The 576,716-nt window shown below is 37.8% G+C and overlaps 2 long non-coding RNA genes and 1 other non-coding gene across 6 annotated transcripts; 2 read left to right on the top strand and 1 right to left on the bottom strand.

Moving 5' to 3' along the window:
* Positions 1-116,020: 116,020 nt before the first annotated feature.
* On the bottom strand, positions 116,021-576,160 carry LOC104006192 (uncharacterized). 4 transcript variants are annotated; one of them, XR_010156687.1, is made up of 11 exons: positions 575,870-576,160; positions 569,441-569,644; positions 503,063-503,146; positions 413,421-413,536; positions 404,500-404,580; positions 357,683-357,786; positions 330,674-330,717; positions 231,012-231,104; positions 136,056-136,159; positions 134,923-135,076; positions 116,021-117,120 (listed from the first exon to the last, which is right to left on the bottom strand). It is a non-coding gene; the product is annotated as an uncharacterized LOC104006192 (long non-coding RNA). The 4 variants fall into 4 exon arrangements; XR_010156688.1 differs by lacking the exons at positions 116,021-117,120; positions 503,063-503,146; positions 569,441-569,644; positions 575,870-576,160 and adding an exon at positions 415,994-416,443 and having other exon boundaries at positions 132,423-135,076; XR_010156690.1 differs by lacking the exons at positions 116,021-117,120; positions 503,063-503,146; positions 569,441-569,644; positions 575,870-576,160 and adding an exon at positions 415,994-416,443 and having other exon boundaries at positions 132,423-135,076; positions 413,421-413,532.
* LOC134809914 (uncharacterized) lies at positions 520,153-527,821 on the top strand. The gene is made up of 3 exons (XR_010156691.1): positions 520,153-520,253; positions 524,694-526,019; positions 526,964-527,821. It is a non-coding gene; the product is annotated as an uncharacterized LOC134809914 (long non-coding RNA).
* TRNAC-GCA (transfer RNA cysteine (anticodon GCA)) lies at positions 557,274-557,345 on the top strand. The gene has a single exon. It is a non-coding gene; the product is annotated as a tRNA-Cys (tRNA).
* Positions 576,161-576,716: the final 556 nt, after the last annotated feature.

Here is a 576,716-nt window from a genome sequence, read left to right as displayed (position 1 = left end):
TGTAAGAGAATAAGTTTATGATGGTTTAAGCTGTACAATTTGTGGTAATTTATTACAGCAATCACCAGAAACCAGTATACTCTTTATGACAGTGATCTCTAAGTACAGTAGAATAAATATGTTGACAGCTCCATAAATCACTTAACCCAAGTTTGAATATTATCACTGTATTCCATAAAACGATGTCCCTGCTTATGCCATAGGATGCTTCAGAATAGAGAAGAAAATTTATATGACAGTGTTATTTAATATGAAGTATTATTACCTTCAGAATAGCTTAATCTGAATTTTAAACAAAAACATCCCTGATTGAAATTGCCTTTCAGGAAATTGAGAAGAAAAATCCTCAAGATGGTAAAAACAAAGTCAAAACAAATGAATTTTAAAATCCTGTGTATTCCAAACTAATGTTATGGAAACTTCTCTTTCACCTGCCTTGACTTCTCTCTCTGCTCCCCACCCTCCTCTTCCCCCTCTTCCCCTCCCCTCAAGGTGCCCCACATCTTCCCCTTAGCCAATTCATTGCCAGTTCCACCTCCTTTCCTCTGCCTTTCTTCCCCCTCAGCCCCTTGATCAGCCTTCCTCCTTTGGCTCACCCATCTGTTGCCTTCTTTGTGCTTCTCTCCCTTTCTCCTCCTCCTTTCTTCACCCTCTTTTCTTCTACAGCATTCTGTAATCCTCTGCCACCCTCCTCCTTTCCCAGCCTTTCCCCAAACGCTTCCACTTAAACATCTACTCTCTTTTTATTTAGCAAATTCCCCTAGGTTATTAATTCTCTAAACATTCTGAGTACTTGGCTTCCTATCTGACTAAAGCCTGTGACTTCTTTGGGGTTACCTTACCTTCTCTCTAGTTCTCTCATGTGGACACTAATGGTCATCTATGTGCCGATTATTCCAATCTCTATGCCCAGCTCAGTTCAGTACTTCAAACCTCCAGACTTGTATATCCAACTACCTATGCAGCATCTCTATTTGGATGATTAACAGATATCTTAAAATTACCATGCCTCAAACTTACCATGTTAAAGACATAAGTTTTGATCCTCCCTACCCCCTTGTCCCCCTCTTAAACATAACCTCTATCTTCCTTGTGTCAGTAAGTGATACTAGTATTTATCCATTTGCTCATGGTGGATCACTGAATCCCCTCTTTCCGTCATCTCCGACCCAATTTACTTGCCAGCCTGTGAGACTAACTCCAAAATATATCCTAAACCCTTCAAGCTCTTACTTTCTTTCCTCTACAATCCTGATCCAAACCACTGTTATGTCTCACTAGACTTCTGCACAAGCCTTCTAATTCATTTCATTCTCACCAACCGACCACCATGACCTACATCCTTTTCAAACCATTTTCTAGACAGGAGCCAGAAAGGTCACTTAAAACTATAAATTTTATCATATTACTCCACTCCATATAACCCTCCAAACATTTCACATTTAGAATGAATCTAAGTTCTATATGTTGCATAAAAAGTCCTATGTGAACTGAGCCTGGCTTTCCACCTTTCACTCTGATATCCATACCACTCACTTTCTTACTCATAATTCTCAACCACCTTGACCTTCTTTCATGTACCTACATATCTAATTATTTCAAGCAATTACAATTTTATTTTCTTTAAGACACATAACATTTTCTGAAATCATCTTATTTATATAATTATTTAGTTTATGTTCTCACTTTTTTACTGAGAGCAGGGACTTTTCCCATACCTACTATAGCCACAGCAACTATGGGGGTGTTGACAAGGAGTAGACACTCAGCAAAATATTTAAGGAATAAATAATCATTATTTCTTTACTTTGATTTATGTTGCAACATAGACTCATGTGCTAGGTCAGGAAAAATAGCATTTTAATTTTTTTGTTACAATTTTCTAAACTCAACAGAAATAGCATTAATATCTTTGGTAGCCAAAGAAAATATGGTAACATTGAAAATCTTAAATATAAGTCAAAACATAAATATTTCGCTCAATCATAGGCAGATCATATTCTAAATGCTATCTACCTGATGCCAACATATTTGATGGGCAGTAAAAATAGCCATAACTTATTCTTTTCCTCAGTGATATCAAATAATGATCAAATTGATATTTTTATTCATATAGGTTTGGTCTAACAGATGTGAACATAAACATAGTGACATTTAATCAACTTCAATTGATTTAGTCAGTAGAAAACAATCTAACTTGCTTTAGTTTTTCTCTTTATCAATGCACAAATATATAATCCATGTTTTCGTTATTGTTCTTACTCTTTATATTTTACTTGCTTGTTTGCTTTTTAAGTTTTATTGATCACTCAATTGTATTGGATCAAGTAAAACTTCCAAAATTCATCAGTTTGACATATTTTATTGTATATTTTTCAAATATGTACATACACTTAATATATTTCTCTGATCATATTCCCAAATATGATTTTCAGGAACTCTACTAAATTTATTTCAATGTGAAAGAAGTTCACTTCACATCAACTGAATCACTATACTAACTGCATAAAACATTCTTTAATACATTTATTTAATGAACATTTCTCTCTATTTGAGACTTCTTTTTTCTCTCTAATTATTTTATTTCAGACTTCCACAAACTCTTACTTAGGTTAAAAAAATTCCCAACTGGTCATTCTCCACTGCCTTTTCTTCAATCAATTTCTATCCCACTTTCAGAGTAATCTCTCTAATCACATTTCTATGATTGGTAACCTTCAATCACTCTGTGTTGTACTTCAGATTAAATCACGTCTTTTAATACGTCTTATAAGGACCTCCACGAATAATATCTGTCCTGTCTCTCAAAATTTATGTTTTTGCCTTTCTTCAGTTTAACTCAAAATGAAACAGTCTTATGTCCTCCAAATTCACAGTTGCCTATGGTCTCTGCACAGTTTTTCTGCCTGGAAATACTTCTTTAAAATAAAATATCTAGTTGTGGTTGGATATAGACATCTCCAAAGTCTCCAGGAGATGAACCTGAGCTGGAGTCTTCTGGGTAAGTGGACAGATGACACTGCAATGTAATGGATACAGATGACATTAGTCATACAAAGTATTTAAAGTAAGAAGAGGTTGAGGATAAAAATCTAAGAAACACTGTTGCCAGTGGCTGTAAGAAGAGAAGAATGAGGAATTTTCCTTCAATGGGTATAAAGTTTTTGCCATACAAGACGAATAAGTTCTACAGATCCATTGTACAACATAGTATCTATAGTTAATAATACAATATTGTGCACTTTAAACATTTTTAAGAGGATAGAATTCATGTTAAATGTTCTTACCAAAACAAACAAAACTACATGCAAAATGACACAAGAAAATTTATTTTTGAAGGTGATGGGTATGTTTAGTACCTTGGCTGTGGTGATGGCATCATAGGTGTATGCATATGTTCAAACTGATTAAAATATCTACTTTAATGTTTGCAATTTTTATCTATCAATTATGCCCCAATAAATCTTTTTAAAAAAGAATAGTGGGGAACATATGCTCATGAAGGGAATGAAACAATGAGCTATCAGAAAGGTGAAAGAAAAAAAAATCCACAATAGTATGGTGTCATAGAAGCTGATGGAAAAGAATGTTCCAAAGATGAAGAAGTTATCAAACCAATTAAGAAGAACCTAATAATTTCAACTGGTTTAATGATAAAGGTATTGTTACACTTACAAAGGAATAATAAAGTTGGAAAGTTGGAGTATGAGGCTGGGAATTCGGAGCTGTGATTCCAGATTACAAGATTGGAATGCAAGAGATAAAGACAATGAAAAGTTAAAATATAAGTTTATACCATAAATTTTGAAGCCATCTTGACAAGTCAAATTTGGGATGAAGAGGAAAGCCATGCTAAACCTTTCACTTAACGGGAAAGACTGACAGGGAGTCAGTAAATTATAGATCTAAGAAGAATGAGAGAGTAATGTAGCTGATATGTGAGCCTACACAGAACAGAGGGATTTACATATTCATAAAAGCCAATAACTTGACCTTGTAAGTCATGAAGAAGGAGGATATCAATCCTGTTTTCTGACCTAGGGAAGAGGGACCAATAAACATTCATGAGCTCATCTCTACTGTCTTAGTCCATTTTTGGTTGCTATAAAAATACCTGAGACTGGGTCATTTATTTAAAAAGGAAAATAAAAGTTTTATGTTAGGTCATGGTTTTGCAGGCTGAGAAGTTCAAGGGCATGCCCCTTGCTTCCAGCGAGGGCCTTTGTACCACATCACAACATGGCAGAGAAGGTCAAAAGGGAAGCAGATATGTGTGAAGAGGGGAAAACCTGAGAGGTGTTCTGGCTTTATAACAACTCACTCTCATGAGAACTAGTCCATTCCTATGACAAATAATCCAGTCTCACTACAACAAGAACTCAACTCATTATCATGTAAACAGCACCAAGTTATTCATAGCAGATTTGATCCATAAGCAAAATACCTCCCAGGAGACCCCACCTCCCAACACCACCACATCGGGAACAAAATTTCAACCTGAGTTTTGACAGGGACAAGCAGATCATATCCAAATTATAACACCTCTCCTTGAATTTTATTTAAGAATTTCCTTCTGGAATGTAAATTGATATAGCCATTATGGAAAACAGTATGGTGATTCCTCAAAAACTTAAAAATAGAACTACTATATAATCCAGTAATCTCATTTCTGGGTATATACCAAAGGAAATAAAATCACCACCTAACAAAGATATCTGAATTTCCATGTTCATTGTGGCATTATTCTCAAAACCAACATATGGAAACAAACTAAGTGTTATTGACAGATGAATGGATAAAGAAAATGTGATCTATATATACAATGAAATATTACTCAACCTTAACAAAGAAAGAAATATTGCAGTTTGTGACAACATAGGTGAACCTGGAGGACATTATGCTAAGTAAAATAAACCAGAGACAGAAATGAAAATACTGCATTATTTCACAAATATGGGGAATTTTTTTTAAAGTCAATTACATAAAAACAGAGAGTAGGACAGTAGTTATCAGGGGCAGAAAGAGAATGAAAATGGGGAGAAGTGGTCAAAGGGTACAAACCTGCAATTACGTAGGATGAATAAGTCTAGAGAATGAATATACAATATGAGGACTATAGTTAATAATATCATATTGTATACTGAAAATTTGCTGAGAGTAGATTTTAAGTTCTCATACTGAACAAACACACTAAAAGTAAATACAGGAAGTGATGGATAGGTTAATTTGCTTTATTGTACTATTAATTTTACTATATATATGCATATCCAAACATCATATTGTATACCTTGCATACATACAATAATTTTTTTAAAAAGAATTTCCCACTTTGGGAGGCTAAGGCGGGCAGATTACGAGGTCAGGAGACCAAGACCGTCCTGGCCAATATGGCGAAACCCTGTGTCTACTAAAATACAAAAAATATTAGCTGGGCATGGTGGTAGGCACCTGTAATCCCAGCTACTTGGGAGGCTGAGGCAGGAGAGTCACTTAGACCCAGGAGGTGGAGATTGCAGTGAGCTGAGATCATGCCACTGCACTCCAGCCTGGTGACAGGGCGAGACTCCATCTCAAGAAAAAAAAAAAAAAAGTATTTCCTTCTGGCACAGAGTATGTTTCATTTTAGAGTTCAATTTGAAACAAAATGCACTCAAATTTTGACTAATATATTCATGGCAGTTATCAATTATCTTTCATATTCTCAAGGAGACACTTGAAAGTAATGCTTGCCTGCAGGTGAAGAGTTTACTGCTTGACAGTTTTTCTTCTGTCATGTATACAGAGCAAAAGTACAGAGACGGTGCTTTGTTCTGTGGCATTCAGAAGTGTTTTCCACCATACTCCTCCTTATAGGCTAAGTATTTCTGAAAAAAAGGTGTTTCCAAATCGTACAAGAAGACTGTATAGCAGGTCCATTGGAAGCCAGACTTAGAAGTTGGTCTGGATTTGAAGGTACAAAGTATATTAGATAAGCCGTTCAACTTTTCAGAATCTTAGCTTTTCTCAATAAAATGAAGCTAATAATTTTATAGTTGTAAAAATTTGCAATGTTTTTAAATGAAGCAGTGTTTTTAAAATGCTTAGCACAATGTGTGACATGTAAATATAACTTTTGTCTTATAAACTTAATCCTACCTACTTTTAATTTTTAATTATTCAAAACTAAGAAAATACTAATCAAGAAATGTCAGGGAGTTTCACCTATGACATGTGTTCATGAGGATATTGCCTAGAGAACAAACATGTTAAAACAAATTTTTTCAGTGGGTGAAAACTGCTCCCATGCTATTATTCCTGCACACTACCATATGCACTGCTTCTTTCTTTGCCAGAAAATAAAAGTTGCTCTTACATAGACACAGTCATTTACTTTTATTCAAATTTCTGTTGACATGTTCACTTTTAAGGACACTTTATTTTGTGATTGGTCAACACAGATCTGTTTTTTTATGTTGTTGGTGTTTGCTTGTTTTTGCCATGGGTTTCCAGAAGTCATTGTCATGCCACGCTGCACTTAAACATTAACAGTCTTTCTTTTGTTTATATGTGCCTATCTGCCTTTTCATCTATGTTTCTTGGACTCTAATGTTCCTTCAGTTTTCTCAATCTAGTGAATTCCTACATTATTCTCAAGACTCAGAATAAAAGATGTCCCAGAACAAATGTTGTCTCCCAGCTTGAGTTAAAATTTCCATCCTTTTAATGCCAGAATCATTTTTATATGACTAGGAGATGTGTGTGTCAGACTCAAAGTAAAATCTTTTAAAACTCATATCCATGAGAGTCATGCAGTCAATCATGTATGTTTTAAGAAACATTGATGAAATAAACTTTCATATATTTCTGTTGCACAGCCCTGGGTAGGAATCACTCCTCTAATATAATATCTGTAAATATAAACTGTTTATTAAGTCTTTCTTTTCCACCATACAGTTAGGTCACAGAAGTGAAAGACCTGCGTCTGCTTTTATTTATTCCTCAAACCCAGCACAATGATCTATTTTATTTAGTAAATGAATAAATAGAAGCTAATTTCAACTCAATAAAGCAATCGTTTGGATATAAAGTTATCATTACATAATTAAGAAGAAAATCAGCAAGGCCAAGATAACTGACTAGAAACAGCAGTGGTTGGAGAGTCTCACCGAGAATGAAAATGGCAAGTAAATCCTGCACTGGCAACTGAAGTATCCAATTTCTCTCAATAGGATTGACTAGGCGGTTGGCGCAACCCACAGAGAATGAGGAAAAGCAGGGTGGAGCAATGGCTTACTTGGGAGCCACATGGGGGAGAGGGGAGCTACTACCCCCAGCCAAGGGAGGCAGTGAGTGATTGTGCTACCCTGCCGGGGAAACCATGCTTTTTCCATGGATCTGTGCAACCCACAGATCAGGAGATCCCCCTCATGAGGTCATGCCACCAAGGCCTTGGGCCCCAAGCACAGAGCTGTGCAGATTCTCAGTGGCCGCTCAGCTGGAGTCTGCCTAAGATAACCAAGTTCCCAGAGGGAAAGGTGGCCATCATCATTGTGGCTTCCTGCTGCCTAAGACAACTGAGCTTCCTAGGGAAGTGGCAGCTGCCATCACTGTGACTGCCTACTGCCTAAGACTACTGAGCTCCTGAAGGGAGGGGTGGCAGCCATCACTGCAGCTCCAATCTGCTGTTTTTCCCTTGCCAGTGCTGAAGAGACTCGACAGTTTGGACACAGGAGGAATTTCCCACTGTGCAGCACAGTGGCTGTGGCAGATCATGGCCAGACCGCCTCTTTAGGCTGGACCCCAACCCATCTCTCCTCACTGGCTGGGGTCTCCCTGCCTGAATTTCAGAAACTCCAGCCAAGCATTTAGGGATACAACTCTGATCTCCCCGGGACTGAGCCCCTGGGGGAAAGGGTGGCCACAGTCTCCATGAATCAGCAGACTTAGTCTTTCTCCGGGCTGGCTCTGAGGAATCTGAGCAGTCCAGAAGAGTGAGATTCCTGCTAACACAACACACCCCCTCTGCCAAGGGGCAGCTAGAGTGCTTCATTACACAGGTCTGGGATCCCGTGCCTCCTGCCTGGGTGAGAGCCCCCCAGCAGGGGTCACCAGACACTTTATACAGGAATGTTCCCACGGGCATCAGGTCAGTGCCCCTATGAAACAGAGATCACAGAGGAAGGAGTAGGCAGCCATCTTTGCTATTCTGTAGCCTCCACTGGTGACACCTCCAGGTGCAGGAGGGACCCAGGCAAGTAGGGTCTGGAGTGGACACACAGTAAATCACAGTAGCCCTGTGGAAGAGGCCCTGACTATTAAAAAGAAAAACAAAGAAACAGAAAGCAACAACAACACCAGCATTAACAAACAAGACCCCACAAAAACCCCATCCAAAGATCAGCAGCCTCAAAGATCAGAGCTAGATAAACTCACAAAGATGAGAAAGAATCAATGAAAAAACCCTGAAAACTCAAAAAGCCAGGGTGCCTCTTTTCCACTAAATGATTGCAAAACCTTTCCAGCAAGGGCACAGAACTGGGTGGAGGCTAAGATGGATGAAGTGACAGAAGTAGGCTTCAGAAGGAGCTGTTAACCAGAATAACCAGCTTAGAGAGGAATATAAATGACCGATGGAGCTGAAAAACACAACAGGAGAACTTCACAATGCAACCAAAAGTATCAATAACCAAATAGACCAAGCAGAGGAAAGAATTTCAGAGCCTGAAGACTATCTTGCTGAAATAAAACAGGCAGACAAGATTAGAGGAAAAAAAGAATGAAAAGGAATGAACAAAACCTCCAAGAACTATGTGATTATGTAAAAAGACAAAACCTGTGACTGATTGGGGTACCTGAAAAAAACAGGGAGAAAGGAACCAAGTTGGAAAACATACTTCAGGATATCATCCAAGAGAACTTCCCCAACCTAACAAGACGGCCAACATTCAAATTCAGGAAATCAGAAAACCCCAGTAAGATACTTCTTGAGAAGATCAGCCTCAAGACAAATAATCATCAGATTCCCCAAGGTCAAAATGAATGAAAAAAAAAAAAGTTAACAGCAACCAGAGAGAAAGGCCAGGTCACCTACAAAGGAAAGCCTATCAGACTAACAGTGACCTTCTCAACAGAAACCCTACAAGCCAGAAGAGACTGGGGGACAATAGTCAACATTCTTGAAGAAAAGAATTTCCAACCCAGAAATTCATATCTGGCCAAACTAATAAATGAAAAGGAATGAAGGATAAATAAAATCCTTTTCAGACAAGCAAATGCTGAGGCACCAGGCCTGCCTTGCAAGAGCTCCTGAAGGAAAAACTAAATATGGAAAGGAAAAACCATTAGCAACCACTGCAAAAACACACTGAAGTACAAAAACCAATGATGCTATAAACATCAATAAGTTTGCAAAATAACCAGCTAGCATTATCATGACAGGATCAAATTCACACATAACAATACTAACCTTAAATGCAAATGGACTAAATGACCTAATTAAAAAATACAGAATGGCAAGCCAGATAAAGAGTCAAGATGAATCATTGTGCTGTATTCAAGAGATGCATCTCACATGCAAAGACACACATAAGCTCAAAATAAAGGGATGGAGGAAAATCTACCAAGCAAATGGAAAGCAGAAAAAAAGCAGGGGTGACAAACCCAGTCTCTGACAAAACAGAGTTTAAACAAAGATCAAAAAGACAAAAAAAAATGCATTCCATAATAGTACAGGGATCAATTCAACAAGAAGAGCTAAATATCCTAAATAGATATGCACCCAATAAAGGAGCACCCAAGTACATACAAGTTCTCAGAGACCTACAAAGAGAATTAGATTCCCACACAATAATAGTGGGAGACTTTAACACCCCATCGTCAATATTAGGTCATCAAGACAGAAGATTAACAAGGATATTCAGGACTTGAACTCAGCTCTGGATCAAGTGGATCTGATAAATATTTACAGAACTCTTCACGCAAAAACAACAGAATATACATTCTTCTCAGTGCCACATGGCACTTACTCTAAAATAAATCACACAACTGGAAGTAAAAAACTCCTCAGCAAATGCAAAATAACCGAAATCATAACAAACAATTTCTCAGACCACAGAATAACCAAATTAGAACCCAAGATTAAGAAACTCACTCAAAAACTTCACAACTTCATGGAAATTGAACAACCTGCTCCTGAATGACTCTTGGGTAAATAAACAAATTAAGGTAGAAATCAAGAAGTTCTTTGAAACCAATGAGAACAAAGAGACAACAGACCAGAATCTCTGGGACACAGCTAAGGCAGTGTTAAGAGGAAAATTTATGGCAACAAATGCCCACATCAAAAAGGTAGAAAGATCTTAAATTGATACCCTAACATCACAAATACAAGAACTAGAGAACTAAGAGCAAAACAACCACAAAACTAACAGAAGACAAGAAATAACCAAGATAAGAGCAGAACTGAAAGAGATAGAGACATGAAAAACCCTTCAAGAATCAATGAATTCAGGAGCTGGTTTTTGAAAATATTAATAAAATAGATAGAACACTAGCTAGACTAATAAAGGAGAAAAGAGAGAAGAATCAAATAGACACAATACAAAATGATAAAGGGTATATCACCACTGACCCCACAGAAACACAAATAACAATCAGAGAATACTATAAAAAATCTATGCAAATAAACTAGAAAATCTAGAAGAAATGGATAAATTCCTGGACATATACACCCTCCCAAGACTGAACCAGAAAGAAGTTGAATCCCTGAATAGATCAACAACAAGTTCTGAAATTGAGGCAGTAATAAATAGCCTACCAACCAAAAAAGCCCAGGACCAGATGGATATACAGCTGAATTCTACCAGAGGTACAAAGAGGAGTTGGTATCATTTCTTCTGCAACTATTCTGAACTATTGAAATGGAAGGACTTTTCCCTAACTCATTTTATGAGGCCAGCATAATCCTGATACCAAAACCTGGCAGGATTTGTATCCTGGCAGGATACCAAAAAAAAGAAAACTTCAGATCAATATTCCTGATGAAAATCAATGCCAAAATCTTCAATAAGTTGCTGGCAAACCAAATCCAGCAGCACATCAAAAAGCTTATCTACCATGATCAAGTTGGCTTCATACCCAGGATGCAATGCTGGTTCAACATACACAAATCAATAAACGTAATTCATCACATAAACAGAACTAAAGACAAAAACCACATGATTACCTCAATAGACACAGAAAAGGCCTTCGATAAAGTTCAACATCATTTCATGTTAAAAAACTCTCAATAAACTAGGTATTGAAGGAACATGCCTAAAAATCATAAGAACCATTTATGAAAAACCCACAGCCAATAGCATACTGAATGGGCAAAAGCTCAAAGCATTCCCCTTGAAAACCAGCACAAGGCAATGATGCACTCTGTCACCATTCCTACCCAACACGGTATTGGAAGTTCTGGCCAGGGCAATCAGGCAAGAGAAAGAAAGAAAGTGTATCCGGATAGGAAGAGAGAAAGTCAAACTGTGTCTGTTGGCAGATGACATAATCCTATATCTAGAAAACTCCATCGTCTCAGCCCAAAAGCTTCTAATGCTGATAAGCAACTTCAGCAGTCTCTGGATACAAAATCTATGTGCAAAAGTCACAAGCATTCCTATACACCAATAATAGGCAAGCAGAGAGCCAAATCATGAACTCCCATTCACAATTGCTATAAAGAGAATAAAATGCCTAGGAATACAGGTAACAAGGGAAGTGAAGGACCTCTTCAAGGAGAAATACTGCTGAAGGAAATTATAGAGGACACAAACAAATGGAAACACATTCCACGCTCATGGATAGGAAGATTCAATATCGCGAAAATGGCCATACTGCCCAAAGTAAATTATAAATTTATAAATGCAATGCTATTCCCATTAAACTACCATGGACACGCTTCAAAAGTTAGAAAAAAATACTTTAAAATTCATATGGAACCATAAAACAGCCCATATAGCCAAGGCAATCCTAAACAAAAAGAAGGGGGCATCACACTACCTGACTTCAAGGCTCCAGTAACGAAAACAGCGTGGTACTGCTACAAAAACGGACACAGAGACCTATGGCACAGAATAGAGATCTCAGAAATGAGGCTGTGCATCTACAACCATCTGATCTTTGATAAACCTGACAAAAACAAACAGTTGGGAAAGGATTACCTATTTAATAACTGGCACTGGGAAAGCTGGCTAGCCATATGCAGACATTTGAAACTGGAGCTCTTCTGTAGTACAAAAATTAACTCAAGATGGATCAAAGACTTAAATGTAATATCCAAAACTATAAAAACCCTAGAAGAAAATCTAGGCAATACCATTCAGGACATAGGCACGGGAAAAGATTTCATGATGAAAATGTCAAAAGCAAATGCAACAAAAGCAAAAATTGACAGATGGGATCTGATTAAACTGAAGAGCTTCTGCACAGCAAAAGAAACTATCATCAGAGTGAACAGACAACCTAAGAATGGGAGAATACTTTTGCAATCTATCCCATCTGACAAAGATCTAATATCCAGAATCTACAAGGAACTTAAACAAATTTTCAAGAAAAAAACTAACAACCCCATTAAAAAGTGGGCAAAGGACACGAACAGACTCTTCTTAAAAGAGACATTTATGTGGCCAGCAAACATAAGAAAAAATGCTTAACATTACTGATCATTAGAGAAATGCAAATGAAAAGCACAATGAGATACTATATCATGCCAGTCAGAATGGCAATTATTAAAAAGTCAGGAAACAACAGATGCTGGCAAGGCTCTGAAGAAATAGGAACCCTTTACGCTGTTGGTGGGAATGTAAATTAGTTCAACCATTGTGGAAGACAGTGTGGCAATTTCTCAAAGACCTAGAACCAGATGTGCTATTTGACCCAGCAATCTCATTACTGAATGTATACACAAAGGAATATAAATCATTCTTTTATAAAGATACATGCACATGTATGGTCATTGCAGCACTATTCACAATAGCCAAGACATGGAATCAATCCAAATGCCCACTAATGATAGACTGCATAAAGAAAATGTGGTACATACACACCATGGAATACTATGCAGCCATAAAAAGGAATGATATCATGTCCTTTGCAGGGACAAGGATGGAGCTGGAAGCCATTATCCTCAGCAAACTAACACAGGAACAGAAAACGAAACACCACATCTTCTCACTTTTAAGTAGGAACTAAAAAATAAGAACACGTGGACACATGGAGGGGAACAACACACACTGGGGCCTGTCTGGGGTCAGGCGGAGGGAGAGCATCAGGATAAACAGCTGAGGGATGCATGTGGGGCTTAATACCTAGGTGATGGTTTGACAGGTGCAGCAAACCACCATGGCGCATGTCTACCTGTGTAACAAGCCTGCATGTCCTGCACATGTATCCTGGAACTTAAAATAAAATTAAATAAAATTTAAAAAAAGAAGAAGAAAATCTGTAGTCTTTCCAATATTACATACTCAGTTCAAAATACATAAATGGAGACTTTTATCCCAATATGACAAATAAAATTTGAAATTTGCAAATTACTTTGCAAAAGTTAATTTGGCTTTAATTAACATAAAAGATCATTAACTGCCAAGTCCTGTATTCAAGGCTACTATTGACAGATACTATTGTTGGCCCTGTCTAATGACTATAGCATGGCAGAGAGTAAGACCACACAGGCTGACAATAAAAATAGATGTCATTGTCCAAGAAGTCATCACAAAATGAGGTCCTCTGAATAGATTTTTACTTTCTGAAACTTTTTAAATATCACAAGCCAATGAATTTGATGGCTTTCCCTTTTTCTCTTCTTTTTCTTGACTCCTGAGAGTTGTATCAGCTCTTCTGTAGTATTGGCTGTATTCAGTGTGTAAAGAAGAAATAGCAACATAAATGAGTATATTTTATGTTATCTCTTTATCTTAAAGACTGAAATTTGAGCAACTGGTAAGTTTCTTATTTATCAATTGGTATTCATTTATGAAAGTAACCAGCTCCGCATGGATCAGCATGGAATTCTAGAAACCAAAGGAGAATCAGAGATATCAAAGAATAAGGAGAAAAGAGAATCAAATTACCTAGGCAAAACCAACGTAAAATCAGTTCTGCTAAAGAGATCTGATAAAAGATTTTAGCAATACTCTAGTAATAGAATAATTGATAATAAATGCCTGTACTATTTTGTAGCTTTATCGAGTATGTATAAGAAGCATATTATGAAAAGTAGACTTGTGACAGGACTTTGATTTTTTTTAAGAACCAAGAAAAATATTACATTTCTTCTTTTAAAAATAAAGACATAAATTTCCTTTTAGGACATTGTTTGTTTGTCTGTTTGTTTTGCTTGAGGAATTAAATGACTTATCTATATTCAGGCTTGTGGTAGAATGATATGGGAATATCAAAGCTTCCTGGAGAAGTTATTCCATGGCCAGAAGAAAGGTCTCTGGTAGAGACGTTACTTGGATTCACAAAACATGTAACCCTTCCAGAAAATAATCTGAACACATACACACACACACACACACACACACACACACACCCCAAATGACTTCCCAATATCTATAGAATGGTGCCTCAAAACACAATTTGAAAAACTATGAAGCAGCGGCCCATACAAGCTGCACAAATCTGGGTTAAATATTATTTATGCTTATTAATTATGTGGTAAGCCACAAACATTTTATTCCACAAGGTACATACACACATGGTCAACTAAGACTTTGGTTGTTTTTATAAAGTCTTGATTTAATAGTTCTTCTTTCATAAGATTAAGTGAACTGAACTGAAATTGCTATCATTTTTTCCTAGTGACTAGAGTAGGTAGTCCAGTTAGGCAGAAACACCGAATAAAATCTAAAAATGCTCGTGGCAACTAAGGTGTGACACATGGAGGGCTATTATTCGAGGTTAATATGAACAACCTCAGGAGATGGAAAAAGTGTAAGGCATTTTCTAATCACATAACACGACAGAACCACATCACCCAGAGATGGCATATTCCAGCTAATCCACAACATCCTTGGATGTATCACTGAAGAAAATGAAGCAAAATGAGGAGTTGAATAACCAACGAGTAAAGTCTTAATTTTAGGTAACTTTTTTTAACCCAATGATGAGAATGAAACAAACAATATCAAAATAATTTCCTTTGCTTTGTTTTCCTACTGTTTGATTATACACACTTGTAACAAATTCTTCCTATATTAAGTTTTATCATCATAACAAATTATGAGTTCTTCAGAGTCAACAATTGTGTATTTTACTTCTCATGCATCACAGCAACACCATTCCTCTATCAGTCACAGTTTAATTATTTGGCAATAATTTCTGATTTTTAGAAGTATATGTATTTTTGTAAGTCACAAAAATCAACACAAAGAGAAATAAATCAAGAAGGCCACTTTCTGTTTCTGCTGGAAAGAAATAAATTGCCTTGTGAATTGGGTCTCAAAATAAATGTGCTTTTAAAGTAACTTGTATCCTTTCCTAAAGGCATAAATTTGTTTGGATGTACTAAAAAGTTTTAAGAATGATTTGTTCTCTTATTCCAATTATGTTGATATGTACAGTGAAAGCTCAAGTCATGTGGCATAACTGAGCTTAGACATGCAAGGGATGGCCTCAAGCCTTCCCACTTGCCAAATTGCATTTCACTCTAAGATGTTGCTTAATATTTCAAGGTAATCGGCTTCATTTTATTTTTGTTTGATTTGAAAAGCTAAACACTGGTTATTAACAATTTAGTAACTTATTTGTCCAAAGTTTTTAAAGCAAATAAATGAATACATAAACACACATATGCAATGCTAAAACTCACTTAAGAAATTTTCTCTGGTGATAACATAGTAAACAGAAAATCAGTAGGCATGCATTGCAGATGGTAAGGTAAAGGTAGATGGGCTTCTAGAGGATACGGGACATGACATTGAATGGCAGTTCAGTATGGAAAGGAGACATCATAGAAAAAGAGAGAAGGAAAATGGTAACCAGAAAGGGAAAACCTCTTTACCCTGTGATGAGATTGGCAAGGTTTTGGCAAGGCTTTCAGAGTTGCCAATAAAAATGAAGTATTTGACCCCATGGGAAAACAATAAGTCATTCAGGGAGAGATATGTTACAAAAGCCCAAAGAGAACTACTTCCTTCTACAAGCTGCAACAGAACTATCAACCAACCCTTCCAGCCATCATAAAGGTAAAAGAACATGATGGTTAATTTTATATGTCAGCTTGATTGGGGTAAGGGAGGACCAGATAAATGGTGAAACATTATTTCTAAGTGTTTCTGTAACAATATTTCCAGAAGAGACAACATTAGGATCAGTAGACTGAGTAAAGACCTACCCTCACCCTTGTGGGTGAGCACTATTCAATCCATGGAGGGGCCAAATAGAACAAAAAGACAGAGGAAGGGTAAATTTCCTCTTTCTCTTCTTTAGCTGAGACATTAATCTTTTCATACCCCCCAGCATTGGATCTCTGATATAGGAACCCCTCAAAGCAAAGAAGGGGCAAATGTGACAATTCCTTAAAATGAACAGCTTGAGGAAATTCAGGCTATTATATATTTTCATGGTTGTAAAATAGTGCAGCCACTATGGAATACAGTATGGGGGTTCCTCAAAAAATTAAAAATAGAGCTACCATATTATCCGGCAATCTCACTTCTGTGTGTATATTCAAAGGATAGAAATCAAGATCTGTAAGAGTTACCCATATTTCCATGGTCATTCTTTTAGAAATTGCATTGTTGTAATTTGCTGTACAAGTTAGCCAATTCAGAAATAATGTCAAACAAAAAGAATCCTATAGACTACACATATTTCAAAGAGAGATTTAATAGACATGACAAAGATTGGCTTTTAGTCTGACTCATAAAAGAATTTATTAGAAGTTATCCTTTCCAAGGTTATTCTGAAAGTGACATTTTAAAATTATTAAATCGAATAATTTAATACAAACTCAAAATTTTAAGTTCAATAAGCTGCTAACCAGCCCTTCGTCTCAAACATAGTGTTGTAGCAGTATTTTATCTCTATATTTTATTGAGAAAACAATAAATATTAAGATAGTATTCTGTATATACACAAACAATTATTATTGTTCCTTCTTACTTGAAGTCTAGAAAATAATACATCTGTTTAACATCATGGCTCATCTGGAATTCTCATTGAAAATTTATTTAACAGAGTATTCCAAGAACATCTTTTGTGTCCGCTTACTGTGTAATTTTAAATCCACTGTAAACAATGGAAGGTTAGTGTTTTCCTCCCCTAGTTGTTATTCTTTCTAATAAATCAAGAAGCAGAAACATCTTAAATGATATGTTTGTATATCAGACATTTAGTTTATCAATTATGTCTTCCCGTAGTCATTTCCAGAAATAAACTGGATATTGACACAGACATGATACATTTTTTGTCAGCAATTTTACTGTTAATTTGCACATGTGCTTAATTGTACAGGATGTACTGAGTGTTGCTGCTATTTTTGTCATGGTTTCTTTGTTGAAAATAGGATCTGTTTTTTGTGAGGTCTAACTATTCATACCAATTAAGTAAAGAAACTTGTTTCTTGAATTTTGCCTAATATTTCAGTACTTTTACATTGCCTTAATTATTCACAGTTTTTCTCAATTGTCCTACCAGCTGGTTGCTCCTTTTAAAAGATTAGATCAGGCCAGGTGCTGTGGCTCATGCCTGCAATCCCAGCACTTTGGGAGGCTGAAGAGGGTGGATCACAAGGTCAGGAGTTTGAGACCAGCCTGGCCAATATGGAGAAACCCTGTCTCTACTAAAAATACAAAAATTAGCCAGGCATGGTGGTGAGCGCCTGTACTCCCAGCTACTCGGGAGGCTGAGGCAGGGGAGTCACTTGAACCTGGGAGGTGGAGGTTGCAGTGAGCCAAGATCGTGCCTCTGCACTCCAGCCTGGGTGACAGAGTGCGACTCTGTCTCAAAAAAAAAAAAACAAAAAAAATTACATCAAAATATAGTAGACAACCTTTTAGCATGGTCTTACCAGAATCAAGATGGTCTACAAACTAATATTCACTCATATAATTTATATAGCATCCAAAGTGAGAGAAATAAAATATGATTTTCTTCTAACCTTTCTTGTAAGATTTCACAGTTGTTCACAGCTTTCTTTCCCTGAAGGTTTAGTGTATCCTTTTTTATTCTCTAAGAAAATTCTATGTGTTTTGACTATTATATGACTTGTATATATTCATATGTAATCACTCTTTAGATTTTAGCACTACCTAATTTAATATAACACAATTCTGTTAAAAGTCCTCTTCAAAATTATTAAACTGTTAGATGATGTATAAAGCTACATTTATAAACTCATGCAAATTGTTAACAGTGTAGCTTTATGCCAGTGACATTCATATTGTATTTTATGCACAACCTTCCCAGTAATGATGGATATACAATTAATTGAACATATTTTGAATAAATTGTTGTATACCAAAAGTAAGGGTACTGATGTATAAGCTTGGTGATTAACCATGGGATGACTGAAAGCCTGTGCGCTTCATTGTACCTCCTGCTTTCCGGGTTGTTTTATGAGAAGCTACCTGGACACCACACAACATTTACTTGAAAAGCCATTTCCAGTACAGTGACATTAGAGGTGGCCTATACACTAAAAGATAGAACAGCAATGCAGTGAGTGTCTTGTTGAGTTGTAGGATACACTTTCTCCAATTGCAAATCAGATTCTGGCACCAGTGGTTTCTCTCAATGCCTACAAGAGAGGCAATTATATTCTTCTTTGAAAAATAAAATTTTATCTTTCCACTTTAAAAAAATCGCATCATAGAAATTTAAAATGTCTACAAGTAAATGCTACCCTGAAGGAATGAGAAGATTAAAACCAAAATACCAAATATGAGTGTATGTGGAAGGGAAAACTCATAAATGCTTCAGAGCAAACCACCATTTAAGGAGACACCGAGAGTGTTAATTCCTCTTCAAAGGGAAGAAATTTCCAAACAGTTAGAATCATGGAAATAAAGGCTAACCCTAAATATCTCTTCATTTCACTCATTGTGAAAATAAAATTAGGATGTTTAATTTAGCTATTAACCAAAGAAATCTGATTTGAAAATCAGACTTAGAACCAAAGTATCTGTCTTCTAAACAGCAACAACAAAGAGACATAAAATAACTACAACTTTAAATATTTTGAATGTGTTTTTTCCAAATGTTTTATGGACTATCACCAGGTTTTTGTTGCATTGAAGCAAACAAAATTTACTTATTGTTAACATAAAAACGTGCCTGTGTTGGAAATTTAAATATGCATTATACATTATTTGTATTACAACCTTATTGACAGGTATATCTTTCAATTTAATTATTGTTGCATTAAGATCATAATATAACATTTTAGTTAATTTCTTGTACGATTTTAAATACATAATTTTTAAAAAAACACTTTTATCTTTTTTATTCAGTGATAATGAAAATATAGCATATAACAACCAAAAAGAAGAAGAATAACATGCAGAATGCACACAGTGTGAACATTGTAAGCAAACTTTGGCTTATTTGAAGTACAATTTTATTGTACAAACACAAAACAATAAAGACAATTGATTTTATAAGATATTTTAAACAAGCATTTTGAGTTCTTTACTATACATAGTGGTTATTGCAAAGCAATTCACAGAATTGACTTTTTTCCTTTAAATAACCTCACAATTAGGTACGACTGCCACCCTGTTTTGTTTAAAGTCCTATGAGGACAACCAGACTCAGTCTGCATGGAGCTAGATATATAATGTTATTTGTTAAATCAATGCTACGAGTGTAAAATTTGCTTGGCTAATATGATGGTTAACAATTATTAGATAGAAGTGGTGTAATTTAAAGGCTTTCCAGTGAGCAAAACAGTATTTATTATTCACCATAATGTGTTCTGTTTTCTCTTCTAGCTTCTTTGTTCTGATTTTTTATGCTTTCTCCTTTAGACCTTATAATAAATATATTCTGAGATCACAGATAATTATTTAATTGAACATTTCTGCTCTGACTCATACTCTACCAAGAGTGGAAGCAAAGGATGAAGATAGGGTTGACTGACTTTCCTCCAAAAAGAAAAAAGAAGGGAAATGAAATATAAACATAGCCATTCAAAACATTGTGGATTTATGTACTTTTGAAATCCAGGGAAGAGATGAATTCCATACAGCATCCCTGGACAGTGTTTGCCAGTGATTTGTACAAGGCTCATATATGAAATACTTCTCTTTAGGTGGCAGGACTTGACTAGAAACATTATATCTGCCAACTCTCAATTATCCATAGACTATTATTAAATTTGAAAATTAAACAGGCCTGTATCTTTCCCTTCTTTTTGCTTCCTTTTGTTTTTCTTAATGCTTTGGCAATTTCACTGCCCCAAGTTTTCCACTAAAAGATCTACCTGGAAAAGTACAAAGAAAAAATTAATCACTTCGAATCCTGTTAATGGACCATGTAAAAATATTTCATTAGAGAAAAAAATTAACTCATATAACACCCACAGATTTCCTAGGAAAATCTTGTCATATTCTGAGGAGCACAGTTTATTTAAAAAATCTTCCGTTTAGGAGCCCTGAAATTTTTTTTAAACTCAAAATGCCAGCCAATATTAAGTAAGTGAGAGTGCATAATATTTACTGCCTGGTGGAAGTTAAATGCAGTCTTGCAAGTGTAGACCATATATGTTATAATCTAGCAGACATTTTACTTGCAATATTTTATTTTTTCCCAGTTCAACAGGAGAATTTGGCAGCAATAAAGAGTTTTATGTGTATGTTACTTTCCAGAAGTTTGGCAAAGGTACTATCACAATGAAATTTCCATTGCATAGAAACTTTACAGCATGTTTTCCAAAAGAACACGATGTTTAGAAACAAAATATATAGTTCAGTATTTTATTAAAGTGACTCAAGTGAAACTGTTTTCTTCTATTGCCTGAAGGGCTGTATATGAAGAAACTAGATTATAACTTCATGCTTTATTTTTCTAACTAAAAAAATACTCTTCTTTCCTCTTCTCACAAAGGTTCAAGAGGGCCCACTCTAATAGTGTGTTTTCATAAGAAGCCCCTCCAATTCCTACCATTCCCATGGTATTTTTAGGTTAGCTGTAACCTGAGGCCTGTCATATAAAGAGGGAAAAAAGTCTAGTCCATGATAGTTTACCCAAATGAACAATCAAGAGACCTGTGCCATTTCTCATTTCAATCCAAATGTTTGGCACCATAAAAACACAGACATAATCTTAGAATAGGTGACATAACTATCCCCCAAAAAACCCTTTTCAATCTCTGTTAATGAAGAGTAAATGAAAAACGATGCTTGGGAAATTTTTACTGTTTCTCTATGTCTGATTTTCTCTGACAAATATTTATAATGTGCTCAGTTTTAAGACAATAACCAAAATACTGCTAATTTTGACTCAACACTATAGATATGTTTCTATGATGTAGAAATTGTTTCATTTCCTTCTTGTTTAAACTTTTTATATAACCCTATTTTTAACGAATTTTTCTCTAGTTGATACTGTTTTTTTAAAAAAAATCTCCTATGTGCCTCAAAATATGTTAAGCATTGTGATGACATTAAAATCTAGTTGTGGGTCAAATAAGCTACATCCTAAATAAAAATCACCTGAAAATAATATAAAATACACATAATCTAGTCAGAATACACAGGAACTTGAAAAGGGAAAGATCTTGCTAGAAGTTAAAAAGAACACTTTTTATTGAATAATCCTAATAAGTCTCATTATTATGTCCCCACACAGCACGTGACACTTGGTAAGTATTCAAAAAATATTTATTGAATGAGTAAAGCAGTTTGGGGATGGGATAATATGATCTGCATAATGTATCATATATACTGGAACTTGAATATAAGTATTATATGATAAGGCATTTTATCACCCACAGCTATATGGGGATTGCTTTCTGCTGATAAAGACAATAGATTCCAGACCAATATCAGAGACATCTTCTAGGACCATTCTGATGACAAATCCTGGCCAATCAGAAGGACTAATGAGCATGAGCACAGGATTTCAGAAGTTCAAACAATGTCTCAGATTAATGTCCTGTCTTAGGATCCCTGAAGAATTTTCAGGGTGACACAGATGGACTGATTCAAGAGCAGAAAAAAAGCAGCATGTCTGTCATTCAGTATATAAAGTTCCATGACATTACAACAATATATATTTCTCAACTTTTTTTTTCTTTTTAACACATTCTTTTCTCTTTTTCTTTCCTATCCTGTTGTCATATTTTTCCCCACCACCCCCCATTTCACTTACACAGGTAAAACCAGTATTCAAAATTCTAGAATTTGAAAACAACTTCTCTGACAGTAAAGTGAATGCTACTTAGAAAAGTATAATCAAGGCTTTTTTGTTCTGGCCTAACTGAAGATAAGAAAACCATTCCATGCAGTAAAAGTAGTTTTGTCGGCTCAAAGTTTGGGGAATGACATTTATCCAAAGGCCAAATGTCCCATCTTCAGAGCAGAGGCATCATACAGCTATGGCCTCATCACAGAACGCAGACCATCTGGAAAAGTGGCCACTCACCACACCCTTTAGGCCTTCCCTGACAGAGAGAGAGCACGTGTAATGCTGGATTGCTGTTTCACAGCTGCTGGCTCCAGATATTCCCCAATGGAATTCTTTAATTAGTTGGCTCTCTCTAGCCTATTCCCCATGGAGGATGAAACAAACAAACAAAAAAGATGCAAAAGGCTAGCACCTGCAGCCTCCCTGTGCTAAGACTGAATAGAACATAGGCACTGAGAGAGACCTCAAAGCAAATGAGGGTGAAATAATGCAGCCAGGAAGCTTAACAGAGTCTGCCAATAGGAAGAGTTTCCAGTGGCTTAAGTGTTTGGACAGTTAAATTATGACTGAGGAAATATTAGAATAAAATGTGTATTTAACTCCCACTGCAGGGTTGACCTGACACACCAAAAACTGTCTTGTGTTGAGGAGAGCAGAGTAGAAGTAATTCTATCAGGTCAGTTTGGGTAATTTTCATTTTCTCTTTGAACAATTATCTTCAGAGAAGTGACTTGCTCTACCATAATTAAACTGAACTTAAATTCCCTGTAATCCCAGCACTTTGAGAGGCCAAGGTAAGCAGATCACCTGAGGTCAGGAGTTCAAGACCAGCCTGGGCAACATGGCAAAACCCCGTCTCTACTAAATACACAAAATCAGCCAGGTGTGGTGGCACACACCTGTAATCCCAGCTACTCGGGAGGCTGAGGCAGGAGAATCGCTTGAACTAGGGAGGCAGAGGTTGCGGTGAGCCGAGATCACACCACTGCACTCTGCCCTGGGTGACAGAGGGAGACTCCGTCTCAAAAACAAACAAAAAAAATTGTGATTGAACATTAGATTTATCTTTATTTTCAACAAATTATCCACTTGAGGCCAGGAGTTTGAGACCAGCCTGGGCAACATAGCGAGACCCATCCTTGCAAAAAATTTAAAAATTATCCAAACATCCTGATGTTCCCTGTGGTCCCAGCTACTCAGGAGGCTGAGGTGGGAGGATCACTTGAGCCTGAGAGGTTGGGGCTGCAGTGAGCTGAGGTCATGCTACTGCACTCCAGCCTGGGTGACACAGTGAGACCCTGTTTAAAAAAATACACACACACACACAAACACATATACATATATATACCTAATCTCCATTAGTAGTAGTAGTAGTAGTAATAGTAGTAGTAGTAGTAGTAGTAGAAAATTTTTAAAATTTCTGTTATAGGATGTCAGAAAATATTCATTATGACATTAATTTCATTATTTAACAATATAGGTTTATAGCCAACTACGTTTAATAAATAGCACAATTTTTTAAATGAGAAATATTTAAAGAGTATAAAAATAATTTCATGGAATATTAAAATATACATATACACAAAGATTCTAAGATTGTAATTTTTGAGAAGCCCCCAAATGTTTGGAGCCTTTTAAATTTTTATAGTATGTTCTATTTTTGTCTCACATGTACTTCTTGTTCAAATTATACAAAAATTTGTTCTTTGTTTTTACAAATACTGGCTGGTGAATCATATGGTGATATACTGGGATTTGAATATTACCTGATTTTTTTCTGTTCTTCTGATAAGTACTCTAACAAGGAGCAAAGTGATCAAATGTAAAACACTTAGACAAAGAAGAAACTTCTGGAAAAGGAACACCCTGGGTCATTTATTTCTGAATAACTGAGGGTTGGTGCATGTTCATTACATTTTCTGAATGGTCTACAGGGACTCTTTTGTCTTTGGGTACACTAAGCCCACTGTTTGAAATGCTCTCTAGTTTTAGGGAAACTCTGCTGGTTAAATAAAAATACAAGCTGATTTCTCAGTTCATATAACAAAAATAATGTGTGCTGTCCCAGGTTCAGGTGTTCTGGCTTTTTAAAAAATATGCAGTAAATTTGATAATTAACTTTTGGATTAAGAAAGCATGCAGGATATAGGACACACTTCAGGAAGAAAAAAAGGACGTGTGGTGTTAGCTGAATGGGAAGGCTGCCCAGAACATGTCCCCTGCTATAAGATTAGTTTGGGAATTAGGGATTTACAGTGCTTACCCCCATCTAGAGGAGACTTGGCAATATTCCCTAGGACTGCAAAGATAAATTGGAGGGAGTGAAAGAAATAAGTAAAGGCCAGGAGCTGCTGGAAAGCAAGCTTTCCTGTCACTAAGCCGTGATGTTGTAAAGAGTTCTGAAGTCAACTTTGAGATCCTAGCCTGGGGCAGAGAAAGACAGTTTCTACATGGTAAGAGCAACAACAACTGGCCAGTTCTGTCTCTCCATGGTCAGCCTGAGAAACATACTATAAAGCTCCACTACCGAAGAGGAAGTGGATCGTACCTAAGTGATGGTGGGGTCATCCACTCAGCTTCTTGCCCAAGATCTCCATGGCGTATCGTCTCACATAGTGTCCTGCATCTGGCGGAGTCTTGAGAATAAGGCTGGATGATGGTGATGACGAGAATGAATGAAGATGGTGAAATCTGGAATGGTCTAGTTGCCAATATTTTAATGTAGCCAACATAGGTAATTTATTGTTGCTCACCTTTCTTTCTTCCTTCTTCCACTATTTTCAGTTCTCTCCATTCATGCCTTCTTTCTTTTCCTCCTCTTCTCTTTTTCCTTCCTGCCCTCCCTAATCTATCTTCTTTCCCTCTCCCACTTCCTATAGCCTAGAAAAGGTCCAGCCAGGCAAAACAGCCTGGATTTCCTCAAGCCAAAGACATTCTTTTTGTAGTGCTTCTCTTGGAAATACAAGAAAAGGAAAAGAAAACAAAAATACAGACTCAAACTCCCATAGTTGCCAGTTTGATCCCGGCTCTCCTGACTGCCAGCCTTCTCAGTTTGCTGTTTCTCACCACTCAGAAACATAGATTTCAGGCTTCTGGGATTTTTCTTCTTCTTCTTCATTCTTTTCTAATATCATAGCTGAAGTGTAAAGGAAATTTGTGTATTGTCAAGCAATAAATGCAGGAATCATATCTGCTTATACTGAAAAGTACACCATGCTACTGAAGGAAAAATCTATTAAATGCTTTTTAAATGTTCAGTGCAAAGATTTCTATGATTTTTTTTAATTTTCCAAGCAACATCATTTGTATGGAAGTAGCTTATATTGAAGTCATTGTTGATCACAATAGGCTTTTTTAAATCACAATAGATTTTTAAAAGTATTATCTTTGGTATATTTAAGTCAGGTGTTTCTCTGGCTCAAGAATTAAACTGCCTTGTAACAAAATGTATATAATGTCAGCCTGGGATTGAGTCCTGGACTCTGGTCATCTTCCTTCAATCAACTCAGTATGTAATTTCAGTGAGTTTTGAACCCCATAACCTCTCAGTACTAAATGTCAGAGAAGGCACAGACGGGCCTCATACACTGACACCTGGAATAGACCCAATGGCCCAATGACAAATAGGACTGGATTTGTGTGACTATGGCACAGCATGAATTTCCTTAGGTGCAAGCAAGAGGAAATTATGAGAGCTAATGTGCACTCCCCCAACTCCTACCACTAAAAACAGGTTAAAAGGCAGATCTGTGTTAAAATATCTCATCTTCAGCTCTTCACCCCATGTAGGGTTGCCAGATAAAATATGGGCTCTCCAGATATATTTGAATTTTATATAAACAATTATGGATTTTTAGTATACTTTGTCCCATGCAATATTTGGGCCATACTTATGCTAAAAAATGTATTTATTGGAAAATCAAATCTAACTTTACATCTTGAATTTTTTTCTTTACTAAATCTGGCTATCTTACAACTCTCTCAATTATTCCCTTATCCTCTTTGCCTTCTTTGCACTTATCATACTGTCTGGTAATACTGTTTATTCAGTTTTTACTAGGTTATTGTCTGTGTTCCAGCACTGAAATATTAGCTCTGTGGAAGTGAAAATGTTTCCATTTTATCTCTTGCTGGAACTCTAGCACCTAGAACAATGCTCAGCACATAGTAGCTGCTCAATAAATGTTGAATGAATTTATTGAATGAGTGAATGAATGAAACATCTATATCAAAACCATGTTGCTTGTCCATTAATTCTGCAAAAAGTTCATATGGATAATTAAATCTACAATATTTACTGTTTATCTTAACCTTTTATTTCTTTTTTCTAATCAGATTGCAACATTTTCAAAGATATGAATGATGCTAATATTTACATATTGTGTACTTACTATGTGCCACCATTCTGAGTCATGCACACTTAATACTCACAAAAACCTTATGAAATAAGTACAATTTTTACTCCCACTTTGGCAATTAGAAAAATGAAGCTGAGCATATAATTGTGTTAAAAATAAGCCTATTATGAAGCAAGTCTTGAGACCTCATTTAAAACTGTTTATGTGTTAAAATATTTTCTGAATGTGTATTTTATGTTGTTATATCTTATAGTAATGGTAACTTAGCAAACACATAAACAATATTCTTGTTTTTTATGAGAATATGTTTTTTACAAATCCTGGCAAAAAATAAGAAAGGAAAATTACCAGCAAGCAACTAACTTAAATTAATCTTTGCTAAAATATTAGAAGCAATTTATTATTACATTTTTCGGAGATGAAATTGTATGGACTTTTAAATTAATTTTTATGCACAGATTTTAAATAATTAACATAGTATTAAAGAATACGCTTTCCCGAGAGTTTTCATTCTTGGTTTCACTAGTGCAATTCTACATACATTCAGAGAGAATGAGAAGAGAGGGCGGCAGTATGTTTTCTTATGTTATTCAATCTCTTATAGGCTTCCGTCCAAACGAAGCAACTAAAATGAAACACAGCTTCCCTTCCCAAGAGGGTTTCACTTGTTCCTTTTCTTGCCTCGTTCCCTCTACCTCTCGCCTTTCCTCATGTGCTTTTTTGACTTTCCTCCTCTTTCCTTCCACCCACAGGCACTTTTGAAATGGCCTCCGATGGGAAGGTGAGATCAGAAATATGCCTGTGGAACCCTCTACATGCGGATCTGGCAAGCATTCAACACAAACGCAATTAGAGGGCTTACCCTTGCATGAAATATTTGCTTTCCTGATAGTCACCAACTTTAAACTTTAGGAATGCCAGGGCATAGTGTTTCTGTATCAGAACTAGAATCCTCTACTTCACTTTCTTCAGCTATTATTTTTGAAGTTTGCATATCGTATTAAAGTCCCACCAAACAATAAATAGGAAAGCATGATTTTATTAAAATCCTCCTGAGACAACCGCATCTGCCCTGGCTATTCTTTGACCAGGGTCTGAGAGGTTGCAGCATGCACACTCACCCAGAGGTACTTGAGAGCATTGTTCACGTATTCAATGAATATTGAATGCTAGAGTGAATCTACACTGGGCTTAGATCAGCATAAATCTCCACAACTCACCTTCAATGGTGGACACAGGCAACTAACCAGGAAATTACAAAATCATTCATAAAAGAACCTGATCTTCCATATCCCTCCCTCTTGCAAAATTGCCACAAATAAAGGAAGGCTAAATAGGAATATTTGTTTTACTTTGAGCAAGATGAAAATATTTCAAAGGCACGCATTTGCTCAACTCATTGATTCTTACAAAGAAATATCTATATATACCACATATTATATAGTTAAGTATTCAAGTTCTGAAACCTGAAAAAAAAGTAACTGTTTTTTTTTTCTTTCACCCTGAATAAGTTAAAAATGACTGTAGTGTTATATAGTCATTGAGGTCAGTCAACATTTTCTATTCTGTTTGGAACCTAATTGTTTTAGTCTATTCCTGCTGCTATAACAAAATACCACAGACCGGGTACTTTCTAAACAGTAGAAATGTATTTCTCACAGTTAAGAAGGCTGAGAAGTCCAAGATCAAGGTGCCAACAGATTTGGTATCTGGTGAGGGCTGCTATCTCTGTTTCAAGGTGGTGCTTTGTTGCTGTGTCCACACATGGTGGAAGAACAAAAGTGAATGCACCCATTTTCTGATGACCTTTAATGAAGACCCTAATCCCATCTCAGGATCTGCTCTCATGACTTTATCACTTCCTACAGGCTCTACCTCTTAACACTATTACATTAGCAATTAAATTTTAACACATAAATGCTGGAGAATACATTAAGATTATAGCGCTAGTCTGTAAGTAGATAAGTAGATGGTGCACAATAAATAATAATTTTTTTTCAAGATGGAATCTCTCTGTCTCCCAGGTTGGAATGCAGTGGCATGATACTGTAACATCCGCCTCCCAGGTTCAAGCAGTTCTCCTGCCTCAGCCTCCTGAGTAGCTGAAATTACAGGCACCTGCCACCATGCCCAGCTAACTTTTTTGTATTTTTAGTAGAGATGGGGTTTCACATGTTGGCCAGGCTGGTCTTGAACCCCCAACCTTCAGTGATCTGCCCATCTCGGCCTCCTAAAATGTTGGGATTACAGACATGAACCACTGCACCTGGCCCACAATAAATAATTGTTAAATTGAAATTCTAATCATAAAGTATGTAATGCAAAGATATCTTATGCAGTATTAAAGTATATGCAGAAGTCATTGATCTTCTTCAAAATAAAGAAACTTTTATTGAATGTTCAGGATGTGCCAAACATATTCTAAGGATTCTGCAAACATTAAGTCATCTAGTCTTTAGATAATGCTGTGAGATAAGGAAACACTTTACGGATGAAAAAACTGAGGCTTGGAGAGATTAATATAATTGCCCCAAATTACACCTAGTAAGGAGTCTGTATTAATTACTTGTAGCTGCTGTAATAAAGTAACACAAACTTGGTGGATTACAAAAACAGAAATTTATTTTCTTTAACTATTGGAGGCCCAGAGTCTGAAAACACTATCGCTGTGACAAAATCAAGGGGTGACAGGGCCGCCCTATCTCCAGAGGCTCTAGGAGAGATTCCGATGCCTGCCTCTTCCAGTTTTGGATGGTTGCTAGTATTTTTTGGTTTGTGGACACATTACTGTCATCTTCAAGGCCAGCATCTTCAAATTTCTCATTACTTAATTGAAAGGGTTTGGCTGTGTCCCCAACCAAATCTCATTTTGAACTGTAGTTCCCATAATCCCCAGATGTCATGGGAGGGACCTGGTGGGAGGTAATTAGATCATGGAGGCAGTTTCCACATGCTGTTATCAAGATAGTGAGTGAGTTCTCAGAAGACCTGATGGTTTTATAAGGGGCTTCCCCCTTGGCTTGGCACTCATTATTATTCTCCTTTCTGCCACCATGTGAAGAAGGACATATTTGCTTTCCTTTCCACCATGATTGAAAGTTTTCTGAGGCCTCCTCAGCCATGCTGAACTGTGAGTCAATTAAACCTCTTTCCTTTATAAATTGCCCAGTCTCCAGTATCTCTTCATTAGCAGCACGAGAACAGACTAATACATTTATCTTCATAGCACCTTCTCTGCGATGTGTGTGTCTAATCTCTCTGTGTCTGTCTTATAAAGACACTCTTGATGGCCTACGTTAGTTTGTTAAGGTAGCCATAACAAAATACCAAACTTGGTAGTTTAGACAACTGATATTTATTTTCTCAGTTCTGGAGGCTGGAAGTCCAAGCTCAAGATGGGGAAAGGTTTGGTTTCTTCTGAGGCCTCTTTTCTTGGCTTGCAGTAGGCTGTCTTCTTGCTGTATCCTCACAAGATCTTTCCTCTGCCTAAACCCATCCCTGGTGTCTCTTTATGTGTGCTAATCTTCTCTTCTTATGAGGACACTAGTTATATTAGGTTAGGTGTCAACCCAACAGCCTCATTTAAACTTAGTTATCTTCCTAAAGGCCTTCTGTCCAAATACAGTCATAATCTGAAGGACGAAGATTAGGATTTTACCATATGAATCTGGGGGAATGCAATTCAGCCTATAAAAGCACCTGATAGGATAATCCAGAATAATCCCCTCATCTCAACAGCCTTAATTTAATCACCTCTGTGAAAACTTTATAAGGTAACTCACTGGTTTCCAGAGATTACGACCTTCTGTCTTTTGAGGGCCATCACTCAACTCAACACAGGGTAAACCTAGGATTAAACAGGCAGTCTGTGTCTCAGGCCTCTGACATTTACCGCAATAATATACCTCATCTGCAATATGTAACTTTTGTCTAGCTACAAAGAAAACACTATGGATAAAAATGTTAACAAAATGCTAGACTATGATAAAACGCAGGTTAGACTAAAATAAAAATACATATATATGTATATGTATACATTTAGATTTTGTGTGTGTGTGTGTGTATGCTGGACATTTTAAGGAAGGGAGAGAGAAAATGAAACTGGTATTTTTGGAGGGTTAGTTGTCCTGTGGTTTGGAGTCTGGTGTAAATAGACACCTGAGATTGGAGTCTAGGACAGCGAGTAGGAAACTGTTACAGTAGTTTATTCACAAAATGGTAAGGGCCTGAGCCAGGGTAATGGTGAGAGGAGAGGAAAGCTTGGGCAGGAGAAATGAAAGAAATGCCAAAACCTGTGACTGAGTGGGTCAGAAGGACAACAGAGACAGAAAAATGTTCACCCCTTCAACAACATTTATAAGCACCATCTGGATGCCATCCATTGTTTGGATCCAAATATGGAGAGTTAAATCACATTTCTTAACTTCAAAAAGTACATAGTGTAATGAAAAATGAGAGCAAATAAACAAATGCTTAAAATAGGGTGTGATGAGAACTCCATGCAGGAGCACAGTATAAAAGCACTGCATGGAATGGGTGTGTACATCAGGAAAGGGGTTTTATGTTAGGTTCTTCCAGAAGCCAACTCAAAGATTTCATTTCAAGCAAAAGGTGAGATGAATAAATACAACTAGAGTAATAGGGAATTGAGTAGGAGGAGAGAGGGAAGCCAATGAAGGATTAATTTTCAAGCAAGTTATCAGTGTGGGTAACTGGAGCTCAGTCAGTCCTGCCGGGGAGCTCTGCGGGGAGCCAGTGCAGAACATATTCAGAATTATCTCACCCAGGGGTGAGGGAGCTAGGAGATTTCTATATGAGAGTCACAATGAAAAACTAGAAAACGTAGTGGTAATTGTCATAGAGATGCCATAGGATCTGGCTAAAGAACAAAACTCATCTTTCACATTTAAGTCTTAATTTAGTAGCCCTAATTAAGATTTCAGTCATGGGGAAATGTTTCTGTTTAATATCACCAGAGAAGAAAAAGATTTGGTTAATAGTTAGAATGCATCAGAAACATTCAACCGAATAATTACATATTGATGTAATAACAGAGTATCCACCTCTCAGCATGAAGCGTGTATGTGTTTTTTTCTGGTTCCTTAAGATGCTCAATACACAGGATCTGCATTTGCCACCTTCTATAGTTCAGGATTCTAATTCTTACAAATGAGTTGACTGTGCAAATAAGGCAGCATATCTCTGTGTTAACATTCATTTCTCTTTTACTTCATTTCTTTAAAGGTTTCATAGAAATCTTTTTTTTTAACAAAGGACTATTCCACAATATGACAACTACAGATTTAAACTGGATTTCTATAGTCACAGGAATAAAAGAAAATCCACTGAGCTTATAGAGACAGCTCTTGATTTCCACCTGAGCTTGTTTTCCTTGCAGCAGCCTAAATTATAAATCACTCAGAACTTCCCTGCATAGGCGCCTCCCTTCACCGTGACTTCCCGAAACTCCCTTACACTGCGTGCACTCAGTGCCTTCTCAAACTCTTAGAGTGCTAACCCATCAGGGATCTTATCACCTGCAGTTTTTATGGACTGTTCAATAATGAAAATAGAGAGGAGTTTGAACTCCTTGACATGGAAACCTCCAAGAAGCTATGGAATGTGGTCACTGGTATTTCTGGTATCTTTTAAATGTCAAGAGAGCAGAATTTCTCTTGTCAGTTGTCACAGCAAGGCTAACAATTAAAGCCATCTGCTCTTCATTTCACTCCCCAAGGGCTTCTTTCATTTTTCATCAACTTCCTGTTGTTGACAGCACAGTTCCTCCCAGTTTCTCTCTGAAACTGTGAGGTCACCACCAGGCTCAGGCCATTCCGTGAACTGCTGATTTGGTTCCAAACTCCAGAATGCCCTTTGGCCCAGGAGCTCCAGCCTCCAGTAACTGGAACCCCAGGCATATCCAGATCTGGAAGAATGTCAGCCTTTCCCTAAGCAATACAATGAGGGCAGTGGGGATGCCCATGCCAGAACCTGCATCATGGCAGATCCGGCTTGGCTTGGGACCTTTTTCTTTAAGAAAAAAACAGAAAGAAAGGAAAAGAAGAAATAGGGAAAGAATAAAGGAAGAAAGGGAAAGAGGAAGGGAGGGAGGAAGAAAGGAAAGGAGGGAGGGAGGAAGAAGGAAAAAATGCACAGGAAGAAAACAGAAAAAAAAGGAAGAAAACAGGGAAGGAAATGGAAAGGGAAGGAAAGAGGGAAGGGAAAAAAAGGAAAGGGAAGGGAAGAGGTAAGAAATGAAAGAGGGAAGGAAAGACGTAAGGGAAGTAAAGAAGGAAGAGAAGGGAAGGAAAGGGGAGGGGAAGAGAGGAGAGGGGAGGGGAGTGTAGGGGAGGGGAGGGGAAGGGAGGGAAGGGAAGGGTAGGGAAGGGAAGGGAAAGGAAGGGAAGGGAACTAAGAAATCTCAAAGGTGAACTAACTATAATGATTCAGACCAATGATTTTGCTTATTAATGTACTCAAATGAGATCTTTGTTGTTACTGTGTTGTTACTTTGTTGTTACTGTGAAAGTGCCACAAAATGATAAGAAAACTAATCCCATTACTGAGAAGGAAAGCGTGTTACAGTTCTGGGGATAGAGTTGTTTTTCTGCCTGATATCTAAGGTCATTATATATGATTGATATGCTTATAAAACTAGTGAATTCATAATATAACATTTAAATAAACTCATTTTTCAACCCAATCCAAAAAAAAAACCACAAAGTTTCTAGAAATTCTATTGGAATAAAGATCATGTATAGCTAGGGAAATAGTCTTTATTTCAAACAGAAATTCTAAAATACCTTATCACAGTTGTTAATAAAATTTTCAGTTTTATTTTTAAATTTCTAACCAAAGCTAACAAATACATATTAATGAATAATTCTCTAGCTCTGTAGATAGCAGAATCAAACAAGTCATTTCAGGGCCCCACACATGTAGTATTTGCCTGGTAAGGGTGGAGTTTCATTTATTTTGGAGTAGCAAATTAGTCACTAGAGAGATGCACGAACTTAGGTCTCTAATGTACTGTTTAGTAAATTGCTGCTATAGTCTTTCATAATGTAATGCCTCATGTGAAGCACTGAGTAGTTAGCCTGCTTGGCTCATTAAGAATAGAGTTATAGTAAACATCCTTCATGTAATTGTCCCTGGATACCCGTGAGCTTATAAAGCCACAGTGCCAACACCATGTGTGAGTTTTAAGTTCATGTCAAATCGTGTCTGCTCTATACATTTTTTTGGAAAGCACAGAGTGTCTAAAATCACAAACGTCAATGAGGCTTCCAAACAGCTTCTGTCCTATGGGGACATTCAGAATGGTGAGAGGCTTGGACAATGTTGTTTCCTAAGAATCATCACGCTGTAATTCCTTTGAATGTTCTCTTTCAGAAGCTAGATCAAAGTTATTAAAATTTGTTTTCTAGATCCTTCTTCAGCACATATCAAATAAATATCAGTCTAATAAGGAATAAAATTTTCTTCAGCATGTCTGGAGACACACTTTTGAGTAAACTACCTCACTGGGGACACAGCACTATAGCAACCTTGGGCTCAAACTTAAGCTACGTAGCTATTTATGTTGATACATCTGTTTTTCTCACCTTCTGTTTCTGAAAAATGACAAAATAGTTTGGCCTCTTCCCTAAGATCTAACCTTAGGAAAGTGAGAAATGCAAGCCAGAGGTTAATGAATTATGATAATAAATGAAAAAAGAAAAGAAAAAAAACAACTCTGGTGGGTGCCAGCAGTGTGGCATAAAATGGGAGCAGGCATTTGCATAAAGGAGAAAACAACACTCACATATCAATAATACCAAAAAATAAAATCTAAAAGGCCTTGCATAGAAAATGATGATAGCTGGCCTTGAAATGATGAGTGTGATTAACTTACCTCTCTGCACTTAAGGGCCAAAGAAAGTAAAAATAAAAATAAGAAAGAGTCCAAGTTGAACGATGGAGCCCATGTTTACCTAAGTTTACTCCTAGTATCAAGTGAAAATAGAAAAATAAGAGTAAAATAATATTAGTGTTAGAAAACAGGAAGGGATTTTTAGTGAAATTTATGGAAGTTATGAATCAAATGGAATCAAATTAATAATTTAAAAAAACACCTGGAATAAAGATCTTCTGATCAACAGAACCTTCAAGAGAGAGAGAGCATCATAATTTTTTCTATTTCAGTCCTGTAAGGAAAATCCAAATGCAAACAAGCAGAGGCTGGAAATGGGTGAAGGCCATGGGGCTGTTGGTTCCATAATATAATGATTTCTCTACCAACATTAACAAATGTGAAACATCCAGCCACAGTGTCAACTTCAAGAAAAGAAAGATTTCAAAGTAGAGTGGGAGAACCACCATGAAGATTTTCAGTATAAGGCCAGAGAGAAAAGTAGCAATATTATCTAGCCTACTGTTATGGATTAAGTGTTTTTTTAAAAAAATAAAAACAGAAAAATGCTCTGCAGAGCAGTAAAATTCTCTGAACCTGTTTTATCTCCAGGATAAACCTTTTTCTATTTCTCAATTGAAAGGGTCATCGCACAGTCATCTTGTTTCCTGCTTGTGCAATGCAAACTCAGGTTCACCTGTCCATACATCCTTACCTCCACTCAATAGCTGGGGGAAATCCACATGGGGATTCATGTACCTAGAGCAAGAGGGCTGCCACCACACCCTGATATGGTCAAAGTCAAGGCATCAATCAATCTATCAATCTATGTCTTTAGAATGTCACAAGACACAATCTATCTGGCAGGAGAACATTAATGAGTTTTAACACACTAAGCAACAACTGATAATAATATGTAAGAATGGTAAGATTCATGGAAAACAAAACTTATCAATGGATGCTGAAATGACAGTAAAATGTAGTATTTATTCCTCATCACAGACCCATAGTAAGCTAGCATGAAAAAGACTTTTAGCAGGTCAATTTTCTGGGTTTTTTTCAAAGTATTGCTATGTTTATTATGGTATAGAGTAGTATTTTACATATTAGTTCATTTTATAGTGAAACATTTATGTACAACTCTAGAGAAACCACTGCACAGATAGCTCCAAAATAAATTAGAAAATATTTTCTCTGTAGAAAATAATAAAAATTATAACATTTACCAAGCTAGCCCAACAAGTTCATTTAACTTTCAATGAGTAGTTATCAAAAACTGGCATAAAATATTATACTTAAGAGTGAAATGGTAAGGACACTTATTTTACTGTGTTAGTCTGGTTTTACTGACTAAATGAAGGCACATATTATGTCTTCTTGTTAATTAATCATTGTATTTCTTCTGTATTCCCACTAGCAGTACATCTCTAATACACAGTAGGTGTGTTAAATGTATTTGTTAAATGAATGAGAAAATAGAAAAATTTGTGAATGAATAAATTTGCTACTTATTGTTGCTTCCAGAAGGAAATTTAAATATCACATGAATGCTGATCTAAGCTAGTTAATGTAAAAACCGAGCAAAAACTGCTGGATATGCATAGCTTTCTTTTTGTATACTTTTTTCTACTTATGGCCAGAGAGGTGAGTTCACCATATTGCCAAAATCATTTTTCCTTTATGCTCAAATTAGTTTGCTGATTAAGAATGAAGAAAACAAAGAGGAGCTGGAAGAAGCTTAATCCTCTCAACTCTCCCACTGCCTCCAGATGCCTGATGGGCCTGATCCTAGATCCTCAGACTAATTATGATAATCATTGCACCACAGTAAAACTCCTAAATTTCCATATTCCCAAGAGTTGCTAGGGCTGCAAACAATGGAGCCTCTATAAGACTGTGCTTTCCGGGGCCAATCTGGGGACTCAAAACACTTCCTCGAGAATCAAGATGGGCTGCAGCATTTAGTAAATTATTATTATCCTTTCTCACTGTCTACATTTGAAATACCTACTTCTCCCTGCCTTCATTGCAAACATTTTTTCTTCTCATGTAATATTTTTCACTCAGCAAAATTTTCTCTAGCTGGTTTTTCTGTGGCAGAGGCTCATCACCAAGACAGATTTTAGAAAGAGGAGGAGACCGCACCAAGGTGGCCAAATAGGAACAGCTCTGGTCTGCAGCTCCCAGTCTGATCGACTCAGAAAATTGGTGATTTCTGCATTTCCAACTGAGGTACTGGTACATCTCATTGAGACTGGTTAGACAGTGGGTGCAGCCCACGGAGGGTGAGCCAAAGCAGGGTGGGGTGTCAAATCACCAGGGAAGCGCAAGGGGACAGGGGATTTCCCTTTCCTAGCAAAGGGAAGCTGTGACTGACTGTACCTGGAAAAACAGGACACTCCTGCCCAAATACTGCTCTTTTCCGAAGGTCTTAGCAACTGGCAGACAAGGAGATTCTCTCCCATGCCTGGCTCAGTGGGTCACAGGCCCACAGAGCCTTGCTCACTGCCAGCACAGCAGTCTGAGATCAAACTGAGAAGTGGCAGCCTGGCTAGGGGAGGGGTGTCCACCATTGATGAGGCTTGAGTAGGTAAACAAAGTGGCTGGGAAGCTTGAACTGGGCAGAGCCCACCACAGCTCAGCAAGGCCTATTGCCTCTATAGACTCCACCTCTGTGGGCAGGGCATAGCTGAACAACAGGCAGCAAACAACTTCTGCAGACTTAAACGTCCCTGTCTGACAGCTCTGAAGAGAGCAGTGGTTCTCCCAGCACGGCATTTGAGCTCTGAGAACGGACAGACTGCCTCCTCAAGTGGGTCCCTGACCCCCATGTAGCCTAACTGGGAGACACCTCCCAGTAAGAACTGACAGATACCTCATATAGGCAGGTGCCTCTCTGGGAAGAAGCTTCCAGAGGAAGGATCAGGCAGCAATATTTGCTGTTCTGCAATATTTGCTGTTCTGCAGCCTCTGCTGGTGATACCCAAGCAAACAGGGTCTGGAGTGGACCTCCAGCAAACTCCAACAGACCTGCAGCTGAGGGACCTGACTGTTAGGAGGAAAACTAACAAACAGAAAGGAATAGCATCAACATCAACAAAAAGGACATCTACACCAAAACACCATCTGTAGGTCACCAACATCAAAGACCAAAGGTAGATAAAACCACAAAGATGGGGAGAAACCAGGGCAGAAAAGCTGAAAATTCTAAAAACCAGAGTGCCTCTTCTCCTCCAAAGGATCACAGCTCCTCGCCAGCAATGGATCAAAGCTGGATGGAGAAGGGCTTTCACGAGTTGATAGAAGTAGTCTTCAGAAGGTCTGTAACAAACTTCTCAGAGCTAAAGGAGCATGTTCTAACCCATTGCAAGGAAGCTAAAAGCCTTGAAAAAAGGTTAGATAATGGCTAACTAGAATAAACAGTGTAGAGAAAACCTTAAATGACCTGATAGAGCAGAAAACCATGGCACAAGAACTTCGTGACACATGCACAAGATTCAGTAGCCAATTTGATCAAGTGGAAGAGAGGATATCAGTGATTGAAGATCAAATTAATGAAATAAAGTGAGAAGACAAAGTTAGAGAAAAAAGAGTAAAAAGAAAAGAAAAAAGCCTCCAAGAAATATAGGACTATGTCAAAAGATTAAATCTATTTTTGATTGGTGTACCCGAAAGTGATGGGGAGAATGGAACCAAGTTGGAAAACACTCTTCAGGATATTATCCAGGAGGACTTCCCCAACCTAGCAAAGCAGGCTAACATTCAAATTCAGGAAACACAGAGAACACCACAAAGATACTCCTCTTAGAAGAGCAACCCCAAGATACATAGTTGTCAGATTCACCAAGGTTGAAATGAAGGAAAAAATGTTAAGGGCAGCCAGAGAGAAAGGTCAGGTTACCCACAAAGGGAAGCCTATCAGACTAACAGCAGATCTCTTGGCAGAAACCCTACAAGCCAGAAGAGAGTGGGGGCCAATATTCAACATTCTTAAAGAAAAGAATTTTCAAATGATAATTTCATATCCAGCCAAACTAAGCTTCATAAGTGAAGGAAAAATAAAATCCTCTACAGACAAGCAAATGCTAAGAGATTCTGTCACCACCAGGCCTGCCCTAAAAGAGCTCCTGAAGGAAGCACTAAACATGGAAAGGAACAACTGGTACCAGCCACTGCAAAAACATGCCAAATTGTAAAGACCATCGATGCTAGGAAGAAACTGCTCAACTAATGGGCAAAATAACCAGCTAACATCATAATGACAGGATCAAATTCTAACATAACAATATTAGCCTTAACTATAAATGGGCTAAATGCCCCAATTAAAAGACACAGACTGGCAAATTGGATAGAGTCAAGACCCATCAGTGTGCTGTATTCAGGAGACCAATCTCATGGCAGAGACACACATAGGCTCAAAATAAAGGATGGAGTAAGATCTACCAAGCAAATGGAAAGGAAAAAAAAGCAGGGGTGGCAATCCTAGTCTCTGATAAAACAGACTTTAAACCAACAAAGGTCAAAAGAGACAAAGAACGCCATGACATAATGGTAAAGGGATCAATTCAACAAGAAGAGTTAACTATCCTAAATATATATGCACCCAATACAGGAGCACCCAGATTCATAAAGCAAGTCCTAAGAGACCTCCAAAGAGACTTAGACTCCCACACAATAATAGTGGGAGACATTAACACCCCACTGTCAATATTAGACAGATCAAGGAGACAGAAAGTTAACAAGGATATCCAGTACTTGAACTCAGCTCTGCACCACACAGACCTAATAGACATCTACAGAACTCTCCACCCACCACAAATCAACAGAATATACACTCTTCCCAGCACCACATCACACTTATTCTAAAATTGACCACATAGTTGGAAGTAAAGCACTCCTCAGCAAATGTAAAAGAACAGAAAATCAAAACAAACTGTCTCTCAGACCACAGTGCAATCAAATTAGAACCCAGGATTAAGAAACTCATTCAAAACTGCACAACTACATGGAAACTGAACAACCTGCTCCTGAATGACTACTGGGTAAATAACAAAATGAAGGCAGAAATAAAGATGTTCTTTGAAACCAACGAGAACAAAGACACAACATACCAGAATCTCTGGGACACATTTAAAGCAGTGTGTAGAGGAAATTTTATAGCACTAAATGCCCACAAGAGAAAGCAGGAAAGATCTAAAATTGACACTCTAGCATCGCAATTAAAAGAACTAGAGAAGCAATAGCAAACACATTCAAAAGCTAGCAGAAGGCAAGAAATAACTAAGATCAGAGCAGAACTGAAGGAGATGGAGACACCAAAAAAACCCTTCAAAAAATCAATGAATCCAGGAGCTGGTTTTTTGAAAAGATCAACAAAATGGATAGACTGCTAGCAAGACTAATAAAGAAGAAAAGAGAGAAGAATGAAATAGACGCAATAAAAAATGATAAAGGGGATAACACCACCAATCTCACAGAAATACAAACTACCATCAGAGAATACTATAATCACTTCTATGCAAATAAACTAGAAAATCTAGAGGAAATAAATAAATTCCTGCACACATACACCCTCCCAAGACTAAACCAGGAAGAAGTTGAATCTCCGAAGAGACCAATAACAGACTCTGAAATTGAGGCAATAATTAATAGCCTACCAACCAAAAAAAGTCCAGGACCAGACGGATTCACAGCCCAATTGTACCAGAGGTACAAAGAGGAGCTGATACCATTTCTTCTGAAACTATTCCAATCAATAGAAATAGAGTGAATCCTGCCTAACTCATTTTATGAGGCCAGCATCATCCTGATACCAAAGCCTGGCAGAGACACAACAAAAAAGAGAATTTTAGACCAATATCCCTGATGAACATTGATGTGAAAATCCTCAATAAAATACTGGCAAACCAAATCCAGTAGCACATCAAAAAGCTTATCCACCATAATCAAGTGGGCTTCATCCCTGGGATGCAAGGCTGGTTCAACATACCCAAATCAATAAACATAAATCATCACATAAACCGAACCAACAACAAAAAACACATGATTATCTCAATAGATGCATAAAAGGCCTTTGACAAAATTCAACAGCCCTTCATGCTAAAAACTCTCAATAAAATAGATATTGATGGAACGTATCTCAAAATAATAAGAGCTATTTATGACAAACCCACAGCCAATATCATACTGAATGGGCAATACCTGGAATCATTCCCTTTGAAAACTAGCACAAGGCAGGGATGCCCTCTCTCACCACTCTTATTCAACATAGTATTGGAAGTTCTGGCCAGGGCAATCAGGCAAGAGAAAAAAATAAAGGTACTCAATTAGGAGAAGAGGAAGTCAAATTGTCTCTGTTTGCAAATGACATGATTGTATATTTAGAAAACCCCATCATCTCAGCCCAAAATCGCCTTAAGCTGATAAGCAACTTCAGCAAAGTCTCAGGATACAAAATCAATGTGCAAAAATCACAAGCATTCCTATACACCAATAACAGACAGACAGAGAGCCAAATCATGAGGGAACTCACAATCACAATTGCTACAAAGAGAAGAAAATACTTAGGAATCCAACTGACAAGGGATGTGAAGGACCTCTTCAAGGAGAACTACAAACCACTGCTCAATGAAATAAAAGAGGATACAAATGGGAGAACATTCCATGCTCATGGACAGGAAGAATCAATATTGTGAAAATGGCCATACTGCCCAAGGTAATTTATAGATTCAATGCCATCCCCATCAAGCTACTGATGACTTTCTTCACAGAATTGGAAAAAACTACTTTAAAGTTCATATGGAACCAAAAAAAAATTGCATTGCCAAGACAATCCTAAGCAAAAAAAAAAAAACAAAGCTGGGTGCATCACGCTACCTGTCTTCAAACTACAGTACAAGGCTACACTAACCAAAACAGCATGGTACTAGTACCAAAACAGAGATATAGACCAATGGAACAGAACAGAGCCCTCAGAAATAACACCACACATCTACAACCACCTGATCTTTGACAAACCTCAGAAAAACAAGAAATGGGGAAAGGATTCCCTATTTAATAGGTGATGCTGGGAAAACTGGCTAGCCATATGTAGAAAGCTGAAACTGGATCCCTTCCTTACATCTTATACAAAAATTAATTCACGATGGATTAAAGACTTAAATTTTAGACCTAAAACCATAAAAACTCTAGAAGAAAACCTAGGTAATACCATTCAGGACATAGGCATGGGCAAGGACTTCATGACTAAAACACCAAAAACAATGGAAACAAAAGCCAAAATAGACAAATGGGATCTAATTAAACTAAAGAGCTTCTGCACAGCAAAAGAAACTACCATCAGAGTGAACAGGCAACCTACAGAATGGGAGAAAATTTTTGCAATCTACCCATCTGACAAAGGGCTAATATCCAGAATCTACAAAGAACTTAAACAAATTTACAAGAAAAAAACAAACAACCCCATCAAAAAGTGGGCAAAGGATATGAACAGACACTTCTCAAAAGAAGACATTTATGCAGCCAACAGACACATGAGAAAAATGCTCATCATCACTGGCCATCAGAGAAATGCAAATCAAAACCACAATGAGATACCATCTCACACCAGTTAGAATGGCAATCATTAAAAAGTCAGGAAACAACAGATACTGGAGAGGATGTGGAGAAATAGGAACGCTTTTACACTGTTGGTGGGAGTGTAAATTAGTTCAACCATTGTGGAATGCAGTGTGGCGATTCCTCCAGGATCTAAAACTAGAAATACCATTTGACCCAGCCATCCCATTACTGGGTATATACCCAAAGGATTATAAATCATGCTACTATAAAGACACATGCACACCTATATTTATTGCGGCACTATTCATAATAGCAAAGACTTGGAACCAGCCCAAATGTCCATCAATGATAGACTGGATTAAGAAAATATGGCACATATACACCATGGAATACTATGCAGCCATAAAAAAGGATGACTTCATGTCCTTTGCAGGGACATGGATGAAGCTGGAAACTATCATTCTCAGCAAACTATCACAAGGACAGAAAACCAAACACCACATATTCTTACTCATAGGTGGGAATCGAACAATGAGAACACTTGGACACAGGGCATGGAACATCACACATCAGGGCATGTCTGGGGGTGGGGATCTGGGGGAGGGATAGCATTAGGAGAAATACCTAATGTAAATGACGAGTTGATGGGTTCAGCAAACCAACATGGCACATGTATACATATGTAACAAACCTGCACGTTGTTCACATGTACCCGAGAACTTAAAATATAATAACAAAAAAAAAGAAAAGAAAAAAAAAGAAAGAGGAGGGGCCCAAGAGTGAAAAAGAAAAATGGAAAGAAAATAAATGGTCTTCCCTTTAATATTAAGCTCTAACTCTCATTAGAGTCATCTTTTAAAATTTATTTTAGTCCCTGGAAACATAGATCAGCAGTTATTTTAATAGATTATCTAAATCATACCACTGCCTCCAAGAAGAATAAAATCTAAATCACACAGATTTAGATTTATTTACAATAAAATCTAAATCTAATAGCTCAGCCTATTCTTAAAATTGTCCAAAGAAAGATATTCCACAATTTTCTTCTCCAAATTCATATAGATTTTTTGCTATTATGTTACATTCTATTCTTTCTTTATTTCTTTTTTCTTTATTTCTTTCTTTTTTTGCTATTTTTTTTCTTTTTCTCCACTTGTGCTAGTCTGCTCAGGCTGTCATAACAAAATCCCACAGACGAAGTGGCTTAAAGAACAGAAATTGATCTTCCTATTGGATTAGGGCTACACCCTTAATTACCTCTTCAGTCTGTCCATCTCCAAATATAGTCTTATTGTGGGGCAGGAATTCAACTCAGGAATTTTGGGGAGCACAATTTAGTTCTTAACACCTCTGTAGTCAGACAAATCTGGATTCAAATTCCTACTAGGTAAGTGACTTCAGGCAAGTTATTAAATTCCATCAGTTGTAGTTTTCTAATCTACAAAATAGAAACAACTAAACTGAACTTTTAGAGGTCCTACAATTAACAATTAAATAAGATAAATTATAGCACCCCAAAATTTAGCTAGAAACATATTGAATATCTCAAAATTATAATGACTTCCTTCAGTCTTTTTCAGTCAATATAACAAAAATTCCTTTCCCATTTCTTGAAAAAGATGCTTGTCTAATAGGTTCATGTTTTCTTTCATTGATTAAACAGTTGTTAGTTGCTTCCTTACTATATGCCAGGCACTACGCTAGGTACATTCTATACAGTGCTACGTGAAAAATTTCTGCGCTCATGCAGCTTACAGATTAAATGGGGGAATTGACATGCAACTAATGAACAAGCCGATCACATGCAATTTGTTGCCGGATAGGAGCAATTTTAGAAAAGGTTGGTTTATTATGTCTGAAAAGACATGAATATATGAGGAATGGAGGAGAGGGAAAGCCTCATTTTTAATTGCCCTTATTTTTCCTCCCTAGACTTTCTTAGATTCTTTGTAATTCATCCAGGTTTTAGAAAATAAAACCCATACCAAAGGTTAAAATACTTCAGGTATCAGTTAAAATAAGTAAAATGAAAAATTCTAAAGTCCCAGGATTTTTATAACTCATACATCTGAACTAAAGAAGGAGAGCTCTTGTTGCCCACTGAGTAATCGACTCACAGACAGACCAGATTTTCAAACAGATTATTATTCAATGGTTTAAATCAAAGAACACCAAGCCTAAAATAGGTACTTACTTGAAGAATCTTCTCATGTCAAAGAAAAGACGACAATGGCCTAAGAATACAAATAATATGATAGCCAAGAGTACAAATATTTAAACCATAATACGTAATTTTAATTTCAAAAATTCTGTGTGCATTGCAGAAGTATCCATCTCTAAATAAGTGATACATAAAACATTTATTTAAGAATATCTTTTAAAGTCCATACAAACACAAGAATTCCTTATTTTATTGTGCTTTGATTTATGAAGTTTTAGATATGTTTTTTACAAAGGTTTGTGACAACCCTGGATCAAGCAAGTCTGTTGGCACCATTGTCCAACAGCATGTGCTCACTTTCTGTCTCTGTCGCATTTTGATAAGTCTTGCAATATTTTAAATCTTTTCATTATTATTATAACTTTTATGGTAATCTGTGATCAGTAATCTTTGATGTTACTATTGTAATTGTATTGGGGTACCACAAACAATCATACATATAAGATGGCAAACTTGATTGATCAATGTTATGGGTGCCCTGACTGCTCCTTTAACCAGCCATTACCCCATCTCTCTCCCTCTCTTTGGGCCTCCCTATTCCCTGAGACATAACATTATTGAAATTAGGCCAGGGAATGTGCCTACAAAGGCCTCTAAGTATTCAAGTGAAAAGAAGAGCTGCTCATCTCCCACTTTAGACTGAAAGCTAGAAATGGTTAAGCTTGGTGAGGAAGGCATGTTGAAAGGTGAGATGGGGTAAAAGCTAGGCCTCTTGCACCAAACAGTTAGCCAAGTTATGAATGCGAAGGGAAAGATCTTGAAGGAAATTAAAATTTCTATTGCCATGAGCATACAAATAATAAGAAAGCAAAACAGGCTTATTGCTGACACAAAGTATAAGCAGCCTGGATAGAAGATCAAACCAGCCACAACTTTCCCTTAAACCAAGACCTAATCCAGAGCAAGGCCATAACTCTCTTCAGTTCTATGAAGGCAGAGAGAGATGAAAAATCTGCAGAAGAAAAGTTGAAAGGTAGCAGAGTTTGGTTCATGAGGTTTAATGAAAGAAGCCATCTCCATAACATAAAGATGCAAGGTGAAGCAAGTGCTGATGTAGAAACTGCAGCAAGTTATCCAGAAGATGTAGGCTGATCTCACTGGTGAAGGTGGCTACAGTAAACAACAGATTTTCAGTGTAGACAAAACAGCATTCTATTGGAAGAAGATGCCATCTAGGACTTTCATAGCTAGAGAGGAGAAGTCAGTGACGGGCTTCAAAGCTTCTAATGACAGACTGACTCTCTTCTTAGGGGTTAATGCAACTGGCCACTTTATGTTGAAACTAATGCTCATTTACCATTTGGAAAATCCTAGGGCCCTTAAGAATTATACTTAATCTACTCTGCCTGTGCTCTCTATATAGAATAACAAAGCCTGGCTGACAGCACATCTGTTTACAGTGTAGTTAGCTGAATATTTTAAGCCCGCTATTGAAAACCACTGTTCAGAAATATTCCTTTTAAAATATCACTGCTCATTGATCATGTACCTGGCCACCCAAGATCTCCAATGGAAATGTTCAAGGAGAATTAATGTTGTTTTTATGCTTACTAATAACATTTATTTTGCAGCCTATAAATCAAGGAACGATTTCAACTTTCAAGTTTGGTGATTGAAGAAATATATTTTGTAAGGCTATAGCTGCCATAGATAGGTATTCCTCTGATGTATTTGGGCAATGTAAATAGAAAACCTTGTGGAAAAGATTCACAATTCTAGATTCCAATTAAGTACACTCATGATTTATGGGAGGAGGTCAAAATATACACATTCACAGGAGCTTAGAAGAAGTTTTTCCAACCCTCATGCGTGACTTTGAGGGATTCAAGACTTCAGTGGAGGAAGTAACTGAAGAAGAGATGGAAATAGAAAGAGAACTAGAATTAGAAGTGGAGCCTGAAGATATAACTGAATTGCCATAATGTAATAAACTTGAACAGATGAAGGGTTGCTTCTTATGGATGAGGAAATAACATAGTTTCTTGAGATGGAATCCACTACTGGTGAAGATGCAGTGAACTTTGTTGAAATGACAACAAAGGATTTAGACTATTACATCAACTTAATTGATAAAGCAGTGGTGGGGTTTGAGAGGATTGACTCCAATTTTGAAAGAACTTTTACTGTGGGTAAAATGCTATCAAACAGTGTCACATGATGCAGAGAAATGTTTCATGAAAGGAAGAGTCAATCAATGCAGCAAACTTCATTGTTGTCTTATTTTAAGAAATGGCCACAGCCACCCAAACTTCAGCAACCACCACCTTACCTTAATCAGTCAGCAGCCATCAACATGGAGGCAAAACCTTCCACCAGCAAAAATCTTGCTGAAGGCTAAGATTACTGTTAGCATTTTTTAGTAATAAAGTATCTTTAAATTAAGTCATGTACATTATTTTTTAGACATAATGCTATTACACACTTAAGAGACTACAGTGTAGTGTAAACATAACTTTTATATGTCCTGTGAAACCAAAAAGTTCATGTGATTGTTTTATTGTGATATTTGCTTTTGTGCAATGGTCTGGAGCCATATCCACATTATGCCTGTATTCTTAGCACAGAACACTTGCTATCTTCTGGATGACCTAACTTAAAAGTAGTCCAAAGTCAAGATAGGATGTTTCAAAAAAAAGAAGGAAAAGAGAAAAATCATATTAAAAGATGTAATTGCAACGGCACATTCAATATAATAAGGCTATTTTCAACTGCCTTGTAATATCCATAGTAACCATGCATATTGATGAAGAGTAAGCTAACATAATTGTCGTGAAGATGATATGTTACTGTTTTTATCCCTTCAATTTTCAATCTATATAGGAAAGTGTTGGAGAGTTTGAGGAGATACGGATGTTACAGATTATTTAATATGGCTCCTCTCGATTTAGAGTTAAGAATGTTGAGTCCTAGAAATGTAAGGGACCCCCATGCCTTGGAACTTAGACCTTCACATGCCAGAAAAAGTTCCTTCCTCCCTCTGTTCAAAAGTCCTCTCATTTTCCACCCAAGGATTAGATGTGTGCTGTGATAATTCCCACTGAAATATTTATCATTTTCCCCAGCGGTTCCTACTGAAATTCAAATAATGTATCATTGAATTTTAATAAGTACAATTTTCCGAGGTCTAGGCATGTATTATCCTTATGTTTATTGTATAGCAATATAGATGAACATGATTTATGCTAATAAAATCTTACACGTGTGATAATACAAGTACATTTTGACCAGTTGCTGGAGAGTTTGAAGTAAGCAGAAAGATAACGCTTTCAGAGAAAAACAAGAAAAATATTTGAGGTTAATACAAAGTTATATTGTGAAAATCTTAAAAATCACTGAAAGTAAAATATTCATACATCTTCTGGATAATGCATGCAATTTAAGATAATAACACAGATTACTTGAAAATAAAATTAAAATTATGAAATATTTATAATGATGTATTCATCATTTTTCACTCAAGAGTATTATCACTTAGCTATTAACATTTTAATGATTGAACAGGTTTAATAAAATTATATCAAAATGTATTAAGTCATTTCTCTATTACTGGACTTTAAGATTTTTTCCAATGTTTTTCTACACTTAGACAAATTTCCATACTTAAGTAAAATCGCAAAAATATTATTGCTTTTTTGGTATTTTTTTAAATTATAGAAGAAAAATTTCAACTGAAGGAAAAACTTAAGACATTAATGAAAATATTGAAATTGTATATATCCCCAGAATCCAAAGTAATTACTATTACTATCTTGGCATATGACCTTCAAATATTGTATGCATGCACATATGCATATACATATAGTGTACATGTATACATATATGTCTATGCACACACATATAACATATGATTATAAGAATTTTTTAGATTTTTTGATGGTTTGTACCATAAAACAATGTCTCTAAGTTAAACGGAATTCTAAGAAATAAATTTTGCACTTCTTAATCATTTCCAGTGCAACACTTCTGTCACAAACACAGGATTTTTAAAATTACAAATTAAAATATTTGTATTATTAGATCACTGTAGCCTATTCTACAATCTTTGAAAAGACTCTTACAAAAGATACATATTTAGCTGATAGACTTTTTAAATTTAAACTGACAAACAAAAATGCATTCAAACATCTGTATATAATAATGTTTTTAATACTATATTATACACACTGTTTTGTCCTATGCTCTTCTTACTTAGTTCTTTATGCTCTGTATTTTGCATATAATTTCTACAAATTATATTACTAGAATTCAATGGCCATGTGATAATCTGTTCAACCAGAATCCTAAATTAGATCTCCAAGCATTATTTACTATTATGAATACTTCTGGATGAGTGTCCTTCAATTTAAATATTGTCCATATTCTTGATGGAATTATCAATATCTGATTAAGATTTTTGCATGTACATGAATATTCTTGACTACCTTCCTTATTTAATACATTTATCTTGTTAATGAAACATTAACATTTGTTTATCATTAAACAAGTAGCAGTCCTCTAAATAGCCACAATACTTATGCAATTATCAAATAAAAAATTATGGATATAACAAGTTAGATATTCCTATTGTTTGCAAAACTACTTAATCAAATTCTTGAAAAGTGTAATGGCAGGATCTCAACTCACTGCAACCTCCACCTCCTGGATTCAAGCAGTTCTCCTGCCTCAGCCTCCAAAGTAGCTGGTATTACAGGTGTGTGCCACCACGCTCAGCTAATTTTGTATTTTTTTTTTAGTAGAGATGGGGTTTCTCCATGTTCATGAGGCTGGTCTCAAACTCTTGACCTCAAGTGATCCATCCGCTTCCCAGTGTGCTAGGATTACAGGTGTGAGCCACTGCTCCCAGCCAGCATCTTGTTTTATATGTAAGTCTCCAGTGCTACCTCATGGAATTTCTAAGTCCATGTCTTTCAAATAAATTCTAATTTTATGAAGCTTGAGATTCCCACAGTGTTGCTAGAACTTCTAATTTTTGTATGCCTGGCATCAACTAACTCATCATCGTTCTGCCCTTATACTATTTTGGCCTGATCTGTTAACATTATTGCAAACTTATTCATGCCCTAACAGTATCTCATCATCATTTTCCACAATTAACTGTGATACTAGCTATAGGATTTTTATAGACACTCTTTGTCAAATTGAGAAGGCTGCCTTTTAATGTTGGATTTCTGAGAGTTTCTATTATAAATGAATAATGAGTTGTATCAGATTATTTAGTCGTTTAATAAGATTGCTATGCAGTTTTTCTTTTTAATTCTGTTAATATATTATATTGTTCAATTTTCAATGTTATATAAATCTTTTATTCATAAGATAAAACCAATGTCATGCTGGAGTCACCTTGTACCAATTCATGAAAGCTGATTATTAAATTTCCCAGAATTCTGCTAGCCAGTTTTTAAATACAGACATTATTAAATTTTAAATTATATAAACTTATAATTAAAGAGATCATACTAAAAATGAAATAATTAAATATTAAATATTCAAAACCCATCATTTCCTAAATATCTTATTACATTTTACTATTACCTCTGCTCTTGAGCATATCACCTGTGCTCTACCTCTATTTTATCTGTCTTATGGAAATACTGTGCAATAGCATACTGTCCATTTCTTCCCTATTCTAGCTTAATGATGTAACATTGATAGCTTAAACTCTTATGCTGGAAGTATTTGCACCATGAAAATAAGCAAATGCTACAAATCAAGGCCAGATTTATTGTTTTGTTTATTGTCTATACTTAAGAAAGTGAGGAAGAAAAAGCTGATAATGTAGTGTAAACATAAATGTGTTTTTCCCATTGTCATTACATTGTGAATACTACAAAAATTGGTTAAATAATCTTAAAGTTATATATTAAATTATAGTTACATTATTAAATTATAAATTATATAAATTTATAATTAAAGATATTGAAAACGAACTAAATCTTCAAAATTCACTTTCTAATTATCAGCAAAGTATTACTACACTATACTAACTTCAAAATTGTGTTTTATTTAATAATTACATCAATCCTCTGAATTACATTTATTGTTTTCCTCCATTTTATTGATTAATAAGAAAATTGAGGATTAGAAAACAAGATAATTGATTTGCCCAAGCAGTACTAGCTACTAATCAAATGACCTAGTAAGTGATAGAAGTCCTTACAGCATAATTTGATTAATAGTCCACTGCTATAAACCTACTAACAACATTGGGATAAGGATTACTTAAGATGCGGTGTGTAAAGCAGAGTGTCTGATACAAAGCTTGCACCAAAATACATGGCTGCTTTTGTTTGGTTGATAGTAACTCTGCTTTTAGCATTTATAAAACATAATTTTTTCTCAGAAAATTATGGAGATAAAGACTTCCCTTAATTTATCACACAATTATGAACAGAATTTTTATCTACAGGAATGTAAGAAGATACATTTTGAGGTGGTGCAGGATATGAAACAATTTTTTGTTTTGTATGACTAATATATTCATTTTAAGAAAGCGTCCCTAATCTCTACCCACGAAATGCCACAAACATTTAGTTAGGCTTTTACTTAAATCAGTATGTTTCAACCCTGTCATGCCCAATGATTCTACTTTTTATAAAAAATACTTTATAATACTTTTTTATCCTGAGATTAACTTTCTAGATAACATAATCTATCTTCACAAATACATTTCAATGTAATCTATAATGTAAAGATGAAAGTCTGTATTATGGATTTCCATATGATCATGACTACACTGTAAGACATAATGAAACAGTCAAATACTTATTTCTATGCTTAGAATATCATGAAAGTGACAGAAGTACAGACTAAAGAAGTACCAGCAAGTTAAATATACAAGGATCATTAATATCAGTGATGTGATTTTCTGACATGATAACCTACTCTTGGTAAAGACCCAAACCCAATCATCTCTTAATGTACATGGTAGTTGCACTTTTGGATAACACAATGCATATTAAAACCACGCAAAAATATTTGAAATTATTTTTAACCCAGGGTTAGATATTAGGCTCAGATAATTTTAAACAGGTTTTTCATACACATGAATATAGGAGGAAACATTTCAAAAGTCATGAGGAATATGGGACAATCTTTTGTTGTGCAGAATGGCCCTGTGCATTACAGGACATCTAGCAATCCTGATTAACAACTTGTAATGGCTATTCATTGACTTCATGATAAATTCTGTGGGCCAAGCTAAAACTCAGAGGAGAGGATGATGAGAATGGATCTGGTGGCATAAAACTAATATTCTTTGACATAGTTGCCTCTTTGGTTACCCAGACAGACATTCATATTTTACCCATTCATGGAACATATCCACTCCATGCCCAAGATGCAACCCTGAAGTCTATCCAATACTGTGTCCAGCTCCAATTCTAGGATCTCTGGAGCTGCTTCTAATGGTTTGATGATTTATAAACTAAAATGCCAGGTATTTTCCTTCAATGTACCCAATACAAAAGAGTAGAGAAAAAACAAAATGATGTTAATAAAGCTACTTCCTCAATTCAATAAAGAAATAAATATCAGTTTGGTGCAAGCAGTTTTGCCTAATAGAAAGCATACAATAGTCTCTGATCCATAGCAACTATCAAATTTTGCTAAGCAGGAAAAGCAAAGACTGCACACCCTAATGGTGAAGGAAACATCTTAGACCATCTGAAAGCCCTGTTACTTTTTGTGGAAAGGCTGTCTATGGCAGATAGGGTGTAAAGCTGTCCCAATGATCCCTGCCTCTTAGTGGTCACACCAATTTATGATCCTCTTCCTTTGAATGTGGGAAGGATCTGCAACTTGCTTCTAGCCAAAAGGATAGGTATAGCAAATGTGATGGAATAATGTCACTTCTGTAATTACACTACATTTTATAAGCTCCACTTTTGTTAGCAAGGGTGTCCTCTCTGTCTGTTGCAAGCTGTCATGAAATGGCCACGTTGAAGAAACCCATATGTCAAGGAATTGTAAGCAGCCTCTAGGAGATGAAGGCAGACCCTAGCAATAACTAAAACTGTCAGTCCTGCAGCCATAGAGAAATAAATTCTGCCAACAACCTGAGGGAGATCAGAAACAGATTCATTCCAAGTCAAATCTATAGATGAGAATAGAGCCCAGCCTACACCTTGATTGTGGCCCAGTTAAGCCATCCATGGTCTCCTCACCCAAAGAAAATGTGTGCTAATGAATGTTTGTGGCTTAAGCCATTAAGTTTTCAGTATTTTGTTAAACAGCACTGAAAACTAATATACTCTCCTTTTCGATTGTCCCTGAGACCGAGCCTCCTGGCTCTGCCCTAAGGAAGATTCTTGCTTGTCCACATCTGAGGCATGCATTAAGTAACCTGGGCATATGACTGCTGCTCATTTCTTGAAGCCTAACTGCTGCAGCTGTAAATTAAAGCCCAGCTACTCCTCATCAGGCTCCAGGCTTGTTTTTATTTTTTTATTATTATTATATTTTTTCTGAATGATTTGTTTGGGGGGTTGTTTTTGAGAGGGGCACTAAAATTGTCTCCAAAATGCAGTACATTTCTTGTTCAATTGCTTCAAGTCAGTTTCATGTTTAAATACTCACAGCCAAGGATCTTTCTAGAAATAGATTTAAACCATGAAGACACTTGTCTTTTACTTAATGGACTCTGTTCTCTCATTCTGCCAGCTGCTCAGTGTACTGACTGCTGACTTAAGACTTCCTGAAACAATGGTTTTGAGTGGGGAGGCAACACAGTTAATTTCATCTCTCCCCATAAATTGCTTACTGCCTACTTTTATTTCTTCAGTTTTATAGTCATCCTTTGTAATTGCTTCAGCTTAGGGTGCAAAAACAGCTGGATTTTTCAATCTCATAAGAATTCAAATTATAGGACACTTGGGCAATTTAGATATCAGGCCAGAGTCAGATAGTGCCCCAGCAAAATCACATTTCCTGCTACTTAAGAGTCAATTAAAAGTTAAATGAGGTCATAAGGGTGGTGTCTTCATCCTGTGACTGTTGTTCTTATAAAAAGAGGAAGAGACACAAGGGATGTACATGCATAGAGGAAAGGCCATGTGAGGACACAGTGAGATGGTGGCCACTTGCAAGTCAAGGAGCAAGACCTCAAAAGAAACCAAACCTGCCGACCCCTTGATCTTGGACTTCCACCCTCTAAAACTGTGAAAAAATATATTTCCATTGTCTAAGCCACCCAGTCTGTGGTATTTTGTTGTGGCAACCTCAGCAATCTAAGACTTCCACCAAAATAAAAAATAAATTTGGATTTAGTAAGAAAAAATTGGTTGGTAGGGTAAACTTCTTGAAAAATGGGCTCCCAGTTTTAGGGTTTAGATTCTCTGTCTTGTCATCACTCTTTACTTTGGATAAAAGTTTTGACACTTATCATTACACAGATGACCTATGGCATAAAAATGTGGTTGCCAGGAAATTATTTGTGTCTAATTAAAATAATTAACTTAGATTAAACTAGCCTTCATCACAATTTCTCGTAATTTTTAAAGCCTTGGCCATTATTGAAAGCAAGGCTGTGCCACCATTTAAACTGCTGTAACAAAGGGAGAGCAGTTGGGTAGAAAATGTTTTTTCTGGTTGCCAGTGGCAATGGGAAACTGTCCGGCTGTGCTCTGTGTGTCCTGCCCAGCAGGTGGCCCGCCTAAGGCCTCTTGTCTTCCAGACATTCTGTTTTCAAAGAGAGCAATCCTGTTTTGCAAAAGGCCCCAAACTAGCAGAATTAGTCTCCTTTGATGCACCTATTTCCTCTGGGTTATATTTACCTAAGAAATTTTATGCACAGAAAGAAAAGAATGAAAAGGATATTCAGCTAGAGAAGGGAATGAGATTTGTGTTGTCACTTCCTTTTAAGTACCTTGAAAACAAGGCTGAATGAAGAAGGATTATAGGGCAGTGAAATACTGTTTAAAATATTCCATGTCTGAATAGCATGAGACATTTATCTTGAAAGTAACAGTGAGCCAAAGAAACACTCCTTCACTGAATGCAGCTTTACCCACCCTTAATTCCTCATCAGATATATTGCTGTGAACAGTCTTCTAATAAATGATGTTGTCATGGTCATAAACCTTTTTACCATTGCTGACTTGGACGTTCTGTGCATTAGTGTAAAAATTATTTGTCACTAGAATTTTATTGTTAACATTTTTAGTAATTTTTTAGAAATAAGTCATTGTAGTTTAGTCATCTATTTTGAATTTCTATTATGGTCAATTTAGTTTTTACAGTCTAAACTCTGAACATGTTGATTTTATTCATTAGGTCCAGAAAAAAATACTATTTTTGTTATAATATTCTAACTTGTAGAGTCATGTCTGTAAGTTGGGATAAGGTATGGGTATTATTTGGATTAATTAGATTATTAGTCAACAGAAAAAAAGAGGAAAGAAGCAGTGTGGTTTGTAATTCTTCTTTTTTTGTTTAAGTGAGATCTAGAGTTAAAAAAATTAAATTCTAGTCCCAATACAATTAGTACCAATTATATGAAATTAGAGACATCACTTTACCTCTTTGAATGTTCTTCACTGTCCATTGACAGTGAAGCTGTCACTGTCCATTGACAGCTTCTAAGATTGTAGTGTGAATCTGTAAAAACTTATTTTTAGTGTTTTCCACATAGGAGAAAGACCCAATAAAATGCTTGTTGGTGGAATGAGGTCTATGCTGTCAAGGAGCAGGTGGGAGAGGCCTCCACCTTGGTTCAAGAAGATGAGCCTGCCTGAGAATTTGGTGAGGCAAAGCCACTAAAATGCTTCTGCATGCACAACCAAGGAATCTTTCCAGAAAGAATTCCTCCTACGAGAGGGGAGAATGAGGCATCTGACCCAGGGTGAATCATCTCTCATTTGTCAGAGGAGGCAGGTTCTAAGTATATCCTGACTCTCCCATGACCTTACATCTAAATCCTAACAAAACAATGGGCTACGTGTGAAAAACTGATCAAAAAACAAACAAACAGAAAAAAACATAAGAAATTCTTGTAAAATGTTTGGAGATTAAATGGTGGTTTCAGTGAAATAGGTACAACATATTTTCAATTATGGAGAAGGAGGCATTTTCCCCAACTCTGCATAGAAAGTATCACAGTGTCAATGCATGGAAGGCTCTGGCAATAAGTGGGGGCTTAGTGCACCCAAGGTTCTTCTTCCCCAATAGCAGCAATGGAGGTGAGCCTCAGCCCCATGAGAACACAGTTCCCTCAGCACAGACATCAAGTTCTCATGGTGGACCCTGACAGCATTGACACCCTCAGACCAGTTTAGACTCACAAACAAAACACTTCAGGCAAGTGGACGTAGAAATAGCATTGGTAATAGAATATGCTATATAATGTAGTTTCTCAAGTGTTTATTAATTCAGAGTATCAGAGAATCAGGCCAGGCAGGGGGTTTGGTGAGGCGTATTCTACCTCAATAGAGCAAGCATGTTTGATATTTCTGTTTCTCAACTTTATTCTATGGAGCATTAATTTCCCACAAGATATTATTAGGTGCTCTATAAAGAAAATAAAAGTTCTGAATTCACAATACACATTAGCATATGTCAACTCTAAGATGTTTGAGGTAAAGAAACTTGTTCAAGTCAGTTTGCCATAGTGATTACTAAAATTACTTCTCAATGGACTGCTCCCTTCCCCGCCTTTTAAAACCTGTTTTATTATCATCTTACAGAAGAAGAATGTTTTGGGGGAAAACAAAGCTTGGGAACCATTCCTCAGGAATAATTCCTTCTGGAGGGAGGGCTGAGCTAGCACTGCATCTCTGAAGAAAATAGAACAATTTCCCAAATTGACAGAGAGAAATGGGTGCAATTCATTCATTGCCCACTAGCAAGCATCAAGTATGGCTTATCTGGCAGGTATGGATTTTGCCATGTTTGAAGTGAGTAAGGAAGAAAGTACTCATCAAGAACTTACAAATAAAACTGAAAGAAAGGAAAAGGAAATCATCTTGAGATAAGTAAGAAGCATAAATAATTATTTACTTCGGGATAAGGAAAGTATCCTAAGAAAATGGCATTTGAGCCAGCAACCTCTGTAAAATAAGAATACTAACCTTTAGAGAATACTAACAGGGTGGGTTTAACAGGAGTATACATTAAATAAGAAAGGACTTAAGAAAATAAAAATAAAATAGGAGAATTACAATAAACAGTGAAGGTAGTGAAGAGCAAAATGAATACAACTGAAAATAAAATCACTGAATTTGAAGGCAAGTTTGAGAAACTTCCCCAGCATGTTAGGAAAGATGAGGTGGAAAAGGTTGAAATAGATGATAAACCTAAATGGCAAAAGAATGGAGAGAAAACTGAGAATTATAGCTATTCCTGAGTGGAGAAATGAGAATAATTTGAACAGAAGAAATAAAAAATAATGAAGGAAAGCTTATCTGAATGAAAAAACATAGCCTTTTAATATGTGCTCTTACCAGGCATCCTGAATTATCTCATTTAATTTCTTAAATAATCCTCTGAGCTAGTATGTATTAGTCTCATTTAGAGAGGAGAAAACTGAGCCTTAGAATGGTTAAGTACTTGTTAAACTGTTCCTAGGATTGTATGACAGAAAACAATATGTCCTTAATGACTATATACTATTTTATGCATGTATATTGAAAGAGCTTTCCATGGACTCTAGAAATCAATATTTACACCTAGAAATAGGCCAAATTTTTGTATTATTACACATAAAAGTATTAAAAGCATCCAGCAGACCTAGTTAATTGATTATAAAGTAAAAATATCAAGCTGTTTAAGACATCTTCTATAAAACACAAAATACTGACCAGGCACAGTGGCTCACACCTGTAATCCCAGCATTTTGGGAGGCCAAGGCAGGCAGATCACCTGAGGTCGGGAGTTCAAGACCAGCCTGACCAACATGGAGAAACCCAGTCTCTACTAAAAATACAAAATTTGCCGGGCATGGTGGCACATGCCTGTAATACCAGCTATTCGGGAGGCTGAGGCGGGAGAATCGCTTCGACCCAGTAGGCAGAGGTGGCGGTGAGCCAAGATCATGCCATTGCACTCCAGCCTGGGCAATAAGAGTGAAACTCCGTCCCCCGCTCCCCCAAAAAAACCACACACACAATACTGAAAAACAAATGGATGGAGCAATGACTGCCTAGTCATAAAACATATGGCACAGGTGGTCTTTCAAAATATGAGGACCTAGAGATGAATAAAAATTAAGAACTGAAGGATGTGGATGACATAATTTAATTGAAAACAGTTAACCATACTGTTAAAACTAAACAACTGTAAATCTAGCTACAAAACTAAAGGCAAAGTTTTTTAAAAGTTGAAGAAAATACATAATTCCAAATTTAATAGTTTAGTGTATTCATCTGAATTTAAAATAGTAATATTTTTCATGTTACATGAAAGAAAGTCTAACATTAATTTTTTACAACACAGATTCCTCAAAGGTTATAGAGCGTGGTTAAAAATGCAAGCTAGAGAGAGATTTATTAAGCAAAGGCAAAGGTTATAATAGCAATTCAGACAAAAGTGATTTCAAGGTAAAAAAACTCATTAAAAAGAAAAAAAGAGTTATCTAATATTGATAAAAAATAACAGCTATGAAACTTTATTAGCAGGATAATATTTTATAGAGACATACAAAGTCAAAACTGTTAAAACATGAATATATCTACTAATATTGTGATGGGAACTTTGACATATATTTAAATACTCTTATGACCTACATAGGCCCAAAATAAATGAAAATATAGATCTCTTTATAATCTAATTAAGATAGCTTAATAACACATATGCATAGGATTTAGTACATTCCAAATTGAGTAAACTATTTACTGAGGTCCTATGGTATATTTACAAATGTTATTTTGTCATAAAAGATCTCAATTAATGCTTAAATGTTGAAAATATATATACTACATTTTCAAGTAATACTGAAAAAAATCAAAAAGTTAAACATAAAATATCCACAACAACAACATAAGAGCCAACATACATAGACTGGAAAATAGTCCCTAACTTACTTTTGTGCCAGTGAGGTACATAAAATTGCAGCTAAAGAACATTTACACACTCAGGTTAGAGTGCTACATATCAAACCTATGGGTTGCCCTGAAGCCATGGGCAGAGAAGAAATCATAACTGTAAATGTGTTGGCCATTAAAGAAGCCTTTGAGCAGGCCACTATAATCCTATTTTTGAACTGCTCTTACTCCCTCCTACTCCTTGACTAGGTCATTTTTCATCATTATAACTAATTCCTTAGCATTGGTTAGATTTCTGCTCAAATGTCATTTTCACAAGGAAGCCTGTCCTACTGAAATGTGATAGTTCCCTTGACCCCTGCAAAGGAGTTGGCTCATGTACTCAGCTCAAAGCTCTCAACCCCTTGTAGGAGAGGGAGCATGCAGGTGAGCAGGTGCAGAGGCCAGGACGAGCACTTCTGGCAGAATAACTCTGTGCAGGCCCATGGCAGCATCTTGGGGTTGTCAGGGACCCCTGGAACCCCAGAGGGTATGTGTTAAAGTGTGTTCTTTTAGTTTTGCCATCCATAGATGGCTTAAGTATTAACTCAGTGGAGGGTCACTGTGACAACCCCTTGAACCCACACTCAGGTCCTCATCTGGCATCCAGGATGAATCAGGTCATGCAAAGAAGTTGAAGGGTGGTAAATGTGGAAGATTTTATTGAGTGGTGGAAGTGGCTCTCAGTGGGATGGGGAGCTGGAAAGGGGATGGAGTGAGAAGGTGGTCTTCCATGGATTTTGGCCATCCCTGGCCAAACTCTTCTCCAAGGTCCCACCATCAAGCCATCCCTCTGAATTCAACCTGCTTCTCTCCAATATCCAGCTGCTGCTTCTCTCCTTCTTGACCGTTCTGCCACTCTGCTGGTGGGGACTGGGGATTTTATGGGTACAGGATCGGGGGTGAGGCGGGCCAGGGGTGGTTTTGGAAAAGGCAACTTTTGAGCAGGACAAAAAGAATGTACGTTCTCACTTTGGGCCATGAGTCCAGGCTTGACCGTGTGGCCCTCGCCAGGGACCTCCCTCTTCTACTCAGTATTTCCCTGCCTCCTGTCCATATCATTACCTCCCAAACCATATCAATTCCTAATTTTATATATTTTCATACTATTATTTGTAATATATTTTATTTATTTTGATTCCTGATATATTAAGTAAAAGTAGGTTGCTATTTAAAAAGGAGCAGGGAAAAAGGAATTGATGGAAATTAAAACTACACTTGCCAAGCCTTAAAAGTAAAAACAAGAGCTAGAAGATATCATTTGAGAAACTCCCTTCCAACAAAGACAAAAGGACAAGACAGAAACACAAACATAAGACAATTCAACTCAGAAGACCCAAAACCTAACAATTAAGTCTTCCTGAAAGAGGGAAAAGAAAAAAATTAGGAAGAAGTGGCTTGACAGAAGAAAAAATATAATGAAATTTTCCAAAACTGAAGAGGATAACCAGTCTTACACTAAAACTTTTAGATGTTAACCTCTGAGGAAGGAAGCTTGAGTGAGGGGAAAATATTAGTTTTTACTTGTATCCTTTTATACAGTTTGATATTTTTAGTCCACAAACAGGATTAAATTTTAAAGTTGATTTTATATAAATTTGAAAACAATATGAATGGGAACATTAAAGATGAGATGAAGAATTATGTACACATGTTTTCTTTTCTTTTTTCTTTTTACTTTTTATCTTTCCAAAGATAGTGCTTGGAAACGTCTGCCCTGTTCTCCTGCCTCCAATCCAAACCCTAGTTATTCCCCTGAGTTAGAAGAGTCCCCAGAGCGGCCACAGCAGGAAGGATCTGGAGGAAAGGGCTGGGACAAGGATGAGGCAAGTGGGGAACTCCCCTTGGATACAAAAGTTAAGTGGTGCCACAAATCTCAGTAAGTAGGATAAACAATATTTTAATGCAATATTTTAAAAAATCAAAATTAATGAAAAATCCATGATGAACAAAATAATAAAATTTTGAAATGAAGGAATGATCACCATTATTGAATATTATTGCCTCAGTTTCCAGGATGGTTCAGTACACTCCAGCTAATGCACATGAGCAAATTTCAGAATCCATTGTATTGTTTCCCCTTCTTGGGAGCAACCAAAGCAGACTTGAGGTGAGGATCAGAACAGAGTGTATCCTGCAAAAAGATGCTCTGAGGGGAACTATGTTCCTATGAAAAGAAGAGGGCATGCTGTTTCTCATGAGAGTTTTTTTTTTTTTTTAAAGAATCGGCCCTTATCTCTGCCTCCACAGATTCTTTCACTAGGGGTCTGGGTAGGTTGATTGAGGCCAGGAGAGTGCTAGCACTTGAAGTTGTGGTGAACAAAGAACACACAGACATCCTCAAGGGACCTCAACAGGATACTGACTACTTCTTGACCAATACATCACCTTCCCCAATAGAAAAGACTGACACCTTTACCACTATCCACAAGGTGGCTGCCTCTTCTGCTTCCAGGACTAAGCCCAATGAATAGGTACAGAATAACTGTAATGACCCTAAAGGGACAAAGTACTTAGCAAAAGGAAGAACAAGCACCAGACCCAGAATAGGCGTCTCACAGTGAAACAGCACTGTTAGAGGAAAGAGAAGACAAGGGGCCCATGAAATAATAACAAAAATACAGAAGTTCATGATAGTGCATGCATACACACACACATACACGTTACAACTTTTCTAAACTTAAAAAAATAAGATTCTTTTTAAATTAAAAAGAAATCATGGTGTATCGAAGAGGAAGGAATTACAATGAAACTGAATGATCAGGTAGTTCAAAGATCTGGTAATATAGAATAAGAAATACAAATAAATGGCAAACATACCAAAAACATATTAGAATTGTAGGACAGATTCAGGAGGGCATGGAGACTATTGATAAATACTCACAACTGGTACAATTGACAGAAAGATAAGGCACAGAAGCCAAAACTGCTTGGGTAAATCAAACAAGTTGTTTCCATCTAAAGTGTTCAGAAAAAAGGCAGAAGAATTCAAATACGCAACAGCAAGATCAATTACACTCCAAGGGACGTGCAAACATTCTGGCCTCTAAGGTCTACAGAGTTGCAGTTAATAGCCTCCAAGTAAATCACATTCATTGTCCAAGATCATACCTGTCCCCTTTTAAGTCGGCCTTATGTGTACATAAGCCTAGAACATTCCAGGATGGTATCTTGTCTGGAAAACTGCTGGGGAACTCTCACCTAGGCCAAGTGTATGTCATCAGTGCTGAGGTATGCAATGCACAGTATGATTGCTAGGGCACAATAAAGAGCTTGTCACGCATCAGGTGCAAGCTCCACAGCCTAACACAGCTTAATTCAATTACCTTCTTGCTATAGGGCCTATCTTGCAAGGAAAACTAAAATAGGAATATAGGCGTTCCAGAAGAAGGAAAAATGACAGATGTTGGAGAGGAAATCATTGAAAATATAACGTTTTAAAATTCCTTTGAGTAGCCTCTTAAAATAAAAACTTTAGACAAATTAAATTTAAGAATTTACTTGAGCAAAGAACAATTCATGATTCAAGCACTGCTTAGAACCAAGAGAGCTTCAGAGAGCTCCACCAAAGAACATGGGCAGGCAGTATTTATAGACAGACAAAGGAAGTGACGCAAAGAAACAGACTGATTGGTTATAGCTCCGTGTTTGTCTTATTTGGGCATGGTGTGATGAGGCATTTGTCTGATATGGACATGATCTAACCAGCTGGTAGCCTATGATTGGCTGAAGCTCAGCTCCTGTGATTGGCTGGGACTAAACTATTTGTTATAAGAATATATTCAAGTTAGGTTGCAGTTTGTTTGCATACTAGGTTAGGTTGCAAGTCACATTACAAAAGCAGCTTTAGGCCAAATTTAGTTATTTAACAAGAGGGATGCCTTGAATTTTCAAATTAGAAAGGCTCACTGAGTTCCAGGAAGGTCTCTGAAAAAAAGACACATGTTAATATTGCATATATCCTGATAAAACCCTGAATTCCAAGGAAACATCGTAATACGCCTCCAAACATAAAAAAGTGGTTATTTACAAAGGAATACAGAAAATAACATTTCACATTGACCTTATCTGCAATACAGGAAATGAGAAGAGAATTGAACATTTGGCAGCATGAAAAAAAAAAAAAGATATGTATCGATATCCAAGGATTCAAAAATGTTTTTAAAACAGTATACTCCATTGGAGATAATTGCTAGATAAAGGATTCTAATCAAACAAAAATAATAATAAGTAGAACAGAAACCTCAATAAAGGAGAAAATAAGATGAGAAATTATTGAGAGCACAGATTTTGAAATTAGGGACAACCCCATTTAACTAATTTGGGGCCACTGGGATATAAACAAATGAAATGTGTTCAACTTTTCTCTTAACTCTTTTTAGAGAAATGTGTTTGCTCTGGGCTTCATCTTTCACTCTGCTAGATGGCTATAAAATGGGAAAAATTAGAGAAACTTTGAAAGTCTTATGTTGAGGATAAGAGAGTTGCTTCATAAGCCATGAGCTAATCATATCTGGACTACTACTTGAAAGATAACTAAACTATACTGTTTGATTATCTGTATTTAATGTCTCCTTGAAACAGCAGCTTAGCTCAACTAATATACTATGTTGAAGCATATAAAATTGCTGATGTTCAATGTGTTAACCTTGGCAAAATGGCAATTTAAATTTCTGTATGTTAAACTTGAAAAGCTCCTGTATCTGTTCTGGTCTCACTATTTTCTTCAAAGAGACTTTGAATGAGGCCCTACAGCATGAGGCCCTACATTATTCTTTCAATACAGGAGGATTTCTTTGTAAACAAGAAGTGAGTAAACAAAAATCATGGTGGAAAGGAGAAACAACACAGTCGATTACATTCCGTCAGATGGTATAAGGAGGGTGGGGCTTTGAATATTCAGAGGACTTTGTTTTCTCCTATTTGCTTCAAAAATAGGAGAAATTTTTTGCAGGTATCTTTGTGTTTTCTGTTCTTTCTTCTTGTTCTGCTCTTGTGTTTTTTTTTCCCCTTTGTATGCTTTGATTATTTTTTCAAGGTGTTGGGGGTTACTTATTTGTAACAAATTTTGAAGCCTAAGGTTAAAGCAGATTCCTCCAAAAAACATTCACGTTTGTTTCTGCCAGGTACCTGGAAACACTACCAATCATTTAAATAATTAAAGAATTGCTTAAAACTAAATCACAGTTTACACTGCATGATTAATACAGATAGTGTTAATTGTTGTTATAAATCCATGAGACAGCTGGCAGTCATTACAACATCTCAGGAAGTTGTTTTCTCCTCTAGCTTGGCTCAGGATTGAGGCCAATTTCTTTGCACTCTTCTGGGGTGAGACGGATGGGGATAGTTTAATTCCTGTTCACCTTTATCCTGAGGATATAGCTTTTTGCTACTTCAGCTTTCAGGGAAGAGCTGCTACTTGACTCCTCGCCCTGGGCAGACCCTGAGCCTTGACTTCAGAACTTTATGTTCTGGTGGAGACCTCAAAACTGAAGGTCAAGTTTACCGAGTTCAACAAAGGCTTTCAGGATAAAAGTGGCTTCAGTAATTGCCTTACTGCTCCAGGTTCCCGCTTTTTGTTGGAAGTTGTCCTGTGAAGCCTTTTAATGTTCCCAGTTATTTGGTGCTTTCAATAATTTTTTGAAAACTTTTACCCAGTATTTCTTATTTGTTTCCAATGGGAATGTTGATTCAGATCACCTAATCAGCTATATTACCAGAAATAAAAGTCATCAGTAAATGTAAAATAATTATTTTCAACTATTACATTTGCAAAAGTATTGTGGAAGTTAGGGATGGATGTCTCTGGCACATTGATGTTTACACCACTTCACCTGACCATGCCCCTCATTATTTTATTTATATCATCTGATTCACATGGAGACTCATGAGCCAACTTGAACATGTCCACAAGGTTCAAATAGTATTTTTGAAATTAAAATTCCTGGGTAAGCACTCAATGGCTCTTGATTTCCAGACATTTTATTAGATACTTGAACACCTCTACTCTACATGAAGACATTTCTTTATTTCATATTAAACCAAACCTCCAAAATTTGTCTCAAACACGTTTTGATTGATGACTGAAATCTTTCAAAGACAGGAATTTGAAAAAAACGCACAAAGTAATTATAACAGGAAGAACAATAAAATGAGTACACATCTCAAACTATAAGTACAAAGGAATGTGGATCCTGGTCTCAAAAATATGTAGTACAAAGTTAAAATATTAGTCAAAGATTAGGAATGCAAAACAGTCTTGTTGTTTCTGTGAGTACAATGTGAAAGTTATAGTCTTTGCATAGCCTTTTTCTTTCCTTTTTCATTAGTTCTTACTTTGAGAGAATGTACAAAAGAAATTCTTTGTTCATGATGTCTACTTCATGGACTGTTAAGAGCATTGGCATCACAGAGGCAAAATGTACTATAAAACATTCCTTTGTATTTTACATAGTTCCATGGGAAGGAACTTATGCAAATTATAGTCACAGACAAAACATATCCTGGTGACATCATGATTTCACTGAAAACTTTCCAACACTAAAAAAAAAACATTGTTTTTTTTCCATCATTACCATCCCCACCAGTGGCAACAGACACATCCAGCTGTTGTTTGTACAGAGAGAAGGCTGTTGAAGCCCCGCCCTATTTTTGCTGGTCTCATCCTTCAGCATATTTTCAGAATGCTAAAATTATTTCCTCATGTTATGACCAAGGCTGGAGTTCTTTGTTCTATAACTTCTTTCTGATTAAGATTTTTCAAGAAGTTATTAAGAATAATAAACAAATAATTCAGAGCAAATATTAAGGAATACACATATCCTTGCTTGCCATCCTGACAAAATACTAATCAGCTGCAAGCTGTTATAAAAATGAATACATAATTAAAATCATAAGCCAAATAAATTAAAGCCAATAAGAATTTCATCATAATAACCTATATCAAAATCAAAACAAGATTTTTAACTGATTTTGGTAGGAAAACCAAAAATGTCACACTTCCTAGCTTCATCATTGTGGTTTTAAGCAGAAATTATTTTGGCCAGGCAGGTTAAATATAGTGAATGCAATTATTATTTTCTTCTTAGAGGAAAATATTGGCACCAGTGCCATCATTATTATAGTGCCTAGTAACAAAATCTTCACCACTTCTGCCAAAAACACTGAAGAAAGGTAATGGAAATGCAGAAAAGTGTTTTCTGAATATATATAGGGCTGGTATTTGGCACTATACCCTCCAGGCACAGAAAGTTTCTGAGATCCCTAAAGCAGGAGACACAAGTGCCTAATATAGTGTTGGGTAATATTGTTTTACAATATATCTTGTCACATGGATAAATCATTCACCCTTAATTTGAATATGTAGGATTATTGGAGAAAAAGATTGCTATGTTATCTCATAGTCATCTTTTTGCATAGTCAAAATCTCTATCTGAAAATAACCATGAGTCTGATGCCAAAATATATTTTTCACTAGACATGTATTATATAGCAATTAATTGGGCTAAAATTCAGAAGGTGAATTTCTATTCCAAGCCTCTTAATTTGCTAATTTCTTTAAATAACCATCACAGTGATAACTTAGTAACAATGTGTTGAAGCTGAGTTAGAAGATGACTGGCGGAAATACTAAAATATAAAATAAATAAAAGCAGGGCTTAATCCCTGGTGTTCCTTTGGGCCTTGGGTCAATTTTCTTAACTTCTATTTGGCTTCTTTTTCTGTAAAATTAGAGAATTAGACTTAATATGGTGGCTTTCCAATTCTTTTGGAGCAACCACCCTTCGAAGTGCCCTGACAGAAATGCTCCAACAGCAGAGCTGCTGTGTTTGAAGGGGAGTTGCTATCAAAGCCCCGCTGTGGGCCCTGCTTCCCTGCAGCAGCTGCTGATGATGCTCCTGAGCACAGTTTGATAAACAATGTGCTAGGCAACGAAAAGACTCTGGATCCATTTATAATTTTACAAGCAGAAAAGAAGTAAGGAAGGGAGGGGGGAGGTAGAGAAATAAAAAAAAATAAAGATGTCAAATTTGTGCTTATCTCAAAGTTTAAAATACTTTCTTAAATTTACTCATTCCAATATTTTGAAACAATGGTTGAAATTTTTTCACTGCCATTTTTTCCAAGTTATTTTCTCATAAAATAGAGCTGGAAAGCTTTTATTTTCTCTGTGCTGTAAGTATTTTCATTATATCTATCCCAGGGAGGCAGTTGTGGTAACACTACTTGGTGCAAGCCAACATCTTTTTCTCCCTCTTTCTTTCTAGCAAAGCTGATTTTTTTCAACATGGTTATGTGCCCAGTTCAAACTAATCACTTCCCCAGGTACTTCAGCACATTGAGATAGTCTCGAGGCAGATTTCTGACCAATCAGATGAAAGCAGAAGACTACTAGATGAAGTCTCTGGAAAGCTATTGTTTGCTTAATTTTTGAAAAGATTCATTTTTGTTGTTGTTGTTAATTTGTTGAGTGAATTGTTGGCATAAATCCTTTGCCCTTCATCCTTCCTACTTATTTCTGGATGGACTATGGGCATGATTCCAGAAGCAGAAGAAAATATTTATTTGCATATACAACATACATACATAGGGGTGCTCAATGATGAGTAACTTAGAAGGATGGTTAGAATTAGGGGTTTATGTACCTAACCTAGTAGGAAAAAGGAGGAGGGAAAGGCTTCTATGGTTTCTTTAGTTAAGACAAATGGGTTTTTTATATTTTACTGATTTAGATTTGCTTCCTGGCATCACTATTCTTTTTATATACACCATCATTATAACACATACAATATTGCTTTTGAGCCAAAAAAAAAAGTTGGAATTTATCTCTAGCAGCTTTGAAAAACTGGGTAAGAAAATGGAAGAGTTAGGGAAAGAGACAGGGTGTTCTCTCTCTCTTATCCACTTGACATTGGCTTCCTTGCAAAGAAAGTAAAGATATAGAAGGTCAATAACTGACTCTGTAAAGCAACCATTGGATTTGTGGACAATGCTTTTACAAACTTGGGCAGTGAGTTCCTAGCTAGGAATCATAATCATCTCATAAGACCTATGAAGATCATGTTGGACTGAGGAAACTTCAACCTACCTGAACTCAAAGCTTTAAATTAAATTTAAAAAGAAAGAAGTTAACTTATAGGTGTGAAATAAAGTGAATAAAGTGAAGGACATATAATAATTCTCAAAAGAAAATAATATGAAATAATACAAAATAACTATATGTGTTTTTTGTTGATATACCAATGTAAAGTGTATTGATAAGAAGAAAAAAAACCTTGATATTTTAATGTAAAGTATTAAATACAATGAATTTGGTGATAACAATCAGATCATATTTCTCTAAAATATTTAGAGACTAGAATATTTTTCTGAAAGACTATACTTTTTTTAAATAAACAAATTGGATTGAAAGAGTAGGAAGAAGTACTCTATGTCTAGAAAACATACAATTGAGTGGATATCCACACCATAGAAAACATTTGGGTGATAATTTTTAAAAGTGAAATTTTTATTAGCATATATCCTGTCCAATCAGATTGACAACTATGGATAATGGAGAATTTTCACAGAGACAAGATAATTTAGGAACTTAAATACTGAAACCTCTGCCAAAAGTCTCATTCTGCTCTCAGGAAAGCATGAGATATACTTAATGTTGTTGATGTTTTCAGTATAAAGATACTCAGAAACTCATCTGATACCAAGTCAACCATAAGAAAATCTGGTGAGTTATTTCCAGTTTTTTAATATTACTGATACAGACAGGAGGCAAGGAAACACTAGGTAGAGAGGGCGGTTCCCCAGCAAAGCCCCCACCCTCAAGCCTGGAAACTGTGGCCCTAAATGAGAACAGTTATTCCTGTTTTCGTGCCCAAATGTTGCTTTTTTCATAATCACCCTGGCCCATCACGCCCCTGCATCCTGTACCCTCAGAAACCCCAAAGTCCACTGGCAGAGGAGCAGAGTTGTGCAGTAGAGGAGAGAAGGGAAGAAACATCTGAATGTTGAAGAGGCAGCTGGACTGCTGGAGAGGAGTTTGACTGGGGACAGCTGAACTACAGGGGAGGATAATCTTCCCGCTCCATCCCTTTTCCAGCTCCCCATCCTGCTGAGAGCCACCTCCACACTCAATAAAACGTCCACATTCACCATCCTTCAAGTCCATGTCACCTGATTCTTCCTGGATGCCAGACAGGGACCCCAGTACCAAGAGGGATGAGTGTGAAAGACTGTCACCCTGACTCTCCGCTGAGCTGGTTAACACTTAGCCATCTGCAGATGGCAACTGCTAAAAGAGCATTAATTGTAACTCATGTCCTCTGCTGTAATCATGGAATATATATATATTGTAATACATATTCTATATATATACTATATATCACAATATATATTCATACTCTGCTCTTTCATGTAATTTGCTACATGTTTTACCTAGTAAATAGAAACAGTGAATAGATGTGTACATAGTAATATGGGTAAATATTTAAACAATGTGTAATGAAAAAGAAACAGGTATTTAACATGCTATTTATAAAATGTAGATAAAATATAACAACCCATTTACATAAATTAAAAATACTCGGAAAGGAGCACACATTTTATAAAAATACATAGAATCAAAAATGTACATTACATAAAATTGAATGTTAAGAAAAATGGTTTTTATATTTGTAGTGCATGTAGTGGGGATACTATGAAAATGGGAGTAGAATATAGGAATAAAAAGGAATAAACTTTCAGTAAAGGGAGAAAATCAATGATAGTATGGAATAAACAGGGTGATTAACTTAACACTTTGTGTCTAAGATCCAAGAACACTCTGTTAATGATTTTTAATAAATATAGTTTAACAAATCATGATTTTAATAATCATGATTTTTATAATACTGTTTTTAAGGTGGTATAATATTAAACTAAATGGATGTGACATAAATTCTTTAACCTTTTTCTACTGCTGAATATATATACTTGCTTTACTGTTTTTATCTATATAAGTTGCACTACTCTGAACACTTTTTTATGAACATATATTTTTCCCATATTTTGGATGGTTACTTTTTGATATATTATCCACAATAAAACTAACTTGTTGAAAGCATATGATATCATTACCACTCTTTGTATAAATTCGGAAAGATTGCTTGAATTTACAATGCCAAAAGCAACCAACAGAAATGCCAATTTCTACATACCCTAAGGAGCAGTAGGTTATGTTGCCTCTATCTGTCTGGCTATCTTTATATACTTTATCTATCCATATTTCTGCCCATTTGAAAGGCAAAAAATGTTGTCTCATTGTTGTTCTGCTTCTTTGTTAATCTAATAAATGTCTGTGGACTATCTACTAGTTTCCAAAATTATTCTTAGTATTAAGCTGCATTTATTTGAGTATAAGATTATACATGGTCTGCGTTTTTTTTTCACTAACTTCATTTCCTCCTTTGAATCAAACAACGCTTTTACTTTTTTTATTGACAGTTACTATGAATGTGGGTTTATTCTGACTAATGAAATAAAGTCATGGTCATCTTGAAGGAAAACTCATTATGTGATCTTATGTGATCTTAGCATCAATAAGTAAGAAAGGAAATGGAAATTCAGCATGGTTCCATGCATCTTATTGCTACCTGTACCCACAAGGATTACAGCAGTTCTGAATATAAAATACATCCTCAACATACATGTCATTTGCTTTAGTTGTAACCCTCTTTGATCCACTTTTTCCTTGTTCCGAGCCTCATTTTCTTATTCATATAATGTGGATAAAAATAATGCCTGTCTCAAAAGGAAGCGTCAAGGACAAAACGGGAATGTTCATTTTATCACCTAAACTGCATTTCAGGAATGTGAGGGATGAATAGCAGGAAGTTGTGTTCATATTTTTATTCTCAATGCCTGAATACATGATGGTATCTGAAAGCCTTGCCAGTTTTCTCGCTGGATTTTTTTATTGAATAAAATAGTCTACATGGTGGAGGAGTAGGCATTTCCTGGACTGAATTTAAAAAAATGAATTTGGTAAACATTTTTATTTTCCCAGAATTTGGTCTCATACAAAAAACAGATGTCCTACATTGGATCAAAAGGGATAAAAAGAACAACAGGTAACACCATGAATTACTGGAAATGACAGATAAGTCTGTAGCAGGCACCTGACAATGGTAATTTGAAACAGTAAAAGACTAAGCATTAATTTAAACTGTTTCCATGAAGTAAGTCTTCCATACGCCTACATAATTCATATTGATCCTGCTTGATCATTTTGTATTATGCTTTTATGGTGGGATTTGACACGCTACTATTTTGTTAGGAATTTTATGAAATAAATCAGTCTACAATTTTCCTTTCTTGTAATGTTTTTGTCAAGTATCACAGTTACACTGCCTTCACAAGATGAGTTGGAAAGTGTGATTCCTTTTTCCATTTTTTGGAAAAAAAATTGTATGATTCGTATAATATCTTCTTAGACTTGAGGTAATTTACTATGAAACTGATGTAGGCCTAGAATTTTCTTGGTGTTAAGGTTTCTGAAAGAAATTCAACATTTCTTTTTTCTTTTCTTTTTTTGAGACAAAGTTTCGCTCTTGTCGCCCAAGCTGGAGTGCAATGGCATGATCTCAGCTCACTGCAACCTCCACCTCCTGGGTTCGGGCAATACTCCTGCCTCACCCTCCTGAGTAGTTGGGATTACAGGCGTGCACCACCACGCCGAGCTAATTTTTTGTATTTTTAGTAGAGATGGGGTTTCGCCAGTTTGGCCAGGATGGTCTCAAACTCCTGACCTCAGGTGACCTGTCCACCTCAGCCTCCCAAAGTGCTGGGATTACAGGCGTGAGCCACCACGCCTGGCTGAAATTCAACATTTCTGATACATAAGGCATTTGAATTTTGTGTTTCACCAGGTATCAGATTTGGTAAGTTGTGTGTTTCAAGGAATTTGATCATTTCATCTATGTTGGCAGAGTCATACACATAAAACTGTTCAAAATATCTCTTCAAAATCCTTTTGATTTTTCTAAGATCTAGAGTAATATCCCATCTTTCAACCCTGATATTAGATTTTTGTGATTTCTTTCTTATCTTCATCTGTCTTGCTAGAGTTTATAAATTTTATTAACCTTTTCAAAAGTCACCTCTTGGTTTTGCAAACATTTTCAATCATGTCTGTTTTCTACTTCTTTTATTTCTGCTGTTATCATTATTACTTCTATCTATTAGGTTTAACTTTCTCACCTTTTGCTAATTTCTTAAAAACTTCTTATGATCATCTTAGTGTAATTACAATGGCTTACTACAGTAGAAAATTAGATCATTAATCTTAAGACTTCCTTTGCTTCTGATAAAATCATTTAAAGCTATAAATGTCATTCTAGGTACCATATTAGCTGCATACCACAAATTTTGATATGCTGTTTTTTTATCAGCCTTCAGTTCAAAATTCTTTCTAATTTCTTAGTGATTTCTTCATTTATTCATTGGTTATTCAGAAGCTGATTTGTTAATTTTCAAATGTTAGAACTTTTCTACATATCTTATTGATGTAAAACTTAATTTTTTATGGTCACAGAGGGTAATTACTAGTACTATCTAGTCCTTTGAAATTCACTGAGACTTGTTTTATGGTCCAGCATAATCTATCCTGGTTCATAGTTCATGTGCACTTCAAAACAATGCATAGTCTGCACTTGTATGGGGGGCTCAATAAGTGTCTGTGAGATAAAAAATGGTTGACAGTATTATTTATATTTTCACTTCTCTTGCTTGATTCTTAATTTTACTACCCATTACTTGGAGATGTGTGTTAATATCTCAAAATATGATTATGGATTTTTCTATGTCTTCTTTTTTAATCTATCAGTTGTTGTTTTATCTATCAGTTGTTTCATGTATCTTAAAACTGTTTTAGGCACATTCACATTTAAATGAAGTCTTTTTAACACAGTCACTATTGTTACTTATAGCATATAGCTATTTAGTTTTATTATAAATAGTATTTGCAAAGTATAGCATTTTTTATCGTTTTTACTTTCAAGCTGTTTGTGCCTTTTTAGTTAAAATGTATCCTTTGGAGACAGCATATTTACCTTGCTCTTACTGTTTTATACAGATTAACACTGTTTGCCTTTTTATTGAAAAATGTTGTCTATTTACATTTAATGAACTGATTGCTGTGGTTGAATTTAGGCCTGCCATTTTTTCTTTATTTTTTTCTTAAATCTGTTATTGTTGTTGCTTATTCATTTCTCCTTTCCTGACTTCTTTTGGGTTAATCAATTACTTTTTGAGTTCTATTTTGATTTCTTTGTTGACTTTTCAATATATCTCTGCATTTTTGGCAAATGCTCTAAAAATTACAATACCTATTTTTAAGTACTAACAATATATGTAGAGTACTACTTTATATAAAATATATAGGAATCTTTAACAATGTAATTCAGTTTACTACCCCATATTCTCTATGCTTTCTTGATATATACATGCATATGTAGATAATATATTATATATGTGTGTGCATGTGTGTGTGTGTGTGCATGTGTATGTGTATAAGACCCAGCCTACTGGGTTTTAATTTTTTTTTAATATGATCACACTTTTTATTAAAAGTTGTTCCCTAGCATAAATAGTATATATTTTAATGTTTCCATGTATTTATTGTTTACTTGATGTGCAGTGGATAACATCCATTATCAATAGCTTTATTTGGGGTTACAATTATGTAAGAAATTGTCACTTTTTACTTTATATGCTTATATTGTTTGAATATTTAATAAAAATCATCACAGGTCCTTAAAAAGTACATAAATAAATAAACAGTTGTTCTCAACCAGGGCCAATTTTGCCCTCTGGGAGAAATTTGGCATTATTTAGAGACATTTTTGATTGGAGGGGGTGGGGTGCTGCTGACAACTAATGGGTAGAGGCCAAGAGTGCTGCCAAAAATCTTATGATGTATAGGACAGTCCCCCAAACAAAGAAATATCTTCTGCAAAATGTCTGTATTGACAAAACAATGAAATTTAAACATAGAGGTCTAAGTCCAGTTTACTTACTTACAGCTAATTAAGGACATTTGTTAAACATGTTCAAAGTTCCAAAGTCCCTCCAGATACAACATTTGTATTCAAACCTAAAGAGCTAAACTCTCTAAGCTCATTTGAAGTACTTATTAGCTGATGATGAGTCATTGAGTTTGTTAAGTGAATTAATCATGTTGTGTGATTCCACGTGAGCGATTTAAAGGCCACTGGAAAAAAAGTCAGAGCTTCAAACAAGGGAGTCTCCACTACCAGCTGTTTTCTTTTCCCTTTGTTTCTCCTGGCATGCAAATACCATCAAAGTAATCATTGCTGGGTTATCTTTGTTTAGAAGTATGAGAGAAAGAGGTTAAAAAATAATTCAAGTACAATTATATTTGCCTATTAAATAAATCCTAATAATTCAAATCCCTTCAGATAAAATTACCACACATTTCTTAAAGTACAATGTCTGGTTTCCATTTTCAAAGGATCTTTTCAAGCTTTATAAAACACACTGTTAAAATGATAATAAAGCCAACTTTGGCAAAGAACACAGGATTTCAAGCTACACTTGGGTGTGAATCTCAGTATTCACCACTTCCTAAATTTGTGATTACTGTCCTCCCAGACCTCCTTCAAGTCTTATTACTATAGTTTTTTAATCCATAAAATATAGGTAATACTGATCTCAGGTGGTTGAGAAACACTTTGCACGAAATCAAACACAAATAAGGTGTTTAGCTAATCCAAAGCTTTATTCTATCTTGAGAAACTGATGTGTCAACTCTGTGACGGCCTCTGTGGATGAGGGATATATCCCCAGTAAATTGGCATCTGTGCTGAGCTATCTACTACAGGTGACAACATTTGTGCCCCTGGAGACACAGATGCAGTTTGTCACAGATCACTCATTTTAATTATGCCTACAGTGAGTAAGGGAAATAAACGGTGGCTGCAACACTCTTATTATCTTCCCAAGGAAATGCAGTGAATTCATCTTGGAAAAGACTGGTTTAGTAACCTTCAGTGAGTGAACTCTTTATCCAGAAGTCTTTGAGGCCTGCAGCTCACAGACCTGATTTGCTCAAGAAAGTCCTGGCTTACTGGGTATTCTGAAACCCATGAAAAAAGAAGGGTCCAGACAATAAACCCACTATTTTACAGGACAGCCTCAAAATTGCCAGCAATACTAAAGTCACTTTCATACCACCCTCAAAGATTTACTAGAGAGGCCTCCTCCAGTCCTCCAAGAACAATCAAATCAAAACACACTCACGCATGCGCACACACGCAGACACACACACACACACACACACACACACACACAGAGATACTCTAACAAATGGCATATCTTCCACCTTATGCATTGACTGCCACAGCTGCTCTCCCGACAGGGTATTCAATCATGCAAATGTCTTGTGTTTGAAGGCTGTTTCCACTTCCAGTCAGGCACGTTGTTTTCAGCACATCTGACAAAATAGGCCAGATCTGCACAGCAACTTTTGAGAGGAAGTGCAACAAAAGACATCCAGCTGTGCTGAATTAAAAGGTCGTCATTCATCACCTTCCATCAGTCAAAAAGCAAAAGGAGGCTGACGTTATTTGTAAGAAATTTAAGGGTGTTATTATTCACCTGTAATTAAAAAGAATGGTTTGATTTGGCTTGTAGCCTAGAGAAGTATGAATGCTTTTATTTTGCCAGGTTATGAATTTTTCCAAGTACTGAATAGGTCTGAGAATGAGGCAATAAGATGGAGGGACTTTGTAAAGTAGAATTTTCCTCAACCTGTATTCACTTGCATTTTGTTTGTTTTTTAATTGACTGTTTCTTTATCTTTGCTTTTCTGCTTTAGAGAAGTACTCCCAGAAAATAAAAATCAAATGGAATTTTGAGTCTATCAACATGAAAAAGTCCATGCTAAAGGTTTTAGATTTCCCCAAAAGAGAAAATCTGAGAAAATGTATTACAGATGAAGTTGCTTTTTCCGGATATGCTACATATTCAGAAACAGTAGAGAGATCATGGTTTTTGTGGTATAAAGTAAAAAAATATATATGCATGGCAGGCATAGTAGAGATAGATAATTTTTAAATATTTTTATGTATCTGAAGTTCTGGAAGATGAATATAAGAATTTGTCAAGAGATTTTTAAAATGAATTCTCTTTCAGCCCTTCTTTTTATTCCAGGAAGAGTTTAGGGCAACTTGAAGACACATTAAAACACAATGTTAATATTAATTGGATGAGAAAAACAGAACAAAAGGAAAAGCAAAGAAGAAAACATAAGATGAAGCTAAGATTGAGGCATACAAACCAAACATATATCAATGTATTTACTAGAGCTAAGCTACACATGTGGCCCTGAGTTTTCTAGCAGCCAATTCAAAGAGGGAGCTGAGATTAGTTATGTGATGTGTAATGCCCACAAAGTTAAAACAGAAGAGGCATATGTATTATTTGGGTATGTAAATGAGCATGGTGTCATAGGTCTGGAATTTGTTAGTAAACATGTTTTCTAAAAATATGTCCTGGGAAAGTTATCAATTTTCTGTAACAATTATAAGCATTTATGTGTTTTTCTGACACCAATAAGAATAAAAACAAAAAAATTCCTTCAGCATTGCCTAAATTGTTATTGCAGGCTAATAGAGAGTATGTGCACTCCATGCAGGTCTTGGTCAATGTCTTCATCTGTTTGGGCTGCTATGCTAATACCATGGACTAAGTGGCTCATAAACAACAAAAAATTTATTTTTCACAGTTTTGGAGGCTGCCAAGTCCAAGATCAAACCACCAGCAGTTTCAGTGTCTGGTGAGAGATCACTCCTGGTTCATAGATGGATGGCCATCTTTTCACTGTGTCCTCACGTGGTGGAAGGAGCCAGGGAGCTGTCTTCACTAATTTCATATAAAGGCACTAGCTCTATTCATAGAGGCTTTGCCCTCATGACCTAAGCACATCCAAAGACCTCATTTCCTCATACCATCACATTGCGAGTTAAGATTTAACATATGAATTGGGGTAGGGGGCAGGGACACAAACATTCAGTCGATAGCAGCCAGTAGGAGCAGCACAAAAGAGCAGTTTCAGGTAAAGGGCTAGGAGCCCTGAGATCTTGGTTTTATGATATCTCATTGCATTCAGTAGTAGACTGAAGTACAGGAAGGGAAGGAATGGAGGGCACTGAAATTTAAGCTGCTTGGATGCCCTATATAATATTTGGTATTCTGAAAACACTTTACACTTGCCAGTAAGTGAATCCAGATGGTATTCAAATAAGTTTAGCCAACATAATTATCTTGACTTGCTGATGTGGAAAGCCAGGACCTGATTGATTTGCCCAAGGCCTTTCAATTCCTAAGGAGCCACCATACAGCTTTTACCACTTCCTGTACATCCAGTAGGCCAAAGAGAGTCGAGTCCTGGAAGAAAACACAGACTTTCATATTTCTTGTTCTTGGCTTGGCTCAGCAGATCACAGACACTTCTAAACAAAGGGGAAAATGTCTATCATCATAACTTGGCTGGTCCCTTTTTCAATGATTTCCTACAAAGCAACCCATAGCCAATTTTTCAGATCTACTGCTTAATTCGTTTAGGTCCATTTTTGTTAGTACTCAAGTTATTTTCCTGAATAATTACAAAGAAAACCTTTTTCCCCTTACTCATCAGAAATAGAGCTATATAAGAATAGCTGGAACCCAGAAAAGAAAATATACAATTTCAAGTTTGCATGGATGTATTCTCATTTCTAAACAATATAAAAAAAATTGTTAAATTTTGCTATTTTCAGGATGGACATTGTACATTTATTCTCTGGGGCAATTTTTCCAAACTTTCCTGCTGAAGAAAATTACCTCATCTTCCCTATTTGTTTCAAAAAGTAGATTCCCCAGCCCCACTCAGACTTGCTGAATCAGAATCTTTCAAGAAGGTAAAGGTCTGTTCAGGGAAATTATGTCAACAAAGACTCTGGACCCTGGTCAAGATTCAATTCAAATCTCACTTCTGCCACCTATGAGCTGTGTGAATTTGGCCAAGTGGCTTACCCTCCCTGTATCTCTATTTCTTCATATGTGAAATGAAAATCTAGCCCCTTGAGGAGCCCAAATTTAAAGACAGATTAGTAAATGAAAGTTCAGCAAAGGAAATCAAAGAGGAGTCAAATATAATCTTTGAATCAGTCTATTTCTTCTTTATATATAAATACTTTAAGTTATAGGGTACATGTGCACAACCTGCAGGTTTGTTACATATGTATACATGTGCCATGTTGGTGTGCTGCACCCATTAACTCTTCATTTACATTAGGTATATCTCCTAATGCTATCCCTCCCTCTCCCCCCACCCCACAACAGGCCCTGGTGTGTGATGTTCCCCTTCCTGTGTCCAAGTGTGGAAAGACTGCCTCTTCAAGTGGGTCCCTGACCCCTGAGTAGCATAACTGGGAGGCACCCCCCAGTAGGGACAGACTGACAGCCCACACGGCTGGGTACCCCTCTGAGACGAAGCTTCCAGAGGAACGATCAGGCAGCAACATTTGCTGTTCAGCAATATTTGCTGCTCTGCAGCCTCCGCTGCTGATACCCAGGCAAACAGGGTCTGGAGTGGACCTCCAGCAAACTCCAACAGACCTGCAGCTAAGGGTCCTAACTGTTAGAAGGAAAACTAACAAACAGAAAGGACATCCACACCAAAACCCCATCTGTACTTAACCATCACCAAAGACCAAAGGCAGATAAAACCACAAAGATGGGGAAAAAACAGAGCAGAAAAGCTGAAAATTCTAAAAATCAGAGTGCCTCTTTCCCCTCCAAAGGAACGCAGCTCCTCGCCAACAACGGAACAAACCTGGATGGAGAATGACTTTGATGAGTTGACAGAAGAAGGCCTCAGATGATCAAACTTCTCCAAGCTAAAGGAGGAAGTTCAAACCCATTGCAAAGAAACTAAAAACCTTGAAAAAAGATTAGACGAATGGCTAACTAGAATAATCAGTGTAGAGAAGTCCTTAAATGACCTGATGGAGCTGAAAACCATGGCACGAGAATCAGTCTATTTCTTAAGAACTGAATGATGTTGAGATAAGTCACCTGACTTCCCAAGGTACTATTTTCTGTTAGATTCATTCAAGCTCTACAATTGGTGAGAATGAGAATAATTTTCAGAACAAGGATGCATTCTCATGCTTTTAGATATTAGATGAAAGTGAACATTAATCCAAATCACCTTAAAATTTGAGTACAATTTAGAAAGAATAAATTACAAATATGTCATTTTATTATTATACACTATTCATGCTTCCAAGTATTTCTGATTTAAAATCCAAACATATACCTAACAATGAGACTTTATAAAATGTTTTAAGTAATGCATCTTTAAATAGCTTACCAAATTGCAGAAAAGGCATCCATTCATTTCTTATGAAAAGAATTTTCTACTCAAATTAACTGCAAAATTATCTTAAGAAAAACCTTCTCAGAAATGACGTGCTCAAGAAGACACAGGCAGGATCTTGATCTTGACTAATCAGTGGAAACATTGGGAAATATATATTAGAATGAATAACAGATTCTAACAGATAGTCAAAATGCATAAATAATGACTACATTTCTTAATTACTCCACTGAAACTGGTTGCTGACAAGCCAGATGGCACAGGTCATTAGTGCCTTTTGGCTCTGGCATCCCCGCCAAAGAAACCCAGGACTGGAATACCACCGCTATTGTTAGAGCCCCTCAAAGCACAATACACTAAAAAGCCCTCCTCATTGCTGGGGAACAATGCCTTAAAATTCTTTTGTTATTCTGCAATGCTTCAAAATTTGTTAAGTCTTGTCCTCTTTTTCCCTAAGGGACTTTGGAGACTTAATTAAGTTATTGTTTGCAGACATGGGATAAATTCAGTCACATCACAAAAGAAACAACACAGTTCCAAATGTTAATACACACTTCCCTCTAAACTGTAAATCAAGACTCAAGCCATAACTGGAAAGAGCAACGTAACTGTGGGTCTCTTTCTAAATAAAGGGGACACAGTAATAATATTAAAAGAACAAGGACAGGAAGAATCAATATTGTGAAAATGGCCATACTGCCCAAGGTAATTTATAGATTCAATGCCATCCCCATCAAGCTACCAATGACTTTCTTCACAGAGTTGGAAAAAACTACTTTAAAGTTCATATGGAACCAGAAAAGAGCCCACATTGCCAAGTCAATCCTAAGCCAAAGGAACAAAGCTGGAGGCATCACGCTACCTGACTTCAAACTATACTACAAGGCTACAGTAACCAAAATAGCATGGTACTGGTATGAAAACAGACACTTGGGCCAATGGAACAGAATAGAGCCCTCAGAAATAATGCCACACATCTACAACTATCTGACCTTTGGCAAACCTGACAAAAACAAGAAATGGGGAAAGGATTTCCCATTTAATAAACGGTGCTGGGAAAACTGGCTAGCCATATGTAGAAAGCTGAAACTGGATCCCTTCCTTACACCTTATACAAAAATTAATTCAAGATGGATTAAAGATTTAAATGTTAGACCTAAAACCATAAAAACTCTAGAAGAAAACCTAGGCAATGCCATTCAGGACATAGGCATGGGCAAGGACTTCATGACTAAAACACCAAAAGCAATGGCAACAAAAGCCAAAATTGACAAATGGGATCTAATTAAACTAAAGAGCTTCTGCACAGCAAAAGAAACTACCATCAGAGTGAACAGGCAACCTAGAGAATGGCCGCTTTGCAATCTACTCATCTGACAAAGGGTTAATATCCAGAATCTACAAAGAACTCAAACAAATTTACAAGAAAAAAACAAACAACCCCATCAAAAAGTAGGTGAAGGCTATGATCAGACACTTCTCAAAATAAAACATTTATGCAGCCAACAGACACATGAAAAAATGCTCATCATCACTGGCCATCAGAGAAATGCAAATCAAAACCACAATGAGATACCATCTCACACCAGTTAGAATGGCGATCATTAAAGTCAGGAAACAACAGGTGCTGGAGAGAATGTGGAGAAATAGGAACCTTTTTACACTGTTGGTGGGAGAGTAAACTAGTTCAACCATTGTGGAAGATGGTGTGGTGATTCCTCAGGGATCTAGAACTAGAAATACCATTTGATCCAGTGATCCCATTGCTGGGTATATGCCCAAAGGATTATAAATCATGCTATTATAAAGACACATGCACGCATATGTTTATTGTGGCACTATTCACGATAGCAAAGACTTGGAACCGACCCAAATGTCCAACAATGATAGATTGGATTAAGAAAATGTGGCACATATACACCATGGAATACTATGCAGCCATAAAAAATGATGGGTTCATGTCCTTTGTAGGGACATGGATGAAGCTGGAAACCATCATTCTCAGCAAACTATCACAAGGACAAAAAACCAAACACCGCATGTTCTCACTCATAGGTGGGAATTGAACAATGAGAACACTTGGACACAGGAAGGGGAACATCACACCCTGGGGCCTGTTGTGGGGTGGGGGGAGAGGGAGGGATAGCATTAGGAGATATACCTAATGTAAATGACGAGTTAATGGGTGCAGCACACCAACATGGCACATGTATACATATGTAACTAACCTGCATATTGTGCACATGTACCCTAGAACTTAAAGTATAACAAAAAAAAAAAAGAAAAAAATTACAATAAAAAAGATGTAGGCCGGGCGCGGTGGCTCACGCCTGTAATCCCAGCACTTTGGGAGGCCGAGGCGGGCGGATCACGAGGTCAGGAGATCGAGACCATCCTGGCTAACACAGTGAAACCCCGTCTCTACTAAAAATACAAAAAAATTAGCCGGGCGTGGTAGCGGGCGCCTGTAGTCCCAGCTACTCGGGAGGCTGAGGCAGGAGAATGGCGTGAACCCGGGAGGCGGAGCTTGCAGTGAGCCGAGATCGCGCCACTGCACTCCAGCCTGGGCGACAGAGCGAGACTCCGACTCAAAAAAAAAAAAAAAAAAAAAAAAAAAAGATGTAAATGAAAAAAAGAACAAGGATTTATAAGCTGTTAATTGTATTATGCAGTGTGTTCACCAAACTCTGATGCTTTTGTTTAAAGTAAAAAAACAGCCGATGCTTTTACATAATTATTAATAAACTATAAGAAAGTTAAAGACTAAGGGTAAATCTTGAGAGTAGGGCATTCCATCTTTCTGAAGCCTCTCCCTAATGTCCAGCCCTATTCCTTCGGATGTCCTCCAGAACCTCTGGTGGCTGGTAAAGATGTTGCTGCTAAGAAGCTCTAAAATTGATCAAATCACTTCAGTAACGAAATCATAGTCAAGATTTTATTAACAATCAATGAAAGAAACAGGAGCCTTGACTGTATTAGTCAAAAAAGATATTAATAAAGTTTTAATAACTTATTAATCAAGTTTACCAGTTTTATTTGAAAGAAGTCATAATTTGTGTCATGAAATATCTCATGTCATGGTTAAAGTTTATGTCATGAACCAATCTGGGGCAACGTGGAACCTTACAGTAGGAAGTGATACATGGATCAGCAAAGGCCTCATAAATTCCGGGGTATGCTTTTCCCATTTTCTTTCTTGGCTCCAAAGAACAGAGAAGGCAATGCTAAACAGTGTTTCCTTCCTGGAGTTGACACTAAGAGTGTCCTGAAGATGTGCCCAAAAACATGGCAAACACAGCCAATGGTGGCTCTGTCCCCTAATGTCTGTGCATAACAATTCTCTTTATGAAGCCCATGACCGCTCATGGACAGCCACACAGGTAGCATTTGAAAGCAAGCTTACATCTTGGCTAAGGTCTATTAGCTCTTTGCCCACTTCCTAAGGCTCTCCTAGCCCTCTCAGTTTTAGCTGCTGAAGCTTTTAAGACCCACCTTTAATAAGGCTTGCTTCTTTGCTTAAGACTCACTGCCTCTACAGAAATTGATACTTGCCTGTAATCATTACCATAAACTGCAATGATCTGTCTAGGTGAAAATCCCACAAGGCTTATGCCTAAATCCTAAAGCCACATGCAAACCCAGCCACATTCCACCACATAGGTCATAACACACTGTCCAAGTTAAAGGTACGAATCCACCTACTAAAATCCATGGTTGAAAGCCCTGACCCCACCCCCAAGTTTCTTCATGCATATTTTTCTCTAAAATTATATGCTGTGTCTTCTAATTAACAAGGTTCTCAATAAATGAACCAAATATCTCAAGATGAGCATGAAGGGACCTAATAAACATTACCCTTCTCAACGACATAGGTTCTGTACCAATTGGAAAATAAGACAAGAATCAGCAAATGGAGACTCAAACTAATATTTTATAAATGTTAAGTTGGAAAAGATGGGGTTTTGAGGTAGAACTAGCTCCCAACTTTTTGCTTTGGTCTTGAAAAAGTTACCCAAATAAGATTTTGAATTTGCAAACACTTACCCAGGTCATTGACTCTCTCTGGACCTGGTGGAGAGAAGAGAAACAAGAGACCCAATCCCCATTCATGAGAATCTGATAGATTAGTCCAATCCAACTGAGAAGCAATATTACAATGTCAGATGCACCTAATGGCAGATTACTAAAGACAGGCAATTCCTTTTACCTCCCTTGCAGTAAGGGATTGAGTGCGCTTCACCAATGTGTGTCCCTCCAAACAGATAGAAACATTAGGCATCAGAGTTAAGCATTTCGATCCAAACACTTAAGACCTATAAAAAAGTATTTCTTTGCTTCTTATAAAGAATTAGTCATGTAAATATTATACTTTTGTTCCTTCCAGAACTTTGGAAAAGCTTGAAGCTAAGTATATTTATTCAACTATAATAGTTTTCTCTGCTATAGCTATTTGCACTTAAATACAAAGAACGTATCAAATAAAATAGCAATTCCTTTGTTTTATAAAATTTAAGCTTTCCACATTTCAATGAATTCTAAGACTTGCTTTACTCTAAGTCATCAATTTAATGTGATTTACCATGATGACACATTTCAGAACAACACTTTAGTGGCATAGGTATCCCAGCAATACAAAAACAGCCCACTGATTTTACAAAACTACTGTTGTCAAATCCTAAAAATAGATAGATGCATATGTTTTTTAAAGTTTAGTCTTCGTATTGTCGTAAATCAGGGCTATAAGTAAAGGGAAAGTTGGAAGAAATGATCAATAGTTTTGAGTTAAAAGCTAAATCAGTTTCACAAGTGTTTTTCTCAGTAAAGTTTCTTTGGAGATTATAAGAAAATCACAGGTGAATTAAAGATATAAAACTCCTTCCTCTTTCATTGCAGGACTAGGTGTTTTTTTTTCACATCATTAAGTTCATTCCTTTCCGAAAATGGCTCAAAATTATTTTTTTAAAATCAGTGATTTTTCCAAACAGAGGGGATGGACAGGAAATTATCTTTAAATAAGTATACTCTATTTAGTGCTCTGTGTTGGTTAAATGTCAGTGCGGGGAACAATATTTAGTCTTTCCAAAATTCTTCACAGTTTGATCCACTGACACGATAGTTTTCTTAATTTCCTGACCAACGGCATTGTATGCAATTTTTGTACATGGCCAACAGCTGGTGCCTTTAACCCAGCAGATGTTTTTGTGTCTGAATTGTAATCACTGTACAGGCAGAGTCCAGAATTTTGTTTTCTTTCACACTCTTCTCCCATATGCAGAAACTTCATTTAGAAGACAAAAGGAATGTGCATAAAAACACACCACAGGGTGTGGATGGGTTTAATAGATGCAGTCCCCAGCGTATAAAGAGCCTAAATCTTTCCCAGTACAGTGGGATTACACAACATCCACTGAGGTCATTTAAAATGGTTCCTAAAAGACCAAAGCCCACAGCCAATGGAATCACAAAATCATAGAACACCGAACTTAGATGGGAACAGTACAGTGTGTATCAAAGCTGAGTAATGGGTGTTTTTAAAGGAAAAAAATGACTTAAGCTTAGCCTCCCTCCATGTTGATTTAAACTGCTTTTGTCATAGTGTTACTTAAATATGTACAACCGTAAAACAAGATGCAAGCTTCTCATGCCTCTAGTTCTCATCTTCCTGGTGATGGCAGAGACTCTGGTGTCATGATACCTTGGTGTGGTCCCACCTCCACTGCTCACTAGCCATGTCAAGTCAGATAGGTTACTAAGTTTTCAAATGCTTCATTGATAATAGCAGAACCCCACCTTACACACCGTGCAAGTATATGAAATATATATATAATAATACATATCACATAACACTGAGTAAATGATAGCTATTGTTCTCCTTATTATTTGTTTTCAAAACCAAATAACCACCAAAATTCAAAGCTTACTTTAATGTGATGCATGTGATTTAAATGAAACTATAGGTATGGAGCATTTTTGAATGGAATAACCAGCCCTCATATGTAATTGAAACTCCTCCTGTTAGCAGTTTTAAAACCAATTTTAATAAAAGTGTGTGTGTTTTTTTTTTTTTAGACGAAGTCTCACTCTTGTACCCCAGGCTGGAGTGCAATGGCACAATCTCGGTTCACTGCAACCTCCGCCTCCCAGGTTCAAGCTATTCTCCTACCTCAGCCTCCTGAGTAGCTGGGATTACAGGTGCCCACCACCACGCCCAGCTACCTTTTGTATTTTTAGTAGAGACAGGGTTTCACCATGTTGGCCAGGCTGGTCTTGAACTCCAGACCTCAGGTGATCTGCCCGCCTCGGCCTCCCAAAGTGCTGGGATTACAGGCGTGAGCCACCACACCTGGCCAAAAGTGACATTCTTAAGTTGTCTTAATCACTTCAAGATAAGGTAAATATTGTAACATTATTGAAATCCGTAAGTGCATAGCTAGCTTAACCACTTCTGCATTGATGAGGAAAATTATACTCTGCCTATTTAGTGTTACTATCACAACCAAAGAAAATTGAAGTTGGTATCAACAACAAAAAGGAATCCACTCAAGATTCACCCATGCTAATAGCACAACTGCTATGAAACAGGCGTTTCTGAGACAGTGGGCCTGAATTACCTGCTATAGACTTAAGTTTTCCACCTTTTTACTCTATTTGAACTACTTTAAAATTTTAATTTCCAATGAAGAATATGTCTTTCCACCTTTACTTGGAAGCTAAAATTTTTTTTAGTATTTGAATGAACAAGAATACATTTGTATTGATTTTTAAGTGAATGCTCTTAAATGAAAAAGCAAACTGTAGAAATTCCTAGAGAAAGTCTTCAGACTCCTGATAACATATCCATAAACCAGTCTGAAAATCTCTATACACTTACCGTTATATATCCATATAGATATAGTTTCTGCCTTATTTATACATATTATGCTCAGTATTTATTTTCATTTACAGCCTAAAGAAAATTTCAGCACAGTAAACTTTAATTTTGCATGCAGTATTTTTTAAATATTGTATATTTCATCACACAATGTATTTTTATGATCTGCACTTATGTGTTCTCTGCCAGTTTAGTTGGTTGATGGTGACAATGGTTACTGTTTTCTAATTTCCTGCTCCATAAATTTTACCCAAAATTGGGCATCTCAGTTTTAATGGTGGTAGCTGGAGAAAAGGTGTTGGTGAAAGGTGATGCACAAAAAACAAACAAAGAGAGAAGTGAACAATGGAAAGGGATGGGAGAAATTATTAGTGAGCCATCATTCCCAGAGGTTAGAACTTCTAGTTAGAACAAATCATTTTTGTGAATGGAACATTCACTTCATTTTGTATGAAAAAGCCCTGAAAAGAAAGTTTAATAAAATATTTTTAAAAGGAACACGATGCAACAATATTTTCCCTAAAAAAGTCATCAAATATTCTGAGGTTTTTGAAAGAGTAGTCTAAAGAAAGAAAACTATTTTACAAAGAGAACTCACAGAGAATAGAAATGTTAAAGCTCATCTCCCTTTTCCATTCAAAAGGAAAACTCAGTGCTCTGAAGTTGGGAAGGTTCAACCTGATGACACAACTTTCCTCTCTCAATAATACTGATATTAAGAGCTAACTAAATTTTTAAAATATATCTTTTTTTCATTTTGAACAATTTACAGCAATCATAACTCAATCATAATTGTGCAATTATGGATATTACTCTCCATAATTCTTATTGATATTTTGTTTAAAAGACTGCCTTTAATAGATTTGTCAATAAGATTTTAATAGTATGAGACTATCTATCAATGAGTTCAATATCTGTGACCTTAAAAAATCACAAAGAAGTTTCAGAGCATCTGATACTCAGTTCCCTTTCTAAATGTAAAGTGCTTGTATTGTGTGAAAGGCTGAAAAATCTGCACATCACAAAAAGAAATAGCAGTTTGATAACTCTGTGATGTGTCCTAAAATAACCAGGTTGGCTTTCTATGGATGATAAAGAAAATGTTTCTACCTACCACAAAAGTGATAACTATATATTTTTAAATAAATACCCATATCTATGTCTAATATTTCTTCGGCTAAATTTTATTGGATAGTAAACTATTCACTTATCCTAATCACAGCAACTGACTGATATGATCCTAGATCTACAAGAAATAGATTTCAGAAGACCAAATTTTCTCTTTTATTTCTATGTGATCTAAAATTAACTTAATATAAACACAAAGCCTTTTCTTGAATTCAGATAAATAAAGCATCCCTTACATTTTCAGAAGTTTCCATCATGTGAAGTAGTTGTATTACAATGTTCACATTTACAAGTGAATGTTTTTAATAACAACAGTGGATCATTTGCATCAAGGATCCTCACATCAAATCTTTTCCACAATGAAATCTTTCCCTAGCTACTTAAACACATTTCAAATGCATTTTCCAAATTCCCAATCACTAATATTTACATCGTTTATTTAATGCTCTCTAAGAATACAAAAAAACCCTGTATTTATGACAATAAATTGCAACACGTAAAAGGTGAATTTGAAAATAAACCTTTGAAAGAAAAGCTTCTTAGGCTAAAGGAATTGATGTTTATAAAATGGACTGTTAACTAGATAGAGTTAAATGTGAATTATTTAAACAGCAATGAGAGGAGACAGAGCTTATACTTTGAGGCTCTTCATGTAATGTGAGCGTATATATGTGTGTGTGTGTGTGTGTGTGTATCAATTTAAGTATCAATCATATTTATTTCATAGACTTCTCTCTCTTTCACTCATGGTATCAGTTAGCATTTGCTGAGTAACAAACCACTCCACAATATAATGTAGTTAGGCGACAACCATTTATTTAGCTCAAAATGCAGGAGGTCAACAGTTTGGGCTGTTTTCAGCCTGGCAGGCCTACTGATATGGTCTGTGATGGCTGTTCTCAGCAAAGCTCTTTCAGGGGTCTTGACTAGCATAGCTGTACCAGTGAAAGCTTTTCTCCACATGGTTTCTCATTCTCCAGCAGGCCAGCCTGGTTGTTCACAGAGTGCTGTTTTAAGCTCAGTGAGAGAGATCCCCAGTGTGCAAATGCTTTTCAGGCCTCAATCTTCTGCTGTCCCGTTGACCAAAGCTGGTCACAAGGCCAGCCCCCAATCAATAGGGCAATGAAAGGCTTCACCTCTAACTCAGAGGACCTGCAAATATTGTCACCATTTTGACATCCACCACATCCACAGTATTTTCCCCTCTATGTTCTTACCATTTTCTGCCTAAACGTCTATCAGATTCATCCACTTCTCCCTCCAGGGTGACTTCCTAGAAGAAGCTTTCATGGTCTCCCATTGTGCTACTGCAACAGTCTTCTAACAGGATTTCCCCCAACCATGCTTACTGCCTTACAAGAAGGCACCCAGGCAATTTTTTAAAAACATAGATAGTATTAAAACCTTTCCATTGGCTTTCGGTTATTTAAAGATAAAAACCCAAGTCCTCACTATGACCTATAAGGCTCTCCATGATCTAGAGTATACACTTCAAACATAGCTTGTGGCATCCCATAATGATGAGTGAGAACATGTACAATAACACAAGGGAGCATGGCCAGAGACCTGGCCTAGTCTGAAGGTATTCTAAGAAAGGAGATTTGGTCTGAGGTTTAAAAGATCTGTAAGAGGTACCTGCAATGAGTTGGAGAAAGGGAATGAGTATTTACAAATCAACATTTGTAATTTCATAATTATTTTTATGATTATATCAGTTTTCCTCACCACAAAATCCTTTGTGCCTATCAAAGTGACTGAAAAGTGGCTTCCTCCAATAAGAAATTTTAAGACAACAAGAAACTTGGATACTTAAGCAGACTAAAATTTTAGACTTATATGAACCCTCCCACATTTCAGACTCAAACTTCATTAATGTTTGAAACCATTATATTTAATACATATGGTATGTTTCTGGACTTCATGTAAATAATAAGGAAATCTGGATTCTAGGACTAATTCAGGCATTACCTGTCTGTTAAACATTCTTGGTCTCAGTTTTCTCATTGGAAAAGTGAGAAAGTCTGTGGACATGGTATTTAAAGTTCTTTCTAATTTTTTTAAATATTATGTGATTCCACAATTCCAAGACTCAAAAGCAGCAGGAAGTTTTAGCACAGCGATAGCCTCCTGTTGTAAGTGAACACACTCTCCATTTATTTTTCTTAATTTGATTTACATATACAATGTGTCTTCAGTTTAAATAGCCAAAGGATATAATTATATATAAAAATTAAATTGCTCAAAATGTTAAAATGTAGTGACTTTTAATAATTCAGACAAATGAAAAAACAAAGCATAGAATAGGAAATAGATTAAACAAGTAATATGTAAACAATGGAATATAATAGAATTAATCGTCTTATCCCAGTAATAGACTAATTGCCTTAAATTTGTGAACTACTTAGATGCCTCACATTGAGAAACATGCTGAATTTCCACAAGTTTTAACACATGGGACCTACTTAGCAAGCATCTGGAAAATCCCAAAATCAAAACATGCATTTCAACAGGACAATTTCAAAAGAGTATAACCTAGAGGCTATGTCCTCCAAGCTGAGTATAGCAGGAAACAGTTGGGCCCCCACATGTCAGGACAAAATTTTTGCAGCATTTCTCAAAAGGGCATTTAAAAAGAGAAAAGCAAATAGACAACACAGCAGTAGGTATGTTTTAATATGAGACAGGTTTTGCTTAAACAAAAACAACATAAGAGATTCTGAAGTAATTCTATAGTGAATCAAATATGGGATTTTGAGCTTCTTAATATACAAAGTAATGCATTTTATTTTCCTAATTTTCTGAGGCTTCTAAGGTAAGTTCCAGTTTATTTAGGAACGTACCTGACGTAGGGTATTAGAAACGTAGTGTTCAACTTCACTTATATGATGCGACCTTAATTTCTCAATCTGCAATGAAAATGGAAACAGGTGTTAAAAGAATAAACTCTGGAGGTTTACCATCTAGGCTTTAATTCTAAATCCCCTTCATAAAAATGTCTTAAATAACTTTGGGTTTGATAAATTAAGTGTCATGTATTTCATAGCATACCTACTAAAGAATAAAAAGTTATGAATTTCAACTAGAGGATAGAAGAATACGCAATGACAAGAATTAACACAAACACAAAAAAAGGGCAGACAAAAACAAGAAAAAAGCAATACAGAACAGGTCATACAAATAGGGCAAAAATGTTAGTAGAATTTAAGCCAAAATATATCAAAATTTACATTAAACATAAATGGGAGATATGTTGTAATTAAAAGGCACAGGTAGATGAAAATGCAAACACCCAACAAACACTTTTTATTAATAATGCTTATAAAAATAAGAATACAGAGATTATAAATTTTAAAATTGGAAATAGATTTACCTCATAAATATTAACACTTTCTCCTTAAAAATAGAGTTTTAGTTATAGCAATATCAAAGAAAGAGAGATGTTACAGCAGAAAGTATTATTGTATTTCAACAGGGTCATTTCATAATGAATAAAGATGAAATAGACAACTGATCACCAATTACTTTTATTTTTTCATTTTTAATGTATTTAGTAAAATAGCAAACATTGATAAAACCAGAAGGATAAAAATATACATAAAACATCAGAGTCAGAGATTTTTCTCTATAAGGATATAATGGAAGAAAAAACAATAAAGATGTAAAAAACTTGAATAGCACAATTTAAAAATTGACCTAGCAGACTTCTATAAACTATTCCATTCAACAACTACAGAATTCATGTTCTTTTACAATGTGCATATTTATAAAAACTCACTATATCCTGGGCTAAAAAGTAAATTTAACAATTTTTAAAGAAGTTAAATCACATAGACCATTTTCTATGACTAGAAATTAGAAATCAATTTAAGAAACTGGAAATATTCTGTAAGTTTGAAAATTAAGAAATGTCTCTAATGATTAGTAAGATTAAGCATTTTTTCATATGTTTGTTGGCCACATAAATTTCTTATTTAAAGAAATGTCTGTTCATGTCCTTTGCCTACTTTTTAATGGAGTTGTTTGTTTTTTCTTGAAAATTTGTTTAAGTTTCTTGTAGATCCCAGATATTAGATCTTTGTCAGATGAATAGATTGCAAAAATCTTCTCCTTTTCTTAGGTTGTCTCTTCACTCTGATGATAGTTTTCTTTTGCTGTGCAGAAACTCTTCAGTTTAATTAGATCCCATTTGTCAATTTTTGCTTTTGTCGCATTTGCTTTTGACGTTTTCATCATGAAATCCATTCCCGTGCCTAGGTCCTGAATGGTATTGCCTAGATTTTCTTCTGGGGTTTTTATAGTTTTGGGTTTTACATTTAAGTTTTTAATCCATCTTGAGTTAATTTTTGTGTAAGGTTTAAGGGAGGGACCCAGTTTCAATTTTCTGCATATGGCTAGCCAGTTTTCCCAGCACCATTTATTAAATAGGGAATCCTTTCCCCATTGCTTGTTTTTGTCAGGTTTGTCAAAGATCAGATGGTTGTAGATATGTAGCCTTATTTCTGAGATCTCTGTTCTGTTCCATTGGCCCATGTGTCTGTTTTTGTACCAGTACCATGGTGTTTTGGTTACTGAAGACTTGTAGTACAGTTTGAAGTCAGGCAACGTGATGCCTTCAGCTTTGTTCTTTTTGTTTAGGATTGCCTTGGCTATATGACCTCTATTTTGGTTCCATATGAATTTTTTTTTTTTTTTTTTTGAGACAAAGTCTCACTCTGTCACCCAGGATGGAGTGCAATGGTGCAATCTCGGCTCACTGCAAACTCCACCTCCCAGGTTCAAGCTATTCTCCTGCGTCAGCACCCTGAGTAGCTGGGATTACAGGTGCCCACCACCACGCCCAGCTAATTTTTGTATTTTTAGTAGAGGCAGGGTTTCACCATGTTGGCCAGGCTGGTCTCAAACTCCTGACCTCAGGTGATCCTCCCGCCTTGGCCTCCCAAAGTGCTGGGATTACAGGTGTGAGCCACCGTGCCTGGCCCCATATTAATTTTAAAGTAATTTTTTTCTAATTTGTGAAGAATGTCAATGGTAGTTTAATGGGAATAGCACTGAATCTATAAAGTACTTTGGGCAGTATGGCCATTATCACGATATTGATTCTTCCTATCCATGGTCATGGAATGTGTTTCCATTTGTTTGTGTTCTCCCTGATTTCCTTCAGCAGTGGTTTGTAGTTCTCCGCAAAGAGGTCCTTCATTTCCCTTGTTAGGTGTAGTTATTTTATTCTCTTTGTAGCAATTGTGAATAGAAGTTGATTCATGATTTCACTCTCTGCTTGTCTATTGTTGGTGTATATGAATGGTTGTGATTTTTGCACACTGATTTTATATCCTGAGACTTTGCTGCAGATGCTTATCAGCTTAAGAAGCTTTCGGCTGAGACAATGGGGTTTTCTAGGTATAGGGTCATGTCACCTACAAACAGAAACAGTTTGACTTTCTTTCTTCCTATTTGAGTACGATTTCTTTCTTTCTCTTGACTGATTGCCCTGGCCAGAACTTCCAATACTATGTTGAACAGGAGTGGTGCTAGATTTCAAGAGGAATGCTTCCAGCTTTTGTTCATTTAGCATGATATTGGCTGTGGGTTTGTCATAAATGGCTCTTACTGTTTTGAGGTATGTTCCATCAATACCGAGTTTATTGAGAGTTTTTAACATGAAGGGATGTTGAATTTTATTGAAGGCCTTTTCTCCACCTATTGAGATAATCATGTAGTTTTTGTCTTTAGTTCTGTTTATGTAATGAATTATTTTCATTGATTTGCGTATGTTGAACCAGCCTTGCATCCCAGGATTGAAGCCAACTTGATCATGGTGGATAAGCTTTTTGAGGTGCTGCTGGATTTGGTTTCCCAGTTTTTTATTGAGGATTTTTGCATCAATGTTCATCAGGGATATTGGTCTGAAGTTTTCTTTTTTTGATGTATCTCTGCCAGGTTTTGGTATCAGATGATGCTAGCTTCATAAAATGAGCTAGGGAGAAGTCCCTTCTTTTCAATTGTTTGGAATAGTCGCAGAAGAAATGGTACCAACTCCTCTTTGTACCTTTGATAGAATTCAGCTGTAAATCCATCTGGTCCTGGGCTTTTTTTGGTTGGTAGGCTATTTATTACTGCCTCAATTTCAGAACTTGTTATTGATCTATTCAGGGATTCAACTTCTTTCTGTTTCAGTCTTGGGAGGGTGTATATGTCCAGGAATTTATCCATTTCTTGTAGATTTTCTAGTTCATTTGCATAGAGTTTTTTATAGCAGTCTCTGATGGTTGTTTGTATTTCTGTGGGGTCAGTGGTGATATTTCCTTTAACATGCTGTATTGTGTCTATTTGATTCTTCTCTCTTTTCTTCTTTATTAGTCTAGCTAACGGTCATTTTATTTTATTTTATTTTTTTTTTTTAAAAAGCCCGGATTCATTGATTTTTTTTGAAAGGGGTTTTTGTGTCTCTATCTCCTTCAATTTCATTCTGATCTTTGTTATTTCTTGTCTTCTACTAGCTTTATTGTTTGCTTGCTTTTGGTTCTCTAGTTCTTTTAGTTGTGATGTTAGGGTGCTGATTTGAGATATTTCTAGCTTTTCGATGTAGGCATTTAGTACTCTTAATTTCCCTCTTAACACTGCTTTAGCTGTGTCTCAGAGATTCTGGTACTTTGTCTCTTTGTTCTCATTGGTTTCCAAGAACTTCTTGATTTCAATTAGTGAAATTCACTATATTAATATATTTAAGAGAAAATATTATACTATCATCTCATGAATGCAGAAAATATATTTGATAATATTTAACATTCACTTTTAGAAATTTAACATAATACATAGTATTTGTGAGAAACATACAGATAATTTACTTTAATGAGGAAAAATTGAAGTGTTGCTTTTGTGATCAGAAAGATGACTGAAACAAAAATGTATGTTTTATCCAAGATTTTACATGTGCATTACATAATAAATGATGAAAAAATATACCAGCCATAGACTAGATGAAAGTATTTGTGGCCAGTGCAGTGACTCACGCCTGTAATCCCAGCACTTAGGGAGGCTGGGGCAGGCGGCTTACGAGGTCAGGAGATCAAGACCATCCTGGATAATATGGTGAAATCCCGTCTCTACTAAAAATACAAAAAAAATTAGCCGAACATGGTGGCACTCCCCTGTAGTCCCAGCTACTCGGGAGTCTGAGGCAGGAGAATCGCTTGAACCTGGGAGGTGGAGGTTGCAGTGAGCCAAGATTGTGCCACTGCACTCCAGACTGGGCGACAGACAGAGTGAGACGCCATCTAAAAAAAAAAAAAAAAAAAAAGTATTTGCAACGACTATAACAAACAAATGAATATTAACTAGAATATAGAGAGCTCTTGTGCATGAGTAAGGAAATGACAATCAATAGAAAAATAGGCTGAGAACATAAACAGACAAGTCACAAAATAGGTAAAATAAATGGTTAAAAACATGTAAAGATTTTCAACCTCAGCAATAATCTAAGAAATTCCAAGTAAACATAATGACAGCATAGTATTCCCATTTCCATCAAATGAGAAAAAATGTATCTTATTTTCTAAAGGCAAAAAAAAAAAAAAAAAACCAGTGACCTATAGCAAACATGGTAAAAAGTTAATACCTTTTAAACTTGGAGGTCTATGTTGAATGCTTACGTATTTCGAGGTATATATGTTGGATCTTTTATATTTTGTCTTATTTCCTGGGTTTGAAATGATTCCTAGTCTGAAATTTAAAACTATTTCAATATAACCTTACAAAATGTTTTGTTATTTGAGGTGAGAGAGACTTAATTGTGACTCTATATTCACTATATGTGTAAACTTTTACAAATTTTATAACTTCTCTAAACCTTCATGTTCTCATTTATTGAACTGGATACATATCTGTCTTATATGATTATTTGTAAGCATTAAAAAGAAATTAAAATGCTAACAGTGGCAGGCCCCAAGAGGAATAGCTGTCAAAAAGTGACATTCTACAAATATTTTCCTTTATTTTTCATAAGAAATTATTGAAAGCGGATTATTTTGCAGCCCCCTCAATTTTCAGCATCTCTTCATTTCTTCATCCACAAAATGGAGTGATAATATTCTATTCACCTACACTAGGTAGCTGTGTGAACCTGCTATGAGAACTGCCTTTGGCTGCTCATTTCATTCAGAGTAGAAGTGATACAGGATTTTTCTCAGCCCCTTTTCTGGACTCCCAGCAAGGGTGTGCTGCCTACTTAGCCCATCATACTCAGCCTCTTCAAGAGGAAGCACATGAGTGAGTGAGTGTGGGATTCGGCCGGCCACTCAGCTGACACAGGAGCAAACTCCAAGCAGGGCCTATAGCCAGACCAGGCATTTCGTCTTGAGGGGAACACAGTGGCACTCAGGCAAGGGTGCCCGTGACCCCAAAGCCCCAGAGGGGGTGTTAGTCTGCTGATTAGCTCTTTTAGTTCCACTGTCCACAGCCCAATGAACAGCGGCATGTTAGCAGCTCAGTCAGCCCCGACCCTGTTGCGTGAGGTGGCTGCTCTCCACCAGCAAAGGCAAAGGGCCAGTGTGACAGCCTTTCTGAGTACTCATACTTGGTGGGTCCCAAGCTCTTGTCCAGCATCCAAGAAGAATGAGGTCACACTTGATTCTGAAGAATGGTGAGGGCAGATAATTTTGTTGAGCAATGAAAACAGCTCTCAGCAGAGAGGGGAGCTGTAGAGGGGATGGGAAAGTCAGGTCATCTTCCCCTGAAGTCAGGAGGTCTCTTCCCTGACGTCAGGCCATCTCCTTCCCATGAGACCATCACCACTCTACCAACGGAGTCTGGGTCTTTACAGGCACAGGGTGGGGGCAGCGTGGGCCATAGGTAGTATTGGAAAAGGCAACATTCAACTGCTTAAAAGGTGTTATTCAGAAAGAACCAATCGGGAGAGAGCGAGTAAACAGGAATAGAAGTTCTCACTCTGGTCTGCAGGTTTCAGGATGTTTTGGGCTTGAAAGTGGGGTTTCACCAGGGACCTGCCCCTGTTTGCCTAGGTTTTCTCTGCCTTCTGCCTCTATTAGAAGTGGGTCCTCAGAATGGCTGACAAGTCCCTCCCTCTCCCTGAGCTGCCCTCTCCTCCACACTGTTAATCTGTCAACCTCTTCTCCTCCTCCTCCTCTCTGCCCTTGGACCCAGCCACACTGGCCTTCTTGCTGCCCTTTGTACATTTCAGGCAAGTTGTTACTTAAAACTATTTCACTGCTGTTATCTCTGCCTACAACACTTCTCAAACTATCCACATAGCCAACCCTCTCACCTCTTTCAAGTCTTTGCTGAAATGCCAACTTTTCAAGTACACTTATCCAAATCAGCCTATTCAAATTACAACACTGCCCACCCAGCTATTCACTGTTTTGATTCCGCTTATATGCTCCGCTTAATGTTTTTTCCACAGCACCTATCACCCTCTAACAGACTGTATGACTTGCTTATTTATTACGTTTATTGTATATAGTCATCCTTTCCATGCTACTACATAACCTCAATAAAAGCTGAGGCTTTTGTTTTCCCAATAATGTACTTCATGTAACCTGAATACTTCCCGACACATAAGAGGCACTTGATAAATATTTGTTGAATGAATAAATATATGTGAAAAGCATATTCCTTGGGGGAAAAAAAAACATGACCTCAGAGCTTTAAGCAATTTGAACTTTTATTGGACAAATAAATATCTCTTGTCTGTCTTTATGATTTATGGAATTGCAGATAATTTTGTAAATAGAAATACAAAAAAAATTCACAGAAAGTTCCTACAAATGCACACCATCAACATATACAATTCTTTAATTTGAATCTAACTACAAAAATACCACTTGTGGAAGAAGATGAAGTATTCTTAAGGAATTGTGATATTTGCCAGTAAGTAGTCTTGTCAGAATCTTATGCTATCAAGAACAGAGAAAGGTGGTTTGGGTGTGTATAAGAAAAGATGTAAATAACATGTCAAGTGACAAATCCTCAAAATACTGTCCCAAGTTTCCAAAAATAATTGTTACCTGATAAGTCATAGATTTGTAGTTGATGAGTAATTGACTCCATCTGTCGGAGGCATTTGAACCAGAGCAACTCCATCTTGAATAGGTGCTGAGTAAAATAAGACTGAGACTTACTGGACTGCATTTCCAGGAGGTTAGACATTCTAAGTCACAGGATGAGATTGGAAGTCAACACAAAATACAGATTGTAAAAACCTTGCTGATAAGACAGATTGCAGTAAAGAAGCCGGCCAAAACCCACCAAAACCAAGATGGCGGCAAAAGTGACCTCTGGTCGTTCTCACTGTTCATTATGTGCTAATTACAAAGCATTAGCATGCTAAAAGACACTCCCAGCAGTGTCATGACAGTTTACAAATGCCATGGCAATGTCAGGAAGTTACCCTGTGTGGTCTAAAAAGGGGAGAAACCCTCAGTTCTGGGAATTGCCCACCCCTTTCCCAGAACACCCATGAATAATCCACCCTTTGTTTAGCATGTAATCAAGAAATAACTATAAGTATCCTTTGTCCAGGAGCCCAAGCCGCTGCTCTGCCTATGGAGTAGCCATTCTTTTATACCTTCACTTTCTTAATAAACTTACTTTCACTTTACTCTATGGACTCTCTTTGATTCTTTATTGCAGGAGATTCAAGAACCCTCTCTTGTGGTCTGAAATGGGACCCCTTTCTGGTAACATCTTAAAATTATATTTCCAAAAGATTTTCTGGATAGTTGCTGCAACAAGTAATTGGAATTGTGTTCTATAACCATCCAGTGGGAAAAATGCACTCACAGATGTTTATTTGTTTGCCAGAGTGTTGTACCCTTTTTGGTTTGTTCAATTGACTTAAAATATATATAGCTACTTTGCATGTCAAATTACATTATAAAATGTCAGTATAAAAATAAATTTAAATAGGACAGTCTACTATAATTTTAAACAAGTGTTTGAATCCCATGCCAAGTTTGAAGTGAGGACAAAGCTGTAAACGATTACTTGGTGACATCACTTGCAGTGTGGCAGGGAGTGCCCAAGCCATCCCCAGCACACATGTGGTCACTCAGGCACCACTCTGCTGTGTCCTCATTTTTCTGTGATCCAGCAAAAAATCCAAGCATCTTGATCTTATTCATTTATTCTGCTTCTACCCGCTGTGACAATTAGAGATGCCCTCGTGGTTGAATCAGAAGATTTTCCAGCCAACAAAGTACACATCATTGCTGCAATTTGTCCAGAAAACTTTTTTGTCTGAGGTATGTGTTTTCTAGGTTCAGGCATCTGAGAAGGACACTGATAATGTGGAATCAAAGCAAACTATAACACAGTGGGCATGAATTTAGGAAGAATTGACTGACTATAAGGCTCTAATTTGTCTATGGCTTTCCATTCCACATGGTTCTCTGTAAATAGACTTAACGAAAATTAAGTATCCCACTAACTGATATAGAGAGATAATAAGGAAGCAAAAGATGTTTCTTTCTACCTTCAGTGCATTTACAATCTTGTTTGAGAGAAATTACATGAGCACTTATATTTTTAAGAAGACAACATCTGATTAATAATTTCTAAGTAAATCACAGAGGTAGTCCACAGAAAGATACACCAAAATGGACGAGCATGCTTTGTGAAGGAGCTAGATTGGAAAGGAGGTAGCAGAAAACAAGCTATTCCACTGCCGGTGTTGGAGGGAAGACACGCATGCATTTTTAGCCATACCTCAACATAAAGGAATGTAGCATCCTGCCAGCAGTTCTTTGTTTTATATTGTGTATGCACATATATGCAAATTTCAGGTGGCTCTTCTCCATAGTAAAGTGACCTCATCTTGCCTATCTCTCATCAAATGTCTTTAATGTCTGCTACTCAACTATCTCATGATTAGCACCTCCCAGTCCTGCATCCTCACCACACATTTTAAGCCCTATCTAGGCTCCACAATTAGAAATATTAGTGCACTTTACTACTCATGAGAACCAGTTTAGCATACTGGTTTTTCTCATAAAATAGAAAACATAAAGTCACTATAACAATGGGTTTCATCTTACCAGCTTATCAAGGAGCCAAGGAAGAGACAGCCGGTGTGGTGGTGAACTCCCTGGTTGCTTAACCCAGTAAGTCATACTCCCTGGGTTCAGAATGCTGGGTGTACCCTTTCCTGGAGCTCTGACACTGAGCAAATTTCCAAAGCTCAATGTGCTCATTTATAAAATGGAGGTAATAATGGTACCTCACAAGGTAATTGTGAAGATTTAATTGGTTAATACCTCTAAAATGCTTTGAGCAGGGCCCTATCTAAGCAGTTGCACTATTTCTATTAATAATTTTATTACGGAGTGAACTGAGAAAAGAGTCATATGGCTTACTTAAAACATCAACCTCCTTCCATAGAAACATTTTCAGTTTTTAAAATTTATAATGTCAGTTTAATTTGTCAAAACTAAGTACTTTAACATAAATCTTCAGCCCATGCCAGCCAAGGGCGAATTCGGGGATACCTTAAGGCCACTGAAAAACCAGACAGCACCCTCAAACTATAGGTCTGCCATACTGCCATACTTGAAGGCCGGAACTCTGGTCACTGCCTCCAGGTCTGGCCAATGCTGAAGGCAGAATGTGCTCAGAGGTTATAGGGATCTCCAAAGCCATTAGACTGTTGGGAATTTGAAGATTTTCTTTTCACTGTCCCTAAAACACTGGGAGTTAACAAAATGTTTTTGGACCTCTCCTTGCTGCCTGAAATGGAAAGCCCACTGAAGATTGGAGACTTATTTCCATGGCAGTTTATCATTCAGACACACATGTCATAAGCAACTGTAGCTCCAGCAAAGTGCTATGCAGAGGCTGCAACAGAAACTGCTAGCTGGCCACCAAATTTCTCTACTTTTCTTTCCCAGCGTGCATTAGTTGCTGAGAAGCAGCCTCTTCCCCTCCCCCAGGAAGGAACATTTTCCAAGACCACTTACATCTGGGTAGAGACATGAGGCTAAATCCTGGAAAATGGAAAGTGGGCAGAAGTGATATTTTGAAAATATTTTCCCGTGAGATTTCCACTCTTTCTCTATTCCCATCGGCAGGCTGGATTTTGAGGCTGAGTGATTTTGGACACTGAGTGTTTCATAAAACTGGGTCCCTATGAGCTGCAGAGAGTAGAGCCCCAGCTGCCACTTCAGCTTGATATGAGTGAGAAATAAATTTACATTATGTTAAGCCACAAGGAATTTGGGGTTTATTTGTTTCAGCATCTAGCATTACATTGTTGTTAATGAAGGGGTATAACTTAGAGAACAGACTTTGCCCAGTAGCAATGATGGCCAAAGCACAGGCATAACTCGACATTCACCACAGCCTTAAAAAACAATAGACATGTAGATATCTCATTAGACAGTACAATGAGAAAATCTCAGACTACTATAAAATGTTACCAAGAAGTCTGGTTTCATTGTCTTCTGAAGCTACAAATTTTGCAACTGTTCATGAATTTAAGCATTTTCCAGACCATTGAGGTTCAGATATGTTTTGAATAAACATTCAATTGCCTGGGTGCTTATTTAAAAACAAAATAAATCTCCATCCTTTTAAAGGCCTTTATATGACGAATAACTATTATCATAGTGGTTATTGGATGAAATAATCTATAACTAGAGGAGTATGAAGCAGTAGCTATACAATTTCTTAGCAGAGGGTGAAGTTTTTGGGGTCTTCCCTAGGCCAGTTTCTCATTGTAATTATTTCTAAATCATTACCTTATGGCAGCTTTCACCACAATAGAAACCCAATTCTGTATGACGTTTAAAAGAGATATAGAAGAGTACCTGTCAAAAATAATTATTATGGCCAAGAAAGAGTGAATGTCTGACGTTAGTCAAAGAAAATGTTTATGTAAACAAAAAATGTCTGTAAGAACTTAATAGATTTAGTGCCATTATAAAGAATTATTATACAAGATTGATGTCTGTAAATTCTAGTAAAAACTATGCAGTCCACCTTCCTTAGTAGATCCTGTCTCCAAATAAATGCTTAGTAAAAAGGCAAATCCCTTGAAAGGAAGGATTTTACTGTCCTCCTGCTAAATCAGTTTTATGAGCCATTTGCTTAACTTGTCCTGTGTCTTGTCAGGTGTGTCTTATGTTTACCATACTTGTCAACATTTGTTCTCACCTTTCACTCAGTTGTACCTTTTAATGCATTGACAGATTCCTTCATCAAATTTAATGGGCTCTTTCAGACAAAGGAATAATTAACTAATCAGATCTTATTTGCAATAATCCTAAGAAACCAATTTCCCTGGGGGTTCTCCAGACTGTTAAAAGCGTGCTCCAGGCCTATAAATGAGGGTGGTGCCTACATCGAGGGGTATTTGTCATGCCCATGAAGTGGAGGCTTTCACACAGGGGTGAACTTTCATTGAAAATTTTCACTTCAAGTTCTTCCTCTCCTTGTCTTTTCCTTGTTGTTTTTAACTAATACAAATTGCTTGGTGTAAATACTCAAAAATTTAATTTTAATGTAAAGTTAGGAAAAAGGTAGCATTCTTACAATTATTTTGTCAATGTATGCATTGAGAAACATTTCAAACATAAAGCTCTGTGATATTTTATTTCTAGGGCATGAGAAGAGCTCCAGTTTTCTGACTATAAAATACAGAATCAGACCTTCACCACTGTGTTGAGTGACCATTGTTTTAAACTCCTTCACTCTGCTAACAACCTACCAAATGCATTTTAGAGCAATTACACCCTTTCACTGACTCTCCATTCGTAGAATTCACATATAATTGATATCAGCCAATTTCAAGGATGACCAATCAAAGTACTGTATCTCTCTAGTGATAAAAATTGGTTAAGACAGTATTTCCCAATCTTATCCTTAGCATGGTCCACATAAAAATTGATATTAATTAGAATGTCACATGAAGCTGCTGATGGCCAGAGGTGGCTAGTCAGGGGACTCTGGCTACCTCAGGCTCTGCTTGCCCACTAGGAAGGCTGAAGATATTCTATACTCAGCACAGATACAACTCATTTAAGCCACTTCAGTATTACTGCAATACTCCAGTGTGCTTGGTCACAGCAATAAAAGTAGTAGGTTAAGGCAGATGTTAACAAGACAAATAAGACTGATTCAAGATGATCAGATTCAATTCCAGTTTGGATTAGAGAGAAAGCTAGAATCCATTTTCTTTAACATTTGCTGGGATAACAATGTGAGCCTGGCAAAGCCAGGGCTCCTCTGTGGGGCCTGAAGATAGTGACTTTATGTGAATGCATTAGTGCCTCACAGAAAAAGAGGCATACCCCTGAATGTTTCATTTATATGAGCCAATAAATGCCATTTTGTACTTAAGCCACTTTCTGTGATACACAATTGTAGTTGTAACTGATAAATGTCTACATGGATCACATTATTCTGAAATATCTGTTCAGCTGTTTTCTCCCCACCTGCACTATAAATTTACTAAGGATAGGAGCTACATAATTAGCCAAATTTATATGCCCAGCAAAGTACATAGGCCATATGATGAGGTGGTACTCCATGAAGATATACGATTGTAAAACTGAATTTACAAATGTGTATTTTAATTAAGAACTATGAATGTAATAGAATCAAATTTTGGCCTGTTTATCCCATAGATTTCTGAGCAACTTTACGAACAAAGCCTTAAGTATTTGGACATCTTAGAATATAGCACATGAGAGGAAAAGATAAAGAGTTAAATGACTTCACTTAAAAATTATATTACTGAATTTATTATTTGGTCATTCAAAGCTGCAAACTTCCTCACCCAAATCAAATGGCCTTAAGGTTAAAGTAAACAAACAATATCAACAAAAATGCTAAAACTCCTGCTTTTCAATTCTATTCTCTGGTATTTTTTTATTCTATCCTCTCTCCATAAATCACGCAATCTAATTGCTCTTCCTCTTCTTTTTTCTTCCCTCTCCCATAAGAGAAGTCAATTATTAATTCTAAAACTTGAAAATGGTGGGCATATGGTCTGATGACCAAAACCAACCAACACACAAACAAGCTGGGTGTATTGATTTTCAGATCTTCCTTTTAGCTAATTTCTATTATTGATTAACAGTAAAATTATAGTTAAGTTTGCTCTGGCTACTTTAAAGTTTATTCAAAGGGAAATTTGGATAAATTAGTGTTGACTTTCTTCCACAAATGATATATTAAAGCTCAAGTAAGAATGTGGGAACTGGAGTTACACTGGAAGGAAGATTCACAGTGTTTTGAGCAAAACGGGATTTTACTTAAAGTGATTTCACTATACTGGTTGAACAGCAGACTAAAGGTGAAAAGGAGAAAGAGAAATGATAATTTTTTAACACTTCTCTCTACATGGCCCATAAACCAAGCCCCATGACTTTCCCCTTAGAACTATATGAGACATTCCCTGAATTATCTTGGGGTGGTATCCACTGGAAAACTGTTTAAAACCCTTAGGCTTCAGCTCTTTAGTAAAGGGATCTAAGATTGTAGTGGGCACAGAGGGGAGGCAACCCAGTTTAAACAGGACAATCTTTAAAATGCTCAGGATGCAGTTGCACTGGGAAATTTAGAATTGGAGTGAAGGATGTCATGCTACAGTAAAGTGAAAGATGAAGAGAAGATGTTTAAGGAATCATTAGATCCTTAAGGCCCTAGATGCCTTCTCCTGCTTCAAGACTTTAGGTGGCTACTTTTTTCTGCATCCTTGAAGAAATCCTAATGTCTGAAGAAGGTAAAAGGGATATTGTCTGGACAAAAGGATTCCAGGCACAGTTAAACAACTGAGTACCTAATGAAAATAGGAAATTACGTGACATGTATGCCATCATTAGCCCTTCCTGATCACCCTGAAATGAAGTCAAGGTCGTCAATCTCATCCACATGTCAATGCTTGCAATCACTTGTTACTCCCCCATCCTTAATCATTAGCAGAGATCCCAGAATTGTCATCTGAGAAAAGCTTCTTCCATATAAGATAGAGACTAAACAAACCAAAAAGAATAAAAGAAATTTGGAAGAAATAGAAACTATGCAGAGACATTTTTTAAAGGTAGTTATTAAAAAAAAGATATCAACAGAAGATAAGAAAACAAACTGCAGCCCTGAAGCCAGATGGGCATCCTCCAAGAAAAGAAATATGTCGAGAACAAAAAGTAGCTCTTAAAATGTAAAAAAAAAAGAAAGAAAAAAATTAAATATTTAAAAATAAGATATTTAAAGGAAACAAAATAAATACAATAAAATAAAACATGTTTTAAAATGTAAAAGTAAATTTAAAAGCATATAAAACATAAAGTTATGGAAATTATCCTAGAATATAGAACAAAAGAACACATAGATTAAGAGAGAAAGGTAAGAAACTTGGAAGTCCATTCTAGGAGGTTCACCATCAGAATAATAGGAATTTCAAAGAGGAAAAAGAAATATAGAAAATGAGGTGATAGGAGGGAGAAAATTATTAATAAAATAATTCAAGATAGTATCACAAGATTGAAGGACATGAGTTTCTAAAACGGAAGGGTATACTTAGTTCCCAACACAATGTCAAGAGTAGATCCACAGCAAAGCACATTAATGTAAAATTTCATAAACATGCAAAGAGGGGATTTTAATAGCTTCTAGAGAAAAATGAAAAAACAAACCAACAAAGAGAAAAGTTGGTTACATGCAAATTGCTGGGAATCAGAATTGCTTTCATTCACTAACATCACCACAAGAAATTAACAAAATGATATAAAAATGCCTTCAAAACACAGAAGGAAACTTATTTCCAACCTAGATTCCTATACTCACACAAAATGCCAGTCAAATAGAAGATTAGAATAAACACATTTTAGATATAAATTATCTTTGAAAAGTTAATCTCTCACCTCTCTCTCTCCAGAAGCACCTGTGGGGTGCTCTAACAAAACAAGGAGCTTGACCACAAAATAGAATAGAGCAGAGATAGAAAATATGGGTCTAACACAAGAAGAGAGAGAAAGGAAGGGAATTCCCTTGACTGTGAAGGGAGCAATAAGTCTGGATTGCACAGCAAGGCCTCTTTCCTTTTCATACGTGCCAACATTCAGGAATAGTGAGAGTAGATGGAGACCTCATTGTTATTGATGCAATTAACATTGGTGATAGCTTATGACTGAGACTACAAAGTAGAATGTAGTCTACTTTCTACTACATTCTAGAATGTTCCTAACATGAATGATTGCAGCGATGTTTGATATCTTTCTGACAACTTGACAAAACACTTTGATCTCCATAGACTGCAACAGAGAATACACAAATCTTCCCATTGAAAGAAATTCCCTTATATAGCATATGTCATCAAAGGTAAGAGCTTTTCATTTTTATTTGCAATTTATATTTGCAATTTATTCCAAGGATAAACTTGGGAATCTAATTAATTGCCCATACATACAGCTGAGTCACCAAATGGCTACGTTCTCAAAAAAGGGCAAATGAAAACCAAACCCATCATGCAGAGAGATAGCAGGAAAACTGGCTGGTCTCAAACTTGACATTGACACTACTTGGAGAGAAAAAGAATCTCCCTCAAGAATTTGAAGCACAAACCATTACTCACATGGGTTTGTGGCATGAATTTACCTTATCAATGAGGCTCAAAAAACAACAGATTTTTAACCTAGATAATTTAATTTAGAGAGTGCTCAAGCAGATAATTTAATTAAGAATAATCTCAGGTTGGTAGTATTTCTAGTGACTGACAAAAGCAAATGCAAATCCCCTCAAGGAGAAATCAAGTCTAAGAACTCTTGATTGTAAGGTGCATCCAAATTTCACAGCTGTTGAAAAAGGAAAAAATAAGCTCTTAGAATCCATGATACATGATATGTAAGTCTTTGTAAAGGCATAGAATATATCTGAAAGCAGGCATAGAAAACTGGTGAACGGCTACATCTGGTGACAGACATCAGTTTACTTTGGCAAGGGGTATATGCAGATCTGCTCTTCCCTATTCCCCCCTTTATTCATTGTGTAAGCTGCTGTAACAAATTACCACAAACTTTGGGGCTCAAAGCAACACAGGCTTATTACCTTAAATTTCTGGAGGTCAGAAGTCTGACAAGGGTCTCCCTGAGCTAGATCAAGGTGTCAGGAGGGCTGCATATCTTCCTGAAGGCTTTAAGGGAAAATCTGTCTCCTTGCCTTTTGCAGCTTCTAAAGACCACCCATATACCTCGGCTTGTGGCCCCTTTCCTTCATCTTTAAAACCAGAAGATCACATCTCTCTGACTTTGCATCTATTCTCACATCTCTCTGTAACTGCAGCCAGGAAGTGTTCTCCAATTTAAGGATTCGTGTGATTAGATCAGTCCACCAAATAATCCGGGATAATCTCTCCATTCCAGGGATCTTAACCTTAATAAGCATCTGCCAAATACGTGCAAGGTCTTTTTTCCATGTAATGTGACATACTCACAAGTTCTAGGAATTAGAATATTGACAGCTTTGGTTGAGATGGGGGAAAGGGGCATTAGTCTGCCCCTACTCTATTGTCTTCTTTGATTTTATAATATGCGGTGCGTTATCTTTTCAAGAACTGAAAAAATTAAAACACATTCTCTAAAAAGGAAATTACAAATGCCCCTGATCTTGCATCTCCAGTTCTAAGATTTTATAGATATATTAAAAATGTGAAAAATGAATGGGGTATGCATAAGATTATTCACTGAAAAATTTTAATATCAGAAGATTGAAAATATCCTAACCATACATCAAGATAATAATGAAATAAACTGAGTCCACATACAAAATGGAATCCTATGCAGCCATTTAAAAAGAAGAAACACATTATGTGCTCATATGGAACAATCTTTATGGTTAATTGTTAAGAAAAAAAGGCAAGATGCAGGAACTCTTCGGGTGTGTGTGTGTGCAAGCACGAACACGTGCACACACATAAAATGTGTGTATTTATTCACTCAATTATATAGCCATAAATTACTGCTGAAAGGATACACAGGAAATTGATAATAGTAGTTTCTTCTGGAAGGGAAAAAACGGATCCAGGAGAAAGTTATATGAAAAAGGTTCTTTACTATATGCCATTTTGTATCTTTCAGATTTTAAGCCATTTATTCAAATTTCTTATTTAAAATATTAAGTCAAAATTTTTAAAAACACATAACACTCAGGGTAGTGTTTAAAACAAAATCCAACTATTAATTACTTAAAATACTCAGACTTTAAAAATATACACAAATAGTTACAAATAAAAGTATAGTATTGTATTTATGAGGTAAAAAGTAAGGAAATCAAGGAGTAGTAAATTAAGGTAAAAATTCAAGGCCAAGTTTAATAATCAAGAATAAAAGACAGTTATTTCACATTGTTAAATTGTATAATCCTCAAGGAAACTGTGAATGGAGAAACAATGTATTGAGTAACAAAACATTATATGTGTGAACTTTTGGATTGTATAGGTCTTTATCCATGAAACAAAAAGGGTTTGAAAATAAGAAAAAATTGACATTAAGACCATGGTTGATACAGGTTTAAAGACTTCAAGCACTGTGTAGCAAGTAAATAAGTTGAATATGAACTTGTTTTTGTAATAAATTGATTAGATTTGTTACACATACAAACACAATTCCAAGAATATTTTCATTCTTTAAACTTGGAAAAAACCTGTCTAATATAATTTACTTGACCAACTATAATATTGCATAACTGAGAATATTTTGTAACTCTTAACAATTATGGAGAATTGTGGTGGACCTGACATCCCTGAGATAGCCACCAACTATATTGAAGTAGGAATATTCAATGGACAACTAGATCTATTGACTTGCTAATTATCCCTTTCTTATTCTCTAGTTTTATAACACATTAACTTCCAGTTTGGACCTCAGAAAAATGGAAAAATATTATATGTAGGTAACTTCAGGGTAACTCATAAATGTTAATACCATAAATATTAAATATGAGTATGCCAAGAATCTGATGAATAATAAAAATGTTATGCAATAGAGAGCAAATAAATGTATAGGACAAAAAAGAACACTCAAATAAATGACCTAAAATGAAATATGTCCAGGCTTCCTCCTCTTGACACAATGGCTTAAAAGATAAAACCAAACTAAAACATAAGGAAAGTAAAAACACTTGTATAAAATTTAAGTGGGCAGGGCTTAGCTAATCTTAGATACAAAGTCACAGTTTTAAAATGTTTCATGATTAAATGAGAAAGAATGGCCGTAAGTAAATTAGCATTAACTTTAGAATTTTTTTTTTTTTTTTTTTTTTTTGAGTTGGAGTCTTCGCTCTGTGGCCCAGGCAGGAGTGCAGTGGTGCGATCTCGGCTCACTGCAACCTGCACCTCCCGGGTTCACACCATTCTCCTGCCTCAGCCTCCCAAGTAGCTGGGACTACAGGCGCCTGCCACCACACCTGGCTAATTTTTTGTATTTTTAGTAGAGACAGGGTTTCACTGTGTTAGCCAGGATGGTCTCGATCTCCTGACTTTGTGATCCGCCCGCTTTGGCCTCCCAAAGGGCTGGGATTACAGGCATGAACCACCGCGCCTGGCCCAATTTTAGGAATTTTATAAGCAACAATGAGCAATCTTCAGAGAAGAACAGAAATAATAAAATTAAAGGAAATACTGACAAATTAGAAAGCAGAAATACATAAAAATCCAAAATGTTAATTCTTAAAACTAAGCTAATAAAATGCATATGCTGACAAATCGAGTGAAAAAAGGAAAAACCAAATAAATCTGAAAATACGAAATATGTACATATATTTATATTATCAAGTTAGAATGAATAGACTATGCATATAATATTTATATTTTCACAGTATAATATACAGAATACTAACACAGGATTCTTTCCATGCCGCTTCACCAGCCAGAAATCTCCACAGCCAGCAGTGCCCTTGCCTGAGCCTCGCTGGGCTCCAGGCTCACCACAGGGCTCACTCTACCCACTCGGGCCAGTAGGCTGCACTCCACTGGCACTACCACCTTGGATTCCACACCTGCCATGGCTCTGTGCTGATCTGGGCATGCTGGAACTGTCCTCTGCCTTGGGCACCAGCATCTGGACAAGGTGAATGTGGTGGCATCCAACCCAGAGATGCCAGCAACCATGAAGCCCCAAGGGGTGTTACGGCTTCTGCCCAGGGAGTCCCGAGACCTGAGCCCCCAAGGACTGTTATAGCTCTCTCCCCTTCGTGCCGCCTTCATTGCAGGAAAAAGGGCAGGGACAGCGTGTTACAGCTCATTTGTGTTACATCTTACATTTGCTTCCACCACCTACAGAGCAGCAAATGGAGGTGGGGGCAGGGGCATGTTGAAGCTTCTTCATTCCTGCAGGCTTTGGCAAATGGGGGACGTGTCACAGCTTATTTGTTCCTGCCACCCTCTCTGGCCAGCAGCTCCTGGACAGACCTGGGTCTGGCCTCCGCTGCTTCCCATCATGTGAGAGGGCAGCCCAGTGCTGGCAGAGGGTGGGAGGGCTACAGTGTTACAGCTCCTTTCACACCTGCCATTTGGCAGGTCCCGGGTTCTTGTCCCGTGTCAAAGAAGAACGAGGTTATGCGGACACCAGAGAGTGAGCAAGGCGAAGAACGGCTTTATTGAGCAATAGAGCAACTCTCAACATGAGACGAGACCCAAAGTGGGCAGTCCTCTATGTGAGAGGGGGCCCAAAGGCAGGTAGTCTCCACGTGTGTCTGAGTCCAGCGTTTTTATGGGTTTAGAATGGGGGAGTGCATGCTGATTGGTCCATGGGTGGACCTGGAAAAAGCACCATTCAATTGGCTAACCAGCATTGAGTAAGTCCTCACTGTGGTCATGAACTCTACCTGGAACTGGCAGCCCGGTTTTCAGGCCTCAGGTTGTCTTTGGCTTGAAGGTGGGGTTTCACTAAGGACTCGCCCTTGTCTGCCTAGGAATTTGTCTGTCTCCTGCCACTATCAATACTGTGATAGTCACCATGTAGATACAGTCTGGGAAGATATCTTTCTGCTCATTTAGGAAAATAATTTGCATACATATGAAACATAATACTTCAAGTTATTATTAAAGCAATCTGTATGTATTGCAGTAGTCAATAGTATCTAAGTTAGGAAAAGACAGAGAAATGTCCCTTGGTGTGATCAGGGAAAGTATCACAGTTTACAGCCAGAAATGAACTGGAACTTGAAGTAAAGGGAAAGTGAGGAGGTACCAAAATACAAAGGATTCTAAACCTTTTATTCTTCCCCCTCTGACTCGGCTCAAGGGCCAAGAGTTAAAGGAAAGACATAAAAGTTTCACCCCTTCCTTAGCCAGCCTCTGTTTGAGGTTTCAGACAAGGATTCTTTTGAATTTCTCCTCCTGCCTCTCTTTTGCACTCTGAATCATGCGTGGAATACAGATCATTGTCAAGAAGAGAAAATAGCTGGTATTCCCACCCACTCCCTCATGTCACATGACATAAACATTCAAACACTGGATTAGAAAAACTGATTGGGGAAAGAAGTTGAGAAAGAAAGTTATTGGTGTATCTGAATTTAGAAGTATGAACTTAATCCAAACCTAATAATTCAGGAATTCTATTAAGTGTTCTTAAAAGTCTATTGTGTGTCCAATCATGTGGACAAAAGCTTACTAGAAGTCCTGAGATTCATGCCAAAAGTAATGCAGGCAAGACATCTATCAAATATTGAGTACCTCTTATAGTGCAGACAAAATCCTAATAGCTTTTCATATATTATCTCATTTAATTTTCAAGAAAATGTTTGAGTTCATTTGATAATTGAGAAAATGTATATTGGGATACATTGAAACAATTTACCTGAATTTACAAAAGAAAACAGAGCTAGAGATTTTAACCCAGTTCTGTTTAAGTCCAAATACCACATTTTTCCTTCTTGAATCAATCTCATATTTATTGTCATTTTTAATGTGTGTTGTTTTTCCATCTGTCTTCTCTTTCTCCTTTTTTATCTAGAGGAGCTTCTAATTTTATTTATTTTTTTAATTCTATAGACCTTAATTTGGGTGCCTGGTCTCAAGATCACGATTTTATCTCTCAGCTGTCACCAAGGTTTATCTCCAATCAGAAAAGCAGAGACAGATGTTGGAAGGTTTCTGTGCATTGCATACCAGCTATTTTCTCAGGGAAATAATTATTGACTACCTTTGTAATGCATTTCACATCTGTTTATAAAGGTAAAATTGCAATTATTTTTGTTTTTAAATGACTTTCTTCCAACAAAGGATGTGTTTTATTCTGTTTTTCCTTTCCTGAGTTTGAATGACCACATCCTTCAAGAAACCAATGTAGAATTATGCCTCAACCTTCATTTCCAAGTTTAAGACCAACCTCTATGCCTTTTATTCAACCCTACAGAAAAGGTATTGTGTTCTCCACAAATCCTCAAACCACCTCTACATAGAGAGTATCCAGAATACAGGACAGATGGATGGATGGATGGATGGATGGATCGATGGATGGATGGATAGACTGAAAAACGGATGGATGGATTCAGTATGCATTCACAAACTAATTTTGACTATTATCAAAAATGAGTTATTCATAATAATTTGGCAACTTCACATATTGAGTTTCAATACAGAAAATATTATAAATTTTCTTCTCATTTAAGTCTGGAAAATATATGGACTTATTAATATAGTGTAATAAATAACACAGAAACAAGATATATGATATATTGAACCATAGGTTCAATTTTCAGTGTGGCATGCCCATGAAAAATTTTTACTATAGTAAGTAACCTTATAACAAAGTAAAATTAAATATTTAGATGTGACTACAAGTAATTTTGGCTTTACAACAATCTCTCTCCTATTTGGAAGAAATGTTTCCTCCTTTAAGCTAGAGACAAGAATCTCATTTTCAAGGATTGCTTTGAAACAATTTCCTCAACAGCTTGGTACAGGTGTTAACAGGAAAAAAGAACACTGGCAGGAGCAATTCTCTGCTGAACAAGGGAGGATGTAACAGGACTCCTGGTAAAATATGGTCTTGATCCAGAGGCAGGAAAGGACAGATGAATCATCAAAACCATGGGAGAGAAAACTCATTAAGTTGCTGAAAGTGACATCATCATATAGCCCAGTCTGTAATGCTAAAGTATTCACAGCTATCTCATTGTAAAATATTTAGTTTTTTAAAGAGTATTATTGGTAGTTTAATTCCAGCTAAAGTCAGCAAGTGATGTTATGCATTTCCATTCATTTGGGGCAACAACTGAAAGTAATTGAAGTTTTAGAAAAAACATATGCAATTGTGAAATGGTACATCAGGGAATTAGACATCTAAAACAATGTTAATTATATTTAGGGTGGTGTTCTCAGGAAGCTGGGATGAGGAAGATTCTATTTGTTTCAAAATAGATGTTTACATTTTTGTAGTGTATTGAAGTAAAAACAATGGAAATCAATATAACATGTCTAACAAATGCAGGAGTGACATTATAATTAGTGAACCTCCTGAAACTGGCAGTATTTGACTATTTTTACCTACAAAAATGACAATTTCGATAGTATCCTAATATATCCTGCAGTAGATTTTACAAATTTAGAAAATGACATGCATACCCACTTCCAAAATTATACATCTTGTTATTTCAATTTTTGGTGGAAATTGTGTATCATCACTCCCGTACCCAGCAACCAGGGAGGCACTAGATAGGGATAAATCTGTCATTCTAAGATAAGATATGATAAAAGTTACAGTCATTTTACTAACTTAGAAATAAAAAAGTTTTAAAGGGGAGAAGGAAGCAAGAAAATCAGAGGAAATAATGCTCTGAAAAATAACTGCATCTTAAATATATACATATTTTTATAAATATAGGCAAGGAAGCACTCATGAGTGATACCGATTTTAAAGGAAACCCAAAAGGAAGCCAAAAACTTTGAAACAGTTGAGGACACAGGATGAAACCTAAATGTTGTGTGCAGTGATTCCTTTCAAACTGTTCTCTGCCTGTTCTTAGGGGAGATTGGGGCTTGTTATTTAAGGCTATTATTTTTTGTATAAGCCCCATGAAGTTCAAATAAAGTAGAGTTCAAGAAATAGCCTGAAAGACAGACATAGGTACTTATTTCCCAGTTTTGTTCAGGTAGAAGAGCACCTGGATGCTGTGAGCCATTTTATAGAGCACCATGAAATGTGGAATTATTAAACCAAATAATTATTAAACTCAAATAAACTAAATGTATGTCTGTGCCAAATCAAATACTGCATTATATTTGCGCGTAGAAAAATGTTTTTAAGTTATTTAAAAAAAGAAAAATTGAAAAAAAAAGGTCCATTTTATATATTTTCTCTTCAAAAATTGCCATCATTTGACTTTCATGGTAAAATAACTTGACCTGGTTTATGAAACACTTGAGTTTTATGGCAACTGAATTTCAAAATAACTATTCCAAACTATTCCACCTCTTTCAAAGGATTGTATGAAAATATAAAATAATAATTTGCTTAAAGAAAACAAAAAAATTGATGTCCTATCTTTAATTTCCTGTCAAAATTTTATTTAGGGTTTTGCAAATTTTGTTTTAATTGGAAAGAAAGAGCCCTATCCAAAAATATTCCCCTTTCAACAAGAATTGAGTTCTAAACAAATATTAGTCATCGTAGAGGTAGTTTGATAGCTAACTCTAAGACATAAAAAAAGGGGTCCTTCGGATGTATCTCTCCCCTTTATAAACTTTAAATTGGATAGGAAGGTTTATTTTAACTTAGAAGTTCCATATCATTTTCTCCTTTCTTCTTTTCCTAATTTATAACCCTACTCTGTAAAGCTGGCTGCTCAACTGGCTATTTTTAATTTGAAAGAAACTAAACAAAAGCCCTTACAGTGCTGCTCAAATATCTAATATATTAAACAAAAGTCTACTGACACAGAAAAATAACCAAACAGCTACTAATGATTTTCCTATAATTTCCGTATTTTTATCCAATTTTCCTAAAGTCTCGCCAAATTCCAGGGGATGTTTTGGTTTTCTCACTCTGGACATTAGAGCCGCTCCTAGCGTGCAGCTGCAGCTCATTTGCAGCAGGGGTGTCCGTAAAGCCTAGCAGACCCTGCGCATGGGCACTCCTCCTCTCTGAATTTTCTTGAACTGGTTTAATCTGTATATGAAAAAGAAGCCCTCCTAAGGTGGTTTTGATTGAACAGAATGGTTGCAGCTTAAAATGGAAATGAAATAGTGTTCAAGTGGGAAATTATATGAGACATGTATAGATAACACTTAATGAAAATTCTCTCCTTACTTCTGTCCAACAGAGGCTTGCTATTAGCTGACAAAGAGAACAGCCTGCCCCACGAGTCTAATCTAATATATAGCAAATGAAAATACTATTCTCGTATTTAAGGTCAGAAAACAATCATACTGCAAAGGTCAGAAAACAATCATACTGCAAAGTCTTGAAATGAACACCAAGGTATCTTGATTTGGAAGATATAAATATCACTCATCTTTCTAATTAAGAAATTTCAGGATTATCAAGGCTCTTGCCTTGAAGCTAACCCTGATTTTTCCTTACTTCAAATCTCTTACGTGCCATGCCTACATGTTTGCTATTCTGCTATTCTAATTTAGAACATTAAATGCTTCTCTGTATAGATAAGGGTCTGGATTTAAATGTGCCATACAGAAAAAACAATCCTCTTATTGTTACCTGAGTATGGACTGACACTCTCTGTACATTGTTTTGACTATATTGCTGTTAGGCTAAATCACTATTTTCAATACATTGGACTATAATGGAGAAGAGATAGTGCAGACAAATCAAGACTGTAGGCATAATACTGCTTCCTAGCTGAGTCTGCCCTCCCTCCAGCCCCCAGCCTCTGCCCCAGCCCTTGTAATTCAGCAGTTAACACAGAATCACATTAATAGTGTCTTGGGCTATGGCAGCTAAGGCTTTTATGACCTATGTTTGCAAGTCTGTGGATTGTAGTCATGTTAATGGTAAACACTTGGTGCCCTCAGAGAAATTTCTCATTAATAAAACCTACAAAGCACAGTACTGTTTCTTTGAAGTTGCTGCTAAACATGTAATATTAGCTTGTGAAGCATTAGATGAGGAAATGAGCTTGATAAGGGCTCCTGCAGTAATAGCTCTAAATTGATTATTTCCTTCCCAAAATAAACTTGCCAGGCAGCCCTGTGGGCTTACTTCCGAAGACTTGCTCTGCCCAGGAATTTTATCACAAGGAAATGAATAGCAAAAACCCAGACAAATATGATAAGGCACATTCACAAGATATTAATACAGTTATGAGATTCAACCTTTTCTTAATGAAACTAAGATCTCTTGAGAATGGTCATGAGTTAGATATTCATTAATTGCATCCCAAACATGAGGGAAGAAAGAACAGTGTCTTTTAATGTTATTATATTACATAGTCAAGCACAGAAAATTCCAAGTTAAGTAGAAAAGAAAGCAAATGCAAACCTGTGTGCATTGTGATGTGAACATGTTCACATTTATAAGTCCTATATAAAAACTTATGTAAAGAACAATTTTTCAAAAGATGTCCAAGAACGCACCCTTGAATTTAATAATACTTCATTTGTGTGTCATTCATCTGCATCTTCTGTTTGAAACTAGAGGCAAAAAATTGCATTTTCTGTGGATAATCAGTTTTTAAAACTCTTTATTAAGATCTTTTGGCAATGTGACTACATCAAAAAATATTTCTTTAAAATAAAAAAGAAGCTGATTCAGGAAAAGCATTTTCAGCATTCCTTGGACTTCTTCAATCGGTATTAGCCACACACAAAAAAGAAAGAATTTGGAACTGGGAATTCTTGTGGTTTGGATTTCAATGAAGAAGAGACCCCTTTTTACCTAGAATGACTATGTGACAAGGATAGCCCTGTTTAAACACATTGTTGCTGCAATTGTTTTCAGATTGATTTATAAATATTGACTTTTATAATTTGGAATGGTCAATTTTGCACCTAAATTTGTAGTTCTTCCCACATTCATTCTGGTCCAAAATTGAATCCAATTTTTTCTTAGGACATTTAAAGAAAATTTTTAATCTAATGAAAGAACAGAGTTAAGACCACAGGAATTATTATCACTCTCTTTTCTTTTCAGAAAATACAATTATAAGAGTCTGGAAACATAATTTTTATTGTAGAAAGCATGTTTAAATAAGTAAACCTTGATCTCAAATGCCACAATTCCCATTTACAAGACTAACAATTGCCATGGCTTTCCCCTCACATACTTCATACCATGAAGAAGAAATAAGAAGTCAAAGCCATGGTTTTGTTGCACTGTATATTTTTTTAATTCCTTCTGTAGACCTTAAAACATATAGGTGGCCAAGGTGGTAGATATAAAATACTTTTATTCAATTAGTATGTACGTCAATAAATGTATATGCAAAGAATCTTTTTGCCTTCTTACTTTCTAGTGCCATGGTTATACATAAACGAACAACTAAAAAGAAAAAAACACTGCTCTTCAAAGAGTTTCCTGTTTCTGAAGCAAGTTAGATAAACTAGACAGGTAGATACATACATACCTACATACATACACACACATTCATAGTACATACATACATACATAGGTGATAAATAGAGAGATACATAGATGAGTTACATTGGCAATAGATAAAGGACAATACTAAGGAGATAAATTTAAGCACAGAAGAGATTAAGTAGAAAATTTAAACAAATCACTTGGGAATGCTATGGACTAAATTTTTTGTTTCCCACCCCCAAAATCAAATGTTGAAGCCAAATCCCCAATGTGATGATATTTGGAGGCAAGGCCTTTGGTCATGAGGATGGAGCCATCATGAATGGGATTAGTGTCCTTGTAAGAAGAGACGTGAGAGAGCTTGCTTCCTCCCTCTCTGCTCTCCACCAGGTGAGATACAATGAGAAGATAGCTGTCTCTAAACTGAGAATCCAACCAGGCTGGTACCCTGATCTCAGACTTCTCAGCCTCTAGAACTGTGGGAAATAAATTTCTGCTGTTTAAGCCACTCAGTCTATAGTATTTTTATTAGAGAAGCCCAAACTGAATAAGACAAGGAAGGTCTCACTGAGAAAATGACATTTTTTAAACAAGATGAAAGAGTTGAGGGAGGTAGGATGAAGACACCCAGGGGAAGAGCATTTCAGGAGGGAAAGGAGAAGTGCAAAGACTCCACAGAGAGCACGTGCCTGTATGTGTCAGGAGTGAGGAGGCTGGAAATGCTGGAGCAGCCCATGGGTGAAATGAGGCACCTGATCCCTTAAGAGCTTCTTCTCTGGCTGAGGTGTAATGCCATTGGATGCCTTTGAATAAAGAAGTGACATGGTCAGAATTGTACTGTTAGAGGCCATCCCTAATGGTACTTGGTACCACATGCAGACAATCATAAACAAGGCCAAAAATCACCATTAGCATTGTTTCAAGACAGAAAGAAAAATCGTCATTATCATATGTTGCTCCTGCAACATATGTGTCTCTTCTTTACCTTCCAAGTTATCCTCAGTAGGAAGATAAGGGGCAGAGAAAAAGAAAAACACCCAGTGGCTGTTAGAAAAAGTTGGGGGTTAGAATGACATTCATGCACAGCTGCAATGCATTTTTCAAGTGTGAAAATTGCATAGAAGCAAAAATGACTATGTCAAATGTAATTGCTTTGCATTCTCTTTCCTAGGTTTAAAGAATCTATAAATTCGTATTCAGAACTTAAGCCTACATTTGGAAAGTGACTAGAATGTTTGGCTTTACAGAAATTTGGTAGCCTTTTAAACTGATACAGAATGTGATTAACAAGGCTATTTCAGATCAAAATCCTTTACCCAATAGGCCATGTGTCATGGCCATATTCAGCTATTCTGTTCACTACAATATTAACTATTAAGTGATGAGCTACCCAAATCTCAAGAAATGATATTTGAATGTCTATTATTAAAGCTTACAATGATCTTATCACCCTTGCTGAGGTTTATTCAAGTTAAATATGAGAATTTGTGACTGAAAATTCCACAGTACTTTCTCTTATTGTGAAGCCTTTCCCAACCATTGCCTTGGTCCTGCAGTGCATGAAATTATTTCTTCGAGTACTGAAGCCCGTTCTCCACATACGAATTCCCAATGTTTGGTCCTACAAATATCCAGCATCTTCAAAGAATAAGGTAGACAATACCACTGTGTAGGAACAGGGATCTCTCAAGGGGGTGAAAACGGGCCACTTGCGCAGGTGCCCTGGAACTTTGGGCAGATGGCAATGGGCACTAAAACATTGCATTAATGAGCAATTGCTTCTTTCAGAAAGACATCCCTAGTTACTCTGTCTGCCCAATGTGCAAACCTTTGACAGCCTTGTTATGCAATCAGTGTATTGTACCTAATGTGGCCTGAGTGTTAACTTGTTAGCAATATTCTGTTGACCCTTCCAAAGATAGAAGAGGGGATAGAAAGGGAGAAAGAAAGAGAAAGAGAGAAAAACAGAGAGGGAATGAAAGAGGGAGAGGGACATACTAAAAGTGTTTTTTTTTAATTTGGGGAAAAATAGCCTTTTAATAATCCCAGTCAATTAGCACTGGTATACAAATTATTGGTTTAGTTTCAGAATAAATTGGTTATCTTAAGAAAGTCAATAAATAAAACATTTCATGCTGCAGAATTAGTCTTTCTATAATTAGGGTCACCCTAAGCCAAGAGTGAAGTCCATGACTGTGTCTTTTACAAGTCCTCCATATCTGCTGGCAACTCCCACATTGGGTATCCACTTTCCAGGTTCCTTGATCTTGTTTGAGTGAGAAGCCCATAGCTGACAGATAACTCATAAGTTCTCTTTCTTTGCTAACCTAGTTGTGTATAGTTTCTTCTCTAGCCTGTTTTACAATTTAGCTATTTTATTTAATTCATTCAAGTTCAGGCCTCCCATGCTTTCAAATTAATCTGATAAATTAGTCTGTGCTAATGGGTTGGGATTATGGCTAAAAGATTCTCAGTTTCTTTATGTAAAAAAGAAAGGCAGAATTTTTGAATTTTTATTTTTATTTTTCCGTAAGTTATTGGGGTACAGGTGGTATTTGTAAGTTCTTTAGTGGTGATTTGTGAGATTTTGATGCACCCATCACCTGAGCAGTATAGACTGCACCATATTTGTAGTCTTTTATCCCTCGCCCCCCTCCCCCCAACCTTCCCCCAGAGTCTCCCAAGTCCATTGTATCATTCTTATGCCTTTGTGTCCTCATAGCTTAGCTCCCACTTATGGGTGAGAACATAAACAATGTTTGGTTTTCCATTCCTGAGTTACTTCACTTAGAATAATAATTTCCAATCTCATTTAAGTCACTGCTAATGCTGTTAATTCATTCCTTCTTATGGCTGAGTAGTAGTCCATCGTATATATATACCAGTTTCTTATCCACTCATTGATTGATGGGCATTTGGGTTAGTTCCATGATTTTGCAATTGTGAATTGTGCTTCTGTAAACATGCGTGTGCAAGTATCTTTTTTGTATAATGACTTCTTTTCCTCTGGGTAGATACCCCGTAGTAGGATTGCTGGATCGAGTGGTAGTTCTACTTTAAGTTCTTTAAAGAATCTCCACACTGTTTTCTATAGTGGCTGTACTAGTTTACATTCCTAACAGCAGTGTAGAGGTGTTCCCTGATCACCGCATCCACACCATCATCTACTGTTTTTTGATTTTTCGATTATGGCCATTCTTACAGTAGTAAGATGGTATCACATTGTGGTTTTGATTTGCATTTCCCTGATCATTAACGATGTTGAGCATTTTTTCATATGTTGGTTGGCCACTTGCATATTTTATTTTGAGAATTGTCTATTCATTTCCTTAGCCCACTCTATCTACCTATCACAATGGTTTCAACCCAACTAGACCAACAGATATTTTATAATTCTGCATTTATTGTTTGGAAATTAAATCCATAGGTAACATAAACTACCTATGCATGTGATTTCAAGTGCAATGTATTAACTATAATATAAAGAAAATAAGAAGAGTCATTTATATAAAACTAAACTTTTCTCTATGTAAAGCTCTGTACTCTAGAAGACATAGTGAAGTAGTCAGATGTTTGCACTTCTATGTGGAATCATGGTGACTAGAATATCTGTAAGTGTAGACTATTATGAGAAGTGCTGCTGGTAAACTCATTCTTCAAAATGGTGAACAACCTAAGTAGAGTTCATACAAAGCAGAATTCAATGTTTCCTTGATTTATGCAATGGTTGTTACTGTAGGCACACTCAAGTGTGACTCCCAATTAGTTATAGCTCTTTACAATCCCCTCCCCTTGCGTGTAGATGAAGCCTGTGGCTTGCTTCTAACCAATAGACTATGACAAACTTGATGAGATATCAATCCAGTGATTATTGTACACCAGGTGGCAAAAATGAAGGGATTTAATACATGTCATTAGGGTTTCTCAAAGTTGATTTTGAGTTCATTAAGAAAGATGCGATCTTGACTTGACCTGGCCTCATCAGGCCAGCCCTTTAAATGAGAGTCTAGAGATCAGAGAGACTGGAAGCAGCAGAGTTATCTCTATTGCTGGCCTTGAAGAAGCAAGTTGCTATGAGTTCTACAGCTGCAAGGATATGAATTCCACCACCAACCACGTGAACTCAGAAGAGAACCTAACCTTTAGATGAGGCCATATCTCTGGTCAATATCTTAACAGCAGCTATGTGAGACCTTGAGCAGAGGACTCAGTGAAGTGTGTCCAAACTAGTGGCCTATGACCCATAAACTGTGAGATAATAAATAATATTTTTTAAGCTGCTAAGTGCATAGTGATTTGTTACACAACAATAGAAAATAAGCAGTTACATTTTTCAAATAGTGAAAAAATAAAGCATACAAAACTCACTTCATGTATACATATGTAAAACACAGGTTGAGGTTCACAAGATTCCAATGTTTTCACCTGTAATAATATCCAGTGTTAGTCAGAACATGTGAGAATTCTTCCTTGTACAGACTATCCCTCTCACTGCAAGATGTCTGGCATTTCTGGACCCTAACCACTAACTGCCTGTAGCATCCCACCAATCACTATGTCAAAAGGAAAAAAAAGATTCTAAAACATTTCAAATTCCCACTTTGGAGGCTTTATTTCGTTAGGTAAGACTCAATCGCAGATAAAGATATTGAAAAGTCTTTATTACTGGAGCCAAAGTTCTGATTCTAAGATTTAAGCAAAGTTCTTCAATTTTGGGATGAGGGGAGATTAATAACAACTTTCAGAAACTGATAAACAGCATGAGATCCATTTCCCTAGAAGGTAAAATGCTCAGAAAAAACATCAAAGTTTTAGGTAAAATTGTAGGGTGTACTGGATTTCCTGAAGGACGTTATGGTTCCTTATGAATGCATACTTCTTACTCTGAGGATGACAACGTCAGAGAAGACTGAAGAAGGTAAGGCAATTTTTCCAAATGGTAAGCAATTTGGGAAAGTTTTTTTTTTTTTTTTTAAGTGAGGGACTTTAGAGTTTGTATTCTTCAAACACTGTCTTCTAGGTTATTAAATCAGCTAGCCAGACACCAGATAATAAGACGTCCTCTTTCTTGTTCGTTTGTTGCCCAAGAATGATTTGAGAAACTGAGGAAGCTTGAGTAGATTCTTGAAGATAACAAAAGAGTAATTACAATCATTTCAGTTTTACCAAACATTTAATTAAAAACAGTTATAGAAAAACGTGTTTCTTATCCTTCAGTTGTTTTATAATCAGCAAGGAAAATGAGAAAGTAGCAACTCAGAAAATTAAGAGAGCAAGGACATTTTAAAGAAAGCATTCTAAGGTGCAAAGGAAAATCTTGGGTGCATAAAATGGAAAACAAAGGGTAAAACAATAAAAATCAACATTATTAACATTTTTAGGGACTTTCTGTTTCCATGGTCTATGACTGTTTTGTTGAATGTATATCCCTAATTTTTTCCTCATTTAAATGATCTGATTTTGACTGCCATGATATTGTTTGACCTTTTTATGAATCAGGACGTTTTCTGCCAGAAGTATTGCAATTTTTCCCAAAAAAAATATCAGTTGTGTTTACTTGGTTGATGATTCTTTTCACCAGACAGAAGTTTATTTTGTTTGGATGGATGGTTTGCTTTGGTTCTCATAGACACTTTCTCAATTCTGAGTTTAGGTCACTTAAGAAGTCCTCTCTTGGTCTAAAATAATAAATAAAGTTATTATTATTTTTTCCTAGAATTTATGTGGGGTTTTTTTAATGTTTAAATATTTGGTGTAAGGAGCGAGATAAAGACCCAAGTTTACTTAATTTTGTTCTAAATATTTAGTCACTCTGTTATAAATTAAATTTTCCTGTGTTTGGGACTGTTCCTAGATTGTGTTCTGTTGCTGTCTATTTATTCATAAGGACTAAAGAATTTTAATTTTTGTTGCTTTATTACATATATTTTCAGAAACACTAAGGCTAGTTCCCCATTATTAATTTTCTTTTTCAGGATTCCTCAGAAGATTATTTTATGTTAATTCCTCCAGATGAGTTTTATATTATATTGTTAGTAGAAATAAGTTAATATCAAATTAATAATTGATATCATATTGGATTTCCAGATCAATTTAGGTACGTTGATATCTTTACAATACTGATTCTTCTTTTCCAAGAATGTAGAGTATCTTTGTATTTTCTTCAGTCATCCTTTATGTGCCTCAGAAATGTTTTTATTCTTTCTTTATGTAGGTATTACACACCTTTTATGAAGTATATTTCTAGATATTTTGTGTTTGGAATTGGAATTGTAAAGAAAAAATTCTTTTCATTTATGTTTTCTAATAAGCTATTGTTTATATATGGAAAAAAAATTTCCTTATTAAAATTTTTAAAAAGAGCTGTGACTCTGAATTTTCCCAGCATCTAATTTTTTCTAACATTTTTTTTTTTAAGTTTCAGGAGTACATATGCAGGTTGGCTCTATAGATAAATTGCATGTTGTACAGGTTTGGTGTACATATTATTTTGTAAACCAGGTGATACTGATAGAATCCAACAGGTAGTGTTTTGATCCTCAGCCTCCTCTCACCCTCCACACTCAAGTCTCTTTGTAGTCTCTAAGAACTTGTTTTATAAATCCAGGTGCTCGTGTATTGGATGCATATATATTTAGGATAGTTAAATCTTGTTGAATTGAAACATTTACCATCATGTAATGCCCTTCTTTGTCTTATTTTATTGTTGTTGGTTTAAAGTCTGTTTTGTCTAAAATTAAAATAGCAACTCCTGCTTTTTGTTTTGTTTTGTTTTCTGTTTGCTTGTTAGATTTTTCTACATTTCTTTACTTTGAACCTATGGGTGTCACTGCATGTGAGATGGGTGTCTTGAAGACTGCATAGCATTGGGTCATGTTTCTTTACCCAACTTGCTACTCTGTGCCATTTATTTGCAGCATTTAGCCCATTTACCTTCAAGGTTAATATTGATAGTGCAGATTTGATTCTGTCATCATCATGTTACCTGGTTATTATGCAGACTTGATTGTGCAGTTGCTTTATAATGTCAACGGTATAGGTACCTAACTGTGTTTTTGTGGAGGCCAATAATGGTCTTTCATTTCCATGTTTAGCACTCCATTAAGGATCTCTTGTAAAATAGGTCTGGTGGTAATGAATTCCTTAGCATTTGCTTGTCTGAAAATAATTTTACTTCTCTTTCTCTTATAAAGCTTAGTTTGGCTGGATATGAATTATTAGTTGGAGTTTCTTTTGTTTAAGCATGCTAAATATAGGCTGTAATCTCTTTTGACTTGTATGGTTTATGTTAAAAGGTCCATTGTTAGTCCGATGGGCTTCCCTTTGTAGGTGACCTGCCCCTTCTCTCTAGCTGCCTTTAACATTTCTTCTTTCATTTTGACCTTGGAGAATCTGATGACTGTGTGTCTTGGGGTTGGTCATCTTGTATAGTATCTCACAGGGGTTCTCTGCACTTCCTGTATTTGAATGTTGGCCCCTCTAGTGAGGTTGGGGAAATTTTCATTGATATCCTCAAATATGTTTTTCAAGTTGCTTGCTTTCTCTCCATCTTTCAGGGATACCAGTGAGTCTTAGATTTGCTTTTCTACATAGTCTCATATTTCTCAGAGATGTTGTTCATTCTTTTTTATTTTTTCTTAATTTTTTTCTGACTGATTTAGTTCAGAGAAGCAGGCTTTGAGCTCTGAGAATCATTCCTGAGCTTGGTGTGTTCTGCTGTTAATATTTGCAAATTGTATTAGAAATTCTTGTAGTGTGTTTCCAGCTCTATTACATCAGTTTGATTCTTTCTTAAAATGGCTATTTTGTCTTTCAGCTCCTATATCATTTTATTGTAGTCCTTAGATTCTTTGGATTGGGTTTCAACTTTCTCCTAAGTCTTAATGATCTCCATTCCTATCCATATTCTGAATTCTGTCATTCCAGCAATTTTAGCTGGGTTAAGAACCACTGCTAGGAAACTAGTGTGGTAATTTTCAGGAAAGAAGACACTCTAGCTTTTGAGTTTCCAGGGTTCTTGCACTCATTCATTCTCATCTGTGTAGGCTAATGTTCCTTCAACTGTGGAGTAATTTTAGTATGGTCTTTGTTGACTTTGCTTCTGGATGTTTTTAGAAGGACAAGGTTTTGTGCTGGAACTTTATTTGCAGGTGAATTCTTGTTCTTGGCTTCCTGGTATGAGGGAATAATATGAGCAAAGTAATTTGGAGGCTGATTTTTTGGCTGTGATCCAGTAAATGGTGCTTAGGTGCACCAGCCAATAGGTAAGCTGCTGCTCAGCCACTTGGCTCCTCTGTATTTCCTCATGTTTGTAGCCATGCTCCCTCTCAGTGCTCTGAGAGTGTGGCCTCCTCTCCCACTCGAGTGCTGGCTGCAGATTTTGGCTTGGCATTCCTGGGCTACACACCACAGTCCTAAGGTAAGCTCAGGTTTTATGTTCCCTTCCTAGCTTGCAGGCAGAGGAGAGGGAAACTTGGCAGTGTCAATGGCAGAGGGCCTTTCACTTATCTCCTGGTGTTCCACCCCAGAGAAATGCAGAGCCACTACCAATCAGATCAATCAGCCTTGGGTGGAGTGACTACACTGTGGCCCAAGCTATAGGACCCTGCCTGGTGACAAGCAGGGGAGGTGGGGGCTCACAGGGAAGACAGATTGATCTCTTCTCCTTAGGATGGCTGTGGTGGGATGGAGGTGTTAGTAAAGCTATCAGAGTCTTTGCTCCTTCCCCAGCCCAAGGGCAGCAAGGGCAGTACCAGCACAGTGGCAGTGGCAGTGGCAGAGAGGCCTTCACTTGCCTCCGTGAGATTCACCCAAGAAACACAGAGCTGCTATCAATGGGAATGTCCATCTAGGGGCTGTGGAGTGGCTGCACTCCTGACCCAAGCTGCGGGCCCTGCCTGATGAAGAGTAGGGAGTCAGAGACTCACAGGGAAGAGAGACTGAACGCCTCTGTGTATGGCAGCTGTGGCATGCTGGAGGCGTAAGTAAAGATCTCAGGCTCTTTCTTTCCCCAGTTTAGGTCAGCAAGTGTAGAACTGCTGCAGTGGTAGTGGCAGAGGGGCTGTCTGTTGTCTCTGGAAGCTCTACTCCAGGGAAATACAGAGCCACTACCAGTGGGAATGCTCAGTCGTGGGTGAAGTGGCTGCTCTGCAGTTCTGATCTGGGGGCCCTATCTGGTGAAGAGTAGTGGGTGGGGGTTCACAGAGAAGAGGGCCTGGGCTTCTCTCTGTATGGTGGCTGTGGTGTGCTGGAGGTAGCAGTGACAGGACCAGGCCCTTTGTTCTTTCCCCAGCCCGTGAGTGGTAATGGTGGTACCACTGCAGCTGCAATGGCCGAGGGGCTGTGGTTTCTCTCTGGGATTTCCTCCCCAAAGAAACACAGAGCTGCCACCAACTCAAGTGTTCAGGATGGGATAGGGTGGTTGTGCTGGGGGCCTGCTCACTGAGGGGCAGGGACCCATGTGGAAAAGTTTGGCCACTTCTCTGTAAGGCAACTGCTCTGTGCTGGGGGCTTGAATTAGTCCTTAATCGCTTCAGTCCCTCCGGAGCCTGAGGGCAGTAGGGGCAGGAGCTGCAGAGCAGCATAACTGACAGGTCTGCCCGCTCCCTCTGGGAGCTTCACCCCGGGGAAGTGCCAGGCTGCTACCAGCCAGTGAGCTCAGGCAGGGCTGACCTGGCCATGCTAGAGTCCTGGGCCCTTGTCCAGTGAGGTGCAGTGGAGGTGAGGCCTGTAGTCAATTCACTCCTCAGTCTTGTGGATTCAGCCCCTATCCTGGACATATGCAAGGGACTTTGGCCTCCCCCATTGCCAAAGCTGCAGGTGCTGGTGCCGGGTACCTAGGGATCCAAGGCCCCTGAGATTCCACATGTGCCTGAGCAGCAGCTCTGCCCAGACTCTAAGTAGCTCTCTGTCAGTGTGGAGGCCCCAGTGGGTGACATCATGGGGGAATCTCCTGAGACTATGGTTACAAAGGTCTGTGGCGGAAGTTGTGTCCGGGGCAGGGAGAGGGGGTCTCACTCACTCAGAGTTTCCCCACAGTGGGGAGTCTTCCCCTGATGCCATGCCAGTCCCAGTTGGGCGGCTGTCCTGACTCACTCTTCTTTGTTCTCCGTGGATTGCCTTACTTCCTTTAAGAATCCCAGTGTGTCCATGCGGACCATCCAGTTGAGGAGCTAGTGTTTATGCACTACTCTCTCCTCTCCATGAGAGCAGTGCACACTAGCCACTTCTAGTCAGCTGCCTTGGCCCCCCTCCCCTAATTTTTTAAATTCATTCTTTTAGATTTTCTGGGTTAACAATCTAATCTTAGAATCTGGACTTCATGCATATATATCTTACATCTTATACTCTTTTTTTCTTCTGCTTTTTTCTAATTGTATTGCCAAGTATCATCGCACAAGTTAAAATATGCTCTTTAGTGAATGAACACTAAGCAAAATGTTAGCTTTCCTTTGAGGCAAAACTGTTTTTAGTATGTTAAAACCATGTCCATCCACTCTTATTATATTACATTTAAATCGGGTTGTCAATAAGCTAATATTTACTAATAAATATTAATAAAAATGATACTTTTTACATCTACTGAAATGTTTTCTTTCGCTTCTGTTCTATTGATATGATGTACTATAAGTTGTAAACACTTGCTGTGGAAACAGTTGTGTTTTAATAATATACATGTGAAGTTTAAATGAGAATATTTTAATTACTTGTCATTTAATAATTATTATGTTCTACCATAAAGCTAATTCATGAAAATGTCAGTTATAAAGTCTGCCAACACAGGCAGCTTCAGCATTGTGTACTCATCTGACTGTAAGTTCAAACAGCCCAGAACCTTCCATGTCACTTTCAGCTACCTGTTTGTGTCTCCAATCCCTTGGCTGCATATTTCCTTGTCTCAATAGCAGATTCAAAATAAATAATAATTAGTGAAGTGAAAATGAAAAAAAACTTTGAATTACTTCAATTATGTCATTCTATGTGAACACTTAGTATTTTTGTGTTTAAAAATTAAAACACCATTTGGGGTGGAGAGTTCTGTAGATGTCTATTAGGTCTGCTTGGTGCAGAGCTGAGTTCAATTCCTGGGTATCCTTGTTGACTTTCTGTCTCATTGATCTGTCTAATGTTGATAGTGGGGTGTTAAAGTCTCCCATTATTAATGTGTGGGAGTCTAAGTCTCTTTGTAGGTCACTCAGGACTTGCTTTATGAATCTGGGTGCTCCTGTACTGGGTGCATATATATTTAGGATAGTTAGCTCCTCTTGTTGAATTGATCCCTTTACCATTATGTAATGGCCTTCTTTGTCTCTTTTGATCTTTGTTGGTTTAAAGTCTGTTTTATCAGAGACTAGGATTGCAACCCCTGCCTTTTTTTGTTTTCCATTTGCTTGGTAGATCTTCCTCCATCCTTTTATTTTGAGCCTATGTGTGTCTCTGCACGTGAGATGGGTTTCCTGAATACAGCAAACTGATGGGTCTTGACTCTTTATCCAACTTGCCAGTCTGTGTCTTTTAATTGGAGAATTTAGTCCATTTACATTTAAAGTTAATATTGTTATGTGCGAATTTGATCCTGTCATTATGATGTTAGCTGGTGATTTTGCTCGTTAGTTGATGCAGTTTCTTCCTAGTCTCGATGGTCTTTACATTTTGGCATGATTTTGCAGCGGCTGGTACCGGTTGTTCCTTTCCATGTTTAGCGCTTCCTTCAGGAGCTCTTTTAGGGCAGGCCTGGTGGTGACAAAATCTCTCAGCATTTGCTTGTCTAAAAGGATTTTATTTCTCCTTCACTTATGAAGCTTAGTTTGGCTGGATATGAAATTCTGGGTTGAAAATTCTTTTCTTTAAGAATGTTGAATATTGGCCCCCACTCTCTTCTGGCTTGTAGGGTTTCTGCCGAGAGATCCGCTGTTAGTCTGATGGGCTTCCCTTTGAGGGTAACCTGACCTTTCTCTCTGGCTGCCCTTAACATTTTTTCCTTCATTTCAACTTTGGTGAATCTGACAATTATGTGTCTTGGAGTTGCTCTTCTCGAGGAGTATCTTTGTGGCGTTCTCTGTATTTCCTGAATCTGAACGTTGGCCTGCCTTGCTACATTGGGGAAGTTCTCCTGGATAATATCCTGCAGAGTGTTTTCCAACTTGGTTCCATTCTCCGCATCACTTTCAGGTACGCCAATCAGACGTAGATTTGGTCTTTTCACATAGTCCCATATTTCTTGGAGGCTTTGCTCATTTCTTTTTATTCTTTTTTCTCTAAACTTCCCTTCTCGCTTCATTTCATTCATTTCATCTTCCATTGCTGATACCCTTTCTTCCAGTTGATTGCATTGGCTCCTGAGGCTTCTGCATTCTTCACGTAGTTCTCGAGCCTTGGTTTTCAGCTCCATCAGCTCCTTTAAGCACTTCTCTGTATTGGTTATTCTAGTTATACATTCTTCTAAATTTTTTTCAAAGTTTTCAAATTCTTTGCCTTTGGTTTGAATGTCCTCCCATAGCTCAGAGTAATTTGATCGTCTGAAGCCTTCTTCTCTCAGCTCGTCAAAATTATTCTCCATCCAGCTTTGTTCCATTGCTGGTGAGGAACTATGTTTTTCAGCACCACACCACACCTATTCCAAAATTGACCACATAGTTGGAAGTAAAGCTCTCCTCAGCAAATGTAAAAGAACAGAAATTATAACAAACTATCTCTCAGACCACAGTGCAATCAAACTAGAACTCAGGATTAAGAATCTCACTCAAAGCTGCTCAACTACATGGAAACTGAACAACCTGCTCCTGAATGACTACTGGGTACATAACGAAATGAAGGCAGAAATAAAGATGTTCTTTGAAACCAACGAGAACAAAGACACAACATACCAGAATCTCTGGGATGCATTCAAAGCAGTGTGTAGAGGGAAATTTATAGCACTAAATGCCCACAAGAGAAAGCAGGAAAGATCCAAAATTGATACCCTAACATCACAATTAAATGAACTAGAAAAGCAAGAGCAAACACATTCAAAAGCTAGCAGAAGGCAAGAAATAACTAAAATCAGAGCAGAACTGAAGGAAATAGAGACACAAAAAACCCTTCAAAAAATCAATGAATCCAGGAGCTGGTTTTTTGAAAGGATCAACAAAATTGATAGACCGCTAGCAAGACTAATAAAGAAAAAAAGAGAGAAGAATCAAATAGACACAATAAAAAATGATAAAGGGGACATCACCACCGATCCCACAGAAATACGAACTGCCATCAGAGAATACTACAAACACCTCTATGCAAATAAACTAGAAAATCTAGAAGAAATGGATACATTCCTTGACACATACACTCTCCCAAGACTAAACCAGGAAGAAGTTGAATCTCTGAATAGACCAATAACAGGCTCTGAAGTTGTGGCAATAATCAATAGTTTACCAACCAAAAAGAGTCCAGGACCAGATGGATTCACAGCCGAATTCTACCAGAGGTACAAGGAGGAACTGGTACCATTCCTTCTGAAACTATTCCAATCAATAGAAAAAGAGGGAATCCTCCCTAACTCATTTTATGAGGCCAGCATCATTCTGATACCAAAGCCGGGCAGAGACACAACCAAAAAAGAGAATTTTAGACCAATATCCTTGATGAACATTGATGCAAAAATCCTCAATAAAATACTGGCAAACCGAATCCAGCAGCACATCAAAAAGCCTATCCACCATGATCAAGTGGGCTTCATCCCTGGGATGCAAGGCTGGTTCAATATACACAAATCAATAAATGTAATCCAGCATATAAACAGAACCAAAGACAAAAACCACATGATTATCTCAATAGATGCAGAAAAAGCCTTTGACAAAATTCAACAACCCTTCATGCTAAAAACTCTCAATAAATTAGGTATTGATGGGACATATTTCAAAATAATAAGAGCTATCTATGACAAACCCACAGCCAATATCATACTGAATGGGCAAAAACTGGAAGCATTCCCTTTGAAAACTGGCACAAGACAGGAATGCCCTCTCTCACCACTCCTATTCAACATAGTGTTGGAAGTTCTGGCCAGGGCAATCAGGCAGGAGAAAGAAATAAAGGGTATTCAATTAGGAAAAGAGGAAGTCAAATTGTCCCTGTTTGCAGACGACATAATTGTTTATCTAGAAAACCCCATTGTCTCAGCCCAAAATCTCCTTAAGCTGATAAGCAACTTCAGCAAAGTCTCAGGATACAAAATCAATGTACAAAAATCACAAGCATTCTTATACACCAACAACAGACAAACAGAGAGCCAAATCATGAGTGAACTCCCATTCACAATTGCTTCAAAGAGAATAAAATACCTAGGAATCCAACTTACAAGGGATGTGAAGGACCTCTTCAAGGAGAACTACAAACCACTGCTCAATGAAATAAATGAGGATACAAACAAATGGAAGAACATTCCATGCTCATGGGTAGGAAGAATCAATACCGTGAAAATGGCCATACTGCCCAAGGTAATTTACAGATTCAATGCCATCCCCATCAAGCTACCAATGACTTTCTTCACAGAATTGGAAAAAACTACTTTAAAGTTCATATGGAACCAAAAAACAGCCCGCATCACCAAGTCAATCCTAAGCCAAAAGAACAAAGCTGGAGGCATCACACTACCTGACTTCAAACTATACTACAAGGCTACAGTAACCAAAACAGCATGGTACTGGTACCAAAACAGAGATATAGATCAATGGAACAGAACAGAGCCCTCAGAAATAATGTCGCATACCTACAACTATCTGATCTTTGACAAACCTGAGAAAAACAAGCAATGGGGAAAGGATTCCCTATTTAATAAATGGTGCTGGGAAAACTGGCTAGCCATATGTAGAAAGCTGAAACTGGATCCCTTCCTTACACCTTATACAAAAATCAATTCAAGATGGATTAAAGATTTAAACATTAGACCTAAAACCATAAAAACCCTAGAAGAAAACCTAGGCATTACCATTCAGGACATAGGCGTGGGCAAGGACTTCACGTCCAAAACACCAAAAGCAATGGCAACAAAAGCCAAAATTGACAAATGGGATCTAATTAAACTAAAGAGCTTCTGCACAGCAAAAGAAACTACCATCAGAGTGAACAGGCAACCTACAACATGGGAGAAAATTTTCGCAACCTACTCATCTGACAAAGGGCTAATATCCAGAATCTACAATGAACTCAAACAAATTTACAAGAAAAAAACAAACAACCCCATCAAAAAGTGGGCGAAGGACATGAACAGACACTTCTCAAAAGAAGACATTTATGCAGCCAAAAAACACATGAAAAAATGCTCATCATCACTGGCCATCAGAGAAATGCAAATCAAAACCACTATGAGATATCATCTCACACCAGTTAGAATGGCAATCATTCAAAAGTCAGGAAACAACAGGTGCTGGAGAGGATGTGGAGAAATAGGAACACTTTTACACTGTTGGTGGGACTGTAAACTAGTTCAACCATTGTGGAAGTCAGTGTGGCGATTCCTCAGGGATCTAGAACTAGAAATACCATTTGACCCAGCCATCCCATTACTGGGTATATACCCAAATGACTATAAATCATGCTGCTATAAAGACACATGCACACGTATGTTTATTGCGGCATTATTCACAATAGCAAAGACTTGGAACCAACCCAAATGTCCAACAATGATAGACTGGATTAAGAAAATGTGGCACATATACACCATGGAATACTATGCAGCCATAAAAAATGATGAGTTCATGTCCTTTGTAGGGACATGGATGAAATTGGAAACCATCATTCTCAGTAAACTATCGCAAGAACAAAAAACCAAACACCGCATATTCTCACTCATAGGTGGGAATTGAACAATGAAATCACATGGACACAAGAAGGGGAATATCACACTCTGGGGACTGTGGTGGGGTGGGGGGAGGGGGGAGGGATAGCATTGGGAGATATACCTAATGCTAGATGACGAGTTAGTGGGTGCAGCGCACCAGCATGGCACATGTATACATATGTAACTAACCTGCACAATGTGCACATGTACCCTAAAACTTAAAGTATAATAAAAAAAAAGAAAAAGAAAAAAAAAATTAAAACACCAAAACTAGTATTTGTTTGTTAGTACAAATGAATAAAATTTTTACTGAGTTTTAATGTCTTTCCACTTTATTCATTTTAATTGCTATGTGTTTGCTTTTTAAACAACTTTATTGAGGTACAATTTGCACAGCAAGAGAATCATCCATTTTAAGAATACAATGATTTTTCACAAATTTAGAGTTGTGAAACCATCACCACAACCTAGTTTTAGAGCATTTCCACCAGCCCTAAAAGATCTCTTGTGCCCTTCTTCAATCAATCTTCATTCCTACCCTCAACCAGGGGCAATCATTGATCTGCATTCCAACTCTACAGATTTGCCTTTTTTGGGCTTTTCAAATAAGGGGAATTATACACTATGTAATATTTTGCATCTGACTTCTTTCACTTAGCATGATGTTTTTGAGGTTTGTCTATGATATGGATAAACCATGTCTTATTGCCAAATAATATTCCACATATAGATATACCACATTTGTTAATTCCTTTACCAATTGATGGGCATTAAACTGTTTTCACTTTTTGGCTATTAGTAAAAAGGCTGCTATGAAGATTGGTGCACAGGTCTTTGAATGGACATATGTTTTCATTTATTCTTGCATAAATACCTCGTAGTGAAATTGCTGTGTCAGATGGTAAATTCATGGTTAACTTTTTAATAAACTGTCTTGTTTTTAAAATAATAAACAAATCATAATAATAAAATGTTACATCAGGGCTATGACCCAGTTGCCTAAATTTTAGCCTTTATAGACATTTTGCTTCGCTTATAATTCATTTATTAATTACCAATTATATAGATGACTTATTATATCAGACTGTAACCAAAAGTTCAAAGTTTCAATTGCTATGTCGCTATCAAAATTATTGAATTAATTGTACTTTGTTCTCTTTATAGCATTCTAATTACTTAATTTATTTTTCCTTCTATTTTTTCTTTTTTCATTCTTGTTTTATTTATTTTTGTTTTAATTGGTTTGTTTTAAATTTGTTTTATATTTCTAAGCTATATGATTATATGTATAAAGCATAATTTAAAAATCTACCCATTACTATTATTTATTTCATTTTATGAAATTTACTAAAATAATTTTCTAGAATAAAGGGAAGATATTTAAAAATGATTTACTTCAGGTGTCAAATGCATTAGGTATACCAATAAAATTTGATAACTATAAGAAACCAACAGCCCTTTAAGTAACTATTTGGTGATCAAAAGTAATTTGTCTCATGGTGCCTCTTCTACTCTGCACAGACAATGAGCACTGCCAATTTCTTTTAATAAAAGAAAAAAAAAATAGAGAACTGTTAGGAGTCATACCAAACATTTTCATGGAGGAAAAAACAGCATATTATTAAAAAATGGGAGAAAAAAACTAGTGTGTGAGAGGAAATGTAAGATTACCTAGAATTTGGTAGAAGTCACTGCCCAGTCACTAGGAGTATGGTCAGTCAGCATATAGCTTCCCAAGTTGGTCCCAAATGGCCATCTTCAACTGTAGAGATCTAGTTAAGATCACATCCATGTAGGAGTGGCCACTGTGGTGACTGAGCAAGGCGGGAATATCAAGAACTGATTTTCAGCCCTGCAGAGGACAAAAACTCAGCCATTTGGGCCCAAAATGGTACCCTGGCTCTGTATGTCAGTACTCACTCCAGAGCACCCTGCCATTTTGGTGCATCACAGTTGTACTTCCTTTGCCCCATCCTACTTCTGCCACCTTCCTTTCACAGTAATTGATCCAGAGACACCGGAATCTGAACTAAACAGGGTGTGTAAGTGGGAGGAGCATTACATAAAAATGACTGGACACTGCCTTGCTGTAGCAGTTAGCAGAAAATGTAGGTATTTAGGTTAAATTCAAAGATGGTCAAGTTGAAAGACCTAACATACAATCTGATTTAATAGTAAAGGTGAGTGATACTTTTTGCCATAGTCTAGATCTCTCTGAATTTGATCTTTACAACAAGTATAGTTACTTTGTTTAACTGAAGAATCTTACAAAATATCTGCTTTTTCAATAATTGTTAAAGTTGATTGCGTACTGCAGTGGGTCAGATGCAATCCTTGGTTATTGGACTTTCTCCATTTTCTTTAGCCTCTGTTGGAAAGTTGGTAATTGTTCATAGAAAGTTTTTATGAGCCAGACCTGGAAATAACAATATCACTTCTATTCACATTATATTCCTAAGAAATCAATCACATGGCCACAGGCAGAGGAAACAAAAATATAGGTTAGCTGAATATCTAAGAGGGAGATGAAGTGAGATTTGCGAGCAGCTGGCTAGTCTCTTTCAAGGATATCAAGCAAATAAAATGCCTTGAACCATGCTGACAATTTTCCCCCAAAGCAGCAGATATCTTCTTTAGAAGAGCAGGAAGCAGGACAAGTAGTAAGCCAGTCAGAATTGGGACATTTGCTTTTGAAGGGTTCAAGGCGCAAAACAAAAACCAAAGGATCTCTTCTTTGAAAACATGAACAGCTGGCACAGGAAGATATTGTCACACTGGATCTGCTTACCTGCAGGGCAAGTTTGCCAAATAAGCAAAATAAACCATGCAGGGATGAAGCTCCGATTTGGGTCTTGCTCACTCCACACTCCCATCAGGTTGCTGGGCTTCTGAGAAAGCACCTAATCTTCTCACTTGTGATCTTCAAAGAGGAAGCCTCATCGCTATTTCGACAGATGAATTAGAAAAAAAAAAATCTATGAATCTTTTTTCAATGAGGAATTCAAGGCAAAAAAGAATAAAGTTTTAAAAGTAAGATTTACAAAAAAAATTTATTAAGCAAGAAGCATAGAAAGAATTACTTTTGAAAATGACTTACCAGAGAAAATATTTTAAAACGTATTGTATTGGTTACTTATTGTTACATAACAAATCACTCCAATAAGTGTAAACTTTTCTTACTGCTCATGCATCTGTGAATCTACTAGAATCTGATTGACACAGGCTTGGCTCAACTGGGAAGCTCTTTTTGTCACTGCATGTCTATTAATTACCTAGGGTGGTTCTGCTGACCAGCAGGCTACCCACAGTTACATTATTTCCATGATCGGCCAGAAAGAAAAGAAAACAAGCAAGAACATGTGAGGTCTTCCAGGCTTGCACTTAGAATACAAACTGTGACTTTTGCTCATGTGTCATCAGCCAAAGCAAGTCATATAGCCAAGCCCAGAGACAAGACGAAATGAGTACATGCCATCTGTGATGACGAGGCCATAGCAAGGGAACAGACGCAAGAAGAGGTGAAGAAATGAGGAAAATAATGTAATAAACCACAATTTATTTTAACAAAATTTAAGTAACAACTTCAAAACAAAAGACAGACATGATAAAGAGATTGTCTTCTTTCTTTTTTCATCAGGGTACAACCAGATGTAGGTGTTTTACAATTTATATATAACCTCTTTAAATCTTTGGACTCAGTTCAAAAATTCGTTTCTATCAATGCGTCTTTTCTGTGTGAGATCAGTATGTTCAAAGTGATAAGAAAAAAGAAGAATGGGCAAACAGGAAAAAATTTAAATGGAGCTGAACATGAAAAAATCCTATAATTATAAATTTCACAAAATCAATTTAAAATTAATTTTAACAATACAGAGAAAACCTATTAATATAGAAGATTGAGTCAGACATCTGGTGACCCACCTTGATGCACTTTGCCAGGTTCCAGAAGAAAGAAAATAAAACAGCAACACAGAAAGTATTAAATTGGAGGACAGCACACAGAGATCCAAATTTGATCAATAATTCTGAAAAATAGAACAGAAAATATACTGAAAAAAAGTATTAATAGAAAAAAATTTGAATTGAATCTAAAGATTTAAAGAGGTTACATCTGAAGAGTAAAAATCAACCCAGATATACCCTGTTGAGAAGTGAAAGACAACCAGCCTAAAGGTGGGAAAAAAATGTAACCTAGCACGGCAGAACAATTACACTGAGGCAGGACCTCTTCTGCACCACACCAAATGCCAGAACATGGGAAAAACAGCTACAAATGCATCAGGGGAACAAATTTTAAGCCAGATGCTCTATGTTCACTGAAGTTTTGTTTCATGTGTAACAGTAACTGAAAGAATATTATCTATTTATTTGTCCTGAAAAAAAAATCAAGAAAGTATTCTATTAAGGTTTATCTGTACATATAAAAGGGGAAATTACAGCATAAGAACAGTAGAAGTGAGTCTCAGAAAATATGTAAATATAGCATTGAGTATAAGGAAATTGTTTAACAATATTGTATCAGAAAGTACATTTTAACACTATTTGAAAGAAAAGTAAATTAATCCTCACATAGTAATAAACTAATACTTTAAGAAGCTGGGTAAGAAATTATAGATTGATTGTATATTTTTAAAATAATATGATGGGAAAGAACAAAATAAGTTTGTGACACAAAATTGTAACTTATGAATCTTCAAGCTGAATAATAATAAAATACAGGATCATGTAATCAAAAACTAGTTTTTTCAAAAAAAAGAAAACAACAGTAGGAGGATACTTTCATAGCTCTCTGTCCCTGTTATATCAAGCAAAACAAAAATGAAGAAAGATATGGGTAGTGAATCAGTTAGAATGCCTTGGCCAATAATAGAAAACAGAATTCAGAAGTTTAAAAATTGGGAAAAATATTTATTTCCTTTTTCCTTTTTTTATTTTTAATGTTTTTGGTCTTTAATAAGAGGAAGTTGGATGAAAGGCTGTGCCTTTGTGATACCAGAAAAGACCTACATATCTTTAATCATCTGCTCTGTAATTTTCCCTATGACTAACTCCCTTCCTGGTTATAAGATTAAAATCACACTCTTCATCCACACATGTAGACATGGCAAAGTCCTGGGGAAGGAAGTGGATAATTAACTCCTTATTTCTCTCCCTGTGTGTCTCTGTCTCTCTCTCTCTGAATGAAAAAATATTTTATACTCAATATCTCTCCAGCAGATTTCCCCTGGATTTATGTTGGTCACTCCATCAGCAGAAACAATTTACTATTAAACAATAATCAATTAGGTAAGCATTCTGCTAATGAAGATTGAAAAATAAGCTTAAGGAAAGCTAAAAACGAATAAGTATGAAATAAGAAAATATTAATTTTTGAAACAATAGAATTAATAAATAATTTTCATAGATATTTTGCTAGAAATTAAACCAATAACAGACAAACTTTTATCATAATAAATAATGTATAAATATACAAAATTAGAAATAAAGGTGGAGATATTACCACTGTTTTAGATCATTTTTTAAAAAAATAAGATACTTAGCAAAATACATAAAATGAACATACAGGAAAAAAAATACAGCTTTCTATTTTATTAACAATTGCCAGTTAAAAAGCACAAGGGCAAATGTTCCAGAGCAACGAGAACTCTCAGAAACTGCGGTGAAAAGTGGAAAAGGATGCAGTCACTTTGGAAATCTGGGAATCTATACTGAAACTAAGCATATACGTCCCCAGCAATTCCACTCCTATATATAGGTTTTCTATATATAAGAAAACCCTAAAGACTCCACCAAAAAACTGCTAGAATTAAAAAATGAATTCAGTAAATCTTTACTACTTATCAGAGAAATACAAATTAAAACCATAATGAGATATTACCTTACACTTGTTAGAATGGCTATTACCAAAAAGAGGAAAGATAACAAGAGTTGGTGAGGATGTGGGGAAAAGGAAACACTTTCACACTGTTGATAGGAATATGAATTAAGATAGGCATTACATAAAACAGTATGGAGATTCCTCAAAAAATTACTTGATCCAGCAATTTTATATATATACATATGTATGTGTGTGTATGTATATGTGTATATATATACACACATATATATACACATATATACACATATATACACACATATATACACATATATACACACATATATACACATATATATACACATATATATACACATATATATATACACACATATATATATATCTCCAAAGGAAATGAAATTAGTATTTCAAAGACATATCTACACTCCCATATTCACTGCAGCATTATCACAATAGCCAAGACATGGAATCAACCGAAGTGTCCATCAACAGATAATTAGGTAAGGGAAATATAGTATATATACACAGTGGAATACCATTTAGTCTAAAAAAAAAAAGACGAAGAAGAAGAAAGTCCTGTCATTTCAACAACGTGGGTGAACCTGGAAGACATTATGCCAAGTGAAATAAGCCAGGCACAGAAAGACAAATACACATGATCTCACTTATCTGTATGCTACGGTTTGAATATGTCCTCCAAAAAACATGTGCTGGAAGCTTAATCCCCCAGTGCAACAACGTTTGGCAGTGGGGCCTAATAAGAAGTGTTTAGATAATGAAGGCTACATTCTCATGAATTGATTAAAACCAATTATAAAAGGGCTTGGGGCTGTAAATTTAATCTCTGGCTGTCTCTCTCTCACTCTCTTTGTCTTTCTGCCATGGATGATGCAGCAAGAAGTCCTTCACCAGATTCAGCCCCTCGATCCTGAACTTTCCAGCCTGCAGAATCATGAGCCAAATAAACTTCTATTGTTTATAAATTTCCCAGTGTGCAGTATTCTATCATAGTAAGAAAATGTGGAATCAAACCAGGCCAAGTGCAGTGGCTCACACCTGTAATCTCAGCACTTTGGGAGGCCAAGAGAGGAGGATGACTTGAGCCTAGGAGATTGAGACCAGTCTGGGCAACATGGCAAAACCCCATCTGTAAAAAAACCCCATGGAAAAAAAAAATTTTCAAGCCAAATGTAGTGGCATGCACCTGTAATCTCAGCTACACGGAGGCTGAAGGGGAAGGATCACCTGAGCACAGGAGGTCAAGGCTGCAGTGAGCTTAGATCGCACCACTTGCTTCAGTCTCAGTGACAGAGTGAGACCCTGTCTCAAAATAGAATAAAATTAAATTAAAATTAAAAAGTGTATTTTGTAGGAAGAGAGTAGAATGGCAGTTACCAGAGGTTGGGGGAGGGGGGAGATGGGCAGATGTTAGTCAAAGAATACAAAGTTTGTTAGATAGGAGGAATAAGTTTAAGAGATACATCATACAACATGATGACTGTAGTTAGTAACAATGTATTATATTCTGAAGAATTCCTGAAAGATTTGATTTTGTGTTATCACAAAAAACGACAATTATGTGAGGTAATGCATATGTTAATTAGCTCTAGCAATCATTTCACAATGCATACATATTTCAACACATGTTGTACACAATAAATATATACAATCTTTACTTTTCAATTGAAACTAGATTAATTAATTATTTAAAATATACAAATATAGGCCTGGTACGGTGGCTCATGCTCATAATCCCAGCACTTTGGGAGGCTGAGGCAGGCAGATCTCAGGAGTTTGAGACCAGCCTGGGCAACACGATAAAACCCTGTTTCTATTAAAAATAATAATAATAAAATAAATATAAAAAATAAAATATATGAATATATGTATCAAGTAACCTGAGTCTAGACACCAAGATTGTTTTAATCTTTGGAAAGGGCTGATGGAAGAGAGACTGGACTCAGCTTAGTGTGGGCTAAACTGAACACAATTATTTGCCACCTGTGGTTTTTATTAGACCAGCTAACTCAAAAACATCGTAGTCTTGGACTACTGCAAGGTTGTCTTATAAGAAGCAGAAAGGCAGAGCATGTTTCCTTGAGTGGGATGAGGTTCCTACAGCTATCCCAGATACATACCCTCACCCCAAAGGAAGACCTATCAATATAAGAGAATGAAATTCCTGTTGTCAAAAATCCTGGGAAGATATCAATCTTATGACAGAAAATGAAGATCTAAGCAGCAAATCTTAAACTGAAAAAGAACTTAAACTAGTTTGGCCTATAGACAGTCGAAATAGTCTCAGATATGGGAGGTGAGCAGCGCTTCTCACCTACCATACAGGAGACAGTGTGGTAGCACTCCTGTATGGGAGACAGTGTTACAGGGAGACAGTGTGGTTAGCAAGACACGGATCTGAGCCTGGCCAAGAGCTGTGAGTAATGCTCTTGATGTAGCTTCTGTCCATTATTCCTTAACCTTCCATAAACCCTGTTAAAAATTACAGCTGGTCTCATTGTGTGGGAAATTACAGAAAACGGGACTATCCCAATGGATAGCAATGTTTCTTTCTCCAAGATCAAGGTGGTGATCACTCTGGTGACTAATGATGGAAGACAGCTTTCCAAGAAAAATGCCAGATTCACAAGTGGGAATAGTCTTCTCCCTAAAAAACAGCAAGGCAAGACGCAGAAGCAGAGCAGGCTGGGAGTTTGTTTTTGAGCACAGATTAAGGCACAACCTGAGGAATTCTCATATCTACCTAGGGAATGTTTTGTGGGCATTAACATCTGACAATAAAGCTGGTATGTGTGTAAGTAATACTAACTCATATTAGACACAAAGAAGAAAGATAAGAGGGAAGGAGAGGAGGTGGCGAGGAGGAAGAAGAGGAGGGGAGAGAGAAAGAAAGGTGTCTATCTATCTTTACCAACCTACTCCACCCTTTGTAATCTTTCTTCTCATTTGTGAATGTTTCTCTGTGTTTTCTTTCCTGTCCTCAAATGAATGCCAGCCTGGATATTTCCGAATGAAATATGACTTATTCTGCAGTCAGGTTTACCACCCTGCTCTTTCAATTTATAAGTGAGAAACACAGATCTATTTAGAATGGGATGACATGATCAGTACACCCTAAGGTCATTATCCTTTTTTGAAGAGGCAGTTTTTGATATGAACAAGTTTGTAAAGCAAAACACAGATACTTTCATCTGCCAGATCCAATGTAGTAATTTAATAGCCATGAGATTATTTAAATAAGTGAAGTCTGTAGAAATATCATTATAAAGCCACTAGTTTCAGCATTTACTTAGAAAGTAACATTGACTTTGACAGAAACAATGATCTGGGATTTGTTTGAAAATTATTTTGTTCTCATTCCTGGGAAAAAGTTTTGCTCAGTCCCTATGGTAAGCGATAAGAAAGGCATACAGAGCAATGATAATTTACTAGTTATTCCACAAGTATACCGTGCTTATTTCTGCGTAGAGATGTATGCTTATATTTTTCCTTCTCTACTAGACAGACCCTTTTCTTTAAAGGAAATCTCATGTCCCAGCACTTCCATGACTAGATTCTTTCTGAATACTTCAACCTTAGCTGAGCTTTTTCTGTTCTGAACACCACACAATACTTAGATCATCCCATAGAGAATTTAATTATATACGCTTTCATGCTGTGTTTATTGTTCATACGAGTTTGTTATCACTTCTCTCACTGTTATTAAATGGCCTGTAATGGCAATGCTCAGTTCTTAACAAGTCTTCTTTAACCTATGTGGAGCATAAGCTTATATGCTATTATGAAAATTAAGTGCTATTTTTAAATATACATATATGTATGTATGTATATTTAATCCAGAATTCCAAGGTATCTATTTCATTGTTAAAATTTTTGAAAAGCTGTCATAGGCGACGACATAATCGGTCACTGGATCAGCACCACTTCCCAAAACAACAGTAGTGATAATAACGACAGCCACCATTTATTGAGAGCTCACTATGTTGCATACTGCTCTAGTGCTTCATACAGATTAGCTCATTCTGTTCTCACAACAACCCATGAGTTGGTTACTATTATTATTTTTGTTATTAGTCACATCTACTTGGAAATTCATATCATAACCAGGTAGGTTTTTAATTAATTTATAATGATAAGTAACTGCAACATGAACTGGAATACCTCAATGTCTATACAGCATCCTCTTTCTCTAGGCAGAGAGCAACATAACCTGACCTGACCTTCTTAAATGGAAAGCCAGAAAATGACGAGTGACTATCATCAAATCAAAACAAAGACAGTTCTAAAATCTAACACTAAATAACAACAGGAGAAGATGCTCTGAGATATCTAACTCACAGTAGAGAAAGTTTTGCCAATGAGAGTAGAATATTCAAAGTCCTTTTCTGTATTCCCCTGTTTTATCTCCATATTAGGGGTGACTTTCCCATTCAATATTTATTATCAATCAATAATTTATGAGGAGTGGGTAATGAATAGAAAAAGAAGGATAAATGGCCCTATGTAATATTTAAAATAAAAAGTAACACAAAGCAACATTTTAAAAATTGAAATAGCATTATAGAAAAAGATAGTATCAAGACGCTGATGCTAAACAGAATACGTTCAGAAAAAAAGTATAAAGAAGTATTACTAACCCTTTCTCACATGGCAGAGCATAGCATAGCATAGAGAAAAGCAAGCAAACAAGCACACAAAACACAAGGTGTGGCATGTTAATTAAAAGCATGGAGTCTTAAAGCTAGGCTGCTTAGATTCAAACTGCAGCTCCGTCACTGGCTAGCTACAAGACCTGGAATAAGTTACTTAACTTCTCTGGGCCTCTGTTTCCTCATTTATAAAATGGGAATCATTATAGTGCCTCCTTTTAGCATTGCTACGGGAATTCAATGTATATGTTTTTAGAATAATACCTGGAACTGAGTAAGCTACCTATTGTTTAAATTCTCACCTTTTTAAAATTTAGCCAGATTTTTATTTTTTAAAAATTTTTGTCATACTTATCAACCTCCTATTATGAAAATCACAAGGATTCTAGGCTTTTTATTTAAGAAATACACATTATTTAAGAATAATGTGTATTATGAGTTAGAGCCAAATTATTTCCCACAGAAGTACATTTCTCAACTTATGATAGAAACAAATGAGAGAGTGTAGTCTAACATAGGCATAGTCAGTTTACACATATCTTTTTTTCAGTAACTCCTCTAATAAAAAACAAGGATTTAACCTAGAGCAAGAAGCAAGTAAGTCACTGGGGTGTCATGTGATGGTTCCCAAATGTGAAATCGTTAGGCTGATGCCAATCCAGAAGTTTTCCCCTGTGCATATACAAATAAGAATTGTTTCTTATTTGGAATCTTAAGGACAATGTAATGAGTTTTCATAAGGCTAAACACATTCAATTATATTAGTATATAAACAAATTTAAAAATAAGTATATTCAGGGCCAGGCACAGTGGCTCCCGCCTGTAATCCCAGCACTTTGGAAGGCCGAGGCGGGTGGATCACCTGAGGTCAGAAGTTCAAGACCAGCCTAGCCAACTTGGTGAAACCCAGTCTCTACTAAAAATACAAAAATCAGCCCTGTGTGGTGGCAGACACCTGTAGTCCCAGCTACTCAGGAGGCTGAGGCACAAGAATCACTTGAATCTGGGAGGTGGAGGTTGCAGTGAGCTGAGATCACACCACCGCACTCCAGCCTGGGCAACAAAGTGAGACTCAGTCTCAAAACAAACAAACAAACAAACAAACAAACAAAACTAATTATATTCATTTTATTCTGAGGTTATATGTGTTGCTTTTTAGAAATATCCTGACTCAGGCCTATAAATGATTCCAACATTGGAAATTATAAAGACCTTTGGAATAGAAAATTATGGGAACAAAACAAGGGGCAAGTACAACAGAAACGGCATATGGTTTGGTCATCATACAAGGCTGGGTTCAAATCCCAACTCTATTTCTTACTTTTGGGATAATCTTGGATTAATAATTTAATAGCTTGGATCGTTAATTTTATAAATCTAGCTTGTTAGTGACTACCTCAGAGTTTTTGTGAGGATTATGTGAAATTGTATTTTAAATGCACTTAACATAAGTCTGTCATAGTATCCACTTAACCAACCAAGGCTATTATGTTCTAGTCTTGGTTGGGTGAAAGCAGGAGTAGCAAAGACAGTAGTGTAAACAGTCATGCTGTTTTTACTATTGTTGTGGGAAAAAGGCAAAACCTTTTTATTGCCAGTCACATGTAGAATTCCAGAAACAAAAACTGCATATAGCAAACTTTCTCAGTAATGTGCTTCTCTTTGTCTGTTGGTGCTATGGCCAATCACTGCTGCACACAAGAATGCATCGTGACTTCTGATTAACTCTTCCAAATCAATTGAACTCCTATCAGGAGATTAAGCTAACTCATATGTGATTAAGCTAAAACATATGTGAGGTTGGTTTCTGCTCTCAGCGCAGTTTTAAACTGTTAAACCCATACCAGCTGTTTCTATAAACCAGCAATTCTAATCATCCAGTATCACTCCTCAAGGAACGTTAGATTATAGAAGAAATGTGATCAACCAACACAAATTTTACATTTTCAGCAGATTTATTTCAATTTCTAATCAAACTCAATCCCAGCTTCTTCCCTGACAAGGAAGGGAAGGAGATTTAAAGTAAAGAAAATTGAGCTCGGAGAGTTTAACAGATGAAGATTGTATGCTGACAACCCCAAACCATCTCCTTTGTTCTAGTTATATCCAATAAAACTCAAAATGATTGCCCCATCATCTCTATCGTTTCCACAATTTTTGAAACCATCCGCCCCTCAGTTCAAAACATAACCATGATGGAAAATCAAGAAAATACAACTTATAAATTCCTTGAGATGTCTTACAAAGAAAAAATTATTTATTCGATTCTAGAGAAGAAAATGATAATGTATACTGTATTGTAAGACTTCCTCCAAACATAATAATCCTAAGACTTAGATAACACTTATTATATCAGAGCACTCGTTATCAAGACCTTCACATGTGTTAATGTATTTAAAGTACATGATAGAGGCCAGGTGCGGTGGCTTACACCTGTAATCCCAGCACTTTGGGAGGCTGAGGCAGGTGGATCACCTGAGAACAAGTGTTCGAGACCAGCCTGGCCAACATGGTGAAACCCCATCTCTACTAAAAATACAAAAAAAATTAGCCAGGCGTGGTGGCAGGCACCTGTAATCCCAGCTACTGGGGAGGCTGAGGCAGGAGAATCACTTGAACCCAGGAGGCAAAGGTTGCAGTGAGCCGAGATCTTGGCATTGTACTCCAGCCTGGGTGATAAGAGTGAAACTCTGTCTCAAAAAAAATTAAAAATAAAGTACACAATAAATCTAAGAGACAGGTGATATTACTATACACACTTTTCAGGTGAGAAAACTGACTCACAGGAAGATAAGTATCTTGAGATGCTAAGTGTCAAAGCCAAGATTTAAATCCCAGTTTGTCTCCTTGACTGCTCACTGTTTACTTTATAATGATTTGAAAATAATAAAATCAGGAATGCCATTCAGAGATGATCTTAATATAAAAGATACCCAAGTGTTGATAAATCTGATTTTTTTTATATCAACAAGGTGGCTAAGAGTATCACAGGATGATCGTCACACCAACACATGTTGCAAATAAAACCACTCTTTAATAAAGTAATTTGAACCCATCTTCTTAAAATTTCAACTTTTTGTCTCATTCTTTCTTTTCCTTTCACTCTATTCTTTCCAGACTTTTACAAGGGGGTCTTCAAGTGTCTGTTTCAAATCTCTTCTATGTTCCTACTCTTAATTATCTTCTTGGATTTGGTGATTTTCAATTTCTGTTGATGTAATTGTTGTGTTCTTTTCTTCTGAATATTTTATTAGTTGACTCATTTCAGTTTATTTCTTAGTCTTTTCTATGTTTTTTTAAATTTTCTCCCTCTCACAAACTGCTTAGTTAACTCCCTTTTACTGATGAATATTAGAATATTTAAATTAATAATCTGGGTCATCATTCCTGAAAATGTAGACATTAAAAGAAGAAAAGATACTCTATTTGCCACTTTCCTTCTTCACTCCAACCCCAGTTGCAGCCCTCACCCCAATTAAGAAATGCTTGGATTAGAGATTCATCTAGCTTTTGAAGTGCAAATAATGGAAAAAAGAAATATTTTCTGTATTGCATCGTTAACTACTATGTTAGCCTGAATATTTGATGATATCTGGCTAATACATGCACTTGACTCAGTTTTAAAATACCCATGTGAAATATATGCAATATTCAAGGAAAAATTAATCAAGAGAACTTTTCAATTCCAAAGTAGGGGCCACATCTCTAATATGTAGATCACATGAAGATGGACATGCCTCAGTGAGGAAATGCCAGATCTTTCCTTATAATATAAAGTGACATTGTGCAAATGCATTCACTGATTTTCATCTGTTGAATTCATTATCTTACATAATGGCCTTCCCAGGTAAATCAGCAGAGGGACCTAAAATTGCATAAATTTGCTTACCAAGTTGTAAATGTGCCAGAATAGCTGTTTTTTAGGTATCTGAGTGGACCCAAAAGCTGAATGCTCACTTTTGTTAGTAAGTAATAAAATATTCATGGCTGGACCTCATTCTGGTAAGGTGCCAAACTAATTATCTATCACCTGATATCATCCAGGAGTTCTCTTTACGTACTTCCAATGCAAGCAGGTAAAATATTTAATCCTTTCTCCAAATATGCTAATCTGCAATCAGCCTAGATAAAAATAAAGCTTAGTGATAACCATATTTTAAAGCAAAAATAAGTTCACTGACATGTTTCAAGCCATTGTTAGCTACCAAGTGGAATGCTGATTCTGTGATTTTTTTTTTTTTAATACTTAGAAGCAATCTGGGGAAAGGGAGGACAAAACAAAACAATATGGTTAATTGATCCATCAGTATGATTACTGGCAAAAGAAGAAAACAAGTCTTCCTAAGTCATGTTATTAGGGGAAAAAATGGTTCACAATTACATAACTGCGAGTGAGGGAACCAAGAAGAGATTTGAATCTTGTGACTTAGTACATTGCTTTTTTCAACCCTCATTCCACTGAATAACTGGTTCTTTTTATACCTTACTGAGTACTGCTATGTTTTAGGCATTATAAAATCACAAAGTTGAATGGTAAAAACTGTTATAACTAGAAATTATGAAATGGACAACTATTTGTTACAAATACTACTTACGCAAAAGAAATTCTAAAGAGATCTAATTTAGCCTGTTATTTGTTTGCTTACTTATCACTGAATAAATAAGAGCCCTATCTCTTTCCTTAAGCTTAACAAATTTTAAGGAAAATGTGAGAACTGGAAATATACTGTAAGTTTCATTGATAATCTTATCAAAGTGTACTTCAGGGCAGTTTTTTTGTGGGAAGTTTTGTGGTGCTTAGATTAGACTGAACAAACCATCAAAAAGGTTTTTCTATTGATGTGTCAATTAGCTGTAGCTCCTTATGAACTAATATGAAACACTTGTACCAAGTATTTGATCACAACTTCCTGAATTAAAAAAATTATTTTACTTTAAATACAACATATTTTATATTGTTTCTGTTGTAGAATTGATTGTTCATTCTTTTTTAATTTCTTAAACATGTATTGATTTCATCCTAAACTTCAAGTAACATTACACAACACTACATAACTACATTTGCATGTAATCCCTCCTAATGACTCGGTTGAACTGCTTACTTTAATAAAAACAGGTTTAAAGGCATTAAGAGTGATAAAATGATAAATTCACAATAGGGCACCAATTTAACTGATACTTAACTAGATTATATCTAAGGATGGAAAATAATATTTAAATACTTTTGTTTCATGGGTTTGTGCTATTTTTAACATAGTTTTATCTATGCAAATTTTCTTTCAGAATGGCAGTAAGAGTGCATATTATCCAAGTAAATGAGTAAATCCTAGTTAACCACCTTCAAAATAAATTTAAAATATCATTTAAATTGAAAGTCAAATGTAACTTAATAAATACTTATCAAGACACCATTGAAGATACACACTGGGGAGTTGATTATAGAAGAATGACTTATGAAAAAAAGGAGTTATAATAAGCCACCCATGTACTTTGATGATTATGTTTCAGGACTGGAATTGCAGTTGGAAATTAATTCATTTCACCAATGTTTGTTGTGCACCACCTCTCCTTCAGACACTGCCAGGCCCTGGGTCTACAATGGTGAATGGAATCTGGAATGGTGCATTACACAGGTAAATTCAGGCCTGCACTCAATAGAAAAATGGCATAAGAAACATTTAAAATTAAGTGCAGTAGAGCTAAAGTCAAGAAAGAGAAAATATTTGGTTAGCAAGAATCAACCTTTTGTGGAGGAGGGATCACTAAAATTGGGATTTGAAAGATGGTTACGATTTCAACAGACGATTAAAGAGAGGAGGGCTTTCTCCAGAAAAAGTTACCTGCAGAGGCAAAAGGGAAGAACTCAAGAGGCATGCAAGACGTTGCATGGGAAAGTTTCTAGTTGTGATATTGTATGAGTATAGACCCTTACTATCCTTTGTACCCCTCAGGTGAGATTATGGGTTGAGCATACTAATTATGGGTTGAGTGTAGTAATGAGTAGTACTACATTACAAATTCTATGTAGTAATTATGAAATTTTGGAAGGTCTTTTATTTCTTCTTCTTAGAAAATTATTTCCCTAGTTATTTTCCATCTCCACAAACATTAGCAAGAACCAGCTCCATTCTTACCCTGCTCCAATTCATTTTCCATACAGCAACAGCAAATGATCTTTTTTAAATGCAAAGATGACCATCTCACTCTTCTACTTAATATTCATCAATCTTTTCTCATTTTATAGTTCCTGAAATAAAATAAAATAATACAAAGTTTTACCTGACTTTGGGCCTCTGAGAAAGTTCTTCCCTCTACCTAAATAAATTTTCACAATAAATTCATCTAACTTGTTATGATTTATCACCATCAAGTATCAGCTAAGTATCAGTTTCTCAAATATTTTTTCCCTGACTCACTTAATCCAAATGAGCTTTTCTTTTCTTTTTTTTTTTTTTTTTGTGGGATGGAGTCTCGCTCTGTCCTCCAGGCTGGAGCGCAGTGGCGCGATCTCGGCTCACTGCAAGCTCCGCCTCCCGGGTTCTCGCCATTCTCCTGCCTCAGCCTCCTGAGTAGCTGGGACTACAGGCGCCCGCCACCATTCCCGGCTAATTTTTTTTGTATTTTTAGTACAGACGGGGTTTCACCGTGTTAGCCAGGATGGTCTCGATCTCCTGACCTCATGATCCACCAGCCTCGGCCTCCCAAAGTGCTGGGACAAATGAGCTTTTCTTTTTCTTCTCTCTGGTTGGACTCTATCCTTTCTTTTCACTTTACTGACCACAATTTGGAACAGTATATTAACTTACATGTTTACTCATGTAATGATTCTCATTACCCATCCCCACCCCTCCTGTCAGCTAGACTAGAAGCTCCGTTAGAGAATGCTGGGTTCCATTCACCATTGCAGACCCCTATCTAGCATAGTGTCTGAAGGGAAAGTGGTACACAACCAACATTAGCAGAATGAATTAATTTACAACTGAAATTCACATCCTGAAATAAAATCATAACAATACATGATTTATTTTTAAAGAGTGGCTTACTATGGCTCCTGTTTTCATTGAAATCTAATTCAGGATTATAAATTTACAATAAAAGGGAGAAAATATTTCTTGAGCATCAAATTCCTCATCAAAGTAAATCTTACTTGTAGATTTGATTACTGATGCTTTTTCTATATTGAGTTTTACTTTCCCAAGCATCAGGACATTCAGCAGGACGTCTTTATAGTCATAACAGTACATTTCCTTCTTCAGACCTGGAAAGTCATAAAAAATAAACACATCCACAAAAAACAAAATGCTATACCATTATAAACGTTGACCTTTTGCTTAGTGCTTAGCCTTACAACCACAGAATACTAAAGCAATAGAGGCCAGGGTGAAATGAAGATGAAAGTAGAAGGAGAAGGTTGAATGCTCAAATTCTATTTCAAGTAGTTTTTAGTCATACTGAATTATGGAAACTGAATAACTGAACAGGAAGATAGCTAGAAATCATATAGTATGGCAGACTAAATTTTCCAAAATGGCAGCAAAAATATGTCCTATCTCACATTCTCATTTATGACATGCTCTCTACCCTTATCAAAAAGTGTTGTTCTATGAATCCCCTCCTTGAATATGGGTGGGCTTATGACTCATTTGCAACCAACAGAAGCTGCATGACTTCCAAGGCTAGGTCAGAAATAGCAGTGAAGTTTCTAACTTGTCAGTTGGAGCACTTGCACTAGGAGTGCTGAGCTACCATGTACTCTGAGGCTGCCACACTATCAGTAGGCCAAGCCACATGGCAAAACCAAATGTAGGCACTGCTTTTGACAATCTTGGTTTTTGAGTTCTCCTTGCCCAGGAACCAGATATTTGAATGAATGAGCCTTCAGATGATTCTAGCCTCTAGTCCTCAAGGTAGCACTACCCTTTGAATCTTCCTGGCTAAGAACTCAGACATTATAGAGGAAAGGCAAGCCTTCAATGCTGTCCCCTTCCAAATTCCTGAGCCACAGAATCCATAAGAATGACAAAATGGTTGTTTTCTTACATTGCTAAATTAAAGGTGTTTGTCAGACAGAAAAAGTAACCATAACATGTGATTATGATGTCAGCTTTCAGGGCCAGATATTTGTCATTTTGATGGTTTCCTAGGAGGGCCACTGGTGTGAGAGAATTCCCTTCCTAGCTCCTTCTAAATGCCTACCTCTTTTAATCACAGATAAAGAAATGGATTTAGTGACCTCAATTGATTCCACTGGTAGTAAAGGAATATAAGAACATTTTCTTCATATTCATAGGTGGATGGGTAAATATATCAAACAATCAAAATGTGCAAAACTGCAGACTCTAAGCCTGAAGAGAAGAAGACATGAATCAGTAATTCATTTCATAATAGGTACCTGCTTAACAAGTCAACTTGGGGCAGTTCTGAACAGAGCCAGACCACTGGGGAAGGAGTCTGACAAAGAAAAGGAGATGTAGCATTTATACGTTTTCTTCTATTCTTTAACACTCATATGATGAGTGTCTCCATGGAACGCTATGATGCTACACTAGCACTGAAAAAGGAACACAAAAATTACTTGCCAAATGGAAATGCAATAACAAGATCTAATTATTATTTTTCATTTAGAATTTTATTACATTCAGAAATCCAAGCTATGGCTCTAATGCCCATTATGTAAACTTAACTAAAAGTAATTCAATTATATTTTCTTCTTTTTAAAAAACCTTTTTATTGTGGTAAAATATATATAACATAAAATTTACTTTTTAATCATTTTATGTATACAATTCAGTGGCATTAACTACATTTGCAATGTTGTACAACATCACCAACACCTATTTCTAAAGTGTTTTCATCACCCCAAACAGAAATTTTCTCCTTTAATATGTTCAAATTATTGCAAATTATGTTCTCTTTTTTTTTCAACAGTCTAGCTAGGTTTTTATAAATTTTCAAGAACAAACTTTTAGTTTCTTTGATTTCTCTAATTTTTGTTCTTTATTCCTGTTTAATTGATTTCTGCCTTCATATTTATTTCCTCTCTTCTACTTACTCCCTGTATTGAATTTGCTCTTTTTCTTCCAGATTCTTTTTTTTTTTTTGGAAGTTTACGTCACTGAATAGAAAAAAAAGTGCTTCTACTTTTATTAGAAGTGCTGGAATTACTCTTTATCCTTGATATTTTTTAAATGTTTTTGAAAAAGAAGAAAAAAATACTTAAATACAATAATAAAGAAAAACCAAATTCAATAGCCTTATATTATGAGCTCACTGATATCCTATTCAAGTAGAGTCTTGGTTCATCACTTGGGCTTTAAATGCATGATTCTATGTCCAAGTGAGATAAACATGTTTTCAAAGGTCTCACTTGGACATAGGATGGTTATTCCAAATCTTCATGATTTTCACTGTACTCTTACACATAGCCACCGCCCAATCCTTATTTTAAAATACAGCCATGCATACATACACCCACACTCATTTACTGTTTATCATATGGTTCTTACCTCAGTTAATGGCACCAACTTCCACTCTGTCATCAGACTCATCTTGGTTTTCTCCTTGCCTTCATGATCTATCCAGTCAGTCACCAAATTCTGTACCATCTGATTGCTCTCTATTCCTGTTGCTACTTCCTTAGCTCAATTTATAATTTGTCTTACCATAGCAATAACTTTTTTATTCATTTTCATTGTATTTTATTTTCAAATATTTTCACCTTCATTTCAGTCTATCTTCTAGAGTAGGAGTCAGCAAACTTTTTTCATAAAGGTCTAGAGAGTATTTTAAGCTTTGCAGGCCAGCGGTCTCTATTTCAACTACTCAATTCTACTGATGTAGTATAAAAACTGAGATATACAATACATAAATTAAATTGGCATGGTTGTATTCCAATAAAACTTTATCTACAAAAACAGATGTCATGCCAGATAGGCCCATTAAGTCTACTTTTCAGACTTCTGCTGTAGGATTGTAGTTCTAGAAAGTGAATCTGATCATAACCTTTAATATCTTCTGTTGTATTACCAAATTTATGGTAATATTTCTCAATGATCAGTTTCCTAGAGGTAGATAGAATTATAAGCATGCCAAAGACAAAATTATCTGTACCATATTAAACTTGCATTTAGTATGATAGTTAATATGCTGGTGAATTATTTGCATGGATTCAATCTTCATGCATATTAACTTGCACTTCAGTAGCAAAAAATAAAGGCATAAACATGCAATGAGTAATCTGTCATTAGCTGTTACTTTAATCAATGGCTTAAAACTACTTTATTATGGAATAGTATTTTGAAAAATTATCCATTGTATTTGTCATTCACAATCATTCTCACAGCTCTCCCCTGACTGAGGTGGAGGCATGCTTCATGGGGAGGGCCAGACTCATCCAAGAAAAGATCAATTGTTTGTTTGGTTTCAAACTTTCAAGATCATCTGTTGATGCCCACTTTAGGTACAACAATTATGCAACATATGGTTTTAATCTAACAGTCAGGTTCTGTCGAGAGAAAAAAATGATATACTGATTTGTATTATAGTGGTTTCGTTTTTTTAATTGTCTATAATTTATAATGCTCTGAAATTTGGATCTTACTGATCCTGGAGAGACTTCCCTTTCCAGGGCTAGCTACTTCCTAAACAGAGCTAATTACTGTCCTGAGGCCATGCCTTTCATATTTGAACCAACCAACCCACAGTCCATATACCCTACTACCTCCTCTGACAAGCTCTCTATCTCTCTGCCCTAATATCCCCTCAGGGCCAGTTTCCAGGAAAGTAGGGGCAGTCCTTATACCCTGAAGTTTGCTGATATTATTCAAACCAGCCAGTCCCAAAGCTACTCAGCTGCTCTCCTACCCTGCCCAATCCTTTCGAAGAAAGCCACAATAAAGGCTCTTCCCATGCTTTCCCCTCACTCTCTTTGCTGCTTAAATGACCCTGGGGTTTCCCCACATGGACCTGTGTGGCATGCCCTGCCTCCTGTTTCTAGCAAACTGGGAATATAAACTTCTTCATTTTCATGTCTGTGTGTCTTACCATACCTGATTATAAAAAGTGGTGGATACATTTTAGAACAAAATTCTAGAGGTCAAATCTTAGAGAAATGATCAGAGTCTTTTACTCTGTCTCACAAGGTGAACAGATTTCTTTCTGAAGTCTAACTTGAATCTTTACAGGCAGTTCTAATGCCTCCCAAAACTACTTCCCAAGCAAATGGGAAGGAACAAGTACAGCTAGTTGGGGCACCCAGTCTTCTTGGACACTATTTTGACTCATTTAGAGCACACAACTTTAAATACAAAGTAAAACTTCATTGTGGGTTTTAGGACTGTATTAGTCTCACACTGCTATAAGGAACTATCTGAGAATAATAGTTTATGAAGAAAAGAGGTTTAATTGACTTAAGTTCCTCATGACTGGAGAGGCCTCAGAAAACTGACAATCATAGCAAAATGCAGAGGAGAAGCAAAGCACATCTTTCCATGGTGGAGCAGAACAGAGAGAGAGGGTGAGAGAGTAAAAGCGGAAGTGCCACACACTTTTAAACCATCAGATCTCATGAGAACTCACTCACTATTAAGAGAACAGTGTGGAGGAAATCTGCCCCCATAATCCAATCACCTCCCACCAGGCTCCACCAATTCGACATGAGATTTGGGTGGAGACATAAATCCAAACCATATTATTCCATCCCTGGCCCCTCCCAAATCTCAGGTCCTTCACACATTGCAAAATACAATTATCCCTTCTTAACAGTCACCTAGTCTTAACTCATTTCAGCATTAACTCAAAAGTCCACAGTCCAAAGTCTCATCTAAGACAAAGTAAGTCCCTTCTGCTTATGAGCCTATAAAATCAAAAACAAGTTAGTTACTTCCAACATACAATGGGGGTACAGGCATTGGGAAAATGCTGTCATTCCAAAAGGGAGAAATTGGCCAAAATAAAGGGCCAAAGGCCCCATGCAAGTCTGAAATCCAGCAGTACAGTCATTAAATCTTAAAGCTCCAAAATAATCTCCTTTGACTTCATGTCTCACATCCAGGGCATGCTGATGCAAGAAGAGAGCTCCCAAGGCCTTGGGCAGCTCCACCCCTTTGGCTGTGTATGGTAGAGCCCCCCCAGCTGCTTTCACAGGTTGGCATTGAGTGTCTGCAGCTTTTCCAGGCACACAGTGCAAGCTGTCAGTGGATCTACCATTCTGGGATCTGGAGGTTGGTGGCCCTCTTCTTATAGCTCTACTAGGCAGTGCCCCAGTGGGGATTCTGTGTGGGGACTCCAACCCCACATTTCCACTCTGCACTGCCCTAGCAGAAGTTCTCCGTGAGGTCTGCACCCCGGCAGCAGACATCTGCCTGAACATCCAGGCATTTCCATAGATCCTCTGGAATCTAGGTGGAGGTTCCCAAATCTCAACTCTTGCCTTCTGCATATCTACAACCCCAACACCAAATGAAAGCCACCAATGCTTGGGACTTCCACACTCTGAAGCCATGGCCAGAGCTGTACCTTGGCCCCTTTTAGCTATGGCTGGAGCTGGAGCAGCTGGAATGCATAGCATCATGTTCCAAGGCTGACAGAGCAGCTGGGCCCTGGGCCTGGTCCAGGAAACCATTGTTTCTTCCTGGGCATCCAGGCCTGTGATGGGAGGGGCTTCCATGAAGGTCTCTGAAATGCCCAGGAGACATTTTCCCCATTGCCTTGGCTATTAACATTCAGCTCTTTTTTACTTATGCAAATTTCTGCAGCCAACTTGAATTTCTCACCAGAAAATGGGTTCTTCTTTTCTACCACATAGCCAGGCAACAAATTTTCCAAACTTTTATACTGTGCTTTTCTTTTAAATATAAATTCCAATTTTAGACCATTTCTTTGCTTACACATACAAGCATACACTTTTAAAAACAGCTAGGTCACATCTTGCATGCTTTGGGGCTTAGAAATTTCTTCTGCCAGATACCCTAGGTCATCTCTTTCAAGTTCAAAGTTTCACAGAAGTCTATGGCAGGGGCAAAATGTCACCAGTCTCTTTGCTAAAGCATAGCAAGAGTGACCTTTACTCCAGTTCCCAATAACTTCCTCATCTCCATCTGAGACCACCTCAGCTGGGACTTCATTGTCCTTATCACTATCAGCATTTTGGTCAAAACCATTCAACAAGTCTCTAGGAAGTTCCAAACTTTCCCACATCTTCCTCTCTTCTTCTGAGCTCTCCAAACTGTTCCAACCTCTACCCGTTACCCAGTTTCAAAATCACTTCCACATTTTCAGGTATCTTTATAGCAGTGCCCCACTTCCAGTACCAATTTTCAGTATTAGTCTTTTCTCACACTGCTATAAAGAACTAAGACTGGGTAATTTATGAAGAAAAGAGATTTAGTTGACTCACAGTTCCATAGTTTTAACAGGATGCATGACTGAGAGGCCTCAGGAAACTTACAATCATGATGGAAGGTGAAGGGGAAGCAAGCATGTCTTACCATGGCAGAGCAGGAAAGAGAGAGAACAAAGAGGGAAGTGTCACACACTTTCAAACAACTAGATCTCATAAGAACTCACTCACTATCATGAGAACCACAATGGAGAAGTCCACTCCCACAATCCAATCACCTCCCACCAAGGCCCTCCTCCAATTCAACATGAGATTTTGGCAGGGACACAAATCCAAACTATATCAAGGACAAAACTGATTTTTCTCCTTTCCTCATATACGTATGTGGCTTTCAGCCCCTTTATCCTCTAGCCTTAGGGGCTTTAGCTGTCATGAATCCCTCTCATAATTCTCTTTTGCTCAACTGATTGCTAAAAAAAAAAAATTATGAACACCAAGATGCGAACAAATCCAAACAAAATACTTCTGTGAGTCAGCTAAAGCACAGACTAAAGTAAGGACTCCTCTTGTCCAGAACCCAGTGAGCTACTGGCCTTACCAGAAATTGAGTCTTATTATAAACCTTATGATAAACAGCATTTAAGTCAATATGGTATTGCTGAAATGATGGAACTAAACCCACAACCCAGATCCAGATATTTATAAAACTTTATATTTGACAGAGAACTCATTAAAAATCGTCCTGGGATAATAGTCTATTCCCACAGGAGGAAAAAAAATGATACTGCATCTCTTCTTTGCATCATAAAAAGTAAAAATTCAGGTGAGCTAAAGATAAATGTGAAAGAAAAATTCCGTCTTTTTCTTATCATTCATTGATTTATTTTTGGAACTTAAAAACCTCTCATAAAAGTATACTGCACTACCCTGTTGATTTTATTACTTTCCTCTTACTTCTTTCTAGGTTCTACATTTTTGTCTATTGTCATCTTGTTCATAAATTCTCTGCCTCATAAGAGAAAGGACTACATCTATTTAATTCACCTCTGTGTATTCACTACATAATATACTGCTTAATAAACTATATATTTGTTGAATGCTTGAATTGCAAGGAACCCTCCTTATAGGAGAACATGTTTTAAGGACCACTAGTGTTAACTATTTAATGGTAATACTTAAATATAGAAAAAAACTAAATCAGAGAATACAGCTTGTAAAACTATATAATCATAGCATACGTATGAATTAAATTCAAAAATTGCAAAAATAATACAATTGAAACTAATAGAATGAATTACATGTGATGGATGATGTTATCTTGAAATTAAACCATCAATGTTGGATTTAATAGTAGAAATATTGGTTATTTTGATTTCGAGCATAAGGTATCATTTCTGAGTCATTATTGTTATATATCTTTTTCACAACTGAAGTGAGTTTACTTTATACAATATGACTGAAATAGACCTAAATGGCAATCTTTCATTTCATAAATTGAACTCAGTTTTTTTTAGAGTCCAGATTTGCACCAATGGCAATAGTAATATCTCTGAGTATTTAGTACGGATAAGGCACTATGGTAATTCCTTACATTGATTCATTTAGCTCACTATATTAGCTGATTTAACTTTTTTTTTTTTTTTTGAGACGGAATCTCGCTCTGTCACCCTCGCTCTGTCACCAGGCTGGAGTGCAGTGGCATGATCTCAGCTCACTGCAATCTTCGTGTCCCTGGTTTAAGCGATTCTCCTGCCTCAGCCTCCCGAGGAGCTGGGACTACAGGCGCGTGCCACCATACCCAGCAAATTTTTGTATTTTTTAGTAGAGACAGGGTTTCACCATGTTGGCCAGGATGGTCTCAATCTGTTGACCTCGTGATCTGCCCACCTCAGCCTCCAAAGTGCTGGGATTACAGGTGTGAGCCACCGTGCCCGGCCTTAACTTGTTTTATTAACACCATAAAGCAGAAAATAATTACTCTTGTCCCCTCAAAGCAACTCAGTCACTTCCAGTTTGACACCAGATATATGTTGAGTCTGTGCTCAGTTAATTTAGGATTAATATTCAGTCAGTTCAATGATCCATACTCAAATCCATTGCTGCTAAGATTGCCTGTCCCTCCCTCCTCATCCTCAGGATGATGTTTGGATTCATGGGGCATTTATATAACAGCCTGGGGAGGATGAAGCTGGGAGCTTGTCCTACTCAGTTTCCAGCCTGGTTTTGACCTGGTCCATTCACTGCCAGGATTCCTGGGCTGGTCTCAGCTTCTGCCCTGCCTGACCCCAGAAGATCAACCTGATAGATCAGATTGAAGGGTTGGCTTGGGCAAGGATTCGGTCCTTTAGCCTCTGAGTTTCTAAGGCCATCCCTGGAGAATGGGCTGTGGGATCCTTGGTGGGATTCATGACCAGGCTGTGGGCTTGTTTCAGGTATTATTTTTAAGTATTTAGATACATGGTAAGTGAGTTTTCACTTGTACTTCATAAATGGTGAGAGCAGGCATGAGAAGAAAAAAATAAAATGTGTTCTTTTTTATCAGTATCTTGGCTATTTTCAGCCCTTGCTCTCATCTCATCTGTTCTAGCCTCAGTGCTCTACTGCCTCCTGGTTGTTTTTTGTTTTTTCACTTTATTATTGCTTTCTTGATATTTTTCTTTTTGTGCCAATACAGACATGTTTCTTTTATAAAATGGTATTTTAAAATATTTTATCTAGGCTTATTTATACATTATGCATTGGAAGAGTCATTCAGTATCTAGCCATCACGCCAGAAACAGTAGGTCACTGTCCTAAGTATTATAATAAACATTATAATAACTTCATCATTTCAAAGGAGCTCAAAAATACTCATTCTAATCAGAATTATATCAGATATCTATTGCTGCCTAGCAAGCTACACCAAAATACAGTGGGTTAAAACTAAAGCTATGCACTCTTTCACAGGATTCTGTGGTTTGGCTGAGTGGCCCATCTGCAGGCTCATCCAGGCTCACCTGAGAAACTTCATTCATTTGGGGGGTCTACTAGTGCAACCTAACCCTGGGTACCCCAATTTGCAGTGTTTCTTGGGCCACATATTATTGGCCAAAGAAAGTCTAAGGCCAGCCCCTATTCAGCAGAGTAGAGAAATACTCTCTACCTTTTGAGAGAAGAGCCTTACAAAGTGCCATGGACAGAGTAAAACATAAATCACATTTAGCAAATAAAAATACAGGAAACATGGTTACATCTGAATTTTAGAAAAATAGAAACTTTTTGAGTGTAAATATATCCCAAATATTGCATAGGGCATATATATAATTTTTAAAAATTCACTCTTTATCTAACTCCAAATTTAACTGGCTGTCCTGTATTTTATCTTGAATATCTAGTGGCTTGTTTATTATTATTATCAAGCTGGTTTACCACACATTGGCTTTTAACCTGTCCATAAAACAGTCATAGCTTGATTTAGGAAACCTCAATCAATAAGTATGCAACAATTCATTTATATTTATTCTCATTCTCACATCTCTTCCTAGTACTTTGAGAGAATAAAGAACTATTCAATCACAGAGTGTTGGTTTCATTGTTGCTGTGGAAAATGGATATTTTCAGGGATTCTTCTGGTTTATATCTGAGGACATTGTCTCTTGGATCTCACCTTCCAGGCTACAGGACACAACTGTTCAGACGTCACTCATGAATGGAAAACCATAGTGCCACTGACAGACAGCAGAGCTCAGAAGTCCATCAAACAAAAAAACTTAAAATAGAGCAGAGCAGCCTGCTAGGAACACATAATAGATTTTATGATATTTCTTTTCCTTTTTTTTTTTTTTTTAGATGTAGTCTCACTCTGTCACACAGGCTGGAGAGCAGTGGCATGATCTCGGCTCACTGCAATCTCCACCTCCCGGGTTAAAGCAATCCTCCTGCCTCAGCCTCCCAAGTAGCTGGGATTACAGGTGCCCACCATTATGCCTGGCTAATTTTTTGTATTTTTAGTAGAGACGGGGCTTCACCATATTCGTCAAGCTGGTCTTGAACTCCTCACCTCAGGTGATCCACCTGCCTCGGCCTCCCAAAGTGCTGGGATTACAGGCGTGAGCCACCACACCCAGACCAATTTTATGATATTTCTAAAGAAACCTTGTTCTGGCAAGAAGAGTACTAATATTTATTTGTATGTCTAATTTATGTACCTGTGACTTTTAGTCATGGTATTACTGAATTTCCTTCGGGTGCATATCCGCAACTAGGCTTGGAATACATAAGACTTTTTTCCTTAAGGAATACTATTTAATAGATGAGAAAAACATGATGAACACAAATACAAATATAGTATATAAAGACAAGAGCAGATAAATCATTTTTCCAAAAGCTGAAGAAAAAGAGTGGCTAATATCCAAAAAAGCTTTAGTTGAGTAGGAAGACCAGAAACTGAGATTTAATGGCAGGGATGATGTGACAGGCTGAGCAGGGAGAAGAAAACTGTGGCAGAGATAACTGTTTTTTCTTCAGGATCCAGTCTCCCCTCTTCCCTTTGTTATAAAACTCCCAGGCTTAGCTGGGTATGTGGCCACCTGGAGTCAAGACTACACTTCCCGGACTCCATTTCTTCCAGGTATGGGCCTGTGCTTAAGTTTTAGCTGATAGAATGTAAATGAAAACATTGTGTGCCATTTTCTAGAAATGTCCTTAGTGAGAGAGGCCTGCCTTTTCTCTACCCTTCCTGCCCCTTGCTGGCTGGAATGCTGACAAAGGGGCAACAGCAAGAAGAGTTTTCTTGAAATTTGGGATAGAAATTATGTGCTGAGGGTGGTGGAGCAGCCAGACCAAAGGAGCCTTAGTCTCTGACACCATGCAGTGGCATCTGCACCTGAAATAAGTACCCTCAGATTTCATTTCCATAACAGAGAAATGAATGCCTATCCTGTTGAAGCCCTGCTTTGGGGATTTTCTACCAAGTGAAATAGCATCTACTCATAATAGACACGTAACTTAATGGCAAAATCAACTGCTTAATAGAAAATCAAAACTATGGATACCAAAATATATTTCCAAAGAAGTGATCATATAATGCTTGTTATTCCCTAGGGCCATGCAGGCAGGTTTCCAATTGAAGACCTGAGAGATGGGGAAAATATTTGAGACCAACTCTGAATGAGCCTGTCAATGAAGAGATTTATTTTCAAGGAAGAGGTCATAGGGTTACAAAAGAAAAATAAGGATCATTTCCATGAAACAGCTCCAGCCAACTCCTACCAAATCAGACTGAAAATAACTACAAGTCAAAGTTGCAATGAAATTAATGTAACTTCTAGCCATTTTCTCTTTGCCCTTAAATACTGCTGTAATTGAGTTGTAGAGTAAGTCAGCAAAACATCTACCATGGCACATCATTTTCTTGAATATCAGTCTGCACAATGATAAGATAATTAAATTACTGTGTTATCAAACATAATTTCCAGGAAATTTAACTTCTTTCTTTTCCAACTGACAAAGCCCAAAATAAAAAATTGAGCATTAAATTGAGCATTACTTAGTAATTTGAAAAAAAATCCATTTTCTCCAAACACAATTAATTTTCAGAAATTTCTATTACCATTATTAAGCCATTAATAGGCACTTCCTAATAATTTGATAAATACAGAATAGATATTTCTCACTTAATCTTTTTATTCTTTTCATTAATTGCTTTTAAAGTTGCATCAATCTATTAGACTGGTATTTTAAACTTTTTAGATAGTGTCTTTTTTTTCTTCTTCTTTAAATTTTACCTATACCTTTCCACAAGACATTTGGGAACTTTCAGTTCAATAACACACTTTATGTTATGGATTTTATATTCAAGAAAGGTATATAAATATGTAGCAAATATGGAAAACTACATATATAAATATGTAGCAAATCTTGGAAACCTTTTAGGTGTGATGGCTGCTCAGGCAAACCATGGGGCAAGATTGGAAATAATAATGGTCTTCATACATCCTCCCATAGGCAGTGAACAAGGTTGGCCACATTGACTCTATTATGACTGAGACAGTGGCAAATTTTACTTGGTTCCCCAGAATCAGTGAAAAGAGATTTTTAAAACATATCCATAAAAGAAATATACTGTGGGTATTTGATTCAAATATTCCTATCTTAATATGCAGTATGGTATTAAAATCTGTTTGGTGTAATTTTTTTCAAAAGAAGAAAAGGCAAAATATTAAATAAAATAGACAAATAAAGGACCTTAAGAAGCTCAATTCTTTTTACAGTCTTTATATATTCATTGATGTAATATCTTCTAGCTCAGCCACTATCTGTAATACAGCATCTCTGCTCTTTATTTGACCATTTCAACTCACTCAAATCACTCTTGTGTAAGAGTGTCGATGACTTCATCAAGAAATCCACCAGAAATGTATCAGTCCTTGTTTAACATGACCTTTTTATCTTTTTATTCTTTTCATTAATTGCTTTTAAAGTTGTATCAATCTATTAGACTGGTATTTTAAACTTTTTAGATGGTGTCTCTTTTTTTCTTTAAATTTTACCTGTATCTTTCCACAAGGAATTTCACAGGCATGAAATGATGTCCTCTGACAATGATGACTTCTCCCTACTTCCAGAAAAATCTCTTCATTCTTGGCCTCCATAGCCCTAATTTCTCTTGGTTTTCCTCTTACCTCTCTGAGCAATTCTTCTAAGTCTGCTTTGCTGACCTTCTCTTGTAATAGGCTCTGAAGTGCCAATGTTCCCCAGCATCTTAATCATGGCATATTCTTGCATTGCACACTTCTATGGTTCAAGTACTACTCATATATTAGAGGTTCCCAATTCTATAATATTATCAGTCTCGGAACTCTCTTCCAAGATTCATGCCTTAGTGCTCGTATTATTCTGAACTTTTTTTCACCTGAACACCCCCGAAGAAACAAACCTGTACAAACTTCTTTTATTTCCTAAATCTCTTTTGTCCCTCATCCCACCTTTATCCAACCACAAATTCTATATACTCTACATGCTAAATATCCTTCGTGTCCATCTTTTATTTGTAATCTCCATTCCCACTGTACCTTATTCAGCAGTCATCTGTATGATTGCAAAAATCCAAAGAGAAACAAACAAGCAAACAAGAACTTTCTAAATGATCTTCCTGCTTTTAATTTCATCACATTTCCATTGTACTACTGCTTATGTGATTTTTCTAATATATGTAACATAGCCACTTTCCTATTCTACATCTTAAAGTGGCTTTTCTTTCCTTAAGTCAATACCCACATCCTTAGCAGGTTATAGGAAGCCATTCATGTTCTAAGCACCTTCATTTGTGGGCTCTTCTGCCACCCTCCACACACTCACTCACTTCAGCAACCTTGAACACTGATGTTTACTATGTGTGCTGCAAACTTTCTTTCCTCTGTGCCTTTGGACATGCTGATCTCACTGACTCCAAAATTCTTCCCCTCTTTTTCTGCCAGGAAAATTTCTCTTTTAAGACTCACCCAAAAAATTTCTCCATAGCTAGGTCAGCCTCTTTTCCTAAGCCATATTAGATGCTCTCTTTCTCAGCTTCCTTTAGCATTTTGTACATGCTTCCATTACAGCAATTTATACCACAGCTTGTATGCATTTCTTTGTATATACTTTGTATAGCCTTTTTTTGTATATCCTTCCTGAGGAAAGGAATCATATCTTATTCATTTTTATGACAAACACCAGGCACAGTGCCTAGTGCTCAAAAGATGTTTTTTATGTTAATATTAAGCAGAGAAAGGATATGCATATGAAAGATATATGGTCCCTGATTTCAAAGAAATAACATTACAATCTAAAGATTTATAGTGGAAAAAATATAAAATAGATTTGCTTATATTCCACCAGAGAGTACAATTAGAAAAATTTACAAAGAAAAAAATTACTCAATAAAATAATGTACTCTCTAATCTTTGGAGTTATCTAACTAGCAAGCAGGAGGCATCAAGAGTTAGTGAGCTTCTGATGACTAGATTCAGGCTGAAATAAGATGGCTTAATGTCTTCAACCAGAATGTGATCTCTATTCAACACTTGTACTGATGAGGGTTTAGATCTCTACAAGTCCTACGTGCCTGACGTCATTCTCTGAAAAGGCTGACGATTAAGTGATTCTCAAATAATTTTTTTAGTAAATAAGATTGTTTGGTATCTCTGCCTCAACTGTGTAATTTAAAATATTAAATTTGAATTAATTACAGTGTATTCATAGTAAGAGTTCACTAAAATTTTATAATTCCACAATATTCTGGGAATGTACAACTAGAGACATTATTTTGGATTTATTTGGTAGTAGTAGGGAACAATAATTAATGCCTCCTTTCCCCTACCTGAGATTGGATGCTTAGTAAAGATGAACATAGGAGTCAGATAAATTAAGGTCAAGTATTACCTTTGTTATCAATAAAAATGAACAGCTTTAGGTTACTGATTAAGCCATATTCTTCTGCAGGCCTAATAATATACCCTACATTGAAAATACCGATTGCCTTAGTTGTTTTTGTGCTGCTAGAGCAGAATACCATGCACTGGGTAATTTATAAAGAACAGAACTGTATTTTCTTTTCTTTTCTTTCTTTTTTTTTTTTTTTTTTTTTTGAGACAGGGTCTTGCTCTGTCACCCAGGCTGGAGTGCAATGGCCTCTTCTTGGCTCACTGCAACCTCTGCTTCTTGGGTTCAAGCAATTCTCCTGTTTTAGCCTCCCAAGTAGCTGGGATACAGGCACCCGCCACCACACCCGGCTAATCTTTTGTATTTTTAGTAGAGACAGGGTTTCACCATGTTGGCCAGGATGGTCTTGAACTCCTGACTCCTGACCTCATGATCTGCCCACCTCGGCCTCCCATAGTGCTGGTATTACAGGTGTCAGCCACCACACCAGGCCACTAAAACTGTATTTTCACAGTTCTAGGGGCTGCAAAGTCCAAGATCTAGATGTCAGTATCTGATTAGGGTTTCCTTGCTGCATCCTAACACAGCAGAAGAAGGAAGAGCAAGAGAGAGACAAACTCTATGTCTTCACATGGCAGAAAAGCTGAAGAGATATAACTCAGTCCCTCAAGACCTTTCTATAGCAGCATTAGTCCCTTCCACCTATAAACCTCCCATCAGACCCTACCCTATTGCATTGGCAATTAAGTTTCCAACACAATAATTTGAGAGGACACATTCAATCCATAGCACTCACTCATCTAAAGATGCTGGTTTCCTCTGTTGCGACTGCCAGAAGGTAAACAGCAGAGCCAAAGAAACTTGGGGAGGATCCAGAAAACCTTGAGCCAACCGTACCTTTTTTCTTCCCCCATTTTCAATGGTCAGTGGAAGGAGAGTGAGTGAGTGGGTGGAAGGAAGTTAGAAATGCTCCTCTGATTAATTCTTCCGGAGAGTTAAGAAGACTTTTCCTTTTCTCTATGGATGCATGAAGAATAAGGAAGTGTTCTAACATACTTTTAAGAGCAATGTCAAATTAGCCGGGCGCAGTGGCAGGCGCCTGTAGTCCCAGCTACTCCGGAGGCTGAGGCAGGAGAATGGCGTGCACCCAGGAGGCAGAGCTTGCAGTAAGCCAAGATTGCGCCACTGCACTCCAGCCTGGGCGACAGAGCAAGGCTCCGTCTCAAAAAAAAAAAAGAGCAATATCATCTTTCAGTAGCTTCCAAGTCTACAATTGGCCTTACATATTAAAAACACAATCTTCTTTGATATTTTGAAAGACCAAAATTTAGCAGCTATTCTAAAAACTAACCTGTTTCTTTAGAATAACCTGTTTCACTATTTACTTATGCACTCATGCATTCAAAAAAACATTTATTAAATGCCTATCATGTTCCTGGTTCTCTTATGCTAGTGATCAAAGGAAAAATAAGCCACCATCAATGTCCTTAAAGAGCTCTAGCTGGAGAAATGGCCAATTAACTAATAAAAATAATAATAGTAATAAAACGTGATACACAGTATAATGGAGGAAGGAATATTATACCATGAACCCAAAGGGGAAGGAGCAATTAATTACTAGAAGAAAGAAAAACAAACATTGTAATAAAAATAACAAAAACATATTGTCCTGATGTAGGCTTTGAAAAATGAATAGGAGTTCACTAGGAGAAAATGAGTAGGAACGAAGCTATCCCTTAAAAAAAAGGACCATGGGCAAAGGCACAAAGGTCTGAATATGCAGCATTTCAGAAATCATTAAACTAAAAGGAAAGCACATTTGATATGTGTAAAATATTTTCACATTTAACTTAAAGTTTATTAAAGCAGGGAAACTTTTGCGTAGTTTAATAAAATTACAAAGATCTAGAGGTGAGGCATTTTGAACTAGTTAATAACCAAATGATTTAGGGAATTATTCATTAACCATTAACAAATACCTCCTGCATCCCTCATCTTTGGTTGAGTTCCAACAGTAATATCTCAGAGGTCTTGGCACTTGAAATCTGAACTTAAGCATTTATGTCTACAATATAAGGACCAAAAATATTTTGCTTCTGGGTCATTAAAATTTTTAGAATAATAAGCCCTTCCTTAGCAGCCTTTCTATTTGGTAGAACGCCATGCAGCAATGTGTTCCGTATCTGAATTCATAGGGGAAATAAAGTGGTGCTCTTGTTAAGGAAATCCATTTCCTCCAAAAGGACAAGGTATGACAGAGACTGTTTTTCCAACTTAATGTAAATTTCGTAACATCAGCAGCGTGCCGTGCAAACTGCCAAATGGAAAGGCTCCCACACGCCCCATCCACATAATACATGGACTCAGGAGGGGCAGAAATTACATTTACTTAAGGAACGATACATCCTCCACACAGCCTCTAAAATCTGCCCTGGTGAACCCACTCCTATCTGTTGAAGTCTTTGTCTTTATTAAATGCTTTCTTTCAGGATGGCTAAAATGATGCGAGGTTTTTTGCTTGCTTTTCTTCCTCTTTTGCTGTCTCTTTCCCTTTACAGATACAGCCCCAGTGATTGAAAAACCCGACCTGCAAATCTGACCGTTCAACTTATCTAGGACAATCTCTAAGTACAAGGTCGACATTATCTCAGCCTGCATCCTGTGTAATTATAGTATTTGGCTGGCATTGCTGAATAGGGGCTGAAATCCATCAGGTTTTAGTTAATCTTCCTTGAGTAATCACAGCTGGTTGGCCGGAAGAAAATGATTATGAAATAAAGTTGTTGTGTCTCAATAATAAAGATTACTGATATGCAGGGCAAGCTCTATCTAAGGTTAACCTTTCTCTACATATGAAGGCTCCATATAACTGAGGAACAAGAAATTGTTTCTGAAAAGTCTGCTTTGCTTCAGATTTTAACTTCTCTTTTCTTTTCACTTTTACTAAATCCCCCACCAGTCCTGAATTTTCGTTACACTGCACTGAAACACATATACTAACCCTTTGGAAGTTTTTCAAACAGATCCAACTAGCAGTTTAATGGACATGAGATCAGCTTCCTTCAAGTCTTTGAGTAGAATCTCACGTTGTTTTATTAAGAATCTTTTTATTGTGCTAATCTTGAGGCTATGAGTTATTCACATGACAGACAGGATGATGATGAATCTGCATGGTGATATTAGAGAGTATGTCAAGTGATATTGTAGTGGTGCAAGCTGTATATTCAGAACATAAAACAGACTTACACGGTTGGAGAAAACTCTCCATCACTGTCTATGCAATATGAACAATCCAGCATACATCCAATCCAATAATTTTTACCCCTTCTTATGATAAGAGATGATCACAAAAGATTTATCTAGCAACTGTAAAAAGGCACAGATGGTGGTATGGTGGTTAATAGCACAGATTCTGCAGTCATAGCTAGCTTTGCCTCTCACCAGCTATGTGACTTTGGGTGAATTACTTAACCTCTCTATTGACTTAGTTTCCTCAACCTTAAAATAGAAATTATAATAATAGTAGCTGTCTCATATGCACATCATGAAGATTAAATGAGTTAACATATCCAGGATGCTCAGAACAGTTATTGGCATTTAAAAAGCATAGTAAGTGTTCACTCTTGATAACATTAAAACATATAAAGAAACAGGATTGGCTGGATCCTAACGTTGTTGGATAGGCAGTAAGTACAACTTGCAAGATCTTTAGCTCTAAATTCTTGTTTGATACTTGACTTCTGGCTATTAACATTTAACCAGAGACTCATAAATAAAATGACCTATGGTTAAACTCATCACGTTAATGTGTCTACTCATGAGAAAATAAGAACGCACATAAAAATAGTACACCATAGATTTTGTCTGGAAGGGTAAGATGAGAGCAAGAGGACAAGGGAAGATGATTTGCTTGAGGCTGATGGTTCTGGGCACAGTGGCTCCCAGACTCCTCCTTATTCCACTGCTTTCATTGCCCTTACAGCACACGACTGGTATGACCAAGGAAGTTCCTCCTACAAAGAAATACATTTCAGTGTCTGAGTTTCCAAGCACATATTGGCATCCATTCCTTGGCTATTGCACTGACTCTTCCTTCTTCCTAATTACATCCCTAATGTAAATACATCCAGCAATAATCCTTAATTACATCCTCTTAATTACACACCGACTGCAAATGCATGCCAACTCTCCTTTGTCATCATTTAAGTCAATTGGTTAATACTAAACCAAACAAATACATAGACACACAAGAAAGCCATAAGTGGGAGGTTTTGAATAGAAAGATAAGCTGAGAAATATGTATTTTTCATTTTTATTTTTTAAAGCTGAAGCAAGTTTATTAGGAAAGTAAAGGAATAAAAAAATGGCTACTCCATAGGCAGAGCAGCCCCAAGGGCTGCTGGTTGCCCATTTTTATGGTTATTTCTTGATTATATGCTAAATGGGTGGATTATTTGTGCCTCCCATTTTTGAACCATATAGGTAACTTCCTGACATTGCCATGGCATTTGCAAATTGTCATGGTACTGGTGGGAGTGTAGTAGTAAGGGCAACCAGAGGACACTCTCATTGCCATCTTGGTTTGGGTAGGTTTTAGCTGGCCTCTTTACTGCAACTTGTTTTATCAGCAAGGTCTTTATGACCTGTATCTTGTGCTGACCTCCTATTTCATCCTGTGACTTAGGATGCCTTAGGCTCCTGGAAATGAAGCCCAGCAGGTCTCAGCCTTATTTTCCTCAGCCCCTATTCAAAATGGAGCTGCTCTGGTTCTAATGCCTCTGACATTTCCCCCCTCCCTTTTATAAGAGAACCCTTAATCCTAGGGGTTGCAGAGGGACGACGATCAGTCTTCTGTAACTTCTTCAGGCTGAATAGGGGTGAAGTTATACCTGCCTAACTATTGGGTCTCTTGCATTTAGCATAGAGAGGAGTTCAGTCAGAAAGTATTGGTATGGTGAGGGCCATTCATAACTCTTGAATTCCAACAAATGGTGATATCTGGAAGATTAATAACTATTTAATTTAAGAAGACATTGAGTAAGCTTATTCTGCATTCCTACACAAAGATTACAACAGCAATAGGAATATGTATTTTTAATAATTCCTCTTAATTTTGGTTTTATTAAAATTTTAGAAACTGCTTCTTAATCATATTACATTTCTTTCATTTTTATGAATCTTATCTGGATTTTTAAAACACAACACAGAGAAAAGTTTCAAGATAGAGTCTAGAGGTCCACTGTGTGTTTGTTTATAAAGTTTCAGATCATCATCCATACATTTCATTGATCTTGCAGTATCTTCTTTTATTTGGCTGAAGATCATATATAAAAAGTCAAAGCATGTCAAATACATAGATCTTCTTTAAGCACAAAAGAATTGACAATCCATTTGAGAGTCATTAGGGTGTATTTTATAATCTAACATGAAATTATACCTATCTATTTTCACCACAATAAATCGGCATGGCTCTTACTAATGTCAAGGAAATGTATTAATGTGTCTTAATGGAATGAAAATTTAAGAATAATAAGCATTTTGAAAAGTAACACCACTGTCAATTGAAAGACAAACATTTTTTAAGTTAAAGTTTGATTATTTGAGGGATAAAGTGACTGTATTTTGGTTCTTGAGAAGAGGCTATTCTCCAGGCATCATCTTTTTAGGAATTTATAATGGGAAGATTCTAAAATCTTGTTTTGCTCCCAAATTCTGTCTCTAGATGTAAGGAAGAGATTATATAAAATTAAACTTTTATATATATAAAGATTATATAAAATTAAACTTCAGAAAAATAGTAAAAAGTCAAACTATGTTAAACAAATCATTATGAAAATAGAACCTTCATAAGATAATCACTTTCTAGATTTTTTTTTAAGCAAAGGTTTGTTTTGCTTTGCTTTTAAATAATTTTCAGTGCTGCTTGTGTTTCCATTCCTATAGTGAGCTTCCTAACATCTGTTTTCCATTTTTTTTTAATTTCCACACATGACCTTTGGCCTATTCTCTGTGTTTGGGAAAAAACAGGAATTAAAGTTGACATTATCTCTATGCCTTCTCCAAACTGCATAAATTCACATTTGTAGCCTGTCTTGTATCTAAGCACAGGCTTTCTGACCACAAAATCAATGTATCTATTGTTTAGGAGGAAGTTTCATAATGTTCAGAATAAAGACCTGTAACCCCACAGTCTGGGGTTCTGGGGTGCTGCCAGGGCTTCAGGGCATGAGAATATTTCTTCTAGATCTGTGGCCACTGTGGAAAATGTATCTGGCCTAACCCAGTGTTCTAGAAAATCCCCGAATCATGACACAACATGAAGTTCTTTTCATAATTATAGTATTTAGTCTCTCACATGAGACTGAATGAAGAATGTGATACTAATATAGTATGAAAATTCTATTGTATGCATATTATAAGCATTAGAAAAATAAGCAGGTACTTAAAAATCCTGTTTAAGAAGTAAAATTATTCACCAAAAGTAATGATGAGATAAAGAATTTAATATTATACTAATGCACACTACACATTAGAACACAAAAATCCTGAGCTGTACAGAACAAATATTCCAAATAAGTGAGTGAAATAGGTAAAAGACTGGCCAAAGGAGCCTCTCTTTTTTTAGTGATGCTGGATATAATCTATACTTTCATATGTTCTTTCTTTTAATTATTATAATTTACATACCAAAAGTACACAGATCTTACATATATAGCTTGATGAATGTTTCCATAGGTATATACCTGTGTTCCATGCCTTCTTAAACAGAATGTGCATTTAAACATTATAGTTTTCCTGATAGCCTCAGAAACTATTATGTTAAAAATATAATATTGACTTCAAGGTCTAATGATATGACTGGAACCCCTTACCCCTATATTTAAAGTCAATTGGGCTTTATTTTACTTTGGTTATTTTGTTTTCCTATAGATGTCTGCCTTCTTTATTGTTTTAGTTTTCTTTACATCCCTGGGCTTAACATGGGGTCAAATAAAATGTTCGACAAATGTTTACAGTAACAAATTGGATATCAGATGTCCATCCTTGTGGATATGGTCTGTAGAGTGAGAGTGAGTAATATGGAGTATTTTGTTATAAATAGATAAGTATTAGTAATGTTAATGAGCTTTATAATGTAAAATATCTTGTAAACCTAAACTGAGGTAACGCTTGGTACATTAATGTTTTCTAAGGCCTGCTAATTTAGAAATTACTTACACTACTGATTAAGACTTTGGATACACAACAGTGCCTAGAAGGGTCCGGTCATTCAGAACCTAATGGAGACATCAAGATGATTGGTCAAGAATGACTAATGTCACATTACAAAATAAGACAAGTCTCATAAAAGACTGTTCAACAAACAGCCTGTTTCCACAGTGTGAAGGACACATATGAGCTCTGTTTTCTCTATTTGAAAGCTTCGGAGACATTAAGATTTCCTAAAGCTTCTCCACTATGTTCAGAAATGGCAAAGAATTATATTGCAAAACTGAAGAGTTTCTTTGATTTTTACAACAAATATGCTCAACTGAGATGGGTCGGAAGGAAGACACCCTAAGGATCCCCCTATTTCACCCCCACCTTCACCCCAGTATGTACTGGCTGCTCACGTGAATGTGATGGAGGCAGTCACTAAGGAAAGAGAATTATCCTGTTACCTAAGACAGGCAATTGCAGTTGAAGAACATGCTCCACGCTCACTCCAGCCCTGTCTCAACCTGCAAACAGAGTTAACACAAATCACAGCTTTTCTACTCCTTTTGGCATTAGCAAATCATTTTACAAGTTTTCTTTAAAGAGTGAATTGCTTCCTATTTATCTATATAAAATGCTTTTATATATATTTTACTACATTTTTTAACCGCAATGTATTACCCTGGAAAGAACACTACCTGATAGGACAGAATACAAAATGTTCTGGGAAGACAAAGGTGGGACAAAAACAAAAGGATGGATCTTATAGTTTCTTTTATTTCCATGATTCTAGGATAATTGTTATTAGTTATCTATTTGTAAAGTTGCCTGGGTTTCTAAACCTTTTTCCCAAATGTTCTTATACAGTTCTTTAAAGTACCAACTTTTTAGACATCTATTAACGCTTTTTTAATTCCGTAAAGAACAATGATAACCAAAATATTTTCTATGATATATGGAAGTATATAATTAAATCAGAAACCTTATCAAAGGCTGGCTATTTCTGTTCACCATCAGACTTGAAAACTAGGGATTTATTTTTGGTTGACTTTGTATTTTTTTTCTTATGTGTCATAAGTGTGATTATCAAGGTAGTAAAAGAACATCTTTTCATCACACCAGAACTGTAAAATATGAGACGTATTTATCTGGCTAGCCATTTGGACAATTCTTTATATACATGTGATTAAATCCACTTTCATATTCTATACATATGACCCTTCCCTCTTCCTTTCTGAGTTTGTTTCTTTTTGAACATGGTTTATCCTCCACTGCAAAGTTTATGTATCTGGTGTTTCTTAAAAAAAAATAGTCCTGTCATAGTGCAGGCATACATAGTGCAGGCATATTTGTTTTCTCCTCTTTCTGAAAATAGAAATTCAAAGACAATTTCAAGAAAGCAGGTAAGCTGTCAATTCTCTGAATAGCTAAGGCACTATTCTTAATGACTTCCCAATAGTAAGCACTACTAACTATTGCTAAGCCCAGTTTACGCTCCTCCCAAATCTTCCCATTCTCATACACAAGATGATTTGAGGTGCTATTGAATCAGTCCATACAACTTGGACGAGAAGCATAGGACAAGTGCAAGAGACAGCAGGGTTTAGAAGTTCTATGACTTGATTTGTCTGTCTTTCCACTCTCCAGCTAAGACTCCAGAGCCTCCCGTGATTCCTACCTCCCCCAGTCCTCTCAAAGTAAAGTGAGAGGAAAAAGCCATGGGGACTGCTGGCAGTCATCCTCACTATTCCCAAGGTAAGAGCCATATTTGCAGCCCCTTATTTTGAATTCTACGGAAATCAGCTTGACCTACAGTGACCCTAAATAAAGTTAAGCTTTCTGACTATTTTTCAAATGAAAGAGCTAGCTGTAAATTCTAGATTTTAGAATTATAAATGTGAGGCCTATTATTAAGGTACTCATACTCCAAAAAAAAAAAAGCTGTATCTAATCTCTAACTTAATAATGATGTCTCTACATATGTGCACTGTATTTGGTGATGAGTGTCATTTATCAGAAGTGGGGATGTGTCTGTGTGCATGCTGCATCATTAATTTTCCATGGGTCAATGTATTCCTTCCTATTTCCCATATCATCTCTTAATGAAAAGTGCTTAAATGACATTTGAATATCAGACTTTATGTTATTACCATTATTAAATAAGCTTAAACTTTTCTTCATCTTTTGTAATTACCAGTTGCAATAAATTCTCCATTAAAACATTCTTCCTTCCCTACTGCCTAAACCTTGATTTATTTAGTAGAAGCTGGCAACATCAAAGTGTAACTAATGAACTATAAGACAATTTTAACACCTTCATGGACTAATTGCTAAATGGCTTTTATTTAATTCTTCAAGGACTGATCTCTGAGGAAATTACAACCTGGTGACAACATGAACAGAAAATTTAATGTTAAGCCTTTATTGTAACAGACTAGCAAATACTGGTTGCTTGGCTGATCCTAGCAAGTCTGAATCAAATTAATAGTTATCCAGTTCAATTATAACATTTGTCTAAAAACTGCTTTATTGGTATGAAATTGAATGGTTTAACAGTATTTTTCCAGCCAAAAGAAAAATGGTTTATTATATCAGCCATTAATCAATTCTTTAAGAAAACTACTAAGTGGAGATTGACTTTCAGAAAATTTTGGCTTATTTAATAGTTCTTTTGTAATTGAAGAGAGGCTAACATAATATTGACTTCTGCATTAGGATAGAAAACCTTGCTAAGATAAGTAAATATTAATAATGTTTTCACATTCCTTTTTTTAAAGGCAAGGTCTTACTCTGTTGCCCAGGCTTAAATGCAGTGGTGAGATCATGGTTTACTGCAGCCTTGAATTCCTGGGCTTAAGCAATCCTCCCTCCTCAGCCTCCAGAGTAGCTGAGACTGCAGGCATGCACCACCATGCCTGGCTAATACTTTTTTTGTTTGTTTTTGGTAGATACAGGGTCTCTCTATGTTATCCAGGATGGTCTTCTCATTCCTAAAATACAAATTGAGAAGAAAAGGAACTTCTAAATGAAAGTATGGAATCAATGAACTAAGCTCAGCTAATAAAAGCTGACTCCTAACCTTTCAGAAATGGGCTGCACCTCACACTAACCAAAGATTATTTAAACGAGAAATCTGGCTTCACCTACATAGGTATGATTCAAGAGAATATTAGCTGATTTTCTATGTCAGGAAAAATCCATCTCTCAGACCATCTCCAACCACCCAATCATGTATTAGTGGTGTTTTTGAAAAATAATTGAAGTAGCCCAATCTCCAATTTTTAGTTCAAAATTTTATCAAAAGCTGCATTTTTCTGAACAAGTTAAGTAGACAACAGCCTCTGTATTAGTCCATTTTTACAGTGCTGATAAAGACATCTACGAGACTTGAAGAAAATTAGGTTTAATGGACATACAGTTTCACATGGCTGGGGAGGCCTCACAATCATGGTGGAAGGCAAGGAGGAGCAAGTCACATCTTACATGGATGGCAGCTGGCAAAGTGAGAGCTTGTGCAGGGAAACTCTCATTTTTTAAAACCATCTGATCTCGTGAGATTCATTCACTATCACGAGAACAGTGCAGGAAAGACCTGCCCCCATAATTCATCACTTCCCACTGGGTTTCTCCCATGACAGGTGGGAACTGTGGAAATTACAATTCGACATGAAATTTGGGTGGGGACACAGCCACGCCATTATCAGCCTCCTTGATCTGATATTACACTGAAAATATAATGGTCTAGTGGTTGGTTTTTTAATATTTAAAACTTGAACAAAAGCCAAATATAGTTTTTAAATTACCTTTACTTCTCTTACAATTATCATAATATGTGATTATTCAAGTGTGCAAGTTGATTTCACCTCTCTGTATGTTACATGTGTAACAAATGTTTACAGTTATAATTTGTCCTTGTGCATAGATTATTGTGTTCACCAAGGCATTGATATAACCAAATAATGTACTTCAATTTCAGACTATAAACAGAATGTACAGTTCACAGCACCTGGAAAAGTTTGCACATCTACTGAGAGTCTGTCAGACAGCCTGAAGTACTGGAAAATTCTCAAAATATCCTCCTCAGTTCCATGGGAGGTGTATGGCAAAAGTGAGGTTCATCAAGGAAGCAAGAATCCCTAAACATACTCAACAGAAGGGGCACACTGAACACACTCAACTTATTTACACCCGTGGAGGATTGCCTTTTGTGGGATTCTTTATTCTAACCACTTTATTGAGGTATTATTACCATACACAAAGCTGTACATATTTAATGTACACAATGAGTTTGGAGATAAGTATAGACCCATGAAACCATTACCACAATCTGGCATAAACCTATCCATCACCTCCAAAAATTTATTCTTGCCTTTGTATTTATTATAATTTTGTGTGTATATGATAAGAATGCTTAATATAGGATCTATCCTCTTAGCATATTTTCAAGTATACAATACATTATTGTTACAGTAGATCTCTAGTATCTTGTATAACTAAAACTTTGTACCTCCTGTTTCTGCCTCATCCCAGCCCCTGGAAACCATTATTCCACTCTCTGCTTCTTTTAGTTTGACTCTTTTAGACTCATCACATAAGTAGTTTAGTATTTGTTTTTCTGTGCGTGGCCTCCCTCACTTAGTATAATGTCCTCCAGGTTCATCCACGTTGTCATAAATGGCAGGATTTTCTTCTTTTTTAAGGTTGAATTAATATTCCTGTGTGTGTTTGTATGACCTTTTCTGTATCCATTCATCTCTGGATGGACATTTAATTGCATCTATATCTTGGCTATTGTGAATAATGCTGCCATGAATATGCGGGTGTAGATATCTTTTTGACATATTGATTTTATTTCCTTTGAATATAGACTCAGAAGTGGGATTGCCAGATCATATGATAGTTTTGTTTTTAATGTTAAGGCACCTTCATACTGTTTTCTATAGTGGCTACACCAATCTATATTCCCACTAACAGTGTGCAAGGGGGGAAAAAGAAATGTACAAATATCATAAATGTCTTAACCCATTTGGGGTGCTATAACAAAATACCATAAACTGAGTGGCTTATAAACAGTAGAAAATATTAGGTCTCACAGATCTTGGAGCTAGGGAGTCCAAGATCAAGGTGTTGGTGGATTCAGTCTGGCAAGGGCCCACTTTCTGGTTCATAAAGGGTGCCTTCTTGCTGGGTTCTTACATGGTGGAAGGGGCAAAGGGTCTCTCTTGGGCCTCTTATACAAAAGCACTAATTCCATTCATAAGGATTCTTCCCCTATGATCTAATCACCTCCCAAAGGCCCTACCTCATAACACCATCACCTTGGGGATCAAGATTTCAACATATGAATTTTGGGGATAGGGGAACATAAAACATTAAGACCCTAACAATAATGTCAAAGAGTAAGTCAGTAAAGCATGTTAAAAACAGGTTGAGGCCGGGCACAGTGGCTCATGCCTGTAATCCCAGCACTTTGGGAGGCCAAGGTGGGAAGATAACCTGAGGTCAGGAGTTTGAGACCAGCCTGGCCAAAATGGTGAAACCCCATCTCTACTAAAAATACAAAAATTAGTCAGGCGTGGTGGTGGGCGCCTGTAGTCCCAGCTACTCGGGAGGCTGAAGCAGAAGTGCTTGAACCCGGGGGACGCAGAGGTTGCAGTGAGCTGAGATCATGCCACTGCACTCCAACCTGGGTGACAGAGTAAGAAAAAACAAAAAAACAAAAAAACAGGTTGAATAGATGGAATTTATGGTATTTTAATATAGTTTTTTTTTTAATGAAACAAATGGGAGTTTTAATTTAGGTAGAAAATGATGGAAAGACCAAACAAATGTTAAATATTTATAAGACACAGCTTATGCCACCTCAAATTGACAGCTAAGGTGTCTTGGATGCTGCCACCAACTCATTCCCCAGATGTGCTCTGTTTGCAAAATTCAGGCAAAGGCTATAGCTGCAGAGAGAACTACAACTGTGGCCAGGCCATGGCCGGCATCTTGCCCTTGCATCTCTCACAGAGCAAGTGTTGGCTTAAGGCCCCTCTCACCTGCCCAGCCCTGCTGCTTCACTTTCTGAATTACTTTCCTATTGCTGCCATAACAAATTGCCACAAACATAGTGGCTTAAAACACAGACTTATGTTCTATAGGTTAGAAGTCTGGCATAAATTTCACTGGACAAAGATCAAGATGTCAGCTGAGCTGCATTTTTTTCTGGAGGCTTGATGGGGACAATCCACTTCCTTGCTTTTTCCAGCCTCTAGAGGCCACCCACATTCCTTAGCTGGTGGACATCTTCCTTCATCTTCAACGGCAGCAGCATCACATTCTTTTGACTCTCCATCCATCCTCACATTTCTCTCTGACTGCTGCCCAGGAAATATTGTCCAATTTTTAAGAACTTGTGTGATCAGATTAGGTCCATCTGGATAATCTAGGAAAACCCCCCTCCTAAGGTCCTTAACATAATCACATCTGCAAAATCCCTTTAGCCATGTAAGATAGCTGGCATAGGGTGGCCAGAGAAGATCTCTTTAAAGTGACATTTGCATAGACACTGACTCAGGGAATCACCAATATTCTCAGATTCTGAGGATTAAAGTGTGAGCCATTTCAAGGACCATTATTCTGGCTACCACACCTGCACTCTGACTCTTGTAGCCACATTGTCAGCAGGAAAATCCTGAGCATGTACAAATGGCATAATTTAGGACTTGCCTTCCGTGCCACTTGCTCCATCTTCCAAGTATGTCAGTCTACTCAGTCTCTTTACCCTTGCTATTGCTGTATGTTTATGATTTATTTAACAAATTCACTATCCAAGCATCTTTATTTGGTCTGACAGTCTTTCTGTTTCATGAGCTCTGGATTACCTGCCTGGTAGCACACCTGGAAGCTACCATTGAATTAAGGTAATTCCCCAAAGATTTCAGTCTTGGTTGGTCCCTATACAGAACCTCTGTATTAGTCAGGGTTCACTAGAAGGACAGAGCTAATAGGATAGATATATATATAAAGGGGGGTTTACGAAGGAGTATTGATTCACACAATCACAAGGTGAAGTCCCACAATAGGCGATTTGCAAGCTGAGGAGCAAGGAAGCCAGTCTGAGTCCCAAACCTCAAAAGGGAAGCCAACAGTGCCGCCTTCATTCTTGGTCAAAGGTCCAAGAGTCCAAAAGTTGAAGAACTTGGAGTGTGATGTTTGAGGGCCAGAAGCATCCAGCATGGGAGAAAGATGTAGGCTGGAAGACTAAGCCAATCTAGTCCTTCCACGTTCCTCTGCTTGCTTTCATCCTAGCCACGCTGGCAGCTGATTAGATGGTGCCCATACAGATTGAGGGTGGGTCTCCCTCTTGCAGCCCACTGACTCAAATGTTAATCTCCTTTGGCAACAGGCTCACAGACACACCCAAGAACAATACTTTGCATCCCTCAATCCAATCAAGTTGACATTCAATATTAACCACCACAGCTTCCTACTCCTGACAAACTCATAAATAAAAAACGTGGTTAATTGCAAATGAAGACATTAATAATTAGTCATTTATTTTTCCTGCAATAAAACAAGTCTATTTCTGAAAGAATAAAAGATTAAATTGATCAGAAAAAAAAACTTAAGACTTATTTTTAAAAGCTGGATCCTGTATTCATTTTAGGCACCCATTATTTAGGCACTACATTAATTAAACAAACATTTACTTGGTGCCTGTTATAGGAAAAGCATTGCACTAGGTAGCTTAAGCCTTGCTTTTGGAAAATAAAAACTGAAACTGCTGATTGTAGCATACAGTGTCTTACACGGAGGCTCCTGCCAAGCTCTACAGCTTGTCACATCAGGCTTCCCCTTCCTCAACTACAGAAGTCTTCTTTCTGTTGTGCAAATACCCCAAGTTATTTCCATTCTTAAGGTCTTTGCTGTTGCTAATCTTTCAGAATGCTCTTTTCAGATGCTTTTCCAGGTTGACTATTCCCTTTGTTGGTGTTCATTCAAACGTCATTTCAGAGGACTTCTCTGGCCCCCCCATCCAAGGGGACACCCCACCCCACCCCTGCAGTGCTCCATGGCATCTCTCTTCCATAGCACCTATCATGACTTGCAATTACCTTGTTTTCCTGTTCACTTCAGGTTTCTCTCTCTCTTTTTTTGTTTCCATATACTAGAATGCAAACTCCACAAGATAGGGATTTTTGTCAGCATTTCTCACCACTGTATCACCAGCACACAGCACTCATGTTTTGCACATTTTAGAACTAAATATGAATAGCTAAATGAATGACTGAACAGATGAATGAGTATAAAAGTGAATGAGATATGTATTCTGATAACATCATAGAATTCATCATTCCACTGAGAGACGGCATATGTAACAAAACTAAAAATTGTTGAGTTTTTAATAGTATATATCTGTGGTTCCCAAACTGTGTTCCAAGTTATGCTACATTTTTTATGATGCCACACCTTTGTGGAGCTGGATTTTCTATGGTTGCTGCAATAAAAGCAAGTAAAATGCAATAATAAGTGTGGAACAGGAAATTAAGCTGTCAGTGTCCAATCTGGTTCCAAGGTTTGAGAAATTGCTGCTCAACAAATAATTCTAGTTATGAAAATTTAAACTTTTGAGTAGTCACATTTTAAAAAGTAAAAAGAAGCAGGTAAAAAAATGAACAATTTCAACTTTTTAGATTCAGAGGATAAATATGCAGGTTTGTTACCCAGGTAAATTTCATGATGTGAGGTTTGGATACAATTGATCCCATCAGCCAAGTACTGATCACAGTACCCTACAGCTTTCCAACCCTTGTCCCTCTCCCTCCCTACCCCTTCCAGTAGTCCCCAGTGTCTACTATTGCCATTTTTATGTCCATGAGTATCCATTATTTAAGTTCCACTTATAAGTGAGAATATGCAGTGTTTGGTTTTCTGTTTCTGCATTAATTCACTTAGAATAAGGCTTCCAACTGCATTCATGTTGCTTCAAAGGACATGATTTCATTCTTTTTTATGGTTGTGTAGTATTCCATAGCATACACGTATATATATATGTGTGTATATATATATACACACACACACACGTGTGTGTCACATTTCTTTTGTTTATCCAATATATATATCCATATATATATATATATGGATATATTCCTTTTCTTTATCCAATATATATATCCATATATATGTGTGTGTATATATATATATACACACGTGTGTGTGTGTGTCTCTGTGTCACATTTCTTTTCTTTATCCAATCCACCATTGATAGGCATTATTATTACTCAAATTAGTTTCCTGGAGAATTTGGGGTTAGGAGTTTTTAAGGATAATTTGATGGGTAGGGGGCTCGTGAGTCAGGAATGCTGATGGTTGGGTCGGAAATGAAATCATAGGGCATCGAAGCTGTCCTGTGCTGAGTCAGTTCCTGGGCGAAGGCCACAAGATCAGATGAGCCAGTTTATTCATCTGCGTGGTGCCAGCTGATCCATCCAGTGCAGGGTCTGCAAACTATCTTAAGCAGGGATCTTAGGTTTTACCATAGTGATGTTATCCCCGGGAGCAATCTGAGGTTTAGAATTTTGCAGCCTCCAGCTGCATGACGCCTAAACCATAATTTCTAATCTTGTGGCTAATTTTTTAGTCCTGCAAAGGCAGGCTAGTCCCCAGGCAGAAAAGGGGTTTGTTTTGGGAAAGGGCTGTTTTCATCTTTGTTTCAAAGCTAAACTATAAACTAACTTCCTCCCAAAGTTAGTTTGGCCTACGCCAAGGACAGCTTGGAGCTTAGAAGCAAGATGGGGTTGGTTAGGTAAGATCTCTTTCATTGTAATAATTTTTTGTTATGATTTTTGCAAAGGTGGTTTCAATCCCATGTCCTTGCTTTTGATAATAGGGCTGCAATGAACATTCGAGTGCATGTGCCCTTTTCGTAGAATGATGTATTTTCTTTTGCATATAAACTCCATAATGGGATTGCTGGGTTGAATGATCATTCTGGTTTATGTTCTTTCAGAAATCTACAAACTGCTTTCCACAGTGGCTGAACTAATTTACATTCCCATCAACAGTGTGTAAGCATTCCCCTTCTCTGCAGGCTCACAAGCATCTGTTGCTTTTTGACTTTTTAATAATCACCATTTTGACTGGTGTGACATGGTATCTCATTGTGGTTTTCATTAGTATTTCTCTGATGATTAGTGAGATTGAGCAATTTTTTAATATTCTTCTTTAGAGAAGTGTCTGTTCATGTCTTTTGCTCATTTTTCAATGGAGTTATTTGTTTTTTGCTTGTTCAATTGTAAAAATTCCTTATAGGGACCTTTGTCAGATGCATAATTTGCAAATATTTTCTCCCATTCTGTAGGTTGTCCGTTTACTCTGTTGATCATTTCTTTTGCTGAGCAGAAGTTCTTTAGTTTAATTAGGTCCCACTTGTCAATTTTTTTGTTGTTGTTGCAATTGTTTTTGAGGACTTACTCATAAATTCTTTCTTAAGGCCAATGTGCAGAATGGTATTTTCTAGGTTTTCTTCTAGGATTCTTATAGTTTGAGGTCTTACATCTAAATCTTTAATCCATCTTCAGTTAACTTTTGCATATGGTGAAATGTAGGGGTCCAGTTTCATTCTTCTACATATGGCTAGCCAGCTGTCCCTGTACCACGCATTGAATAGGGGCTACTTTCCCCCAATAAAAGCAGGTAAAATTAATATTGATAATCTATTTAATTGAATCCAGTATATCCAAATATTACCACTTCCACATCTAATCAATACAAAAATATTAAATGCTATTTTAAACATTGTCTAAGTGAAAATATTTAAATCTTTAATTCAGACCAACTATGCTTCAGGCATTCAACGGCTGTACCTAGCCAGCAGCTACTGTATTCGACAGTGCTGGCCTAGAGCCATAAAATACACAAGCAGGAGGCCTGGCCAAACACAAAATTCTTATCTACTATTTATTTTTAATCTTAAGAAGAAAAAAGTTAGCCAAATCTTATTGCAAATAACCAATAATCGAGCACAATTTGAAAGAGTAGCTAAGATAAAATACTGTCTATGTTTATTACAAAATAGTCTGTAAATGATTTCATACCTGTTTTTCTTACATAATGATATTATTTTATTAAGATGATTTGTTTAAAGCACTTACACAGTACCTGGTATGAAGTACATTTTGGATAAGGATTATCATTATTAATACCAATGAGAACACATCAGTTTATCAATATCCATGAGTGTGACTAAGAAGAAAAAAGCATAAGAGTACTAAGTACCCATCCATTACTTTTTAGGTGCTTTCTGGGAAAAAAAAAAAAAAGCCAAATAATTACAAGAGAATGAACTTGGAAAACCAATACAGAATGTGAGTGATAAATTAAGCATTTCTTAAGCATTTAAAAAACTTCCAAGTTTCCAAGCATTATTATTTTTATTTGGTTCTGAGTATTTCAAATATGAGCCAAAAAATATCTTTACTGTTTGGATCAAGACTACTCAGTGTTTCAACCAGGAATGTTTAGGAGTTTGCTGTTATTTATACCTCCCTCATTTTTTGTTCAGCTCAAGGCAAAAAAAAGAAAAGAAAAGAAAAGAAAATTCTGTGCCAATGTTTTATTTCTACAATTTCTATTAGAAAGTCCCTTCCATTACCCCATCCATCTTCTCTCCCACTTAGGCAAGAATGTGGCAAATGTGGCCATAGCTACCCTGGTTAAAGTTGAGTAAGCATTCCCTTCAAGCGTGAATAATGCTAACCTTTGTAAGGATGTATTTAACCTCTTAAAAATCCTGCGAGTCTCTGAAATATTCATTGTACTGAAATCAATAAATCACTGAAATCCCCACTGGGAGAGAAACTTCCTGAGGTCTCAAAGGCCAAGCCAGAGTGGAACTAGTAAACATCAGTTTCTCACAGACATGCAATTAGAACATCTGTTTGTGTCTTCTATGCCTATTAAGATGTTTACTCTGTTAATTGTAGGCATAACATGGGTATCCATCAGTATTTTTGTTTTCACTCCCACCATAGGAATTCAATAACAGAGTTCTAACCCTGGGCAGCTACCTTGCTGGTCAATTTGCCACTTGTCTATTTAAAGAGAAAATAAGAAATGGCACTTTGTCAGGAGCAAATGATGGGTGGTGAAAGACAATCGTGAGAAAAATTGTGAAGGTCGTGGTACAAACAAATCTATTTCACCACTGTGATATTTAAATGGTTCTGAAGTTTCATGATTGGGTTGATTATGTCAAAAACAGCTACCTCTGGGATTGAGGGGTAGATCTGGCGGCTCTACAAGCATTTTTAAATGCTAAGTTCATTAGCCTTTCCAGCTGTGCTGTTAATTTTCCAGCTTGAGTTTTTCTACTTGAACGGGTAGCAATCTTCTGCAGTTTTCTTCTGTCTTAGACTGTTGAGAGGAACAGAAAGTAGAGACCAAATTGCTTGAAATAGAGTTTACTTTACATTATCAAATATGTTTTAGTAAATTATCTATATTTTAAAATCATACTAGATAAATATAACAACCACGAATCCATAAATTAAACTGCCTAAAAATTTTGAAGTATTGTCAAAGTTTAGCTATATTGTTTAGGTCGAAGATTGTATTCTAATGGTATCGTGACCCTTAAAGACTATCTAAGCACACGATATTCGGATTTCAGCTATCAGTTTATAATATTGTTAAATGCATAAAAAATAAGTATTTAATATAATCATTACTTGGTATTTATACAACAACCTTACCTTGTTCCTATTCACAAAATTGATTATGTAATAGTAAGCATGTACATAAAATCATAAAAAGAATACTTGACATTTAAGTTATATAAATTTATCTCCATCAAATAATCATTTAAACATTTTAATAAAGAATAAAAATATAGTATTAATTTCATCTTCATCTCTATTTAATATTTTTGACAATTAGGAATAATGACAATGGCCATGAAAATCACACTCAAGTGGAAGTAAAATGTTGGGAAAATTTTTTTTTTGAGACAAGGTCTTGCTCTGTCACCCAGGCTGGAGTGCAGTGGCATGATCTCAGCTCACTGCAACCTGCAAATCCCAGGTTCAAGGGATTCTTATACCTCAGCCTCTGGAGTAGCTGGGATTACAGGTGCACGCCACCATGCCTGGCTAATTTTTTTGTATTTTTAGTAGAGACGTGGTTTTACCATGCTGGCCAGGCTGGTCACAAACTCCTCTCAAGTGATCCACTCGCCTTGGCCTCCCAAAGTGCTGGGATTACAGGCATATCAACTAGCTTTCCCACTGTGTTCAACACAGTCTTTTAAATGAACATCTGGTTAAGAAGGGTATGTCTATGCCACCAATCCTTTAAAAGAAGAAGTTTAAAAAAATGCTTACTTGAAATTGAATTTCTTCCACTGCTTAGGTCTTTTAAAAGAAGAAATTAAAAAAAAAAAAAAAAAAAAAAAAAAGGCTCACCTGAAATTGAATTTCTTCCACTGCTTAAGTTGAAATTTCTGAACTTCCTCAAAGGTAAGGACAACCAAAGTAAAAATTCATTTCCTAAACATTCTGCCTAAAACGATTATTTTTCAAACATTCAGAAAAACTCTCTTGCCTCCCTCCTAAAACCTTCAAAACTACACATTGCTAAAGTTTGATGGAGATATTTTATGTCAATGACTGTAATGAGATATTCTCTACATTGAGACGATATCACTGCAGGACTTCAACAGTTTATACAATGCCTGGAGCTGTTCACGGCTAAGAGGTGTCATTTTAATAAGGTCCATGGAATCCTACTTTTTCTAAGTGTAACCAGGACTATAACTTCATTGGGGATTGAATCCATGCTAGGCGGATTTCTACATTTCCCAGTTGTCCTTATCTCAATCACAGACGGGGATGAAAGAAAGCATACATTCGCATATATCGGTTAACGGCAATATAATTGTTAATGGCATTCAACAATTTTGAAAACAGAAAAAGAATACTTCCAGTCTATGATTTCAATACTCATACTGTTAGCCACTATGCCCAATAGCCTCTTCATAATAAAATATTCAACACCTATTTTAAATTACTACCAAAAAACATTTTTATTGGAACTACAACCAGAAAAAAACAAGATTTTTATAAATGAGGGACCCATTACTAGAATGAAGTGAAAAAACTTTCACAAAATTTTCTGCCTTTCTTTAAAACTTGGCATGTGAGTTTTAAGAAAAAATATATTCAGTGTTTATTAAAAAGTATATAATTTGGATTTATGTTAAATCAGTATGCACATTTTTATATGTTTCTGGGGTATAAATCAAACTTCTTGGAGTAGATTTTCTTGATGTAAACCTACAAGTAAAACTACATCCCTCAGAGAACACACCAGACTACACAGCTGTGCGACTGAATTATGCATTACAAGGCTGAGTCAATTTATCATGAAAACTGGCCAGATTTCCTGAGGGCTTATCCAGTATGGTTTTGATAACTAAAATATAAGATAAAACATGTCATAATTCAAGCTGTTATAATCTAGACTTAACCAAAACTCAGCAGTTTTGAAAGCATTAATTAATATAATGATCACTAAATCAAAGTTGAGCACCAAGGTAATAATTTATTAAAAGGTTCACAAAATTTCTGAAACTGTCTTTAACATATATGGGGCTAAGTTCTATGAAATTCACCAGTCATCAAAAAATAGAATAGGAACAGGAGTAAGGAGAGTGTTACTTATTCTTTAGGCATTGTGTTCCTTACACAGCAAGCAGCTAGATCCAGTGTCTTTAATCACAAAATAATAAAATATCAGAATTGGGAGAGAGAAACGAAGTCTAGTCACAGACATAATTAAGAAAAACCATGTAGTATTTTAAATTTCTTGGGTAAATTCGATGATCACCCACAAGGAGAAGTTCAAATCAAAAGGCAAATTTCTAGGTGAAATTTTCTCTGTATTTTTAAATGTCCTAGAACAGTACGTACACCTGTAGTGCAAGGCAACTTGGACACATGATTGTCATAGCACTTCTGCTGTTTCCCTTTTGTCGAACAACAAAATGCTCTGTTTACTTTCCAGGCTCCTGAATTTTACCAAAGTACCCTAAGAATAAATACCTATGAAGTCTGCGCAAAAGTAATTGTGGCTTTTGCCATTAATGGGAGTAGAAAGGCAGGTACGCTCTGATTAAAAATAATAATGGATGTGGAATAAAATTATCTATAGTTTGAATAAAATGATGAGATGAAATGATGGTGGCCAGCTCTAGTATTTGTCCAACCCCTGTGTTGAAGTATGTGGAGTAGAACGATTTAAGATTACAAACCAGCTAAAAGAAATCACTGCTACTTATTCTAACTGGATTGTATTTTCTAGAATTCGGGAAAGTAACCTGTATTCTTCCAGTGTGTTGATGCTACGTCAGACACTGTTTGGCAAAACTGGTAATGGGTGTCTGTACTGAGTCTTCCAAACTCACTTGCCTCCTCTTGTAGTCTAAACATAACTCAATCACAAGTATTTAACTAAAAAGAATTAAGTATCCAGGTGATTGTGTGTCCTTTCTCTGTGGCTTCTTTATCCTGATCCCCGTTCTTTTGTTTATATGCTGTAATGCCGTATTACCACGATTAAGTATACTGCTGTACAACTAAAAGGGTTTCACCCTTAGGGGGTCAAAGTACACACCCTGACCTTACAATTAGCTCCCTGAATTCACTGAATCTAAAGGACGACAAGGGCCATTTTCCTTCGGTCAAAAGTAGTAGTTTTATATATATTTAAAATATCTAACATATTATATCTAATAGTGTCCTGCAGAATTACAGAAAAGGAGAAAAGGCAAAAGACTGGCCCTTTCCATGAATATGATATGGCAGAAAGAATATAAGAAAAGCTTTATTTACTATGACAATTTACACTTTGGAATAAGATTTAGTCTGCCTCTTTTATTACTTTTCATCTTCCCTGTGAAGCATAAATCCTTATTTAGTATAAACTATGGTCAGTTATTACCATCTCATATTTTTTATGGATTCAGGTCTTTTTAAGGAATACTTCATAACAAGGCCATAGCTGGAAAACAACAGTCACTATTTATTGTACACCAAAACTTGCATGTTTAAAAACAGTTATCAAATACTGAATTTTATTCAGATAAAAACTGTCACTGAGAGGTTTCGTTTACAGTTGAAGAGGTATGCTTATTTAAAAGATAAAGACAATACAGAAAATTTCTAAGTCTTCAATTACAGGTTGTTCATACCTTGCTAATCATTCTCAAGCTTCGTTTCTGCACCAGAAAGCCATACTGGGTTACTAACTTTCTGCCAGCATGAAGAAAGTGGCAGGTTAAGGCAACCAATTTTATCACAAGTGCTGTCTCTATCTAGATTCCTCTCTGACTCTTGAGAGAATTCCTTAGATAATTCAAATAGAAAAGCTTTTACTGGTTAATTTTTATCATACTTTGTTAGGGAAAAGTTTTATAAAGGTAAAATATGACTGAAGGATGCCAAAATATTAATTATTTAAGCTATTACTGTGGCAATCGTTAGTTCCAATTTTCTGAAAAATTCTCAATTTTAAACAGACTGTTCTGTGGTTCCCATAAAGATGGTCATAATGTTTTACAACATATATCCCAGTTTTGGATTCAGAACAAACAGTCAGACAATCTCCCACTTGCCAATAGTGTCGAAAGCTTCTGTATTACAGTGCCAGAAACAAAGGTAACTTTCTAAACGACTAAGTACTTTATGGACACATGCTCCCATGCCCTTTAAAGAGATATTTTAAGTAACTGTTAAAGTTCATTGTAAGAGGAAAAGATTCCCTATAGTAGTTTTACAATCCATCAGCTCTTCAAACTGAACGAGGTTTGTGCTGTCAAATGGTGTTTTCATGGAATCCCATCAAAGAAAATTCAGTTGTTGCAGAAAGCAATACGGGTAATTCATTTGGCCACCCTCGACCTTGCAAGGCAGTCTGCATCAAAGCTCCCAGCACCAAACCAACAACAGTGCTTGAGCACAAGGGTGAAGAAAAGCCTGTGAATGTCTGTGAGGCTTTCTCAGTCATTCCACAGTCATCAAACGGAGACTGAATGGCTGAAGGAGCCACATGCTTCATTTCCCTAGGGGCATACGGGTGCCCTGCTTCAGAGGAACTCAGTGCATCGCTGAGGTGACCTCTGATTAGGGACAGTCAACCATGCAAACCCTGAGAACTGCAGGGAAAACAAGGACTGTCATCTAAATGATGATGATGTAAAGATCACCACAAACACCCTCTCAACACCCACTCAAGGACTCCTCCCAGAAACCTCCAGCAGCCCAAAGTGACTACAACCCTGAACCATAAGTTTAATTTATGCTAGAGTAATAAAGGTTTTTCCTTAAAGAAATTACATGTATAGGTTTATGTGTGTGTATATCCATATAAGCATGTCTGTCTCAATGTTCCTCAGATTCTATTTCATTATAAAATAATTTGCTCTCAAGGTACTATTTTAAAACCTTTTTCTATTACTAGGTAATCATCATGACTACTCAACAGAATCAGATCCTATGCATAACTGAGACCTGATCCACAGGAAATATCAGAAAATTCTCATATCTGGTTACACACTTCAAATTGCCTTATTTTGTTTTATGTGTTTTATTTTTATTTGTGTAGCATAAATCAATAGAATTTTCATTTTCTACTTGTCCACACAAAAGCAGGAAAAGTAAAAGGAGAGTCTCTCTGTTTGCCTTTGCATAGATTCGTACATGAAAACCAGATAGAATAAAACAAGGGTATGGTAGTCAGTGAGTTCAGAGGTTCATATCTGATCAAACCTTTCACCTCACTGTTTCCTTTCCATCTCTGAGTATTTATTTTAACTCAGAGTTTTAGTCTTTGGCCTTCAGTGCCAGAAATATTCTTACATGTTCAGATAAGGCACTTTCATCCAGTTCCAAAAATGTGGAGGGTGGGGTTCAGATTTGAATCCCCACTTACCCTGAGGTAAATATCTCTCATTGGACAAATACTTGGAATGTCTTGACTGACGTCCCTGCAGCTGACAAGAGGCTATTTGGGGTCTTGCTTTTACCTCCACCATTTCCCTTTTCTGAATTTACATAACAGCAAAGACAATAAATTGTGTCTAGGTTCTTCCCATTCCCTCCAAAGCCAGGCTGAGGACAGGAGGACTTGCCCATGTTTTCAGCTTGACTCTACCTGTGTTAGGCTCTGGCTGCCCGACCATGTCAGCATTCCAGGACCATGAGAGAAGGCCATGTTTGCAACCCAACAGGAAGAGGAGTAAGCCAGGCGTTGACATCACCTGACAGATGCGTTTCTCAAGTGGGAAATGTTATTCAAGGTTTTTTCATGGAAATCATTGACAGAGAAAATGAATAAAGAAAAAAATGAGAGGGAGAGAGAAAGTCAGTGCCAAGATGGGCATGTTTTGCACCCTATAAAAAAGGAATTAAAATGACTCAACCTCACCTCCCTTTCTCTACACTCCCCCCCTCCTCATTCATCCTTTATGTCTGGAAGTAAATGTTTCTGAAATACTATAGCTACCGGCAGAGCAGCAACACATAATAACATGGTAGCAACACATAAAACTGTCAGTCTTCAAGGAAAATAGATGGTTAGGTTGAGGGGGTAAATGGACTAAATCAATTTGAACATGCATGTTAAGGACTGTGAAAGGGCAGAGTTTAGAGCTGCTAGGCTGGAAAACATTTGTCTCTGTCTTCTTGTATTTCCACAGCACTGGGCAGAATCCACCCACAGGCTTCTCCCTTGGCTCCAGTCTGACTCTGTGGCTGATTAATGGCAGCTGGAGGTGTCCAGTAATTTCCTCACCTAATAATAAACTACAACCCAAAATGGAGGTTCCCCTCAGGCCCACATTTAACATACCTATACTTACAAGCAGGAGGTAGCCAATTACACTGTCTCTGTGCCCACTGCTTAGAAAGTACATGCTCCAGCAAGGCTGAGGCAATTTTGTTTACCATGGGGATCCAATTCCTGTCTATACCAGACAGATTGCTTCTTTTACACAATGAACACACATTAAGTAAGCTCATTTCAGAGACCAAAAACACTTAGAAAAAATTTCTAGCAGTTCCACAAGATCCATTTCTAAGCAATTCATTCTTTTCCCAAAAATGTGGAGGGAAAAAAGTGTCAAATGACAGACTTGGTCTTAAGCCTTTTTGGAACTTAAATTTTAAATTGCTGTTACCAAAATGTCAGGTTGTAATTGCAAAGCCTGAAGCCTAAGCAATCACTCTAATTCCCTGCTTCCTGAGGCATCCAATAAAGCTGTTTGTATATGGGCAGTTCTTCCTCACAGATTCGTTTGGCAATGAGAATTGGTACATGCCACATACTATAAGGCGATTATGTGGATTAACTTTGTGATATTAATTAAGTGGTTATCCTCAACATTCATATTTATAGTAACTAACAAAATTCATTATAAGCTAGGGAATAAAACATATAGAGAAAAATACAGAAACGTATGTGCATGCCTGCACACATACGTGAGTTCCCCATGAGTAGTAGCAGAGCAGAGATGTGGGTTAATGGAGAGACTACACAGACCTGAATTCAGATCACATTTCTGCTGATGAATTGCTTAACTTCATGAAAGCATCTTAGCCTCTACTTGTTTCTTTTTTTTTTTTTTTTTGAGATGGAGTCTTGCTCTGTCACCCAGGCTGGAGTGCAGTGGCATGATCTCGGCTCACTGCAACCTCCGCCTCCCAGGTTCAAGTGATTCTCCTGTCTCAGCCTCCCAAGTAGCTGGGATTACAGGCATGCGGCACCACATCCAGCTAATTTTTGTATTTTTAGTAGAGATGGGGTTTCATCATGTTGGCCAGGCTGGTCTCAAGCTCCTAACCTCATGTGATGCACCCACCTCGACCTCCCAAAGTGCTGGGATTAGACATGAGCCACCGTGCCTGACTGCCTCTATGTACTTCTGTTTCCTCACTTATAAAATGAGAATCATATTTATCAGGAATAATGTATGTAAAGTACCCAGTGCACCACCTGGCACAAAGTAGGCAACTTACAATTAGTTTCACACGTTAGAGGTAAAATCCAAAATTATTATTGTTTTAATCGTGATAAAATATGCATAACATAACATTTACTTTTTGAACCATTTTTAAGTGTACCATTCAGTGGCATTAAGTACGTTCACATTGTTGTGCAATCATCACCACCACTGAACTATTTTCAGCTTGCACAACAGAAACTCTGTACCCACTAAACAGTAATTTCCTATTCACCCCTTCCTCCAGGCCTTGGCAACCACCATCTACTTTCTGTTGCTATGAATCTGATTTCTAGGTACCTCATATAAGTGGAATTACAGAGTATTTTTCTCCTTTCATGATGGGCTTATTTCACTTTGCATAATGTCAAGTTTCATACATGTTGTGGCATGTGTCAGAATTTTCTTCCTTTTCAAGGCTGGGTAATATTCCATTGTGTGTACAAACCACATTTGGTATATCCATTCAACCTTCAATGGACACTTGGGTTGCTTCCACCTTTTTGCTGTTGTGAAAAATGCTGTTATGAATATTGATGTAGAGTATCTCTTTAAATTCCTGCTTTTATTTCATTTAGGTATATGCCCAGAAATGAAATTGCTGGATCATATAAAATCACTTTATTTGGTTATATAATTCCATATTATAATGAATGAAGTAATCATCCCATTCCTTTGGTATCAAAGAGAAAAGGGGACAGTAGGAAATATTCCTAAAGAATCTTTCTTCTTCTTCATTGCCAGAAACAGAGAAAAATTGTTTTTTCTGATTTTTCAGAGGACATCAGAATAATTCAATGGAAGCTACATAGAAAAATAGAGAAATGAAACCATTTGGCACTGGCATTGCAGATAAACCCAGAACCTACAATGATGAAAATCCTATTTAAATTATCATTTTCCTATATTTATAAGAAAATTATATAAGGATTCCAGCCTAAGATATCTTTGGTCCCTATTCAGAAACGAAGCTGTTACACAGAAGGTGTTTCTTATTATTCCCACATGTAAAGGCCTAGATTCTGTGGTCTTTAGGCATAGGAAAAATCTCTATGATAAACTCCTAAGCAAGTTGAGAAGACATCACAGAGGACAGACCTACCCATATAAAAAAGTAAGTGAAATGTCATAAGTATTTTTAAGTAAAGAAAAATATATGAATTTTGTTGAATTGCTGTACCATTTTACGTTACAATGAAGAACATGTTGTAAGGAGGTACCCTCACATCCTGGCTGAGGATGACCAGAAAACTGATGGCAAAGATGGGTAAATTATACGAAGAATGGTAGAGAAAAGGAGAACAGAATAAAGGGATAAAGGAACAGTGAAAAGATCAAAGAGGAAAAGTGATAGAGCAAATTGAAGATAGAAGATAAAAAATTAAAAGTGTTGGAATATACGTATTAGACTTCTGCCAGAAGATCCGAAAATAGGCATGGCCAAGCAAAGGGAAGACAGATCAGGGACATTGCCACTTGGTGACAGAATGAGTCATGGAATCAACTTTTGTCACTGTGTTGATTCAGAGACCAAACAGAAGAACTTACTTGAACTAATGGCAACTGATTGACAGCAAACGTTAGCAAATCTTATTATTTTACATTACTAAGCCTGTGCCATCACCTATTTTGGCAGCTGTAGGATTGTTTCTAGACTATATTCAGCTAACTAGATGTAACCTTTTGTAGATATCATGGAAGCAAAGAAGGTATGCGTATTAGGTCATTTTTGCATTGCTATAAAGAAATGCCTGTGGCTGGGTAATTTATAAAGAAAGAGATTTAACTGGCTCATGGTTCTGCAGGCTTTACAGGAAGTATGGTGCTGGCATCGGCTTGGCTTCTAGCAAGGTCTAAGGTAGCTTACAGTCATGGCAGAAGGCACAGCAGGGGGCCGGCACATCACATGGCAAAAGCAGGAACAAGTGAGAGAAAGAGTGAAGGGGGAGGTGCCACACACTTCTAACAACTAGATCTCCCGAGAACTCACACACTATCACGAAAATAGGACCAAGCCATGAGGGATTCTCTCCCATGACCCAAACACCTCCCACCCGGCCCCACTTTCAGCACTGGGGATTACAATTCAACATGGGATTTGGGAGGGACAGATATCCAAACTATATCAGTTTGTGTGTCATTTTTAATAGAAAAAGTTTAAGTTTTCTTAACCAGACCATAAACTCCCCAAAGACTGGGAACCGTTAGACAATTAAAGAAATTTTGGGGCTCTGGGCCATACAGCAGGACCTACATCAGAGATGACTTGAGTGTACTCTAGACCAAAATGGAGGATCCAGGTTGGGAAATTTATGTGTATATTGGGATTTGAGCACATCCTGATGCAGTCACCCCAGCATTGCGATGAGGTCTTATCTTTCCCTGTAACTCACATTGAGATATTTTCCAGGCTAGCCCATTGCTTGGGTGTTCCTGTTCATGGTCTGTGGCTCCCTGACCACATCATTACTGTCATGTGTTGCTTAGCCACAGGAATATATTCTAAGAAATATGTCATTCAGTGATTTTGTTCTTGTGTGAACATCGTAGAGTGTACTTACAAAAATCTGATGGTACAGCCTACTACCCACCTAGGCTATATGGTATAGCCTATTGCTCCTAGGCTACAAACCTGTATGGCATGTTGCCATACTGAACACTGTAGGCAATTGTAACATAATGGTAAGCATTTGTGTGTCTAAATATATCTAAGCATAGAAAAGGTTATGTGCAATGCTATGATGTTATGATGCCTACACCATCAATAAGTGATAGGAATTTTTCAGCTCCATTATAATCTTAAGAAACCATCGTCATATATGTGGTCCATCATTAACTTAAACACTGGATTGCAGCACATACTATATTCATGCCACTCTCATCTTATCAAATTGGATCCTAGAAGGCAAACAATTGCTACTTTTTTCTATTCCCGTACCACTTCTCTCTTTTTGTCATCATAAACTAACCTACTATTCTTAAAAGCCTAAGTCCAATACACCACACATGCCTAAATTTGTCAGAAAACTTGCAAACAGTTTTTAGTTCATTTTAATTTTTTTAGTAGAAATATAATATTGCTATCTGTGAAATAAGATTGAAAAGCAGCCCACTGAAAGAGAGTGAAAATCCTTAACAGATCTCTACTAAAAATAAAAGGATAGAAAATGAAAAGACATTTGAAAATATAGACATGAACAACCTAGGTTGCCCTCATAACTAAACAATAATACCAGAAAGCAGTTAGTGCTCCAGAACAGTGGTTGCCATTGTGCCATCCTTAGACTTACAGGATATACTTCATCCTCTTTTCTACTTGGCCTGAAAGATGCTATTTATTAAAACAAATGGGGAAAAAGGAATAAAATCTGCAGAGAAAAATAATCTTCCAGAAATCAAGGCCTACTAAAATGATAGGGCTGGCAAAACACATGCAAACGTCTTAGCTTTACTGCTGGTCAAGTCTGTAAACAAAACTTTTATGAAAACTGGAAAGAAAGTTCAAAAACTTAAGCCACTAATGGGATGTGAGTTCTTGGCATGTGCTTCTTCAAAGTGGTGAGTCTTGTGTAGACACAGCCACTGAGGGATGCTCTCTATTGCCTCTCTGATCATTACCTGGTGATGTTACAATGACCACAAATGACCTCTTGGCTTCTTCACACCAAATTTCCATCTCATCACTATTTCCAGTTCATGTAACAAGCAGATCCCTCTCCTTATCAAAACTCAAAACACTTCTACCCCATTTCTGACAGCTCAGCTACAGCACTGCAGCTGAATATTTAGCGTTCAGCATTATATCTGAGTATTCAGAGATTTAAGAAATGTTTGCGGAATACTTCCTATGTAGCAGGCAGTGTGCTAGGTACCAGGGTGAGCAAAATGAATAAACAAGCAATTATAAATAGAATAATAAAGGAAAAAGAGACATTACACAAAGTGAACCACATCAACCACCACTGAGGCAGAGGTAAATGCCCTTTAAGTATGGGGACTGACTTGATCAGAAAGTCCGGGGAGGTCTCCCGGCCATTGACTATTGAGTAGAGATCCAGAATAGATGGTGAGGAGAACAAGGATGGTACATGGTAAGAATTTAGGGTACAGAGGTGACATTTTGGCAGAAAAAAATTATTATACGCACAAAGTCCTGTGGCTGAAAAAGGCATGACTTCCCCATGGGCTTCCAAAAAACGTTAGTATAGCTGGAGGCCAGAGAGCAATCCAGGAGGCAACTAAGGAGGAATTTGAGGCTTGGGAGATGTGCAGAACTTAGACAAGTCAGAATTGTGTCAAACATGTTAAGGATTTTCATCTGTCCCTTGAGCCTACTAGAAGGCCTTGGAAATGCCAGTGAGGGAATTGTATAATGAAGTACCTATAAAGACAGGGTCTTTATAGGTGAAGTGCTGGACAATTGAGATAGCATGCTACACTTAAGATGCCTTGAGAAATCTGTAAAGTGTATTGGAGACTAGTAAACTAAGGTCCAGAAAAACGACAACTTGAAATAAGAAAATCTGAGTTCAAATCCTCTCCTTCTAGTTTCTAGCACTTTGACCTTGGGATAATTCATTAACTTCTCTTACTCATTACTTCAGCTTCCTCACCTGCCCTTGTAGCTGTGAGTTTCCAACAAGATCATCTATTTGATAGCCCCTTGCAAGCAATAATACTGTTGGAATGTAAAGTAGCAATGATTGCTGTAAACATTATAGCCATAGTTGTTGTAGTAGCAGTCATATTAAAAACTTCTATGAGACAGTATCTTCTGTGATAACAAACAACCCCCAAATCTCAGAGCTAAGGATGACGAGCAGTTTTTTCCCCTCCTGTTGAATGAGGACTACTGCTGGCTGTGGCTCTGCTGTAGACTGTGGGTTGGCAGAGCCTGCTCCCTGAGTCTTCTCATCCCAGGATCCACGCTAAAGGAGCAGCATCCACCTTGTACACGCTGCTCTTATGGCAGGGGCCACAAGGAAAAGAACTGCTCAGATGTGGCATATCTCTTGGTTTAAGCAGGTCCCAAGGCCAAGCCTGAAATCAACAGCATAAGAATGCATTGTCTTCTCAGGGGTAAGAAGTGAGCAAATAATTTAGAACAATAATACAATCTACCATAAATATTTGTGTGTGAGTATGTCTGAAACTTCCTTAAACTAAGAAAAAAAGAGTAGACATTCCATATTGTAATCATTCTGATTAGGGGAGATAATTATGTGGCAAAGACTCGCCATCTGTATAATTTTTGCTTGACTTACAACAAAAAATTTTAAGAGTGAAATTTATTTTAACTATTAGATGCATTCTTAATCTTTCATAAATTAAATCATAGAAGAAATGATTTTTTAAATAAATCATCCTATACTCTTTTGTAAAGCAAATAAACTTCCAAAGTGAAAATAATCACCCCAATCTATCACTTTAGTATATTGCATATGAATCCAAAAGATACATGCAGTAGGCTTTCAAAAAATACTAACAAAGCCAGGTAGAATGTCATCAGGCCTGCTAACTGCCAGGAAACTCAGTACAATGAGGGCGACTGATAGGATTGCACTAGCAATTCACTGAACAAGGGGAAAGTATGAGGTGATCCTTTGCTCACCAAGCCGGAAGCCCTGGTGCAAGGCTATGTCTGCTCAGAGGAAGGGGCAACATGCTCCAACGTGCACAAATGTGTCTTTTAGTCCTAGATGAAGTTTCATCACATTTATAAGGTTTCTCTCCTATATGAACTCTCCAATATCTGTGAATGCCTAATGTTTAGGAATTTTGTACATTGAATATTTGTAGCAGTTTTCCTCATGAGCTATCTCTGACTGTTATCTTATGATTTTTAATTGTAAAGTCTCCTAAATTTGCAAAGACCAAAATATTTCTCTTTCTCAGTACCTGTCACATATGGATTTCAAAAACAAAAATAAAAACTGCTCTGGACTCAAAAGCTTCTATGTACTGTTTCTCCCCACACGGGGAAAATCTGCCTACACAATCCTCTTCCCTTAAGACTGAGATTCATTTGAGATTTTGGGGGTTTGATATGTTTCTATTTTTAGTGGGATCTGACTCCTTGAGAATGAATGCCACGGTGGACTTTTCCCTCAGAGAACTATCTTGAGTACCTACAATTCCCAGGGCCTGTGTACTCATAAAATCTTGGTATTTTAAATTCTGGGCCTCCTCCTCATACAAAGTTTCACATCTAGAAGTCTGTGTGAAGTGTTCCTATCCTCAATAGTGTGACTACCCCGATGGTCTAGGTCTCAGGAACATCATAAATATTTCATGTAGCTCTCTATCAAATATCTGAAAGGCCAATCCTTTCCAGTATGAAAGTTCTTCTCCTAAATGGGAGATCACCTTCCAATGGTGATCCAATGGTCTCTCCCCAAACTACTGTGTAACGCTTCTTATTAGAAGTATTTGAGCAGTTCAGGGCTTCCAGGGAGGTGAACAAGAACACATCCACATACTGGGAGAGTGGCGCACTCCAACTCCACAGGGACAGACGCCCCCATGCTCAGGACTTTTCCACACCTCACCCTATGTATCACTTTATCTGGCTGTTCATCCTTTACAATAAATTGTTTAATGCAAAAGTCAACAACTCTATATTGACTGGAGCAGGCTACTCTCAGATTCTGAGGCCTGGTATAAAGCTTACATTGTCTGCTCTGGTAGACAGGAAGAGCACTGATACTGGAGGCCACAAATTGGTGCTTGCCCTAGAGGCAGAGACTTAATCCAGCTGAAAGTAGCCTCTGAGAATGGATATTAGAAGATTTAGCCTTAATATATTTCCACTGTGACCAGCAGGCTTTTGTCCCCCTAAGAAGGTGTTCAAAACGAAAGATGACCCAAACAAGAGCTGTTTTTTAAATATTTAGACAGTTACTCATTAGCTGGTTTTTAGTGGAATTGGTTATCTATCTAGTTACCAGTGCTGCAATTGTGTAGTCACCTATACATTATTTAAACGTATTTAACTGTTAAATGTGCTATCCACCAGTTATAAAATAAACCCTTATGAAAACTGCACAATTGTGTACGTGTTTGTTGTTATGTTCCTTTAAGCATTGAATATTGCCATTGAATGAAATTAATCAGTCCATGTTTTAAGTTGAAGTTAAAAATTTTTTGTTAAATTCAGCCATCATTACAATTACCTTTTGTATTCCAGAACATGACAAATTATGAATAAAACAAATATACATCTTGTAAAAAGAAGTATTTGAGTTTCTCTAGAGCTCTCCACTCCCCCAGAAGTACAATATGCTAAACTCTGAGAATTCAACTACCATTAAGAAAGGGAGCACCCAAAAAGAAGAGAAAACCGAAGACATATAGTGATTAAAGCAAAAGAAATTGTGGCAGATTAATCTTCTGGTACTGTGGAATTGAATATCGTAGCCACTTTTAGAATCCTTTTATATCTTTTCTTCTGCCAAAGATATGATCCCTTAAGAGAACATGCTTTAACGTATAGATATGCTGCAATAATAAGAAATATCTTTATGTCTCTTCCTTGTGAAGATGCCACCTAAGATACCAATAATTCCTGATATATCTGTATAATGGTCCTCTTTGAAATAAATTTTTCATGATCGATAAGCCATTAGAGAAGATAATATGCTACTCCATTAAGTAAAATTATATATGATGTTTGTTGAGTTTTAAAATAAATATTAAATATATTTACTTTTGGATGAGATATTACATATTAACTACACTATAACAAATACAGAGTTGATAGTTCTAGTGTATTTAGATGAGATAGTCTATAAAATTAGTCAAGGTAAATACATTAAAGATACATGAAGCATTTTTTTTAACTTTAAGTTCTGGGGTACATGTGCTGAACGTGCAGGTTTGTTACATAGGTATACATGTGCCATGGTTGTTTGCTGCACCTATCAACCTGTCATCTAGGTAGGCTCACCATCCTTTCTTCTTTTTTTTTTTTTCGTTTTGAGACGAAGTTTTGCTTTTGTTGCCCAGGCTGGAGTGCAATGGCACACTCTCGACTGACTGCAACCTCTGCCTCCTGGGTTCAAGCGATTCTCCTGCCTCAGCCTCCCAAGTAGCTGGGATTATATGCATGTGCCATCATGCCTGGCTAATTTTGTGTTTTTAGTAGAGACGGGGTTTCTCCATGTTGGTCAGGCTGGTCTTGAACTCCCAACCACAGGTGATCCGCCTGCCTTGGCCTCCCAAAGTGCTGGGATTATAGGTGTCACCCACCACATCCGACCCCTGCCCTTTCTTTTAAGAGCACAGGCAGGTCCCTCACTCTAGTGCAGGGAACTTAATGAGAGCCTAGAGTGAATGAAACGGTAATGCCCCTCTTGATGTGGAGTTACATGGTAGATATCATGCAGCCAGTTTTCTCACTCATGGATGAATTTTCATGGCATTCTCTATTGAGTTGTATGGATCTAATAGAAACATCTATGGGTCTTAAGGCTAAATATTTTTTCATTGCCCCTCTCATGTTTTCTGCTAGTTTTACAAAAATACCCTGTCAATTTTCAGATAAAAGCTTTTTAACAAATTCAAAATGTCATTATCTCTGCTACTTGTACAATCAACTTAAACCCAGAATAGAGCCTGCAACTTACCATCTCAGCAAAAGAGAACAGGTGAAAAAAGAAAGCAAAACTGTAGAACAAAAAGATGTAAAAAAAAAAAAAAAAAAAAAAAAAGGAAGACAGACAAATAAGGCACAGAACTGTATTAGAAAAACACTTTCTACTTTAATCACACAACTGTGTCCAGCCTCGCCTTCTCGACCCCCTGCTTTTCCTATTTCTTCCTTGTTAGTACGAGTCACTCCATTGACCAACAAAATTACCACACAGTGACCACCTCTGGTGCATGTTGAATACTTGATTTAGGGCTATTACGCTTGTCCCAAAGAGCTCAAAGCAGATTTAAATTTCCACAAATCTATTTGCTAGACATGTAGGTAAAAAACTTATTTGAGCAACACAGGTAGTTTTTATTTAAGTTGGCCTTTAGTGTTCTTTTTTAATAATTTTCATTACAAGAGCCATAAAACCAGCAAATTTAGAACAATCCCACTCAGTAAAAAGAAAGTCAAATTTGATATTCCAATGTTAATGCCTAAATAACAACAATTTTAAAATTTCCCAAATCATGAGTGATTGGGTGCATTCACTTATGAGATCCAATTAACCTTCTGAGGCTTAGGGGCAAATGACCTTGCTAGAATATATCAGGAAAGGGAATTGCAAAAACTGCACTGCTTGCACCTGTGGTCCTTTAATAACTTATGAGCAAGTTGATTTTTCAGACATTAGTGCAAAATGTATATTCCATCTTTTCAATGAAATCCTGATCTTTTCCCTGATATACATTTCAACTCCATTATCACCTTGAGACAGAGATACAAGATGCCCATTTTATGATATTGTAGTGTGGCAAGGGTAACTATACTGCAGGTTAAGATACTCAAAGAAGTGACAAACAGGACACAAAGCTCAAAAAACCCTCTGAGCTAGCTTTCAGGATGAAGGAGCCCCTTTTAGAGAGGACTGTCTTCATTCTGGAGATATAGATTGGAACATTCATTTTACGTAAAACTATTTGTAATATAAAACATGGTCTGACTAAGCCACAGTATTGTGTCTGCTGGAATGTGAGCTATTATATACTTGGTAATATTTAAACACAAACACAAGAATAGCTTTCCAAGTTTCCTGTTCTATATGCTTAATAAGCTTTAGATGCTTTATTTTGAAAGTTAGGCAAATTAGAGTTTTTAAAAATATGAATTCAGTAAACTCAGCAGCACAAGTTAGTACACTATTGATTAAAAATATATATATAACAATTAATACAACTCAGTGTACACAGCACATGTTCTTCCATAATCTGACCCTGCCTCGCACTGTAAACTTCATCCCAGACTTCACTTCCAGCCAGCTTAGTTCAGTCCACTCTGCCTCCCCACCACACTTCCTATCCCAAGTTGTTCCAGCCCAGCATAACTGCATCAATTGCGGCTTCAGGAACTCTCTTTCTAAACTCTCTTTCATGCTGAAATCCATATAAACAGATTCCTTCATCTCTAATCCCTCACCTACCCTCCATTCTACAAATTTATTCCCACAATCTTTCCTTTGACTAATTCTTCTATACCCCTCCAAAATATACACAGGACCCCAAACTGCCAAGAATGCATGTGGCAATACAGTAAACATGTTTTTAGCCTCGGATGGCACTCTTTTATTCTGCTTTACTTCATAGGTTTTGGCTTTGCGCAGATCTTTATTTGAGTAAATTAACAAATAAATGATCTTGCCCACCGGTAGAAAAATTCATTAAACTCCCAAGATCCCTTCTAGTACATTTTATTTCACAGTAAATATTCTACGTTGAGTATCATGTTGATATTCTAGCATCCAATTTTACCATCTAGGTTATGTTTCATTTCCAATTAATTCTCTAATTTCCTGGCTTGTGGTATATTTGACTTGTTGCTTAAGCAAACAATAATGAAAGTCACCATCCTCCTATATCATAAGATTGATACAATCATGTTAATCAAAATTCTGAGAGAAACTATAATTTAAAAATCATGTATATCTTCATGCTTTTGTTTTCAATAAGTTGACAAATTTAAGAAAGCACTAGAAAATGATAAGCAATAAAAATTATAAAAAATATGAGTCTTTTATTCTGACTTTATCCTTACAATGCTTGTTATCTAATAGCAATATTAAATATATTATTGTTCTTTTATATTAGGTTTGCTAACAACAATAATATATTTTTCCTCACTAAAAAAAAAATATATATATGCTTCTGGTTTAAATGCCATCCTTAGGAGTACAAGCTTGAAAGCTGTGCTACCAGTAGTGTATTTTAAATGTAAGGGAGCAAATATTGTTTCTGTCAACCTCAAAGAAAAGAATGTACTCATTATGTTCAAAACTTTAACTTACTACAATAATGACACTGGTTTCAAAAAACTGAACTTTTTAATAACCAATAACCTTTTTTCACACAAACTTTTTACACCTCTAAGCATGCTATAATTTCTAAGCACTATTCCTCTTTGCTTCAATTATGTGTTCCCATGCTAAAAAGCAAAATAACAAAGTTTAAAAAAAAGAAAAAAAAAAAAAGGAAAGGGCCTTTTCCTCACTGCCAGGACCCAAGCTTATCTCAGCAGCCTCCTATTTTTAACCAGATTGCAAATGGTATCCGTGATCAAAGGCCCGGAGCCCTGGAGGAACTTAGGCAAACAGCACGCAGCAGAATGCTTCCTGATGATCTGTAAGCAGGAAAGGACTTTTGACATGAAAGACAGCTTAAACAGCACAAGAATAGCAATAAACCAGCTGTAAAATGGTTGCCCTTGAACGAAAGCAAATTGTTCCAAATAATTTTTCCCTTTTTTGCAGCCTCTGGATGTCCCGCTGGGGCATTTAAACAGCCACATGCTCAGTGTACAAAAGCTTCTCTAAGTGGGAAAATACAGTGTACTAATGTGTTTAGAATAAGGAACCGAACACATCCAAAGTTCAGATTTGATGCTTCCTTTTCCTTTTGTTGGAGAATGAGTTCATTAATGCCAGGCTTGTTTTGGATACTAACTAAGCTTCCAGTCAGTAATGCTGAAGGGTAATTTATTGGCTTAGAAATACTCAATTAACCATTGAAGTGGTTGTTAATTTAAAAAGTAAACGGATTGTTGAGCCTTTACATAGGACTGTTCATGCAACTGGAATGTATATTTACCTAAAGATTAAGAAGTACAATGCCTACTTTTCTTTGTTATTTTCTATTAAACAACTTATACTATAGGAATGCCATGAATACTGTGAAGTTTATATACATCTTCCCCACTATAAGTCATGAGAATAATATAATACTTAATGTTAACATAATTACAAGACACTTCTGTATGTGCAGTTTTATTTAATTCACACAAAAGCTCTTAAATCTAGTGTTACCCAACACCATCCTTTGAATAAATATGTAAGATACAATGTTCTCTCTCATTGATATTTATTCTAATCAATTATATTAATTCTATATTTAAAATAACAGATTAAAAGGAAATCTTTTACTACTTCATTATTTATAAAATCATGGTAAATATATTGAGTAATTTAGAAACCAATATGCTTATATTAAGAGGTACATTTTATTCCACAAAAGAAAAATACCTTTAAATAATTTGGCAATTCACTAATAAATGTTAGGCAGAGAGATTTATTTAAAAATCAGACAACTGAAAAACCTTTAGAGTTACTTAGATACACATATGCATTGCTTAATAGAAATATGTTGCTTTAATATTAAATTTAAATACAATATTTATTAATCAAAGCATACAAAATACATTTAGGGTTATTTAAACTACATAATCAATAGACTATGATACCAAGATCTTATTTTCCTACAATAAATTATCATTCTAATTGTATTGACTAAGTCTATATTTCCTAATTTGCCTAAAATGTATAAATTCACTCACAACTTTGTGGTCTCAATTAGAATAAACATCCCAACAAAACCATGTGTAACCATTGTATGACCAGGGAAGCAAACTCTGCCTAAATCCCAAAAATCACTTTGAAAAATTATTGTTTTAAATGCAAACAAGAATAGAAAAGGGAAATTTTCTAAAGTAATCCTCAGCTTAACAACAGTTGTGTTTGGAAGCACCTAACTAGTGACTTCTGATGAGGTCAATGATTATATATTAAATTTCTAAGTGCTTTTCTGTGAAAGTAATCAAGTTATCAAAACGAATTCCTCTTTCAATCATAGAAAAGTGGTACTCTCCTGATCAATATTTATTTATATAATGTCATGCAAACTATAACATTTACTAGTAAGAATACAGTACATATTAAAATCAAATCCCTTTTTCCCCCAGAGATTTATTTCGTGTTATACTTTGTTTTACTTTTATCATAATGAATATGGGCACAATGAGTATACAAAGCCTTTCTGTGCTTGGTCAGGGAACCAGCTAAAGTACTGGCTCAATGGCTCTGATTTTAAACCATGTTTTACTTAAGACTAATTTTTCATCAGTGTTAGAGGTTAATAACACTGTTATTTCCTCTATTACCTGGATTTAATAAAAGCAGTGGGGCATAACATTCTGTAAAGCCAGGCAATAAGAGGAAATAACACAAATGTTAACCTCTAACATAAATGTAATGGTAATTGCTCCAGTCTAGTTTTAAAATTGATGCCTTTGGTAGTCTCCCACATGGCCAAAAAAAAGCTCTCTCCTCAGTGCCCCAGCAACTACCAAGATCCAAGGTCAAGGGCAAATTATGCCATCAATTTGTATGCTTAACAACATTTGTGCACCATATCATCCTTAAATATAGAAACACATTGTTTTAGGAATAAAACACGACAATAAAGCAGTGAAGCTGCAATTATAAATCAGCTAAAGTGAAAGTACATGTTGAAAATGTTAACGAAGATTGTTGCAATACAGAAAAGTTGATTCACCTTCTTACACGTAAAATATAAAATCAAGTTACACAATAAGGTAGATAAATCTCCTAATTAAATACTGAAGAAAGAGAAGCATGCAAAACAGCTTCATCTATATCTAAGCAGGACGTATGAAATTTTCACTTTTTCATTTATATCCAATACTTGTAAAAATTCATTGTGGTTATTTTATATACATATGTAGCGATTATTTATTTCTATTTAATAAGCATATTTTTAATGTTTTGGCAGATAGAATTAATGTCTCTTGCATTACATGTCAACTTTGTCTTGCATAGCACCAAGTCATGTCAGCAGCCTCTTTAGAAACTAAAGCCAGCAAGTTAAGATTAATTTCTGCTAATTATCTCAGACCCTCAGACCATACTGTTCACACACTGGGAACCAAATTTCCAGACTCAATTTTTGCAAATCTGCTAGGCCCCTCAACATTTGTTGGTATACCAAACCAAAAATGTTCCAAGCTTTCCTCTTTTCAAATACCACCACTCTTATTACACATTTCAACCATTTATTTCCTGTCATCTTTTCATATTCAGTTTACAAAAGCAAAACCATGCCTTCAAACTGTTAATGGTCCAGAGTTCGTTAGAATCTTTTCTTAATAATTAAGTTCCTCATGTGCATGGATCTTGTCACTCATTTCTTATATTCTTTAAAGGTCTTCTAAAATGGGTACTTGGTGGGCACCCAAAACATATTAACTTATTAGTATTCATGCCGCAGTAGAAACAGGAAGGAAAGATCTTTGTTCAATCTGATTTAGCCCAGCCCTACCATATGGCTTTCATTGGGTATCAGAAATCCAACTTTTGATCAGCCTCCTGTCACATAGATTGTGAATGTCAAAACCTAAGCACTTATCTTGTCTTCTGACAACTATCAAGTAGAAGAGGAACTTCAGTGGTAACTTACTCTTTAAAAAAATAAAAATTAATTTACACAGCAAATGTAATCATGATGACAATGTCATCTAAAAAATACATACCAGCTTTGTCTTTGAAAAGCTCAAAATCTTTATCACTTCATAAAACATGGGGACCAAAAATCTTCAGACAGGCCTAAGGGAAGTTTCGGAAAGAGAAGTTTAATATTTGACTGATGAGAAGGATCGCCAGTGGCCCACAGCCATGAACAAGGTCACTAAAATAGACAGAAAAACCTCCTCAGGTGTGGTCTCTTTGTTGTGTATTTACACTGGCTCCTGTGTTGAAATGAGGCCTCTATGGTCCTGAAAACTGCCAAAAAACCCTGGCTGAGTGAAGCTATAAACACAGTGTGCGATGATAACCTCTGCTGCACTCCATGTGTCCCAAAATCTGCTAAGACCTTCACTTCAGTCTGCAACAAGGTAGAAAAGTATTTGAGGTCAATAAATTGGGGACAGGGTGCAGGGAGTGATGAGAGAAGCTCAGGGGTAGAAAAGGAGGCAAGGGAGCACAGTTCCTTGTTTAAGGAAAGTGGTAGGACCACTTACCACCTATATTATCTAAAGCTCATTACATAATCCCTCAAAGCTACCTCACTCATAGAACTAATAGTAAAACTATCTAATGCACAAAGTACATAAAATAATCTAAGCAAAGAAGTGATTGGTACCCAGTAATTATTCTCACGCATTAAATGCATTCTAAAAGCCAAGATTATGAGGCAAAATGTAAATCTGAGGTGGACTTCAGTTCCAGAGACTCAAGCTCTTCTGAATCTTTCTAAATCAAGTAATTTATTCTTGAACTCTTCATTTGGACAATTATGGATTCATGTGCTCACATTATAAGATATTAATATTATAGACAGCCTCAAAAGACAAAAGTCATACCTGTCACTGCTAAGAAAATGCTACTTTACTTAATAAGCTGTCAATAATTACATCTGGAGAAGGAATTAAAAATGACAGCTTCCTCTTAGAAATTATTACGAGAGAGAAATTCAAACTTTTTTGTTACAAATATTCAATTCTGTGTTTGTATTTGACAACAAAATAAAACTAGTTCAAAATTTTAAAAGACAAATAATAGATAGTCTCTATCCCTGAGGAGTTCAGAGTCTAATGGAAAAAATGTATGCATAAATCATAACCGATGAGTGCTATAACAAAGGTGTTTGAAAGCTTCTCAAGTACAGAAGCTGAGGGATGAGGAGGAATTCATAGTAAAAGTGAAGTATACCCTGGGCCTAGAAGAATGACTTGGGCCAGAGTTTAAAAATATTTGTCTTCGTTACTTGAATGGACATCTTTTTTGCATGCAGATTCTAAGAATATAACCATATATATAGCTGACTGCCCCCCAAAAACAAGCATCACTTGAATGATAGAGGAAAATTTCCCCATACATTACACCATTGTCATGGCTATCTGGGTATCCAAAAGAAATTTCCAAGGGTAAGATTAGTGCCTTGCAGCCTCCACAAAATTTAAAAACTATTGAGAGCAAGAATCATTTCTTATTCAGCTTTCTATTCTTTAGCACATAAAACAAAAATTGTTGTAAACCACATGAAGAATTGGTCTCTTGGTCAGAGACTAGAATTCCCTTAGTTCTGTGGCATGTCCTCTGGGGCCAGAAGTGAATCCTCTCCAATCAGAACTATGTCTGGCTTTTGGAGAACCAATTCTCATTTTAGGAAGACTTCTCCTATGGGATCAAGGTATCCCACCAACAAATTAGGAGCTTTTTAGAGTAGTCCTCACCCTTTGCTGGTCCTTCATTTCCGTAAAGTTTATTAATTTTAAGAAACTCAGGAACTTCCCCAAAATTAACATTCATTTTACTAATGCCCTAAGAAGAGAAGTTGATGGCTGATGTCATTATATTATTTAAATTCGGTTAAGTGCTAAATCCAATGTTACATGAACACATTAATCTTTACTACTCAAGCTATAGAAATCAAGAAGCATTGATATATCTCAAGGTGTTATTGAGAAGATCACAGCCAAGAGACAATACCACCTTAGGTGGTCCATAATCAGGGTGTAATTGGGAAATTATCTAACTAAAACAGCATAGGAGGTAATCTTAGAGAAAGTACTTGTATTAGTCCATTCTCGCACTGCTATAAAGAAATACCTGAGACTGAGTAATTTATAAAGAATAAAGGTTTAATTGACTCATGGTTCCATAGGCTGTACAGGAAGCATGGCTGGAAAGGCCTCAGGAAACTTACAATCATGGCGGAAGGCAAAGAGGAAGCCAACACGTCTCACATGGCGGCAGCAGGAGGAGAAGGGATGAAGGGGAAAGAGCTACACACTTTTAAGCAACCAGATTTCATGATAACTCACTCACTATCATGAGAATAGCACCAAAGGGGAAATCCACCCCCATGATCCAATCACCTCCCACCAGGCCCCAAGTCCAACACTGGAATTACAGTTTGACATGAGATTTGGGTGGGGACACAGACTCAAACCATATCAGTAGTCATCAATGGACTTCGTGCTATGTTTTCAGCATAAGAGCTTGTCTAACCCTGGGAAACTTCCAGTTCAGAAAGATTAAAATCATTCCATGACTCACTCAGTTTTTTAAGCATTTGGCTACAGGCTTAGAAATCTGCTCGAGGACCTCAAGCCTAAAGCAGTTCATATCTTTAAACAAAGTGAGCAGGATTTTTGCAGCCTGGGACAGTCTGCATCAGAGCCCAGTCTTTCTAAACCTCTGTCTTCCAGGCTGGTTGGCAATCAACTAGAACTCAAAGGAAATAGAATAAAGGTACTTAGGGCTCCCTAATTAAGGCTCCTAATAACAGAAATAATTTATAATCATTGTTTTAAAAAGAAAGGGGCAATGGGAGACTAAAGATAAAGCAGGACATTTCCACAAGTCTTCCATAACCAAAACTTGGATCAGCTCTAGACAGAAGCCTTGGCATATACTAATATTCTGATTTACAAATAGAATTTTACTACAAGGGCCTAAGATCAATTACTTTTACTGTAATGCATGAAAATATTCATATATAAATATTACAAGCAACATTTGGGAATCAATGATTTACTAGGACAAATTAGAAAGGATATTTTCCAATGAATTTAGAACTTAAAAGTAAAATTAAGGCCTGACATGGTGGCTCATGCCTGTAATCCCAGCACTCTGGGAGGCTAAGGCAGTCGATCACGAGGTCGAGAGTTCGAGACCAACCTGATCAACATGGGGAAACCCCGTCTCTACTAAAAATACAAAAATTAGCTGGGTGTGGTGGTGCACACCTGTAATCTCAGCTACTCGGGAGGCTGAGGCAGGAGAATCACTTGAACCCAGGAGGCAGAAGTTGCAGTGAGCTGAGATCACACCACCGCACCCAGCCCACATGACAGAGAGACTCCATCTCAAAAAATTTTTTTAAAAGCAAAATTAATTTTTCTAAGTCCAGGGAGGTTAAACTCTTTATATTTATTACGGGTAGGGAACAGAGATGGTCTTTTATTTTCTACGTTTGATTCATTTGAAAAGCTAAAAGTTTAGCAGTAGTTCAGCTGTCATTATAAATACATCTACCCAATAAGACCACGGAAAATTGCAGCTGCTACTGGGTAGGGTCTTCTAAAATGAAATGTAAAGAAAATGGAAATTTAATTCTGATAAATATTGCTAATAAAACAATAATAGCTCATCTTGATGCCACTGTGCTTGGATTTCATTGCTCCCCAGCCAAAGCAGGTATGTGATCCCAGAGCAAGGACCTCTGTGAGTCAATTCTAGGAACAGAAGAATGCATAGCCACAAAATATTATTGTGATATCTTAAATTTGTATGATTCTTTAAGAAACAAAAATAACCAAAATAAAAAACTTTTCTTATCAATGATTTCTCATAATCCTCTCAATAACACCATGTAGCAGAGAGATCAATTATTTTACGGATAAGAAATAAAAAGCAGACTTGAATAACTTGTCCAAAGTTCCAAGACCTAATAAATAAAAGTTTTAGAACTAAAACTCAATGCCTTCCAACATGAGGATGAAGAAATCTTTCTGTTACAGCAAACTGCATTCATTTTGTCCATATTCTTAACTCCATTAGCAAGTGAACTGTTTTGTCTTCTCCTTGCAATGTTTCATGGAATTCCCCTATTGTTCAAAACAAATGTATTAAAAAGTTGGTTAAAACAAAATAGAAAAAACCTGAAAGATTCTTCACCTGCCTTTTTTACATGTGGAAACCAAGGAGACAAAAACAGCCACAGGCCTTATTTCTGCTACCAGTAGTTGATTATTGGTGTTTTACATCCTTGATGGCCATATTTGATTTTTTTTAAGAGACAGAAAATAAACAAAAACTCTATGTGCTGTTTCCTCTGTTTGCAAGGACTGTGACTTTTGACTCTTATAAATCTACTCAGAGCTGAAGTCTGCAGATTGGGTGTTTCAGGAATGTTCAAAATATAGCTTGAGATTTATAGAGCTGCAAACTTTTCTTGGCTTTTCTTGGTCCATCTTATTTGATAAAACTTAACTAGTAAACAAAGTGGCTGCACATCCTCTACAAAACATCCATTAGGTTATCTTGCTTTATACCAAACTAGAGTTTGTTTGCACAAAGAATTAATGAGAGGGGTTACTGAAGGATTTCAGTCTCTTCTTTCATTCCACTCAGACAAATTGTTTGCAATACCAGTTCCGATGAATGCAAATAAAAGTAATTGATATTCTAACGTATAACATGCTCTTAGAGAGTCTAGCTCCACTGTTAGAAAGGATATTTCTTTCAAAAAGTCTTTTAAGGGCTTGATGTTATAGCTGCTGAAATTTCTATTAGTGTTTATTGAAATTATGGTGCTTCAACTAGAACTGAGCTAGAACTAGAAATTTAAAAACGTAATCTCCTTAAGTAGTATTTCAGCCTTGCTATTTAAAATGTAACCCTACGATAACAGTATATCTTTCATCATGAATGCCGTCATTGAAATTCAAATTGGTTAGAATTAATATAATACATTTCTGTGTCTAGAAACATTTCAAGTTAAAGAAAAGCCTCTGTAAATCTAACACTTCAGTATATATTTTAAGAATTATCCTTGGACCAGAATATTGACTGGTATTGTATTAAAATGGGGAATTGACATGAAAATCCTATGTCATAAAACGATTTGCTGGTTGTCTCATGGTAAAGTCCTTAAAAGAGTTGGGGAATTTGAAGAAGAGTTACATGTTTTTCTTCCACACACACACAAAAAAACAGCTGTTCCAAATTTCTGACCTTTTCTGTAATGAAAAATGCCTGCTTAGCAGTATTTAAACACACACCCATCCTTAATATGTCCCAACGTAAAAGAGGCATTTTTAATAAGAAGGGAGAAAATGATTGTTTTGGAAAATAATTCCTGCTATCAAGACAGGATTTTGAAAACAGATGTTTGGCAATGTTTTCATCATTATGCAACTTTGTTACTGAAAACAATTTTGCTATGTCAATTATAAAACACTCATCTACATACTTTGAAAATTAAATGTTATATATCTCATAGAAACATATAATATGTTGAATTTGTTAATATCTTAGAAGTTTTGCATCTGTGCTTATAATGAAATTGGCCCATAATTTTTTTTCTTGTACTCTCTCTCTGATTTTGGTGAGTTAGCAATCTTCTCTATTCCTCAATTTTTGAAAGAGTACCCAAAATAGATGTTATCTACTTTTTGAGGGTTCGGTAAAAGTGGTAAACAAACATATCTCATTTTGTGTCCATTTTGTGGGTAGCCTGTAGCCTACCAAGTAAGTGATTATGATGGTTTTAGATTAATTCATGGTTTGTTTTTAATTTCTTCTTCTATCAATTTTGGTAGTGTACACTTTTTTAGAAAGTTGGTCAGTTCACCCTCGTATTTGTATAAAGGTCCCTTATGGAACTTGACACTGAGTTTTAATATCTCTGTTCTACATACAGTCACGTTGGGGTTTTAAAATTTTATATTTTTTATTGCCTTCTTTTTTCCTGACCAGTTTTGTCAGATAAATGTCTTTATTAAAACAAAAATAGGTTTTAACTGGGCACAGTGGCTCATGCCTGTAATTCCAACACTTTGGGAGGCCAGGGTGGGAAGATTACTAGAGACTAGGAGTTGGAGACCAGCCTGGGCAACATAGCAAGACCCTGTCTCTACAAAAAAAAAAAAAATTAGCCAGGCATGTGGGGATGCCTGTAGTCCCAGCTCCTCAGAAGGTTGAGGCAGGAGGATTGCTTGAGCCCCAGAGTTCGAGGCTGTAGTGAGCTATGATGGTGCCCCTGCACTCCAGCCTGGGTGACAGAGGAAGGTCCTGTCTAAAAAAGAAAAACAAAGAAAGAAATAATGAAATTGAAATAAAATAAAATAAAATGAAATAAATGAAGTGAAATGAAAAAGAGATATTACATCTACAAGATTTATGTTTCCTTGTTTTAGACTTAATTAATTTTTGTTCCATCTTTACGATTTTCCTCTGCCTACTATCTTGGAGTTTACTTTGCTTTTCTCCTTTTAAGTTTTGGTGTTGACCTTTAGAACATTAATTTTAGTGTATCTTCTACACTATTATAATGAACTTAAGATAAAACTCATGTTTTAAAACTATTTTAATTGCCTTGCACAAGTTTTGATATGTAGTATTTCATTGCTGTTTCATTCTTTCATTTTTGGTTTCATCACAATGTAGTGATTTAAAGCACAGTATCTGGAATCAAATTATCTGGACTGTGAATCTTAGCTCCATCATTCATTAGATCTGTGATTTAGTTTCCTCATCAGCAAAATAATAACAATAGAAGTAGAACTTACCCCTAGGGTTTTATGAGGTATATGTAATGCACATATCACAGTACATGACCCATAGTAAGCAACTATTGAAATTGGCTGCCATTATCCTCAATGCCATTCTTATAAACATCATCATTATTAAATCCATGGAATATTTTGGAGAGTGTTGCTTTAAAATTCAAAACATATGAGTTTGGTGGTCTATTTAAAAATATTGTTGTGTTATCTTATTTCCTGTGATCAGACAACATCATATGGCTTCATTGATATTTGTTAAGATGTGTTTTGTGACTTGGTATGTGGTCAAATTTTCGAAAAGTTTCAAGAGTGTGTGAAAAACAATCTCTAACTTGTCTAATTGTTGGATAAAGTATTATATATATGTGTATATATATATATATATATACATTAGACCAGTATTAATTGTGTTATTCCATTTGTCTGTACATGAAACAAAAGTTGAATGCTTGATCTACCAATACATCACAGAGTTGTGTTGCAATCTTCTATGTAGATTTGTTTATTTTTTGTTGAACTTATTTCAATTTTGACTCATGTGTTTGAGGATATGCTTTTAGTTACATACAGATTCAAGACTGCTACATCTTCTTGGAAAATAGATTTATCATCATAAAATAACTTCAGTAAAATTTTTTGGTTTCAAATCAATTTGGCTTATATTAACATAGTATTTTTCTGATACATTTTCCATTTACTTACTTTTAACCTTTCTATGTCATTGTTTTGCTCTGTTTCCTACAAAAAGTACATACATTTTTTAAAAACAATAAAAATCTCTGTATTTTGATCTGTGTTTAATCAGTTTGCATTTATTGAGATAGTTTTATATATTTGTATTCCTCTCTTTCATTTTGTGTTGCATTGTGCTTTTTATTTTCTTATTTCCTAGCTTCTCATGAATTAATTGAATTATCTTTATTCTGTCTTTTCAATAATGAATGTTCTTTTAGTGAAGATCCTTATTTTTGTGTGTGTTTTTTTTTAATTTTGGACATATGTATTTAATTATCTACTAAATCATCCAAATGGAAATCTGTTGTAAATGAATGGAAACAAGGGTCATAAATTTAGGAGAGAGGCAAGTTTTTTAGGCCAGCATTTTTTGTTTAAACCAGTTTAACTTTAGACATTTACCAAATTGGACCATTTATTATAATATTCAAAATATAACTTTTTGCCAAAATAAACAAAACAATTTATCAAAATTGGTTTCCAGAAATTTTCCAAATAATTTTTTAACCTGGTTAAAATTTTCTTACATTTTTTAAAATTTCAAAGTATTTTGGCAAACTTAGTCAAAATACTACATCTTTGTTTTAGAGATAATAGTTTATAAAAATTCATGGACCAGAGTAACCTAAATTGATGTTCATAAGAATTCCTTGCTCTCAGCCCTAATGATTTACACCTTCCCTTTAAAGTGCATAAGTATAAAATTAAGTTGTGATTATCAGATATTTTGTATAAAAATTTATGAATTAAACATGTGTGACTTTTTCCCCTTTGTTCTCTCTCATTTTTGCAGCACCTAGATGCAGAATTCATGAAGCCCTAGGGATGGTGAGGCCATGAGATAGAAAGACCTTGGTCCCTGACACTTGGTCCCTGACATATTAAAGATATCTGATCATCTTTAATATGAGCAAGAAATAAACTTGTATTGTGTTAAGCTATTGAAATTGTGAAGACTAGTTGTTACAGTAGCTAGCATTAACTTAATACAACTCTGTATTTACTTTTAATTCACTCTGATGATCTGTTCCTTTAATTAATCTATATAAACCACATAGTGACTAATGATATAGTTGAATTAATATCTACCATGTTTTAATTATTCTAATTATTGCATTTGTTCTTTGTTTCTTTTTATTCTCCTCCTTTTCTGCCTTCTCTGGTTCAGTTGACTATATTACATGGTTCTATTTATCTTTCTCTCTTAGCTTATCAATTATATTTCTTTAAAAATATTTCCAGTAGTTGGCTTAGATTTTCAAGTACACATTTTAAATTAATCTAATTTCACCTTCAAATAACTCTATACTGCTTCATGGGTAATACAAGTACCTTATAATAGACTATTCCCTATTCCCATCCCATATGCATTGCTGTTATTCACTTCACTTACCTATATACTATAACTCCATACTTTGTTACAATTATTGCTCTCAAGAGTTATCTTTTAATGCAATTGAAAATGAGAAAAGTAAAAGATTTAATTTTACTTTGATCCATTACTTCTTCAACACACTTCTTTTCTTCATGTAAACCCTAGTGATACAGACAAGAGGCAGGGAAATACTGGGTAGAAGAGAGTGGTCCCCGGTGAGGGCAACACCCTCAAGCCTCGACCTGCAGCTTAAAGTGAGAGCATGCATTCTTGTTTTCCAATCTAAAGGTTGCCTTTTCCAAATCCACCCTGGCCTGCTCCAGCCCCCATCCTGTACCCATAAAAACCCCAGGCCCTACCAGCAGAGCGGCGTGGCAGAGAAGGAGAGAAGAGAACCAGCAGCTGGACATCAGAGAGAAGCAGCTTGGCTTCAAAGGGACAGCTTGATGGCATGACACCCAAATTCCAGGGGAGGACCGCCTTCCCACTCCATCCCCTTTCCAGTCCCCCTTCCCACTGAGAGCCACTTTCATTGGCAATAAAATCCTCCGCATTCACTACCCTCCAATTTGTTCGTGTGACTTGTGACCTCATTCCTCCTGGATGCCAGACAGGACCTGGGTACAGTGCAAGAGGCTGTCACATTTACCCTCCACTGAGCTGTTTAACACTTAAGCATCCACGGTTGGCAAAGCAAAAAGAGCACACTGTAATACACACCCTGTGGGGATCTGGGAATCACAGGCAACCCCTAGACGCCGCTGTGGGCCACATGGAGTTCTGCTCCTGCCAGTTCCCCACAAGTGCTCATCCTGGCCACTGCACCCACTCACCTGCATGTTCCCCCTCCCATGAGGGGTTGAGAGCTACGAGCTGAGTAAATGAGCCACCCCCTTCACAAGTCCCGCGAAGGGGTCAAGGGAACAATCTCATTTCACTAGTTTCTGAACTGTATCATTTTTCTTCTTCCTAAAGAACTTCTTTTACCATTTATTTCAGGGCAGATTCGTTGGTGATCGGGTCCCTCAGTTTTTGTCTGGGAAAGTCTTTATTTCTCTTTTACTTCTGAAGAATAATTTCTCTGGATATAGAATTCTAGATGGGGGTTGTTTTTCTTCCAAACCTTAAATAGTTTCCTCCACTCTCTTCTTATGTGGTTTCTGATGAGAAAACCACTATAATTCTTATCCCTTCTTTATCTACAAATAAGATGTATTATTTTTCCTCTAGCTTCTTTCAAGATTTCTTTGTCTTTGCTTTTCTGTTGCTTGAATATAATATGCTTAGGTATACTTTCATGGTGTTTTTTGTTGTTGTTTTGTTCATTTGTTTGTTGTTTGTTTTTTCTCTTTCTTTGTGTTTTCTGGGCTTTCTGGAACTGTGCTGCACGTCTGTGATTAATTTTGGAAAGTTCTCAGCCATTATTATGTCAAATATTTATTTTGCTGTGTTCCCTTTTCTCCTTCTGGTATTCCAATTATGCATAATTTATACTTATTACAGTTGCCCCACAGTCCTTGGGTATTCTGATTTTTTCTCCTCCTTCCTCCCTCCCTCCTTTCTTTCTTTCTTTCTTTTTCTTCTTTCTTTCTTTCTTTTCTTTCCCTTTCAGTTTGGAAAGTTCTTGTTGGCCTATTTTCAATCTCACTAGTTTTTTCCTCTGGCATGCCTGCTCTACTGATAAATAGAGTCTTCATTTCTGTCTTTGATTTCTAGCACTTCTTTTATTTTTTTTCATTTTTTATTTTTGTTGTTTTTATCTCTCAGATTACATTACCCATCTGTTTTTGTATGTTGCCTATTCTTTCCATTAGGACCTTTAACATGTTAATCATAGTCATCTTAAGTTTCCTGTCTGATAATTCCAACATCTGTGTTATATCAAGGTCTGAGTCTGATTCTTACTTTCTCCCTTCAAATTGTGTTTTTCTTGACTTCTGGCATGCTTTATAATTTTTTAAAACCCAGACATGTTGTATTAATGTTTGCTGTAACTGTAGGTGCCACAGGACTCAAGTTTCTCTATTGTCCTTGTTTTTATCTTCATTGTTGACTTTGGGCTTCCTTAAGACTCTTCTTCAGAGGCTCTGCATTTTACAGTTCTTTCCATTGTAATACACTGTTGTTATACTGAACCCCTGTTGGTGTGATGCTAAGATATGGAGAAAGTCAGGCATTCTATAATTTTACACATAACCCTGTGTGCTTAGTGGTCCTGTGCCTCTGGGCTGTGACCTTCACAAGTGCTTCTTCAGTAGTATAATATTTCCCCCTTGGGTGAGACCTGAAGGCTAGAGGTAACTGGATTGAGAATGCCCTTCCCCCAGCTCGGATATACTCTAGTCAACTTTTTTCTCCTCCAGCATAGGTCTTTGTTATGGAGAACTGTCTTGGAGTATCTAGCAAGAATGACTCTTTTGCCCCCACGACAGAGCCACAAGAGAATCTTGGATCTTCACTATGAGAATCCAGTGAAGTTCCTGGAGTAAAAGCTCATAAAAGCAAGAGGGCCCCATAAAATTGCAACCCCCACAAGTTTTTCACTCTCCTCTAGTTCACACTTAGCCTCCAGCATTTCTTCAAAATTACCATTTAGGTGCTCTTACTGGATTATAATGCCAGCAGCTTCTGCTCCAGGTAAGCAAACCTCAGCTATGACTCTGGATTCACCTGTCTTTCTGAAATTTAGGGTGAAAATTTGCCTTGCAATGTCTATTCTCTGATGGATTCAAGAAAAATCATTGGTTCACAATTTGATTAGCTTTTTCTTGTGAAGACAGACATAACAACTTCCAAGCTCTTTAGACGCTAAAGCTAAAACTGGAAGTCCTATTTTTAGTTTTTTATTCAATTGATAATTCTTCCTATGGCAAGGACTAACTCCTCTTATTCATTACCTATGTGTCGGTCTCACATGTTTTTAATATGTCATGAAATAAGAATATATACGAGTCCTTCTCTCTTGATGTGGGATAAACTTGCCTACAGAAGTTAAACATTTGAGGATTTTCTTAAAAACAAAAAAATCTGGCACAGTGGCTCATACCTATAATCTGAGCACTTTGGGAGGCCAAGGCAGGGAGATCACTTGAGGATAGGAGTTCAAGACCAGCCTGGGCAACATGGCAAAACCTTGTTTCTAGAAAAAAATGGAAAAAAAAAAAAACCCAAAAAACAAAAAAAAACAATTAGCTGGGAATGGTGGCACGTGCCTATAATCCCAGCTACTCAGAAGGCTAACGTGGGAGGATCACTGAGATCACATCACTGCACTCCAGCCTGGGCAACAGAGCAAGACACTCCCTGTTTCAAATCTAAAACAATAACAAAGGCTGTATCTAGAAAGTAAGAGTGACCAGAAACAAAGCACTTGGCCCTGCAAGCCACAAAAGAGGAACATTGTCCTTTTTAAAAATTATTTCTAAGCTTAAGATATTAACAAGTTGATTTATGAGAGCGCAAGTGGAAGCAAGGATGGGGATTGGGTTTCTTCAAGCATATTCCTTGTGCCCTTATATGCTCCCCGTGCTGCATTGCCTGAGAGCTAAGAGTGTGTCTTCCAAATGTTTACGGCATGTCTCTGTAATATTTCATTATGTGCCAAGGCAGCCATCCTCTCCTGCAAAGTAGCAGTGTCTGGGAGCAAGTAATCATTTTGAAATAATAAAGCCTATTTATTTTATTGACATTTAAAGTGCATGAGAACATTTATTACCAAACTCATATATAATTATAACCAACAGTATGTGGCATTAATTATCAATACTGCTCCAGGGAAGGATATGTTTATAACATCATAAAGCAGATCTTTCTTTTAAGCCAAAGATATTCATATTTGGAGGGGAATTATTGTGTCATTTAATTTGATCTGCTTTCTGGGGACATCTTTCTGCAATTATCAATTTCTTTCTCTACAGTTTGCATTTTATTAATATTTTATTAATAAAATTATATTCTATACTATGCTGGTAGAAAGTTGTGTTTAACACTGTAAAGTATTACAATTTAGGCATTACTTGACAAGAATTGGCAGTCTGAATTACATTTCATTTGAAAACAAATATGACATAGTAACCAAAAAAGAATATAACTTAGAATAGTCACTATTCCCTCAAGTAAGATATGATGACCAAGTAACTAACTATGTGAGCTGGCATGCCTACAAAACCAGTATAATACTACACTAATAATTATAATAAAATGATATTTTCAGCCCTACGCTGCAATGAAAAATCATTGTCTTCTTATTTTCACAACAGGTTTTAATTGGATATTTTTGTTAAGAACCAGAGAATCTCTATAATGGTTGTACAGAATGAAGTGATCCCTAGAGTCTTTTCCAGATTAAAAATTCAATTGTCCTATATTTATAGATAAGGTGAGTAAGGAATCTACTGTGGAATGATCCACCCTAGAATTCTCAGTCCATAAAGTAGAATCAATTACTGAACTATAAACCTTAAGCACCAAAGCTTTGCAAGTTTAAAATGTAAAAAGGGGTTTTAAAGCATTACTTCACTTCATTAAGATAAGCCCAGTAGAAAATGAATAGGAAGATGTTAGAATTGGCAAAGAGAAGGAGTTTTTCCTGTCACATATTTTTTGAGTTCTTGTCCCAATGCTTCCATTTACTAATGATGTTTCCTAGACCAAGTCTCTGAACTTCCTAAAACTTAGAAAAAAACCTCCCCATTTCCTCATCTGTAAGTGGATTTAACAGTATCTCCATGTGAGCAGTGGCAAGGATTATGTGAGGTAACATGTCACAAAGTTTCAGTACACTGTACAGCATGAAGCAAACCTTTGATAAATATTTCAGTGCTCAGACCCATCTCTTTTTCTTCCTCTCCTTTTAATCCGATGAATAAACATATTTTCCACATAATGTTTAAGAAATTGGTATAAAATTCCCCTTAGAGACTGCATGTATTTAGAAATGCTCAGATTTATAACTATTTTGTTTATTGTTCCAGGGAACACAGTCAAGATTAGCCATGATCCCAGATTCATGATTATAGTTTAATAAGGGAAGCAACGCAGACACACATCCCATTTACAAAAATGAGAGCTATAATGATTACAAAAGTGAGGAGTAAATGAAAGGATCCAGAATTATTAATATGTCGATGGTTTGGAGGTCATTGGATGTTAATTAGAGAAACTGTCCTGAAAGAAGTGGGCCTTATACTATAATATGAGAAGAAAAGGGATCTGATGAAACAGAGGGAAGCTGTTCTCTAGAGCAAACATTTGGGTTGACAGGGAGTTATCAAGGGCAAGTGGAACACAACTCTTAACTTGGGCATACCCCACCCAGACAGGTGGCTAAGACCCTCATACTACCTAGTGATCACCCAGAATAGTCACATAGTTACTGCCTGAGTCTTCCCTAAGCCAGAAGTTATCCATGCTATGTGGGCTTTTTTATTTTCCTCACATCTCTCCATTCCATGCAAATGTACCTTTCCTGTATTTAAGTACAGCAATATACTCTTCTTCATTTTTGAAGTAGACTAGGCTCATCTAAAATGATAATATTTACTAACATGAATGTCTTTACCAAGTACAAATCTACATTATCCAAAAACGAGCTGTAATAAAAATTTTAATAAGCTTTCCTGGAGCTATCCTAGAATCCAATAATCAGAAAAAAATCAATTTGTAAACAAAAATGAAAATTTAAAATTGACAGTTTTCCTTTATAAATATGAACTAGCTTATACTTGAGAGATAAAATAAAGATGGTAAAATAATTGCATATATATTTATTTTAAATATTAATTTAATCTGAAATTCTATTAGCATTTACTTAGATAATGAAATACTTAACTGGAAAAAAATCTTACCTTTAGAGATAGCATTTAATAATTTACTACATGAAAAATTCAAATCACAGATGGTATAAAACAATCAAATGCAAAACAATTTTCCTTGAATTTCCAGACTGCTTCAGAAACACAAATAGAGGTTAATTTCTGTGCTCAAACATCATGCTTGAAACTGTCTACAAGTATTATCATGAAGGAGCATAATCTCAAAGCATTACCTAAAAACAATATGCTTGAAAAACCATCTACAGCTATTTCTTATCTGAGAAAAACAAAGAGCACGTACTACATAAGGCAGCAAAATGCCAGAGGTTAAAATTGAACAAAGAGTACATGTGCACTTTTCTCTTTGACATTTTTTTAAATATTAGAATGTTTATTCTTACTTTTAAAAGATAGATGCAAACCTCACTGAATTTAGTATTTTCATTACAAACATCTAGCAGCTTTCAGTAAACAATTAAATTATAACTCTTATTTACTCTTATATTGATAAGCAATCACACACAGCAAGCAAACTCAAACAAGAGGTAGGAGACACAATGACCCCTAGCTAGTAAATATATTTGCTCTCTAATTAACATCTGAAGACTTCTAAGTTGTTATAAATTCATATATGCATTTTACATTCCAGCTTTAGCAAATGTGAGTCAGAGATGTATGAGGATGTGACAAAAGCCACCTCCTGAGGCCACTGCTAAATCTAAGATCATCATCCTCTTGCCTTTGAAGGCTGGAAATGGGGAGACTCCATCACAAACACTTTTCTTCTGTGAGCTTAATCGATGCCACCTGTCCATCTAATACATTTCAGGAAATGACAGCCCTGCTGGGTGGATACTAAGCCATTGTGACTTCATATTTCTGGCTGGAGAAGTTTTGTTTGGATTTTTTTATAGACCTGTTAACCCTTGACAGATTTTACAGTCCTGCAGCACTGAATATAAACTATGGATTTTTAAATTGGGAGTGGAAAGTGTTGTTGGTGGGCCCACTGTGGATCAAAAGTCTTGCATGTATGTGTTTCCTTTGACCCAGAAACTCTAGGTCTGGAAATATAAAGGAAAGAACGGAGAATAAATATATAATTATGTGGATCTTCATTGCAGAATGATTTACAAAGGGAAATATTGACCTCAAATAACATGTTTAAAAGTTACATCAAAGTAAAATGTTGTAAAATACAAGATGAATAGACTATTTTGCAGTCCCAATAAAAGTAATATTCTTAACATATTCATTCACATTGAAAATATTCATGCAATAGTTAGATGAAAAAGTGAGGTACAAAATGGTAGGTTAAATGTTATCTCATTTTTATTGCAAAGAATATGTGTGTGTGTGTATATATATACATGTATATGTACAATGCCAATCTCCAGAGAGAACTACTGTTTTATATATACATATACATATACATACATACACTAAACTAATAAAAGTAAAATTAAATTACATTTGACCCATTTAAATTAATATAAATATATATGTCATATCATGAAAAAAACATCAGATTTAGAGGAAAGAAAAATATGTTCATATATGACTTTCTTGCTAAATTTCTGGGTGATCTTTGACAAGTAACAATTATAGTTACCATATTCATAAAATAAAATTAGAGGAGTAGACGATATCTGAAAGACCTTTCAGTTCTAATATTCTATCAGCAATCAAAAAATCCTTAATTTGGATTAGAGCTTTGACTTCCTTCAACCATGGAAGACCCCACACCAGTTTCAGCAATGGTGTACCAGTTCCCCTGGACAGGGACTATGTCTTGCAAAAATATTTACTCTTTAAATAAGTCTTCATCACATAATAGCAGCTCAATAAATAATTGGAAAGAAATCATTCTCCTAGCTATAGTCATATTTTCCTGAGCTTAGAAAAACTGTCCCAAGGTATTTTTTAAGTTTTATTGACTCATTACAAATAGTAATGACTAATCCAGTGTAAGATCTAGTGCTAATGTAAAAGCAAACTATAGCAAGACAGTAAGCCATTCCATGTTCTCTCCACATGAAAGAATGTGGCCTCCAAAAGCCACTGAACACCATAGTTCTTATGTTCTGTTAAAGTTGTACATCTTCCATATTGGCTCTATTTGATTCATGTTTTTGGTTTTGCCCTTTCTTTGTTCTTCAGAGGAACACAGAATTGTTTTGGTAGCTTAATCAGCAGAGGAACATAGAATTGTTTTGGTAGCTTAATCAGCTTCAGAAGAAGCCACAGTAACTGTACTGGTTAAAATGTTCAGTCAGCACATCTGTCAGCATGTTTCAAGTGAAACACGAAAGACTACATGGCTGCAGTCATAGCTTTAGGAGCGAGCAAGCCAAATGGGTAGCTACAGCACCCCAAGGTAGAAAAGCAACAGGCAAACAGGAAACCCCACAGCAGATAACTTCCCAGCTGACCAGGAACAGGGCAAAGTCGAAATGGTAAGGGAAGATTAGAAAATGAAAAGCCATCCCGGCACTAAACTGATGTAAATCACATTCTTTATAATTCCTCTATGATTGTTTTTATTTAATTTGGGGTTGCTGAATGTAAAATATGGCTTACATTAATCAAATTAATAAAAACTTTCAATTTTCTAGTTACCATGTAGTGCTTAATACATTGAAAATGTGAAGCAAAACTTAAAATGTTTATTTAACTAACATTGTATTTACTTTTGAAAATAATTTCCAGGAAAGAGATCAACTACTAAAATAAATGCAGCTATTTTAAGTAGAAAGATACATCCATAAGGAGAAAAAAAGTGTGTGAAGGCATTGTAAACATTGTAAAAGTTTTCCAAGACTTTTAGTATAAGAATATGAGTTCAGCTCATGGATGCCTTTGATACATCACACTATTATCATAATGGACTGTAGTTTGAAAACCTTTTGTGGCTTAAGCATAAACAGTTATGTAAGTCAAATCAGAAATGTCCAAAAATAATCTTAGCTATGTGTAGAGCCTCCAAATATTGTATGTGTGTAAGTACCAGATACAATTTCTTTTTCTTTTGGTACGCTATTATTTATAAACTCATGTAAATATTTATAATTGTGGCTATGCAAAAAATACATAGTAATGTCTCTAATAAATGCCTCCTTGTGAGAAATAAGCTACGGCGCTTACATCACATTATATACATTTGAGTCTGTTATATGGCATACAGAAGAATATAAAATGTCAGGAAGTAAACGAACTTCCTAAGAAATCACCTTTAAAATATATTTGATCTAAGCTGCATGCAATTTGAAGAATACTGCTGATCCATCATTCTAGTTATAATGCTGCCTCTTCCATGAACATCTCAATTCACCATCTGGAAGTAATCTCATCCTCCTCCAAGCTGCCTCAAAATTTTATTTTCATTTCCTCTCTCCATGTTCTCACTATCATGTTATGTACCGCTAAGATTAATTTGGAAAAATCTATTTTTTGCTAGACTATAAACTCCTTGAGGGAAAATGATGCAACTTGAAAATATTTGTAAATTCCATCCACACACATCCATTTCTTACCATCTCTTAGTAAGTGTTGATTGAATGAATTCATACATTTTTCTTCCTAGACAGCTCTAAGCCAGAGGAGTAATACACTTTATAGCTTTTATTTGTTTTGATTTTCTCTCAGGATGAAATGCTTTGGAGATCCCAAATCCAGTAAAAGACTCCAAATAGAGCTGACAAAAGGTATCCAATTTTCACTGAGTTATCTGCAGAGGGGCATCTCTACCTGGCCCCAAGCAGTGTCTTGCAGTTCTCAGCCATTTCCATGTATGACTTGTCACGAGTGCACATTTTATCATCAAAAAGAAATTCCATTCCTGTGAAAAACCTGGAAGATACAGCCATGACTAGTCAACAAAAGGGGACAAGAAGTTTGGAGTAAAATGCAGTGATAAAGTAGGGCCATGGTTTCATTGAGGCCTGGTCTGCTGAAGAGTGGACAGCCATATTGGTATCCAAGTTAGATGTCAGTAGAGCACAGCAGAAAGAGCGCTTACTGGACTGGGGTTGGAGCCTGGATCCCAGCTCTTACTTGCCACTTGGTAATTTTTTTATTTTTATTTATTTTTTGTGTGTGTGACAGAGTGTCGCTCTTTTGCCCAGGCCAGGGTGCAGTAGCGCTCTCGGCTCACTGCAAGCTCTGCCTCCCGGGTTCACGCCATTCTCCTGCCTCAGCCTCCCGAGTAGCTGGGACTACAGGCGCCCACCACCGCTCCTGGCTAATTTTTTGTATTTTTAGTAGAGACGGGGTTTCACCGTGATAGCCAGGATGGTCTCGTTAGCCAGGATGGTCTCGATCTCCTGACCTTGTAATCCACCCGCCTCGGCCTCCCAAAGTACTGGGATTACAGGCGTGAGCCACCGCCCCTGCCGCCACTTGGTAATTCTTGACTAAAGTAAGACCAATTAATATCACTTGGCCTTGGAGTATTCTAAGTCTTTTATTTTATAAATTGAAGAGGTTAAACTCAATGTGCTCTGATGTTCCTATAAACTTCTATGATCAGAAATCAAATATTTCATAAGCCTCTTGGTAACTATTCAAATCTAAACAGTATTTTTAGGATTTTCTTAAGCATGGTATCTGAGTCTGAAACACATGGTAATAAGAGCCATAGTAATAGTGATAATAATGATGATAATAAAATAGCTGTCATTTATTTATCTGCAAATATTCATAAGGGCCTAGCTTGTGTCAGATGCTGTTCTAGGCAATGAGGGCACGGGAGAGAAGGACACATACCTGAGTTCGGGGAGTTTATATTCTAGTTTATGGAGACGACATTTAACAAGTGTAATACAGCATGTCTAATTGTGATAAGGACTCAAAGAGAAACAGTACAAGGATTGGCGATGAAGAGTGCTGAAAGGCATTTCAGAGCATTCTTTAAAATACTTATTAGGAGCCATGAATTTTACAGGGATTCTCTCATTTCATCCTAACAATAATCTTATAAAAATTATTATCTTATACCTACTGTACAGATGAAAGAAGTGGGCTCAGAGACATCAATGAAATGGCTCAGGGTCACACAGATCGTTAAGTAGTGAAACTCCAGAGCCCAAGTCCTAACCATTATGTGGTACTGCTTTCTACCAGATGATACAATACAAGTCTCTAACGATCTCATAAACCAATATAAACACACAGATTCTGTACACTCAGAGCTCCTTTTCTTTCCTGCCGTGTTTATCACATAAAACCTATTGAAAGTGTCAATATTATTAGGAGGTAGCATCCTGGCACATATGATTTTTTCCTAAATCAGTGCATCTTGGGCAATGTTTGAAAAGCAGCACATAATAACCACAATTAAAAGACCAAAACTTAACAACAGAGAAAAATCATTACAAAGACTTCATGGCATGTTCCTCAACTGTACTAGGTTGGTGAAATATTCTATACAGATGGACCCTAGGATACCAAAATTATATTTGTGCATTAGTCCTGTTCAAGGAAATACAAATCACATTTCAATGCAATAAAATAATTAACACCAGAGACTGTAATAGAATCAAATTTCACATAGAGCAGGGACACACAAGGGTAACATAGTGAAATGGTTAAATGCATGGATTCAGTACTCAAATACATGTTCCAGCTTGCTCTGTCACTAACTCTACCTTCTTAAAAGCCTACTATCTTCTCTGAATGCTGGTTTTCTTATCATTATGATAGTAATAATAATAGTATCAATCTTATATGTTTTGTGAGAATTAAAAGAGTTAATGCATGTTAAAGGCTTAGCTCAGTACCATCAAACAGGAAATGTACAATAAATCTTATTTATTACTGTTATTATCATGAATGGATGTGCCACCTTGAGCAAAGGGGATTTGAATACTCAGAGAAGTAAAAGGTCTGACACTTAACAGGACACCTGATGTTATTTTTCCAAGAACCTATCTACACATGAGTGTTGAAGGAACCACTACTCCCCCTTCCCAAATTGCTGCCTCGGGAATATATTTAGAAACTAATTGTTAACAGTAGCAGCATATCCAAACAAAAAGGGCAATGACATAACTTTGACTCATTTCTGTACATTTATATAAATAATTCAACTAATGAGTGTCTTACAAGAAGAAAGAATGAAGATGACGCCACTGGTATGTAAAAATATTCATATCAACTCAGCCCCTTTTGTTAACTCACAATAGCTACTGATTATCTGATTATTCCTTCTCATCTGTGTTTGGATGACTTCAAGGCACTTCCCAGCAAGTAAACTCATAATATTAAAGCAATGTTCTTTCCCAATTTACACCAGATTTCATCCCATCATATCAACAGCCCATATAGCCAAAGAAAGGGTTTTCTTACACATGGTTTCCATGGTGTTTATGCCTTTCTATCCTAAACAGACAGATGCATTAAGCAATGCATGTCAATCCCATTATGAGGCTGTGAAATGGGCAGAAGTTTTGTTACACACTCATGCAATCACACACATTGTGAACATCCTGTTTATTTGGCTCATCCTCTGATGATTGGCTGTGGTATATCAGCACATTACTGACAGCTGGGAATTTCTCCAGTGGAACATGCCTTTCCTATGACAAACATCCAACGAGCAATGGGAACATGTGTCTGCCCACTGTGCCCATACAAAGCAGCCCAGTTTCTCCAAATGCAGAGCATATTGGGTGCTTGGATTTTCTCAGAATGCCATCGACAGGCCCCTGGTGACCTTTAGGGGCCATATGAGATAATACATTCTTAGACCCCTATTTCCGAACTGCTTTGGGCAAGGTCAGGATGGCAAATGTCCCACTTCCACAATATCAGATGTTACGGTAATTCCTTTTAGCTAATGTGTAAGAGCAAAGGAATGCCTTCAAACCTCATCTAGGCCCTGTGGAATCTGTTGAAAATGCATGACAGCTGTGGGCTTTGGCGAGGTTGTCTGTGAATGTATGAGATTTGGAAACCATTCAAAGCTAGAAATAACTGTACAACTCATAACCCTTCACCACTGCTCACTCTCCCCCCCCCACCCCCATCATTCTCTCTTCCCATCACTCATTTCTCATGCACTGTATCTGGGTCACAATCTCATCCTCCTGACTCAAATGCATCATCACTGCTGGGAACTGTGGATAACATCCTCCACACAAAAAGATGGGAAAAGAAGAAAGAGGCAGGGGTGGCGGTGGGGGCAACAGAAGGATTTTAATAACGCACAAGAACAGGAAATTGAGAAAAATCTTTTTTTTCAGTATCCAACTGGGAGTTGAGAAGCAGCAGCAAACTCACACTTATTTAAAGGCCCATCTGCAGGTAGAATCATCCTCGGGTGCTCGAATGATGTGTAAAGGCACTTGTTTTCCTAAACCTGAATAATACTTTGAAAGGCTATGGCTATTTATACTTCACTTTTGAAACTTTTATGTGTATTTTATGCACCTCACCATTAACTCTCACAGCAAAAGAGTTTGTGAGTGACATTTTTGAGAAAAGTAGGATAATTAGGAAAAGGAACTGAGAGAAAAGGGGTCAAGCTCAAAGCCGGCTTTTTATTCAAATGACTAATACCCAACTACACTATTGATTCTGACCTCAGAATTCCTACTCTTGAAATTTTGACTTAAATTATCATCTCCAGATTCAAAGACTCAGCAACCTGGTTCATAAACAATGTGACACCCTGGTAATCACTGGCTTTTTTCCTGTAACTTCTGCTACTTCTACATAGATTTAACATACTACCTCTTGGCACAATCAGGTTGTTCCAGCAGTTTTTACTTTCTGGTTAAACCCAGGTTTTTCACATGGTGGCTGTGGGTCAGTCATTGACCATAATGACTTTTCAGCAGTCTAAACTAAGAGGCACATTATCCACAGTTTAGCCAAGATAACTCCCCAGGATGGAGCTTTACAACTAATGAATTATTTTGGCAGTTAATATTATCCCACTGATACCCTAAAATGAAACAAAAACACATAGATAACATTAAAACAACTAATTTAGAACATGGGAAACTATGTAAAGAAGGAAAAAAAAACCTTCCTATACAGAATTTTGCTGCATGCTCTCATGAATTTCATTAGCTACACGGATCTAATTGAGTGTTGAGAAGCAAAGGAAAAACAGGTCTGCCATCCATACACTAACGCTTACAGCATCTAACGCAAAGGAGAGATCCCCATAGAAACTCACAGAGAAGGCCACAGATGCTCCCTCAGGGGCATTCACTCTTACATTTAGATCATTTCTAATTAGCTATGTTATCTGGATTCCCAGGCCACGATGAATTAAAAACTGCACTAGAGGAAGACAGGGATCTAGGAGAGGGGAGCGTGCTGGCAATAGGCAGGGGCACAGCTGGTCAGCTCACAGCAAGAGAAAAGAGCAGCACGATTGTCAGGGTATTTAGGAAAGAGGCCCCAGAACATTCTAATATCACACAGAACAATAATGGATGTGTATAATGTTGACCCTGGGTCAGCAGGGAGAAGATGCATTCTGTATAAGAATCCAGAGAACTATACAATATGTTTTAGGTATATTTATATCAAAACAATTTAAGTTATAAATTTTGGTACTTCAAAGGAGTTGATTTCCTTTATGTCTAAAATGAAAATACATGAAATACTTCTCTGTCTCCAAATAACAGATTTTATTAAATCACTGTATTTAAATACAGAAGACTTATACATAAAATTTAATATCAGTGTCTCTTTTTTTTTTTTTGCTCAGACTCCACAAGATACACATTGCATGCCATTGTCTTTAATTAAACACGTCCTAAATAACTTCAAGAGTATCCTACCACAGCCAGGCATGGTGGCTCACATCTGTAATCCTAGCACTTTGGGAAGCCGAGGTGGGCAGATCACTTGAGGTCAGGAGTTCGAGACCAGCCTGTCCATCATGGCGAAAACCCGTCTCTACTAAAAATACAAAAAATCAGCTGGGTGTGGTGGCGTGCGCCTGTAATCCCAGCTACTCAGAAGGCTGAGGCAGGAGAATTGTTTGAACCTGGGAGGTGGAGGTTGCAGTGAGCTGAGATCACGCCATTGCACTCCAGCCTGGGTGACAGAGCTAGACCCTGTCTCAAAAAAAAAAAAAAAAAAAAAAAGAATATCCTATCACAAAAAGAAATCGAAAAAATTGTGAAAGTATCACTCTATACACATACACACACACACGTACACCACACCAACGACATGAACACTGAAGGAGTGTACCTTCAATGTCAGTTTCACAAAGGGAAGGGCAATGAATTAGTCAAGCAGAGTGAGGTGACGAGCATTTCACATGAAGGACATTCACAGGCAGATTCAGGAAGGAGGTAGAAATGCTTAGGAATTAGTTTGTCTAGATGAAAGGCTAGGTGCTTGTCCTCCTGTCTCATCATGACTTCCCTCTTTTCTCACCTTCTCAGTGCTCACTCTTCCTGGTGCTGACATTCTCATGCCTTGTCATAACATCAAGGCAATATACCAACCTGGCTCTCATTCTGTAGCTATGACTCCACCTACTGCTAAGCTCCTTTTATAAATTCTACAGTGGACACCTTTGGGATTGTCTACCAGCACCACATCCCCTTATTCTGATAACTGCCCTTCACCCTATTGCTTTAGTTTCCTAAGGTTGCCACAGTAAATGACCACAAACTGGGTGATTTATTACAGCAGAAATTAATTCTCTCTCAGTTCTAGAGGCTGGAAGCCAGAAATCAAGGTGTCAGCAGGGCCATGCATCCTCTGAACCTATAGAGGAAAATCCTTCCCTGCTTCTTTCAGCTTCTGATGTCCCCCCAGCATTCCTTGGCTCCTGTCAGCATAACCCCAAGCTCTGCCTCCATCTTTGAATGGCCTTCTCTTCTGTGTGTGTGTGTGTGTCCTCTCTTCTTATAAGGATGCCAGCCATTGGATTTAGCACCCACCGAAAGCCCAGTATGACTCATCTCAAAATTCTTAACTAATTGCATCAGCAAGACTCTATTTCCAATTAAAGTCACATTCTGAGATCCCAGGTAGACATAAATTTGCAGGGGACACTTCAACCTACCACACCTATCCACATAGTTACCACCAAATCAACCACATTTTACAGCACAATTCTATACCTCAGCTATGCATAAATATTTCAACCATAGACTTCAGTGGAAACAAATTGATCTGCACTCAACAGCCATTCTTCTCTTCTTCCCTAGTCTGGTAGATATCTACCTCCAAATTTAGCTGGTAAAAGATCCAGATACTTGCTTTTCCAAGCTCCTTGCAGTCAGAAGTGATCTGGCTTCATGGGACTCAGTCCAACCACTGAAACAAAAGAGAAAATTCAACAGAAACTTGATTTACCAGGAAGTTTAGAGGCCAACATTCGTAATGACTCCAGTCAAAGCCCTGTGCCCCATTTTTAATTTTAATATTTTTCTGGTTTTCTTAAAGAAGATCCCAAAATTGTATTAGGTTCAGATCCCATTAACCCTGAAATGCAGTTATTTCTCTCCAAATAAAAAGAGAATGTCACACAAGGAGCGTTATTTTTCCTGCCTCTTTTCTGCTTCATATGCTACCATAAGGATATGGTTATGACAACAACGGCATTAATGCTTCTACCCACACAGAATGCTAAAAGAATCCTAGATAATCTGCCCCTTGACATTTAGCCCTGACCAACTCTAGAACCCCTCCCTCTAAACTTCTTGTTATGTAAGAAAAATATACAATAAGAGGTTATTCATGTTTTTTGTTGTGCAGCAAAAAGCATCCTAATACTATTGGTATGTCTTGACCTAGGCAGGGACAATTAGTACCTCGTCCTGATTTTTGGACTCAAGAACCAAAGAGTCATGCCAATGTGACTCTGTTGACTGAAATCGTAAGCTATAAAATTTTGGAAATTTTGGTTACCTGAGTTCTTGCCACATGGAAAAAACTCTTTAGAAAGAGATAAGAATGAGCTTGACATATGGAGAAAAGAAGCATGGCTAAGAGACAGGGAAACAAGCTTGATGCTGGAGTTTGGTTCTCGATACTATAAAAGATATTGACCTTTCTCCAATCATGGTTGTCCCATTCTTTCATAGCTTAGCCTTCCATTAAAATCCCCTCTTTTACTTAAATCAATTCAAGTGGGATTTTGTTCACTCATAAGTTAGCCAAATTAATAAAGCTTCTTTTTCTTCTCCCAGATGTTACCATTCTCTAACTGTCCTTTTCTTCTTTTATTTTTCTTTGCCTTATTCCAAGGAGCCTGAATCCTATCCAATGACTTCAAATATCCTTGTGATTAAAAGGAAGCTTTGCAGTCAGATACACCTGGGTTCACTTCCTGGCTCTGTTAGCAAGTAACCATCTCAAAGCCTTATTTATATGATCTCAAAGAGAAGGATTGTGGTAACAGCAACCTCATGTGGTTCTAAGGACTAAATGAGCTGGTACATGTAAAATATTCAATAGAATCATTGACACATAGGAAACACTTATGAAATGTATTGATTACCACCACAGAGGCAAATATCATTATTATAATTTCTGAACCACAATGCAGAAATCATTCACTAACCCTAATCTCTGCCTTGACCTCTAATCCTGTAACTCTTATTTCCTTCTGAACTTTCCCATTAGTATTTCCTAATTTCCTCTTAAACTAAACTGATTCTTACTCTTCTTCCTTCCCTCACTCCTCTCCCGCCCACACTGCAATTCACATTTGCCATTTGGTGGTGGTTGTTAATTACCCTGTCACAGAGATGTATAAAACTTATTCTTAAGTTTAAGAAAACAAGGATTATGAATTACAGTTATTTGCATTTTCGTACTTAGTTTAGCTGTTCAATTTTTTTTTAAACAATACTCTATAATCTTGAATCTATTGTGCACAGATGGTGGTTGAAAAAACAAATAAATTACTTTCATACTCATAAAATACTTTTTTTCTATGAGGAGATATAACATATGGGCAAAGTATTATAGTATTTCTCACATTTTTCCAGACGTTACAAAAAAAATGCAGTGTTTAGAGATTTCAGAATTATAGATCACTCCTAGTCCAAGTAAAGTTTCCTTCAGAAAGTATTACCTTCAGGCCTGTGTAAGAATATCCTCCTTTGGGCCTCACACTTTAGAGAGTGCCACACATTATGAACATACAAACCCAAATTTATAACAGAATACGTGGATATATCATCACCTGGGGTCCAGCAAGCAGAGCCCAATCTGTGGTTTTAAATGCAGGTTCTCATGTCAAACCTCCTTCAAGTCCCAAATAATCAACTCTTCAAACCTCTTGTCATTTGTCCCCAGAACAAAAGATGACTGCATGAAAATGGTATGAAATGGCATGAGGCCAGCTGCTGCTGACTTCAGAGATGATACTACTTTGTTATATGGGAAAGATGTGAGCAGCAGAAGAGTTAGGTAAGAGAAAACACAAATTAATTAACTTGTACAGTTCTTCTTTTCAGTATGGGTGCAAAGGATTCTTCATAATGAAGCATCTTTCCCAGCTGTTGCTGGGCTATTCTTCTCCACAGGTTCCAGGTGTGGCATGTGGACACGTTCATACTTTAGTAAATTAGTATGTTTGCAATAGGAGCACATAGAAGCTGAGCAACAGTCTGCAATATTAAACATTTAAAATTTTTAAGAGCTAAACAACACAGAATAGCCAAATATGCCCAAAAATACATGTAGTAATCTTGGATACTTTGCCAACTTTTAGAAAAATAAACACCATAGCCTTACACATTTTTAAAATTTTGAAATTGTATAGCTATCAGAGTTTTCAGCTAAACTTGTATCTTTTAAATATTTATACAAATAGTATGTAGATTTCATTCATACTTCAATCCTAGGCCTCGCAACCTTGCAAGTGTTAAGAGTAAGTCTATTAACTTACTCTTAATAAGGCACTTTGTGGATTCAAGACAACTTTGAAACATAGGGAACAGTTGAAAGTTAGGACTGGCAATACTTAAGGAGGGACCACTAAAGAAGAGAAAGACACAAAGCTGGAATGCCCAGGCTATACTAGAATGTGGGGTCCATGAGACCATGAAATGTGTCTGGTTTTTGTTTTGCTTGTTTTAATGGATCTTTGGAGGCCAGAATAGTGTCTGGCACATAGCAGACACTCAAAAACACTCACTGATTGAAGGAATTAATGAATGATAGCAAGAGTCAAATTTTTGACTAGAGCATACACTATATAGAAGAACAATGGGAAATAAGGCGTACAGGAGCAGATGATGGGCTTCAGAAGAGAGTACAGATGACTTTTTATTAATTCATCAGTAAGTTGAGCAACATTTTGTGATAGATGTTGACAGGCATTATCTCCCCTCTATCCTGTCTTCAAGATGAGGTCAACTTTGTTCTGAGGCATGGAAATCTTCATGGAAAGGAGTAAAGAGGTTACTGGGAAAAAAAGAAAGGAGAGAAAAGTTGTTTGAAGGATCTTCAGGAGACTTTTCAGACAAGTTTAGGTGTGCCTCTTGAAGTTTTACTTGCATAAGGGCTCAACACACTCCTGGTGAGAACAGCTAGAAACTCTTTAGAAATAATTGTGAGCTCCAGGACTGAGATGTTTAGACAAAGGGGAGGGATAGAAGTCACCTCTTCACCTCTTGGGGAGTGTTTCCACAAAACAGAAGAAACTCATCTTGAGTCATGGTATGTTACAGAGCTGTGTCCTTGTCCAGAGAAAGTGGTCAACACAAGGATCACAAGGGAGCATAACATGGAGTGCAATATTGCCTGGATTAATTCACTGTTCCCTCTGATTCAGTCCTTGAGGGAAATTTGCTAAGTTCCTCATAATAGAAAAGCATTAAAAAGAAATAAAAGAGTAATTCAAATTGAAGAGTCAAAACATTAAAGGCAAAGGGAAAAAATAAGAGAAGTTTCTCTACAGAACCTATCAAAAGATTGTAATGCAGCATAGAAGCCTGTTAGCGCAAAACTCTTTAAAATTATGAGAACAGAAAAAGAGAGCAAATTACATGAAAGATCCACTTCTCCCAAATAGTCTAAGTTAATTGTTCCAGTTTTAAAGTTTTCTCCTCAGCCAAGTTTCTGTAGAATTTCCACTTTTAGTTCATATATATTTTTCTTGCTAAAATTGAGGCTTCAGTATATGCCTCTTGACCTGGGTTCACATTTTATAGCCGAAAAAATATATGAAACCTCTAAGGAAATCATAGCCAAATTGTTGAATTTTAGTTGGTTTAGGTCAGAGGGCAAGAATCCATAGAGCTTTATGTACTTTCTACCTGAAATAAAGAAAGACCCAAGTTTGCCTAAAACTTGGCCAAAATCCACCAATTTATCTGGGGCCAAAGTTTGCAGTTAATCTGGCACAAATATGGAGTTTTTAATGATACCTGACACCAGATGAATTTTTTAAAATGATTTTAAGACTAACATTCATAAGGCTATAGAAAACAAAAATTTTCCATTGCCCAAATATTCATTTAATAGTTAAGAACAGAAAATAAAGTTTCTTAGAGTAAGCTATCACACAATACAATTCTTTTATAATTTAAACTGGTGGTTTTCCCAAAGTAGGCAGATAATAATTTCATGCTTTCATGTGGCTGAAGTCTCAGTTAAGACTTTGTCTGAAACATAAAATCAAAGTTCAAATATTCCTCTCCTAGTTAGTGATTCTTTCCACCCAAATTGCATAAGCCAAGGTCAACAAGAATAAAATGTATGAGTGAATGGAGATTTTGAAACAACAAATTATTTGTACTGTGGTTATGATTAAGATATAAAATAGGGAAGGAAAATTAAATTCTACAAACTTGCTTTATGAAAGCTGACAGTTTGTTAAAATCCAGAAACTAGAAATTCCAATTGGAACAAAACTTTTCCTAGTTCTAAAGCATTAGTAAACTGTTAAGAAGTCTGACTTTCTCTAATGGGGAGAAAAGTAAAAGATAAATTTAAGCCAGGTTATCTTCCTCCCAAGGTATACTTTTGATATTTCCATTGGGGATTAAGTAAACAAATCTAGCGAGCTATTTCTATGTTCCCAATACATCTACCAGAGAAGACATGAATTTTATCCTCTAAAGTTAATAACTTAGGTGAACCAACCAAGCATAAGAAAGATAACTGAGGAATACCAGAACACAAAATAAATTATATTTCACATGCTAGATTTGTTTAAACGTAAAGAAAGTTGTGGGCTAAATTTTAAGAATAAGTAGGTTTTAAGTTAGAGACCGATCTAATAACCCTTAGTAAATGCCTGTTATTGACAGACACTGAGTGAGGTTGTGCATAGTTTGTGCTCTTTAAGAAAAAGATTGATGGAGGATACAGATATATACAGAAGGGGACAGCCAGTGAAATTCAGGAAGCAACAGAATAAGAGTATGTTCACTGTACAGTGAGAGCAGCCAAGAAAGCACCAGACTCAGCCTGGAATTGGGGAAACTGGGGCTGGGGGCAGGGGAAGCCTGCTTGAAGGAAGATTGGACACTAGATACATAAAAGGAGGGGGAAGCTGTACTAGACAGAGAAACTATACGGTCAACAAAAGCAACAAGCTGTAAAGAGTAAAGTCTGTGGGTTAGGGATAGGAGAGGGATCAAGAAATAAACAGAAATACTTATCAAGAAACACTGGGAGGTAAGCATAGAGAGCTGAACTGGGGCTGGATATGGCAGTATAGTGGGTTGAATGGTAGTCCCCCAAAAGATATGAATATATCCTAATTCCCAGAACTTCTGAATATTAGCTATTTGGGGAAAGAATCTTTGCAGATGTAACTAAGTTAAAGATCTTGAGATTTAAAGATCATCCTTGATTGTCTGGGTGGACCTACATGCCATGACAGATGTCGTAAGAGTAAGGCAGGAGGATATTTGACAGACAGGGAGGAGAAAACACAGAAGAGGAGGAGACACTGTGCAGATGGATGCAGAAACTGGAATTTTGCCTCCACAAGTTTAGTAATACTAATAGCTCTCGGAAGCTGAAAAAGGCAAAAAAAAAAAAAAAATTCTTCCTTAGAGCCCACAGAGGGAGTATGGTATTACCAAGAACTTGATTTCTTGATTTTGGACTTCTGTCCTCCAGAACTGTGAAAGAATAAGTTTCCATTTTTCCATTGTATTAAGAAACCAAGTTTGTGACAGTTTGTTATGGCAGTCCTGAAAATCTAGCACAGAGTGTCTGGAGTTTCACACTGAATCCTGGATTGCCCTGGTGGGCAATGGTTTTATTTTGTTTCGGAGCTGGGTTAAAAGTGAAATATAAGGCCAGGCACAGTGGCTCATGCCTGTAATCCCAGCACTTTGGAAGGCCAAGGTGGGCAGATCACCAGAGGTCAGGAGTTCGAGACCAGCCTGGCCAACATGATGAAACCTATTCTCTACTAAAAACACAAAAATTAGCTGGGTGTGGTGGCAGGTGCCTGTAATCCCAGCTACTCAGGAGGCTGAGGCAGGAGAATCACTTGAGCCTGGGAGGCGGAGGTTGCAGTGAGCAGAGATCGTGCCACTGTACTCCATCAAGCCTGGGCGACAGAGTGAGACTCCATCCCCAAAAAAAAAAAATGTGAAATACAAGATTGATAGCAAGTTGGGTCAGAGATTATAGGAGAGTTAACCTGTTAACACATGCTGTGATCTGAACATTTGTCTCCTCAAAATTTATTTATTGAAATCCTAACCCCAAAGGCAGTGGAATTAGGATGTGGGACCTTTTGGTAGGTGATAAAGTCACAAGAGTGGAGCTCTCATGATTGGATTAGTGCTCTTATAAAAGAGACCTCCAAAAGCTATCTAGCCCCGTCCACCATGTGAGGGCACAGCTAGGCACTGTCTATGAGGAATGGGTTTTTACCAGACACTAATCTGCCAGCACCTGGGTCTTGGACTTCCCAGCCTCCAGAACTGTAAAAATGAACGTTTGTTGTTTACAAGCCACCTAGTTTACTAGTATTTGTTAAAGCAGCCTAAATGGATTAATGCAGTAAGAATTCAAGAAAGTGGTCATTTGTTGTCACACATAATTTTCAAAATCTTAAGACAACATAATTCTCATGTAGATGCATTGTCAAAATTTTATTAAATTTGTTAAGGGAATCAGCAAGATGTAAAGGGCATTATTTTGCTGGTCATTATACTAAAACATACTGACACATGTTTATAGAGTCACTGAAAGAAAAGAAGAAATCTGGAATGGGATTGCTAAATTAGAATAACAACAATAAAAAAACAGAGTATTGTCTGACAGGGCCAGAGACATGAACTTTGAGGTGATCTTTTTTACTGGGCTGAAACCATTTGCATTACTACCAGAAAAATAAACACATGCACCCTCTTGGCTTTCTGCAAGTTAAGATCTGTGCTAACAAAGCTATAAAATGTTGCCATGGATACCAGTAAATAGCAAGTCAAGGAAAGTTACATTCTTAAGACAGAAGACCTTTAGGTGAGCTTGTTAGACAATGCCATCACTTAACAATGTAAGTCACACAGTTATCTTTTCCCATACTTCCAAGTTTTGGATAATAACATTTTCTTATTATTTGGCACTAAAGTTGAGTCAAAAGTAGAGGAAAAAGCATATATTTTAGAGATCCTGCTAAGAAAGCATTTATAAGACTAATATCTATCTCATTGTTAAGAAAATTAAATAAGTTATTACATGCAAAGCCCTTGGAAGAGCACCTTCTCCAATATTCCCTGTCATTCTCTTACATTATCCTGACATAATTTGTTTGGAAAGTCTTCTAGGAGAACATATTTTTAGCAAAGTACATTCATATTCCTATATTCAATAATATCTGAGTAACTACTATGTCTATAATGTTACATGATAATTTTCTTCAAGGATTTTTATCTTATTTCTAAGACTTGAAACTGTTAAAGGTTTAACACATGAAATAATAAAAGAATACAATATTGTATAATCAATGTTAACCACATTTAGTTAAAGATCAAAATATATGATTCTCTTCTTATATAGCTCTGAAATGTACAGTTTCTCAGAGTATTTTGCACGTACTTGGGGAAGTTAATGAAACATGATTACGAAGCTAACAAGATACTAGATTCCATAGATAACCAGAAAGGAGAATTGTGATTTTTCTCCTCTTGAGAATATAGTAACGACAAAATTAGCCCTCAAAACAGACTTAGTAAGAAGATGAAATTCCGTGGAAATATGATACAAACAGAAGACTTTGTTGGCAGTTGATGAAAAAGTATGTTCATTGATTTTTTTGTTAAATAAAACAGTTTGGTGCTTTTAAAAGGAGCTATTAAATATAATAGCAACTTCTATTTTAGTGGCTACACAGATGAAAACTTTATGCCAACTTACCTAATTAAACTTTAATTTTAACATTGGAATTTATCCAGTACTATACATACAATGTGACAGACATAAGAAACTTGTTTCCAGGATGATACTTCTTACCCACAAATTCAATGAAAGTACTTACATTTAGTTCCCCCAGTACCTGGTTCATGACTAGTATAGCATTTATGGTATTGTATTACAATTTTTCTCACTGCCTCCTGCAATAGAATGGTAGCTCTTCAAATACAGAAACTATGTCGTTCTCATCACAAAATTTAAAACATAGTGCCTGACCCACCCTAGATTCTCAATTAATACATTTTAAATTGTAAAGGAATTAAATAATTTCAATTAATAAATAAATGAAAGATTTGGAGGCATCTTCCCACAAAATGAGGTTAAGGTAGGTGTGCTAATACTGTATATATAATGATACCTCTAATGGTGACTTACTTTGTCCCATGGCTGTATATAAGATCCTTCAAAAGAAAATATCATTCGGAGTTTATAATCAAAGCAACTGATCATTTTCACAGATATCTCTATCTCATATCATACATATTTATTTACTATAAATAGAATATGTTATAATATGTTTAGGTATATAATACATATTAATATATTATAAAAGTATGTTAGTTAAAAGAGCGACAGATTTTCTTAACTTAATTAACTACTGTGTAAGAATGAATTCTGGCCTTTGCCCTGGCTTTCAGGAGGTGATCTCTACACGCTTGGAACTTCTGCGCGGTAAGAGTGTATTTGTTATTCATAACAAACCCTCAAGCACACCTCAACAGTTCATGCTAATGAGGTGATTTATGGTGAACCCCTTGGTGTCAACCCAACCTCCGGGGAGGGAGGAGAGCTAGAAACATGGCAATGATTCAATCAATTATTCCCACATAAGGAAGCTCCCATGAAAACTTCAGATACTGAAGATCAAGTGAGGCTCCTCCTGGGCAGTATTCATTGAGTATTGTCTCACATAGTAGCCTGGAGGAGGTAATGCCATCCAGGATTCCACCTGGAGATGACCAGAAACTTTGCCTCCCAGAATTTGCTGAGTGTGTCTCTTTCTTTGGCCAGTTCTAATTTGCCTCCTTTCAATAGAAAACTAATCGCAAATATAGCACTTTCCTGAGTTCTGTGAGTCATAATAGCAGGTTATCAAAACTGAGTGTGGTTTTGGGAAGTCTCTGAACTTGCAATTGCTGTCCAAAGGTGAGGGCAGTCTTGTGGGGACTGTTCCCTCTGATGTTACAATTTGGCAAACTCCTTACAACTACTTAGAGGAGATAGTATTTATGTTTCATTTCTCTTTTGTAGAGAAGAAAACTATCATAATGGGAGATCTAATGAAGCTCAAAAGCAAATAAGAGAAACAGGTGGATGAAGAAGGGGAGCCCAGAAGATAACAGACCATCAAGAAGTTTTAGAGTTAATAAAAAGAAAAAGTGATGCTCAATCTTTGCCATATTGTTTGAATATTTGTCAAGTTGTATGAGTAATAGAATATGGAGAGAAATGAGTCATGTCCATAACTTGGTAAGCCTGAGATCAGGAGGGCAAAGAGATGGATATTAGAGAATTAGGAGTTATCTAGATCTAGTTAGTATCCTCATATCATCTAGGAGTCCACAGAACTCAATGTGGAAGAATGAATGTGCCCACTTGAAATGAATAAAATATTATTTTCACAACAAAATGAATGATTTTGGATAAGCCATTCTTCCTGCCTCACAAAAGGAAGTGATGAACATCCTTAATAATCAAAGGTATTGCCACTGAAAATGGAAATCCTTTTACTATAAGTCCTTCTTTTGAAAGGAAGGACCATATTCTTTTTTTTTTTTTTTTTTTTTGAGACAGAGTCTTGCTCTGTTGCCAGGGCTGGAGTGCAGTGGCGCGATCTCAGCTCACTGCAACCTCCGCCTCCCGGGTTCAAGTAATTCTCCTGCCTCAGCCCCCTGAGTAGCTGGAACTACAGGTGCGCCACCACACCCACCTAATTTTTATAGTTTTAGTAGAGATGGGGTTTCACCATGTTGGCCAGGATAGTCTCGATCTTTTGACCTCGTGGTCCGCCCTCCTCAGCCTCCCAAAGTGCTGGGATTACAGGTGTGAGCCACCACGCCCAGCCAAGAAGGACCATATTCTAAACATTGTTTTATATCATATTGTCTATCTTGTTTGAGTTTCCTGCATTTTTTATATGAATGATTTAAAAGACACCAATCAAACCCACAGTTCTAGGGCACATGAGAATGTAACGTTCAATATGTGCTTGAAGAACAACCATGCAGGGACTGTCAATCAGGGCTCCAAACTAAGATATTTAAAGAGTAGCCAACAGTCAGGACGGGTAAGTCAAATTTGAGGGACTACAGAATTCAAGGAAAAGTCAGGAATGTGGGGAATCTTAACTAATCAAGAATTTAGGGAGGGACTTAGGGAGTCAATTAATCAGACAGCTCAAAGCAGAACTATACAGCTACTGGGATATGTAGGGGGGTCATATATGCTTATCGCCATTTTATAAGGAGGCTGTCCTATTCAATGAAATTGTCTTAGAATTTGGGAAAATTTAGCACCTATTCTCCAAAAGCAGAAAAAAGGACAGAGTGCCTCTGTAACAATGTATGTCTACACAGACATGACTACAGGGATTTATGGAGGGTTCAGTAAGTGTTACACTAAACAAAGTCTAGGATGAAAAGTGAAAGCCATTAGCCGTTTTTTATTCAGAGTGGAGCCCTAAGGAATGGTATAGCACAATACAAAATTTTGTTATTTAATCAGGAAAAATTCAAATCCCTTAACACAGGATCAGCATACAATAGAAACTCAAATGAGGGACTCCTTATGACAAAATGAAGGGAAAACAGGTAATTCAAACTAAAATAATTAAAGGAGACAATACAAATTTAAAGAAATTTAAGTCTGCTAACTATATAAAAATACATAATACTTTTTGAATATGCTGTTCCCTCTACAAATAATGCAGTTCTCCAACACATTTGCCTCTTCGTCCAATTAACTCCCACCAAATGTCAGCTCCAGTGCCTTTGTTTTCCCAAGAGAAGCCTTAACTTGTCCCCAGTGAGTTTCCTTTATTTTATATTCTCATACAACTTTACTCTTTCTTTTATCTCTTATATTTCAATTTTCAACTACATAAGCATTTGTATAATACCTTTCTCCACCACAAGACTGTAGGTACTATATCTATCTTTATTCACTATTTTAACCCTATCACCTAGAATATAGCTTTTCTCTCGCTAGCAGTTCAAACATATGGCTTGAGTGCATAAATGGAATAAATGAATGTCATCACCAACAGAAGCCATTAGTATACTTTTAATTCCAATTAAAATAAGCAGAATACAATGTGTTTGTCCATAAAGATCAGATTAACACGTAGAAAAAAATCTGAGGGAAATGAAGGACAAATACAGACTACTACTGAAATTTCCCCTTTCAGAAATTAAAAAAATAATAATAATTGAAACTGGTGACTTCCCTTTCTTTGGGCAATGTCTCCTCTAAACCCAGTTACTGAAATCAGATGACATAATGAAGTAAAACTGTACAGTAATTTATCTGTGCCAATGGAGGATGCTTTTGAAAACAGTCTTAGTCATGTTCCTATTACATTCAGCAGCGTTATTTGCTTCTGAAGCTCCCAGTTGTAATTGTGATGAGGAGAGTTGGAGAAGAACTTGGTGAAAATGATTATAAAGCAGAGAAACAGATACCATGATGAAAGCTGAAAGGAATCAGGATTATTTCATTCCCAGAAAAAAGCCGGCAGATTAAATAATGGAATCATATGGGTGGTAAGCAGCTGTTCTACATTCCCAACAAACATAGGTAAGGGAAGAAGGACTCAAGCTCAGCATCAAGAAATCCTCCTCCGGGCCAACATACCCTCCATCGTACCGACACGTGTAGCAGTTAACCTCCCACTTTCAATGCTCAGCCTCTTCTCTCTTTCCTCATGGCTCTCCTTACAAGTTCTTCTTGTAAAAAAAATCTCTATGACTACAAAAGTTTGTGAAAACTCTCCCAAGCCACCACTCATCCTCTACAGCAATTATTTTAATCCAGTGTCTCTGAAATATTTTTAAAGCATTTGATTAAGAAGCCTCAAAAGGGTGTCAGATTTCCTTAATGTCTTAAGTCAAAAACAAAAACATATCAGTGTGGATGAAACACATATATAATTTTCCATAATATTGGGATACACACTCAGGAAGACAAGATTTTTAAGGGAACACATGCCTGGTTGTGTTGTTGTGTATTGGCTCAAATCTAAATTCCTCTTCCTGCCTTTTTAAGCTCGTCGTCAGTAGCAGTCCTGATTGGAAGCAGGTGAGTGAAGACGGTAAGGATTAGGTTGCAACATTCCTTTCAGATTTAGAATAACATGTCCTTGAAATAACACTGGGTCATCAGTTTTTATTGAGCTGCATAAGCTCACCAACTTATTGCATAAACTTTATTCCCAGCCCTGGGCTTCTTTTCCCTTTGCTGATACTGGCAAGTATCAATATGAGTACAGAAAAGTTGAAAGTGAAGGGGGATAGATGGTATTCAGATCATCCTATCTGACTTCAGTATTTGTAGCCACTGATAATCCCAATTAGGAAGCAAACTAAATGATTGTTTTCCTTTACTGACTCACCACCCCAAACTGCCCCTAAAGACTAGTGATTTTGGGCCTTATTCACAAAAGAGTGCTTAATATGTTGTGTTCAATTTGAGGTCCTGGGATCCATCGTAAGTTTTTCCTCTACATCTTTGTCAAGTGGTATAGACAGTGATAACACATCTTGATATCACTGCCCACTTCGAGCATAACAAATGGTGATGTCTTTTCCCAGGAAAGCATACCCATTTACTCAACAAATCCAGTGATACAATGATGAACAAGACCAAAGTTCAAGAAATTTTTTACAGGTTCCTGTTTTTTATTCTCACTGGCTCAATGAAAACAGTAACAAATATTATAAAAAGTCACATATATTTTCAACAAAATAACTGAAAAGATTCCCAGTTCTAACTTTAGTTACAAATTCTATTTAGGTACCCTGACCATTTCTTCCCCCCATGTTACCTGACCAAATTAAGGTAGGAAACAAATCTAGCAGAAATGTGTCTGGTGGAAGCCAATTACTAAAAAGTGTTCCCTAAATGAAAAAAAAAAAAAGTCATTAACAAGTTTCTTGTATAGAAAGAGAAAAGACTAATAAAAAGATGCTATTTTGCTAGTGAGGATCAATTATAACTACTACCACTAAATGCAGATTATCAAGAGCTCTCTGGCTCTTATAATTTACTTACACCTACATGAGTTATTTTCTTATTAAATATTACTAATCTGATACTCAATCAGAAATAGAATTACTGTTAATTTAAAACTCATTATAAATCTTAAAGCCTAGTATAACAATTTATACAAAGTCCAATAGCTTATATTACAGTAACTCAGTAAATTTATTTTCACATCAATAAATAAACAACAAATAAAACAATAAAGCTAGCAGATGGTCAAAACCTTAACTACTTTTATCTAGAAAATTTAGAAATGAAACTTTTTTAGCAGGCTCACAATTCTTCATTAGGACAACTAGCTAGAGGCATGCTCTCAAAAGCCTAAGAATGATTTATGCTTTGAATTGCAGTTGTGTATGTGCTTGTGTTTGATATGCGTGTGTGTTTTCTATGAAGAGCATAGGTTTTATTCATTTCCACATGAGTACAATTAATTTTTGGAAATGTATAATAATATCTATCTTGGCACTGAAAAGTTAGAATCCAAAGGCAAAAATATGAAAAAACAATTAAGAAGGGATTATAATAAGACCTGATTTACAATCTTAAGTTCACTATTCAAATATTCTAATAAGCCACATACTTCCTTTGTGTGATTTCATTCTCATCATGTAGAACTGAAGAAAAGTTATGAATAACAAAAGCACCTACCATCACTCACATGAAAATAGACAATGGAAAAAAATAATCTAAGCGAATTTGGGGCTCAGTACTAACAAAAAATGTTATTTCGTGTGACCACTTTTTCTTTTTAGCATTTTCCTCTAGAATCAATGAATGTCAGGCTACCATGGTGTTTCATCTTTGGGGCTGCATTTTTAGGCCAGATTTGGGGCGAAGGGGGAAATGACTAGGTCAGAGTCCAATTAGAAAGAATTTGTGCTATGCTTCCAAGTTTCTAATTGTATGAATATTCATGTTTCCAAACTGGATGTAATAATTGAAGTAGTGTGTTCTACTTCAAGAAAACCCATATTTCATATTGGACATTACCCATGGTAATACGGAATAGAAGTACATTTCTGTGCTTTGCTACACATGCTCTTCATTTAGTGTCTAAAAATGATAGCCAAGTGATAGGCAACCAACAAAAGAAAGTTGGTAGGAAAAGACCTTGGAAGTCTAATATCATTTTTAATAAGTAATTTTACCAAAATAGATTAAACTTAAACAGGTCAGGGAATCTCTCCTCAAAGCCACATAGAAAGTTTCACTTGAGCTTGTGATCATCAGCGTGACCCCTTATCCATGAACTAGGGTATTAAATGTAGAAAAATGCAACTGCCTCTTGGGCTAAATTAAATCCACTTTCCTATTGTGATGGGTCTAAAAGGAATCCTACAAATAAATGGCTATGATTCCATAATATCTCGTTGGTTCTCTATATTTCTCCTCATTCTTATTATTGTCTACCCAGTCTGTCCCCTCTACATCCACGGTAAAATTATACAAGTGGGAGACATCATGCCACCTCATACTTCTGAATAAAATAAAGCTAAAATTGCAGAATTAGGGAGCTGAAACGGAAGAAATGGGACTTTTTTCCAAGTAAGATAGCTTTCTCTTATTCTATTTTAATCTATCAAATGCCCAAAACAGGTGCTGGACATGTCCTACATTGTCACTAATCCTCCTTGTCACTAATAAGCTTGTGATATAAATAGCAGAGACAGCATCAAAAACCAGGTCTCTCAGACTTCAAAGCCCATGTTTTTTCCACCAGATTAAATTTCCCTTCTTCAGGGCCCATATTGGAACTCCAAAAGGGTACAGGGTTGCAATGTTCAGCTAAACTGAGTAAGCAAAACAGCTTTGCACAGTCCACAGAGCCAAAAGCGGAAGACAATTTCTTGCATATTTGAAGCATATATCTCTTAAAGTTCTGTTGTCCTCAACACAAATACAATTCAATGATTTTATGGAATAGGATTGTCCCTCCACACAGACAATAGAAGATAATTGGCTTTAAAGGTCATATTGAAAGATTGCCTGTGGTTGCAGTTATGTACATAAAAGAAAAGCAGAAATTTTAATGTGGAGAGGACAGAGCAGGTACACAAGCAGCCCCAGGTGAGGCCTTTGCTGCAGGCATCCATCTCAAATGGCAACCTAAGACTGAAGAAGGATACAGTGTCACCTTTACCCATGCAAGGACCTAAAGAATGTCAGCTGAAAGTGAAAAATGCCAGTTTTATGCTACCCTATCTCAAAATCAGGTGTGTCCATGAGGTCAGATCCACCTTTATTTTAATATGAACCATAGGTAGCTCTGTTTATGTTTCTGTCCCCCCAGAGCACAAAGATCTCTCCCTGTGCTTGAGGTGGGCCACTTAACACTCAATTTACCTACCTTAATAGATCAAATGAATGATTCTTGCATTTTAACTAGTCCTCTTAATAGACAAAGAGTTTTTATATCTCTTATTGAGCAGAACTCAGTTACTATTATTTCCTTAACACAAGAACATTATTGCAATTTTTGCTAAAACAATTATTTGCAAAAGAAATTAATACTAAAGGCAACCCTTCAGTTTGGTTTATGGCAATCTAGGAAAATGAGTATATTTTAATACCACTCTAATAAAGTGGACTTGTAAATACAGCAAATTAGCCTGATGTGATTATTGAAACTTATTAATGAAATTCTCCAGGAACTAGGCCTTGATGATAATAATATACAAAATAATCCAAAAAATGAAGTCATTCTTGGGTTATTTTATAGTGCCTTTACAAATTAGACACAGTCTTCAATAACAACATTAATATGTTCTGAGGATTTGCCACACAAATACAGACATTATTATCAGATAAACACATAATGAGAGATATTTGGAGCTGTAGTACTCTCAACTGGACAAGAATCTGTTGTCAATGTTTTATAGCTGACAATACAGACCAGTAAAGGTTTGGCCATGAATTTGTTCCAGCTACTCACAGTATTGGCCTCATAGATAGAAAATATCCCTACGAGAATAAGCCAAACACCAAAAGATGGCATATATTTAAAACTCCATAATATAGTATGGCTTTGGGAATATTTTTGTTGGACATTATGACATAAATATTTTCAATATTTATGAATTCAAATTTCTCTCAAGAAATTTTTTTAAACATTAAAAAGTTCTCAAATGACTATGAAAACTAACATAATTTCTGCTCCTTCCAATTTCAACAGCCAGGTTCACAAACTTCATCTGATTTTCAACCACTCATTTCCTAGGTTTAAAGAAAAAGTCCTTATAATAGCTAAGGTTTCCAATAAAGCCACTCTTTAGAGGACTGGTTAGATAATTACTCCAAGCTCCATTAAGAAATGTCCCATTCCCAACACATATCTAGCAGCACACCTGTGTTGTCTGCACAGCCTGGCCTCCTGTCATCTCCATGTGAGTGTTTCCAAACCCATGTGTCTTTTGGGTCTCCTCCATTCATAGAGGGGCATAAGTGGAAACGTTTTGATGTATGTTAATTGATGTTTGTCCAAACATTATGAAGTAATAATCCACAAAAGCCACAGAAGCTTTTACAAAGCAAAGTGAAGGGAACAATCAAAGTTTTGGGTGGATTACAAGTCCACACCCGGGCAAAGCAGACTTATAGCATTTCATCCTTCCACAATGATACTATAAATGAAGCAAAGAAATGTTTGTTCTCTTATAATCCCCTCTATTATGTGGTCTTGTATGTCGTCTCACGCAATTGGTGCTGTTTTACACTGCAAGCTTGCCATGGGGCAGGGCATGGTACAGGGCTGTCGGCTAGATCCACACCATAAACCGAGGGGACTTGAGGGTCTGGCACGTCCCTGTTAAGTGAATCTCTGAAGTAGAACGAAAAGACTCATAAATCAAAAGGAACAAAAAGGTTTAAAAAGCTGAAGTGAAAGTGAGCCAAATGCGTTCTCAAGCAAAACCAGGAACAACTCTAAGTTGTTGCTCAGTGGAACACTCTAACGTTTGCTTCTGTTTGGCAAAAATAAAAATAAAGAGCCCACATATATATAAAATGGTATCCTAAACCTCTCCTTCAAACTATACAAAGAATAAGTTTTAGCTGTCTATAAATGAGAAATCAGCAGACTATAATCATGAGCAAAATTGGTAAAATTTGCTGTGTAATCATTTCAGCTGCAGTTTATTTGAACACTAAGAAAGGACATAAATTGACTCACTCCTATTGTGGTTCCTTGTTTACATAAAACAAGACCTTAAAGCATTAGCAACTTTCTATGTTCACTTAATTTCTTGGAATTATGTAAATATAAAAAAACCAGAGTGTCGTGTGTGTGTGTGTGTGTGTGTGTGTGTGTGTGTGTGTGTGTGTGTTGCATAGACCCCTTTTGCCTGGCAGAAAGCCAACTTTACCATTCATTGTCATTATACAAAGCTAACAGTCATGTCTGATTTGAGACAGACAATAGGGAGTCAACATATTAATAACATGGTAAATATCATTGATATAGGAAGTATTTAATCTGCCCTTTTGCTACAACATTGAAAAAAATGTGTAGAGACATTTTTCAAAGGTTGTTTAGAAATCACCTATGCTACGTTACAGAGGATTAGGGTTTATGACAATAAATTGAGCACTATGTACACTGAAAACAGAAAACAACTATCTGTTAAATTATTGAATAGACATCAGGAAGACATAATAGTGTGGGGGGGCGGTGTGGGGGGGGTGTTCTCTATTCAGTTAAGTCCAAAATAGCTAAAGTGGAGGAAATTTTAGGAAAACTTTTCCAGTGTAAGAATGAATGAGAAGCATCAACATGTATGTTATCTACACTCTTTATCTCTGTTGATTTAAAAAAAAATCTCAAAAAGGAGATTTTAATTTGTCACTGATTGGCAAAGGGAGTAGCTGTTCTTGGGTCCAGTGCTCATCCAATGACTGGGGAAGAAGTCATGGGATCTTGTTGCTTTGCCAGAGACTATGGTGTGATAATTTTTCCTTTAAAAGGATGTGAGTAGGGCAGGTAATGAAATGAATCTATAAAGACATTATCAAGAACAAGTTTGAAGAAAAAATGACAGAAATGTTTACTCATAAATTTGGGGCTGAAATGACCAACTTTCCAGGAAATGCACACTGTTTCTGGGAAGGGGCAGTTTTCTACCCAGATAGACACTTGATAATTTGGAGGAGGAGAAGGATGGTCCCAACAATTGAAACACACATGAAGTGAACTGCAATCAAATATCACCTAGAAAGACTCTCACATATAAAAGGGCAGTAGTCAATAAGCCCTCCTCTTCACCAAACCAACAGTCTATGTGTGGCAGGCAGCCTGATCCCGAAAGCCATGCAGTATAATTGATAGGGAAACTGGCTCAGCCTGGCAAATGTTACCATAACCACTACTGGTTTGTTTGGTAAAGGCTGAGCATTTTTTATAATATTTGTTTGAAGTCAGAAACTTCCTTGGCTGTGGAGCCTACCCAGCTTTACCATCAATTTTATACCTGAACAAGAGTTAAGGGAGGACATAGGGGAGATTAAAGCATTATTACAAAGGAAAAGGGAGTTCTCATTGCCTTAAGCTCAAATTCTAGCATAGCATATAAAGCTAGTCTATCATCACTTCTCTCCATTCTTGTACATGCATTCTGTGCTTTACACACATCAGAAGTCAATTTATTCCTCCAGTGTACCATGTGCATTCCATAAGTCCATGCATTTGCACATACGGTTCACTCTGCCTCATTTGCCCTTTGCTCCCTTTCCAGCTAGTGAATTCCTGTTCATCTCTCAAAGCACCAAACCAAATATTATTTCCTTTATCTATTGTTTCACCATTTTCCAGGTACTTTTTTTTTTTTCTTGTAAGATGCAGTCTTGCTCTTGTTGCCCAGGCTGGAGTGCAATGGTGCAATCTCAGCTCACTGCAATCTGTGTCTCCAGGGTTCAAGCAATTCTCCTACCTCAGCCTCCCAAGTAGATGGAACTACAGGCACGTGCCAGCATGCCGGGCTAATTTTTGCATTTTTAGTAGAGATGGGGTTTCACCATGTTGGCCAGACTGGTCTGGAACGCCTGACCTCAGGTGATCCGCTCCCTTGGCCTCCCAAAGTGCTGGGATTACAGGTGTGAGCCACCACGCCCTGTCTCCAGGTACTTTTAACATTCTTTTAGCATTGCACTTTTTACCTTACACCACACAGTTATTTATTTGGGTACATTCATCTCTGAGACACAGAGCACCTGAAGACCAGGACTTTTTCTTATTTACCTTTATGTTGCTAGCATAGTGCCTAGCATATAACAAGAGATCAGTAAGTGTTGGTTTTATAAGAGAAAAAGAAGGTACAATTTAGAGAGTTCAGAAAAATATTTATAATAAAAATTATTAATAGAGAAAGGATTTCATACAAACTTGAACATCTACCAAATACTCCTATCTCTTAATAGAACATGTCTAAGTTTCTCAACAGAAGGAAGGAGAATATTTGTTTTAAAAAGTTGCAATGGCAAAGGCACAGTTTTTAAAAAGAGACAGACAGAAAAAAGGCAAGAGCATCAACACTATACAGGAGGATACTCCTTCATTCACGTAAGATTGTTGACCAAAGGATCACTAAGGACAGACTTTGTCATCAAAAGAAGGACATAAAGGTTAAATGTGAGAGGAAAAAGTGGGGAAGTCTCATGATGAGGTTGGGAGTGACTGCAGAAACAGCCCCATAAGACTTCTAAGAGAAAACAGCAGGTGCATCAACAGAAAAGGGCAAGGATGAGACTGAATCAAAACAAATACCTGTATCGTAGCATGATTTTCACAGCCACAATACAGAGTAGGAATTAACAATATTGAGACTGAAGTCTGACCCCCTAGGTTTAAGAAGGTCACCTCCCTCATTCAGTGACTATGTGAACTTAGGAAAATTACTTATCCTCTATATTACTTACATTTAAAAACTGGGGACAATTATAGCATTTACCTCATTGATTGCTAAGAGGATAACGAGGAAGAGTTTGTAAGGATTTAGAAAACTGCCTGTCAAAAGGCATCTTGAGAATCTTCCTCCTGGTGGACTTGTCCTGGCAAAGTGTATGCTGTGCATGTTACAACATCATAGTCAGGAGCTCGAGACAAAGATTCACAGCTACAGAGTAGCCCCTCCTTTAAACAAACCAACCAGGATGTGATACCCAGTGAATCCATCTGAATGTATACTGATTTTCTTTTGCGTGGAAAACTTAGAAAAAGTAAGTGAAACCAAAGGGACAGTTTGATTCCCTCACTATGGAACAAAGGAAATCAAACTCTTCAGTAGACCTGAAGTGGGAATATCACAGGTGATGGCACTCCCATGGCTCTACCATTCTTAAATTGATACCACAAAATCAGCAGTCAAGTATACAGGACAGACGTAGGCTTTGAAACAAAATAGACCTTGATTTAAATCCAGCATCTAACAGTTACTATAAGAATGAATCTCAGATAGGCCTGAGCCTTGTAAGAGGTACCATTCGTAGGAAACTGACCTTTGATTCACCCAGTCCCACAACAAGCACTCAAAAATATGCTGAGGTTATTTTGTACCAGTGACTTGCAGATGGTCACACAGATTAAAAAAAAAAAAAAAAAGAGCTTATCTGGCAGAATCAGAATCATCACACTGTGTAGCATGCATTGAGTGCACCTGTACCTCCATCTGGGAGTCAGCTACACTGCCTCCTACTTTGTGTAATTGGTACCATACGCTTCCACATCCTTTGTGATTAAAGAAACTTCACATCCTTTCACTTATGTCTTTGGTGCCTCTCCATCAATCATTTCACTATTCTGTGATTGCACTATTGTGACAAGCCCACATTATCTATATGACCTAGACAAATTACTTAAACTTCTGAGTCCCAGTCCCTCATCTGCAGTATCTGATATGTAATAGCAGTTTAACAAATGATAGCAATGGTTAAAACATGATTTTTCAATAATCTCTCAACTGCAACATCTTTTATCTTTCTTTATACTCTTTCTTACTTCATATGCTTAATCATTCACCAAATCACATCAATTCAATATATTTATTCTATGAGCCTTCTTCTTCATTTCCATAAGTTTAGAAAACTCTGTATACTATACCCCTCACCTTCTTGGAAATTTACAAAACATGTTGCTATTTAAAGACTAATAATTCCTAAAGAAAATAAACGTGACTTTATTTAACTCAATGTTAAATGATTGCCTCTAGAGCTGTTTTTTGGCTCCCTCATAGTACATGTCTTCATACCTTTCAAAATTGATGTTCCATGGGACACAATTTGAAAAAACCGGGCGCACATACTGAAGCCAAAACTGCCTAGTCTGAAACACAATAGTCTTTGCCTCAACCCTCTAATCTGAGCAAAACCTCCATTATTGCATCATCTTATCTATTTTCCTTCATAAAATCTCTGCCAAGCTTATTTATTAATTGTTTTCCGAATAGATTCTGTAATTCCTACATTCAGCTTTTCCTACCCAGCCCCTCACCCTTTGCCCGCCCCCCCATGGCCAATCTGGAATGCTAATACCCCTCTTCTCACCCACTCAAATCCTATCTGTCCCCTGAGACTCAGCTAAACCTAACCTCCCTTAATCATTGCAGTCTGAAGGGCCTTCTTTAACTGTACCTGTAGAACAATTAATTTGACTTTTAAATATTTCTTTTGTTATTTAAAACATGAGCATTTTGATACATTTTGTCTCTTTAACTAGATTAACTCCTCGGTCACATCTCCATATCTTCATTTACCTTATAGCATCTGACATAGTACCAAACACATAACATTAACTCAAAAACTATCTGTGGATTTGCTTTAAGGAAATTGTCTTCTCTCTAATAATGTAAATAGGTATGAAGGAGCTTTTGCTACTGCATGGAACCACATACTTTTAGCATCTGTGGTGGCTGCAGTAAGTTAGACAACACAAATATTCAAAAGCTGGATTGAAAAGCTTTGAAAAGAAATTAAGTTATTCTGAAACTTTAAGTTCTTCCATTACAAACTAAGAGCAAAACATAAGCCATGAAAAATTTGACCTAAGAAAAGATTCAGGATAATTAAGGCAGTTTTTAACTTAGCTCTACAATAATAAATAATGAACCCAAATATTGACGTTTAGTGAGGACAGTAACAATATATTTCTAAATAATTTTATTTATTTAAATTTGATTCATTTTTATCTTGATTTAGGTATAAAACAAAGTAGTCCAAATTTACAGTCTTTATATTTGTACTGTAACTGTCATTTTAAAACTCTGCCTATATATTTTTTACAAAAGAAATCTGCAGTATTTCTTTCCCATAAGAAATACTGCTTACTACCAGTGTCACTCTTGTTTTTCTCACCAAACATGGCAAAATTCTAGGATTTTAGATCTATGTAGGAATTCTAACCAATGATCTTAGCCCAAGCTATTTAGTCACCCAGATGAAAACAATTCTGTGGTTCTGTGTCTGTTTTCTCACTCCACTGCATGTGGGAAATTCATACAAACCTAGGGCAAGCCCAGTTAGCATACTGTTTTTATGTTGTTGTGTGTTTATAAAGGAGTAATTCTAAAAGTAGATATTACATGTGTGGGAAAGTATGATGAGCTCACAATGAAAATGAAATTTATTACTATTCAGAGATTTGGGAGAAAAGTCAAAGATAAAAGAGACAGGATAAAGTGGCAAGTCACTGGAGATTAAAGGTAAGCATTCTTATAGAAAACATTAAACAGTGCAGTTTTGTATGAAATTAAGAGGGTTCTGTTCTGATTTTGATTAATTTTAGCTTAGAAATAGGAAGTTTCTGCTGTTATTTTAGCTAAATTTTTTCAAATGTGTTGCCTCATCATGTAACTATTTAAAATGTTTCACTGAAAATTAATACAATAAAAGAAAGTAAAATTCATTCAGAACTTCATTAACAAAGAAAGCTTGTAAATGGTCTTTCTTCCAGAAGAAAAAAGGTTGACACTGTCCCTAACGGAATAAAATATTGTACAGAAATCTACAAGTGGTGCTTGCATATAATGTACATGACATATTATACAAAATGATTTTCATATCATACATTTGGGATGATTCGTTCATAGAATAAACTTGTATTGGATATATTCTTTATGAAATACACTGTTTGTAGAACACATGATCTTAAACATGGTAGAGGACCCTTGGTTTAACAGCAGTTGTGGCCAACAGAGAAAGCAGGGAATTCTACAAAATAATGCAGACATACATTAAATATTTTGTTCTAACTCAAAACATATAAATGTACACTCAGTTGCATATCTTTTAATGTTGGGCCAAAGTATTTTTTTAGTTTAAAATAAGATAAAGGAATCCATCCTTTATCTTTCTAGCATGAACCATACTCAAAATGCAATGTTTAAGATTTCCATTTGCACTGTTTAAAGACAAGACTTAAATATGTTTGAGAAGCAATCCAAGTATATACCTTTCTTAGAAGCTTATAATTTCTTAAACTATTTTACAGTTTGTCTTGGTCTCAACTAATTCAGCAGCAATTTTGTTAGTGTCTGTCTTTAGTGAGTCTTCAAAGCAACACTTTTTTTGTTTGTTTTGTACTTATATCCCATTAATTTCTCTAATTAGATTATATAATTTCCAAAGAAAATACATCTGGACTAGGTCTTTCTCTAAAGATACTGTCAAAATTGACCTTAGTCTTACAGAATGGCATTATCAGGCAAAAATAAGATTTTTTTCCATGTCTACCCAGCCTTCATATAGATAGAAAATCTCTCTCACATCTCACATTTCTTCCTTCTATAACTATAAAATTTCTGGGACACTGGTGAATGTTTAGTAAATAGATGTTGACTGAAGGAGGGAATATAAGTGATTATCTAATCATTACTATACATGCATGAAACTGTGTATTGCTAATCCTTTTAGTAGGCAGCATGGTATAATAAAAAGATCATGGATATTGTGGTCAAACAGACCATAGTGAAGATGCCAGTGTTTGTGACTTCTGGCAAATTACGTAACCTGTCAAAGTCTTGATCTTTCACCTATATAATGGAATGGAGCCAATAATATCAATCTCAAGGAGTTACTATGAAGATTAAATAACATAATATATTGAAATAGTGCCCCAGATGGGTTCTCTAGGAAGCAAACTCTGAAATGGAGTTAGAATGCGGAGTGTTTATTAGAGAGTGCTCTTAGGATCAGCACCAGTGAAAGGTTAAGGAAGGAAACAGGATTAGTCAGAGGGAAAATTGAGCTTTGATGCAAACCTGATGACAGCCATAACTGACCCCACAGGGAGCTTCAGAACTAAAATGGGCCATCAGAATTTTCTCCTTAGGCCAAAATAGCTAACCTTTCATATTTACTCCTTGATCAGTCACTGGATCTGGGCCACACTCCAAAGCGTTTGACCTTCAGGCAAGGTGGCTCATGTAGCTGAGAAAATTCCTATGAACAGCTCTTCCAGTGGCTGGGCAACAAACCTTAGTTGATGGGGGTCTGGGCATCCAATCTCCATATGCATCACACAGGGTGTGGCAAATGATATCAGAAAAGCAAAGTTCCCTTACCTCTTGCCTTCCCAGCATCAATCCCCTCTCACACTAGCCAGAGTACCCACTTGTTTTGGGTCTTTTCCCAAGACACTAACTATGTCCCCATACCCTCCTTTTCTGGGAGAAGTTTCTACCTCTTGGCCTTTTAGCATTGGAAGCACCACACCCAGGCAATTTACTATTTTCCCTATCTCAGCTAAACATGGACTTTCTCCCTTTGCATTCACCAGTTATTGAAAGCACTTATAACTTTTCTTGGATGCAAGGTTAGTTACTTTACAAGTGTATTTCTTTTACATATTTGTTCATCCAAGTGATCTTAATTTCTCTATTTGCATACTTTCAAGGGTCTTGGAGAGCAGTACTACATCTAACACTTCATAGCATTTTAAAATTTTGATATATGCACCAAGAGGCAGGCACCATCACTTCAGCCCTCATCAAACATCCAATACATATTTTTTGGAGACCTAGGAAACTTCTACAACTCCTATAGCAGCAGCTTCTAACCAGAGTTCATATTGCAGCAGTTCAGAAGACTGGAGAATAACTTGAGCCCTTCTGAACTAAAAATTTTTCTGATAAGTAAATTGTGGAGTTCTGTGAGCTCAGAATATATCAGTGATTTTAAAAGCCAAGCAGAGATTCTGGCTAAGGGTGCCTAGGGCCTGTTGCCACCTCAGATATGTGTCAGCTGGTCACCTCATAAATGAAACCCCTTGCCCTGGACCTCCTCCCCTTCTATGCATGGTACTTTCTCTAATGTCCTCACCCTAACCTGTAATCACCTTTATTGACTTAATTTTGGAGGTTCCGAGGGGTACTTGTTTTGTAATCAAAAATTAACTAAAAGAATGAAATGTGGATCATGAAACCCTTCAGAATAATCAGAGGATAGAAATATTTCTAAAAATTTGCCTTATTCTCCTAAAATTTAGATTATGCTATCCTTAGCTTTGTGGCAAAATAAAAATAAAAATCCGATCAAAGTAATCAACGACTATGCTATTTCTGAAAACAGTCCAGCATGCAGCCATACAAGGGATAGTTTGAGTCTTTCCACTGATAGTAATAACATGACATCATCCTCCTGTAGAATGGCCACTTTGGTGGGGGAAGGAGAGCTCTGTTTTGTGTTACTTACAGCCAGTGTGCTGTTAGGACCAAGTTAGGTGTTTTCAACAATGTAATTAAGCACTGAATTTAATCCTAGTTGTCACTGTGTGTGTGTGCATTTCCCACAGTAGCTGCTGTTAAAACATCTGAAAATCCCTGGAGGAGAAATGGGAGAAAAAAAAAGAGGAAGAGGGAAAGGAAGGTGTTGGGAAGAGAAAGGGAAAGGGGGAAGAAGAGGAAGGAAGACGGAGGAGAGAAGAATGGTGTGGAGAGGGGAGGAAGAGAAGGAAAACAGTCTCAGAGAAAACCAGAAATGGAATGGAAACTCTAAAGGTGGCCAAACCCTGGAGAAGTTGTCTGCACGTGCACATACCTGTTCGTGTGTGCATGCTGCTGTTCATGTTCCTCAGCTGTACCATAGAGAGCAAGGAGAAGTATGTAGGGAGAATGAACATGTAATGAATTCTCATGGGTTCTCTTTGTGTGCCATGCATTTTATGTACCACGAGCTCTTGGCGCTTACCCTCTGCACACACAACAACCCAGTGAAATAAACATTATTGTTATCTCCAATTTACAAGTGAGGAAACTGGGACTCAGATGGGTAAGTAACTCGCCCAAGGTCATAGAAACAGCAGATGGTGAGTTAGGATACAAATCCAGTTCTTTTTGGCTCAAAAATCTTTGCTCCCAATAGAAGAATGTTTAATTTTCATTACAGATTTCATAATCTGTCTTGTCAGTAATTGTGTTTTATAATCTTGGCCATGAAATGGAATATGTGGCAGCAAAAGTTAGTCATGTGGAGCTGTTATTGGATTAAGTTCTTGACACAATGACAGCTGCACCCAGGACAGTACTGTTGTAGAATACTGTTCCTCCTCTTAGATATTGAATGTGTTGTGGTTGGTTATGTAGGAGGATGTTAGGAGTGTAATAGAAAGGGACAATCAAGCCTCTCATTAAAAAAAAATATTAAGAGCTCTTAACATGAGATCTATGCTCATAACAGAATTTTTTTTTTTTTTGAGATGGAGTCTTGCTCTGTCACCTGGGTTGGAGTGCAGTGGCACAATCTTGGCTCACTGCAAACTCCGCCTCCTGGGTTCAAGCAATTCTCCTGCCTCAGTCTCCCAAGTAGCTAGGATTACAGGCGCCTGCCACCACAACCAGCTAATTTTTGTATTTTTAGTAGAGACGGGGTTTCTCCATGTTGTCAGGCTAGTCTCGAACTCCTGATCTGAAATAATCCACCCGCCTCGGCCTCCCAAAGTGTTGGGATTACAGGAGTAAGCCACCATGCCCAGCCCATAACAGAAGTTTAAGTATACAAAATTTTATCTATAGGCACAATGTTGTAAAGTAGATTGCTAGAACTTATTCATCTTGCATAAGTGAAATTGCATACCAACTGATTAGTATCACCCCATTTTTCCCTCCCCCCCATTCTCTGGCAACCATGATTCTATTATTTGCTTCTATGAGTATGACTGTTTTAAATACCCCATGTACATTGAATCATGCAATATTTGTCCTTCTGTGACTGGTTTATTTCACTGAAAATAATTTCCTCAAGTTTCATCTATGTTGTTGCATAGTGAAGGATTTCTTTCTTTTTAAGGCTGAATAATATTCCTTTGTATGTGTATACTACAACTTTTTAATTCATTTATCTGTTCATGGAACTTCAGATTGTTTCTACATCTTGACTATTGCAAAAAGTACTGCAATTAACATGAAAGTACTGATGTTTCTTCAAGATCCTGAATTCAATTCCTTTGGATAAATACCCAGAAGTGAGATGGTTGGATCACAGGGTCGTTCTATTAATAATTTTTAAGGAACCCCCATATTGTTTTCCACAGGGGCCCTACCATTTTGTATTGCCACTAATAATGTGCGGTTTCTCCAAATTATAACCATTTGTTGTCTTTTGGGTTTTTTTCAATAAACAAACAAGAGAACCTAACAAATATAAGGTGATATCACACTGTGGTTTTGATTTGAATTTTCCTGTACATGAAACATTCTCCAGGATAGATCACATGTTAGCTTATAAAATAAGTCTTAACAAATTTAAGAAGACTGAAATCATACTGATTATCTTCTCTGACTACAATAGAACAAAACTAGAAATCAAGAAAAGAATGAAAACTAAAAAATTAAAAAATATGTGGAAATTAAACACACACCTCTGAGCAACCAATGGTTAAAAGAAATGAAGAGAGAAATTAGAAAACATCTAGAGACAAAAAAAAAACACAACATACCAAACTTACGGGATTCAGCAAAAGCAATACTAAGAGGAAAGCGTATAGCAATAAACACCTACATTAAAAAATAAGATCTCAAATAAAGAACCTAACATTATACCTCCAGGAACTAGGAAAAGAAGGTCAAACTCAATCCAAAGTTAGAAGAAGGAAGAAAAGAAAGATAATTGTAGCAAAAAATCTTTAAAATAGAGAATAAATAAACAAGTTTTAAAATCAACAAAAGTTGACTTGTTTGAGAAAAAAATGAAAAACCTTTAGCTTATAAAATAAGTCTTAACAAATTTAAGAAGACTCAAATCATACTGATTATCTTCTCTAACATAAACCTTTATATTAGACTTATAAAATTAATATTAGAAATAAAAACAGAATCATTGCAACTGATTTCATAGAAATAAGATTATAAAGGAGTACTGTGAACAATTATATGCCAACAAACTGGTAACAAGAAATGGGTAAATTCCTAGAAACATACAACTTACCAAGACTAAATCATGCAGAAATAGAAAATCTGAAAAGATCTGTGACTAGTAAGCAGATTGAATTAGTCATTAAAATCCTCCCATCAAAAAAAAAAAAAAAAGCCCAAGACCAGATGACATTCTTGGTAAATTCTATCAAATACATAAAGAATTAATTACAATCCTTAAAACTCTTCCAAAAAAATTAAAGAGGAAGGAATACCTCCAAATTCATTTTACAAGGCCAGCATTACCTTGATACTAAAGCCAGAGAAAGACACCACAAAAAAAGAATATAGGCCAATCTCTCTAATGAAAATAGATGAAAAAAATCTTCAATAAAACACTAGCAAACCAAATTCAATGGCACATTAAAAGGATTGTGCACTCTAACCCATGAGAATTGCTCCTGAGATGCAAGGATTGTTTCATATGTGAACACCAATTAATATTATATACCACATTAAGAAAATGAAGGATAAAATCCACATTATCATCTCAATAAATGCAGAAGAAACATTAGATAAAATTGCACACCTTTTTGTTATAAAAACCTTCAACTGGGTAGGAATAAAGGGAAATTAATTCAACATAATAAAGACCACATACAAAAAAGCCACAGCTAATATTATACTCAATGGTAAAAACTGAAAGCATTTCCTCTAAGATTAGGAACAAGGCAAGGATACCCACTGTTGCCACTTCTCTTCAACATAGTACTAGAACTCCTAGCCAGAGCAATTATACAAGAGACTTAAATAGACATTTCTCCAAAGAAGAAACACAAATAGACAACAGATATATGAAAAAATGTTCGACATCACTAGTCATCAGAGAAATGTAAACCTAAACCACGCTGACATATTGCCTTCCATTTTATAATTACATGATAATCAAAGGGCCCCACAATGTGAACCAAAGGCAGTATCAAGGGTAAGTCAACGACCAGAAGACCTAAGCCAACACAACTTCAGCAAATTTTGTTAAAAAACAAAATTAAGAAAGGAAAGTACAATATTGAGAGGGAAAAGCTTATGCCTGCAGGAAAAATAGAAACAGGAAATATGCAAAAGAAAACTGTTGACAAAAAGAATAAAATACCTAAAAATACAGCTAACTAGGGAGGTGACAATCTCTACTCCTTGTAGAGATCTTCAGACCACTACAAACCACTGCTTAAATAAATCAGAGATAACAAGAACAAATGGAAAAACATTCCATGCTTTTTAAAAGGAAGAATCAATATCATTAAAATGGCCATACTGCCCAAAGCAATGTATAGATTCAATGCTATCCCCCATTAAACTACCATGGACATTTTTCTAAGAACTAGAGAAAACTATTTAAAATTCATATGGAACCAAAAAGGAGCCTGAATAGCCAAGGCATTCCTAAGCAAAAAGAACAAAGCTGGAGGCATCATGCTACCTGACTTCAAACCATACTGCAGAATTATAGTAATCAAAACAGCAAGGTACTGGTACAAAAATAGAAACATAGACCAATGGAACAGAATAGAGAACCCAAAAATAAGACTGCACACCTACAATTATCTGATCTTCGAAAAACCTGACAAAAACAAGCAATGGGGAAAGGATTACATATTCAATAAATGGTGTTGTGATAACTGGCTAGCTGTATCCAGAAGACCGAAACTGGACCCTTTCCTTACACCATATGTAAAAATTCACTCAAGATGTATTAAAGACTTAAATGTAAAAACAAAAACTATAAAAACCCTGGAAGACAACCTAGGCAATACCACTCAGGACATAGGCACAGGCAAAAATTTCATGACGAAGACATCAAAAGCAATTGCAACAAAAGCAAAAATGGACAAGTTGGATCTAATTAAACTAAAGGGCTTCTGCACAGCAAAAGAAACTATCAACAGGGTAAACAGACAACCTACAAAATGGGAGAAAAATTTTGCAAGCTATGCATCCAACAAAGATCTAATATCTAGCATCTATAAAGAACTTAAACAAATTTACAAGAAAAAACATGAAACCCATAAAAAAGTCAGCAAAGGACACAAACATATACTTTTCAAAAGAAGGCATACATGTGGCCAACAAATTATATGAAAAAATGCTCAATATCACTGATCATTAGAGAAATGCAAATCAAAATCACAATGAGATACCATCACAACCAGTTATAATGATTATCATTAAAAAGGCAAAAAATAACAGATACTGGCAAGGTTGTGGAGAAAAAGGAACACTTATACACTGTTGGTGTATTAGTTCAACCATTGGGGAAGACAGTGTGATGATTCCTTAAAGACCTAAAGACAGAAATATCATTCGACCCAGCAATCCCATTACTGGGGTCCACAGCTGGGAGACCTGAAGACAGACCACATCAGAGGACTCTTTGTAGACATTCTCCAGCACTGGCCCAGAACCAGGTAGCCCCACTGGGTGGCTAGACCCAAAAGATTAATAATAATCACTGCAGTCTGGCTTGCAGGAAGCTGCATCCCTAGGGGAAGGGGAAGTGCACCATATCAAGAGATCACCCCATGAGATAAAAAAATCTGAAAAGCAGCCCTTGAGTTCCAGACTTTTCCACTGAAATAGTCTACCCAAATGAGAAGGAATTAAAAAGTAATTCTGGTAATATGACAAAACAAGGTTCTATAACAACCCCAAAAGACCACACTAGCTTCCCAAAAGTGGCCTCAAAACAAGAAGAAATCTCTGAATTGCCAGATAAGGAATTCAGAGGTTGATTATTAAGTTACTCAAGGAGATGCCAGAGAAAGGTGAAAAACAACTTAAAGAAATTTAAAAAATAATATACTACATGGATGAAAAATGCTCCAGAGGAACAGATATCATAAAGAGAAAACAATCACAACCTCTGGAAATGAAAAACACACCAAGAGAAATACAAAATGCACTGCAAAGTTCCAACAATAGAATCAAACAAAGGAAGAAAGAACTTCAGAGCTCAAAGATAAGGCTTTCAAATTAACCTAATCAGACAAAGACCAAGAAAGAAAAATTTAAAAAATGAACAAAGCCTCCAAGAAATGTGGGATTGTGTTAATCCTCCAAACATAAGAATAACTGTGTTCCTGAGCAAGAAGAGATATCTAAAAGTTTGGAAGACATATTTGAGGGAATACTTGAGGAAAACTTCCCTGGCCTCACTAGAAATCTAGACATCCAAATACAAGAAGCTCAAAGAACACCTGGGAAATTTACCATAAAAAGATCATCACCCAGGCACATAGTCATCAGGTTATCTAAAGTCAAGACAAAGGAAAGGCTCTTAAGAGCTGTGAGGCAAAAGCATCAGGTAACCTCTAAAGGAAAACCTATCACATTAACATCAGATTTCTCAGCAGAAACCCTAAAATCCAGAAGGGATTAGGGTCCTATCTTCAGCCTTCTCAAGTGAAATAATTGCCAGCCAAGAATTGTGCCTCCAGCAAAACTAAACTTCACAAATGAAGGAGAGATAAAGTCTATTTCAGACAAACAGATGCTGAGAGAATTCACCACTACCAAGCCAGCACTACAAGAAATGCTAAAAGGAGTTCTAAATCTTGAAACAAAACCTAAAACACACCAAAATAGAACCTTCTTAAAGCATAAATCTCACAGGGCCTATAAAACAATAACAGAATTAAAAAAAAGGTATTCCATTCAGGCAATGACTAGCACAATGAATAAAACAGTACCTCACATCTGAATACTAACATTGAATGTAAATGGCCTAAATACTCCACTTAAAAGATACAGAATGGCAGAATAAATAACAATCCACCAACCAAGTATCTGCTGTCTTCAAGAGACTCACCTAATGCATAAGGACTCACATAAACTTAAGGTAAAGGGGTAGAAAAAGATATTCCATGCAATGGAAATCAAAAGCAAGTAGGAGTAGCTATTCTTATATCAGGCAAAACAGACTTTAAAGCAACAACAGTTTAAAAAAACAAAGAGGGATATTGTATAATGATAAAAGGATCAGCCCAGCAGGAAAATATCACAATCTTAAATATATATGCACCTAACACAAGAGCTCCAAAATTTATAAAACAATAATTACAAGACCTAAGAAATGAGATAGACAGCAACACAATAATAGTGGAGGACTTCAGTACTCCACTGACAGCACTAGACAGGTCATCAAGAGAGAAAGTCAACAAAGAAACTGTGGACTTAAACTATACCCTAGAACAAATGGACTTAACAGATATTTGGAGAACATTCTACCCAATAACTGCAGAATATACATTCTTTTCATCAGCACATGGAATATTCTCTAAGATATATGATAGGCCACAAAATAAGTTTCAATAAATTTAAGAAAACTGAAATTATATCAAGTACCCTCTTAGACCACAGTGGAATAAAATTGGAAATTAACTCCAGAAGGAACCCTCAGAACTATTCAAGTAGATGGAAATTAAATAATATGCTCCTGAACGATCTTTGGGTCAACCGTGAAATCAAGATGGAAATTAAATAATTCATTGAGTTTAACGATAATAGTGACATGACTTATCAAAACCTCTGTGACACAGCAAAAGTGTTACTAAGAGGAAAGTTCATAGCATTAAATGCCTACATCAAAAAGTCTGAAAGAGTGCAAATAGACAATCTAAGGTCACACCTCAAGGAACTAGAGAAAGAAGAACAAACCAAAACTAAAATCAGCAGAAAAAAAGAAATAAAGATCAGAGCAGAATTAAATAAAATTTAAAAAATATATAAAATATAAATAAAACAAAAGACTCGTTTTTTGAAAAGATAAATAAAATTGATAGTACACTGGCAAGATTAACCAAGAAAAGAAAAGATACAAATAAGCTGAATTAGAACTGGAACAGGAGATACTATAATTGATACCACAGAAATATAAAAGATCATTCAAGCCTACTATGAACACCTTTACACACACAAACTAGAAAATTTACAGGGGATGGATACAATCCTGGAAATATACACCCTTTTAGATTAAATCAGGAAGAAACAGAAACTCTGATAGACCAATAACAAGTAGTGACATTGAAACAGAAATTTTTAAAATGCCAACAAAAAAAAGTCCAGGACCAGATGGATTCACAGCTGAATTCTATCAGGCATTCAGAGAATAATTGGTACCAATCTAACTGAAACCATCCCAAAAGATAGGGAAAGAAAGAATCCTCCCTATATCATTATACGAAGCCAGTATCATCATAATACCAAAAGCAGGAAAGAACATCACCAAAAACGAAAACTACAGACCAATATCTCTGATGAATATAGATGCAAACACTCTCAACAAAATACTAGCTAACCAAATCCAACAGCATATCAAAAAGATATGCTGATCAAGTGGGCTTCATGCCAGGGATGCAGAGATGGTTTAACAAACACAAGCCAATAAATGTAATACATCACAAAAACAAAATTAAAAACAAAAATCATATGATCATCTCAATAGATGCAGAAAAAGCATTTGACAAAATCCAACACCCCTTTATGATTAAAACCCTCAGAAGAATTGGCATAGAAGGGACACACCTCAATGTACTAAAAACCATCTGGCTGGGCGTGGTGGCTCATGACTGTAATCCCTGCACTTTGGGAGGCCAAGGCAGGTGAATCACGAGGTCAGGAGATCAAGACCATCCTGGCTAACACGGTGAAACCCCATCTCTACTAAAAATATAAAAACAAAATTAGCCAGGCGTGGCGGTGGGCGCCTGTAGTCCCAGCTACTCGGGAGACTGAGGCGGAAGAATGGCATGAATCCAGGAGGCAGAGCTTGCAGTGAGCCGAGATCGTGCCGCTGCACTCCAGCCTGGGCGACAGAGCAAGACTCCATCTCAAAAAAACAAACAAACAAAAAAAATCTATGACAAACACATAGCCAACATAATACTGAACTGGGAAAAGTTGAAAGCACTCCCCCTGAGAACTGGAACAAGACAAGGATGCCCGCTTTTGCCTCCTCTATTCAACATAGCACTGGAAGGTCTAGCCAGAGCAATCAGACAGAAAAGAACTAAAGAGCATCCAAATCAATAAAGAGGAAGTTAAACTGTCACTGTTTGCCGATGATATGATTGTATACCTAGAAAACCCTAAAGACTCATCCAAAAAGCTCCTCGGTGTGAGAAATGCATTCAGTAAAGTTTCAGGATACAAAATCAATATACACAAATCAGTAGTACTGCTCTACACCAAAAACGACCAAGGGCTGAGAAGCAAATAAAGAACTCAAAACCTTTTACAACAACTGCAAAAATAAAATAAAACACTTAGAAATATACCTAACCAAGAAGGTGAAAGATCTCTACAAGGAAGACTAAAAAACACTGCTGAAAGAAATCATAGATGACACAAACAAAGGGAAACACATCCCATGCTCATGGGTGGGTAGAATCAATATTGTCATAAATGTCATTAAAAATGACCATACTGCCAAAAGCAAGCTACAAATTCAATACAATTCCCAACAAAATACCACCATCATTCTTCACAGAACTAGAAAAAGTTATCCTAAAATTCATATGGAACCAAAAAAAGAGCCTGCATAGCCAAAGCAAGACTAAGCAAAAAGAACAAATCTGGAGGCATCACAGTATCCAACATCAAACTATACTACAAGGCTATAGTTACCAAAACAGCATGATACTGGTATAAAAATAGGCATGTAGACCAATGGAACAGAATAGAGAACCCAGAAATAATGCCAAATACTTACAGCCAACTGATCTTTGACAAAGCAAACAAAAACATAAAGCGGAGAAAGGACGCCCTGTTCAACAAATAGTGCTGAGATAATTGGCAAGCCACATGGAGAGGAATGAAGCTGGATCTTCATCTCTTAGCTTATGTAAAAATCAGCTCAAGATGGATCAAAACCTTAAATAAAAGACCTGAAATTACAAAAATTCTAGAAGATAACATCAGAAAAACTCTCCTACACATTGCCTTAGGCAGAGTTCATGACAAAGAACCCGAAAGCAATTGTAACAAAAACAAAGATAAATAGATGGGACCTAATTAAATGAAAAAGCTTCTGCACAGCAAAAGAAATAATCAGCAGAGTAAAGAGACAAGCCATAGAGTGGTAGAAAATGTTTGTGAACTATGCATCTAAGTACTAATATCCAGAATCTACAAGGAATTCAAACAGATCAGCAAGAAAAAAATAATAATAATCCTATCAAAAGTGGGCAACGGATATTAACAGACAATTCTTAAAAGAAGATATCCCAACAGCCAACAAACATATGAAAAAATGCTCATTATCACTAATTATCAGGGAAATGCAAATCAAAAACACAATGAGACACCACCTTACTCCTGCAAGAATGACCATAAGTTAAAAATAAAAAAATAACAGATGTTGGTGTGAATGTGGTGAAAAGGGGACACTTTTACACTGGTGGTGGGAATGTAAACTAGTATAGCCATTATGGAAAACAGTGTGGAGATTCCTTAAACAAGTAAAAGTGGAATTACTATTTGATCCACAAATCCCATTACTGGGTATCTGCCCAGAGGAAAAGAAGTCATTATATGAAAAAGCCAATTGCATACGTATGTTTATAGCAGCACAATTCGCAATTGCAAAAATATGGAACCATCCTAAATGCCCATCAACCAACCAGTGGATAAAGAAAATGTGGTATATACATACCATGTAATACTACTCAGCCATAAAAAGGAATGAAATAATGGCATTTGCAGCAACCTGGATGTAGACCATTATTCTAAGTGAAGCAACTCGGGAATGGAAAACCAAACATCGTATGTTCTCAATTATAAGCAGGAGCTAAGCTATGAGAATGTAAAGACATAAGAATGATAGAGTGGACTTTGGGAACTCAGGGGGAAGGGTGTAAGGGGGGTGAGAGATAAAAGACTATACATTGGGTACAGTGGGCACTGCTCAGGTGATGGGTGCACCAAAATCTCAGAAATCACCACTAAAGAACTTTTCCATGCATCCAAAAACCACCTGTTCCCCCAAAACCATTGAAATAAAAATAAAATTTTTAAAAATTCATTCTAGGGTTATGTAATTATAGATTTATAAAGAAGGCTAGACATTTAATGAACTTAAAATAATTAGGAAATAAAAATAGTTTTTTTAAAATCTATTTGAAGTGGAAAACAATGATTTATAATAATTCCATGCCCATTAACTGCACCAGATCTACTAAGGTCAAGAATTCCAGGTACACAATGGTCAAAATATTTTTTTAATGTTTTTTGTCTTCCAAAAGTTTCTAGGAACAATATTACTTTTCAATTATTCAAGTCACCCTGGTGCCATTGAAATCAAACCAGTGTAAACACATAAATTTGAAAATTAATCCCTCTGCCTTTTCAAAATAGGGTACTGCACTGGTCTAGAAAGTAAGAGATTTCTGGAATTCCCAACTTGCAAGCAGGTATAAACCCTGAGAAATATTTTCTTCCTTGCTAAACCAGAAGAGATCCACCTGAAAAGAAATAATGTTTCGTTAGTTTTTTGTTTGTTTGTTTTGTTTTGTTTTGTTTAATTATGCTGTTGCAGTTGGGTCACCACCAATGGAATGTGCATTCTGAGCTGGTCATCAGTGATATTATTCATCTGTACCAGGACTAACTACTCCAACCTGGCTGCCTATATACCCTAATCCCCACTGGGCCAGCCAAACCTCACTCTCATTCTCCACTGAATTGTCCTTTGTCCCTTGCAAGTTGTTTATTCTCTGAAATGTCATATACTCCAAAATACCTTTCCTCATTTTCTCCAGTTCTTAAACTCTTAGTCTCATCCCATGCTTCTCTCAACCCCTCTCTCCTATCAGCAATTTCCTGTTTTGAACAAACCAACTAACTAAACTAATTTAATCTAAGAGCTAACATTTTTAATTGACTATTAATACAAATGACTTCATGAACTGATACAGCTTAAGGAATTATGGGAGTATAGGGGCTATCCCAATACCATTTTACATACCCTGTAGACCAAGTCCAGTCATTCTCCTATCACCACCAAGTCCTCCCCCTGGCCAACAGCAAATATTTAGGAGGTTAACTAAGACACAGAATGTAGTCAACTCTATGGGTCAGAGATAAATTGTTGGTATTGTTATTAGACCTGGCATCAGGGTCACTTCAGTATTATGCTTCAGTTCCTTGCTACACAAGTTTGGTGCACAGACCAGCAGCATCGGCATCTCCTGGGAGCTTGTTAGATGTGCAGAATATCTGGGTGCCACCTCAGATCCATTAAATCTCCACGGATTTGCAGATGCAGTAAAGTTTGAGAAGCTGCTGTAATTTACAAAGCTAAACATCCCTAGCAAGTTTTTAACACATACTATGTGGTTGCAATAAATGTGTAAGTTGATATCCTGCTCTTTTTATTAGTAGGAAACATGGGGATATCTTCAGAGCACCTTCGGTCCTATCTGGTCTATATGAAGTAATGGAAGAAGAATGTTCTGGCAGCAGAAACCATGGAGGCTGGAGGCAAGCTTTGCTCTGTTACCCTCATCTGTTGGCAGCTGCTTTCAGACTGCAAAAGTGAACTTTCTGGTTTCAACCTTCACATCATGTTACAGTCATTAACAGCAGAACGATATCTGGACTCCACATAGGCACAGTATCAACACTTGGCTATGCATTATGATATAAACACAAAATCAAACCTAAGGGATGTTCCATATAATTGCTCCAAATGAAAAAAATGCCCAGGCACAATTCTTTACTGGGCATTTCTATTACAAAGATATATAGAAAGATCTTTTTCTCCATAGCAACAGTCCAATAATTTTTTCATGTTTATTTTATACTTTGGGATGTAAAAAAGAGGATAAAGGTGTAGAATGAATGTACTGGTGATACCTATAAGCCAGCCATATCACCTAGAATGAAAGAATTGTGACAATTGATAAGTAATCAAATTAAGTATCCTGTTTGGTTCGTGTCCACAGGAATGCAATTCATTAAATACTAGTGGGTATGTAGCCCCATGAAAGCTGGTGCCATGCCATCAGCCAGGGTTCTAGCCTTCTGGCTCATATTTGGTAACAAAGAAAGAGAATTTCTGTAATTCCAACAGCAAAACCTAGTGGAAAAATTGCAAGTTTTCTGCCTAAAACTCTCCCAGCCAACCTAAATACAGAATAGCATGCAGTATGTATTTCTGCATAATTTTTAAAGACCATAAAAGGTGTCATAATGGAGTTATAAGGGAGATCAAGAGAGATTTAAAATTATAACAAAACTCAACCATTGTGGAAGAGAATGTGGCAATTCCTCAAGGATCTAGAACCAGAAATACTATTTGACCCAGCAATCCCATTACTGGGTATATATCCAAAGGGTTATAAATCATTCTACTATAAAGACACATGTACACATGTATTTACTGCAGCACTATTTACAATAGCAAAGACTTGGAACCAACCCAAATGCCCATCAATAATTGACTGGATAAAGAAAATGTGGCACATCTACACCATGGAATACTATGCAGCCATAAAAAAGAATGAGTTCATGTCCTTTGCAGGGATATGGATGAAGCTGGAAGCCATCATTCTCAGCAAACTAACACAGGAACAGAAAACCAAACATCGCATGTTCTCGCTCATAAGTAGGAGTTGAACCGTGAGAATACATGGACACAGGGAGGGGAACATCACACACCGGGGCTTGTCAGTGGGTGGGGGGCAAGGGGAGGGGGAGCATTAGGACGAATATCTAATGCATGCAGGGCTTAAAACCTACACGGCGGGTTGATAGGTGCAGCAAACCACCATGGCACACGTATACCTATGTAACAAACCTGCATGTTCGGCACATGCATCCCAGAACTTAAAGTAAAATAAAATAAAATAAAATGAAAAATTATAACAAAACACATTCTAGTCCAGCAAAAATAGTAGCCTTGTCAAGGCCACGTCATAATAAAATATTTTTCCATCATCCCCCATGTATTGAGCACCTTTTTTTCCTCTGGGTTTTCTCATTCAAAATGTGAATACTATATGTGGGATTTTTTTCAAAAATTTCCACATTGGCTTTTCCCCACTGGTTTTGGTGGCCTCATTAAATTAAGAGAAAACAATTGTGGGAAACAAATAAGAATGTGTATCAACTTTCAACCTGTATATGTATTTATCAACCCATGCCTAAGTATCTACAGCTAACAATATCAAGAAAGGTGCACAGAAAAAAATCAGACACCAGAGCCCATGAAAACTTGGTATATATAATGTTTGGTTTTCATAAAAAATTTGTCTTTCTAATTCCCCTAACTCTAGCCCATAGTTACTTTTTCTATAGCTCTTATACTGGAATACATACCTTAGGTTACTATATGTGTTAAGACATTCACTGGGCAAGAATTATGTCTTTTAAATTTTTCCTACTGCATAAGTTAAGAGTTTGGTAAAGTGTACACAAAAGCAGTCAATGAGCACTCATTTTTGAAAGATGCATGAAACTCTTATAATTTTTTGAGGCATGAATTTAAAAGGAAATTCTTTATATGAAGACAGAGGGTTAAGTGTGTGTAAAGGAGTAGAACTGCTATTGCTCAATGAACAGTATGACCAGCCCATCTAATTTAACTGTATTTATTTGTATAAAGGATACTGAAAGCAAATTCTTGGCCTGAGTTGCTTGAAGTCCTGGACCTTCAGGGCACCCATCAAGAGGGAAGAACTTGTCCTGCCCCTTATCCTTGTTGGCTTTGATCTAATCAGGGAAGGTGCTGACCCTCTCACTGGGCTTGCAGGCAAATTTCCACCTGTACTCATCATACACACTTGTCCACTACTCTGAAAATATGGAGAGAGATAGAGACAGAGAGAAAAAGAGAGCAGTAGATAGAGGGAATAGCCACTACCTCCCACACTACTTAGCAGTATAGTTTAAGAGACTTAGCTCAAGCTGTACTACCTTTGTTAATGCCATCAAGAAATTTCTATCTCAAGCTGCCTTTATCTTCATAGCTTTTTCCTTAACTACAATATCAATTTTTTGTTTTATTACGCATGCCAGTTGGGCTTGGTTTATTTAGCCTTCTCAGGAAAATGTACACTACAATACCACAGAAGACACTGAACTTCCTAGTAAGTACTGTTCAATTCTGATGCTTCATTTTTCCTAATACGCTGTCTTATTCAGTTGCAAGAAAAGCAGTGGGTAGGGTAAACAATCTTTAACCACTTCTCTGAATTTTGAAAATGATTTTAAATTATTCCCTGCTAATTTGGGGGGAAATTTTTAAGTAAAGTACTAAAGAACTTCTAAAACTCACCCAGCAGTGAATTTTCAAAATAAGAGAATCACAGAGCCACTACCAACTTCACAGTAGATGTGTATAAGTTCTTCCCAGAAGGTTGACTACCTCTGGCATTGCTAAATCAGGAGGGGACAGCCCACAATTCTCCCTTTGGCAGCAAGCACCTACACACAGTCATCAGTACAAAAAAGGAAAAAATGAAAACATCCTCTGTTTTGCCAAAAGATTGTCTCAGTGTCTCCTCCATCCAGGGACCCCTACATCTTCTTGAGTCCAGGCCCCGCCTGTTTAATTCCTTAGTACTGGAGAATTCTTGCTAGTGTATAGCTTTTTCTAGGGACTTGACCTTTTCCTTTCTAACTAATGACACCCAACACCACCTTACTCTATGAATTCAGTGTCCTTCCTTTAGTCTGTCTAAAGCCAAACATACCCTCCAAGCCCTTTCTGCCAATTCATCCTCTGTGTTCTTTTTGTCTTAATCATTCCTGCTCTCCTGCTGCCCCAGAGCATCCGCATGCCATGAATTTGCACTCTATAAGAACTAGCTCTTCCCACACAAAAGACATTGCATGCTTTTCAGAATCAATCAGACACAAATTATTTAGAGTCCATGTAAATACACACTCCAATATTAATGGAAAAGTGGTGTCACTGCTAAGACTTCTCCAAAGACAAATTTGTAGTGAAAAGCTTTAAAAGGCGAGAATGAATGAAAAAGTTTTTACTATATTAGGCTCATCTGGCCACAGAGAGGTTGAAACTCAGCTGTGAAACAGGCCATGGGGTAGTGAACACTCCACTTTCTTTTCAAGTCCACTTCTGTGGCCGCCAATGACCACATAATGCCTACAGAAGGTTAACCCACGTCACTGACTGAGATTGGCACCGAGCCCATTGTCTGCTCCACTTGCAAATACCTTCTTAAACCACCTTATATGAGCAGTTCTGTTCTCAGGCTACTCTAGCACAGCTGTGGCCAGCTGCACTCAGCCTTCAGCCCAGCCATGGATTATATACCAGATGATTCCTGTTCATTGAAAATACTGGAAACAACAAGGAATACATCACACTGCCGAGAAATTGGATCCACCCAGAGAGACCAAAGGAAAGCTATGACATTTGAGGAACAGGCAAACATTTCTCCTGCAAGCATTTACTGAAGCAGGTATATTAGGAGGAAACTAATCCGTCAGATTCCCAGACACACATTTATTTTCTGGTTCCTTTGTTTTTAATTTTGTTTCTTTCTGGTTGAGTTCGGGAGGTGGGGGGAGTTTAGCAGAAGTAAAAACTCCTCATACTTTATCCAGTATGTTTTCTTTTCTTCTCTGTCGAAGACTATAAAAACAAGTTTGGATACTCCACTGGAATGCTGTCACAGTTCTGAATTTGGAAACTGATATTACCATGTCCGTAAAGGACAAAGAATGGAGGCTCCAAATGGTGTAATGAGTAACGCTTTTTAAAACTCAGAAAACTGACCAACATCTGAGAACTAACTTGATCCAGCCAAATATTTCTGGGTATAAGAAGAGGCAATGATAATTAGAATTGCTGCTTGTAGATAGGTAGTTTAAACTACACACAGTAGCTGGATGTCTTCAAGGTAAAAGCCACTGAAGAGCATTAGTGTTCAAGTATCATTAACCTCTCCAAAACGTTTCTTGGCAAACGGTTCTGAAGGCCTTCACTGAGTTTCTGTCATTCTTCCCCTCCTTCTGTTCTATGTCTTCCCACACTCAGTGAGTGGAACATTTGGATCATTTTTAAATTGTGTGAGGGAAGAGACCAAGAAAAAAAAATAATTGAAGAACAGGGCAACTCTCTAGTAGTAATAAATATTTAACTTGAAAAATGCCTAAGAATAAATATCATCTATATAGGCACATACAAGACTGTGGCACTCCTCTTTTGTTCACATGTAGGATCTTAGAAAAAATAACCCCAATATTTTACTATGAAAGATTATAGGTACCTCTGTTTTGATTCACTTTTTTCCAACGTACCTGACTTTAAAGTTTTCCTTTTCAAAGAGCCAAGTGAACTCCTGCATCTTGTCTCCCTTCTTGCTAATTATTTAAAGAGATGATTCCAACGCCATGTTTGAAAATGTAAGAACCTTTTATTACTAAGGGTCAATATTCAGAGCATGGCAACACAGTTTATTTCATGATACTTCTTAAAATTCTTTTCCCACTGACAAATTTGGCCCTTTCACAGAGGCAGGATCAGTGAGTTTCTGGAAGGAAAACGCCTTGGGTTTGCCAAGAGTTTCCCCTACTGGGCTGATGACACCTCCTAAAACTACGGAGAGGAAAATGCTCTGCAGGTCAGGCAGCAGGAGTTGAGGTCCCAACCGTGTCTCAATTTGAAAGACTGAGTCAGGCACGCAGCTGCCAGGTGCCTGAGGAATCTGAATTGTTTTGCAACATTAAAGTCATTGTGAATGAGGGGAACTGGTCATGCTGAAATGATGCTACTGTTTCTGTGGAATTTTAGTGATGCCCAGAGCAAGTTGAAAATCCATTTGCCGTTCCTTTTTTTCCTAATTCCATTCTTCACCTGCAATGTGTCTCAGGGCATTAGAAAGTGTTTTTGCTACTCAGAAACAAATTGGAAAGAATAGGTTTCATTGAAAACATGCTCAGACTGGATTTAAAATTATAGACTTGTAAGACTTGGGACAGAGAGAAAAGTGAAAGTTATCTGTGGCAGAAACTGTAATAGTTGTCACTAATTATTTTTTCATTTTCTATAGTAATAGAATCCCTGAACTTTAGTTGGGTATTTGAAATACTCTTATTTCCTAGCCATTTTGCACCTAGTTGTGACTATTTGTCTAAATTCTGGATGCAAATTGAAGTAATACATGCAACCTATGCCAAATAACCTTAAAGGGAGAGAGTAGGCTCATCATCTTTCTTCTTCCTGCCACCTGGAAAGTGATGTGAGGGCTAGAGCTGAAGCAGCCTTCTTGGACCTTGACATTATCTTAAAAATAGAGGCCTTATGTAGTAAAACTCCAAGCAAGGAGGCACCTAGATCCTTGAGGCTTTGCTCCACAAAGCCTTGATCACTTACATTGTATTTCTTTCCTCCAGGCATAAAATAAGAGAGAAATAAGTGATCTCATTTTAAATTTTAGTGTTACTTGCAACCAGCTCTTCTCCTAATATATCATCCAACACATTTTTTTACATTGCCTTTGCTTGAAATCTTTCCAGATGTGGTTTGTTTTTGTTTTCGTTTTTCCAACTATCTCCAAAACTTTTAACTTAAAAAAAATCTACAGCTGCTACTGATATTAAAGCTTCCTGCATGTTTATTTCCAGGCAGAAGAAAACTAGGAAGTTTTTTCCTCTCCCTTGTTTTGCCATTTACTCTCCTACCACATCCTATTTCACTTCTCTCACCCAGTGCATAGCCCCCTGGAGGTTTCAGCCACCTACAGAATGAATTTTTCAGCAAACAGTTACAACATGTACAAAAATGAAGTGTTTATAAAGCTTGAGAGATCTTCGGAAACACCTTTTTAAGAACGGTCATTTTAGTATAGCAAAGCCTCTGATCAATTAAGAGACAGGCACTAATAATACCTTCTATAATCAAACTCCCAGCCTCCAAACTTACTAGGAACTTTGTAAGGAAAAAAAAATCAACCTAAATGCCTGTACCAAAACTACCCCAAAAATGTTCACTAGTGTGAGAAGATATTACTGTGAAAAGTTATTGATGATCAAATAGTTTGTTATTTATGTGCATCACACACACATACACATACACACACACACACACACACACACACACAAGAACGCAAGTTTTAAAAGATCAGGAATAGTGTCTGGCACATGTATTTATTTAACAACTATTTGTAGAATGAATCAATGCAAAGCTTCCTGGGCTGCTATTTTTATTCATCTGCTTATGTTTTTTATCCTCCTTTTAAATCAGGATTAAGACAAGGGAGGAGAATGAGAAAGACTCAGAGGACAGGCATCAGGATAATTAAAGTAGAGAGGGCCACCTAATAAAGTACAGGATCTTCCATATTCTCCATTCAAAGGAACTCTATCAGACATGAAAATAGGCTGTCTCCCTCAGAATCACACACCCAGTTAGCAGCATTTGATTATTCTAAAAGAACTCTGCTTTGGTATTGTCATGCACTTGCTCTAAACCCTCCATACTTGGCAATAAGCCCACCACAGTACCATTATTTAATGGCAGAATAGTTGAAAAGAGTTTGGGTTTTGAAGTCAGGAAAAACTGGGTTCAAAGTTCCTTTAAGACTAGTTGAATAAGTGACTTTACCCCTCTTTTTTTTTCCTGTTAAACAGGGATGTTAACGTTAAGCACCTCACTGAATTATTGAAGGAATTAAATAAAACATTAGTATACTGTCTGGCTAGTATGCAAGTGTACAAATGGTGATGGTTATGGTAATGGTTACAAGTTCTCATGGTAGGTGGTCACAGGGCCCATCTGGGACCTCATTGGCTGAGGTCCTTGCATAGATAAATAAGCATGCATCAGGCCAACTCTCCAGGCCTGTGTTTCTCATCTGACAGCTAAGAGCTTAGACCAGGTCATTTCCAGGAACTTTCTGTTCATCTTTAAAGTTCGACTGGTGTGTTATGGATTCTTAAAATAATTGAGAAAAAAAACATTAAACACACATTTTTTTTTATTAATCAGAATTTAGGTGAAATAACATATTTGTGTTGGGTATTTCTCACTTGTGACTCACTTGTTGGATAGCTTTTTCCAGTCTAAGTATGTTAAACTTCATACTCACATTTATCAAATCATTGGGAATCCTGTGATTCATATAACTAACAGGAGGATTGAGAAAATCATTAAACAAATGCCAAAAGAATTTACACAAAAGAATTGAGTTTGTTGTCTCACTTTTATGATTCCATGATTCTTGGAAATAGTTTTATAAATTTAACATATAATGCAATTCTCTTTTGTGAAAATCATTTTTACCTAAAATTTCTCACTATCTTTGTCAAACATATGAATCTATGAGCTGCATTAAATAAGTATATTCACTGAGATGTTAAATACATTTTTCTTTTAGGCAAAGTATAGGATATGCTAAAGACTTGTACATTAAGTTGTGATATTAATGGAAGGACAGACAGTGAACTGGATACATTTTGATTAAACTATGGCATATAGGAGTCTAAGTGACTTTTCTATCATCTATGCCAGGAAACATATCTACTAGGTTATTTTATTTTCTCCTTTGAAATATTCAGCATCCAACTTGCCCCCCAATTAAAAATGACTGAAATAGCATGGCCCACTTCTTGAAGAAGTCATGAATAAAACCCAAATCTCTGGAGTCTGTTGTCCTTGAAATACATAAAGGCTGAATGCTCAGAAGAAGTAGAAAAAAAAATAGTTCTGAAACTCTTGGACAAATAAGAAGAGCCACTCTAAGCAGGGACTAAATTGGATTGGAACGTATGTTTGGATTATTCAGCCAAAGTAGATAATCAAGTATAACAAAACAAAATCTTGATACCAAACTTGCGGGGAAATTTGTTCTGTCATCCTGAAACCTTCTCCGCTTTAAGCAAATCTTCCCCACCCAAAAGCAAATATCTTATCATACACCATGTTATTGGTCTTGGTCCACTGCACTAACCATAAAGGTAAGGAATCAGCCCACTATTTAGAGAAAATCCTGATTACATAAATTTAGTTTTCCAGTGGAGAAATTAGTCAATTTAAATGTATTTTACCTAAGTACATATCTACTAAATACTATATAATGTACTTGTCAAATTATTAGAAATCAGTAAGTCATGTTTCTATATGTTCAACACTGAGCCAGACACATTGAAAGACATAAAAGACAGCTCCCGTCATCATGATTACTGCCCAATTAATTAAGCAGTTGCTAATATTTGGAAACCTCAAGTCAAAAAGCTTAATAAAAATGCAATGATTTAATATGTCTACCAATTCCAATTCTCAAGTTCAATTGATTCAAATAATATAATTCTGAAACTAATTCATGTTTGGAAGGACTCCAAGCCTTATTGTCACCACTCAAAATTTCTACCCTCATATAAAACAAGTTTTTCTTTCCTAGAATCACTTCTTCCTGGAAGTAGTTTCCACTTCCAAGTTAAAACTGGATCTTTATCTTCACCCCTACTTTTCAAATCCCCCTCTTGATCTAGCTCTTGCCTCTCCCAACCTTCTGGTACATTCCTTAAGTCCTTCCTCCTCCTAAAGATCAGACTCTAGTGTCAAGGCAAAATTCTAACATCTTTAATAGTACAGGCCAACATTACAAAGTACATTGGCAAATGTAATTTATAACTTAGAATTTCATACACATTTCTTTTACATACACATGCATAAGCCTGCTTTCAAAATGCCAGACTTCAACATAGTATTGGGAGTTCTGGCCAGGGCAATCAGGCAAGAGAAAGAAATAAAGGGTATTCAAATAGGAAGAGAGGAAGTCAAATTGTCTCTGTTTGCAGACGACATGATTGTATATTTAGAAAACCCCATTGTCTCAGCCCAAAATCTTCTTAAGCTGATAAGCAACTTCAGCAAAGTCTCAGGATACAAAATCAATGTGCGAAAATCATAAGCACTCCTATACATCAGTAATAGACAAACAGAGAGCCAAATCATAAGTGAACTCCCATTCACAATTGCTACAAAGAGAATAAAATGCGTAGGAATACAACTTACAAGGGAAGTGAAGGACCTCTTCAAGGAGAACTACAAACCACTGCTCAAGGAAATAAAAGAGGACACAAACAAATGGAAAACATTCCATGCTCATGGATAGGAAGACTCAATATTGTAAAAATGCCCATACTGCCCAAAGTAATTGATAGATTCAATGCTATTCCCATCAAGCTACTATTGACTTTCTTCACAGAACTAGAAAAAACTACTTTAAATTTCATATGGAGGCAAAAACAGCCCATATAGCCAAGACAATCCTAAGCAAAAAGAAAAAAGCTGGAGGCATCACACTACCTGACTTCAAACTATACAAGGCTATAGTCTCTCAGAAGAGAGTGACTATAATATGCTTGATCTCCCCAAAGGAGACAACATGGAAAAGGACTTCAGTTGTACTAGGAGGAATTTAATTTAGAAAGCAAGATTTCCTGATATTGTGATTGAAGGTTCAAACAGGTTACAAAAATTGTTATGAAATCTCTTCTTAGAGGTCTCAAAAATATAACATCAACAGTTTTGAAATAAGACCTTGAATAGCAAATGCTGATTATTTTGATTAGTCCTTTTTGAGAGAATAGTTGATCAATGGCTCTGGTAGCTAAGGGACTGGCAATGCAAAAACCAAAACAGCATGATACTGGTACCAAAACAGATATATAGACCAATGGAACAGAACCGAGGCCTCAGAAATAATACCACACGTATACAACCATCTTATCTTTGACAAACCTGACAAAAACAAGCAATGGGGAAAGGATTCCCTATTTAATAAATGGTGCTGGGAAAACTTGCTAGCCATATGCAGAAAACTGAAACCGGGCCCCTTTTTTATACCTTATACAAAAATTAACTCAAGGTGAATTAAATACTTAAGTGTAAAACCTAAAACCATAAAAACCCTAAAAGAAAACCTAGGCAATACCATTCAGGACACAAGCATGGGCAAAGACTTCAAGACTAAAAAACCAAAAGCAATTGCAACAAAAGCCAAAATTAACAAATGAGATCTAATTAAACTAAAGAGCTTCTGCACAGCAAATAAAACTATCATCAGAGTGAACAGGCAACCTACAGAATGGGAGAAAATTTTTGCAATCTACTCATCTGACAAAGGGCTAATATCCAGAATCTACAAGGAACTCAAACAAATTTACAAGAAAAAAACAAATAAGCCCATCAAAAAGTGAGTGAAGGATATGAACAGACACTTCTCAAAAGAAGACATTTATGTGGCCAACAACATATGAGAAAAAGCTCATCATCACTGGTCATTAGGGAAATGCAAATCAAAACCAAATTGGGATACCATCTCACACCAGTTAGAATGGCGATCATTAAAAAGTCAGGAAACAACAGATGCTGGTGATGCTGTGAAGAAATAGGAACGCTTTTACACTGTTGGTGGGAGTGTAAATTAGTTCAACCATTGTGGAAGACAGTGTGGCAATTCCTCAAGGATCTAGAACCAGATATACCATTTGACCCAGCAATCCCATTATTGGGTATATACCCAAAGGATTATATACCATTTTACTATAAAGACACATGCACACGTATGTTTACTGCAGCACTATTCACAATAGCAAAGACTTGGAAGCAACCCAAATGCACATCAATAATAGACTGGATAAAGATAATGTGGCATATATACACCACGAAATACTATGCAGCCATAAAAAAGAATGAGTTCATGTCCTTTCCAAGGACATGGATGAAGCTGGAAACCATCATTCTCAGCAAACTGACACAGGAACAGAAAACCAAACACCACATGTTCTCACTCGTAAGTGGGAGTTGAACAACGAGAACACATGGGCACAGGGAGGGGAACATCACACATCGGGGCCTGTCGCGGGGTGGGGGGCAAGAAGAGGGAGAGCATTAGGACAAATACCTACTGTATGCAGGGTTTAAAACCTAGATGACGGATTGATGGGTGCAGCAAACCACCACAGCACATGTATACCTATGCAACAAACCTTCACCTGTATCCTAGCCCTTAAAGAATAATTTTAAAGAAAAGAATTTTTTAAACCAAAGCTTCCAACATGAGTTGGTTCCTCTCCCTTGCGGAAAGCATAGGCTTGGTAGTCAATGCTTTGCAGTAGTGAGTTCACCACCAAAGACAATAAATCCTATCTGTAGTGAGGGACAAAAAAAGGTCTCATTCTCGGAGAAATACAGAGGTAAAAGAAAGAAAGTTAGGCCTAAGGGAAATTACTGTTGCTGGGTGTCCATAAAGCTTGGCTGCATCCCTCTCTTTTAATGCTTGCTTTGTTCAGAACTTCACTGGATTCTATGAGCCAATAAATTCCCTATTTTTCTTAAACTAGTTGAAGTTGGGTCTCAGTCACATGCAATTCAAGGAGTTCTAACTCATATAATTGCCCTCATTTTTTTCATACACCTATTCCCCTTTCACCAATTGCAAGCTTCTGGGATGCAGGTATATTAGGCTGTTCTTGCATTGCTACAAAAAATTCCTGAGACTGAGTAATTTATAAAGAAAAGAGGTTTAGTTGGCTCACGGTTCTGCAGGCTTTAGAGGAAGCATGGTGCTAGCACCTGCTCAGCTTCTAGGGAGGTCGCAGGAAGCTTACAATTATGGCGGAAGACAAAGGGGAAGCAGGCACATAGCGAGAACAGGAACAAGCAAGAGAGAGATTGGGGTGGGGGTGCCACACACTTTTAAATGAGCAGATCTTACAAGAACTCACTATTCCAAAGACAGCAGCAAGCCATGAGGGATCTGCCCCCATGATCCAAACACCTCCCACCAGGCCCCAACTCCAGCATTGGGGATTACAATTCAACATGAGATTTGGGTGGGGGCAAATATCCAAACTATATCAACAGGGGACATTTTTTACTTATCCACAGTCCTTAACATGATTTGTGGCACAGAGTGGCCATGTAAATAAATAAGTGATAGAATGAATGAGTTGAGTGAATATGCCATGAATTAATGAATCTAGAATAATAACTCATTATTAAATTCAGCAGCAACCAATATCTCTACCCTATGACTGGTGTATTGTCACTAACAAGTCCTAAGGTAACGAATTTAAACACGTAGTCAATCTAAAATGGGAGATGTAATAGAAAACATATACAAAGATAAACATATAAACAAAATTAGCCATGGAAATAGCTACTTATCCTGTTTATTACTGATTAAATAACAGTTTATATTAGGTAAAGGAAAAATCAACACCCTTCTAAACTTGCCACAATTTTAAACTTAGGGACCATCATGAAACCAAAGCTTATATTAACTAAAATTCCCTCTCTCTGTTTCTGTTTTTACAGGTATTTAAGTTTAATAATATCTACATTTTCACCCAGATCTTTATAGATGCAAGAATTATAATACCAATGAAAGCTTTAAATATGATACAAATGACCTTGTAAAGACATTTCATAAACTCGTTCATTTAAAAAAGTAACAAAATGTTTCTAACACAAGGATACATTTTTAAGAGAATAAATGGGTGTTTGAATGAAAATAGCATGGTTGATTTATATTCTTTTTCCACCAAAAAAATACAATTGGAGGTAAGAGTAAGCAGAGGTTCTCAATGCTGCAAGATGGCTAACAGTATATAAACCATCCACACTGAGCTATTCATCCCTTCAGTTCAATTTAAGAGAAAAATAAATAGGATTTTAGGCCTCCAACCTTTACAAGGACATACAGTGCTCTGAGAGTTCCACTTGGCTTCTGTCTTTGTCCAAATGATCTTACATTCCAGAATTCTAGAATCAGCCCACACCAGATGGATTTTTCAAGTTTATTTAGGTCTAAACTTGAAGCCCACAGGAAGTATTTTGAGCAGCTCCAGGGTTTGAGATGTGGAAAGGCTCTCTAGGGCTTACAAACAACCACTTTGTGTCAAATTAGCTCAATGTAGTTGGCAAGAGACTGACTGTGCAGCTGTACGGAGTTGCATTGCCAGTCCCTTAGCTACCAGAGCCATTGACCAACTATTCTGTCTCAAAAAGGATTAATCGAAATCATCAACATTTGTTCTTCAAGGTCTTATTTCAAAACTGTTAATGTTATATTTTTGAGACCTCTGAGATTTCATAACAATTTTTGTAACCTGTTTAAACATTCAATCACAATGTCAGGAAATCCTGCTTTCTAAATTAAATTCCTCCTGGTACAACTGAGGTCCTTTTCCATGTTGTCCCCTTTGGGGAGATCAAGCATATTATAGTCACTGTCTTCTGAGAAGCTGTATCCCTCATAGCTGAAGGTAGTCATCCTACTTAATATCTCCAAGGTCTTATTTTATGATCATATCACCATCTGTGTGATTCTCCTCAGAATCATTCCCAAACTCTTCTTTGTAAACCACGAAGTCTTACACTGGAAGTAGTACTCAACATCACTTCATAATCTCCCTTTAGCAGGGGTAGTTGATGCATAATTTAGCTGTAAAATCTTCAACAAGTACTCTGCCTTCAACATATATATCCTCATAGTACCACATTCACAGTCCCTGTAATTTCACAGAGGAGTGTCCAGAAAAATGCCATCTACACTCACCATTTCCTCTCCCTACCTTTCTCCTCAACTCAGGAAAATCTGGCTTTTGCTCAAATAATTAAAATTGGTTTTGCCAAGATGTGAGTTGACAAATCTAATGAACACTTTTTGTTCACATCTCAATAGACTTTTTGGCAGTTTTTGACTCCCTTGCTGTCTTCTGTCTTGGTAGTATCACTTTTCCTCTACCTCTCAGGAAGCACCTTCAAAGTTTTCTTCAAGGCTCCTCTTTGTCTGTCTTTTAAATGTTGATTATCCCCAAGGTTCCTGTCCAGGCTCTCTCTCTCTCTCTCTCTCTCTCTCTCTCTCTCATCACATCTGCTGTTCCTTACTCTCAAAGCTTTAGCTACACCTACATACCAGTATGTGTTAGAGCAATGTCTTCAGTTTAGATCTTTCTCATAAGTTTCAGCTCCCTTTGTGCAGTGCCTGCAAGAAATTGCACCCGCATAAGCACACTCTCTTCAAACTTAAGATATTCAAATCTCCATCCCTCATAAGGCTACAATCATCCTATATTTTCTGTGTAGTGAATGGCACAGCATTTACCAGAGTCTCCAGCTAGAAACCTAACAGTCATTCTTGCTTATTCATTCATTCATTCATTTACTAAACAGCTCTATCTTTGCATCTCCCCAATCCCTGCACCGTACAATGTACTTGGGATAGAATAGCAAGGAAAGCAACAAAGTCCCTACCCTTACAGAGTTTACAGATTAGTGACAGAACAGAGATTAAATAAACTACAAGCTCACACTCACCAGCCCCCTTCTAAAGTAGGCCACAACTCAGTTCCCTGGGATTCCCAACCAATGTACCCAAGGCTTGGCCCTCCTGAGAAATAGTCAAGAAGGATATATTTGCAGAGTGAGAATGGAGTTTGAAGCACAGGTTAGTAAGTTCACCAACATGGTGTGATGCCTATCATGGTGTGGAACAGAGTTGGGATTGGAAGAGAAGAAGGAGAACAAGAATAGGCTATGGGCCAGGGGCCAGATGTCCCTGTGCTTCCACTTTCCTGAATGGAACTTCAAGGATTCCAAGGATTTAAAATTCAAATATGCTTTTCCAGTCATTATAAAGGTGTATTTGTCAAAGTAGACGGAAACAATAGATTTTACTTAAGCTTTTATGAGTTTGGCTTATAATTTTTAAGTATTTAGAAATAATACACTACATGAACTTCCATTCATACTTTTGCCCCACAAATATTAGGGGCATCCCTGAAATGTATTTGGTCATACTGAAAAAGATAAAAGAGAGATAAAGAGAGAGGACCACAAATATACAACATTAAGCATGAGAAGTGGATGACATTACTACATATACAATAGAAATTAAAGAGGGAATACCAAGAAAAGCCTATCATTTGGAAAAAATGGACAATTTTATTTTAAAAAACTATACAAAAATTGCCTTATGTAAAAAGAAAATTTAAATAGTTCTATAACATTAAAGAAATTGAGCAAAACAATAAGTAAAAAATTATGAGGGAAAAATAACATCACTGAGATCAGATAATTTTACAGGTAAATTCTACCAAAACATTCAAGAAACAGATTATTCAAATTTTATACACACTCTTTGAGAAAATATAAAAGGACAAAAATTTTCATCTCATTTTGATACCAAAATTAAAGGACAGTGTAAGTAAGGAACATTGAAAGCTAATCTCAGACATGAACACTGATGCAAAATGCTGAGTCAAATATTAAACAAGCTAAATCCAGAAATTAATAAAAATAATATGCCATACCAAGTCTTGTGTACCCCAGAACTGCTAGAATGATTTTCACTAGAAATTCTATCAATAAAATGAATTACTTTAACAAATTTAAGGAGGAAAAAGAAGTGACCATCTCAATAGAAAGAGGAAAAGCATCAATAAATTTCAAATCTGATTCATAATAAAAACTAATAAAGGAAAGATATTTCCTTAAAGAGATGATGAGTACCTAAAAAAAAAGAAGAAGAAAAGGAAACTTCAACAAAAGTTATTTAAGGGTGAAACATAAAAGTATTCCGTTAAAATCAGGAACAAGTAAAGGAAGACATAAAAGGTTAATTTCTGGAAGTGGAATAACTGAGATACAGGAAATTAGTATTTTAATTTTAATAGATAATACAAAAGCACTCTTCCAAAAGGTGTTGATTTTACAATTCTAGTGCCCATTTCCCCATACCTTTACTGGCATTGAATGTTATTCATCTTTTTAATCACTGCCCATCTGTTAAGAAAACAAATTTTATTTTTGCTTTGTGAAGATTCTCTTTATGTCATTTGTAGAGTCTTACTTAATATTTTAGGTTGTTGTAGCTTACCATTGTTACTGAATATTGAGGGAGAGGAGGATGAGAAAGGTTGCCAATAGTCTTAACTGAGCTTAATGGCATCGGTAAAAAATGAAAATGATCTCTATGAAAACTTAGCCAAAAGGGCATTATAAATATGTGTAGTATAACAATGTTATCTGCACCAGAAGTTGAGTCAGGAAATCTGTATCTGTGCCTCATGCCTTACTTCAGCCACCATATCCTTCCAGAGGCTTCATGGCAGGCAAGCAACACAATGAGAGAATTCTGGTGTTCTCAACCATGGCAACTCTCACAGCCATGGGTGAAGGCCTCTCCCCTAAGATCTCAGACCTGGAGATGCCTCTGTCAAGCAATGGCTCTTGGGTGAACATGTATGATACAACTTCTATTATCGCAAGTCTGGAACTGTATTCACCAACATATGCACATCCAATGCTACCAGAATCTATGAAAACTCAGTGATAAAAAAATCAGAGAGTCAAATTCCCCCAGGTTTTTGTTTTAACTGCTTTCTTGCAGGAAAAAACTTCTTTTCTGGATGAATGCTGTTTCACAGAAACCCATTTCTCAGTCTACAAACATAGTTTCTGGATAATAATTTGCAATAAACCTTTTGCTCAAATCACCAAGAACAGGAGGTCTGAAATATACTTCAGAGTTGTGTGACTTTTGAAACCCACCTCAGCAGCCCTGAAGCTGTTATTTGTTGCTCTTTTTCAGATATAACCTCAGTCCTTCCTCACTGAGAATATTAGGGTTAAGATTTAAGAATACAGATGGTCTTTGAATTCAGATAGCTCTGGATTAAACACCAGTTCCTCCACTTAAAGGCTGTGTGACCTTGGGTGAGTTCCTCTAAGCCTCCATTTCCTCCTCAGTTTTTTGTTTTTGTTTAGTTGTTGTTGTTTTGAGGAGTCGTCTCACTCTATCACCCAGGCTGGAGTGCAGTGGTGCGATCTCGGCTCACTGCAACCTCCACCTCCCGGGTTCAAGCAATTGTCCTGCATCAGCCTCCCAAACAGCTGAGACTATAGGCGGCTGCCACCACACCCGGCTAATTTTTATTGTATTTTTAGTAAAGACTGTTGGCCAGGCTGGTCTTGAACTCCTGACCTCATGATCCGCCCCCTTCGGCCTCCCAAAGTGCTGGGATTACAGGTGTGAGCCATCGCGCCAGGCGTTCTCCTCTGTTTTATGAAGACAGTATAGCCCTGCACTGAATAATTGTGAAGATCAAATGAGACAATGTATTTAAATCATACCTTTAATAAGTGCTCAATAAATGGTAGCTATCATCACTATTATTTCTCTCAAAGAATGCTCCTTTCTAGATTCCCCAGTCCCTCTTGCTTTTCTTCAGTTCCCTCACCTCCTCAAAGAGCTATCGAGCCCAGCCTTGGATTGGCTAAGTCACTCACAAGTCCAGAGCGCAATTCACAGCTATGTCCATACTGCGCCCTCTAGTGTCACTTTAGGGACTATGTGACTCTGGAAGCGCCGTTACCTCCAGGATTACGCCAAGGGTGTAAATTTCTCTATGTCAGGTGCATGCCCTCCACTGCCAACGTCACTCCACAGCTTGATAATGGTGGTGCTCACAGAGCACTGACATTCATTTAGGTCTGGGTAAGGCTCACATTCCATAAGGTGGGATGGAAAGAATCATCAGTCCCTTCTAACAGGGAGCTTTCAAGCTCCAGAAACCAGGAGACTCATTCAACACATTCATCTCCATATGTCCTCCTGGGACCATTAGGCACATAGATGTAAATTTTATCTGGAAATAGCCCTGAGTGCCCCCCATGCATGTGTACAGCCAGGGAAACACACCTACTGGGAGGTCATACTCACCACCCCACTTCTAAACCAGGCCACAGTTTAGAACCCCTTGGTTATATAATATGGATAACGGATGTCTAATAAATGCTTTTAATGGCTTGAGATTATATCTGCTCTTGAGCCTGTGTGTTCAAAGGTAGTAAAACCAAAACACTGGTGAAATGGTAGAAGAAGAATAATAAATTTGTTGACACAAAATTCCAGCACAGATTTTCAATTGCTCATCTCTGTTCAATATGACGAGAAATGAGAGCTAACACCTATTCAGCACTTGCTGTATGTTAGGTACTGTTCTAAAAGTTTTACCTGTATTAGCTCATTTAATACTCAGAACAACATTACAAGGCATTTATTTTTCCCATGTTTTAGATGACAAAACTGAGGCACAAAATGGTTAGTAAGTGGCCCAATATTGAACGTTTACCAAATGGCAGATCTGGGTGAGTAACAAATGGCGTTAAGAAAAACCACAAAATTACAACTTTAGAAAGTTTATCAGAGGGAAAGAAGGAAGGAACAAAGGAATGAAGAAAGGAATGAAGGAAGAAAAGAAGGAAGGAAAGAAGGAAGGAAGAAGAAAGAAAGAAATTAAGAAAAACTACATGTGATATATTTTAACACAAAGCAGACTCCCATCAATGTAACCAGATGATGTCAGCAGGATGGTGAAAGGACTCAACATAAAGAAAGGACTGTTGAAGCTGTTGAAACAATCCAATCAGCTACTTCTTGACATTCAGACAGTGGTCCAATCTGAGTGGAAGAACCACTATGAACTCTTGCTTTGGGTCACACTTGCTAAGACCAAGCCATACCTCCTGACATAAGACTCTAAACCATACTTTCTACTAGAAAATATAAGAAACATAGTAGCTCTCCCTAAGGGGCTATTTCACCATTCATAAAGATGATAACTTGGATAGATATCTATGTTAATCATGCTTTCAGAAGTCAATAAGATGTTACATTTGCTGAAAAGTAATTTAAACAGACTAAGACACCAACCTGAAATGTGCTCAAAAAGGTGATCATGTGCCCTTAAACAGACCTTCATCTACACTATAAGCCATGTAGGTATCCATTTTATGTGTCTCCTAATCTTCCATTATCAAATTATTTATTCTCAGCATATTATAAGCAATAGTAGCAGAGGATCATTGGCTTGGTACTAACTGTGATTTTCAACTCCTGTCCTGAACTGAATCTGCAGCAGCAGAATTTTCCTTGGCCCTTACAGGTTATAGGAAATGGTACATTCCTGGTCCTCTTTGAAGTATAGTTCCTACTAATCCTCTTCTCAGATGCAGAGATCCCCAAACAACCTCAAAACCTCCTCTAATAGGGCCCTGTGTAATCCAAGGCCACTAGCATTTGCCAGCCCACTCACACCACCTCACCATCTCTTCCCAGCAGGAGGTTTCATAGCACAGATAACCCTGACCTACTTAAAGAACTCTAAGCTCCTTATAGCACAAATACATGCATAAATATATACCAGATGCACAGATCAAATTTAAGAAGAATAGATTATGGACATGGAACTGTCAACATGACCTTCACAATCACATTTTTTCATCCTTTTATGTGGTGTCCACCTGTGGTGCATTGTCAGTGGGTTTGGTTGAAGCTCAGTAGGTTCTCGCTTTCAAAGTTGGCTTTGTGCCTATGGGATTTTTTTTTTTAGCTTTGTTTTCAGTGATGCGGGTGCCCATAGAACTAAAAATTATCCAAGATATATGGTTCACCTTTAAAATTTGTCTGTGGCTGGGCACGGTGGCTCACGCCTGTAATCCTAGCACTTTGGGAGGCCGAGGCGGGCGGATCACGAGGTCAGGAGATCGAGACCATCCTGGCTAACATGGTGAAACCCCCGTTTCTACTAAAAATACAAAAAATTAGCCGGGCACGTTGGCGGGGGCTTGTAGTCCCAGCTACTCGGGAGGCTGAGGCGGGAGAACGGCGTGAACCCGGGAGGCGGAGCTTGCAGTGAGCCGAGATCGCACCACTGCACTCCAGTCTGGGCAACAGAGGGAGACTCCGTCTCAAAAAAAAAAAATTGTCTGTAAAGGAAAACTGTTTTAATATCATCATTAGAAAGACTTCAGTTGTCCTTGTTCTTTTACCATTAACAACGTAATAAAAATTACATCAGGAAACTACAGAAGCCTGGTATTTTATTCTTAAAACTACTCTTCCAAATGAAAATGATTCCTATAAAACATGCAGTAAACTTTTCTAAATAAAGACTCAAAAATTTAAAAGCATATAGATAGAACAAAGAAGTAGAGATATTAAACTAAGCAATAAGAACCTCAGTCAAGGCTGGGCACAGTGGCTCACGCCTGTAATCCCAACAATTTGAGAGGCTGAGGCGGACAGATCACCTGAGGTCAGGAGTTCGAGAACAGCCTGGCCAACATGGTGAAACACTGTCTCTACTTAAAAATACGAAAATTAGCCAGGTGTGGTGGTGCACCCCTATAATCCCAGCTACTCGGGTGGCTGAGGCAGGAGAATTGAACCCAGTAGGCAGAGGTTGCAGTGAGCCGAGATCGCATCACTGCACTCCAGCCTGGGTGACAGAGCAAGATTCTGTCTTAAAAAAAAACAAAAAAACAAAACAAAAAAAAAAAACAAAAAAAAAACCTGAGTCAATACCCAAGTTCATCTTGGAAAAAAAAATTAATTACCCTGGTAGCGATCAATCATCCTGTGTCTTTACTTACAAGTTCGGGAAGCAATTCTAAGAACCTACATACATGAAGAAGATTCCAAATAGCTTTGTAGGTTTGGTGTCTCTCAAAGACAAATTCTTAGCTTGCATTTACTCATTAAAAAAAAACTTCAGGCCAGGTGCGGTGGCTCACGCCTGTAATCCCAGCACTTTGGGAGGCCGAGGTGGGCAGATCACTTGAGCCCAATGCTGGGATGGGCAGCAGGTGCTTGGAGCCAGAAAGCAAGTAATAAAACACATCCAAGTGGGAAAAAAGTGTTCAGTATCACTCAGTGATGCCCAAAAGCACTTCAAAGCAAAGCATCTATGAAGTGATTATGAGTGTCTATGCATGGAACCAAGAAGAAAAATGAAATGAGGTTAATGTTAGAAAGCAAAATGACAGTAAATCTGAGAGAGAGAGTGGAGTTTTGCCCGCCCATGGCCATGCTGTTTCCTTTTTCTAAAATGCTCTCCTTTCTCTTTCTCATCTCTCACCTGTTTAACATGAAGACTCATCCTGTATGTCAATACTTCTGAGAAATTTCCCAAACTCTCTTGGCTGAGTTGAATATGCACTGCCTTAATATTCTGTTTATTTTAATACCCATTTATGTGCTGTTGTAATTGTCAATATGACTTCTCTAAGTACCTGTAGAAAGCAGGATATCCCTAGTGCATGACACAGTACCTGGCATAAAAACAATGCCTGATGATGGCTGTGGAATGTGCACCAAGTGTGACATTATCAAGAGGAAATCTGGATACAAGTCAAAAGACCTGGCTTTTCATCTATGATCTGCCATTATATGACTTTGGGCAAGTCATTTCTTTTCTCTGTGCCTGAGTTTTCTCATCTTTAGAATGAGGAATTAATTTTTTTTTTTTTGAGACACAGTCTGTCTCTGTCACCCAGGCTGGAGTGGAGTGGCATGATCTCGGCACACTGCAACCTCCGCCTCAGGGTTCAAGTGATTCTCCTGCCTCAGCCTCCCTAGTAGCTGGGATTATAGGCACCTGCCACCACGCCTGGCTAACTTTTGTATTTTTAGTAGAGACAGGGTTTCACCATGTTGGCCAGGCTGGTCTCAAACTCCTGACCTCAAGAGATCTGCCTGCCTCAGCCTCCCAAAGTGCTGGGATTACAGGTGTGAGCCACCTCACCCTGCCAAGATTATCTTTAAAGTTATTTAAAACTGTAACATTCTATGATTCTATAGTGAAGTTTCCTTCTCTACTTTTCATCTTGAATTCAAAACATGCTTTACTCTTAGTATTTCTTATCCCGAGTTGATCCATTGTAACACCCTTTCTTAACATCCATTACACCCGGATTCATGACCGGTAAAGGAGCCAATGTTTGCTGTTCTATTTTTAGAGACTTTTTGTCATAACTATACAAAACTGTGAAGGTAGTATTAATTGCATGATCTCCACAGACACCTGTAAGCAAGAAAATATAGGTGATTTTCACATTCTCATTTACCATTCTTGGTTAAAAAAAATTATGTCATATCACAAACTTCTCATATGCAAATATGCAAGCACAAAGAGACCATTGTCACTGCATTCAGAAGAAATCTACCATGGAGTTTAGTTATGAAAACCCACATGCTTAAAACAATTCTTATCTCTAGTGAGCAATGCTTTGCAATCCTCATTCTAACTCTTTTTCTTTTTCTTTGTCTTTCCTCTGGCCATCTTCCAAGACCCTCAGTGCAGAAGTACCCTTTCTTCAACTCACTGCTGATATGTCCTTTCCAAAATACAGATAGAAACACAAATATCGTATTCAAATACTTTTCCCTTTATAGCTTTCAAATTTATAACCTTAGAGCAAGAAAGGACATTACAGTTTATGAAGTCAGAATTGTTCTGGTGAGTCAGTGAAGTCACCATCACTTTTCAGTTGCATACATTTAAAAAAATATATGGCTAAGTAATTGTTTACATTTTTCTGTAACCCCTAAACCATGTAATCCTGAGCAAGTAACTTCACCTCCCTGAGTCAAATGTGAAACTGGAGAATTTGAATCAATAATACTTGAGGAATCTTCCCTTTTTAAAAATTCTATACTTTTTTTTAACTTTTATTTTAGCTTCAGGGCTACATGTGCAGGTTTGTTATATAGGTAAATTGTGCCTCATGGGGGTTTGGTGTACAGATTATTTCATCACCCAGGTAATAAGCGCAGTACCCAATAGGTCGTTTTCCAGTCCTCACCCTCCTCACACCCTCTACCCTCAAGTAGGCCCAGGTGTCTGTTGTTCCCTTCTTTATGTCCATGTGTACTCAATGTTTAGCTTCCACTTAAAAGTGAGAACATGTGGTGACTGGTTTTCTGTTCCTGTGTTAGTTCATTTAGGATGATGACTTCCAGTTCCATCCATGTTGCTGCAAAGGATATGTCTTTTTATGGCTGTGTAGTATTCCATGATGTATATGTACCACATAAAAGTCTATAAATATATTACCATCTCTTTGCATGCAAAGAGATAATTTGAAAAAAAACTGATAATAAAAATGATCGTTATAAAATTAGGACTGCTTGCCATAAAAAGGAACAAGATCATGTCCTTTGCAGGAAAATGGATGGAGCTGGAAGCCATTATCCTCAGCAAACTAAAACAGGAACAGAAAACCAAACACCGCATGTTCTCACTTATAAGTGGGAGCTGAACAATGAGAACATATGGACACACGGAGGGGAAAAACACACACTGGGGCCTGTCAGGTGGCAGGGGAGAGAGAGTGTCAGGATAAATAGCTAATATATGTGGGGCTTAATACCTAGGTGATGGGGTTGACAGGTGAGCAGACCACCATGGCACACATTTACCTGTGTAACAAACCAGCACCTCCTGCACATGTGTCCCAGAACTTAAAGTAAAACAAAATTAATTTTAAAAAATAAAAATAAAATAAAATAAAATTAGGACTGTTCAAGTCAATCCATTCATGTAATATTTATCATGACAATCATGTCTGTTCTCCACATAAGGCCACATGAACACAGACCTTTAGAAAGATTCTCAGAGTATCCCAAAGTTTATAGAGAATAAGACACCATTATTTTCTTTAGAAGGTTTAAGTCCTGAAGTTACCAAGACAGTCTGTCAAATCAGTCTTTTTCCTGACAAATATAAAAATCTCACCTGGGCTAATTACTCAAATTCCTCCTTAAATAAAAGTAAAGAATCACTTATTATTATCCCAGTTTACAACCTTTTAAAATTAATCCCATGATTTCATAAAAGTCTTGGTTTTATTTTATTCTCATCATCACATTGTACTTTTGAAATAAGTAGTGCTTTGGCACTGATTTTTGAGATGAGACTGTAACAGCTGAAAAAAATTTAGAATTTGTGAAAAATGATCCAGCAATATAGAGGCAGACCCAGACTACCCTAGAAAGTTAGTAAAGCGGGGAGGAGCCAAGATGGCCGAATAGGAACAGCTCCGGTCTACAGCTCCCAGCGTGAGCGACGCAGAAGACGGGTGATTTCTGCATTTCCATCTGAGGTACCGGGTTCATCTCACTAGGGAGTGCCAGACAGTGGGCGCAGGCCAGTGGGTGCACGCACCGTGCGCGAGCCGAAGCAGGGCGAGGCATTGCCTCACCTGGGAAGCGCAAGGGGTCAGGAAGTTCCCTTTCTGAGTCAAAGAAAGGGGTGATGGACGCACCTGGAAAACTCGGGTCACTCCCACCCGAATATTGCGCGTTTCAGACCGGCTTAAAAAACGGCGCACCACGAGACTATATCCCACACCTGGCTCGGAGGGTCCTATGCCCTTGGAATCTCGCTGATTGCTAGCACAGCAGTCTGAGATCAAACTGCAAGGCGGCAGCGAGGCTGGGGGAGGGGCGCCCGCCATTGCCCAGGCTTGCTTAGGTAAACAAAGCAGCCAGGAAGCTCGAACTGGGTGGAGCCCACCACAGCTCAAGGAGGCCTGCCTGCCTCTGTAGGCTCCACCTCTGGGGGCAGGGCACAGACAAACAAAAAGACAGCAGTAACCTCTGCAGACTTAAATGTCCCTGTCTGACAGCTTTGAAGAGAGCAGTGGTTCTCCCAGCACGCAGCTGGAGATCTGAGAACCGGCAGACTGCCTCCTCAACTGGGTCCCTAACCCCTGACCCCCGAGCAGCCTAACTGGGAGGCACCCCCCAGCAGGGGCACACTGACACCTCACACGGCAGGGTATTCCAACAGACCTGCAGCTGAGGGTCCTGTCTGTTAGAAGGAAAACTAACAAACAGAAAGGACATCCACACCGAAAACCCATCTGTACATCACCATCATCAAAGACCAAAAGTAGATAAAACCACAAAGATGGGGAGAAAACAGAACAGAAAAACAGGAAACTCTAAAATGCAGAGCGCCTCTCCTCCTCCAAAGGAACACAGTTCCTCACCAGCAACGGAACAAAGCTGGATGGAGAATGATTTTGACGAGCTGAGAGAAGAAGGCTTCAGACGATCAAATTACTCTGAGCTACGGGAGGACATTCAAACCAAAGGCAAAGAAGTTGAAAACTTTGAAAAAAATTTAGAAGAATGTATAACTAGAATAACCAATACAGAGAAGTGCTTAAAGGAGCTGATGGAGCTGAAAACCAAGGCTCGAGAACTACATGAAGAATGCAGAAGCCTCAGGAGCCAATGCGATCAACTGGAAGAAAGGGTATCAGCAATGGAAGATGAAATGAATGAAACGAAGCGAGAAGGGAAGTCTAGAGAAAAAAGAATAAAAAGAAATGAGCAAAGCCTCCAAGAAATATGGGACTATGTGAAAAGACCAAATCTACGTCTGATTGGTGTACCTGAAAGTGATGCGGAGAATGAAACCAAGTTGGAAAACACTCTGCAGGATATTATCCAGGAGAACTTCCCCAATCTAGCAAGGCAGGCCAATGTTCAGATTCAGGAAATACAGAGAACGCCACAAAGATACTCCTCAAGAAGAGCAACTCCAAGACACATAATTGTCAGATTCACCAAAGTTGAAATGAAGGAAAAAATGTTAAGGGCAGCCAGAGAGAAAGGTCGGGTTACCCTCAAAGGGAAGCCCATCAGACTAACAGCGGATCTCTCGGGAGAAACCCTACAAGCCAGAAGAGAGTGGGGGCCAATATTCAACATTCTTAAAGAAAAGAATTTTCAACCCAGAATTTCATATCCAGCCAAACTAAGCTTCATAAGTGAAGGAGAAATAAAATACTTTACAGACAAGCAAATGCTGACTGATTTTGTCACCACCAGGCCTGCCCTAAAAGAGCTCCTGAAGGAAGCGCTAAATATGGAAAGGAACAACCGGTACCAGCCGCTGCAAAATCATGCCAAAATGTAAAGACCATCAAGACTAGGAAGAAACTGCATCAACTAACGAGCAAAATCACCAGCTAACATCATAATGACAGGATCAAATTCACACATAACAATATTAACTTTAAATGTAAATGGACTAAATTCTCCCATTAAAAGACACAGACTGGCAAGTTGGATAAAGAGTCAAGACCCATCAGTGTGCTGTATTCAGGAAACCCATCTCACGTGCAGAGACACACATAGCCTCAAAATAAAAGGATGGAGGAAGATCTACCAAGCAAATGGAAAACAAAAAAAGGCAGGGGTTGCAATCCTAGTCTCTGATGAAACAGACTTTAAACCAACAAAGATCAAAAGAGACAAAGAAGGCCATTACATAATGGTAAAGGGATCAATTCAACAAGAGGAGCTAACTATCCTAAATATTTATGCACCCAATACAGGAGCACCCAGATTCATAAAGCAAGTCCTGAGTGACCTACAAAGAGACTTAGACTCCCACACATTAATAATGGGAGACTTTAACACCCCACTGTCAACATTAGACAGATCAACGAGACAGAAAGTCAACAAGGATACCCAGGAATTGAACTCAGCTCTGCACCAAGCGGACCTAATAGACATCTACAGAACACTCCACCCCAAATCAACAGAATATACATTTTTTTCAGCACCACACCACACCTATTCCAAAATTGACCACATACTTGGAAGTAAAGCTCTCCTCAGCAAATGTAAAAGAACAGAAATTATAACAAACTATCTCTCAGACCACAGTGCAATCAAACTAGAACTCAGGATTAAGAATCTCACTCAAAGCCGCTCAACTACATGGAAACTGAACAACCTGCTCCTGAATGACTGCTGGGTACATAACGAAATGAAGGCAGAAATAAAGATGTTCTTTGAAACCAACGAGAACAAAGACACAACATACCAGAATCTCTGGGACGCATTCAAAGTAGTGTGCAGAGGGAAATTTATAGCACTAAATGCCCACAAGAGAAAGCAGGAAAGATCTAAAATTGACACCCTAACACCACAATTAAAAGAACTAGAAAAGCAAGAGCAAACACATTCAAAAGTTAGCAGAAGGCAAGAAATAACTAAAATCAGAGCAGAACTGAAGGAAATAGAGACACAAAAAACCCTTCAAAAAATTAATGAATCCAGGAGCTGGTTTTTTGAAAGGATCAACAAAATTGATAGACCGCTAGCAAGACTAATAAAGAAAAAAAGAGAGAATAATCAAATAGACGCAATAAAAAATGATAAAGGGGATATCACCACCGATCCCACAGAAATACAAACTACCATCAGAGAATACTACAAACACCTCTACGCAAATAAACTAGAAAATCTAGAAGAAATGGATACATTCCTCGACACCTACACTCTCCCAAGACTAAACCAGGAAGAAGTTGAATCTCTGAATAGACCAATAACAGGAGCTGAAATTGTGGCAATAATCAATAGTTTACCAACAAAAAAGAGTCCAGGACCAGATGGATTCACAGCCGAATTCTACCAGAGGTACAAGGAGGAACTGGTACCATTCCTTCTGAAACTATTCCAATCAATAGAAAAAGAGGGAATCCTCCCTAACTCATTTTATGAGGCCAGCATCATTCTGATACCAAAGCCAGGCAGAGACACAACCAAAAAAGAGAATTTTAGACCAATATCCTTGATGAACATTGATGCAAAAATCCTCAATAAAATACTGGCAAACCGAATCCAGCAGCACATCAAAAAGCTTATCCACCATGATCAAGTGGGCTTCATCCCTGGGATGCAAGGCTGGTTCAACATACGCAAATCAATAAATGTAATCCAGCATATAAACAGAATCAAAGACAAAAACCACATGATTATCTCAATAGATGCAGAAAAAGCCTTTGACAAAATTCAACAACCCTTCATGCTAAAAACTCTCAATAAATTAGGTATTGATGGGACGTATCTCAAAATAATAAGAGCTATCTATGACAAACCCTCAGCCGATATCATACTGAATGGGCAAAAACTGGAAGCATTCCCTTTGAAAACTGGCACAAGACAGGGATGCCCTCTCTCACCGCTCCTATTCAACATAGTGTTGGAAGTTCTGGCCAGGGCAATTAGGCAGGAGAAGGAAATAAAGGGTATTCAATTAGGAAAAGAGGAAGTCAAATTGTCCCTGTTTGCAGACGACATGATTGTTTATCTAGAAAACCCCATCGTCTCAGTCCAAAATCTCCTTAAGCTGATAAGCAACTTCAGCAAAGTCTCAGGATACAAAATCAATGTACAAAAATCACAAGCATTCTTATACACCAACAACAGACAAACAGAGAGCCAAATCATGAGTGAACTCCCATTCACAATTGCTTCAAAGAGAATAAAATACCTAGGAATCCAACTTACAAGGGATGTGAAGCACCTCTTCAAGGAGAACTACAAACCACTGCTCAAGGAAATAAAAGAGGATACAAACAAATGGAAGAACATTCCTTGCTCATGGGTAGGAAGAATCAATATCATGAAAATGGCCATACTGCCCAAGGTAATTTACAGATTCAATGCCATCCCCATCAAGCTTCCAATGACTTTCTTCACAGAATTGGAAAAAACTACTTTAAAGTTCATATGGAACCAAAAGAGAGCCCGCATCGCCAAGTCAATCCTAAGCCAAAAGAACAAAGCTGGAGGCATCACACTACCTGACTTCAAACTATACTACAAGGCTACAGTAACCAAAACAGCATGGTACTGGTACCAAAACAGAAATATAGATCAATGGAACAGAACAGAGCCCTCAGAAATAACGCCGCTTACCTACAACTATCTGATCTTTGACAAACCTGAGAAAAACAAGCAATGGGGAAAGGATTCCCTATTTAATAAATGGTGCTGGGAAAACTGGCTAGCCATATGTAGAAAGCTGAAACTGAATCCCTTCCTTACACCTTATACAAAAATCAATTCAAGATGGATTAAAGATTTAAACGTTAGACCTAAAACCATAAAAACCCTAGAAGAAAACCTAGGCATTACCATTCAGGACATAGGCGTGGGCAAGGACTTCATGTCCAAAACACCAAAAGCAATGGCAGCAAAAGCCAAAATTGACAAATGGGATCTAATTAAACTAAAGAGCTTCTGCACAGCAAAAGAAACTACCATCAGAGTGAATAGGCAACCTACAACATGGGAGAAAATTTTTGCAACCTACTCATCTGACAAAGGGCTAATATCCAGAATCTACAGTGAACTCAAACAAATTTACAAGAAAAAAACAAACAACCCAATCAAAAAGTGGGCGAAGGACATGAACAGGCACTTCTCAAAAGAAGACATTTATGCAGCCAAAAAACACATGAAAAAATGCTCATCATCACTGGCCATCAGAGAAATGCAAATCAAAACCACTATGAGATATCATCTCACACCAGTTAGAATGGCAATCATTAAAAAGTCAGGAAACAACAGGTGCTGGAGAGGATGTGGAGAAATAGGAACACTTTGACACTGTTGGTGGGACTGTAAACTAGTTCAACCATTGTGGAAGTCAGTGTGGCGATTCCTCAGGGATCTAGAACTAGAAATACCATTTGACCCAGCCATCCCATTACTGGCTATATACCCCAATGACTATAAATCATGCTGCTATAAAGACACATGCACACGTATGTTTATTGCGGCATTATTCACAATAGCAAAGACTTGGAACCAACCCAAATGTCCAACAATGATAGAGTGGATTAAGAAAATGTGGCACATATACACCATGGAATACTATGCAGCCATAAAAAATGATGAGTTCATATCCTTTGTAGGGACATGGATGAAATTGGAAACCATCATTCTCAGTAAACTATCGCAAGAACAAAAAACCAAACACCGCATATTCTCACTCATAGGTGGGAATTGAACAATGAGATCACATGGACACAGGAAGGGGAATATCATACTCTGGGGACTGTGGTGGGGAGGGGGGAGGGGGGAGGGATAGCATTGGGAGATATACCTAATGCTAGATGACGAGTTAGTGGGTGCAGCGCACCAGCATGGCACATGTATACATATGTAACTAACCTGCACAATGTGCACATGTACCCTAAAACTTAAAGTATAATTAAAAAAAAAAAAAAAGAAAGTTAGTAAAGCAAAAGGAGAAAAGGTTTTTTTTTTATCTCAATACCAGTTAGAAAAAAAAATCCTTCTTATAATTGAATTTGATTGCTTTTATTCTTGCCTTCTCCTAAACGTTACATCCCACATCTTTTTTACACTAAACTTGGACTCTACTCAATGAACTAGCATTCTACAATTAGCCTGGGAACCTGAGATGTTTATGATTAAAACTCTCAGCAAAATCAGCATACAAGGGACATATCTCAATGTAATAAAAGCCATCTATGACAAACCCACAGCCAACATAATACTGAATGGAGAAAAGTTGAAAGCATTCCCTCTGAGAACTGGAACAAGACAAGGATGCCCTCTCTCACCACTCTTCTTCAACATAGTACTGGAAGTCCTGCCAGAGCAATCAGACAAGAGAAAGAAATAAAGGGCATCCAAATTGATAAAGAGGAAGTAAAACTGTCGCTGTTTGCTGATGGTATGATTCTTTACCTAGAAAACCCTAAAGACTCTTCCAGAGAGCTCATAAAACTGATAAAAGAATTCAGCAAAGTTTCCAGACACAAAATCAATGTACACAAAATGGTAGCTCTTCTATACACCAACAGCAACTAAGCTGAGAATAAAATCAAGAACTCAACCCCTTTTACAATAGTTGCAAAAAAAAAATACTTAGGAATATACCTAACCAAGGAGGTGAAAGACCTCTACAAGGAAAACTACAAGACACTGCTGAAAGAAATCATAGACCACACAAAAGATGGAAACACATCCCATGCTCATGGATGGGTAGAATCATTATTGTGAAAATGACCATACTGAGAAAAGCAATCTACAAATCTACAAATTAAATGCAATTCCCATCAAAATACCACCATCATTCTTCAAAGAACTAAAAAAAAAAATTCTAAAATTAATATGGAACCAAAAAAGAGCCCACATAGCCAAAGCAAGACCAAGCAAAAACAATAAATCTGGAGGCGTAACATTACCTGATTTCAAACTACAGTATAAGGCCATAGTCACCAAAACAGCATGGTACTGGTATAAAAATAGGCATATAGACCAATGGAACAGAATAGAGAACACAGAAATAAAGCCAAATACTTAGAGCCAACTGATCTTTGACAAAGCAAACAAAAACATAAGGTGGGGAAAACACACCCTTTTCAACAAATGGTGCTGGGATAATTGGCTAGCCACAGTAGGAGGATGAAATTGGATCCTCATCTCTCACCTTATACAAAAATCAACTCAAGATGGATTAAGGACTTAAATCTAAGATCTGAAAGTATAAAAATTCTAGAAGATAACATTGGAAAAACTCTTCAAGACATTGGCTTAGGCAAGGATTTTATGACCAAGAACCCAAAAGCAAATGCAATAAAAACAAAGATAAATAGCTGGAACTTAATTAAACTAAAGAATTTTTGCATGGCAAAAGGAACTATCAGCAGAGTAAACAGACAATCCACAGAGCAGGAGAAAATCTTCACAATCTGTACATCTGACAAAGAACAAATATCCAGAATCTATAAGTAACTCAAACAAATCAGCAAGAAAAAAACAAAACAAAACAAAAGAACAACAATCCCATAAAAAAAAAAAGGTGTAAAAAACAAACACACAAACAAACAAAAAAAACTTAGGAATACACCTAACCAAGGAGGTGAAAGACCTCTACAAGGAAAACTACAAAACACTGTTGAAAGAAATCATAGACATGAACAGACAATTCTCAAAAGAAGATATACAAATGGCCAACAAGCATATGAAAAAATGTTCAACATCAGTAGTAATCAGGGAAATGCAAACCAAAACCACAATGTGATACCACCTTGCTCCTGCAAGAATGGCCAAAATCAATAAATAGTAGATGTTGGCATTGATGCAGTGACCAGGAAACACTTCTACACTGCTGGTGGGAATGTAAACTAGTATAACCATTATGGAAAACAGTGTGGCAATTCCTTAAAAAACTAAAAGTAGAACTACCATTTGATCCAGCAATCCCACTACTGGGTATCTATCCAGAAGAAAAGAAGTCATTATACAAAAACAAAACAAAACAAAACAAAAAAAACTTTCACATGCATATTTACAGCAGCACAATTCACAATTGCAAAAACATGGAACCAACCCAAATGCCTATCAATCAATGAGTGGATAAAGAAACTGTAGTGTGTGTGTGTGTGTGTATATATATATATACACACACAATGGAATACTACTCAGCCATAAAAAGGAATGAATTAATGGCACTTGCAGCAACCTGGATGAGACTGAACACTATTATTCTAAGTGAAGTAACTCAGGAATAGAAAAACAAACATTGTCTGTTCTCACTCATAAGTGGAAGCTAAGCTATGAAGATGCAAAGACATAAGAATAACGTGGTGGACTTTGGGGACTCAGGAGGAAAGGGTGGGAAGGGGGTGAGGGATAAAAGACTACAGATAGAGTGCAGTGTATACCATTCGGGTGATGGGTGCACCAAAAATCTCACAAATCACCACTAAGGAACTTACTCATGTAACCAAACACCACCTGTTCACCAATAACCTGTGGAAATTAAAAAAAAAAAAATGTTTTAAAGCATACTTTCTCAGTTTGACAGTGTGGCATAAAGATAAAATGTTCATTTAGGACTTGATGTATTTTTGACTAAAGGTAATAACATAAGTTAAATTTTTAAAGAAAACATTTTTTAAGTGCTCAATTTTTCCCATTTTTTTAAAATTGAGATAAAATTTACATACAGTGAAATGCACATATCTTGAATATGCAATTCAATGAGTCTAGAGAAATATATATACCCAAACAAGACCACCCAAATCAGGATATTAATTATTCCCCTCTTTCCCAAAAGTGTTCTTGTGCCCCCATCCAGTCAATCTGTATCCCACATAGGTAAAATCTGTTCTGATTCTGATCACCATAGAATAGATTTACCAGGCTGGGCTGGGAATTCCATATAAATGGAATCTAAATATATACATAAATCTATGATGTTGTATGCACTAGTAGTTTTTTATATTGCTGAGTAACATACTATTGTATGACTATGCCATAACTTGTATATTATGAATAAAGCTGCTATAGCATCTTTATTGACAAATTTTGGGGACAAATATTCATTTCTCTTGCACAAATATTTATTAGTGGAATTGCTGTGTCTTAGGCAGATACATGTTTACCTTCACAAGAAGTTGCCAAATAATTGTACAAAGTGATTTTACCCTCTTATATATCCTCCAGGGTTAGAGTTCCAGTTACTCCACATCCTCGCAAACATTTGGTGTTGTTTTAAATTGTGTCTATTCTACAGGAAATAAAATGTCATATCATTTTGATATCTCACTGTGGTTTTATTTACATTTTCCTGTTGACTTGATCTTGAGCAATATTTGAACATTCATACATCTGTTAAAAAGTTACTGTTCAAGTCTTTTGGACATTTTTAATTGAATTTTCTCTTTATTATTATTTTATAAATACCAATTCCAAGTCCATTGTAAAATATATTTATTGACAGTCAGTCTGTCACTTGACCTCATTTTCTTATGATGTTTTTTGATGAACAGAAATTTTTAATGTTGTTATACTTATTATATTTTCTTTTTTGGTTACTGCTTTGTAGAACTCTAAAAATCTTGTGTGGGTACTAATACTGAAGATATTCTCCAGTGTGTTTTTCTATAAAGTTTATAATTTTAACTTTTATATTTCAGTCCATGATCCATATTGAATAAATGCTTATGCCTGATATAAGGTAAAGTTCTGTTTTATTTTTCCCCGTATGTTTTTAGCGCTACTTTAATTTTTAAAAACATATTCTCTAATTGTTTACAACTATAAACAATTGTTGTTGATATTTTTAATATCTGCCAATCCCGATAAGTTTACTTTTCAGTTCTAGTAGTGATTTTGTAGGTGTCTTAGAATTTCTGTGTAAAAACTTGCTGCCTGTAAGCAGACAGTTTTATTTCTTCCTTTCTTATTTGTTTGTCATCTTCTTGCATTTTTGCAAGCTAGGACTTCTAAAACAATGTTAAATAGAAGTGCCCACAGCAAACTTCTTAGTCTTTTCTAAATCTTTGGGGAGAAGCTTTCAAAATGTAAGTATGATGTTAAGTAAGACATTTCCTAAAGGCTTGTCACAAATTGAGCAAGTTCGCTCCTATTCTAAGTTCGTGAGAAATTTTATCATAATAGGGTGTTGAATTTCAATTTTTTCAATATCTCAATTCCTAAAATAGGTATAGGGCTACTTAGCTTTTCTATTTCTCTTTCTCAACTTAGTTTGGTACTTACTATTTTTCAAGGAATTTGTCCATTTCACCTTAGTTCTTGAATTGACAAGCATAAATTATTTCAAATATCCTTTTACTCTTCTTTCACTATCTACAAAATCTGCATTTATATACTCTTTTAATTCTGATACTGGTAATTTATGTATTTGTTCTTTCTTAATCAGTCTTGCTGGGGGGTTGTATTAGTTTCTCACTGCTATTATAACCAAATGCCACAATCATAGTGTTTAAAACAACAGAAATTTATTCTCTAAGTTCTAAGAAGCCATAAGTCCAAAAAGAGTCTTACAGGTCTAAAATCCAAAGTCAGTATGGCTGGCTTCTGGTGGCTTCAAGGAAGAATCCATTCCTTGCCTCTTCCAATTTCTGGTGGGTGCCGACATTCCTTGCTTCTGGCCACATATAGCAATCTCTGCTTCCCTTATCACACACCCTTCTCCTCTTCTGTCATCAAATATCCCTCCACCTCTCACTTTTAAGAACAACTGTGGTTACATTTGAGACCCACTCAGATTATCTAGGATAATCTCCGTATTGCAAGACCCTTAATTTAATCACACCTGTCAAGTCCCTTTTGCTATTCTGTTATATATACATATACATTTTTTTTTTCTTTTTTGAGATGGAGTCTCGCTCTGTCACCCAGGCTGGAGTGCAGTGGTGCGATCTTAGCTCACTGCAAGCTCTGCCTCCCAGGTTCATGCCATTCTCCTGCCTCAGCCTCCCAAGTAGCTGGGACTACAGGCGCCCACCACCATGCCCAGCTAATTTTTTGTATGTTTAGTAGAGACAGGGTTTCACCGTGTTAGCCAGGATGGTCTCGATCTCCTGACCTCGTGATCCACCCACCTTGGCCTCCCAAAGTGCTGGGATTACAGGCGTGAGCCACCGCACCCAGCCTCTGTTCTATATTTTATTGATTGCTAATGTTATCTTTTTATTTCTTTCCTTTTAATTACTTTGGCTTTGATTTGCTCTTCTTTTAGCTTAAAGTAAAACAGGGCTCATTGATTGTAAACATTTTTCTTTGCTAATATTAAAGCTATCAATTTGCCTCCATACAATATTTATCTCTATCCCCAAACATTTTGATGTGCATTCATTAGTTAACCACATTCTCTAATTTAGCTTGTGACTTCTTCAACACATGAGTTATATAGAAGTGGTTTTTTTTAATTTTCATCTATTCATGGATTTTTCTGATTATATTGTTGTTATTGATTCCAGTTTAACTCCATTGTGATCAAAGAACTATCAGAGATTGAGAGGGGCTTGAGAATTTACTTCACTTGCAAGCTAATAAGTTAACCTGACACAAATTTACTGATGCTGGCAGAAGACACAAGACTCCTAGATCAGAAATGAAGGACAATTACTCACAACAATAATAGTAGCAAAAGTATTAGCATTTGTACTTGTTCCCTAAAACCTAATTCCCCAATAGTGATGTAAAGAAGACCAGGTGATATGCTTTCACATGCAGTCAGTTGTGATACAGAAGAAAAACTTCAAATTTAGGGATTTTGAATCTTACATAATCAACTGGAAGTCCATCTGGCCTTTGCACCATAAGTCACTAGGACTCCATTCCCTTATTTTTCAGTAATTTTTCCCTGTGTTCTTCAAAATGGATAAGTTCTATTAACCTGTATGCAAGTTCAGTGACTCTTTCTTCTGCTGTCTTCAATCTACTGTTAAGCCTAGCCATTGAATATTTCTTTTCAGTTATTGCATTTCTCTATTTTAGAATTTATATTTGCTTCTTTTTTGTAGGTTTCATTCCTCTCCTGAGAATCCCCATTTGTTTTCTCATTATGAACATCCTTTTCTTTAAGTCTTTGAACATATAAAGCTATTTTAAAGTCCTCGTCTTCTTATTTCAACATTTAAGTCAAGTCCATCTATTTCTGTAATCTGCCTTTTCCCATGACTACAGGTAGTATATTCCTGTTTGTTCACATGTATAAACATTTTTATTGCATATGATAGTGAGAATAATACATTTAAGAGACACTTGATTCTGTTATATACTCTGAAGAGTGTGGATTTTTGTTCTAGCATGCAGTTTAATTACTGATCAACTTGATTTTGAAGAGGCTTTTTAAAATAGAACTTCCATAGATGTGGGGAGTTTGTTAGTGCATGTCTTTTTAGATTTTGAAGAGGCTTTTTAAAATAGAACTTCCATAGATGTGGGGAGTTTGTTAGTGCATGTCTTTTTAAATTTAGCCTTCTTACTAAGGAAAATTCTCTAGTCTTAGAACTTTGTCTTTACTTCTAAAGTGTGGCCCTCTTGGGGTTTCAGTAGAAAGCCCAAGGCACCAAGGCACATATCAAGCCCTTCCAAATAAGCAGGACTCTAAACTACCTCCTCTTTGGTGGGAGTCTGTTCAAATGTCTCTTCAGCTCCTTTAGCCTTTCCACTGTTGCTTTCTACTGGAATCCTTGAAGCCTCCTCTGTGCATATGAAGATCAAGTATCAGCCAAAGATTTGAGAGACTTTATTCATAGAATTTAGTGCTCCCTCCTTCATAAGATTTCCCCTCTAAATTTCTAATCACTCTTGTAGTCCCAAACTCTATACCCTTATACATCAAGTCAATAAGATGGCAGCTTTCTCCTTGAGTACTAGTTGTCCCAGACAATACTCCATAGATTGGGTTATCCACTTAGGAACAAAAAACATTATAAAAATGTAAATCTCACCCAGCAAACTGCCTGTCTTTCAAGGGATAAATTCCTTTCAGTTTCTGCTTGCTTTGGGTAACTCTCCAGTGTCTTCAAATAATAATGGTTTCTTTCCTTGCATATATTTTGCAGAATCTATGATTGTTATCTCTAGAAGAGTTAGTCTCACATGAACTACTCTGCCATCGCAGGGACAGGAACTTAACTCCACTGTTACTTAAAACACCAAAAAAGTAATTATAAATGAATTTGCATTATAAAAAGTGAAAACAAAGGATGATCCAAGGAAAAGGAAATTTCCTATCTGCCATCTACCAAATGGGTGAAACAACCCAATATAACCTACTTTGCAGGAGACAGGATTAACAGTCTAACTAAAACTATATTATTTATTTCATTATAAATAAATGTGGAAACAAAAACAGTGGCAAGGTAAAATTGTTAACACTGGGACTAGCTAAATCTCACTTGGAATTCTGCATCCTTATTTAAGTCAGGTTTTCTACCTTGACTCTGTGAATCTTTCCTTAATAGTTATAAAGAAAACTGGAATTATACTGTGTGTGTGCACGCGCACGCGTGTGTGTGTGTGTGTGTGTGTGTATTCTCATGCAAAATTGTGAAAAGAACACAGCATCCTCTTTGCGGTGGAAGGGAATCTAACCACCTTCATTTTAGCTTACAATTACATGTAAAAATAAGCATGATTTTTAAGATATTTCCAAACATGTGGGGGCAGAAAACTAAAATATATTTTGAGAAATAACAATGCAACTATTGAAGCTAATAGTACAGTCAGAAAAAAAAATACCTTAGGTAAATTGAGACATTTCCAAAGCTAAGAGTACTTAATGTTGAAAAGGAGCCTACAATCTAAAGTTTTTGTTTCCATGAAGAACATACCTGAGCCTGTAGTAAAATGTGCAAATATTCTAAACCCTTTGGAACCTGCCCTCATGACAATGACTACCTCCCAAAAAAACCCGTGATGCTCCAATACCCAACACCTGAGGCAGCAATCTCTGTCACAGTGACAATTCCCTAGAGGAATGCTTTTCAAAATATAACATGTATAAGAATCATTACCAAAAGATCTTCTTAAAATGCAGTTTTATTTGTGAATGAGGCTATAGATTTTGTATTTCTAACAAGCTCCCAGGTAGTACTGCTGATCCACACTCCACACTTAGAGGAGCAAAAGTGTAGAATTCAGATGGATAATTACTTATGATAAGTTCAAACTAACATCATGCCTTATTTTCCAGGAATGTCACCTCTCTGAATAGAGTAGATATTGGCTAGGACTAGGTTGAGGAAAGTCAGATAACTTGTAAGCAAAATTTGAGGAGACACGCACTCTGAGGTATTGACCCTGCACTTGTGCGACCCTGGGAGTGAGTGCTTCCTTATATTTTGCACCCTGGGCACCTCTCTGGCCTGACCTTCATCTTGACCCTGGTGACAGTTAAGACAAGAATAATAATGAATCTGGGAATTAATACTTCAAGAATAAAGAAACACACGGAATAGGAGAAAGAAATGTGACATAACTTTCATCCACTCTAAATTATATTGGTTATAACTCTTCCTTGACCCCTGCAGTGCCTGAGACCATGTGAAAGGAAGGAGTCAACCTACTCACCCAGAATGATAAGAAGAACATCACAGTAGTGGAATATTGCAGAAGATACCCAAAATTTCTCATTTTTATTAGTGGCACAGAATTTACACTTTAGCCATTAAATATTTCATACAAATTGAAGGAATTTTTCACTGTGCTTTTGAATGACAATATGCTAGTTTTATAAGTGACTAAAATCAAACAAATTCAAGAAAGAGCAATAATTAAGAACCTTGTTTAATTTACTTGAGGGTTATGAATTTTGCTATTTAAAAAATGTATCTATAAGAGTATAATAATATGGAAAAGGGACATAATGCAAAATTAAGTTTTAAAATGTATGATGTAGGCTGTGGCTCACTCCTATAATCCCAGTATTTTGGGAGGCCAAGATGGTGGATCACTTCAGGTTAGGAGTTCAAGACAAGCCTAGCCAACATGGTGAAATTCCAGCTCCACTAAAAAAAAGTACACAAAATTAGCCAGGTGTGGTGGAGGATGCTTGTAATCCCAGCCACTCGGGAGAATCACTTGAACCCAAGAGGCGAAGGTTGCAGTGAGCCAAGATCGTGCCACTCCACTCCAGCTTGAGTGACAGAATGAGACTCCATCCCAGAAAAAATAAATAAATAATAAAATGAAATATTTTGAAATATTACAACTATTTGAAATATTACAACTACTTTTTGAAAAATTATACATAGAAAAAAATCTCCAAAATAACAATTAAATTTTGGCCAATGGTTTCCTTTAGGTTAAAAAAAAAATTATGGTTGACTCTTTTTTTCCCCTCCATCCCCTTTTCTAATAAGCATGTGTGATTTTTTTTAGCTGAAATATTTATGTGTTATCAAGATGAATCACATCCAAGTTTTATTCATAAAGAAACTTAATCAGTAGAGAGTTTAACAATGCACTTGTCAATTATGATAAATTTTTTGAAAGCCAGTTCTTATGTTAAATTTATAGAGTTGAGCGTCAACTAAAACAATCATTACCCTTGACAAAATTCTAATCAATGATGAAAACTGTTATGCAAAGTTAAAGAGAAACCTTGTCACTTTTAGTGTTCATAAAATCCAGGGAAAGAAACATAAGGCATATTCAGGTTACTGTTCTAGACTTCAAAAAAGTGGATATTTTAATGTTTTTTTTTTTAATTTTAAAACATACATGATTCTACAACCTGGTACCCTGAGAAACAAAGGTGGGTCAAGAGGGTTAGGAGTGGTCAAAATGGCCCTGGTGCCTGAAGGCAGTAAGTTCAAGCTATAATGGGGCTGAACAGTCTGTGGGAAACAAGACCTAACTCAATCTTAGAGGATGACAAAGTAAAATTTTCAAAAAGCTAAACCAGGATTCTCATATAATCATGTGAATTGGTGTCAAAGTCTTATTTAGCTCATTAATGAGGGAACCAGTAAGAGATAAAGCTGGTTCAAAGGTCATTTGAAGAATTGGGAATTCATGGACATCTCTAAAAGATGAATTCAGAATAGGATTGTTAGTTAGATACAAAACTGATTAATGTCCCAGAAAGCAATAAAATTATAATCTTTGGGTTATCATTTATACTACACAGTTACCATGTAACTTCATGATGTCTAAACTTTAATCAACTAGTAAATAACAAAATTAACACAAGTGCGATCTTCTAAAGAAGTAAATAATCCATGAATGATACAGACAAATAATGCCATTGATATCACCTCTGTTTTGCCTTATTTCTATGTGTTGAAAAGTTTTTCTTAGAAGGGGTAAGAAAGGTTTTCCAAAGAAGATGATGTTTAAGCTAAGATTAGAAGACAAGCAAGCAGTCTAAAAGGGCAGGCAAGAGCATTCCTGGGTGAGGGATGTGCATGTTCACCAAAGGAAAGGAAATGGATTTATAACTAGGAGCAATTATAAGGACCCAGAAACTTGTAAAATAGCATTAAGGGCCAGATGCAGTGGCTCACACCTGTAATCCCAACACTGTGGGAAGCCAAGGTGGGAGAATCACTTGAAGCCGGAGTTTGAGACCAGCCTGGGCAACAAAGTGATATCCCATCTCTATTTTAACAACAACAAAAAAAATTTTAACTAGCCAAGCACCATGCTGGGTGCCTGCAGTCCCAGCTACTACAGAGGCTGAGCTGAGAGGGTCCTTGGAGCCCAAGAGTTCGAGAGTGCAGTGAGCTAGGATTGCACCACTACACTCCAGCCTGGGTGGCAGAGCAAGCCCCTGACTGTTAAAAAAAAAAAAAAAGGTGTAAAGAAGGCTAATTAAAGTCTGATTTTCTTTCCAGCAGTCTTGTTCCTTCCAGTTCATTCTTCAGACTCCAGCCAGTGTGATCTTTCTAAAGAGCTCATTGAAAATCTGATCCTTTCAGCCATCAGCCTACAATACTCCACTGTCTCCCCTTTGCCTACTGAAGAGCCATACTCCTTAGATTGGCTCTCCATTCAGACCCTTCCTAACCTGCCTTGCTAACTTCCTCTGATGCAGCCTTGCTAAGTCATTTACAGTTTCCTGCCACTGTCCTGCACTCCTTTCTACTCCTTGACTGACTTTCTCACTGTCTGCCTAAATCAGTAATTCGCAGCCCTGGTTGCACATCAAAATGACTTGAAAACTATGAAAAATTACGGCTGCCCAGCTCCCAGCTGCAGATCAATTAAATCAGAATTTCTGAATGAAGATGGATGTCTAGCTTCAATGTATTAAAGCTGCACAGGTTATTTTAATGTGCAGCCAAAGTTAAAACGTAATGATATCAAAGGACAAAGTAGAAAAGGCACTGGCTTATTCCAATTCCTTCTCAAAGCTCTCCTTAAACATCATACTCTCCATGAAGCTCTCCCTGAATTCCTACTCCCACTTCCGCACATTAGCCATTTCATTCTCGGTCCTCCTGAAGCACTTGGGACATATCCCCGCTGTATTACATCAGATTTTCACCGTGAGACTAATAGTTTAATGATAAGTGATAAAATTCCTCAAACACAATCCTTAAACAAACAGCTTAATCAAATGACTACATCAGAATTCTGAAACCAAAACAGAGCACTTTAAAACCACCAATACTGTCTTTTTAGCTTTTTGACAAAAAAAAAAACATTGAAAGAAAAGTTTCTATATCATATGTGTACAGCTTGCTGAATTTTTCGAAACTAAACACAACCTGTAAAGTAGCCCTCAAACCTCACCAGTATCACAAAAATCTCTACCACTCCTGCCCTCTCTTCCCCATGACTGTTCATCCTAAGGTACTATGAGCCTGACTTCTAACACGGTAGATTGATTTTACCTTTTTCCTACTTTACAAAAGGAACTATCCAGTATGTAGTCTTCTGTAGGTTTCTTCATTCAGCATTATGAGACTCACTTACATTGCTGCATGTATTGTAGACCATTCACTGTTATTGTTATATACTAACCCATTTTTTGAAGATGGTACAATTTACTTATCCATTCTACTGTTGATGAATACTGCTTATTTTCCAATTTTTTGGTTATTATCAGTGGACTGCAGTGATATCCTAGCACATATCTTTTGCTCATATGAATGAATTTTTGCTGGGTATATACCTAAGAGGAGAATTACCTAGTTATAGGATATGCATATGCTCCCCTTTAGTAGATACCAGTTTGTAACAAATTTTCCCTTTGATCTGTCCTGTATAAGAGGGCCAGTTCCCTCACCAATACTTGATAGTTTCCATCATTTTTATATAGCCATGTTGGTGGTATCCCACTGTGGTTTTAGTTTACAGAATTGTTTAAGTTTAATACAATTGAGCGCCTTTTCATATGTTTATTATACACTTGATTGTCTCTTTTGTGAAGTTTTTGCCCACTCTCCTATTGGGCTGTTGTTGATTTTTCTTAATAATTGTGAAATTTGCTAACATATTATGGAGATAAGTCCTTTGTTAGATATGTGTACTGCAAGTACTTTTTCCACTCTATAATTCAGTCTTTTGAGAAACAGAAGGTCCTGCTTTTATTTACTCTATTGTATCACTATTTTCTTGCATGTGAGGGTATTTGATTCCTATTTTAATAAGTTTGCCTACTCCGAAGTCAGAAAGATGTTCATCTATGTTTATTCTAAATGTTTTATAATTTTGTCTTTCACATTTAGATCTACAGTCCATCTGGAATTGACTTTTGTGTACATGATATGTTTTTTGCCATGTGGCTATCTGATAAATGCAGCACTATTTACTAAACAGATAATCCTTTCCCCTCTATACTTCTATCATAAGCCATTTGACCATATATGTGTAGGTCTGTCTCTGGACTTCCTATCTTGTTCCAATGGTCAGTTTGTCCACTCTTATGCCAATGTCATATTCTCTCAATTACTTACTATATCTTTAAAATAAATCTTGACATTAGGTAGCTTTATTCTGCTTCAAGTTTGTCCTGGTTATTCTTAGCCCTTTGTCTTTTCACGTAAATTTTAGAATCAGCTTATCAAATTTAACTTCCTTTAAAAATCTGCTGGAATTATTATTTTTATTACATTGACTTTATCAATTAATTTAGAAAGAACTGAAATATTAGCAGTATTGAATCTTCCAATCCATGAACACAGTATTTACTTAGGTCTTCTTTAATTGTTCTCAATGATATTTTAAAGTTTTAGATGTAATGATATTGTATATCTTTTATCATACTTGTTTCCAGTTTTTTATGTTTCTTACTATCACAGTAAATGATATTTCTATCTAAGGTCCCCAAGAGCATCTTTAGGTTTGATGATTTGCTAGGTGGACCCAAAGGACCCAGCATATGGTTATATTCATGAATATGATTTAGAGCTACAAACAGATGCAAAGCAATATCAACAAAAGGAAAGGGAGCATTGGGTGAAGTCTAGATTACACCAAGTACACGCTTCAAAAAGTTCTCTCCTAGGAGAATCTCACAGGATAAGCTTAATTCCCCCAGCAATAATAAGTTGTGAGGTACAGAATGTTGTCTACCAGGAAAACTCACTGGAGATTCTGTGCCCACCATACCAAAATTCCAGACTCCCAGAAGGAAACAGATGTTCAAAATATACCACATTGTTTGCACACAGTATAGATACAGTGAAAAACTCTTATCAGCTGGGGTCATGAGAATCCTGTAGAAATTCAAGTTCCCATATGCTAGCTAAGGGCCAACCTTGCAAGTAGGCCATTTTAGAGATAAGCATTCACAGGTGCTCTATATTAACTATATTCTGAACAGTATATTTTACAATTTTTATTAACTATTCATTTTTTACTGGCATATATTAATGCAATGGATTTTTATACATTGATACTATATCCAGTGAACTTGTTAAATTCACTTATAATGGTGTACATGCAGATTCTTTTAGATTTTCTAAGTATACATCATGTAGCCATTGACTTTCTTTCAATATAAATTTGTGAACTCTTTCCCCATATTGAAACAGAAGAATGTAATGATTTCATTAAGCTACAATTTTCTATCCATTATCAAGTAAACATGGTGTGAAATATAGTTTTAAAAAAAGAGTTGAATATTTCCTTCCTCTTCCAAACTTACAAAACCAAAAAGATAGAGAGCTTCAGACATTCACAAATTTTAAAAAAGCAAAAAGGTCTACTTATAGTCTTTGGAATACACACCATTTAGCCTTATGAATCAGAGACATTATGGAGAACAATTCTTTAGGTATCAATATATGGTATTTTTAATTTGGTTTGCAATTGGAGATAAAGTTATCTTCTCCTAACACAGGTTATGGAGCTCTGCTCTAGGCAAGTATGGAATGGTAAGCCATTATTTTCCTATATCCTTTTATTAACCTTTACAATCATTTTATTCTTTCTTTGTAACTTTTTCTTTACAAGAAGGGTAGGCTTTATTAACATTTACTAATTCAGACTATCTTATGCAAGTGACATAAACCTCCATAGTTTCAGCAAAAAGAAGATTTTATCATAAAAAAATGTTTTGTAGAACCTATGAATAAAATGGAGTCTGTGGCTTAAGAACAACCAAAACCCTCGTAACTCTCTAGCCAACCCCATTGCCTATGTATATAATTTTGCTTTCTTCTCTCTCACACTCTGCAAAGTGCTTTCTCTAGCTCTCTGGTCATATCACTAAAAATCTGACCTCAAAAAACTGTTGAGCTCTAGTATTTTAGAGCATCAGACATTATAAGGATACTCATTTCCTTGGTCTCCCAAATCAGAAAAGATTACAAACAGTATATACCATGTCTAACGGAGTTTATCCTTTGATAGGTAGCTATAATGATGATGATGATGGTGATGACGATGATGATGACAGTGGTTAGACTGGAAACTTGCAGCTTTATGTAATAATTTACAAATCCCAAGGGCCAAATTTAATTGCCGGCACTCTGATCACAAGTACCAGAACCAGGTCCCATCTCCTCACTACTCTAAGCACTGATGGGAGAAGACAGTCCTTTACATGATCAGACTGGACCCCACTGGTTTAAGAACCAAGCATGGCCAATCCTAGATGTGATAGACATCAGGATCCACACCTTGCTGGGCATGGACAAAGACCAAAAAAACTTCCTTGCAATTCTGTCTCAGCAGAACCTTCACTGTCTAACCTTTTTCTGACGTCTAGTCATTGCCATTTCCTAGCCTACATCTGTTGATTTCGTTAGTGATGCTATAAGAGGACCTTTCTATGATTTTTCCTACTTCAGCTAAGCCCACTTCAGGAGCCCACAGACATAGGAGCCACACTGAGAAACCTATTCTCTTTTTACATACTTTGTGGTAGTCATCAGCAGATTACTTTTTCTCCCAAGTCCTCCCATTTCTGATATTAAATTTCTGAGGCCTGTACCCTTTCTCCAGTTACTTTTTTTTTTTTTTTTTTTTTTTGAGGCAGAGTCTCACTCTGTCACCAGGCTGGAGTGTAGTGGCAGAATCTCAGCTCACTGCAACCTCCACCTCTCGGGTTGAAGCGATTCTCCTGCCTCAGCTTCCCAAATATTTGGGACTACAGGCATGCACCACCACACCCAGCTAATTTTTGTATTTTTAGTAGAGACGGGGTTTCACCATGTTGGCCAGCATGGTCTCGATCTCTTGACCTCGTGATCACCCCACTTCAGCCTCCCAAAGTGCTGAGATTACAGGTGTGAGCCATCATGCCCGGCCTCAAATTACCTAAGTCTCAAGCCTGCAGCCATCTATCCACGTCTGCTGGACTACAGGCTGCTGCCTACATAAGGCCAACCCAGTCTCTACAGTGCTTTTTACAATAACCCACCATGAATTGCAGATGGAGCCCAGCTCCTTCCATTGAGAGCAATGAGATGAGGAGAGGAAGAGGGCAATCTCTCAACAAGTCAAACATTACAGAGCTTTGAGAACGTTAAGAAGTCCAGCCTGCACTAGCACATTGTAATTTATTTTTTGCCTCATTCTGCCTACCTCAGACCTTCAACTCCTCACTTTTCACATATCTGGAGGCTAATCCCATGTGAGAAACACTTAGGAAAACAAGTGTGACAACTCTGCCTGAGTCCCAGAAAGAAAGCTCTCTCTGAAGGGGCCCTTCGGTTGTTTTCCCAGGTGAGATGTTTAAGACTTGATCCCTGTTGTCTGAATTCCTTTCTCACCACACCCAAGGTCATTTTAATGAAAATTCCAAAGTCCAAGCCAAGAGGATAGAGTTGCTCTTAATCCTTCAGCAGTGCTGTCATTTGATCCCTAGACCCGCTGGGGTGATTATTGTGTGTCTGCAGAGCAGGGCTAAGCAGGCAGGAGGAGGAAGTGGCTGCCCCTGCAGGAGGCCTGTTTCTGGCCCTTGTTTCTGTGCTGGTGCTGCTGCTACCTGCCAATCCCTCCCACCACCCTTTCTCCCTAACATCTCAAGATAATGCTGATGCTCATGGCTGTTCTTCACCTTTTGCGGAAGTTCACTAATTCATTAACATTTTGTTAATATGATTCATTGTATTGACAAAGTTGAATCAGCAAGTTATTTAATTCCTGGTTTTTTTGCATGCTCAGAGGAGCTAAGGTTGTGTGTGGAACGTGCAATTATACTTCTTGACACCTTTACATCTGTGACTTAGCATTTCATCACAGGTTTAAAAATTGTGTTGTAAAAGGAAATGGAAAATGTTAAGAAAAACTTGAGTGCTTTAAAAAAAAATTCTTTAATTTGTTTTTATTTTCTCTCTAACTTCCTGAGTGATGAGAGAATGAAAGCGCTGACGACCAAATGTCTGGGATGTTTTGGGACCACTCTGTCCCCTGGGCCAGATATGGGAACATTCTCCAGTGCTGCAAGGACTAATCATCAGGCTCTCTTGCTCCTCACTAATGACCAGGCAGAGCAGCAACCCCTGCTTCCTGTCACGCTGAACTCTGGAGGCCACTGATTGCGGCCCGGCCAACCTGCCGCCAGCCTTCAGCAAACCTGCCAAAGTCATCTGTTTCGATATTTTCTTGCCTCTTGAGATTAAAGGGGTACATCCTTCCCCACACTGTCTGAAGAGAACAGAGGGGTACACTCTGCTTCAGGGTGTAAAATGGTCTCCTTTCTTTTCAGACCCTGGAGGCAAACATGTCTAGGGAATAGCACTCTGACAGGAGAGACTTTACTTCTATTAAAATACTCAGGCTTAAAAAGACTGAAAGCTTTAAGAGAGTTTTGGAAACGGAAACTGTAAGTAAAGACAAGATTTGAGGCATGACCATCATAAATAATGTCTCTAGCATGCTCTTTTTTTCACCAAATATAAGCGTGCTTAGGAAATATAAAAATGAATCTGATTATTTTTTTCATAGGAATGATACCACATCAACTTTTAGTCCCTACACCTATACCTCTTTCTCCTCCCCTTAACATCCGGAATTTTCTCTCACAGGCTCTGTTCAGCTCTACCGGGGAGACAGGAAGAGATTAGGTAATGATCTGCTGCTGAAACAGCTCCCATAGCCTGGTGGCATGTAGTTCCCCTTCTGTTCTTCAAGACTGGCTGTAGGGAGCATCCCTGGATTTTGACTCTCAAAAGGCATGGTTAAACAGAATAGGAGTCTACTTCAAGCTGCTATGGATGATGTGTTTGAACTTCTTGATTTATTAAGATGTATTCCTAACTTCCTTAAGAAACAAGTGAGAAATTTTAGCTATTATTCTAATTCCTGTGAAAAGAAAAGAAAGAAGAAAAACAATGTATTATTTAGAAGGCCTACCAAGAGCCCAAAAGCTCGTTATCCCAAAAGACAATCTATAAACTTCACTGCCTATCCCTGGCCTGGATCTGCACATGTGCACACATAGACATGCAAAACAGTGAAGTCACTTCAACTATAGCACTGCTGCTATTTCAGGAAAGCCAAAATAATCCTCTTCATATAATTGTTGGCACCCAAATAACCTCATAAATAATAACAATAAAATGTTTTAACATTCCTACAGTTTTCAAATCCCACATTAACTCATAGGGTCCTCCAAAAACCCTGTGAGATGTGATTTTACTTTCCTCTTTTTACAGAGAGGGACCTGAGGTTCAAGAAGGTACAGAAAATAAGAAAATGCAACAGGGAGCAGAACCCAGGGCTTCTGACTCTGAATCCACAGTCAGATTCTAGTCTTGCATCTGTGATTACTCAACGGCCTGGTATACATTGGATATTGAATCTAAGTCTTTGATTCCTTTATTGCAAAAAGGATGAGAAGGAGAAGGAAGTAGACAAAGGTTGGACCAGTTGATATTTAAAGACTGTTAGTTTCCACAGTTCCATAAATCCAAAAGCCTTTTTAGGATACTTGAGTGGCCATGGCCTCTTCTGCGATTTCTTGAGAGTAATCAATAACGGCTTTTAGCCTCTTCTTTGTGTAAGGGAGAAGTCAACTGAAGTTACAGTGACCTTGAGATTTCCATCAAATCGCAAATGCACATCTAATAAGAAGGCTGTTGCTCTTCTCAAAATCTCGGCAGATCTGTGTGGTATATGCCCTACAGTCTACATCAAGTTTTCTGTACCCACTGAAATCTAGACTTTAGCCTCAAGCAGCTGCTATTTTCACTCTTCCAATGAGGACTCTGATGTACCTGTGTCCCCTCTTTCTTCTACCCTACAAAGAACACTCAAGGAAGGCATTGGAGTATCTATTTAGCAGATTATACTGAAGTTTTTTCAACAAGGGAGGTGGCATCAGAGCCCTTTACATTAATATTCATTTTGACACTTCTTAAAAGTACTCTACCACCCCAGCCCACATGGCTTTCTCATTGGCTGGCACGTCTCTAGAAACCCTTTGCCTGCTGTCCTGCTGCTCAGACCTTCCAGCACCACCATATGCAGGGGAGGAGGGAATGGAAGCCTAACCTTTTTTATTCAAAGGCAATAACAAGGAAACTTTCTAAATAAAAAGCCACCATCTCCAGCCATAGGAGCTTTCCTCCTCTAGGGGCAGAAATAGCTGTAATCAGTTGTGTTTTTAAATAGATTCTTTTTGTTTCTTATAGCGACACTGATGTCAGCTAATGTGATAGAGCAGAAAGAGCACTGAGTCTGTAGCCCAGGCCTCCTTCTGCGTCTAGATCTCAGTTTCTTTAACTGAAGTAGAAGGGTCTTGGAAAAGAAATGGATTTCTAACTTTTTTATGGAGGGGAGCTTCTTATTAATTCCTACTAAACGTGGGACTGTTCGAGAGGGAAGAAAAGAATGCACTGCTGCTCCTAGCTGCCGATGAGAGCACAGCGATTGAGCGCAAGGAAAGGAGGAAGCAGAGGAGCCCCACCAGCTCAGCCGAAAGAAGCCTGGCAGTCTGATGTGCTGATGAAAGTCTGAGAGCCTAGTCCTAATCCTAGCTCTAGGTTACACATACCAGTACTGATTGTAATCAGATCGCCTAACCTATTGTGTAAAAATATGTAATTTCTGCCCCATCTGTCTCACAGGGTTTATATGTGACTAAAAAGGAGTAATGTATATAAAACCATATAAAATGTTACTTAAAAATATATAACATTTAAGGCTGGGCATGGTAGCCCACACCTGTAATCCCAGCACTTTGGGAGGCCAAGGCAGGCGGATTGCTTAAGCTCGGGAGTTCAAAACCAGCCTGGGCAACATAGTGAGACCCTGTCTCTATTATTAAAAAAAGAAGAAGAAATATATATATGTATAATATTTACTCTTAGCTGGCAATCTCTCCCACTTAAACGGTCAGCAACATCAAGAAGCCATCCAGTGTAAACCATTCCTCCACTGTAGATTTCTATTAAATGGATCACCAATCCTACTTACCAGGATTGTCTTATGTAAGTTTTGTGTCAATTTTCTAAAACACAGTTATCTTAGGAAATGCAGGTAATCCTATGTAATGCCTGTGGGGGATATCTGATTGCAACTGTCATTTTGTATTGACATATTGGCACAGATTGGCTGTGTCTGGATCACATTTGAGATATGTGTTTTTATGAAAATTATATAAGGGGGAAGAGGAGGAAACATATACTTCCTCCCCTATATTTTCTTTTCAAAAAACACAAAATGTGGAGTACTTTCATATTATTGTTACTATTTTTATTATTATGTTTATCATTATTATTGTGATGTACAGATTATTTTCCACTCTGGCCATTTGCCTAGATATTATAAAGCCTCATCCTTTAAAATCAAGAGACAGTCTTCCTTTAGCTAGAACTGCCATCTTCCAGTGATCCATCAAAATGGGAAACACAAAGGGGAAGAGGGGAGGCACCCCATATACATTCTTTTGACCTTTTAGGAAACATGGAGTTGTTCCTTTGGCCACATGCATGTGAAACAGTTAAAAAAAAAAAAAAAAAAAAAAGGTGATACTGTTGACATCCAGGGAATGGGTACTGTTCGAAAAGGAATGCCCCACAAATGTTGCCATAGCAAAACTGGAAGAGTCTAGAATGTTACCCAGAATGCTGTTGGCATTGTTGTGAACAAACAATGAAGGGCAAGATTCTTGCCAAGAGAATTAAGGTGCGTACTGAGCACATTAAGCACTCTAGGAGCCAAGATAATTTCCTGAAACACATGAAGGAAAATGATCAGAAAGAGAAGGAAGCCAAAGAGAAAACTACCTGGGTTCAACTGAAGCGCCAGTGTGCTCCACCCAGAGAAGCACACCGCATGAGAACCAATGGGAAGGACCCTGGGGTGCTGGAACCTCTTCCTTATGTCATAATAGGTATTAAAAAAAAAAAAGACCTCTGGACTGAAAAAAATCAAGAGAAGATTTACAATGCATGGAAATAACTGTAATTTATCATATTAATTTGGGCTACCAGTAGCATCGTTTAGAGATTGTGCAAATTGAGTTCACAAATATCACAGCTTTGGAAGATCAAGAAGTGGTTTTGAACATAGAGATTCCAGGGAAAAAAAGTAATAATAAGATTAAGGTTCAAATCTGCAGTTAAATTAGGAAAATAAATAATTTTTACACAATAATTTATTTTGTCCAAGTTCAAGGAAAGATATTTTTAATTACATACACTACATTGCATTTTAGCACTATTTGTTTCTCTTTTTAAACATAGATTCTGTGGGCTTTTTGCCAGAATTACAACATTTCTACAAAGGATAAAAGAATAAAGTCACCCAGCAAGAGGTAACCACTGCGTGACTGCATAAACTGAAAGAAGGGCGCTTGAACCCATAGGGCTTATGTTACCGCAAACAACTTTTGATGGTTTCACCTGGTATCACCTTTTTCTTGTTCCTTTTCAGGAACCCTGGTTTCTAGAGCTTGCCTTATGGAGTGGGGGGTTAGAATCAGGAACTGCGCTGACCACAGAGGATCAGGCAACATCGACTGTGTGCTGTTTGCTAACTAAAAGTTCAGAGGGAGACAGTTTGGCCCCTCCTTGGACCTCTGGCTGAGAGAAGGGATGTACACGGAGTGGCACCAACACACCCAGGCAGACGCTCACATTATGAAACATAAATGCAGAGTGAACAAAGAGTGTTGCAAATCACTCAGCTTGGCTAGCTGCTGCCAAAGCAATTCAGTACTCCTCATGAAGCCTGCTCTGCATTCCAGAAAACAAAAAAAATTAGAGGCCTGATAAGATAACCAGGTAATTAATGAAGCAATTTCCCCTTCCTGCTCACATGCCTGTATTTATTTTTTAATATAAATTATCATCATCTTAAGCAATAAGTACACTATCTTCCTGTAACCTTTAAGAACTTAGCCAAATGGAGCAGAACAAACAGTTCACGTCTTGGTGTCTATTTTGTTTCAGTTTTTAAGCTTACACCCACACACACAAAATCTTGTAAATATATTCAGCTTTTTTGGTTTTTTCAGTTGGTCTTTATTTTGCTTTGGCTTTTTTTTACTTTATTTTTACAGGACTTGTTTTGTTCTTTTAGTTTTATAGTCTGCTTTTTCCTAGGTTATATAAAATGGACAATTTTCAATGGTAGCAAATATTCATTTCCTCCAGTGAATTTTTAAATAATTTCAGCAGCAAGATTACTTTTTCAACAACATTGTATGTGGATTCTAGTATATACAAATTAGACCTGTGCAGGCCCATCTCTTCCCTTGATACATAAACTTCTGAGGGAAGACAGCAGAACACAGGTCAAAAAATACTTCCCCTGCATCATTTCTCATGAACACATGGTATTACAGGTTCCCTGCTGTTCAATTAAAGATATTCTTGTACATTTTTTTAACCTTGCTAGGTAAATTATTCAAACAGCCAGAAGGGAAATAGTCTTAGAATTCTGTATTGGGCAAAATCGTTAATGACTAGCTGGTAAGGGTCATGAATGATGCAAAAACACTTGCTCTGCCAATCTGTTTCATTCTGGACTCTGTGTTAAACTAATTTTTACAATTTGAGATTCTGGACTTTGTCAGAGAACTCACATATGCCAAATTGTTATGTAATCATTGAAATTACAAGGCTTTTGAAGCACTAAAGAGATAAATAGAACAGTTTGAGGGGTTTTTGGCCTGATCAAGGCAATCCATCTTTTGAATTACTTCTACAGCCATGCAAAGCATGATTTCCCAATGAAACTGTTACTCAGAATATTATCTCCAATGGCAGCCTGGCCTTCATCCTGACCATGGTTTCATTTGAAAATAATGTGCATTATAAAGGACAGTGGGCAGTGGGTCCCCTACAGAGCATTTTAGTTTAAGGGTCTAACTGATTATGACCAAGTTCCACTGGCACTCCAAATCATAAAGATAGTGCCATGTTCTATAGAGTTTCTTGATAGAATTTGTGTATATCTCAATAGGCTAAAGCTTCAGAAGATTTCTGCCACACTAGATTGACAGAAGCTGATGGACAGGAACATGGAATACTTGTGTTCTAATAGACAGTTAACTTTGGTAGGTAGAATTTGCTGGACAGCTTTAAAATATGAACACACATGCTGCCCATCCTTTATGGGCAGAAACTCTACCATTTGTTCTCCAGAAAAAACAGGTGTGTGTGTGTGTGTGTGTGTGTGTGTGTGTGTGTGTGTGTGCAGACAAATGCTTTTAGCAATAAATGTCTTATTCCTTCATAGCCTCTTTGCCCCTTTTATGAAGAAGAATTATGTTAGGCTTTAGTGATATTTACTTCCATTTCTAATCAAAGTACATGTATTCAGCATATTCATATCTACATTAGACTGTAAAAGTAAAAAAAAAAGCAATCATCCATGTATATAGTTTTGAATACAACAGCAACGGAAGTATTCAGTGAACCATCAGTCAAACAAGAAAATTTTGACAGACCAGCAACATATTATGAGAAAGTATGAGAAGGGTTAAGAAATCAAGGGAGAAAATTAGATGATGGAGATGAGAAAAGGAAAAAGGAAATAAAAGCAGGTGAAAATGTGAAAAGCAAGGAAGAAATAAAAATGTTCTTTAGAAGCAAAGCCTTGAGCAGAAGTTTAAAACATGGACACTAGTGTCAATTATTTAAAAATTGTTTCACCTTTGTCCCAATTTCTTCTTCTAGAAAATGCATCCCACCTATATCATAAGGCTATTCCCAGGAGTACATGAGGAAATGCCAGTACAGCATTTAGCTCAGTAGTCAATGTGAAGTATATGCTTAGTATATGTTAGCTATATATATTAACATATATAAAATTGAGTGTAATTAACATTAAGGTTACATTAATTACCTCTGTGCAAACATGGTTTAGATGTCCCAGCATTGTAGGGAAAGCACCTAAGTCTTTTTCCAAAGTTTTCACTCTTCCCTGATTCCTTTGCCTCTCTTTCCTACTGTTTAATATCTAAAAAGTCATTCACAAAACAAAACATCTCACTTTGCACAAGCACTCATGTTAGGGAAACAATCTAGTCCTTCCTTAAAAGTGGTTGCCATCTTTAAATTGAAATTTTTCTCTGTATTTCAATCTCATTTTTTTTTTTTTAGTAAGACTTCTGAGGACAAAAGCCATATTTTCTTCTTTTCTAATCCATCACAGTAACCAATTCAAAACTGTTCATAAAGCAGATAATCAATACATTTGATTTAATGAATAATGTGTCTACTAAAGATAGAACAAGAAGCAGAGGTTAATTTTAAAAGTCTATCAAATTTCAGACTCCTAATGAGAATTCCTTGAGTCTTCTGGGTTTCACCTTTTTCACTATAATTGAAATGCCAAGCACAAACTGAGCAGTCTGCTAACAATCTGAAAAGAAAATATATTACAATGATTGTACAGGGAAACTTGGAAGCGATTTTCTCCTGGGTTGGGGGTTTAAACAAACAGGAAGCCCTGTTTAGGATTTGTCTTCATCATCTTTCATCACAAGTCAGCCTGACTTCCTGATGAAGAAATGTGGAACTGCTTTCAGATTCTCAACCAGATTGGACAGAAATGCCAACTTTAAATGCAACTTTAAATTCAGAAGCTACTTCTGAATACCCACATTTCCATCAGACCACAGCTCTCTAAGTAAAATTTTGTCTCTTGATTTCTATAAGCAGTGGGCAGAAAATGGGCCTTTGTTCTAACCCCATAGTTAAAGGATCACATTTTTTTCTATGACTGAGCATCCAGAGGGTATGAGGAGCAAACCATATAATCAAGAAGAATAAATTAATAATCATGGACTCCTTAAAGTGTTTTCTTCTCAGCATTAGCAGATAGTTTCTGTAGATACTTGAAAAAAATATTACTTATGAAATGAAACTTTGAACACTCTCTATTAAAATCTTATAGTGATTTCAGATTAGAAAGTACAAAATACCTCACAATTTGTCTCTAGTCCATATATCTAAAATATACTTTTCAAAATTAGCAATTTCTTGTTAAACTTCAAATTTCATAAAGCTGTTTTGTTTAAACTACCATTACTAAAAGAACAAATATAGCAATTTTCAGGTTTAAGTAAAACTTGAGGATTTTTTTAATTCAAATAGATAATTTTCTACAAAAAGCTCTAGATAAATTGATGATGATTCTACATACCTAAAGAAGATGATGCCAAAATTTGAAGATATAAATTGAAATGACTAGTATTTTATCTAATATTAAGTAGAAATACGCAAAATCAGGACTCTTCCTACTCTCGAAATTATGTTGAACTATACAATATTTTTAACAATATATGCCACACTGTGCAATAGAACTAAATACATATATATATACACACACACACACACACACACATATATATATTCCTCATGCCTCAGTGAGATTTTTAACCCTTTGGTCATCATCTTCCCATCCTCTGTAATGTCACTTTGTACCCCATAAATTTATACAATTATAAATTGACAATTTATAATGAAAAATAAAAAAATAAAAATTATATTGACTTATCAATTCTCACCATAGACATTTATCTACTGGGGCTAGATATATGTTTCACCTTTTGAATTTTCAAAACCTTTTCTCACTGGTGTTTCCCAATATGATTTATTTCAAGTCTCCATTCTTATAATATTCTTGAAAATGTTGGATTAACATAAGAAAGGAAGAGCTTTTATAATACAGAGAAGGAAATTAAGAGCAGATTCATCAAATATGATTTTTATCAGACTAACAACAATACACGTCTGCAATTTAAATATGTCTTGACTCAGTTAAATTCTAGAAGGCATTGTTTAATGTCAAAGCCCAGAGGAAGACACTCTAGGCAACTACCACATCACAAATATTCCAGATGTTTCTTGAACACACAGTTCCCTCCCCACTATCAGCCTGTGACAACCACCATTCAGCCTTTTGCACTATTATTCTAAATTGCATGTTGAATGTTTATGTTAAAAAAACAAAACAAAAGAAAGAGGAAAATAAACTTGAACGAAAACATACTTTGTTTTCTGTCCAAGAAAATAAAATGTGCATTTATTGACAAACATATGAATGAATTTCCTTAGAATGATGTAACCCCTCCAAAAAAAAATCACAGAAGTCATCACCATGGGTGGTAGGATGCTGAGTTTCCCACAGGAAGCAGCACAGGTAATTGCTTGTTTGTTTTTGTACTGAGAGCATTCTATTATGTGCCTACGGGTTTCTTCTATGAGAAAATCTGCTGATGGGCCATTTTGTTTCAGGCATTTTGTAGGTATTTGTCTCATGTGTTTAGAAAGAATATGTGTTCTGTAGAAGAAATGAGTAAATGGGAAATACATGTGGTTGGCAAACAAGCTATACTATGACATAAGAAAAAAATCTACAAATAATGTAAACATATGAATTCCACCTTTTAAAATATAGTCCCTTCTGGAATAAGACTGCAAATTGGAGAAGAGCTAAATTATCTGTCCAGTTAAGTTGCCTGAAAGAAATTTAAAGTCAGGCCACTATCAGGCAAGCCCCATGAAAGGAAGTAAGAATTCCTTCGTCAGTCACTGCCTTCATCCCCACGGATCCCAGTGAGGTCAATTTAAGAGTTCTACAAATAACCGTGGTTGGTGTATACTGAACCACATAGCATGCTAGATGGTGGGGATACAGAAATGAATAATATGTGGTCCCTGCTGTCACAGAATTTATTCCATCAGAAAAACACAGACCCATAAACAGGCCATTCCAAAGTAACACGGTCTATAATGACAGAGCTATTCCCAGCGAGCAGTTGAATCCAAAGGAAAGGAGGGTACTTGGCTCAGTAGGAAGAAGGCAAAAGCCTCATGGAAGGCTTCCCAGAGGAGACAAGCTCTGCGCTGAGCTTGGAAGAATGGATTGGAGACTTGGAGTGGGCAAGGTAAAGATGGGCAGACAAACATTACACAAGAAGCACCAACACATAAATTCAAAGCAGGATGTGATGTGCCGGGCACTGAAAGACAGTATCACCAGGGTACAAATTTTAAAGTGGGAAGACAAGGCTGCAAGAGCGCAGACCTTAGGGAATATGTGTACCACGTTCAGGAGCGTGGATGTTATCCAGTGGGTATTGGGAAGCACCTGAAAAACAGAACTCCTCCAATTCCTTCATGTCTCTCCCTTGTCACCAGCACATAGGACAACAGGGAAGTTACCCCCATTGGAAACAGGGGAGTGGAGGAGCAGGACCAGCCTGTTCTTTCTCCCCACCCCGCTGCCATCCTGAATTACTGTGAATTCTCCCTGTGCGGCCCCACTGGATTGAACATAGAGTATCTGGGACACAGAATAGAAGGGTAATAAGCTTCACAAAGAAGCGATATTAGAAAAAGATGTTAATTCTAATGCATGGCAAGGGAAAAAAAAACATCAATAGCTAGAAATCAGAGAAGGAAGGTGAAGCATGAGCAAAGGAGATGGCACATGTAGAGGTGTGGGAAAATACATCCAAGGATGAGAGCCGAATATCCAGGAACACACCAGAAAGCATGTAAACCATTGCAAGAGAGTAGGCCTAGGTTTGTTTCACATGTGAAACAGTGTTTTGATGCTCAAATAAGTTATTCCTATACATATTGTAGTAGGTATATGATGGTATCTATTCTAAAATCTTCACATGGAAATCGGTCCCTACTTTATGGCATGGTCTATATTCACATAACAAATGAAATTAACCAGAAAAAAATATATATTGGAAATATTGAGTGAGAGAGTTGATCTGAGCGAGGGAAAAAAAACATAGGAAGAAGGAAGGCTGGACAAAGAAGAAGAGACATAAACAACTACAGCGATAACAGTAAGTATAGAATGCTTATGATGTGCTACTATGGGCAGTTAAGGGCCTTCAGTGCATCTCATTTAATTCTCAACAGACTATTATTTTCCCCATGTTACAAGTGAGGAAACTGAAACTTAGAGGGTTTGAGCAGTAGAGATGCTAAACTGAGGCCATGCAGGTAGTAAATGGCAGGACTGGAACTGGAATCCAGGCAGTCAGAATCCAAACCCCCTAAGTGGGAAGAGATTGCCCTAGTAAAGAGAATAACTCTAGGTTTTAACAATGCATTTAGTGAGGCAATACAAGCAAAAAACAAACAAAACCCTAACAACAACAAAAACAGACTTCCTTGTGCAGAAATGTCATGAAAAAAGAAGAAACTAGGCTAGGGGTGGTGGCTCACGCCTGTAATCCCAGCACTTTGGGAGGCCGAGGCAGCTGGATCACTTGAGGTCAGGAGTTCAAGACCAGCCTGGCCAACATGGTGAAACCCCATCTCTACTAAAAATACAAAAAGTAGCTGGGCATGGTGGCGGGCGCCTGTAATCCCAGCTACTCGGGATGCTGAGGCAGGAGAATTGCTTGAACCTGGGAGGCGGAGGTTGCTGTGAGCTGAGATTGCACCACTGCACTCCAGCCTGGGTGACAGAACGAGACTCTGTCTCAAAACAAACGAACAAACAAACAAAACTAGTTTAATTGTCTCCAGAATGTCTGTGATAAAAAATTAACATCTGTACTCTTTTTCCAGCATGCTCCAAGTATAGACCATTATGAGGCACAGTAATTTGTTACTACTAACGAAGAATCTTAGATTATAAATGAAAATTCTGTAGGGAAAAAACAATGTCACACATCTAGAAAGAAACTATGAACAATATGCCTTACTTGATATGCGTACACATATTCTCCTAAAGGGAAAAAAAAAATTGCCATGCGTGTAAGTCCTGGCTACAAAAGAAAGGGATTTGCCTAAAGTTCTGACAGTGGAAGTGAAAAAAATCACTTTAGAAAAGGTCTCTTGTCAGCAAAATAAATTTCTAATTAGCCGTATCTTTCAATTAGCTAAATAAAGAGAGCAACTAATTACTCTGACCAGGAGTTTCTTTATTCAATATTTTTTAGTCACCACTAATAACCTTGAGAGCTTCATGATTCTGAATATTTCTTCATATTCAGGCAGAGTTAATCTGACTGTTGGGTCTGATTGCTCTGTAAAAGGACACTGCCCTGAAAATTGTTATATTCCATAAACTACAGGTTAGTTCAAACATGTAACAATGCCAGCTTCAAGAAGACAGTCCATAAAGTCATCATTTTATACCTCTAATTTCTATATTAATCTTTTTTAAAATAGTGCCTTTATCATCATTATTAATACTTACTGGTGGCTGATGACATCTTTAAATGATCAATGTAGACTTACATTCCAAACATCCTAAAATTCATTGATTCAGCAAATTTGTATCAAATGTCTAACAGGTCAATGAACTATAGAGGATGTTTTAGTGATAAGTAAGACAGGGAGTTGGAAACCAAGGGCCTTACAATTTAGTCAGCATCTCTTTTTATCAAATAACTCCCATAATCAAAGCATAAATACTTAAATAAACTCACAGGCTAATCTTCCCCAGTACCTCTAAGCAAAGTTTATCTCCTAAGGGGCGATCTTTGTTCTATTTTCTGCATAACTTAACCATATTGAGAAACCCAGCCCATTTAGTAAGACTTCTATTTCTATGTCAATGGTGAATATGATGCCTGAAATTTTTACTTTTTCTTTCCAAATGCAGCTAAGTTCTAAATGTTCTTGTGGAGGAAGAAAACCAACTACAGAAATTATTTACTTTTTTAAAATTTTAAATGTGACATCTTCAAGTCATACTTTCCACGATAAAACATTTCCACTTGCTGACGTGCTCCCCTCTAGCTGAAATGACACAATCATTTCAACCCACTGAATTTAAAATTGAAATACCTCTTTCTTCTTTCAGAAAGAAAGAGCCACCCTATGATTAAAACTTCCCACAGTTGCTTTTAAAGTGCTTAACATTAAAAAAAAAAAAAAAGTTTTTCTCTATTTTTATCGGAAATTACCCTCCCTACACAAACACTGTGGCTGGCTCTATGAGTGGCTTTGCAATAGTAGCCTTGCCCTCCCTCCATTCTCTGACTCTTTCTAGGAGTGCAAATGGACAGCTAGCTGCCTTTGAGGATTTTCTATCTTGTTCCACAGCCTCCCTCCAAACACTGGTTCCTTTCCCCTTTCCAGCGGCAGCTTCCCTCACATTGCTGAACAGCACAAAATGTCCTCTCAATCTGGTACTAGTTGCTATAGGAAATTGAGTTTTCAGATGATACAACGTTTAAACCAAATAACCTACTTAAACCTTTTCAAGCAAGAATATCTCTGAATTACTCCTGAGGTCATTATGTTTCCCTCTGCACTGCCTTTATTGTGCCATCGTCATTATTAAGTTATTTATTCACCCAACACTTTCTAAACATCTCTATTATGCAAATCACTTCACTAGGCCCTGCAGGAGAGAACTTTATGAAATTGGCACCTGCCTGCCCTCTGTTAACTCAGTCTAGAGGAGGCCCATGCCAGCCTACATAGCTCTATTACAGGGAAACGCTACTGAAGTGCTAGAATAGAGGAGGGGAAAGGCAGAGGGAATGGGAATGTCAGGAAAAGAGTAGGGCTCGCAAGATTCTTGGGGGAGTTGTTGACCTTGGCAAGAAAAGATTTTATTGATGTTTTGAGATTCAGCTAAATGAAAGCATAAAAAAGCACAAAAATTACTGAAATAAAGTAAAGAGGGACCACAATTCCAAACCATTAAAACACAAATTGGTATTCTTTTTTGGAATAAGGACCTGCCTAACAAAATCTCAATGTTTGTAGCTTGGGGGAAATCCCTGAGAAATAAAATAAAGATTCATAAGACTCAAGTTTTAAACCTTACTAATCTTAAGGCATCAACTATGTGTCTCCAGAGACCTGGGTGAGACTGGAACTCCTCTTTAGCTTATTTCCATTCCATTCTCAAGAATCTCCACTAATCCTTGCCACTCTCCCCAGATAAAATTCCTTTGGTCTGCATGGTTCAGGTTTAATGGAGCCACAATGATGCCTTCGCCACATTAGTATATGGCTTTTCCACATTCAATGTTCATTCAACAAACATTTGCTGAGCACCTATTACCTGCAAGACTCTTAGCTAAGGGAAGCAAAGATGAAGAAAACACAGTTCTTACCTTTAAGGTGCTCACAGCAGGAGATCATGCATATAAACAGCTACCTGAAACAAAATATGAGAAACCCTGAAAGATTTGTAAGTAAGGAGCTGGGGACAAACAAGAGAGGGGCAAGTAAATTGACAAAGAGAAGGAAAGGAACCTTCGAAGACTTCACAGCAAGGAGACCTTGAGGAGCATGCAAAAGTATGCTCACTCTTTGCCTACAGGATGGTAACCAAATTTCTGGGAATGAAAGCAAGAGTCAGAGTTTAAAGGAGAAGATTTAAAAAGGGTGAAGTATGCTCTGTTAAGGGGTCTGCACCCATCCTCTAGGCATTAGGAAGAACTTTAAGCTACTTAGAACTTTTTTTTAATCCATCACCTCAAGCATTTATTTTTTCTTTTTGTTACAAACAATCCAATTATACTCTTTTAGTTACTTTTAATGTATAATAAATTACGTTGACAGTAGTCACCCAGTTGTGTTATCAAATACTAGATCTTACTCATTCTAACTATATTTTTGTATGCATTAACCATCACCACTTCCCCCTTATCCATGACCCATCCCACCTACTGATAACTATCATTCTACTCTCTATCTCCATGAATTCAATTGTTTTATGTTTTATCTCCCACAGATAAATGAAAACATGTGAAGTTTGTCTTTCTGTGTCTAGTGTATTTCACATGCCATAATGACCTCTAGTTCCATCCATGTTACTGCACGTGACAGGATCTCATTCTTTTTTATGGCTGAATAGTACTCCATTGTGTACATATACCACATTTTCTTTATCTATTCATCTGTTGATAGACAATGATGTTGCATCCAAATCTTGCTTATTGTGAATAGTGCTGCAATAAACATGGGAATGCAAATATCTTTTTGATATACTGATTTCCTTTCTTTGGGGTATATACCTAGCAGTGGGATTCCTGGATCATACAGTAGTTCTATTTTTAGTTTTTCGAGGAAACTCCAAACTGTTCTCCATAGTGGTTGTACTAATTTACATTTCCATCAAGAGAGAAAGAGGGTTCTCTTTTCTCCACATCCTTGCCAACATTTGTGTTTGTCTGTCTTTTGCATTACTAAAGACTGTTAAACAGAACGAATATATATATGTTATGTTTGATATATACAATATATATGTTATATATATGTTATATATGTAAAGAGCTACTGTTATACTAATGTTAAAATTATTATTATGATAATATAATCAACATTATATTATGGGCCAAGCATGGTGGCTCATGCCTGTAATCCCAGTACTTTAGGAGGTCAAGGCAGGTAGATCGCTTGAGGCCAGGAGTTCAAGACCAACCTGGGCAACATGGCAAAACACCATCTCTACAAAAATACAAAAAAAAATTAGCCAGGTGTGGTGGCATGCACCTGTAGTACCAGCTACTTGGGAGGCTGAGGTGGGAGGATCACCTGAGCCCAGGAGAAGGAGGCTACAGTGAACCATGATCATACCATTGTACTCCAGCCTGGGTGACAGAACTAGACCCTGTCTCAATAAATTAAATAAATAAATAAATACATATGTACGTAATGAGAGAAATAAAGCTAAAAGCAGTAAAATGAACTAAGAGACTACTCTAATAGTTAAGGTGAGAGATGAAGAAGATTTGAAGTTAGTGAAAATTGGGATTAAGAGAAAGACACAGAGAACTACTTCAAATGTATAATTGATAAGTTTTTGTTTTTGGTTTTGGTTTGGGTCAGGGTCTTGCTCTATTACTCAGGCTGGAGTTCAGTGGCACAATCATGGCTCACTGCAACCTCAACCTCCTGGACTCAAGGGGTCCTGCCACCTCAGCCTCCTAAGTATCTGGGACAACAGACACATGCTACCACACCCAACTAATTTTTAAAATTTTTTTAGTAGAGACAGGATCTCATATGTTGCCCAGGCTGGCCTTGAACACCTGGCTTCAAGCAATCCTCCTGACTCGGCCCCCCAAAGCTGGGATTACAGGCTTGAGCCAAATGCCCAGCCTTAATTGATAAGTTTGGTTACCAGTTGCATAAGTGCAGCTCAGGCACTGAGAAAAATTTAGGAGGGCCTCTAGGTTTCTGACTTGGAGAAGGGGCTGCAGAATTTCCATTAAGGTATACTGAGACTTGATTTATGTCCAAGCACGTCATTAATCTTAGAGAAGGTTCTGCATGCAGATGAGAAGAATGCATATTCTGTGGTTGTTGGTTGGAGTACTCTGTAGATGACTATTTGGCCCAATCAGCAAAGTATCAAATTTAAGTTCATAATTTCTTCATTGGTTTTCTGCCTTGATAATCTGTCTAATGCTGTCAGTAGGGTGTTGACATCTCCTCCATTATTCTGTGGATGTCAAAGTCTTTTCTTAGGTCTAGGAGTAATTGCTTTACCAATTTACTTCTGCTAGGTAAAACATTAGGTTGTTTTATTCTTCTTTATAAAGGCATTTAGCAGTATAAACTTTCCTCTTAATGCTACTTTTGCTGCATCCCAGAGGTTTTGGTATATTGTGTATCTATTTTCATTTGTTTCAATAATTGTTCTGCACACAGAACCTCCTCTAAGATTAACCACATGCCTGGACATAAATCAAATCTCAATATAGCTTAATAACAATTCTGCACCTCCTTCAACAATAATTTGCTTTACCAATTGCTTTACCAATATTGGACGTGTATATATTTAGAATAGTTAACTCTTCTCGTTTAATTGAACCCCTTATCATTATGTAATGCCCTTCTATGTCCTTTTTTTACTGTTGTACATTTAAAAAGTCATTTTAAAGTTTACCATTTGCATAACAGATCTTTCTCCATCCCTTTATTTTGAGCCTTTGGTCATCATTAAATGTAAGATGAATCTCTTGAGGACAATAGAAGGATGGGTCTTTTTTTGTTGCTCAATTTACCACTCTATGTCTTTTAAGTGGAGCATTTACACTGCTTAATAAATTCAAAAATATCAAATTTATACCAAGTAGCTTCTCAGACCACAGTGGAATAAAAATAGAAATCAATACTAAGAGGAACTCTCAAAATCACATAAATACATGGAAATTAAACAACTTGCCCCTAAATGACTTTTGGGTAAAAAACAAAATTAAGGCAGAAATCAAAAAACTTTTTGAAACAAATGAAAATAGACACAGCACACCAAAACATCTGGGATGTGGGAAAAGCAGTATTAAGAGGAAAGTTTATACTGCTAAATGCCTTCATAAAGAAGACATAAAACAACCTAATCTTGCACCTAACAGAAGTAGAACAAGAACAAACTAAACCTAAAGCTAGAAGAAGAAAAATATATAAAATCACAGCAGAATTAAAAGAAATTGAGATCCCCAAAAAACATACAAAGGATCAATGAAAAATTGGTTCTTTGAAAGGATTATCAAGGTTGATAGACTGATAGCTAGAATAACCAAGAAAAAAAGAGAGATCCAAATAACACAATCAGAAATAACAAGGGTGACGTTAGAACTGATCCCACAGAAATACAAAAGATCCTTATAAACTACTATGAACACCTCTATGCACACAAACTAGAAAATCTAGAGGAAATGGATAAATTCTTGGAAACACACAACCTCTCAAGATTGAACCAGGATGAAACAGAAATATTGAACACACCAATAGCAAGTAATGAAAATGAATCAATAATAAAAAGAGAAAAAAAAAACCACAAAAAAGCTCTGGACCAGATAGATTCACAGCCAAATTCTCCCAGATGTACAAAGAGCTGGTACCGATCCTACTGAAACTATTCCAAAAAATTGAGGAGAAAGGACCCTTCCCTAACTCATTCTACAAATCAGTGTCATCCTGATACCAAAATCTGGCAAGGGCATACAACAAAAAAAGAAAACTACAGGCCAATATCCCTGATGAACATAGATGCGAAAATGCTCAACAAAATACTAGCAAACTGAATCCAGCAGCGCATTAAAAAGTTAGTTCACCATGATCAAGTGGGCTTTATTCCTGGGATGCAAGGATGGTTTAACAGACACAGATTAAGAAATGTGATTCATCACACAAACAGAATTAAAAACAAAAACCAAATGATCATCTCAATAGATGAAGAAAAAGCTTTGCATAAAATCCAACAACATTCATGATAAAAACCCTAAACAAACTAGGGATTGATAAGAGCCATCTATGACAAATTCACAACTAACATCACAATGAATAGGTAAATGCTGGAAGCATTCCCCTTGAGAAGTGAAACAAGACAAGGATGTCCACTGTCACCACTGCTATTCAATATAGTACTAGAAGTCCTAGCCAGAGCAATCAGATGACAGAAAGAAATAAAAGGCAGCCAAATAAGAAAAGAGGAAGTCATCTGTAATCACTGACAACATGATTCTAGACCTAGAAAACCCTAAAGATTCTGCCAAAAGACTTGTAGACCTGATAAACAACTTCAACAAAGTTTCAGGATACAAAATCAACATACAAAAATCAGCAGCATTTCTTTTTTTTTTTTTTTTTCAGATGGAGTCTTGTTCTGTCTCCAAGGTTGGAGTGCAGTGGTGCAATCTCGGCTTACTGCAGCCTCCTCCTCCCAAGCTCAAGCAATTCTCCTGTCTCAGCCACCCAAGTAGCTGGGACTATAGGCACACGCCACCATGCCCGGCTAATTTTTGTATTTTTAGTAGAGACGGGCTTTCACCATGTTGGCCAGGATGGTCTTGATCTCCTGACCTCGTGATCCTCCTGCCTTGGCCGCCCAAAGTGCTGGAATTTCAGGCATGAGCCACTGCACCTGGCCAATCACCAGCATTTCTATACACCAAACCTGAGAACCAAATCAAGAATACAGTTTCATTTACAATAGCCACAAAAAATAAAATACTTAAAAAAAATAAGATATGTAGATGACACAAACAAATGGAAAACTATTCTATGCTCATGGGTTGGAAGAATCAATACCATTAAAACGTCCATACTGCCCAAACCAATCTACAGATTAAATACTATTCCTATCAAATTACCAGTGTCACTTTTCACAGATTTAGAAAAAACTATTCTAAAATTCATATGTAACCAAAAAAGAGCTCAAATAGCCAAGGCAATCCTAAGTAAAAACAAAAAAGCCAGTAGCATCACATTACCCAATTTCAAACTGTACTATAAGGCTACAGTAAACAAAAGAGCATGGTAATGGTACAAAAATAGACAGACCAATAAAACAGAATGCAGAACCCAAAAATAGAGCCACACACCTACAATCCACTCCTCTTTAGCAAAGTCAACAAAAATAACAATGGGGAAAGGATATTCTATTCAATAAATTGTGCTGTAAAAACTGGCTAACCATATGCAGAAGAATGAAACTGGACTCTGATCTCTTACCATATACAAAAATTAAGACAAGATGGATTAAAGACTTAAATCAAAGACCTCAAACTATAATAATCCTAGAAAAAAAGCTAGGAAATACTCTTAGACATTGTCCTAGGCAAAGAATTTATGATGAAGACTCCAAAACAAATGCAACAAAAGAAAAAAATACACAAAAGAGCTTCTGCACAGCAAAAGAAACCATCAACAGAGTAAAGAGACAACCTACAGAATGGGAGAAAATATTTGTGAATTATGCATCTGACAAAGGTTTAATATCCAGAATCTATAAGAAACTTAAATCAACGTGAAAAAACAAGTAACACCATTAAAAAGTAGACATTTCTCAAAAGAAGACATACAAGAGGCTAACAAATATTTGAAAAAATGCTCATCATGATTAATCACCAGATAAATAAATGCAAATCAAAACCACCATGAACACCATCTCGCACCAGTCAGAAAGGCTATTATAAAAAGTCAAAAAATAACAGATGTTGGTGAAAGGGAATGCAGAGAGGGAATGCTTATACACTGTTGGTGGGAATGCAAATTAGTTCAGTCCTGGTGGCAAGCAGTTTGGAGTTTTCTCAAAGAACTATAAATAGAATTACCATTTGACCCAGCAATCCCATTTCTGGGTATATATTCAAAGATAAATAAATTGTTCTATCAAAAAGACACATGCACTTGTATGTTCCCTACAGGACTATTCAAAATAGCAAAGACAAGGAATCAACCTAGGTTCCCACCAATAGTGAATTGGATAAAGAAAACACGGTACCCACACACCATGGAATATTACACAACCATAAAGAACAGAATCATGTTTTTTGCAGGAACTTGGATGCAGCTGGAGGCCATTATCATAAATGAATTAATGCAGAAACAGAAAATGAAATACCCCATGTTCTCACTTATAAGTGGGAGCTAAACTTTGGGTACATCCAGACACAAAGATGGGAAAAATAGACGCTGAGGACTCCATAATGGAAAAGTGGGGGATACAAGGTTTGAAAAACTACCTATCAGGTATTATGTTCACTATTTGGGTGACAGGATCATTAGAAGCCCAAACCTAAGCTTCACGCAAAATACCCATGTAATAAATCTGCACATGTACCCCCTGAACCTAAAATAAAAAAATAAAATATTTTAAAAAGGAAATCTCCCTCTTTAAAAAACAGTTATGCTGAGCACAATAAAGGTAGAGCTGTTTAAGGCAGAAGAAAATAAGGTGATTGAAGCTTATTAACTATGAGTTACACATTAGCAATTCAAATTGATTCATCCAGAAGTTAGCTGAGAAAATTTATGACAACATCCTGCTCCCCACACAAAGATATATGGGAAAAGTAGAGAAAAGAATTCAGGTTGATTGTATCTTAGACTAAAATAAACATTCAACAGAAAGATAGCTGGAAAATCTCAAAATACTTGGAGATTAAACAACACATTTCTAAATAACACACAGAGCAAAAAGAAATCTCAGGAAAATTTTTAAAATATTTTGAACTCAATAAAGATGAAAACACAACAAAATTTGTGGGATACAGTAAAAACAGTGCTTAGAGAAAATTTATAGCTCTAAATGCATGTATTAGAAAAAAGAAAGATCTAAAATTGATCGTCTAAACTTCTACCTTAGGAAACAGGGGGGTTGGGAGCAGGGAAGAGCATATTAAATCACAAGTAAGCACAAAAAAAATGAAACAAAAAAATTAAAGCAGAAATCAATGAAACTTACAAAAGGAAATACAGAAATAAATGAAACCAAAAGCTAGATATTTGAAAAGAGCAATGAATTAATGACCTCTAGACAGGCTAAGAAAAACAGAGAGAAGACACATATTACTAACATGAGAAATAAGAGGGGACATCGCTACAGATGGCGTGAACATTAAAAAGAAAATAAAAGAACATTTTAAACAACTCTTTGCTCACAAATTTGGTAACCTAGATGAAATGAACCAATTCCTTAAAAAACACAATCTACCACAGGTCACACAAGAAGAGATACATAATTTGAACAGCACTATATTAAAGAAATTGAATCAGTAATTAATAGCCTTCAAAACAGAAATCACTAGGGCCAGATAGATTTAACTGGTGAATTCTACCAAACATTTAAGGAAGAAATTAAACCAACTTTCTACAATCTCTTTCAGAAAATAGAAGCCGAGCAAGTACTTCCTAATTCATTCTATGGAGACACAATTACCCTAATACAATAATGTGTACAGTGTGTCAATGTAAATTCATTAATTAACAAATGTACCACTCTGGTGCAGGATTTTGATAGTGGGGAAGGCTGTATGAATGTGAGAGGAGGGAGATATGGGAAATCTCCACACCTCTGTCCAATTTTGCTGTGAATCTAAAACTGCTCTAAAAAATGAAGTCTATTTTTAAAAACAAGATACATAAAAAGTAAACATTGAAGCATTACCTTTTTAAATGTAATTTATTTCTTTTATTTTTCCATAAGTTATTGGGGTACAGGTGATATTTGGTTACATGAGTAAGTTCTTTAGTAGAGATTTGTGAGATTTTGGTGCACCCATCACCCGAGCTGTATACACTGCACCATATTTGTAGTCTTTTATCCCTCGTCCCCATCCTACTCTTCCACTCAAGTACCCTAAGTCCATTGGATCATTTTTTTTTTATTATTATACCTTAAGTTTTAGGATACATGTGCACAATGTGCAGGTTAGTTACATATGTATACATGTGCCATGGTGGTGTGCTGCACCCATTAACTCATCATTTAGCATTAGGTGTATCTCCGAATGCTATCCCTCCCCCCTCCCCCAACCCCACAACAGTCCCCAGAGTGTGATGTTCCCCTTCCTCTGTCCATGTGTTCTCATTGTTCAATTCCCACCTATGAGTGAGAACATGTGGTCTTTGGTTTTTTGTCCTTGCGATACTTTACTGAGAATGATGATTTCCAATTTCATCCATGTCCCTACAAAGAACATGAACTCATCCTTTTTTATGGCTGCATAGTATTCCATGGTGTATACGTGCCACATTTTCTTAATCCAGTCTATCATTGTTGGACATTTGGGTTGGTTCCAAGTCTTTGCTATTGTGAATAGTGCTGCAATAAACATATGTGTGCATGTGTCTTTATAGCAGCATGATTTATAGTCCTTTGGGTATATACCCAGAAATGGGATGGCTGGGTCAAATGGTATTTCTAGTTCTAGATCCCTGAGGAATCGCCACACTGACTTCCACAATGGTTGAACTAGTTTACAGTCCCACCAACAGTGTAAAAGTGTTCCTATTTCTCCACATCCTCTCCAGCACCTGTTGTTTCCTGACTTTTTAATGATTGCCATTCTACCTGGTGTGAGATGGTATCTCACTGTGGTTTTGATTTGCATTTCTCTGATGGCCAGTGATGATGACCATTTTTTCATGTGTCTTTTGGCTGCATAAATGTCTTCTTTTCAGAAGTGTCTGTTCATATCCTTTGCCCACTTTTTGATGGGGTTGTTTGTTTTTTCTTGTAAATTTGTTTGAGTTCATTGTAGATTCTGGATATTAGCCCTTTGTCAGATGAGTAGGTTGCGAAAATTTTCTCCCATTTTGTAGGTTGCCTGTTCACTCTGATGGTAGTTTCTTTTGCTGTGCAGAAGCTCTTTAGTTTAATTAGATCCCATTTGTCAATTTTGGCTTTTGTTGCCATTGCTTTTGGTGTTTTAGACATGAAGTCCTTGCCCATGCCTATGTCCTGAATGGTAATGCCTAGGTTTTCTTCTAGGGTTTTTATGGTTTTAGGTCTAATGTTTAAGTCCTTAATCTATCTTGAATTAATTTTTGTATAAGGTGTAAGGAAGGGATCCAGTTTCAGCTTTCTACATATGGCTAGCCAGTTTTCCCAGCACCATTTATTAAATAGGGAATCCTTTCCCCATTGCTTGTTTTTCTCAGGTTTGTCAAAGATCAGATAGTTGTAGATATGTGGCGTTATTTCTGAGGGCTCTGTTCTGTTCCATTGATCTATATCTCTGTTTTGGTACCAGTACCATGCTGTTTTGGTTACTGTAGCCTTGTAGTATAGTTTGAAGTCAGGTAGCATGATGCCTCCGGCTTTGTTCTTTTGGCTTAGGATTGACTTGGCGATGTGGGCTGTTTTTTGGTTCCATATGAACTTTAAAGTAGTATTTTCCCAATTCTGTGAAGAAAGTCATTGGTAGCTTGATGGGGATGGCATTGAATCTATAAATTACCTTGGGCATTATGGCCATTTACACGATATTGATTCTTCCTACCCATGAGCATGGAATGTTCTTCCATTTGTTTGTATCCTCTTTTATTTCCTTGAGCAGTGGTTTGTAGTTCTCCTTGAAGAGGTCCTTCACATCCTTTGTAAGTTGGATTCCTAAGTATTTTATTCTCTTTGAAGCAATTGTGAATGGGAGTTCACTCATGATTTGGCTCTCTGTTTGTCTTATTGGTGTATAAGAATGTTTGTGATTTTTGTACACTGATTTTGTATCCTGAGACTTTGCTGAAGTTGCTTATCAGCTTAAGGAGATTTTGGGCTGAGACAATGGCATTCTCTAGATATACAATCATGTCATCTGCAAACAGGGACAATTTGACTTTCTCTTTTCCTAATTGAATACCCTTTATTTCCTTCTCTTGCCTAATTGCCCTGGCCAGAACTTCCAACACTATGTTGAATAGGAGTGGTGAGAGAGGGCATACATGTCTTGTGCCAGTTTTCAAAGGGAATGCTTCCAGCTTTTGCCCATTCAGTATGATATCGGCTGAGGGTTTGTCATAGATAGCTCTTATTATTTTGAGATACGTCCCATCAATACCTAATTTATTGAGAGTTTTTAGCATGAAGGGCTGTTGAATTTTGTCAAAGGCCTTTTCTGCATCTATTGAGATAATCATGTGGTTTTTGTCTTTGATTCTGTTTATATGCTGGATTACATTTATTGATTTGTGTATATTGAACCAGCCTTACATCCCAGGGATGAAGCCCACTTGATCATGGTGGATAAGCTTTTTGACGTGCTGCTGGATTCGGTTTGCCAGTATTTTATTGAGGATTTTTGCATCAATGTTCATCAAGGATATTGGTCTAAAATTCTCTTTTTTGGTTGTGTCTCTGCCCAGCTTTGGTATCAGGATGATGCTGGCCTCATAAAATGAGTTAGGGAGGATTCCCTCTTTTTCTATTCATTGGAATAGTTTCAGAAGGAATGGTACCAGTTCCTCCTTGTACCTCTGGTAGAATTCGGCTGTGAATCCATCTGGTCCTGGACTCTTTTTGGTTGGTAAGCTATTGATTATTGCCACAATTTCAGATCCTGTTATTAGTCTATTCAGAGATTCAACTTCTTCCTGGTTTAGTCTTGGGAGAGTGTATGTGTCAAGGAATTTATCCATTTCTTCTAGATATTCTAGTTTATTTGCGTAGAGGTGTTTGTAGTATTCTCTGATGGTAGTTTGTATTTCTGTGGGATCGGTGGTGATATCCCCTTTATCATTTTTTATTGCATCTATTTGATTCTTCTCTCTTTTTTCTTTATTAGTCTTGCTAGCGGTCCACCAATTTTGTTGATCCTTTCAAAAAACCAGCTCCTGGATTCATTAATTTTTGAAGGGTTTTTTTTTTTTTTTGGTCTCTATTTCCTTCAGTTCTGCTCTGATTTTAGTTATTTCTTCCCTTCTGCTAGCTTTTGAATGTGTTTGCTCTTGCTTTTCTAGTTCTTTTAATTGTGATGTTAGGGTGTCAATTTTGGATCTTTCCTGCTTTCTCTTGTGGGCATTTAGTGCTATCAATTTCCCTCTACACGCTGCCATAAATATGTCCCAAAGATTCTGGTATGTTGTGTCTTTGTTCTCATTGGTTTCAAAGAACATCTTTATTTCTGCCTTCATTTCATTATGTACCCAGTAGTCATTCAGGAGCAGGTTATTCAGTTTCCATGTAGTTGAGCGGTTTTGAGTGAGTTTCTTAATCCTGAGTTCTAGTTGATTGCACTGTGGTCTGAGAGACAGTTTGTTATAATTTCTGTTCTTTTACATTTGCTGAGGAGAGCTTTACTTCCCAGTATGTGGTCAATTTTGGAATAGGTGTGGTGTGGTGCTGAAAAAAATGTATATTCTGTTGATTTGGGGTGGAGAGTTCTGTAGATGCCTATTAGGTCTGCTTGGTGCACAGCTGAGTTCAATTCCTGGGTATCCTTGTTGACTTTCTGTCTCGTTGATCTGTCCAATGTTGACAGTGGGGTGTGAAAGTCTCCTGCTATTATTGTGTGGGAGTCTAAGTCTCTTTGTAGGTCACTCAGGACTTGCTTTATGAATCTGGGTGCTCCTGTATTGGGTGCATATATATTTAGGATAGTTAGCTCTTCTTGCTGATTTGATCCCTTTACCATTATGTAATGGCCTTCTTTGTCTCTTTTGATCTTTGTTGGTTTAAAGTCTGTTTATGAGAGACTAGGATTGCAACCCCTGCCTTTTTTTGTTTTCCATTTGCTTGGTAGATCTTCCTCCATCCTTTTATTTTGAGCCTATGTGTGTCTCTGCACGTGGGATGGGTTTCCTGAATACAGCACACTGATGGGTCTTGACTCTTTATCCAATTTGCCAGTCTGTGTCTTTTAATTGGAGCATTTAGTCCATTTACATTTAAAGTGAATATCGTTATGTGTGAATTTGATCCTGTCATTATGATGTTAGCTGGTTATTTTGCTCGTTAGTTGATGCAGTTTCTTCCTAGTCTCGATGGTCTTTACATTTTGGCATGATTTTGCAGCGGCTGGTACTGGTTGTGGCTTTCCATGTTTAGTGCTTCCTTCAGGAGCTCTTTTAGGGCAGGCCTGGTGGTGACAAAATCGGTCAGCATTTGCTTGTCTGTAAAGTATTTTATTTCTCCTTCACTTGTGAAGCTTAGTTTGGCTGGATATGAAATTCTGGGTTGAAAATTCTTTTCTTTAAGAATGTTGAATATTGGCCCCCACTCTCTTCTGGCTTGTAGAGTTTCTACCGAGAGATCCACTGTTAGTCTGATGGGCTTCCCTTTGTGGGTAACCCAACCTTTCTCTCTGGCTGCCCTTAACATTTTTTCCTTCATTTCAACTTTGGTGAATCTGACAATTATGTGTCTTGGAGTTGCTCTTCTCGAGGAGTATCTTTGTGGCATTCTCTGTATTTCCTGAATCTGAATGTTGGCCTGCCTTGCTAGATTGGGGAAGTTCTCCTGGATAATATCCTGCAGAGTGTTTTCCAACTTGGTTCCATTCTCCCCGTCACTTTCAGGTACACCAATCAGACACAGATTTGGTCTTTTCACATAGTCCCATATTTCTTGGAGGCTTTGTTCATTTCTTTTTATTCTTTTTTCTCTAAACTTCCCTTCTCGCTTCATTTCATTCATTTCATCTTCCATCACTGATACCCTTTCTTCCAGTTGATCGCATCGGCTCCTGAGGCTTCTGCATTCTTCATGTAGTTCTCGAGCCTTGGCTTTCAGCTCCATCAGCTCCTTTAATCACTTCTTTGTATTGGTTATTCTAGTTATACATTCGTCTATATTTTTTTCAAAGTTTTCAACTTCTTCGCCTTTGGTTTGAATTTCCTCCTGTAGCTCAGAGTAGTTTGATCGTCTGAAGCCTTCTTCTCTCAACTCGTCAAAGTCATTCTCCATCCAGCTTTGTTCCGTTGCTGGTGAGGAGCTGCGTTCCTTTGGAGGAGGAGAGGCACTCTGCTTTTTAGAGTTTCCAGTTTTTCTGCTCTGTTTTTTCCCCATCTTTGTGGTTTTATCTACTTTTGGTCTTTGATGATGGTGATGTACAGATGGGTTTTTGGTATGGATGGCCTTTCTGTTTGTTAGTTTTCCTTCTAACAGACAGGACCCTCAGCTGCAGGTCTGTTGGAGTTTGCTAGAGGTCCACTCCAGACCCTCTTTGCCTGGGTATCAGCAGCGGTGTCTGCAGAACCACGGATTTTCATGATCTGCGAATGCTGCTGTCTGATTGTTCCTCTGGAATTTTTGTCTCAGAGGAGTACCCGGCCATGTGAGGTGTCAGTCTGCCCCTACTGGGGGGTGCCTCCCAGTTAGGCTGCTCGGGGGTCAGGGGTCAGGGACCCACTTGAGGAGGCAGTCTGCCTGTTCTCAGATCTCCAGCTGCGTGCTGGGAGAACCACTGCTCTTCTCAAAGCTGTCAAACAGGGACATTTAAGTCTGCAGAGGTTACTGCTGTCTTTTTGTTTGTCTGTGCCCTGCCCCCAGAGGTGGAGCCTACAGAGGCAGGCAGGCCTCCTTGAGCTGTGGTGGGCTTCACCCAGTTCAAGCTTCCTGGCTGCTTTGTTTACCTAAGCGAGCCTGGGCAATGGCGGGCACCCCTCCCCCAGCCTCACTGCCACCTTGCAGTTTGATCTCAGACTGCTGTGCTAGCAATCAGCGAGACTCCGTGGGCATAGGACCCTCCGAGCCAGTTGCGGGATATAATCTCCTGGTGCACCGTTTCCTAAGCCCATCGGAAAAGCACAGTATTCGCGTGGGAGTGGCCCGATTTTCCAGGTGCCGTCTGTCACCCCTTTCCTTGACCAGGAAAGGGAACTCCCTGATCCCTTGCACTTTCTGAGTGAGGCAATGCCTCGCCCTGCTTTGGCTGGCGCACAGTGCACTGCACCCACTGTCCTGTGCCCACTGTCTGGCACTCCCTAGTGAGATGAACCCAGTACCTCAGTTGGAAATGCAGAAATCACCCATCTTCTGCATCACTCACGCTGGGAGCTGTAGACCAGAGCTGTTCCTATTCGGCCATCTTGGCTCCTCACCCTGGATCATTCTTATGCTTTACATTCTTATAACTTAGCTCTCACATGTCAGTGAGAACATACGATGTTTGGTTTTCCATTCCTGAGTTACTTCACTTAGAATGATAGTGTCCAATCTCATCCAGGTCATGGCAAATGCTGTTAATTCATTCCTTTTTATGGCTGAGTAGTATTCCATCGTATATATATACCACAGTTTCTTTATCCACTCATTGATTGATGGGCGTTCAGGTTGGTTCCACGTTTTTGCAATTGTGAATTGTGCTGCTCTAAACATGCATGTGCAAGTATCTTTTTCAAATAATGACTTCTTTTCTTCTGGGTAGATATCCAGTAGTGGGATTGCTGGATCAAATGCTGATTTAATGCAACTATCAAATGGTAGTCCTACTTTTAGTTCTTTAAGGAATCTGCACACTCGTTTCCATGGTGGCTGTACTAGTGTACAGTACACTGCTGGCTGTACCAGCAATGTAGAAGTGTTCCCTGATTACCACATCCACGCCAACATCTACCGTTTTTTGATTTTTTGATAATAGCCATTCTTGCAGGAGTAACATGGTATCTCATTGTGGTTTTCATTTGCATTTCCCTGACCATTAGTGATGTTGAGTATTTTTTCATATGTTTGTTGCCCATTTGTATATCTTCTTTTGAGAACTGTCTATTTATGTCCTTAGTCCACTTTTTGATGAGGTTGTTTTTTCTTACTGATTTGTTTCAGTTCTTTGTAGATTCCGAATATATTCCCTTGTCAGATGTATAGATTGTGAAGATTTTCTCCCACTCTGCGGGTGGTCTGTTTACTCTGCTGACTGTTCCTTCAGCCACGCAAAAGCTCTTTAGTTTAACTAGGACCCAGCTATTTATCTTTGTTTTTATTGCATTTGCTTTTGGGTTCCTGGTCATGAAATCCTTGTCTAAGCCAATGTCTAGGAGGGTTTTTCCAATGTTATTTTCTAGAAGTTTTATAGTTTCAGGTCTTAGGTTTAAGTCTTTAATCCATCTTGAGTTGATTTTCGTATAAGGTAAGAGATGAAGATCCAGTTTCATTCTCCTACATGTGGTTTGCCAATTATCCCAGCATCATTTGTTGAAAAGGTTGTCATTTCCCCACTTTATGTTTTTGTTTGCTTTGTCGAAAATCAGTTGGCTGCAGGTATTTAGGATTATTTCTGGGTTCTCTGTTCTGTTCCATTGGTCTATGTGCTATTTTTATACCAGTACCATACGGTTTGGTGACTACGGCCTTATAGTACAGTTTGAAATGAGGTAGTGTGATACCGCCAGGTTTGTTCTTTTTGCTTAGTCTTGCTTTGGCTATGCGGGCTCTTTTTTGGTTCCATATGGATTTCAGAATTGTTTTTTCTAATTTTGTGAAGAATGATGGTGGTATTTTGATGGAGATTGCATTGAATTTGTAGATTGTTTTTGTCAGTATGGTCATTTTCACAATATTGATTCTACCCATTCTTGAGCATGGAATGTGTTTCCATTTGTTTGTGTCACCTTTCTTTCAGCAGTGTTTTGTAGTTTTCCTTGTAGAAGTCTTTTGATTCCTTGGTTATGTATATTCCTAAGTTTTTTTGTTTGTTTGTTTGTTTTGGTTTGGTGGTTTTTTTTTTCAGCTATTGTAAAAGGGGTTGAGTTCTTGATTTCATTCTCAGCTTGGTTGCTGTTGGTGCATAGAAGACCTACTGATTTGCGTACATTAATCTTGTATCAGAAAACATTGCCGAATTCTTTCATCAGTTCTAGGAACTTTCTGGAGGAGTCTTTAAGGTTTTCAAGATAAACAATCATATCATCAGCAGTGAGAGTTTGACTTCCTCTTTACTAATTTGTATGCCTTTTATTTCTTTCTCTTGTCTGATAGTTCTGGCTAGGACTTCCAGTGCTACGCTGAAGAGGAGTAGTAAGAGTGGGCATCTTTGTCTTGCTTCAGTTCTCAGAGGGAATGCTTTCAATTTTTCCGCGTTCCATATTATGTTGGCTGTGAGTTTATCATAGATGGCTTTTATTACATGAAGGAATGTCACCTGTATGCCAATTTTGCTGAGAGTTTTAATCATAAAGGGAAGCTGAATTTTGTCTAATGCTTTTTCTATTGAGATGATCATGTGATTTTTGTTGTTCTTATCTTTTTGTTTTGTTTTGTTTTGTTTCCTTTAGTTTGATTGTTTTTAATTATACTTTAAGTTCTGAGATACATGTGCTGAACATGCAGGTTTGTTACATAGGTATACATGTGCCATGGTTGTTTGCTGCACCCATCAACCCATCATCTACATTAGCTATTTCTCCTAATGCTATCCCTTCCCTTGCCCCCAACCCCCAATAGGCCCTGGTGTGTGATGTTCCCCTCCCTGTGTCCATGTGTACTCATTATTCAACTCCCACTTATGAGTGAGAACATGCAGTGTTTGGTTTTCTGTTCCTGTGTTAGTTTGCTGAGAATGATGACTTCCAGCTTCATCAATGTCCCTGCAAAGGACATGAACTCATCCATTTTTATGGCTGCATAGTATTCCACAGTGTATATGTGCCACATTTTCTTTATCCAGTCTAACATCGATGGGCTTTTGGGTTGGTTCCAAGTCTTGCTATTGTGAATAATGCTGCAATAAACACACGTGTGCATGTGTCTTTATAGTAAAATTATTTATAATCCTTTGGGTATATACCCAGTAATGGGATTGCTGGGTCAAATGGTATTTCTGGTTCTAGATCCTTGAGGAATTGCCACACTGCCTTCCACAATTGCTGAACTAATTTATACTCCCACCAACAGTGTAAAAGTGTTCCTATTTCTGCACATCATCTCCAGCATCTGTTGTTTCCTGACTTTTTAATGATTGCCATTCTAACTGGTGTGAGATGGTATCTCATTGTGGTTTTGATTTGCATTTCTCTAATGACCAGTGATCATGAGCTTCTTTTTCATGTTTGTTGGCTGCATAAATGTCTTCTTTTGAAAAGTGTCTGTTCATAGCCTTCACCCACTTTTTGATTGAGTTGTTTGTTTTTTCCTGTAAATTTGTTTTAAGTTCCTTGCAGATTCTGGATATTAGCCATTTGTCAGATGGATAGATTGCAAAAATTTTCTCTCATTCTGTATGTTGCCTGTTCACTCTGATGATAGTTTCTTTTGCTGTGCAGAAGCTCTTTAGTTTAATTAGAGCCCATTTGTCCATTTTGGATCTTGCTGTAATTGCTTTTGGTGTTTTAGTCATTAAGTCTTTTCTCATGCCTATGTCCTGAATGGTATTGCCTAGGTTTTCTGCTAGGGTGTTTATGGTTTTGGGTCTTAGGTTTAAGTCTTTAATCCATCTTGTGTTAACTTTTATATAAGGTGTAAGGAAGGTGTGTGGTTTCAGTTTTCTGCATGTGGCTAGCCAGTTTTCCCAACACCGTTTATCAAATAGGGAATCCTTCCCCATGGCTTGTTTTCGTCAGGCTTGTTCAAAGATCAGATGATTGTAGATGTGTGGTGTTATTTCTGAGGCCTCTGCTCTGCTCCATTGGTCTATACATCTGTTTTGGTACCAGTACCATGCTGTTTTGGGTACTGCAGTCTGGTAGTACAGTTTGAAGTCAGGTAGTGTGATGCCTCCAGCTTTGTTCTTTTTGCTTAGGATTGTCTTGGCTATATGGGCTCTTTTTTGGTTCCATATGAAATTTAAAGCAGTTTTTTCTAATTCTGTGAAGAAAGTCAGTGGTAACTTGATGGGAATAGCATTGAATCTCTAAATAACTTTGGGCAGTATGGCCATTTTCATGATATTGATTCTCCTATCCATGAGCATGGAATGTTTTTACATTTGTTTGTGTCCTCTTTGATTTCCTTGAGCAGTGTTTTGTAGTTCTCTTTGAAGACGTCCTTCACATCTCTTGTAAGTTGTATTCCTAGGTATTTTCTTCTCTTTGTAGCAATTGTGAATGGGAGTTCACTCATGATTTGGTTTTCCATTTGTCTATTATTGGTGTATAGGAATGCTTGTGATTTTTACACATTGATTTTGTATCCTGAAATTTGCTGAAGTTGCTTATCAGCTCAAGGAGTTTTTGGGCTGAGATGATGGGGTTTTCTAAATAAACAATCATATCTGCAAACAGAGATAATTTGACTTTCTCTCTTCCTACTCAAATACCCTTTATTTCTTTCACTTGCTTGATTGCCCTGGCCAGAATTTCCAATACTATGTTGAATCAGAGTGGTGATAGAGAGCATCTTTTTCTTGTGCTGGTTTTCAAAGGGAATGCTTCCAGATTTTGCTCATTCAGTAGGATATTGCCTGAGGGTTTGCCATAAATAGCTCTTATTATTTTGAGATATGTTCCATCAGCACCTAGTTTCTTGAGTGTTTTTGGCGTTAAGGGGTGTTGAATTTTATCAAAGGACTTTTCTGCATCTATTGAGATACTCCTGTGGCTTTTGTCATTGGTTCTGTTTACGTGATGGATTACACTTATTGATTTGTGCATGTGGTACCAGGCTTACATCCAGGGATGAAGCTGACTTGATTGCGGTGGATAAGCTTTTTGATGTGCTGCTGGATTCAGTTTGCCAGTATTTTATTAAGGATTTTCGCATTGATGTTCATCAGGGATATTGGTCTGAAATTTTCTTTTTTTGTTGTTGTGTCTCTGACAGGTCTTAGTATCAGGATGATGCTGGCCTCATAAAAGGAGTTAGGGAGGAGTCCCTCTTTTTCTATTGTTTGGAATAGTTTCAGAAGGAATGGTACCAGCTCCTCTTTGTACTTCTGGTAGAATTAGCCTGTGAATACTTCTGGTCTTGGGCTTTTTTTGGTTGGTAGGCTATTAATTACTGCCTCAATTTCAGAACCTGTTATTGGTCTATTCAGAGATTCAACTTCGTCCTGGTTTAGTCTTGGGAGGGTGTATGTGTCCAGGAATTTATCCATTTCTTCTAAATTGTCTAGTTTATTTGCATAGAGGTGTTTATAGTATTCTCTGATGGTAGTTTGTATTTCTATGGCATTAGCGGTGATCTCCCCTTTGCCATTTTTTATTGTGTCTATTTGATTCTTCTCTCTTTTCTTTTTTATTAGTCTGGCTAGCGGTCTATCTATTTTGTTAATCTTTTCAAAAAACGATCTCCTGGATTCATTGATTTTTTTGAAGGGTTTTTCATGTCTCTATCTCCTTCAGTTCTGCTCTGATCTTAGTTATTTCTTGTCTTCTGCTAGCTTTTGAACTTGTTTGCTCTTGCTTCTCTAGTTCTTTTAATTTTGTTGTTAGGGTGTCAATTTTAGATCTTTCCTGCTTTCTCATGTGGGCACGTAGTGCTATAAATGTACCTCCAAACACTGCTTTAGCTATGTACCAGAGATTCTGAGATGTTATGTCTTTGTTCTTGTTCTCATTGGTTTCAAGGAACTTATTTATTTCTGCCTTAATTTCATTATTTACCCAGTAGTCATTCAGGAGCAGGTTGTTCAGTTTCCATGTAGTTGTGCAGTTTTGAGTGAGTTTCTTAATCCTGAGTGCTAATTGATTGCACTGTGGTCTGAGAGAGTGTTTATCATGATTTCCATTCTTTTGCCTTTGCTGAGGGTGTTTTACTTCCAATTATGTGATGAATTTTAGAATAACTGCTATGTGATGCTGGGAAGAATGTATTTTCTGTTGATTTGTGGTGGAGAGTTCTGTAGATGTCTATTAGGTGTGTTTGGTCCAGAGCTGAATTCAAGTCCTAAATAACCTTGTTAATTTTCTGTCTCATTGATCTGTCTAACACTGACAGTGGAGTGTCAAAGTCTCCTGCTATTATTGTGTGGGAGTCTAAGTCTCTTTATAGGTCTCCAAGAACTTGCTTTATGAATCTGGATGCTCCTCTATTGAGTGCATATATATTTAGGATAGTTAGCTCTTCTTGTTGCATTGATCCCTTTACCATTACATAATACCCTTCTTTATCTTTTTTGATCTTTGTTGGTTTAAAGTCTGTTTTATCAGAGTCTAGGATTGTAACACCTGCTTTTTTTATTCTTTTTTTGCTATCCATTTGCTTAGTAAATATTCCTCCATCCCTTTATTTTGAGCCTACGTGTGTCTTTGCATGTGAGATGGGTCTCCTGAATACAGCACACTGATGGGTTTTGACTCTTCATCCAATTTGCCAGTCTGTGTCTTTTAATTGGGTCATTTAGCCCCTTTACATTTAAGGTTAATATTGTTATGTGTGAATTTGATCCTGTCATTATGATGCTAGCTGGTTATTTTGCCTGTTAGTTGATGTAGTTTCTTCAAAGTGTCGATGGTCTTTAGATTTTGGTATGTTTTTGCAGTGGCTGGTACCAGTTTTCCCTTCCATATCCAGTGCTTCCTTCAGTAGCTCTTATAAGGCAGGCCTGGTGGTGACAGAATCTCTCAGCATTTGCTTATCTGTAAAGGGTTTTATTTCTCCTTCACTTATGAAGCTTATTTAGGCTAGATATGAAATTCTGGGTTGAAAATTCTTTTCTTTAAGAATGTTGAATATTGGCCCCAACTCTCTTCTAGCTTGTAGGGTGTCTGCAGAGAGATCCGCTGTTAGTCTGATGGGCTTCCCTTTGTGGGTAACCCAACCTTTCTTTCTGGCTGCCCTTAATATTTTTTCCTTCATTTCAACCTTGGTGAATCTGACAATTCTGTGTCTTGTTGTTGCTCTTCTTGTGGAATATCTTAGTGGTGTTCTCTGTATTTCTTGAATTCGAATATTGGCCTGTCTTGCTAGGTTGGGGAAGTTCTCCTGGATAATATCCTGCAGAGTGTTTTCCAACTTGGTTCCATTCTCCCCATCACTTTCAGGTACACCTCAAATGTATGTTTGGTCTTTTCACATAGCATATTTCTTGGAGGCTTTGTTTGTTCCTTTTCATTTTTTTTTTTCTCTCATCTAGTCTTCACACTTTATTTCATTAAGTTCATCTTCAATCTCTCATATCCCTTCTTCTGCTTGGTCGATTTGGCTACTGATACTTGTGTATGCTTCAAGAAGTTCTCCTGCTGTGTTTTTCAGCTCCATGATGTCATTTATGTTCTTCTCTAAACTGGTTATTCTAGTTAGCAGTTCATGTAATCTTTTATCAAGGTTCTTAGCTTCCTTGCACTGGGTTAGAACATGCTCCTCTAGCTCAAAGGAGTTTGTTATTACCCACCTTCTGAAGTCTACTTCTGTCAATTCATCAAACTCATTCTCCATCCAGTTTTGTTCCCTTGCTGGTGAGGAGTGTGATCCTTTGGAGGAGAAGAGGCATTCTGGTTTGGGGAATTTTCAGCCTTTTTGCACTGGGTTTTCCTCATCTTCATGGATTTATGTACCTTTATGATGCCTGCCCAGAGAGGACGAATCTAGAAAGGCAGACTGGCTACAGTGGCTTTGCCGCACCACAGTGGGTTCTGCCCAGTTCGAACTTCCCACATGGCTTTCTTTACATTGTGAGGGGAAAACGCCTACTCAAGCCTCAGTAATGGCAAATGCCCCTCCCCCCACCAAGCTGGAGCATCCCAGGTTGACTTCAGACTGCTGTGCTGGCAGCAAGAATTTCAACCCAGTGGATCTTAGCTTGCTGGGCTCCATGGAAGTGGGATCCACTGAGTTAGACCACTTAGATCCCTGGCTTCAGCCCCCTTTCCAGGGGAGTGAGCGGTTTTGTCTTGCTGTGGTTCCAGGTGCCACTGAGGTAAGAAAAATAACTCCTGCAGCTACCTCAGTGTCTGCCCAAATGGCCGCCCAGTTTTGTGCTTGAAATCCAGGGCCCTCATGGTGTAAGCACCCAAGGGAATCTTCTGGTCTGTGGGTTGTGAAAACTGTAGGAAAAGCATAGTATCTGGGCCAAATAACACAGTCCCTCACAGCACAGTCCCTCACGGCTTCCCTTGACTAGGGGAGGGAGTTCCCCACCCCCTTGTACTTCCTGGGTGAGGCAACGCCCTACCCTGCTTCTACTTGCTCTCCATAGGCTGCACCCACTGTCTAACCAGTCTCAGTGTGATGAGCCAGGTACCTCAGCTGGAAATGCAGAAATCATCCACCTTCTGCATTGGTCTCGCTGGGAGCTGCAGACCGGAGCCGTTCCTATTCAGCCATCTTGCCAACACTCCAATCATGTGACTTTTGTTTTTAATTCTGTTTATGTGCTGTATCACATTTATTGACTTGCATATTTTAAACCATCCCTGCATCCCTGGTATGAAACCCACTTGATCATGGTGGATTATCTTTTTGATATGTTGTTGGATTTGGTCAGCTAGTATTTTGTTAAGGATTTTAGCATCTATGTTTATCAAGTATATTGATCTGTAGTTTTCTTTTTTGGTTTTGTCCTTTCCTGGTTTAGGTATTAAGGTGATACTGGCTTCATAGAATTAATTAGGGAGGATTCCTTCTTTCTCTATCTTGTGGAATAGTGTTAAAAGTTTTGGTACCAATTCTTTGGATATTTGGTAGAATTCTGCTGTGAATCCATCTGATCCTGGACTTTTTTTGTTGGAAATTTTTTAATTACCATTTCAATCTCACTGCTTGTTACTGGTCTGTTCAGGATATCTAATTATTCCTAATTTAAGCTAGGAGGGTTGTATTTTTCCAGGAATTTATCCATCTCTTCTAGGTTTTCTAGTTTATGTGTGTAAAGGTATTCATAGTAGCCTGGAATCATCTTTTGTATTTCTGTGGTGTCAGTTGCAATATTTCCTGTTTTGTTTCTTACTGAGGTTATTTGGATTTTCTCTCTTCTTTCTTTGGTTAACCTTGCTAATGGTCTATTGATTTTATTTATCTTTTCAAAGAACCAGGCTTTTGTTTCATTTATCATTTTTATTGTTTTTTATGTTTCAATTTCATTTAGTTGTGCTCTGATCTTGGTTATTTCCTTTCTTCTGATGGGTTTGAGTTTGATTTGTTCTTCTTTCTCTAGTTCCTTGAGGTGTGTCCTTAGAAGGTCAGTTTGTGCTCTTTCAGTCCTTTTGATGTGGGCATTTAGGGGTATGGACTTTCCCCTTAGCATTGCCTTTGCTGTATCCCAGAGGTTTTGGTAGTTTGTGTCATTATTGTCATTCAGTTGAAAAATGTTTTAATTTCCAACTTGATTTTGTTTTTGACCCAATGCTCATTCAAGAGCAGGTTATTTAGTTTCCATGTATTTGCATGGTTTTGAAGGTTCCTTTCGGGGCTGATTTCCAGTTTTATTCTACTGTGGTCTGAGAGAGTGCTTGATATAATTTAAATTTTCTTAAATATATTAAGGCTTGTTTTATGGCCTATCATATGGTCTATCTTAAAGAAAGTTCCATGCATTTTTGTATAGAATGTATATTCTGTGGTTGTTGGATAAAATGTTCTGTATACGGCCAGGCAAGGTGGCTCATGCTTGCAATCCCAGCACTTCGGGAGGCTGAGGCAGGTGGATCACGAGATCAGGAGTTTGAGACCAGCCTGGCCAACACAATGAAACCTCATCTCTACTAAAAATACAAAAATTAGCTGGGCATGGTGGCAGGTGCCTGTAATCCCATCTACTTGGGAGGCTGAGGCAGGAGAATCACTTGAACCCGGGAGGCAGAGGTGGCAGTGAGCCAAAATTGTGCCACTTGCACTCCAGCCTGGGTGACACAGCTAGACTCCATTGCAAAAAAAAAATGTTCTGTATACATCTCTTAAATCTATTCATTCCAAGGTGTGGTTTAAATTCATTGTTTCTTTGTTGACTTTCTGTCTTGATGACCTGTCTAGTGCTGTCAGTGGAGTATTCAAGTCCCCCACTATTATTGTGTTGCTGTTTTTCTCATTTCTTGAGTCTATTAGTAATTGTTTAATAAATTTGGGAGCTCCAGTGTTAGGTGCATATATGTTTGGATTGTGATATTTTCCCGTTTAACAAGGCCTTTTACCATTTTATAATGTCTCTCTTTGTCTCTTTTAACTGCTGTTGCTTTAAAGTTTGTTTTGTCTGAATAAGAATAGCTATCCCTGCTCGTTTTTTGGTGCCCATTTACAGGAAATGCCTTTTTCCATCCCTTAATTTTTAGTTTATGTGAGTCTTTATGTGTTAGGTGAGTCTCCTGAAGGCAGCAGATAGTTGGTTGGTGAGTTCTTATCCATTCTGCAGTTGTGTCTTTTAAGTGGAGCATTTAGGCCATTTACATTCAATGTTAGTATTGAAATGTGAGGTACCATTGCATTCATCATACTCTGTTGCCTGTCTGCTTTGGTTTTTTTGTTTTTTGTTTTTGTTTTTTAACATGTATTTTTGTTTTATATGTCCTGTGTGACTTTTGCTTTAAAGAGATTCTGTTTTGATGTGTTTCCAGGATTTGCTTCAAAATTTAGAGCTCCTTTTAGCAGTTCTTGTAGTGGTGGCTTGGTAACAACGAATTCTGTCAGCATTTGTTTGTCTGAAAAAGACTGTATCTTTCCTTCATATATGATGCTTATTTTCACTGGATACAAAATTCTTGGCTGATAATTGTTTTGTTTGAGGGGGCTGAAGATAGGGCCCCAATCCCTTCTGTCTTGTAAGGATTCTGCTGAGAAATCTGCTGTTAATCTGACAGGTTTTCCTTTATAGGTTACTTGGTACTTTCGTCTCACAGATCTTAAAATTCTTTCCTTCGTCTTAACTTTGGATAACCTGGTGACAATGTGCCTAGGTGATGATCTTTTTGTGATGAATTTCCCATGTGTTCTTTGTGCTCCTCGTATTTGCATGTCTAGGTCTCTAGCAAAGCCAGGGAAGTTTTCCCCTATTATTTCCCCAAATATGTTTTACAAGCTTATAGAATTCTCTTCTTCCTCAGGAACACCAATTATTCTTAGGTTTGGTTGTTTAACATAATCCTAGATTTCTTGGAAGCTTTGTTCATATTTTCTTATTCTTTTTTCTTTGTCTCTATTGCATTTGGTTAATTTGAAGACCTTGTCTTTGAGCTCTGAATTTCTTTCCTCTCCTTGTTCAATTCTATTGCTAAGACTTTCCAGAACATTTTGCATTTCTTAAAGTGTGTCCAAAGTTTCCTGAATTTTTATTTTTTTATTTCTTTTTTTATTTTTATTTTTTTGAGATGGAGTCTCACTCTGTCACCCAGGCTGGAGTGCAGTGGTGCAATCTCGGCTCACTGCAAGCTCCGCCTCCTGGGTTCATGCCATTCTCCTGCCTCAGCCTCCTGAATAGCTGGGACTACAGGCACCCACCACCATGCCTGGCTAATTTTTTGTATTTTTAGTAGAGACAGGGTTTCACCATGTTAGCCAGGATGGTCTCGATCTCCTAACCTCATGATCCGCCTGCTTTGGCCTCCCAAAGTGCTGGGATTACAGGCGTGAGCCACTGCGCCCAGCCCCTGAATTTTTTGTTTTTTTCTTTAAGCTATCTATTTCCTTGAATATTTCTCCCTTCACTTCTTGTATCATTTTTTGGATTTCCTTGCATTGGGTTTTGCCTTTCTCTAGTGCCTCCCTGATTCGCTTAATAACTAACCTCCTGACTTCTTTTTCAGGTAAATAAATCAGGGATTTCTTCTTGGTTTGGATCCACTGCTGGTAAACTGGTGTGATTTTGGGGGGGTGTTAAAAAGCCTTGTTTTATCATATTACCAGCGTTGGTTTTCTGTTTCCTTCTCATTTGGGTAGGCTCTGTCAGAGGGAAGGTCTAGGGCTAAAGGCTGTGGTTCAGATTCTTTTGTCCCGTGTGGTATTCCCTTGATGTAGTACTCTCCCCCTTTTCCTAAGGAAGTAGCTTCCTGTGAGCCAAACTGCAATGATTGTTGTCTGTCCTCTGGGTCTAGCCACCCAGTGAGTCTGCCTGGCTCTGGGCTGGTACTGGGAGTTGTCTGCACATTGTCCTGTGATGTGAACAGTCTATGGGTCTCTCAGCTGTGGATATCAGTGCCTCTTCTGGTGGAGGTGGCAGCGGGGTGCAATGGACTCCGTGAGGGTTCTCAGCTTTGGTGGTTTAGTGCTCTATTTTTATGCTGGTTGGCCTCCTGCCAGAAGGTGGCACTTCCCAGAAAGCATCAGCTATAGTAGTGTAGAGAGGAACCGGCGGTGGGCGGGACCCTAGAGCTCCCAAGATTATATGCCCTTTGTCTTCAGTGACCAGGGTGGGTAGAGAAGGACCATCAGGTGGGGGCAGGGCAGGTGTGTCTGGGCTCAGACTCTCCTTGGGCAGGTCTTGCTACTACTGCTGTGGGGGATGGCGGTGAGATTCCCAGGTTACTGGAGTTGTGTACCTAGGAGGATTATGGCTGCCTCTGCTGAGTCATACAGGTTGTCAGGGAAGTGGGGGAAAGCCAGCAGTCACAGGCTTCACCCAGCTCCCACACAAAGTGAAGGGCTGGTCTCACTCCCACCATGTCCCCCACAACAGACCCAAGTCTGTTTCCAGGCAGAGGACAAGATGGGCTTGAAAACTTGCCCCAGGCTACCTGCCTCCCAGCTGCAAAAGAAAGGTCTTGTTACTTCCCCCACCTATAGAGTCTTCAAAGTGAATTTGAGCCCTCCCCTGAGCTCTGACCAGCAGGCTTCTTGCCCCGTTCAAATTGTTTCAGAGTTCAGCTAGAGAAGTCCTTCTCCCTGTGTAGTTTTACCCCCCTGCTCCTCTGGCCACCCTCCGGATGGATCCCTGTGGTGCCAGGCAGGAATGTCCTGCTAGGGGACCCAGTGAGCTCCCAGGGCCTTTCTGCAGCTTCTTCTACCCCTGTATTTCGCTTGGTTCTCTAAGTTGACTCAACTGTAGGTAAAATTGGAAACTTCTCCCACAAACAGAACTTCAGTTTCTCCAGTGAGGGTGTGTGTTCAGGAGGGGATGGTCTCCCTTTCCCACTTCCACAGGTGGGGCACTCACAGTATTCGGGGTATCTCCCAGGTCCTGCAGGAGTAGTCTGCTTCCTTCAGAGGGTCTGTGGGTCCTCTCAGGATTGCTGATTTGTTCTTGCAGTCAATCTGGACCTAAAATTCACAATGCAAGACTCCGTGTGCTGCTCTGTGTAGAGCTGCATTCTAGTCCTTCTTCCCATCACCGTGATGATCCCTAACTCCTCAAGTTTACCTTTAATTCTGCTAGCTGAGGTTTGATTTATGGGAACAGATTGTTTCCCTTAATAAAATATAGTAGTTCCCCCCTTATGTGTGATTTCGCTTTCCTCAGTTTCAATTATCCATAGTCAACTGCAATCTGAAAATATCACATGAAATAAGATATACTGAGCAAGACAGACCACATTCACTTAACTTTTATTATGGAATAATGTTATTATTATTCTATTTTATTATTAGTTGTTGTTATTAATCTCCCACTGCACTTAATTTACACACATTATCTTAAGTCTGTATGTACAGGAAAAAAAATCACAGTATATAGAAGGTTCAGTACTATCCATGACTTCAGGCCTCCACTACAGGTCATGGAAAATTTACCCCATGAATAAGGGGAAGAATACTATATTCAAGACATATTTGCTGATTGGATGGATGCAAATACATTTGTTGTATTAACAAATAAATTGTCACTTAACTGAATTAGAATGTAATCTGAGTCCATACCTAGAAACTGGAAAATCTTCTGTCCCCTTCCCATCTGACCCTGACCCTCTAAAATTTGGTCTGGGGAATCTCCACTGAATGTAATTTGAGGTAAATGAGTTGTAAATACTTTAAACACTAAAAGGCTTAGAAAATATTATATTGTCCTATATCTGGCTTTCTGCTAAGTTGAGAACTTTTGGGTTTTAAGAATCATGTGGTAGAGCATCAGAGTTTTAATCCACATCACATCTTACATGTGCACTACTTAAAAGATTCTGTACTCACTGTACAAACCACTGTACTGGGAACTTGGAATTAAGGGACCAATAAGAGACAGTTTTTGACCTTACTTAATTAGAGTGTTGGAGAAAACAGTGTCAAAGAGGAGAATATCCCTCCAAATCAACTTTTCTCAGAGAAGTCAAAGAACAGTTTATTTAGAGAGACATTTGGACTTGTATTCCCCTGGTTTGACCTATATTTCTATTCGTCTCTTAGGGGGCAGAATATAAGAAAATCACTAAGCAGGTTTCATATATGAGGCACCATTAGCCAAATCCAACATGAGAAGATCAAGCCCTGGAACCACCCCCCTAATGCAATTTCTTGACTAAGTACTACCTGAAAAAGAGCAAATGTGTCCTAGAATTGATAACATAGGGTTAGGACACAAAACTTCGGATCTCTAAGACAGGAAATGTGCTTATCTTCCCATTAGAAACACACTTCAAAGAATTAGGCACATACTTCAAAGGGTGTTTACCAGCCTGTCTCTCTGATGCCTTGGTCTAGTAGCCAGTAATAACACCCCATTAGCACCTCATTAGCCAGAACTCAAGAATGCTGGAAAGCATTCCTGGATGAAGGAAGCATCCCCAGACTGAAACTACAAAGATTCCTCCACTTTTCTTACCACTTTTGTAGATACCACAATGGTCAGTCACTCTCAAAAGTAATATATGTCTGAGTTCTGGAGTTGGTGTCAGCTAAACTAATATAGCAAGGTAGAACATATTTTAACACCCAGATATCATATATCCAAATCTTCCTTGTAAAATACACTAAAATAGGCATCCAGTTTTGGAGCATGTTGGTGACATATGTCTCCAAAATTCTTGACTGATAATGAAATTTTGCCCCCAACCTCAGACTTAACTTCTTGGTCTCTTTCACTTTCTACATTATTAGAATTCCTGTTGCTTGTATACCATTTAATCTGGTAACTCATAGTACAGCACCTGGCACACTGCAGCCACTGATATTCTCATACAAGAGTTCAAAACACTCCTTCCTTACAAAAAGCAAAATCAACTCCCTAAGGAGATTCCCTTATTTGTACATGGTATCTACTCACATGGCATAGTGCGAGAGTTGGACCCATTCTATAAATTTTTAAAAATGTATCTCATATAGTACCCATCAGACTGAATAAATACGCCCACCTAGAAAGTTAACATAAACTGTTCAGTTGTCAGACAACTAAGATTTTCAGAAACTTTGTAAGTGTTGTTTGAATGTTAAAGGAAGGCCAAAAATTCTAACATATTGTGGGGGGAAAAGTGACACTTCTTGATCCTGTTTTGTTCTAGAGTAGAGTATGCTCTTTTTATGGAGCTAAAAAGAAAAGTGAAAATAAGACTACATTGGGTACAGTATGCACTGCTCTGGTGATGGGTGCACCAAAATCTCAAAAGTCACTACTGAAGAATTTATTCATGTAACCAAACACCACTCTCTAAAAACCTATTAAAATAAAAAATAAATTTAAAAAAAAAGAAAAGTGGAAATATACAATGAAAATTAAATGACTAATATTCTTTTAAAGTAAACGACAGGCTGGGCGCAGTGGCTCACACGTGTAATCCCAGCACTTTGGGAGGCCGAGGGGGGCGAATCATGAGGTCAGGAGTTTGAGACCAGCCTGGCCAACATGGTGAAACCCCATCTTTACTAAAATACAAAACATTTGCTGGGTGTAGTGGTGGGTGCCTGTAATCCCTGCTACTCAAGAGGCTGAGGAAGGAGAATCACTTGAACCCAGGAGGCAGAGGTTGCTGTAAACTGAGATCGTGCCACAGCACTCCAGCCGAGGTCACAGAGTGAGACTCCGTCTCAAAAAAAAAAAAAAAAAAAAAAGTAAAGGACATTCTGATGAAACCGTATTAGTATTCTTTTATATTCTATGAGCTGGAAAAAAATTTCATGTTTTCCACAGAATATCAAGCAGCGATTCCACTTGGAAATTCCATCAGATCAAAGAATGAAAGGGAAAACTGCCTTATTCGATATACCACCTTGTGAAAACACACTGATAAATGTCATGTTATGCACACAATTCTAGATCAGTTACATAGCTGTGGGGAAATTTACTGACTATGCAAATTCTATTTTATTGCTAAGGATCTGATGAATGATTTAATGAAAATAATACAGATACATGTCTACAAACCAAGTAAGAAAGAGAGATACAATAAAACCTGATTCTTCCTCCCAGTCCTAACGTCAACTACCACCATCAACAGTTTCTTCATCAAATTCCCAATTCATAAATCTATACATATTTTATTCAAATTGATACTATATATACATTGTTCTGAATCTTTATTTGTATTTAATAATATATTTTAAAGTTCTTTCCACATGAACATCAACATAGTTCTTTTTGTTTTTTTTTTATTTTAGTAGTTGCATGACATTCCATTGTACAAACTTATATAGCCAGTCACTTAACGTTGGGGTGTTTCCAGTTTAGTAAGCTAGGTGTAAAGCTTTATTTTTTCAGAATTTGGTTTCAATGTTGTGGCAGTGTTGTAAAAATCAATTGGAAGAGCTTTGATACCTCCACAGCCTGATCTTTTTTTTTTAAGGGTAGTGCTTTCGCAATGTATTTTTCTTTTCTTGTCTTCCTTGTAATTATTCTGTTTGGAGATTTCCTTTACATCTGAGATCAATTTTGGTTATACGTACTTTCCTGGAAAATCATCTATGTATCCAGGTTTTCAAATATATTTATGAAAAAATTCCTAAACATTTCTTGTAATCCCCTCTGTATCTGATTGTTTTTTCTTTTGGTTTCCAGCTTCATGTATTTATGTTATCTCCTTTTTCTTGTTAAATTAGGTTAGCTAGTGATTATCTGTGTTACTAGGGGGTTCTTTCATTTATTTATTAGTTCTATTGTTGTCTTATATTCTACTGCATTGATTTGGCTGTTATCTTTATGAAGCCTTATTTCTGCTTTCTTTTTTTCTTTTTTTTTTTTAAAGAGACAAGGTCTTGCTATGTTGCCCAGGCTGCACCTGAACTCAAGGGCTCAAAGGATTGTCCTGCCTCATCCTGCTAAGTAGCTAGGACAACAGGTGTGCACCACCATGCCCAGCTTTCTAGTTTCTTAAAAATAATTTTTCTGGTTTTTTCCTAACTTCTTATGTTAAGAGATCATTTCATTTGGTGTCAAGGACATAAATTTTCTCCTGAGCATGGTTTCAGCTGTATAAGTTCTAATATGTAATATTTTTATAATAGTGTTATTTTCTATTGCTCCACAATTTCAGTTCTGACTTCTCTCTTTGAGCTAAACATTGAGTTGTGTTTTTGCTATTATTGTTGATAATTCTGGGTGGTTGGGATTTTGTTGTTATTTTATTTTATACTAAATTTCTAGTTTCAGTGTGTTGTCATCAATTACCATATTACACAATCTTTCTAGTTTACAGAATTTATTGCAGTTTTCTTTGTATCCAAAAATATGTTGTTGGGTTTTAATATTCCAAACATGTTAAAAATGAGACTGTATTTTCTGATTTCAAGTCAAGGAATTTTTTCAATATTGTTTAGATTTCATTATGTATATTTTTCAAGAAAGATGCTTGGTTCTTCTATTCACTGAATTCTTTTGTGTCTGAGATTATCTGTCTGTGTCCTTTACAATTAAATAGCTTGACTTGGTCCAAAATTGTCAAATTCTCTGGTAAGTTTCCTTCCTTCACAACCTTTCTCTTCTTCATTTACTTTCTTCTATGAACTCTCATTTCAAAACTAACATTGTCTTTAATTTTTCTAGTAACATGGAAGATTTTATCTTTAAAATGTTTCTTCTACTTCCCGGCATTACCATTAGTCTGATATGACTTATTCATCTATCTTATATAATAATAATTATTATTGAGCACTTTCTATATGCCACTTTACATGGATGAGTTCCTATTTCTTTCTCTTGTCTTACTATCCATTTGTATATCCCATGCTCATTCTTTTCAAATTGTGACTGTATTAGTCTACTGGAGCTGCCACAGTAAATACCATCAAATAAATACCATAATAATTTAATATCATAATACTTTAATACTATAATAAATACCATAAAAATACTACAGACTGGGTGGCTTAAACAACTGAAATGTAGTTTAAGCCACAACAGAAATACAGTTTAAGCCATCCATTTCTCCAATTATGGAGGTTGGAAGTCCAAGATCAAGGTGCCAGTAGGGTTGGTTTCTGGTGAGGTCTCTCCAGGCTTATATACAGTCACCTTCTCACAATGAACTCAAGTGGCTTTTCCACTGTGCACGTACAAAGGTAGAGAAAGCTCTGGCATCTCTTCCTCTTCATACAAGAACACCAGTACTATTGGATTAGGGCCCTACATTTATGACCTCATTTAACCTTAATTACGTCTTGAACAGTCCTGCCTCCAAATACAGTCATATTGGGGGTTAGGGTTTCAAAATATGGTTTGAGGTGGTGACACAATTTAGTGCATAACAATGACAGAAAACTGGTACTGCAAAAATCTTGAATTCAAATAGACTGTTTCAAAATATTTTCTTACTAATTCTGAGGCTTGGGTGTATCTCCAGCTACATGATCCATGCATTTGAGTTACTAAACCTCCATTCTTTCCATCTACATCCCTCAACACGCAGTGCAAAGGATATCTCCCCAATGCACTGCAAGGCATCTATAGGGCGCTGGTAATTGCTTAACTAACTGTCCTAAAAATAATATATGCATTTTTATGTACACATGCACATACATTTTTGTATACTTGAGATTTTTTACATAGACATAATAAATTTTGCTAATATAAAGCATATATAGCACACAATTTACAACATATAAAATATTGATTATAAAGTCTATACAGCCAATTGATTATCACAGAATGCTTCTCTTGAATTTTCCAAACTCATACCCAAACTATGGTTGCAATGAACAAGTGTTCTGACATGAATGTTTGGTGATACTTTCATTTATGTTACTAAGTAAAATGAAAGTGATACAAAAAAGATGCGCATCTCAGAACTTCATTCTTTCATCAATGACTTGAGCAACTTTCAGACAATAGTTTCAAATACTAGAAGAATACTTCCACAGTTTTTTGAGCCATGGCACAACACTCTTAATCTGCATCATTAACATTTTCTTCATCGCTTTAATTCTAATTAATAAACAAAACAATAAGTCAAGTATTTATATGCAGCATTTGCAGATTTTCATGATATAAATACTCCCGCCATGGCTGTTTTCAAGCTACCAATGTGATATATTACCAAATACAGGGTTGGAAAGAGATGCACAGTAGTTCACTTTCAGATCATATTTTCACCAGACAGATACAATCGATGGGAATAACCTCAAGAGCATAGATAATAATAATGTATCGTTATTAAGGTGTGATGAGTTTTAGTACTTATTGCCTTTGTTTCTCAAGTAATTTATTGTAAGTTTGTAATGTAATTTTTAATAATGGCTGTGTTTAACAATTGATTTGCAAACTTTGGAAATGTATCCATCGGCTCTAGAGAGCAGGTATGAGCCATCTCCAGCATATGAGTCTTCAGCTCTCTGCAATTCCCTAATAAATCTTCACCTTCTATCTTCTCCCTTCCTAGTGGTCAGCCTGCTTGTGATAAAAATGGTATATTTGAGCACTTCTGAATTTCCACCCTGACCCTGCTCCTCCTCGGTGGAGTAAACCTGAATTCAGTGATCTTCCTCTGACCTATCCAAACCCCCAGACTCTGGCATTCCAGAGAGAGAGCCTTGATTGGACCTTTCAGGATTGACTCCCAAACTGTGAAGCACCATACTTATTGCAGAGATCATGGATGTATGTGCCAGTACACTAAGCCTTTTCTGAGTTTGGTCTTAATTTCATAGTTTTGAGTACCTATACTTTGTTGTTATGGTTTGTATGTGTAATTATTGCCCAGTATTATTGCAGATGGCCTTTGTTATCTGTTTTTCATCATTGTTATTGTTGTTTATTAGTTCAGGAAATAAACTAGGATATAAACACAATTCTTCTGCCATCTCTAGTCAAAAATCTGCATTTCTAAATTTAAACATTTTTCATTTGAAAGCCAAGTTCCTCATTACATATAATGCCCTTGAGAAATGCAATTTAAAAGAGGTGCAATGAGAAAATAAAGTATGGCAGTACCAAAATAAATGTTCTTCACAAACAAAAGTGCTGAGTATATAGGAAATTATTACAACAGTGAAAAAGTCTGTATGTTAGTACATTTGCTAATCTTTTTTTTTTTTTTTTTTTTTTGAGACGGAGTCTCGCTCTGTCGCCCAGGCTGGAGTGCAGTGGCGCGATCTCGGCTCACTGCAAGCTCCACCTCCCGGGTTCACGCCATTCTCCTGCCTCAGCCTCCCGAGTAGCTGGGACTACAGGCGCCCGCTACCACGCCCGGCTAATTTTTTGTATTTTTAGTAGAGACGGGGTTTCACCGTGTTAGCCAGGATGGTCTCGATCTCCTGACCTCGTGATCCGCCCGCCTCGGCCTCCCAAAGTGCTGGGATTACAGGCGTGAGCCACCGCGCCCGGCCACATTTGCTAATCTTATACAAATGTTTAGAGGACCAGATCTTTTTAATCTTCAGCTGAAATGTATTACAAATCTTGTTTAAAGATAAGAAAAGAGGAAATATCTACATGTGTTTCCCATATAAATGGAAGATATAATTTTTAAGGAGGGGAAACAAGGACAATTGACTCACAAACAAGTCATTCCAAAATGGTGGATTCTGTGGTATTTATTTTCTGTTTGTGGAACATTTACAATACAAAAAAAAAAAAAACCCATGTTCTACATCATTCCCACAAAGTCTTCTATTTGCCGAAAGAAAATATGTCATTGTGTAGAAGAAAACTAGAGGAAAAACAGAGGTATGTGATTAACATGCTCGATGTTTTTTTTATATACACAGATTTATTTCAGAACACTTTGAGACATATCCTAATATTTAACATTGAAAAACTTGAACAAATACCCATTTTAGCATATATTTCTTCTTCAAAATTTACTTCCGTATGAGAGGGGGGATAAAAGACAATACAACCGAAAGCAAGACAGTAAGAGAGAAAATTGCATATCTGGGAAGGATGAAAAAGAATGCATGAGATGGCAACAACCCATCCAATGTGAAACTATTTATCAGGCCAAAAGTCAGCTATCTTCCCATAGGAAGTTGTAGGGGGGAAGCATTGGCAAATCTTATCTTCCGAGGGAGATAGACGGTCCCTAGAGTAACAACAACTCCATCAAGTTTTCACTGAACAGTTTCCAGATAAATAATGTCTTTCCACAAATAATCTGCTCTCGAAAGGCAGCCCCCAGACATGAGAAGCAGGAGGAATGGCTAAGGGCTGTGGAATTTTCTGAACATGAACAGTGAAGAATGTAAGTCTTTGTAACTGAGGAATGAGATCACTTTGAAAAATAAATGTCTAGAACCAGGGCTATTGCACAAGTAGGCACGTTTTCAGGGCCTCAGAAAAATGCATTCTCAAGATTAATCTTTACATCTGTTTCCAGAGTCCTCATTCAAAAGTTGACACTTTTGTACAAAGAACACCCTAGTGCTGACTGTGACAAGCAGGCAGCATTGCCAGCGATTTACTAGCAACTCATAAATCTGTGGGAAATACTCCACATATAGTCCTGCCACCCTCACTAAACCCTTGCAACCTCTCCCTGCCCCTGAAATTTGGAGGCTTAGAGCACAGAGAGAAAATAAAAGCAATATAAAGTGTGAGAAGAAAGTAGCCTAATATATAAAATAAAAGACAAAAGCAGACTGGATTATGCCAGCAAGCCATCTGCACAGCTGAAGGCTTCTTCAGGCAAAAAAAGGCTCCACTGTTCCTGAATCAATTGCTTCCTATTCACAAGCTCACTGTATAGGGCTAAATTCAAAATGGCTCTCGGGAAATTCTTGCCAATCCTGTGGTCTGATTTTAGGCTCTATTTTTCCCTTTCTTTTAAAGACCCGAGGATGTAAGTATGTATCAGTGCTGTAAACTTGCCAGCATTCACTGGAATGAGTCAAAGGATCTGGCATTAAATCACAGGGATTTGAGTTGCTAATAAATACAGCAGGCCCCATCCATTGTTGATTAATTCTGACTGAAACCTAAACACCAAACAACAAACACTCTTCTGAACTGCTCTGGTACCCATTAGTTTGATGTGTTTATTAGACAGGGCTGTGTTCTTTCAAGTTTATTAACAACAGATTAAAAAACTGCAAACAAATCTAGGTTTCTTTTTATGATTTAAAAGTGTGGGTACCATTTACTAATGTTTTTAGGGTTAACTGTAAATCCAAACAAGGCTGAAAAAATTATGTCAAACTAAGATCTTGGTACAAAGTATGAATAGTTACTGTCAATGTGCACCTTCCATTATTCAAACAGTTAAAATTTCTATTTTATTTTATTTTTTAGAATTGTCATGTTTTTTAAATGCATCCTTGAACAGGGCCCTAAGCAGTATCATAGGTTGAAAAATAAAGTTTTTTCAAGTAATATGATTTATTGCATACTTTTAAAGATTACAGAAGTTAATAAGACATTTTCATGGTATTTAATTATATTTACCATGTAGCAGAGTTCCTGTACATTTATTCTGATTGGGTCAACTAGCACATATCCATAGAATGTGTGGTATATTATCTATTAGCAGTGCATCAAAGTAAAAAAAATTACAAGCAAATGCACACTGTGCAAAGATAATCAAAAGTGCCCCAGTATCAAGAATTCAAATCATCATATTACAAGCACAAATTTTCAAACCATTTGAATATATTAACAGTGACTATTAAAGTCTGGGTGAATCCTTAAAAATTTCCAAGGTGCATACTATTAACAAATTGGTAGAAGTCCTGAAAAGGCCCAAGAAGTCCTCAAAAAGGCCCAATTATTGCTATTTCAAAGTCTTCAGTGGAAACAAAGATATGGAGACACATAAGTCATATTTACGGTTCCAGGAAAATTACCATAAAAGATATTTACCTTAATCTAAGCTACCTAAAGCCTGCAAATTAATTGTACTGATTTAAAAACCATATATTTATATTCTATTAATAGGTTTTACAACTAAGTAAATTTTAAATACCATGTAATTTTAAGCACTTTTCTTTAAATAACGTGTGAAGAAGAAGAATTTTCATGTTTTGGCTAAATAGAAAACTTATTGTCAAATCTGGAGCCTTGGGAAATCCATCATGTCCCAAGGTCATATGAAGCAACATTTGGATTTGTAAAGCCTTCTATAAGTGCATCTGCTATTGCAGTCACAAAATATTCCAACCCAAATCTGTTACTGCAATATCTAAATTTTCCCCCGAGCTTCCCAGACCACCAGAGCTCAACTCAGCAACTCCAAAATTAAATCATTACCTCTTTTAATACTAAATCGTGTTTTCTTAATTTTAACAGCATGTAAACTACCAAGCTTTTATTCCCTGTTTTTTCCATGAGCACACAAAAGCCACGCTAGTGAAGATCAGAAGACAAGTATAGCGGATTATAAATTTGATTGGCCCATTCAACCCAAAGATTACTACTATTACGGTGGTATTGGTGGTGATTACTATCATGAGACATGAGTAGTGTTTGACTTTATGACATCCATAAACAAATCCTCTTCACCAAAAGAGAGCATTATAAGCATTTCAAAAAACATATGGTACGAAAAATATAGCATTGTGTCGAAAATGGTGAAGACCTAGATACTTCATTAAAAAAAAAAAAAAAGTAATGTTGCCCCTAGTACATGCTCCCACGAATAATTAGTTGATTGAGAATAGAAAAGAGGAGATAAGTGAGGTAGAGAGGAGGGCAGGGGAAGAGGGTATGGGGAAGGAACAGAAGTATGTTAAAGCTTATTACAGTAACATGAATCAAATAATGTTTTCAATCAATGATAGTTGGTTAAAACTAAAAGAATAAGAGAATAAATAACATGTATTACCAATAATTAATGACTAATTATTCCACTTCTATTTATTAGAGAATAAGCACTTTATAAAACTAAACTTTGCATTGTTAATTTTTTGAAGACTAGATTGAGATAATTAGCATCTTGTTATCTTTCGAGATAGAAAAAGAAAATAGAGAATTTGATGGGAAATTCATCTAGTTTTCTTTGATACTATTTGAAACACAATTTCTTAGTCAGAAAACTAAATGATGTTTTGGATTAACATCTCAGGCCTTTAATAATGTAGCCCTGTACAAAATTCTTTTTTCCTATAATGCCCAGAGATGCTCTGATTTCCCATGCATGTGGTTTTGGCCTCGTCCTTTGTCTTTCATAGAATCTATCCCCTCTCTATCCATCTGTCAACATTAGACCCACTCTCCAAAGTCTACCTCAAAGGCACCAAGGTTAAGAAATAGAATATAAGGTAAGAGGTGGCAACCTTGTTCTGGAAATAGATCTAACTGAAGAAAGAAAGCAATCATTACATACACCAGAATATTTCAAAGTTGTGGGTAGAATTTCCTCCTAAAATTACACTTAAAGTGAGAATATTATGAATCTCATTTCTCTCCGTTGAAAACAAATCTTCTTCTAGATCCCCTAAACACTGATTGAGCGCCTCCCATCTGAAGAGTATTTTGCTAATCTCTAGGTGCCATTAACTGCCACCCTTTCCTAACCACTCAGGTTTGTTCTCAGCCACCACCTTCAACCTCTGCTTTGACATTTAGCATATTCTGCCCCTTTTGGTATTTGGGGTTTTTTTGGCTTGGTGGGGGAGGGGAATGTTGGTCATCATTGCTTATTTTTCATGCTCCACTATATTAAGAAGTCCTCAAAAACAAATTTGTCTCTAGAGCCCCTAATGTGTAGTAGCTGGAAATAGCCAATGCTTAATGATTCCTAGTTGAATTAAGCTAGGACATAAAACTGAGTTTCAGAGAACAAAACCCAAATTACAAATTCCATTTTCAGTATCACTAGGAGATAGTTAAAGTCCATCACAAATATGTAAAAGGATCCCCAAAAGCACGGGAGTGCAACAAGGGAAGGTGAGGGATAAAGTGATGAAAGGACTTTGAGGCTACAGAAAGAGCTGCCAAAGTGACTTCTGCTTTTCAGAGGTAAGGAACACACCCTGTGCAAAACCTCAGTTAAATCCCTTTATCTGCAAGAGTTGGAAGAGTATGTTCTGTCTAGTCTCAGGAACGTCCCTGTGCATGGTTTGATTCCAAGAAAAAAAGGAGAAAAGCATCAGTGAGAAGCCACACAAGCCATATTTTCAGGGATCATGAAGAGAGGAAAAAAATAAAACTTTGCACTGTAAAGTAACACAAACAAGAACCTCCCAAAATGGCTGTCAATATCCATAGGAAAAGTAAAGGCTAGCCAAGTTATACATAAAAGCCTGAGTTATATAAAAATTTTAATTTTTCTGAAACCAGCACTGACCCCTCCCCTCAAGTGAGCCTCCTACAAATTGCAGAAAAACTCACCTTATCCAAAAATAGTTTATCAAGAAAGAACCTACACAATATCAAATCAAAGGTATTACACATAAAGGGAGTCAAGGAACAGGAAATACAAATGACAGACCCAGATTAGTCTCAAGAAAAGTGTTGCCACTGCGAAGACGAATAGAGTGACTACACGCTTTTGCCATTAAATTAAAAATCTCAATGAGGTAATTGTTTCTGTGACACTAAAACATAAAGCTGTACATACAAGATGCAAGAACTCAAGAAAAAATTAGGACTCTTGGAGGAGATAAAATATGAACTTATAGGTCAGGGAAGGGATAGAAGGAAAAATAAGATTATCATAGAAATGAAGCTGAAATAAAAAGGTGTATGAGAGAAAATGGCCACTGCCAAAGTACATAAAGGATAAAAAGAAAAAGAGCAAGCAAAAATGGAAATAAAAAGATGAAAAGGATTAGAAAAGGAAATGATGAGCTGGGCATGGTGGCTCATGCCTGTAATCCTAGCACTTTGGGAGGCCAAGCCAGGAGGATCACTTGAGCCCAGCAGTTCAAGACTAGCCTAGGCAACTTAAGGAGACACTGTTTCTACAAAAATTTTCTTAAAATTATGCGGGCATGGTGGCATATGCCCATGATCCCATTACTTGGGAGGCTGAGATGGGAGGATCACTTGGGCCAGGGAGGTTGAGGCTGCAGTGAGTCATGATCATGCCACTGCACTCCAGCCTGGGAGACAGAGCAAGACCCTGTCTCAAAAAAAAAAAAAAAAGGATGTGGTGACTCACGCTTGTAATCCTAGCACTTTGGGAGGTTGAGGTGGGCAGATTGCCTGAAACTCAGGAGTTTGTGACCAGCCTGGGCAACAGGGCGAAACCCTGTCTCTACTAAAAATACAAAAAAATCAGCTGAGCATGGTGGCAGACACCTGTAATCCCAGCTAATCAGGAGGCTGAGGAAGAAGAATTGCTTGAACCCAGAAGGTGGAGGTTGCAGTGAACTGAGATCATGCCACTGCACTCCAGCCTGGGTGACAGAGAAAGCCTCTGTCTCCAAAAACAAAAAACAAACAAAGGAAATGATGGTTAGAGAACAAACAAAATTTTCATAACCCAGGAAACAAAACAAAAATAAAAGAACAAAACATATACTTAAATATAATTCAAGAAACCTTTCTGAAATAAAAGATTTGGATCTATATACTAAAGTATATTATGCACCCCAAGAAAAATGGACCCATAACTGTTAACAAGTAAACAGCTCCTAGTAAAAAATTAAACTAGAAAGAAAGTAGGCATTGGAAAGCCAGGCAAAAATATTAAGGAACTTATAAGGAGAAAATGTCAATCTGGAGTATTTCTCAAAAGCAAGATAAGGCTAAAAGATAATGAAGCTTGTTTGCAGTGGAAGATAGTGTAGATGTAAGTATATTACATCTGGAAGATAGGGTAGCTACTTCCAGAAAATTTTCAAGGAAAGAAAATAACCCCATGATTTTTTTTACCCAAAAGTCATTCAAGGATAAAGACAATAAACAAACAATTTTGTATATGCAAAACAATCAGTCAAGGAATTTTCCTCAAGAATATCTCACCCACTTTTCTTTCAAGGAGTGATATGGTTTGGCTGTGTCCCCACCCAAAATCTCATCTTGAATTGTAATCCCCATAATCCCTATAATACCCATGTGTCAAGGGCGGGACAAGATGGAGGTAATTGGATAATAGGGGTGGTTCCCCCATGCTGTTCTCAATGATAGCGAGTGAGTCTTCAGGAGACCTAATGGTTTTGTAAGCGTCTAGCATTCCCCCTGCTTGCACTCACTCCATCCTGCTGCCCTGTGCCTGCTTCTCCTTTGCCTTCTGCCATGATTGTAAGTTCCCTGAGGCCTCCCAAGCCATGCAGAATATAAGTCAATTAAACCTTTTTTCTTTATAAATTACCCAGTCTCAAGTATTTCTTCATAGCAGTGTGAGAACAGACTAACACAAGGAGGTTCTGGATAAATTGGCTCAGTGCAGATTGTTTCAGGCAAGGAAATAAGTGAACAGCCATGACTTTCAATTATTGTATATTATGGTGAACATGGTCCTACAAATCAAGCTGGACTTTAATATGGGGTTTATCTATCCCAATACTGGACATATCAGGATCAATTAACAAATGTCAAAGATGCCTGCCGATGAAACCATCCCATTAACTACTCCAAGCCTGCTGCTTATTGTGGTAACCACACTGTCTCACGGCCTTTACCACCCTGCTTTCATCATGCATTCCCACTGAAATCACATGGACTATTTCCATGACAGCATCTTACTTCCTGGCCTCTACAGGACAACAATCACTACAATGATGAACGCTCACCATAACTTTCCAATTTCTTGGTAAACTTATTATAGTCTGGGCCCTTTTAGGACATAAAATTGTCCGTCATCCCTCAGTATCCAAGGGAGATTGGTTCCAGGAGCTCCCCAGGATACTAAAATCTGAGGATGCTCAAGTCTCTTATGTAAGACAGTGTAGTATTTGCATATATAATCCATGCACATTCTCTCATATACTTTAAATCATCTCCAGATTACTTATAATACCTAACGCAATGTAAACACTTATAAAAATAGTTGTTACACTGTATTTTTATTTGTATTAATTTGTATTGTTGTATTGTCATTCTTTTCAAAATATTTTTGATCTGTGGTTGGTTGAATTCACAAATGTGGAATTCAAGGATATGGACAGACAACTGTATAGCTATGAAGTGGGCAAGTGGGTCAGACATTATAAATCTACTTCTAAATCTTTGGATTCCTTCATCAATATTTTACCAGGGAATTTCTGGCATCTTGATTTCATTTAGTTTAGGGGGTCATTCGGGTTTTTAAACCAACTAACTGGCACATGGTTAGAACAAGCTTCAACTTCCTAAACTTGTATTTAATTCAGAATTTCGAGTAAGTGTGCCCATAGCAATGAAATGAGCCTGAAAATTATGTTCCTTCCCTTCTGGTGTAGCATCATTATATTCTACATTCATGCATAGTCTTTAGATTTCTACTGATATAAACTAGCTAAATCTGGGAATGATTGTGTTATATAAATATCTCATTCCTGGTCATAACTGTACTAATCTCTCTAGGGCATGTTGGTATTTGTAGGTATAAAGAGGCCCCGAGGGTGACCACGGTAGTGTGTGGGAGAATGGCCAACTCTTTATGAGCCAACTCCCTTGGATGAGGCACCACTAACCTCATGAGACAGGTAAGGATTGACTGGCACTGATAGAGTGATTCGATGGGTCAGGGTATTCAGATTCATTCCAAATCCACCCGAATGGCCACATTTCAATTCTCAGGTCCTACTTTTCCCTAACAATATTGTATATTCTTATAAGAGACCTGAAAAGATTGTGAATTCATCTTATTTTGGAACCCACAGGCTCAGACTCCTTTTTTCAGCTACGTTATACTTTTGACTACAAAAGAAGGGATTCATTTAGAGCAAGAAGCTCCCTGGACCCAGTATCTTGAATTTGTCATTGTTGTCCTTAAATTATCCAGCACACCCTGAAGCAGTTACCATACCTCACCTTGAATTTTTCATTTACTACCATAATGGTCTAACAGAATAATAGCCATTTGATCTGACAAAACACACATTTAATAGAGCACCTGGCTCAAGATATCACAAGTGATACTTTAAGTAACTGGCCACTACATGCTGTGAAGTATCAGTGTCTCCTTTTCTAATGGTAGCCAAATTGTAACTGCATTCAAATCCAACAAGGTCAGATAACTGATCCCAATTTCCTATTTTAAATTTATTGCCACTATCCTACTTCTATTATTAAATATTGTATCTGTGAAGTTTCAACCCAAGAAACAAAAAATGTTCTAGCTATTTTAATCTGTAAAATATTTAATTTAGGGAATAAGATGCTTTCAAAATCATTGAGAAGTCTGGAACATCAGGAGTTAGAAGTCTGCTCTTGGAAATACTGAATTTAAAAGTTTACCGTGGTGCTGACTCAGGAAATCAGGATGCTTCAGCAATTGCCTATCAACACTAATGAAATGGTGATCAGATGCTACAACACCAAGTGCAACTCCACAACCACTACAATTGCAATCTTTAAGTTAAATAGGCCAATAGGAGTCTTAGGCCTCCCATCTATTTCAATCCTATCAAGCAAAATTCCAGTAGCAGAGCTGACTCCGTAGAGACCAGATGTCAAAAGTGTGGCCTTAAAGAGAGACCTGGTTCATGGTAAGCCAGAGGCAGTCTGAGGGTTTCTCGCTGTGTATGGTGGACAAGCCAAATAGGAACCCCACTGCTTTCTACAATCTGTGCAACCTCACCACCACTACCACCGCAATTCACCTACGTGCATGTCCACATTTAACCACTGCTCAGCCCTTACATTCTTATATCAACACAGAAAGAGGCCAATTCTGAGCAGTTCTGTCATACTGCCTATTTAACCACTCCTTCCATGAGTTTATCCCAGATTATGTAATTAAATTGCGTCTGATATATAAACAAAGCCAGCCAGAATTGACAAATTTTGACATAAACCTAACTAAAGCCCAGTTTAGGATTTTGGAAATATGAAGCCATTACTGAAACCTGGAAGAAGATATAATATGATCCCATGCCAATGAGCTAACAGCACATTCACCTCAGATATAAAAATAAAATGTCATTACTAATGCTAACACAGTATGGATTCCTATACTTGAGTAGCAATGAGTAAGCAAGTTTGAGGCGCCAAGATGTGTATCTAAAGATCATCACACTTCCATGGGACTTTAGAAGAAGAAACAATTTTAGCAATCATCTTGTCCAAGCTTACACATGTGTTACCCAAATAAACCTAGGGCATCATATGGTGTCTCAATACATATCATCTTGCTGGAAACACAGTCCAGCAACCAAAATTTTAAAATGCTTTATTTCTTTAATATTGTATTCTTTTTACACAGAAATCCTTCAAAAATCTCTGCCCCATTTTTGCTTTTCTTAATATTTTATACATACTTTGCAATTGTTCTCCTAATCTTTTACTATCAACAACCAACTGCCAAAAACAGATCTCAAGACCTTCTCCTCAACCTTTCCTGTTTATTACATAGATCAACTTAGGCTTTTTTAAAAAAAATTTTCTGGCCAGGCGCAGTGGCTCACGCCTGTAATCCCAGCACTTTGGGAGGCCGAGGCAGGCAGATCACGAGGTCAGGAGATTGAAACCATCCTGGCTAACACGGTCAAACCTCGTCTCTACTAAAAAATACAAAGAATTAGCCGGGCGTGGTGGCAGGTGCCTGTAGTCCCAGCTACCCGGGAGGCTGAGGCAGGAGAATGGCGTGAATCCAGGAGGTGGAGCGCGCAGGGAGCCAAGATCATGCCACTGCACTTCAACCTGGGCAACAGAGAGAGACTCCATCTCAAAAAAAAAAAAATTTTTTTTTCCTTCTACTTTCCCCAAAACTCAGAGATCCTAGGAGCTGATCCAGCCAACAAAACTTAGTCTGTTGGGAAATGTTTTGAATAAGTATATATAAAAAAGTTAGAGACCTTGCTGTATATGTATGTATTCATAAGATAGGTCTATGTAAGTCTAGTGATTGAACAGATAACTGAAATTTGATTTTTTTTGAGCCTCTTATAAACTAACAAATGATTGTAAGTTTCTGCTTCTTAAAAAAACTATTACCAAAAAGGAAAAACTAATTAGAAATATTTGCATTTGAACTAAACAAGTAAGCTGCTATATTGCTACGTGATATGGTTTGGATCTGTGTTCCCAACCAAATCTCATGTTCAACTATGATTCCTAGTGTTGGAGGTGGGGCCTGGTGGGAGGTGGTTGAATCATGGTGGTGGTTTCTTATGAATGGTATAGCACCAGCTCCTTGATACTGTTCTTGTGATAGGGGGTGAGTTCTTATGAGATCTAGTTGTTTAAAAGTGTGTGGCACCTCCGCGCTTACTCTCTCTTGCTCCTGCTCCCACCATGTGACACACCTTGCTCCCCCTCTGCCTTCTGCCATGATTGGAAACTTCCTGAGGACTTCCCAGAAGCAGAAGCCACTATGCTTCTAGTACAGCCTGCAGAACCATGAGCCAATTATACCTCTTTTCTCTATAAATTACCCAGTCTCAGGTAGTTCTTTATAGCGATGTGAGAATGGACTAATACAGAAAATTGGTACCGAGAGTGGGGTATTGCTATAAAGGTACCTGAAAATGTGGAAGCGACTTTGGAACTGGGTAATAGGCAAAAGCTGGAAGAGTGTGGAGAGCTCAGAAGGCAGGAAGATAAGGGAAAGTTTGGAACTTCCTAGAGACTGGTTGAATGGTTTTTACCAAAATGCTGATAGTGATATGAACTGTGCCAGCAGAGAATGTCTCATGGAGATGAGAAACTTATTGGGAACTAGAGCAAAGGTCACTTTTGTTATGCCTTAGCAAAGAACTTGGCTGCATTGTGCCCCTTCCCAGGGACCTGTGGAACTTTTAACTTGACAGTAATGATTTAGCTATCTGGCAGAAGAAATGTCTAAGAAACAAAGCATTCAAGATGTATTGTGGCTGCTTCTAACAACCTATGCTCATATATGTGAGCAAAGAAATGACCTAAAGTTGAAACTTGTATTTAAAAGGGAAGCACAGTGTAAAAGTTTGGGAAACTTGCAGCCTGGCCATGTAGTAGAAATAAAAGCCCATTTTCAGGGGAGAAATTCAAGCAGTCTGCAGAAATTTACATAAGTAAAAGGGAGCCAAGTGCTAATAGCCAAGACAATGGGAAAAAGGCCTTGAAGGCATTTTAAAGACTTTCACAGCAGCCCCTCCCATCATAGGGGCAGAGGCCTAGGATGACTGAATGGTTTCATGGGCCAGACCTGGGGCCCCACTGCCCTGCACAGCCTCAGGACATTGGTGCCTACATTCCAGCCACTCAACTCTAGCCAGGCTCAAAGGGGCCCAGGTACAGCTCAGGCAGCTGCTTTAGAGGCTGCAAGCCATAAGCCTTGGCAGCTTCCAGATGGTGTTAAGTCTGTAGGTGCACAGAGTGCAAGAGTTGAGGCTTGGGAGCCTCTGCCTAGATTTCAGAAGATGTATGGAAAAGCGTGGGTGTCCAGGCAGATGTCTGCTTCAGGGGTAAAGCCCTTAGGGAGAAACTCTACTAGGGCAGTGCAGATGGAAAATATGGGTTGGAGCTTCCACACAGATTCCCCACCGGGGTATTGCCTAGTGAAGCTGTTAGATAGAAGAGAGGCATCATCCTCCAGACTCCAGAATTATAGATCCACCAACAGTTGTTTATACCCTGTGCCTGGAAAAGCCACAGGTACTCAATGCCGGTCCATGAGAGTAGCCATGGGGGCTAAACCCTGCAAAGCTGCAGAAGCAGTGTGGCACAAGGCCTTGGGAGCCCACCCCTTGCATCAGTGTGCCCGGATGTGAAACATGGAGTCAAAAGGAGATTATTTTGGAGCTTTAAGATTTAATGACTGCCCTGTTGGGTTGTGGATTTTCATGAGGCCTGTAGCCCCTTTCTTTTGGCTTATTTCTCTTTTGTAATGGGAGTATTTACCCAGTGCCAATACCCCCATCATATCTTAGAAGTAACTAAATTGTTTTTTATTTTACAGGCTCATAGGTGGAAGCAATTTCCTTGTCTCAGATAACTTTGGATTTGGGGCTTTTGAGTTAATGGTGGAATGAGTTAACATGCTGTGGATTATTGGGAAGGTATGATTGTATTTTGCAGTGTAAGAAGAACTTGAGATTTGGGAAGAACCAGAGACAGAATGATATGATTTATATCTGTGTCCCCACTCAAATCGCATGTTCAACTGTGATTCCCAGTGTTGGAGGTGGGGCCTGGTGGGATGTGATTGGATCATGGGGGAAATTTCTCATGAATGGTTTAGCACCAGCTCTTTGGTTCTGTTCTTGTGATAGTGGGTGAGTTCTCATGAGATCTCATTGTTTAAAAGTGTATGGCACTTCCCCCATTGCTTTCTCTTGCTCCTGCTCCCACAATGTGAGATGTCTCACTCCCCCTTTGCCATCTACCATGATTAGAAGCTTCCTAAGGCCTCCCTAGAAGCAGGAGCCACTATGCTTCCTGTACAGCCTGAAGAACCATGAGCCAATTAAACCTCTTATCTTTAGAAATTACCCAGTCTCAGGTATTTCCTTATAGCAATGTAAGAACAGACTAATACACTACCTATAGCCAAATTACCACAATATAGAAAAAGTTATTTCTGCTTGATTTGGTCCAAGAAAAATGGAAAAATATCCAAGGACACAATTCCTAGTAAGGAGTTTCAGCCAAAAATGATGTGTAAATCTCCACATAGGTTTATGTCTTTGCTGGAAAGAACAATAATAATAATAATTTGTAAGTGATAGCCTTCAAAAAAAATCTCTCTCTTAAAGGGTAAATTCAGGTTTTCTTCTATTTCAGAAGACCCTGTAGATTAGCATATCAATCTTAATGAACTCATTAAAAGTTAGTTATTTAGTCAAACAATAAATACCAAAATGTAATTCAATACATTCCAGAAATAGCAGAAAAGGCAGAAAAATGAATGGATTTTGATTAATATAGGAAATGCATTAAAGTAGAAGGAAGAAACCAGAATCTACTCCTCAAGAGAAAATTATATAAATGAAAATTTATATCTCCAATGCATGTTACTAGGAGGAGTGCAAGTTAAAAAGAGTTTAAAATATTTCTCAATATTTTTATTTGTGCATAAATAAAAGCTAATTTGTTAGCAGTAAGAACAATGGTATTGGAGATAATAGGAGCTGTGACTGGCTTCCAGGTTCACCAGTGAATAGTTGTATACTGAAGGTTACATCACTTAACAGCTAGTCAGTAATCCAATTATGCATTTATTTATTAGATGTCTAAAAATGTGACAGATGACAGATGCTGCTGAAAATAACAGAAATTAGGTAGAGAAGAAAACAAAAGCCACCCGTCTCTAATGGAGTCTACATGCCATTTGAGGGAGAGGAATGCACATTAAACAAATAATATCACTAATAAATATATAATTATTACAAGATAACCAAGAGAGGGAATCAAGGAAGCAGGAAAGAAAGTGACATGTAGAGACCTGATTTGAGGAGTTAGCCAAGCAAAGGGTAAATTAAAAGTAATTTTAGGCAGCAGGAATTGCATATACAAAGGTTTTGTGCCTAAAAAGAGATATGTTTTAAGAACCAAAAGAAGGCTTGTACTTTTGGACTGTAATGAGCAAGAAAGGGTGTGATGCCAGATACAATTGGAGAGGATGGGCTGTGGTCAAACCATGAAAGTTCCTGCTAAGTAGTGTGGAGAATATTCAAAAAACATGAATAACAATTGAAGTTTTTTTTTTTTTTTTTTTGAGACAGAGTCTCACTCTATCGCCCAGGCTGGAGTGCAACCGCGCAATCCCGGCTGACTGCAACCTCTGCCTCCTGGGTTCAAGCAATTCTCCTGCCTCAGCCTCCTGAGTGGCTGGGATTACAGGAGTGCAGCACCATGCCTGGCTAATTTTTATATTTTTAGTAAAGACAGGGTTTCACCATGTTGGTCAGGCTGGTCTCAAACTCCTGACCTTGTGATCCACCCTCCTTGGCCTCCCAAAGTGCTGGGATTACAGGCGTGAGCCCCCGCGAAGATTTTTAATTATGGAAGGACATGATATGATTAATGGGCACTTTCTGTGGCTTTCCTCAAATATAAAATCCAAACTCCTTACTGTGACCTGTAAGACCCCTACCTACCTCTCCATCTTCATCTCCAACCCTCTTTCCTGTTGCTCATTTTCCTCATGACACAGAGACCTCCTTGCTTTGCATCAAACCCACCAAGAGTATCCTCACTTCAGGGTCTTTGTACCTCTCTTCCCTCATCTGGAACATGTCTCCACAGATCTCTATATGGCCTTATGGCACACTTCCCTCAGGTTTCTACACACATTATCACTTCTTACAGGGGCTTTTCCTGACCAGAGAACATTATTTACTGACACTACTGATTCAGCCATAGACCAATAATGTGTGACATTAATTTTTTAAATACCCATGTATCTTGGCTTGTACTGTAGGTTAAGTGCCTTAAATACATTATTTCATTTAATTTTCATTATGAGATATATATGAGATAGATATAGCATTTTTCTCTTTTATAGACAAAGACATTAAAATATGGAAAGATTAAGGGATGGCCATATATTGTACCTTAAGTAAATAGCTATGGTAGATAGAATAATTGGCCTTGAATTATTGGCGATTTTGTGTTAAAACACACGTCTTATCACAGTTTCTGAAGGAGAAGAGAGAGAAAATGGAGCACAAGAAATTTTTTTTTTAATTTTTTTAGTATTTATTGATCATTCTTGGGTGTTTCTCAGAGAGGGGGATTTGGCAGGGTCATAGGACAATAGTGGAGAGAAGGTCAGCAGATAAACACGTGAACAAAGGTCTCTGGTTTTCCTAGGCAGAGGGCCCTGCCGCCTTCCGCAGTGTTTGTGTCCCTCGGTACTTGAGATTAGGGAGTGGTGATGACTCTTAAAGAGCATGCTGCCTTCAAGCATCTGTTTAACAAAGCACATCTTGCACCACCCTTAATCCATTTAACCCTGAGTTGACACAGCACATGTTTCAGAGAGCATGGGGTTGGGGGTAAGGTTATAGATTAACAGCATCCCAAGGCAGAAGAATTTTTCTTAGTACAGAACAAAATGGAGTCTCCTATGTCTACTTCTTTCTACACAGACACAGTAACAATCTGATCTCTCTTTCTTTTCCCCACATTTCCCCCTTTTCTATTTGACAAAACTGCCATCGTCATCATGGCCCGTTCTCAATGAGTTGTGGGGTACACCTCCCAGAGGGGGTGGCGGCCGGGCAGAGGGGCTCCTCACTTCCCAGACGTGGCGGCTGGGTGGGGGCGCCCCCCACCTCCCAGATGGGGCAGCTGCCGGGCGGGGGCGCTCCCCGCCTCCCAGACGGGGCAGCCGGGCGGAGACGCTCCTCACTTCCCAGACGGGGCGGCCGGGCAGAGGCGCTCCTCACTTCCCAGACGGGGTTGCGGCTGGGCAGAGGTGCTCCTCACCTCCCAGACGGGGTGGCGGCCAGGCAGAGGTGCTCCTCACCTCCCAGACGGGGTGGTGGCCGGGTAGAGACGCTCCTCACCTCCCAGACGGGGCGGCCGGGCAGAGGCGCTTCCCACATCCCAGACGATGGGCGGCCAGGCAGAGATGCTCCTCACTTCCTAGACAGGATGAGGGCCGGGAAGAGGCGCTCCTCACTTCCCAGACTGGGCGGCCAGGCAGAGGGGCTCCTCACATCCCAGAGGATGGGCTGCCAGGCAGAGACGCTCCTCACTTCCTAGATGGGGTGGCAGCCAGGAAGAGGCGCTCCTCACTTCCTAGACGAGGTGGCGGCCAGGCAGAGGCTGCGATCTCAGCACTTTGGGAGGCCAAGGCAGGCGGCTGGGAGGTGGGGGTTGTAGCAAGCCGAGATCACACCACTGCACTCCAGCCTGGGCAACATTGAGCACTGAGTGAGCGAGACTCCGTCTGCAATCCCGGCACCTCGGGAGGCCGAGGCGGGCAGATCACTCGAGGTCAGGAGCTGGAGACCAGCCCGGCCAACACTGCGAAACCCCGTCTCCACCAAAAAATACAAAAACCAGTCAGGTGTGGCGGTGTGCGCCTGCAATCCCAGGCACTCGGCAGGCTGAGGCAGGAGAATCAGGCAGGGAGTTTGCAGTGAGCCAAGATCGCGGCAGTACAGTCCAGCCTCGGCAACAGAGGGAGACCGTGGAAAGCAGGAGAGGGAGACGGAAGAGAGGGGAGAGGGGAGAGGGACCACAAGAAATATTTGAAGATATAATGCTCAAGAACTTCCCAAAATTCATGAAACACCACAAACCACAGATTCAAGAATCTCAGATACCCTAAAGCAGAAAAATACCAAGAAATACAGACCTAGGGAATTACTACTAAACTGCTAAAAATTGAGGACACAGAGAAAATCTTCCATCAGACTGAAAAAAAGGAAATATTTATACAGGGGCCAAAAATAAGAATTAGACCTTCCTCTTGTCAGAAACAATAAAAGCCACAACGATAGAGTAATATCATTAAAGGTATATTAGTCTGTTCTCACACTGCTGTAAAGAACTACCTGAGACTGGGTGATTTATGCAGAAAACAGGTTTAATTGGCTTCTGGCTCCACATGGCTGACAAACCCTCAGGAAACTTACAATCATGGCAGAAGGTGAAGGGGAAGCAAGGCGTGTCATATATGGTGGCAAGAGGAAGGGGGAAATGCCATACTTTTAAACTGTCAGATCTCATGAGAACTCACTCACTATCACGAGAACAGCATGGGAAAAACTGCCCCCATGATCCAATCACCTTCCACCAAGTCTCTCCCTTGATACACGAGGATCACAATTCCAGATGACATTTGGGTTGGGACACAGAGCCAAATGATATCAAAAGGTAATGAAGGAAGAAAAATTATCAAACCAGAATTTTATATTCAGTGAAAATATCCATCAAAAATGAGGTTGAAATAAAGACAAAGGTTTAAACAATGCATCTCCATTAGACTTCACTAGAATGCAAAAAAGTAGAAATATTTAGGGTCTTGATAAGTATTTGTTAAAACTGATTAAATGGTATACTGAAGGTATGAAGAGGTCACTGTAAGTAAATTACAACTCAATTAAATTTTCGAAAAGTGGAAACTTACAAAATAAGTATTCACTGCATATATAGGCATTCTTTTTCAATTTGTAACAGCAAAACATATTGCAAATATCATTTCCTTAGATCCCATTTCAGCTAGGACACTACCCAAATGATAATGCGGCTAAAGAATATAATAGCCTATACTTAGCATTACAGTAAGTAGTACAGCATAACTAGAAAGTGTTGTAATGCAAAAAAAAAAATTCCTAGGACCAATGGCAGTGGAAGTAAAAATAATAACTAGTTTTCCCTAAAGCTGGTATCCTGCCATTAATGAAATATGTTTATCCATTAGAGTAGGGAAAATGTGCCAGTAAGAACTCATCTGGTAGCTATATTCCCCATTACAAAATCAGAACATAAAAAACACGAACATTATAATGGAAACAAAACAAAAAGAGCAAAGGACAAAAAGAGAATGCACATGAGGGAAAATTCAAATAATAAAGTTATGAAAAAAATTCAACCTCATTAATCATCAAAGAAAGTCAAATTATTATGAAAACAAGAGGCCTTTGGGACCCATTCAGATTTGCCAAACTTTTTCGAAGCCTGGTACATGTGCTGGAAGACTGAAACTCCCATGCTTTGCTGGGCCAGATTGCAAGTTGGCAAAAGCTTCCTAGAAAGCAAACTGGCAGGCCGGGTGTGTTGGCTTACACCTGTAATCCCAGCACTTTGGGAGGCCGAGGAGGGTGGATCACCTGAAGTCAGGAGTTCGAGACCAGACTGACCAACACGGTGAAACCCCGTCTCTACTAAAAATACAAAAATTAGCTAGGCATGGTGGCACATGCCTGTAATCCCAGCTACTCGAGAAGCTGAGGCAGGAAAATCGCTAGAACCCGGGAGGAGGAGGTTGCAGTGAGACAACATCACGCCATTGCACTCCATCCTGAGTGACAAGACCGAAACTCCATCTCCAAAAAAAAAAGCAAACTGACAATGTGAATTATGATTTTTAAAAATATTCACAGACCAGCCCGGGTAACAACAAATACAAAAATCTGCCTGGTGTGGTGGTGCATGCCTGTAGTCCCAACTCCTCAGGAGGCCAAGGCAGAAGGACTGCTTGAACCTGGAAGGTCAAGGCTGCCATGAGCTACGATTGCACGACTGCACTCCAGCCTGGGTGACAGAGTGAGACTATGTCTCAAAAATATTTTTTTCCCACAGACTTTAACCCAGTAATTATACTTCTGAGTCTATTAGAAAAGATAATAGAGATACACAATATTTTTATTTAAAATTTTCAGTGTAATATAGTAATACTACAGTAGTACTTATTTTATTTATTTTATGAAAAATGAGGAACTTATCATTGCAAATGTCTGATTATCAGAGAATAGTTAAATCAAGTGTGTTCAACCTGCAGCCCATGCGGCCCAACACAAATTTGTAAACTTTCTTAAAACATTATGAGACTTTTTTTCCAATTTTTTTTTTCTTAGCTCGTCAGCTGTCATTAGTGTTAGTACATTTCATGTGGAGCCCAAGACAATTCTTCCAACATGGCCCAGGGAAGCCAAAAGATTGCACACTCCTGAGTTAGATAATAAGATAGCTAAATAATGGAACTGCATGTAACCATTAAAGCAATTATGTTTCAAATAAGTTTAATGATATGTATAATGCTCATGAAACTTTGTTATGTAAAAAAGGCCCCCAAAACACTGAACATAGGTTTAACAAAATATATACACATGTTATATATGTGTATACATTATACATTATAAATTATCCTGATTACATAACATATATACACATAGGTATATAATATATAAGTTTAATGATATGTATAATGCTCATTAAACTGTATATTTGTATTATATGATATTGTATACATATGTATACATATATGTATCATATATAATACATATTATAATAATATATAATATATACATATTATATGTATATATATTATACATACATATATGAGTGTGTGTATGTGTAGAACTGGAGGAAAATACAGAAAAATATTAACAATGATAGGATAATTGGTGATTTTTATTTTCTTCTTAATCTTCTCTATTTTCTAAATTTCTGTATCTTGTACTAAATAATAAATTTAAAAGTTTTGAAAAAATATACCTTAAGTGTAAATCAAATGGATATCCCTATTCATAATAGCAACAAAACTACAAAATATCTTTTAAAAATGTAAACAGAAATGTGAAGATCTATATATATAATTAACATATGTGAAAAATAAAAACTTTATTCATTTGACAAATATTTACCTTCTATATGCTTGAAAATATTCTAGGCATAAGTGGTACAGCAGTGAACAAGGTCATGTCCTTCATGACAATATTCTCGTGAAAGATTTAATATTGCAAAAGAAGTTGATTAGAGATTAATTCTGCCTATGATAATGTTTCAATTTAGTGGGATTCCAAACAAACTCTCAAGGTTATTGGGGAATGTAGAGAAACTTGAAAAAATGTTTTTGAGGTTAATATGAAAAAATATTACAGAAATAACCAAGATATGACCTTCATACATTGCTGAGAGGAGTATGAATTACTATATACTTTTTCTAAAGTAATGTTGCCTCCATAAATATATACAACTATTATTTGTCAATTAAAAATAAAATAAAATATTTTTTTTGAGAGGGCGTCTTGCTCTGTTGCCCAGGCTGGAGGGCCACGGCGCGTTCTCAGCTCACTGCCACCTCTGCCTCCTGGGTTCAAGCGATTATCCTGCCTCAGCCTCCTGAGAAGAGTAGCTGGGATTACAGGCGTGTGCCACCATGCTTGGCTAATTTTTGTATTTTTAGTAGAGACGGGGTTTCACCGTATTGGCTAGGCTGGTCTTGAACCTCTGACCTTAGGTGATCCACCCCCTCGGCCTCCCAAAGTGCTGGGATTGCAGACGTGAGCCACCGCGCCTGGCCAAATAAAATAAATTTTAAGTAATGTGGCAATATTTATCAATCAAAACATAAAATATACTTTTTTACCCCCAAAATCCCACTTTAGGTTATGTATTATACAATAATTAATTAGTACTTTATCATTTTATTTACTATTAATTATTTTCTTATTTATTATGTAATCAGGATGTCTAAGAACTAGGAAAAGCGTTGAATATATTGTGAAAAATCTACGTAGCTACTAAAAATGACTATATTAATGACTACTGCAGAGGTACATCCACAACATATTTTTAAAAAGGAAAACAAGTTACAGATTAATGTACACAGTATAAACCAATTTTTATTGTAAAAAACAACAACAAAACCTCTCTTTTTCCAAAACATAGAAAAAAAAGCTCTAATAATTCAATAAGAAAAATAGAAATGGCAAAACTGACAAATTTGGAAAGAAAGAGCTCTAATTAGTTTTAAAATTGTAATGCCCAAATTTACAAAAGTAGTAACAGGAAACACAAAACAATGTGTCTAAGTGTCATAATTGGAAGAAAAAATGTTTTTAAGACAAATATGTGAGGTATACAACAATAAGTAGCAAAACCATACTCAGTTATATTTAAAATAAGTAATCAGAATACTGAGCCTGGGACTAGTTCTGACAGTGTGAAAGGCTAAGAAGACAGAGATCATAATTCTTAGTGATCAAAGGGGGAGGGATTCATTGGAATCCCTCTTCTTGACTGGGATGCTGAAGGGCTGCATTCTCAGAATTAGGATGGGTAAGTAGGAAACAACGCCTTGTGGAAACTAAAGTTAACGGTCAAATCATTTCAGTTTCCGAAATTGAATTGAGAAGATCCTAGAATAACAGTGGCCCCAGATGCCTAGGAGAAGAAAACTTTATAGAGAAAAATAACATTCTCCTTGGCCTAGAATTGTTTCTAGAAAAAATACTTTATAATTACAATGTCTAGTAAATAATTTTTTCAAAACATACAGGATACAAGACATATGAATGAAAACTGGCAGAAACAACGGAGTAGAGAAACATTCCCACAGGAACTTCTTATATCAGAAATATCAAACATAGACTTGAAAATAACTATACTTCTTTTTCCCAAGCAGATCAAGAACAGAATTGAACATTTCAGGAGAAAACTGAAATCTATGAAAAGAACCAAATGGAAACATAAACCTGAAAAACAGAATAACCCAAATTTAAAATTTAATGGAGAAGTTTTAATAGCACATTAGATGGAGCTCAAAAGAGAATTTGGAAGATATATCAGAAAGAAATATCAAAACACACACACACACGGAGGGACAAATAATGGAAATTTCAGAAGAAGGCAGGAGACATAGGATATTATGAGAAAGCCTGAAATAGGAATAATCAAATTCCCAGAAGGAGATGAGAAAAAGAATGAGGCAGAAGAAATACTTGAAGAGGCGATAGCTGGAAACTTTCAAAATTCATTTTTAAAAATTAATATGCTGATTTAGAAGGCAGCATAAACCCCAAGTAGGATAAGTACAAAGAAATATATGCACACTGGAGCACAATTTATTAAACTCCTGAAAGCCAAAAAGGGCAGGAACATTTTTAAAGCAAAGAAAAAAGACAGAACCTTCAAAAACCAGTAAGAATGAAAACTGAAATCTCAACAGAAACAATGGAATAAACTCAAAATTCTGAAAGACCACCAACACAGAATTCTCTACCAATAGGAAATCTCCTTTCAGAAAGATGAGAAAAAGAAAAATAAGAGAGAGACAGAGAATTCCCCGATATTTTCTTCTAAATCTTTTAAAGATTCAGGTCTTTAATCTACCTGGAAATGTTTTTTGTACATGGCATGAAGTAATATTCCAATTTCATTTTTCATACCCATCATCTCAGCACAACTCCAAAAAATATATCCTTTCCCTACTAAGTGGCCATTAACCCTCTCTTATAAATCAAGTACCCATGTATGTATGGGTTTATTCCTGAGTTCTTTTTTTCATTCCACTGATCGATTTGTTTATTTCCATCACCACACTGACTTAACTACTGTGATCACACATTATTCATCAAAGAATCTTAGCTAATCTGCATCTTGGCACTTCCACATAAATATTAGAATCAGCTTGTGAAATTTCAACAACAAAACCTATTGAAAGTTTGATTCTTCCAATCCTTGAACATGACAAATGCCTCATTTTATTAAGATCTTTTATGTCTTTCAATGTAATTTCATATTTTTTTCCATAAAGATCTTGGCTGAAGCTTGTAAGGCTTATTTCTAGGTGCTTGATATTTTTCCCATGATTGTAAATGGCATTTTAAATTTCACTTATTAACTGTTTGTTGTTGATTTCTAGAAAAACAATTTATGTTTAACTGATTTTATACCCAGCAATCTTTAAATGCTATCTTATAAACTCTGACAATTTAGCTTTGAATTAGGGGGAATTTTTCTAGATACACAATTAAATCATCTTCAAATAATAGCAGTTGTCTTTCTTCTTTCCTATCCTTATAAAATGTATTTATTTTTCTTGCCTCACTAACCTCAGATTCCAGTACAATGTCAAAATATTCTTGTTTTATTCCCAATCATATTCAGAATGTTTTCAATATTTCACCATCTAGAATTATATTTAGAACAGTTTTTTCCAGATACCCTTTATCAGGAATATGCCTTCAATTCCCAATTTGCTAAGAGTTTTTGCCACAATTGGATGTTGAATTTTGTCAAATGCCTTTTCTTTCTCGTCGAAATGGTTGTCTGACTTTTTAATCTGTTAGTATGGGGAATTGCACTAATTGATTTCCTAATGCTAAACCCAACTTACATTTACAAAAAAAAAAAAAAATCTCAACTTGGTCATGAAGTTTTTTCAAATACAATGTTATGTTTGGTTTACTAATATTTTGTTTAAGAATCTGGCATCTATGTTTATGAATGAGACTAATCAGTCATTCTCATTCCTTATATTCTCTTTGTCAGGTTTTTGTATGAGGGTTATGCTAGAATCAACAAATGAGTAACTGATTTCCCCTTTTTTATATGCCTTGGAATAATTTGCAGAGTATTTTAATTACTACTGTTTTAGGAGTTTAGGAAAACTCTTCAGTTAAAAAACAAATGTGGTCCTTGAGGTTTCTTTGTAGGAAGAATTTTTTTTTTTTTTTTTTTTTTTGCTACTGGCTCAGTATCTTTAATGGTTATATTACTATTCAAACATTTGTTTAAAAATAAATAATACTTAAGAAGATTCAGCCACTACTCTATTGGGTCCATAATTTGGGACATCTGAACACTGTAAGATTGAAATGCTTTTATTTTTCTCCCGTTTTACAGGCTAAAACTAATCTAAGGCAATCCTTTTGCCAAGACACCTGTATCACAAGGGGCTCAGGTTACGCTTGCAAAAGAGAAGCAAGTAAGAAGTGTTGCCACGTTTCTCTTGGCTCGAGTAGCCACTCCTGATAAGCTGCCATGTGGCATATGATGATGCATTACCGGGTCCTTATGCCTGCCGCTGCAGTAGTTACAAGAAATATATATGGTTTTCTTTTCATAGTGATATACCCGAATCTTGCCGATGAAAAGGTATTTTTTGCCCACATTGGGCATCATCATCTCTTTCTCACAGTTTATACCCTGACAAGAAAATTCCCCTCTACCACATAAGATGCTTTTCAAATGCTATTTCTATTGTTCTGAAAATATTTTTCTCACCCTCTCCCTCATTCTGATACGACTACTCCACTACATTAACGCAGCTTTATGCATAGCTCAAGGTAGGGAGGGTGACAACGCTCTCTGGTTTTTACTTTACCCAAATCATTTCATATGTTTCACATTTATGGAGGTTGGACTCAATCACTCATTCAATGTTTCTAAAGCTCTGCTATGTTCTGGTGCCAGAGCCCATAATTACCATAAAACAGGTTGATTTCAGGCCGAATTGCACTGGAAAATGACATTTTGAATTTTTATTGGCACTTTGAAGAGAACATATTCTTCTCTAGTTATTGTACTTTTAACAGAAATGGTCTTTCCATATGGACTATAAGAAAAAATATCTAAAATTTAAGATTCGTTCCCTTCTCTTATAATTTTTATTAGCATTTTAAGCAAGTTCAGTGCCCATCAGACCTAGTTCTAGTTATTTTTATTGATGCCATATAGACAATTCATAATCAAAACCATCAGCAAAACTGCTATGTCTCCTCTGCTTCTGCCAGAAAATTGGCAGAAAATCCTAATTTAAAGCTCACAGGAAAAACTCAGAGGAAGCACGCAGAAATCCTTTACGCTATATTTCCCAGCAATAGAATATTTTCCTACCTTTGAAAACTCAATTAAATTTTACTTCACCAAAAGTGTGAAAACCAGGTGGAACCTAAGAATATCATCCTCAGTCTGGTTATCCTTATAAAAATAACACTGTTGATATTTTACAACAAATAGTATTAATCCCTTCTGACTGTCCTAGCAAAATGTTACATCAGAAACCATGAATATGAAATACTGAATTTTCCCTTTAAGCATGAAAAAAGAAAGTTGACTAGTGCACAAATCTTTCTGCTCTGTGTACTTCATCAAGAAAATAGTTAGTCTCCCAATATGGTATGGTTGCCCTTATGTTACAAACTCTCCTGGGTGGCTGTTCCTATAAGAGAGGCTTAAGTAAGTTCAGCCACACAATTTTCAAAAGAATACCCCTCAAGTGACCACTTAAGCCCCTAGCTTCCCCTAGGCTTCATCCAGCCTGTGAGCACATCTGAGGTTGACTTTACGTTTCTCCGGAGAAGCCCAGTTACTGTTTCTTTGTGGGCTTAGAAAGAAAAGCAGTTGGTTTCATTTTTCTTTTACTTGTGTTAGATTAATATTATTCTAACTAGGCCATTCTCTCAAGAGGCTTGAGTTGAAGAAAAGTAAAATATGAAGGCTCCCGGCAGCAGCACCGACTTTTGTAAACTTGAGACATTTCTCAGTTTTGCTTGGTTCTGTCAGGGCCAAAGCTTCTTCTACACCTTGTTTTACTACCATGTCAGATTGGTACAAATAGAAACACAAAGCAATTCAAAACACTAAGCGGAGTTCAGAATTATTTCAGCAGGCTGGTTAGAAAACTGCGTTGCAGGGAGTCTTCAGGGTTTCTCCGAATGCCTGGTGAAGTCAATTTTCCAAATTCACTTAGAGGGTTAATGGCCCCACCAGGTCTAGAAGCCAGTTCTCCCATCTCCCTATACCATGTCCACATTATGCTACAATCCTTAGGTGTTAAGTTTCACAAACCAAAGCCAATATCCTGCTGCCATCAGATGTGGGGCTGGATTCACATGAAAGAATAGGCTTAGCGGTGTAAGTTTAGAGATACACAGGTGAAAATTGCAGCCACTGACTTTCCCAGGAGAAAAAAAAAATCTGAAGAGAGTGCATTTAATATGAAAAGTATAAGATTAAAGATTGTAGTACCAATAATTTGTGAGTAAATTTGAAGGCCCAAGATGCATGGTGATTTGAAATTTTGCCAAGACCGAAAGATTAACTGTCCTGTAAGCCAAGCCTCAAGCCTTACATGCATAGCTCAGCACAGATTTTTTGCTGTCTGTTCCTTAGCTGCACATAGTAATGCTCAAAGAGTGATATTTTTTAAAAAGTTTATAAAGAAAAATGGCCTAGAAGAGAAAGTGGGAATTAGATGCATGAATGAGGAAATAAAGCAAAAGCAAGAATATCTAAAAAGGATGCTCTGTAGATTAAATATTAGGTAAAGTGCATCTCTTGAACTTGAACAGGTCCACAGCATTTGATCAATTAACCAAAAAAAAAAAAGTATTCTTTGAGTTCTTAACACATACCTGGGCTAAATCTTGGAGAGACAGTTGTCAATACCTAAGACACAGTTTATATCCTCAATGAGGTACAAACGAATATCAAATGAGATGACTATTATAAAAGAAGTAAAAGGTGCTTTACTAAAAGACATCTTAATGTCACTAAGTGGCCTGACATTGTCCTAAAGCACCTACCCGAATGGATGACACTGAAACTAAGACTTGTAATCTACATGGAAATAATTCATTAATTATTTTGGCAAATGTTTCAGTCAGTCCAAAAACTGTATTCTATGGATAAAATAGTATGCTTTTGAGGTCTTAGCAAAGTTAAGTGATCTCAATCTCCTGGAACTATTTAACTCTCAAGAATGTTAATGATATAAGAATCATACTGACGGTTGATGACTGAGAATCACCCCTGTTAAGATGTGGGATGATTAAGAGAAATCTGGCTGGAGAGGTGAGAGGAGGTGAACAATTGCATAAAAAGCCACAAGATGTTAAGAAGGATAAGGAAAAAGAAAGGAGGGTTTTATGAGGGAGCTTCAGAAGAGTGGTGTGAGTGGAGGGGAGGAGGCAGACGTGCCTGCAGTGATTGAAGAGCATTTATGGGGACCAGAAATGGAGGGTGCAAATATCTTCATGCTTGCCAAGTTGTCACAGGTGTCTGCCCTTCCTCACTTCAGGAAATTCCTGCTTCCTACTTCTCTCAAGAAATTGTTTTTTATAGGAGGAAGAGAAGAGGAACACTCTTGTGTACCTTTCCTTGAACATCACCACCAACTGACTCTAAACATTAGCCTATCCTAAACATTTAACATTTTATTTATTTGACATTTACGTCTCACAATCAGATGCTTTTAGATAGACAGCAAGCCAGAGAAAATATTTGTGGCTCTGAATTATTGATAATTAAATGAATAAAATCACTACTAGTCAGGGCTATTCAAAGAAAACTTACTTCTATAGAGCCATGTAAGAATGCTGTCTTCAAAGTCAAGCCCACTCTCCTCTCCCCCATCTCCACGTGGCCCCATGGCTCTCCAGGCTCCATCGTGTCTGCCATTTACATTCTCTCTGCTGAAAAACACTTCAGGTTCCCTTACCTACATAAAGATGAGCATGCCTGAGCTTGTGCTGAAGAGCCCTCCACAATACAGTCCCAGGTAGCCAACTTTCCAAAATTACCTTTTAAAAACCTTCCACTTCTGCCCAGTCACCTACTCCCTATTTTTCATGTTTTCCTCCTGAATGAAAGCTAATGTTCTTCCTCATATGTTCAGATTTCTCTCGGATGCCTTGGCCTTATGCCCTCCATTTCACCATAATTGAGAGAATATAAAGTATTTGTTACAGTGCCTGGTAATAGTTGGTACTCAAAACATTTTCTTTCCTTTCCTCCCTCCAGTAGATATTTATTAATGAACTGTGAAATGAGTGATTATCTAGTTTCTATTGCATCCGGTATGCGTCTTGCATGATTACTTTTTGATTGCTTAACCTTCTTCTGATGTCATCTTCCTTTTTTTTCTCTTTTTGATTTTAGATCTAAGTTCCTAGAAGTATAAAGTCTGTTTACTGATGTTGTAAAGCCAGCACCTTGAACTTTTAGTCACCCCATAAATACTTCTGGATGATGATAGCTCATTTTCCTTAAATGAGTCACTATATACAATATATCCAATTAATTGAACTATGAATTTATTATGTATCACAGGATTAGCAGACAAATAAGTCAAAGGATTAAATTTATGCCATCCATATAAAATTGATTCCACAAGAAAATATACTTTTTACCTCTTTTTTAAATCAATGCTATCTTTCAATAACTTTCCTGTTTCATCCTATTTTGTCACAATGAAAATTATATCTGGGCTTCAAAAGAGATCTCAAACTGTTGAAAGTTATCATTTTTTAAATGTAATATTAAATACAATTTGTGGAATGCAAAATAGCTATCTCTTCTCCAGTTTAAGCAAATGCTGTTTTCAACACAATGAAATTATGCCTCCATGTAATATATTCCTCATATATAAAAAATATATTTCTCACATATTGTATATATATTATAATCTCCACCTTTTAACTTTCCAATAAGTTCCATTTCCAACAAACATATGTAACACTGTGGTCTTATTTCTCTAAGTAGCTACATAATAATGACATAAACATTCCTAACCCATGTTTATCATAGAATAGCACCATTTTTCACACTAAAAATAACTGCTAGTAAAGTTGTGCAAAACTCACTGATTGCTTCCAAAACTTTTTGTCAATTTTAAACTGTTTTTAAAACAGTTTAAAACAGTTTTAAAATTTAAAAAAAATTTTAAACTGTTTTTAAAACTCTGTTTCATGGCCATAAAGTTTTGAACCAAAGACGTCTCAAAAGAAACTGAAACCATGTGAATCAGAGAAGATGGGAACAAGAATAATGAAAGTTGACTGATGTGAAACCCACAAATCTCTCATAGTTTTGACCAAAAAACCATATAAGATGACTGTGCTTTCCTCTTTTCCAACTCCTCCCTCCCCACTGCTTTCCCGCCATCACACACGCCCCTGCCCGTACCTTGTGCTATTTTATATAATTGTTATTAGACTGAAAATTCTTATTTTTTCCCACCTCTTGAGAAAATGAAGAAACACTAGCCACCTGGTCTAATAATTACCAACTCAAACATTGTCTTTTGTGGACAGCGTTCAATTATTATTTATTAATTCTACTAACTTCTACTAAGGAGATGAATCTGTCTTAAGTATTAGGGAACTCTGCTTGTATCCGTACATCACTACAAACCAGCTGATTAAAAAAAATTTCAAATACTGAGTCAGCTATTTTGTCTATGTAAGTGAGATGAAAGTGGATTTTAGTTTCAGGGAAAGGTTTTATTTTGCTTTCTACTCTTTTCTTTTCTATTTCATTGAATTTACCCAGAATTGGGATGCCATGTAGACAATAAGAACTACGCAGCTCCTTTAAGGTCACACAAATAACTGATGGTAGGCAGATAGCAGGACAATCGCAAGTACAGGGGTCGGGGAGACTGCTTTACACATGGCACTGTATAACAGAAAGAAATAAGAACCGAAAATCTTATCCTCAAGGAATTTAATTGGGAAGATAGAGGACATAAAACCATGGTAAGTTTCAATCCTATTATTTCTTGTCTGCTCAACCTGGGCTAGTCCTATCACCTCTGTGAACTTTCACATAAACTTTACCTATAGAAGTAATACAGTGGGATTTAATCAACTCTAAGGGTAGCTGAGAGGTAGGACCAGGACTAGGATGCAAAATATTAAGGGGTGCCAGAAAATGCAGTAATCAATAAGAGCTTAATGTGATTTTGTTTCTAACCAATAAACTATGCCCCGGGGGCTAGAAGCTTGTTTTTAAACTACGTTTCATTGGAACCAGGGCCAGGATTAGGGTGAGGTGAATGAGACAGAATTGTTCAAGTGCAGAGCAGGTCTTGTCTTTATTTAAAATTTTGATAAGATGTTCATCGTGGATTTTTTGCATTAATTTTGATTTTTTAAATATTTCATTAAAATTTCATTATTGAGGTATTTGAAACCCCCTTAAATTGTGTCTCCAAGCTGAGTGCCTCACTCAGCTCACTCTAATCTAAGCTCTACGAGACTCTAAGAAAAACAAAAAATAAGAAACTAGGACATTGTGCAAGATATACATAATAAATTATTGAAACTACTAGCCAGCAAGTAGCTTTAATATTTAATAGATATTAAATTTTATTTTAAATATACGAATCTCACAAAAAGCCAAATACTATAAAAACCCAAAGCAGGAAAGCCATCACTGTAGGCAAGTAGAAATGTATGAAAAAAAAGGTTTTTAATAAAAGAATGACAAATCCACCAGCTAGTTCTTGGGTTTTTGTGTTGGTTTTTGTTTTATGTTTTTCATTTGTTTGTTTTTTGTTTTTTTGGTGTTTTTTTTTGGGGGGGGGGGTATTTTTTAATTGTTTATTTATTTATTTATTTATTTATTTATTTATTTATTTATTTTGCCTTCTCATTGGTATGACTGCAGTATGTTTAGTGTGACTGTTCCATTTCATAGACAAATCTTTGAAATACAGACTGGGCTGGACATGGTGGCTCACGCCTATAATCCTAACACTTTGGGAGGCCAAGCCAGGTGGATTACCTGAGGTCAGGAGTTTAAGACCAGCCTGGCCAACATGATGAAAACCCATTTCTACTAAAAATACAGAAATTAGCCAGGCATAGTGGCGCACACCCGTAGTCCAAGCAAAGGTTGCAGTGAGCCGAGATTATGCCACTGCACTCCAGCCAGGGCAACAGAGTGAGACTCTATCTCAAAAAATAAAAATAAATAAATAAGTAAAATAAAATAAAAGGGGGAAAAAAAGAAAATGCAGATTGGAACCCCTCGGTTTCCACCAAATGTTTATATACTGAGAAGTATAACCTGCTTAGAAAGGTAAATATAGATTCAATATATTCAAGTATATTTTCACCACAATTTCTTGCCCTTCTTAAAAGGTAAATACTTTCTTGACTTCTTGTAAACACCTGATTTCTCTGGTTTTGCCTCTATCTTGAGTTAGCTTTCCCTACTCTGCATAGGTGCTGTTTCACAGGCCATTCCCATAAAACTGGTCCAAAGAAAAGGCAATAAAGTTGTAAAATCTAGGGCCTAACATACAGATGTGTCCAGTTCAAACTGGAAGAGTGGGGAGTTTGTGAGATTTGAGATTCAGGGTTCTTGAGAACACTTTCTTCATTTCCCCTCTACATATGCAAGGCCCCAACTGAAATAACTTTTTACTTATTTAAATCACCTTGGTTATCTTATCAATGATGCCCATAGACGAATGGGCTTTAAAGAAGGATTTGTCTTCAACATCTTCTGAAAGACATGTTTTGTAGCAAAGGGATGCAAAATCCCCACAACTATCCAAAGGCATTTGAAAGTTTGCCTTCAAAACACAGCATTATTATATTATACGTAAGAAATGAGAAAAAGAAGAAAAGGAAGGGAAGATAACACTTTTTTTTTTTTTTGAGATGGAGTCTTGCTCTGTTGCCAGGCTGCAGTGCAGTGGCACGATCTCAGCTCACTGCAACCTCCGCCTCCCGGGTTCAAGTGCTTCCCCTGCCTCAGCCTCCTGAGTAGCTGGGACTAGAGGCGCATGCCACCATGCCCAGCTAATTTTTTGCATTTTAGTAGAGACGGGGTTTCACCATGTTGGCCAGGATGGTCTCGATCTCTTAACCTCGTGATCCGCCCACCTCAGCCTCCCAAAGTGCTGAGATTACAGGTGTGAGTCACCGTGTCTGGCCAAGATAACACTTTTTTTGCAGAGACTTGGCCTTATCCACACATATACTCACACACACATGCACACCTGGCTTAGATCCTGAGTTCACTTTATTGACAACAAATTAGCACACTGTTTCTCACCATATCCTATCATGCCGTGAGTATCTATTTATAAAATCTTAAGGAAAGAAAGCTCCTTTGAGACCAGGGCCTTCACCTTTCATCTTTGTATCTCCAGGACTTGTCACACAGTAGGCTTCACATAATGGAATTAATGAATGAATAACTGAGCATCCTTGGTATCTTAGTAAACAAAGATAGTTGTCTTTCCCCCAAAATCCAAATTTAGCAGCACAAAACTGCTTGCTTGTATAGATCCTCCCAATGGCTGTTTGCTTCTTGTCCTCCCAATACCTAGGGTACATCAGAAAGCTAAAAGCAAGCATAAGGCCAAAGTGCTCTAAGGTAGGGAAATAAGATCCTTGGACCAAATTCAGCCCAATGTTTGTATTTTGTAAATCATGTTTTACTGGAACACATTCAGCCAAGTTGTTTTTATATTGTCTATATCTGCTTTCATGTTGAGTAATTGCCACAAACACCACATGGCCTGCTAAGTCTAAAATATCTCCTACCTGGCCCTTTACAGAAAAAGTTTACCAATCCTTGGTCTAAGGTCATTCACCTTAATGACAATAAGACCAACTCATCTGGAGTTCATCACTTCCCCCTTACAAACTCCACTTAGTAATAGGTCAGCGCATTCATCTAGGACTATCATCCAGTTCTGGACTCCATATATTATTCCTAGCAACTATGGCCAAATACTCCACAGCATTCACAAAATAAACTCAGTGTTATCATCAACCACACAGGCAAACTTTCTTCAACATCCTCCTGTGGTCTGAAATCTAGAGACCTGGTTTTTTGGAAGTGAGATCAGAGAAAGACAGTCCTTGAACCCTGATGGATGAGATCCCATCAGGTTCTGTTAAGAACTAACATAACAGCAAAACTCTGGGTTTCATAATAATGAACTCAAAAGGAATATATAATCTAGAAGACAGGTTTTACTGGAAAAATGTGAGTATTTTTAGGAACCATACAGGAACAAATGGTCATCAAAAGAGACCCAAGACCCAAAAATTTCAGATCAAGATGACTGCACGAGATGTGGCCACTTCCATCCCATATTTATGAAATAATTCCACAGATTGTTATGTTGTAATCTGCATTCTTTTACTTTCTTTGTTTCCTAGCCACTTTCTTTCCTCTTTTGCTCATCTAAAGTTATCTTTTACTGTGTCATTTCTATTTTTTTTTTTGTTTTTGTGATGAAGTCCTGCTCTGTCACCCAGGCTGGAGTGCAGTGGCGCAATCTCAGCTCACTACAAGCTCCGCCTCCCAGGTTCACGCCATTCTCTTGCCTCAGCCTCCCGAGTTGCTGGGACTACAGGCGCCCACCACCACACCCGGCTAATTTTTTGTATTTTTAGTAGAGACGGGGTTTCACCGTGTTAGTCAGGATGGTCTCCATCTCCTGACCTCGTGATCCACCTGCCTCAGCCTCCCAAAGTGCTGGGATTACAGGCGTGAGTCACCGCGCCCAGCCTACTATGTTACTTCTATATTATCTTTAGGGCTGCTATTCTTAATGTTGCTTTTCACATGCTTAGTCATTTTATGGTATAAGTCCAATATGTGACTACAACTTACTCATTAGCTGGAAAATCAACGTGGAGTTTGCACATTTTCACTTGAGAGTCATCTAGCTTCCCTTGGTACCAGTTCCCTGTAGTGAATCAGTTAGTTTCTTGGGTAACTGGATTCAACCCTTAGGTTATTTTTTTTTTAAGCTAGAAAATGCACAACAGGTCAACCAGATGGTAATCTTACCCACAGCATCACATCATACTTAGAAAAGAAGATTCCTGTCTCCACCAAAAGAATATTCTAGAACGTTTTGAGGGTAAAACCTTTTATATCCAAATGTTCACAGAAATAGAAATTAAAAGAGAACTAGAAAACAGATGGTATGTATTTGGAGGCTGTATCATTTTCACATATCATATAAATAAACATACTTCACTTTTGCTTTATATCTACCAAATAATTTCAACAATACAAATGTCATTGCCTGGTGAAACATCATTCTTGATGAGGAGCACCAAACTTTAGAACACTATTTGATAACCACATGGGAGTATTTGATAACCACATATGGACCAAAATCAAATCACTGGGTAGTCCCCAGTCACTGGTATTGGATTTATTGAACAAAAATCAGTAGGCTCCTACTAAAAATTAAACAAGGATTGTTATCTTGGTAAATGGATTCCTACCTTTAGCATGATCTCTGACATCACCTAGAGTCCATTTTGCCCCATGAGTTTCCCCTCAAGAAAAAAGAGATCATTAGAAAACTTAATTTAAGAAGAAGAAAAACTGAACCTAACTATTCAGGGAGATTTCTGTATTAATTCCTTGTCTCCTCACACCTCTTCTCTTGATGCTTTACAAAAGGACTAGAAAACAGGCAGAATCCTACAGGCCATAGTTCAAGGGAGATAGTTAAACAATGACACCAAGTCTATAGAATTCCTTACATGAGAGATTCATGAAATAAGACAGGCAGTTGTTCAGAACAGAGACACTGTAGACCAGGATCCCCAGTCCCCAGGCCGTGGACCAGCACTGGTCCGTGGCCTGTTAGGAACCAGGCCACACAGCAGGAGGTGAAAAGCAGGCAAGGGGCCATTACCGCCTGAGCTCCACCTCCTCCTCCAGCAGCATTAGATTCTCATAGGAACACAAACCCTATCGTGAAACTGTGCATGTGAGGGATCTAGGTTGCACACACCTTATGAGAATCTAATGCCTGATGATCTGAGGTGGAACAAATTCATCCCGAAATCATCCCTCACTACCGCTGTCCATGGAAAAACTGTCTTCCACGAAACCAGTGCCTGGTGCCAAAAAGGTTGGGGATCATTGCTCTAGACAGAATGTCAAGCTACAAAGGGTGAACATATGCTGTTTTAGGTTAAGAATGTTGTGCTCACATCCCAGTAGATTTCTCTGGAATCTTTAAAAAAATTCTGAGAAGCAACCAACGAAATCATAAACTTGATTAATTTGGCTAATAATCACATATAGTATTTGTTTTATCATTACCTTACTATTCCAAGAAACCATAGCCCAGTAAGATAAAAGTTGCAAATTACTAATCTTCCCAGGAACTTTCCAAGAACCCCATTAAATTAATATCGCATTGTTCAACTCTTCCATACACAGTATGAAATTATAGTTTACCTCCTAAGACTCTGAATTTCCTCACCTCAATGCCCTAGCCTTGCTGTTTACACCCACCTTACTCAACCTTGATCAAGCAAGCCTCCACAATGAAAACTCACCTCATACTAGACCCCAAACCTCCTAAGAATCCCAACTTTGCCATCCTCATTCCAAGACTAGTAAGACTCTGTCAAGGCAGTTCTTTTCCTTACGATGGTAAGAATAAACTCAGCTTTTATAAACAACAGATTGTTTTGGTGATATTTTTGAAGAGCTAGAATTCAATACTATTAATATTCCAGTTCTTCTACTTTAGTAGACTGCCAAAGGAAGAATATCCACAAAGCCACAGCCTTCTTGAAGTTCGGAGTAGAAGTTATGGGAAGCTTACTTCTAGTACCACCACCATTTGTAACTGTTTCTTCTACCTTCATTTCTGTCACTTTGTGTAAAGCACTTGGCTTGCTTCATTCTCTCTGCTAACTAATCAAGGGCTTTAAACATCGTTTCCCTCTGATGTTCTTTTCCACAGATAGTCACACACTCACACAACTGCTCAACAGGTGTCAGAGGCCTCTTTGATTAGGTCCTTATGCATACCCATTCTTTCTTTCCTATAAATAAAATTTCATTAAATATGGAATACAGAATCTAAAATATGGAATACAGAATCTAAAAATACATTCACTGATAACACCACTAGCATAAATGAACCAAAAGTATATAGCTATAAGAGAAGATATTAAAAATTCAAATAGTTGGGAAAACAGCAGGAGGCTATTCCCATCCATATTGGCTTAGTGCATTTTACTATTTGAGAGTCTTGATTCGAAGGCTACTATGTGCAATTAGATGTATCAGTTTATCCTGGACTCTCTTTTCAGTCATCCACCATAGGTATAACTTCCCTAATGTACAGTTCAAGGTTATAGAGTAGTTTTAATTAGTATTTATTTGTTGTATAAATAGAATCAGCTCATGATGGAATAACTAGAACTAGAGTATTATTTTAAAAATTATAACAGCTTCTAACTAATTAAGTGAGAATGTATGAAAACCTACTGAAACCCTCTAAATAGAGAGAAAATGAGGAAAAACAATGTTAGAACAGATCAGTTTAAAACCCCACTTATTATTCCAGCAAAAGAGAAAATATAAGAATGCACTCAATAAAACAAAGCATCTCTTTACTTGTTGATGTATTTGTGATTATTCAGTTGCCACTTACCTTTTACCATATAGATATCTTTAAAGTATATGGTAAAAGAGGTAGAATGAATAAAGTGGCTAGAACATACATAATTATTGCTAATTGCTATCTTCAAAATTCTAGTTTAAACATGTGTCCAAATAACAGAACAATAATTACATAGTACTTTACTAAATACTCTAATCACAGATTCTCTGCAAAACTTATAGGCCAAAAATGAAAGATAAAATAAAATCTTCTTTGAAAACAGCTACTATTCTCCATCCCAAAAGATAATTCTTCTTTCATTCACACCTTTCAAGTTCAATCATCCTTACTTTTCCAACCTTTCCAAGCTCTATCCTAGGAAGTCTGAAAATCAGAAAAATACTAATCAGTCCCCTAATGGGATAATTAATGAAAATTAAAATATTTTATTTGAGTTTGAGGATACCAAGACCTATAACTTTGCATTAATGTACCTTAGTTTCTTACCAACACTTGTCTTGGGTCATTAATATAACGTATTTATGTTTTAAATTTTTATGAATACCTACATAAACCTAGTGAATAAGCAAAGATTATGGAGAAAGGTAACATATTTGATGCTGCTGCTGCTGTTGCTACTGCTACTGCAGCTATCATTTGGAAAAAAAAAAACTTTCCACAACGTAACTGCTCATTAATAAGCGGATTATTAGCCACGAGTGGTAGCTCACACCTATAATCCCAGCACTTTGGGAGGCCAAGGTGCGAGGATCACTCAAGGCCAAGAGTGCAAGACCAGCCTAGGCAACATAGCAGGACCCTGTCTCTACAAACAATGCAAAAATGCCAGGCACAGTGGTGAGCACCTGTAGTCAAGCAACTTGGAAACAGGTAGATCACCTGAGCCCAGGAGTTCAAGGCTGCAGTGAGCTATGATCACACCACTGCACTCCAGCCTGGGTGACAGAGCAAGACTCTGTCTCTTAAAAAAAGGGTTGCTGGGGGGAGGCAATTATTGAATGAAATACAGAACACATGCAGCTGTAAAAAGAAATGAGACCAATCTCTACATATTATTATTCAGTGATCTCCAGGATACATTTAGTTTTTACAAAGAGTAGGGGAGAAATTTTATATAGTATATTATGGTTAATATAAGAAGGATAAAAATATATACACATCTTTGCTAATAACAATAAATGAAGGATTAAATCGTAAATGTTTTTAAATAAATCCTTGGAGTGAGGAAATTGAGTTAAGGAGATAGAGAATCTAAACATCTTTGAATACTTTGTTTTATAGATTTTACTCTCAAACCACATTTATAAATATCTTACATAATCATAAAATTAAACTACATTTCTTAAAAAGATATCTCATTTATCTAAAAATAAAATGAAAGAAATATAAAAGTGTATCCAGTTTGTGGCAAAACCACACAAGGATGAACTACTTCAAATAAACCTAAAATACAATAAAATGTCATCCGTGAGAAGGACCCTAAGGACAAAAATTATGCAAAATCAAAAAAAAACTTATACTTTCTCAATAATAATTTTGTTGCTGGCATTGTTGGTATTGTTTATTCTGAAATTACCGTGTATATATTGTGGCATAAAGGAAATGGGTAACTAAATTAATGTTATTAAAACTCCATGTTTTCATCATAAAAACAAAAAAAAGTTAAAATCAAAGACAATTCCATTGCCTGACTTTAAGTTGAATTTTTCAAGATAAATTTATGATATAGTTTATCTTTTAAAAAAATCTATTTCTAGTTGTGTTTTTATCAAGCTAGAACAATTACCAACCCAATAGCAATGATCACCCCAAGTGTCCAGATATGTTCTTGAAATAGACTACTAACTGGAATCAGGGCTTCTTGGACAAATGGCTAATTTTAGACATGAGACAGGCCATGTATAAGATGACCCTGGAACAACGTAGATGAAGTCAGGACACTGATATTCACAGGATCATATGAAGAGCACTCAAAAGAAATAGGTTCTCTCTGGCCAAGGTTAGATCAATTTGAGCATCAATAAGAATAATTACAATGAATTAAAATACAAAATATGACTTCATAACGAAAAAAATCTCCTTGGGTCACCTTTGGAGAACACTAGGGAATCAACTCATTATTTGATAACTGATAAATATGGGGGAAAATTAAACTACTTTTCTGCCTGTATTGTATGAACTGAATCTCATGGCAACAATTCAGTTGATAAGAGGAAGTTTCTCTTTATAAAAATATTTTAATTAATGAAGAAAAAATTATAAAATAAGATTATTATTTTTTAGCCATTAATGAATTAATGAGTCAAGAGCTATATTATCCACTATGGTAATCATTAGCCACATGTGACTATTTAAATTAAAAGTAATTAAAAGTTTTTAAATAAAAAAGCCAATTTCTCAGCCACACTAGCCACAATTCAAGTGCTTAGTAGCTATGTGTGGCTAGTGGCTACCATATTAGATAGAACAGATATAGAATACTTCCATCACCATAGAAATTTGTATTAGCGAATGCTGCTCTAGAGAGTCTGGAGTAGATGATGAACTTCAATTGCTGCCAAACTTTGAGTGATGAAAGTGCATAACAGCTTCTTGCAAAAAAAAAAAATCAAACCTGAATAAACTTAAGCCTCTGGATCTAACTACCAATTTACAAGAAATACAAGGGACAGATGAATGTCTTTTACGATGCCATGGGGATCCAGGCAGCAAATTCCAGATTGTGGCACATTATATAAGACACAACACAGAACACAAATGATGCAGTTTTAGCAACAAAAAAAAAAAAATGCAAGAAAAAAGTTATATTCCCTAAATCTATTTTAAAAATAAAAATAATTATATTTTTTAAAAGAAAAAATTGATAGAGGAAGAATTTACAATTCCATGAGATTTAAGAAACATATCAAACAATTATAATCTATAGCTCTTATTAAAAGCCTGTTTCTAACAAGCTATAAAATAAATAATGACAAAATTTAAAACAATTGTGGAAACATAAACACTGACTAGATAATTGATTTAAAAAAAACTATTAGGCATAATAATGATATTATGAGGATATTTTAAGCATCCTTACCTTTTGGGTACTTATTGAAATATTTGCAGATGAAGTGATACAATGCTTGGACTTTGCTTCAAAACGACCTGGATGTGAGACCTTGGGGAAGTAATAAATGAAACAAGATTAGTTATGACTTGTTTGTTGGAGCTAGATAATGGGACATGGAAGTTCCCATTATATGTATGTATATGTAAAGAATTATATTATTCTTTATATTTTGTATATGTTTGAAATTTTCTGTAGTAAATAAAACTTTCATTGTATCAATCAGTTACAATCCATTGTCATATAAATCTGTTAATGGCAGATGAACTAGCCAGAATAGTTAACCATTCTTTATGTGTGATGAAACAATGTATATCTCAAATATTGCTAAAGCTCATTACAACACAAATGTCCATTGTAGAATGCTTAAGTTTTATATAAGTTTTTTTTGTCCAAATAACAAATTAAAATGTTCATCTTAATTAGAACATTCCTCATTTCAAGGGAAAACAGTCAGACATCACTCTTAATATGACACCAGTAGGGGGAGATAGATGCTGGATTTCCTCTGGGAATATTTTTTTAAGAAATAATATATGTTTAATCTGACAGTCTGAATGATTTTAGGGGGAAGGACACTCCCCTGCTGTGTTTTCAATAAGAAGTATGTCTCCATGCTTCATTTTCCAGCCTTTCATTTCCAAGAAAGGAATTCTTTGCTCTGAATCATTACAATCCATTTTCCATTCCAAATATATGGTCAAATTAAAATAATAACACTGTCCGAATTGTTCCTCTGCTTCTCTCTTATCATAGCTCCTTAATGGACTTTCTAAAAAACATTCAAGTATTAACCCCTAAAAAATTAACCCCTCTTAATCTCCCAGGTATGATGCTAATTTAGCATTTGGCTTAAGCTTAAATGCCATTCATTTATACAACTATTTCTTGAATATCTACCATGTGCAGAGCACTATGGTCAGGGCTACAGTTATCATGAAGAATAAGAACTAGTTCCTAACCTCAAGTAGCTTATAGTTTATTAGAGAACATAGCATAAAGTAGGACAGGACAGGACAGGACAGGATAGGATAGGAGATACCCATGGTAGAATGGGAGCCCCTGGAAGGGCAGCTAACCCATCCCTGGAGAAAGACTTCCCAAGTGGAATACACAACTATGTCTTTAATTTATTCTTTAATTTCTCTACTCAACATATACTCATTTTATCCACTCAAACACATATTGAGCACCTTTTTTGAACAAGATATGGTGTTTTGTTGATTCAAATCACCATAAAGTCTTCTTGCTCAAGGTATACTATCTGATAGAGCATGCCTACCTGTAGTGATGAACAGTTCTAAACACTTCTTTATTTTGTAAAGTTGACATTTTCAATATAAATTTCTCTTTCCACTGGAAAACACCAATGATATTCAAATAGTACTTCAATGTATTTTGTCCTAGTTTTTGGAAAATATTTTATGTTATATCCTTATATGAAGCTAAATAGAAGCTAGTTATACTTTTTCCTTAATGCTTACACAATTTCTTATGCTCTTTAACCAATTTATTTAAAATATTTTTGTTGTCAAGACCAGAACACCACAGAAGAGACTTATCTTATGGTGCTCCCACTTCACTAAGCCTGGGGTCATTTACATGGTCCTTTCACGACCAATAAGGGGAAAATTCCTCTTCATGAACTTATACCTTTTGAGTTATGGCCTTTCATCTCTTCCTGGTCTTCACAGTGTCATCCCCTCCTTCACCCCAGCCACAGTCCAACACATCAAGTTTGCTAAATGTAAACATAAACTTTCTATCTTATGAGATCTGTCACAGAATTGTCCCAACTTGTCAACAGTCTTGGGTATTTAAAAAGTTCCACAAGGGGCTCCCTTGTACTACTTTTATTTTGTATCCCAAAGAGGCTTCACTTCTTAGAATTCTGACCTAGTCTCACCTCCCTCTTTCCCCAGGTCTAGGCTGATACTCTGAGATTCCAGGATGTGTAAGGGATCTTTACCTGCATAACCCCAGACCTTCTATTTCACTTCAGGTCAAAAGAGTGGCAGAGCAACTGGATGCCTCCTCAGCCACCACCTCAGCCGGCATCTTCCTGAGGTGTCCTTTCAAGAAGTTTCTGATGAGTCTTTAGTTCTCTTCCAGGCATTAAGAGTTTTCTTTTCTCCAGTGTGCTTTCTGGATTCTGTTTTCCCCAGGCTCCTCTTCCTGTTTTCTGTTTATAGTCCACGCTTGCTCTGGAGGTACTGCAGCCCTTCCACTGTGGATTATCTCTATCAGGTTCTTTCATGCCTATCCTCTCCAAATGTCATGTACACACCCTCTTATCTTCCCACAATTCTGTCCTCTGAACTCTGGACCTGGAGGTTTCCATCTCTGATACACAACCTCTGACTTACATCCCAGATAATCCTTCCCCTGCAAAGTTCCAGTAGCTATCTGATGACAAAAGGGGGTGGTTTTCTCTCCCAAAGACCATGCCCCTGACCTTTCCCCTTTCTTCCTTCTGGCCATTCATCATACCCAGAGCATCTACTGGGAGCTGAATGCATAGTTTTTCCAAGTGGACCACTATTTTTACTACAATAAAAAAGGACTTTTAAGATAAAAACTGTATCCTAAAATGATGAGTGGAGTTAGAAGGATATAATGTCCTGTTACTTGGCTTTTTGAGGGTTGAGCATCAGCCTCTTCCAAGCCCTCTCTGGGTTAATATCATTTCTTATCACAAGCAACTCTCCTAACCCTGACCCTTGGGGGCATCTGTCTTCACTGGTTTCTTCTATTTTCACTTACTGCTGCAGATTGAGTTCTCAATCCACTCCTTGGAACTGTTGGGTCCTCTGCCTTGGCCTTACCGTCACTTGCTCAGCTTCTATCATAACTGCCTTTCGATCATATGCCCCCAGCATCTCAGGAGCATCCCACATTTATTGGTTCATTCTTAGTTACTCTAATGTTCTTGGCTCTTCTTTTCAATAGAGGTCTTCCTTTTATTTCCCCAGGATATTCTTCACTTTACATCAGTTCATGTTGGTGCCTCTTCTCCCTCCCTCTCTCTCTTCCCCTCCTCATCCTTCCCCCTCTGAAATTTTATTTTTCCTAAAGCTCCAAGCTTATTTGCAACTCTGCTGCCAGCATCCCTAACCTCTTAGGTGAAAAATCATGAGGGTCAAATCAGGCACATTAGTTTGGTGAACTTTCAAACATCCCACTCTCTGGAATTTTGATCAGGGATCTGACTTTACTAACGTTGTTGTTTTGACCTTAATTACATGTGCACTTTCAAGATTCTGCTTCCATTTTATCACATCTAGTTCAAAAATCACAATGTTTTGGAGGGAAGCATATTTTGATGAATTTTATATTATTTTATTTAGAATCCCTTTGCTGTATTCTCATTGTTGTGATCTGAGTACCTGATGTAAAAATCGTGCAGTAGTGTGTGTTCATTTGGAATGAATGAGGAAAAAATCTGGAGTGAATTACCTAAAGGGTCTAAGTCAGCTATATGACCTAGGCTGCACATCAGAACCACCTGTGGAACCTTCATAAAGTGAAAAAGATATGCCTCTCCCTCCCCTGAGCAATTCTGATTCAGGAACTTGATGGGAAACTCAGAACTACTCATCTACATGATTCTTGAGATAGTGACATCTATAGCCACAAGGAAGGTACGGTGCCTGGAACTTCATCTCTGTGAACTAATATAAGTAATAAACTTGGCCTTCTGTGATTTCACCTTGCCTTCTTTGCTTCTCTTCATAGAACCAAACTTTATATGATTTCCTCACTCTTAAGAGCCCCATCTGGATGTTCTAAAGTAACAACAAAAATAATTGTTTAGATGGACTGATATAGTTTAGCTGTGTCCCCACCCAAATCTCATCTTGAATTATAGTTTGCATAATCCCCATGTGTCATGGAAGGGATCCCGAGGGAGGTAACTTAATCATAGGGGTGGTTACCCTCATGCTTGTCATGCTGTTCTCCTGATAGTGAGTGAGTTCTCATGAGATCTGATGGTTTTAAAAGGGACTTCCCCCTTCACTCAGCACTCATTCTTTCTCCTGCTACCCTGTGGAGAGGTGCCTTCTGCCATAATTCTAAGTTTCCTGAGGCCTCCCCGGCCATGCAGAACTGTGAGTCAATTAAATCTCTTTCCTTTATTAGCTACCTAGTCTTGAGCAGTTCTTTATAGCAGTGTGAGAACAGACTAATACAGTAAATTGGTACCACAGATAGTGAAGTGCTGTTATAAAGATACCCAAAAACGTGGAAGCAACTTTGGAACTGGGTAATAGGCAGAGGATGGAACAGTTTGGAGGGCTCAGAAGAAGACAGAAAAATGTGGGAAAATAGGGAACTTCCTAGAGACTTGGAGGGCTCAGAAGACAGGAAGATGTAGGAAAGTTTGGAACTTCCTAGAGACTTGTTGAATGGCTTTAACCAAAATGCTGACAGTAATATGGACAATAAAGTCCAGGCTGAGGTGGTCTCAAATGGAGATGAGGAACTTGTTGGAAACTGGAGCTAAGGTAACTCTTGTTATGCCTTAGCAAAGAGACTGGCAGCATTTTGCCTCTGCCCTAGAGATGTGTGGAACTTTGAGATTGAGAGAGATGATTTAGGGCATCTGGCAGAAGAAATTTCTAAGTGGCAAAGCATTCAAGAGGAAGCAGAGCATAAAAGTTTGGAAAATTTGCAGTCTGATGATGCAATCAAAAAAAAAAACATTTTCTGGGGAGAAATTCAAGCCTGTTGCAGAAATGTGCATAAGTAACAAGCAGCTGAATGTTAAGACAATGGAGAAAATGTCTCCAGGACATGTCAGGGACCTTCATGGCAGCCCCTCCCATCACAGGCCCAGAGGCCTAGGAGAAAAAAATGGTTTCATGGGCCAGGCCCAGGGCCCCCCTGCTGTGTGCAGCCTAGGGACTTGATGCCTTGCATCCTGGCTGCTTCAGTACCAGCTGTGGCTAAAAGGGGTCAAGGTATAGCTCAGGCTGTGGCTTCAGAAGGTGCAAGCCCCAAGCCTTGGCAGCTTCCACATGGTGTTGAGCCTGCAGGTGCACAGAAGTCAAGAATTGAGGTTTGGGAATCCCACCTAGATTCCAGAAGACGTATGGAAACACCTGGATGTCCAGACAGAAGTTTGCTGCAGGGATGGAGCCCCCATGGAGAACCTCTGCTAGAGCAGTGTGGAAAGAAAATGTGAGGTTGGAGCCCCCACACACAGTCCCCACTGGGCCACTGCCTAGTGGAGCTGTGACAAGAGAGACACTGTCCTCCAGACCCCAGACTGGTAGATCCACCAACAGCTTACAGCATGTACCTGGAAAAGCCATAGGCAATCATTGCCAGCCTGTGAAAGCAGCTGGAAGGAGGGCTATACCCTGTAAAGCCACAGGAGCAGAGCTGCCCAAGGCCATGGGAGCCCACCTCTTGCATTGGCATGCCCTAGATATGAGACATGGAGTCAAAGGAGGTCATTTTGGAATTTTAAGGCTTAATGACTGCCCTGTTGGATTTTGGAATTGCATGGGACCTGTAGCCCCTTTGTTTTGGACAATTTCTCCCATTTGGAATGGGTGTATTTACCCAGTGCCTGTACCCCATTGTATCTAGGAAGTAACTAACTTGCTCCTAATTTTACAGGCTCATAGGTGGAAGGGACTTGCCTTGTCTTAGATGAGACTTTGGACTTGGACTTTTGAGTTAATGCTGGAATACTTTGGGGGACTGTTGGAAAGGCATGATTGTGTTTTGAAATATGAGGACATGAGATTTGAGAGAAGCCAAAGGCAGAATTGTATGGTTTGGCTGTGTTCCCACCCAAATCTCATCTTGAATTGTAGTTCCCATAATCCCCATGTGTCATGGGAGGGACCCAGTGGGAGGTAATTTAACCATCATGCTGCTCATGCTGTTCTCATGATAGTGAGTGAGTTCTCGCAAGATCTGATGGTTTTATAAGAAGCTTCCCCCTTCGCTCAGCACTCATTCTCTTTCCTGCCACCCTGTCAAGAGGTACCTTCTGCCATAATTGTAAGTTTCCTGAGGCCTCCCCAGCCATGTGGAACTGTGAGTCAATTAAATCTCTTTCCTTTATAAATTATCCAGTCTTGGATATTTCTTCATAGCAACATGAGAACAGACTAATACACAGACATATGAGTAAACAACCCAAAATCTTTTTCCAAAGGAAAAGAAAGAGTGGAGGCATTTTGTCATGCTAATTTATCTGCAATGAGATATGAGAATTTCTTTCTGCACTCAGGATGGCCCTTTGATTTATTTATCATCTAATACTCTTCATAACATGGGGACATCTGAACCAGGATTGAAAAAAGTATTTGGAGTAAAGAGTCTTTAGAAAGAATGGAAACAAAGTTACCAAAGATTTTACTTGCTCACACATTTATTGAATGACCATGTCTTGTCTAGTGAATGCCAGGTGCTGTTAGGTGACATTTTCTACAATCAAATTTAGCAGCCCTTAATTCTTTTTTTTTTTTTTTTTTTTTTTTTTTTTGAGACGGAGTCTCCCTCTGTCACCCAGGCTGAAGTGCAGTGGCCTGATCTCTGCTCACTGCAACCTCCGCCTCCCAGGTTCAAGCAATTCTCCTGCCTCAGCTTCCTGAGTAGCTGGGATTACAGACATGTGCTGCCACGCCCAGCTAATTTTTTTTTTTTTTTTTTTTTTTTTTTTTTTGTATTTTTAGTAGAGACAGGGTTTCAGCATGTTGGTCAGGCTGGTCTCGAACTCTTGACCTCATGATCCACCCACCTTGGCCTCCCAAAGTGCTGGGATTACAGGCATGAGCCACCACGCCCAGCCCCCTTAATTCATTTTTAAGATCCTGAGTTCATGAGAGAAAAGGAAAGGGGGAAGCTAGTTTCTTTATGCTTTTGTCAATCCCATTCTCTCTTTATTCTATACCTTATCATTGCCATTTTATTTTCAATTCTTTTCCATTTCCTTTCATGTCATGTATACAGTCAGCAAGAGGGGAAGAATACCTTTCCTTCTCTGCTAAGAAATAGCAAGGGATCTTGAATAATTTTCCCTCTGATATGTGTTAACTGATCTTGTTCTACCTCTGTTTTTGCTGTTGGATTGCTGTCTGTCAGACACTGCTGATGATTTCTAAGTAATTCATTTGTCCCACAAGTGGGACAAATTATTCCCTAAAATACTTGAGAAAGTGTACAGTAGAGGAGCCTAGAACAACAAATCTGGCTCAATTCTAGCCTCCTATAATTATCTACATGCCCTGAGGGAAGCCATTTATACCTGAGACTCCATTTACCCCCTCTGTATAATGGACATGAAGACCTACATGTATTATTAGTCCGTTATCACGCTGCTGATAAAGACATATCCGAGACTGGGCAATTTACAAAAGAAAGAGCTTTAATTGGACTTACAGTTCCACATGGATGGGGAAGCATCACCATCATGGTGGAAGGCAAGAAGGAGCAAGTCCCATCTTGCATGGATGGCAGCAGTCAAGAGAAAATGAGGAAGAGGCAAAAGTGGAAACTGCTCAAACCAACAGATCTCATGAGACTTACTCACTACCAGGAGAACAGTATGGGGAAAACTGCCCCCATGATTCAGTTATCTCCCACCGGGTCCCTCCTAAAACATGTGGGAATTATGGCAGTACAATTCAAGATGAGATATGGGTGGGGACACAGAGCCAAACCATATCACCACATAAAGGGTGATGAGTATTATAAGCAATGTCCTTTAAGTGCCTAGTGTAGTTCCTATCTTACGGTCGATGGAGATATTATTATTCATTACTGCAATGGTTAATACTGAGTGTCAACTTGATTGGATTGAAAGATACAAAGTATTGATCCTGGGCATGTCTGTGAGGGTGTTGCCAAAGGAGATTAACATTTGAGTCAGTGGGCTGGGAAAGGCAGACCCACCCTTAGTCTGGTGAGCACAATCTCATTAGCTGCCAGTGTAGCTAGAATATAAAGCAGGCAGAAAAATGTGAAAAGAGAGCCTGGCCTAGCCTCCCAGCCTACATGTTTCTCCCATGCTGGATACTTCCTGCCCTTGAACATCAGACTCCATGTTCTTCAGTTTTGGAACTTGGACTGGCTCTCCTTGCTCCTCAGCTGGCAGACGGCCTATGGTGGGACTTTGTGGTCGTGTGAGTTAATACTAAATAAACTCCCATATATAGATATGGAGTTTATGGCAGACTCCTATATAACCACCACTAACTGCCATTAAGCTTTAAAAATAAAAGAGTTTTGTCAGTAAATATATGAATGGCTTATAGATGAACACTTCAAATAATCCATTACACAATCTCACCACTCAATATCATACTGTCAAAGAACTCTTATTAAGCAAGAGGACATGTCATGTGAAAGACCCAAGATACACTGAACCATATTACATCAGTACCCTGTTTTGTTTTTACCACTAGACAATTTGTTAGACTGATTTATTTTCTGTTATTACTTTCCATTGTTCCAGGAAAAGGAAAGAAGGAAGTCTCTTCCTTTGAATGTTAAAGATTTAATTGCGGCTGGGCGCAGTGGCTCACACTTGCAATCCCAGCACTTTGGGAGAATGAGGTGGGTGGATCACAAGGTCAGAAGTTCGAGACCAGCCTGGCCAACATGATGAAACTCCTTCTCTACTAAAAATACAAAAATTATCTGGGTGTGGTGGCAGGTGCCTGTAATCCCAGCTACTCGGGAGGCTGAGGCAGGAGAATTTGAACCTGGGAGATGGAGGTTGCAGTGAGCCAAGATCGCACCATTGCACATTGCACTCCAGCCTGGGCAACAGGGTGAAACTCCATCTCAAAAAAAAAAAAAAAAAAAAAAAAAAAAAAAGCATTTAATTGCACTTAATTTTGAACAGAAAGCATGGAGAAAACATCACTTACCTTCTCAAACTCCATTTTGTACACCCCAATTGATTGAGTGGTGCTTTCCCACCCTCATCCACAGATCACAGAGACACAGCTAGGACAGAAGAATTCTCCTCTAACAGCAGATCTGGCTGGGTACAAAAAAAAAAAAAAAAAAAAAAAACAGGAAATGTTCTAAGTGACTTTCATCCATTTATTTCCAAAGTAAATAATCCCACAGAAATGGATAGGAAAAAAATTTAGCCTACATTCTTTTACTTTACAACATAGTTCCAGATATAGTCTTTGGTTTTATTTTCATAACAAGTTACGTTCTTAATATGTCACAGTGAATTTCAAGGAAAGCATTATTTGTCATGGTTCCAAATATTAATGTCTCTGATGAAATTGATGTTTCTGTCATTTCTAGTTGTCAGAGTTTCTGTTTCCTCAAGGTCTTCTCTAGCAACAAAATCCCAAAATTCTTTAAGAACACGAAGATGGCTCTTGATACAATTTTGTATTATATTGCATGTTAGATCTACAAAGAGGCTCTTCTCCCTATACTGAGAGAAACTCTTTCTGATTGAGTCCTTGTGTCTTCTAAAGTGGATCACTTTATGGTATTGTTTGTTCTTAATAGTAATGATCAGAATGGTAACACTAAGCAAAGAGCACCTGTAGGGCTGGGCTAATTATTTTACATATTAGTTTATTTAATCCTCCAAACTTCCTGTAAAATAGGTTTTCATTTCTGCATGGCATAAGAGAGGCTTTCAAGGGATTAAGAGGCTGCAAGTCACAATTTGGTAAAATCTGGAACTAGTAAAATCTACATCTCTCCCCAACTCCAAAACTTGTGTTCTTTATGCAGTACTAACCAGAGTAAGAAGGAAAATGTGTAAATAAATTATGCTACTTGACAGTTATAGAACCTAAGCAAATGATAAATGCAAAGTCTACCGGTAGTGAGTCAAGAGCAAAGTCTAGGGGTTGAACCCAAGCAGCCCCAGACATCCAATCCAGAGCCATGTTTGGGTTAACATTCATAATGTTTTGATTTTTATTCAAAATAATTGCCCACATTTAAAACTATGCAGAATTCCCATAAAAAGCAGGACTGAGAACTTCTATTGACAAATCAGAATATCTAGCAACTTGGGCCTCCACATTCCCACATGGTAGCAATAAGTGAAGCAGAGTAGCAGATGCCCCTTCGGACAGGACACTCCACCCATGCACTGCAGCCTACTCTCTGCTGACTTAGTTTGTGTGCCTGAACCCTCAGGGCTTTTGAGTTTGTGACCCTCCTTTTCTCCATGGCATCCAATGTAGTCAAATTAGAAGGGTAAAATGTTCTCAACTTCATAAATATACAGTGTGTCAAAAACTATAAGAAAGAATGTAACTTGTACCTTTTCCTCAATGGTTTCTTCCTGGGGATGACCCAGAGATTGTGAGGGTTTGGAGAACAGCCTAGGGCCTTCAATTAAAATAGTTTTGTCTTTGGTTACTACCGGAATAAACCTGTAAGCAGACAGCTGTTTCATGCCAGCTGAAATTCTAGTCTTGGGTGGGATGGCAGAGGTTTATGACTTCAGATGAGAAACAGGCAGGAACAGATTATATTCTTATGCCAAGTTTCTCTCTTTATTGCCATGGAAGCAAGAAGAGCAATGCAGAACGTGGAAAGCTTTGCTAGAGCAGTGTTTCACTCAGACTTTCTGCAAGACATCAGGAGCTGCTCGAGATTTTGCAAACACATTTATGGGAAAATCATGGCTATAGAAAAGCTCCTAAAATTAAAACAGAGCTGGAAAAGAATAAAGATCATTGCATTTGTCTTTAAACTTAGAAGCAGAACCCCTGGGATTTAGCATTCTATAACAACACTGGAAACATTATTAACATTAATAAATAAACATCTGGATTGACTTGCAGTCTAAATTTAAGTGTCCTAAATATTTTGGCTCAATTATAACTATACTGCTTTTTTCTAAATTCTCAAATGTTTCTTCTGTCCTTAGCTTATATTTCATTTTCTTCTAACTCTTTTAACTCGAATCTTTAAATGGACCTTGTTGTATAAATGTTTAAGCACCAAATGTCTATATAAGGATATGGAATTGATATTGATTTCAGATTTCATATTTGTACAATCTGGGTTCTTTACATACTTATAGGCTTTTAATTGGAATTATATAATCACACCATTTGTTTATCTTTATTTCATATAATGCTTTCTGTTATATATAATTTCAAGAGTGCCAAAATTTACCAACAAAGTTTTAGTTGAGCTAAAATTAAACCTTCATGCTATTATGAAGCTATCTGTTATTTCCATTTTTAAATATAAAATTAGCCAGAGTTAGCCCAGTTTGGGATAGTATTAGAGAGAACCCATAAAATATGGTGACATAAACCACATTATGCCATAATCATGGCCAAGTTTCACTTGAATTCTCAAATGTATTCAAAAAGCAAGAGTAAAGGTCAGCAAAACACATCTTCACCAAAAAAAGTGCAGTAAAACGAATGCCAAATTAAATGGGCCAGCTACAGAGAATTCTACCCATAAACACAATGCTTATACTTAATCTGTTTCTCACCACCTTCATTTGAGAACGTTGGTCTCAGGTCCCTGGGCTGCTGTTCCTGCCTTGAGCTTTTTTGTCGTTACAAGCCAAGGGGTTGCTATGCAAAGTCCCAACGCATGGAACCAGAGTTAATCATTCACAGGCCTTTTTGCCTGAAATAAGATGCTTTTCATTTCCCTTGGCTTATGTGAATAATGAAAAAAGAAAACAAACAAAGGAGATAACTGCACAATGTTAAAAGATAATCCCTTAGCATAACTATTGTCTAGAAGGCTGAGCACCGTAGTCAGGCAAAAATCCAGTCTGCATTCAGTGACTACACTGACATTTATTTATAAGAGATTATGCCGTGACAGAGCTTCAAGTCATTTAGAAATGCTCCCATTCCCCAAGGCCTTCGTTATATTTATATGCAGGAGCCCATATTATTTTTCCTGGTGTTATGGCAACAAGGATTTCAGTGTTTACAGAGCTATCAAGTTCTGACAAGCCAAGCCGGGGACTTTGCATCACTGGCTTGCATTAAAATGGAGCGCAGGACCTGGAGAGCTGAGCTGAAGCTCAGCTGTCTGAACAACTAATACCTGAGCAGAAGAGGGTTAGGAAGCAGGCAAACGGTGCTAATCAACTCACAGAGCCACTTTCCCCCAAGGGAATTTGCCCTCATGATCCTGCGGTTTAAGAAATATATTACAAAGTACGCTGAACCTAGGAAGTCATATTAAACTCAAAAGAAAAACAAAACCCAAATTCCTACTACAATTTTGTACTCTGCGTGGATGTTTTAAAGCTGTGTTGAGTATCGTACATTAGAGTCCTTTATTAGGCCTCTGGAGTAGAGAAAGGGGAAATGAAAATGCAGTGGGTGAAGAAAGGGCAGAACAAATACTCTCTCTGTGCCCACCTTTGGTTTTTAACTACACAATGGAGATCAGCCCAGCTTACGTTCACACCTAATTTAACCACTGCCCAGGGCCCAGTAGTTTCTAGCATACTCCAGCTCTGAAGCTAATTACTGCAGGAAGCTGGTTATGAAAATGTCCCAGAAATATCTGTATCTCACAGACAAAATTATTTTGAGAACTTGCCACCTGCTCCACGAAAATAAATATATGGAAGCAGGACCTTGCGCTCCATGGTTTTCTACATTGAAGTTGTTTTCTGGAGTTGGCCCAAACTCCTCCATATTCTCTGACTAGAGACAGAGCTAGAAATCATTTAAAAAAAAAAAAAAAAAAAAAAGTTCTTCCAAACATACTCTTTGGACATCTTGGTTCTAGATGGAGCAGGAAATAAAAGCCACAAGCTTAACCTCTGATACAATAAGCCACCACCTTCCAGTTCTAGATTTGGGCCTGGGAAATAATCAAGTCAGAGTAAAATGAAACAAGGAGTTCTAACCATATTTCTTTTTCTTCTTTTTCTTTCTCTCTTTATTTTCTTTCCTTTATATATGTGTGTTCATAAGGGTATTGGTACTCATTTGGTTATAAAAGTGTCACACTGAATTGTAGAATGAACTTCACACACGTCTAAATCCTTTTCAGTTTTTTTCAGATAGGGTCTCCCATTGGCAGTGCGATCTTGGCTCACTGCTGCCTCAACCTCCCAGGCTCAAGTGATCCTCCCATCTTAATCTCCCAGGTAACTAGGATTACAGGCAAATGCCACCATGCCTGGGTAATTTTTTGTATTTTTTTGTAGAGACAGGGTCTCACTATGTTGCCCAGGCTGGTCTAGAACTCCTGGGTTCAAGTGATATGCCTGCCTCAGCCTGGGATTACAGGCATGAGATACCACACCCAGCTAATTTTTTTTTTAAATTGAGGTTTTGTTCTGTTTTAAGGATAAATAGCAAGAGATATGCAGATTTCCTAAAGCTTAAGGTGAACATTTCAACAAATAATGAACTGAGACTTGCCAGGTACCGTAGACATGTGGAAAAAAGTTTTATTTACACAGTATACACTTTTAAGTTATATAAAATAATTTTTAATGGCAGAAAATGTAGTAACAATAATTACACTAAATGTCTCTGTATGTCTTTCTTAGTAAACTAGAGCTATATAAGAAAATAGCTAGAAATGGGTGAGTGTGATCTCCTGGATTTTCCCCTTGGAAAAGACTAGTATTGACAGGGCCGCTTCACAAGACTCACTGGGAAGCCTGGGAGAGGCGCAGGTCTTTGTGGCCCAGATACACAGCAAGCCCATTCTCTCATTAGCAACAGTGACCACTGTTTACAATACCTGTTGCTATCAGAGACTTTACCTTTTTTTTTCTTAAGAGTTAATCTTGCTCATAGTTTGTCAGCTCTTTTGGGATCCTGGCACACAAACTAGATTATCTGCGGCTGCTCTTCCCAGCAGCCAGAGATTAAAGGATATCATTTAAAGTTGTGCTTTCGGTGTCTTTTTATTTCTTTTGGTCTGCTCACTTCAGTTTACCACACGGCAGCTGCCAAGGCAGCTGATGTTACCATCTTCATCACAATGGTCTTCATCATTATCATCAAGAGAAGAGCTTATTACAAACGTAATTTCCCAGATATCTTTCCTACGTGCTCTCAAGAAAATTACATAAGCTTGGGTCTGACCACAAACTCTGTAAATTCATCATTCATTCATTCATCATGTATTTTTTAGCCTTTAACTGTGTATGGCACTGTACACTAAGGATACAGTAATATACAAGGTAAACAAGGTCTTCATCCTGATTGAGGTAAAATTCTATGGGGAGAGAGTCAAATACAAATAAATCAACAAGTAATACAAATGCTGGTGTCAAATTTGCTAAAAAGGAAATTAAGACATTATGATGAGAATGATATAGACTCTCTTTAGATATTGAGTGCTTAAAAACTTCTTCCCTGAATGACATTTAAGAAGGGACTTGTTGGGTAAGAAAACAGTTCTGAATTAATAAACTAAAAGCATTCTGTTTGTGGTAAACCTAATGCTGCACAGGGCTCTTAATGGCTACTTAAATTAGATAAAATATTTCTGCCATATTTTACATCTCTCAGTTTTCCAGAGGATTGAACTGGATGATTTGGGGGAAGACTTATGTCTTACTCCAAAGCTTGATACTACATCGTTAACTAATTCTATCTTTTGACCTCATTCATATTTTGGGTCCCACAACAGACCAGGACCTTCCTTTACTGAAGGAAGGTATAGAAATGTGTTTTTTAACCTGGCAGATTCCTGAAAAATTTCTCTTAGTATCCATCCTGAATTTACATACAAAATAAACTATATGGTTTATATACAAATCACTAATGAGAACATCTAGCACTTTCATCAGATTTTTAAAGGGCTCTGAAAAAAGGATACAGGCACTCAGACAGATGATTCTAAAGTAGTCCATTGCTCTGGAATCTTTCAAAAAGTTGACTTGGACTCTTTTTTTTTTCCATAATAGGCCAAGCTTCAGTTTCTTCATTCCACATACTTTTTAAAAATTGGTTTATAATCCAACATTTGTGTTTAACTACCTATTTCAAGATCATAATAACATGTGCTCTTGAAATATCAATAAGGCAAATATGGGCAAATGAGTTTTGTTCGGTTGCCAGCTCCAACCCAATAACCTCTCCATGACTATTCCAGAGACATATGTAACAGGCTAAAAGGAAGTCACTAGAGGTTGTTGGTCCTCAGGCTCATCTAGAAAGATAATCCCAAGATGCACTTAACGACTGCGGAGACGTGGGTCGATGCATGGCCATTCTCTATCCCTGATCCAGCCCAAGAGGAAGTTGATTGGATGCAGGTTTCAAGACCTAGAGTAATTAATCATCATCAGAATCACCTGAGGGTTTCTTAATCTCAGTTATGTGGATGAGTTATGTGGGTGTAGATATATGGGTGTCAGTGTACTACCTTTTTAAACTTCTTTTGTATGTTTAAATTTTTTCACAATAGAAAGATGGGAAAAAGTAACTTTGCACAAGCTAATATTACTTTTATCTACACCTCTCCACTGGCCCACATGGTTATGATTCAAAAGATTCGCAGTAGAGACGCACACATTTGTGTATTTTGAAAATAAAGAGAAATATTCTCCTATGATTAAGATAGGCACACCTTGAAAACCACTGCCCTAAGAGGAAGTGGGAGACAAGGGCAATCGCTTCCCACATATGAAGCCCTTTCAGCATCCCCCTCAGTATCAACTCCCTTTTCCCCTCCCAGGAGAGCAAAGAGTCATTTGGGGGGCAGAATACCTGGACTGAACCCTCCGTTGTTTCCAGTGAAAATTGCCAGCTTCTGATTTAAGCTTCTAATATTTAGGCATACATATATATTATATATTATAAACATATACACACATATAAAAGCCTAAATATATGTGTGTGTGTATACATATATATGTACACATCTATATAAGCCTGGTGACAGAGCGACACCCTGTCTCAAGAAAAAAAAAAAAAAAGCACTTTTGCATGGCTTATTCTCTTTCTTTCCCTGGCTTCGCTCATGAAATCATTGGGTTCTCCTAGAGACATGTCCTTAATTAGTTACCTGCATAAGAATTATCATCTAAAAGGATTCACTTTTGGGAAGGCAGCCTGACACCCAACTTTTCCATTTCTAGCTCAGGGATATCTTGATAAATGTATCTCACTCCTGAGTAAATCAGACATATTGCAAAGAGGAATGATAGTAATTTTTAAATGATGCAAAAGAAATCAGTATTAGTATATCTCAGAAAGTTCTAAGTTCAAGTTCCTATGTTTCAGATAAGCTATATATATATATATAGAGAGAGAGAGAGAGAGAGAGAGAGAGAGAGAGAGAGAGAAAGAGAGAGAGAGAGAGAGAGAGAGAGCCAGGAGTTTGAGAGTAGGATGAGCAACATAGTGAAACCCTATCCCTAAAAAAAATTTTTTTTTTAATTAGCCAGGTGTAGCTAGGACAGTCCTAGCTACTTAGGAGGATTGCTTAAGCCCGGAAGTCCAAGGCTGCAGTGAGCTATGATGGTGCCACTGCACTCCAGCCTGCGTGACAGAGTGAGACACTGTCTCTAATGTCTCTACAATCACCAGCGGGACCCTCAATAGTGTAACTTAGTAGAATTAAATATACTGAGGGCAAAAAGCACGGCTTCTAGGAGCTGAGTAACTTTGTGCAAGTTATTTAATTTCTCCAAGGCTTAGTTTCATATTTGTTAATGTGGGTAATAATACTCACTATACAAGGATTTTTGAAGATTAAGTTTTAAAATCTATCAAGAAATGCCTAGCACAACGTCAGGCATATAATAGGCACTAAATAAATAATAGTTTCTTGTTCCTTGAGACATGTTTCTGAACTGGATTGTACTTTTTTTTCCTGAAATTCTTGAGAATAACTGGATTCCAATTGTTACATGGTACTAGGGGCAGTCTATTAAAAAGTACAGATCCTCATTAACACAATCTGACATGATGCTGGCAGAGCTCTCAAAAACAAGGAACTCATAGTTTTCTTTAGTTTTAGCCTCTATATGAGAAAAAGTTTATTTGTATAGTGTATTTGAACAAATAGAACTGACCTATGTTTTAAAATATATAAAGCTGATTACATGTACAACTGTGTGTCCAAACTTCTGACATGTTAGACTATCATCACTGTTTTCCACTTGGACTCAAGGATGTTAGGTTTCAGCATATGGCTGTCAAGGAATGAAGTCTCATATAGAGTGGGGGCATAAGGCCTGGCCCAACAATCTTCTGTAGGAATCTATGTTCCCACCTAGATTGAGTGCCTAAGCACCAAGTAACACTGAAGCAATAAAATCACTTCTTTTTCATTTTGTTTTGTTTTTAGATGGAATATAGGATTTTATTTTATTTTTATAATTTCAACTTTTATTTTAGATTCAGGGCACACATGTGTAGATTCATTATGTGGGTATACTGCATGATGCTGAGGTTTAGGGTACAATTGATCGTGAGCATAATACTCAACAGTTAGTTTTTTAAACTTTGCCCTCTTCCCTCCCATCTAGTGGCCTCACTGTCTAAAATCACTTCTGAGAGAAAAAGAAAGCATGTACCAGAAGAAGGTTAAAAGTAAAAATATATATAAGACATAGAGGTGTAAGAGGAATAGATGAAATTATGAGAAACGGTAAAAAATTAATGAACAATAATTATTGGCAAAGTAGTTAATATAAGAGACATACAGTTCTAGCTTACTATTTGTAATTTCTAAACTCAAAATAAGTCTGTCCAGATGGATGGATGAGTGAATGAATGGGTGGGTGATGGATGGATAGCCACAGATATTAAAGATGTTATCATAGATTGATAGCTGTTGAAATGAATTGAATAAGGAAGAGCATATTCCAAATTTCTGAACAGTCATACACTACAATTCCCAGATGAAGGCTTTATTTTTCCATGTGTCTTTGTCATTTTCCTTTTATGTATTACCACCTGGCGCCCTTTTGTTCCCCAGCCTAGCCCCATAAGAATGCAAGTTGCTTGGCAACTGATCCATTCACTCAAGTGTCTCAAGGAAACAACCCTAGTTCCTAGGATGGTGCATGATCCAAGTTATTATAGTAAGTTCTAGTGTTTACACCTAAATCTGAAGAGATAATCCTTGTCCACAGTATTTCCATTGCAGTCTATGAAAATCCACGTACAAGCCAAAAAAGGTAAATGAGAGGAATATGACCTGTTCTTTCTTTCAAGAACTATTAATTTGAAAACATATGAACGGATACTGGTGCAAGTTAGTCTGATGCTGAAATATTCTTTGGTCAAATAAAACCAAGAAAATGTGTGAATGCTTGTAGGCAAAAAAGATATTTAATAGATATTTCCAGTATTCTAAGTAATAGAGGTCATATAAGCCACACCATGTGATTGAAATGCTGTTTTTTTTTTTAATTTGAAACTTCAGCCTTTCCAAACTGAAGCTTAGAAACACATAAATATGTATACACATACCCTTCTAGCTATTTTTCACATTTTAGAGAAAGCAGTAAAACACAAAGAGGAAAGTAATATATTACTGTTTGCTTCAAAGGTTTTAGGGCTCATAGAGCTAAAGACAGGGGTCGTCTCTTCAGAGCTACGAGGCGTAGAGAATGGAAAGAGTCCATTGGTTTATATGGACAGACTTATTAGCCAAGAGTACATAAATCTGCTAAGCAAGAGACACAGAAGGGTGGCTTGGAATGCTTCTGTTCCATTACAAAACACATTGTCTTTCAGTATGCCAGAAGGAAAGCTACCACACATAGCATAAGGCCAGGTTCACCTCCTTATATTCATTACAACTAAAAAAAAAAATTGTAACCTTATTTTTTCCCTCAAGAGGCATGTTACTATGTGCAGGAACTCTTTATAAAATAATTATTCCCTTTCCTCCAAATTGAACCGTTAGATTCTCATATGTAGAGCATCTTATAGAAAAATACATATATCTTTATTATTTATTGATATGAAACATAAGCGTGAAGGATTGAGTGAGTAAAGCTCAGACACCTCTATAAAAACTTCTCCAAATCTAATGAAATCGATACACAGAAGTATGGGATCATTTGGGGGCCGTTTCCAGGTCTAAAGCGATGAAGTTTTAGTTTGAAAGGCAAAACTTTTATTATTTTATTTTGTAATTTAAGTAGTATGTAATAATGAAGTCTTCCGCTATTCTGTACTAAATGGTATTATCCCAGTCCACCCAGAATCTGGCAACAGAATCAGAACACTTTACTCTGAATTAAGAATACCAAAAATATGTATACCTAAATTAAGGCTATCAGATTGTGTGTTTCTTTCAACTAACAAGTTGGTAAAGATTTTGAAGGATCATGCCCAGTACTGCTGAGGAGCCAGAAAGAACAGCATTTCCACATACTATTAGTAGAAGTATAATTTGATGTAAATTTTTGGGAGGAAATTTGTCAATATACATCAATATTTTTTAATGTGCACATTATTTAATCTAGAAATTTAATTGCTAGGAATTAACTCTTAGCAAATTTGGATACTGAGAGATAATTCAAAAGATGTCCATAAAAGGTAGTTTATAATGGCCAGGTGCAGTGGCTCACGCCTACAATCCCAGCATTCTGGGAGGCCAAGGCAGGCAGATTGCTTGAATCCAGGAGTTCAAGACCAGCCTGAGCAACATAGCAAAACTCTGTCTCTACTGAAAATACAAAAATTAGCCAGGTGTGGCGGCATGCACCAGTAGTCCCAGCTACTCAGAAAGCTGAGGTGGGAGAATCACTTGAACCTGGGAGTCAGAGGTTGCAGTGAGCAGAGCTCATGCCACTACACTCCAGCCTGGGCAACAGAGAGAGACTCCGTCTCAAAAAAAAAAAAGTAGTTTATAAAAATAATTCTAAAAGAAAACAACTTATATTAATACTTTTAACAATAGGAAATTTGTTCAGGCATTTCATTAAACAAATTTTTTGCACATATACCACATCACAGTCTTCTGAAAATACAATAATAAATTTTAAAAGTTCTTTACTTTTAAGAGTAAAAGTAAGGAAAACTCAAGCGAGGAAAACAGACAGAATTTAAAATACGTAATTTATAAAGAGAACAGGAGCAGTTGATTCTATTGATATGGGATTTAAGAGAGGATTCAAGTGTGAGTGTGAAGCTTTTGTCCTGAGCAACTGAGTGAACAGCACTGGTGAATCTCTAAGAAAAAAAAATAATCACTTTATCTGACCCTGTGCTGTACCCCTGGGAGAAGGAAGGTAATGAAAAGCCTAAAGACGTTTAAGGGACTCTAAAGAAAGAGGAAATGTGGGCCTAACTCCCCAAGGAAGCTGGAGGAAACACTAAGGAATCCAGCACACAGAAAACAATAACCACGGAGCTAGGGTGGCTGGGCCAGGCTAAGCCCATCTGGAAGTGGGGAGCAGAGGTAGCCTTTGGGCCGCCAGAGATGAGTTTCTGAGAAAGAGTAGGGAGGCCCAACAGAGTCTTCTGATCCAGAAAAGGGGGCTATAGAGTAACTTAAGAAGGCCTGGTGACTAGGCGTCACAGCAGGAGGGCTGTGAACAAATCAAAAGAAACCCGTTAGAGGTCTGAGAACAGAGTGGGCTGGAAGTCTGTTGCCCGCTAGTGTCATGGCACAGCTTCCAGTGTTCAACACAAAAATAAAACATAGGGAGGTGGGAGCCTCAACTATGCTTACTCCCTGGAATGCTGAATGTTACGGAATTGACAGTGTACCAGAAAAAGATCAAATTTACCATTCAAAATAAAGGCTCAGATAAGTCCAGGTTGAGTTATAGAAAAATTAATATTATTCCTTTTCCTTCCTTCCTTCCCTCCCTCCTTCCTTCCCTCCCTCTCTCCTTCCTTCCTTCCTGCCTTGCTTCCCTCCTTCCCTCCCTCCCTCCTTCCTTCCTTCCCTCCCTCTCTCCCTCCTTCCTTCCTGCCTTCCTTCCCTCCTTCCCTCCCTCCCTCCCTCCTTCCTTCCTTCCCTCCCTCCCTCTCTCCCTCCTTCCTTCCTGCCTTCCTTCCCTCCTTCCCTCCCTCCCTCCTTCCTTCCTGCCTTCCTTCCCTCCTTCACTCCCTCCCTCCTTCCTCCCCTCCCTCCCTCCCTCCTTCCTTCCTTGCCTCCCTCCTTCCTTCCTTCTTTCCCTACCTTCCTCCCTCCTTCCCTTCCTCCCTCCCTCCTTCCTTCCTTCATTCCCTCCCTCCCTCCCTGCCTCCCTTCCTTCCCTCCCTCCCCCTTTCTTTCCTTCCTTCCTTCTTTTCTTCCTCACCCTTTTCATTCTTTTTTACTTTTTGCACACTGGAGTTTGAGACTGATAAATCCATACCCAAGATACGAAACCCAAATATCATCTAGGTGCTCTAGCTTGTGGGCCCTGGGAAAGTCCTGCTTGATAACTGTCCCCTAACACTTCTGGATTAATTGCTGTACTTTCAAGTGACAAAATTTGAACCCACCTCTATCTGAGACTTGGGGACTTCCCAAGGAGGTGAACACAGGTGGCTCTGCAGCCAGGTGCCCTCACCACACCTACCCCACTGACCTGTCTAATCCACTTTCAATGGGCCAGTGTATGTGCTCAATTGTACATGTGCTACTGATGAGGCAATGTTTTAACAGAAGGAAATTTTCATGACTCAATATTTGAAAAAAAATAGACTGATTCATAGGAAGAAAGCATCAACATCCTTAACACTGACTAAAAGGTATTTCTTGCAGATCAAAACCACAATGAGATACCATCTCACACCAGTTACAATGGCAATCATTAAAAAGTCAGGAAACAACAGGTGCTGGAGAGGATGTGGAGAAATAGGAACACTTTGACACTGTTGGTGGGACTGTAAACTAGTTCAACCATTGTGGAAGTCACTGTGGCGATTCCTCAGAGATCTAGAACTAGAAATACCATTTGACCCAGCCATCCCACTACTGGGTATATACCCAAAGGACTATAAATCATGCTGCTATAAAGATACATGCACACGTATGTTTATTGCGGCATTATTCACAATAGCGAAGACTTGGAACCAACCCAAATATCCAACAATAATAGACTGGTTTAAGAAAATGTGGCACATATACACCATGGAATACTATGCAGCCATAAAAAATGATGAGTTGATGTCCTTTGTAGGGACATGGATGAAATTGGAAATCATCACTCTCAGTAAACTATCGCAAGAACAAAAAACCAAACACGGTATATTCTCACTCATAGGTGGGAAATGAACAATGAGAACACATGGACACAGGAAGGGGAACATCGCACTCTGGGGACTGTTGTGGGGTGGGGGGGAGGGATAGCTTTGGGAGATATACCTAATGCTAAATGACAAGTTAATGGGTACAGCACACCAGCATGGCACATGTATACATATGTAACTAACCTGCACATTGTGCACATGTACCCTAGAACTTAAAGTATAATAATAATAAAATAAAATAAAAAAAGAGAAAAAAAAGGTATTTCTGCGCCTAGAGCATTTTTCCTACCTCTGTACCGAGAATGTCCATGGTGAGAAGGATAATCATGATGCTATTATGGGTTAACAGAAATTTCCCCTGAAAAACCCAAATGCTTTGGTTCTAGCTCAGTCCTAACCTTGTCAGAGGCAAGATATGTCCCAGGGTCAGATGTGTCTCCACTTATACATTAAAAAATGAGATTCTGATTTTTCCCTAAATCCCTAGTAAAGTCAGTGACTATGAACAAATCCCCCGGAGTGAGAAACATCTGTGAAGATGAATACCAAAATGACCCACATCTGTCTCAGCAGTCAGGCTTACTGGTACTTCACAACAGATCCTTTTTCCTAAGATGTTTTTGGAAAGGAAAGGTAAGTGGAGCCTGCTGGAACACCACCTTAAAAGTACAGTTTTACCTATAAGCCCCTGACTGGGGCTGCTGCCTTTATTTCAGAGATGCCCTGCCCAGAGAGGAGGTAGTTTTCCCTCACAGTGTAAACAAAGCCCCCCAGAAAGTTCAGACTGGGCAGAGCTCACTGGAGCACCACAAAGCCACTGTAGCCAGACTGCCTCTCTAGATTCCTCCTCTCTGGGCAGGGCATCTCTGAAACAAAGGCAGCAGCCCTAATCAGCAGCTTATAGATAAAACTCTCATCTCCCTGAAACAGAGCACCTGGGGGAAGGGGCAGCTGTGGGTGCAGCTTCAGCAGACTTAAATATTCCTACCTGCCATCTCTGAAGAGAGCAGTGGATCCCCCAGCACAGTGCTCAAAGTCTGCTAAGGGACAGACTGCCTCCTCAAGTGGGTCCCTGACCCCAGTGACTTCTGACAGGGAGACACCTCCCAGCAGGGGTCAACAGACACCACCTCATACAGGAGTGCTCCCGCTAGCATCTGGCAGGTGCCCCTCTGGGATGAAGCTTCCAGAGGAAGGAACAGGCAGCAATCTTTGCTGTTCTGCAGCATCCGATGGTGATACCAGGCAATCGGGGTCTGGAGTAAACCTCCAGCAAACTCCAACAGACCTGCAGAAGAGGGACCTGACTGTTAGAAGGAAAACTAACAAACAGAAAGCAATAGCATCAACATCAACAAAGAGGACGACCATGCAAAAACTCCATCAGAAGGTCACCAACAGCAAAGACCAAATGTAGATAATTCCACTGAGATGAGGAAAAACCAATGCAAAAATGCTGAAAATTCAAAAAGCCAGAAAGCCTCTTCTCCTCCAAAAGATCACAACGCCTCACCAGCAAGGGAACAAAAATGGACGGAAAATGAGTTTCACAAATTGACAGAAGTAGACTTCAGAAGATGGGTAATAACAAACTCCTCCAAGCTAAAGGAGCATGTTCTAACCCAATGCAAGGAAGCTAAGAACCGTGATAAAAGGTTAGAGGAATTGCTAACTTGAATAACTAGTTTAGAGAAGAACATAAATGACCTCATGGAGCTGAAAAATACATCACGAGAACTTCGTGAAGCATACACAAGTTTCAATAGGTGAATCAATCAAGTGGAAGTGATTGAAGATCAATTTAATGAAATAAAGCGTGAAGACAAGATTAGAGAAAAAAGAATGAAAAGGAATGAATAAAGCCTCCAAAAAATATGAGACTATGTTAAAAGACCAAACCTACATTTGATTAGTGTACTTGAAAGTGATGGAGAGAATGGAACCAAGTTGGAAAACACACTTCAGGATATTATCCAGGAGAACTTCTCCAACCAAGCAAGACAGGCCAACATTCAAATTCAGGAAATACAGAGAACACCCAAAGATACTCCTTGAGAAGAGCAACCCCAAGACACATAAATGTCACATTCACCAATGTTGAAATGAAGGAAAAAATGTTAAGGGCAGCCAGAGAGAAAGGTTGGGTTACCCACAAATGGAAGCCTATCAGACTAACAGCAGATCTCTCTGCAAAACCCTACAAGCCAGAAGAAAGTGGAGGCCAATATTCAACATTCTGAAAGAAAAGAATTTTCAACCCAGAATTTCATATCTAGCCTAACTAAGCTTCATAAGTGAAGAAGAAATGAAATCCTTTACAGATAAACAAATGCTGAGAGATTTTGTCACCACCAGGCCTGCCTTATAAGAGCTCCTGAAGGAAGCACTAAATCTGGAAAGGAAAAACTGGTACCAGCCACTGCAAAAACAAACCAAAATGTAAAGACCACCAACACTATGAAGAAACTACATCAACTAATGGGCAAGATAACCAGCTAACATCATAATGACAGGATCAGATTCACACATAACAATATTAACCTTAAATGTAAAGGGGCGAAATGCCCCAATTAAAAGGCACAGACTGGCAAATTTGATAAAGAGTCAAGACTCATCAGTGTGCTGTATTCAGGAGACCAATCTCATGTGCAAAGACACACATAGGCACAAAATAAAGAGATGGAGGCAGATTTACCAAGCAAATGGAAAGCAAAAAAAAGCAGGGGTTGCAATCCTAGTCTCTGATAAAACAGGCTTTAAATCAACAAAGATAAAAAAAGACAAAGAAGGGCATTACATAATGGTAAAGGGATCAATGCAACAAGAAGAGCTAAGTATCCTAAATATATATGCACCCAATACAGGAGCACCTAGATTCATAAAGCAAGTTCTTAGAGACATACAAAGAGACCTAGACTCCCACACAATAATAGCAGGAGACTTTCACACCCCACTGTCAATATTGGACAGATCAACGAGACAGAAAATTAACAAGGATATTCAAGAGTTGAACTCAGCTCTGAACCAAGCAGACCTAATAGACATCTACAGAACTCTCCACCACAAATCAACAGAATATACATTCTTCTTAGCACCACATAGCACTTGTTCTAAAATCAACTACATAATTGGAACTAAAACACTCCTCAGCAAATGCAAAAGAATGGAAATCCTAACTGTCTCTCAGACCACAGTGCAATCAAATTAGAACACATGATTAAGAAACTCACTCAAAACCACACAACTACACGGAAACTGAACAATCTGCTCCTGAATGACTACTGAGTAAACAACGAAATTAAGGCAGAAATATATAAGTTATTTGAAACCAAAGAGAACAAGGACACAAAGTACCAGAACCTCTGGGACACAGCTAAAGCAGTGTTTAGAGGGAAATTTATAGTACTAAATGCCCACATGAGAAAGCGAGAAACATCTGAAATTGATACCCTAACATCACAACTAAAAGAACTAGAGAAACAAGAGCAAACAAATTCAAAAGCTAGCAGAAGACAAGAAATAACTAAGATCAGAGCAGAACTGAAGGAGATAGAGACATGAAAAACCCTTCAAAAAAAATCAATGAATCCAAGAGCTGGTTTTTTGAAAAGATTAACAAAATAGACCACTAGCCAGACTAATAAGAGAAGAGAGAAGAATCAAATAGACACAACAAAAAATGATAAAGGGGATATCACAATCAATCCTACAGAAATACAAACTACCATCAGAGAATACTATAAACATCTCTATATAAATACACTATAAAATCTTGGAGAAGCGCATAAATTCCTGGACACATACACCCTCCCAAGACTAAACCAGGAAGAAGTTAAATCCCTGAATAGACCAATAACAAGTTCTGAAATTGAGGCAGCAATTAATAGCCTACCAATCAAAAAAAGCCCAGGACCAGATGGATTCACAGCCAAATTCTACCAGAGATACAAAGAGGGGCTGGTATCATTACTTCTGAAACTATTCCAAACAATAGAAAAAGAGGGAGTCATCCCTAACTCATTTTATGAGGCCAGCAGCATCCTGATACCAAATCTTTGCTGGCAGAGACACAACAAAACAAGAAAATTTCAGACCAATATCTCTGATGAACATCGATACAAAAATCCTCAATAAAATACTGGCAAACTGAATCCAGCAGCACATCAAAAAGCTTATCCACCATGATCAAGTCCACTTCATCCCTGGGATGCAAGGCTGGTTCAACATATGCAAATCAATAAACATAATCCATCACATAAACAGAACCAATGACAAAAACCACGATTATCCCAATAGACGCAGAAAAGGTCTTTGATAAAATTCAACACCTCTTCATGCTAAAAACACTCAAGAAACTAGGTACTGGTGGAACATATCTCAAAATGATAAGAGCTATTTATGAAAAACCCACAGCCAATATCATACTGAATGGGCAAAATCTGGAGGCATTCCCTTTGAAAACAGGCACAAGACAAGGATACCCTCTCTCACCACTGTGATTCAACATAGTATTGGAAGTTCTGGCCAGGGCAATCAGGCAAGAGAAACAAATAAAGGTATTCAAATAGGAAGAGAGGAAGTCGAACTGTCTCTGTTTGCAGATGACATGATTGTATACTTAGAAAACCCCATTGTCTCAGCCCAAAAATTCCTTAACCTGATAAGCAACTTCAGCAAAGTCTCAGGATACAAAATCAATGTGCAAAAATCACAAGGATTCCTGTACACCAATAATAGACAAACAGAGAGCCAAATCATGAGTGAACTCCCATTCACAATTGCTACAAAGAAAATAAAATACCTAGGAATGCAACTTACAAGGAACACGAAGGACCTCTTCAAGGAGAACTACAAACCACTGCTCAAGGAAAAAACAGAGGACACAAACAAATGGAAAAACATTCCATGCTCATGGATAGGAAGAATCAACATCGTAGAAATGTCCATACTGCCCAAAGTAATTTAAAGAGTCAACGCTATTGCCATCAAACTAACACTGACTTTCTTCACAGAATTAGAAAAAACTACTTTAAATCTCATATGGAACCAAAAAAGAGCCCATATAGCCAAGACAATCCTAAGCCAAAAGAACAAAGCTGGAAGCATCACACTACCTGACTTCAAACTATACTACAAGGCTACAGTAACCAGAACAGCATGGTACTGGTACCAAAACAGATATATAGACCAATGGAACAGAACAGAGGCCTCAGAAATAACACCACACATCTACAACCATCTGATCTTTGACAAACCTGACAAAAACAAGCAATGGGGAAATGATTCCCTATTTAATAAATGGTGTTGGGAAAATTGGCTAGCCATATGCAGAAAACTGAAACTGGACCCCTTTCTTACACCTTATACAAAAATTAACTCAAGATGGATTAAAGACTTAAGTGTAAAACCTAAAACCATAAAAACCCTAGAAGAAAACCTAGGCAATACCATTCAGGACATAAGCATGGGCAAAGACTTCATGACTGAAAAACCAAAAGCAATGGCAACAAAAGCCAAAATTGACAAATGGGGTCTAATCAAACTAAAGAGCTTCTGCACAGCAAAAGAAACTATCATCAGAGTGAACAGGCAAACTACAAAATGGGAGAAAATTTTTACAGTCCATCCATCTGACAAAGGTCTAATATCCAGAATCTACAAGGAACTTAAACAAATTTACAAGAGAAAAACAAACAACCCCATCAAAAAGTGGGTGAAGGATATGAACAGACACTTCTCAAGACATTTACGCAGCCAACAAACATGAAAAAAAGCTCATCATCACTGGTCATTAGAGAAATGCAAATCAAAACCAAAATGAGATACCATCTCACACCAGTTAGAATGGCGATCATTAAAAAATCAGGAAACAACACCTGCTGGCGAGGCTGTGAAGAAATAAGAATGCTTTTACACTGTTGGTGGGAGTGTAAATTAGTTCAACCATTGTGGAAGACAGTGTGGCAATTCCTCAAGGATCCAGAACTAGAAATACCATTTGACCCATCAATCCCATTACTGAGTATATACCTAAAGGATTGTAAATCATTTTACTGTAAAGATACATGCACACATATGTTTATTGCAGCACTATCCACAATAGCAAAGACTTGGAACTAACCCAAATGCCCATGAATGACAGACTGGATAAAGAAAATGTGGCACATATACACCATGGAATACCAAGCAGCCATAATTAAGAATGAGTTCATGTCCTTTGCAGGGACATGGATGGATGAAGCTGGAAACCATCATTCTCAGCAAACTAACACAGGAACAGAAAACCAAACACCACATGTGTTGAACTCATAAGTGGGAGTTGAACAATGAGAACATATGGGCACAGGGAGGGGAACATCACACACCGGGGCCTGTCGTGGGGTGGGGTGCAAGCGGAAGGATAGCATTAGGAGAAATATCTAATGTAGGTTATGGGTTGATAGGTTCAGCAAACCACCATGGCACATGTATACCTATGTAACAAACCTGCACGTTCTGCACATGTGTCCCAGAACTTAAAGTATAATAAAAAAAATCATGAAATATAGAAAAGAATGAATGCTAGAATAGTATAGATAAGATGTCCATCTTCCAGTAATCCTCACTACATTCTCACTAATCACATACTTACAATTAATACCTTTGTGCCAGGTGATGCCTTTAGAAGGAAACAGTTCATTATAAATCACTAAACTCTTTTTCCAACCCAATATGAGATGTTCAACCACTTTATTTGGAGTGGGGTAGGGATATTTTCTTGGATTGAAAATTTAGTTAAGATAGTTCCTTGTATAGAGTACCAATTCAGCTGAACTTTTTTTTTTAAGTAAAACTTTCCACATGCCTGTTTTTGAGCTCCTGAGAAAATGGAAAATAGGATTTGAAGCTATGATACAACTACCACAAATCCAAAAATCACTTGTATCTATGCAGCGCAATCCTTGGAAGTATTCAGTCAGATAGTCTGGTCGAGGTTATAAGACTCTACAAACACTCAGCACAACCATATGAGAGTTATGTGCTGTTGTGTGGTCTTAATTACATCACAACCATAATAAGTTGCATGTAGGTCTTTTGTGTGTGTTTGTTTATTTGTTTTTTTCTACCTCTGCTCTAACTTTTCATTTAGAGCCAAATAAGAACATCAAATTAAAACATTAACTCAAGAGACAGAGCAGCAGGAAATTCCGAGGTTAAGTTTCTCATTGCAATTTTAACTTTCCCATGATAGACATTTTCTGTGCTGGTTAACATCTTACATGTATAGCTTTGTATAAAAAGTCAGATTCTAACTTCAGTTACACCCATTTTATTTTTACTGAAAATGTAAGGGGGAGTAATGAAGAATCAAAGTAGTGCCAGAGATGAGCAGGTTGGAAAGCAAATGCTGAAGGAGACAGTTATGGGAGGCCCACAAATAGGGGAGCCGGAAAAGGAAATACAAGGCACAGATGGAGTTGCGTTAGTGAATACGCAATTGCATTTCATGATTTCTTCACATGCATGTTTTCATGTACTTCTTTTCAAATAACTGTTAAACAACAATTTGAACCACATTAATTTTATTTATTTTTTATTTATATAGAACTTGAGCGTTTGGTTCACTTTGATTTCACCTCTTGCTTATAAATCTTCTGACCAGTCATTAACTGCTTGTAAAGTCCTGGCACCTCATATATTGTCACTTAATTATGTTATGCTACAGTGGGCTTCCTAGGAGGCAAAAATTCTACACAAAAACACTTATAAAGAAAGCCAGGGCAGACAGCCTGACTAAGCCAGTAAGAATAAAAATTGTTGCTGACAAGGGAATAGAATTGACAACTAAAGCTTTCTGAACCAAAGGGGAAAATGAATAGCCAAGACATTTGAATTGTTGAAGGAAAGGATGTTTCAGATCTAGGCGAGGGGGAGGAACACAGCATAAAACTGGAAATAGAAGATTAACCACTAAGCCTTCTCAGAATGAATCATAAAGAGAGAAAAAGGATTATTAGCCAAAAGGATCTAGGCAGGAAGGGCTCAGGGCAAAGCTTCCTGGTGCATCCTGTCTTCAAGCCTAAGATGTTGGAAACCGTTCCTCGTTGGAAGAAGCACCTCATTGGTAAAGTCTGCCCAAGACATTAGGGAATAAAAAAGAACTGAAGAAAAACTCATTTGAATTTCAGGACACTATTAAATTTTTTAAAACTCTGTTATTTCCATGATAATACTTGATACTAGTGAAGATGTGGTAAAACTGGCACCCACATATTACTGGGAGCAGCATCAGTTGATATAATCCTTTTGAAAAATAATTAAACAATATAATACAAATCCAAAGCCACAAAACTGTTAATAGCTTTAATGTAGAATTTTCTTTTCTGGTCATCTATCCTATAGAAATACTCTAAATATTAAAAAATCTCTATTCACAGAAATATTCATGACAACACTCGATATGAAGTGAAAAAACAGTAACAAGCTAAATATCCAATAATAAAAGAAAACTTTAGTAAAATACGCTTGTACATTCACTCAATGAAATAAAAATCTATCACAAAAATCCTGATTATTGAAATACACAGCACCACCTATGAAGTATTCCTGCCTCCCCACAACTCCCACAAAACAGTAAAACTTTAATCAAACTTTTCAATGAAACTTCTAATTTATAGGAAAAACCAGATTGAAAGGAACAAGCCAAACTGTCCATAAGTAAGCAACTCAAGAACTATGGAAAATTGATTTAGCTTCTTTAATAATTTGGTGATCTAGGGGAAGGGAAGAAGGAGTTCATCTCTCGAAGAGTTCCCTGTTTCATTGAACGTTCGGCGATGACGGAAATGTTCCGCATCTGTGCTGTCCAAATAAGGCGGTCACTACGGAGCACTTGAAATGTGGCTAGTGTGACTTATGGTCTGACTTTCTTAATTTCATTTCATTTTAATAATTTAAATTTAAAAATCCACTTTTGGCCAGTGGCTACCATACTGGATGACACAGCTCTAGATTTAAAAGATTTAAGAGGCACACAACTGTATGCGATGTGTAGATTTTGTTGGATTCTGAAGCAAATAGACTTGGAAAGACCTATCTGAGTCTTTCAGGGAAATTTGAATACAGCCTGAGTTAGCTGTTAATTCTGTTTACTGTAATAAAGGTATTGTGGTGGTTATGCCATAAACTTAACTGATTTTTTAGAGACTCATGCTGAAATGTTTACAGATAGAATGTCAAAATGTCACAATGCCTGGGATTTGCTTTAAGATGGTTCTACCGCCAGGCACGGTAGTTCACACCTGTAATCCCAGCACTCTGGGAGGCTGAGGCAGGTGGATCACTTGAGGTCAGGAGTTCAAGACCAGCCTTGCCAACATGGTGAATCCCCATGTTTACTAAAAATACCAAAATTAGCTGGGTGTGGTGGCAGGCACCTGTAATCCCAGCTACTTGGGAGGCTGAGGTGAGAGGATCGCTTGAACCTAGGAGGCAGAGGTTGCAGTGAGCCGAGATCACACCACTGCATTCCAGCCTAGGCGACAGAGGGACAGTCTGTCTCAAAAAAAAAAAAAAAAAAAAAAATGCTTCTACCAAAGAGAGAGAAAAGAGAGGGATGAGTAAATGTTGTAAAATGTGGATAACTGTTTAATCTGGGTGAGGTGTATGTAGTGTCATTATAGTTTCCCTTTTTGTGTGTATATTTGAAAGATTTTTATAATAATAATTTCTAAAACTCATAATTACATAAAAAATGCTTATGAAAAATATTAAGTGAAAAGGCAGAATATAAGCTTGTCCATTCAACATTACTATGACCATTAACTAGTAATGCATTAACGTGTTGATGCCAAGTTGCAAGTCATCTGTTAAGATGTTCAAATTTGCAATGATTTTACTTATATTTTAGTGAAGAGCTAAAATACAGTTTGATGCTAGAAAATGTTTATGGGAATATTTTAAGCATGTTTAAGTGTGACAGGAAAAAGAAAGTGTGAGAATCACTGTAAAAAACACATACACCTATCCATACACACCCATATACCATTAAAAAAAAACCCATTACATACAAACACATAGTATCATTTATTCCATAATGGTGGTTTGGTTTTGTTCATGGGATTGAACTAGATAAAGAACAGACAAATTTTTGTAATGTGATTAGGTTACTTTTAGAATAAGATTAAAACCACATTTAAATTAAATTTAACTTTTTAAAAAGTGAGATCTGTGGTTTGATATATGGAATTATTCTTAATAGACCCTCAAACGTTTATTGCCAAGACCCAAATCTATTTCACCAGAACCCTGACCCTTTTTCAGAGGCATATGAATAGAATAGGATAAGGATATTCACATATTTGCAAATTTAACGTCATATAAAGATAAATATAATGCAATGTGAAAAGAAAGGGGATGTTTATATTACCTTAGAACTCAAAACAAATTCTTCCTTCTGACCTTAGTGGTAATATTTAATGATAAAAATAACATCATTTAAATAATGTTTAATATAGCCAGGCATTGTTTTAAGCACTTTATTTATGGTAACTCATCTAACTCTCACAGCCCTTTGTGGTATGAAATATTGCTGTCTCCATTTTAAAGCTGGCAAAACTAAGACACAGAGAAGTTAAGTAACTTGTCTAAGATCACACAGCCAGCAAGTAGTGAAGCCAAGATTTAAACCCAGAATTTCTGCTCCAGAGTCCATGCTTTTAGGCACTATGCCACACTCAGGTAATAGTTCTATTGACTTCATTCACTCACAAGTTGAGAATCAAATATCTGTTTCTCACTGCCATGTGCACCCCTCCTCATGCAGGCCAGGGAGCCATGGACTTTCTATCACCTCATTAAAACAAAAATAGCTGGGTGCAGTGTCCCATATCTGTAATCCCAGCACAATGGGAGGCTGAGGCAGGATAACAGCTTGAGCCCAGGAGTTCAAGACCAGCCTGGGCAATATGGTGAAACTCTGTCTTCACAAGAAAATACAAAAAAATTAGCTGGGCATGGTGGTGTGTGCCTGTAGTTCCAGCTACTCAAGAGGCTGAGGCGGGAGAATCGCTTGAGCCCAGGAGGTCAAGACTGCAGTGAGCTGAAATCATGCCACTGCACTCCAGCCCATGCAACAGTGAGACAAAAAAAAGTAGTTGAGCCAAAGAGAGGCATGTTAGCCACCATTATTGCTATTACTATATTATTATATTATATTATCACTTACATCTGAGCCAAATTCCCACTCAGTCCTTGGTAACTAAACCTCCCCTCCATGAATAATGAATCATTCTCATAGTCTCACCCTCAGTGGGCTTCAGTTACCTTTGAAGACAGATCAGTTCAGGTGATGCAATATTGGTTTGTAGGGAAGCAAAGTAATGATTTCTAACCTAGTCATGCAACAGATGCGTTACATGTGGTGCTTTTAAAAGAACAAGTAAGGGTTTTCTTTCTGCTAAGTTAGTTTTTTGAATACCTGAAGTTCAGTCTTTCAAAGGGAACCATTTTGGGGATAGGGAAGGGGACATATTTCTAACTGATAATAAACAGAACACTGTCCTGTTAGAGTATGTGGAGAATAGTAGAATCTTATTTTACTGTTGAGGTCATTTTAAGACAGCAATCATAGCACCTTGCTACTTCTTGGATCAGAGAGACATGTAGAGTTTTTTGGCCCTGTATATATGGTCTTAGGTAGCCGTGCTTTTTGAGTTCCCACACTTGTCTTTTTAATGATAGTCTTCTGGTGTCCTCAATGGAGTTTATCAGTTGTCACATCTGTTGACGTTCTTAATGCCCTTTGTCTAGCAATCATCCCTCTCCTAATTTGTGGCTTCTAATTTGCTACAGTTTGGAAAACCACTCATGCCATAAGTATGAATCTATAAATGTACTTATGCATAAATTTACAAATGCATATACACTTATCCCTTTCCACAAAGGATGTATGGCAGCTTTTTAAAATTATGCCATTACAAAAAATAATTTTTGAAGGAATTTGAACAAAAGGAAAATAAGAATATATTAAAGAATAAGAAAAATAATAAAGCCAAGGTAGGTAACACACGCAGACTGCATGCTCTGTACCTCTCTGTAATTGCTAGTGCTAGGTAGCAAACAGAGCTCTGGATTTCCTGGAAGCCAAAGCAAAGATAAAAAGGCAATCCATTAGTTACAGGTTCACAATGCTCAGAAAATAAAAACAAACCAGCTATTCAGAAAAAGTACTACCACTCTTAACATTAAGACCTAAGAGAATTTTTTCATCATATTCATAAAGAAGGGTAATATAGGATAGAATAATGTCTTCAATGGCATTCTGACAATAGCTAATGTAATACATTCCAAATAGTGCTTGTTATGAAATCGCTTTAATATAAGCCAAAAGCAAAAACCCAAGCAAATAACATCTTTAAAAAGCAAGCATAGTAAGGAACTAAGAGACGTTTAGTAAGTAACATGCACAAACTTCACTATATGGGCTGTGTAGTCACTATTTTCCTTGATGGAAGGCTGTTGGCATATACTTCCTAATTGGTGGCCGTATTCCAGATATGTAGGTTTATAAACATGTATACATATTTTATGGATAAGTCTATTTCTTTTAGTTACTATCCATTTAGAAAACATTAAATACTCCTAGCCACTAGATTTAGTTAGTCCTCAATTCCAGTCTCGTTGCTATCTTCATTTTATGAGAAGGGACAAAGAAGTTATCACTTGAACTCTTGTTATAATCGTCAGATTCCAAACCTTCAATAAAAAGATGACTGCCAGTTTACAAAGAGAATTTCTAAATTCGTAAATTAGTGAAGTGAATTGAAGAGAAGACATACTCTCATTCACACGGTAACCAGGAGATATTCTTTCATTGTGAGCCCTTCTCTGAAGTGAATTTAATCAAAGTTTATTCAATGAATTTCAAAGCAAATCCACCAGCCCACTTTACCTTCCATTTAGGTCCCTAACAACGGGATTTGAGGACTGCTCTTTACTTTAATTCTTTACTTGTGCGGTACCTACTGTATGTAGAGAATGTTTGCATGTTTGGAGTCTCTGAACAACACAATGAATTCCCTACACGATACCACAACACAATTTCTCGGCTATCAAGTAAAGCTTTTTTATCCTGCTGAGTTCAAAGTTCAAAATTTATTTCTTAGCTTAATGCAATGCTAGTGCAAGTGTGTTTAATATATTCATTCTAAATGCCATCAGAGGACGGTGGTGTCAACATTTTGGCTTTGTTTGGACAGCTTTTGTGCAAGTGCAAACACAGAGTGTATGAAATCTAATGAGATTAGGCGCTTACTGCAAAATTAAAGGCAGGCGACTAGACTTCAAAGACATTACCGCAGTTCAAATCCCTGACTATATTTCTTGGGCCACTTCAGCAAACTAAAGTTTGAGAATCACCTTTACCAAAAGTTTTTCTTCATAGCAACTTTATTAGAATACTTAATATTCAACACCTTCTAAAAAAAACATGGTTTCTTATGTTTCTTTTTTAAAATCATCATTCAAGAACACTACAATTAAGGAGGATGAAATTAAATCAAGACGAGCAAGAATTAACCAAAAGTTTTTCACAAACCCAGAATTAAACATAAATCTTTTAAAAGCTGTGGATTTTGAGGTGTTTTTATTTTGTGGCAAAAATATAGAAAACAATAAAAGAAATTTGACCTCATCACAAGATGATAATGAATTTTCTCATTTTTTCAACATTATTAACAATTAATAAGGGCTTACTATGTCCCAGACACTATTCTAAGTGATTTGTAGGTATTAAATTAATCCTAACCACAGTCTTATAAGATTGTTAATATTATTAGTACCAATTTACAGATTTTAAAACCAGAGCTTACCAAAATTAAACTGTGGCTTATTGAAGTAGAATAATAAACTGAGGGTACAATAGGAGATATAGGCCAAAAAATCAAGTAAGAAAATAATCTAATCACAAGCATTTTAACTTCAAACAAGAGATGACAAAAGACTCTTCAAGGAAAGGACAATGAACAAACCAGTACTACCTAAGAATCGCTGCTTCAGAGCATACATCAGAATATAAAAACAGGCACGCAAGCTTCATTATGGCAATCCAGGGATAGCATGGTTAGGAAGAAGAAAAAAAATCAGAGATCAGTTAATAGCCTTCTCACTTACAGGAGAAATGGAGGTATGAACCAAGGAGGAAGATGTTACAGATGACTCCAATATCATAAGCCTGGTAAACAAGTGTCCAGAGTTGTCAATGATAATAATAGGCTAGTTGGGGAAAATGCAGGTTTGGAGAAAAACAATTGACTTCAGTTTGGGAACATAAATATTAGGTTGTATCATATACAATTGCCATTTAACCATTAAATTAATAATTTCATATGACACAACCTAAGGTTTTGGGATATTCAAGTGGAGAGGCTTCTGATAAGTGGTATGTCAGACATGTGTCTGTTACACTAAGAGGTGTATATGTGGATTTAAGAGTCATCTAGACAGGGCTGATAACATGGAACCATGTCAGAGGTTACATTTCCAAGGGTAGCAAAGAGGAGGACTGTCAGGGATACTCACTGCTAGAAAACAGAAAGAAGCCAGTGACATGAGGATAAAGAAGAAGCTCTGCCATCACTGACACTGAGGCCATAAATGACTAATGTTTCGGAAGGCAAAATCGAAAGCAAAAACATTGGGTACAGACCATGGTATAAGTGGTTACTGTCAAATGGCAATTGCAAGGCTGAGGCTGACAGGGATTGGGGGAGCAGGGGGTAAGGAAATATGGGTATAAAAACGTATATACATGTTCCATGAGTTTATCCTTGAAAAGAAGATAAAGATGCTTCCTTTTCTTTCTTAATGAGATGACATTATAAATAAATGGGAGTGGAGACCACTTGGTACTTTCTTAAAGAAAGAGACACAGGTATTTTTAACAGCAACCAAAAAAAAATCAGTAATAGAGCAGCAAATAGTACCAAAGAGAAAAGGGTAAGAACACAGTATCTGTTTACAGGAGACAGGATAACCCCCACCTAATGAGAACTCACAGCCCTAGAATGAGTGGAAATACTGCTGGATGACTGAAGATTCCCCAGGAGTGGGGGTATTTCTGCTCTGTGACTTCATGGTGCAGAAACTTTAAGAAAAATGTTTGACAGAAACTTCCAGTGAAAACAATCTGTCCTTTTCCTTGGGTACTTACATTCTCAGAAATTATTATAATTGATAACGTCCATTAGGTAGTCTTGCTCCTGTGTGCAGGTAGAAAGCAGAAGACAGTTCAGATGAAGGAAGGAGGAGTAATTGATGGTCTTAACAGACTCCCTGAAAATAGGTGGGGGATGAACCTCTGTTAGAGGATGACCAAGAGTTGTAAGAGGTCACTGGAAATTTTCAAAATTCAGTGAAGTTGCTGGGAGAGAAACTCTTAAAGGACAAATGGTAAATTACATGCCACTAGCAGGAAGCGTAGAGACAGAGCAAGGTAATAATCATTAGTAAAAATCATCAAACTCTACTTCTACCACTTCTTTTATCCCCATCGCATGTTACTTACATACACACACACACACACACACACACACACACACACACACACAGAGGGCCAGAATTACTTCTTATTCATATTTCTATTTTGCCAAGGACTCAGCACAGTGTCTTACACATAGTAGATGTTTAATAAAAATATTGGATGAATGGGGCGAAATCCTAGGAGGTTACTAGGTTGATAGTTAGAATTTATAACATAATGGTTTTAAAACAGATTAAATGATTAATGAAATTGAGCCCAATAATAACTAACATTTTGAGAGTACTTACTATGGGCTAAATTTTTTACATCAATTGCCTGATCTAATCTCCACAATGATCCTAAGAGGTAGAGATTATTATTATCACACTTTTACAACTGAGAAAATAATGAGGCTTAAAGAGGTTCAATATACTTGCAAAGTCACATTGCTATTAAGAGGTAGCAGAAGGATTCAAACTGGGACTCTGTCAACGTCATCTTATCTATAAAACATCTGGCCAAGTACCAGGCTTCCGTGAGGTGTGAGCTTCTTTACATAGATACTGTCACATAGTACAATGCAGGTCCCAATATGACAGCTAGCCTGCAACCTGGCATTCACACTATGTGGCTTTATCTGAGACCCTTCACCTTTCTCTTTTCTTATTTGCATAATAATAAATTAGACAACATCTTTAAAGTAGCTTTCAGGTCTGAACTTCTGAGACTTTAGATTTATTCCTAATAATGGAATTAAAGATGGTTAAAATTCTTGCCCCATCTTGGTTGGCTAACACCCAAAAGCACTGATAATCATATTCCACAAAACAGAGAGGTCTGAAAAAGCGTGAGCCTTAGAAAAGTTAGTTGCTGGTCTTAGAAATTTTTGTCAATCTCAGACTATTAATGTCACCAGTGGACAATAAAGCAAAGATTCTATAAAATTGTATGGTTTTCATTTGTCCAAACAAGCAGAGTACAAAGAAGTAGCCATAGAGAAAGTATATGTCACTCTCACCATATCCTCTGGAGGGACAGAATCACACATGAAGTAAAACTGGGGGGTCTAGGCCAGGAGCGGCGGCTCACGCCTGTAATCCCAGCACTTTGGGAGGCCGACGTAGGTGGATCACTTGAGGTCAGGAGTTCGAGACCAGCCTGGCCAACATGGTGAAACCCCATCTCTACCAAAAATATCAAAAATTAGCCAGGCGTGGTGGTTCGCGCCTGTAATCCCAGCTACTTAGAAGGCCGAGGCAGGAGAATCGCTTGAACCCAGGAGGTGGAGGTTGCAGTGAGTCAAAATCATGCCACTGCACTCCAGCCTGGGTGACAGAGTGAGACTCTGTCTCAAAACAAAAAAAAACCTCAGGGGTCTAATATGTATGAGCACCTGTCCCCAAACAGTCATGAATTCAGTGATGCAATTTAGACAGTTTCTCTTATGAGAAGGCATACATTTTTAAAACCAAGGGACTCATATGACAACAGTATTTTAAAACATAATACCAGACACCTATTAAACTACCTCCTTCCAGCCACCAGGAGGTAGAGGCACAATATCCTGTCACCTAAATACAAAATTATCATATTTATACTTGGACAGAAAAACACTTTCTTCACCCTTGGGCTAGTCAGAATATCAATTATCTAATTTTTCACAGCTCTCTACCACAGTCTTTCAAATGATGTTCAAATACTTCACAAGACTGGAACAATAGATAGGAGACGTAACTCTTCAGAGGAAGCAATGCACCTCCAGCCAAGAAAGTGGGAAAATCAAACTCAAGTATCCAGGCCCTGTAGGTTCACACTTAGTTACAGAATCCAGTCATTGAAAAGGGGTCATTGCACTTTAATATAAAATAAAATGGGTGAGTGGATTCTGTTTAGTTTGCCCTGAGGAAATTGGTCCCCCCCAATAAAGAGTGTCCCCCAAAGATAAAGTTACTTCTTATTTTGGGTATTTTTTTCTTTTTCTTTCTTTTTTTTTTTTTTTAGACAGACTATCTCCCTGTCACCCAGGCTGGAGTGCAGTGGTGTGATCTTGGCTCATTGCAGCCTCTACCTCCTGGACTCAAGCAATCCTCCCATCTCAGCCTCCCAAGTAGCTGTGACAACCAACGCACACCACCACACCTGGCTAATTTTTGTATTTTTTGTAGAGACGGGGCTTTGCCATGTTAGCCAGGCTGCTCTTGAACTCTTGAGCTCAGGTGATCTACCTGTCTCGGCCTCCCAAAGTGCTGGGATTACAGGCGTGAGTCACCATGCCCAGCCAGGGAGGGTAGATGGCTGCAGGAATTCTTATAGCAACTGATTATATATTGATTGCATTTAATATGTATTGAAGCAGATTGTCATCAACTAGAAAACTATTATTATCCTTGTTGTTTCTCCCTCTTTTAGCCTCTCCAGATAAACTCAGTCTGACCCAAACCTACAAGTTGCAACAAATTTCTCTTTCAGGAATTCTAAAGCCTTTTTAAATGATAGATTACTTCTTCTGTTCATTAGTAGAAGGGGGAAAATCCTGCTCTTCGCCAAATCCACCAAAAAGTATTTGGTAAATCACTATAAAACACCAGAGAAAATGTAATGACTTCTCATCTTCAGAAACTAATTAGCACTTTGCTTTGCAGTTAAACCATAGGGCATTATTTGCAGAAGCGAATAAGGATGAATAGTCTATTTTCTCATTAACTGATAGAGGGAGAAATGTAACAGCTCCCGTGACCATCTGAGTGTTAAATGAAAGGAAGTCTCACTTTCACAGGAAAACCGCCCTCAGTAATAAAGATGATGACTCTGACCCACTAGGTTGGCAGCTGGGTCCGGACTCTTGGGAAACCAACCCCTGTGGTTCACCTCACTCCCTGATAATGACAGGCCCTTGCTTTCCCCACAAGCCTGAAAAGGAAATAAAGGAAAAAAAGAGAACACTCTAAAAATAAGAAGAAAGAAAAGGAGAGTAGTGTCCTTGCCAATGCTAGTAACCAGGAGGCCTAGAAAGAGATCACTGGATACCCTGCCATTTATTGCCCATTTCCAACCATAGGAAGCTGGGAGGAAAGCTTGCCAAAGGGAGAAAAAAAAAAAAATGTTCTCCATCCTTCCTGTTGACAGGAATAGAACAGAGTCACGTACCTCATTCCAGCTCCATTATTTTTCCTCTGCTGCGTAGGGTAGCTTTTTTAGGTCAAAGTTTTTAAGAAAAAGAATTTTAATTATATGTTCAAGTTTTAAACCCCCACCTTTTATATATCTTCTACTTTCTTCCATTACCTCAAATGAATTTATGGAAATAAAAGACTGTTTTAATCACCTAATCTAAGAAGTCATGTTGTCTTCCTTAAATGGATCAAAGTTAAATAATTAGAAGTTCCCTTCGTCCACTATTCCAGGGTGAGCCAGCTATTTCTTGAGATTGAGCTTGCACTTAAAAAAACTAAAACACACACAAAAGAACCCACTTCTTCCCATAGGGAAAATAAGGTCAAATTCCTAGAATAAGAAACCATAATAAATTTAACTTTACTAAAAAAGCCAGTGGTTTGAGGAATGCTCAAACCCAATCCCCAATCCACTAATTCATTACATCTCTAAAACAAAGAAAGTAAACACTGTTATTAATACATAATTATTTGCATATTCTTCTCTAAGTAGAAATTTTACAAAATAGAAGGCTTTCCCTAAAAACAAAAGCTTTGACTTATTATACACTGGAAATTCTGCAGAGAGATGAGGTGCTGTCAGGGTGCACTTTCTCAAAGCTTTTTATATACAATACTCAATAATTTCCCCCACTGTCTGCAGGCTCAGCATTCCACCCTCTTCTCAGTCGCTGCAAAACTTCTAGATCCTTTCTTCCTTTCACCACACTAATCCCTCTGCCTGAATCAACCCTTCTTCTTCCCTCATCCACTCTCTTTGCTTCTCCAACTTGATCTCATTCTTCATGTTTTGGTGGAAATGGAAATTCTTGCTTGAGAAATTCTTCCCTGAATTCCCAGTCTACATTTTAAAGCCCACTCTTACCCAACTCCTCACCATTATTTGCTCTCATGCACTCTAACTTGTGTTTCATAGCCCTTAAAACTCTCATTTTGTGGTAAATTCATTCTTTGTATAATCATATATTTAATGGCTATGTAATTTTTATGTAATGCCTCCCTTCTATGTTTATACATTCAAGATAGTAGGAGCCATATCCTTCTTGGTCACCACTTGAGCATAATGTAAATACTCAATGAAATGTTTTGAATGAGTGACTAAAGATTTGTTGAAAGGTTACTTATTGGGTACAATGTTCACTATTTGGGTGATGGGTACACTAAAAGCCCAGACTTCACCACTACACAATATACCCATGTACCAAAACTGCACTGTTACTGCTAAAATCTGTAAAAACAAAAATTAAAATTAAAATAAATTTTAAAGATGTGCACCAAATGTTCATTACCATTCTATCAACTCCATATTATTTTTTATTTTCTAGAAGCCCTACAGAATGAAGATTGGAGATATTTCATCAGAAATCATACTGTCTGAAGCAATAAAATTAAAAAAGGAAAGCAGTCAATAAATCTTTGACCTGTAAAAAAGACAACAGTAAATAAAATAAACTTTACCAAATAAAGAGCCACTGATTTTGCTGGACACTAAATCTAGAAAGGCAAGTTGAAAGGGTGAGAGGGAATCAGATTATGGAGAGTTAAATTTGGACTTTAATACAGTATAAACAATCAAAAGTATTTGCATAATAAAGTGACATGATAAAGTTGGAGATTATTCCAGAAGTAAAGTTCAATACTGATTCAAGGGGTAGAGCAACCGATTGGGAAACTAAATAGTCTAGGTTTTATGTAAGTAAGGCTCAGTTATTGAGATAAGAGTGGAAATGGGAAAGAAAGACTCAATTATGAGAGATCATGAAAGAGGATTGGTAAGACTAGGTGCAGGAGAAGTGCTCACAATTCTTAGGGATATCAAGCCCAGGTGAAATAGGCAGAGAAGAATGGAGAGGGGCCCACCATAAAGCAGGGTCCTTCAGCTACCAACTCTTTGAGTGACCTTAAATAAATCCCTTAACCTCCTTAGCCTCACTTTCTTCATCTATAAAATGAAAAGGGTAGACCAGATGATCATCAAAATTGAGCATTCTCTGAATGTGGGTATTCATGGAAACCAGGGAGTCAGCAAGAGCCTTTGATTGGGGGGAAAAAAAATGTGTTTCACATATTGTGAAATTGTGACATAATAAGAAATATATATATATATATGCCTTGTTTCTGGCTCCTGAAACAGCTCTGGAGCTCATTAAGGTGAAAGTAGCATCTTCTGTTTTTCAGAACAAGCCCCTTTTAATCACACCTGAGTTTATGTTAATAAAGTAACTTTTGGGAAGTCCATAAGGGGTGTGGGGGAAGCTGTTTGCCAGAGGAACTAACCAAGTGATTAGAGAGTTGCAACTTTCAGCCCTACCACCTGACCTCTGGGGAAGGGAGAGGAGCTGAAGGTTGTGCTGATCACCAATGGCCAATGATTTCATCAGTCATGCTTATGTAAGGAAGCCTCCATAAAACCCCTAACTGAAGGGATTCAGAGAATTTCCAGGTTGGTGAATAAGAACAAATCCATTTGTTGAGAGGCTGGTGCATCATGAGGACAGAAGCTCCTGTTCTTGGGACCCTGGCAAACCTCACCTTACGTATCTCTTCATCTCATTATTCATTTATATCCTTTAAAATATTCATTGTAATAAATCTGTAAGCATAAGTAAACTTGTCCCTGGGATCTGTGAGCTGCTGTAGTAAATTATTAAACCTAAGGAAAGGAGTATAGGAACCTCTGATTTGTAGCCAAGTCAGACAGAAGTCGTGGGTAACCTGGGGACCCACCACTTATGATTGGTGTCTGAAGTGGGAGACGGTTTTGTGGGACTGAGCTCTTAATCTGCGGCTTCCATGCTAACTTGGGGCAATTAGGATCAGAGTCAAGTTAAATTTTAGGATACCTAGTTGGTGTCCACTGAGAATTGGAGAATTGGTTAGTGTGGGGGGAAAAACCCCACACATTTGGTGTTAGAAGTGTTGAAAGAGTATACAAGCAGAAACAGGAGTTTTTCATTTGAATCTGTTGAGTTTGAAGCAAAATGAGACATCCAGAAAGAGCTCTCCAGCAGGCAGTTGGAAATACAGGACAGCTGAGCCCAGAAGAAAAGCAGGCTGGAGACATAGATTTGAGAATCAGAGGCCTCAGGATTTAGCTGAGATGATGGGGGTGCATAGGATAGCAGAGTGAAAATGTGAAAACAGAAGCACATGTGGTCAGCTCACACCCCTCTAGTCTAGGAAATTCTTGTGGCCTTACATCTCCCTGGGGGTACAGGGGTTCATTTATGGTCCAGGACAGGGCTTCTGATCCAACGGCACACCTGCACCTTCTTTATTTCAGACTGGTGGCAAACTGTAACTGGTAAGGTGGGAATAAAGGGAGCTAAGAGCTTTTATTCCCCATTGGTTCCTTTGGCAAGTGGAGAATACCTGAAGTTGTGTTACAGAGGTCTTAGGTCTCCACTTAAAAGCCATTTACCTATTACACCCCCCCGCCCCCGCCGTCCCAATGCCTCCCTGCCCTGGACCACTTGAGAGTTACCCAGAAGCAAAACTGACCACAACATTCATGCAATGCTGCAGTGGCCGACTTGAGAGAGACCCTGGTCCTCTGTCCTTCAATCCAATTCTCTTTGCCAGTAATCACCCCACCTATTAAAAGCATATGTGCGACACCTTTAAAATTCTCTTTGCCCTTAACTGTGAATAGTGTTTCATTGTCTGCTGCCATCCTACCAGAGAGGGAGCATTGTGTAGTCGGACAAAACTTACACCCCTGAGCAGCTGAGAGCTCAGTTTCCTCTAATGATCCCCAGGCAGGCGAACATTGCCAAGGGCATGATTGTATATGGGTTCTTCTGGAATTGCATATGGGAATACTGTTGCTATGTGACCTGAGCCAAACAATCCTAGAGTCACCTGACATCCTCCATCCAACATTTAGGAGTCATCAAACTTAATTTCCCCTTTGTGCAATAAAACACCAAGAGGAAGCTTTAATAGATTATATTATGTAACGGTTCTATAAAAATAGCAGGCCAGCGCTGGAGCACTTCCTTCCTGGGGCCCAGTAACCTATGCTGAAAGGATACACACTGGTTGCCCAGGCAACCATGAGAGATGACACTAGGGAAAAAAAAACAGCAACAAAAGGACCATTTTTTGGCTCCGTCAAATGAGGTCTGGTTTCAAGCTTGTGATACAGTGAATACAGACGGCCTAGCACAGAGTGAGGGAACCAGTTAGTGATTCTACTCAGGCATCAGTAGCCTTGCAAAGCTCCCCCTGCTTTCATGGTTTTTTTTTTTTCTCTCCCTTCTTAAAGAGAGGGAAAAAAAGCTTTCCCCTCGCAATTTCATTTTTTATTTAAGCAAGCAAAATCTTTTAGTGATTTTGAACTGTACCAATCAGGAAACAATGTTTATTCTAGTCTTTCTTTCTCTTCCCAGGAGTTTGAAAAATAATTTCAGTTACTTGCAATTGTCTTTTATTTTCTCCTAGTTTGTTTGGGGTTTGGTTATGCAAGAAGAACTGGTTTAAAGGCAATAACCTTTATAAACAACAAAAATAAAAAAGTAAATCACAGATGCTCAAGCAATAATGCATTTTAAAAGTAAATAATAACCATTTATGAGATCCCTCTTCACAGCAGACATCAAAGGACTTTGTTTTAATAGATTGAAATCTCCTCTCTCCTGCTGTACTGAATTAGAACCCCTAAGTTTTATTATCAACATCATCATCATTATTATTGCCTTGCGAAATAAATGGACTGCCATTTTAATTTCAGAAAATTGGTTTTCCCAATATACTGAGAATAGTGGCAGAAGGTTTTTAAATTCCTGACATGTGCCTAAACATTTTTCCTCTCACAGGGAGGAAAAAGACCCTCAGGGATTTACAAACATGATTTGGAACCTCAGAAAAATAAAATCAAGGATGAATCAAATGAGATTAAGTTCAGATCTCTAATATAAAGCAACATCAATAGTTCTTTCAAAGCGATTCTTGAAATCAGTGCTCATAAATATGTAATGCACTTTTTATCTAAAAGACCTGTTTAAATCCTCATATAGTAAATTATTTATTTCAAGATTAGGTACTCAACACAATGCAGACACCCTCTGATCAAGTGGGAATAAAATCTGTGAAAGCAAATGGTAAGGCATTATGCAAATGTAAACTGCTGTGATTATGATTATCCTGTGAATGGGTAGGTTTGAAGGAAGAAAGCCAAAAAAAAAGAATCAATTATGTATTCTTCAGAAAAAAAAAAAAAATCTATCCTGTCGCTTCAGGCCCTGAGCCTGCCTCTTGTGCCTCTCACAAGTGAATTTAAACCCTCACAGCATCTTTTAATCATTTGCTTGCTGGCAATTAACTAATATTAAGACATAGACCAAAGGGAAATGGAGATTAAGAAATTATTCATTTATTTTTATCAATGTATGTTGCCAAATTGGAGGTTCTGGTCTATGAAAGATCCCATTTAAGGCAAAACTCCAGTCCTTCCCCATAAAATTGGTCTGATCATCTATTTACCAAATCTGGGCTCTCCTCAAGACAGATTTAGAGATAAATTAATCCATAAATATCAAATGCTGTGTGAAACACCAAACACCCTTTATTATCAAAGTTGCAAACACAGGCTTGGGACCCTGTGTCTTTGGAGAGAATATATGCAGAACATATGTGCCCTAAAGTTACGGGGCCTTATTTTCCTTTTGTGCAAAAGGTTTTGAAATACACAGGACTAAGTTACAGATAGCTGGGTTTTATCCAGATCTTTATTTTGACTCTAAAAAAGGACTGAAGAAGTCTTTGATAAAACCAACTAGAGATAGCATCAAATAGTAGCTCAACTCGAAGGGAGAAGCCTGACTTCGAAGAAATAGAATGTTATCTTGCGTGGTCGGCAATGTATCTTTCTGATCTGTGATTTTAACTTACTGATGCTTAAGTACATGGCACAAAATAAAGTATACGAGAGTTACGAAGCATGATATGTGCCATTTAATGGAAAAAATACTAAATAAAATTAAGCTTGGGTAAATATTTCCCAGGCTGAAAGTTCTGATTTAGCTTCCTGCATGAACTATATCAATATGAACAATGAGATAATCATGTGGTCATTCCTTTTAGAGGTTGAAGAGTATACAGTACTTTTTATATATTTATATATGAGGAAAGGTACATAATGAAGTATAAGTACCAGTGTTCCTTAAAGCTTGCTATACACAAGGCTGTTCTGCCTTGTAGGAACTTACACTCTAGATTGGGGTTTAACACATAAACTTTTACAAAAATAATTACCACTACTAAGCACTGGGTAAGCACTGCTGCTAACAAATGCAAGAAGAGATATTCCTGTGACAGAGTTCTCTGTGAGCTAGACAGACCAGGAAAGGCTCCACAGAGGAGTGGGAACTGAGGTCCTCCTGACAAAACAAGTAGGATTTAAGCATATAGAAAAGAGTAAAACAGAAGGGCGAAGGTGTAGCCAAAGAGGCCCAGATAATAACATCCACAGCATGTTCAGAGGATCTTGAAGAGATAGCGGGATTGGAGGTGAAAATAGGGTCCGAAGGAGAGAAATGGTGGATGGCAAGGCAAGAAATATCATTATTTGGATATATAGGAAAGAAAATATAGATCACTAAACATGAAATGTTGAGTTACAAGGAAATTTAAACATCATTTTCATGTGATTTGGGGCAAGACACTTCTTGCCTCAATTTCCTTGTAAAATGGAGATAATAATACTAATAATGACAGTAATGTATGATGCTTTACACAAATTATTAGTTGTCATCTTGCTCAGCTCCCTCGGTTTACATTTTAATTTCATTTCATATACCATTTCTATGTTGATTTATTTGGTCTCAAGTTGTGATGTCTATTTGGGGAGATTAGATACCGCCAATCCAGGTCACAGCCATGTCTTTTTTTTAAAGATCAACAGAGGAGTCAAAGACGTAAATTCTCTCCCACTGCCCAGAGGCAGGAGAAATGTCGAGTCATAAGCAGGGTTATCTCCAGATTGAGTCAGTCCCCAAAAGAGATCCCATCATTTACCCCTTTACATTCTCATCCATGGGTGGCCAAGAGGAGGATAGCGTCGTGGAGTCAGATCAAAGGGAATGCCCACTGGCGCCCTCTCCCCATGGCTGCCAGCTCTCCAACCTACTTCTTGAGAAGTCTGATTAAATGCGTGAAAGGTAAAGGGTACCTGCTACCAGACACCAGTTTCTCAGGCTCCTAGAATGGCTCTGACAGCAACAAATATGACTCATTTTCCAAACTTGATACTCTGTCTAGCTCCTGAACAATAGGGGAGATTCTCCCCCTTTGCCTATTTCTTTCAAAGTATCTTGATTTTCCATAACACCTCTCTCATCCTTGTTGCACGTCAAGCCATAAACTCATGGAACCGCTTACTTGTGGCCACTTCATTTTGTTTACTTAAAGATTGTTTTCGTGACTTTTAAAAAGCCATGCCTGCATCTGGAATTTGTAATTCTAAGTCAGAGAAAGACAGTTGTTATGTATTGTTTAAAATTTGTTTAATGAAAAGGAATTTCTTTGAAAACATCAGGCCAAGCTTATGATGTAAATTTACTGTCTGTAAATTTACAATGTAGTGACAGAAACTATAACACAGTATGTTAATTGATCAGTGCTGTAAGAAACATTCACTACAACAGTGAAAGAGTAGATGATATTTCGTTTAAAAGACATTAATCCAAGACAGGAATTAAGATGTTTTTCTTATAGGTAATTTCTCCTTTTACGGTGCTTTTTTTTTTTTCTTTTCATTCATCTGTATTTGCTGACTTTTCTATAAAAACAATATAAATGTCTTACATAATTAGAAAAGAAAAAGCAAGTAAGATGTTGATATATGACTTCAGACTATTCAGTAGGTGATTTTCAACTAAAAATCACTTAACACCAAAAACTTTCTTTTTTTCCAGCCCTTCCTGCAGATCCAGATACATTGATTTCAAGCATATTTCAGAGGCTGATCAAGCCCAAGTTCTGATACAATGTGCTCACCTCTTCCTAAGCCATATTGTTGCTTAAAACAAATCAGAAATCGATCCTGGCCTTTGACTATGGTTCTTTAGAAGAGGAAAAATGAAGCATTTAAAGAGTAGGCTCTCTTAATACCTCCAGTTTCACAGTTGATATTTCCATATGGGCTCAAGCAAAAAGACAGCAGGAGATGATAAGGTCCTTTGCAAGACCTCACCTTGATTTTGAGTTACATTATATATATTCTACTAAAGACTTTCCTGGATACAAAAATTATATATATCCTGGGAGCAGAAACCTAAGTTCCTCTCCAACACTTGGGGAAAAGCCACTTGGGGTAGTACTCTGTTCACCTTATGTACCAAAACATTAACTAAGGACCTGTCCTGATCACTACGTGGCAGACAGGGTAGTGAACTCACTCTGACTCCAAGGAGGCTATGCTGTAGAAGGACAGATAAAACTGGAAATGTACCATAAGAAAGTTGCCAAAGAACACAAGTTGTGATATGGTCACCATTAGCACCATTCCCTGATGTTTCTGGGCCTTGTTCTTTGGAGTATGTGGTAGGATTGTTCTTCCCTGCCCCTTTGAAGTTAGCTGTAGCCATGTGATTTGCTTGGCTAATGAAATGTGAGAAGTGATGTGCATCACTTTTAAGCAGAAGCTTTAAGAACCAACACGATTCACTACAACCCCTTTCTCCTGCCACAGTGACCTGCATTATTCCAGACAGTGAAAGCTCTGGCAGACGAGGACCCTGAATATGGACAATATGGAGCAGAGTTCCTGCCAGCCTGAGATGGATGTGCAAGAAATAAAGTTTTGTAGTTTTAAGGTACTAAGATTTGGGGTTAATTTTTACTGGATCATAACCCAACCCATCTTGATTAACACATAGTTAATTCTCACACCAATTCTATATTAGTTACTTTTATTATCTCCATTTTACAACTTAAGAAATTGAGCTGCCGGGCGTCGTGGCTTATGCCTGTAATCCCAGCACTTTGGGAGGCCGAGGCGGGCAGATCACGAGGTCAGGAGATCGAGACCATCCTGGCTAACATAGTGAAACCCCGTCTCTACTAAAAATACAAAAAAAAAATCAGCCGGGTCTGGTGGCACGTGCCTGTAGTCCCAGCTACTCGGGAGGGTAAGATGGGAGAATCGCCTGAACCCGGGAGGCAGAGTTGGCAGTGAGCCAAGATCACGCCACTGCACTCCAGCTTGGGCGACAGAGCGAGAATCGGTCTCAAAAAAAAAAGAAATTGAACCATAAGGAAGAAAAGAAGCTTGTCTGTGGTAAGTCAAAGGGAATAGTTATATATCTTACCCATTTTCTACTTCAGGAAACTGAGTCTTATATGTAAAGTGACCTGCTTAAAGTCACACAGATCATAGGTAAGGAGGTCAGACCTGTTCTCTTTTCATGATTCTTTGCAGTAAATGGTAATGGCAAGCAATTGGATTAGACAATAGGAAGTGGCCTAAATGGGAGAGATCTCTTCACCTCAGAGCTAATAGGAGTGGCTTTCAGAGAAGAGCTAACATCAGCATTGAGCTCATGATGGTCAGATTTGTTAAGTTCCAAAACGGCAGAAGAAATAGCATCATGCACAGGTGGAGATAGAGAACACTGGACCCAGGGTCAGATAGGGGAGTAGTGGCAGGTGATTCTAAAAAAGAAGGTTGGGTACAGATTGTATACATTCTTGAGTGCCATCCTTAGACATTTTGACATTTTGACTTATCTGTAGGCAACTGAAAGACTGGATGACAGTGAAAATGGTGATTAGATATATTCATTTAGCCACCTCTCTCCACACGGTCCAGACTCGACAAGGACCAGTTAACAGTTCAAGTGATAATTTTTTTTTTTTTTGAGAGAGAGTCTACAAAAAAAAAGAGTGCAGTGGCACAATCTCGGCTCACCGCAACCTCCAACTCCCGGTTCAAGAGATTCTCCTACCTCAGCCTCCCAAGTATCTGGGATTACAGGCACATGCCACCACGCCCAGCTAATTTTTGTATTTTTAGTAGAAATGGGGTTTCACCATGTTGGCCAGGTTGGTCTTGATTTCCTGACCTTGTGATCCGCCCGCCTCAGCCTCCCAAAGTGCTGGGATTACAGGCATAAGCCACTGCGCCCGGCCTCAAGTGAAAAATTTTAAGGGCATGAATTGCAATTTAGCCCATACAGCAGACAGGAGAAGATGAATCTATCATATCTCATAAAGGAAGAATTCCAGGACCAGGTTAGCTGATTGATAGGGGACAGGCCAATGGTGATGGACATGTAAATATCTATGTTAAGAATAATAGAATGCTGCTTTACAACTGTGTGTGAGGAGTTTGCTTAAATATCTGATACTATAAATTTGACAAATATCATACATTTCACTATCAGCAAAGACCTAGCAATGCTAGAAAAAATAGACAGTAGTGGTGTAGTCAGAAGAGCATGGACTTTCAAATAAGATTGGCTTACCACTTACTACCTGTGTGACCTTGGGAAAGTTGGCTAAGTCTTTCAAAATCTCAGTTCCTTCATCAACCTCAAAGGATTAAATGCTCCAGTGTATATTAAGAAATTTGCAAAGTGCCTAGTTCATAGTGGGCACCCAAGAAACATCAGTTTCTTCCATTAGCATTCCAAACTAGATGCAGATACGTATTATACAATGTTGTTTAATAATCTCTGAGAACACCCAGTGTGCATTTATAAATCCTAAATTAGCTAAAATACGCTGCAAACACATTTTCTTATTTTTCTCAACATATCTTTTCCAAAATAACTTACCATTAAATTATGTTGCTATCTGTACTTTAAAAGTTTTTAAACTTGCTCCCTGGGTGACATTGAAAGAGCTGAATTAAGAACCATAAAGTGACTTTAAGCCTTTCCCCGAGTTTAGCAGACACTCCATACCGAACAAATGTTAATCATCCAGAGCAGAATGAAGATTTAGGAGAAGATGATGGAATTTCCATAGCTTCCTTCAGCTACTCATTCAAGACTAACAGCATTCATTTGTCAAAGATAGCTATCTCTCTTATATTTACGATAACCTCTGTTACTGTTTGCTCCTTCCCCAACCCTGACAAACATAAAGTTGGACAGAGAAACATTTAAAAGAATGGTGGCTACAGCATATCAATCCTGGCTCACCCTCTAATCCAACAGCAATATAATCACAAACAAAGCCTCTTTCCAAGGATGTGGTACCTGGGGAAGATAGTCTTTCAACAGTAGAAATATACCTATCCAGGAAGACACTAAAGCTCATTTACTAAAGACAGAATCCAAGTTTATATGTACTAAGTACTAAGTAAATATACATTATAAATATTTTGTATTCCTGTGCATTTTGTATTACACATAATAACATCAATAAATAGTTGTTATACATGTTTTAGAAACTACTTTTAGGCCAGGCGTGGTGGCTCATGCCTGTAATCCCAACACTTTGGGAGGCCGAGGCGGGCAGATCATATGAGGTCAGGAGTTCTAGACCAGCCTGGCTAACATGGTGAAACCCCATTTCTACCAAAAATGCAAAAAATTAGCGGGGTGTGGTGGCGCCCATCTGTAATCCCAGCTACTCGGGAGGCTGAGGCAGGAGAATCACTTGAACCCAGGAGGTGGAGGTTGCAGTGACCTGAGATCACGCCATTGCATTCCAGCTTGGGCAACAAGAGCAAAACTCCGTCTCAAAACAAAAAAAAAAAGAAACTACTTTTAGCTCTTACAAAATAGATGTATTTTTAAATTCTCTGGCAATGTAGGAGGGAATTCTAGATACATTGCTTTGTTGTATCAAGTATAACTTTCTTAAAGCCATGAGAAGTTCTCAGCTTTTAGTTTAGGGCTATAGCGTAAAATAGCTCCCAAGAAATATTACAAACTTAATTCATATTTGAGCCATCAATTGGCATCAAGAAGTGAATAATTTGGTAAATACGTATTTTATCTACACAATTATTTTTCCTCCAAAGGATCCTCATGCCAGAAGTGAAAATGGTCAATGAACAGGAATGGTACATGCATTCAGAAATGCATCATGTGCACCTTACATATTAGAACTGACCTGCAATCTGGTCTTTCCTAAACATAACAACCTTTGCTTCACTAGACCTTGACATGCTCAAGAAATAAGAATCAGGATAGTGTATCTTTTGAATATGAAAATTTCACAGCCTAATCACTCTTGTTCACTGTGGTCCAAAGCATAGTTAAAAACACAGTAAATTCTATCAGTGTGGCCAGGCATGGTGGCTCACGCCTGTAATCCCAGCACTTTGGGAGGCCGACGTAGGTGGATCACTTGAGGTCAGGAGTTCGAGACCAGCCAGGCCAATATAGCGAAACCCCATATCTACTAAAAATACAAAAAAATAGCCAGGCACGGCGGCAGGCACCTATAGTCTCAGCTACCTGGGAGGCTGAGGCAAGAGAATCACTTGAACCCGGGAGGCAGAGGTTGCAGTGAGCTGAGAGCATGCCACTGCAGTCCAGCCTGGGCGACAGTGAGACTCTGTCTCAAAAAAAAAAAAACTTCTGTCAGTGTTTCTCTCAGACATTAGTCTCTTCACTCCTTAAAAGAATTAAACTGTCTCAACCTAGAATTTAAATGACAGCAAAAACAATATAGTTCTGAATAGCCAAGCAAGTTATTCAATATCCTTATTTAAAAAAAAATAGAGAATCTAGTTAACTGGGGGAAGAGTATGTTTTTTAAAAAGTAAGATTCTTTTGAATAAACCAATTGTAATTTAATGAGGTTTCCTTGTACTTCACTTTCACTGAGTTTATTATAAAAGAACATCTGGCCGGGAACAGTGGCTCACCCCTGTAATCCCAGCACTTTGGGAGGCCAAGGCGGGCAGATCACTTAAGGTCAGGAGTTTGAGACCAGCCTGGCCAACATGGTGAAACCCCATCTCTACTAAAATACAAAAATTAGCTGGGTGTGGGGACACACGCTTGTAGTCCCAGCTACTTCAGGAGGCTGAGGTGGGAGAATCGTTTGAACCCAGGAAGCGGAGGTTTCAGTGAGCCGAGATCACACCACAGTGCTCCAGCCTGGGCAACAGAGTGAGACACTATCTCAAAAAAGTAAAATAAAATAAAAGAACATCTGCAAAATTCTGACTTTTAAGAGTTTGACTATTCTTATCACTATCATATTGGTTGTTTGTTATCACAAGTTTGCCATATTTTTTATGAAAAATAACTACAATACAGTTGGTTACTAGGAAAGGGAATGGGGAAAAAGTCAACCATGGGACTAAAGATTTGTAGCTAACTAACAGCATTATTATTAATAAAGCATACAAGAAGGAAACCAGAAAATATCTTGTTAATTAGAATTGCTTCCAAGTAAGAATGTTCCAAAGGATATCATAGGCCTCAATCATGACTGGTTCTTAAATTATATATGTTTACACGCACTGTGGTATTTTTTAAAGTTTACCAATAAACCAAAAATCTCTGGACACATATACAGAAAAATAAAATAACCACAATTAAATTAGATTTCACGGTAAAAAGAACATCTAAACCTTAAAATACCTCATAAAAGAAGAGGAAGAAAACAAACTCAGCTGGATTGTCACAGGATGCCAAACCAAAACTATATACTTTTGTCTCATGCCCTGAATGTCAAAGAACTTGAGATAAAAACAACCATAACTGAACATCATGCCTCCTTCCACCTTACAGAGCCACATGATTGGCATACACACCCTCCACATGGTGTTGCAGAAATAATCTCATGTATAAGCCTGGTCAATCATTTTTTCAAACATAGGAATGACCTTTAAATTTTATCCCATTTTCTCTCATGAGAGAGACAAGCCGCAGATCTGAAACCACACTCTAGCCACTTCCTATCTTCAAACACCCTGGCCAGCAAAACCTCTGGGAAATGAGCCAAATGGTTACGAAAAACCTACAACTTCAACTTCCTTCTGTGGTCCAGTCATTTACCAGACCTAGAACCAAGTAGCAAAATTGCTAAAACTCAAACTGGTTTGAGTTGCAGCGTTTTTTGATTTCCCTCTTGCACCATCTGGTAGAAATGATATTGAGCAGTCAAATATCCAAGAGGCAGCCATGTTGATCTCCCTTCAATCCTGAAGAGATAACTGGGGCTCCTGGAGGAAGCAGAGAACATAAGACACACAGGTTCCCACAAGAAGAGCTAAGCTACAGCTATAGCAGGACTCGAAACACTTTGTGGAAAACATTATGTTGTAGTACTGGATATCTAAAGACAATAAAATATATGCATTCTAAATGCCTACAGTCCTTTTCAATATCAGATCATAAAGCAGCCATGGCAGGACACATTTCATCAAAGTACCTTGGAGCAGAGGATATGGAGAAACAGAGTGAAAAAATCTGATAATGAACAGACTTTTTACATCTATTTTTCATTTTTTTTTTCAACTTTTAAGTTCAGGGGTACATGTGCAGAATGTGCAGGTTTACACAGGTAAACGTGTGCCATAGTGGTTTGCTGCACAGATCATCCCATCACCCCAGTAGTAAGCCCAACATTCATTAGCCATTATTCCTGAGGCTCTCCCTCCTCCTACTCCCCATGATCCAACAGGCCTCAGTGTGTGTTGTTTCTCCCAATGTGTCCATGTGATCTCATCATTCAGCTCCCACTTATAAGTGAAAACATGTGGTATTTGGTTTTCTGTTCCTGTGTTAGTTTGCTGAGGATAATGGCTCTCAGCTTCATCATCCCTGCAAAGGACATAATCTCATTCCTTCTTACAGCTGCCTAGTATTCCATTGTATATGTACCATATTTTCTTTATCAAGTCTGTCGTTGATGGGCATTTAGGTTGGTTCCATGTCTTTGCTATTGTGAATAGTGTGGCAATGAACATACACATGCATGTGTCTTTATAATAGAATGATTTATATTCCTTTGGGTATACACCCAGTAATGTGATTGTTGGGTCAAAGGGTATTTCTACCTCTAAGTCTTTAAGGAATTGCCACACTGTCTTCCACAATGGTTGAACTAATTCACACTCCCACCAACAGTGTAAAAGCATTTCTTTTTCTCCACAACCTTGCCAGCATCTGTTGTTTTATGACGTTTTAATAATAGCCATTCTGACTGGTATGAGATGATATTTCACTGTGGTTTTGATTTGCATTTCTCTAATGATCAGTGACGTTCAGCTTTTATTCATGTTTTTTGGCCACCTGTATGTCTCCTTTTGAGAAGTGTCTGTTCATGTCCTTTGCCCACTTTTTAATGGGGTTTATTTTTTTCTTTTTTTCTTATAAATTCAAGTTCCTTGAAGATGCTGAATGTTAGACCTCTGTCAGATGGATGAATTGCAAAAATTTTCTCCTGCTCTGTAGGTTGTCTGTTCACTCAGATGAGTTTCTTTGCTGTGCAGAAGCTCTTTGATTTAATTAGATCCCACTTGTCAATTTTTGCTTTTGTTGCAATTCCTTTCATACATCTATTTTTCTAAAGTATACAAAGAACATTTTTACTTGATGTATATCATAATAAATAAAATAATGTAAATATGAGTATACCTAAGAAATAGTGGGGGTTTAGTTTCAGACCACTGCAATAGAGTAAATATTGCAATAAAGCGAGTAACAGGAATTTTCCCAGTGAATATAAAAGTTACATTTACACTACACTACAGTCTAAGTGTGCAATTGCATTATATCTAAAAAATGTACATATCTTAATTTTTAAAATATTTTATTGCTAAAAAATTCTAGCAATCATCTGAGCCTTCAGCGAGTCATGATCTTTTTACTGGTAGAAGGTCTTGACTTGATGTTGATAGCTGTTCCTTGTATAGGGTGGTGACTACTGAAGGTTGGGGTGGTTTTTTTTTTTTTTGAGACAGAGTCTCGCTCTGTCACCCAGGCTGGAATACAGTGGCGCGATCTCGGCTCACTGCAAGCTCCGCCTCCCTGGTTCGTGCCATTCTCCTGCCTCAGCCTCCGGAGTAGTTGGGACTACAAGCACCCGACACCACACCCAGCTAAGTTTTTTGTATTTTTAGTAGACAGGGTTTCACCATGTTAGCCAGTCTGGTCTCGATCTCCTGACCTCATGATCTGCCCGCCTCGGCCTCCCAAAATGCTGGGAGTGAGGTGAGCCACCGCGCCCGGCCAGTTTTGGCAATTTCTTTAAGACAATAATAAAGGTTGCCAAATCAATTAACTCATCCTTTCGTGAAAGATTCCTCATAACATGAAATGCTGCTTGATAGCATTTTACCACAGTTGAACTTCTTTGAAAATTGAAGTCACTCTTCTCAAACCCTGCTACTGCTTTATCAACTAAGTTTATATTATATTCTAAATTTTTGCTGTCATTTCAACAATGTTCACAGATTTTTCACCAGAAGTAGATTCCATCTCAAGAAACCACTTTCTTTGCTCATCAATCCACAAGAAGCAACTCCTCATCCATTAAAGTTTAATATGAGATTGTAGAAATTCAATCATATCATCAGGCACCATGTCTAATTCTAGTGCTTTTGCTATTTTCATCCCACCTACAGTTACTTGCTCCACCTAAGTCTTTAGCCCCTCAAAGTCATCCATGATGTTGGAATCAACTTCTTCCCAATTCCTGTTCATGACATTTTGACGTCCTCCTCTGAATCACGAGTGCTTTAAATGGCTTCTAAAGTCACGAATCTTTTCCAGAAGGTTTTCAACTGACTTTGCCCAGATCCATCCAGATTCCCTCAGAGGATTCACTGTCTATGGCAACTATTGCCTTACAAAATGTATTTCTTAAATCATAAAACATGAAAGTCTAAATTACTTCTTGATACCTGGGCAGCAGAATGGGTGTTCTATCAGCAGGCATGAAAACAAAATTAATGTCCTTGTACATCTCTATCAGTGCTTTTGGGTGATCAGGTCCATTGTTAATGAACAGTAATATTTTGAAAGGAATCTTTTTTTCTGAGCAGTAGATCATCAGTATACATAAAATATTTAGTAAACCATGCTGTAAGTAGATGTGCTGTCATCCAGGCTTTGTTGCCTCACTTATACAGCACAGGCAGAGTAGATTTAACATAATTCTTAGGGGCCCTAGGATTTTCAGATGGTAAATGAGCGTTGACTTCAACTTAAAGTCACCAGCTGCATTAGCCCCTAACGAGAGAGTCAGCCTGTCCTTTGAAGCTTTGAAGCCAGACATTGACTTTTCCTCTGTAGCTGTGTTAGCAGCTGCAAATCCATTTGGGTCTGCAGCAACCTCAACTCTCACATCCTCAGAAGACTTCGACCAAAAGTCAAAACACAGAGTGAGAGACTAAGTCGAGTTTTAGAGCAGGAGTGAAAGTTTGTTTAAAAGTTTTAGGGACCAGACGCGGTGGCTCACACCTGTAATCCCAGCACTTTGGGAGGCCAAGGCAGGCAGATCACTTGAGCTCAGGAGTTCGAGACGAGCATGGCCAACATGGCGAAACACTGTCTCTAGTAAAAATACAAAAATTATCTGGGCATGTGGTGTACGCTTGTACTCCCAGCACTCAGGAGACTGAGGCAGGAGAATCGCTTGAACCCAGGAGCCTGAGGTTGCAGTGAGCCAAGATGGTGCCAATGCACTCCAGCCTGGGAGACAGAGTGCGACTCCATCTCAAAAATAAATAAATAAATAAAAATAAAAGGAAAGAAAATAAAAGTTTTAGGGCAGGAATGAAAGGAAGTACGCTTGGAAGAGGGCCAAGTGGGCAACTTAAGAAAATCAAGTACGTGGTTTGACCTTTGATTTGGGGAGTCATATGTTGGCATGCTTCCAAGGCTGCATTACATCTCCCATTTCTTCCCTTGGGCAGGCTGTCCGTATGCACAGTGGCTGCCAGCACTTGTGAGGGACTGCATGCACGGTGTGTTTACTGGAGTTGTATGTATGTGTGCTCACTTGAGGCGTTCTTCTCTTACCAGTTGAATGTTCCTAGAAGGTCAAATACCAGTTAAACTCCAATATTTTGCCTCTTAGTGCATATGCTTGAGCCCACTCACCCAGCCCCTAGATTTTATCAGGAAGCTGCTGATCACCAGTTTCAGATATTTCTATCTATTGGGAGACTGCCTTTCCCTGGCGCTGGCTGCAATCAATTATTATTTTAGAGAGACTGTTAACAACCACCTGACCATCACCTGATGGTAGCCTGACATTCCTGTTGGGAAGGAGGCCCTCTCCTGGCCTGCTCATGTCTGCCTGACTACCTACTGTAACACTGTGAAAGTCCTAGGTGGCATCTTCTTCCAACTGAAGGCTGTTTTGTCTATAGTGAAAGCCTATTGTTTAGTGTGGTCACTTTTATCAATTAGCTAGTCCTTCTGGATGACTTCTACATCAGCATTTACTGCTTCACTTTGCACTTTTATGTTAGGGAGAGGGCTTCTTTCCTTAAACCTCAGGAACCAACCTCTGCTAGCTTCCAATTTTTCTTCTACAGTTTCCTCACCTCTCTCAGACCTTCATAAAATGGAAGAGAGTTAGAATCTTGCTCTGGGGCTTTGGCTTGTGGGAATGCTGTAGCTGGTTTGATCTTTTATCCAGACCACTTAAACTTTCTCCATATCAACATAAGGCTGTTGCACTTTCTTTTCCTTTCTTTTCTTTTTAAATAGAGACAGGGTCTCACTATGTTGCCCAGGCTGGTCTCAAACTCCCAGGCTCAAGTGATCCTCCTGCCTTGGCCTCCCAAAGTGCTGGGATTAGAAGAGTGAGCCACCATGCCCGGCCTCTGTTGTGCTATCTTATCATTAATGTGTTCATTGGAATAGTACTTTTAATTTCTTCAAGAACTTTTCCTTTGCACTCACAACTTGGCTGTTTGGCACAAGAGGCCTACCTTTTGGCCTATCTTGACTTTAACATGCCTTCCTCACTAAGCTTATTCATTTCCAAATTTGATTCAAAGTGAGAGACTTGCAACTCTTCCTTTCACTTGAACACTTAGAAGCCATTGAAGGGTTATTCGTTGGCCCCATTTCAATATCGTGTGTCTGACGGAATAGGGAGGCCCCAGAGAGACGAGAAAACCATTGGTATGTGGAACAGTCAGAACACACCATCTTGTATGGGGGCAGTTCATGGTGCCCCCACCAAAATTACAATAGTGACATCAAAGATCATGATTACAGATCACTATAACAGATATAATAATAATTGCAGCAAACCACCATGGCACATGTATACCTATGTAACAAATCTGCACGTTCAGCACATGTATCCCAGAATTTAAAGTAAAATTTAAAAATATATATAATAATAATGAAAAAGTTTGAAATATTGTGAAAATTACCACAGTATGACACAGAGACACTAAGTGGGCACATGCTGTTGGGAAGAATAGGGCTGATAGACTTGCTCAATGCAAGGTTGCCACAAACCTTCAATTTGCAGAAAACGCAGCACCTTTGAAGCACAATAAAACAAGGTGTGCCTCTAAAGCTCTAACACAGATCCTGGCTTGGGTAGATGGTTAGTGAATTATATCAGCTTGATTCATTCATTCTACAATTCTGACAGAGCATTACTATCTACCAGTCAGTATCAGCTTTTCTGAAAGATTAGGGAAAGATCATTAACCTTTAGTGAGTGTTTTTTTTCTTTTCTCACATCATAATGGTCCTCAAGATTCAGAATCAGCCGCAGTTGAAATTTAACAAGGACAGTGAACCGACTTCTTCTCCAAAGAGGCAGTTGTATAAAGAGCCGCGTTGATAAAAGTCCTGACTGTCTCATTCTCCACAAGGATTTCTACATAGGTCTAATTTTCATTTTCACAATAAGCCTCAGTATTCACCACATGCAAGTATTTAACTTCGAAACCTCAAAATAATCAATCTCTATCATATTATTGTTCTTAAGCAGCCAGAAATCTCTTCAGAGACTTTATTAGAAATGTTGGTAATCCTTCAAAATGCCAATTGGCGTCTTTTTCAAACTGTTCTGTAACATCATCTCTATCATCATCCTCCACAGATACCTCCAGAAGGATTCTAGTCAATAAGTTACTTAAAGTGTTCACCACACATGTGGGATTAGATACAGATGAGTGGTTGTAATATATTTCAGAGGTCACTGTAAATGCAGAAAGGAAATAGCTGCATATTCTATTTCCTCAAGACAAAATTTGTTTATAGGAATTATTGATTAAAAACATTAAAACAATTTCTGTGTTCACAGAGTACCTTCCTTTCAGTGATTGCAGTCACCAATAAAATTTGTGGTTAAAATATGTCTTAAAATATGTACCACATTTAGATTTGAAATAAGCAGAGAAGGAAATGTTGAATTGTTTTGAGAGGAGAAAAAAAAGAAAAAAAAAATCAGTAAAAGGGAAGCATAGATGGATTTCTTACCTTAACTGCCAAAAATGAGACTGAGTCTCAAAATCTTTTTCTTTCTATAATTTACCAAAGTGAAGGGAGTCAGAGAAATTAGGACTCAATTATCCAGATTCCTAAACAATGGGTCCTGCAGTCACCAGTTAATTGTTTAAGCCTCCACTTCCTTTTGTCTGTGTTTTCTGGGGTGGGAGGGAGGAAAAGAGAAAGGGAACACATAGAAAACAGATGTGGAAAGAAATATTTATCAACAAAAAGTCTTGGCAAACCATGATTTTTATATCGTCCTTGCACTATATTTTCCAAGTTTCCTAGTTTTCTCAAACCCCAAAGAATTTGTAGCTAGAGAGGAAAACCAAAGCTTTTTATATGTTTTCCACAGGATTAGGAAGGCATATTTGGAGAATTCTGATGCTTTTCCCTTAACCTAATATTAATACATGTTTTTGACTCAAGGAATTTCTGTCAGAGAATGGGAGAAATAAAAGGTTCATTTAGCTGGTTTGTTCTGTCCTTGGACTTCCAGGCAGAATAAACAGCACCTTGTGACAAAGGCGGGCCACACGCTGGCTGAGCTCCAGGCAGACACTGGGGGATGCAGTCTGTTTATCAGACAGCACATTGTCTTAACCAGGATGTGGTTGGCTTTTGTAACAAGAAGTATGCAAATAAGTTTCCCAGAGACCCAACACCCTGTTCCCCACCACACTTGTTCCTTCAGTAGACACATGCTAATGGTGGCTGCCCTGAGAACAGAAGAGAGAGCCACAGAAAGAGGAGAGGAAGAGGAAGTGTCCTGAATTAGCCAGATTAGCCAATGGATCTTTTCAAGAAATACACCACAAAGAATACAACTCCAAGCCACCCTGATTCCCCAAAAAAAAAGCATTTTAAAATAATATTGAATATTTTTTAATGTTCAAAAATGTTAAAACTTCTGAATCTGGGTTCATTTATTCTCAGTACAGAGGAAGGCAATGAGGCTTTGAAATGCTGCATGTTCTCTCCAGAAAAATTGCATCACCAGACTCTTCATCAAACCTCTGCCAAGAACGTCTTTCTCAACTTCAGTTGCCTCATATATAAAAAGGTGCTAATAATAGTACCTATGATGTATGGTTGCTGGAAGGATTAAATGAGGTAATTAATAGAAAACAATTTAGCACAATGCCCAGCACACAATCTGGGCTCTGAAAATGCTAGCAGGTTGTATATTATGCTTTATTGAGCTGTGTATCATAAAAACACAAAGAATGAAAGAAAAGTACCAGAGGGAAAGAACTTGAAGTGGTAAACGTAATTACTGAGAAGGAAGAACAGTATCCCACTTGCTACTAGAAAGAGTTTAATGAATTACTAGTTTCTATAGACTTTGGAGTCAGACAGGCCTGGTTTTACATAACCTTGGGAAAATTTCCTAATCTTATCTGTGTCTAGGTTTCTTTATCTGTAACATGAGTTTAACACCCACCAAGCAGGGTTTTAGGAGTAAATGAGACAATACATGAAAAGGTTCACCTTCTTTCAGTCTCCTCACATCACCTTTACATGAAAGTGAGTAACACAGCACCAGGCAAACATAGTCACTGAATAGTGGTTATTATGTGTTTGCTTTATTTACACAATCCTACGATTGGGTTTAAATTCCAGCTCTGCCACTTTATTGCTGTGTAATTTTAGGCCAGTTGCTTAACCTTTCTGGGCTTCAATTTCCTCCACAGTAAAATGGGGCTCCATAATAATACCTATCTCAACAGGTTTGCTGTGAGGATCAAGTGAGCTAATTCCTACAAGGCCCTCAGAACTAGCTCATGGCACTAAATAAAGACTGGCCACTATTGGTTGTAATCATAGTCTTACTACTTGATGCCAACAGTTAATTTCATTTTACTGCTACATTCTGTAAGGCATGGAATGGCTATTTGGCATAACTGTAATCAGACTGCCATTTCTGGCCATTAGAATTGCACTGGATATCTTTGCAAACGTTCATATAATCCAAAGCACTGACATTAATTATGTCTCATTATTTCAAAATGATTTATTCAAAGTAGGCAAAGAATGGTTTTCTCCTGATGGTTGGGTTCACCTTCTTTCAGTCTCCTCACATCACCTTTCATTCATGAAATAATCTCTCTCTTTGCCAGGGCAAATGAATGGGAAATCAATATCAAAATGATTTCAGAAAAAGAATTCAGTCTTACAGACTTCGGTTACTCAATATACTTTAAACTGGAAAATGTTTCATTTGCTACTTCCACATTTCTACAATTTCTACTCCTATATAAGCAAATGCAGATGACCCAGCAGTGGCCCTCCTCTGATGCCTGTAATATGTAACTTAGGTTTTGTTGTGATTTTCCTTTCACTTGCCTGTCTTCCCAACTGTTGAGTATTTGAAAGGAGTATTACTCCTCTCTTTCAGATTTGTAACTTCTGTAACTAACACATAGCACTGTGGTGTCCGAAGCCACTTCACCTGTGTTCAAATCCCAGCTTTAACATTTAATAGCTTTGTGACTATGGCTAAGTCACTGAAATTCTCTATGCCTCAGTTCTTTATCTATAAAAATAAGGATGATAATAATAACAACCTCATGAGATTTCAGTGAAGATTAGAGATCCTAATACATGGAAAGGGCCTCAGTTCTTCGTCTATAAAAATAAGGATGATAATAATAACAACCTCATGAGATTTCAGTGAAGATTAGAGATCCTAATACATGGAAAGGGCTTAGAACAGAGTCAGACTGAGGAATCATAGTTAATACTGTATTATTTTGCTATTATTAATATTGGTGATAACTGGCTGGCATGTTCTTACTCTCATACAGCTTATGTATCACTGCTTGAGGCAAATTAATGAATATATCAATAAAATTAATCAGGTAATAATATGTGCTGTGATTGATATAGGAAAGGGTACTGTGATGAAGTGTGACTGAAAGACTACTTTAGATTGGATGGTCAGAGAAGGCCTCTCAAAGGATATGATGATTGAAGGTAAAACCAGGAAAAAGCCAGCCTTAAGAAGTCATGGAGAAAGAGCATTCCATAGACAGAGAAAACTACCCAAAAGCCTTAAGGCAGGAAGGAGCTTGTCTTGTTCCACAGCAGAAAGAATGTCAGTGTGGTTTGGCTGGAGTGTAGTCAGCAAGGCAGAGAGGGATAGGAAATGATGCCAGAGAGGTAGGCATTGGCTAGAAAATATAGACACCTAGAACCTGAGAGAGAATTTAAACGTATTTCAAGTATAAGGAGTTACCTTTGTTGGGTCTTGCAAATTTACATGATCTCATTTATATTTTCGAATAATCACTCTGGCTGCTATGTAGATCGGAATCAAGGAGATAAACTTGGAGGCTCTTGCAGTAATCCAACCAAAACAAAACAAACAAAAAGAGGAGGTAGCTTATATTAGGATGGGAGTGGTGGAGACAAAAAGTAGATGGAGTTGGGATAGGTTTTGAAGATAAAATCAACAGGATGTGCTGATGGATCAACAATATAGGTAATTGAGGTAAATATGCTTTCTAAAGGAAAAAGATGTTCAGATGATGCTGCACCTTTTTAATGCAGTCATGCGTCACGTAATGACAAGGATGCATTCTGAGAAATGCAGTGTTGGGCAGTTTTGTTGTTGTATAAACATCATGAAGTGTGCTTACCCAAACCTAGATGGTATAACCTACTACACACCTAAGCTGGTATCGCTTGTGTGTCCTGGGCTGCAAACCTGTAAGGAATGTCACTGTTCTGAAGACAGCAGGCAATTGTAACACAAGATGATTATTTGTATACCCAAACATATCCAAACATAGAAAAGATACAGTCAAAATATGGTATTATAATCCTATAGGACCACTGTCACATATGCAGTTCAATGTTGACTCATATGTCATTATGTGGCATATGACTGTACTGTGCTTTAGATTTAGCTCTAATTTAAGGCATAAAATGACTTATAAAAGTTAAAAGTTCTAAAATGGACATAAAAAGGGATAGGACTATAAAAACTTTCCAATAAGTATGGAGGAAACCTGAAAACATCAGGGCTAGTAGCCCTCTTCCTCCACATAGTCTGCAGAAGGCTGCAAGCCGCTAGGGAAAATCCTTCTCACTGCTTAGTGCCATATCAGTATGATATGAAAAAAAAAAAAAAGGCAATATGAACTGACAGAGGGGAGGAGAGGGGCTCATGAACCTGGGCTAGAGTAAGTGGGTCCCCATAGCCCATGTGCAGTTTGCAAGGGACCCAGAAGGTCATATGTGCCATAGCACTGGACCCCAATGAGCAAGACAACCTGGTGGAATAATACAGACCTGACATCAGAAAAAATAATGAACACACAATGTGAGTATTTCTCAACCCCATGCCAGAACACCTGAAAGCCCAGATAGGATCTGTTCTACCTCAACAGACACGGTACAATAGAGACCAATAAGGAACAGGAGAATGGTGTCAGATCCTGCCGTGTTACTTTAACCAACCTCATACACTACAATGTCATCTTGAGGAGATGCAGGGAGAGGAGAAGGAATTCAAAAAACCTCTCTTGAAAAGAGAATAAGTAATCCAAAGGATATGGATACCATTACTTGGCAAGCTTCAGTTTGTCTTTCTTTCTTTCTTTTTCTTTCTTCCTTCCTTCCTTTCTTTCTCTTTTTTTTTTTTTTTTTTTTTTTTTTTTTTTGACAGAGTCTCACTCTGTCACTCAATGCTGGAGTACAGTGGTGCGATCTCAGCTCACTGCAACCTCCACCTCCTGGATTCAAGTGATTCTCCTGCCTCAGCCTCCCAAGTAGCTGGGGCTACAGGCGCACACCACCACGCCCAGCTAATTTTTGTATTTTTAGTAAAGATGGGGTTTCACCATGTTGGCAAGGATGGTCTCGATCTCTTGACCTCATGATCTGCCTGCCTCAGCCTCCCAAAGTGCTGGGATTACAGGCGTGAGCCACTGCGCCTTGCCAGTTTTCTTTCTTTCTAACAAGGTAAAGGCTTAGGAAGAAAATTAGCTCTGATGTAAAAAATATAGAAGCTACATTTTCTTTACTCATCTAATTTATAATTATTACATTTGTAATAGTATCATAAATTCAGGTCACAGTATTAATATTGGACAAGGCTAAATTCAAGCAAAAGTGTTAAACAAAACAAATAATAAACTTTATGATATAGAATATAATCCACAATGAGATTATAACTTTCTTGGTGCACAAAAGTTATATTAATTTCATAATGCAGAGACTATAGGGAATGCAAGGGAAAATAGACTACAACATAAGATTAGGAAACTCTAAATCATAATTTTAGTCCATGGAAAAATCAATTAGAGAAAAAATAAGAATGATATCAATTCTATAATTGATTAATATTAACATAATAGATATGTAGAAATTGCTATCCTAATAAAAATAATTCACCTACTTTACAAGAATTCGTGGTACCTTTATAAAATTTTGACTATAAATCAAACCAAAACAAAACAACAACAAACTAGAAATGCATAGAACACTTTATTGACTATAACCCCATTGATAAACTATAGATGAAGAAGAGGAGGAGAAGGAAGAGAAGTCAAGAAGGAAGAGAAGGACATGAAGAAGAAAATCAACCACATAAATGTTAAGAAACTTGCTTTTAATCAACACTTGGATCAAAGAAAATATCAAAACTAAAGTTTCAAAATATCTACAAAATAATAATGAAATGCATTACATATTTTAAAATATGGGCCAGGCTGAAAAAACTACTTTGAATTAAACTCATAATCATGAACACATTATTAAGATAAGAAAGAAAAAAACAAATTAACATTCAAGTCAATACATTAGGAAAAAAACAAAATTAGAGAAAGTGGAAGGAAGGAAAAGGAAGAACAAATACTATGAATTAGAAAAATAAAATCAGTTAATTATACTAAAATACAAAAAAGTATTAGTGATTAATACAAAAACTGATTTATTGAAATAATTAATAAAATAAACCAGTAGCAGGCTTAGTCCAGACAAAGAACATTAACACAATTATAAAAAAGAAATAGCCACAAACATGGAGGAATTTAAAACAATCATTAGAGACACTCAGATAAATATGTTTTTATCCATAATTTTTTGGAGTTGATCTAAAATACTCCATTTCTTTTTGCTGTTCATAATATCAATGTCAAAAAATGTTATAGCAAAGCAAGTGAATTTTAACGTTGTTAAATCATGAAAATCTTCAAGACTGTTTAACTAAAACATCTATAGATTTTGGGTTTCCACTGTTGTCGGTGGCAATTTTTTTTTCCTCAGGGCATCTCTCAGTGACTGGGCTCATTATTTCATGGCCAAAACAGTCACTGGGGCTTCATTTCTTAAGTGATTTTATTCTGAATATAGAACCTTCCAATAGGGGCTAAATCTTAGCATTAGCAGGAAATTATAATGTTAAGTATACTTTCATGCCTCCAACCATCCCCAAAACTACCAGTCAAGTAAATTTCACCAATTTACTCTAATTAAATCTAAAAAGTGTCATATGTGCTTTAAATATCAGTCAATTTTGAGGTAATTATACCTGAAGGCAGGAATCCATCAGGGACTCTTTTTTAATAATTAATCTCAGATGGGAAGTGAGGGAGTCAAGGAATATTTGCAGAAAATTAGTTCCATTCCTATCTTTCTTGGCTGACAGTGAAAGTATAGGTGCATTTTGGGAAGGATACATAAGGATGGTTTTTTTTCTGTCATCTCCATTGCATTTTTTTCAATGGGGTCAATTTCATCATGAATTTATAAGAAACTGAGATTTAATTTGAGAAAATATGCAACCTACAATACAAGAATAAACTTTCACATGTGTAGAATGCTTTTGAAGGGGCTCAAGATATGCCAACCGAAAATATGCCACTTTAGCATAAGAATTATTTTTATCTGAAGGCAATTGGGAATCAATAGACATAAGAAGAGTTCTCTGCTCTCCTCTTATCTGCCTAAAATCAGGGCCAAGATTTCGCTTTATGAGGGTGCACCATTACCACCACCACCACCACCCTTACCAGGAAAGGAAGCACAGCTCTTATCATTGAGATGCAGAGTCAACATCAAAGTAAGTCTGCATAAACAGATCTTACTAAAATATCCCTTATCTTCCATTCATTCTCCCATCTATTTCCTAGTCACTTCCCACAATTTATCACCCCTTGAATCCCAAATGCTCTTTCCTTTGTTAAAAAGGCATATAAACCCCTAAGTCTAACTACTTCTTTGAGTTTCACTTCTTTTTTATGAATTTCCAGGCACGTGAATATTAATAAAAATTGTGTGTCTTTTTCCTGTTAATCTGTCTTTTGTTAGTTTAATTCACAGGTCCCCATGTCTTGAACCTAAGATGATAGGGGAAAAGTTTTTTTTTTTCCTCTCCAACACTTTATAGTTCTCAAAATGCTTTCACAGTTACTCTCTCATTCCATTCTCACAACAGGTCTCCAGGTAAGTAGGCCAGGTATCATTGTCTTCATTACAGATAAAGAAATTAAGGATTAGATATCAAAAAACTTGCTATAAGATTGTACCTCAACCAGAACTCAGCAAATTTACTGGGCATGCACAATGACTTCCCCCTCGCACACCTATAGCAGACATCACTAATTCATCAAAGTACTCTTTTCCCTGAGGACAAACATCTCCAGAATCCTTCCCAACACAGTTTCCATGAAACCACTTTGCTATCCCTGAACTGTGACTTCGTAGTGATATCCAAGAATATTGGTAGTTTTCTACCTTTGCTCCATGGACAGGCTTCTCTGGCATCAGAGTATCTCTGAATCCCTTTCTTCAAGAATCTTTACCCATATTACCTTTTTCTAAATAATTTTCTAAAATTAAAAACAAAATGTTCCATACATATAAACTTTCTGATACTTCATAGTCTTCTCTCTCAGAGTCTGCAATGGACCCTTTTCTCAGGATCAGCATGAGACAAATTCATGGACTTTGTCTCTTTGAATCACCCTATTGCCTGGCTGACCATTCTTAGTATTAGCCAGAGTACACTCTTAACTTCTGGGGAAAACTAAAGTGGTCTGGCAAACACTCTTTGCAGTGGGAATTCTCCCTTGAGTACATGTCAATTTGCACATATCCCAGGGTTCACCAGCAAAACAATCTTAATATCTACATCTCAGTTGCCACAGCAATTTCCTCAATACAGGAGAGCTTAGGGAATGAGAAAAAAAAAATGAATCAGACCTGAGAACCACTGACATGGTTTCTTACTGCAAAACTGTTTTATCTTTAAATATACTACATAAAAAGGTCAAATAAAGTTCATGTAACCTTTCCAATCATTCCTATTTTCTTGGTATGTTTTGATTGGCCATCAGAAAAGAACTTTTCTCCAGTAAGTGTAAGGTCTGCCATTCACATTGCTGAAGTTTCTCTGCATCAAGATTATACATGCTAAACACAAAATTTGATAAAATAAGGCAACTGATTATTTTTAACTTAATATTTTTTATTTGAACAGCATGTTCCCGAGAACACACATTGAGTTTGCTGCAGAAGCTTTGTATATTTGGTGTTATCGAGATAGAGGGAGAAAATGAGATCATAAGAGGGAAAACAAACTGCCCCCTTTTCCTTCTCTTTAAAAGTATCTTTCTGGGGCCTCATTCCCTTAAGACCCTGTCTCTACTGGCCATGATATCAACAAATGTGTGATGAGAAGTTAATGGCTGATAATACCCCTCTATCATATAAAATACCTTTATTTTAATAGGCCCAAACGCAAAGAAGCAGGTTTTCCAAACACTAAAGAAAAAGGATAATATTGCACAATAGATGCTTTTAGCACCCCTACATATCTGCCTATGTGTGAGTCTATCTCTCACTCCTAAAATTAGAGCCTCGCTAGAAGCTAAAATGTCAATAATCAAACTCATGAACCACACTTTTACTTAGCTTTCTACTAGGAAGGACAATTGAGAAGTCAAATACAAAGCTAAAAATGAGCAGTTATAGTAAGACGACAAGACCACCCATCTCCTAAATTTTCTAAAACAATGTGAGTTGGATTTTGTCAGTGATTACCAGGGAAAACTAGATGTTAATCTTGGAAGTAGAAATAGGACAAATGGATCTGATAAAATTAGTCTTACCTCATCTTAGGTGGGGTCAATCCTATGATACTACAGAAAGAAGTTATATCTATACCCTCATTTTCACCAATATTTGCTTATTCAAACACACATAAACCATAAGAAAAGCCATGGCTTAGCTTAGAATGTCACTTAGAATGTTGATGTCACTCAACATCTTGGGATTTCTAAAGCATTCTATAGGACCAACAAGATATTCCCAAAAGAGAGTTTAAATAGAGGAGTTTGATTTTAATTTCAGAAATTTGTCTGTCATAGAGTGGTACAATAAGAAAAGGCATGTGATAATTAAAAAGAAACATATACCTGTGAACACTTAAAAATTTGAGTTACAACTGAAGAGTACACCTGAAGAATAAGAGAATCTGTCTTGAGCATCATACTATATAGTACTGGTTTTCTCTTTTAAAAACTGCTCTTTATTTGATAGGTAAAGTTGACGCTGATTTGTGGCCCACAGGTGTCAAGTTCACATCCTTGTCTTCTTAACATTAACACTGATCCCAACTCCACCAAAGATCACAGGGGTCCAATAAATATTTCTTATTGATGTTAATAATGATGTGGATGGGCCGGGCACAGTGGCTCACACCTGTAATCCCAACACTTTGGGAGGGCAAGGTGGGCAGATCATGAGGTCAGGAGTTCGAGACCAGCCTGGCCAATATGGTAAAATCTCATCTCTACTAAAAGTACAAAACTTAGCTGGGCATGGTGGCATGCACCTGTAGTCCCAGCTACTTGGGAGGCTGAGGCAAGAGAATTGCTTAAACCCAGGAGGCAGAGGTTGCAGTGAGCTGAGATCGCACCACTGCACTCCAGCCTGGGTGACAGAGCAAGACTCCATCTCAAATAATAATAATAATAATGATGATGATGATGTGGATGATCAAAATAGACCAGGGTTCAACAAACTAAGGCCCAACAGGCCAAATCCGACCCACTGCCTGTTCTAGTAAATAAAGTTTCATTGAACACAGCATATCCATTCATTTGCATGTCGCTTATGAGTGCTTTCATGCTATAAAAGCAGAGTTGAGGCCAGGCGCAGTGGCTCACACCTGTAATCCCAACACTTTGGGAGGCTGAGGTGGGCGAATCATGAGGTCAGGAGTTTGAGACCAGCCTGGCCAACATAGTGAAACCCCATCTCTACTAAAAATACTAAGAATTAGCTGGGTGTGGTGGCAGGCGCCTGTAATCCCAGCTACTCGGGAGGCTGAGGCAGGAGAATCGATTGAGCGCAGGAGACAGAGGTTGCAGTGAGCCGAGATCGCGCCACTGCACTTCAGCCTGGGCGACAGTGTGAGACTCCGTCTCAAAAAAAAAAAAAAAAAAAAGCAGAGTTGGGTAGTTGGGATAAAACCACATGACTCACAAAACATAACATATTTACTATCTGTTCCATTACAGGAAAAGTTTGACAGCTCCTCATTTAGAAGATCCCTAAGGAGTCATTAAGTAAGTGGTAATTGTCACAAAGTTTTCATGTGTAACAAATATTCTTCAGAATCTGCTGTCGTCTTATAAATCCACCAATCTCATTATCAACCCTCCCCTGTGACTGAGGCCCTGATTTCTTTCTTATTTGCCATTTCTCCATGTCTGCAATTATTCACAAGATAACTGGGGCATCTACTACCATTGATTCTTCTTCTTTAGTAAACACAAAAAAATGAATAATCAGAGAAAGATGTGGTAAAGACTCTAACAATGCATTCAGAAGTCAACAGCAGGGATTGTAAGCAATCTCTCGTTGTCATTTTAGTTGGGGTATTTGACATAACCCATAAAGCATCCCTCAGTGACATACCTGAAGGCTGTTACTTGGAAAGTTGAGCTAGTAAACTCAAAGAAGAAATATGATATATAGCACAGCTTATTATCAAAAAGGTTTGCACCTCTGCCTTAACTAACATATCCCAGTCAAATGAATGATAGTGAAACTTAAATAACATGAAACAGCCAAAAATATATTGTTTATCATTTCAAAGTAAAATGCTAGACAAGGTCAAGGATAATGTATAGTATTTCACAAGAAATATTATCCCTAGAGCATGATGATTTTCCACATGATATTCTGGAATTTTAAAAAAAATTAAAATATTGATTATATGGGTCTTCTTTCCTCTGTAGTTGCTGTTTCATTTGACATATGATTAGAATGATGCAATTTATCTTTCTTCCTTCCGAGGAGTTGAGAAATATCAGAATTTTGAACTGGAAGGATCTTAGTTCAACCCTTTGAATTTTATTGGATGAAACTGAGGCCCAAACCACACACCCAATGGAAGAAAAACTGAACTAAAACTAAGATCTTCTGACTCTTAGTCAAAAATTCTTTTTTACACCATGATGAGTCCATTTATCTTCACCTGTTGGATATGTCAGTAGATAATTACTTGGTGAAGAAATACTAAGAGGAAGCTTTGTTGTATATACTTCCTTCGTGGTGATTTAAGTTAAATTCTGAGGCCCTAAGCAAAACTTTTAGAAAAGGTCCTATCACTGTTGATTAACTGCAGAAGAACTGAAGAGTAAACAGCTGTTCAAAGGAAAGTCCTCATCTTAGTGAGGTCAGTCCCACTTGGGCTGACCTCACTAAGACGCAGGCACCGCTCTGCTCAGGCAGTAGTTACGACCAACTGCCTTTGGAAAAACTTGTAGTTCTTTTTTTGGTTACTCCCACTGCCCCTCCTGTTCCCTAGAGTGCACAGTAAAGACTAGATGGCTTCTGTATAATGACTGTGGTCAGCTATAAATATAAGGAAAATGAACATGCAATGTCTTGATGTCAAGCTAATTTTAGCTTAACAGTTTCATTTTAAGTATGCCCAACCAAGACTGGACACACCATGGTTCAAGTTTTAAAAATAGAAATTACAAAACCACAGCGTGGAACCCAAATTGTTCAGATTGTAGTAACAGTGATTGAAATGCTCTTGGTGATGTTGCCAACAGGAGGCCCTTCAATGCACAGTGGTGAGCTCCCAAACCACATGGATAAATAGATTCGGTCACCCCTATGAGGTGAACAATAGACCCTATGTTGTGGCTTCGGTTCTGTTGTCATGAATGTAAATAATTTCTCATCATTCATATGTGGACAATGCTCTGTGTGTTACAGAACACATTCTGTGGGCAGGTGTGGAAAAGTTTTCTTACCAAGTTTTATATACTGCCATCTCAATCTTTTACCTTACCTTTTGGAGTCAGCAGCGTGTCTGACTACTGTTTCAATCCACAGAACAGCTACAGAATCTGTCTGAAGATTCCAGCCTGCTATTTTTCTTCAAATCTGGGTTTCAATCTTGGTTAATGTTTGCCCAGAAATATGTAATTGCGGACTTCCTCCTCATAAACCCTTCCAGAGTGTAGGCTGCCAGTCTAGCATGCTATTATTATCTCTTTGCCTCAGGGCTAACGCAGGGTGTGCCCTCGTAGTCACAGGATAGATAACCTGCTCCCTGCCAGGAAGCCAGGATGGTTAGCAGCTGCCGCTAAGAAAAAACACATCTTGCATGTGTCCAGTATTGTTTGTATTTCCTCTCCTTTGGATAAACAAATTTTAACTGGTTTATTAAAAACTCACAGGCTGGGCACAGTGACTCACGCCTGTAATCCTAGCACTTTGAGAGGCCCAGGCGGGTGGATTGCCTGAGCTCAGGAGTTTGAGATCAGCCTGAGCAACACTGTGAAACCCCCATCTCTATTAAAATACAAAAAAATTAGCTGGACGTGGCAACATGTGCTTGTAATCCCAGTTACTTGGGAGTCTGAGGCAAGAGAATTGCTTGAACCCCAGAGACGGAGGTTGCAGTGAGCTGAGATCACGCCATTGCACTCCAGCCTGGGCAACAGAGTGAGACTCAGTCTCAAAAAAAAATAATAAAAAGTAAATAAATAAATAAAAATAAAAACTCATGCTCGCCTTTTTCTTTCTTTTTTCTTTTTTTCTTTTTTTTTGAGAACTCATTTACTCTATTCACATTAGTGACTGTGATTTGGATGTGCCTGTTCTCTGTTCCTCACTCAACCTAACTTACAGAGGAATTATTTTCCATTCATTGAATGTCACTTCCTTGTGAGGCTCTGTTACACACCTGCCCCCCACCCACCTGCCCCCAGAACATGAGCACACACATACAGACAATATTAGAGTTTAAAGCAATATTTTTTGTTTTTGAGACAGGCTCTTGCTTTGTCACCCAGGCTGGAATGCAGTGGCACGATCATAGCTCACTGCAGCCTTGACCTCCTGGGCTCAAGTGATCCTTCCACCTTGGCCTCTTGGGTAGCTGGGATTACAGGTGTGTGCCACCATGCCCAGCTAATTTTTGTAGTTTTAGTAAAGACGGAGTTTTACCATGTTGTCCTGGCTGGTCTTGAACTCCTGGGCGCAAGCAATCTGCCTGCCTTGGCCTCCCAAAGTGCTGGGATTACAGGTGCAAGCCACTGTGCTCCACTTACTGCAACCTTCTTTAGGCTACCCTAGTACTGTATTACATCTCTATTATAAAATACCATGGGCTGACTTGTATTATATTTACCTATGTCCCTTCACATTTACTTCTTCAGCTAGATTGACCTTCTTATTGATCTCTGTATTCTCAGGGCTTACCAGTTAGTTCAGGCCTAAAATAAACTTAATTAGTAATGTCTTTTGTACTAAAGTATGATTTACATATGTCAAATTCTCCCTTTTTCATGTACAGTTCCGTGAAATTTGATAAATACATGCAGTCATGTAACCACCACCACCACAATCAAGATATAGACAAGTTCCATTACCCCAAAACATATCCCATCCTATTGTAGCTAACCCCTTCCCCTCAGCCCCAGTCCCTGGCATCCCTGTTTTCTGTTCCTATGGTCCTGTATGTTATATATATATGAAAGCATTCAGTCTGCAGTCTTTAGAGTATGGCTCCTGTCACTTCATATAATGCATTTGAGATCCATCCAAATTATTACTGTTATTACTGTAGCAGTAGTTCATTCCTTTTTATTGCTAAGAAGTATTCCATTTATAAATCTGCCACAGTAATTATACCCATTACCAGCTGAGAGACATTTGAGTTGTTTCCAGCTTGAGGAGATAGTGAATAAAGTAGCTATAAATAATCACATTCAGCTTTTTATGTGAATACATGTTTTTATTTAATTTGGATAAATAACTAGAATAGGATTACTGGGTCATAGTAAGTACAAGTTTAACTTCATAAGAACCTGCTTAACTGTTTGCCAGAGGCTGTATTTCCTTTCACATTCCCAGCAGCTATCTATGAATTCTAGTTTCTCTACATCCTCACCAACACGTAACATAATCAGTTTCTTTGTATTTTAGCCATTTTAATAGACGTAATTTTAATTTTCATCTCCCTAGAAATTAATGATGTTGAGCACATTTTAGTGTGTCTATTTGCCATCCATACTTCTTCAGCAAAATGTCTACTCAAATATTTTATCCATTTTGGGGGGGTTGTTTATTTTCTTGGAGTTTTAAAAGTTTTTTTGTATAGTCTGGACATGCATCCTCCACCAGATATGTGAATTACAAATATTTCTCCCAATCTGCTTAATAAACATTTTTAAATAAAAAAAGTAGAAAAAAAACAGTTCTTTTGAAAAGGGTTTATGAGATTTGAATGCACAAATGATGCAGATTTATACCTTCACATCTACAAATGAGTATGCAAGATGCTTAGAATAAGGTAATTAAAAAATGGTAATAGCAAATCTAAACCTACTACTGGGAAATTATTTAAGTGTAGCACACAGGGAGATTTGTTTTAGAGGGTATGCACATTTCTCAGATTGCTTTAAAAAATTATCATTTAAAAACTTTTTTAAAAGAAAACCATAATAGAAAATGTGTTACATACATTTTAATGGGAAAATCAGATATTAGTCTTTCAAATCATTGGGTTTTGTTGTTGTTGTTTTTTGTTTTTGAGACAGAGTTTTGCTCTTATTTCCCAAACTGGAGTACAATGGTGCGATCTCAGCTCACTGCAACCTCCGCCTCCCATGTTCAAGCGATTCTCCTGCCTCAGCCTCCCGAGTAGCTGGGATTACAGGCTGGGATTACATGTGCGCGCCACCAAACCTGGCTAATTTTTTGCATTTTTAGTAGAAATGGGGTTTCACCATGTTAGCCAGGCTGGTCTCGAACTCCTGACCTCAGGTGATGTGCCTGCCTCGGCCTCCCAAAGTGCTGGGATTACAGGCATGAGCCACCACACCCGGCCCAAATCATTCTTATGATAGATAGCAGTTATTAGAATAGGTATGTATATTTACCAAGACAAATCTGACAGGTAAACTGTTCAGTACCGAAAGCCTCCTCCTGACTCCCATTGAATTAAGTCTGTGAAAAGCATATTAAAGGATTATGCAGTCAGCCTTTGTGTGTGGACATTCAAAGAAGGTTCTTTACTATGTAGACTGTGAACTTAACATTCCTAAGAGGATCTTCAGTTCCATAATAAAGTGTTTCATTGTCAATCCTATTGAAAGCAAGATTTTACAGGAAGGGAGAAAGTTTTGTTACTGTTTCTACCAATGAGGTATTCTGACTTCAAGTGAACACCAACTTGGATCAAAGGATCCAAATATACCAAATGTTGCATTTTTTAGGCACACTTATTCTCAACCAATCAATGAATATGTACTGTTTGCACCATTTTATAAACATCACAGAAGAAGTACTAGATATGGTTGCTACCTTCCTCAGGAATTCCTTCTGTTAAAGAGACTAGAAAATACAAAATAATAGCCACAACACAGTATTGACTATCACATAAAAACCAAAGACATAACAAGAAGGACAGGTTGGATGGAAAGAGAGGAAGCTATAAATATTCACTGATTTCTGTCTTGTAGGCTATTTCTCTATTAACTATCCAAAAATGCCACCAAATATAATGTTAGCTACAACAGTTTATGGGCACAATAAGGGTCAGGGCTAATGATATGAAGTCAACTTCTGAATATTATATTTTCACAACTCATTCTGGCTGTAAGTAATGCTCAGAGGAGGGATAAAATGAAAGACTAGCAAAGTCAGAGAAAATTCCACAGATGAAATGGGATATAAACTGAACCTTAAAGGGTGGGTAGATTTTGCTTAACAGAAGAGAGAGAGAAGAAAAATATGAAAGAACCAAAAGAACAGTTGTGGAGTTTGTCACTCTTTGGCCTCCTGGGTAATCTAATGCCCTTGTCCATTGTGGGAACTAAGATACCAGATATTTGCATTCTAAGTCTCCCTGACAATTAGTCTAACACATGACCTAGGTTCTGCCAATTGGAATCACCTGCCCTAGACTTGAAATCAATGTCCAGTGCCATGTCGGGAAGAAGCAAGGAGCATGCAGCATGCATGTGAACCGTGGATAACTGGATCTTCATCCCAGAGGCAGCCAGGGCAGGGGCTCAAGAAGCAGGACCCATGTCATAGGGGCCCGTGGTATAGTCAACAGCACAGAAATATCTTCACTGGGTCTGTTTTGCCCTGTAATATGGGGCATTATTCCTGGATACATGACCTCCAAGTCCCAAATCTTTCTGGAAATTCTATGAGCCATCTAGTATATTTTTAATGTTTCTTTTCTGCTTAAATCAGCTAAAATTCATTTTAGACTAGTGATAGGTATTGCTGTTTATAGTAAGAACCTCTTTATCGAGCCTCATATCCTGGTCTAATACATCAATTAGCATCCTATCCTCACTTTTCTTAGCAGGTAATGTAGCATAGGAGTCAGGGCATGGTTCTGGAATATGATGACCCTGGGCTCAAACCCCAGCTCCATGTGAAAGCAAATCTACAGGGAAATCTGAAGCCCTCAGCCAACTATATGATCACACCATACACTTCCATACCTTCCTCACCCATGGCCAATAAATATGTGCTTGTTGAGTGTGAATTCTAGGATCCAAGGTCCTTTCCTAAGTCTCATTAGAATCAATATGGAAGCACTTCGAGAGGCCAAGGTGGGCAGATAGCTTGAGCCCAAGAGTTCAAGACCAGCCTAAGCAACATGGCAAAACTCCGTCTCTACAAAAAAATACAAAAGTTAGCCATACGTCACTCATCCGTAGTCCCAGCTACCTAAGCGGCTGAGGTGGGAGGATCGCTGGAGCCCAGGAGGCAGAGGGTACAGTGAGCTGTGATCACACCACTGCTCTCCAGCCTGGGTAACAGAATAACACCCTGTCTTTAAAAAAAATATATATATATATATGGATTTTCTGCCTCTGAGTTACAGAATTATAAGATAACAAGGTAAAAATCAATGACCTTTTATATAACCCACATTTCTAAGCTCATAAAAATATAGCCCAGGTTTAGCACCCATTAGCACATCACATTTCTTCTTATGGTACTTAACGTTTTGTTTGCTATTTAACTTTCCACCAATTGCCTCACAATAAACTTGTCTTCTGGAGGACAAAGACTGTCTTTATCTGTATCATACCACTATACCCAACACAGAGCTGGGCATGTAGCAGCTCCTCAACACATATTTCTTGAATGAAACAAAGCCTGTGGAAGTGCCTCAGTCACTGTGAAATAAACTAAGTTGCACTCACATGCTGAAAAAAAAGTATCTATTCCTGTATTTGTGCCACTTATGTTTCTCAGCCTAAATATGCAGCAATAAAGGACTTGTTCAATGCATTGTGACAGCCACATAATGGGATGTTTCTCAGCCATGCATAATTACCTGCTTAGGTAGCCACATAGAAAGTGGCAATGATACATTAAGTTTAAACAAAAGAATATAATAATGCATGTATATAGATGAGCACTGTTAGAGAACACAGTGAAATGAAAGCTTCTTACTTGTTAAGGTAAGATGATTTGATATGATCTTTTTCATTATTTAAATTTTATTTTAATGTCTAAAAAACATGCCAGTATCCCTAAGAAGACGGACTTTGTGTATACAGATCCTTTAATTCCATAACAATATTTGGTCCAATAAATAAAAATAAAGAGAAAAATGTCCTTCTAAATAATATTTCTGTAAGGTAAGGTGAGCATAGTACAGTAGACACTGTTGATGTCCAGCCATATTCTCTCACCCTAATCCTGGCCAGATTTCTAATGGCCAGCACCTGCATTTCTTTGCCTACAGGCTTTCTCTGACTGCCTAAGCCCACTTTTTCCACATGTGCAGCTGCCCAGAAATACCAGGATATTAGTACCCTCAGAAGCAGCCCTTTACCTATGACAGTATCGATACCCAAGTTCCCTCATTGCTTAGGGGAATAACCCTGAAATGTATTTTAAATCATGTCCCAGAGTCTTCTGGGATTAGGCTGCAGATGCCCAGAATGGAAACTGGCTCAACAATGTACCCGTTATTGCTCCCGTTCTTCTCTATTTCATATCTGCACTCTCCTATCAGTATCTTCTGAGGTCACCCTCAAATAAACCACACTTGAATCCTTGAGGTTGATTGTGTACAGGCCTTGGAAACAGGCTTAGGTTCTACTCCTGTCATTGCTGCTTATTAGCTGTGCAGCCTTGGATACATTTCTTAAAGTCTAAGCCTCAGTTCCCTCATGTATATAATGGGGATGATATTATCAATATTGCAATGTTATCATGAAAATGGAGTTACATGTGGCAATGTATTTAAGTCGGTAGCACATGGTACAACAAGTGGGAGCTCTCCTCAGGTTTTGAGAGGTAGTGACGTAATAGAAGCAGTAATAATAGTGATCAGTAATGCTGAGATCAGCATTCCTCCAACATTAATGTTCATTGGTATCTCTTGGGATCTTGCTAAAATGCAGGTCCTGATTCAACATCTGGGGTGGGATCTAAGATATTATTTTGCTAACAAACTCCCAAGTAATACCAATGCTGCTGGTACTCAGACCACACGTACTCTGAATAGCAGGGATTTAGAGTATTATCTTCTGGAGAGTAAACAGTAAAGAAGACAAATCATCTGTATAATAATTCACTCTAGAGCTCATCTTTAAGAACTATATAACTAGTACTACTACTACTACTGCTACTGCTATACACACACACACACATACATGCACTTCTTCAAGTTTTTTCAGATCAGTGGAGACATTTCTCTGTGCACCTAGACATCACTCAGGTACTACTTAACCATTAATGCATAAAGACTTCTGTCAGGGAGGCATGGCTGAGCAGGCAGCTAGGCCTCCTGTGAGGATGAGCCGGACCCCAAGTGGATGCTTCTCGATCAGGCCTCTGGGGTTGACCAGCTGCTGGCTGTGAGCTCCAGACTTAGCTGGCCACTTGCCATGTCCCAGGTAAACCAGCAGGCGGCCAGTGGCAGTCCCAATTTAGGGTGTGGCACAGGGATGCGAAGGCAGTTATCCCTGTTCTCACACGGGTGGCCTTCCCCCACCTCAGCCTTCGGTGTGAAATTTTTTCTACTTCTAGTACCAAATTCTGTTCAACTTACCCATTTCCAGTTTGTACAACAAACTACCTCCAAACTTTGTGCCATTTTATTATCTCACAATTTTGTGGATCTATAATTTGGGCAGGGCTCAGCTGGGTGATTCTTCTGTTTCATGTGGCATCAATGCAGGTTATTTATTGACATTCAACTAGTAACTGGACATGTCTGAAGAGTCCACAACAGCTTCACTTCCATGCCTTGCACCTCGGCAGGGATGGCTGGAAGACTAAACTCAGCAGGAACTATTGACCAGAACACTTACTGGAGGCCTCTCCAGGATGATGGCCTCATGGTGGTCACCTCTTCTATGACAGTGCAAGGTTCCAGAGCAAGTATTGCAATGAACAAAGCACAAAACACTCAGTCTTCAATGACCTTATCTTGGAAGTCACACAGCATCATTTCTGTCATACTCTACTTTTTAAAGTAGTCATAAGCCTTCCCAGATTCAAGGACAGAGGACAAGACCCATCCACCTCTTAATGAATCTGTAGCCATGTTTTAAAATTGCCACAGTCCTCCCTCTGGCCACAGATTACTAACATTCCTCCCACCTGAAACATAGACTCACTCTCTCCCAAGACCTGTCATTATGGCATCTAGTTGTGGCTTAGACTCTGGATAGAAGTCCAGGATCTCATCATCCAAATTAGATCCTTATCAGATGTTTCCTACAAGCAACTGACTGACAAACCTTAAATCCTGTTTCTGTGAGTTCAGTTGAAAGTCAGGAATTAAGCTGTAAGTTAAACTTGGAACTACATATTAAGAAAAAAGATGGGAGACATTAGAAAGAAGCAATTCAAGGAATGCTTTCAATTTACTTCAAATAACATATCAAATATTACAAACGATAAAACTCAAGGAGCTAAGGTCTCCCCCAGGCTTTGCCATAAATGAGGCACTTAGAAAAGCACAGTGATTCTCAAGTCACTAGGGGATAATTTAATGTTCCATTTTAGGCACATTCCTAAGCATCCTTCTTATTCCCAGGAACACTGTTCAACTAACATTTATTCAGCATTTAAAGGTTCTGACCTGTCATTGGAAATGCTACAGGGGTTCATTCAAATATGTTTAATCTAAACATGCCTACATTCTCTTCTTAACTCAATGCCAACAACAATGAGCAAGTAATTTATGATGCAATTCTCACTGTCATTAGAAGAAATAGAAAACAAAAAGGTTTGGTGGATGATTAACATAGCCTTGATGAAAATGGTGAACGGGCCACATTAGTAAACAAATTCATTTTGTTGCAAATTAATGGGTCATCAAGTACAACTGAGGAAGCAGGCTGTGGACAGGGCCCCTGTAAGCAGAGATTCAGGGTCTGGTTTCTGTCACCAGTATGCTCTGGGAAAATTACTTAACCTCTTTTTGCCTCAGTTTCTATAAAATGAGGATTCTAAGAGCTACCTTATAGAACTACTGTAAAGACTAAATTCCATTTTTAAAAGGTGGGGGATCAATGTTAAAAACTGTGATGTGCTGAATAGAGTGTTATTAGGCTTTGTTGGCTTCAATAATCATCTTTCAATTAAATCTCTAACCCAGATCTGTGAATTTATGGTAGCAACTTCTCCTCACACCCACCTAACAAACATGAATATTTCTTGAGCACATTTCTCTCTTAGCCTTGGACTTAATGTAAGGCCTCTGTTATTTCTATTAATAGGTTAATTTATTAATAGGATCTTTCAGTGACATATGTCACCTTGTATCACAAGCATATAAAGTATAATGTGGCAAAATTAAGATAATCTGTCATTATGTGCTTCCTGTTGTCACTGCTACTCTATTCAAACCTTATCACCTCTCCTCTAGATCACTCCAGGGGCCTTCTTAGAAATTTCTTGAACATGTGTTTTATCAGATGAAAATGGATCCACATTGCCTAAAAATTAAAAACCAGGGACTCAAAGTCTTCCAAATGGGTCCCCCAAACACCTTTCCAATATTATTTCTCAGAGAACCCCTAGATACAACCTAGACTCCAACCAAACTCATCATCTTGCTTTTCCTAGGACACGCTCTGCCTCATTTTCTCCTTGCCTAAGCTGTCTGCTCCACTTGAAAACCTCTGCACCTATTTCCATTAAAATATGACCAATACTTTAAGGCAAATTTCAAACATTTTTGCATGTAAAAATGAAGTCACATCAGGAACAATAATGTATTACACAGAAAGTCACAGGAACTAATTTGATGTGCCAGGGGAAGACCACAACTTATAGATATCTATAAAGTAGGAAGAGAATGTCAGTCTCTGTTACAGCAAAAGTTTGTGTCGTTCCTGGCATAAGAATTTTGGAAAAGCTTCTGACCCCTGGGACTTTACTATACTGAACAACTAGACAGTACCCAAAAATCTGTCAACTATGACAATAACTGGCTGTCTTTTATGTACAGTTCTCATCACATAAGCTCAATCTAAATGGTGCCAAAACAATCCATCATTTTGTTTTATTTGGTATTTTAATGCAAAACAGGTCTCCTGAAAAATCTATCCAAAAGTCGTATTTTCCAGACCTTTGACAGAGACTTCTTAATTGTTTCGTTTTGTTTTTATTTCTTTTGAAACCTTGGTAAAGCAATTGCAAGCACATATCATCTTGTATCTTTTATCTTCACAAGGGCTTTAAAAAATTTAAAATTTCTTGGCTTTATAAAATGTGGGCAAAGAAGCCATAAGCAAGAAAAAGTAAAGTTAGATTTTAAACCATCTATTACTCAAAGAGAAGTTGCCATATATTGCCCAAGACAGATTTATTTTCCAAAGCTTTCATTGGCTCCAATCATTTAAAAGTATGCTAGCACTGAGTGGTTGACTCAATACATGAAGTACTACAAGCTCACAAAAGAAACCCTCAAACAGAGGCTACATGCAAAGGGCTATCCTCTGAGGTTAACTAACCAAAATCCACAGAAGATGGTTGGAATTAACCATCAACTGCTGAGCCACTCAACTGCTGAGGAGGCAAAGAGAGTCCCAGCGAAAACTACTGTGATTTTTATGTCCATAAAACTTCCCAATAATGACAATATAACAACCACTGCCCTCCTCATAAATGAGTTTTTCTTTTTCTCTCTCTCTCTGTTTCTCTGTCTCTCTCTCTCACTCTCATTGTAGCTGCTACAGGCAAAAGATTTAAAGGTGCTAGTTTACAAGACAATCTTCCAATAGCAATCCGTTCTGCAGTGTGATTTGGAAATAATTTGCCACCAACGTGAAGAGTTTTGTCTATATTATCAAGAAAAAGGCCACCTAAAACGAGACAATCTACCCAGTGCTTACTGTGTATAGTGCCTTACAAAGAAGATCAGATAAGACAAGGCAAAGAAGTCGACCTGTGTTGAGCACTTGGTACCAGGTACTCAGCCAAAAATGCTTTCACTAATTAGAAGAGTTTTGTCTATATTATCAAGAAACAGGCCACCTAAAATGAGACAATCTACCCAGTGCTTACTGTGTATAGTGCCTTACAAAGAAGATCAGACAAGACAAGGCAAAGAAGTCAACCTGTGTTGAGCACCTGGTACTAGGTATTCAGCCAAAAATGCTTTCACTTCTACCGTAATTACTCAATCCCCAGGAAACCTTGAGTTAGTTATTCATCTGTTTACAGATTAAGAAACAGGGTCAGAGTAATTAAGCAATTCTCCCAGATCACACACATGCACACAGATTATGGTCAAATTAAGCCACAATTTGAACCCAGGACTCTCTACCCCAAAGCCCACACCTCTTCCAGTACACCGTGACTGCCTGAGACACCGCTCTTGCCTTCAGGGAATTTACTGCTTGCTACATCTGCATTTTTAGAGAAGCGTGACATATAAAGTACGTTGAAATGAAATCGTTTGGTGCTATAATGATGTAAGCAGATGAACCTTAAGTATAGAAGAGAGAGGATGAACCTTAAATATAAGAGAGAGAGAAAAAAGAGAAAAGAAATGTAGTCGTGTTTTGCTGACACTGTCAATGAAAGGAACCCTCTTATACCTCCCTTGGGGCTAATTAAAACAGATTGCCTGTTTGGAAAGTATTTCTTTTTAGTGGAGAAAAATGATTCCAGAGAATAGCACAAATAAAAGAAAATATACTTTTAAGACCATCTATTGAAACTTACTCAAATCATATTTACTATAATTCTATTCTAAGTCAGTTCCTCAAATAGAAATGCCCTAGCCAGCTAACCCAAACATTTCATTCATAAAGAGGTAGATTTTGCATAGTAAATTCATACATTGGCTTTTCTTAAAGTAACATTTAGTCTCTTAAAAAATATTTAAGATTCATATGCCCCTGTCCCATTATCTCTGGAGGAAATAATAAAACCAAATATCCATATCTGCCCAATGATGACCTTCACCAAAGCACAGCACAGACTCAAAACTGCAGCTTTGCTGCTGCAAAGCACAGAAGTCTAAGCACCACCACCAGACAGAAGACCAGCCTCAACTTCCTTACTTCCCTTGGCATTGTCAAGGTACCCTGTGGAATCTAATGCTCTTTCTGTTTGCAGGGCCACATTCATGCACAAAGGGACAAAAATCACCTTCTAACAAACATCCTAAGAAACTTGAGGAGTGTGTATGACTTAAAACACTCTCAGTGAGGGAGTAAATGCTAGGAGACTTTGGATTGTGATCTAAATCAGGATGCTCTAATTTTCTTGTCCAATAGAGTGCATTTTCTCATCCCCTTATAACAATGTTACTTAACTGTATTCACTCTTAATTTCACACTCAAGGAAGCTTGGATCCATTAATGACAAGGACAGCTGCTAAATGTATTTTAAATTATAACATATCTTCAAATGGTTAACTATGGGCTATTTCATATGATTCAACCTCCACATTTCATATGGCTAATAGCCAATAGTTAACCATTTTTTAACATATGAAAATAGCAATTTCATATGTATCAAGCTAATAAACAATTCCAAGGTTTTCTGGTATATTCAGATGTCTTTAAGCAGGACTCTTTCTCTCTTTAGGGGTTTCAATGTTTTCCTGAAAGATGTCTACAGGTTCCTTCCCAACCCTATGTCTATACGTCTCATGTCAATCCTGTAACTGCCTTGGGAAGTTTTGTGTCGGAGAAACTATAAAGCAGAAAAATGCAGCCTTCTTTCAGTGGATAACTCCAAATCCATAAGAAACAAAGAGGGGGGGAAACAGGACCTTTTAACTTGTGAAGGCAATAAAAATGTGTTCCAAGTATAAACAATTTAAGACCGTATAATACCTGACTCTTCTACCTCAGCAAAGGAGTCAGTTCCATCTCTGCTGAAGAAAATCTCCATCAAGACATTACAGGTGATTTAGCTTCCAAACTAGTTTGGTCCTGTATGATCTCCACCAAATTGTATTTATGGACTTCCATAAAGTGAAAGCATCAAAGACGTTTCACCTAGGTCCCCAGGCTGGGCTGGCACGAGGGCCAATGAAAGCAAATGCCTGATCCCTTAATTCACAGGGCCTCCTGTTCTCCAATCGGTGCATCCTCACCTAGCTGGGAAGTGTAAATGAAGGGATTTGGTTTGATCCCCCAGGAGGCACAGTACAAAGACACAGTATAAAAATAAAGTATGCAGGATAATATGCTTACTCTTGGGCATAAAAATGTTTACAATACACTGCTCACAGCAGGTCCTGCTCTTCCTCTTACATGGTCTCTCTGAGCTGGCGTCCAATGGTGCTGATTAAGAAGCTAACCCAGGCTGTCTCTTGCAATAGCACAAAAATAAAGTTCATCTTCAGAAGAACATGTAGTGGAAATGCACATATGTGGATACATACATGCGCATAAGAACATGTGTGCACAAGCCTTTTTCTCTAGGCGACACCCATTCTGGCCAGCATTATGAAGTTTTACTTACTCTTCAAAGAAAAGGCAATGGCAAAGAGGGTAAGAGATCTGGCTTTCCCCAGATGAAGAAATGAGCATTAAGTAGCCATTAACGTCACAAACAGAAAGACCACAGACACTAAGCACCACTTTTGGATTTTTCTTGCTAAAATAAATAATCTATCCTGATTTAGATCAAGTCTCTAAATCTAACTACCAGTTCACAGAAAATAGAGGGGGACAGAGAAACAGAAAGTTGAGTGCACAGCCACAGATGTAGGTAAATGGGTACATTTGATGGTAGCAGCATGTAGAAGTTCTTTTTTAACTTTAGGCAAAGTAAATTCCCAGTGCTTGAGTCCATTTACACCTGCCCTGCCATGTGGTCACTCCCTCATTATCTCTAGAGGTACCTCACACTTGGACAGATTCAAAACCATCTTTTTCTTTCTCTTTCATTGTGTAAAATTCTCCCTCTGTTTTGTGCTGGGTATGCCGTAGTCAAGTTGGTTAGTCTGGTAAGGACATCTCTCATAATTCCTTTCCCTTTAGGATTGTGTCAAGAGTAGCCAGGCCAGGCATAGTAGCTCATGCCTGTAATCCTGGCAATTTATGAGACCAAGGTGGGAGGATCTCTGAAGTACAGAAGTTCAAAACCATCCTGGACAACATAGTGAAACCTCATCTCTACAAAAAATGTTTTAAATTAGTCAGGCACTGCCTGTAGTCCCAAGCTACTTGGGAGGCTGAGGTGGGAGGATTGCTTGAGCCCAGCAGCTCGATGCTGCAGTGAGCCATGCTTGCACCACTGTACTCCAGCCTGGGTGACAGAGTATGACTCTGTCTCAAAAAACAAGAGTTGCAGAAAAGGAACTCAGGCAAGATTTGAGACAGAAATGAAGACTTCATTCTCAGACATACTGACAGAAAGACGCAGAGGAGTGTGGCAGGATCCACGTGGTCCTCTCTCTCCTCAGACCCATGTTTAGTGCTTTCCAATTATTAGCCCTGCTGACTAGCAGCTGTCCACTACCAGTCACTTGGGTACAGATTCTCAGTAGCTCCCCTGAGGTTACAAATTCTCAGTAGCTCCCCTGAGGCAACAGCTTCCCAAAGACACTGCACCGATTCTCTCTTCACAGTCCCACGTCAGCAGCTGGATGGGTTCATCTTCTCAGATTTTCCTGCAAGCTCCAGCTTGCCCACCCAGGCCAATGCTTCAGTCATGTCTGAAATGAATGACTTCCACTCTGATCCTCCAACTCCCCTTTCTGGGCCTTCCTTTCCCCTGATCCTCCCACAATTGAGTAAGGTTTAATTCCTATAATAAATATGTCAGCCCACACTCAAAGTGGCACTGCTTCCCTGCCGAACCTGGATGACACATCTCTATCACCTACTAGTGCTGGTTCTGCTTCCTACAACTTCCCAAGATTGACGGTTCTAGTACTTCTAATGACAGCCTTTCGAGGACTGGAGGTTGATTTCTCATAGCAGAACTCATTCCTGCTGGCCGTCACACCTGGCCCTTCAGTGTTTCTGCTGGGTGTGGCTTCAAGCCCTCTCACATCTGGGCACTCTCTCTCATAAAAGCACATGGGATATTTAATCAGTTTCGTTTGTTTAAGTGGACCTCATTAATACCAGCTTTTGAAATCCTTTTTCTTATTCCTTTATTCCACATATTCAGTATTTCTTCCAAATAGTCACATTTGACCCTATGCCTTTAATATCTTCATCTGACACAGTGATCCATGAGAAAATGGCAAAGACAAATTGCTGCTATTACAGACTTTTTTCCAAAAGGTGTCTTTGGGGTATGATTGTCATGACCAAGTTTTCATGTGGCCCAGGTAAATCAATATCTAACCTAGGAGACTTGGTCAAATTAGATAGCACAAAGGCTAAATAAATAAATAAGGATATATCACCAGTGGCTTTAAACCTGGGAGAATGGTTCCATTATTGAAAATAGGAATAGACAATAGGGCAGATGTTTTCACATTGTATGCAAAATATACAAGATGATGCATTTAATTTTAGATGTCTTGGGCTGGAGGTGCCTGGAGATATCCCTGAGCTGAAGATGATTATTTTGAAGTCATTTGCATATAAGTGATATTTGAATGCACAAAGGTAGATTCATTCTTTAAAAGATAATAAAGACATTTTTATTAAAAAGATAATAAACATTTAAAAAGATAAATATTTAAAAGATAATAGATAAATAAACAGAGGGGCCAAGAATAGTACAGTCCTCCCTACATATCTGTGGGGAATTGGTTCCAGGACCCCAACAGACACCAAAATCTGCCCAAGTCCCTTATGTAAAATGAGGCAGTATTTTCACATTACCTATGCACATCCTCACATGTACTTTTTTTTTTATAATTGCAACTTTTATTTTAGATTCGGGGGTACCTGTGCAGGTTTGTTACATGGGTATATTGGTGAGGTTTGGGGTACAAATGATCCCAAATAGTAATGCTGAGGTTTGGGGTACAAATGATGCCATCACCCGGGTAGTGAACATAGTAGTCAATGGTTTTCCAACCCTTGCCCCTCTCCCTGCCTCCTCCCTCTAGGAGTCCCCAATATATATTATTGCCATCTTTATGTTCATGTTTACCCAATATTTAGCCTTCTACTTATAAATAAGAATATGTGGTATTTGGTTTTCTCTTCCTGCATTCAATTGCTTAAGGTCATGGGCTCCAGCTGCATGTTGCTGCAAAGAACATGATTTTGTTCTTTTTTATGGTTGCATAGTATTCCACAGTGTATATGTACGGTATTTTCTTTATCCAGTCCACTGCTGATGGGCACCTAGGTTGATTCCATGTTTTTGCTATTGTGAATGGTGCTGCAATGAACATATGAGTGCATGTGTCTTTTTGGTAAAACAATTTTTTTAAATATATATACCCAGTAATGGGATTGCTGGGTCAAATGGTAGTTCTATTGTAAGTTCCCTGAGAAATTTCCAAACTTCTTTTCACAGTGGCTGAACTAATTTACATTCCCACTCAACAGGGTATAAATGCTCCCTTTTCTCCACAGGCTCGCCAGCATCTGTTATTTTTTGACTTTTTAATAATTTCTGTTCTGACATATGAGATGGTATCTCATTGTGGTTTTGATTTGCATTTCTCTGATAATTCATGATGTGGAATATTTTTTCATGTTTGTTGGCCATTGGTGTGTCCTCTGTTCATGTCTTTTGCATACTTTTTCATGGGATTCTTTGGTTTTCGCTTGTCCCATTATTTAAGTTCCTTACAGATTCTGGATAGCAGACTTTTGTCAGATGCATTGTTTGCAAATATTTTCTCCCATTCTGTAGGTTGTCTATTTATTCTATTGATAGTTTACTTTGCTGTGCAGAAGCTTTTTAGTCTAATTAGGTCCCACTTGTCAACTTTTGGTTTTGTTGCGATTGCATTTGAGGACTTAGTCATAAATTCTTTCCCAAGGCCAGTGTCCAGAATGGTGTTTCCTAGGTTTTCTTCTAGGATTCTTATAGTTTGAGGGCTTACATTTAAATATTTAATCCATCTTGAGTTAACTTTTGTATATGATGAAAATTGGGGTCCAGTTTCATTCTTCTGCATATGGCTAGCCAGCTATCCCAGCACCATTTATTGAACAGGGAGTACTTTCCCCACTGCTTATATTTGTCAACTTTGTCGAAGAACAGATGGCTGTAGGGGTATGGCTTTTCTTCTGGGTTCTGTTCCATTGTTCCATATAATTTAAATCATCTCTAGGTTACTTATAATACTTAAAACAATGTAAATGCTATGTAAATTGTTGTTAAGCATATTTTTTAAAATGTGTATTATGTTTTGTATTTTTTATTGGCTCTTTTTTTGGAAATACATTAATCTGCATTTGGTTGAATGTGTGGATGCAGAACCAGAAGATATGAAAGGCCAGCTGTCCATTGGTAATATTTGTGTCATTTAAGCATATGAGCTTTTGAAAATTTAGCTACTCCTAGCACATTACCATCTACACATGAAAAGTTAAGGTCAGGGAAACACACCAATCTGAGTATTCAGGACTAAGAACCACCTGGCTAGTTAAAAAACCACATAGCCTTGATTCTCCTACTGTTGTTACCCTAAGCCTGGTATTATTGAACAAAGAAGATTCTCTTATTTTATACATGCTATGATGAATAAGAGAATACAACCCAAACTGTAGAAGTCATTTTATCTAATTTTGCCCCTTTGCTGGAATTAGACTTTTATCCAATGTAAATGTCTTTAGGCTTTGATCAGTAGATACAGAAATCTTTAAGTGAGACTTGAAACAGCTCAAATGTCCATCACGTGGGGACTGGTTGAATAAACTACGCAACTTAAAAGGGATGAGAGATAGCTGCACCTGCTGCTAAGCAGTGAATGCTGAGATAAATTGTATAGTTAAAAAAGATAAGGTGGAGGAAAATGTGTATAGTAAACTTACATTTATCTAAGAAAGTAGATGTGAATGAGATGCAAGTATCTATACATATTTGCTCCTGTAAAATAAAATTGAAAGATAAACCATGAAGTTTTTAAAAATTACCTATGGGAGAGGGGAGACAGAGATTGGAGGCCAACTTCTCTGAATATACTTTGTTTTATATAACTTTAAAACAAAAGTAAGGCTATTATCAAAATGATGAAAGATTAAGTGTTGGTGAGGATGTGGAGAAAAGGGAACCATTTTGTACTGTTGTTGGGAATATAAATAAATATAGCCATTATACACAAACAGTATGGAGGTCCCTCAAAAAATTAAAAATAGAGCTACCATATGATCCAACAAGCCACTACTGGGGTATATATCTAAACAACATAAAATCAGTATATTGAAGAGATGTCGTCAGCCCCTGTTCATTACAGTACTATTCACAATAGCCAAGACATGGAATCATGGTAAGCGTGCATCAAAGAGTGAATGGCTGAAGAAAATATGGTACATGTGGCTAGACGCAGTGGCTCATGCCTGTAATCCCAGCACTTTGGGAGGCCGAGGCGGGTGGATCACGAGGTCAGGAGATCGAGACCAGCCTGGCCAACATGGTTAAACCCCGTCTCTACTAAAAATACAAAAAATTAGCCAGGCATGGTGGCAGGCGCCTATAGTCCCAGCTACTTGGGAGGCTGAGGAAGGAGAATGGTGTGAACCTGGGAGGTGGAGCTTGCAGTGAGCTGAGATGATGCCACTGCACTCCAGCCTGGGTGACAGAGCAAGACTCCATCTCAAAAAAAAAAAAAAAGAAAAAAGAAAATACGGTATGTGTACACAATGGAATACAATTCAGCCTTATAAAAAGAGAAAATTTTCTCATTTGCAACAACATAGATGAACCTGGAGGACATTGTGATAAATGAAATAAACCAGGCACAGAAAGACAAATACCACATGACCTCACTTACATGTAGAGTATAAAAAATCAGTCATATAAACAGGAGTGAGGCCGAGGGGTGGAGAAATTGGGGAGATGCTGGTCAAAGGAAACAAAATTTCACTTAGACAGAAGGAATAAGTTCAAGAGATCTATTGTATGTCATGGTGACTGCAGCTAATAACAACATATTGTATATCTGAAAATTACTAAAAGTAGATTTTAAGTGTTCTCACCACAAAAAATAAGTATGTGAAGTAATGCTTATTTAAAATCGCTTAGTCATTCCACACACATATGTGTGTGTATATATATACATCATATTGTACACCATAAATATATATACATCATATTGTACACCATAAATATATACAATTTTTACTTGTCAATTCTAAAAAATAATTAAATTTTTAAAAACAAAATTAAATAAATCTAAAATAACTACACTACAACGCTAAAGCAAAATGAAGCAAATAAATTTAACTACCTATTTTTTTCAAGTGACTTTAAAAGACAATGATTTCTACATCCCTATTGGTATATACTCTAAAGATGAAAAGAACTGCAAAATAAATTCAAACGGTTGTTTTACAATTGTATTTTAATAATATTTTATATTATTCTAAACCAATTATTAATTAGACACAAATTTATACAGAAAGATAAAACAAGTAAGTAATTCTCAGTAAGAACTAATCATTTATTTTCTCTTTAAAATGAAAGAAAAAGAAGGAAGAGAGGAAGGAACGGAGGAAGTGAGAAAAGAATGGAGGCAGGCTAAAACATAAACCAATTCAGTATCAATGAGCAGTCGTCATATCTAGGTTGTGGTTTCTAAAAAATACCATTTCCCATAAGGAAACTCAAGCTCCTTGGAAAAATAGCTAATTTCTGGTTTAGGGCCAGAAATGTACAAGATAAGCCTAGAACATCCTGTCATACCAGAAAATTAGAGAGCTATTGAAGATGACTGAAAGATTTATAAGCCTAACTTGAAAAGGCTCCCACTGGCTTCTTGGAGACAATTTGAGCATGGATTTTTTAAAAGATGCATCAAATAAATTCAAATAGGTTTAAACATTCATAACTTCATTATGACATTTAAAAACTAAGTGACTGACTTGGCCAATGTTAAGAAACCAACTCACTGAAACTAGTTTTAAAAAAGGGAGTTGGTGGCCGGGCACGGTGGCTCACGCCTGTAATCCCAGCACTTTGGGAGGCCGAGGTGGGTGGATCATGAGGTCAGGAGATCAAGATCATCCTGGCTAACACGGTGAAACCCCATCTCTACTAAAAATACAAAAAATTAGCCTGGCATGGTAGCGGGCACCTGTAGTCCCAGTTACTCGGGAGGCTGAGGCAGGAGAATGGCGTGAACCCAGGAGGTGGAGCTTGCAGTGAGCCGAGATCACGCCACTGCACTCCAGCCTGGGCAACAGAGCGAGACTCCGTCACAAAAAAAAAAAAAAGGGGGGGGGAGTTGGGGTCAATATAGATCTAGCATCCATCTGGCCTTCCCTATGCAAACTGTCCCTCAGAATAATCAAACAGCTAATATAATAGAAAGTATTCCAGCAAATAAATGGAGAAGAAATGATAAAATGGAATACCACCAATCTAGATAATAACCATCAAAGCTACTAATGTCACAAAATGGAGAAATACAGATATTATGTGCATTCTATGAAGAAGAGTGTGATTCTTTTTAAGTCTTTTTAGCAATATTTACAGAAATATTTATAAATAATATGACAGAATATCTGTGTGTTGTGAGGTAATGACATAACAAAAAAGGAAACTACAGACTAATATCCCTGATGAACATAAATATAAAAATCCTCAACAAAATACCTGCTAACTGAATCCAACAGCATATCAAAAAGATAACACACCATGATCAAGTGGGTTTCATACCATGAATGCAGGGATGGTTTAACACATGCAAGTCAATAAATGTGATACATCACATAAACAAAATTTAAAACAAAAATAATATGATCATGTCAATAGATGCAGAAAAAGTATTTGACAAAATCGAGCACCCCATTATGATTAAAACCCTCAGCAAAATTGGCGTAGAAGGGAGATACCTCAAGGAAATAAAACTCATCTATGACAAACACACAGCCAACATTATACTGAATGGGGAAAAGTTGAAAGCATTCCCCCTGAGAACTGGAACAAGATAACAATGCCCACTTTCACCACTTCTATTCAATATAGTACTGGAAGTCCTACCCAGATCAATCAGACAAGAGAAAGAAATAAAGGGCACCCAAACCACTAAAGAGGAAGTCAAACTGTCAGTGTTCACCAATGATATGATTGCATACCTAGAATACCCTAAAGACTCACACAAAAAGGTCCTAGATCTGATTAATGAATTTAGTAAAGTTTCAGGATACAAAATCAATGTACACAAATAAGCAGCACTGCTATACACCAACAACAAGCAAGCTGAGAAACAAATCAAGAACTCAATTCATTTTACAACAGCTGCAAAATAAAATAAAATAAAATACTTAGGAATATACCTAACCACGGAGGTAAAAGATCTTGACAAGGAAGTCTTCAAAACGCTGGTGAAAGAAATTATCGATGACACAAATAAATGGAAACACATCCCATGCTCATGGATGAGTAGAATCAATATTGTGAAAATGGCCACACTGACAAAAGCAATTTACAGATTCAATGCAATTCCTATCAAAATACCATCATCTTCGTTCACAGAACTAGAAAAAACAATTCTAAAATTCATATAGAACAACAACAAAAAAAAGCCCACATAGCCAAAGCAATACTAAGCAAAAAGAACAAATCTGGAGGCATCACTTTACCCAACTTCAAACTATACTACAAGGCTACAGTTACCAAAACAGCATGGTACTGGTATAAAAATAGACACATAGACTAATGGAACAGAATAGAGAACCCAGAAATAAAGCCAAATACTTACAGTCAACTGATCTTTGACAAAGCAAACAAAAACATAAAGTGGGGAAAGGACACCCTATTGAACAAATGGTGCTGACATAATTGGTAAGCCACAAGCAGAAGAAGGAAACTGAATCTTCACCTCTTGCCTTATACAAAAATCAACTCAAGATGGACCAAAGACTTGAATCTAAGACCTGAAACTGTAAAAATTCTAGAAGACAACATTGGAAAAGCTATTCTACACACTAGCTTAGGCAAAGAGTTCATGACCCAGAACCCAAAAGCCAAATGCAACAAAAACAAAAATAAATAATTGGGACCTAATTAAACTGAAAAGCTTCTGCATAGCAAGATAAATAATGAGCAGAGTAAACACACAACCTACAGAATGGGAGAAAATATTTGTAAACTACGAAGCTGACAAAGGACTAATATCCAGAATCTGCAGCAAGAAAAAAAACAAATAATCCCATCAAAAAGTGGGCAAAGGTTAAGACTAGACAATTCTCAAAACAAGATATATAAATGGCCAACAAACATAGGAAAAAAATGTTTAACATCACCAATTATCAGGGAAATCCAAATTAAAACCACAATGAGATACCATCCTACTCCTGCAAGAATGGTCATAATTTAAAAATCAAAAAATAATAGATGTTGGTGTGAATGTGATGAAATAGGAACACTTTTACACTGCTGGTGGGAATGTAAACTAGTATAACCACTATGGAAAACAGGACGGAGATTCCTTAAAGACCTAAAAGTAGAACTACCATTTGATCCCTCAATCCCACTACTGGGTATCTGCCTAGAAGAAAAGAAGTCATTACATGAAAAAGACACTCGCACACTCATGTTTATAGCAGCACAATTTGCAAATGCAAAAATATGGAACTAGTCTAAATGCCCATCAACCACCCAGTGGATAAATAGAATGTGAGATAGATAGATAGATAGATAGATAGATAGATAGATAGATAGATAATGGAATACTACTCAGCCATAAAAAATGAATGAAATAATGGCATTCACAGCAACCTGGATGGAGTTGGAGACTATTATTCTAAGTGAAGTAACTCAGGAATGGAAAACCAAATATCGTATGTTCTCACTTATAAATGGGAGCTAAGCTATGAAGATGCAAAGGCATAAGAATGATATAATGGATTCTGGAGACTTGAGGGCAAGAGTGGGGCAGAGGTGAGTGATAAAAGACTACAAATTGGGTACAGTGTTCACAGCCCGGGTGACGGGTGCACCAAAATCTCAGAAATTGCCACTAAAGAACTTACTCATGTAACCAAAAACTACCTGTAGCCCAAAAACTATTGAAATAATGACCAAAAAAAGGGGTGTAGGGGTGTGTGTGTGTGTGTGTGTGTGTGTGTGTGTAATAATCCAGGAAAGGGGCTGGGCAACCAGGGAAGTAGGTAGAAATATAGATAAAATAAGATTGGCCATGAGTTAATGATTGCTGTCAGTGTGGGAGATGGGTAAATGGGGAGGTCCATTGCACTATTCTCCTACCTTTATGTATGTTTGAAATTTTTATTACTAATAATAAATTTTTAATTGATTAGGCTTTGAAGCCAAATTGCCTGGGTTTGAATCCCAATTCAACTATTTAATAGCCATATAACCTTGAGCAAATTAAAGCAAGTTGTGAAACCTCTCTGTAACTCAGCCTCCCTATCTATAAAATAGGAGTGATACAAAGTCATTACTTCAATGGGTTGTTATGAAGATTAAGTGAAGTAATGTATGTAAGGTACTTAAAACAATTCCTGACATATAGTAGACACTTAAATGCTAGCTATTATAGTGTTCAGGGTCCACAAAATTGGTTGAAACCCTGACTTAGAATTTCTGGGCATTCAAACCCGTAAGACTGGCCCATGAGAAATCATTATTACTTCTCAATGAGGAGCACAATATAAATCCAACAACTTCCTTCTCTCACACACAACAGCTAAATAAGACTACGAAGACTGGTCAATCTTTCAATGCTCAACATTTTGACACTCTCTGCTGCTCCCAGTAGAGGCTTCAGGTCAATGTCACATTCTTATCTGTACTCCCCATGAAACCGCTGGGTTTCTTCTCTTACCACCACCTTTAGGGGGCAGCCCATAAGTATCTCGCTGAGACCTCTAGTGGTTGTGTTGGTTAGCAGAAAACACAGTGGACAGGAGTCAAAAGCCCTAGCTAGATTCTTACACTGTCTTTGTTCCTGAATCGCTGTATGACCTTGAAGAATCACTTGGTCTTCCCAGAATTTAGATAACATAATGTTGACAACATTTTTGGAACTCTTGTCTTAAAATTCTCTTTAGAGACTATTAGAAAATTATTTGGAGCACCTTTTGCTAACGGCTAAGTCTTCAGCCTTTGAGGGTAAAATCATACTTACAGACAAGATCATTTGAATGAAATGCACAATAAAGCTGTCTCTGGTTTAAAACCAGATGTAACTATTAATAATGGAGACAATTTATTTTAAAAAGCATAGATTGACTTTTTAAAACACTCTAAAAGAAAGGCAGTAACAGAATTCTCAGATCAAATGTAAATAGTTTCTTTAGAAGATGTCTGCAGAGAACTTTTGGGGGGTGATGTTTATTAATTTTTCTTTAAACCAAGTTCATTAGTTTTAAATCTCACCTTAAGCAGAATCATAGTCTTTCATTTACAAAACACTTGGATGTATGGGTTTTGTCCTTTGTGCAGATGTAGTTATATAGGTTAAATTACAAATCAAAAATCATCAGATTATTTGTATTTCAATTAAACAGCTTAAAGAAACTCATAGGTACAAGTAGGAGCTAGGTCAGTTGTGTTGCACCCTGTGTGAAATGGAACTAATAATAGTGTCTCTACGGCCGGGCACAGTGGCTCACACCTGTAATCCCTATGCTTTGGGAAGCTGAGGTGGGAGGATAAGTTGAGCTCAGGATTTGGAGACCAGCCTGGGCAACATAGGGAAGCCAAGTCTCTACAAAAAAGAAAATGTAATAAGCCAGGTATGGTGGCATACACCTGTGGTACCAGCTACTTGGGAAGCTGAGGTAGGAAGATGGTTGGGCCCAAGAGGTCAAGGCTACAGTGAGTCATGACTGTGCCACTGCACACCAACCTGGGTGACAGAGTGAGACCCTATCTCAAAAACATTTTAAAAATAGATAGGTCATTGAATGTGGGCTAATTTTTTAAATTTTTTAAAAATTAAAGGTTTTTTAAGGATTAAATGAGTTAATATATATAAAGTATTTAGATAGCTTATAATAAAAGTCAAGTAAGTATTAACTACTATGAACTTTATGAATATTTCACTGTTTCCAGTTCTCAAAAATGTAAATATCTCATTTAGTTTCATTTTTCATTCATCCTGCTTATGGCAAATGTGGATTCATATCACTGAGTGCACACACATTTTTGAGGATTTGAAATGCTCTTCAAGTTTTTTCCATACTTAGGCAGAGCATTCTTATCTAGATAGATAAGCTTGTATGCAAATAAATTGGTTTCTACTAAAGGGCTCCAACCCATCCATTAATCATGGGATAACTATATACTTACAGTTTTCAAGAAAACAGCTATAAATATCTATCCATCAACAAATATTCACTGCATGCCAGCTATATCCAAGGAACATGTTGGGAGCTGTGGAAATACAAGGAAGGAAAAGTCATGAGCCTCATCCTCAAGAAGTCTGCCAGTTGAAGAAAGGAGGAAAATTTGCATACGGAGATGAATGGCTGTTTAAGAGAGCACATGGTAAGTGCTAAGTGACCAGGCACAGCGTCCATCCATAATGATATATTTAGTAGAACACAGGCACGTAGGTAAAGAAATCCCTGAAGATTAGGGTGATTCAAACATCCTTTCAGAGGAGATGGACTTAAGCCAAGGATTAAGGGATGAGTAAGATTCCAAAAAAGGAGGGAGAAAGGCATGAACAAAGGTGAAGATAGATTTTTAGTTGACAATGGGAGGTCTACACTGCCAAGGCAGAGCTGGTTTAAAGAAATTGTGGGAGAGTCAGCACAGGTATTGAGACTCTTGAAGACCAACCTAAAGAATTTCGACTTTATAAGTGATATGGAATAGCGGTTTTTGAACGATGCTTTGACATGAGTAAAGTGGTATTTTATTTTATATTTTTTAATTTTTTTTTGAGATGGAGTTTCACTCTTGTTGTCCAGGCTGGAGTGCAATGGCGCAATCTCGGCTCACTGCAACTTCCGCCTCCCAGGTTCAAGCGATTCTCCTGCCTCAGCCTCCTGAGTAGCTGGGATTACAGGTGGCTGCCACCACCCCCAGCTAATTTTTTGTATTTTTAGTAGAGATGGGGTTTCACCATGTTGGCCAGGCTGGCCTCGAACTCGTGAACTCAGGTGATCCACTGGCCTCGGCCTGCCAAAGTGCTGGGATTACAGGTGTGAGCCACCTCTCCCAGCTGTAAAGTGGTATTTTAAAACTTTTTCTAGATTTGGGGTCCATATAGTCTCCTATGGCTGAATCATCTGTGGATATAGGTATTTATATTCCCTTCTCTCCAATTTTCAAGAATTTTGTGGTCCATTTGCCTATGTTTACAGCACCTTTGGTTCATATAATCCCTCAGATTTGAGTTCATCTTTCCAAAACAGGAGAAGATTAAGGTAACAGACATGAGATTTGCTGCAAACTCTCTTCCCACACCCAGATTGATATACCTAATATATATCTTCCATAAATTTATGCTCTTATAAACACAGCAATCATATACATATATATGAGATTATTTTATTATCAGTGTCAGATTTACAAAAGCAACATGCAATACATGTGCTTTACATTGTGTGTTGGCCACTAACTTATGCACCATGAAAATGCCTCCAAGTGATTTTTAAGTCATTCTCTTTACTATTTCATGAGGTAAGAATAACTATTATTTATTGAATTACAATGTGCCAGGCACTGTTCCCACATATGTTACCTATATCATTTCATTTGAGTCTCACAAAACCTTATGAGATTGGTGTCATTATTGTCCTCGTTTTATAGATGAGAAAACTAAGACACAGGGGCTAAACATCTTTCCCAGGACCATTCATTGTATGTCTAAGATGAACACAGAAATGGATTACAGCCCAGGCATCCGACACTAAAGCCATACCATTAACCATTGTGCCACACTGCTTAGCCCAGTAGTGGTGTAGGTCCTAATCAGCCCCTCACTAATGGACATTCTCTTTGATTCTGGATTTTTGCCACCATAATACTGCTGCAATAAATATCCTTGGTCATACATCCTGATCTATGGGTGTTTTTATTTCTTTCATTCAACTAATATTTACTGAATGCCTCATCAGTGCCAGGGACTATTCTGGATGCTGGAGTTCCAGTGATGAATAAGACAGATGAGGTCCTTGTTTTCACAGAGCTCACATTCTGGTGGGAAGACAATAAATGAATGAATCAATCAACAAATGAGGGAATAAATGAAGAATATGAAAAATAGGAGATAATGGTAAGTCATATACAGAGAGTTAAAATAGGGTAATGCAATATAGGCAGCCACTTGGTAATAACTATAGATATTTTTAATATGATACAGACCTCCAAATATGAGATTGCTAGGCTGAAAGGATATATTTTCAGTTTTTAATAATTATTGTTACTTTGCTTTCCAAAAGGCTTAATAATTCTCATTTCTACCAACAATAAAAATACAGATTTTATTATTATTTCTTTTTCTTTCTGGACACAGAGTCTTGCTCTGTTGCCCTGGCTGGAATGTAGTGGCACAATCTCAGTTCACTGCAACCTCCACCTCCTAGGCTCAAGTGATTCTCTTGCCTCAGCCTCCCAAGTAGCTGGGACTACAGGCACGTGCCACCACTCCATTAATTTTTTGTATTTTAGAAGAGATGGGGTTTCACCATGTTCGCCAGGCTGATCTCAAACTCCTGAGCGCAGGCAATCCACCCGCCTCAGCCTCCCAAAGTGCTAGGATTACAAGTATGAGCCATGGCACCTGGCCAGAAATATAGATTTTTTTAAATAAACTTTTTTTGTCTTCCTTCTATGATACTAAGAGAACTTGAAAAAATTCTTCCTTCTCAATAACTATACTGACCTATTTCAAATTCAACATAAATGTATATCAGCTACAAGGTAAATCTCATTTTCTATACATATATATATATATGAAATCAAGAATGTGCATCTCACTGAACACTCTCAAAGAAATGTATGTGCTTGCTGCTTGTCGATAAGTCGGGGGGGTAGAGAATGGTCTTGTCTCATGTTCTTAGTACAGACAGTGGAAGAGTTAACATTTCTTAAAGATAGTGGATCACATTTAATTTTTAGAAAACAGCAAGGAAGCAAGTCTAATAAGTTGAAAGGGACTCCTATAAAGAAAAATCTTGATAAACATTAAAAACAACCCTTGAGAGGCTGAAGTATTTTCAGGAGTAGCCATCAAAAGAATACCACAGAATCTATCACCCATAGCCTACGCAGTTAGACTTTCCCATCACATCCCCTTTCCTTGTTTATAGACCTGCCTGGTTATCACCAGTTCTAGGGGACTGTCATTATTTCAAGGACTCGTAAATATGCAACAGGTATTTCATGGGAGAAAATGCAACTGAATAACTTCTAACCACCCTAAGAAAGAGACAGGAGAGGCGTCTGTCTGGCTCTCACCAGTCTCCCGACCCCTTCACCCATTCTAAGGAAAAGCAAGGAGGCAGCACTCAGACCTGGCTTCTCTGCAGAATACCCTGCCAATCCAGAGAGAGGGGATGACAGCATCCATATCTAAATCTAACCTCTCACTTTAAAGGTCTGCACGTTTTTTGTGTGCAGGAAGGCAGGGTTTTATTTTAACCATGTTTCACAAGCAAAAGCAATGGAAAGAATTCCATGCCTAATCTTTGTTTTTCCTCCCTTGAAATTTGATCATATTCCTAACTTTAGTCATACTGCCTGGTTTCCTTTCCTTAATGGAGTGAAATTTATGTCTGTGATTAGAGAATTGGCTTGGGAAAACCATTTGCGTTTTAAAAGTTATATGTTTTAAGAATAATAGATATGGAAATCCTGGAAGAAACCCAGTGTGCTTTGGATGTTAATACAGACATCATAATGACTTGCTATTTCTATCCCCAGTTAGTAAGTAATGGGCGTATTAAATTTATTGAGGATGGGGAGGAGGATGAAACTTTGAATTGAAAAATTTTCACAAAGAGCATAGTGATAAATTTAGTTACAGCCTACATGTACAGCTTTTTGACTAAAATATCTGAGGATTATTTTGAAAATAAAGAATAAGGTGACAGTCATTAAAAAGTTTTGCTGGAAGTGCATTTACTGTGTGATCCTTGAACTCTAGCATTCATAGTCACAGGGAAAAAGTAATCAGATGTTCCTTGCTTTATGCCATAGATATAGTCCTTAATTCAAACATATTTTCAATGTATCAGGGAAAGTCACTAAAAATGAAGCAATGTGGTCCATCCTTAAGGGGACAAGGGACAAGGCAACAAAATGACCTTCACCAAATCACAAACAGGCTAAATTCCCCCTAGTTGGAAGCTGCAGGGAAGGAGCAAGAGCTCCGTCCTCATAGCTGCACAAACCAGGGTGTAAATCCCTCTACATTCTTGCTGTGTGGCTTAGAGCAAGTTACCTAATATTCCTGAGCTTCATCTGCAAAATGGGGTGTTATCAGTACCTCACTTCTGAGGGGTTTATGAAGGTGAAATGAGATCATGTATGTAAAACAGGGAAGGCATTTATTTCATTTTGGTTCCCTCCTTCTTCCCACCCAGTTGTTAGCCTGGCTTTGAGATCACTGAATCGGAAGAAAGGAGCCCAACAGAAAAAGAAGAGTTGGATATCGGGTAAAAATGAAGGGCTGCTTGGGAGTGGTCAGTACTGATTTGGCAGAACAAAGAACCAAAGAAATGCCACCCATACCTGAAACACAACCTGCAGCCAGCCCTCTGCTACAGAGAGAAAATGCTTTAGTAATATGAATAATTGGCTCCTAATGCTTTTCATTTCTGAGTTTTTCTAATCAAGACATACCCATTCATTTACTACCCGCTGCATATAGCTTTGTGCTACTGTAAATATACTGTTTATGTCACTCACTTCAATACTGATCATTTAAATGTTAAAGGTCTGTGATAGTCCTTACCCAAAAAAAGTCAAAATATTTATTAATTTTTTTACAACATGATAGTTTCAAAAATATGGTCCATGATATCCTAAGCATAACAAAAAAGAAAAACTGTATGACCCCAAGCAGTTGATGTAACATAAAAATTTTCAAATTCTCAAATATCACTATCACATAACATCCTCTTCCTTATAGGAAAGTATATTTGAAAAGTCTAGGTGTAAGTGACCCTGTAGGTTTTTGTTTTTTGTTGTTTTTTTTTTAGAGACAGAGTCTCACTCTGTTACCCAGGCTGGAGTGCAGCAGTCATGCAATCATAGCTCACTGCAACCTTGAACTCTAGGCTCAAGCAATCCTCCCACCTCAGCCTCTCAAGTAGCTGAAACTACAGGCACTCGCCACCATGCCTGGCTACATCTTATTTTTTGTAGAGAGAGGGTCTCACTATGTTGCCCAAGCTGGTCTCAACCTCCTGGGCTCAAGCGATCCTCCCACTTTGGCCTCCCAAAGCACTGGGATTACAGGTGTGAGCCACTGTGCCCAGCCTTAGGCCTGTTAATAAGTTAATGAAATTTAAAATACAGAACTTAAAAGTGTGTAAAAATATTTTCTCACTAAGAACTTTCATATCTTCAGCCTTCATTTGTCATTTCCATCGAAGAAAGTCTCAAGTGACTTTGTTTAGAGGTCACTTTTCACAAAGGAACCAAATGTTGATCACGCCAGCAGAGTACTGGCTGCATCTATCAGGATGTGTGAAGAACAACAGCCGTGCTGAGGTGTGACCACTAAGGTGGCTGGGTAGTTTATTCACTGCACAAGGGCTTGCTGCCACACACAAGATGAAATTTCAGAGTTTTGGGTGCCATGGATATTGCAAATTATAATATGATGGACCTTTAGGATGCCTTATGAACAGATGAAGCTGCCAATGTTATCTCCATAAATGTCAAATGCCTAACATTATAGATATAGGAGGCAGGATGCAGTTAATCTTATCCCCCAATCACGAGCACATACAGGAACTGGCAGGAATACATGCTTTAAACCAATTTTAAGGCCACGATCTTTTGCAGATAGATGTCTGTATTCTTTTGAACAGAGATGTGTAGTAGTCAGATATATGTTGGGAAATCCATGTCCCTCCCCAAGAGACCTGTCTGATGATGAGAAAATTGTCTTTACTCAAGAATCTAAATTACCCAATTTCATTACACCATGGTGTGGACCATCAGCGGCCAAGTATAATTTTTAAATTCATCTTTCTTTGCTCTCCTTTTCCCTGAAACCTACCTACAGAGTCAGCTAGGTGCTTGGTTTTATAGACAATTTGTCACAGTTTTTTTTTTCATAGCTAAAGATTAATAAATATTTGAGACTTTTTTTAGACAGGGTCTCGCTATATTGCCCAAGCTGGCATGCAGTAGCTATTCATAGGAACGATCACAGCAGCCTCAAACTCCTAGCCTCCAGTAATCCTCCTGTTTCAGCCTCCCAAGTAGCTGGGACTACAGGCTCACTCTGCACCTAGCTGAGACTCGTTTTTTAACTTCACATTGTAAAAAGCAAATAGTCAATTCATTCATGTAGGTTTTTTAAAAGCCAATTAAGTACATAAACCATTATTTGTGTAATACAAGTTCAAATAATGAAAAAGTCTCCTTTTTTAAAACCTTTAACTAGTTCTTTTGGCATCACATAGATACATATATAGATGGTTTCACATGGTTCCAATCCTCAAATAAAAATATTTAAATAAGATTTCATACTAACATGGCTTTATCCTGGCATTTCTTAAACAGATGCAGAAAAATTCCCTTCTAATAAATTATCTGCTCCCACTGCCGCCAACATCCACTCCATCACTACCACCAGCCCCAAATTGCTTTATTGCAGTAGAATTATGTTATAATGTTAAATTGCTATAATTCGGTTTCCAGGCTAGAGGAAAAGCAGCACATATAGTCAGTCTTTCAGAGGCACATTAGCGAATGAAAAGTATATTGCAGGAGAACTAAGGAAGTAAGTCAAGGAACTTTGTCGGGGAAGAAGGAAGTAACTCCTACAGGCTATTTACCCCTTTTACGCCACCCTCTTTGTGTATTCCTGGGGTTCGCTTTGGTTTGGGTATACAGATGTTTGAGGTAGTGAGTGATCATAATAAAAGGTGACTGCAACTTGATGACAGGGCTAAAGAATCTTGGAGAGTTCAGCTGTGCTCCACTACCTCTCTGTTCTCTCCCCAATTCCTAATGTCTTTCATGCTCAACTGAGTCCTTTCCATGTAAAGAGTGACTGATATGGGGACCACAGCAAACATTTTTGCAACACAATTTCTTGCTGTAGAAAAGCAGTTGTAATCAAAATCAATAAAGCACTATTCCTGTGAGCCTCTACAAGACATAGAAACGATATCATTCTACCCAACCCTTCTTTGAAGTGAGATTCCACCACTACCTACCCCTTCATTTAATAAAGATTCATTTTGAATTATTATGCATCGAGTCCTCTGATAGACACAGGGCAGGGAGAAGGGGAGAGACAAAGAGGAAATGACAAGAATGTGGGCCTTGCCATCAGTGTTCTGGGAAGGGGATGGTTGAGGGAACGAGGCATTGTAAGTAGAATGTAAAAATCTAACTTTTTGTAGTTCTTTTTCCCCTTTAATCAAGCCCACATGTTTAACACCAGGAACTAAATGTGGTGAGGAGAGAAGGATTATAAAAATGTTCACTTTCATCCTACAGATATGAGAAAACAAGAACATATTGCCATTACTCGACAACTTTATAGCTCCAAATAATGCTAGCATGCAGTAAATCAATGCAGGCTTTCGCTGGCTCATGGAATGCATACCTCACGTTTGCTCTGAGAGGGAGCCCGTGTGATTCCATCTAGTGCCAGGCTGCCAATGGCCCTAGACGGGATTGAGGAGAAGGGGCTGGGGTCGACAGGGGGAAGTGGGGGTCCAATCTGCTCTCAGAGCCAACAAAAGTCTCCAATCCCTAGTCCCTCAACAACCTTCCTTCTCTTCCTAAGGAATGACAGAAATCAGGAAATATTACTTCGGCTTGCAGGCTTCTGTCCTGGCCTATCAAACCCACAGAGAAGTCTCAGCAAATTACTGGAAACTGCACTTTGAACTTAGTCCCTGGCAAGCAGCCCAGTCAAACAGAAATGTAAAAGTTCCTTTCGTCCGCGGGGCCCCTGCACCAGGGTGTCCCTATAGACACTCTAGAGCTGATTGCAACAGGTTGGAATGAGGCCCCACGCCAGGAAAACAAGCCCTGACCAGTATGATTTCCTACTGCCTGTGTTGTTTCTTAAAAAGGTTTTTTTTGGCTTGTTCTCCCTCGTTTTGTTGGACTAGGTTACAGGCTCAGGTCCCATCGAGGAAAAGACTGGCACCATTTTCACAAAATGCTTAATCCTTGTTTAGTTCGAAAACTGCTCCATCAGCCCCACCAGTAAGTGTAGTCATGTTGGGGGGCAGCTAGGGGGAGACTGGTCAGGCCAGTTGCTAAGCAAATTCTTAGAACTCCCAGGGAATCGAGAAGTAATTAGCTTGTAAACCCTGCAGATATTTCTACCTCCGACAAGGGAGACAATATTTCTCTGCCCACAAGGCTTCACTACGTGGTACTAAAATAAACCAACAACAGGGACTGTCATGGAATGAACAGCCTCAGCCGTGCCCGGTCCCATAGCTACTTCTCCTTCATAAGGGGAAACAAAACATTGGCCTCTTTCTAACTGTTATATTTCTAAGAAAACTCAATTTGTACAAGCAAATAAACTGACTCATTATAAAACTAAGAGGTCAACAAGAGGCAGATAAAACTAAAGGTTAGACAGCTGGACAAACAAGCCTCTCTTCCAGCTGTAATGGGGAGCTCCTTTGGAGGAAGCAACAAGTGCCTTGGGGGATCCATCGTCAACCTGGGAAGAGGAGGGGGCAAGAGAAGAAAGAGGAGCTCCGGCACACTCAAAGCCCATTTTCTGTTGGATCAAACATTCCTTTCGGAAAAACTAAAACTGATGCAAATCATAGCCAGATCTGGCCAGCAGTGACCTAACTCTCTTAATGTGCAATTATTTTCACTGCTTTCTCATAATGGGTTATTTTTCTACATTTGTATTGTTACATATGCAAAGTGTAAACAGGGCAGTGATCTACTCTTCTGATAATTTTATAAAGAAAATTTCCCAAATGTGTTTTTTAAAGCCCTACATTCTCCCTAAAGGTTTCACATGGATTGGTAGAACCGCTTGTTTCATCTCTCAGCCCACAGCTTACCCCTTCCCTGCCTCCCTGACCTCCAACTGACCCAGTTCTGTAATAATCAACAGTCAATGAACACCACACAATTCAAAAAAAAAAAAAAAATGCTATTGGGCAAAGTTGCAGTTAGGGCACTCCTGGTTAGCCCTGTCATTTTTGAGGGAGGTTCCCACAGGTTTTTTATTCTCATTGTTAATGCAGAACTTTTGCACAGCATTTTTCATCTCTCTCCCCCTCTCCTGCCTCCCAGTGGTTCTAGTAGAAGTAAGGTAAGAAAGAACAACAAACCCAAGTTTCATATCAAGTCTACAAAGATAGTATATTCAAGGTGAATCATTCTCTCATCCAAGTATTCAATGTACATTTATTATTATTCCCTCTAACAAAGCAAATATCACCATACATATATCCCTCTTAGTCTCTATGTCCTCATTTACAAAATAACCTGGTAGAAAAATACCTACCTCCTGGGGATGTTGTTCCAAGAGATAACAAGTGTGGGTGGTCACACCCAGCATGCAGGAGATTCCCTGGGAATAACTGCAAATAGAAGGCTGGATGCTAGATAAGAGGTGGGAGCTGGAGGGGGGCCTCTGGGTAGCAGAAGAACAAAGCCTGCTGGAGAGTATGAACTCCCTAAGAGAAAGGGCAAAGGGTGTAAAGCAGAATCAGGAACTTAGCTGGGTGGGTATCAGGAATTAGAGCAGTGTGAGCCGGGCACAGTTGTTCTGCCTGTAATCCCAACCACTCAGAGACTGAGGCCGGACAATAGCTTGAGGCCAGGAGTTCAAGACCAGCCTAAGCAACATAGTGAGACCCAGCCTCTAAAAGAAGAAAAAAAAAATTAGAGCAGTGCCTCTCGAACTCTGGTGAGTGAGAGAATCTCCAGGAGGGCTTGAAAAACAAGCAGACCCCTCTGCAGCTCCCACCCCTTCCCCAGAGGTTCAGATCCAGTCGGCCTGGCCAGACCCCAGGTGGTTCTGATGCGGGACATCCACAAACCCCACTGAGAAACACCAAATGAGAGAGTGCGAGAAAGAGGAAGAGGGTTAGGGTGAAGTGGAGGGGGATGGAAGGCAGCAAGAGACACCCTAGGAAATGGGCGAGCCTGGTGTGTAATAGCAGCACAGGCTCAAAGGAGGAGAGCACTTGCTAAGGGGCTGGAGTTGGGTTAGAACCAGCAGCCACAGGGAGGGCAAGAACACAGGACTCAGACAAGGCCTTGACTCTCTACAGGTTCAGTGGAGAGGTGGAAGGAGAAGATTATTTTGGTTTATGTTGTTAAATGCTAAAATTCTATTTAAAAAATACAATACCCAAGCAAGCATTTTAAAATTTGAATTATGCTGACAGGATATTCAAATGAAAGTACTCTGAAATTCAGATGAATCCAAGCTCCTTTCAGGAAAGAAGCTTCATTCAAGTAATTTAGGTGGTTGGCTGCCGAAGCCACACAACCAAATCATCATGATCTACATAGATCTAAAACCACCCTATGTACACTACTAACAACAGGTTATTCATCTGTAATCATCTACTTCTTCAATTTCTTACTTACGTTACTGACCCAAAACATGAACTTCTGTTCTAAGACACAGAGAAACAGAAAGCTAGAAGAGCTCAGGTTGCAAAGAAGGCCTCCATTTCATTTCAGCAATCCAAGGAGCCACTGAACTTCAGTTGTGTCAAATCACATGGAAAACTAGAACCATGTGGGTGATGACTAGCTACAAGTGAGGGGAAAATTCAGAATGCTTCCAAATCAAACTTTCCAATTCCCATCTCCACTCGTGGGGGACCATAGCCATCCTTCTGATAACAATAGGGGGAAAAATTGCATTTATAAGGCAACTTAAAAAAATTAATTGCCTTGTAGAGAAGGCAATACTAAGATCCTCAGAATAAAAGGAAAAGGGATGAAAATTTGGAGAAAAAAAATGTCTAGGAGATGCAGCATGTGACTAACAGGATTCCCAGAAAGAGAGACAAGACGATATCATGGAAGAAATTATCAAAGAAATAATGTGAGAAAATTCCCCATCAGGCCAGGCACAGTGGCTCATGCCTGTAATCCCAGCACTCTGGGAGGCCGAGGCAGGCGGATCACCTGAGGTCAGAAGTTCGAGACCAGCCTGGCCAACATGGTAAAACCCTGTCTCTACGAAAAATACAAAAATTTGCTGGATATGGTGGCACACGCCTATAATCCCAGCTACTTGGGAGGCTGAGGCAGAATTGCTTGAACCCAGGAGGCAGAAGTTGCAGTGAACCGAGATCACACCATTGCACTCCAGCCTGGGCGACAGAGCAAGACTCTGTCTCAAAAAAAAAAAAAAAGAAAGTTCCCCATACCTAAGAGATATGAGTGAGGGTCCATTAGGTGGAAAGTATAATTAATAATAAAAGATTTACAGCAAAGCACTTCCATGTCAAATTGAGATGGTCCTGAAGCTTCTGAAAGAGAAAAAAGGCCACAAATAAAGGACAAGTAGTCAGATTGCTATCCCACCCCTCAGCAGCAATACCTGGAGCCATCAGGCAAGTGAACAACATCAGGCAAGCAAAATTTGAATGCCTTCAAAACTCTGAAGGAAAAGGCTATCCAACCTACATTGGATCTATAGTGTTAGTATCTAGGATCTATAGTGTTATTATCTAGGCATACTAGTAACTAACACTATACATTACACACAGACTGGGCAGAGACTACTCTCTCTTCTCTTGCTGAACATGTCTTTTTTGAGGCCTTTCCTTGGGATTATCTGACCCAGATTTTCTCACTTAAGGAGCTGCTTTTACCTAGGCAAGATACACTAGAAGCTTTCTCCATAATGCCCCATGTTCATGGACTTAAAGTCTGCTGCCAGAGCTCAAGAGCCCTTGCCTTAATTCTTAGTCTCTTGACCACCATTACTATTAACCTTGCTATGTGTCCCCAAGCCCCATCCAATTTCGCCCTCACTTCCATATTTCCATTATAAGCTTTTCTCCTGGATCTAGGGATGCTGACTATGACTCTCTACTTACATCCCTCTTTAATACATGGGGCAGCCCTCACTTAGTCTGTTGCACTCAAACAATGGGTCCAAGACAGGAAAGATCAAGTGGAGCCAGGTTGAGGCTCAGAGCAAAAAGGAAATAAGGGATGCTACTAAGAAATGCCTCTGGACTACAATTGAAGAGCTTTCTGCTTTGTTCACATTTGAGCTCATTGGGGTGGAAGAACACATAGGTATTCTGGGCAAAAGTCCTTTTAAGAAATAGGCATTTTCCTGGAACATCATCTTTGTCATGACTCTCAGGATCCTTAAGCCCAATGGTGGGAAAGAATTTCTCTGGAGTTTGGGTCCAGCAGAGAAGAGAAAAGGTAAACCTATTGCCTTACTCCATTATGATTAACAGAGTCCCCTAAGTAACAACTTATGAAGCCCAATAAAGCATCTGACACATTAAGATTAAAAAAAGGTCAACTTTATATTTACTTAGAAATGTACAATACAAACTTCCCCAAGCTCCAGTCCTGGTGCAAATAAACTGCAGTTTGTTGGACAAACTCAACATGTCCAAAACCTAATTCATTACCTTCTTTCCTAAAACTCCAACGTCCTTACTTTAGTCAATGGCATCACCAGCATCCTCTTCACATGGTTCCCAAGCTAGGTGTGATTTTTGTATCCTCCCACTCCCTCACGCCAGCTGGCAAATCCCATCACACCTGGAGAATCCTGTCGGCCCTCCTCTGCATTGGCTTTCCCTTCTGTAACCTACCCATGTTCCCATGGTCACTCCATTTCAGGCCCTCATTCCCTCCAGGTAGACCATAGTTTTCCATCTACTGCCACTGAATAAATGAATCCAGAGCTGAGTTCCAGTCATTTCACACCTGTATGGGAGACCCCAGAACAGAACTCTTACTTTCAACTGAGTCACACTGCTGCTCATAATAAAGTCTATATTGGCCAGGTGCGGTGGCTCACATCTGTAATCCCGGCACTTTGGGAGGCCGAGGTGGGTGGATCACCTGAGGTCAGGAGTTCTAGACCAGGCTGGCCAACATGGTGAAACCTCGTCTCTACTAAAAATACAAAAATTAGCTGGGCATGGTGGCACATGCCTGTAATCCCAGCTACTCGGGAGGCTGAGGCAGGAGAATCACTTGAACCTGGGAGGCAGAGGTTGCAGTGAGCCAAGATTGTGCCATTGCACTCCAGCCTGGGCGACAGAGCGAGACTCTGTCTCAAAAAATAAATAAAATAAATAATAACATCTATATTGTGACTCACATTCTGGCCAATGAAATGTAAAAATAATAATAATGATAACTTTTTTATTTTGAGATGAAATTTCACTCTTGTTGCCCAGGTTGGAGTGCAATGGTGCAATCTCAGCTCATCGCAACCTCTGCCTCCCAGGTTCAAGCGATTCTCCTGCCTCAGCCTCCTGAGTAGCTGGGACTACAGGCATGCGCCACCACGCCCAGCCTTCTTCCTCCTTCTTCTATCCTGCAATGCAAGCATGGTGGGTCGGTCTAGCAGTCATTTCAGACCATGAGGTAACTGAAGATTAAAGCCTGTTCCACTAGAACAGAAAAGCAGAAAAATAGGAGAAGCCTGGATCCCTGCATGACTGCATGGAGCTGACACACCTGCTCTGAACTGCCCAACTCCAGAGTCTTGTACATGAGAATAACTCATCTGTACTTCAGCCACTATTTCTCAGGTCCCTGTACTCACAGCTGCATGTAAAACATAACTGACAAAATTGTGCTCTCAAAAATCATTGGTGGCTCCCAAATTCCAATGAAACAATGCCCAGATTCCTGGTCTCACAGCACCATAGCAATCCCAAATCTGGACTTAAATTTCATTTCCAATCTTGTCTTCCACTCCTTTTCCTCTTGCAATTAATAATCTAGCCAAATGAAACAACTGTGATTCCCAAGGCACATGGCTATCACCAACTGTGTTAATAGAATTGCAGATCTTTCAAGCTGAAGAGGAACAGGACCTCAGCAAGCCTCTAGAGCAGGGGCTTTATGACAGTGTTTATCAGTGAACGGTAAACTAAAACCTTACACAAAACTCCAGATGTAAAAGATTTTTAAACAGCAGGGTACTCTGATTTTAAAACCACAGGTCTGGTCCAAATCTTATTTTATTTCCTTATAGGTGAGGAAACTGAGGCTCACATGGGTGGAAGTGGGTATAATTGGTCCAAGGCTGGTTAGTAGCAGGCCTAGAACTAGAAAACAGGCTTCCCAATACCTACTCTGTCTTTTCCATTATTTTTAGTAATAAATGATGCCAAGAGAGGTGCTCAATCAAAGTAAAACTTAGTAGCAGGTCTTCCAATGCCCATCTTTCCAGTTAAGAGAAGAGGGACTTATAGTAAATAGGGATTTCCAGGCCTTTTCAATTTCTGCCAACTAGGGTAACTAGGGATACATCATAAGGCATCTTGGGGTTAAGTCCTATCAATCTGGAATTTTTCAAACACCAGAACATTTCCAATTTAGACCCATGCCCAGCAGAGCTGATGTAATTAGCCCAGCATCCAGAGAAGTGAGATTATATGCCAGGTCAGAGGATGCGTCTCCTCATGATACTCATAAAATCCTATTGGCAGGTGTTCACACTATTAAAAAATATCAAAATGTTGCCTTGCCTGGAAAAACCAGGCAAGTTTGGTTCTTTAGTCATCATGAGGGAGTTCAACAACCATATGTGGCAAGTTGAGCTGAAGATGCCTATGCCGTCAGACCCGCCAAAGGGTACTGGGAAAACCTTGATTCTACCTGAGTGCATGTAAGGAAAGTCACTACTCTATGTAAATCAGAGGATGAATGCATCATTGAAGACACTTTCTTCAGTGAATCATTCAAGAAAGGATTTCAGAGAAGATCAAGACCGATTTCAACAAGGTGAAGTTCTGCTTTGATATTTATCTGTTTCAAATTAGGTCTCTTCTCTCCACTTGGATTATAAAACCACAAAGGAGAGGACAAAGTGTATGCCATAAGATAAACATTGTCTAAGGAGAAATTAAATGGGACGCGTTGTTGAGGACAGAACAGAGGAAGGGGAAGAAACAGAACTTCTGTAGGGTACCTGGGGGCAACGGTGGCTGATGAAAGTTCTCACATGTGACCCTCGACAGTATCCCTGCTTCTCAGAGAGAGGGCAAGGAGAACTGAGGCAGAATGAAACCGGCCGCTCACCTTCACTGAATAGAACCTGATTGGGGCATGCACAGGCTGCTAGTTCCTCTGGAGTCTGACAGATCTGCATCATAACCTGACTGCTGCACACTATGTGACCTGGGGAGAGTGACCTCTCTAAAACGTCTGTGAAATGGAGATGATAATATAGTACCTACCCGATGGGGTTGTTAGGAGGAATAGCGCCTGGCACACGGGAAGTACTCAATGCATCCCCAATACATGCTAACTACTGTCATGATTTACACTCATATATCCATCTCCCCAGATAACCCATAAATACCTTAAAAGCAGACACCATGCCCTTACTTCCCCACAGTTCACAGAATCCATACTAGATGCTTTAAAAGTGTTGGTTGATTGATTAATGGACACTGGAAGAGGAGACTGAGCTCCTTAGATTACATGTGACAGCATGTTCCAGTTCTCAAAGAAACTCCCTACAAGCCCTTTATTTGGGCAGAAAGCAGCAAATTCTTGCACCCTTAAAGTATATCAAAGTGTCCCCCACTTTCCCCATTTCATAGATCAAAGAAGAAATCTGTCAGGAACAAACGAGGGACCGCGAGAGCCAGGGAAATGGACAGGAGGGACAGGCCTCCCAGCCGAGGCCTGCAGCTCGGGCTCCTGCCAGGTCGGCTTTGCCCTCCCCGTGTGCAGCCTCCGCGTTCAGACTTGTGCAGCAGCTCCCATAAAACCCGCTCCGCCTTTTCCTCCTGGAGCTCGTCCTTCCTTTGTCTTGCAGCTCAGTTCACGCCATAAAACCCCATGGCCAATCGTGCCTTTTCATTTGGAATGATCAAAGTGGTAGCTGTCTGATGTAGAAGCAAGCACCTTTTAAATAAATACATGTTTTTAATTCGGATTCAAAACACTACCTTGGGCTCACCTGTCCCCTAGTTTTCTGAACAAGGTATGCATTTCCCCGGTGCAGGCAGGAAAGGTCACGTGGTCGCGCCTTCGCAGCAGCAGGCCGCCGCCTATCCCGTCTGGGGAATCAGGTTACCTGGAATGTCGGGCCACTTCTCAGAGTCTGGGTAGAGGCCGGAAGGACTGGGTGCGGGGAGTGGAGGACTGTGGGGAGACTGGGTGGAGAAACCAGAAACCTGGGAGGAGGAAAACAGGTTTCCCTTTCTAGGGCGCCTGTGCTGCAGGCACATGTAGTTGGGGGCTGGAGGGGGGAGGGCGGGGTGAAATACCAGTTACTTCTGTTTGTCTTGAAACAAAGAAAGAAGAGGAGGGAGGTGCATTTTTTGCCTGCAAATATATGTGAAGTGCACACCTGAAGTTGTACTGGGTGAGGACCTAAGTCATTGGCACCCACACCGTAGTGGGACAAATCAGAAGGGTCATTGTATAAGCAGTGGCTACTGAGAATGGCTGTATAATAGGCGTATTATAAAATGCACACCTGGCTCCTGCAACACTGGGGAGTGAAAAACTACTCTCAGAGAGCCATCGAGTGAGCAATAGGATGAAGGTCTTCCGTTGTGTCAGAACAAGGTTGTGCACAATATACAATTCCAGGCATTGTGCAAGTTCTTCACAGAGCCCCACGTATGCACAAGTGCGCCTGCCAACCATTTACCAACCACCAAGTCATCTCAGTATCCCCACGATTTTTTCTTAAGACAAAGGGGGAACAATTTGCACTCTGCCCTACAGAATTTGTGAAAAATCACACGCTAACAGGGAAGTTCCTCCATGGTTTGCTTCTGAGTTTACTGTGGACAGTCTGGACTAAGGCAAGGGAAGAGTTTACCCTTTTGGGAAGGCAGATAACTCTGCAGGGGAAATAGGGGATCTTCAAGATTAATCCTTAACTGGAAATGGAAGAAAAATCAGATAATATCTTTTCTGCCGTCCCCTGATACCTTCAGGAGTTCAAACGTTTTCCAAGCCCGCGGCACTTGGCAATTATAATTACACAGTAAAATACCTAAGGTTAATGAATAACCTCTAAAGGAAGTTACTTCACATAATGACAGCAATTTCTCTGAACTAAATGTTAATAATAAGGCCTGTAATACTATGAGAAGGAAATGGTGGCAATCGGCAAATGGAACTCTGTTGCTTGGTAACAAAACCTGAGGTATGAACATTTTCTTTACCTGACGGGAAAGGGGTGGGTGGAAAGATTACAGTTCCAGCCTGAATAGTCTGAAAGGCAGGCAGCTTTATGAAGCCCATGGCTGTCCTGCAGCACATAAAGTGGAAGCATATGTGGCAGATCATTTTGTTAGCAGAGAGAAGTTGGAGGGGGAATAATTCCCTAAGAATTACTTAGCAGCACAGTAAAGGAAATGGGGTGTAATCTGTAAAGAGACTGAGGGCAACTTAGTTCACATTACCTGGTACAAATCACTGCTCAACAAATAGAACATTTCAGCAAAATCCACCTAAGAGCTAAATCTTCTCCCCTGCCTCTCTGCTTCAGTTTGTTCCAATGGAGACAGACACTTTGATCCTCCTGCTGTTTGCTTTTTTCTGTTTTAGAGCAACTGTGGCATTTGAGAGATGAATTAGAAAAGGAATGCAATTAAGACAACCTAACAGTGCAGTGTTCCTTGTAGAGGAAAACTTTACGCATTTGAACTGCAGGCGCAGATTTAGTTGAGTAATTATTGGCAGGCTGAATTGAAAAAGCCTAGAGACAACTTCTTCCAGCTGGTCATTAATCAACAGGAAATAGCCTACAACAAGGTCATTATTACCTTAAACCATTACAAGAGCATATTCAGTGAGAGGCTAAGATAAAATTGAGGGCTTTAAATCCCTGTTTGTTTTATGGCAGTGGTTTTCAAATCTGCCAGAATATCTACATCACCTCAACAGCTCTTTTTAAAATGCAGATTCTGGGGTCTCACTCTTGGAAAGTGATACAGTAGATCCAGGATAGGTGCCTGGGAATGCGTACTTTAAATTCTCCATGGTGTTCTCATCATCAGCCAGGTGTGGAAACTGTTGCTCTAAATTATGCTAGCAGTAGAGTTTTTTGCTTTGACCAAAGATAGAAAGTGAGAGTGAATACTCTTTTGCACTTGAAATTTAATATATTTTCATTTCTGCTCTAAGAGAAGTTTATCTATACAATTAAGAAAGATAAATATTCTAAGTGCATTATTTTTTCATTTTTAATATTAAAAAAGTGTTAAAACTGAATATAATACCAAAAACAGTTGACTTTCTGACTATACCATCATTTAATTAAAAGCTATTTTCTGTAACTTGAGCATCTTCCTAAGCAGCCAAATAAAATCATCTGCCATAGGAGTCTTAAAAGGCTCACCCTTTGCCCACAAAATGGGCCAAGTTTGTCCCCTAATCTTGGTTATTTTTTCATGGTGTTCCTTATGAAGCATTGGCCAATGCTTTTAGAAGCCCTTGGTAGACTTCTTTCTTCCAATTTTCGCTTCACCACATGCTACCTCTGAGTTCTCTCTCCAATTCTTTGATTTCTTTAAAAATAATCTGCTATTATTTAGCTGTGGGTCTTAATGGACTAGTATTATTTTGGCCAAATAACACAAGTAATAGACAAATAACTAGGTGGGTGGGCAACTTGATTCAAAGGAATGACTCTTGAATAGCAAGATGTTTGGGACAGATTAAAATTCTGGTCCTGAAAATGATAATATCTTATACACAGATGGTGTTCTGAATCTTTAGGATCTCTGCATTCTAAAGATCTTTAGGATGACTATGCACAATGTAGGGAATTACATATTAATAAGGCTTTCTAACTATATTCAAAGAAATTAAAAGCCATCATCACAAGGTCAAGAGATTGAGACCATCCTGGCCAACATGGTGAAACCCTGTATCTACTAAAAAACTACAAAAATTAGCTGGGCGTGGTGGCATGCACCTGTAGTCCCAGCTACTTGGGAGGCTGAGGCAGGAGAATCGCTTGAACACAGGAGGTGGAGTTTGCAGTGAGCCGAGATTGCGCCACTGCACTCCAGCCGGGCAACAGAGCAAGAAAACGTCTCAAAAAAAAAAAAAAAAAGAAAAGAAAGAAGAAGAAATTAAAAGCCATCGACTAAATAAATAAAAGAAACACCATGAAAATAATTAAAAATAAACACTACCAGAATGTGTAGATTGCCTGAGCCACAAGAAATGGGTGCCTCACAAAGGGTAGAACTGATGACAAAAGCTATTCCCATTTTCCCCAAATCCCATACAAGTCCTTAACATGGACATTTAGAAGCCAGAATTAGGTTCACCTTAACCCCAAATCCTAATTTATGAGAAAGTTCTTTAAAAGAGATAAAGTCTCTACCCTTACCGCCAAACTCTGGGACTAGCAGGAACTTCTGAGTACCTCCACTATGGTACTGATAATTCTCTGGACATTTAGAACAACTCTCTTCATCCCCAGTCCTGCCCCAAAAGACATACAACACCTTAAAGATTACTTAGAAATTCTGATTCACCAACCTGCTTGAACTGAGGCTGCCAAACATCGTTGAAAGCTGGGAGAGCTGTTTACCCTCACATCTTGCAGTTCGAATGTGAGCCTTACGGAATGTGATTGGCCAGGCAGAGAAAAGCTACTCTTCCCTGAACACTCCTGGCCACTCCCAACAACCTCCCTTTGCTCTCACAGGACTTTTGTGGGTAATCCCAGTGACACCTTTCATGAGGCATTGTGATAGTGTTGACTTACCTGTCTCCTACATTGGAATATAAACTCTCTAAGGGCAGAAAGTGGATTTTACTCAACTACTTTCCAGGGTTGAGCTCAATACCAAGTATATTAAAGGGTTAGATACCGATGACTAATAAATGCATAAAGATTGTCAAAGAAAACCAGAGCTAAAAAGTAAAATAATAAAAAGAGATTTTATTCAGGACTATTGCAATCTGGAAAAAGTACAGAACTCAGTATAGAACGATGCTCAATTCTTTTTTTTTTTTTTTTTTTTGAGATGGAGTTTCGCTCTTGTTGCCCAGGCTGGAGTGCAATGGAGCGATCCCAGCTCACTACAACCTCCGCCTCCCAGGTTCAAGCAATTCTCCTGCCTCAGCTTCCTGAGTAGCTGGGATTACAGGCATAAGCCACCATGCCCAGCTAATTTTGTATTTTTAGTAGAGATGGGGTTTCTCCATGTTGGTCAGGCAGGTCTTGAACTCCCAGCCTCAGGTGATCCACCCACCTCGGCCTCCCAAAGTGCTGGGATTACAGGCGTGAGCCACTGCACCCGGCCAATGCTCAATTCTAAATACAGCATGAGGAAGTAGGAATTTATAGCCAAGAAGACTGGAGGTTGGAGGATAAAAAAATTACTAAGAGGAATATCAGGGCTAAGGGGAGATTCTGACCAAACTAACCTAACAGCATTTTGCTGAGGCAGGCCGGGGTGATCAGACATCACCTGAAAGACGGTGGAGGATGAAGAACCCATCTAGGCATGGAGGGTGGTCAGACATGGAGGATGGGAGATTCATGCTAAAGTTAGCAGGCTTCATGCTAAAACTGGATTTTATAAGGAAGTGCACAGATGGGCCTAGGAGAAGTTTCAGGAGCCTGACTAAAATTTGATCAAGCAAATAATCTTTGTCAAGATCTATGCTGCTAAGGATTGCTTTCTCTGTGTTAACCATTATCTTCTCATTTCTCTTTTTTTTTCTTTTTTTGAGTGACACGCTAGAGTGCAGTGACATGATCACATGTCACTGCAGCCTCAGCCTCCAAGATTCAAAAGATCCTCCCACCTCAGCCTCCCGAGTAGCTGGGACTACAGGTGTGCACCATATCCAGCTAATTTTTTAATTTTTTGTAGAGACGAGGTCTCACTATGTTGCTCAGGGTGGTCTTGAACTTCTTAACTCAAGTGATCCTCCCACGTTGGCCTCCCAAAGTGCTAAGATTACAGGCATGAGCCACCGTGCCTGCCATCATTTTTTTTTTTTTAAAGAAGACAAAACACTAGTGATGCACTTAGTCACTGATACATTAATAAGAATTGTTACAGCTGGTGATTCTTTTGCAGATCAGAAACTCTGGTGGACTTGAGAATATAGTCAGAAAGGCACACAAAAGTCAGAGTAAATAATAATGGGAAGAGACCTTTTTGCCAATATTTCACCCTGTCCACAGGTTGATTCCAAACAATTCGTTTTTCCCACCCCAGGGGACAGGCGGCTGTATAATGCTTGGTGATTTGGTTGATATGGGTTTGTCCCATAACCCCACCACTAGGATACTGAAGACAAAATATGTACCCTACTTGAGGCCTAAAATGGATAGTGATAATTTCTTGGTAAATTACTTACCTGGTATAAAAATGCACTACTCAAAATAAACTTATGGCAATTCTGACACTAACCTATAATAGATCAGCAAGGAATGTAAGATAGGTATGAAGAAGGTCTGGAGGTTTAATCATGGAATCTGGAGTCAGAGAGACCTTTGTTAAATTTCTGGTTCAGTCATTTTACAACCTGCATTTCCTTGAGCTGGTAACCTAACCATCAGATTTCTCATATGTAAAATAGTAATAGTAACACCCCTACTTTCTCACAGGATTGTTTTGGATTAGCAATAAAACAACTGGCCACTGGCATATAACAACAGTAGGTATGATGCTTTTATCATGTGCTTAATAAATGTTAATGAAATAAAACGGAATGGAATGGAATGTACTAAGACAGCATAGCCCATGGTTTTTCCTCCTAGGATACACAGCCTACTTAGACTCTTCATTATTTCTTTTTTTTTATTTTTTATTTTTTTTTGAGACAGAGTCTCGCTCTGTTGCCCAGGCTGGAGTGCAGTGGCATGATCTCGGCTCACTGCAACCTCTGCCTCCCGGGTTCAAGTAATTCTCCTGTCTCAGCCTCCTGAGTACCTGGGATTACAGGCACGCACCACCACGCCCAGCTAATTTTTGTATTTTTAGTAAAAACGGGTTTTCACCATGTTGGTCAGGCTGGTCTCAAACTCCTGACCTCATGATCCGCCCACCTTGGCCTCCCAAAGTGCTGGGATTACAGGCCTGAGCCACCGTGCCCAGCCAACAATCTTTATTCTTAATGCACAAGAGAGTATTAGGATTTGCTAGAAGTTGAGTCCCCATAACACAAAATGAATGAGAGATTAAATTGTTTTCCAGTTAATTTGATCACTAAACATGGTTAAACTCCATAATTTTTTTATTTTTATTTATTTAATTTAGATGGAGTCTCGCTCTGTCGCCCAGGCTGGAGTGCAGTGGCACGATCTCAGCTCACTGCAACCTCTGCCTCCCAGGTTCACACCATTCTCCTGCCTCAGCCTCCCGAGTAGCTGGAAATACAGGCGCCCGCCACCATGCCCGGCTAATTTTTTGTGTATTTAGTAGAGACGGGGTTTCACCGTGTTAGCCAGGATGGTCTCGATCTCCCGACCTCGTGATCCACCTGCCTCAGCCTCCCAAAGTGCTGGGATTACAGGTGTGAGCCACCGCACCCAGCCAAACCCCATAATTTAAATTATTATACTTCTTGGTTTGACTAAATGTGTATGCTCAAAACTGTAGAACTGCTTCTACTGGTGAGCATCAAGGACATAGTATTATGAAACCTTAATCTTTAAAATCATGGACCTTGAAAAACCTGCCCTTTTTAAATCTTATCAGGGATTACAAGTCAAAATGAAATAGCTTTAAGCTGAGTAGGTTAAAGCAGCATAGCTTTGGTCCAAGAGCCAATCAACATTATTCCCTACTTCTGTTAAGAGATAATAAAAAGTTTTCTCTTTTCTTTTAGAAATAATCAAAACCCTCTGCACTCACTCAGAAATGTCCATAAGTCCTGTTCAAGTAATCTTAAAAGAGACTGTTCCAATATTCGATCTGCCTCGTTCAACAAGGTAAATTTAGCCTTTTCCCCTAGAATTGACAGTCTGTTTATCTGAACAACAAAACCCATAGTATGTGTAGTCCTTAAAGCCTCTTTGAGGAAGAAGCCCTGATCTGAATGTCCACTTTTAGGTAACTTTATGCCATTACCATTGGAGAATTGAGGCTTCTCTCTTTTTTTTTTTTTTTCTTTGAGACACAGTCTCGCTCTCTCGCCCAGGCTGGAGTGCAATGGCGCGATCCCGGCTCACTGCAACCTCCACCTCCCGGGTTCACGCCATTTTTCCGCCTCAGCCTCCATAGTAGCTGAGACTACAGGCGCCCGCCACCATGCCCGGCTAAATTTTTTTGTATTTTAGTAGAGATGGGGTTTCACCGTGTTAGCCAGAATGGTCTGGATCTCCTGACCTCGTGATCCGCCCGCCTCAGCCTCCCAAAGTGCTGAGATTACAGGCATGAGCCACAGCGCCCAGCCGAGGCTTCTCTTTTAAACCCATGTTCCTTAAACATTTTTATTCCTGTAGGGTACTTACCCCTGTCTTATGTCCTCTAAAACGTAGCATATGTGGTTTCTGCTCAGAGTAAATTCTCAACACTGGTGATATCAAAGGATACAAATTGGGTAATCTCCAGGTGCCTGGGCTTTTTGAGTTTGACTTGATGAACACCGATCAGAATGTTAATGATCTGTCCAATGCCTATTTCTGGTTCACCTTCAAATTGACTTCTCAGGGACTAATAGTTCTCTTACTGTGTCCGGAATTGGTGGGTTCTTGGTCTCACTGACTTCAAGACTGAAGCCGCGAACCCTCGCGGTGAGTGTTACAGCTCTTCAGGTGGCGCGTCTGGAGTTTGTTCCTTCTGATGTTCGGATGTGTTCGGAGTTTCTTCCTTCTGGTGGGTTCGTGGTCTCACTGGCTCAGGAGTGAAGCTGCAGACCTTTGCTGTGTTACAGCTCTTCCGGCAGCACGTCTGGAGTTGTTCATTCCTCCCGGTGGGCTTGCAGTCTCGCTGGCTTAAGGAGTGAAGCTGCAGATCTTTGCGGTGAGTGTTAGAGCTCATACAAGCAGTGTGAACCCAAAGAGTGAGCAGCAGCAAGATTTATTGCAAAGAGCAAAAGAACAAAGCCTCCACAGTGTGGAAGGGGACCTGAGCAGGTTGCCACTGCCGACTAGGGCAGCCTGCTTTTATTCTCTTATCTGGCCCCACCCACATCCTGCTGATTGGTAGGGCCCAGTGGCCTGTTTTGACAGGGCGCTGATTGGTGAGTTTACAATCCCTGAACTAGATACAAAGGTTCTCCATGTCCCCATCAGATTAGTTAGATACAGAGTATGGGCACAAAGGTTCTCCAAGGGCCCACCAGAGCAGCTAGATACAGAGTGTCGATTGGTGCACTCACAAACCCTGAGCTAGATACAGGGTGCTGATTGGTGTGTTTACAAACCTTGAGCTAGATACAGAGTGCCAATTGGTGTATTTACAATCCCTGAGCTAGACATAAAGGTTCTCCAAGGTCCCACCAGAGTAGCTAGATACAGAGTGTTGATTGGTGCACTCACAAACCCCGAGCTAGACACAGGGTGCTGACTGGTGTGTTTAAAAACCTTGAGCTAGATACAGAGTGCCGATTGGTGTATTTACAATCCCTGAGCTAGACATAAAGGTTCTCCAAGGCCCCACCAGAGTAGCTAGATACAGAGTGTCGATTGGTGCATTCACAGACCCTGAGCTAGACACAGGGTGCTGATTGGTGTATTTACAATCCCTGAGCTAGATGTAAAGGTTCTCCACGTCTCCACCAGACTCAGGAGCCCAGCTGGCTTCACCCAGTGGATCCCGCACCGGGGCTGCAGGTGGAGCTGCCTGCCAGTCCCGCACCGTGTGCCCACACTCCTCAGCCCTTGGGTGGTCGATGGGACTGGGCACCGTGGAGCAGGGGGTGGTGCTCGTAGAGGAGGCTCGGGCCGCACAGGAGCCCACGGAGGAGGTGGGAGGCTCAGGCATGGCGGGCTGCAGGTCTGGAGCCCTGCTCCGGGGGAAGGCAGCTAAGGCCCCGTGAGAAATCGAGCGCGGCGCCGGTGGGCTGGCACTGCTCGGGGAACCAGTACACCCTCTGCAGCCGCTGGCCAGGGTGCTAAGCCCCTCATTGCCCGGGGCCGGCAGGGCCGGCTGGCTGCTCCAAGTGCGGGGCCCGCCAAGCCCACGCCCACCCGGAACTCCAGCTGGCCCGCAAGCGCCCGCACAGCCCCGGTTCCCGCTCGCGCCTCTCCCTCCACACCTCCCTGCAAGCTGAGGGAGCCGGCTCTGGCCTTGGCCAGCCCAGAAAGGGGCTCCCACAGTGCAGCAGTGGGCAGAAGGGCTCCTCAAGTGCCGCCAAAGTGGGAGCCCAGGCAGAGGAGGCGCGGAGAGTGAGCGAGGGCTGTGAGGACTGCCAGCACAGTCACCTCTCATTACTTCTCATGGCCCCAAAGGGTGAGGGTAGGGGAGATAGGGAAGGAAAACTCTTTGTGCCTGAATTCCAGGCCTACCCCTTGATTCTGATTAAAACCAAATTCCTTCCAGCCACCCAAATCCAAACTCTGGGGCTTTCTGGATTCCACTCCCTTTTTCATCTTCCTGGGCACAGAGCCCCAGGTCTGTCACCATGAGCTGCCTCTGCTCCATAGCTTCCATGTGCAATCTCCAAACCCACCATCGTCTGTCAAGCTTCAAGTCCCCTACCAGCTCTGCTCCCCATACAACTTCCTACTGTAACCTACTCTAAAACCTTATCTAAAGTTTTAGTCTTACTTTTTTTCTGACTTTTGGCTATCACCTCTTGTAAACTCAACATCTCTCCCAAGTACCATTCTTAGCATAAATTTCCAAAACCAATCACATTTCATTACTCTCTGAGGATGGGGTAAAGCTCTATCTCCTCATGATTTTGAAGCAAAGCCAATATCCTGCCTTGTCAAATTATCAATGGGATTTTCACTTCTTTTCACTTATCACCCCTGTGTGTATGTGAAATAAACTATTTCTCCTGTTAACTTGTCCTTTGTAAGTATAATTCACAGGCTCCAATCACTGACCCTAACTAAGAAGGTAGAGGAAAAGTTTTTTTTCCTTCTTCTATGCATAGCTTACAGTGTGCTGCATACAGTACATGCTAAATAATTTTTGAGGAGATAAAATCATTTCATTTAGTCAATCTTGATCTCAGTTATGTCCAGACTAAGTGGAAATCCAAAAACATTTACTTAATTTTAGCAGGTGAATGGTCAAATTAGATAATACAGACACTGCAAATGAATTCAGTTTCGGTATTTTGCTGCTGTATCTGGGATATTACCTGAAACTACCAACCCCAAAGAAGTGGTTGGATGCAGGAGCTTATGTATTATCTTAACAAAGAGTGGTGAGGTGTGGAGAAGAGACTAGACAAATGAATGGTGTTGGGCCTCTGAGGTGGGGATAAGTTGTGGAAGGTAATTATAAACTATATGGTAAATAAGGTTTATTTTGCAGTTTGAAGTCCTCTTAGGTAATAAAAGGCATCTCCAGATGAGGGGAGATTTACAAATTGTCTATATAAATACAAATTTCATTTACAAATGTAAATTTCCTTTACAAAAGGAAAATTTCTGCCCTGATTTTAGCCAAAAAGGTGAGGAAGCAGAGAATTATTTTTGAATGGCTACTGCTTAAAGAGTTGCCTGCGTGAGTTTTGGTGGCAAGAAGCAGAAGTCAGAGCCTGTGGTTCCTGTTGCTCTTTGGCGGTATGAAAGAGAGAAGAAGGCGTGCTTCATTACATGAAGCTTTGCTCCTAAGGTACAACTCTTGTAGACCTCCCGGACTCACCCAATTTCCTCATAGGCTTTTGCATTATCTTAAAAGATGTTTCCCTTAGTAATATGGAGGAGACAAAATCAATAATGTGCAATACATTTAATCAACACGAAAACCTGATTCTATCAGGAGAACAGATTAAAGGAGTCTTGCTTAGACTCCAGGGTAATTGACAGTTTTTCTGCCTTATATGTGGAATGATTATAACAAGTTGTAATTCAGATAATGAACTTCTTAATGCAGAAAGTTCTTCATTCAGGAAATAGAAGTTGGTGAAATTGAAACAAATTTATTAAGTAAATAAAGGGAAAAGCACAAAATACTTAGTGGCTAGAGTATTATCAATTGTAAAGAAGATTTGGAATAGAACAGTTAGGGAGCTATAATTCTTCAGTTTTTATACTGTTCTACCACTCTAGTATGTTGCTATAATTCTCTGAATTAATTTTTTTAAAAATACAACAGCTGTCTGGAGAAACCAATTTGATCTCACTTTTATTTTATTTTTTAAATGCATTTGATTGTGTATATTTGAGGTTTACAACATAATGTTATGGGATACATATAGTAGTAAAATGGTTACTATAGTGAAGCAGACTAACATATCTATCATCTCACATAGTTACTTTTTTGTGACAAGAACAGCTAAAATCTACTTATTTAATAAAAATCTCCAATACAGTATAATTTTACTAACTTTATTACTCGTGTTGTACATTGGCTCTCTAAACTGCTTTGTGCTGCTATTTTGATCGCTTGACCTACATCGCCCCCATTTCCTTTCCCTCCCACCCTGCCCCACATCCCCACCCCCATCCCACCCATGGTAACCACTGTTTTGTTCTCTGTATCTGTGTATTTGAGCTCTTTTTAAATATGTATATATTCTACATAAAGGTGAGATTATATAATATTTTTCTTTCTGTGTCTGGTTTCTTTCACTTAGCATAATGTCCTCCAGGTCATATTGTGGTAAATGGCAGAATCTCCTTTTTAAGGTTGAATAATATTCATATATATATATACCATGTTTTCATTATCTATCCACTGATGAACATTTAGGTTGTTTCCATATCTTAGCTATTGTGAATAATGCTGCAATGAATGTGAGAGAGCAGATATCTTTACAAGGTAGTGACTTCATCTTCTTTGGGTGTATACCCAGAAGAGGGATTGCTGGGCCATATAATAATTCTATTTTTAATATCTTCAGGAACTTCCACACTGTTTTGCATAAGGGCTGTACCAGTCTACATTCCCACTAATAGTGTACTAGGGTTCCCATTTCTCTACCTCCTTGCCAACATTTGTTATGTCTTGTCTTTTTTATAATAACCATCCTTACAGGTGTGAGGTTGATATCACATAGCAGTTTTAATTTGCATTTCCCTGATGATTAGTAATGTTGAACATGTTTTCATATTCCTCTTGGCCATTTTTATGTCTCTTTAGAGAAATGTCTGTTCAGGTCCTTTGCTTATGTTTTAATTGGGTTGTTTTTCTGCTATTGAGTTATAAGAGTGCTTTACAAATTTCTGATATTAACCCCTTATCAGATATGTGGTTTGCAATTGTTTTCCTAGTCCATAGATTGCCTTTTCATTTTATCAATTGTTTCCTTTGCTGTGCAAAAGATTTTTGGTTTGATGTAGTACCATTTATTTATTTTTGTTATTGTTGCCTGAGCTTTTGGTGTGATATCCAAAAATTCATTGCCAATACCAATGTTCAGGAGTTTTTCCCCTGTGTTTTCTTTCAGGAGTTTAATGGTTTCAGGTCTTACATTTAGGTCTTTTATTCAGTTTGAATTTATTTTCATGTATGGTGTAAGATAAGGGTCCAATTTCATACTTTTGATGTAAAAAATCCAGTTTTACCAGCACTGTTTATTGAAGAAATTATTCTTTCCCCATTATGTCCTTTCTGTGCTCTTGTCAAAAGTCAGTTGATCACATGTGCTTAGGTTTATTTCTGTGCTCTCTATTCTGTTCCATTGGTCTATATTTCTGTTTTTATGCCAGTACCATACTGTTTTGATTACTATAGCTTTCTAATATAATTTTGATTCAGAAACTGTGATGCCTTCAACTTTATTTTTCTTTCTCAGCATTTCTTTTACTAGTCAGAGTTTTTTGTGATTCCATGTGAATTTTAGTATTTTTTTTTCTATTTCTGTGAAAAATGCCATTAGACTTTTGATGGGGATTGTGTTAAATCTGTATATTGCTATAGGTAATAAGGACATTTTAACAGATTAATTTTTCCCACCCATGAACACAGGATAATTTTCCATTTATTTGTGTCTTCTTCCATCTCTTTCATCATGGTTTTATAGTTTTCAGTATACAAGTCTTTCACTCCCTTGGTTAAATATATTCTTAGATGTTTAATTTTTTGCTATTATAAATATGATTGTTTTCTTAATTACTTTTTTGGTTAGGTCATTATTTGTGTATAAAAATGCTACTGATTTTTTTTTTCAGGTGGAGTCTTGCTGCATCACCAAGGCTGGAGTGCACTGGCACAATCTTGGCTCACTGCAACCTCCCCCTCCCAGGTTCAAACAATTCTGTCTCAGCCTCCCAAGTAGCTGGGACTACAGGTGCCTGCCACCACGCCTGGCTGATTTTTGTATTTTTAGTAGAGACAGGGTTTCACCTTGTTGGTCAGGCTGGTCTCAAACTCCTAACCTCAAGTGATCCACCCGCGTCGGCCTCCCAAAGTGCTGAGATTACAGGTGTGAGCCACCGTGCCCCACCAATGCTACTGGTTTTTGTATCCTGCAACTTTACCAAATTCATTTTTTTGGTTCTAAATGTTTTTTGTGGATCTTTGAGGCCTTCTACATAAAGGATAATATCATCGCAAATAGGGATAATTTTGCTTCATCTTTCTGAATTTAGATGCCTTTTTTTCTTCTCTGATTGCCCTTGTTAGTACTTCTAATACTACATTGAATAGAAGTGGTGAGAGGGGGCATCCCTGTATTGTACTGATCTTATTAGAAAAGCTTTCATTTGTACCTGTTGATTATGATCTTAGCTGTGAGCTTTTCATAAATGGTCCCTATTATTTTGAGGACCTTTCCTTCTATATCTAAACTGTTAAGAGTTTGTATCAAGAAAGGATACTGAATTTTGTCAAATAGTTTTTCTGCATCAATTGAGAGGTTCATGTGGTTTTTCTCTTTTAGTCTTTTAATAGATGTGTTACATTGATTGACTTGCATGCCATGCATAAATCCCACTTGTACACCACAGGGAAATCCCACTTGGTCCCGATGTATAACCTTCCTGATGTGTTGTTGAATCTGGTTTGCTAATATTTTATTGAAGATTTTAGTATGAAAGTTCAAGACTTATTGGCCTGTAGGTTTTTTTTACTTGAAGTATCTTTGTCTGGCTTAGATATCAAGGTGACACTGGCCTCATGAAATATATTTGGAAGTATTCCCTCTAGCTCTATTTTTTTTTTTTGGAAGAGTTTAAGAAGTATTGGTAATAATTCTTTTTTAAATGCTTTGTGAACTTCTTCTCTGAAGTCATCTGGTTCAGTGCTTTTCATTGCTGGAAGGTGTTTAATTACTTTAATATCTTTGTTATTGGTTTGTTCGAGCTTTCTATTTCTTTTTGAGTCAATTTTGGTAGGTTATATTTTTCTAGGAATGTATTCATCTCTTCTAGGTTATCCACATTGTTGACATATAATTTTTCATAATAATCCTTTATGATCTTTTTTATTTCTGAGGCATCTGTTGTAATGTCTCCATTTTTATTTCTAATTTTATTTATTTGAGTCTTCTCTCTTTTTTTCTTAGTCTAATTAAGGGTTTGCCAATTTTGTTTTTTTCCTCAAAGAATCAACTCTTGGTTTTATTGATTTTTTTCCTATGGTTTTTCTGTTCTTTATTTGATTTATTTCTGATCTTTATTATTTTCTTCTGCTAACTTTGGGTTTGTTTTTTTTTCTAGCTTCTTCAAATATAATGTCAGGCTATTTATTTGGGATCTTTCTTCTTTTCTAATATAGGCGTTTTGAGTTTAGTTTGTTCTTTTTCTAGCTTCTCAAGTTATAATGTTAGGCTATTTATTTGGTATCTTTCTTCTTTTTAATTTTTAATTAATTTATTATTTTATAAAGACAGTGTCTCATGTGTAATCCACGTCAGTGATGACCATGAGTGCCTCAGAGGCCTAGGCTGCAGGAGTTTCTGGCAGCAGTGATGGCAAGGTAGATTTTGTGAATTCCTAGTGGTAAGGGATCCTCCTGTTCTTATTTTCCCCAATAGTGGAGAGACTTGGATGAGGGGATCCCTCTTGGCCTTGGGTCTGACATGAGCCACAGGCAGCCACAGCAGTGCTGTGTTCCAGGGCACAAGTGCTCAGAGTGGCTATGGAGCTGAAGTCCTCAGCTGATCCCAACCAGGGAGACGGTATGACAGAGGCAAGGTGTTCTGCTCCCTTCTCGATGTGGCCATCTTGAGTTTCTGCACCCTGCAGGGTTTCTGCCACCCCCTTGCTGTGCTCCAGCACTCTCTTTTAGTCATTCGGGTTGAAATGTAGTTGTTTGTTCATTGTTTTAATCCATCTTTTGAAGGAGAGTGATAGTCGACCATCTCACTGACATCAATTTGACCTCTGTTTTTAAACTTTTCTCCAAGATTTAGCTACAAGCTAAATTTAATTGCATAAACTGGTCACAGCCTACATAATGGACAAGGCTTATATTTACCTTCACAGCACCATATTTTCCAGTCTTCTGGGACTGGCCTCCCTCACTTCCTATAAGGAAAAATAAAACTGGGCTTCCCTGCATTTTGATGGGTCTATGTATTCTACTGGTCTGGCTCTCCCCTTGACCACAGGGAGGCCCATGACTAAGGCCCAGGTAATTGGAGTAACTCCCAATGGCTCTATCAGTTGGTCCGGGAGTGAGCACCTGCCTAAAGGTAAGCCTTTCTGAGCCTTTCTTTTCTGGAGATTTCCCAAATGAAGCTGGGAAAAGGAGGTTTCTTTCCTTTGGCATTGCTAAGCCTTCCCCCAGGAATTGCCTTGTAACTTTGGAGCTGCCTACAGCCATCTCCATTCACGAAGTCATTCGAAGTGATGGAGAATGAGTGATCGCAACAACAGAAGAAAGATTTAAGGCAGAGAAATGGAAAGACAGTCGTGATGCTTCCAGCTCTGCATCCAAATGACTCAGAAGCCCACCCCATCTCTTCCTCTCCTATTATAACAGCCACCAAATTCCCCTTTGAGGGTAAACTTATTTGAGGTCAGAATGCATTCTGACCAATACACCTATATATCCAACAGGATTGGCAAGCAAGCTATGATACAGTCATAGAGTCAAAATTGTATGGCCATTAAAACGATCTTACCAAAGTATAGTTTTCAATAAAAGTTACATGAACAGATAGTATGCAAAGATGATCTGATATATTAAGTGAGAAAAGCTAGTTACAAGGCAATATTCATTGTATTATCTAATTTTGTTAAAAATAGTTTAATAACTAGAGACAATAAAATTTTAATGGCTTTTTTCTGGATGGTGGAATTACACATAATTTTTTATATTTTATAATTTTTACTTTTATGATAAGAAAAACAATGCTAAAAACCAAGCCTTTGGCCTAATCTTTTTATAGGCCTATGTACAAATTAAAACTTAATCGCCCACTCATTCATTTGAATTTTACCATGCCCCTTTCTTTCTAAATAAGTTTCCTTTAACATGGTGACACATCATCCCTTTCCTTTTTCAAGCATCGGCACTTTAAAAGATGACATTTATAAGGATAGTAAATTATCAACACCTTCCGTCAGCATAGTTTATGGCTTTTTAGCTAGTGTAGGAGTTCACAAAAGAAACATTTTCATCTAAATGAAGTCACTCATTTAGAAGTAACTTTCTAATTATTTTCTCCATGGTAACACATATAACACATATAAAATATGAAAAAAATATGTTTATTCAAGTTTTTTTCTCTTTCATAACTATTTCAAAAAGCCTTAAGTGTGTTTTATACCTCCTTAAAAATTTCACCCTGTAGATGGGGTTCATTTTAACACTAAAGTCTGGGGCTTTGCACCAATAACCTGACTCTATTACTGCATTGCATTCCTGATGAAACGCACTAAGAGTTTAAAGTTTCTTTATTAAAATTTTTTCTCATGAAAATGACTCTGAGCTTTGGAAAGCACTTCTAAAATAATGTCATATGAAAAGTGAACTTTTTATTAGACCTCAGACCACAGAAGAATCCCATGGAATTTTTTCTAATATAATTAACCCCTTCATTCGAGAACGTAAGAGCTGGAGTATGGTTTAATAGGTAGATTTAGAGGCTTCTGTGCTTCCAGTAATCCTCCTTTCATCAAAACAATGGCTATAATTAATATTTATGATTTTGCCTTTCTCCTCAAAGGACTTTACAAATTGTTACCACAGGACTCATGACACTTACTAATGAAGTACTTACTGCTCAGTCCAAAAGAGAAATTTACAGTCTTCTCAAGTTTGTTCCACAATGATGTGGCTACAAAGGAGGGTTGGTTGTGAGTTGATGGATTCAACTCCCCATTACCAAAAGAATGAGTCAGGAATGGGAAACCAATCAGTCAGTTCCAAACTGATTCCCCAAAGTTTGTGTGGCAGGATCACTGAGGATCACTGTTTTGATTTGTATTGTTTTATTCAGGATCTCCCACTATGATGTCCTATAGGGGTAGGTAAATTACAGCTGAGGGCCTGTGGCCTCAACCTAATTTTATAGCTACCCTTCTCCCTCCACCTCTCCTATCCCACCCACAGTGAGTTACTTTTACATTTTCAAATGATTGTTTAGAGGACAGAAGAAGAATATGTGACAGAGACTGTATGTGACCTGCAAAGCCCAAAGTATTTATTATCTGGTTCTTTAGCGAATAAGTTTACTCCTCCCTGAAAATCTAAGGCACAATAAGAAAAGTCGAACTGTAAAGCTGTTGCAATTCCAGCTATAAACATTGTCTAACATTCATGAAAGTGTCATTTAGAAACTTGGACTTAGTGTACAGAGATAAATATACTTTGTGGAAGCACATTTCAGGTGTCAGCTTTTTTTGGAGTCAGCACATTACTCTGGACTGACAGGATATAGACCTAAAAAGACCAAGTTCATGTATCAACATGCATATAGGAAACACTATACACACACAGGATATTCATCTACAACTTGGAGCTAACATCAAATAGGCTTGTTGGACTTTAGCACCACTCAGCAATAGTACTGAAAGAAAAGAATAAAAAGGAAGAGAAACCCAGCTCTTGGTGCACAACAATTTGGGAAGACCTACAGGCAAGACTGAGCCCATTCAGGCCAAACAGAGTCAGCAGAATAGCAGCATGACTGTCCCACTGTATACCATTTGCGTAGACTTCCAGTTAGTTTTAGTTTTATCAGCAATTTGTCTGATAGTTATTTATGAGCCATACCTCTTCTTAGCAACAACAAAAAAGGTAACATTATTAGATTCCCAATATATTAGCAACAAAAGCTACTTTTTGTGTGAGACACTGTCCTAAACCTGCTACATATATCATGCCCTTTGAGCCTCCAGTAAGACAGACATTGCTCTCCTCATTTTACAAGGACTCATAGTGGCACGCCCCACATAATGGAAGCCATCTGAAGTAAGGTTAGTGAGGCTCATGGGAACAGTCTCTGGTTCATGTCAGCCTTTCTGCCAAGTTCATTACTGAACGCAGATCCCATGTGACAGACTTTTCCATCAAAAATCCGGAATCCTATTGGAAAATGAATCAGCTACAATTCAAAAATTGGTCTTTGTTGTCCCTATCTTTGGAAGGGGTAGTTAAAAACTAACCACAAAAATGTACCCAATGTGGTGACGACACTATTTACAATATGATGCAAAAGGCTACCTCCTCTAACCCCACAGTGGGTACCTGAGCAGATGGCTAATGGTGAGTGGAAGCCAGAAGAAACCGAATTAAACACAGGGACAAGACTTGCAGAATTCCAGAACCAAACGATTGGAGCTGCTCACATGCCTTGGAAAGGGACCTAACACCATGAGATTGTGGGTCCGAATGAATGCCACTGGCCCTCCCAGTTGCTGTTGTTTCTTCTACACAGAGATACAACAACATTCACGTACATGTTTGCCACTCATCTGGCTAGCACTTAGCATTTTGAAAGTGTGATCCATTTCTTTTTTTTTTTTTTTTTTTTTTAATGAGACGGAGTCTTGCTCTGTCACCCAGGCTGGAGTGCAGTGGTGCAATCTCGGCTCACTGCAACCTCCGCCTCCCGGGTTCAAGCCATTCCCCTGCCTCAGCCTCCCAAGTAGCTGGGACTACAGGCACATGCCACCACGCCCAGCTAATTTTTTGTATTTTTAGTAGACAAGGGGTTTCACCATGTTAGCCAGGACGGTCTCGATCTCCTGACCTCGTGATCCGCCCACCTCGGCCTCCCAAAGTGCTGGGATTACAGGCGTGAGCCACCGCGCCCAGCCAGTGTGATCCATTTCTTACTTTGGCACTCTAAGCCAGTCTTTGTGCTTTCCCATGTGTGTGTGCTACCCAAATGTGACATCTAATATGGTATTTGACCTGTTTTCAGCACCTATTGGGTAGCTTTTCGGTTTTATGAGGAATTCATGCAGAGATAACAGCCCCTTCAGTAGCATTTAGATTTTGGGGTTACCACCCAAATTCCTATTTTATCCACAGTTTAGCTGTCCAAGGAAACTACAACTAGAAGCATGAATGTTTTATTCTTAGAATTAAAGCTGCATGGCTCAAAAAAGAACAAATTTGAAAAGGGGAAAGATTTTTCCCACTCTTTTCTGGACATTGAGGCCACTTTCAATGAAAATTCTAAAATGGGTGGAGTTTACTTTAACAGCCACACAGCATCCTTTCTACAACCCTGTTCCAATTTCTGAACACAGAGCGAGCCTCCTCAGCCCGCTGCCTCTTTAAGGCTGCCATGCTCTTCGAGTGTTCCCTTCTCCTTCCCACTCACCAGAGCTCCTCAGGAACAGACAGGGAGTCTCACCCACCTTGCATCCCTGAGACCCACCACACCCACTGGCACGCCATAAAATGTATTTCCGTGTCTATGCTGTCCTTCAATGCTGGAAATGTCATTCACCTAGATGGAAGGGAAGGTGAGCAGATAACACTTATTAAGTCCATTTTGTACTAGAAATGGGGTTAACATTTTTAATTTACTGTCTTAGTTAACTCCCTTTTTACTTCTTATTGTGGAAATTTTTAAACATACACAAAATTAAAGATAATGACGTAATGTACCTGCCCTACCCAGTACCCAACCTCTCACAAACCATCAACCCATGTCCAAAATTGTTTTATCTGTACCCTTCACAGTGGTTATAATCTCAATCCATCTCTACTTTGGTTAGAGATGATATTTTAAAACATGATATTTCTTTTTTTCCTTCCCAGGCCAAGTCCTTTAACCTCATGACCATCCCATTTCTGAACCCATACATTTTCCAGGAACTCTCAGTTTTTCACTGAGAACAGCAAGTGTGGCAAGAATAAAGAGCACAACAGTTGCCGTGAAGGCCATTCCCACCACGTGGGTGTTTCCTGAGTGAGATGACTTGCACACACAGTGCCAGGTAGGAGGAGAGAAAAAACCCTCATTAAACAGCTATCACTGACAAGGATTCAAGATAATAGGATTCTCACAATGAAACTACCATTCAGTCATCAAAGCTGAAAGCACTGGAGGGGAAATATCTGTCACAAAGGAACTAATATCTTTAAAAGATTAGATTTATTTATGCATCTAATTTGAAGTTTATTACCTCAAAGCATCTGCTCCATGGTTACATCGTGAATCCTAGACTGGCTCAAAGGCCAAAAGTTGGTAATAATCCAAATCCATCAACAATAGAAGGATTAAAATTTGTGGTACATTCATCTTGTGAAATGTTATACAGCTACCTGCAACCAAATGGATGAATCTTACATAACATTGGGCAAAAACAGCAAATCAGAAGAATAATTCATTGTGATTTCATTGATATAAAATTTAAAAGCAGGCAAAACTAAACAATGGTAGAACAAGAGGGAAAAGGAAGGAAATGATCATCTTCGAGTTATAATGATGGTTACCATTCTGTGGCAGGAACAAGATTGAAATTCCATAAGGATAGGTGGGAAAGGGTGGAGATTTTCAGGTGTTGGCAATGTTCTATTTCTTAAGTTGGATGGTGGTCCCATAGAAGTCCAATTTTTTTAAGCCTTTTTTTTTCTTTTTTCTTTTTTTTTTTTTTTTTTGAGGTGGTGTCTTGCACTGTCACCCAGGCTGGAGTGCAATGGCGCGATCTTAGCTCACTGCAACCTCTGCATCCTGGGTTCAAGCGATTATTCTCCCTCAGCCTCCCGAGTGGCAGGGATTATAGGCACCCACCATGCCCAGCTAATTTTTGTATTTTTAGTAGAGACAGGGTTTCACCATGTTGGCCAGGCTGGTCTCAAACTCCTGACCTCAAATGATCCACCCGCCTCAGCTTCCCAAAGTGCTGGGATTACAGGCGTGAGCCACCACGCCTGACCATTAATGTTTTCTTCTTTAATGTAAATATATACGTATTATGTTCTTTTATGAAAGTATTTTATATTCTACAATGTAAAATGTTTAATTTTTTAAATTGCATGATAATTTACCCATAATTTGGTTTTATAAAGCTCTAGAGAGAAAAGGAAAAGAAGCAACTTACTAAAAATATTCCCAAGGCAAAGACAAGGAACTGTGCCTCCACTCCTTCCTTTAGCTTGTAAGTTGCTTTGGGGCCCTGGGTTGCGATTCTTAACCCACAGTGGATGTTAAATAAATATTTGATGGTGTTGAGGGCTTAAGTAATGGTTTATGTAAACATCAAGAGCTGCTGCTCAGAACATATTCTCATGGCACAATACTAAATTGACCAGAGAGATTTCACTGTGGTGTGCCTCAGACTGTAGAATATAAGGAAGTCTCATTAACTTGTCAAGTTGACAGAGTTTGGGAATTTGTTTTGTTGTTGCAAACCCACTGTTTGCAAAATGAGTATTCTCATATATGGTCAGTAGGTCTGTAAAATAGCACATGTAAGAAGGGCAATTTGGCAATACTCATTAAAAGCCTTCAAAATAATAGTCTTTGACTCAGCAATTTCACTTCTAAGAATTAATCGTAAAGAAGCCATCATGGAGTTTGTATGTAAAGATTTAGCTATAAGGACATTGTTTGTAAGAGTAAAAAATGGGAAGCAACATAGTTATCTGACAACATGGGACTTGTTAAACACATTGTAGTACACTCCAATTGAATTCCAGGCTGGGCGCGGTGGCTCACGTCTGTAATCCCAGCACTTTGGGAGGCCTAGGCAGGCAGATCACCTGAGGTCCGGAGTTCAAGAAGAGCCTAGCCAATATGGCAAAACCTCGTCTCTGCTAAAAATACAAAAATAAGAAAAATTAGCCAGGTGTGGTGGTGCGTGCCCGTAGTCCCAGCTACTCAGGAGTCTGAGGGCTGTGATGGCTTGAACCAGGGAGCCAGAGGTTGCAATGAGCTGACATCACACCACTGAACTCCAGCCTGGGCAACAGAACAAGACTCCGTCTCAAAAAAAAAAAAAGAGAATTCCATGTAACCATTAAAATTGATGTTGTACAGAAATATTTTAAAACATGCAAACATGTTTGTAATATACAGTTATTTTTTAAATCAGATTACAAAGCTATGTGTATAATTTAATAGTGAGAGAGGAAGGAAAGGAGGGAGGAAGGGAGGAAAGGAAGAAACAGGAAGGGAGAAAGGGAGGCAGGGAGGGAACCAAACCACCCCAAAACTTAGTAGCTGAAAACAACCATTTTATCTCATGTTTCTATGCGTTGCCTGGGGTTACTGGGTTCAGATGGTAGAAGACTACCATAGGGTGATCAACTTTTCCCACTTTTCCGAAAACTTTCCTGGTTTTAGCACCGAAAGTTCCGTGTCCAGGAAACCGCACTCTGTCCTGGGCAAATGGGACCATTAGTCTCAGACTAGCCGCCACTTATGTATACCCAAAATGACACTGACAATAAGTCATGGGATTATGGATAAAATATATTTTCTTTTACTTCATTCATCTGCATTTTCTATATTATATCTATGTATGCTTCTGAAACAAAATAAATTTTTTAACTAAAACCTCATTACTTGCCTGTAATCTCAGCACTTTGGGAGGCTGAGGTGGGTGGATCACCTGAGGTCAGGAGTTCGAGACCAGCCTGGCCAACCTGGTGAAACCCCGTCTCTACTAAAAGTACAAAAATTCGCTGGGCATGGTGGTGTACGCTTGTAATCCCAGCTACTTGGGAGACTGAGGCAGGAGAATCACTTCAACCTGAGAGACAGAGGTTGCAGTGAGCCAAGACGGCGCATCTGCACTCCAGCCTGGGTGATAGAGTGAGACTCCATCTCAAATAAATAAATAACTAACCCTCATTACTTATAAATTCAATTATGTGTAACCATTTTAGTTCAGCAGCTGACTGAAGCTTACTTTTATACCACATATAAGTAGTTGAATAATAAAAATAAAATTGTCTGGAAGATGTTTTAAAATCTCACAGTTTAGGCCAGTAGTTTCCAATCTTGTTTCCTGCCCCACCCAAATGCAGATTTGACACACTCCCATCACCAGCAGCTCACCTGGCAGTGATTTTAAACCAGGTGTGGAGGGTGGAGCACTGTAGACTCAAAAAAGACCCCAAAGTCAGTCTGATGTGTTCCCTCTCATGTCTGGTTAAGAATAATTAAAACTTTTTTTTTTTTTTACAGTCAGGTTTAAAAAAAAAGTTGGGTTTTACTATTCCATGCCAAAGTTGTTCTTTCTTAATTTAAATCTATGAAATTTTGCTTGGTTTAATATGCTCACACGTTCATTTCAAACCTTCATGTCCTACAATTCAAGTCCATTAAAGAACAGTGTAACGTTTCAGTCACATGGGCTGACTGTGGTAAGGGCTTCGAGTCTTTTCTATAGTCTAGCATACTTGTTACATACATTCTTCTTTCACCAGTTTGAAATTATCCTGTTTTCACTATTCATTAGTTGAGCAGCCACAGGCTAGACTTATTTCCTTTCCATAATGAATGTTCTTATAACTTTAATCAGTCCAAGTTGTTGATTACATAGTCAGCTGCAGTAATTAAGATGATAAACTTAGCTAGCATAATCCTCTTTTAGCAAACTTCAGTCATGTTTTTCTCCCTTTCGGAATTGCATGTACTCAAGTATATACACACAGGATTTTGTTTTCTGGGAACTTGCCTTTCTGCATAAAATGTTTCTGCCATAAAAGATTCCCTAATGCCTTAAGAGAAATGCAATAAGAGGTGAATGATAAACTGTGATGGAGACGGGGAGAAAGGCAGGCATAATATTCTGGTTCTACTAGTGAAATAATTGTTTTACAGTATGTGAGCAATTTGATGCTAAAGCCATAGCCTGTTCAGAATCAACTGTTTCTCTTCCTGTGCCAGCAAGTTCTCATAAGTTACTGTAAGCCAGTAATTAAAAAACTAGCAACAGAGCTCTTCCTTACTAATGAGGCCGTGTAATTCTTATTCGTGGGGCAAAGACATGAGTCTTTACATTCAATGTTATAAAATAGAATATTCTCTTCTTCACGGTTCACAAAAGAATGTCATTCCAGAGGCATTATTAGCTTCACTGGGGTTATATTCTTATTGCTGGGGAAGTAGAAAGTTAAATTAGAAAAAAATGTATTTTCTTAAGTAGCATTTGATTCTCCCTTGTTGAGTTTTATTTTACATTGCCATGTCTTATGGATTTAATTTCCACTAATACAGAAAAGAGGTCCTAGCCTTCTGGGAAGGAGCAAATAGAGGAACTATATCTCTTTCCACATGGGCTTTGGCAGGACAGTCTGGAATTGCTCACGCTTAGCCCCGCAACCTCCTAGGGTCTCTGAATCAAATCCTCTGCCATTGCTATTGGGTGTAACTAGAACTAAGCAAGAGAAAACCAATACTTTCTAAAGCAAGCAGCACTTTCTCTTTATTTCACAAAAACCTTCTGATTAGTTGTCAGTGGATCTGCCTCATCCCTTTTCAGGTGGTGATTTGACACAATGGAAAGGAGGCACGTTTGGCCGTAACACACTGAGCTGTTTTATAAAGCTTACCTCATATGCCTTTAGACTCTGTAGAACATGTGGGAATCACATGTAAGCAGGAGAAATACAGACTGTGAAGAGTGACACAAACTCACTGGAGGGACAACTAGGAACAAAGAAGAATGGCTAAAACATTGGTTTCCTTTATAAGAGACTTTGAAAAGAAGTTTTCTTTTAATTAAGTTTGATATCATGAGGTCTTTGAAGACACATATATATCTGCTTTGTAGGCTCATATAATCTTAGAGTTTAAAAAGATTTTATAGGTCACCAAACTCAATATTTTACAAATGTTGGTACACACCAGCCACCTAGGTGAGCTTGGTCAAAATACAGATACTCTTGAGCCAAGATATCTGTATTTTTAACAAGCTCCCCAGGTGATTCTGTGGTATCCCAACATTTGAGACTCACTCATCTAGTCTAAGTTTCTATCTTACATAGGCACCTCATAAGTTACTGATATACCATTCTCCGTTGTCTCAGGCAGACAGCTTCAAATGTGAAATAATATTGGGCTGCTGGTAAATAATAGAGGTTCACAAAGTAATGTGCACGGTAATGTATGTATATGCCTAATGGCTGCACATGCCTTTTTCCTATGACTAAACAAATAGAAAAGTATTAAATAAGTAGGAAATACATAAGTTGCTTTCAGTTTTATCTTGATTTTCTTTTTTTTTTTTTTTTTTTTTTGAGTCAGTCTCGCTCTGTCACCCAGGCTGAAGTGCAATGGCACAATCTTCAGCTCACTGCAACCCCCACCTCCCGGGTTCAAGCAATTCTCCTGTCTCAGCCTCCCAAGTAGCTGGGATTACAGGTGCCTGCCACCATACCTGGCTAATTTTTGTATTTTTGGTAGAGACGGGGTTTCACCATATTGACCAGGCTGGTGTCGAACTCCTGACCTCAGGTGATCCACCCACCTCAGCCTCCCAAAGTGCTGGGATTACAGGCGTGAGCCACCATGCCTGGCCTTTATCTTGATTTTCAAAGCAAATCTGTTATTAGGATTTGCTAAGCATGCCATACTTGGATAAACAGCAAGATCCATGAAAATCATCCAAGCTTTCATTTACCACACACTTCTAATCAATTTAGATATTCTAACTTATGTAAATTAGCCTAATAGAAACCTAAAAAATTGGGGACTTTTTCAGTTATTCATCTCACCTGTGAATAACTGTTAGTATTTGGTCTTTAATTCTAACACAGATTTACATTAAGTAACTGAATATAGTTCTTGACCATGTTAAACCTTGTATGAATTCTGAAAACTATTTTGACAATTACATTTTTGTTACATAAATGAACTATTGATTGTTTTAATAAATGGGTTTTTTTCTTTTTTTTTGAGAAAGGTCTCACATTGTCACCTAGGCTGGAGTGCAGTGGCACAATCTCAGCTCACTGCATCTTCGACCTCCTTGGCTCAAGCGATCCTCCCACTTCAGCCCACCAAATAGCTGGGACTATAGGCAGGCGCCTCCACACCCAGCCCATTTTAATAAATGTGAATTTAAACACGTGAAACGAGAGCAGGTGTTTTGTGGTCACTACTTGCAGATCTGACAATAGTTGTTAATCATTTCAGCAGAAATCCCATCTGTGAGTCTACAAGCTGAAAGTTTTCCTTGCTCTTTATGCTATCTGGCTGCTATTCACTTGTTCCAAAACACCAGCAAACTCTTCAATGGCAATGCTGCTTTGCAGATGTTCAGAGGCTACATGTATATGTTGGGAAGAACGTGCTTATACAGGGCTGACATTTTGACTCTTTTTTTGATGATGCAGAAAAGATTCTTATGAACTTTTGTTGCTTTAACATGGAAGAAATACAGTAAAAATTCATGAGTCCCACACTTGGCTTTCTCGTGGATTCAGTTATGTTGCAAATCAAATCATATCCCCAAGTACATGGTGGTGTAAAGTGAACCCTCTCATTGTGACAGAGGAAGCCAATAATATGGGTGTTTTCTCATCTCTGGACAACAGGTTACAATGGGATTCCACTATCTCAGCACTAGTTGTTTTACACTAGAAGTCCTGGTTAAGCGCAGGCTTAGAGCTGGGCCTGATTTTCCTGACCACTAGCTCTTTAGGTTTGCCTTCGTAGCTACGCACCAGAAGACCCTATATGCCCGCAAAAGAGCAATGTATTTTTCCATGACATTCAAATACGACACAACATCTGTTAGCAGTACCTCTGATTCTGTCACCACAAGTTCTTGCCTCTGTCAACCCATCTCCTGTCCTCCAGTATAACCTACTTCATGATAGCCAAGTAAAGTCAACTAGGCTTTACTAATAGCCACAGAAGAGCCTGAACAGAAAGTGCTTTCCCAGAGTGGGTGGCATGGCTTGGCTTTCGAAATGTGACCTTCTAGAAATGGCGTCCAGCTTCTGGAGTACAATGTGGAATACTGACACTAAGCATGTACTTCGGGGCTATAGAGTGGGAGAGGGAAGCACTGTGACAAATCATTAAATGAATGTGAGAGGTGTCGGTTAAGCAGAGGTTTGTACCATCCCCTAGATCATAATCCCACTCCTGGTGTTATACTTCATATTACACTGGTGAAAGATAGCTAACTTTGAAAGGAAATGTTAGGACTAAGTAATGAGGGTCTTGTCCTTTGGAACCATCTTCAGAGTTTGCCTTTGGTCTGAAATGGTAATACCCACCACCATTCATTTTAGTATTTTCCTTATTCACCTAAGATTCTTGGTTGTTTTAAAAAACAGAACCTACTGCCATAGTATAGAAATGTATTCTTATTTAGGACATTCATTTATTTGTTCATTTATACATTTCTTCATTCACCTAATCAGCAACTGCTTAATGAATACTTACCAGTTGCCACAGGCACACATACATGAGTAAGTCCTTCCAAAAGGAACACACAGTGCAGTAGAAGAGATAGACGTGCACACAGCTAATTAGAGTACAAGAAGACACAGGTCATAATCAAGATATAAAAAATACTATTTATGGGAACACAAAGGAGGGAGCAATAATTTAGCTTGGGTGGTTAGAGAAGTTTTATTGAGATGGTAAATCTAAATATAAGCTTGATATAGTTAGATGAAGGTTATACTTAAATGTCAATAGGAAGAATGATAGAAAAGAAAATAATTCTAAGTCAAAGTAATAACATAAATAAGGACATTAAACTATAAAAATACATAGGGGTAGAGGGACAAGACAATTTAATGGGGGAAGAATAGTCTTTTCAGCAAATGGTGCTAAGACTACTGGAAATCCACATGACAAACATGAATTTGGACCCCTAATTTCACACCACACACAAAATTAACTCAAAGTGGATCATAGACCTAAATAAAAAATCTAAAACTATAAAACTCTTAGAAGAAAATTCAGGAGTAAATCCTTGTGACCTTGGGTTACGCAATGATTTTTTATATATGACACCAAAAGTACAAGCTACCAAGAGAATGGTAAGTCAGGCTAAATCAAAATTAAAAATATCTGTGCTTCAAATGACACTATTGAGAAAATGAAAAGAACCCACAGAGGGCAATAAAACATTTGCAAATCATATATCCAATAAGGACTTGTACTCACAATATGTAAAGAAGTTTTAAAACGCAATAATGAAAAGACAAATAGCCTAATTTAAAAATAGGCAAATGATTTAAATAAACATCTCTTTAAAAATATGTAAATGGATAATGAACATATGAAAAGATGCTCAACATCACTAGTTATTAGGAAAATGCAAATCAAAACCACAGTAAGATGCTACTTCACACATTGAGATGGCTATAATCAAAAAGACCAACAACAACAAGTGTTAATAAGGATGTGGAGAAATTGGAACCCGCATGCATTACTGGTGGGAATGTAAAATGATGCAGCTGCTCTGGAAAACAGTTTGGCAGTTTCTCAAAATGTTACACACAGTTACCATATGACCAAGCAATTCCACTCCTAGGTATATACCCAAGAGAAACAAAAACATACAGCCCCACAAAGACTTGCACACTAATGTTCATAGCAGTATTATTCATATGGAGGGGATAGGGAGAAGAAAAGCCTGGAAAATAGAACAAGACCAGATGGTAGAAAGCGCTGACCGTCACGTTAAGGGATATGGTCACAGGAAAAAGATCCCTCTAGCAACAACAAGAAAAATTAATTGAAGGGGTGTAAACTGGGCATAAAACCAGTGAGCAGGCCAGGCACGCCTGTAATCCCAGCACTGTGGGAGGCCGAGGCAGGCAGATCACAAGGTCAAGAGATTGAGACCATCCTGACTAACATGGTGAAACCCCATCTCTACGAAAAATACAAAAATTAGCTGGGCGTGGTGGCACGCACCTGTAATCCCAGCTACTCAGGAGGCTGAGCCAGGAGAATCACTTGAACCCAGGAGGAGGAGGTTGCAGTGAGACGAAATTGCACCACTACACTCCAGCCTGGTGACAGAGCGGGACTCCCTCTCAAAAAAAAAAAAAAAGTGAGAAAATGTTTCCATATTCAAGATTAAGAGATGCTAAGTATCTTAATTAGGGCATTGGCCATGGGGTGACCAAAAAAAACTGATAGACTTAGGAAATATTTTGGGATAGAAAGCCTGAAGGTGTTTCTTAAAGAGGAGTTCCAAAAAGAATCTTCAGTATTGGCAGCATCACTGAAATAAGTATAGAGCTTCCCAAAGTCACTCCTGTGGAAGAACACATTCCATTCCCTTATGTCTTCTACAAACTCTGCACCACATGTGCTGGGCTGAACGTCTGCAGCCCAGGGACGTACTCCCTGAATGTGCTCACTTCTTATGAAGTTATTTGTTTTTAAAGGCTGACCTGTATTGTTCACGTTTCTGCATAGGCTCTTGTCAGAGAAATGGAGGAAAAGCAGGTAAACAGTGGTCCAAGTGGATAAGTTTGATAGTGTTTTTTTGTTTTGTTTTGTTTTGTTTGATTGACAGTGTGGCCTAAAACTCAGCTGTCTGAAATCGTTTACCAAAATCTTCCCTAAAAGTAGGAGTGGGAGTGAACTTCCATTGCTATGGTTCTCAGCAATTAAGAAAACAACGATAACAACAACAAAAAGCTCTATTTGTGTAAAATTAATCAGATTTTAAAATTTCATAATAATGTAAACCAAGTTGTATCATCCTTATATACTATCAATAACTTTACCTGAAATAAATTGTAACTATGAGCTCATGTAAGTGGCTTGCACAAACTTAAGGCATACCTTAAATCAGATCACCTGAGCACTTATTGAGAGCCAGAGGATATGAGAAAAATGATTAACTACTCCCCTGGCAGATAGGGATCAGGGGCTAGAACTGGAAATAAATGGACTCAGAAGAGAAATCAATGAACCAAATCATCTCCCTCCTTCCATCTCCCTCCTCCTTTCATTCCTAGACGGGCTATGGAATGAAATCTTTGCCCCAGTGGCTCATAAACTCCTTTGCTTAAATTAGAAAGTTTAGACCCTATTCCCAGCCAAAAGACACGAAGCGTTTAAAATAAACAAGGTAAAAAACAAAATATCTGTGTTTTTGATCCTATTATACAAACAAAGGATGGGAAAGACTGATAATGCAGTGAACACGATGCAGACGCCCCCAAGGTTACAGGCCTCTCTTCATAATCTGAGCTTCAGGCAGTGTGCAACATCTTGTATTAGATAATCATAGGGGATTAATCATGTAAAATGCTTGAAGGGTTTGTGCAAAATTTATGGATGTTTAGAAGGCCCCACAAAATACATTTTTAGTCAAACTGAGCTGAAGATGTATTTCACTATTACCAGTTGAAAGTGTAAGAAAACTTTGTGGAAAAGGGATGGTGGCCAGCTGTTTTTCATCTCCACCAAGAGAATAGGTTGAATTCGTGTTTAAATACTAGGGTTGGACAAAAGAAAGAACTTTCCACCCATAATATTCCATCTACTGCTAAAATGGCACATGAAAGATGTTTTCTATCTCCATTAGAGAGTTTTAAAAGGCAAATATGTTAGCTTGTTAGATGGATTATCTTTGCATAGGAAGGGAAGAATTTATCAGGCATGAGAAACATGAGGCTATGAATTCTGTCCTGAGAAACTAGAGTGATTAGCTTAAAAATGTGACTGTCACTTGACATCAGCTATTGATGTAGTTTCTCCATTATCTGGTTACTCTTAAACTAGCAACTAACCAACTTCAAGATGCAAAAATTATAATTAAAAAACGTTCTGCTTTTTCAAAGATAATGTTCAGTATTGCATAATTACTCCAATTAAAACTCTTAAAGGGATTTTTCTATTAATATTAAAAATCAACATAACATTCAATACCAAAATATATTTAGGAAAATAATCATGGACAAAGCTCAGAGAACATTCTGGGCAGTGGGGGTTGAGGGGGAGTGTAACTGAGGGAGTTACTGGTACAGGAATGGATATGTAAATCAAGAGAACAAAATAGAAAACAGGAACTATATCCAACTATTTGTTAAAATTTAATATATGACAAAGTAAATTTTTCACATAAGGGTGTAGAAAGGACTTCTTTTTTTTTTTTTTTTTTTTTGAGAGATACAGTCTCACTCTGTCGCCCCGGCTGGAGTGCACTGGCACAGTCAGGGCTTACTACAGCCTCAACCTCCTGGACTCAAGCAATTCTCCCACCTCAGCCTCCCAAAATGCTGGGATTACAGATATGAGCTACCTTGTCCAGTCAGAAGGATTTTTTTAAATGATGTTGGAATAAATAGTAGGCAAGTAAAAAAAAAGTCATTTAAGATCTATATTCTATCCGATATAATAAAATAATATTTAGATGAGTTTATACACATTCAACAAACAACATGTAGCGCCAACTGTATACTGGGTATGCAAAATGAAAGACCCAGTTTTGTCCTCAGAGGTGCTCACAGTGGCATGGGGGAGAAAGGTAAACAGAAAATTACAAAACAGTTTGATAGGCAAGGAAGTTCAAATTGCTCCTTCCACTGAGGTTGAACACATAAGGAGAATTCGGCAGGCAATGGTAAGGTACAGCTGCATTTAAGAAGATAGATGTTTCCCATTTGATCATGGTGGATAAGCTTTTTGATGTGCTGCTGGATTCGGTTTGCCAGTATTTTATTGAGGATTTTTGCATCGATGTTCATCAGGGATCTTGGTCTAATATTCTCTTTTTTGGTTGTGTCTCTGCCAGGCTTCGGTATCAGGATGATGCTGGCCTCATAAAATGAGTTAGGGAGGATTCCCTCTTTTTCTATTGATTGGAATAGTTTCAGAAGGAATGGTACCAGCTCCTCCTTGTACCTCTGGTAGAATTCAGCTGTGAATCCATCTGGTCCTGGACTTTTTTTGGTTGGTAGGCTATTAATTATTGCCTCAATTTCAGAGCCTGTTATTGGTCTATTCAGGGATTCAACTTCTTCCTGGTTTAGTCTTGGGAGGGTGTATGTGTCCAGGAATGTACCCATTTCTTCTGGATTTTCTAGTTTATTTGCATAGAAGTGTTTATAGTATTCTCTGGTGGTAGTTTGTATTTCTGTGGGATTGGTGGTGATATCCCCTTTATCATTTTTTTATTGTATCTATTTGATTCTTCTCTCTTTTCTTCTTTATTAGTCTTGCTAGCGGTCTATCAATTTTGTTGATCTTTTCAAAAAACTAGCTCCTGGATTCATTGATTTTTTTGAAGGGTTTTTTGTGTGTCTATCTCCTTCAGTTCAGCTCTGATCTTAGTTATTTCTTGCCTTCTGCTAGCTTTTGAATGTGTTTACTCTTGCTTCTCTAGTTCTTTCAATTGTGATGTCAGGGTGTCAATTTTAGATCTTTCCTGCTTTCTCTTGTGGGCATTTAGTGCTATAAATTTCCCTCTACACACTGCCATAAATGTGTCCCAGAGATTCTGGTATGTTGTATCTTTGTTCTCATTGGTTTCAAAGAACATCTTTATTTCTGCCTTCATTTTGTTATGTACCCAGTAGTCATTCAGGAGCAGGTTGTTCAGTTTCCATGTAGTTGAGCGGTTTTGAGTGAGTTTCTTAATCCTGAGTTCTAGTTTGATTGCACTGTGGTCTGAGAGACAGTTTGTTATAATTTCTATTCTTTTACATTTGCTGAGGTGTGCTTTACTTCCAACTATGCGGTCAATTTTGGAATAAGTGCGATGTGGTACTGAGAAGAATGTATACTCTCTTGATTTGTGGTGGAGAGTTCTGTAGATGTCTATTAGGTCTGCTTGGTGCAGAGCTGAGGTTCAATTCCTAGATATCCTTTTTAACATTGTCTAGTTGATCTGTCTAATGTTGACAGTGGGGTGTTAAAGTCTCCCATTATTATTGTGTGGGAGTCTAAGTCTCTTTGTAAGTCTCTAAGGACTTGCTTTATGAATCTGGGTGCTCCTGTATTGGGTGCATATATATTTAGGATAGTTAGCTCTTCTTGTTGAATTGATCCCTTTACCATTATGTAATGGCCTTGTCTCTTTTGATCTTTATTGGTTTAAAGTCTGTTTTATCAGAGACTAGGATTACAACCCCTGCCTTTTTTTGTTTTCCATTTGCTTGGTAGCCTGGTTCAACATACGCAAATCAATAAATGTAATCCAGCATATAAACAGAACCAAAGACAAAAACCACATGATTATCTCAATAGATGCAGAAAAGACCTTTGAAAAAATTCAACAGCACTTCATGCTAAAAACTCTCAATAAATTCGGTATTGATGGGACATATCTCAAAATAATAAGAGCTATTTATGACAAACCCACAGCCAATATCATACTGAATGCGCAAAAACTGGAAGCGTTCCCTTGAAAACTGGCACAAGACAGGGATGCCCTCTCTCACCACTCCTATTCAACATAGTGTTGGAAGTTCTGGCCAGGGCAATCAGGCAAGAGGAAGAAATAAAGAGTATTCAATTAGGAAAAGAGGAAGTCAAATTGTCCCTGTTTGCAGATGACATGATTGTATATTTAGAAAACGCCATCGTCTCAGCCCAAAATCTCCTTAAGCTGATAAGCAACTTCAGCAAAGTCTCAGGATTCAAAATCAATGTGCAAAAATCACAAGCATTCTTATACACTAATAACAGACAAACAGAGAGCCAAATCATGAGTGAACTCCCATTCACAATCGCTTCAAAGAGAATAAAATACCTAGGAATCCAACTTACAAGGGATGTGAAGGACATCTTCAAGGAGACCTCCAAACCACTGCTCAACGAAATAAAAAAGGATACAAACAAATGGAAGAACATTCCATGCTCATAGATAGGAAGAATCAAAATCATGAAAATGGCCATACTGCCCAAGGTAATTTATAGATTCAATGCCATCCCCATGAAACTACCAATGTCTTTCTTCACAGAATTGGAAAAAACTACTTTAAAGTTCATATGGAACCAAAAAAGAGCCTGCATTGCCAAGACAATCCTAAGCCAAAAGAACAAAGCTGGAGGCATCATGCTACCTGACTTCAAACTATACTACAAGGCTACAGTAACCAAAACAGCATGGTACTGGTACCAAAACAGAGATACAAACCAATGGAACAGAACACAGCCCTCAGAAATAATACCACACATCTACAACCATCTGATCTTTGACAAACCTGAGAAAAACAAGCAATGGGGAAAGGATTCCCTATTTAATAAATGGTGCTGGGAAAACTGGCTAGCCATATGTAGAAAGCTGAAACTGGATCCCTTCCTTACACCTTACATAAAAATTAATTCAAGATGGATTAAAGACTTAAATGTTAGACCTAAAACCATAAAAACCCTTGAAGAAAACCTAGGCAGTACCATTCAGGACATAGGCATAGGAAAGGACTTCATGTCTACAACACCAAAAGCAATGGCAACAAAAGCCAAAATTGACAAATGGGATCTAATTAAACTAAAGAGCTTCTGCATAGCAAAAGAAACTACCATCAGAGTGAACAGGCAACCTACAGAATGGGGGAAAATTTTTGCAATCTACTCATCTGACAAAGGGCTAATATCCAGAATCTACAAAGAACCCAAACAAATTTACAAGAAAAAAAAGAACAACCCCATCAAAAAGTGGGCAAAGGATATGAACAGACACTTTGCAAAAGAAGACATTTATGCAGCCAACAGACAGATGAAAAAATGCTCATCATCACTGGCCATCAGAGAAATGCAAATCAAAACCACAATGAGATACCATCGCATACCAGTTAGAATGGCAATCATTAAAAAGTCAGGAAACAACAGGTGCTGGAGGGCTTGTGGAGAAATAGGAACACTTTTACACTGTTGGTGGGACTGTAAATTAGTTCAACCATTGTGGAAGACATTGTGGCGATTCCTCAAGGATCTAGAACTAGAAATACCATTTGACCCAGCCATGCCATTACTGGGTATATACCCAAAGGATTATAAAGCATGCTGCTATAAAGACACATGCACACATATGTTTATTGCGGCACTATTCACAATAGCAAAGACTTGGAACCAACCCAAATGTCCAACAATGATAGACTGGATTAAGAAAATGTGGCACATATAAACCACGGAATACTATGCAGCCATAAAAAAGGATGTGTTCATGTCCTTTGTAGGGACTTGGATGAAGCTGGAAACCATCATTCTCAGCAGACTATCACAAGGACAAAAAACCAAACACCGCATGTTCTCACTCATAGGTGGGAATTGAACAATGAGAACACTTGGATACAGGAAGGGGAACATCACACACTGGGGCCTGTCGTGGGGTGGGGGGAAGGGGGAGGGATAGCATTAGGAGATACACCTCATGTAAATGATGAGTTAATGGGTGCAGCACTCCAACATGGCACATGTATATATACGTAACAAACCTGCACGTTGTGCACATGTACCCTAGAACTTAAAGTATAATTAAAAAAAAAAGAAAAAGAAGAAGAAGATAGATGTTTCTAGCAATTCCAAGTATTCCATAAGGGAGCACAAAGACTATGTGTTGGGTGGGGAGGCAGGGTAGAACACAGGGGCCGGAAAAGAGAGGAAGTAGGCACAGGAGGCTCAGCAGCAGATCACAAGGGCCTTCTCATCTACAAAATTTGGATTGGATCTTCAAACCTATGGGGCTATGTGGAAGGAGAATAAGGTAAAGAAGTGGCATGATCAGATGTGTGGTTTAGACAGCTCCCTTCACAGCAACATGGTGGAAGTTTCCAACAGAAAAAGGCAAAGTATTTGCAAGATCAGTTGAAAGGTGAAGGCAGTTTTCCCTGGAGGCAGGGAGGAGGGCCTGAATGAGAGGGCAGGACCCTAGGGATGGAGATGACCAGGGCAGGAGTTATTTCCCGAGCAACTTGACAAGCCTGAGTTACCACATCTCTAGCATTTTGATCTGAGCTGCATGTAGGTGCTATTCATCTGAAAAGAGAATTCAAATGGGAGGTAGGTTTTTGGCAGCAGACGGTATTAAACGCAATTTTGGATATGCTGAGTTTAAAAAGCTTGTGGGGCATCAAGGGGAGAGGTCCATTTACAAACCTTGTTTTTGCAAATTTGAGAGCCATCAATAATATGAATGGTAGCCATTTATACATTATATTTAATTAAATATAAACATATACTGAATACTGACTATGTCCTGAGCTGTTCTAGGCTCCAGGGATACAGCAAAAACTAAAACAGACAAGGGCCTGCTCCCACAGGGCTCACACTGTCATGGCGTGGGTGGGGCAAGGGTGGGGAAACAGACAGTGATCAATTATGTACATATGTCAGGGGGTGATAACATCTGTGAAGAAAAATAAGGAGACTGGAGAGTGACTGGGTACAGGGCCAGATGGCTTAGGCAAGCGAGGTACTCAGGACACTAAATGTAGAGAGGCACTCATTCTCAGGTGCTCACCCTGCCCTTGCATGAGAGTGGGTGCCTCCTTAAATTCTGTACCCTGGGTATCTTGCTTGCCTCCGCCTAGTCCCAGCCCTGACTAGATACCTGCTATTTTCTATGGATAACCAGGAAAGCCTTCATCTAAAGGTGACACTGGAGAACTAAACAACGAAGCAAGCCACATATCGCCATATGTGAGGAAAGAACATTCTAAGCAGACAAAATCATATGTGCAAACGCCCTGAGGCAGGAGAGTAGACGGTGTGTTCAAGAAATATTTCCCAGAAAGCTCACCAAGGGAGAATGTAGGAAAGAGTTCTCTCCCAATGAGAGAACTTCTCAGAGAGCACAAGTAAGGGATGGGCAAAGGGGAAAAGCCAAAAAAGACTAAGAAGGACAGGCCATGGAGGTAGGAGAAAAACAGGAGCGTGTCCTGTCACCACAGACAAGGGAGTAACTTTCCAAAGAGGGAGCAGTTGATACTGGCAACCACCACAGATACCAGATAAGATGCGACAGAAATCTTTCAGAGGCAGCAACTGGGGCTCTGTGCTGACTTTGGGGAAAACAGATTCTGACTTGGAGAGCTTTCCTAAACTAATTCCACACCTGAATGCAAATTTTGGTGTGCACTTGTAAATAATCTTCTTTCTGGTATGGAGGATCACCATAATTATTTCCATTTCAAACCCAAGCAAGCAATGCAGAAACTAAAAATTACAGTTCAATTTGAACACTTTCAATCCAGACATAATAGTCTTATGGGAACTGATTCATAATTAAAGCCTTTGAATTCATGTCCCAGCTGGCCGAACCCTCTCATAAGTAGAGTCAGTTGCTAAAGTATCCCTTCCCTATGGGAATACATAGTCTCATTCTCTGACCTTTAATCGAGGTCCCACATAACACACTGGTCTTAGGCACTCTAGGAATTCTTCACCCCATAGAATGTGAGCATCCCCAATCTCGTCCCCTTGGGCTAGATGAATGGGCATTATTTATTAACTATGAATGAACACAAAGCTCCGGGTTCAACTAAAACCAAAACTCTTCGCTGGATGGAGTAGTTTCCTTTTAACTGAATTCCAGGGCTTTAGGGAATTTGTGGCTTCATAGTCTCATCACCAAAACTTACTTACTAACCAAAACAAAGTAAAAAATATCAGTGAGTGTGTGAGGTTTCACGGTTTAATCAGAAACAGAGGGGGAGGCCATCACTGTAATGAAGTCCAACAAAAGACACATTACATAAAATCAAAAGAAAGCCAAAGAACATAATATGCTCAAGCTCACACCTGTCCATGGAATAATAACATTGTGTTCCATTTTTCACTATGCAAAAGGAAAAACCTGTAACATTTTAAAACTAGAAGCAGTGGCGGGGGTATAGCTCAGTGGTAGAGCATTTGACTGCAGATCAAGAGGTCCCTGGTTCAAATCCGGGTGCCCCCTCTGTGCTCTGGAGTTTTGCCGGGCGCGGTGGCTCACGCCTGTAATCCCAGCACTTTGGGAGGCCGGGGCAGATCACGAGGTCAGGAGATCGAGACCATATTACAGCACTTTGGGAGGCCGGGGCAGATCACGAGGTCAGGAGATCGAGACCATGGCGGTGGCGGGCACCTGTAGTCCCAGCTACTGGGGAGGCTGAGGCAAGAGAATGGCGTGAACCCGGGAGGCGGAGCTTGCAGTGAGCCGAGATCGCGCCACTGCACTCCAGCCTGGGCGACAGAGCCAGACTCCGTCTCAAAAAAAAAAAAAAAAAACTGCAAGCAAAGCTGTCTCAGGTTAACATTTGTATTTCTAAGCAAATTGTTTACCAAGCAACACTTAAGCATGTTTTTTGTTTTTTTGGGTTTTTTTTTTTTTTTTTTGAGACAGAGTCTTGCTCTGTTGCCCAGGCTCGAGTGCAGTGGCGCGATCTCAGCTCACTGCAAGCTCTGCCTCCCGAGCTCACCCCATTCTCCTGCCTCAGCTTCCCGAGTAGCTGGGACTACAGGCGCCAGCCACCACGCCCGGCTAATTTTTTTTCTTTTTTGTATTTTTAGTAGAGACAGGGTTTCACCGTGTTAGCCAGGATGCTCTCGATCTCCTGACCTTGTGATCCGCCCGCCTCAGCCTCCCAAAGTGCTGGGATTACAGGCATGAGTCACCGCGCCCGGCTGAGCATGTATTATAAGAAAAAACACTGACCCTCGCCACTCCCAAATTTTTTATTTTATTTTTATTTTTTTCTTTAGAGATGGGGACTTACTCTGTTGCCCAGGCTGGAGTGCGGTGGCCTGATCACAGCTCACTGTAGCCTCAACCTCCTGGGCTCTAGTGATCCTCCTACTTCAGCCTCCTGAGTAGTTGGGCCAACAGGTGTGCAACACCACACCCAGCTAATTTTTTTTTTTCCTGTAGAGACAGGGGTCTCACTTTGTTGCCCAGGCTGGCCTATCTTTTTTAAAAAATTTATACTAATAAGTTAACTTTGAAACCAGTTTAGACAGATTTTTTCCCCTCCAAATGATGCTTCTGTGAAAAATATGAATTATGAGCCACACCTGCTGGCGGACACCTGCTTCTGGCTTTTTCCTGCTCTAAAATGGCTGAGTGAAATGGAAATGAAGCAGGAATTCATAGTTAAGGGTCAATTCTTGGACCGAGGCCGTGATGAAAGAATGTACTTGGATAAGAAACAGAAGATCCTTGCACTTGGCCACTTGGAAAGCTTCTTGGTGGTAGCCTAGGCAGTAATTAATTCACAGATCCAGGTGTTGTATGTATGTTGTGTGTGCTCTCAGAGCATGTCAGGACAACTTGAGAGCAAGAAGTCTGCAGCCACGTGGTTGGGAAGAGAAAGTGCCTTTTAAGAAAAATAAAAAATGGATGTGGGCATTTCACATAGTCAAGTGTTTGCATTAGAGACCAAACAGACATCTACCTCTTTACAGAAATGTATTAACATGCCCGACACTGAAACACCTAGATTAAAATACTTCAACAATCTATTTTATAATGTGTCCTCTTTATTTTACCTTCAAAACCACAAGACAATTACCTGCTTCCTGTTTAATATGTACTGAAAATGGAAACGAATTTGATTTTTACCTGACAGCTGTCCCTTCAGATTTTTCCTTTGTTTTGTATTACTATGGCTAGAACAGCCCAGCAGGACCATGACTGTATTTTTTTTATTGTTTTTTTGAGACAGCTCACTCTGTCGCCCAAGCCAGAGTGCAGTGGCACGATTTGGGCTCACTGCAACCTCCGCCTTCTGGGTTCAAACGATTCTCCCATCTCAGCCTCCTGAGTAACTGGGATCCAAGCCCGGCTAATTTTTGTATTTTTTAGTAGAGACAGGGTTTCACCGTCTTGGCGAGGCTGGTCTCAAACTCCTGACCTCAAGTGATCCGCCCGCCTGGGTCTCCGAAAGTGCTGGGATTACAGGCGTGAGCCACTGCGCCTCGCCTGACTGCATGTTTTAAACAAAAACTGAGACTTATATGTGTGGACGGTTGGTTGAATTCATTTCAGACTGACTAGGGGTGGGATCTGATGGTCCTAGTGTATCCCCAGTCCCGCTGCAAGTGGAGTCCTCCATGTCGTTAGGAAGATCAGAAAAGCTATCTTGTGAAATGTCACCATGCTCCAGGGCTCTATGGGCAGAGTCTTCCACTTTTCTACAATACCCCAAACCTATGTGTACCTTTCCCCAGCCTGATGTTGAACACACTCTAAATTACAGCTGTGGAGGCAGAAGCACAGGTGCGGCCCAGCTGCAGCGGCCATCCTGCCCATCAACCTCTCTGCTTACAAGCCCAAGAGGTCAATGCGAAGCAGCAGGGCCCCCTGAGGACAAGACGTCTCCCTTTTCCCGTAGTTGCACGGGAAGCAACCCGAGACCTCCGAACTTGATGTTTAATGTGAAAAAAGGAAAGAGAGGGCCCATGAAAAACAATCTTGCAAGAATTCTGAACACACTTCTTTCGGCTACTCTCTGCCTAAGTGCAAAGGGCACCAAAAGGGTACGTGGGGTCTCCACTGTACTCATGGCTCACCAAAAGAGGCGACTCCCTTCCAGCAATTACTTTTTCTTAATACGGAGGCGCTTCGGCAGGGCTGACCAGACCCATGAGTCTCTCATGCCCTCTCCTTGACAATGCAGCAAGGGGGAATAGCAACAGTTAAAAGAGCGGACCACCTTAAGTAAAGGAAAAAGCGCATTTCCATATTCTTAAACAAAGGGGTTCTGCACCATCTGTCCCTGTCTGGGTGCCTCCGCTCCACACTGAGAGGATTTGCGAGGGATTCAAGTGCACCTTATAGATTAAATAGTCACTCGGCTGCTTAAGCCCGGTTGCCCAGACAATGGCCGCGCAGAGCGCCCCTTCCTCCTTCCTTCCTGTCGAGCGTTCTGCCTGACTACACAAACTCAATGCGCGCGGCTCCCCCGATGCAAGAAGTGGACTTGACCGGAGCTAAAACCAACAAAGGCAGATTCTGGTGGGAGCTGCGGAAGCGCCGGGCACTGAGTCAACAAGCGGGTCGCATTGAAATGCAAATGGCGCGGCCGCGGCCCCGGCGCGCCACCTCCCGCTCCTTAACTTCTCAACCCCCGCGCCTCGCCGGGCCTTGAATGGCTCCTTTGACGCGCGGTGGCCGGCTCGGGCCGTGGTCGCGGCCTCGGCGGCGGCGGCGGCAGCGCTGCGTCCCTGCGAACTCTCTCTTTTTTTTTTTTTTTTTGCCGTGGTTATAATTGCCCTAACTCATCATCACATCATCATCACCCTTCCAGACTTGCGGGTGTACACAGCCTGAAGCGCAGAATTCCCTGATCAGTGGCCGAGGAACTGAAAATTTCAGCCTGCTGCTAAGGGGGGAAAAAAGTTCCAAAGTCCAATTGTGGTGGTTAGGTTTTGTTTTTTCTAAGAATTTACTCACTTAAGTATTTACTCACTTAAATCCTGTGCGCTTTCTTTTATCCAGAAAGAACCAGACTTAAATTTTTTCAGGTGCTAGATGACATATTTAGCTTAGAAGGAAGTTCTCGCGGATGCTCTGTAAACGTTTAAGTAAAAACAAATCCCGTTTGGCACTTAGTTACTGCCCGCCCTCTCTCCCCACGCCTCCATCCCTTGTTTTACTTTGGCGAGATAATATTATCAGTTTGCTGTTTATTTTGTGCTTTCCCTAAGGTCTAAAGTTAATGCATGTCCTGTTAAAATTCCTACAGGACAGTAAAGGGAGAGTAAAGGTGAGTTTTCTTTACAGAAATAAAAGGCTAATTTAATTTTTTTAAACGATGAGTTACTAGTAGTAGTTTAAAGCTAAGTGGTAATTAAAAGTCACCTGAAAACCTAAGATGACCTTCTACAGGAGCTATATTTGGCTGCTATTTCAGACTGTTAGGAAATAAGGACTGATATAACTATAACAAATATAATGAAGTAAATAATTTTTCAACTCCTAATTTTGTAAGTTTACCAGAATATGATCGTATTTGAACATCTAATAGTTGTGTAATTCACTGAAATACACAGATTATTTTGCAAAAAGCAACTAAAGAAACATGCTACCATCTTTAATTTTGCATAATTTTTAATTTATTTGGTATAACAGAGTCGAATTTAAGAAAAACTTTCATAGTTGGCGTGGCTTAAAATCAGAATACTTTATGCTTTTTGAAGGTAGGTCTTTTTCTTTTCTTTTCTTTTGGTAACACCTCCCTACCCAGCACACAGGTGTGTGTGCAAACACACACACACACACACACACTTTGGCCTATAAAAAGTAATTGTTGGATTGCGTTAAGCTGAGTTGAGTAGACTTAAAGAGTCGAGTTGCTCTACAAGGCAAGATTCAGAATTACAGTAATGGCATTACTTTCTGTAATGTATATCCAATAGTTCTGCTTGCACATCCATTCTCCCTTATAGAAGGTGAACCTAATTTTAATTCAGAGGACTATCCCTCTCCCACTCACAGTCTCAGTGGTTCAGTGGGGCCGACCCCATCCACATACATGGCTCCAGGGCCACAGCTAGTCCATACAATGTCTTCACACAAGTTAGAAAAATGCACTGCTTCCTTCAGGCAAATGAAGTCCAGCACCAGAGCACCAGCCTTGCCCAGAAAATAGCCAGGGTTGCACTGCCTTGTCAGCTGGGGCTTTGTACACTTCACATCACATGCAGTCCTTCCTATTTCCAGCAGTAAACATGTGACTGCCATCAGCCTATTCAGTCTATAGTGGTTAAGTTTCAGGAACAGGCATATGAACCAAGTTGATCTCATGATAGCTGGGAACTTTTGCTGAAATTATTAGAATAAAGCCATTCTTGCTTTCTAGTGGAACTGAATAACTCAGGGGTTCCCAACCCCCAGGCCACATACTGGTACTGGTCCGTGGCCTGCTAGGAACTGGGCCACACAGCAGGACACTGCTCCCCATTGCTCACATTACCACCTGAGCTCCGCCTCCTGTCAGATCAGCTGTGGCATTAGATTCTCATAGGAGAATAAACCCTATTGTGAACTGCACATGCAAGGGATCTAGGTTGCCAGCTCCTGAGAATTTAAAGCCTGATGATCTGTCACTGTCTCCCATCACTCCCAGATGGTCCCATCTGGTTGCAGGAAAACAAGCTCAGGGGTCCCACTGATTCTACATTATGGTGAATTGTATTGTTATTTCATTATATATTATAATGTAATAATAGAAATAAAGTCCACAATAAATGTAATGCACTTGAATCATCCAGAAACCATCCCCCACTCCCAGGTCCATGGAAAAATTGTCTTCCACAAAACCAGTCACTGATGCCAAAAAGATTAGGGACTGCTGGAATAAGTGGTAGCATACAGACTTGGGGCTGCACTCTACCATCCTGTCATCAGTGAGGAACAGTCATCCATAGGAAAGAAAGAGAAGGAGAGTGAGAGATTAACCATATCATATGAGCACCCAGATACAGCCATATCTAAATCAATCACCTTTTCAGTGATGTAAGCCAATAAATTCCTTCTTTTAAATAAGCCATTTTAAGGCCGGGTGTGGTGGCTCACACCTGTAATCTCAGCACTTTGGGAGGCTGAGGCGGGTGGATCACCTGAGGTCAGGAGTTCGAGACCAGCCTGACCAATATGGTGAAACCCCCGTCTCTACTAAAAATACAAAAATTAGCCAGGCGTGGTGGCACACACCTGTAATCCCAGCTACTCAGGAGGCTGAAGCAGAAGAATCGCTTGAACCGGGGAGGCAGAGGTTGCAGTGAGCCGAGATTGCGCCACTGCACTCCAGCCTGAGTGACAGAGCGAGATTCCTTCTCAAAAAAAAATAAATAAATAAAGTAAAATAAATAAGCCATTTTAATGATTTTTCTGTCATTTGCAATCCAAAAGAGTTTTGACCAATACAGTTGCCGCAGTAGGAAAATGTAAATCTCACAGTAAATGATAAGTATGTAACCGAATTAATGTTGGGGTTTGATATCACTGCACTTGATAATTATTTCAGTAACAGGTAAATCAGTGTAAGTCAACTTTTATAAACAACCATTCTATTTCCCCTGCCTTTTTGTCTTCAATATATAATATATTAAATTAAAATATATAAATGAATTTTATTTTCTTTGGTGGTTTGAACGGTTTTCTCTTGGCAGTGCCCATTGTTGAAAACAGTTTGAGTACTGAATGGGATGTTTAGACAGAAAGGTTGAAAACTACCCAAGGCACAAATCCCCTTGATATGTTTAATTCTGATTGTAAGTGGAATTTTTTTAAAAAATCTTTTCACATCTATTGAGCAGTCTAATAAATCTGAAACTATATTAGTAAATAAAAGAACAAACCACATAGGTTATAAGAACTTAAAAAAAAAAACAGTAATCCCTGGATATCAGCAAAATTTTACTAAGAAAGAGTTATACCAAACTACATTTATTTATCATTTGATGACCAAGATGGCAGCTTGTTCTTTGTTCCCAGAAATAGTCAAGTGGAAGATAGAAGATGAATCGTTTGTCAGGGATACAGAAGAAATTCTGCCTGCAGGGAGAAGTTCAACTGGTTTCTAGGTTTCTTTTAATTTTCACATCTTGAGTTTATAATTCTAACATTTTGTACATAGCAGATATGAACTTCCCCCAAATTAATTACTATCTTCTCATCTCTTTACCATGTTGTCCTCCCCCCTCACTTATCATTCATGATTATCATTTCATTACTTTGAATTGCATTTATTTGAACCTGAAAAAATTAAATTTTGTTTTCAAAAAAGTATAACAACCTGAATTGTTTCCAGTTTTAGCCCAAAGCTAAGTTCCTGTTGCTGTTTTTATTTGAATATACAAGAACAGAGGATTTAGATATGAATGAAAATTAAGAGAAACTGCAATTCATTTTTTCTAGTTCCTGTTCTTTGTTATTCTTGGCTGCACCATTGTCATACCTTAGGAGATTGAAAAGAAATGCCATTAGTTCTTTGTTTTGTAAATACGGACTTCTTTTCCTTTTTTGCTATAATATCTGACACATCTGCTTTCTATTTTTATATCATAATTACAAGTACCTCTTCCATAGCTCCACTCTTCCTTTGAAATTCCTCATCTTTAAGAAGAAATCACTCACAGCTAAAATGGCCTCTCTGACTCCCACCTGTGACCTGCCTATACCATCTGCTAAGTTTCATTAAATGGAGAATAGGGCCAGAGGTTTGACAGCTCCTGTAAAAGTGAACAATGAGTTGTGTTCCTCAGCATTTCTCTTTTCTTTTCTGTGTTTTTTTTTGTTTTTTTTTTTTTTTGAGACGGAGTCTCACTCTGTTACCCAGGCTGGAGTGCAGCGGCACGATCTCTGCTTGCTGCAACCTCCGCTTCCCGAGTTCAAGCAATTCTCCTGCCTCAGCCTCCCAAGTAGCTGGGACTACAGGCACATGCCACCATGCCCAGCTAATTTTTGTATTTTTAGTAGAGATGGAGTTTTACCATGTTGGCCAGGCTGGTCTTGAATGCCTGACCTCAGGTGATCCACCCACTTTAGCCTCCCAAAGTGCTGGGATTACAGGTGTGAGCCACCATGCCCAGCAAGTTCCTCAGCATTTCTAGACCCTCTTGTAGCTTGACTTCCTGTGCTTCACAGGCCAAAAGATGAACTCCACACTTTCCAGACTCCCTTGCAGTGAAGGTCCGTATGAAATCTAGCTTCTGCCAAGCCAACATGACCACACAGAACTCGAAGGTGGAAGTGAACAAGGTGAGGAGATCAAGTCTCCCGGAAAGCAGAAACCTCCAATTCTTCTTGGGCAGCTGTGGCAGAGTTTCTGAAGCTCAGTTCCTAGAGTTATAGGTTCCAAGTGACCAGGAGGCAATGCCAGGAGTGTTTTGCTCAAAACAGTCCTTTGTTGGACTTAGCAAATTTCTCAGGGCTGCTCCATTCCTAGCTGTTGTAGCAACCACTTGGGCATAGTTCTTTGGCCTCCTTCTTTAACTACCAAGTATCTGGTATCTGCTTGAACCAATTAGAGTGAATTCTGCTGCATAAAGTAATTGGTAACAGAGGTACTTCAAGTGAGGGAAATAGAAATCTGAGATTGGTTGTCTGACTTGGTTGGATTTGAAAGCACTGAGGATCTGGTTACTATTGGGAGGGGGCACAGTGATGGAGGTTGCCTAAACCTTTACTGGCAGTCACCAGAATACAGTCACTGGGACCACCAGGATGCTTAGTGAAGACAAGGTTTTACAGACCAAGTGGCCACCATTATAGAACAGAATGGAGGGACATAAGCCAGACTACTTCCATTGTACTGGAGCACTTAAATAAAGAAAAGGATGACACCAAGGTTCTTAGTTCTTGTTTAAGGCCTGATCAGAGACCAAGGAATTACTATAATTACCCTAAAGACATTTTATCTTTTGTCAGCCACATTTTTTGTCTGACATAGCCAAAACTGAGATATAGAGTCTGATTCCATGAGTCCCTGAATTATGACATAGATGAATTTACATTCATATTAGGTCTCTTATGTGAAACTTTGAATCGCTTGTTACACTGCCAACCCCACCCTTAACTGGAATGGAGATATCTGGGAGGATTTAGCTGCAATGAGTGTCTAAACTGCCAAGCTCTAATGCACTAGTTCAGCTTAATCGGCTCCTCCTCTTCTGTATGTTGAAGTTGTAACTATCTTTCTTTAAGAGTCTATACCAATCTCACTTCACATAAATAACTTGCAATGAGTACCAATTCTCCTTATCCTTCTCTTCTACCACCATTCATTGCCTCAAGACTTATAACTACAGTCATATTCCAGCATTCACTAGATTATAAAATTAAACCAAAGAGAGAAAGACTCAAACACAATTGTATCATTTTTCTAATTTAGAACATCAAGAACATAGATTATATGTGTTGGAACAGACTCTAAGGTTTCTAAACAAAAAAAGAGGGTAAATAATTTTAGATCAGGTTGAATTAATCAACATGGCTGCAGTTATCAGTGATTTCATCTTAAACAATTGGCGCTTGTTCCATTTGTTCACTTGGTTTTCTGAAACCTAGACTCAGAGTTGTTTCAGATGCCAGAAATTTCTTGATACCATGTAGAGGAAAGAACCTAAAGACTTAAAGAAATAGCTAGGTTGAGACATATTTTCATGTGCAGTCTGCTTACCCAGTTCCTAACTACATATACCAAGAGGGCCTAGAGGACACTCATTGAACCTTGAGATTACATAATACATTGGCAAGGGTAAGTACCCACATTTTTTTTAATGGAGTGGTGGCTTTCCTTTGTAGGTCAGTAATGAAGGTCAGTAGTGAAGATTCCTCTTCAAAGGAAGCTTTAAATAGTCAGGTTATTAAGATTGCCTGTTTTCTAGATATTGGTTTGTTCTCTTTACTTAGCTATGTTTAGTTGGCTTATGAAATAAGAGACTGTAGGTATGGGGTTATATATGGGCTCAACATGGATTTTTCTCAACCACAGCTAAACTATCTTCTGCAGTTTCTAATCTGCAAGCAGCAGAAAATCAATATTGAGCCTTTAATAGAGCAACCTGACCATGAAGGAACTAGGCAGTCATCAGGTAAGGTAACTTACATTGGATCCTTTCATCCTTTCATCATAGAGGGAATAGTTACTGTCCTCACAGATAGTTTGTTTTGGATATGGATTTGACCACCCTACTGCAATTGCTTCTTTATGCAGTAATTTACTTGTGCCAAATGAATGCCTTATTCACCAACATGGTCCACTACATACATCATTTCTTCTAATCAAGAGGATAAATGCACTGAAAAATAAGCGTAAGGCAATGGTCACATGCCCATAGACTTCACTGGTTTCATTATCTACTCCACCCCTAAATAGTTGACCTGACAAAAATAATTGTGGAATGGCTTGTTAAAGACTTCATTACAGTCTGGCTGAAAGATATTTTGGAGATATATCTATCTCTATATATCTATCTTTTGGAGATATATCTATCTCTATGTATCTATCTTTTGGAGATATATCTATCTCTATGATCTATCTTTTGGAGATATATCTATCTCTATGTATCTATCTTTTGGAGATATATCTATCTCTATGTATCTATCTTTTGGAGATATATCTATCTCTATGTATCTATCTTTTGGAGATATATCTATCTCTATGTATCTATCTTTTGGAGATATATCTATCTCTATGTATCTATCTTTTGGAGATATATCTATCTCTATGTATCTATCTTTTGGAGATATATCTATCTCTATGTATCTATCTTTTGGAGATATATCTATCTCTATGTATCTATCTTTTGGAGATATATCTATCTCTATGTATCTATCTTTTGGAGATATATCTATCTCTATGTATCTATCTTTTGGAGATATATCTATCTCTATATATCTATCTTTTGGAGATATATCTATCTCTATATATATCTTTTGGATATATATATCTATCTCTATATATATCTTTTGGATATATATATCTATATATATCTTTTGGATATATCTATCTATCTATATATCTTTTGGATATATATCTATCTGTCTATATATCTTTTGGATATATATATATCTATATATCTTTTGGATATCTATCTATCTATATATCTTTTGGATATATATATCTCTCCAAAGTATCTATATCTAAAAGATATATAGATATATATATACAAAAGATGTATATATATTCAAAATATATATCCTATATATATATAGATTTATATCCAAAGGTATGTGTGTATATATATCCAAAAGGTGTATATATCTCCAAAAGGTATATATGTGTGTGTATATATATGTATATATATCCAAAAAGGGTGTGTGTGTGTGTATGTGTGTGTGTGTATATATATCCAAAAGACCTGAAAGCAAGAAGTCAAAGGTCAAAGAGATACTTGTATGCCAGGTTCATAGCAGCATTCACAATAACCCAAAGATGGAAACAGCTTAAGCATCCATCAACAGATGAATGGATAAACAAAATGTGGTATATGCCTGGAATGGAATATTATTCAGTTTTAAAAAGGAATGAAATTCTGATACATGCTACAACATAAATGAACCTTGAAAACCTTATACTAAGTAAAATAAACCAGACACAAAAGGGCAAATATTGTACAATTTCACTTATATAAATAATCCAAAATATGCAAATTCATAGAGACAGAAAGTAGAATACAGGTTACCAGGGACTAGGGTGGGGAGAGGTGGAATGGGGGAGATATTGCTTAATAAGTGCAGAATTTCTGTTTGATATGATGAAAAAGTTCTGGAAATAGATAATGGTAATGGTTACACAACATTGTGAATATGCTTAAAGTTACTGAATCATACACTTACAAATGGCAAATATGATATATTTTATGTTGTGTATGTTTTACCACAATTAAAAAATAAATCCGCCCGGAAACCATAGAAACCTCATACTAGTAGGGTCGCCAAGAGTTCAGACCCCTCAGGCACAAAAATGATGATTGTTTCACCAGGAAAAGAACTCAGGCCAGCTGAGATGTTGAATGAAGGCACAGTAAACATTGAATGGGTAGTAGAGGAAACTATAAACATCCACAATAAACTTGTGATCAGTTCAAAAAGAAGAGGATGGTTGGTTACAGCGGCTTATCATTTCTTTCCTCATTTTTTAAATCCATTTTCATTATCTTAAATAGGGTGAATTGCTGGTGTTACTTTTATCATTTTAATCCCTAGGATACAAGCTAAGAAGATGGGATTGTGACTAAATTGGAGTAGAAATGAACATCACTCAGAGATAGATTCAGTGACTGACTTTTTTACTCCCTTTTTAGGGAGAGGGTGAGAATGTATTTGTAGGAGGATTCATTGCATTATGTTTGTCAGGCGCATGTTGCTCTTTCTGTTATTATTTGTATGGAAAGAATAAATGATATAGGGTACGACTGTGGCAGATATTGTAAGTTGTCTTACCCAATTTGCACCCATCCAAACCCTCTTCTAGCACAACATCCTCTATTATAAAGGTTGGAAAACTAAAAGCTAAATTTCGAAGACTCCCTTTACCTACAGTTCTTCCAAACAGACACACCTACCTGAGGTTTAGATGTAGAAGTGAGCAGTGTTAGGTGGTGGCCATACACAGGAGATCAGATCTTCTGGCAAGGACAGTGGCCCATCTGGTTCTTCTGGGAAGCTGCTAGCATCAAGTCCTGTTTCAGGTTTCCCCAGGAAGCGGACTCGAAAACGGAGGTCAGCATGGAGAATGTTTTTTAACAAAGCACTCTCAGGATCAACACCTGTGGAGGAAGGGAAGGCAGTAAGATTGTGCAGAGGGCAAAGTAGGACTGCAGCTTAGTCTCATGAAAGGCCTCAGTTGACCCCATGGGAAGCCATGAAACTGGGATGGCCCTGGAGAGTTGTCCTGAGTTGAATCAAGAGGGCTGGGTACCTTCAGTTGGAGCAAAGGTAATTTCCAGACAGGGCTGACAGTTGAGCAACACACCCGGCAGCACTTCCAGCAGATAGTGGAATAAGTCCTTCCATACTCACCAGGGGATCTGGGTGGCATATCACAACATCCACTAGAGTATACCCTTTGCATTGCTTGGATCCACAGCCTTCACATACCTTCCGGAAGTAACTCCTCCAGGACTATGGTGGCCTCTTTTCCTGGGACAAAATTCTAAGAAAAAGGTTAGCGGTGCAAGCTAAAGTCCCCAGCACTGCAGTTGGTCACGTCGTATCTCTCCTCTACTCCATATTCTAGATCTCTCTAACCTTTAGGTAGCTCTTCTGGTTTGAGTAAAGTGTCTGGTTGGATGGGGCTGTCATCAGTAGATTGCTGAAAAATATTCCAAAACCAGTTCTCCAGGGGAAAAAAGAGTCCTGATTTACAACATTTGCTGCTTTCTGTAGTGACAATACTCCTACTGTGGCCATTACAAGCTCCCAGTGGGATATCTGTGTTGCAGGATTGGGTAGAGATGCATACATTCAGCACTCAGAAGCCTGTGTGAGCTACCTTCAGCACACCTCTGGCTGTAATGCAACCACTGTACATTTTCAGTTTGCATCACGTTCCAGGGTGACTCAGGTAAACCAAGCTTGAGTTCTATCCTCCTTCAGCTGGCCGTATAGATCCCCAATACGGCAATAGGTTCACAGTTGTGACTCAAGAAAAGGACACTAGTGTAACATGGTAGATACCTGGGGTTCTCTTCTAGCTGCTCATGCAGCTGCCTTGTGCCCATCAGCCCTCATATGCCTGATCCTGAATGTACTATTTCTGTCTTAAATGGATTGCTTAAATGGATTGCTTGTCTTGCCTGACTCATAACTCTTGCAGAACTCAGTTGATGACAGGCAATTCTGGCTTCATGGTCACTTGATGACCCATGGTCAGGTGTTCTATCTCTACCAGGACTTAGTTGCCAGTCAGCAGCTGATTTTCTAATGCTATAAAATCTTTGCTTCAGAATCCTAGAGGTTTATATTGTGATTCCCCTATTGGGACTTACTTTCATCTCCTCACAACATATTTTCCCACCACAGATTCCTCCAATATTATAGGTTCTGCTGGACTGTATTGCCCAGATGAGAAGGCCACTTGCTTTGCAGCCTGGACACACTGCAAAGCCCTTTTCTGCTCTAGATCCCACTTACAGCTGGAAGCATTTGGAATCACCCCAAATAGGAACAATATTGCCAGATGTGGACTATGATGCTTCCAAACCCAATTAGTTCTACCTAGTTTTGTGCTTCCTTCTTTGTGATAGGAGGTGTGAGGTGCAGTCATTTGTCCTTTGCTTTGTAGTTCGTACAACCGAAAGTTGTTTCAGCATGTCCCAGACCACTGGATTCCTAAAAGTGTTACTGATAAAGGCCAGCCCCTGATTTATCAGAGTGTTTATCTTCTACCTCCTGGAGGAAATTTTTCTTATCAAGGTTTCCAACATATTTGCCACTTATTGACCACCAAGTCCAATTAGCTGATATCCCCCTAGAGTTTCCATGTGCCTCCAGTCTCACAGGGAAGCCATAACGACTCTTCAAATTTCTGAGTATCAATGTCAAGTTGAAACAGCTCTTGAAAGGTTGGGTGTTCCCCTTTCCTCGGTGTATGTTCTTCCAGGTAAGTGACTATAGACCCCTTGGATAATAACTGGGTGGGAATCATTATCATGTATGTTTACCACCTTGTTGCAAGGTCTTTCTTCCTTAGGATCTGTTCCCTCTCCCCTAAGACTCCCCCACACCTCGCGTAGCTAGCTACTACTCATCTTTGAAGACTCAACTTGGACATCACTTCTTCTGAGAAACCTTTATTGAAAGATCACACAAAATTTCCTCTATCTCAATGCAAATGAGTTCAAATAAGGTACTCCCTAGCTCCCAGTCTATGTATGTCTGAAATATATCACTTATCAAAAGAACCTACTGGTGGGAATCAAATTATCACCTTTCAGAAAATAGTGTGCTGCTATATATTATGAGCAGTGGATCACTTCCTATAGCTTTTTGACCAAACAATTATCTCTCTGTAATCTTATCTCAGGGAAAGAGTCAGAAACGTGGGCAAAGATTTTGTACAACAGTGTTTAGTTAGGCTCTGTCTTATATTGATGGGCTAGAACTACAACGAATCCCTAGAAAACATATATAATGTATTTTAACATAAACATACACAGTCAAGAGACAAAACATAAAGAGGAACTCAGCGAATCAGAAACTGAAGGCCACAAAATTGAGTAGAAGAAGGAAGACACAGGCCAGAACGTGGTCAGGGAGCTCCTACTTTGGAATGAAACAGCAGCCTCCTGTTTGGAGGTATAGGAAGAAGGGTCAGCCTGCACAGTGATGGACAAACTGGGGCACTGCAGTGGGCCATCCAGACAACATAGACAAGGATGGGCGGGCAACAGAGACAAGGATTTCTGCCTCCAGGTAGAAGCAGTGAGTGTGGGGTTTGTGTTTTAGGATGAAAAAAAAAGAAAAAAATGATAATAAAAGTAGCTGAAAAAGTCTGGGCAGGCTGGGCCAGGCGCAGTGGCTCATGCCTGGATTCCTAGCACTTTGGGAGGCTGAGGCAGACGGATCACTTGAGGTCAGGAGTTCAAGACCAGTCTGGCCAACATGGCGAAACCCATCTCTACTGAAAATACAAAAATTAGCTGGGTATGGTGGTGCATGTTTGGAATCCCAGCTACTCAGGAGGCTGAGGCAGGAGAATCTATTGAACCCAGGAGGTGGAGGTTGCAGTGAGCCAAGATTGTGCTATTGCACTCCAACCTGGGCAACAGAGCAAGACTCTATCTCAAAAAAAAAAAAAAAAAAAAAAAAAAAGGTCTGGGTGGACTGAAAAATTCTCCAACTGGCAGATACTTGTCTAGTTAAGCCTGGGATCAAGGTCTATTCTACATATTAATACCATTGGTGTATACCACACATACCCAGAAACTGGGATTTATATGCTACTGACATAGTCTTAGTACTCAAACCATGAAATTAACATAGAAATTGGACCCCTGACTTTAAATCCCTTGAACTTCTGGCAGGATAAATATAAAATCTGTGGAGTAATACACCTTCAACTCAAGATGCACAAACTTCACATAGATACAGCCCTTCTGAAAATGGTCTCACACAATTCACAATTATATAAGGAATCCACCACATTTAAGAGTTAGCAAACACAACCAGCAACAGAATTAAGCAGAGAATTAAAACAATTATAAACTCTAAGATAATATCAAATAAGTATATTTAAATTGATTAAATACATTTAAAAGCACCTTATGGGAAGACTACTCAGAATTCAACACAGAGAGAAAGACATTTTTGAAAAATCGAAAAGCTTCTAAGAGACATAGAATGTGGAAGGAGAAAGCTCATCATAAGAATTCCAGAAATAAACAGAATGTGAGAGAAGTAACATTTGATGATCTAGCGGCTTAGGCTTTTCCAGAATGAATGAATGACATGAATTTTCAGGTTCAGGAATGTGGTGTCCTGAACAGTGTAAATAAATATAAATTTACATCTAGATGAAGTGGAACTCATAAAAGCAAGTAAAGACAAAAGCCAGTTACCTAAGAACAATGATAAACAGACTTATCTCAGCCTTATTGATGAAATGACTTGACAATTTAATATCATTTCAATATGCGGCAGAAAAATAACAGATAACTCAGAATTCTATTCCCAAATACATTTTTATTCAACAGTAAAGATAAGACATTTTCAGACACACAGAAAATCAGAGCCTTAATATTAACACACTCTCAATGGAAAACTTCTAAAATATGTATTTCAGAAAGAAGATATTTAACCCAGAAGGAAGAAATAAGATGCAAGAGATAATTTCATGCCAAGAAATGATAAATATGTGTGTAAATCTTAAAAACATTTGTGAGTATAAGAGTAAAACTTACAGAACTAAAATGCTAACGCAAATGTAATACGTGTGTGTGTGTGTGTGTGTGTGTGTGTGTGTGTGAATGTAGAAGGCAGAAGGCATTATTTCCAAACCAGAATTGGTGGAGAATTGGGGGGGAAATTCAATCAAGTACATAAGGCAGGAAAAGTGATGGGAGAAGGAAAGGAAAGGAAAGAAAAAAAAAGTATAGTAAATAAAAAACACCAAATAATAGGTAGAAATAAAGGCAGATATGTCAACAATCATATTGAATATAAATAGATTAAATTCATCTATTAAAAGACAGAGATTTTCAGATTAAACAAAAGATGAAATCCAATTATACACTGATTTCAACAGAAATACATATAATTTAAAGACATGGAAACTTAAAGTAATGTGGTAGAAAAATATATCAAGTAAATATTAACCTGAAGGAGGCTACTGTAACTGGATTAATGCCAAATGAAATAAAGTAATAAATGAAATTAATAGCAAATGAAATAAAGACCAAGGGCATTTTTAGATATAAAGATAGATTGCACATATTGAGAAAAATAATTTTTAGCCTTCTCATTTTAATGAGGCAATGAAAAATTTGCCTCTAAAATATAATAATTTCAAACTTGTATGTACTTAATAAAATAGCCACAAAATATGTAAAGCAAAAAATTACAGTATTACAAAGAGAAATCAACAAAACCACAATCATAGTGGGTGCATATTTATATTTATGTCTCTCTGAAACTGGTGAGTCAAGCATACAAAAATCAATTAAAAAGATGGAAACAAGGATTACCATAAACAGAAAGGTTTCCTTTCCTTCTCCCATAACTTTTCCTGCCTTTTGTACTTGCCTTTTTGAGGCAAAACATTCTAAAGCTGTACTGCAGTGATCATTGCACAACTTTGTAAATTTACTAAAAACCTTAAATTGTACAATTTAAAAGGGATGAGTTGTATAATATATAAATCACACTTCAATAAAGGTGTTAAAAGAATATAGAAAACCTTGTGAGCCTATATAGTATCCTGAATCCGCTAATTAGGAAAAAAAAATTCAACTCAAGCACAAATGAAATGTTTAGAAAATTTGACTTCACATGAAACCACAAAGTAAATCTCAACTAATAAGAAAGAATTAGCCTGGGCAACATGGCGAAACCCCATTTCTATAAAAAATTCAAAAATTAGCCAGGCATGATGGTATGTGCCTGTAGTCCCAGCTACTCAGGAGGCTGAGGTGAGAGGATCAATTGAGCCCAGGAGATACGACTGCAGTGAGCCGAGATCATGCCACAAGAAAGAATTGATATCTGGTAGACTATATTTCCTGAATATAATTTAATTAAAAGTTAAAAGTGATTTTTAAAACTCATGTCTGAAAATGTTAAATGTTTCTAAATCATGGGTTTAAGAAGAAATAACAATGTAAATTTGGAAATACTTAGAAGTGACAGAAAAATAAAAGTGCTGTCATTTATATCAAAATACATGGGATAAGCTGAGGTAGGTACTTAAAAGGACAAATTAGTTTTAAATGTTGATATTAGGAATACATGAAAAGGGGACATAACTACAGATACAATGGGAATTTTTTAATCCTAAGGAAAAAATATGAATAACTCAATTTGAAAACTTAGGCAAAATAGATAATTATCATAACAGACCCCACAAGAAAGAGAAAATCTTATAAGACCTATCAAAGAAACTGAATCAAGTTAAGTATCCATACACAAAATGAATACCACCACATTCAGATGTATTTATAGGGCAGTGTTACCAAAAGAATAAAAAAAATACATTATTCCAAAATTACACCAGCTTTTCCAACTTTGACCAACTTTATAGCAATTTTGACAGAAGTAAGAAAAATGAGAATCACTTCCCATAATATTTTATGAGGGTAATATAACCCCAATATAAAAATCAGACAAAGATAATACAAGAAAAGAAAATTATAGGCCAGTCTCACTTGTGAACTTAGATTCCAAAATCCCAAATAAAATACTAGTCTATTGAATTTAGCAGGAAATTAAAAAGAAATGCTAACAAGTACAGTTCATTGCAAGACTGGTTTAACATTTAAAAACTCCTGACCACATACCAGATTAAAGAAGAAAACTCGACCGGGCGCGGTGGCTCACACCTGTAATCCCAACACTTTGGGAGGCCAAGGCAGGCGGATCACGAGGTCAGGAGATCAAGACCATCCTGGCTAACACAGTGAAACCCCGTCTCTACGAAAATGCAAAAGAATTAGCCAGGCATGGTAGCGGGCACCTGTAGTCCCAGCTACTCTGGAGGCTGAGGCAGGAAAACGGCGTGAACCCGGGAGGCGGAGCTTGCAGTGAGCTGGGATTGCGCCACTGCACTCCAGCCTGGGCGACAGAGCGAGACTCCGTCACAAAAAAAAAAAGGGGGCCGGGCGCGGTGGCTCACTCCTGTAATCCCAGCACTTTGGGAGGCCGAGGCGGGCGGATCACTTCAGATCAGGAGTTCAAGACCATCCTGGCTAACACGGTGAAACCCTGTCTCTACTAAAAATACAAAAAATTAGCCGGGCATGGTGGTGGGCGCCTGTAGTTCTAGCTACTCGGGAGGCTGAGGCAGGAGAATGGCGTGAACCTGGGAGGCGGAGCTTGCAGTGAGCAGAGATCACGCCACCGCACTCCAGCCTGGGCAACAGAGCGAGACTCCATCTCAAAAAAAAAAAAAAGAAAAGAAAAGAAAAAGAAAAAAAAGAAAAATCATCACCTCAATAGATTCAGGAAAAACATTTGGTACAATTCAACACTTGCCAGGCACAGTGGCTCATGATTGTAATCCCAGCACTTTGGGAGGCTGAGACAGGAGGATCACTTGAACCCAGGAGTTCAAGACCAGCCTAAACAACATAGGGAGACCATGTCTCTACAAACAAAGAAACAAACAAAAAATTAGCCAGGCATGGT

This window comes from Pan troglodytes, chromosome 3, assembly GCF_028858775.2.
Source record: "Pan troglodytes isolate AG18354 chromosome 3, NHGRI_mPanTro3-v2.0_pri, whole genome shotgun sequence".
NCBI lineage: Eukaryota > Metazoa > Chordata > Mammalia > Primates > Hominidae > Pan > Pan troglodytes.
This window is presented reverse-complemented; position numbering and strand designations above follow the sequence as displayed.